This window comes from Pezoporus flaviventris, unplaced genomic scaffold, assembly GCF_033815535.1.
Source record: "Pezoporus flaviventris isolate CSIRO_AGI_PZ_B2104156 unplaced genomic scaffold, CSIRO_AGI_Pfla_v1 ptg000083l, whole genome shotgun sequence".
In the NCBI taxonomy this organism is placed as follows: domain Eukaryota; kingdom Metazoa; phylum Chordata; class Aves; order Psittaciformes; family Psittacidae; genus Pezoporus; species Pezoporus flaviventris.
Window position 1 is genome coordinate 1 of NW_026892631.1, and position 456,763 is coordinate 456,763.

The 456,763-nt window shown below is 39.0% G+C and overlaps 5 protein-coding genes and 1 long non-coding RNA gene across 11 annotated transcripts; 5 read left to right on the forward strand and 1 right to left on the reverse strand.

The window, feature by feature from the left end:
* Nucleotides 1–15: 15 nt before the first annotated feature.
* On the forward strand, nt 16–2,361 carry LOC133280678 (SUN domain-containing protein 3-like; the record flags this gene model as incomplete). Its single annotated transcript, XM_061475596.1, has 4 exons — nt 16–138; nt 705–872; nt 1,388–1,474; nt 2,181–2,361. Coding segments are annotated over 4 exons (534 nt in total), but the record flags the coding sequence as incomplete, so codon positions are not given.
* Nucleotides 2,362–7,646: 5,285 nt separating this feature from the next.
* LOC133280535 (uncharacterized) lies at nt 7,647–9,095 on the forward strand. Its single transcript, XR_009747210.1, has 3 exons — nt 7,647–7,984; nt 8,257–8,297; nt 8,971–9,095. It is a non-coding gene; the product is annotated as an uncharacterized LOC133280535 (long non-coding RNA).
* Nucleotides 9,096–9,456: 361 nt separating this feature from the next.
* LOC133280679 (SUN domain-containing protein 3-like) lies at nt 9,457–12,314 on the forward strand. Its single transcript, XM_061475598.1, has 5 exons — nt 9,457–9,598; nt 9,976–10,091; nt 10,658–10,825; nt 11,341–11,427; nt 12,134–12,314. Exons 1-5 carry the CDS (start codon nt 9,457–9,459, stop codon nt 12,287–12,289), a joined length of 669 nt encoding a protein of 222 aa, XP_061331582.1. The 3' UTR covers nt 12,290–12,314.
* Nucleotides 12,315–17,081: 4,767 nt separating this feature from the next.
* On the forward strand, nt 17,082–25,476 carry LOC133280680 (SUN domain-containing protein 2-like). Its single transcript, XM_061475599.1, has 10 exons — nt 17,082–17,291; nt 17,820–17,945; nt 18,218–18,258; nt 18,932–19,321; nt 19,405–19,559; nt 19,937–20,052; nt 20,619–20,786; nt 21,302–21,388; nt 22,095–22,293; nt 25,087–25,476. The coding sequence occupies exons 1-9, from the start codon at nt 17,082–17,084 to the stop codon at nt 22,248–22,250; spliced, it is 1,449 nt and encodes a 482-aa protein (XP_061331583.1). The 3' UTR covers nt 22,251–22,293; nt 25,087–25,476.
* A 15,531-nt stretch (nt 25,477–41,007) lies between these two features.
* Nucleotides 41,008–67,861, forward strand: KCTD3 (potassium channel tetramerization domain containing 3). 3 transcript variants are annotated; one of them, XM_061475272.1, is made up of 18 exons: nt 41,008–41,449; nt 45,537–45,590; nt 46,827–46,872; nt 47,547–47,620; nt 48,297–48,355; nt 48,533–48,613; nt 49,458–49,586; nt 51,156–51,246; nt 52,957–53,147; nt 56,510–56,625; nt 60,645–60,732; nt 60,881–60,997; nt 62,256–62,426; nt 63,574–63,729; nt 64,665–64,761; nt 66,008–66,192; nt 66,293–66,431; nt 66,771–67,861. In XM_061475272.1, the coding sequence occupies exons 1-18, from the start codon at nt 41,376–41,378 to the stop codon at nt 67,351–67,353; spliced, it is 2,451 nt and encodes an 816-aa protein (XP_061331256.1). In that variant the 5' UTR covers nt 41,008–41,375; the 3' UTR covers nt 67,354–67,861. The 3 variants fall into 3 exon arrangements, with proteins under 3 accessions (XP_061331256.1, XP_061331257.1, XP_061331255.1); XM_061475271.1 differs by having other exon boundaries at nt 41,018–41,449; nt 49,458–49,601; XM_061475273.1 differs by lacking the exon at nt 49,458–49,586.
* Nucleotides 67,862–68,106: 245 nt separating this feature from the next.
* On the reverse strand, nt 68,107–440,255 carry USH2A (usherin). Of its 4 annotated transcripts, XM_061475268.1 has the most exons (73): nt 440,097–440,255; nt 439,041–439,720; nt 433,646–433,811; nt 411,028–411,163; nt 409,819–409,882; nt 407,427–407,721; nt 406,812–406,996; nt 403,498–403,719; nt 401,941–402,034; nt 393,173–393,368; nt 392,264–392,394; nt 376,581–376,776; nt 372,721–373,362; nt 366,938–367,121; nt 362,257–362,420; nt 357,846–358,004; nt 354,565–355,059; nt 352,083–352,355; nt 350,406–350,563; nt 349,030–349,174; nt 339,554–339,784; nt 310,512–310,642; nt 304,414–304,540; nt 303,924–304,025; nt 302,253–302,441; nt 301,639–301,769; nt 294,807–295,080; nt 291,645–291,848; nt 291,422–291,502; nt 288,976–289,161; nt 278,509–278,622; nt 275,962–276,123; nt 255,418–255,577; nt 254,760–254,931; nt 250,333–250,480; nt 245,348–245,499; nt 241,383–241,545; nt 224,165–224,344; nt 204,864–205,014; nt 204,552–204,694; nt 196,956–197,584; nt 186,989–187,323; nt 183,750–183,872; nt 180,942–181,105; nt 177,207–177,416; nt 175,649–175,851; nt 173,777–173,889; nt 167,291–167,489; nt 157,237–157,405; nt 150,636–150,857; nt 145,295–145,518; nt 142,742–142,952; nt 142,148–142,345; nt 141,294–141,448; nt 139,285–139,483; nt 133,155–133,262; nt 132,446–132,629; nt 131,833–131,990; nt 124,560–124,718; nt 123,770–123,932; nt 117,645–117,999; nt 94,035–94,262; nt 91,718–93,234; nt 90,367–90,688; nt 81,083–81,292; nt 79,080–79,318; nt 78,300–78,517; nt 76,238–76,414; nt 74,781–74,864; nt 72,904–73,148; nt 71,430–71,501; nt 70,908–71,141; nt 68,107–68,921 (listed from the first exon to the last, which is right to left on the reverse strand). In XM_061475268.1, the coding sequence occupies exons 2-73, from the start codon at nt 439,559–439,561 to the stop codon at nt 68,832–68,834; spliced, it is 15,744 nt and encodes a 5,247-aa protein (XP_061331252.1). In that variant the 5' UTR covers nt 439,562–439,720; nt 440,097–440,255; the 3' UTR covers nt 68,107–68,831. The 4 variants fall into 4 exon arrangements, 3 of the variants coding, with proteins under 3 accessions (XP_061331252.1, XP_061331254.1, XP_061331253.1); XR_009747198.1 differs by lacking the exon at nt 68,107–68,921 and having other exon boundaries at nt 71,067–71,141; nt 71,430–71,847; XM_061475270.1 differs by lacking the exons at nt 68,107–68,921; nt 70,908–71,141 and having other exon boundaries at nt 71,360–71,844.
* Between the last annotated feature and the right edge of the window lie 16,508 nt (nt 440,256–456,763).

A 456,763-nucleotide genomic window follows, 5' to 3' on the forward strand; every position in this document is an offset into this window, starting at 1 on the left:
GTGCTCATGTTTTAATTTCCAGGGGCTGCTGTCATTCCCGAATGCACAAGTCCATCCTTCCGGAATAGGGCAGAAAAAGTCATCTTGTATTCCCTGCCACTGGTGGATTATGTGAGATCTCCTGAGCTTATTCTTGAGGTAGGAGCACCAAGAAGCAGGAAAAAAAAGCAAAAGGGGGGGTGGGGGGGATGCGCACATGCTGCTGAGAGCTGCCTTTACCCTTATCTTTGCTCCTCAAAGCTTTCTTTTCCTGTCACATTCTTGTATGGACCCACTCACTGTCCCCCTGCTGAGTATTTCCTCTCCCAGACTGCCTCAGGTCCTCCGTTTGAGCTTCTAGCAGGCAGGCTTGGTCCTGCAGCCTTTGTCTTCCTCGTCCCTGTGCAAACTGTCAGCATGGCTGAGAGCCTGCACTGCTGGAGGGCCCCACTCTGTGTTGGCAAGCCCTCCTTGGCACTGATCGTGGGAACACACCCAGCTGCCTGCCTTCACAGTGCTTCTGCAGTGCTGAAGGGGTCTTGTAACATGTGGATTCTCACAACGGCTGCTCCGTTTGGTACTGGCAGGGTCTGACCCAAGGCATTGGATGCTGTTTGGAGCAGAGCTGATGGGCCAGATCAGTTCTTACTCCATGATGCTCATGGCAGAAACGAAAGCCGGGGCACTCTTCTCCACGGGAACGTACTTTCTTCTTCTCCTTTCAGAAGGAAAATCATCTAGGAAACTGCTGGCCCTTCCACGGAAGTCAGGGACACGTCCTCATCAAGCTCTCTGTGCCAGTCATTCCCAGAGCAGTCACCATGGACCATGTCTCAGGGCCAGAGCTCCATGGAGACAGTATGTCCAGTGCTCCAAAGGACTTTGCTGTCTACGTAAGTGATTTCTCTGAGTTGGGGGCAGAGGGTTGCTCAGCATTTCTAAGCAGGGGGTGAAGACGGGTCAGAACCCAGAGGCCTGCGGCTCCCTCTTGCCTTGCAGAAGAAACAGGCTCCTTGGAGTTGCTCCCTTTCCACTGGATTCCTCTTTTATCCAATATAGCACACAAACGGAAGCTTCTGGGCCAAGACTCTGTGTGCCCCAGGAGCCACAGGGAAAATGAGCTGGCACAGTGTCTGCCCCTTGGAACTTCTTGGCTCCCAACGCCAGTGAGCATTGGTGATCCTCAGGGATCGTTACCCTGGGAATGTCTGCTCCTTTTCTGACAGCCTACACTCGTTAAGTAGGCAAGTGTGGCAGCATGCTGGCTAGCTTCAGCTTCTCGTCTTTTCCTTGTGATTATCTTCCTTGGACTATGCAGATGAAATGAATCAGGACTTCACCAACAGAAGTTAAGTCTTCCCATGGTGGACCAGGGCACTCATGTTTTCTCCACCCCATCTTTCTCTAGGGGGTGACGGAAGAAAAGGAGGAGCAGTTCCTGGGACAGTTTGTTTTCCTGGCACCACTGAATCCCACCCAGACCTTTCGGCTAAAGGTACGGGGACAAAGAGGGAGGAGAACAGAGAGGGGAGGAGAGCAGAGGGGAGGAGAGGAGAGCTGCACTTTGCTGGGGAGAAGCTTCCGTGCCAAAGGGCTCGAGGCAGCATTCTCCCGGAGAATGCCATGTGCCATGCTGTCCCTCCTTCTGCTTTAATCTCCTAATGGCATATGCCTGGAATGCATTCTGCTTCACTTTTGGTTTTAAGCTTCAGTGCTGACAACCACCGGTGCTGAAGCTGAAATCAGCTTGGCTGTCTGGACTCCAAGTGCCTACAGGTGGCCACATCCACTCGGAAGACACTGCTACTGGCCTGCTCGTTAAAGACTAGAAATACGGGGCTTTCTGAGGATGCTGTTGTTTCTGGTATCGAGGCCAGCTAGACAGCGAGGCCATTCTGTGCCATGGCTTTCTAGAGAAGGCAATGAGACATGATAGGGACACCACTGGGTCTTCTGACAGGGGAAGCATGTGCCCCAAAGTAGGCTAGAAGTGATTGCCAATCGAGTCAGTACAATTTCAGGTAGATTCCTGAAATTTCCTTTCCTGTTCTTTTGGCCAAATGAGGTAGAGCAGTGGAAGAATGTCTCGGCCACAACCCTCCCAGGGCAGTCAGGTGTTGAACAAGTCCATTGCTGCAGCACTACGTCAGTAGTTGAATGCCAGAGAGCAAAAGACAACTCATCTCTTCTCTTCCTTTCAGAACGAGCTCTCCGGGTTTGTGAATTACATCCTGCTGCAAGTGCTGAGCAACTGGGGCCACCCGGACTACACCTGCGTGTATCGGTTCAGGGTGCACGGTGATCCTCTCAGCGAGGAGGGGAAGGTGCCACTTCGATCTGACAACAAAGCTCCTTGATTGTCATTGAGTGTTTTGCCTGTGATAATAAAGCTCCTTGATTGTCATTGAGTGTTTTGCCTGAGATGCTAACGGGTAAGAGAATTCCTGCCCTTCTCTCCACCCACAAGCTTATGGGAGACTTCCCTGGAGGGAGAGGTGATGGGAAAAAGGACTAAGAACTGTTTCCTACGGACACATTAGTTTGGGGGGTTACACACACAATGTGTGTGCAGTTCAAGTGAAAAAAGGCTCCCGAAGACTCCAAAACGGGCAATAGGGAACCCCAACGTTTACCCTTAAAGGCTCCCCCCATCTTTTTGACCCCAGTATAGTCCCTGGGTCCCCAAAATATAGACCAGGGACCTCCAAATGCCAGCTCAAGTACTCCTAAAATGCCCTTTGGGGACCCAAAATGGCCCAGGGACCCCAATATACCCCTCAGGGACCCCCCCAGATTGGCCTTAGGGACCCCAAAATTTACACCCAGGGATCCCCCAAATCCTTTTGATGCCAAAATAACCCCTGGGGAACGCCAAAATACAGCCCATGGATCCCCAAATCCCCCCAGGGCCTCCAGAATGCCCTTTGGGGACCAAAAATGGCACCAAGGACCCTCAGGTTGCCCAGAGAAGTGGTAAATGCCCCATCCCTGGCAGTGTTCAAGACCAGGTCGGACAGAGCCTTGGGTGACATGATCTCGTGCGAGATGTCCCTGTTTTCAGGGGATTAGAAATGGATGATCTTAAGGTCCTTTCCAACCCTAACTATTCTATGATAATACCCCTCACAGACCCCCCAGAACAGCTCAACGCCCCCAGACAGGCCCCCAGCAACCCTAAAACTCCACAGGAAACCCAAACTCCCCAGAGATCCCCAAACAGGGCTGTGGGGCCTTCCAAAACTCCCCCCCTAGAGATTCTTAAATGGCTTACAGCACCCCAAAATGGCCCCAGAAGAAGTCAAAATGGCCTCCAGAGACTCAAAAATGAGCCTCAGGGACCCCAAAATCCTTCTGACGTGAAAATAATCCCATGAGATGCATCAAAATCCCCCCTGGGGCCCAAAACTCTTTTGCACGGACCCCAAAACACACTTCAGGAGACCAAAAATGGCCCACAGAGACCCCAAAATACAGCTCAGGGTCCCCAGGATCGTCCCCCGCGGCACCAAAACCCCAAAGGAACCTCTCCAGCACCATGGTAGACCCCAAAGAAGTCTCAGGGGCCCCCAAATTCCCTCCAGAGAGACCCCCAAAATGAGGCTCACAGACACAGAATGGCTCAAAAAACAGTTTGGGGACTAAAAATAGCACTCAGGGACCCCAAAATGGCCCCCAAGGAGCCCCCAAATCCTTCTGACTCCAAAATAAAGCTAAAGAACCCCAAAAGTGGTCCTCAGGAACCCCTAAATTAACCCTTGGGGACTCCCCTGATCCTTTTGATCCAGATCCTTTTAACCCCTGAGGAGCCCCAAGCTCAGGGACCCCAGAATACCCCAAGAACCCCCAGCTTCCCTTTGGGGACCCAAAATAGCCTCAGGGTCCCCCAAAATATAGCTAGAGGACCCCAAAACCTTTTAGTTTAATAACAAGTATATTTAAGATGACACGGGCTGTCCAAAGAATAAATCCTGCTTTGCAAAATGGGATTAAAACAAGCAGCACGTTTTTAAACGGAGCGAACAGACGCATCCACCTCCGAATCATAGTTCAATGTGTAGGACATCCAGCTGAGATGAAAGTAGTTTAGTCCTGTAGAATTCAGGACTGGAGTGAAATCAGTCTTTCTCTCTCTGTTCAGTAGCTCTCGTTGAACTTGTCCAACATAGTACGAACGGATAATAGCCAATCACTTATTTCTAATAGAAACGATTATCAGTCTGTGTTTTGGGGTTCACAGTCTGTTCAGAGTCAGTTCAAACAAGGTATTTCATAGCAGTTTTGTGGTGCCTCCAGGTTTTCATTCATGCTCAGGAAAGGCTTCCTGATAAATGGCCATGAGGAGAGCAGAGACAGAAGGGCACGCTGCAGCCCAGGCATGCACATGATGGCCATCCCCACCGCTCATGAGGTCCAGGTCTTCACAGGACCAGGGCTGCAGCGGAGAGCAAGACTAGTAGCCACAGACCTGCATTGGGTGCAGCATCCCACGACAGGGAGATAGGGCAGGATCCCCAGCGAGGGACCTGCGGCCCAACAGCACACAAGAGCACACGCACGGCACCCACCACCACCTGCAGCAGGATTGCATCGCATGTGCCACAAGAGACTTGGAAGTAACTTGGAAAAATGAAGGTACAAAAGAGCTATCTTAAGGTTGCACGATCCACCGAACGGAGGCCACAGTCCTCTACGGTGGTCATTGACATTTGTGTCTTGAGGATCTTTGATGTTCCCACATCCTGTCATTAGCGAATTCTCCTTTTATTGGTCAAAAGAAAGGCAGAACTGCAGTTCTTTATTCAAGTAACCTTCCTCCATGCTGCAAAAGGAGAGGCAAGGGGAGCAGAGCCCAGACGCATGGACTGCACGTTTGCACTTGACTGGAGCTGGCTCACAGGGGTGCAGCCAACACGACGTTTAAAACAGAGCTGCTGAAACCTCCTGCGTATCACGTCTTCACCCAAAGCAAGGACAGAAAGCCTGCACCCCCCTGCCCTAACCCCCCAAATGTGACTCTGCATCAGGGACTGTAGCAATAGGACAAGGTGTAAGGGGTTTAAACTGAAACAGGGGAAGTTTAAGCTCAGCGGCTCAGGGCAGCGCTGGGGCCACCACAGTGGTGAGCGAGCCCCTGGGGAGTTGGAGACAGAGACACACAATACAATAGGAATTACTTCCTCTGCCCTGATGCTGCTGAGTGTTATCCTCTGATGAGGACGATGTGGTGGCAGCTGTTTCAGTGATGTGCAGCGGCTGCGCTGCACTCGCTCTGCTTTAGGGAATGCCAGCTAAAATGGTTATCCCATCCCCTAAGACTTAGATTCTTGCTGTTGTTAGCCTTTCTGGAAAAGCAAATGAGGAGCAGAGGCAGAGGCAGCCCTCACATGAATGGTCAGGAGCCAAAAGCCCCCTTGCCCCGCCTCCTCAAAGGTGATTGTCTGTCCTGGGCCCACTGACAGCCATCAGGCAACGAGCTGGGCTTCCGGGTTCCCCTCTTGGGCGGGGAGCTGCAGCCGCGAGGCGAGGCCGCGGCCTGAGGACGAGGAGGGTTCCGGCCCTAAGGCGGCGGCTTCGGACACTGATCCGGTGGAGTGGATGCTGCGAGTTGCGCTGCGGGCCCTGGAGACATCGAGCCGGCGGCATTCCTCCCCTTTCCAGCGTCACAGAGCGCAGGCGGGGAGCGTGAAGGCGCTCCTCTCACCCACACGCCCTGGGGAGCCCTCTGAAGACAAAAAGACGAGGAAAACGTGCCCCCAAAATACAGGGGCTGTTTCTGCATTCAAATCACGGGCAGGAAGGTACCTCAAGGTGCCCCTGTGTGAAAATAACCCAGAGTTGATGTGAGCCTTTCTGGAGCATGAGCTTGTTGTACAGGAAGGGATGTGGAGGTGGGCTGGGCTGTAGAGCTGGGGCTCACATCCAGCACAGGAGCAAGCAGGCTGTGGCATCTTCATCCCTGGAGGTGGCTGCTGGGGACAAATGCCCCCCAGCAGACAGAAGCACCCACCCATGGGACACGACACCAGGGCACCTGCAGGCAGCGCACAGGGGCACCAGGGAAACACACACCCTTGGTGTGATCGTTTCAGCTTTATTGATGGAGTCAGGGCCGTGGTGCTGCGGTGGCACAGAAACATCGGTGGCCGGAGGGCTCTGCTGCTAACACTGGGCACAGGTCAGCAGCAGGTCCTCTTCAGAGAAAGCAACATGTCCTGGGAGCCTTTCCAAAGGGCCCTTGTAGCTGCTGTGAACTGAGGCCCCGTGACAATGATGGTAATGTTGTCATTGTGCAGCTCTGTAGCAGTTACTACCCAGAGTTTGGGTATCGTAAAGCATGCTCAGGGTACAGAGCCAGAGGTCCTTGCTGTCCAGGTGCAAAGTAGGAACGCTGCCACCTCTGATGGGAGGATACGGTCTGGTTTTGGAGGATGTTTCCCCTCGTGCAGAGGAGCAAAACCTGCTCCCCCTCATGTTGGACTTTGCCTCAAAACACAGTGCTGCCTTCCTGTCGTGACGTTGCCTGCTGCCGCTGATGTCACAAAGCACTGTTGGTGTTGAGGCAGACACAGCAGGGTGGAAGATCAGATGTCAAGAGACTGCAGCTCTTGAGGAAACAGACACCACAGTGGTTGGCTTGCTACTGAGCTAGCAAGATGCCTGTTGCCTGCACCTCAGTGCATAAAGAGAGAAAGTCATGGTGGAGCCAAGTTCTGAAAGGGTATGTTTGAACCCTCTGCAGAATGGGTTACGACCCTGAGCTTTCCTGCTTCTTGGAAGACCATAAGAGGACTGTTTATTTTTAATGAAGTGCATGCTGTGAGCCTGTTAGAACAAGCAGGAGGACCTTCCATCTTCCAGAGCGGTGTGTGCTGTCTCTGGGCAGATCAGGCTTCGTGGCACATTGGACTAGCCACCAAGATGTTTCCTTGGTATTTCCTTAGTTCCACATGGATTACCAGCATGCTTTTACATTCATCCCTCCCTCCATCTTCACCCAGTCTGCATTTGCCTGCATTTATGCAAAGAAAAGGGCCAGTGATAGCCTGGCTGCTAAAGAAATGCTGCTGAAGGGGAGATACAAAACCCCTCCTGCCTTGTGAGCTCTCGAACTGTCGGGGGATAGGCTGAAGCCTCTCTACCGCCACGGACATGAATTGTGGTCGCAGCTTTTGTTGCAAGTCCTTCTTCTATTCCCGAGTTAATCCAGAGCCCTTCGTCACTAACCCAACAGTGCCAGCTGCTGTTGTACCAAATACCCCGCTGGTGCTGTTGGTGACAACTCAGCTTATGCAGGACCAAGGCAATCCTCACTCCAGGAATGCTAGGTTCAAGACCTGCCGTCCCTACTGCTGCTCTCAGGTCTGCTGCTGAACTGCATGGGTGCCACCAGCTTCACCATCCTTTTCCTCTTTGCTGCTCCGTAGGCAAACGAAGGCTCTGAAGACAGTGGTGCTGCTGCTGCTCATGAGTCTGCTCTTGTTCGGTGAGTCTCGGTGGAACTCGGAGCTGAGGACTGTGCTTTAGGAGATAGGGCTCCATGCGCTCTGACCAGAGTAGCCCAGCAAAGAGTAGGAAGAACCGAGAGAGGTGTGCCAGTCCCCCACGCTTCAGAGGAATGGGTGCGGAGGCACGGAAGGGCTCAGCCACTTCTCTTAAGGCGATGGAGGGGCAGCGGCTAACCTCCCCTGCCCGCGGGAGCTGAAAAGCTTCTGCGGGACAAGGAGCATGTTCCGTGGGAAGGAATATCTGTGTACTGTGGAGCCCTCTTTCACAACCTTTTTCAAAGACTACAAGAGGAGAAACAACTATGGCACCTGGGAGAGCCAGGGAAAGGGGAGCCGAGGCGTAACCCAGCCTTAGACCAAGTTCTAAGTGTAAGGAGAGTTTTGGTGTGTGTCTAACAGGTGTTCACCACGTGGGACTGCTGGGTGAAGAAGGCCTCTGGAGGGCTGCAGCAGGATGCCAGGCCTTCATCTCCTCCTACATTCGGCATCCCCAACAGCAGGTGACGTTCAGGTTTCTTCAGATCGAGACTGGTTCTACCAGGACATAAAGTACCACTCAGTAAAACACTGTGGCTAGGGCTGGGGACAGTTGGCATCCTGGCAGGTCATTCAGGTGAAGGTCAGCTGGACCGAATATCAGTGTCTCCACAGCCCGTGGCACTGCACACAGCCGATGAAAAGAATTATTAGGCAGACTTGGGCCTGCATAGGTTCCAGCAAAGCACTGCTCTGTTGCCGTTTGTGATGACTGTTCCCTTCACTGTTGTTCCAGGAGTGTTTCCACCTCTCTGGATGGGACCAGAAGGCTCGGAGGTACAGATTATTTCCTCTTGACTCGATGGTGATTTAGAGGAGCTCTGCCCCTGGGCCTCACCAGGACATTGTTTCTGTCCTGCCTCACAGAGACTTCACCTAGCACAGCTTCCTGACCTTCTCCCGTTGCCCTTTCTTCCTGTCTGTCAAACGGTCACCTATAGCTCCCCACATCCACTAGAGGACTGGGGCCACCCATCTGTCACCCTTTTGCTTGGCCTGGGCTGTTTACAGCAAAGCAGGGGAGAGAGATGGTGTGGAGAAGAACCATCTGGCAGCAGCAGCCACCTTTCCCTTGCCCTCTGTGTGTCTTGCAGCTTTCCTTGTTTATGTCTGAGCTGTTCTAGTTAGTATTTTCTATAGGGAATACCACCTGCTGCCCTTCAGATCTGCTCTTGCCTGGCTTTGATAAGACATTGGCACATGTAATAGGGAGCGTGGCGTCTTTGGGCACACTGGAGGTGTTCCTCAGTTTCCCCAAATGTTCCCGGGCAGCCAGGAAGCTGCTGCTCAGCCTGAAACTCTAAGCACTTTGGAACTACCTCTCCCACCTGCTTAAGACATGCCTGCCCTGCCAGTCATTCAGAGCCAGGCTTCTTAACCTTGCTCGCACGCCCGTGGTGTTCCAGAGGCCAGCCACAACAGTTACAGTCTCTGTTTCTTGCTTTTCTAGGCCAGCAGGGAACGACATAGGAGAAGAACTGAGCAGAGCCCAGACCCTCAAAGAACAGCTCCAGAAGCTCCAGGAAGAGTTTTATCACCTGCATTGGAGCATAAAGGATGTCACCGAGCGTGCTCTCCATGAAGCCCTGAAGCAGTCTAAGCTCCCAGGCTTTTCTGGATCAGGAAGGGCATGCTGCAGAAGGCTCTCCTCAGAGGTTTCTTTCCTCCCTCCAGACTTTATCCTTCTACAGTTCCCTGTCCTGGCTAGCCAAAAGGCTGGCGTGGCTGGAACAAGTGCTGTGCGTGACCACGCTTCCTTTCCTCTTGCTCCACACTTCTGTATGGGGGAAGAGAGCGCCGTGATGGGAGTTACAGTTGCTTTACTTACACCTTCCTCAGAGTAGAGCAAGCCTGGGAGGTTTCCAGGCAATCTGGGCGTTCCTCACAGCTGAGTTGAACCTCATCCCCCTAACCCTTGGCTGGCCTTGCAGGGGAGATGATTGTCCCATTCCTTTCCCTTCTAACAGGCGCTTGCCTTTGTTCTCTTCCCCAGGCTGTTCAAGAGGTCATCAATCAAGTCTTGGAGAAGCTGGAAGAAAGCCAAGTCCCAGTGACTGATTACGCCCTCAGATCATCAGGTGCTGTGCCATTGTACACAGACTCGTTCCAAAGTGCTTCCTGTGCCCACTGACGAGATGGGCCCTGGAACAGGCTCAGTGGTAGGAGAGAAAGGGCAAGAAGTCAAGGGCCACAGCGTGCCCTAAAAATGTACCCATTGACGGACTCTGGAAGCGGCTGGACTCCATCTGAAGCGCAGAAAGCCTAGCTGACGTTGCAGCTGACATTACCACAGCCTGATGAGTCCCTGCTCTGTGTTCCAGAGGGGTCACGCCAGGAAGAAAGAGGGGAATCTCACTGCAGGAGATGGAGGACTACTTAAAAGCATTTCTCAAGTGAACAGTGCAATATTCCTCCTGACACTGCTCAATGATCGTGCTCATGTTTTAATTTCCAGGGGCTGCTGTCATTCCCGAATGCACAAGTCCATCCTTCCGGAATAGGGCAGAAAAAGTCATCTTGTATTCCCTGCCACTGGTGGATTATGTGAGATCTCCTGAGCTTATTCTTGAGGTAGGAGCACCAAGAAGCAGGAAAAAAAAGCAAAAGGGGGGGTGGGGGGGATGCGCACATGCTGCTGAGAGCTGCCTTTACCCTTATCTTTGCTCCTCAAAGCTTTCTTTTCCTGTCACATTCTTGTATGGACCCACTCACTGTCCCCCTGCTGAGTATTTCCTCTCCCAGACTGCCTCAGGTCCTCCGTTTGAGCTTCTAGCAGGCAGGCTTGGTCCTGCAGCCTTTGTCTTCCTCGTCCCTGTGCAAACTGTCAGCATGGCTGAGAGCCTGCACTGCTGGAGGGCCCCACTCTGTGTTGGCAAGCCCTCCTTGGCACTGATCGTGGGAACACACCCAGCTGCCTGCCTTCACAGTGCTTCTGCAGTGCTGAAGGGGTCTTGTAACATGTGGATTCTCACAACGGCTGCTCCGTTTGGTACTGGCAGGGTCTGACCCAAGGCATTGGATGCTGTTTGGAGCAGAGCTGATGGGCCAGATCAGTTCTTACTCCATGATGCTCATGGCAGAAACGAAAGCCGGGGCACTCTTCTCCACGGGAACGTACTTTCTTCTTCTCCTTTCAGAAGGAAAATCATCTAGGAAACTGCTGGCCCTTCCACGGAAGTCAGGGACACGTCCTCATCAAGCTCTCTGTGCCAGTCATTCCCAGAGCAGTCACCATGGACCATGTCTCAGGGCCAGAGCTCCATGGAGACAGTATGTCCAGTGCTCCAAAGGACTTTGCTGTCTACGTAAGTGATTTCTCTGAGTTGGGGGCAGAGGGTTGCTCAGCATTTCTAAGCAGGGGGTGAAGACGGGTCAGAACCCAGAGGCCTGCGGCTCCCTCTTGCCTTGCAGAAGAAACAGGCTCCTTGGAGTTGCTCCCTTTCCACTGGATTCCTCTTTTATCCAATATAGCACACAAACGGAAGCTTCTGGGCCAAGACTCTGTGTGCCCCAGGAGCCACAGGGAAAATGAGCTGGCACAGTGTCTGCCCCTTGGAACTTCTTGGCTCCCAACGCCAGTGAGCATTGGTGATCCTCAGGGATCGTTACCCTGGGAATGTCTGCTCCTTTTCTGACAGCCTACACTCGTTAAGTAGGCAAGTGTGGCAGCATGCTGGCTAGCTTCAGCTTCTCGTCTTTTCCTTGTGATTATCTTCCTTGGACTATGCAGATGAAATGAATCAGGACTTCACCAACAGAAGTTAAGTCTTCCCATGGTGGACCAGGGCACTCATGTTTTCTCCACCCCATCTTTCTCTAGGGGGTGACGGAAGAAAAGGAGGAGCAGTTCCTGGGACAGTTTGTTTTCCTGGCACCACTGAATCCCACCCAGACCTTTCGGCTAAAGGTACGGGGACAAAGAGGGAGGAGAACAGAGAGGGGAGGAGAGCAGAGGGGAGGAGAGGAGAGCTGCACTTTGCTGGGGAGAAGCTTCCGTGCCAAAGGGCTCGAGGCAGCATTCTCCCGGAGAATGCCATGTGCCATGCTGTCCCTCCTTCTGCTTTAATCTCCTAATGGCATATGCCTGGAATGCATTCTGCTTCACTTTTGGTTTTAAGCTTCAGTGCTGACAACCACCGGTGCTGAAGCTGAAATCAGCTTGGCTGTCTGGACTCCAAGTGCCTACAGGTGGCCACATCCACTCGGAAGACACTGCTACTGGCCTGCTCGTTAAAGACTAGAAATACGGGGCTTTCTGAGGATGCTGTTGTTTCTGGTATCGAGGCCAGCTAGACAGCGAGGCCATTCTGTGCCATGGCTTTCTAGAGAAGGCAATGAGACATGATAGGGACACCACTGGGTCTTCTGACAGGGGAAGCATGTGCCCCAAAGTAGGCTAGAAGTGATTGCCAATCGAGTCAGTACAATTTCAGGTAGATTCCTGAAATTTCCTTTCCTGTTCTTTTGGCCAAATGAGGTAGAGCAGTGGAAGAATGTCTCGGCCACAACCCTCCCAGGGCAGTCAGGTGTTGAACAAGTCCATTGCTGCAGCACTACGTCAGTAGTTGAATGCCAGAGAGCAAAAGACAACTCATCTCTTCTCTTCCTTTCAGAACGAGCTCTCCGGGTTTGTGAATTACATCCTGCTGCAAGTGCTGAGCAACTGGGGCCACCCGGACTACACCTGCGTGTATCGGTTCAGGGTGCACGGTGATCCTCTCAGCGAGGAGGGGAAGGTGCCACTTCGATCTGACAACAAAGCTCCTTGATTGTCATTGAGTGTTTTGCCTGTGATAATAAAGCTCCTTGATTGTCATTGAGTGTTTTGCCTGAGATGCTAACGGGTAAGAGAATTCCTGCCCTTCTCTCCACCCACAAGCTTATGGGAGACTTCCCTGGAGGGAGAGGTGATGGGAAAAAGGACTAAGAACTGTTTCCTACGGACACATTAGTTTGGGGGGTTACACACACAATGTGTGTGCAGTTCAAGTGAAAAAAGGCTCCCGAAGACTCCAAAACGGGCAATAGGGAACCCCAACGTTTACCCTTAAAGGCTCCCCCCATCTTTTTGACCCCAGTATAGTCCCTGGGTCCCCAAAATATAGACCAGGGACCTCCAAATGCCAGCTCAAGTACTCCTAAAATGCCCTTTGGGGACCCAAAATGGCCCAGGGACCCCAATATACCCCTCAGGGACCCCCCCAGATTGGCCTTAGGGACCCCAAAATTTACACCCAGGGATCCCCCAAATCCTTTTGATGCCAAAATAACCCCTGGGGAACGCCAAAATACAGCCCATGGATCCCCAAATCCCCCCAGGGCCTCCAGAATGCCCTTTGGGGACCAAAAATGGCACCAAGGACCCTCAGGTTGCCCAGAGAAGTGGTAAATGCCCCATCCCTGGCAGTGTTCAAGACCAGGTCGGACAGAGCCTTGGGTGACATGATCTCGTGCGAGATGTCCCTGTTTTCAGGGGATTAGAAATGGATGATCTTAAGGTCCTTTCCAACCCTAACTATTCTATGATAATACCCCTCACAGACCCCCCAGAACAGCTCAACGCCCCCAGACAGGCCCCCAGCAACCCTAAAACTCCACAGGAAACCCAAACTCCCCAGAGATCCCCAAACAGGGCTGTGGGGCCTTCCAAAACTCCCCCCCTAGAGATTCTTAAATGGCTTACAGCACCCCAAAATGGCCCCAGAAGAAGTCAAAATGGCCTCCAGAGACTCAAAAATGAGCCTCAGGGACCCCAAAATCCTTCTGACGTGAAAATAATCCCATGAGGTGCATCAAAATCCCCCCTGGGGCCCAAAACTCTTTTGCACGGACCCCAAAACACACTTCAGGAGACCAAAAATGGCCCACAGAGACCCCAAAATACAGCTCAGGGTCCCCAGGATCGTCCCCCGCGGCACCAAAACCCCAAAGGAACCTCTCCAGCACCATGGTAGACCCCAAAGAAGTCTCAGGGGCCCCCAAATTCCCTCCAGAGAGACCCCCAAAATGAGGCTCACAGACACAGAATGGCTCAAAAAACAGTTTGGGGACTAAAAATAGCACTCAGGGACCCCAAAATGGCCCCCAAGGAGCCCCCAAATCCTTCTGACTCCAAAATAAAGCTAAAGAACCCCAAAAGTGGTCCTCAGGAACCCCTAAATTAACCCTTGGGGACTCCCCTGATCCTTTTGATCCAGATCCTTTTAACCCCTGAGGAGCCCCAAGCTCAGGGACCCCAGAATACCCCAAGAACCCCCAGATTCCCTTTGGGGACCCAAAATAGCCTCAGGGTCCCCCAAAATATAGCTAGAGGACCCCAAAACCTTTTAGTTTAATAACAAGTATATTTAAGATGACACGGGCTGTCCAAAGAATAAATCCTGCTTTGCAAAATGGGATTAAAACAAGCAGCACGTTTTTAAACGGAGCGAACAGACGCATCCACCTCTGAATCATAGTTCAATGTGTAGGACATCCAGCTGAGATGAAAGTAGTTTAGTCCTGTAGAATTCAGGACTGGAGTGAAATCAGTCTTTCTCTCTCTGTTCAGTAGCTCTCGTTGAACTTGTCCAACATAGTACGAACGGATAATAGCCAATCACTTATTTCTAATAGAAACGATTATCAGTCTGTGTTTTGGGGTTCACAGTCTGTTCAGAGTCAGTTCAAACAAGGTATTTCATAGCAGTTTTGTGGTGCCTCCAGGTTTTCATTCATGCTCAGGAAAGGCTTCCTGATAAATGGCCATGAGGAGAGCAGAGACAGAAGGGCACGCTGCAGCCCAGGCATGCACATGATGGCCATCCCCACCGCTCATGAGGTCCAGGTCTTCACAGGACCAGGGCTGCAGCGGAGAGCAAGACTAGTAGCCACAGACCTGCATTGGGTGCAGCATCCCACGACAGGGAGATAGGGCAGGATCCCCAGCGAGGGACCTGCGGCCCAACAGCACACAAGAGCACACGCACGGCACCCACCACCACCTGCAGCAGGATTGCATCGCATGTGCCACAAGAGACTTGGAAGTAACTTGGAAAAATGAAGGTACAAAAGAGCTATCTTAAGGTTGCACGATCCACCGAACGGAGGCCACAGTCCTCTACGGTGGTCATTGACATTTGTGTCTTGAGGATCTTTGATGTTCCCACATCCTGTCATTAGCGAATTCTCCTTTTATTGGTCAAAAGAAAGGCAGAACTGCAGTTCTTTATTCAAGTAACCTTCCTCCATGCTGCAAAAGGAGAGGCAAGGGGAGCAGAGCCCAGACGCATGGACTGCACGTTTGCACTTGACTGGAGCTGGCTCACAGGGGTGCAGCCAACACGACGTTTAAAACAGAGCTGCTGAAACCTCCTGCGTATCACGTCTTCACCCAAAGCAAGGACAGAAAGCCTGCACCCCCCTGCCCTAACCCCCCAAATGTGACTCTGCATCAGGGACTGTAGCAATAGGACAAGGTGTAAGGGGTTTAAACTGAAACAGGGGAAGTTTAAGCTCAGCGGCTCAGGGCAGCGCTGGGGCCACCACAGTGGTGAGCGAGCCCCTGGGGAGTTGGAGACAGAGACACACAATACAATAGGAATTACTTCCTCTGCCCTGATGCTGCTGAGTGTTATCCTCTGATGAGGACGATGTGGTGGCAGCTGTTTCAGTGATGTGCAGCGGCTGCGCTGCACTCGCTCTGCTTTAGGGAATGCCAGCTAAAATGGTTATCCCATCCCCTAAGACTTAGATTCTTGCTGTTGTTAGCCTTTCTGGAAAAGCAAATGAGGAGCAGAGGCAGAGGCAGCCCTCACATGAATGGTCAGGAGCCAAAAGCCCCCTTGCCCCGCCTCCTCAAAGGTGATTGTCTGTCCTGGGCCCACTGACAGCCATCAGGCAACGAGCTGGGCTTCCGGGTTCCCCTCTTGGGCGGGGAGCTGCAGCCGCGAGGCGAGGCCGCGGCCTGAGGACGAGGAGGGTTCCGGCCCTAAGGCGGCGGCTTCGGACACTGATCCGGTGGAGTGGATGCTGCGAGTTGCGCTGCGGGCCCTGGAGACATCGAGCCGGCGGCATTCCTCCCCTTTCCAGCGTCACAGAGCGCAGGCGGGGAGCGTGAAGGCGCTCCTCTCACCCACACGCCCTGGGGAGCCCTCTGAAGACAAAAAGACGAGGAAAACGTGCCCCCAAAATACAGGGGCTGTTTCTGCATTCAAATCACGGGCAGGAAGGTACCTCAAGGTGCCCCTGTGTGAAAATAACCCAGAGTTGATGTGAGCCTTTCTGGAGCATGAGCTTGTTGTACAGGAAGGGATGTGGAGGTGGGCTGGGCTGTAGAGCTGGGGCTCACATCCAGCACAGGAGCAAGCAGGCTGTGGCATCTTCATCCCTGGAGGTGGCTGCTGGGGACAAATGCCCCCCAGCAGACAGAAGCACCCACCCATGGGACACGACACCAGGGCACCTGCAGGCAGCGCACAGGGGCACCAGGGAAACACACACCCTTGGTGTGATCGTTTCAGCTTTATTGATGGAGTCAGGGCCGTGGTGCTGCGGTGGCACAGAAACATCGGTGGCCGGAGGGCTCTGCTGCTAACACTGGGCACAGGTCAGCAGCAGGTCCTCTTCAGAGAAAGCAACATGTCCTGGGAGCCTTTCCAAAGGGCCCTTGTAGCTGCTGTGAACTGAGGCCCCGTGACAATGATGGTAATGTTGTCATTGTGCAGCTCTGTAGCAGTTACTACCCAGAGTTTGGGTATCGTAAAGCATGCTCAGGGTACAGAGCCAGAGGTCCTTGCTGTCCAGGTGCAAAGTAGGAACGCTGCCACCTCTGATGGGAGGATACGGTCTGGTTTTGGAGGATGTTTCCCCTCGTGCAGAGGAGCAAAACCTGCTCCCCCTCATGTTGGACTTTGCCTCAAAACACAGTGCTGCCTTCCTGTCGTGACGTTGCCTGCTGCCGCTGATGTCACAAAGCACTGTTGGTGTTGAGGCAGACACAGCAGGGTGGAAGATCAGATGTCAAGAGACTGCAGCTCTTGAGGAAACAGACACCACAGTGGTTGGCTTGCTACTGAGCTAGCAAGATGCCTGTTGCCTGCACCTCAGTGCATAAAGAGAGAAAGTCATGGTGGAGCCAAGTTCTGAAAGGGTATGTTTGAACCCTCTGCAGAATGGGTTACGACCCTGAGCTTTCCTGCTTCTTGGAAGACCATAAGAGGACTGTTTATTTTTAATGAAGTGCATGCTGTGAGCCTGTTAGAACAAGCAGGAGGACCTTCCATCTTCCAGAGCGGTGTGTGCTGTCTCTGGGCAGATCAGGCTTCGTGGCACATTGGACTAGCCACCAAGATGTTTCCTTGGTATTTCCTTAGTTCCACATGGATTACCAGCATGCTTTTACATTCATCCCTCCCTCCATCTTCACCCAGTCTGCATTTGCCTGCATTTATGCAAAGAAAAGGGCCAGTGATAGCCTGGCTGCTAAAGAAATGCTGCTGAAGGGGAGATACAAAACCCCTCCTGCCTTGTGAGCTCTCGAACTGTCGGGGGATAGGCTGAAGCCTCTCTACCGCCACGGACATGAATTGTGGTCGCAGCTTTTGTTGCAAGACCTTCTTCTATTCCCGAGTTAATCCAGAGCCCTTCGTCACTAACCCAACAGTGCCAGCTGCTGTTGTACCAAATACCCCGCTGGTGCTGTTGGTGACAACTCAGCTTATGCAGGACCAAGGCAATCCTCACTCCAGGAATGCTAGGTTCAAGACCTGCCGTCCCTACTGCTGCTCTCAGGTCTGCTGCTGAACTGCATGGGTGCCACCAGCTTCACCATCCTTTTCCTCTTTGCTGCTCCGTAGGCAAACGAAGGCTCTGAAGACAGTGGTGCTGCTGCTGCTCATGAGTCTGCTCTTGTTCGGTGAGTCTCGGTGGAACTCGGAGCTGAGGACTGTGCTTTAGGAGATAGGGCTCCATGCGCTCTCTCCTATCTCCTAAAGCCTCCCAGCAAAGAGTAGGAAGAACCGAGAGAGGTGTGCCAGTCCCCCACGCTTCAGAGGAATGGGTGCGGAGGCACGGAAGGGCTCAGCCACTTCTCTTAAGGCGATGGAGGGGCAGCGGCTAACCTCCCCTGCCCCCGGGAGCTGAAAAGCTTCTGCGGGACAAGGAGCATGTTCCGTGGGAAGGAATACCTGTGTACTGTGGAGCCCTCTTTCACAACCTTTTTCAAAGACTACAAGAGGAGAAACAACTATGGCACCTGGGAGAGCCAGGGAAAGGGGAGCCGAGGCGTAACCCAGCCTTAGACCAAGTTCTAAGTGTAAGGAGAGTTTTGGTGTGTGTCTAACAGGTGTTCACCACGTGGGACTGCTGGGTGAAGAAGGCCTCTGGAGGGCTGCAGCAGGATGCCAGGCCTTCATCTCCTCCTACATTCGGCATCCCCAACAGCAGGTGACGTTCAGGTTTCTTCAGATCGAGACTGGTTCTACCAGGACATAAAGTACCACTCAGTAAAACACTGTGGCTAGGGCTGGGGACAGTTGGCATCCTGGCAGGTCATTCAGGTGAAGGTCAGCTGGACCGAATATCAGTGTCTCCACAGCCCGTGGCACTGCACACAGCCGATGAAAAGAATTATTAGGCAGACTTGGGCCTGCATAGGTTCCAGCAAAGCACTGCTCTGTTGCCGTTTGTGATGACTGTTCCCTTCACTGTTGTTCCAGGAGTGTTTCCACCTCTCTGGATGGGACCAGAAGGCTCGGAGGTACAGATTATTTCCTCTTGACTCGATGGTGATTTAGAGGAGCTCTGCCCCTGGGCCTCACCAGGACATTGTTTCTGTCCTGCCTCACAGAGACTTCACCTAGCACAGCTTCCTGACCTTCTCCCGTTGCCCTTTCTTCCTGTCTGTCAAACGGTCACCTATAGCTCCCCACATCCACTAGAGGACTGGGGCCACCCATCTGTCACCCTTTTGCTTGGCCTGGGCTGTTTACAGCAAAGCAGGGGAGAGAGATGGTGTGGAGAAGAACCATCTGGCAGCAGCAGCCACCTTTCCCTTGCCCTCTGTGTGTCTTGCAGCTTTCCTTGTTTATGTCTGAGCTGTTCTAGTTAGTATTTTCTATAGGGAATACCACCTGCTGCCCTTCAGATCTGCTCTTGCCTGGCTTTGATAAGACATTGGCACATGTAATAGGGAGCGTGGCGGCTTTGGGCACACTGGAGGTGTTCCTCAGTTTCCCCAAATGTTCCCGGGCAGCCAGGAAGCTGCTGCTCAGCCTGAAACTCTAAGCACTTTGGAACTACCTCTCCCACCTGCTTAAGACATGCCTGCCCTGCCAGTCATTCAGAGCCAGGCTTCTTAACCTTGCTCGCACGCCCGTGGTGTTCCAGAGGCCAGCCACAACAGTTACAGTCTCTGTTTCTTGCTTTTCTAGGCCAGCAGGGAACGACATAGGAGAAGAACTGAGCAGAGCCCAGACCCTCAAAGAACAGCTCCAGAAGCTCCAGGAAGAGTTTTATCACCTGCATTGGAGCATAAAGGATGTCACCGAGCGTGCTCTCCATGAAGCCCTGAAGCAGTCTAAGCTCCCAGGCTTTTCTGGATCAGGAAGGGCATGCTGCAGAAGGCTCTCCTCAGAGGTTTCTTTCCTCCCTCCAGACTTTATCCTTCTACAGTTCCCTGTCCTGGCTAGCCAAAAGGCTGGCGTGGCTGGAACAAGTGCTGTGCGTGACCACGCTTCCTTTCCTCTTGCTCCACACTTCTGTATGGGGGAAGAGAGCGCCGTGATGGGAGTTACAGTTGCTTTACTTACACCTTCCTCAGAGTAGAGCAAGCCTGGGAGGTTTCCAGGCAATCTGGGCGTTCCTCACAGCTGAGTTGAACCTCGTCCCCCTAACCCTTGGCTGGCCTTGCAGGGGAGATGATTGTCCCATTCCTTTCCCTGCTAACAGGCGCTTGCCTTTGTTCTCTTCCCCAGGCTGTTCAAGAGGTCATCAATCAAGTCTTGGAGAAGCTGGAAGAAAGCCAAGTCCCAATGACTGATTACGCCCTCAGATCATCAGGTGCTGTGCCATTGTACACAGACTCGTTCCAAAGTGCTTCCTGTGCCCACTGACGAGATGGGCCCTGGAACAGGCTCAGTGGTAGGAGAGAAAGGGCAAGAAGTCAAGGGCCACAGCGTGCCCTAAAAATGTACCCATTGACGGACTCTGGAAGCGGCTGGACTCCATCTGAAGAGCAGAAAGCCTAGCTGACGTTGCAGCTGACATTACCACAGCCTGATGAGTCCCTGCTCTGTGTTCCAGAGGGGTCACGCCAGGAAGAAAGAGGGGAATCTCACTGCAGGAGATGGAGGACTACTTAAAAGCATTTCTCAAGTGAACAGTGCAATATTCCTCCTGACACTGCTCAATGATCGTGCTCATGTTTTAATTTCCAGGGGCTGCTGTCATTCCCGAATGCACAAGTCCATCCTTCCGGAATAGGGCAGAAAAAGTCATCTTGTATTCCCTGCCACTGGTGGATTATGTGAGATCTCCTGAGCTTATTCTTGAGGTAGGAGCACCAAGAAGCAGGAAAAAAAAGCAAAAGGGGGGGTGGGGGGGATGCGCACATGCTGCTGAGAGCTGCCTTTACCCTTATCTTTGCTCCTCAAAGCTTTCTTTTCCTGTCACATTCTTGTATGGACCCACTCACTGTCCCCCTGCTGAGTATTTCCTCTCCCAGACTGCCTCAGGTCCTCCGTTTGAGCTTCTAGCAGGCAGGCTTGGTCCTGCAGCCTTTGTCTTCCTCGTCCCTGTGCAAACTGTCAGCATGGCTGAGAGCCTGCACTGCTGGAGGGCCCCACTCTGTGTTGGCAAGCCCTCCTTGGCACTGATCGTGGGAACACACCCAGCTGCCTGCCTTCACAGTGCTTCTGCAGTGCTGAAGGGGTCTTGTAACATGTGGATTCTCACAACGGCTGCTCCGTTTGGTACTGGCAGGGTCTGACCCAAGGCATTGGATGCTGTTTGGAGCAGAGCTGATGGGCCAGATCAGTTCTTACTCCATGATGCTCATGGCAGAAACGAAAGCCGGGGCACTCTTCTCCACGGGAACGTACTTTCTTCTTCTCCTTTCAGAAGGAAAATCATCTAGGAAACTGCTGGCCCTTCCACGGAAGTCAGGGACACGTCCTCATCAAGCTCTCTGTGCCAGTCATTCCCAGAGCAGTCACCATGGACCATGTCTCAGGGCCAGAGCTCCATGGAGACAGTATGTCCAGTGCTCCAAAGGACTTTGCTGTCTACGTAAGTGATTTCTCTGAGTTGGGGGCAGAGGGTTGCTCAGCATTTCTAAGCAGGGGGTGAAGACGGGTCAGAACCCAGAGGCCTGCGGCTCCCTCTTGCCTTGCAGAAGAAACAGGCTCCTTGGAGTTGCTCCCTTTCCACTGGATTCCTCTTTTATCCAATATAGCACACAAACGGAAGCTTCTGGGCCAAGACTCTGTGTGCCCCAGGAGCCACAGGGAAAATGAGCTGGCACAGTGTCTGCCCCTTGGAACTTCTTGGCTCCCAACGCCAGTGAGCATTGGTGATCCTCAGGGATCGTTACCCTGGGAATGTCTGCTCCTTTTCTGACAGCCTACACTCGTTAAGTAGGCAAGTGTGGCAGCATGCTGGCTAGCTTCAGCTTCTCGTCTTTTCCTTGTGATTATCTTCCTTGGACTATGCAGATGAAATGAATCAGGACTTCACCAACAGAAGTTAAGTCTTCCCATGGTGGACCAGGGCACTCATGTTTTCTCCACCCCATCTTTCTCTAGGGGGTGACGGAAGAAAAGGAGGAGCAGTTCCTGGGACAGTTTGTTTTCCTGGCACCACTGAATCCCACCCAGACCTTTCGGCTAAAGGTACGGGGACAAAGAGGGAGGAGAACAGAGAGGGGAGGAGAGCAGAGGGGAGGAGAGGAGAGCTGCACTTTGCTGGGGAGAAGCTTCCGTGCCAAAGGGCTCGAGGCAGCATTCTCCCGGAGAATGCCATGTGCCATGCTGTCCCTCCTTCTGCTTTAATCTCCTAATGGCATATGCCTGGAATGCATTCTGCTTCACTTTTGGTTTTAAGCTTCAGTGCTGACAACCACCGGTGCTGAAGCTGAAATCAGCTTGGCTGTCTGGACTCCAAGTGCCTACAGGTGGCCACATCCACTCGGAAGACACTGCTACTGGCCTGCTCGTTAAAGACTAGAAATACGGGGCTTTCTGAGGATGCTGTTGTTTCTGGTATCGAGGCCAGCTAGACAGCGAGGCCATTCTGTGCCATGGCTTTCTAGAGAAGGCAATGAGACATGATAGGGACACCACTGGGTCTTCTGACAGGGGAAGCATGTGCCCCAAAGTAGGCTAGAAGTGATTGCCAATCGAGTCAGTACAATTTCAGGTAGATTCCTGAAATTTCCTTTCCTGTTCTTTTGGCCAAATGAGGTAGAGCAGTGGAAGAATGTCTCGGCCACAACCCTCCCAGGGCAGTCAGGTGTTGAACAAGTCCATTGCTGCAGCACTACGTCAGTAGTTGAATGCCAGAGAGCAAAAGACAACTCATCTCTTCTCTTCCTTTCAGAACGAGCTCTCCGGGTTTGTGAATTACATCCTGCTGCAAGTGCTGAGCAACTGGGGCCACCCGGACTACACCTGCGTGTATCGGTTCAGGGTGCACGGTGATCCTCTCAGCGAGGAGGGGAAGGTGCCACTTCGATCTGACAACAAAGCTCCTTGATTGTCATTGAGTGTTTTGCCTGTGATAATAAAGCTCCTTGATTGTCATTGAGTGTTTTGCCTGAGATGCTAACGGGTAAGAGAATTCCTGCCCTTCTCTCCACCCACAAGCTTATGGGAGACTTCCCTGGAGGGAGAGGTGATGGGAAAAAGGACTAAGAACTGTTTCCTACGGACACATTAGTTTGGGGGGTTACACACACAATGTGTGTGCAGTTCAAGTGAAAAAAGGCTCCCGAAGACTCCAAAACGGGCAATAGGGAACCCCAACGTTTACCCTTAAAGACTCCCCCCATCTTTTTGACCCCAGTATAGTCCCTGGGTCCCCAAAATATAGACCAGGGACCTCCAAATGCCAGCTCAAGTACTCCTAAAATGCCCTTTGGGGACCCAAAATGGCCCAGGGACCCCAATATACCCCTCAGGGACCCCACCAGATTGGCCTTAGGGATCCCAAAATTTACACCCTGGGATCCCCCAAATCCTTTTGATGCCAAAATAACCCCTGGGGAATGCCAAAATACAGCCCATGGATCCCCAAATCCCCCCAAGGCCTCCAGAATGCCCTTTGGGGACCAAAAATGGCACCAAGGACCCTCAGGTTGCCCAGAGAAGTGGTAAATGCCCCATCCCTGGCAGTGTTCAAGACCAGGTTGGACAGAGCCTTGGGTGACATGGTCTAGTGCGAGATGTCCCTGTTTTCAGGGGATTGAAACAGAATGATCTTAAGGTCCTTTCTAACCCTAACTATTCTATGATAATACCCCTCACAGACCCCCCAGAACAGCTCAACGCCCCCAGACAGGCCCCCAGCAACCCTAAAACTCCGCAGGAAACCCAGACTCCCCAGAGATCCCCAAACAGGGCTGTGGGGCCTTCCAAAACTCCCCCCCTAGAGATTCTTAAATGGCTTACAGCACCCCAAAATGGCCCCAGAAGAAGTCAAAATGGCCTCCAGAGACTCAAAAATGAGCCTCAGGGACCCCAAAATCCTTCTGACGTGAAAATAATCCCATGAGGTGCATCAAAATCCCCCCTGGGGCCCAAAACTCTTTTGCACGGACCCCAAAACACACTTCAGGAGACCAAAAATGGCCCACAGAGACCCCAAAATACAGCTCAGGGTCCCCAGGATCGTCCCCCGCGGCACCAAAACCCCAAAGGAACCTCTCCAGCACCATGGTAGACCCCAAAGAAGTCTCAGGGGCCCCCAAATTCCCTCCAGAGAGACCCCCAAAATGAGGCTCACAGACACAGAATGTCTCAAAAAACAGTTTGGGGACTAAAAATAGCACTCAGGGACCCCAAAATGGCCCCTAAGTAGCCCCCAAATCCTTCTGACTCCAAAATAAAGCTAAAGAACCCCAAAAGTGGTCCTCAGGAACCCCTAAATTAACCCTTGGGGATCCCCTGATCCTTTTGATCCAGATCCTTTTAACCCCTGAGGAGCCCCAAGCTCAGGAACCCCAGAATACCCCAAGAACCCCCAGATTCCCTTTGGGGACCCAAAATAGCCTCAGGGTCCCCCAAAATATAGCTAGAGGACCCCAAAACCCGCAACGCCCCCAGGGACTCCCTACGGGCCCCTGATACAGGACACAGGGATCCCCAAATCTTACCTTGACATTAAAGTGGCCCCAGGAACCCAAAAATGGGCTTCAGGGGACCTAAAATGGCCTTTAAAGACCTAAAAATACATGTCAGGTATGCAAAAAATTAGCATTAGGGACTCTAAAATACACTTTGGGGACCCCAAGTTACCTCAGGGACCCCCTAACTCCTTATGACCACAAAATACAGATCAGGAGCCCTCAAAATGGGCCTTAGGGACCCCAAAATTTACCTTTAAGTAAATTCCTAATTTTTTTTGAGCCCCAAATAACCCCCAGGGACTCCTAATATACAGCCCAGGGACACCAAAATCTCTTCCAACAGTTTTGTGCTACAGTAAATTTTGGGATCCAGCTTGTTGTGACAGAGCACCTAGTTTGTACTGGGAGGCATTAAAGGCATCCAGTTCGTACGGGGAGGAGAGAAGGTGATTCAATTTGTACTGGGATCAGGCCAAGTCTGTACTGTGTGGTCTTAAATGGATCTAGTTTGTATTGGAATAGGCCTCCCTCTGTACTGGGAGGGGTCAGGGGATCCAATTTGTATTGAGAATGTGTCTGTTCTTTACTGGGAGAGTACCTGGGGAACCAACTTGTGCTGGAAGGCTACAAAGGGCTCCAGTTTGTACTGGGAGTGTGCCCATGCTGTAGTGGGTGAGCTTAACGGATTCCATATGTAGTGGGACAATCCCCAGTCTATAATGGAAAGGGTTTTCAGGGGCCCAGTTTGTACTGGGATCTACTTTGTACTGGGAAGTGTGCCAGTCTAAAACTGGAAGGAGATCAGGAGCTTGGAACTGGATGAGCTTTAAGTTCCCTTCCACCCCAAACCATTCCATGATTCTGTATTCCCTATTGCTGTCATAAGGTAAATGTTTAACTTACCAGAAGCAGTATAAGATACTGGTGATTGTACTATTGTTTGTGACAGAAGTTTTATTGACACTGAGAGTAGATATTTCTTGTTAACAGCAAAATGCAATCACACTCTGAACTGGGTGATTCAACAGGATGGTACTGAACAGACACAAAAGCAGTCAATTTATCAGTTCATACACATCAGAAAGTCAGTTAAATCACTTCTGCTTCAGTACAGGATAGGAGCTACACCAAATAGGATCAGAGAGATGCATTTTAGACATTTGTTTTGCACAGGAATAAGGCATGATCTTTGCAGACTTTATTTCTCTGTTATTCGAGTGATGGCCATCTTGTTTAGATGCTGAGGTTGGAAAGGACAGAAAGAGGTGATCTTCATTCTCAGTGTTACCAACTTGCCATCTGGGCTTGGGAAATACCAGACTAAAATACTGGTGCTAAGACCAAACCAGTGTGTTTGGGAATGCCATTGCTGGGCATTATGATTTATGACCTCATCCTTGTCACCAGTGCAGGCTCATGCTGCAGTACAGTACTCATCTCAATCTGCTATCTCATCTTGACTCACAAGAGACAAAGCTTCACAGAGGGGTCATGGCAGATGAAATCCCTGCTTGATGCCCAGAGGAGATGGGGGCCATCTATTTTTGCAGTACGTTGTCTTTCAGCCCCAACTCCTCCAGATGTCCTTTTAATGAAGTTTCCTGTGAAGAACCCCATTTTCTGTCAAAATCTGCTTTAGTACAGTCCTGTTTAATAACCTTCTTATACTTCACTGTCCCTGTAAAGAGGATGACTGCTCTGATGATTGCCCCAGAGAAAAGGAATGTGTACAGAGAGGCTCCTCCTCCCTCCATTGCTTGACTTGATAAGCATTTTAACTACTAATAAAGTTCCAGTCCCTGTCACTACACTCAATTATTCACAGCAATGGACAGACACAATGTCAGAGACACTGACAGATCGTGAGTGGTTTATACAGAACCAGGAAACATCTGGAACCTAAGGCTAGTACTGCTTTACTGCTATATGCTGAATCGTCCCTCAACAAAACTGCTACTATAAGTTACAGATCACTGGAAGAGATCTGATATGAACAAGAAGGACAAATAATTTAATGCACTGAAAGTTTTCAGCCACATTCAACCTTTCCTGGTTCCTGTGGTCACTATGCATTCTTCCTCCACGGCATGTGAAGACCCTTACTGCTTGCTGGTGAGTGGGGGTGAGGAATTCTGAGAGTACAGGTGTAGCTGTTCGTACACATTGATTTCTCCTGTCACACTCTTTGCACTCCCATGTCCGCTGGTAATGCTTTCCGGGCTGCCCCGATTCTGCCCTGTGCCAACAGTGCCTGGTGGATGGGTGAGGATACTGGTCCTGCTCCCGCAGGGAGGAGTGGGACGGAAGAGGAGCGGGAAGGGGCAGAGGAGGGGCAGGCTGTGAAGGTGCAGTGCCCTGTGGTGTGTTGGAGCATCTCTAATTCGGTGTTTGGAGCCATGGTCTGGTTCTGCTCAAGGGGCAAGTAGGTGTAGGCAGAGCTCTGGTCTGCCATGAGGTGGTTTGTGCCATCTCATGTTCTCTACTGAGCTGAATTCTGTAAGCAGGCTAATAAACCCAAGCTCCTCTCTCTTGCCTCAGAGAATCTCTGTCTGAGATACAAATGTAACACTGAAACTTGAGCACAGATTTTACCAATGAACAACCAGAGTTACAAAGCAATTACCATTTCTGAGTTACCTGGTGACCACCAATGGAAATCTGCACTTAATCACTACTAATTCACACAGGAAAAGCATTTCTTTTAATAGTAATACCCAAGGTCTACTACTACTGAGAAGAGCAATCCGTCCCCCAAATCCCTATCTCAGACTTACCGAAACTCAAGACTGTAGGATCGGTTGTTACCATGTGCTACTATATTGTCCTGATAGTGGTCACACTAAAGAAGCCAAAATGTTACTGTCATGGTACTGTAATTTATTTTGATATTTATTTTTTGTTAAACCCTTTTCATTTGAGAAATTTTTGGGGAATTACCTGTGTGTTTTTATAAAAAAGGATATACTTGGGTGCAGTTGTCAACCATAAGGAGGAGGAGGATGATGAAAGTTGGTATCAAATGAGACCTGGCCTTGTAAATCCAGTTTCTCGGGAATAGTGGTTTGCTCAGTTTTAATTTATATCTCAGCTTGTCCTAATAAACAGAGCTGTACTTTTGTGTCCCACTTCAGGCACCCATTCCTCATACATGCAAATGATTCAAAGGACTGGTGCACACAACAGCATAACACATCAGAAGCAGTCTTACACCCCTGAAAAATGTCTTCCCAGGCTCACAAAAGCATGTCTTGTGTTTGGCAGCATTAATCTCATACGACGTTTAGGTAAGATCTAAATCTTCAGTAAACACCATTTTTGACTAATGGCTGTGGTCCAATTTCTGCCCTCAGATATGCATCTCCAGTTCTTTATCCATTGATTCTAGAGGAACTAAAGTGTAGATGTTTGGGGATTGTGTGTAGTCCTCTGCAGGGATGAGTGGGACCAGTGACTGTATCCTCCTGTGTAAGATTAAAATGAATGTACTGCAGATTGGAGTTAATTCATGGAAGAGTTGTCTTCGTAAAGTCTTGCTCAGCCCCTTTTCTTATTGTACAGACTTTACATAGAAGTAAAGCTGTTAACTTAATGATCCCTTAAACAAAGACATCAGAGGAAAGAGGAATGAACTTTCTCAAGTACAACAATCTTTAATGTAGAAAGATCTTCAGTCTTGGGTGACATGGTTTAGTGTGAGGTGTCCCTGCCCATGGCAGGGGGATTGGAACTGGATGATCTTAAGGTCCTTTCCAATCCAAACCATTCTATGATTCTATGATACAAACTCTTTAATGGTAGAGGATGTAAGTTGCATCACTGCAGCTCCGTGTGGACCAAATGTCAGCGAAGTACTTTCTGCTGTATGTGTATGAATTAAGGATGGCGAACTATCTATAAAGACAAAGTAGCACTTAAACACGAACAGAATCATTACTGATGCAAAGCTATTATTAATAATCCAAAGGTTCAAATTTGGTAGTCTATGTGCACTTGAAAGACAGAGAGAAGAATGGACCCCAGCATTTCACATACTGATATGTTTTGCAAGTTACTGAAATAGTGTGGCAATCTGCAAAGTGATCCTTCCAGTGAGTGCAGCTATTTCCACAGCTCTTGCTGTCAGTGTATGCTGCTGTGGGTAATTGTCTTAAATCTTAGAATCATAGAACAGTTAGGGTTGGAAAGGATCTGAAGATCATCTAGTTCCAACCCCCTGCCATGGGCAGGGACATCTCACAGTAGACCATGTCACCCAAGGCTCTGTCCAACTTCCTTGGGCAACCCATTCCAGTGCCCCACTGTCCTCACAGTAAAGAACTTCTTACTTAAGTCTAACCTGAATTTCCCCTGTTTCAGTTTGAACCCATTACCCTTTGTCCTATCGCTACAGTCCCTGATGAAGAGGCCCTCTCCAGCATCCTTGTAGCCCCGTTCAGACACTGGAAGCTGCTCTGAGGTCTCCACGCAGCTTCTCTTCTCCAGGCTGAACAGCCCAAACTTTCTCAGCTTGTGTTCATATGGGAGGTGCTCCAGCCCCCTGATCATCCTCATGGCCTCCTCTGGACTTGCTCCAACAGCCCTACGTCCTTCTTATGATGAGGAAACCAGAACTGCACACAGTGCCGCAAGTGATGTCTCATGAGAGCAGAGCAGAGGGGCAGGATCACCTCCTGGACTGGTGTTTTCTTTGGACATAGTCTGACAAAAAAAAAGCCCAGAAGCAGCGAGAGGCAGCACAGAGCAACAAAGCAACAGAGAAAAAAACTGAAGCCTTCCAGAAAAGGAAATAGTAACATAAAATAAGTGCGTTTTCCATATGAGGCATCTTTGTAACTGCTGGATAGTGAACTTGGAAACAAATCGTACTTTCTGCAGTGCTGTTCTTCTATCTCTCTGGCAATGTTTTCTGCTGTCATTTCATTTATACTTTGCCAATTTACCTTGGCTCAGCTGTGAGAAGTGAACTGAAGAGTGTGAGAGAAGGTCTTACGTATTTCAAGCTACTGTAAAAAATTGCAGGCTGGATTGCAATGGATTATCTGAAACTTACTGAGTTTGGTTTATTTCCAGTCCACAGCTGATTCAGAGGATACAATAAAACATAATAACGAAAGATGCTGAAAACACATCCAGGTGCAACCTCCTAAAAGATTAAGAGGTTGTGAATGAAGATGCAGCATGAATTAAGGACCTCCCGGATAACCCCCCCCAGTTGATATACTGGGCATGTCGTGCTGTGGTATGGAATACCCCTTGGCTAGTTTGGATCTGGTGTCTTATCTCTTTGTCGTCCCGGCCGAAAAGGTGGACTTATCACCAGCACCTGCAGTACCGAAAAATGGCCATAGGACAGCAGCAGAGAGGGGCTCCCGGAGCCACCCGCACCCCGCAATCACAACCACCTGCAGTACTGAGTTCTGACCACAGGACGGCAGCAGGGAGCAGCGCCAGGCGTCACAGCGCATCCCGCTCATCACAACCACCTGCAGTACCGCACTCTGGCCACATAATGGCAGCGGCTAGCGCTCCCCCCGCGCACCCTTCTATCTGCTATACCGAGTTTTGGGGGGGGGGGTATTCTCCCTCCCGCCCCAACCATCGCAGACCCAAAATCATGTTTTTTTTTTTTTTTGCTCTGGGTGTCTGTGGGTCACTGTGGGGTGTCTGTGGGTTTCTGTAGGTCACTATGGTGTGTCCACGAGTCGCTAAGTGTTGCTGTGGGGTGTCTACGAGTCGCTCTGGGACCTTATGAAATGTCTATAGGGAGTCCATGAGGCTTGGGGTCCTATAAGGGATCTGGGGGCGGGGGATCTATGGGATGTCCAGGGGTTGCTCTGGGTCGCTATGGGATATCTAGGAAAAAAAAATGTTACTAAAAGTGACTAAACCAAATTGGAAGAAAACTGAGTGAAAAGTCAATAAAAGGTGAATAGTGATTAAAAAGTGAATTAAAATGAATAAAACTGAATAAGCCTGAATGAAACTCGAATAAAAGTGAATAAAAATGAAAGCAAATAAAAGAGTCAACTAGTGTTGGGGTACTTATGGGCACCAACAAGAAGGAAGTGTAGCAGAAGGACCAGGAGACCTCCATAGGTGGATAAGGAGCTGCAGAGGAAACTTAGTGGGGGAAAAAGAAGCTTATAAAAGGTGGAATCAAGGACAGGCAGCCTGGGAAGAATACAGGGATGTTGTCAGGGAAGCTAGGGAACAGATGTCCTGGGTTCAGCAGTAGCAGTCATTTTTCTCCTTCTTAGTAACTGGTGCAGTGCTGTGGTTTTGACTTTCAGCCTAGGAACTACACTGGTAACACTGATGTTTTTAGTTGCTGCTCAGTAATGCTTACTCTGACCAAGGACATTCTGAGTCTCATGCTCTGCCAGCGAGGAGAGGAAGCCGGAAGGAAGTCAAGACAGGACACCTGACCCAAACTAACCAAAGGGGTATTCCATACCACAGCACATCATGCCCACTATATAAACTGGGGCCAGTTACCCAGAAGGGTTAGATCACTGCTCAGTCGAGCTGGGTATCGGTTAGCAGGTGGTGAGCGGTTGTATTCTCTTCCCTTGTTATTTCCCTTATTATTATCATTGGTGGCAGCAGTAATAGTTTTTGTTATACCTCAGTTACTGGACTGCTCTTATCTCAGCCCGTGGGAGTTATATTCTTTCGATTCTCCCCATTGCTCGGGGGGGGGTGTGGAGCAAGGGGGGGGTGGAGCAAGCAGCTGTGTGGCTGAGTTGCCAACTGGGCTTAAACCATGACACCAGGTCAGGAAAGTTAAGGCCCAACAAAACTAACACCAGAGGCAATGTAGGCCCACTGATGAACGGGATGGGTGCCCTGGTGACAGAAGGCTGTGCTGCCATCCAGCGAGACCTGGACAGGCTGGAGAGTTGGGCAGGGAATAACTTGATGAAATATAACAAGGGAAAGTGTAGAGTCCTGCATCTGGGCAGGAACAACCCCAGGTTCCAGTATAGGTTGGGAAACGACCTGTTAGAGAGCAGTGTAGGGGAGAGGGACCTGGGGGTCCTAGTGGACGACAGGATGACCATAAGCCAACACTGTGCCCTTGTGGCTAAGAAGGCCAATGGCATCCTGGGGTGTATTAGAAGGGCGGTGGTTAGTAGGTCGAGAGAGGTCCTCCTTCCCCTCTACTCTGCCCTGGTGAGACCGCATCTGGAATATTGTGTCCAGTTCTGGGCCCCTCAGTTCAAGAAGGACAGGGAGCTGCTGGAGAGAGTCCAGCGCAGGGCAACAAAGATGATTAAGGGAGTGGAGCATCTCCCTTATGAGGAAAGACTGAGGGAGCTGGGTCTCTATAGTTTGGAGGAGACTGAGGGGTGACCTTATAAGTGTCTATAAATATATAAAGGGGGAGTGTCACGAGGATGGAGCCAGACTCTACTCAGTGGCAAACAATGATAGGACAAGGGGTAATGGGTACAAACTGGAACACAAGAGGTTCCACTTAAACTTGAGAAGAAACTTCTTCTCAGTGAGGGTGACGGAACACTGGAACAGGCTGCCCAGGGAGGTTGTGGAGTCTCCTTCCCTGGAGACATTCAAAACCCGCCTGGACACATTCCTGTGTAACATTATCTAGGTGTTCCTGCACCGGCAGGGGGCTTGGACTAGATGATCTTTCGAGGTCCCTTCCAATCTCTAGCATACTGTGATACTGTGATACTGTGAGCAAGTTCAGAGGAGGCCACAAGGATGCTCAGGGGACTGGAGCACCTCCCATATGAAGACAGGCTGAGAAAGTTGGGGCTGTTCAGCCTGGATAAGAGATGATGGGTTCAAACTGAAACAGGGAAAGTTCAGGTTAGCTATAAGGAACAAGTTCTTTACTGTGAAGGTGGTGAGGCACTGGTAATGGTAGTGGTAAATGCACCATGCTTGGCAGTATTCAAGGTCAGGCTGGACAGAGCCTTGGGTGACAGAGTTTAGTGTGAGGTGTCCCTGCCCATGGCAGGGGGTTGGAATCATTATTTCTCAGGGAATACCTTAAACTGCTTGCTTTTCTTTCACTGTGGCACTGATGGCCCAAATTCCTGATTATTCCTAATATAAGCCTATAATCTCTGGCCACATTTGGAAGTCAAAGCAAGTAATTTTTCTTAGTAGTGAGTAAACTGGAAGAAGAGACTTGTGTCTCGACACCTCCTCAGGGAGAAGCATTTTGCTCCATGCTGGCTACCACAAGAACTAAAAAAGGGAGGCTGCTCTGAAGTTTTGCTGATGTTTTACACAGAATCATAGCTAATTTTCAGTACAAAAGGAAGAGAGGAAGGAAACTTAAACTGAGTGAATTAGAGTTCTTTGAGTTTAAGGTTTGCCCTATTTTCAGTACAAAAGGAAGAGAGGAAGGAAACTTAAACTGAGTGAATTAGAGTTCTTTGAGTTTAAGGTTTGCCCTAAACTGCAGATCAAGCCTGGTGCAGTGTAATTTATTTTACAGTACTTTTTCATTTACTAATCATTACGATCAGGAAAGGATCTCACCTTCTGTCTGACTTTGAAGAAATGTTTATCTGTACAACAAAAATGCTCTAGGTTAGCTGTAATTAGACATCTCTGTTTGCATTGGAAGGGTCTTTATTGAAAGCATCAGAGAGACAAGCAAGTGTGATCTCCACAGTATTGCTTGCTACCTGCAATATATTTAGGAATCATTAAAGGCACCTGATGAATACTTAAGATAAGGAGCAATGTTACAAGTTTGGTAATATTTATCTATACATATACTAGAAAGTGTATGTATAGTATATGAATGTATAGTGTATGTAAACAGGATAGATGCCTGAAAAGTTAAATCTAAATTTAGCTGGAACATATGTAGTACTTTTGGAAATCCAACAAGCAATAATTTTGTTGAGTCCTATACAATGCTTTAATGAGGACATTTTCTCCTTTTTAAAAAGCAGAAAAAATAGCATTAATAATTTATTATTTAGTGTGAAATACATGAAAAAGGATGTAGTTTATGCTAGAAATGGCCAACACCCCCCCCCCCCCAGAAAAAAAAAAATTGGGACAGAATTTAAGCAAAGCCGTTATTCAGCCTTGGGCTATTTTTCGTGTATCTAAACAGATTAAAGAAAAGTGCACTCAGCTGCCCGCATCCTCTTTTATCACCCTCTTGACTTCAATTCTTTTGCTTCCCAGCCTTCCAGAAAATGCATTTGAAATTTGCAGAGCTTCTTCTTTCAATCAGATTTGATTTTAATAGGGACTTAAGAAAATGACCCACTACAGTGGCATCTGGCTTCCAGCTGAATATTTAACCGCTCTCCCCATACCAATTCAGATGGATCATAAATGCTGCTTATTTTCATCCTACAGTGTATGAAAATGGGGTTATCTTTTGATCGGTATAAAGTCATTATCATTTTTGCTCTTACGCATGTATCCTTTCTATTTCTAACAGTATGCTCTAAAACACCAAGTATATTGTTCATGGTAGCAAAAACTACAGCTATAAGGTTACAAGATTCAGTGCAAGTAACTTTTGTATACAGCATTTAAATATTTCTAGGCATTTTCTACTTTTCCTTCAGCAGTATATTTCAATATTGAAAAATACTAGTTGGGGGGGGGGGGGTGTGTGTTATATAAATTCCTTTAAAGGTTTTAATCTATTGTGGTTTTTGTTTAAAACAATTACCCTTTAAGTTTCTTATGAAACTTCAGCACAGTAAGGAGCTGTCACTTGATCCATCATCACAAAAACGTTGTTAATGAAATTAATGTTTTTTTTAAATGGCTGTCAAGTTCAGCCTTTTCTCATGAAACAAAAGGTAACGTAAAAATTATATTGCATATACTATATAGAAAAGTAATTGACCTGAGTGTGTTACTTATATCTGTATGCATACAAAGGATGAAAAATTAATATGCCTTTAATTCTGCAAGGACAGGAAAACCATAATGCAAAGAGGTCACTCAGATCACATTCTATAGGCAGCAGGCAATAGAAATACTTGACATTAAAAGTATCAGATCATTACATACAGTTGTTACCATGTGATGCCATGCCATGATGCTCTATTTCATATTCCTGCACTAGAAGTGAGTAACAGGAAAATTATACCAGTGCCTGTGAACTTTTTTGGTGATGTTTTCCCTTAACAATAGCCATAGCCCCATTGCTATGCACTTCCTTGGGCTTCACTGAAAAAGGGAAAAAAAACCCTGAAGCCACTAAATTATGCAACTGAAAGAAAAGGAAGACCACAGAAATAAGACATGGAGAATAAAACCAGGAATTTACTTTACATAGGAATATGTAAATATACATTTACTTTACATAGGAATAAAGTACAGTTGTGCTTCCAGGTATAAGACATCCAGTAAGTGCCAAGGGTTAAGAAGATACATTTAGTTGTATAATTGTGGTCATTTGGATATAAAGAAGCACCTGGCAATGACCACATTGTCATTAGCAGGATGAACTACCAGGAGGTGTTGGGGCCTTTAGAAAGGCCTGTGCTGTGCTGTAAACAAACCTAGTGTAAGCGTGGCATTAAGTCCATATGAGATTAAATAGTACCACTTCAGTTTAGGCTCTCAATTCAACTCTGTGGCCCTGAATGGGAAAGGGTTATTTCCTTAGTTGGAAACCAGATTCCTTCTCTGGAATCACAACCTCGTGGCCACAGGAAACCATAACTTGAACATTTGTGTGTGGAAATGCAAGCAAATGGTTTGAAGCTAGTCGCTGAACGACTTCTGATAAGGGTACTGGTACTGAATGGGTACAAGGTGGAGATAAATAGGTCTGACAAATAAGGTAACAAGGGCAAAATGAAGAAACACAGAGGTGCAAGACTGAAGAAATGTAACAAACTTTAACAGAATGTTTCTGAAGATTAAATACTGTAATATATTAACAAAGTGCCCATTTAATCAATTTGAATATTTACAAAACAGAAACAGCATCCCTAGCTGTTTTTATATATATCATGTATATATTATTATATTACTGCATTTTGAAATAAATTCTTTTGTATACGAGGTAACAATTCCATTTAAATGGGAATAGACTACTAAATTCCATTAAGGCAACACAGCTCTATGAAGAAGCCTGGAGTGAAACTGCGGTGCTGGTATTTCACTCCCAGTAAGCTGCTTTGGCGTTTTATCTGACTGGCTTTTCACATCTTGTGTTATTAAACTAACAGCTAAGGAAAATCAGAAAAGCCAATGATTGCTAAAGTGGTATGTATGGTCGAATATATTAAGTATTTTTCTGGAAATGTAGGAAATCAGAGATATAAAGCTAAGGTATCTATTTAAAATGAGAAGGGGATAAGTAGAAGCACCATTCATTAAACACTCTTTATTAAAGAAATGGCTTATTATCCTTTTGTGTGACTCAGAAGTCACCATCAATCAGCTACTTAATCTGTAATGATATAGCATGTCTCTGGCAACATGGGCTCAAAAGATCTATAGCTAGAATATAGCTAGAACTCTGACTCAAAGGACTTCTAAAGGATACTGGACAAAATGATTTTTGAAAATGACTACTTAATTTGTGTGCCTGAATATATGCATTTTCAGATATTTTCACAACTTCAGTGACAGTGAGGTACCCACCGCTTAAAAGTCAGCCCCTTCTAAGCCAGTTCAATGACTTCCTTCACCAATGTCCAATTGGAGAAAATTAGCATAGAACAATTCAGAAATCCTTCAGCAGTAAATTATTAAGCAACAAAATTACATGTTTCTTAGCACCATGAGGTGGCATTCTGCTTCCACGAACCATGTACTGTAGCTATGGGTAATTATGCACACGCATGGCTAATCCTGTGTAAATCACAACACATTGAGTAAAAATGATTTTTTTTTTAATTGTTGCATTTCAGATGCATTTACTTAGGTTTGCCTTGTTCACATACTGTAAACAAGAATATTCTTCTTCTAGGACCAGGGATGACAGGTTCAAACTTGGACAAGGGAAGTTCAGGTTAGATATAAGAAAAAAGTTCTTTACTGTGAGTTCTTTATTGTTCTTTACTGAAACAGTCTGCCCAAAGAAGTCGTGAATGTTCCATCCCTGGTGGTGTTTTAAGGTCAGGTTTGACAGAGCCTTGGGCAACATGGTCTGGTGTGAGGTGTCCATGGCAGGGGGTGGGAACTGGATAATCTTAAGGTCCTTTCCAACTCAAACCATTCTATGATTCTATGATTCTACCTGCTTATTTATGTCCTTGTATTCTTATCACTATTACTGAAGTTGGAAAGGTCTCTCACTCATTTTTAATACAGACTTAAACGAAGGACCTTTTGATAGGAAGTCCTATGCTCTATCCAAAATGTGACTTCCACTGTTCTCTCACATCCCGTTCTTTCCAACATCTCTAAATTACTCCCTCTTCATCCCCAGCCCATACGCCCTAGGAAGTCTTTCACATTTCTAATATTTGATGACAAGATGAAAAACATTATACAAAGTAATGATAGAACACTAATTAATAGAAATATGAAATGACAGTAACGGTCTCTGAGCTGTGGCTGGAGATCTGTACAATGAAATATCGTCCATAGTCAGTATTTTTGTCTAGTAATTTTAGTTTAATTCAAAATCAGGGTATTTTTCATTAATAAGGTTTTAAGATTTTGAGTGTGTGTAATAGGGAAAAATGAACATTGTCTTTCCTTTCCCAAGACAAGCACTATGACTGTAATATGAAAAGAAAGAAGATGCAATATTAATTGCTTCTGTGATAAGAAGAAAGGGTTCTGGCAAGGTGTGAAAATAACACAGCGTTGTCTTTTACTTTATATATAGTAAATGTCTGTGTTACAACCTGTGCCTTTATGACTTCATACCTGTCAGGAGATACAACTATTTATTGGACCTTCAGCCTGCTACATAGCAGTGCTTGCGCGCACAACAGTCAAACATAAATGAAGCTGTGCTACCTTACTATGATCTAACTCTGTTTGTCTAGGGTAGATCGAGGTCTTCAGGGAGATAGTTGGTTACTGGCTACATCCAGCTTATAAATAGAATCTGACTTGATACATAAGACGTAGACAGCTTTTCTGAATGACTTCAATGACGAAAACAAATGCATACAAATGAAACTGGAGTCTGCAGCACTGGCATTCTTCCACTCTCATGAACGAAAAGAACCCTGCCCTGGCCTTTCATAATAGACATGTCCTAGCAAACAGCCCCACGTTGTGGACACAACATGTACTAGGGAAATAACACACATATTTACTGTGCTTGAGCCGTTTCTTGTCTCACCCAGCTCTGCCAGGATATACTGAGAATTATTAGGTTGTAATTAATTCAATACTTATATTAAATTTGCTTGGAACATTGGGAAGAGGAGGAACTTCTCAAAAGGACAGCTGTTAGATTTTCGTGTGTGTTTATGTGCTTTTGTCCTTTCATTCCATTTAAAGAAGGGGGAAAGAAACAAGTGTTTATAGACACTTCTGCCAATATCGCTTTTATTTGGCTGTGGGGTGGAGCTGCTCTGAGCAAAGTGAACATCTTTGGTAGCTACCCATTGTGCAGCACTGCATCTGTAGCTGAAAAGCAAGGTTGTTTCCCAATTCGCAAGGAACAACCATATGTTCATGAATGAAGAAACATACTCCACCTAGTCCCAAGAGCTGCCTCTCTCCCCTGTAGCCTATTTAAAGTTATTCTACTGCTCTTTACTGGACTCCAGCTATTAACTGAACACCTTCAGTCTTTAAATCCTTCAAGAGAAGTAACTGTAAGCAACACTGGGGAAAAACTATTGTTCCTAATGACTCAGAGTATCATTTCCCAGAGTGACTATATTGGTGAGACTCCAAGGCTCCTCCCTCTAGAGCGGATGGTAGACTATTTTTAATGTGGCATAATTACTGTATAACATCAGCAATCAAGATGACAGTTTACAGAAAGATAAGGAGACAAGATCCCTGTCATAAAGTTCTCATGTTTTGTGAGTAAATGGTTTAAAAAAAAAAAAAAGAGGTGTTCCCCCCTCCTCAAATATGCAAAGTTTTATTTCATAATACAAACCTAGACAGTAATAATCAACACATTATATCATCACCAAAATTAAATGTGTCTTCACTTCCAAATAATTTGATTTTCCAACCCAGATGCTTTTGTGAGACCTCACCTGGAGTATTGTGTACAGTTCTAGTGCCCTCAACATACGAAGGACATGGAACTGTTGGAGCAAGTCCAGAGGAGGGTCACGAGGATGATCAGGGGGCTGGAGCACCTCCCGTATAAAGACAGGCTTAGGACACTGGGGCTGTTCAGCCTGGAGAAGAGAACCTGTGTGGAGACCTCAGAGCAGCCTTGCAGTATCTGAACAGGGCTACAAGGATGCTGGAGAGGGACTCTTCATTAGGGACTGTATTGACAGGACAAGGGGCAATGGGTTCAAACTTAAACAGGGCAAGTTCAGGCTAGATATAAGGAAGAAGTTCTTTACCATGAGGGTGGTGAGGCACTGGAATGGGTTGCCCAAGGAAGTTGTGAATGCTCCATCCCTGGCAGTGTTCAAGGCCAGGTTGGAGGGAGTCTTGGGTGACATGGTTTAGCTCGAATCCACCCCATGGCAGGGGCTCGGAACTAGATGATCTTAAGTGTGAGGATGGCCACACTTAAGGTCCTTTCCAATCCAAACCATTCTATGATTCTATGATTTTATGCTATAAAAAAAAAAAAAAAAAAAAAATTTGGTCTTTATATAAACAGCTAAAAATACATCTCAGGAATTAGCGCCCATCCACTCTGCACCATTGCACAGACTGCTGCACTGCATTTAGCATTGATGTTAAGAGATCAGAAAGGAGCCTGTCCAGGGTGGTGCAAAATCTCCCACACTATGGATCTGATTAGAAGGCAGAGAATGAATTTGTTGCCTAATTTCCTTTGGTTCCCTGGGGAGCCAAACTGTTACTCAGGTAATGACTTAGCGAAACAGGTACCTGGCAAATATGCCAAACAGCAGCAGTTCCTCCCTAGACCTGTATTTTAAGTAGCTTAAGGGCAATCATGCCATTGGGAGGTGTCTCTGAATACAATTTATAGAGCAGCATTTGCCTCCTTTTTGAGTGGAAGAATTAAGCTTCTTGGCCAGAAAACAGGATGCTCCACAAAGAAACTGTACTCATACCCAAGTGGAAAAAAGTGGTAAGAAACATCGTTTTCTTGTATTTTTGTAGCTCAAATTATTATTATATTTTATGAATTAATAAAAAGATTGTAGAAACATAAAATTGCTTTGTATATTAATATTGTATAACACTGAAGTTATGTGTGCTTTGAAATGAGTTTGGGATTTTTTCCGGAGTGATTGCAAATCATGTACTTTAATTGCAACATCAAGAGGAATGGGTTTTGAGAAAATGCCTTAAATGGCTAGGCTGAACAGGAATTACATTTTGGAATTTGATTTTAAAATCAATAGAGACATCTAGTGGAAGTATTTAATGACTGCAGCTACCAGAGATTGCATCAAGGCACAGCTGATTCTCTTCTCCCTGCACTGAATTTTGTGAATAGAATGACAAATGCCAATGCTGTTTATGCTTTATGGAAGAGATTAACCTTAACTTTCAGGGTATTGTGAGGCAAATAGGACTTAGGGGCCTAAGACATATTTTTTAGTGTTCTAAGCAAGTTGGGCCCCAGAAGCATTTTTATGTGTGATGTTTACAGTGCCATTTCTTTAAGACACATGGCCAGTCATTGTGCAATTTATAGTCCTTGACTACCTAAGCTATTAGACTCCTTCTCAAATATGACTGAATTAGGCATGCAGAAATGTGATCTTTCAGTCAGCTGCCTGAACAAGCAGCCACTTAAAATGGCACCAAGGGTAAGTGCAAGTCTTCCAAAAAGTCCCTCCACAGTGGCAGGTTGAAGGGTATGGTTTCCAAGCATGACCCACAGCCTCAGACCCTCTCTGATAATGTTTCTATTTTACAAGCTGACAGGTTTAACTAGGGAGTGTCAGTCTTCCTTCCAAATACTAGAAATATCCTGTCCCACTTTCTTACCAAATACTTTAATAGAGGACTCCTCCAGGGCATAGGAAGTTCAATTTCCTTCTCTGCCTGATAGCACACCTGAACATTTCTTATTTGCTATTACATACTCTGGGAAAGAAGATGCCAACTCAACCAAAATCTGAAAGCAACGCTTTTGAGCCCAGGAAGAAACCCAGTCTACAGCCATACTACCAAGCATGAAGGTCTAGGTCTTGGTGACACATTCAGCTCCTGTAGGGCAAAACACATCATAGAAGCATCTGCACAAACATATTCAGAACACATTACAGAAATGTTCATAGCTCCCTCCTTAAGCTTAACACCAGCTAAACTGTGCTGGTTAGGCAGTAAGCCTAACATAGCTGTGATAGTGTCTGTGCCTTTTGATAATGAAGTCGCTTCTCCCAGTACTTCATAACTTTGCTCAGCTAGGCTCTATGATATGAGGAATAAAACTTGAACTTCCAAGGTATGTGAGTGAGGAAGTGGCCATGTAGGTTCAAGCAGTTTATACCTAGGCTAATCCAGGGATTCTCACAGTGCTTTCTCAGCATGCTTCAACTTTATCCATTGTGTTTCCACAGAAAAAAAAAAAAACAACATGAAATTTAAATACAGTGTAGACAAATCTCACTTAAAATACATTAAAATTTGAGGCTTATAGTTGCTTACTTGAGTGTAGGAATTCATTATCAAGCCTACCCTCACAACTTTAAACCACAATTTTACTACTTCCTCTGCTACCCACACTATCACTGTCATTTATTTCTTCCTCAATTTCCCTTTATTTGATGTGATAGATTCCTTCCTCAAATTGCGAGCTCCGATTTGTCTTGTCTGCTATTTTCTCCCTTTAATCGGTGCACAATTTGGTTAGCAACGGCTCCGACGTCCACACCGTTCTCTGTTGCTTTCTCCTTAAGTTTCCACAGCATTTTCTACGTCTGTCTTGCAGGGAATCGGCATTTACCCGACCTTTGAACGCTCAAGGTTCCGGGGCACCTCCGGGATGGCTGTGGCGCGGCCCGTAACACCCATCCCACTCCGATCACCTGCCCGGCTCCACCACCTCTGCCCGACGCCTCCTTTGTCCCGAGTAGAGCATTGACCCACTCCAGGCTGAGGGAAGTTCCCGATTGTGCGCAGCCGCCCTCGTTCCGCGAACGTTTCTACGCTTTTTGGCGAACGCCGGCCCCTCTCTCCTCCTCCTCCTCCTCCTCTTCGTCCAGCTCCAACTGCTGTGGCGTTGCTATGGCGTTGTCCGGTCGGACCGCGCAGTGTGTGCGGCCTGGCTGGGCCTGAGCGGCGGGAAGCCCCCAGGGCCGCAGACTGGCCGGACACCGCCCCTTCCCTGGCCGCCTGCGGCCGCAGATACCAGCGCGGGCCCGCTGGCTGAGCCCCCTTGTCTTCCTTCCCCGCCGCCGCCGCCGCCTTCACTTTCTCTCGATCCCGAGGTTCCGGGAGGCGGCGGCGGGCCCCGGCTGGAGCAGGCGGTGGAGAAGATGGCGGGGAATGGCGGAGGGTTCGCTGGCGCCGGGAGCGGGGAGATCATCCAGCTCAATGTGGGGGGTACCAGGTGAGCGGGTGTACAGGGCAGGCCGAGCGGGACCGACCCCAGGGCCTGCCGGCGGGTGGTGCCAGCTTGTACCGGAGGGTATCGGAGCAAGGGCGAGCACGGCAGAGCCGGCTCGCCTAGAATCGGCCCACCGCGGCTGCTGCTTCGGGAAGCGCATGGATAAAGCTTTTGCACGGGAGCTGGGACAGTTGGAGGCAGATACGGGAGGCGTTGACAGCCCTGTGTGGTGTCTGTATTGCAGGGTCTGGGGTTTTTAGAGACGTGCTCCAGGAGGACACTCGACTTTGTATGCTGCTGCTTCAGAGTAGAGGACAGAGAGGTTTGCTTTGCCATAGCTTTCTAGGCATTGGTCTGCCTTGCAGCCTCAGATGCTAAGGTGTTAAAAAGGTAGATATAATACCGCTGCTGTCAATCAGAGTAAAGATTTGTAATTGAACGGACACTGAAAGTTTATAAGATGGCATTTTGGCAGGCTGAGATAGAGAATTGTAGGTCAGAATCTGTGTGATAGTGTAGATGTTTCTATGCTCAGGCATGATCACCGTAGATGGTGGGAACTGAAGTAATGTGTCTTTATGAGTCTTAGGCACAGCTATTAGTATTAGAAGCAACTACTACTATCCCAGAAGAGGATCTTGTTCTTATAACTGAATTGTATGTTGCAGCCTTCCTAAAGGATGGTGCCATAAAATTGGTGCAGAATTCCTTTGTTATAAGGAGACATTAAGAACCTCATTCAGCCCAGATTGACTGCTTGTCACTTCCTGTCCTGGGTTCAGCAGTAGCAGTCATTTTTCTCCTTAGTAACTGGTGCAAGTGCTGTGTTTTTGACTTTCAGCCTGGGAACAACACTGGTAACACTGATGTTTTTAGTTGCTGCTCAGTAATGTTTAATCTGACCAAGGACATTCTGAGTCTCATGCTCTGCCAGGGAGGAGGGGAAGCTGGCAGGAAGCCGAGACAGGACACCTGACCCAAACTAACCAAAGGGGTATTCCGTACCACAGCACATCATGCCCACTATATAAACTGGGGCCAGTTACCCAGAAGGGTTAGATCACTGCTTGGTTGGGCTGGGTATCAATCAAGTGGTGAGCGGTTGTATTCTCTTCCCTTGTTATTTCCCTTATCATTATTATTATTGGTGGTAGCAGTACTGGTGTGTGTTATGCCTTAGTTGCTGGACTGTTCTTATCTCAACCCATGGGAGTTACATTATTTCGATTCTCCTTCCCATCCCTCCGGGAAGCGGGGGAGGAAGAGAGGGGAGTGAGAGAGTGGCTGCATGGCTGACTAAGTTTAAACCACGACACTTCCATAGTCAAAACTCTCCTACAGGGATGCTTTCAGGATAACTTTGATGTTGGCTTGGGCCAGATTTCATGTTACACTGAATAAGGTTCATCAGTGAACTCTGTCTCTAAAATTATAGGCCAGTTCACCTTTTAGGTTTTTGCTACAAGTGGAATCAAAAAGATGCTTCGATTTCATAAGTAAGATCTGAATCGGGGAAGAAATAAACCTCCTCAGAGGGCTTGTCTACACAGAAGTATGAAGAATAAGGCAAGCTAACAATTGTGTATATTTTATTTCTAGTTGAATGTCTGTGTTCTAGGCAGCAGACATCATTTGGATGTAAGGAATAGGTAAACTGTGCATTAGTTCTTGTTACCCATACTAGAAACCTGAAACTCTTAGTTTTGTTTGTGGAGTTGTATGAGAAGAGGAAATCGGAGCTCCCCTCTGACAGCAGTTACACTTTGGAGCATCGAGTACAGAGATGCCAGTTTTGCATGTTCTGACACTAGGTTCCCACTGCCCCCTGGGACTGCCAGAGCTTCTCTGTTGTATGCTGTTGCTCCAGTGGTTTCTGGTCTCAGCTCAGTGGATTCCTTTTCTGGCAGCAGAAAACCTCTTGCAAGTTAACATTCACAGAAATTACTGTAACAAATTTAGTAAGTTCTCTTGACCTTTTATCTCCCTCTGCTTATAACTCTAAAACCCCAACAGGCTATGGAAACGGCTGTTTTGCCTGTTTGTGTCTGTTCCCAGTTACCTGTATTTTTTTTCAGTGGAGGCCACCTGCTTAAGGGTATTTGAGAGTATTCCAGTGGGTTTACCTGGTTGTCCTCCTACAGTGTCCATCTGACCACTGCATGTTAGCTGCATGAATCTGTGGATGCACTTATACATGAAAATGTTGCTAGCTAAGCTTATTTCTGTACCCTGGAAAGAAGGGCTCTGTCTTCTTGTTTACATAGATTAATGTGTATGCATTAAAAGTTCTAAAGTATAGGTTAGTATGATGTATTACTAAACTGATCCCATAGTGCAAATCACAGAAAATACTCGTGCTATCTAAACTCACTGATCAGATTGCAAGGAGATGAATGTGGAATCCACTGATGGCTCCTTTTTTCTGTCCGCCTTATTTGGGCCTTGTTATTCTGGAACATCTAGTCACAAATATTTTGCTACTTTATTTGACTTAGAAAATGCTAGAGTTGAACCCAGCTCTAGCTGGTGTCAGAACACCAGCAAATCTTGACACCTCTAAATAGCTGACTGTCACCTATGTGCCTAAATGCAAGCATGTGTGCAGGTCAGAAACTGTGCTATAGTCTACTGAGAAGTACCATGGAGTCCTCAAACATTTGTTCAGAGATCCTGAGCGTCTTCAGGGTCTCGGGGGGCTTTATTGCTTCAGAATTAATTTAAGCATTTATCATTCAATGTTGTTTACAACTGAAACTTGTAGAAGTATCAGGCAATAAAAATATTCAGCTTGTGAAGACCTTTAAAAGGACTAACTGGGGATGGTGCATCCATCCCCATAGTTACATGTGGTGTCTGGATTAATCTTGGATAAAATACGTGTGACTCATTGTTTTCTATTATGCACACACTGTAGCATAATCATCCCTTAATCTTAGAGAAGGGTAGTGGTCTGTATGACAGCTGATAAAAGCTGTACAAAAATGCAGATATACTTAGAAGCCACTTTCCATTTATATAGCAAACTGTTTTGGTTCTCTTTATTTTTAATGTTTTTAGGAAAGACTTTGCTTGTTTGTGCTTAGAATGCCGATACTGGAGATTTTCTGTTGAGCAGCTACACAATCCAGATTTTATGCAGAATGGTAGTTCCATGCAGCCTTTGTGTTTCCCCTGGGGGTATAAATTAATGCTTTTTGTTTAGCAGTGGAAACAAAAAATACTTTGTAGTACATTCCTGGACTGTGTGGAAAGTTGCAGAATTTTACTTTTGCATTGCCTTTTTTGATTCCCCATTAATGGAGAGGATACCGAAAGTTTCTTAGTCGTGCTACTAATAAGAGGATATATACAGTCAGCTGATGTGGAGTATGAAATCCTTGTCCAAGCTGTCAATCCAGTTGTATTTCTTCATGTTAAATCAAAACCAGAAGTATAGAACAGTTCATAGGTAGTTACTATGTAAAATACTGTCTGGCATTGTAAGTAATACTATGCATTATTTCATGATTCAGAGTAAATGCTTTCTTTTAACTCTTATTGCTGTTGGCCCCCCCTTGGAGGGCCTAAATAGCAAATGGCAAATAATTGAAGTTACTGTAAAATACTGACTTGAAGCTCATTGTGGTCTTTTGCCATGCACAGCGTAGCACCCCTTTAGTTCTAAGTAAGAGTACCGTGCAGTTAGTTAAAAACATAGCACGCTATCCATTAACTTTTATTTTAGTGTCTGCTTTTTGTGTGGTTGCTTGCTTTTTTTTTGGGGGGGGGGGGGGGGGGCTTGGTTGTTTGTCAAGTTAAATGCTTGATGAAAATCTCTAGAGTATGAGAACCCAAAAATGTAGAATTTTGGGGACAGTGTATTACAAACCTATAAAGAATGACGCTTTGGGGGTTTCTGGACAGTTGTGCTTCATGCTTACGGACAGTCTGTGCAAAGAATCTGCAACTTGTTTGACTTTGTGCAGACATTTAAATGATCTCAGTCTTCCCAGATGTGTTTGATATCAGCTTTGTAGGACAAATAAAAGATAAAATAGACTTCCTTCCAATTTTACAGCTGATTGTAAAATTGTTAACTTTGGTTTCCTAGGTTCAGCACTTCAAGACAAACACTGATGTGGATTCCAGACTCCTTTTTTTCCAGGTATTTGTAATAGATATTCACATTAAAGAAACACAAATTAATAGTCATTTAAAAAAGTACATATCTTCTCATATATGTATTTATTTATTTATGTTGTTAATAGTGTCACTTTATGCTGTTAATGATGTCTTTATTCATTAATGCTTTTCTCCCTCCTCAAGCAATGGGGCAGATTCATTTGAAGTAAGCTGTTATCCAAAAAGCATCTTCTGTCTTGAATGATGCTATGGCAGCTTATATGTGCTGAAAAGCTGTCACTTTTTAGACGTAGTGTTATGGAAATAAGTTTCCAAGAAAGGGAGATGCCACTGTTTCTATTACTATGTTACCACTTGTGATCTTACTCACTATACACAGTAGCACTGCCTGTAATGTTTTTTTGAATTATTGCTGTACCCTGGGTACACGATACAGAGTACCTCCCACAACGCAGGAGCTGTTGAATTATTGAACATCTTTCTGCTAACTTTTACGTCACTACCATTGCTGCTTGTGTAGGTTGTGCTGCTTACTGCTTGTATGCTAGTAATTTTGTGCTGTAGTTGCTGGACCTCTATCATCACAGTTAATCTGAAACATATAAAAGAAATACTGGCATGTAAAAGGCAGGCAATTTTGCTTCCTTACGTTTAATTTTTGTACTCTAGACATCCTTCCCAACAAAAGCCAGTAGCTGACAGAGAGAGATGGCATTACCTGCTCCTGTTTCACTGAAATGTTAGGATAAATGGAGTGCCAGGGAGGTGTCACCTTCTTTGAAGCATGGAAGAAAAGGCACGAGGAGGAAGTTCCATGCTATTCCTCAGTCTCTCAACACAAAGTATACTAAGGAGTTTGTTCTGAAAGTTATCCATGACTGGCATATCTCAGAGGTAATTGTCCAGACTGAGATGGAATCTTAAAATAAAACTGTTGACATTACTTAGTTTGCTTCTTATCTGTAAAACAATGTTTGGTTGTTGTGTTTTCTGTAGATCTGGAGCAAAAGTACTTTAATCTCATGGGAGAGAAACTTTGAAGGAAAATTGTGTCAAAACTCATCCACCCCATTCTTGCCCAGCAAATCCTTGCAGAATTGATAGTTTACTCTTGCTTTTTACTTCAGTAGCTTTTATTGTTTTACCAAAATACAGGTGAAAATTCACAAAGAAAGTAAAGGGACTGAGAGTATTGCTCTCCTGTATTTCTATTAGTACATTTCTGAGAGATGTCTAATGAAGCTTTCCTGTGTTTCAGTTTGCTGAGTGGAAGAATTTCAACGCTGAAGGATGAAACTGGTGCTGTGAGTAGTAAACCTACTGATAAGTTACTAATTTAATATTATGCTTTCAGTTAGGTTCTCTCCTAAATAATAATCATTGTAGGTTCTAATCTAACAGGAATTACACTGCCTGAGTCAGTCTAAACTCTCATGAAAATTAGTGACATCTCTAATTTTTTTTCTTGATTCTCCTCTTCATTCCAAGATAAATGAAACTGGGACAATGTGCAATTTTGTGCTCATTCTGCATTGTCTACAATGCAGAGACAGCAACTGTATTTAGACAGAAAAACTACTTATTGGTGTACTGCAGAGAAGTGTAATTTTCATAAGATAGCTATTGCATATGTAGTAGATTAATCCTGAGATTGAAATGCAGCTTTAATTGGCAAATATATATAGAAAAATGGCTGTTTCAGTGAGGGTGCCTGTTGACCTTTGTGGAGAGTATAGAACTTAAAGAACATGCTTATTAAGTGCCGTCTATTTGCATCAGTGTTTGTATGTATGTCTTATAAGAATATTGAACTGGTGGGTGGTAGAAGGATAATGAGAGGAAAGGAGAGGCCCAGAAGCTTTGGGTTATGTTTGTCTGCCACATCCTCAATTTCTATTTCTCATGCTCAGCATAAAAAAGCATTTCAGTTGATTGTTGCTCCATAGTAATGCTAAAGCACAGCAGTTTTTCCTTGCAGATATTTATTGATCGTGATCCAGCAGCATTTGCGCCCATTCTAAATTTTCTTCGTACAAAGGAGTTAGACTTAAGGTAAGAAGTTCTCCTTATTTCAAGTGAAAACTAATTTGATCAGATGTGTTAGTAGAAAACCTTTTTGAGTGAGGATTGTTCAGTTTTACTTATCTAGGTGGGTGCCCAGTGTATGACTCTGCACCCTCCTAGATCTGGGACCACGTCTGAAGTATATATGTGGCATGGTGGAGGCAGAAATGGTAGCGTTATATTTTGTTAGTGGATTCATAGAATCATAGAATGGTTAGGGTTGGAAAGGGCCTTAAGATCATCTAGGTCCAATCCCCCTGCCATGGGCAGGGACACCTCGCACTAAAGCATGTCACCCACGTTTCCATCCAGCCTGGCCTTGAACAGTGCCAGGGATGGATTATTCACAACTTCTTTGGGCAACCCATTCCAGTGCCTCATCACTCTTACGGTAAAGAACTTTCTTGTTATATCCAACCTAAACTTTAAACCACTTGTGGCAATGTATTTCTTTATTGCTTCTGTATCCTTACTTTAACAAAAGGTAATACTGAGATCACTTTGAAATCTCACACATCAACATGTTGAATGCATTTGGTGGTAATTCTTTAAACTGCTAGGTAGCTTGGTGTTCACATTGTGTAATACCTACTTAATATGCTAGTATTTAAACTCTTAAGTATTTACCTTGTCCTTGTGTTGTTTTGTTTTTTTTATTTCCTAGGGGAGTAAGTATTAATGTTCTCAGGCATGAAGCTGAATTCTATGGAATCACTCCTTTAGGTAACTTATTTTTTTAATCTGAGGTCATCTCATCTTTATTATTGTAGAAATGACTCACTTGCAAGTTCTGGGCAGTCATGACCCTGAAGATTATCAAACTTACTGACAGAGAAGGTTAATTGAAATAATGTTTCCTAGGAAGTCAAAGCTGTGCTCATACCTGGTTTTTCTCCTTAGTGAGAAGATTGCTATTATGTGAAGAACTGGAACGCTCATCTTGTGGCAGTGTCCTTTTTCATGGCTACCTGCCTCCTCCAGGTATTTTTGAGTTAATCATCTGATGTTGCTTGCAGTCACTTACTGCTTTAGTTTATGGGGGCAGTTGGCTGAGGTAGTTACTCCGGGTGTCAAGCTATCTAGAGAAGGCTGTCCCATGGAAAGAATAAGATGTGTGGTTGAATTGAACATAGTTCTGATTCAAACCCACGGCTTTTATATGTATTCTTTATGTAATGGTATATTTAGAGTATTGGGCAAGGTGTTGTGCCATGTTAATATGAAGCAGGCTGTGTTTGATAGTGGACTAGTATAGAGATTCTTCAAGTAGGTTATCAGCATGGAGTGCTTTCTTCTTTCTGAAGGAGGCTACAAGGATGGTGGGCAGGGACTCTTCATTAGGGACTGTAGTGACAGGACAAGGGTTAATGGGTTCAAACTTAAACAGGGGAAGTTCAGGTTAGATATAAAGAAGTTCTTTACTGTGAGGATGGTGAGGCACTGGAATGGGTTGCCCAAGAAAGTTGTGAATGCTCCATCCCTGGCAGTGTTCAAGGCCAGGTTGGAGGGAGTCTTGGGTGACATGGTTTATTGCAAGGTGTCCCTGCCCATGGCGGAGGGTTGGAACTAGATGATCTTAAGGTTCTTTCCAACCCTAACTATTCTATGATTTCATGATTCTGTGATTCTAAGGTACAGTTACTTTATGTGCCCTAAGTCTAGGTGACAGATTGCCACAAATGAGCTTTCCTTGACAATATGGGTACTTAAAATAGGCTTTAGATCAAAGTGCATGATTATTAATCCTGTATTTTGAAAGTGAATGAATATCTGTTATATTACTAAACTTTATGGAGTGGAACCAAACATCTCTTTTCTTTTACAGGCATTCCCAACCGTAAAATAAATAATGCTGCCAGGCTACCATCTGATGATAGAATTGGTCAAAACTGCTCTGAGAGTGAGATTCATGGTCGTGGTGGTGTCCAACCTACACTTGATGGTACTGGCGAAGGTACAGTCAGGCTAGGTGAGGAATGTCAGTTCTGAACCCAAAACAAATTGAAAAGGTGATTGTCAGTGGGTAATAAAAGTTGAGTGGCTGTTTCTGGTTTCAGTCTGTTATTCTATGTTTGCCTTAATCTAAATTGTGATTAAGGCAAACCTATGTAGTATTTAAGGTTCACTGCTGTACACTCAAGGTATGAGGCTAAGTGAAAGGCAAATCAAAGTTCTTCAATTAGGCCCCTTAGACAAATACCTTTCACTGTACTAAAGCCATGATAAAAAACAGATGGACCAATATCTCATGGGTTTTTGTTCAGGACGTCCTTCTTTTGCATTTCTTTCTTGTTCCTGGTGCCTCTTTCTTGTTCCTGGTGCCTCTCTCTTGCCCTGCAAGAGTTGAGATTTTAGTGTAAAGGTAGTCTTAAGTCGTTTAACTATATAGAGTATATTCCATATAAAATATATAAAACTATAAATAAGATAAGGTTGAATTCTATCATCTTCCAGTTTTGACTTTGGAGGCAAAATGATTCTGCTTGAGTTGTCATCCTCTGCTATAACCCTGTAAATTGTTGCAGTGTTCATTAGGGACTGTAGTGATAGCTCAAAGGGTAATGGGTTCAAATTTAAACAGGGGAAGTTTAGCTCAGATATAAGGAAAAAGTTCTTTACTGTGAGGGTGATGAGGTGCTGGCACAGGTTGCCCAAGGAAGTTGTGAATGCTCCGTCCCTGGTGGTGTTCAGTGCCAGGTTGGACAGAGCCTTAGGTGACATGGTTTAGTGCAAAGTGTCCCTGCCCATGGCTGGGAACTAGATGATTTTAAGGTCTTTTCCAACTGTAACTATTCTATGATTCTGTGATCTAGAGTATGTTAAAAGGTGAATTTCTATCCAGGTAATAGAAAAATAAGCCTTGGGTATGTATTGCTGATCCTTCTTTGTGAGTTGCTGCAGGTTTGGAAGAGGGCAGTCATGGGGAAAATGAGAGGGAAGATGCAGTCTTTAGGTATTAGCTCTTTAGTGTATCAAGGTTGAGAGCTAACTTGGGGAAGTACCATAATCACTGATTTCCAGTGCCATCCGACACTTCTGCCGCACCAAATTTAGTTATAGCTTAGAAACAGGCATGCTCCCCCTACATAGTAGATGGAGGAGCTGTAGGTATTCTCAGATGCTGGAAATCTCAATTAACAGTCTATAACAATAATGCAGGGTTGCACCAAGTATTTGCCTACAACGTTTACAAAATACAGCAGTGTTTCAACAGTCCTCAGATTTTTACCAGTTTGGTAGGCTTTAAAACTGAGGCATATATTTGCCTTTTCACTGTTCTGGACACTCTGGATTGTAATGGCTGAGATGAAATGTATAAGAACTTCTGTAGAAGAATTGTAATAGTTGTAAGAATTCTGAGTAATACTGCTAACTAGAATCTAGGTGAAAATCTTTCTTGAGAAAGCGCATTCACCAAGTTTCTGTTGCCTGCCTAGGAGAGAGCTCTATCTTGTTACAGATGAGCAGAAACATCTTCTAATACCCATCACTTGACTGATTTCAGCTTTGTTGTTGTTTTTAGGATTCCCTGTGGACCCACGGAAAGTTCTTATAGTAGCTGGCCATCACAACTGGATAGTAGCTGCCTATGCCCATTTTGCTGTTTGCTACAGGTATGAATATAGTAGTTTGTCAGGTTCTAGGAATCTGAAACAAAAAACCCCAAACAAAAAACCTCAATTTCTATAAGCAAAGCAAAAAGATTGCTTTAGTCTGAAATAACAGGAGATCACTTGCATTCAGTTTGGCCCTATAAATCTTGAGTTGCTGCTTTTACTGGTGCAGATCAGCTGCTTGATAGGAACTCAACTTTTGCTGCTTTCATGTTGATTTTGATGCTGTTGCAAAAGTAATGGACTCCAAAGCCCATTTTAAAGCAGGTTTTCAAATGAAAGATCTCTTAAAAGAGTTCTTCCTGCTGTTTCGGTTTGAAGACATTCTGTGAAGTTAGGCTATCAAAGAACTTGAAACAGTGAAGGGATTTTTGCTGCATAAGTGACAAACCTTGTCTTAAACTTCATCTTAGCAGAACTGTTAAGCACTTGCTACTTCACCTGGGTGGCTGGAAAGTGTCTAAATGTCTTGTAAGCAAACTGGCTATTTTTTAACATCAGGTGAAGATAAGTAACACCTTCATATTGCAGAAGCTAATTTTAGTTCACATCTGAAAAGCCTGATTTAACTGGTGGCTGTCTTTTCAATGGAAAGTAATCTTTAACAAGAGCTCTTCCTAAAAGCCAAACAAACACTGCTGTTTTGTGGTTCAGAAACAGAAGGGAGAGTAAAGAGTGTGATGTGAGTAGCTTCTTTCTAGTTACTGCCGAGCTGAAGCTATAGTTTTCTGCCTTTTAAACTATATATGATACTAATTTATTTGCTTAAACTTTGTAACTTAAGTCACATCTAACTTGTCTGCTGTATTCACCACTGCAGTTTGGTTTGCCACTAGATGTGGCTTCTCTTGCTCTCTTCAATGTTCTTGCTTTCAGTTATGTGTAATATCGTCTGACTGGAGAAAGAGGCAATGATTTGAAATCATTGTCCCCTCCTTATGATTTTTATCTCTGTTTCCCTTTAAGTGAAAGATTCACTCATGTGAATCTCACTCTCCGTGGTTCTTCAGCTCCAGGCAAGATGCAGTGCTGAAGTTAAAAGACTAGGACCAATGGCAAAAAAATACCAGATAATGTTTCTGCTTTCCATGCTCACATTTATATAATTTGACTGCTGAGGTTTAGTGTGCTTTAGCTGAGTTGCAAAGTATCTAAATTATTGCCTGAAATTAAAGCAGATAAATTGTTTTTCTGGTGTTAGGTAAGTCTTTAAAATGCACAGGGAAATGATTCTCTAAAAATAAAGCTTATGGTCAGTTCAGTATTATCTGTTTACAGTATGCCATAAACAGAAAATGCAACTTAGCACAGCTTTATGCTCGAACATGATTGGGTGTCTTATGTGATGCATAATTTCCAGAGGCAACTTAATAGAGATTTTTTCTGAAGTCTTAAGCTGAGCCTCTGGCATTTGTTTAGCCCAAACTTTTGGTTTGGTCTTATAACTTATATATCAGATGTGCTTATATGAAGAAAAAGCCCAGTACAGGGGTTCGGTAGCTGCAAAGCACTGAAATGATATGCAGAGTCAAACTTCAAGGGAGGAAAAAAAAAGGCAGCTTTTGTAGACTCTAGTGCTTAACTGGAATTTCAAGTTTTGTGGCTTGGCCTGTAAGACTGGAGCAGCCAGCCAGCCATATTGGTTCAGGTGTAGACTGAGGTACCTGTTTCTGAATCTCTAACCCTCTGTTCCCTCCTTTGCCTCTCTAGAATCAAAGAGTCATCTGGGTGGCAGCAGGTCTTCACGAGTCCCTATCTGGACTGGACAATTGAGCGAGTGGCTCTCAATGCTAAGGTGGTTGGAGGACCTCATGGAGACAAGGATAAGATGGTTGCAGTTGCCTCAGAGAGTAGCATAATCTTGTGGAGCATTCAAGATGGTGGTAGTGGCAGCGAAATTGGTAACTATAATAGCGTGGGCTTTTTATTTTTGTCTGTGTATGTTTAACAAGGAAGAAGTCTGTGACCTTATTTTGAGGTACGTATGATCTGCAGTGTCCTGTGGACGTTTTCACAAAGTGACAGAGCATGCTTATACTGTTACAGCATATTAACTTTCTTCTCTGTCATGCTAGAGGAATCCTGTCTTTAAAAGGTGGACAATAAAAAAGCAGTCTGCTTACTGAACAGGTACTAACACTTACTGTTCAGTTTGAGGTTTTTGTGTAAGGATGCAAATTAAGAGTAGAACTTTTGCCTGGACTTGTATTAGAATCTAGGCCATAGAGCAAAGGAACTGAAGCTTCTGATATGAAAAGTTACAGATATTGAGAAATTCTGTTCTTTTCTTTCCTTCGTCATATCAAAGCTACATTTTTACATGGGGATGATGGAAAGATTTCAGTTCTCTGTCCAATGTAGTTCATAAATGGAAGGTGAAAATCTTTTTATAATTACAGTATAGAAAAAGCACTCTACTGCCCTAAGCATACAGGAATAACTGCTTGTACACCTTGGCACTAAAGGACACACGATTAGGGAGGCTAAAAAAATAGCAGGAAGATATTTCAGAAGTAAATGTTCTTTGGTATTCATCTGATGGCTTGTCTGACTCTTGTTCAAATAGAGGTCAAATTTGGGAGGTAGTGAAGGGAGTGGTATTAGGAACTCCCTGTAGCCTAATTCTTGGTGTTTGAATAACCACTACTATGCCAGTAATGTTTTTCCTTGGGCAGTAGATACTGCTAACCAAGTATGACAGCAATCTCCTTATTTGGACACTTTGCTTTGAAATTTACTGCTGAGTTAATTTATTAGATGTATCTCCATACATAACTCCATGAGAATTCATGCAGTCATTAATTAAAGTCAAAAAGATGAGCATTGCTTTAAGCACTGTGCTGTTACGTTTCTCCTGTACTTTCTGGTTTGATTAGCTGCTTATGTTACCTTGGCATTTGCAATAAGATACGTGAAGCAGCATCTCAGATATTTGGAAATGAAGTGCAAAGAGACACAAAAGCCATAAGTGGGCTTCTAATAAAAACTAGAATATGCCAGTACCATAAATTTCTGATAACTCGGACTTCGACTGAACATGGCAGCAAAACTGGAGGAAGCACTTTTGCTAAACAGGCTGTGCTGCATTGAAGTGATTTTTGTGAAACAAAGGAAATCCCACTTGGGGCAGAGGGGAACAGAGAGAAAGTGCCTCCAGGTCTGAATCTTTAGTCTGACTAACATTGACCAAAATGTACTGTTCCTCTTTTGGATAATAGGTCATGCTGCTTGGGTTAAAAAACCCTAAAATATGTTTGTGCTTATTAGTAATAACTTGAATAGAGTTGTCTTGTTTCCTTGTGGAGGCAGATGCTTGCAGTCCTGCTTAGTGTTAGCGATATAGTGCATTGCTATCATCTTGGGAAAGAAATTACTTGTTCCAGTTGTTGGGGCCTGGTGATGCCATCCTCAGAAAACTCTGTGGGCTGGCAGCTTTGTGATAGGGCTCTGCCAGAGTGCTCTCTTTACTTTCAATATTATTTACATAAGGCACTGCTGCTGGGTTGCTGCTGTAAGCAGTACCTTACTGAGAGGGACCCTTAAGACAAGAGCCTGTCATTACATATAGCATTGTCTCCCCTGGGAATGGGTCTCATATTGTTGAGCCTAAGCAGGACTGACCCTTCAAATTCCTCCAGACTATTCAAGCTGTCTTTCTTGATTCTCTGGAGTAATCAATTCTAGTTGTTTCTGTGGATTTTTTATTACTGCCTTTTTCACATGTCCTGTACAGCTGAATCTCATCTGCATTGAATGATTGTGCTGTGCCATGGAAAGCAGTTTAGCATCCCAATTAAAGATAAATATATGTTGAGCTTCCTGAAATTCCTTCTCAGCGTGTAACAGAGGGCTGTTCTTGGTTGGGAATGGCACTCTGTTCATTTGAATTTGCCCAAAACAATGTTGGGAAATATTCTAGCTGTTGGGTACTCTTCTTCTGAAGACATCTGGCTGCTGCAGTTAAAGTATATTAGTGAGAAGTAATATAAGTATGTAGAGTGAGTAGTATGGAATAGAAAACTTACTAGTGAAGCTGGACACTTGATAGTGTTATGTATCCCCAGTAGTATAGACTTTTGTACTTACTATATATCCCCAATAGTACTGACTTTTGTGCTTACTAGGCAGTAAAACTTAGCCTGGAATTACTTACAAACTGAGTTACTTACAGGGTTGTTTTGCTGGATTTCATAGCTGGCAAACTCGGAAATTATCTCAGAGTTTTGTAGTTTGCTGTAATTTTCAAACACACTGTGCAATAAATCCTACCAAATGTATTTTGCTGTCCAAGTTTGCATTAAAAGTATTCGTATTTGATCTATGATGAGACTAGAAGGCTCTAAAGAGAGGACAGATATTAAGGTCTACTATAACCATAGTCATCAATACCTGTCACATTCTTCTGTGTTGTGATTTTTAAGTGCAGTGTTCTTGATGCCACATTTGCTTTCTTTGGAAAGCCAGCATTTGCTGGTAAGTCTTATCTTCCAGATTTTGAGTAGTATGTGATGACTGGTGAAACTGGTTCCCTATATGGCTTCAGTTTTTAATAGCCTGTACTCTCTACTCATGGACTGTAACCAAACTGAAAGATGTGTAGATGAAAAGAGAAGGAAAGAAAGAAAGACACAGGCTTTTGTAGGCTGCTTAGTTTTACAGGTTCAAGTATTTCTGCTAAAAAGAGAAATTTGAATGTATTCAACTAGTGTCACACTGGGGTAGTTCAGTTTTTTCCAAGATTACTGATTAAACCTTGTAGCTGTATTTAGTTTCTAAAATTTGTTTTCAGACTACGGCTGTTTGATTGGACTTCAAAAGAGAAAACTTGTAATACTTTAAAAGGTAACTGCAAACTAATCCAGTACAAATTTGGCTAATGAAACCCATGAAATTACTGCTTCTTAAATGACTCTTAATAGATTCAATGAAAACAACAACAAAAAATCCTTCTTACTGGAACAGAATTTTTGATTGTTATTTATATTTTAATGTCCTTAGAATATATAAAGCCCTTTGAGGACTTGATGGCAATGATTGCATCAGAAGAGGTGACATCATGCTGCTATTCAGCTTAATGGAACCCGGTTTGCTGCTTGAATAGTACCTCTCTTAGTACACTGCAAACCCAGTTTTGGCTGTTCTTTTCTTGCTACTGCAAGAAATGTGACATGACAATAATGAAAGAGGTTCCATTGTTACTGTTTTTTCTCTTTATTTTAGATATGCTTCAAAGACTCTGTTTGTTTGGTTTTTTTTCTTATAGGAGTGTTCAGTCTTGGAGTCCCTGTAGATGCTCTCTTCTTCATTGGCAACCAGTTGGTGGCTACAAGCCATACAGGGAAAGTGGGAGTGTGGAACGCTGTGACTCAGCATTGGCAGGTGTGTTCAGTTCCTTTTTCTGTTTCAGTCACTTTCAATAAGCTGGTATTTCTTCTAGTAAAAAGAGAATCCAGCAATCTAAAAGCATGTGTGAAATGCTTGTCACAGGGTTTTCAGCCCTGACTTGTGTCACAGAGTTTGCAACCTTCATATATAAGGGTGTGCCTGTGAGTAGAATTTTGAATTGTTTGGTGGTAAAAAGCATGCTTTTTAGGCTTTCAGGTAAAAGGATGTGGTGTGATTTAGAGTAATAAATGTCAAATGTATATATATTTAAACATACTTAAACATTTTAACTGATGGACAGGGGTAGAGCAGTTGATGTCATCTACCTGGACTTGTGCAAAGCGTTCGACACTGTCCCACATGACATCCTTGTCTCTAAGTTGGAGAGACATCAATTTGATAGGTGGATCACTCGGTGGATAAAAAACTGGCCGGATGGCCACACACAAAGAGTTGTGGTCAATGGCTCAATGTCCAGCTGGAGACCAGTAATGAGTGGTGTCCCTCAGGGGTCGGTGTTGGGACCGGTCTTGTTCAACATCTTTGGTGACATGGACAGTGGGATTGAGTGTGCCCTCAGCAAGTTTGCCCATGACACCAAGCTGTGTGGTTCGGTTGATATGCTGGAGGTAAGGAATGCCATCCAGAGGGACCTTGACACGCTTGTGAGGTGGGCCAATGCTAACCTTACGAAGTTTAACCATGCCAAGTGCTCCTACACCTGGGTCGGAGCAATCCCAGGCACAGCTACAGGTTGGGCAGAGAAGAGACTCAGAGCAGCCCTGTGGAGAAAGACTTGGGGGTGCTGGTCAATGAGAAAATGAACATGAGCCAGCTTCAGTGTGCACTCTCAGCCCAGAAAGCCAAACATATCCTGGGCTGCACCAACAGGAGTGTGGCCAGCAAGGTCCAAGGAGGTGATCCTGCCCCTCTGCTCTGCGCTTTTGAGACCTCACTTGGAGTACTGTGTGCAGTTCTGGTGTCCTCAACATAAAAAGGACATGGAACTGTTGGAACAAGTCCAGAGGAGGGTTACGAGGATGCTCAGGGGACTGGAGCACCTCCTCTATGAAGATAGGCTGACAAAGTTGGGGCTGTTCAGCCTGGAGAAGAGAAGGTTGTGTGGAGACCTCATAGCAGCCTTCCAGTATCTGAAGGGGGCCTATAGGGATGCTGGAGATGGACTTTTCATTAGGGACTGTAGTGACAGGACAAGGGGTAACGGATTAAAACTTAAACAGGGGAAGTTTAGATTGGATATAAGGAAGAAATTCTTTACTGTGAGGGTGGTGAGGCACTGGAATGGGTTGCCCAGGGAGGTTGTGAATGCTCCATCCCTGACAGTGTTCAAGGCCAGGTTGGATGAAGCCTTGGGTGGCATGGTTTAGTGTGAGGTGTCCCTGCCTGTGGCAGGGGGATTGGAACTAGATGATCTTAAGGTCCTTTCCAACCCTAACTATTCTATGATTCTATGATATATTTAAGGGATCTTAAAAGTTGTTTTACACAGAGAGACTCTTCAGCAGAAATGTACTTGGATATGCTGTAAAGATATTTGTCTTGCATGTTGATGCTTCTGACTTTATTCCTGTTGTTAGAATGCATGTTAAATAGATCCTTGGAGTCTGTATGAGTCTGAGAAAACAGTGGAGCATTCATATGAATAACAAAGCTTGTAACACAGCTGGGTGTATGTCTGTGGCACAAAACCTAGATGCAGTAAGATCCCTAAATTGCCTTGCAAATCTCAAGAGGCAGAACTGACCTGAGGCTGCTGCACTGTTTGGTAAGTTCCCATTCAGCCTTTAAGTGACACTCCTGCGAACAAATAACAGATAAGAAGTATGAGATAGCACTGCTTCTGCAGCAGACATGCTAGTGTGTTCTTGAAAAGCAATATTGATACCTTGCAAAATCTTCTGTTGAGACAACTTAATGCTACGTGACAAACTGGCATCTGACATTTTCTAAAGGAGCAAGTAATAAAGAATAAAAAATTGTGTCCCATTCATCATCTTTGTTTCCAGAGGAGCCACAGCAATCTTTCTGATCACATTCGTAGTTCCTCAGTTTGACTGACCTTTTGGTGAAAGTGTTTCCTATTGAAGAATAGAAAATCTTTGAGAGGCTTATATGCCAGGATGTCCTAAGCCCAAGTTTGTTTGCTTTCTGATACCCAAGCTAAACAAAGCATGCCTAAATCCAGCCAGTTTGAAGGTGCTTTCTATATCTCAAGCTCTTTTGGTAGTAAGGAATAAAAACCTCGCATCTTCTTATACGTCTTCATCTCCCTTTAGAACACATTCCTCTTGAAAAAACTCTATAAAGACCTACGTGGCAGGGTTGTACCATCTCAAATTCCTCATGAGAATACATGGTATTTGTGTAACTGCTTTCCATGAGTTGCCCATAGCTCTCAGATCTAGGATGTAATCATACTTGCTGCAGTGAGAGAAGTTTTGAGAAACAGAATATGCCAGTGCCCCACTGGGCATATTTTACCCATGACTGTTGTATAGTGTTGCTCTGTTTCCTAATGAAAGTTCACTTCTTGGTAAGTGCAACTCTTGAATTGCCTCTGGTGTGTCCCTGTCTGGTGCAGAAGATAGATCTCTCCTTGTTTTGTACAATCTTTCTGACCCAGTCAGTTGATCTCTGCTGTCAGCAGTACTGGGGATTCTCTTGCTCAGACCTCTCCTTGCAGTTGCCTCCTCTGCAAGGTTATGACTAAAGTTGTAAACTTTTGATGGATTGCCTTTGCCTCTGTTTTGTAAACTTGTAGCAGATGGGAGAGCTGCTGTATACCTTTGATTCACAGAACCAAAGAACAGTAACAGTTTATTTTTAGCATTAGATCTATGCTGAATTATGTGTGAACATAAGTGAGAGAGGTGAGGTTCTTTAAACAAAGAAAACAGGGAGAGTGCCCCTACCTTCCTATCTTCCCATATTTATATTGAAGCTGTATTCATGTTTCAACTTTAGAATATGTTTTAAGGGTTTTACAGACTACCCTTCGGTTAGGAATGAGTACTGACTTAGTGTGTGAGCTCTCTGGGATGTGGGGAAGCTTCTTTGGTTGGTTTATTTTGCTTTTATCCAACAGATTCATTTTAGTTATTTTGCAGATGATTTTGTATGTCTCTGAGGTAATTGGAAAGATGCTGCTGGTCAAAGAGAAATGAGAACTTAAGTAGTCAGTGTCCATTAAGTGAACTGACTGAAACAAACGAAGTACAGAACAGTGCTATGACTTCGACCATGTTTCAGTGCTCTGCATAAAAAAGCTTTTGGCTTTTTCTTCCTCAGAGCTGAAGCAAAAAAGAAAGAATTGCTTGAGATAGGGAATCAGACCTAGGATAAGCTAAACTTTTTCTTTGCTAGAGATCTCCATCCCATCTGAGGTAATAAGCATTCCTTTTGATCCTAGAGGACAAAGACCAGGCATTCTGAATCCCCCACCTTAAGCTGCAGACCAGTAAGTAAAATACGACAGGGCTGCCTTCCAGTTCATTTGGTGTGGATGTGTATCAGAAGTGGGACATTGAAATGGGATAAGAATTTTTCCCCTCTCATTATATATCTGCTAGGGGCTGAGATCTCCATAGGGGCTGACAGAGGAATATAAGTACTGGGGGTAGAGGAATGCTTCAAGAGGTCACATGTAGTTCCTTTGCTCATCAACCTCTTAAGCAGTTGTCAGAAAGGGAAGAAGGGACAGGACAAAGTGTGAAGTACACTCATTTTGCATATTGGTAAAGAAATCCTTTTTTGAAGGTGTGGTTTAGCTGCAATGCTCTTAAGTTTTTGGCCTTCATATGGAGCAGTTGTGCTGACTTGTCTGCTGAGCTCTGTGACTTAAGATCTGGTTTGGGAAAGGAATGCTGTCTACCAGCAGCACTTCAGAATGCCATTGCATGTGTGAGCTTCAGACCGGGACCAAACTCAGGTGTTCTTCAACAAAGTATATCAAAAATGTCTTTTTTTTGTTTGTTTGTTTCCATTTGCACTAGGTTCAGGATGTTGTTCCTATCACAAGCTATGATACTGCTGGATCTTTCCTGCTGCTGGGCTGTAACAATGGCTCTATATACTATATAGGTAAGAAATGAGAAAAGGCAAGAATAAATAGGAGGAGGTGGTACTGTGAAGCTTATTTGGAGGAGTTTGATTCTTAACTCTTTAGTTGGTCTAAGTTGCATCAGAACAACTCTATTCAGAGTAATAAACAGATGTCTTTTCCTCACAGACATGCAGAAGTTCCCACTGCGAATGAAAGACAATGATCTTCTGGTGACAGAATTGTACCACGATCCCTCCAATGATGCTATAACAGCGCTTAGTGTCTACCTCACACCTAAAACAAGTTGGTATTTTATCACTTTCTCTTCAGTGAGAGTCTGTTACAGATGAGGGGTTTTTGTTTTCTAAATGGACGTTTTCTGTTGCAGCATAGCAGGGCTAAAGCCCTTGACATAAACAGTAAATTCTTCTTCAATTAATCATCTTCAAATGAATGATGAACACTACTAACTGTAAATAGGTACCTGTACTTGTGTGTGTGTATGCTTGTACCTCATGCATTATACATTAACATATAATGTAGTAGCATCCCATATTAATGGTAGTGTACCTTTTCTGGGTTTAAGCCTTTTGCGCTTTATGAATTGTATTCACTGAAATAGTTTGTGGTGAACTGGGGGGGGGGACAACGAGACCCAACAGCAAGGTTAAACTTACAACCAATAAAATTAAACCCCATTTCCATATGCAGCTGAATGATACTTAGCTCTTGTGTCTATAGGCCCTTCTGTAAGCACAGTGCAGCAAACCAGGAAAAACATAACTGTACTGATACCAGTGACCTTTTAACTGTAGTCCTTGCTCTTGCCTTGCTTTCCCATTTGCTTCCCATTATGTCAGAAAAGGTGTGTGGCATGTATTGACCATATCACTGTGAGGAGTGCATTATGACTTACCAATCTTGTCTTTCACTTCCAGGAAGGAGGAAAGAATGGGAGAGAAAGTGTTGTTAAGAAACTGTTGAAGAGTGTAGCATGGCAATAAACAAATGTTGAGGTTTTTTAGTGGCAAAATGTCTTCTCTGTTCATGGGAAAATAATCATAGAATCAAAGACTGGTTTGGGTTGGAAGGGACCTTTAAAGCTCATCCAGTTCCAGCTCCCTGCCACAAGCAGGGAGACTTTCCACTAGACCAGGTTGCTCAGAGCCTTGTCCATTCTTGCCTTGAACGCTGCCAGGGATGGGGGAGCCACAGGTTCTCTGGCACCCTGTGCCAGTGCCTCATAGTGAAGAATTTTTTCTTAATGTCTAATCTAAATCTCCCTTCTGTGAGCTTAAAGCAATTCTCCTCCTTGCAAAGAGTCCCTCTCCCTGCATATTTCTTGTAGGCCCCTTTTAGGTACTGGGAAACAGAAGGTCTCCCCAGAGCCTCCTCCAGGCTGAACAAGTAATAAGTATAGTAATGGGTAAACTGTGTTTAAAATAAGTATCTACCTTACTGTGGAAGCTTGGAAATACTGTTTTCTACTGCCTCATTCCCTGGCCCTAGTAAGACAAGCTTTTATCCCTCAGGGAAGCAACTGTGTTCTTGCTTGCTTTAGGTGTAAGTGGCAATTGGATTGAGATTGCATATGGCACCAGCTCTGGAGCTGTGAGAGTGATTGTACAGCACCCTGAAACAGTTGGGTCTGGGCCTCAGCTCTTTCAGACCTTCACAGTTCATCGAAGTCCCGTTACGAAGATCATGCTTTCAGAGAAGCACCTTGTTTCAGGTAATCTTCTTTTCTGTGCACAAATGTGTATTGGTGGGTCTCTCCTCCTCTTGAGCAATGAAGCATTTTTATGCATTGCTTAATAACTTGCATTGCTCCCACATATGATAGAAATTAGTTGGACAGATTTGGGGGGGAGAGGGAAGGGGTTAGATTGGCTTGGATCCTCTTTGTTAAAGTAAGCATTCTTCAGAGCATTTAGCAGGTAAAAGGCACAGGTTTTATTTGCCCAGATACTGGAACAACTCGCACTTTTGTTTGTGTCTTATTCCAAGGCTGCCATTTGTGGAAATAAAAGGGGTTGTAAACAAATGTATTCCTGTCAAGTCTTACTGTTGTGGGCAGGTCCTTTAGGACTTTTCTTCTTTTAACAGCCTTTCAGGAGCTTTCTGGGTTGCAGCAAAATGTGCACCATCTCCTCTTGGGCCCTAGAAAAAGCTTTCCTGTGGCTTCAAAGGGTTTCTTCTTTTCTCAGCTGTCTCCCAGTGTTTCTTGTGCTATCCTATTTGTCCTGTCTTAGACTCAGGAAAGTGTCTTGCTTTCAGGGAAGAAACAATCACTCCTCCCTCTGTAAGAATCTGTTTCACCCAGAATCCATCAACCAGATAACAGATTTACTTTCTGCTGCTATCCCTATATCTTCAAAAAAGGAACAGGAACCATAGTATCCAGCTATACCCCAAACAAACAGCCTAGAGCTCATCTGTTGCCCTGTAATTTGGTGCTAAACTTTCCATGCCAGTAAAGGGCACATCTGTATGTAGAAACTGAATAACTAATGAATGAACTAGAAGAGCGTTGCTGTGTAATGAGGATTCTGCTGCCAGGCTGCTCTCATGACATGTCTTGTTCTAGTATCTGCGCTAACAAGGTGGAAGCATGCTGTAGGCTACTGGTGCTGACTCAGTCAGACCTTAATGTTGTGTTCTGCCTGCTTCAGTTTTTCTTGAACTTCAGGAGATCAGTAACAATTTGTGGATTGCTAGATAATGTGATCCATTTTGCATGTCTGGAGGTGCTGTATAGCCTGATATTGCCTAAATTCTGCTTGATTGCTCAGTCTTGAAAAGCTATCATAAAGAAATAATTAGAATTGATCTCAAAAGTTTTGTCATCCCTTGTTACTGTCTATTTTTTTCCTTTCTAGTTTGTGCTGATAACAACCATGTACGGACATGGACTGTGACTCGATTCCGGGGCATGATCTCAACTCAGCCAGGCTCAACACCTCTTGCATCATTCAAAATCCTATCCCTGGAGGAAGCAGAGAGTCATGGCAGTTACTGTTCTGGAAATGACATTGGTAGGATGTCTCTTGAATGAGCTGTGCTGAGCCTATACATTCACTGGTCTCATGGGGGTTTAAACAGACCTTCTCCCCTGTAACACGCAAGTCCGTTGATGTGTGTGAGCTGTTATATATTGCTCTCCCCTTGAAACCATGGAAGGAATCTGTAAGATTCACCTGAAAATACTCATTGTTCAGGCTGTATAGCATGAGTACACTTAAAGGACTTACTCAGCAGGTGCGAAAAGGGAAAGAAAAACTTTCAAACAGATACTACACCTTTTCCTTGAGCAAACTGATGTAGCATTTCACTTTTGGTTTAGAGAATGACTGAAAACACAGGAGACTGTATTAAAGCAGATGAGCATAGTAAGGGTTTCAGTCTGCTGCAAATGCCATTTCTGCTGCAAATGCCATTTCACTGTTCAGTCAGGATTAAGTGGCACATGTGAGAAATACTGAAATGAATTTGAAGTTGTGACAAATTTTAGTGAAGCCTTGAAACTGCAGAGATAAATGAGGCTAGGATATTGCTATAGCAAGCCACTGAAGGAATGCATGTCAGTAAATACAGGTACACAGGTAGTCTGGATTTCTTTGTGTTCTGAGTCTTGCAAATAAACCTTTGATGACGAGGATGCCCAATGAACACAGGGTGAGGTCAGTACTATGGCAAGAAATCTAGGGTTTGCACTGATACCATAATTCCTCTAGGAACATGCAGAAAATTTAAGAATGGGTGACCTTTAAAACAAAAGAACAAAACATATTTGTATTTGTAGAGGTTTGTAACCATTGGGTAACTTGTTCTAGATATTAGTCATCTTTGGTTCCCTAGTTGTGGTGCTATAAAATTGCAGTGGTCATACTAGTATGAGTTTGGGTCTTCAGGAATGCACGGAGAAGAGAGTGAGGGAATTGAAACAAAATCATCTTTCTTTTCTCTCTAGGACCCTTTGGTGAACGTGATGATCAACAGGTTTTTATCCAAAAAGTTGTTCCCATCACTAATAAACTGTTTGTAAGGCTCTCTTCAACTGGGAAAAGGTACCTCTGTGATTAGGGTTTTAACTCGTAAAGGAGCAGAACTGTTCAAGTGGTGGTGGGGGTCTCCCATCCCTTGGGGATGTGTGCAGTTGCACTTGGCAAGCTTCTAACGTGCTTGACAGGTTTGGCTGAACTCTAGTCTGTGTGTTAGTAACAGAACTGTACTTAACGATCTGTTATAACCTGAGCTCACTAAGCAAGCATTAATGTGCCTCTACAGAATATGTAACTCAGTTATGGTACATGTTAACGTTACATTACAGAACTAATGCTGAAGTTGCTGGTGGCAGGGATTTTGCTACTCACATAGGTAGACAGGGAAGCAGTTTCTCTCTTCCTTTCCACTTGGCTTTGCAGAACCTTTAAAACTGAGAAACTGACCTAGAAAGGTCAGGTATATAATTATTTACTAGGACTTGGTTTTGTAATATTCTACTATGTTGCTGCCAGTGTAGTGAGAAATGTTGCCAAGTTGCTTTTTTTCCTGTCAGGCTAGGAAGATGGCAAGAGATCAGTAAAGATGGTGCTTCTCAGTTCTGTGCCACTTATTACTATTGTGTTTCTTGCCTAGTAACTTTGAGTCTGGGTGAAAATGTTTATGGCTTTACACTATTGGCATCTTAATTGAGGGCAGATTACTCCTGTAAAAAGCTCAATGCAAGGAGCCAGTAAAACAAATCACCGAGAATGTGTGAGGTTCTGTTGTGGAGTCTGGCTTAGCAACTTAGTTTTGGGAGTCCTTTTCATCTTACTCCCCACATAAGCTTCTAAAATAATGGGGAGAAAAGCAACTGAGATCTGCCATGTCAAGTAATACTGCAGTTGTCGTAAGACAAAAGTTATCTCTATAGATAACATTGGATTTATCATCCTTGGAGTTTTTTGCATACCTTTTATATGGTTAAATGTGCTGTTTCTGCAGGTTGGTTTCCTAGAGTGTTTAGCATACGAAGGGACTACTTGCTGTCAATCTTGAAAGCCTTAGGTTTCTAATCATTGCAGATTGAAAATGGACATAGAACAAGTGGGGGTTCCCTAATAAACAAGTAGTAAGACTGCAGATACATTGTGGGGGAAGGTTTGCAGCTAAGCAGCATGCCAGTCATGCAGGAGAAGGAATTTTGTCTGGAAGAAAGGTCCTTTTCTGATGGCAATTTCAGTGCTTTCTCAGAAACTTAAACCAGTCCTGACTTCACTGGCCAGACCCTGCAGCTGTTTTGGTAACTTGGGGTTTCTTTTCCTGTAGGATCTGTGAGATCCAGGCAGTTGACTGTACTACTATCTCCTCATTTACTGTGCGAGAATGTGAAGGATCCAGCAGAATGGGCTCCCGGCCACGCCGTTACCTCTTCACTGGACATTCAAATGGCAGCATCCAGATGTGGGACCTGACCACAGCGATGGACATGGTTAATAAGAGTGAAGACAAGGGTAAGTCATGTTCTGCCAGGACTGCGGTGTGGTTCTTTTTCTGTCCACATGTAAGTGACTACAGGAAATGGACTTGGGCACTAAGAGCTGTCTCTTTCAGATGCTGGCGGCCCCACAGAGGAAGAACTGCTCAAATTGCTTGACCAGTGTGACTTGAGTACATCTCGCTGTGCCACACCTAACATCAGCCCTGCTACCTCAGTTGTTCAGCCAAACCGGTTGCGGGAATCTAATTCTAGGTAAGTCACCAAGGGTGGCGCTGGCTGTGGACACCAAAGTTTTACCTTTAGGTAGGCAAAGAGGGGTTTGGTGACTTGAATGCTGTAGCTGAGCCCCTGAATCCATGCCCTCAGTGTCTTAACCAACAAAAATCGAGGTGTCTATGTGTAGTTTATACGTAAAGAATCCCATGAGAATCCCAAGTGATCTGGAAGCCCTTGTATGGGAGTTGTGATGAGTATATTGCTATTGTAGTGGGAGTTGCAGTGGTGGGTGGGAGCAGGGTGTGTGTAATAACTGACTCCTGTTCTCAGCCTAACATCTGCTGTTTTCATCCTTGGTTGTTTCTCTTTCTGAAGCCTCCAATTGCAGCACCATGAAACAATCCCTGAAGCAGCCACGTATGGTTCTGTGCGGCCATACAGAGAAAGTCCCCTGCTGGCAAGAGCAAGGCGGACAGAGAGCTTCCACAGTTACCGGGACTTCCAAGCTTTTAACTTAACCAGCAAAAGCCCAACAGAAAAGACAGCTGCTGCAAATGGGAATTCCAGCCAGCCAGAGGCCAGGAAGGCAACAGTGGAGGGCAGCATAGCTGAGAAGAAAGCAGTCCTGACCACCACACTTGAAGTGCGAAGCACAGGTGGGACGGATGCAGGTGGGTATTGCAGTACAGAGGTTCACCATCTCCCAGAGAGTTCTCTGGATCTCAAAAGAAGAGGACCAGAAGAGGAGAGTGAAGCCAAAGTAGAAAGCAAAAAGAAAATGGGGTTTGAAGGAGCTGGCTTCCTGGGAAGGAAGAAGGTGCCTCACCTGGCCTCTGCACCAGTCCTTGCTGAAAGTGGGCCTGAATTACCTGGGGCAGCTTCTCCATCACCTACGAAGATGGCTGCTTCCCCACGCTACCGTAAGAACGACTCATCCTGCCAAGACTATGGCCTGTGAAAATGGGACTGGTAGCAAAGATAAGGTGCAGGTGCCCTCTGGTTGGCAGCAGGAATAACATTATATGTTGTGGGTTGTTTCTTGAATGGGACTTTGTTCTGATACCCAGAATGAAAATTGTAAGATTGTAAGAAAGTACGTGGCTGCTGCCAAACCTTTGAAGAGTTGTGCGCATCAGTGTGTGGCTTTATGTAATGCTCCAAAATGTAGTACGGTACTTGGTCCAAACTATTGTGCATTCTTGCTTAAACGTTGTCAGGCATGTGATCTGTTGTGGTTATTTCTGTTTTGGGGGAAGGGAGGGTGCTAAAGGAACCTGTGGGTGCTTAGTGGAAGATCCCTTTTAGATGCAGCCACATGTTGTTTTGCAGAGCTGCTGCTGTTTTATGAATGGGATCCTTGCTCTGAATCATGCTGTCTGAAATGCTTTCTGCAGGTTAAGGAGGAAGCTATTCAAAACAGCATATGATTTTGCCTCTTAGTCCAAATAAATTGCCAGAGGAGTGTTGCTTGTGCTTTCTGAAAACGTCGTATCAGATGATGGGTTTTTCTGATTGTGACTGAGAGGATGCATAAAAATACACATGGTGAAATACACAGAACTGGCAGTCTCTTGGGGGCTTCTTTTCACGTTCACTGGAAAAAGGACAGAGATGAATATGGGAGTAGGTTTATTGTCATGGTATAATAACTCTCAATTACAAGTGCCTTGACATGCTATTTCCTATCAGTCTTGCACTGGCTGCTTGCTGTTTGCTTCTGGTTTACTGGGGGTGGTGAACAAATTTTATTGCATGTAAATAAGTAATACGTAAGCAAAAGGGAAGGCTGTGATAGCAAGTGTTGAATAGAGGGTGGGTTAGGAGGATTTCCATCTCTGGCAAAAGCATGCTTAGATTTAAGCATGAATGAGTGGCTTTTTTTAACTTTTAGCTGAGAGGCTGGGGAAGGGCAAGGGAGAGAACATAAAAGCAACTCCATACGAATTCCTTTATTTGCTGTTTATTCACCTGTGCATGAACACAATTTTGTGGTACAGCTTTGTCAGGCCAGGAAGAGCCATGGCTATCCTGCCATGAAGGCCCCTTTTGGGTTTTGGAATGGTAAAAGACTTCCTTATACCAATCATGGTACCCCCACAGCCTTCCTCAACTGTGAAAGTTGGGTGAGAGACAAAGGTAAGAGCCTCATGTTCGCAGCCTTCTACCACTGTGTGACTTAGGGATGTTGAAGCTGTTCTTTTACATGTATGAGGTGTCTGTGCTAACACACAGTTTTTACTATACATTTAAAAACATGGTGGAAATAAAAAGACCAACTTACCCCACTTCTCACACCCTCTCAACAAATAGTTCTACTTATTCCCATAGTGGGCACAGGGTGGGGAAACAGCAGTCCTATCCCCTCCCCGAAGGCCATGCAGGCTGCTTTTGGCAAGTTACCCACTTTCCATTTTCTAAAGAAGGTGGCTGTGTTCTTCAGAGGTGGGTGTCGGTGAATGTGGTGTGCTCCTTGGTGACTGTGCTGAAGCCTTTGATGACATTGACAAGATCTTCTTCATCTACATACTGTTAGGAGGGAGAAAAGAAGAGGTATGTAAGCCAAACTAAAGGAGATTCCTTCATTTCTTTCTTCTCATCCCCTAAAAAACGCTTCTGAAAGTCAGATAAATAAGTGCATTTCTACCTTTCAATGTTTTGCCATTCCTCCTGGCATGAGGTAAGAACCTACAGCATTCAGGCACCTGAATCCAAACCAGCTAGGTTTTTCATAGTAAGCAGTAAGTTAAAAAATCAATTACTGCATGGATCAGATGATAAATGGTAAATAGTGTTTGTTGTAGTGTGATGGGAACTTGTAGATACGTATTTTTCTTTTCATCTTTCCATTTGATGTCTTGTATAACAGCCACATCTCCTGTGATTTAGGTAAGATTTTGTTCTTCAAGCTTCTAAAGGAGGGCCTGAGCTTCTTCCAACTGCACTCATGCTAATGCTTTGAGCCAGGGAAAGAGTTGGAAGCAAAAAGTTGGAAGAAACTGTTTCCATAGCATAAAGAGATGGTTGCCAGCAGTGTTACTGCAGATACGTGTCCTAGGCCACTTCAGCCATTCAATATATTCATTTGCAAGGTGGGCAAAGGGGTGAACAAAACTTGCTGACAGTCCTAAGCTACTGAATGTCTTAAAGGGGAGAAGTGAGTGAAAGCATTGCAGCATGTGTATTTGCAAACTAAACCAAATCATGGTGTTAGCACAAGATAAGCAGGTAGAGCAAGAGTTTCTCAGCATCAGGAAGCTGTTCCTTTGGCTATGGAGCTCCTATAGAGCTACACCCTGGATGGGCTGTTAATTCCAAGGAATTAGATCATGAGGATGTGACTGGTAGCTCAGAAAATGACTCTAGGCTGAGTCATACCACTGAATAAGGCAGTCCATGAGATGCAGAGTGCAGCTGAAGGTTAATCTGTACTCAGGGGTTTACCTAGAGCTAAGTATTGCTATATTCTTACTTAAGCCTTATCAGCTTCCTTGGTACCACCACCCCTGTACTGTGGCATGCCTGGATATTCCAGCCCTTCTAGCTCCTTGGTGTACTGTAGGTAAAAGACCAGGGAAGCTCACTGGATTTTGTGCAGACTGTGCAGTTCACTCTGTATTTTTGACAAGATCCACTTGATCACTGCTTACTCCTTGTAACTTTTTACTACCTCACATGTCCCTCTTTTAGGAGCCTTAAGCAGCTCTTTCTGGGAACAAATGTGTCTGGCCCTGAGCTCCTTCCCACACCTTTGCTCAGGGAAAGGTGGAAGCCAAGGAGGATAGAAGTTAAAAAGCCTTTTTTTCTTGCTGACAAAGAGGAAGGGAGGTTGCTGCTGTCCTTGAGAATCATAACTCATAGTATCTGTGTGTTCAGGTCCATGCTAGTGACACTGGCCAATCCTGTCCTCTCCTATATTAAAGGACAGATACTCTGCCACTCAACCTCCTCCTAGTCCCCTATAGGCAGAGTCTTAAGTCGTTTGTCATGAATGCCAAAAGATCTTAGCATTCACACAGTGTCTGCATTGTGACGGAGCAGAGGACAAAGCAGGTCTTGTCAGCAATTGAGTCCAAGGTCATAGCTCAAGGAACCTAGAACTAGAAGCTTCTGCTGCTGGCACAGGAAGCGCCTGCTTTTGGCACAGGATGTGTGGAGGATGCTAAGGCATCCCTCCTCACACATATGCATTTACTGAAATGCAGGGAGAGAAAAGCCTGTGAGTTAACCAAATAGGAATTCTTCAAGGTGCATATCCCTGGTAGCCATGATGTTACCAATTCAGTGGAAACAGTAGACAGATGCATGTGGCCCCCTCACATCATTTAAGAGCACCTGTGGCTCCAGAAGAGAACAGTGAGGCAGGAAGCATTTTGGGGATGTAATGTCTGACCATGTCCTTCTGGCTGTATCTCCAGCAGCTTTTGATATTTAGACGTTTTCAGGATTCCAGTGAAACAGGCACATCACTATGCACAACAGCACCACAGAGGAAACAGGAGTCCTTTTCCTTACCAAGCCCCGACTGGTAGTGTGATGATTGTGAATAATGGCATCCCAAGGTGGATCTTCAGCAAAAGACTTCTTGTCATAGAGGCTGAGTAGCTGGCTGACACTACGGTGCAGGGAGGCTTGGGAATAGGTGCGATTGAGCTGGCTCTGGCTTCGTCTCCTTGCCCCTGATGCAATGTGGATGCTGTGGTTGCTGGGAGAACCACCAGCTCCTGGAATTTTTGTATCAGCCAGTCCCTAGGAGGAAAATACAAGCTGATATATCAAAAACAATACAGCACGGTCTCAAACACTTCATCTGAACAGAACGAAGGCAAGAGTAGAAGAGAACAGAGAGCCCCATGCTTCAAAAAACATGCACAGTTAGAAGACACAGCAAGGTATGTTAGCAGACTTCTTCCTTTCAGGCATCGTGACTAGTTTCACCCACCAGGAGACACATGCAGTGTCAGATGCCTTTGTGCATGCTCTTTATGTCATCCAGGACATCACACACCTTGCAGCTCTGCAAGCTAATGACTCTACCTCAAAGTGCATTGTGTAACTCTTGAGAGTGACACTGCTTGATGAATCAGATGTGTTGGCAATGGTCTCAAACTGAGATTAAACAGAGGAAGGAAAAGCATTAGGGCAGGGCAAGGTGCTGTGCAGGTGCACTCTGTTCTTTACAGAGGGTGTGAAGTAGCTGCAGCTTTGTGAAGGGGAGCAAGGTAGCAGGATGGGGAGGAATACGGGAACTGGCAAAGATGAGGCACTATGTAATGTTCACTGGGGCATCAAGAGCCGCATGGACAGCCAGCACTGCTTGCTGCATGCCACTGACAGAACAGAACTCAAGTCATTTTGCCACTTAACAGGAACTCTATCCTAACTTCTCAGATTAAATCCTCCAATTGATGTACTGTAGAATCTATTAAGTCCATTCTATTAAGTCCATGAGCTTCTGGAAAAAAAAAAAAAAAAAGGAAGAGGCAGAAACATGGAAAGTAATTGTGCAGGCATACCAACAGCAAAAGCATTTTGAAGTCAAGGGGAACAACACAGCGTGACAGACAGTAGAGGAAAAGGAATCAAAACCATGAGACCAAACAAGAAGTTTCTTAAGCTCTTAGCCTTTGCCAGGACAAGGGGCACACTGGAAATTCCATTGTTTCCAAGAGCTCCGTCATTGAGGCACGGATGCAGCTTCTTGTCACTGAGACAAAAAGGAACAGAATGTGTGAAGAATGCAGGAGTCACTACCCTGCTTGATGGCGCTCACAGAAGAGAGAAGCTGAGAAGTGACAAGAAAAATCATCTCACAGGCTGTGCCTGGGAAGAAGCAATGGAAATAGAAAGCAGTGCTGCTCCCACTCTGAGCCTTGTAACAATTGCCATATTCCTGTTTGGTAGGATAGCACTGCTACTCTGCTACATGGTGGAACATGTTCTTTATCCCCTTTTTTACTGAACTATAACTTGTCTTAATAAAAATGATACAAATCCTTCCTCTTTATTACAGTCCTCCTCCCACCTCTCTGGTGGACTCACACATTTAGAGAGGGTCCTTAGCACATTTCATGGGTATCTGACAAAGACTGTCAGATTGATGCTGGTTAGTTGGGGATACATGAAAGGTTCCACTGAAAACCACATTTATCACCTACCTCCTCACAGTATGCCAAGGCTTTTTGAGCTCTATTGCAGATGTCAGCTAACATAAGGTGGCATCGCTGGCTTTGCATCTCTGTGACTCCAGATCCAAAGTTTGTCTTAGGCATCAGAAGCATTTCAGGATCTGCAGACCAGGCACCATAAGGCTTCTTTTTTGACCTGTAGGCTGGCTTTCTATGCACGCATAGGTACACACATTTCCTACACTGAGCAGCTTTCACTTGGTAACCAAGAGTGCGACAAAGCAGGGGAAGGAGGAAGAAATGCTCTGTGTGTGTTTTTTGGGGATGGCAGATGAAAGTATATCACAATACTGTATACTCAACATTGCATTTACCAAACGTACCGGGTGGTTTTCACCTGATGAATACACACTCATTGGTGATGTTCTTTTCTGGAGTGGAACTAAGGGAGGCCTGTCTCGTGCATGGGGCTGCTTGTGGACTTTCCTTTGAAGAATTAAGGAGAGGAGAATAGCCAAGAGGATCAAACCTAGAACTACCATCAGCACTGCAAACCACAGCTCGTTGTAGAACTTCGCACGTTTGGACTCGGTTTTGTCCTTCTCTCCAGGTGTTGTCAAGATCAGGCCTGTAAAAAGAAAGAGGGATTAGGGGAGAAAGAGAATGTTATTTCAGAAAGCATTTAACAATATGCTATCCCTTTCCTTGCTAATAAATTAGGCAGAAGTTTAAGTGATTTTGTCGTCACGTGCTTTCTTGCACTTATATTCAAGGTGGCATAATGGTTCAATATGCTAGCGGCCTATAATAAAAAGCTGACTACCCTCAAGAGACCCTACTTAAAGTTCTGGTATTGCTGCTTAGGCTGGAAATCACCACTGCATCAGCAACTCTGGAGAAAGGAGGTGGTGAGGGTGAATTGTGAGGGGAAAAAAAGGGCTCTCCAAGTAACCTTGAAGAGTGGAAACAGATTTGGTGATTTCAGAGTGGTACAGACAAGAGGACATTCTCTCCAGCACTGTGTAGTGGAAGGCCTTTCAAAAAGAGAGAGGGAGGAGGACTTAACTGAAATGAGTAATGAATTAATACAAACAACCTGAAACACTTTATTCCTCCTTCCCCCACCTGTTAGAGAAAAAATAGCCCCTTTGTTGGCTTTGCTCACATACAAGCATAAGAAATCTCAGTGACAGGATTTCCTGGTTGTCTGTAATCCCACATGTGTATCCAGACTCTTTGCTAAGAGATTTCCATCACCGTCGCTTGCAAAGCCTCCTCCGCAGGTTGCCTGTGGTGCTAATTGAGTTTGTGGTAGACTCTGGGTACAAGCAGCAATAAAAACCAAAGGAATATGATGGATGTAGAGCAATGGGCAACATTTTATAATGCCTTTACAGCAGCTTGCTGAAATTCTGTAGGAGGATGGAGTGAGAACATGAAAGGTATATGAGGGAAATGCAGTGTAAAGAATAATTGCAAAGACAAGACCCATCTATTTGAAGAAGCTGAAGATGATGAAACTCAAAAGATAAATTAATTAAAACCAGTATGTCAGTTAGTTAGAAATGGTTAGAGCTTAGCTTTGCTTCCCAGAAAACTAAGGAGTTAAAAAACCTGAAACTTTTTACCATTAGGTGTCAACTACTCAATGGACAACAAATGACTGACATGTCACCACACCATATTCCCTTGTTTCCACGAAACAGGCAAAGGCCTCATGGGCAGACGGTAAAGAGCAAGTGTTATAAACTGGGTCCTGACAATATAACTGGTTAGGAGAACACATCTCAGATGAAATTCCAGAGCCTGGAGGTTGGTCATATGAAAGAAGCAGGCAAGATGCTTCTTGATGGGGCAGGTGGGATGCAGGGAGGAGAGAGAATATGTATTTTCCTTGTCAAACTGAGGAAGAAAGTTGGAGGACAAGATTAGAATGCAAGATAAACTTAATTGGGAAATAAAACCTGTAAGAAAGCAGATTCTATTCAGCACTTCATTTTGAAGATATATATTGATGTAAAAATAGCAGGAAAATATTACATATGTGGAGTGAGGATCTGAAGCTGTTCATGATGTAAAGGAACAGAAATACATCCATGGCAAAAAAAGCACATTACCTACATCACTCATAATGTAAGGCACTAAGGAATCCCCTGATCCTGTGATGAGGTGCCATCCTGCCTGGCATGCCCTACATACTGACTTTGTACCACAAAGACATACAATGAATAGGTGGGGGATGATTTCTTCACATATTTACCAGCTCCATCTCCTGCACTGTACTTGATGACTGGTGTCATGGCGCTCCCTTCATCAGTGATGCAGGTCACTTGGAACAACAAGGCTGAACAAAAAGGTCAGAAAATGAGGATCAGGCCTGATCAGGGTCTCATCATCCCTTGTATGTGTGTATTGAACTTCTAAACTATGAACCATGGCAAACCATAGGGAGTAACCACTATGACGTTGTTCCTCTTCCACCATCCAAACCTCCCTCTTCCAATGACATGCAACTGGTAACTTTCAATTCATTCATTGTTTTGCCCTAAATCCCTCATACTCCATTCATGGCTGATTGATAGAACATTTTATGTTAAGAACCTTTGAGTAAAAAATAAGTATTAGCATCATTGCAGCAATTGGGAAGGTAAAAAATACATTTCAAAATCCTTTGACATACAAAAAACCCAATGCTTTAAGACAGAAAACATTTCCTATTTGTTTTTCCTCTGTTGACAATTTCCTTGTATCTTAAAGAAAGACTGCAAATGCCCAGAGACAAACTGCATTTCAAAACATGCCTGATTCCAAAAGCTACTGACTTAATTTTATTCAAATGGAAATTCAGGCTTCAGTCTTTTCTGAAGCTGAAGATTTCCATGCATTTTCCAGAGTGTGGTCCTGAAGGGTGGAATTCCAACACATCTCCAGGATTTGGACAAGCTTGACCCTCGCAATGAGCCAGAGCAGTGTCACACAGTTACAGAATCACAGAATCATTAGGGTTGGAAGGGACCTCTGGAGATTATCCAATCCAACACCCTGTCAAGAGGGCAGGTCACACAGAAACATGTCCATGGTGGGTTTGGGATGCCTCCAGAGAGGCAGACTCCACAAACCCCCTGGGCAGCCTGTCCTAGGGCTCCACCACTCTCAATGTAAAGCTCTTCCCCATGCTGAGGTGCAACTTCTTCGTTTTAGTTTATGGCCATTGCTCCTCATCCTGTTGCTGGGCATCACTGAAAAGAGTCTGGCACCATCCTCCTGGCACCTGCCTTTGAGATACTGATCTGCATTGATGAGATCCCTTCTCAGTCTGTTGTTCTCTAGACTAAACAGGCCCAGCTCCCACAATCTCTCCTAAGAGAGATGCTCCAGACCCCTGAGCATCTCTGTGACCTTTGCTGGACTCTCTGCAGCAGCTCCTTGTCTCTCTTGTACTGAGGAACCCAGCACTGGACATAGTGCTCCAGATGTGGTCTCACCAGGGTCAAGTAGAGGGGGAGGTACAATATTTAAGAGGAAGCTTAGCTCCAAGGCTTTTTGTTTCAAGCGTCTGCTTAGATGCACTTCAGAGTGTGTGTAGAACACTCCTGTGCTCTTAAGCTTGGGATGGCTTATGGAAGGTTTTTCTTTAAGTTAAGTTCAGCATACAATACTATTAATTCAGCTCAATGGCCTTTCACAGGGAGGAAGCTGCAGGAAATTGAACCTGACTTTTGTCAGACGTCCTTGGTAAATACAGCTCCGTGTCAAAGCCACTGTAGATGCGCTGCCCGCTCTCAACCAAAGCGTACTCCTTCAGGCGGCCATTCAGTACGAAAGTGCGGCTCCAGTCTATGTGGATGGTGGATAAATTGCTGACAATAGAGAATGGAGCCATGTACCGAGGTGCTGCAAAGGAAGGAAAAAAGTTCATTTCTAGCCAACAGGCACGACTGAGTTAGCACAGAGGAGATGCTGCATGATACAAGCTCTCTGTCGCTCCCTCTCTCTCAAGTACACATGTATGAGTAGAAAAGATACAAGGAGAAAAGAGAAAGCTGCTGTAGCATGCCAGACTCTCCACTGAGAAAGCAGAAATATATTCTTAAATTAAAGACTTAGAACTTCCTTTTCATTTGTGCATGTGGTACAGACACCAAAACTGAATACATTAAATTCTAGCTAAAGGTGTGGGATAGGGAGACACAGGAGGTTTTGTGAGCTCAGCTGCAGTATGCAGGGCTGTGGGAACTGAACTGTTAAGGAAAGGATGCTGGAGAAGACTCTTCATCAGGGACTGTAGTGATAGGACAAGGGGTGATGGGTTCAAACTGAAATAGGTGAAGTTCAGGTTAGATACAAGGAAGTTCTTTACTATGAGAGAGGTAAGGTGATGGATCAGGCTGCCCAAAGAAGTGGTAGATACTCCATCCCTGGCACCTTGAATGGGGCTTGGAGCATCCTGGTCTAGTGGAAGGTGTCCCTGCCCATGGCAGGGGGTTGGAACTGCATGAGCTTTAAGGTCCCTTCCAACCCAAACCATTCTGTGACTCTTTTTGTAAGCTCCAAAAAATTACCCATGGTAGTCTTTAACACATGTACATACATGAAACCATGGGGTTCCAGAAAAACAAGGGCAGATGGCAGGCAGAGAGTATAGAAACCCAGAACTCACTACAGGGAGGAAGAGTTCATCAGAGTTGGACTCAACAGCTTGTTAACAAAAGGCTTCATTTACATTTGCCGTGGTCCTTTCTTGTGGCTTTGTGCCCAGTATGTGCTGGATTGCTCATAAGAAAGCTGCACTTTGCTGCTAACTGCCCACTGTCACTAAAGAAAGCCTTCCAGGCATGAGGAAGTAGACATTCAGAGTGACTCAGGAGGCCTGGTGTGAAGAGGTCAGCAAGGCAAGAAAAGCAAAATTGAAAGGAGGGCTGTGGACCCAGTGGGTAGGGGTTTAAAAATGGCTTTCAAACCCTTTATGTCTCAGCAGTTCCTTATGAATTTGCTCCATTTAAAAGTCCATTGACATGCAGTTTAATAAAACACAGTTTTAGAGATAAGGACTTTTTTTTCTTTCTGTGGTGATATTAAAGAAAATCTGGGGCTGCCTCAACTGAAATTTTCAGCTATCAATGTAGCAGATATTACTACAGATTCAGTTCTAATGGCAAAATCTATTCTGCCTCTAGGCACAGGTCCTGCATGTTTAATTTCCATGCAAACCACCACATGGTCTTAAAGTACTGCCTGTTGTGGTCATATAGATGATAGCAATGAATTCTTAGTTCAGTGTCAACAAGGATCCAAAAATTCAGATGACATCCAAGGAGCCCTGGCAGAAGCGTAGCATGAATTAGGACAGGAAGATTGTTCCTAAGAAGAATCACCAAGTCTTTTTCATCTCCCCTTTTCCCAGGGATTATTTATGGTAGTGTATCTACCACCATGTTATCACCCTTCTGGTAATACTTGAACGTTTTTTTTTGTTCTGCAGCTTTTCTGCCCATTTTCAGTAAAAGAAAAGGATTCCAGTCTCCCGAGATAGAGGACGTGACATCAGATGATGAGTAAAGAAGTGTTTTTGAAGGAATGAGCAATCAAGCTCAGAGCAGAATTTCAACGAATATGCAGCAGAGGCACAGTGCCCAGGGACACAGAAGAACAGGTTTCTGGGACATCATCTTTCAGAGGAGCGGAGGAGTTAGGGTCAGGAGTCAGGCTGTATTTTGGTGCTATGCAGCCCCATGCATCAGAAGCGGGCACTTCTCAGTGAACCATTTTTCATACTCACGCTCCTTTTCTGTAGTGAAACCAATCCATTCTGAGGCGCTGCTGCCAACAGAGTTGTAAGACACGACTCGCAGGTTGTAAGTTGTGTAAGGCTCCAGGTTGGACACGTTGGCACTCTGTCCTTTCCCTGTATACTTCACCTCAGTTGGGCCAGGACTGCAAGCCTTCACTGCTGGCTGTAGGTTCAAGGGACAAGCCATATACACATGGAGCTCATAGCTGTGAAGAAAGTTGAGATTTTGATTAACGAAGAGCCTAAATAAATGACAACCAATAATACATTTCATCCATTAGGATGATGCCAACTATTCTATGATTCTATGATTCTGTGTCTGGCTACTGGAGAAGAGATTCTAGTTTTTCTCTTGGAGATTTTGGCCCCAGCTGTAAGATATCTCTGAGCAATCATGGTTGTAAGCAAGTCATATGCACACTGAAAACCTGATGGCAGTTGCCTTGCTGCTCACTTCAGCAAATCAGTGCCTAAGTCACTACAGGATGCAGATGCCTCTTTGCTGCCAGTTTTTCTCACAACATTTTGGCTCTGCAACTGCAGACTATTACCTCCGCTCACAACAGCTCATCCTCTTCACCTTCATCCTCACCCAATATCCTGCTCAGGACAATAGCAAACACCTCCTAGACAGTATTCAGGCCACAGGCAATACCACCGCCAACACGGAGAAGGAGGAGCATGGCTACATGGCAATTCCAGCTCAGATTGTTTTGCCACCACCTCTAGCTGATGTGCTAAGCTTGGCTGGGTGGGTTTGTCTCCTACCTGGTGACAATGCCATTGGGTGACTGAGGTGCACTCCACTGGAAAGAGGCATTCCTGGAGGACACGGTGCGGATCTGTGGTGGAGGCTGTTCTGAGGGTGGAGCCGGCTGTGTTGTGATTTGGGCCATGGGCCCTTTGCTGCAACAATTGAAACACGTGCAGGCCTCCACACCAATGGAGTAGGTGGTAAAAGGCTTTAACCCATGTATTGTTTGCTGGGTGGCAGTCCCTTCTGACAGCTGTAAAATGAAGAGGGGACTTGTCACTCTTCAAGCACCACAAGTACTAAATAAAGAGTTATGGAGGTGAATTAACTCCAGAAGAAGATGGGCACGAGGTTCTGCATGTCCTTTAAGTCTGACATTAATGCAGCTGTTGTGTACTGGGAACTCTGCATTCATTTTTCTCCCGTTATGAAGTTAAAGGGCACTGTTCTAAGGGAAAGACCATGCCATCAGCGGCCTCACAGATTTCTTGAGTTGAGCTGTGATGACTGTATGTCAGCTTTCAAATATCATTCACAGGAACAGAGAAACAGAAACTTTAAGGAGAAAATTTGGGATATGTGGTATTGAAGCAAAAAAGAACTTAATGTATAAAACAGCTCCGTGATAAATGTGCTAGCAAATACTCGTCCATATCTCACGAGCTTCCTCAGCATCAGTACAGGATTGGGCAGAGTGACATGAATGTGCCCAGTGCATCAATTTACTCACAGACAAGAGAATGTGCTTTCTGATAGGTACATCTAAGTTGAGGGCCAAAATAATGCTACTGTGCATTCAAATGTCCATGGTGCTGGGCAAGCCTGTTTGTTAGGAAACTCTCCTACACCCAACAAGGGAGACCTGGCACTTCTGGCAAAGGAAATGGTGCCCTCACTCTGAAACTGCTCACAAGAGCTGCCACTTCACATCACTGCTGGGATCATTTGCAAGTATAGTTCCTTAAGCCAAAGAAATAAAAGGATGTAGAAAACACCAGTGAGGGGCAACATCTGCTCCCATTTGGCAGCATGGGATTTAGCAGAGTGCAGCAAAAAATAGGAAGGAAAGAGTCAAGCAAGCAAAGGGAAGCACTCTGGCACAAAGCCAGAGCCAAGCCAGCAGCATGGCAGCTTGGAAGGGATGGAAATGGAGGCACCAACCAGGTGAACTGGCTGAATCAGACACAGCCAATTGCATTGGGTGGAATGAATGCATAACGTTCAATTGGTAGGCAGCTTAAGCTCACAGACAGCACTGATCACATGGTAAGGAGTCCCTAGCACTTCCAAGCTGAGCTGGGTGGGATAAGGGAAACAATTCTATACAAATGTTTGCCTACTTTTACAAAACAGTGTTATGTAAAAAAAGTATTCAAGTAAGTATTTTGAACTGATTTGGTGGTAACTGTTCCGGGCACCTTCCACAGTCCTAACCTTTCCCCACATCTCCCTATTTTATAATTCTAATGAAGCCCTGCAGGTTTCCTAAGCTAAGACTGTCATTTCTGGACACCTAATAGTGTCTAGGCTGAGACACCAAACATAGAAAAAGTTGCTTGGCTACTTGCACTATTCTTCAGTGCTTTACTATGAAATACTTCTCAACAAGAACAATTTTAAGGGAAGCTCATGTACAGCACTTTCTTCTCAACTTCAAATCCAAAGCACACAATCATTTTCTAATCCTGCAGTTACCACCTGCACCATTTAGACTGGTGGGACCTGTCTTGGAAGTATTTCCTTTGGACAGTACCCCTGAAAAATAATTCTGATTTCCATCACACTGTCACAGCACATTACCATGTCAGAAGCATTTAATGGTGAGGTTAGTTCCTTGAGAAGCAAGTTTAGATTAATGAAAGCACTGGTGGTACTTTAGCCAGACAAGAGCATTGCAGAGCATTAATGAGAGGAAGACAGACTGTAATCAACAGCAGCAGCTTTTGAGGACAAAATTGTCAAAGCTAGAAAATACAAGCTCAGATGGAAGAAGAGAAGCGGCGTTAACAATACTCACCACCACATCAGTCCCTCTGGTATTATTAGAAAACAGCCTATAGATACTGACAACCCCATTTGGCTTGAGAGGGGGCCTGATGTTCACCACAGCCACTGTGGATGCCACTGTGTCAAAGACGGGAGCTCCCAGACCCTCTGGAGGTGCAGGGCCCGTGCGGCAGCGGGACCAGCCGCTGGGTGTCCGTCCTGCTGAGTTCACTGCCCAGACCTTTGGGACACACAACCAGAGACACTGTTAAGCACTTAAGCCTACAAAACATCCATGGTTAGTCAAGGATGCTGCCAATGATGAAAAAGACACAGCGCAATGACTCCTATACAGAACGTCCCTTGACTGCCACCCAGCACCAGTGTTGACCCAGTGACTCTCTAACAGAAGAGCAGAACATTTGCCACTGCTACGTTTAGGGAAAAGAAGCAGATTTCATGTCTCAGACAGTGTGCGCTCATGTGTCTTCATACCTGATCTCCATGTTGCCACCATGCGTACAGGACTCCTTGAGAAGCTGTGATCGACAGCACAAGTGTTTTCAAAGAAGGACATCTGAACAAAAATACTGATATCCAGTCCTGCCTATTTCTCCCTTCTAAACACTTTCTTCATGTATGCAAGCAACCCTAGTGAATTCAGCCTGACATTGTGTGACACTTAAGTTATCTCCACCTCGACTGAGTCACACAAGCCAAACTCCGGTTACTCTTTAAAACTGGAAAGTTTTACAGGAACATCCCTCTCTTACAATCATTAAAGTATCAGTCACCTGGCAACATTTTCAGTAACCTGCAATATAAATAAAGCCCACTGAAATGTATACTTAAATCAGCACCTCTGATTTACTTTTACAACATTTGCTTATTGCATGAGCACAAAGGCAACAGCTTCAGTTCCAAGAGTTCAAAATTGAGCAGCTTGAATAAGGCCTGATTAAACCCTGTATGTCTGTATGAACTATGCCTACTGATTTTGTCAGCTACCCAAAACCAGAGTGATCTGCAGACTACATAACACTCAGCACTTATTAAACACACTCTCCAACAAATCTGCATGAAAATTAAATTTTGCTTTCATCAAGGAGTGAGTAAACATATGGAAGGATGTATAATCTTATTTATCAAAAAGCATTTGTATAATTAAACACGAATATCATAAAAGGTTGCCTTAGGTCGCTATTTGCATGAGTAAGTAATTTGTAGGATGTCAGGTACAATGGACAGAATAGATGGATGCATGAGTATATAGGGTTAAATTAGGCTCAATATTAGCCAACCACATAGTGATCAATCAGAATGATAGATCTAAATGGCAATACAAGAGGACTGTCTGAGTGATTTTTAGTATAAGTATTCCTTAGTAAGCTTTCATGTTGAGCAGAACTAACTACAGTAAAACACATTCTTATGTGATTTACTCTGGGCAGAGGTCTTGGGACTATGCCTTAACAAAAAACAGGAGGTTTAGAAATAAAAGAACTTCAAAACTGTCCATGGAGTCCTTCCAACTTGCAGTGTAAAGTTCCAAGACCACAGGAAGCTTCACAGGGAGCCTGGGGAAGCAAAAAGGCCAAAAAGCACCACAGTGCCTTTTAATACTGTGGTTCTGCCAATTACAAACCCAAAGTTCCTGCCTGATTCCAGCAGCACCATCCAGTGAAACACTACTTAAATATAGATGATGCCCTGCGAGGGCAAAAGATTTTAATTTTCAGTGAAATCAGTAATATATCTACCTTGTGAACTTTTCATAAAGACAAACTCTGTTCATTTTACTGCAGCAGGTCAAACCTTCTACCTCAGTTCAGTTGCAGCTGCTACAAAGATATACCCACAGCCATTCATTTCAAGGGGCATATTTCTTTGTGGAAAGAATAAGCTACATATGGAAGCAGCTCTGGCATTGACTCAGCACTGACCTGAGCTCCAATGCTCCAGTTAGTTATATCTAGACCTTAATGAGCATGGAGTGTAACAGTGTTGGACCTGAGCTGCAAGTAAGATGTCCACAGCAAAACCGAAGGCAATGGCTTACAACAAAGGCTTCTGGTGTAGCACGGGAATTCGGCCTCAGAATGGGGCCCCCTAAGAAATTTGGAGGGGAGAGAGATGCAACTCACTCAGGAAGCAGATGCCTCACTGGGGGTTGGATGGAGATATCCAACCGTTCCCCCATGAATTCCTCTCCTATCACCAGTGCTTATACTTTATCTTACAGAAAATAAGCCTTATTTCAGCAAACAAGGGCTCTGTCTTTCAAAACACTGTATTTGAACACAGGAAAAGGGGATGCTTATCCTCCTCCATAAGTGATTAAATGACTCCTCCAGGAGGCAGGTAATGTAGGTTCAATCACACGTTCCAGTGGAGGTAGTCAAGCCTGCCACCCTCCAGAGTGGGAATGCCCAAGTGGGCATGGAATGACTCATTCTTGTACTTGGGGTGCTCCTGGTGCTCCCTCTGGGGCTGTTCCACATGAACACAAGGAAATCAATGTTGACTGGGAAGAGTACAAGAAGCGGGAGCAGACGTGGTTTCCCAGCCCTGCCCTTCCTTAGGGATGTAGGGGTGAGCTGAGGCTGTGGCCCTTCCCCAGGCGCCACCTGCCTATCTCTCCTGAAAAAAGACCAAGGTCATGGCTGCATGTGTGTGGGCTTGACAGAAAGGCAAATTCTGAGCATCTAAACTCTGTATTTACGTTGGCCTAAGCTGGATTACCTCAACTCCTTCTGCTTCTGCTCAACCATCTGTAAAAGAATGTATGGGTATAAAAATACTTCCCTTTGAGAACTGCCATCTAAGTAAATCCTGGTCAGTGTTTGGAGACAGAGCAGTAAATGGCCCAGAACTGACTGCAAATGGAAATACTGATGTTTAGCCCTTTCTTTGCATGAAGAAATAGGAGAGCATGGCAACAGAAGCCACAGTGAGGAGTAACTGTTAAAATCAGAGGTTTAGTTATGGTCCCTCAAAAAATCACCACAAAATGGTCACAGATGAATGCTATTGCCTGGTTAACTGAAATGTCACATTTGGGCTTTTGTAAAAAGTTTTTTGGGTTCACAGAAATGCCTTCTAAATTGTGGTACAATCATCACCAAAACCAATATCTAACTGCAGTCATATGGAAATGTAAACAGCTTCATAGGCAGCTTGTACCTCCTGCTTGTAAGGTAAGAAGAAAAGAGCACACACAAGAAGCAATCACACATCTCAGGGATGGATTGAATGGCAAAACGCAGGCCAAAGAAAGCCAACAAAAGTTTCTTATAACTTGACTTTCTGAATATACTGCCTCCAAAAGCATTAATTCTGACATCACGGTGCATGGCTTAAGCACCCTGCCTAAAGATGTGCTGCTGTTAATGGCTGCACTGTCCCAAGCAAGCCAGAAGAGGGTCCTGAAATCAGCTATATCAGTTATTATTTAAATGCTTTATTGATCTGCTGGCCCCAGGCCCAGGATGCACTCTGAAGTGGAGCCAGAGAGGATGGGAGGGTAACTTCTCCATATATTCAGAGGACTGAAGAATCCAAGTTACAGGCAACTAGGCCTGGAGGTTTTTCCATCACAAATGAGCTTTCACAGATCTCTGCTCCTGGAACAAACCAGGAATCTGCTCCTGGAAAATCAGCCATCTCTCAAAATGAGCACAGGATAACCTCAAGGTTCAGTGGCGCAGGAAGAGGGGGAAAAACTTATGAGGAGTAAGAAAGGGAGTGCTGAGAAGATGGCCACAGCCTCATCACAGGAAGCCCAGCCTGGTCCAGCTTAGTAAAGCCGACCAAAAACTCCTCCCACAAGGGGAAACAGAAGCACAACAGCCCGCAGGCATGGATTAAAACATATTATGGTATTGTACACGCTGCTGTCAGGAAGAAGCCTATTACATGACTTACTCCATCCCTGAGCCACACAGGTTCATATGCTTAACGCTCTTGAAACCCAGATTCTCACTGACGAAGTTATGTTTTAACTAAAAAAGACATTTTCTTTTATCAAATTGAGATAGTATGTGAAGGTATTTATTTCATGCAAGAGGTACTAATGGGAACTGAGGGAAACAGCTAAGTATAGGATTCCACAGCTCCTTCAACACTGCAGCAGAGGAAAGCCACCAGGAGAAGAAAAATGATGGTGGGCACTATGGCCTTGCCATGATGAAAAAGGGCTGATGAAGAAGCTGCCAAAATAAAGGCAAGGCAGAAGGGTGGACTGTCTTATTCATCAATCAATACCTACCTTTGGCTTTGAGCACTGCTAAGAGCTGTAGGGCAGTTAAGTACTGCCATAGGTTTTGGGGAACCTCAAGGTCAGAGCAAAGCCTTTCACGTAAGTCCTTACTCCTGTGTGTAGGAGTCATGTATTGACTTTGGTCTCTGACCTTAGGGCACCCATGGGCTGCGCACACCTATGTCAGTGCTGGTCTTTGCTAGAAGGATGCTTGGCACACTACTTGGCACATGTCAGGAGAGACAAACAGTAGCAGAGGAAACTGTACCACTCTCTTCTTTTTAGTTATTTCATGGAGGATGCAAAGGCCTAGCATTACTTTGAGACTTTGCTTTGGATTTCTTGACTCAGATTTGTTCAGTTTCTAACCCTACATGCAGTTTTAACAGTTCAATTCTTTTCCAGGATAGCAAGACATTTTAGGGGTATGTAAGATATGACATGGGTAAGTTAAGAAATGCAGAACCCAACTCTCAGATGTGATCAACCAGCAGTCTGCAAGAAAATTGAAGAGACCACAACCTTGGCTGGTTAAAATTAGAAGAAACCAGAGCAGTTCCCTCTTGCCATCAGTTGAAGCACCCTTCACAAGTTTTCCTTCTCATCAGAAATGACTGGCCTGCAGCACAAGTAATTTGGAGTTATTTATGCAACATCAGCACAGCTCAGAGCACAAAGCTTGTCCACTGAAACCTAGCATTCAGTATTAGGATAATGTATTCACATCAGTGTCAGGCAGGTATTAGCAAAGTAGAAAGTTTCAGAAGTGGTTGCAGTCTATGGGGGACAGAGCAAAAAGGCAAAGGGAAGAAAGTATCATGTCTACTCACGGCCACAGGTACAAAAAGGTAGTAAACAAATGTGTGCTTTCTGATTGCCTGTCCTCAGATTCATACTTTTCCCTCCTCAACATTATTAGCATCCTTAGGGAGGACATAAACCTATAAGAGGATAGATTTTAGGTCCAGGCTTGTCGCACTGAGATAATTTGAGCATCTTAACATTGCTATTCATCTCCACTGATCAAATGCTCATAATAAAACTACTAAACCCATTCTGGGAAAGTGAAATACAATAGGCAAACACTTTGGGGCTTAAGCAAAATGTGCAAATTCTAAAGGAAGCTCATTTCATATAACATAGTATAACATCAGTAATTAATAAAAGATGTAAACAGGTTTAACTCTAAATGTACAAAATTAAATAATTTGTTCCTATGGGTATATGAGATAGTTACCAAGTTCCCATGAGAGAGATAAGCAGATATTAAAAGGTATTTCCAATACCTATAATGGCTAAGGGCAGCAGCTAATTCAATAGATTCGATCAGAATCACCACTTCTTTCTCTTCTTCTGATTTATTACTCTGGCTGTAGTTAGTCATCACTCATTTCAGTTTTCTTTTCAGCAGTCAGAAATTATGCCTCATAAATAAAAAGATACAATCAGGGAAATCATATCAAGTCATCCACAGCCCTGGAGAGTATTTTCCCCTGGTATACACACTAATGTCTTTTTAAAGGATAGCTTGCCATGGTTTTGAATATGTCAGAAACACAATGTATCAAGAAGGGCCTTGTAAGAGTGGCGCTGCAGCAGTCTCACAAGTAATTTTGGAAGCCAACAAATCCATTCATATTGAGTTAAATGAACAAAAAAATCAAGTTTTCTTCTTTGATATTTGTTTAATGTTGGGTGTTTGCAACATTTATGCACCTGAATTTAGGATGGTATTCACAACAGAAGTATAGTGCCTGAAGTGGGGCTTAATGAACAAAATCACATGGTTTCAAAGGCCCTTCTCCCTACTGTGTATCCTCTACTAGGAAAAACGAAGAATCTCCTTCTGCAAAAGGGTATTTAGAGTGGGTATTGTCATTATATCAGAGAAACAATGTGGTTCTGTCTGCTTTACTTTTCAGAATCTGAGGTCAAGCTCAGCAGCCTAATGCAGGTGTAGTATGGGAATCTCCCTTTACTTGGAAGCAGGGAGCTTACAAATCTTGCAGGAGAAAACATTCTTCCAAAAAAGATGAAGAGGGGATAACAAGCAGGGAGTGCAAAAAAGAACTACATTTTATTTTATGTCACTAGTTTGTAGTGCATTTTTCTGTCAGGGCCACAAGAAGAAACGGTGAATTGAAATGATGAAAAGGAGCCAGATATGAGGGATCTTACAAACGGGTGACTAGCTATAACTGGTCAGTCAGAAAACCAGTTTCTCTCTGTTTTAAGTTGCAGAAGTCACTGGGCTGTTTGTCAGTACCTAAGAAGCACAAACTGGAGCTCACCAGTGATTTCACAGACAGGCTGATAAACCAAGTGTCATTCTTGTCATCTCTGAAAAGTGACCAAGAGTGCTGGCATATTCTGCGCTCCATGTAGTTGATCCTTCCTTAATTTTCATGACTTTGCACCTATTTTCTCTCTCCAAAGCCAGAATATGACTAATTTTCTCCTTGAGAGTCCAATATAGAAGACTTAAAACATATTTTTCCTGGTATATTTTGGGATATTTCCTAGACCCTTCACTAGGCTGCAGTAACTGGTGTGTGAGAAGCATGCTTTACAAGCAAGAGGGATGCTGTGCCTCCCACAGCGGCTGTCTTGATGCACCAGATAGTCCTCCCAGAGAATAAACCCTTGCAGGAAGCCATAAAACTTTCTGAAAAGGGACAATCCTACTTTTTTTCTTTCTTTTACATATTCTGTGCCTGCCAAATGGAAATAAGGATGTGTCCTAGACCAGGAAGACATTAAGCCATTAACCTAAAGAAGCTACCTAAAGTACGCCATTAAGCACAATTGTGGGGGAGTGACACTGCACTTGGCTGGAAATCACACTGTACTCTGAGTCCTCTGCTTTGCCGAACAGCACTAACTGCCACAAGCTGCTGTTCAAAGGTGCCTTTCCTTAGCTGAAAAAACAGGTCTGTCTCTATAGGTTGCTATACCATCCTCAATAATTCCTGAGGAGGGCCTACACTGTTTCAAATATATTCCAGAAATCAGAAGATTACACTCACAAACACATGAATTATAAAGTCAGGGTTTTTTTTTCAGGAAATCATGCAATTGCATCTGTTCAATACAGCTGAGGATCTCAGGCAGCATTCCAGCAAATACCCAAAAGGCCAGATGCTCTAGAAAATGCAAATATCTAAATCTATGAAAAGACAAAGATCTAAGTAATTATCTCTGAGTATGGGACAGTAAGCACCTTAAAAACCCACTGAAACCTAGCAGCTGCTGGTTTAAGAGTCTGGCCCTTAAAGAATAAAAGTGCTTCCTTGAAGAATGCTGACCTCAGTATTTAGGGGGCATAGTTCCTTTGACCAGCATGAGCTTCCAAAGTCACTTCATTATTTCCAAAAGTGCAACTTTTGCATCTCATCTTACAAGCCCCAAATATTCAGCTGAAGTTTCCAGAAAAAAAAAAAAAAGAAACCCTCAAAACACCTAAACTCCAAAATCCTGTCTTCAGATCCACAGATCAGGGTTCATTGAACTAAATCTCAGTATCTCCAAAAACGTTGGAGAGAGTCCCATCACAGCACTGGGATTTCATCTGCATTCTGCTGGAGGAAATTCAGTTGCATTTAAAGTTTTATGTCCTGCAAACAAGCCTCAGACACAGAGACAGCAGAATCAATATCCAGTGTAAGTGAAATATAAATCTGGGTTTCATCAGCATAATAGCAAAAGCCAAGCCCTATACTTACAAATAACTTGTCTCACAGGCAATATAAATTGTCAACAATGGAGTGGTTCACAATAGATCCCAGAGGGCTGCTGCAAGTGACATAAGAAGACAAGCACATGCCTGCAAAAACCTCTCATGGTGAAATAAATAGCCACCAGGAAAAAACAAACCAAACCAAAAAAAAACCCAAATTATTTAGGGTGCCCATCAACAACTCAGCCCAGATATGGAATAGAACCAAGATTAAAAGTGGTCTTGAATACAGCATGATAAACCACAGGAATCTAGTCAAAATCTAGTTACAAACTTTTGCTCCAGAAAGTCTCTGTGGTATTAGCTCCCAAAAACCACAGCTTCTGACTGAGATAACTGGAAGTTGGTTAGAATATCACCCAGCCAATATACAATCTCACAGCCTACAACTTCAAACTTGGGATGCTTTTCTTTATTTAAGAAAGATTCTTAACTAATAAGAAGACCTTAGGTCTGCTGAAATGCTTGCTATCTCCTCAATCCTATCTGCGCTTGTATTCACATTCTTCATAGATCATGTCTAAAGTAGCAAGATCTGGTCTAACGATAGTTGGGGTGTAAGGAAACTACAGTAAATGGAGACCAGACTTCACACTGGTGTGGCCAACAGATGGGCCCTACAGAGGCATTATAGAAAGCTGGGAGAAAGAACTTGAAATCTTAATATTTGTACATAGTACTGTATGATATAAAAGTGGTGATAAAACACGTAACTTTGACATAAGAAGCAATTGCAGGCAAAAGAATGGCAGAACTGATCTCCTTGGTTTACATTAGCCTCATAAGAAAAACAACAGTAAAAATACCAGTGTGCATGAGAAGTAATACCAACCACCAACAGCAAACTCACTTTTGAACCACTCACAAAAACTGCTTGTCATCCTAACATCTGATTGAAAGAGAAAACAACTCCAGTCCCTCTTGATGTAAACTTCTTTAGATAATAAATTAAAAATGAATTCATATTAGATTGGGGGAGGATGGAAAAAGAAAGACAAACTAATGAAATGAAGCTGCCTTTGAAGAACCAGAATTTCACACTACTCACATAAAGCTCTGGAAAGTACACAAACATTTAACATACAAGAAATACAGGCACTTACGATAAGCTAAAGGAAAATGAATGCTAAATTAATGTATTGCTTGCATAAAATTATTTTCAGCTTCTCAACTGTTTAAAAGACATTAAAAACAATCATTCAGGTTTCTCAATACTATTAACATTAGAAATGAGATGCATGTGTTCATTGTAAGTGTAAAGTAAGGTTCTCAAAGTGTACTGAAATCATAATCAGGGCTGCTAAATGGCTTCAGTTCCCACCTGATATTCATATTCCGTGTAAGGCAGCAACTTGTCATCTTTGAAGGAGTTTGAAGAACCATTGTAAACAAGTGCGAGGTCTAAATTTATGTGGGCTTGAGTTGTTCGCCTTCTGTACAGTTCATAGTATAAAATCTTCCCATTTGGCTGCTGTGGGCCAGTCCACAGTATCGAAGAAGTCATCTGGAAGCCCCCAGCTGTGGTCTGTACTTCTATGAGAGGGGCAGGCTGCAGTGCTGGGGGTGCCTCCAGCGTCTGAACCGATGCCCACTCACTGGAGGCACAACCCAGCTCTGTGCAAGCTTGGAGCTGTACTTCATACCTTTGGGAACATAAATCAGGAACGATGTGATTAAAACACTGCAAATACAAATGTAGGATGTGTGTGAGATCTAAAAGATTTCTTAATTTCTCTTGATCTTTGGCATTTTAATAAGAAAATAAATTGTATGAATGAACAGATTATAGGCTGTGCCTTGGTTAGCAAAAAACAAGAAAACTTTTCTTGATTTCATGTGAAATCAAGTAGGATGAAAAACATTGTTTTTCATTTGCTTGCTTATTTTTCTCAGAGCAGAGTTATCATTTGCAGGAGTTGTGATCAAAATGATTTTGATTTTTATATTAATCAAAATGATGATTCATTGGAGGAGATTATTTTGGTATAATTCAAGAGCTATAGATCTTTATTATACTTCGCTCTTTGGATTTAGATTAGTTATATGTAAATAGTACACAGACTTATCAACCATGCAACACACAAATTATGCCTACACAAATATATAAGGAAAAGTCAGGTAAATAGTCAAGAATGAGTGTGGAAGATGATAGAAAGATATACTTCAGTATACACTGTGTTCCTTCTGTAGCAGAGTCCAGTACCTTCTTTTAAGGTTTAGCTTTCACTTAAGCACAAGCTGCTTGTTTTCAGCTCAAGGGAGCAAGAGTCACGGTGTCACTCCATTAATCTTAGCTCAGCTACACTGTGAATGGGCTAGCAACAGGCCTTTGGTCTCCCCATCCTGAACTTTGTCAGCTAAAGCCCTATTTGCTCTTGAATGAAGACATCTTGCAAGATACACAAGTACAAGATTGCAGGTTTCGGAGTCTGTAACAGAGTATTACCCCTCGTATTAATTACAATCTAAGTCAACTCTATGCACTTCATCAAGATGATATATAGTTGGTGTTACAATAAATTGAAAGAAAAATCCTGGTTTTATTATGTGCTTTTTAGGAAACAATACCCCATTGTCCTGACTATCTGTTTAAACGAGATGGTTGAGCTGCCTGCCAGTCCACTGAATCACCCTACAGCATTTATTCAACAACCAAGGTCTTCCAGACTTACCTACTGTATGGTTGTAGCTCTGTCACTATGTATGAACGCCTCAGAAAGGAAACATCAGATGCATTTAAGTCAAAAGTTTTCTTGCCTGTTTCAGCAGGCTTGTGGATTGAGATCGTGTAATTTCTAATGTCACCATTTACTTTGATGGGAGGATCCCAGGCCACCAAAATCTCCTTTGAAGACCATGCCTGCAACCTAGGAGGCAACATCCCAGATGGAGCAGAGGGGTTGGTTTTTATCTGAGCTGATGGGCTGGTCACACTCCCTTGACTGTTATTTGCAGTGACAGTGTAACTGTACTCCATGCCTGGCAGTAGGGTGAAATCAAGGTACCGAGTTTCCAGACCTGAGTAAACAAGTACACCATCCCTCCTTAGGTCATAGCTTGTAATTTTACCATTGGGGTTAGCTGGAAGTTTCCATGCTATTTCAATTGACTCTGAGCCCATGACAAGCAGCCTGGGAGCTTCCATATTTAGTGGTGGGGCCTCCATTGTCATCACTGACTGGGATACACTGGATGTGCAGCCCCCTGCGGTACAGGCAACCAATGCAAAATCATACTGCGTGTAAGGCTGCAGATTAGAAACCAACATGTGCAAGCTTCTGCCAGGATAATATTCCTCATTGCTTAATTTCAATACATACTTGGTGATATCTCCATTTTGTATTTGGGGAGGTGCCCAAGATGCATTTATCTGAGTGGCACTGACAGCCTGCAGAGATGGTGGGTCCACTAAGGCAGGAGCTGCTTCCAGTGTCTGTATTGTAGCTGCTTCACTGGTAGAGCAGCCTCCCATTGTACAGGCAATTATCATGTAGCTGTACATTGAATAGGGCAGTAAGTCTTCATCCGTGTAGTTGAAAGTAGCAGCATCAAAGCTGAAAGGATAGAGAACATCATTCTTCAGCAGCCTGTATGACTGAAGAATACCATTGGGCTGTGCTGGGGAGGCCCATGAGATGAGCACTTTATGGGGGTTAACTGATGCCAAGGATAACCTGGGGGCAGCAAGACCTTTTGGGGCAGTTTGACTAGTCTTTGCTGCTGTCCAGGAGCTGTCAGTGTAGCCTGCTGCATTCCAGGTGCGTATTTTATATTCATACCTTGTCCATGGCTGTAAACCTTTATCATTATATATAAATGTCTTACTTTCAGTGTTATATTCTGTGAAAACAATTTCATCTTCTTCTGTTGTTGCTCTGTACCCTGCAGCATTTTCTTTTGTGCATTTGTGAATAACTTCATAACGAATTATTTTCCCATTTGGATTAATTGGCTGCAACCAGCTCAGTTCAATGTTGGTAGCGTTCACAGCCTGGATTACAGGTGCCATCTGAGAAGCTGGAGGTGCTTCATCTGTTCGGATGGGCTGGGGTGGAGAACGGGTGCAGCCTGCTGTGTTGCAAGCCTCCAGCATGAGGGTATAGAGGGTATAGGGCTCAAGGCGCCTGAAGAGGAACTGGCGAGATAAACCACTGTACTCCAGATTGTCATCACTGAAAATGTTGTAGGTCTGGTGAAAAAAAGAAAGAAAAAGGTTAAAAATAAAAAGGCAGGGAGGGAATAAGGGACAGAAAGCAAGATAAAAGGGAAAAAATATATAAATCAACAATTTTTAGTCAATAACTAGTAGATGAGACACCTTAACCTTTGCAATAGGATAAGAACTATTAACCAGTGATTCAGAAACTCCCTTCCTTCCTAGTGACACTCAGCACACAGCCAGATCACTGATACAAAAGGAATGTTTTGATCCTGTTTTCATGATGTTTCATTTTGGACGCAGTAATAAATCACTTAGTGAGAGTTTTCGTTATATTTGTTTGTCACTAAGTTTCATTGTGAGGCTCTCATGGGCCAGCACAAAGCTTCCTGCAGCCTAACTCTAGAGAAACTCTCTTAAGACCCTCAGAATGAACCCCTCTAGTTGCAAATCTTGCAGGTAAATGTTTACATTCAGTTGAAACCACTGAGCTAAAAGAAGTCCCAGATTTCAGAACAACATTCTGTCAAACCCAGATTTTCTAGAAATCCATTTCAGTGCATGTCTGATGGATGCCAAGATCTCATGCGTAGCTTTCTATACATTAAATGAACAATCTGGTTCACAGTCATGGGGTAGCACACGAATGATAATATTTAATATAATCACAAGCAGAGAGCGCTCACAGAGGACCTTGTGCTTACATAGGACTTCTGCCTTAAAGTATAATGATTTGGATTTGAGTCCTTTTCAGCACAAAATGTTTTAATTTGATATCCAGCATTTCCCTTCTCTTTTCTGATCAAGTAGAGTGTCAAGATGAAGATTACCTTAATCACACCATTGGGTTGGGAGGGCTCTGACCATTTGAGCAATAAAGCCCTGCCATTTTCTTTCTTTTCCACAGTGAAGTTGCTCAGGCCACCAGGTGAAGCTTCCAACGTGCGTACAGATGTCCAGGGGCTTGAAACCTGCCCGGCATTGTTTACAGCTACGACGTGAACATGATATGTTGTGAAAGGTTTCAATCCAAATAAATGAGCCTGATGCTTTGTTCCCTGAAGTAAGAATACAGATGTTTGAGTTAGTTAAAAAAGTCACAGCATCTGTGGTTCATGCCACTTGGAAAATAAAGTCTCAGCTCTGTGTTGCTTCTGACCGCCTTGCAGAATACCCCACCTGATTACTGGGATTTTATTTATTTATTTGTTTATATTTTATTTTATTTTATGGTGGGTTTTCATAACTGAACCTCAAAAAAGAACTCTTAGGCTTTTAAAAATTATCTGTTATTATGGTAGAGCCTTTGCAGCTGACTCCTGGGGAGTTCAAATCTCAGCTAGCAAATAACTTACAGTTCCATTCAGCACGTGTCCGAGTGCTGCTTAGTGAGGATGGGAGTGCCCGGTACTCTGAAGTATACAGTGTATAAACCTGTGATATATGAGTGATTCCTGCCCCTAAAGAATCCTTACACATCTTATTTCTAGGCATGACATTTGACAGGCATGCTGTCTTGTTCTAGCTACTTAGAGCCTTGTAATCTGGATAGACAACAGTGTTTCCAAGAGCACAGTTTCATTTCCTTACTGGAAACAAGCCCCTTTCTTTTTAAGGAGGGGAGAGGGAGGGAATAAGATGGTTCCTATGTTCCTGCCTTGTAAAGATGTCAGATGAGATAGAGTCATGAGGCAAGACGATTGTGTGGCCACCCGCTGCCTTACAAAGCACCCTTCCTGTTTCTCCAGGTTGGAGGAAGCAGCCACACTACTGATGGGGGTGAAAGCAAAGTGGGTAAGACCCTCCTGGGTGCTAGGGAAGAGTCTGGAGGAGCACGGCTATCCATGTATCCCACCAGGCTCTGACAGGGCGCTTTCACTATGCCAGTCCACATCCCAGGACAAGGGCATGCGTGGGGATGCAGACCGAGGGACATCAGCCATGGCCAGAAGGGGGCACTTCAACCGCAGTTCATGCCTGATTTATCCAGGTAACCCCAAATAGCGTCTGACACAGACCTGAAACTACTCGGATATGAGGCAAAACGAGCCTTATATCAAATTCCAATCCAGACAAGAAGGCGATGCAAGTGTACTGTTATTTACTATTATCACTTCCATGACAGACACCATGTACAGCAAAGAACAGGAATAACACGTTTCAGAAGGAGACTGTTCATATTTGTCTCATTGGAGGAGTGAAGAAGAAAGGAGTTCAGCTGATCACCGTTATATTTAATTTCAGGTTTAATGACGCTTTTGCATTAATTATATAGATCTCAAGAAAGGGAGTGCAGGAATTCAGGTTCCTGCAGCAACAGCTCAAGTCTATTTCCCTGTTTCAGTAAGTCATATTAAGTTGTTAAATGCTAACACTTCCAATTGTTTAATATTTAAACATTTAAGCTATCAGACTCAGAAACAAATTTTATAGAAATATTAATTTATTTTTTAAATATTAAAAGTTAAGAGCATAAATATTTAAATAGTTATTTCCTCACGAGTTAGTCTTTTAGATAAATATTGCACAGCATTTGAATGACCACTATGAATATTAAATCTGAAGATGCCACAAGTACAGATTATAAACATACTTTTCTGATAAATGATTCCTTTTTCTGTTAAACAGGACAAACACTAGCAAGATTAATAATGCAAAAAAGTGTAATTCTTTGTTAGGAATTCCCAGTCATCACTGCCAAAAAAGCATAAGCTCAAATGCAAATAGCAATCACCTCGAATAGATTATATACGAAAAAGCTCTGGCTGCTCTGGGACATTTAGAGATATCTTTTGTCATAAGAAACATGGAACGCATGTGGGCTATAAAGCAAAAACATATGTATATTGTCAATAGCAGCACCTGTTCAATTACAGTTTATTTCAGTATGGAGAATTTAGTTCAGCCCCTAGATGGCAATACTATCAAACACTTTTTGTAACACAAGTACTTAATGATTAACAATGTGTGCTCAGTCATCCAACATACTCAAGGCAGCCATTAAAAAAATAACAAAACTGATTTCATTACAGATTCTTTTCATAAACATTTATGGCTTAGAACCTTGAAAGTGGAAGTGTTCAAACTGCCATAGCCAAAAAACCCTATACAGCTGAATGTAAAATTATGAACTGCAGGTTAAAGAACAGAGCTCAAATTGAAGTTCATGCTTAGCATAAAAATCTGGCATCAGAAATTATGTTGGCACAAAACATGATTAAAATTAGCTTTACAATTGGATGTAGTCTGTATTAATAGCTTTTATGAGGACAGTTATCTATTAGGTTTTCAAAACAGAACTTTTAAAAGCCTAAAATTTACATCCACAGTTTGGGGGTAGGGATAGGAGGAAGAGAGCACACAACATTAAATTACTGCCCATCAACTGCTACACAGAGGCTCTCCGAAGGTACAAATGCATTCTAACATCATAAAAAAACAATGGCTCTGCTTTCTAATCAGCTGCATCATCAGGGTGGGCTTTTGTGACAGCAAGGCTACAAAGCACTTGATTTTCTTGATCAGAAAACCAGCATAGTTTCCATCACCTTCTATTTTCCCACTAAACCCCAAGATTTAATTATTTACAATCCTCACCACAATTTGAAATGAAACAAGGATGGAGGGATTTCCTTGCCTGCAGTTCATCATGTTCTCTGGAGGCTGCTAACCCATTCCTTCCAGGGATGACTTTGACTTTTATTCCTGGTTCCCACAGGTACTTCTTGAAGAGCAAATGGTTTACATGTATTTTTTTCTTCCATTTGGTTTTGAAGTAAGCTGAATGGATTTACTCCCAGAATAGAGAGCCACGGTTTCTCCCTCTGCACTGCTGCCATTGCCATTTGTGAATTTGCTCAGCTCAAAAGCTGATGCTGAAAAGAGGATGGATTGCAGCCTCAGTGCTTCATTTTAAGCATTACTTTATGACTTCCTATTCCACTTTCAGCCTAGAAATACTGTCTTGCTGGAATGGTCAATTCAGGATAGCAAAATCTACCTTGCATAGGATAGCACAACCTTATTCTCAGCGGACAACAACATAGCCTTGAACAGGAGCAGAATCAAAATCATCTGGAATAGTCTCTCAGTCTTTGTCTACAAAGCCATGAACTCATATATCCCACGTTTATACACTGCTAACAGTCTGGATCTCATTCACCACTAAAAGCAAACCAAAAAATAAAACTGTAATATGAACATTAAGATGTTCGTAGACTGTCTGACCATGAAATCCAATGGACAGCAAGCCCATGCCCTCCTTTCTCTGTCTCCTACTGCAAAGCATTCCCACCTATTCAGTCATTAAATTAGGAATAATACAGCAAACACTTATGTTTAAGGCCCATCCTTTCTATGCAAACACTACAGAAAGGGCCAGTCCTTTTCCCTTGTGCAGCCCTGGCAGCACCACCACTACTCCAAGGAGGACCTTTGTGTCTCCTGTGTAAAATGCTTCCAGTGGCAGCACAAGCTGTTAACAGCAACAAATACACTCCTCATCTAATTCAACTCTTCAAACTGTAAATTAGGATAAAAGTTATTTAAAGTAAAAATCTTGTTTTAACACATTTTTTCAAAACAAGAGAACAGAAATCATGAATAATGTATTGGTAAAGATTTGCTTCAGATTGCATTTTTTGTTTGTTTGTTTTTTAATTCATGAGCACAGAAATCACTCAAAACCTGGAAATGGAAACAAATTAACATAGTCTTTCATGCCATTCAACGGCAGCAGCATCCATAATACAAGGTGCCTGACTGCCTTCCTCCCTGCCTCTTGGCCTTCCACCTAGGCATCGGCAAGGCCGTGCAGTCTTCAATGTTTGATGATTTTACACCACCTATTGTGATTGCTTTTGACTACTTGAAGTGCCCCTAAGGTGGGAAGAGGGTCAAGAGGCCTTTGTAGGTTGAAAATGATAAAAAATTAGCATTGATCTGTAGCTGTCAATAATACTCTGCACAAGCAGACTCCTTGCACAAATGTTTAAACTGCATACAACTACACAACCTAGTCATCTTTGAATCTATTGATCTGATGAAGCAGCACTTTCCAGTGGTGTTGCTCTGGGCTTTTCCCCTTTTTTTTTCCAAGGCAGGGCAGCTTACCCAGCTTCTCAGGTCTCAGGGCATGAGGTCAAAATGTGACAGATACATCAGAAGATCTCTGACCCACAGAAAAGGTGCCCAAAAGGGACCTTGAATATCTGCTCTTTCTTCAGGGGTAATCATCAAAACTCAACAAGTCATCAGCAGTCATGTTGAGGTTAGGCTTTGGTTTCTTCTCTCTCCCTACCTTCTCTTCGTACAGTAATGTTTATTTGGCAGGTAGCTGGCTCATTCTTTCTGTGAGTCTTTAACCTCAATGCCATCAGACACTACCACACTGCTAGTAGTAGTAGCAATGCAGGGATTCAAACTTGTGCTTTCATAACAAATGATGGGAAGACAATTCAGTATGACTTTCCCTTGTCTACAGAGGCAGAGATGCTGAATTCTCCCTGAGCAAGGAAGGAGAAAACTATGATCTCCTGGCACTGAGAATGTTAAGTCCAGCCATCTTCCAATGCCAATTTTCAAACTCTCCATCAAGGAAGTCAAACAGATTCTTCCACAAATGACAGAAGTGTCACTAAATGCTTGGGGTTTTACTAAGAAACTCAGTTTATCCTCACCTTTGTTGTTATCCTCTTATCCAGTTCCCCAGTGAAGCCAAATTCTTTACATTTCTGCAAAGCACTGGGAGCACTTCCAACTTAACGCTGATGTTCGCTATTTCTTAGCTCCTGCTTTCACCCTAAAATGTGCATTAAGTTCATATTCAGAAGCAATCCCTAACTTGTCCTTTAGGTTGTTTACCTTCTTGGGCTTATATCATGCACACTGTGTCTTTTTCATTTAAAAAATCTATTCTACTGTATTTCTAAAACCTTATGCTCAAGTTCACAAAGATATAACTTATGGATACACGAGTAATTTGAGTCCCCTCCTGTAGCAGTGTGGATTGGAATATAAATTATTCCCATGTTAGCACTGAAAAATCTCAAAGGTGAGGCAAACAGGGACCAAAGTGTTCTTCATTGATAAGTAGAAGGACAGGATGATTGCTGTGTCTGTGGTGTTAACAAACCAATTAAGCTGGTATAAACGTCTACTGCTCGTGCTTCAAAGGCTGCCAGAAGTGATGAAGATTGTTGGAAGAAGTAAACGACCCCCAGAGACCAGCACCACATTTTTGTACGCATGTGGGGAAACTTTCTAGAAGAATGATATAATACATAAGTAGCCTCATGAATACGCATGTATGTACGTAATGAATATGTATGCTTAGTGAATGAATAAGGATGTTTAGCAATTCAGGGACACACGTTAGGAGGAGCTATCCCCTGTGTCTCCTGGTGCCGCAATAAAGAATACCTGCTTGTCAACTTGAAAACTTTGTTGGTGAGTTTGTTCCTGGAGTTTTCTCTGAATCATCATTTTACCCAAAATTATCTTGCCTAGGGGTGACCAGAATTTCCATTTTTACCAGAAATTTATTATTTATTAAATTATTTATTTTCCTTCCAATTGTGTAAAATTTGTATTTCTTAAAAAAATTTCACTCTTCAAATTTTGCATTTTAAGAACTTTGAATTTCATTTTAGAATTTAAAAATTGCCTTTCAACATGTGTTTTTCATTTACGATCATTATTATATAATTTTACCAACAGACCTTCTTCAATAGGAGTAAGATGTACCACACTGGTGATACTTTTTTTATTATATATATACCATAAAAATTATCTTGGATCTGGCGTATTAAATAAAATTTTTTGGTTTTCAACTTTAAGAATGTTCATGTAATTTATTTCTAAAACAAATGGTAGCTTTGACATCAACATCACAGTCATCTACTCTCTGTGACTCCGTGTTCCTGTCCTTTCCTAAGAGAAAAAGCAGCTACTTTTAATAAGAACCCTGTTTTGTACAGCACATAACTGAATCATCAGTTGTGTGACTAGTTCTACACTAGCCTGTGGACTATACCAGGGAGAAACCTTTAGAAACAACAGTAATCCAAGTTTAAAACTTTCTGCAAACATCAACAATTAATACCTGATACAGAACTATTACACTGCAATTCATTTCCCTCCTTTCTGACAGAGCACGTAAGGAACTGCGAATTGCATGTAGCTGAATCAGTCACAAAGAAAACTGGGATGCTTTGCAGATTAAAATGAAATTAAGTACATTTAGCAAGCTGCATTCAGTAAAGGTGTCGGTCTTCGGGTAGCAGTGCACTTTCAAACTGCCAACAGTGTCGCACTTTTGAGCCTCCTCTCTTCTCCTTTCATGATGATTTAAAATACATCAAACATTACTGAATGACACTTTCTCAAAATTGTATTCAAATCTGTATTTGTCTCATTTGTCCTAAGAAATATTGAAATCCAAAAAGGGTTTTTCTGCATGTCTAAAGAGATCAAATAAACCAAAATATCAATGACATAACGTTCCACTACAGACACCATCTAGAGGACAATGTCAACATGTTTTCCTAACATTAATATTTTATTTCTAACAATACTCACAAGACCTACTGTATAATAACCCATAGTTTTCCACCTTCTTTCCCCCCCCCCCCCCCATTTTTCCACTTTAAACCATGTTTATAATTTCTTTGCATGAGAAAGTGATGCTGAAGGAAAGAAGCAGCCCTCTTTATAAACTAGACACCTAATGGGACTGTATCTGAAATAAATAGCATTCAGTTTTTGCTTCAGATTCTGCCTGTCTTATTTTGAAGAGAAAGTTAGTCTAGCTCTTCATATCTAGGAGAAACCAAAAAGTATCATTCAGGTTAAGTAAGGATGGCAGATTTGAACTGAGCAAAAACAAAGTTCAGGGAAAACATTCACATGCTTTGGGGAGAGCTGATGGGAGTGAGAGGATAGAGCAGATGCATCAGCAAATACTTTATGGTATATTAAACCCAGCATCATATCAAAACAATAGCAAACCCATTAGGATTGAGCTGGGAGGTTTTTGTGGTGTTGCAAATTCACACACTGAATAATCTGGGATCTGCATAAACTCATCAAAGCATTGCAGCACTTGCAATTTGTTGAGTCTGCCTTGGTCACAGGAAGAATTGGAATGAATGATCCCTCAGGTGGAGCTTTATAAAAGGGGATAGAAACGTGTCTTCAGGAAAGGTAAAAAGCTAGGAAAGATAAGCACACAAACTGGCTGAGGTTTGGATCTCTACATTACAACTAGTGCACTCATAAAGCTGAACTCCAGGAATATATTTAAAATAAGTACCACATGTAGTGCTCCTGCTGAGCAGCAACTTTCCATCCACTATTTGTTAACATTTAGGAGCAGTGTTTTTGTCATGGACAACATTGTTCTATGTTGTCTATCAGCATGGCAAATGAAAGAAAAGACACTACTGATGTAAAACAGCCGCTAGAGCCTAAGGATTCAAACCTGCAAATGGTAGGGGGTACACTCCTTACTATGAAGCTTTAGGGGGTTAATGTTAAATTTTTCCTAACGCCATAAACTGTATTTACCATTTAACATATCAGCTGATGGCCAGAATGAAGTTAGATGCTTTTGTTAGAACAAAAAATCTGGACTGCCATGCGGTCGGTGTCTTCTTTGACTCAAATAGGTTTTATTTCTTTTTCTAGTTATGTCTGGATTGGCAGATGTTTTAGAGAAGGGCTTCTGTCATTTTAAACCAATGTAATGAAATTGGGGTTACTTGTCATCCATAAAAATGTATTATTTATATACCTGAACCTCTCAAGGTATTTTATAGCAATCAGTTTTGCTCTGCTGTAGAAAGAACATGCCCTTGCATTATCAAATGTTTTGGCTTTTGGTTTAATTTGAAGTTATGTTTTTCAAGCATTCACACTGCTCCTCTATGACATCTGTGACTCCATATATCTCTGCCATAAACTGCCTTCTTCATCTCCTTTCAAATCGTGAAGAAAAGTGGCTCTGAATGCTATAAAACTTCTCCAACCTGATCTTAAAATGACCTGAAGGTTTCTGTTTTCTGTCGAATCTGAAAAAGACAGTTTGGCTGTTGTTTTGGTGAAAACAGAGGGGGAAAACCCCTTAGTTTTCCCCTATAAAAGCAACTATTTTCAATTTTTGCCATCGTACAGCTCCACAGCCATAAAACGGGGAAAGAGAAATGTAAAGAGAAAAAAAAAGAGTTTGAAGCAAATCTGTATGGGCCTTGTACAAGGACAATCTGAATCTTAACATAGATTGCAGGTGAATTCCCGCATCAGTTTCTTTGAAAATGCCACTTAATGTCAGTTTTGTTCCATAAAATTAAGACTTTGCAGTTATATATGACTTTTCACCACTGGATCTCGCATCATGTTACAAACATTAATTAATTAAGTCTCAGGATATCCCTCTGTGTTACTGTGTGCAGCTTCAGGAAACTCATTATTATTTCAGCTCCCATTTTATACAGGTACAATAAATGTGTCATGTCATTGTTCAGTGCAAGCTTACTTTATTCTCAATTATTCTGAGTCCTTTTCTCTCTTGCCCAGCACATGCAAAAAACCCCAGTTGTATCTGCTGCTAAGCAGAGGAAGATAACAGCTTCAAGGCAATTTACAGTTTTAAATCCCTGTTTTCTGCCAACACAATGGGAAATAAAAGCAACATCTGAAAGGAGACTAAAATATTTTTACTTCCTACTGTTTTAATCCTTTTCCCCTGCCCTGTACTGAACAGTCCCAGCTTTTCATTCAAACTTTGTCTGCTGTGTGTATAATCACTTCTGAGGGATATTAAAAGGTAAGCACAAACAACTTATGCTACATTATAAAGGCCAAAGTTTAGTCTAACTTAAACTGTCATCTTTAAGCCTAAACAAGAAGTATATAAACCCCTACCTCTTGAATGTCTTGCCTTCATCAGGTGTTTCTTCCCTTAAAGCTTTACACTCCCTACAAGAATACTTGTTCTCCAAATAAAGACTCTCTCTTTTGTAGCTGAAAGAAAGTTCAGCCTATCTTCTGAACATTAGCAGAGGATATTGATAAGACCATATTCCTCAGCAAAGCACAGCTCCTCATCAAAATCCTGACAAGTTCAGCAGAGATCTGAGACCTTCCTCCCAGAACCTGTGGGTTGTTCCCCACGTTTGGAGTAGGGGATTGCTACAGGGGATCCCTGCCCCTGCTTATCATAGCAACTACTGGAAACCGTCAACAAGTAGCCTGAAAAGTCCCTATGGCCCATGCTGGTAGAAGGAACAAAAATCTTGTTTTCCCATTGCAGCTGTTATGGACTTCACTGTAGATGAAAATAATGAGGTCTGATTAAGTTTATACTGAAGAATTAATGTCTTGAAACCAAGTGAACCTGGTGGATGGATGAACTTTCAGATCCTCCTAGGACCATATGGATATAATTCGCTCTAGCTTAAGCCTCTTCAGGGACACCATTGGGAAGAAACTCACCCTGACACAGCATATGTGAAGTTGTGTCTGCAGAATGCTCATTCCCATTTTCTATGCTGTCAGACCAACACACTAGATTCATATACGTACACAGAAAAGTAGACAGCTAAATCTGCTGCAGTGTGAACAGGAAAAGCAGCTAGCTAGTTTCACTTTTAAAGATTAATGCATAAATAAGCCAGAGTATTTAATCATGTCTTTTCATGTGGCTACACATTCATTAGTCCTTTCTAGTGTGGCTTGGGCTTCTTAGTGAAAGGCTGCTGCCAGAGGAGAAGAAGGTCTGATCTGCTTGCAACTTGCATGAGCAAGATGCAGTAGTTAGGGAAGAGATGAAAGATGTCAATGCTTAAATATTACTTGAAAGCTGAAGCTTAACAAATTTAGTTCAGATTCTGTATTTTCCTTGGATTTTTAAGTAATTTGGTAAATTAAAACAGACCACTAAGTCAGCAGGTATATAGTTGAGCTTAGCACAAAACAAACGGTGATGATGTCAGAATTGAAAATGTCTCTACAGCACATTATTGACTCCAACATATTAAACTGTAAATCCACTAGTTTCACTGTCTCATTTATTGATCAGCTGCATGTATGCATGTTATAAATGAGCAATTCAAAAAGAAATTACTACAAATTAGTCATTTTGGGCCAGACTTGTAAATGTATTCAAGATGAATATAGACATTATGGGAAACAGTCAGAGCTCCTACATTCTGACACAAAACTTGCTTAGCTAGTGTCTCTGTTATTTTCTGTGCAGAGGAAGGGAGGTTCTTCCAAAAGGGAAGTCAAATGTTTATGTTTAACTTCTGTTTTGAACAGCCCATTGGAGAAGCCTCACCCTCTCTCAAGACAGACAGCCCAGCCTGCACTGACCATCTGAAGTAAGTTCTTAGAATTCGGAGCTGTGACTTTTGCTTAAACTCACTTAAGACTCAAGTGAACTCAACTCCTGAAGACTCAAGAAGCCCGTGAGAACATTTTCAGCCACCACAAAGCAACAGACCATACAGCTGAATTCCTCCTTTTTTTCTAAGGTGAAACAGAAAACTATTAGAAGCATCAGAAGTTAAACAGCAGCAGTTTCAAAATGCTGCAAAATCATTGGAAGCTTCCTTTTGTCTTTTCAAGGATCCTGGATCAGGGTCTTCATGAGTAGAAGAACGAAACTAAATGGTGCATGTAGACAGTTTTCAACCAGAACAGGGTTTGGGTTTAGCTGATCCATAATATTGATGCAAACGTCCCTGACACCTGCATAGGTCAACATGTCGGCAATGAGGTGATGTTACTAAAGTCAGTGTGGTTTAAAATCTCCATTAAAACTCTCAAATCAATTATCATTAGAGATATTTGTTTACAAAGCAATTGAAAGGGCTGTGGTGCTTTTATGCAGGACAAGAAAGCTTAAAAATGCATATGCTAAAGAATTGGTGCAATTTTTGTCTCAGAAATGTCATATTTTACAAGCCACATGTTCTCAGCTCTAGTTGTCCTCAAAGGAGGCATTGTATTTAACAGCAAAACAACTAGAGCTCAAACTATTGTGTTACCTGTGGAAAAGGTGATGTTTTTATCTCATTTGTTCTCAGGATCTCTATTTAGTCCTTTTAGGCCAGGACTGTCCAGTAACATTAAGCACAGCACTTAAATATTTCACTGTCTTAAGCTACAACTACAGCATAAATCTCATGATCTATTGGTACATCATGGGTCTAGCATTTCTAGCATAGACGAGCATTAGAGAAAATCTAAATTATCATCTGCCTTAAACCCTGAAGAGAAAACAATAAAAAATAATTTAATGATACCATAATGACAAGAGTTATACTTCACTTCATCTGGGAAAAGATGTCTTCCAGAATTCTCATTAATTCTTTTTTTAAAGCCTGTTGAAATATATGAGCTCTGCAAAGTTTCATTCATTGTGTTTGTGTAGAGAAAAGTTTTCTTTATAGCAAAAACAGAGACAATTTTTCAGTGCAAGGAGTCCACTTCCCTCACACTCTTGCTTTATTAAACCTGTATTTGCAATTCTGATCTTGTAACAACTGCAAACTTGGTGCTTTTTCTTGCAGGCACTAGAGTAACATCTCCACACTGCATGGAGCATTTGGCTCAGGCTAGGAACTGTGATCTCTTTGGGAAAAAGACTTGATGCATTCAGACCTGCATGAAACAGACTTGGAAGAACATCTGAAGCAAAATTCAAAAGCAAAATGAATAATGATTTGTGATATACCCAGTAGGTTAAATAGATTCTGGGGCTGTTCATCAGTCCTGAATATATAAATCCTAGGAGGCCTTTTGGCATACAGACAGCACACAGTCCAGGGGCCTCATTCAGATGGACCATACCACAGCAGTAACATCATGTCTATGTTGGGGTGCTGTGGGCACCTACATGCTGAAGGCTACATACAGAAGAAAGGTGGAGCAGCCATGGATTAGTTTAAAAAAGACATCCTATAGCTCCAAAGTCAAAGAGTTTAGGGAAGGATACTGTGCAGCTACTCTTGCACTAGTCATAGGTTGCCCTAAGTGGACATGTTTGTCTCCTAAGTCTTTGCCTGCGTAACTACATAGCCTCCAGTAATGTAAGACCTTTAAAGGACATTACCTGACTGAAGTGGAGTCCTGCCTGTTGTAAGGACTGCAGGACCCACAGAATATTTGCAATTAGAAACAAGTTCCTAACAAAGATCTGAAGAAGGCAAAAGTTATTTTCTACTAGACCTTCAGGATGGGAATTCATTCCTGCTCCCTATATCACTCATCATAGTCTCTAAATGTGCTTTTACAAAGGAAGGCTAGTGAAGGGAAACGAAAGGAGGAAGAAACAGTTTACACAATTCTGGTGGAGGGAGTAAAGCAGCCTGCAGTTGCCAGAGGTGTAAGAGATGTTTGATGCCCTAAAGGTTGCAACATGGCACCTGCTAATACAGTTAAGAGAAAATCCTCTGAATCTGGTAGCAATTTGCAAGGGGTTCTTTCAGCAAGCCCTCCACTTCATGGGTACAAATCTTCTCTCCATGTTCACAGTATTTTTGGCACTCATAATGCAGTTCAGTGAGCATATCCTTTCCATACCTTCCAGCCTATATCAGATGCCTGTGGTGGGGGTCATCTGTACCAATCTCTCTTTCTTTAAAGATTGTAGAGATTTTGTTTAATGAATGCTAAAGAAACAGATTTAAAAATACAATGCAGTTTTAACAGGTAAACAGTTAAGCAATAAAATCCATCCATTACAGGTGCATGTAAGTACAAAACACTTAGATGCTCCAGATCCCATGTTCCAAGCATTTCTGTAACTTCAGTCAGATAAAAAGTTTAAGCTGCTGAGGGAAATACCTGTAGTCTGTGACAGGATAAACTCATCAATTGGACTTTGTTTCCTCCTAATACAGATTCCTACCCCCACAAATTGCACATAACAAATTTTCATACTAGCATCTTCTAAACAGTCTACTACTTCCTGCCTTTGGTTTCTTTGGAAACCAATGAACCAACCAACCATAAATTATTTATGTTTTGGTACTTTCATTTGTGATCACACTGCTACTGAGAAGCAGGAAGAACAGGTACAAAGACTGTTTTGAACTATACTGAATCTGATTAGCTGTCTGATTTGGGCTAAATTTAAATTTATCAAGAGTAAATGTCCCCTCTCATCTTTCCCCTCTTCCACACATGAATGAGACCTTCACACTACTCAGAAACTGTGCTGTATTTGAAGACAAATACAAGAGCTGCCTGTCAGCTCATTCACCAACCAGCTAACCCAGTCAGCAAACTCGCAAAGTTCCTTCTTCTGTTCATCTGTGTGACATCGCCTAGTTGTGTTTTCAACATTGCCCAAATGCATTTCAACCAGAAGGAAGATCCAGCTGGAACTTGCTATGCTGTGGAAGTTTCTGTCTTCAATAAATGCATAGGCAAGGGAAGTAGCACTTCCTGCTCCTCAGCAGACCCAGCACTGAGGTCGAAGGGAACTGAGGTGGGGTGCAGCACTCCTTGATTTCCAGCAACCACTACCACAAAACTGGTACAGACCATTCCAAGTGCACCTCCTCTGGTAACATGGCTGTGCTAGGTTAGGTTATTTCACCAAAAGGTCTGTCATATATATAAACTATTAAAATCTGCACATGGTTTAAAGTAGAAGTGGTCAAACTCAATATTCCAAATTGCATTGATTATAAACTTAGGTGATTTTTTTTCCTCTTGGTATGGCTGTCTCAGAGTTTTTCCTTTACAAACTGAATAATTGCATGAGTGTTTTAGAAATGAAATCTCATTGGCTAATTATTCACTTCATTTATTTACAATTTAATTTCCACATTGTATGATGAATCACCAGAATCAGTCAGTTATGCATCTGCTGACTGGATAAGTACTTTAATTTTGGTTTTAATAACAAATACGTTACACCTATTTTGAATTATTTTTTAGAGTTGCTGACTTTGTTAGCAGAATTCACAGAGCTTTGGAGCTTTGGAATTATTTTAATACTCTGCAATTCTCCAAACAGTCTGAAAAACTACAGAAAGTCCCATTATGATCCAAAAGAATAAAAACAATGCTTCAGTTTGAAAAGAGAGCCCCATTTTGGATTCCTTTTTCATACCCAGTTAACTTTATATACAGTTACAGCATAATGTGGTAATAAATTTATACCTCTCCACTGTCACCTGTTCAAAATGCATTGGAATAGTCAGGTTTTTTTCTGCTTTCAGATCTCTATCACATGCTGTGTGAGAACTGGAATAAATAATAAGCAGCCACGTTTTCCCATCCTGGAAAAGTTCCAGAAGGGAAAGGGCTCTTGACATTACAGAGCTAAAGGAGTTTTCAAGACACTTTTTATTTCCATATTCCTTCTTTTGTATGCTAGGTTGCCTGCCATTATGTTTATGTAATTCTGACAGTGTTCTTAATGACACACTAACAGATTGTAAAACATGCTGCTGGCATTTACTTGCTTTTTATATTTTTAAAACAATGTCCTTCATGTAACAGTAGTTAAGCGCGGCAGAAGGACATCATTAGAGCCATGGTTAAACTGTAATTTACACCATTAGGAAGGCAGGAGCAATTTTTATTGCCTGGCAATTTTCTTGCTGAAATATTTGGACCATATGGCTCAATTTGTGTAATAACCTTAATTTCAGCACCCTTCAGGTCTGCCTCCATCTCCTACGGAATGGTAAAATGCGGTTTAGCAGAAAAGGCAACTGTCTATACTTAGAGAGTTGAGATTAATAACATGTCACGTCCTGTTTTTGGTGAAGGAATTCAAACAGCAGCCAGATGGTATCTCTACAAATAACTGTCAGGGGTCTTGATCTAATCAATACAATGTATTAATACATCTCCCCTCGCTGCTTCTCGAGGGGCTAGCGTGCAACATCTGGAAAGATTGGGGGGACCGCCAAGTAGAAAGCTGATCCTTTTCAGAATCAAACTGAGCCCAATTAATTTTTCATGTATACTTGATAACTGTTTCATAATGAGCTATGCGTCTTGACGGAGTTAGGGTTGGTGGCATGAGCAGCTTGTGCTTCCTATCCCCATTCAGTCCACTTACAGAAACCAACCCATTAATCAAACTATCTGGCATAAAACTGAAATCTCAGCTCAGCAAGAGATCAGTAACCATCATTAAAAAAAAGGAAAGAAAGGCAACAACAAAGACCCCACCACAGAACAAGGCTTTAGGGGGCAAAAGTATCCAGGCATGACATTAGTAATTACTTTAACACAAAACAAAACTCAGAAACACGCTTACCTGGCAGGCACCTATAACACAAAACTTAATATTACCTTCCTGTCAAAAAGAAACATTTAAGTCCATAAAAAATACACTGCCATTCTGCTTTCTAGATACAGGAGCCATCTGGCTCCTATTCACCACAATTGCTATTCTAGACTCAAAAATATAGTGCTGCAAATTAACAGACACCCATTTCCACTCCCAAAGAGCTTTCTGTCAATAACCTCATCTTTAGCAATGTGCAGGAATTAGGGTCTTGCCCCCTAAAAAACCAAAAGAGTGTGGCAAGATTATACATGCATTCCAGTGCTTTTTGTAAAGTCTGAAAGGAGGAGAGAGAGAGGTCATTTGACAGGCAAAAAAAGGGAGACTGCAACAAGCATAGGGGAGATGTGCCTGAATGAGGCTGTGAAGCTGAATGATGGGAATGGATTCAAAAGGGAGCAGTAAAGAGAAAGGACAGGAGGTCAGCTGAGAATACTAAACTTATTTTGCATAGGACACCCCATGGCTGTTTGATGAGAATGACATTGGTGGCTGTAGACTTGGATTAGATTCAAATGGAGTCCCCAGGGGTACGAGGCTATAAGTTATATTACCAGTTCCCATAAGGGGAGAGGTAGGATTCTCTGTTTACTAAAATGACCCAATGCGTGTTAAAATACCCTATGAAATATAAGCATATGAGATAACACTTCTCAGACAATTAGAATAAAAGACCTTCTATATGGAGGGAAGTGAGGCAGGGGGATAAAATGGGGGGGTTAGGAGTGGCCTTTCTAAATATCAGATGAAGAATTCCTGTATCTGTAGCTGTTGGGTATGACCCTGGGGATTCTGGGGAGCTGCCCTATGACTTTAACAACAAAGACCATTCTCTTGGAGTTGCCTGATATGTTCACTTAAGCATGCTGGTTAAACATGAATTAAAATCTAGTCAAATCTAATTAAGCATTTTAAAACAGATACCTAATTTGAAAAACAGCTGTACATATTATCCAACAAATTTCTGCCTCTTCCTACTTATACATGAAAAAGCATCTGTAGCTTACCAAAACCTTGGTTTTAAAGCAGATTTAGTACAGCCACACACAACATGGCACAAAGGGAAGAACATTCCTCTCATTTTATTTTCCTAGCAAGGTATACTTAATGAAGGGAAGTTTTGTGGGGGTTTCTGTTTTGTTGATTTTGTTTCTAAAAATGCTGTCAAAGATATTTTTCTACAGAGCCCAATTAGTTTAATCTTATTGTCAACTGAAATGCAAGACTTGCAGAAAAAGCTGTAGAGAGAAGCATATATATAAAGAATAAATAAAAACATACATAGAGAAACAGCACAAGGAGGATCTCATTTTAGGCATCTGCCCTTAGGCTTTGCCATGTGGTCACCTATTCTCTTATGTGCACAAACTGAAAAGATTACCACTTCCACCACCATCTTTCTGTCAGAGAGTACCACCTTTTGAATCTACCAACCTACCTCATCCTATTGTGTGCGTTAGGAAAGACCGGCTGATTAATCATCTTAAAACCAACCGCATTCTTTTGTCTGACACATACCAGTAGTAGCACACAAATGCACTAGAGGAAAGCAGTCCTGTATGAACAATTACAGCCCAAGGATGGTAAATGCTTATGCCTTAGCTATTCTGGAGCTTTCATGGTCTATAAATTTCTATGGTCTATATTCATGCTCCTAACCAGGTTAGATGCTTGAAGTCAGATATTGTAAATATCCCTCAAAAGACCTAATTCTATATGTGTTTTGCTCATCAAATAAAGAAAGACCTGTGGAGTGGGTGAAAACTGGATCTTGCACAAGGAGAACCCAAGGATAAAATACACTGGATCTTTCACACACACACAGTATCACACAGTATACTAGAGATTGGAAGGGACCTCGAAAGATCATCTAGTCCAATCCCCCTGCCGGAGCAGGAACACCTAGATAATGTTACACAGGAATGTGTCCAGGCGGGTTTTGAATGTCTCCAGGGAAGGAGACTCCACAACCTCCCTGGGCAGCCTGTTCCAGTGTTCCGTCACCCTCACTGAGAAGAAGTTTCTTCTCAAGTTTAAGTGGAACCTCTTGTGTTCCAGTTTGTACCCATTACCCCTTGTCCTGTCATTGTTTGCCACTGAGTAGAGTCTGGCTCCATCCTCGTGACACTCCCCCTTTATATATTTATAGACACTTATAAGGTCACCCCTCAGTCTCCTCTTCTCCAAACTATAGAGACCCAGCTCCCTCAGTCTTTCCTCATAAGGGAGATGCTCCACTCCCTTAATCATCTTTGTTGCCCTGCGCTGGACTCTCTCCAGCAGCTCCCTGTCCTTCTTGAACTGAGGGGCCCAGAACTGGACACAATATTCCAGATGCGGTCTCACCAGGGCAGAGTAGAGGGGAAGGAGGACCTCTCTCAGAGGTCTCTCTATTTCCAAATAGTCAACTAATTCATTTGTAGAAAAAATTACCTATTGATCCAGGCGCTCTGATCTAGTCAATCTAGGGTGTGTGGTTAGGCATGGTCAGACATAACCCTATCAGTGTTTTTACTTCCACCAGCCCAAAACTTTATCAAAGGGCAAAGTCAACTTTGTGTTGCACACAGAATTAGGGAGAAAATATTCAGGAGAAAATGTGGCAAAATAAACTCCTTTGCTGTAACCTTCACTAATTTAAGTCACCAGTTGCCTGACAACATATTAAGACCTCACAGACACCAGATAAACTTTTCTCTGCTACACCACATCCTAACCCACAAGGATTGTTTGTTTCTTGGCACAATTCCATCAGTCTAAAACTATGTTTCTGTGGCTGCCAGCAGCATCCAGGAGACACTGAAGTGGCCTTGGTTACAGCAAAGATGGTTTAAATAGAAGAGTTGAAGCCTCTCTCTCTCTTACCGTTCTGATCCAGTTCTATTACCACAGTACTTCAAAATTATCACAGTTGTGCAACAATCCATTTCATCCTTTCTGTTGTAATTATGCAGTTCTGCATGTCTGTCTTGATAGGTGGGGCTTACAGAAGCACTTAATCAGTTGCTGGAGGAGCATCAGTAGTGCCAATCCAAATGCTTATCTTAACAGAGCTGTAGTGCCAAATCCAACATATTCTGCAGCAGCATGGAAACAACAGAATCTGTGAGATACAGATTGCCTCACACACTCTATTTTTTGTCTTAGCAGCCTTCAATGTGAAGGAGCATTTGTCCTGTATTAATCCTGCATAAGCTTAACAGGTCTAGCTGGGCTTTCCTGGCAATTAAAACAATTACAGTGATTCCAGTACAAGCCCTTCCTGAAACTGTGCTAACAAGGCTTGGAATCTTAAAACCTGCATTTAAATCAGATGATTCATTTGCAAACCCATCACATACAGCACATATAGTAGGTGTGGGTCATTTCATTGGAATGAGAAAGCAAATGTCTCTATACATGAGAGGTCACCAGTTGTAAGTTAAAACCTTTTCACTGTTAGGCATAATTAAAATACTCTGACAGTGGTTTCAGTAATTTAAACATTGCAGTATTGTTGTAATATTTTTCTAGGCTTCAAGAGTTCACAATTGTTTGGTCCAATCAAATCTTGGAACACTGGAGAAGTTATCACCCATCAAGGTAATTACTTTCAAGTTGAAATAATTACTCCATCAATGTTAATGGTCTTTCAACTTCAATAAAGCACTCACCTGCCGATAATCACAGCTAACCTCTTGCTCTCATGCAATTCCCTCTCTATTTAGAAGGTTATATTACAGCCGTTAGAGTGGTCACTTGTCCTGAACAGCTGCTGAATTTCACTTTGATCAGCTGTGAACCATAAAAAAATTGGTCATCTGTGTATGATTTCCCCCTAACCCATAAGCCCTTGCAGAGCTAAGGAGATGATCTTTTGGTTGTATTAGGGCACTGCTGAGCACCATCTTGTTTCTGGTTGTGGCTACTTTTCACTCACCAACAGCAGCACAGTAGCCTAATTAACTTTTGCCCTCCACTGCAGTTTACAGCTTTCATTCTTCACTAAGTAGCTCATATTCTGAATTTATGGCATGTGCAGGGATTCCTCCATTTACTATCATCTTTTCATCAAGTGAAGTCCATTTCCCAGGCATGAACAAAAAAGTTTTACTGGTCCTTCTCTTTGGCATGTTTTTCCTACAGTCTTCATCCTTTTTTTTTTTTTTTATAAGGAAGTTGTCATGTAGAGTCCTGAATACTGCACTACTGAATAATGTTTACAATACAGTTTGTAACTATGTGGTATCTCATCTGTAATGCTGCCATATGTTTACTGGTCTATATGAGGAAAGAGAAATGAAGGATCACACACAGATGTACTATTTCTGAATGTGAATATTAGGAAGGAACTAACTCTGGATGCAAGATGCCAGATAGCTGTAAAATCCTGCATAGGAAGCATGTGTATATGGCAGTACTGGCCATTTAAGGTTATTTCTGATAAGCACGTTGTACTTTCATATACACTCCACTGAGGTTGATTTGCCACACTGAGGCCTCAATTCTACACGATAATTACGGAGGTCACTACCCATAGCAGGCGGATTCTTTTCTTTATAACCCTCATCTCTGGCTGTTTTTAATTCTCCAATCACATATTCTGACATTTTCTACTCATCTTTTTGGCTTTGAATTCTCCTGCTCTTGCTAAACAACAAAACACTTGACATAATTGTCATGGCAGAAACAGCATTACACATCCACAACACATTGATTAAGAAAAAGTCCAAACTTACCCACAGTTTTACCTCACAGCAATATTTGGAATACAGCAGTTAAAGAGCTGTTATGCTTTGATGCCATTTGGCAGGTAGTGGCTTTATAAAGAAATCGGCTCTGGGTTCTGTGTTCACAAGCTTAAGCCCTATGTGCACAGGACTGAGAAGTGTAAAGTGACAATCTAGTTGCTTCATGCTGATTTCTGTAAATGAGAACTTACTATCAGTCCATTCCCCTATAAACACATCTGCCTTATATTGTCAATAAGAGATTAAATATCATTCTTGCTTTAGAGGGTTAAAATGAACTGGGAAGACATTGTGGGAGAAACTTGTACTGCTGTAACCATTCTTGACATGTTTTTGTTCTGCAAATAAGCCAGAATGTCAGTTTAACATCTGTCACTACAGTCCTGGCCAAACATGCTAGTGAAACGGGTGACACTGCTCTTTAACTGCAAAGCATCAAAATGGCTCACATGTACTTCAGTTGCTTCTAATGGTGCAGGGAGATCCTCCTTCTGTTTGAGCGGCAGCCGCTTTTGCTCTTAGAACTGAATTCTCATCTTTATCTCCATAGGCAGCATAAAATTTCAAGGGGTCAGCAATAACCTGAAGGTACAGACAGCCATACCTTTGGTACATTAATTTAAATACAGCTTAATGCACCTTAACTGGGGAGTGAATAGATGCAGTTTGGGAAGGTAGAGTGGGTAAGTCTGTCAAATAGTTTGAAAACCCAGAAGATGCTTCTCATTTGGCTCTGGCAATGGATGGAAATGAAGCTGTCAAATTAGAACACCCTTCAGGGACATTAGTGAGAGTTTCATTTGTATCCTGCAGTGTCACAAGTATTGTATTTCTACATTGAGTTTTGGTCAAGCTTTATGTCCTGTGGCAGGCAACCAGGATGCAAATGACAAGAAGAAGGGTGGGATCAGCTTCTGTGATTCTAGCAGTGCTTTTTTTTTTTTTTCTGGAATAATATGAAGGGATAAGGATAAGGATGGAATCCAACAGATTAAATAATGGACTGAACTCATTGCTCACTTAATACTTTTAACTCTTGCTTGTAACATGAATGTTTGTGTGAGAAAATGACTAATGGCATATCCCACAAGAGAGCTTCAATAGAGATGCTTTAGAAAATTAAATGATTTATCCTAGTACCCCTGAAAGCTGTATTTTAAAGGTGCAGAAATTTAATCATTGGAATGCTAGTTCCTTTAAGAAAATTACATTTTAACTAAAGTGTCTCATTCACAAAGCTACAGTAAAGGGTATATCATGATAAAATTATATTTTTAAGGGGTTATAACTTTGAAAGTTGGTATCCAGGTTTTTGCCTGCTGGGATAATTGACCTGACCTCCTGAAGACATCTTTGATAACAGGACTTTGTGCACTTTATGTCAATAACTTTTATTCAAAGCTTTAGCTGTTCTGCTATATTCAGAAGAGTTAGGATTCTGACCTCAGTTACTTGGCATAAATCAGCAGCAACTCTACTGAGTTAATGTAGTTGCAGCAACTTAAAGTGAGTGCAACAGATGGAAAAGCTGTGCAGAAACATTTCTCCCAAAAAGGAAGTATAATATTTTAAAATAAAAAAGGGTATAAAAAATAATAATCAATAAATGTTCATGACAAAGGACAGTAGAAAAAACATGCAAGGCCGCTTTGCTGCAATGCTTACTAGAACAGCTGTCCATACACTGCCAGAATGTCATTTTGATTCAAGATAGTGTTTGGGGAAAATAGAGGATTTTGGAGCCAGGAAAATACTAATTCTGTAAATAATATCTTGTTAATTTAAAAGGCTTTTAACTGATGTTGTTAAAGAAACACACTGTGGCAGCATCATTTAAAAGACCATTTTGGTAGGTTTTATTACCCACAATACAACCATCTTGGACATTTTCTGTTGTTGTTGGCATGCTTAGAAGACATTGCAATGCATGACCAGCCAGGTCAATTCCAATGCTCAGCAACACACTGCATGCAGCTCAAGCAGAGTGTTAGGAGAAGTTCTGTCATTCCACTGGGTTTGAAATCCTAGGTGTCCCATAACAATTATATTGTGATTATATTTTTTTAAACAAGGGAGCTGAATACCAAAATGCTACTGAAGTTCAATGAATTTAAAATCCCAATCTACTTTTTAAAACCTAGCAGTGCAAATGCAACTACTTCAGAAGCCAGAAGTATATATTCCTATCATTCAATTCAGAAACTTCTTTCTCTTTCAGAAAAAGATGCATTACAAACTTAATCCCTTCAGGCTTCCAAGAAGGTAGACACAAAACTGCTTTGGAACCATATGATCACAAGAGCATGTTGACATTACTGAGCTGGAAACCTCCCACCTTGTCACGTCGAGATTTTTCTGAGGGAGTTACTTTTGGGTATTCCACAGAAAGCCTTTTAGGATCCTACTCGAATATCAAACAGATACTTTATAATTGGGGTACTTCAGAATTTAGGGGATTTCTGGTGTTACTCAATACAAACACAGCTAGGAATATCACTTAGGTAAAATTCTAGGTTTATGAAAAGGAGGTGGCACTGCTGAGGAAACACAACTTTATTACAACCTTCCTAAACATTTTCTAAAACTTACTGTCAGAAACAACCAAGCACAACAGCTATCACTAATATAAGCAGTTCAGTTCAACTATCTATAAGCTGTCATTCTAGAGAAAGACTAGAATGTAATATATAGATGAGAAAAGCAGGGGTAACTGCACAAACCATAACCAATTCTGTCACTGATTTACATAACATTGTCAGTCAGTTCAAAAAGCAAGATGCCCTTTCCTGAGTCTACCCCTCCACATACTGAATTGAAATGTAATATTTACAGACATTCGTGTTTGAAAACTCCCTTGAAGGGAAAGACATGTTGGCAGTGCAATGTAACATTCTAACATAACTACATGCAATTAAAGTAAAAGTAGTTCTGTTTTTATTACTGATGAATTATGAGTGGAACATGCAAATGCACTGCATATATGAACAGTGTAATTACTAATGAACTCATTTACTTTGTGATTCCAACTGAATTACAAAACTATCATATACAAGAAGGACTGTTTTTGTTGTTCTTTGTGCATATCCTGTGCAGCTATTTCAACAGTCAGATAAAAAGCTTTCAGAGTAAGACTGTGAAGTTAGGTGCATGTGCTTCGTTCCTCCAAACATGATCCATCTATGCTTTTGAGTAATCTACTTGCCTTTACAAGGAATTAGATATTAATGTGAAATATTTCAGTCTGCATTGCACCAAACACAAAGTTTAAACCAACAAAACTACTGGAAATTTGAACCCCCACTTTTCCAATCAGTGTTGAATAAGATTTTAAAATACCACAGAGATCAAAGCAGAGGAAAAACAACTTAAACCTGGTTTTGTGGTCTAATTCTTACCGCTACGGTTAGTGCTGTAACAGCTGGGCTGCTAAACGTTGGATCACTGTGTTTTTCTTGGTAGACTACTCGATACAGAGATATAACTCCATTGGGAGAGATAGGCTGGGTCCAGTTCAACCACACTGAGTATGCACTGGTTGCTTGTGCCCAAGGGGCTCCCATGCCCAATGGGGAATCCTCCAGAGTTTGGGTTGAAGCCCACAGGCTCTCCACTGACCCCACAGCATTTTGAGCTCTGACACGATATTCATAGAGGGTAAAAGGTTGTAGAGCATCCGATGCATCAATGAATTCCAAAGGTCCTTCAGTCCAGATGAACAAAAGCAGCTCTTCTTGACTGCCCACAGGACGTCTGAAAATAAAGACACTGTGTTCAAAATTGAAAAGAACTTCAACAGTCCCATGATATTAGATCCTGAAGTTCTAAGTTCAACCTTTACCTCAGAAAAGTAAAGAACTTACTCCTATACATTACACACACAAGGAACTGCCTATCACTGCATCTTAAAAGTGTTTTTCTGAAACTTATGTTAGGTGCTGAGTAGTGAAGAAGAGACTTTTGAGGTAATCATTTAATCATTCTCCTTTACCTAGCAGAATAAAACATGTGAAACAAGAGTGTTGTTACAGTCTGTATTAGCAGCGTAAAAGTACAATAGCACATTGCCCTTTTAGGACAGAACACACCAGATATGAGACATTCAGAACTTAGAGCATGAAATTTTCAATCCATATGTAGTTGCTAAGCAATGATTTGAATTCTAATATGGGTGCACATTTTCAGCATTTCTGAAAATCAAATGTTACCAAGTGAACAAGGGATAAATATTCTATCATGCCCTCAAAGTCAAAGCAGTGCACTTTTAAGTTCTGGTTTGCTCACAACAAATATTGTTCTTGTGAATGGGATAAGTAATCTCTTGTACATAAACTTAGCAGAATCTGCAGTTCCACCACAAAAACTTGTTAAAATATCACAAGTAGTGCTTTTTGTCAGAAACTACATATTTTTTTTCATTGCTGTTTATGTTTAAAAATGCAAAATTAAGATATATGAGGACAATTACTGTACAGGCTTTTGGCACAATGTTTTTTTATTTTGTATGTGTATACATAAATACATATATGTATTCATGTACACACACACATATATATGCACATATAAATTTATATATAGCATTCCCACTAGAGATCTCTTGTGTTGGACATGGTAATATTCAGAATATCAGGGGAGATTACAGGTGATCCTCAGCCCATTTCTAGTATATAATTTACAACAGTTGTAATAAGGCAAGCACTCATCTTCAAAACAGAGTTATCAAATCAATTGTCTCACTTGGCATAAAAATGTTTGTGTGAAATTAAGTTGGTTACATTTAAACACTGTGATAAATCTCAGTGACGGCTGTGCTGTACTGCACATGAATTTAAGCAGTTCCCCTACTCTTCATAGAAACCTTGGCCTTTGCAGAACGTAAAAGCATGTTCACCCTCCATGCCAAAATCAAAAAACCGAATTACATTATCTGCCACTTTTCCTGCAAGTAGGGCAAATTTGCAGAAGTCAAATTGGTTTGTCTGCCTACTGGGTGTCATCATCACTACACACACACACACAGACACTAAAGAACATTTCTCTGGCAAGAGAAAACCTATTTCACAGAATTCTGTCAGCTTTTATTTTGTTAGAGCAACCCAGGAATTAGTTTAAAAACGTAAAATGCAACAAATTCTTTTTTTAAACTGATAATCTTAGCTTCTTGCAATAGTCTATTCCCAGGTATTTACATGGAAAATATAACGAATGCAATGAATGCATGTGTGTACACAGCTGTTTATTCATTCTTTGTGTATATGATATATGAGGCATGTGTAAATACATTATTTTCTTATATGAAGCTAAGGAATTTTTGCTAAACTCTGAGATAAACAGGTCATATGGACACTGCTTATTTTAAAAGGATTGAAGTGTGGTTTAAAAAACAAAAGGGAAGTTTTGAGGTACAGTGTTGCTAGTATAGTGAAATAGGCCAATCATAAGATGTGTTAATATAAGTAGGCAGAACTGGGTGAAGAAAGGCAGGTAGAACAGGCAGGAAAGATTCCCTAGCAATTCTCTCTACTGCAACAAAATGTCTGGAAGGTTTGAGGTTCAAAATTTCCCATTGATCCCAAAACTCCATCTCCTATTTTTAGTACACCTCCCCATTGCTTAATATGCAATGGCATATTAAGCCTTATGTATAAATCTCCCTTAGACGCTGTTCGTTGATTTTATGCAAGACACATAATTCTGAAAGATGAGTCATTACTATACCTTTCTTCTGTGCCTAAAAGTATACCCTCTTCCCTCTGTACTCAAAAACATGCCTAAAAAAATTCTCTATCAATCAATTAGTGAAAAGACAGTAGTTTAGTGCAATGTCACATTTAATACATCTTGTCTGACCGAGCAGTATGGCACTTAAAAGAATACACAGACTTATGTTTGATAAATTTTTGAGACTGTGATAAACAGTTTTTTCACACTTAAAGATCAAATATGCCACCAACTGTAAGCTCATCCACAAGCAAAGCAGTACAATGTAGTCTGGTTAAGTATTTAGATCTTATTACTACTGAATATTTAATGAATGAAACTTATGGTTATGTAAATGGTTCCATCTGTAGTGCTAAAAACCAGAATATCTTCATGTATGAATAAACTTTGAACAGAAGTGGTTGAACAGTCTGTAATAATTTCAACCATTTTAAGATTTAAGATGCAACTGCTCATTTAACTGGAAGTGTTTCTTATGTACAATGAGCTGCAAAGGAGAATAACATTTTCGAGAGCTGGAAGCGGTCTCTTAATCTGCATAGTCTGATTTGCTGCTTACATTCATTTGAAAGATGCTTAGAAATAGTTATTTTTATAAGGGTAAATTCTCCTTGCCCCACTGCCAATCTGAGCCAGATGACAAAGTGGAGAATATAATCTTCTTTGTGACAGATAACTGTAGAGCTGTGTGCAGAGAACTGCAGCAACACTAACTGCAGCATGCACCCCTCAGCTTTCTTATGCGGAAAGAGACTCAGTGAATCCCTGAGGTCTTACAGGTCAATTGAGAATCATTCTTCACATGTTTTCCTTTCAGCATGCAACAAAACCAAATGCTTAGCAGTGCTTGCTGTTTTCCTTACCAGAGTGGGAGTGAGTTATTACTAAAAGAGCTGAGAAGTCTTGAGGTAAAATTCAAATGATTTGGGAATCATACCATCAAATGTGGGGGGAATAATGCAACATCAACAATGCTCCCCCTTTACAATTTCACATCCAATTAAACAAAGCTGCCTCCCTTACCACTGAGATTCAACAAATCTCTACTAACGTAGTTTGGATGTTTTTCTTTCTTTTAGGGTTTTTGTTGTTTTTTTTTTTTACAGGCTTTTGTGTAAAAGTGAACAAAATTTGAGATTATTGTGTGCAACATGCTAATTTTGATTAGGTATTATATCAATTACAGGTATAAATAAAACCCTCATGAAGTTCTTATAGTAAAATGACAATACTCATCCATAAGGATTCTTATATTAAACCACCTACTAACACATGCGCCTTGCAAGCTGGCTTGGGTGCAGCTCATGGGTAAGAGTAGAAGGATAAGCAATTAATTAATCAGAAAGAGTCAGTCTAGAAGCCTCTACACTGCAAGTCACACCAGTCAACAGCCACTGAGACTTGGCCTCTGTCTAAAATTGCCTGTTAATTTTTCAGCTACATTTTCACCATAAGGGTTGCTCAGCTAATGAGAGCAACATTACAATCTCACATATCACATACCTGCATATAATCTTAATATATTAAGTAATACAATCTTACTGAGCATGAGGTAGAAACTTCGGCAGAAATTCAGACACTCCCTTAAGCAAAATATGAACCAAAGTTACATGTAATTTTACAGGCAATATTTCTTTCAGAGTCATCTCATGCGCATCCTACACAGTGCATGCTGGCGGCCAACAGAGAGCAGTTCCATTAGCTGATGTAACCTCTGTGTTATTAAAATACAGCAAGAAATACATCACCTATTTCTGTACTATTATTTTTGCAGACTCTGGTAATGGAACGGGAAGAGAAGTAGATTAGGTGATTATCTCATGAACCAGATCTTTTCTCATTCACAGTCTCTAGCAAGATCTGGTCCCTTGCTAGAAAAGTTTAAAAGCTTCAGATCTGTATTTGAAACTGCTATATGGATCCGAAATGAAATGTCACCATCTCTTTCATCATAAACTAATAATTTTTCTGGTGTCTAACAAAATGTGTGCAAAATTCCAAGTGCTTTTATGATTCTAGAGGAAAGCACAAGTCCTGCCATTTTAATGGAAAGATCTGCACACACACTAGCTCCCCAAGCATTCCAGGTTTTGTGTTAAATGAATTTATTTTGGTGGTGACACAGGAAGGAAGAGGGACATGATGAATAAGAAATTACATGCCATAACCTCCCACGGAAATACTGCAGTCTTGCTGCTATAACAATGTAAGGCTATGTGGGGCTACAAAATGAAAAAGAACTATGTGCTTACATCCCATTTCTGATTTTTTTTGCGGCTATCTGAGAAAGATTTGATATTGTTGTTGTCTAGGCACATTTAAACTTCAGCTGAAATAACTGCCAAGTGATTCATGCCTATGTAGCTGAATATACCGATTGTATCTGGAGCCCCAGTGCGCCATTTTCATTTCACTTTAAATAAAAAACAAAATGTATCTATGTCAGTCAGTGCCCTTCTGCTGTACTCAGAGGTATCAAACAGGCTACAATTATGATTGTGAAGTGATTGTGTCACACTGGAGGAAGGTTTATTGCTTTTGAGTCTGCTAGGCAGTAACACATTCTGTTTCATATTACTCTTTATATCATTGTTTGGTTGTGACTAGAATAATCAAATGCCATCAAATGCTGTCAAATTCAATTTACAGTATTTTTCACTGAAGCAGGCCTTCTGCATTATATTTTTTTTTTTCCTTTCTATGGTTGCCATGGAATAGCAGCTGTAATCATCAGCTTTACTTACAAAACCAACAGAGTGAAGACATGTCTTGGGCTATAACATATACTTCATTCCTCTTCATACAGGGGAAGGACTTGGGTTTTTTTGATCAGATAATTAAAAAAGAGCAAATAAAAGATATTTCAAGACAGCAGGAATTTTTAGAGACTCCTAATGTTTTTAAGGCAAAGTGAATTTATATTAATTATCACTGCTGATTTCAAAAGGTAATTCAATTCCCTGTCTTCTCAGTCACAGCTCTAATATAATAAAATATCCCAAACTCTAGGTTCATCCCAGCATGTGTCTGCCACACATATTTAGAGCTGGAAAACCAGGAACTTCAGAGTTTCAGTTCCTCTTCAATACATGGCTTAAGTTTTATATTCTCTGCCTTTCTGAAGCTATTCAGGAGCTTTTATAAAAAAGGTCAAAGGGCACAGCAGTCATCGGTGTTTTGCTACTTTGATACTTCCTTAAACATAGCAATCTATATAGAAAAAACTTCACACACAGCTTATGAAGCTCCTGATAGGGAGTGAGGATAAGTCAATCAACCACCTAAACAGGGCAGCTGAATGCAAACACTAAGCAACATAAATAGATACAATGTTATCACACTCCAAATTACATACAAACAGGAACATAATTTATCTTGGAAAACTGATCTGTATTAGGAACCTAGATACTTTTTTTGCTTTTAAAAACCTCAGAAATGGTGAATTACTCCTGTCTCCATTTCAACATTCTCAACTGTCCATCAGAGAGGACTGAAGAATGCATCTAGCAGCTGGGGTAAACACAGTGAGAGTGTCTATCTTATAATATTTTCTGTTCCTTTGGACTTTTGAAAATATATTTTCACCTGCTTTTTGTCATTTGTTGATCAGGAAGATGATTCTTGCCTCAGCTCTTATTCTCAACTTGTCCATCCATATATCAGGATTTTACTTTAGCATTTTAAAGGTGATACACACTTTATCATGTACTTCTACACTTCTTTTTCACCTCCTAGTATATCAAGGAATAAAGAAATTAATAGTTCAATGAGACTAAGAATCTGAGGTGATGAAAGTATTTACCTGTGAATAAAGTAGTTAGTAATAATGCCGTTTGGTTTCTTAGGTGGTCCCCATTTCACTTCTATGAGTGCAGATCCCATTGCTTTAACGATAGGTGGGCTCAGCTCTCTAGGAGGTGCTTCAGAAGTTCTTGCGTATGTTTGGCCACCCACTCCACACCCACCTACAAAACCAGAAGTTTGCTTAGCAATGAGACTTATTCCTCAACAAAGTGTACAGTAAAAGCAAACAAATGTCAAGTAATGAATCTCCAATGAAACGATGCCTCATTTCACTATTAAAAACTCATTTAAATTACTGTGGTTTCACTGACTATTTACTCCTGATTTTCACCAGCACAGGTGAGGAGAGAACTGGTTCCAAAGTGTCATTTTAGGGAGACTTATTTCAATAGGATTTTGAAGATCTCCAGTAAAGGCAATTAATTTTGTAATATTTGGGCTCTTCTCTCCTGTCTTTATGATTACCACTTCTTGCTTGTGAACAGTTACAGAACTGATTTTGTTCTGTATGCAAATTTCTAAGAATTGCAAAGCTATTTGTGAAGAACTTTTAATAAAATGGCACATATTACATAAAATAAATTTTTTAAATCTCCATTTAAAATATTCATGATATAATGTGAAGAAATATTTTACGCTTCATTCAGTGCTAGGCTTTCTTTATACTAGGTAAACACTGGACTCCAATGTAGGAATAAGATTTTATCTGTTTTGATGAGTTGAATTTATCTGAAAAAATCTCTATTCCTTTCCCAGTCACAGAGGTGGGACTTTGAAAATCATCTTACCATTCTGGCATGCTTGTATTCTTATCTCATACAGGGTGTAGGGATCCAGGCCATGGACAAGAGCAAAATGTGCACGACCTACTGGCTTCACTAGTAGAGTGGGACTGCTTGCATTTAGTAAGATGTTGTATTCCAAAGGCACATTGGTTATGAATATCCCTGTTGTGACACAGAAAACAATCAGTGATTATCTGAAATACAAACAGTAGCGCAGGACAACTTCAAAGAAGCACTGATCACGCGCAATTTTAAATTTAAGCCCCCTCTGGAGGTTTTACCTACTACCTCTTTCTGAAACTACAGCCATTTGAATATAAACTGAAACAGATCCAGCTGCAGATCACAACTGGAAGGCAGACATTACAGTTCTTACTTAAAAATCTCAATTCAGTTCTGTCAGTGCTTGTGTTGCAATTGCTACTACCAGGAAGAATGACCTTACAACTGGGATCCAGGTAGCTTTTATTTCTTTATTTTGGAGAGGCAACAGCTACTAAGCACTGCTGCTTGAATAGAGAGGCACATGATCAAAAAAGTGAATTGCAGCCATCCAGGATATCCCTTTTCAGCCCAGCAGTGGTAGCTGAGTGTGAGTTTTTAGCCTGCTTTACCAGTGAAGAACAATACACTAGCTTGAACGGGTTAAAACTTAAACAGGGGAAGTTTAGATTGGACATAAGGAGGAAATTCTTTCCTGTTAGGGTGGTGAAGCACTGGAATGGGTTGCCAAGGGAGGTTGTGAATACTCCGTCCCTGGCAGTGTTCAAGGCCAGGTTGGACGAAGCCTTGGGTGATATGGTTTAGTGTGAGGTGTCCCTGCCCATGGCAGGGGGGTTGGAACTAGATGATCTAAAGGTCCTTTTCAACCCTAACTATTCTATGATTCTATGATATAAGAACCGGTTAGTTTTTGTTGAAGAAAAAAAACCCTCAATTTTAAATATTTTGTTGTAATTCAGACATTTTCACCATCATTCCTCTTCCAAAGCTGTCAATTTCTATTTTTTCAGGAGAACAGCCAAAGAAGAGTGTCTGTTAAGTGTGTTTCTTCCATTCTGCAGTCACATAAGGCACAATCTTAAGAAAGAATAAAGCAGAGAAGGTACCTTTCTGAAATGAGTCAAGATGTATCTGATGATTAAGAGCACATTTTGCTTCCATACAGCACCTACTTTAGCTGTCACAGAGATGTCTTTGTGATTCCACCAAGAATCAGATGCCTATGAAGGTCTGAAACTTGTCTAGATCTCAAGAATATTTCCATTCCTAATTGTGGTTTTGGTCCTTTTCTAATAAAGTACCTATATTGATACTTGCTATATTGAATGTAATAATTCAAGCTACAAAGACAACTTTTTTTTCCCACTGTTGTGCATCTTTTACATGTCTTTTTCTTTAGCTAATTATAGATGTGATTATGTAACTAAAGAAAAATAGGTTTTTAAGAAATCAGAGAGATTTCAAGTTTATTTGTGGTACTATAAATAACCACTGTACTTTGGAAGATCAGAAAAGTCTTTGAAATGCCATGTTTTCACAATTCTTAGAAGAGAAAGAAGACATAAAAATCCCAAAGAAATAAGATGCTGCTGCCTTTCTAGATGGTAAACAAACAAAATGCCATTACACTAAAAAGACCTGAAAAGAAAAAGCCCTGAAGTGGCATGACTTCAATCTTATTCAACTGCTCATCTTACAGGAAGAAAACAAAGGTGTTGATACTAGTCATTGGAAGAGGTGAAGAGAAAAGGAGACAGAAAGTGTAAAAATCCCACTGCAAAATTTTCCTTTTTCAATGCAAAAAGTTCAAGAAAATCACCAAGATCTAATCATTAAGAATAGATCAGCAGAAACATGACTTTTAAAGTCATACAGGACATTACAGACTAAAACTCTGGGAGTTGATCTTGAAGTAGATAGCTTCTGCCAAAAAAAAAAGGCTATTTTTTGCCTGTGATATATGGAAGATAAAATGCTTTGGAAGAGTGCATTTAAGTATGCATTGTGTAATGATACTAGTAGTTAAAGTTAAATATTATTACGTCTAAACTACCTTTTGTTGTTGTTTTGCTGTAATTGGAGTGCCTGTAAAGGACATCACAGAAGATCTGAAAGTAAGAGCTTGATGTGGTAAACAGCACATCAAATAGAAACCTTGTTTAAATCTCCTAGTTAGGGTCCCCTTCTTCTCCAGTCCTGACAACAGACCAAATATTCCAGCTAGAAAACCTTGCTACCTTATTAAAATGACACATAATTAACTTTTGTGCATCTGATCAATGATTTTCTAGGCAAAATTCACCAGAAACCTTTGAAATTGAAACTATTCAGAATGCTTAATTTCCCAAGGAAGACTAAATACAAACAAGGACAGCTGAACCCAGCCATCAATATGCTGCAGAGGACACTTATTTCAAAATGATTGACCTATCCATGTCCAACATTCAGTCCATATCTCAGCAGAAATGAAAAATAACCCCAACCAAACCAAACCCAACCAAACACCTAAAATCTTAAAATCCTGATGAATGTTGCAATGTGTTAGGAATTATACCAAGAATGAATATGCTCAGGAGGAAAAACATTTTCAACAAGTGAACAGGAAATTGTAAATAAAATCAAGTAAACATCCTGAAAAATTCCAATATCCAATGGAAATTCTTCTGCAATTTGATGTAATTAATCAAATGCTTGGATCAAAGGATCTCTTTGTAATCTGAAAGAGAAAAAATACACACTTATACAACACACAATCTGGTAAAAAACCTCTTTCTTCCACAATAGCCTTCAGCATCTGCAGCCAGTCTGAAACTACTACCTGATGTGCTCTGATGACTGAGGGAAACGAAATGTGCATGTTTGTTAAACTCAGCTGGGAAACCACATGACTTGGTTAATTCCAGAGTTCATAAATTTATGTCAGAATAAAAGGATCAGTAAAAGCACAAATGAACCAATTTACCCTAAGTGCAAATGGCAGTTATGTTATTTGGTGTCGAAGTTACCATGAGCACAATGACAATGTGCCATAACACATTTTCATGTTCGCTAAAGAGCAAGGGTTTAGTTGGTTAATATTCCCAGCAATACTCTTTTTCATAATTTACAACAAGCAGATGCTGATAGGTTATTTAACATTTATGAAGTTAAGATGTAATCAGAAAAACCCTGATTACCTTTACAAATACAAAAGTTAAATTATTCCACTATTTTTTCCCTGTGACTGCATTTCACAGCAGGTGCACATTTTGCAACGGGACAAGTCAATCAAACTAAACTTTGGGGTTTTGTGGGCATATCTGGATAATGTTTAATGGCCAATTCTGTGCAAAACTCTGCAAATGAGGTTTGATGGCTCTGTGTACTTCAAAACTAGGCTAGGTCAAAATAGAATTTGCAGCACAAGATGCTTAGAATTGGGTAAAAAAATCCACAGTCTGTTTTACAGACTGGTAACAAAAAATCTGTTTGAAGTCTATTGTTGAAACTTTGTTTAATATGATGTGAAGCTCAATCACAATTAGAGCAATATAGTTGAACTCATTCACCTATAGTAAATGAACATTAAAAGAATAATGTAATATCTTTTATTTAAAAACAAGTAAGAGTAAAGTTATATTTTAATATTAAACTTCACAAACTGAAAAAATCTATTTGGCTTCCTGACATTGTTTACTTTAAGCTTCAAATATCCAGCTATCTCATTCTGGTTGTATCAAGTATTCCCAGCAAGACTCTGAAGATATTAGTAGCTACAGATGCTGATTTGTTTCAAGATGCAGAACTCTGGACATTGAGCTTGAAAAGCTTGCCCTACAGTGTTGTGGAGCAAACAATAATTTATATAAGAAAACAAAAATGAGGAAATGTAACATTGGCTTAGCAAAAGTCAGAACAATTTGAGAGACCACCAACAAAGGAGAAACCAGCTTAGCTGGAGAAGCTAAAGAGACAAATAAATGTCATTCAAATACCAAATTTGATACCATGAATAAAGTAAGAATCCAGACACTTTACAGAACTTTCATTCTAATTGATAAGCAAACCAAAGGTGGATGAAGAAGAGTGTTACAACATGATGAAAGAAGACATTTTATTCCGACCATCCTTAACACATGAAGGAAGTAACATAAGAGCAGAGGGCAGGATCCTCTTTTGAGCATGTACAGACTTCATGGTATCATCACCAGCAACTGGAGTTATCTAGCAGGATCAAGCCCCCAGTGAGGACCAGAGGGGTTGTCAATGATTTGAAATGCAGGATGGCTACCTGCCTACCTATCAATAACATTTATGGATATGCCTTGGGAGAATTATGTGGTGGGGCCCTTTTTTCCCATTCAGCTTTTCTGCCTCTACCCATGGCACTAGTCATTCCATAATAATTGTAACATATCCTTCTGTAGCATATCAGTGAAATGTACCGTACCTTTGAGGTCTGTGCACTGAGGCGATGCAACACAAGATAATGGGATGCCTATTTCAGAAAATAAAGTCCTATTTTCCATAGTGAGTGAGGTGTGTCAAATATTTTCTCCAAATCTGTCACTTTTACCACTACTTGGACACCTTGCTATTTAGCTAAGTCAGGAGTTTTGAAATGCTACATATCCATAAAGTCATAAGGTTTAGATAAATTACAGAAGTTGAAACATTATAATTAAAGCCATCCAAAAGGAAGGTCTGTGTAATATGATGCCCATAATTAATCCTGAAGGTGATTATTTGATACAAATTTATTACAGCAGATAAGATAGAATGCTAAAGCATCCCTGATATCCACAGACAGGAAGACAGTATGACCAACTACCATCTCATCAAAACTGGTTAATAAAAAGCACTTTTTTGCATGGAGACACTTTCAATTAAAACAAATGTCTCATTCAGGAGTGACTGCCAAGCCTGACAATCCTTATAACAAATGCTGCATTCTGGGTTTGTAAGGGAAACCTTTATTATCTCAATATAGCTTATTTTGAAATATGGATTCATACACATTAAGAAATATATCAGGAAAACACAGTTATTCCATGCACAAGGATATAAATAAGGATAAAAAGTTGTAGGGTCCAGCCTAATCCTACCAAGCTGGGGATGTATGTGGCCCCAGATATCTGCATCCATAGGACCTCTTAGTGGGATGTAAGCCGTTCCACAAGATCAGAACCTGCATCCCCTGCAGTCTTCCTCTTGGGGAAAAAAAGCACTAAGAGTACAAAGATCTAAGAATGAGTGTTAGACTGGGATATGAAGGGTCACGAATCAATTCTCTAGCTTCTGTATATATCTATGCTTCTGCACACAGGGTTGGTTTGTAGCATTAGTAGTATTTAGTATTCTTTTAGTAACATAATCTGCTGCTAATACTCCCCATTCCTGTACAATCAGCCAGTGGCTCTGAGGTGCTATAATAAAAGGAACAGTTTTGCCTTCCTGTCTACTCAGCAGGGCACTGTATGAAAACCAATCCCTTATTCATACTTAAATAATTGGCCCCAGAACAAGAAGGCAGAGAGGAAGGGACTGAGTCACCAAATATCCATGAAAGTGAGATAACAGTTCAAGGGGCATCCCAGTACCTGAGAACAAATACATATGCCTTCCCCTGATTGAGCAAAATGATTCCTGCAGCCATTTGAATACATCAACCCTGCATCCTCTACAAGGCTGTAATGTCCAGCCTCCTCCTTACCCCTCTAATTGTGTGGTTTCAGGAATACACAAACTGTGTCTGCACAGCCTTATTTACAACATAACCAAATGTACTACATGGAGCCTGATTCTCCTTGCAGGTTTGTAACCCACTACGAGTAACAGGAATTTGAGCAGATGGAAAAGAAAAGGTCTAGAACAACAAGGACAAGCATTTCTGGGAAATAATACACTTTTCACAAGCCTGTGCTATTCCAGTACATTCCTATGTTCTAAATTTATTTATAATGTTGCTGAATATTTTGTACCTTAAATTATATTTATTATCAAAACAATCATGCAGCATGAGTCACTTTCCAGTAAAGTCAACTGTAGATTATATGCCATTTGAATTCACCTCCCTTCTGCTGGGTTCTAAATCCTTTCAGGCAGTAGGGGGAAAAGTTTAATTTAAGATTTTAATCTTTCTCATATATTATAGCATTTCTATAATGGATTTTGTGTGTCTGAAAACTAAAAGATTGACAGCTCAGGGTATTATAGATTTATTAATCATTGCTTAAATGGGTAGGGTGAATGCTGCTAAGCACTGCCATATAACTTGAGATCCCAGCCTTGAAGGCAAAATATTTTTTCTAGGTGACTTTATTTTTAATGTCAATTGACTCTACTGTGACTGGAAGAAGAGACATTAAAAACTTCCTTGAGTTCATTGATAAAACGTATTGTTCTTGCAATATTCAAACACCTGACCTCATTTTAGGTAAAGAAACCCAACATGGAGAAAGTGGAGAACACCTTGCTGGAGATGAACTACACTAGACAGAAAGTTGTTCATTTACAATGCTCTCATTATCCCTCAATAACTATAGCATGTCGTTTTTATAACATCAGTAAAGTACACCAATCACTGAAGCTATGATCTATATTAATGACACAGAGCACAGCCCCTTATATAAAAAGATACTATTATTCAGTTATTCCTTCTTGGCCTACATCTGCAGCAGGCCAAGACAACCTGGGGATATTCAGGAGAAGAAGGCCTTTGCTGACCCACCCACCAGTAAGGTAACATGTCCACAGAAAACTATGGTGCTCAGGTGAATAAAATGTACTTAATCAAGTCAAAGCTAGCACAAGATCTCCATGTCACACTCTGACATCTTTCGTTAAAGGAACTCAACGGTGCATATCTGCAGGACAACTGCTCATTTTAATTGCCAAGGTAGCTATCAAGACAACACCAACCCTACAATCTGGCAGGTTTCCCTGTTGATAACTCAGGTTAGTCTGAACAGAAGAGAAAATTTATTTTCAATGTAATTGTGGCTTTTCCTTTTTGTCGTTAATACTTGTACTCAATGATAGTTTACAAGATCAAATGAACATATGATTTTTGATCAGCTAATCCTCACAACACCCATGTCAAGTATATAGGTCAATATTATTAAAATGTGTCTAGGAAACAGCAGCTTTAGATACTGGTTATTTAAATCACACAAGCATTAAAACTAAATATGAAGAATAAAAGTATCTGAAAGATTCAGCTGCCTGCCTGAGTAGACTAACTTTCCCATACTTTCGTTTTGCTACAAATTACTACATAAAAATACATTTTTACCTGGCACATCCCAAGCTAGAAATATGGAATATGCATCAATTACTGTGACATTATATGGGATATGAATTTTCTCTGGTGTTCCTACTGGTGTTTGTATAACATATTTATCACTAGTGTTGCTGCCACCCCAGGTGCTGGCTTCCAACTGGTAAACATATCTGCACAAACACAAAAAGATCAGTAAACACTATGGTTAGAAGCTTTAGGCATTAACAGTAATAGAACATTTCTATTTTCACCAATTTAAAGAGACTACCCTATAAAGACTCTAAAAAAAAAAAAAAGAAGTTTTTCTAAATCTATTCCATGAAGGGAAAAAAACAAGTAGCCACCACCAACCAACCATTCATGAGGAAAAAAAAGCCTCTCCCTCTTTGAATCAGAACGGCCTATTCTCAGAAAAGGAAAGGAAAGGAAAGTCCTTTGATTAAAGCTTTCCAACACTTGGAAGCCTCCTAAATGTGCCCTAAAAATTTTCCCAGTAATTAAGTAATGTTGTAAGACATTTTTCTCCTGTTAAAAGAGTGACTTATCTCTTGTACATTTCACAAACACACATACATATATTTTGAACTCCTTTCACCCATTACCAGAGCTCTTTAACATGCCTTACCTCCTGTTCGGCTGCAGGTTAATATCAGTGAAATTTAAGTCTGTACTGCCACACAGGAAAATCTGTTCTCCATCACGAAATAATCGATACACAGTAATGAGTCCGTTTGGTTTCTTTGGTTCACTCCAGTAGATCTCCACTTCTGTTGAGCTGACTATGATATGATGAGGCTTTGGCCATACCCCTATTAACATCACAGTGACACTATTTTAATTTGACAGAAACATAAAGGGTTTGTTTTTTTTCCCTTTCCCACAGTTAGTGCTGCTGCTTTCAGAAATGTAAGGAAAGCATAAAACATTGCAGAGACAGAATTTAACACACTTTCTGCATTTACCCTATATCAAATGCAACCAATAGGTCAAGGTACAGCTTAATGGAGAACAAGGCCAAAGGCTGCAGTCTTTATATGCCCAGTTGTCTCTGCATATTTATTTGTGCTTAAAAAAATATGCATCTAATAATTCTACCTTGATAACTTAAAGAGGAATTTAGGGAAATAATCTCAAAAAGAAAGTAGAAATGCCACGCCAGACAGTCAGTATAAAGAGTGTGTTAAGATATAAAAACTCCAAGAGAGACGGATTTTCTCTTGTGTAAATTTATACACAATAGCTTGATGGGTGAAAGTGGATTTTTGCACCTTGTTAAACCATCAGAAAATACAAACCCACATGACCGTCTCTATAAGAATGCACTTGTCCCTTACCATGAGGAGCAGCTTGCAAAGTCTGACCTGAAAGTGGTTGGCTAGAAGCACACCCAGCAGATGTGCATGCAGTAAGCATGAAGCTGTAATTAGTGTATGGCTGCAGACCTAGAAAGAGCAAACAGATTAGACTGAGATAGTGACATTGGGCACACCAAGAACTGTGTCACTACATAGAAAGTTACCAGACTTAAAGTTAACATTTAATATTTTTGGCAAAGAAAATGTGAACCATTCTTATGTTACATCTGAATAATACTGAAATGGTGTATTCTTGTTAATTTTATATACGTATATCCTCTGCTAGTTTAAAAGACCTCACAAAAATATTAGTTTGAACATATGACTATGCTGCAATGGATCTAAGGATGCCCCTCATATACATGTACTGGAATTAACTTCAGATAAGTTAGATGGCACTTGCAGCATAGTAACAACAGTACAGATTTCAGCCCAGATTACCATCTGAAAATTTACCCAGTCTCTCAGGTGTTGTGGTGGTTTTTTTTTTTGTGTTCCTGTCCCCTTCCCAACTTCTATTTGTTAATTTTTTCCCGTTTTTCCTATTTGTTACAAGATTGTACTATAGATGTTATAAAGCAGTTTAGAAGAACGACTGACAACCAAGCCCTCCCCACTACAAGATTCTAATTCCAGTTGCTTGTAGTTTCTTCAAAATGATTATTTGCAGCTCAAAACTTCTATGCTGCACATACTCCAATGAGACTAAAAGAGAATATATTACTTTGACCTTTCCTTGGAAATTTTCAGGCACCCTTGTGCTCTGTGTTAGTGACTTCAGGTTTGAAATCAAGTTGCCCATAGCTTTAGAATTTGATTTTAGGACTCCTCACCAAAAAATTGGCTAAGATACTAAGCTTCAAAATAGCCATTTCTGCACACCCGTTAGAAGTTTCTTACACTTAAGACCCCTGTGAGCCTATCTTGGATGCCTCAGAGCTCAGCTTTAACTGCTGATCAAACTGCCACACAGATCTTGCTCCTCCCCAGGCTACAGAGTCTTTGCTATGCTACTTTTTTGGGTGTTGCTCAAAGTTGATGTTAAAAATTACATTACAAGGCACAGGGACTGAAATCTCTCTTCCTTGAATGTTTTCAGGGATCCTCTTGTTAACACTTCATAATACATTAGAAAAACATTCCTCTTCCTGAATACAAAAGGGAAAAACAGCAGCAAGAAGCAAATTATATACAAAGCCTGTGAAAATGTTAGGGTTTCAAAACTGAATTCTCAAACTAGGAAATCCCAGCATTAGGATGTTGTAGAGCATACAGTTGCTTTACTAACACCACAAGCTGAAACTTGCAAACGGCTTCATAAAGTACCAGAAGAATAACAATAAAAAAGAAAGGACAAAAAATTTCTCTCTCAGAAACACGATGCTGACTCAAAGACACGGAGAAACAAATACCTCCCTGGACCTGCCAGGAGGCCATTTGAGATGCCTGAGACTTGGCTGTCAAGAGTACCTGGTCTCATGCAAAACTTCATCCATTTGAGCACAACTGGTGCCTTCATCTACAGCCCCAAGAGCTCAGGAAATTCAGGCCCCAGGTTTCAAGGCAGGATGTCCAGAAAATGGACAAGACAAGATGTGCCTTCCTCAGTACCACAGCCTGAGCAGATATGAACGCCTTGGACAACAGTAGCAAACTTCCTTGATCCAGGGGTGGCCTCTCCTCCATGCTCTGCCACTGTCCGCTTGTTTGTAGCCTTCTAATCTGGCATCCCACAGGATTCATGAGGCTTCCCAGTTGGGGACCATGGCAGCCTCAGTCCAGGCGCTTCCCTAAGAATGGTGCTGGCCAGGATATCCTCCCAAAGCTGGGCAGGGCAGAGCTGTGTGGACACCAGCACATCTCCAAGATGAGCTGAAATGGGTTCTGGACCATAGGCAAGAGTGGGGATGGCCCCAGGGAGCCAGGCAGCAGCTCGACAGAGAGCTAATAGGTTAACACACTGCCCTGTGTGCTGCCACTTGGCCATCCTCCCAGCACACTGCCCCTTCTCCTTTCTTCCTTTTGACAGCCAATGTCTCCAGCCCCTCCGTGATCCACATTCTATCCCTCTGGGTTTGCACCATCCCAGCTGCCTCCTTCATAAAATCATAAAATCGTAGAACAATAGAATAATTAGGGTTGGAAGACCTTAAGACCATGTGCCTCCCTGAAGGAGGAGAAAGGAAAGGAAATTTAGCTCTGGGCAGACGCAGACATAGGTCCATTTACACTGAGATTTCCAGAAGGAATAAACTTACCAAGCATAGCAAAAGGTGAGGCAGCAGTCCTACATACAGGAGTGTTTTGTTTGGTTTTGAATTGTTTTGGGTTTTTTTTCCATTTCATTCCTACCCAGAAGAGGCACAGCTTGTGGACTGAATGAGACAATAACTCTATGTACAAATAATCACATTACTGTTTAATGCTGACTGCTTGTGTGAAAGAGGCTGGACTAAGATTATACAGGTCAATTCAAATGTTTAATATAAGTTGATTTTTAAGTGCATGGCTTTGTGACCTTAAGGTACTTTTGATGTAGCTCATGTGCTTAATTGTAATTACTTCAAGAACAATGCAATTCTGTGGCAAAAAAGAAAGTCTGGACAAGATCCTTGTTTATAAACAAATACTTGTTCATAGCCAGTAAGCAGATATTTTAATTAGAGTATATTATGAACAAATAGAAAGAATGAGAAACAATTACATAGAAAGGTAAAATACTGAATGGAAGACATGCAGGCTGCTTGAGAATGCAGGCTACTTAACTACTGAACAAGACATGAAGGAGAGAAGATAAAGAGATGACCCAGAGGGACAGCCCTGGCTGCAACCTAATCATGAACTGGAAGAGAAGAAAAATCATCTGAACATTGTGTATAAAAGTAAGAAGGGAGAAAATGACAGTTGCAGACTAGAGAGAGGCAAAGACATGGAGGAAAGCCAAGTATTTAACATTTCAGGATAGAAAAGATAACTGTGGCAACAAATTACTTGAATTCCCCTAAAGGGAGTCATGTTCACTTTTAAAGGAAACATGCATAATAAAGCAATACTCATTTACAACTACATTTTAAAGAGGAAAATGGGCATTAAAAAAGAGCACATGGTTTCACTGAATTTATTGGTGAAATTCTGATACCTGAAACCTCTTGTCATACACAGAGCAGTCGCAGCATATTTTTATCTAGATTGTTAAAGCTTTGCATTAAATGCCTTGTCTTATGCATGCTTTGGAAAGCTCTGTGCAAATCTACGTAGGTGATTAATAATAAAAATAACAAGTAAGATAATCTCGAAACATAAACAGCATTTTGCTTTTCCAATTTCTCTGCTTGATTGTTCACTAGAGGATACTTCTTTTCTTTTGTGGTCTATTATTGTGGGTTTATGGTGGTTTTTTTTGATTTTTTTTTTTAATTGAGCAGTCTATTTTGTTACTGCAGCAACTGTCATTTGCCAAAAGGCTGTGAAAGAGTGTTTGTTTTTTTTTTTTTCAAGAATGCATTGTTCTATTAGTCAAATCAATTCCTTCTAATACTGTTTGTCTCCATTTGTGGGTATGGCTCCACCAATGTCAGTAATCACTTCCCAGAATAATGCTCCTGGGTCTCACAGTGGGAATTTTACTTAGGAGGATGTCAGATTGCTGACCACAGCCTCACACAATCCCTCCACCCCTAAGAGTTTCCTTTAGATAAATATTACTAATGAAATCAGTGCTGCATGGAGATAGAGTTGACCGGTGACTATATTTCTGTATCTCATTATTTTTACTACCTGAAATGGAGAATATGTTCAGATGAAAGAATTTCAAACCATTCAGTCATAAAGTATTTGTTAATAGTGCTTGTTTTACTAAGATAAACATCAATGGTCTTGCTCAGCTTTTACCTAGAGATGATTGATCCTACAAATTCTCAATAAAGCTTCTTAATTGAGCTATTATTTTTAATGTATTAAAAAAGGGGAGCTGAGGAAAATCTTTGCTATATATCCACCTGCTTCTGCTGAAGAGGGCACTCTTAGCTTTCTTTTACAATTTCCCTAATTTCCTCAGTCTTACCCTCTGCCTGGCCCTACTACTAAAGCATTAGCAGGCCCATTTGTAAAGTAGTAGTAACACAAAGTGAAACAATGCCATAACTGTCATCCAAATTGTTCTGTACAGGGTAGTGGAAGTGTTCAGTAATAAATGATATAAAAAGGTCTTTTATTGACAAGCTGCCATGTGCTGTTTGCATTAGAGAATATGAGAAGATGATGGCTGCTGCCCTAGGTCCCAGTGGCATTCAACTCAGTGAGATAGCACAAAATGCTTCAGTTTGCTTAAAGCATTGATAACACCTCTAAATAATTAACTGAGAACTTCCTGTCTTCAATTACTTAATGTTTTTTTTAACATCTTGAGAGGATTATAAGCAATTTATGGATTTCACATGATGAGCACATTCACCGCTATTCCCACAAAGCATTTGTGGGATCATGTTTCCAAAGCTTTGATGTAATTAAAAATAAGCAGCAAGACAATGGTGCGGTGGCAAGGTGTCTGTTATTTGCAAGACCCTAGATTCAAAGTCTCAAGAAATACTAATGCTACAGCTTCATTAATGTTCAACTGTTGCTCAGGGAAAAGCAGACAGTTTTGGGAGGATGGGAGAGAGAAGGTAGAAAAGGAAGATGAGAAAATCGAAACATACATCCACAGGGAAAAAGACAGTTCAAACATTTGAGGTTATGTATGAATCAAATTTGATTGGTTTATCTTATTCTTTTAATATAAGGAGCAACAATTATCCACATTGCTAAATCACTGCCACAAATTCCACATTATTATCCAAGTAAGCTCCTGTAGAAAACAGCACAAGATTTGATTAAGACTGTCAGGAAGAACGATCACTTTTTTCACTCCTATCTTAACATGGCAGCATTGGACAGTGGCTTAATGGAACAGGCACACAAAAGTTAAAATGAGTCTTGCTTCTCAGAAGGTGGTTTCATTTGTATTAAAATCTCAATTATTCTGGAGATATAACTGCCTTTTGGGGAGGAAGTGGGATCACAAGAAGTGTTTTTCAATGGGTTTGATAGATCATTCCTTGTTGGTAGGTGTTCTTTACAAGTATAAATTTATAACAGCAATTCTAAAACACCTACCACCAACTGGCATACAGTTAATATCTCATGTCCAGAAGCACTGAATACAGACACAGGAATAATATTCTGATGATGAATTTCACACTTAAGCATGATACTGTCAAAAAGGAACAGCAAACCTTTATTCCTCTGTGAGTGACTACAGCAAGGATGATGCTTTTTAAAGCACTAAGGGATCCACTCAGGACTCGTGCTTTGAGAGGTGGCTGAGAGTGCCATATATGCCTGACAGGTTTTAAGTGCCCTAAGTCAACTTCTGTTCTTTGGGTGGCTATCATATGATGTGGATAATATACAAATCTCTAAGTTTCCTAATCGGAGGTGGGGTGGGAGGGGTGGGGTGGGAAGGAAAGGAAAAAATAATGTATTTATGAATTCCTAAAAATCATAAAAACAAAAATATGATGAGCAGCCTGAGGTCAGAGTGAAAAATGACAGCTCAGAATGCTTTGTGCTCAACAGAAACATTTCTAATAATGTTGTTTCAGTGTAACGTTCAAATATAAATCAGAATTGGATTAGTGAAAATAATACATTTGAGGACTAAATTAAACCTTTCCGCAAAACGCCTCGACTAAAATGTCTTTCAGATACACACACACACTGGTGAAATTTCACCAAGTACTTAGAAAATGGCTCTAAGCTATATACAAGATTATAAACAGAATCCAGGATCTTTTCCTTTCTGTCTTCTTTTCCTTTTTATTATCTCAGGCATAAAGTACTGTTCCTACACTGCTATACACTGCTCTCTCTCTCTCTCTCCCTCTATATATATATATATATAAAGATTGCAAAAAAAAAGCCAAATTTAAGGTAAGTCATGATAAAGCTTCCTAAACTGTGCCTAGTACTGGCAATTTAAAAGCCTCAGACAAGCAGCATTTTTAGTATATTAATACTGTCTTATATCTAAGGACAGGACATTAGCCTGCCAGAGCACTTGCCTCCTTACCTGATACTGTGTGCTGCATTCTGCTTGCAGCATCAGTGTATATCAGACCTTTCCCTACTTGACTGATCTGGTACTCTTTGATGATACCATTTGGTTTCTTGGGTGCAATCCAGCTTAAATGTAGTGCTGTTGAGTTCAAAGCACTGATGTCTGGTGGCTGAACGCTCTCTGGGACTCCTTGGACAGTGACTGCAACTACCTGAAGACATATGAATTAAACAGCAACTTAATGTAATAGTACACTAGATACCATAATCAATGAGAATGTCACTTTTGTTTTAAAATGTTGTTTGGGCTGGCATATCATTACCAAGGGCCTGGAGAACTAGTTACTGTTTTCCTCCTTTTTCACAATGAACTCTGACCTTGAATACATTACATAAGCCTATGCCTACAATTTATCACAACAGGTTCACTGTGTTTTAGCTGCAGCACGTAGCACAGGGTGAAACAACAAAAACTGTGTTGCTTCAAAACTCTTGATAACTCTCTTCCATATGCTTTGTCAGTGTCTCTGCATTTTAACTGCCTGATTTCATCTATTTTAAGCACCAGTAAACATGGGGCTGAGCCTCCATTTATCCCACGCAATCTGAACTCTATTGTAGTTATTTGCAAGTCCATATTTTTGGAAGGAAACCAAAGATTCTGAAAGACAGAATAACTTCACACTTGTTAATCTCTTTCTTAAAAAAAAAAAAAAAATAGGAGGAAAAGGAAAATCTAATTTTCTATTGACACACCTCTACCATCTCCTACAGAAGCATTTCCAAATTACACTGGTTTAATAAGTGTCAGACTTTTTTCTCTTTGAGAATCACTTTTCTTTTTCTGTTATTACAGCCATAAAGTATTTATATTACGCTGTAAATATAAAAAGTGCCCTCTATAATATATTGTTTTAGTGCATTTGTTTTAATCAGTCCCTACTTGCAGACTTCAGTGTTTGCAACAGTAAGATTCTTAATTACAGGGAAGTGAAATAAGCAGGATATATTAGCTCAGGCCCATGGTTGCTGCAACTGTGCCTATAGAGCTTCCAGACCACAGCTCTGCATGCACATAGAGGACTACGCGCCTATCTCCATCCCTCTGTATCAGTGTTTCTTTTCTTATACTTTGCCTGAGACTTGCACAAATAAGAGAAACACTTAAACACCTGGAAAATCCCACATATATATAATATCCCATATATATTATAATTACAAAGCACAGTCATTATTCCTCGCCTCTGCCTCACAGACAATAGACCCCTTGCAGTCCTAAAAATCCATTGTCATGGAGGCAAGTATATTACTGTGAAAAAGAGGTCACTTGCTTAAGAAATATTTTTTTCCTGATGGCAGGTACTTTGTAGAATAGAAAGTAGAGCTGGTTAAATAGTAATGGTGGTGAAAGGCATCTATGAATTAAACTGATACAGCAGGCAATAAAACAGTGACAAAAGGAAGGAAGAGACTGTGTCTGTTCCAAACTGAAGCAGAGGCAGGCAAAGGAAGTGTAGGAAGCATAAGGTCCAAGGCAAGTGTAGACATGGAAAGTCAGTGAAGGGTAATATAGTGCAAAGATGCCCAAAATCAGGTTGTTGAACAAATTGATAGACTAAGAGCTAAAGCACATAAACTAAAAACAGCAAGGAAGAAGAGGCTATAGACCTCCTAGTAAGAAGCAAAAATTTAATTTTAAGCCTGAGAGAAAGGCTTAAATTAAAAAACTCCTTACTCTATTCTATCATGTACAGCTTTTTTTTCAACAAACATCAGTTCCTACAGTGCAATTTCAGCTTTGCCAGGAGACTGAGACACTGCTTTCTTCTGCTGCTTGCTTGTGTCAACCTTAGGTTCCAAATAATCACACATCAGTAGATGAATCCAAATAAGATTATTGATGTTATTCACTTACTCAATAATCAGCACGTCTTCAAATTACACCTTTCCAAAAGCATTTTTATGTTAGCACACTGGCTGATTAAATTCTGGCACCAGTTCCATAAAGACCAATTCACTAACCTTGCTGCTGTCTGTGCAGCCAGCAACAGTGCAGGCTCGCAGCTGGTATGAGTATTCTTGGTATGGCTGGACACCACTTGTGTCTGTGAAGCTCATTTCTGTTCCTCTGAAGTGTTCGATTCCATTTCGGAGAATGATGTAGTGAAGAATAAGACCTATTGCAGAAAGAACATGTTCCCTTTTGTCAGCTGAGAAATCCCATGTGATGGTATACTACTATACTCTGCACACATAAGATATTAAACCAAATATCTAGGTGACCACTGTAATAATCATCCTGCTCAAGTGGCTAATGTCTTTACCAGCTACTTTCCTCAACCTCTACATCAACATAGAATCATAGAATAGTTAGGGTTGGAAAGGACCTTAAATCCATCTATCTCCAGCTCCCCTTCCCTTGCCAGGGCAGAGACACCTTGTGCTAAACCATGTCACTCAACACTCCATCCTACCTGACCATCTCATAAGATCCCAATTTTTTGATTGAGAGGTCTTCCAAGTTTTCTCACTATTTGAAAATCATAACCATTTTTTCCTGAAAGAAACATGTGTATCACCACCCCCAACTCCAAGCCCCCAAATATTTTGTAACATGATTGTAATTTTATGATCACATTTGCTGTTCTCAAAGGAGACTTCTGTACACTCCTTAGAAACATACTAAATCGCCTTCTGTGAAGGTAGACTCTACTCTTACTCGCAATGAAAATAAACTCAACCTAAAGGAAATTATTTTTGCACAATTTTAGGAACATGTACATGCCAGTGACAGTGATTAACTAAGAAACATTTTGTGATTTTGGAACTCTTGTCAGTCAAACAGAACCTACTCTGGTTTTAACATGTATCAATACCATTTGGTTGAAGTGGTTCCTCCCAGTTTAGCAGTATCATGTCTTCCCGGTTATCCACTTTGGCCCATTTTGGTGGACTTACACCCTGTGGCACATCTTGATTAGTGAGAGCTCTGCTGATTTCACTGAAACCTCTTCCATAGCTATTCCAAGCAGCCACCCTGTACTCATATGTGATAAAAGGTTCGAGGTTCAGGTCTGGGAAAAGAAAGTAACACATGGATCATCTCAGTCTTACCAAATACAAAATAATCTTCTTTTTTTTTTTTTAACCTGGGGCTATGGGACTACCTCTGTGTTTAAAGACAGATATGGAAGTTCCTCCTTTAGTCAGGGCCATTTTCTGATCTAGCAATGCTTCTATCAACTTTTGTGGAAGCAGGTTTAGACCTTAGGTATTCACCAAACTTACTACTCATATATTTTTCCCTGAAGATCCTGTCCTGATTCACAGATCAATTCTTAAAGAATGCTACTTCACCACAATTGCTTCACATTTAATTAGAATACCTGATAGCATTCAGGACATCTTTTTCTTCAGAGTGAATTAAACAGACTAGTAAATCACCAATCTGATACGCCACTTTTCATTACCTGTAAATGAATACTGCTTTGGGCTTCCTGTGTAGACAGTCTCCTCTTCAGCTGGACACACACCTTCCTTTATCTCCTTCTCTGTAGCACTCTGTGAATCTTTTATCCACACACAGATATTCTTGCTGGGATCAAAGTCACACTTGCCACAATGTGCTGTTGCCTCCATAGATAAAGGGCAAAGAATATTACCCTTGCATTCTTCTTTTACCTAATAAATGCACATTCAGTGTTAATGTGTATACTGCATCTTTCTTTCCTTAGAAATGCTTCCATTAGTATTTCTCTGCCTTTACACAAGATACAATTATTTCTAGTGTATGGGAAACTTTTTCAGCCTTTGGTCTGTCTGCCCTCTTTGCTCATTAGTGCTTTTATAATCCTGTCTAAAAGAAACATTTTTTTGTAGGGTCCTTGGATGAATACATCACAAATTTTAACCACTGGAATTCTCAGTGGCTGGGTTTGTTGAACACAGAAGAGTCTAGAATCAAGTGAGAACAGGATTTTATCCAAGATTTTGAACATTCTGCTCCTGCAAAGCCAATATCCTGTGGCAAATCAGTAGCTAATTCCCAGCCTCTCATGCAGCTTGCCAAGTACACAAGAGGGCTCTATGCAATTCCTTGGCAGCTTTCAAGGCAGAGGACTCTATCCATGGGCTATATAAATCATGTCTTCTACCACATTCCTCCTAAACAGCAGTTTTGCTGCAGTAAGAGGACCTCTGCAAATGTTGAAGCAGATATAAAATTTAACCCATAAAGAACAGTTCACAGAAACAGAAATACACACTGAACAGTCACTAGTTTCCGTTAAAATTAATGAAATAGTATTTTTGCCAAACCATAAGATAGAGAGCAATAATTCTCATAAAATATAGGTTGTTGCAGGAAGAAATGTACTGCAATATTTGCTACAAATATTTCTGTCCATGAGACCCCAAACTTTTGAAGGCAAACCAAACAGATTCTATGTAATGCTTTATTAATTTACCTTAGAAATTAGGTTTATAGCTGATTATGAACTTCAGCTAATTTAATTTCCCAAACTTGGCACTTTCACAAAAATTACATTGTAATAAATATCAATATAGGATGTATGATATAGATGGACTGGATTCACATATAAAGTAGCTTCAGATTATACCTCAGAATATCAGTCCTTCTAGTGCTGGTAAATTTACAAACATCGGAAAGCTAGCACTGCAATCTCTTTTCCACTGAGGTAAGTGAAATACAAAGTGTTGCCTTTGTTTATATGTTAGACCTAAGGCATGGCTCTTGCATGTTATCTACCAGAATTCATTAACCTATTCTTGCCTTCCATGAACTACTAATACAGTGCATGTGCGAACTGTAGCTGACTCATCACAACACTTGGATCTTCTCTAGAAAATTATTCAGTCTGAAAATGAAATGACATGAAAACATTGACATGAAAAGGAGAGGATGGAAGAAATATTTCTGTATTAACTTAGCAGATGAATGAAAATGATACAGAAACACCTGTATGTGGCAGGATGAGGTCTGGCTTTCTTTTTACTTTTACAGGACCTACCTGATTTCCATATTGCACAATTCAAAATATCCAACTCTCTCTCTCTCTTTCTTTCTCTATCACCCACTTTTTCCCTGTCTCTACATGAAATAATAATAGAAGAATAATAAAAGAAGAATAAATATCTACAAACCCAGGGTTTCCATCCTTTGAAATGTTCATTTTCTTAAACAAAAATTGTAATAACAGTTAAAAATATTTTTACAGCGTAGGTATAACAGCAGGGTGCTGACTCTTGAAGATTTCTATTGTATTTGCAAGGTTTTACAGCTTTGAAAGTTTGGCCAGATTGTCTCATGCCAAAATCTATAATCACTGGCCACTCTCAGAAGATGTGGAATTAACCTTTATAGTGCTTGTTTTACTCAGATGTGAAAAAAAGAGTGAAAATAAACTATAAAATTCATTAGGCACAAAAGGTATCAAAAACATAGTACCCTCATTGCTGCTAAAAGTTATATAGGGACCTGTCCCACTACTGCTGAAATTTATGCCAAAATTGTAGTGGTTTTCTATAGGATCAGGATTAAGTCCATCAAGAAAATATAAATTGTTTTATTTTTATTTATATAATACTATTTTATTTATAGTAATACTGCCTGCCAAAGTTGAACTATAATAGCATTTTTATACTTCAGAACTGGCCACTTCAATTTTAATTTCCACTTAAGGAACATCATCAGGAGCAGTGGTCACAGAACAGAAACTGGCTATACATGTCAATCTTGTTAGCATGCCAGCTTTTAGCTGCTGTACTAATCTGAAGTGCTGGGCAACACTTCACAGAGGCAGCTAATCATTATTAATTCCTTTAGAATTCATTGCAATAACATCAATCACGGTGAACTCATTCGGTATTAATATGGATGTAATGTGAAAATGAATAATGCACACAAGATTTTTTATATTCCTATTTTAGAAAAATAGTTATGAACAGTGTATTTCTCTTTCCATTGTGAAATCAGAGGTACCGAGAGATTTTCTATCAATTACCTTCATCACCATTCCAGCTGAAATCTTGTCAGAGCAAACATATTTCAAAGGATTATATCCAACTCCATTACAGCATTCTTCGCTCTTTGGAATAAGTTCAGTTTCACAGCATTTTACTGGCACTTGCTCATTCTTTCTAACATGCGCTAGGGACTCACCACTGGAACCTGAGCAGCATATGGTATCTGATTTATTCACGTATTCCTGCCCACAGCAGAACATCCCTGAAATGAATAAACAAAAAAATATATCTGAATATGAAATGTAAGTAAATAAATAAATAGATAAGAAAGGAGAAAGCTCAGGATGAAATACAGGTTGGCATAAAACCATCAGCAGCTGGAATTACGCAGATTTAGCTAAAGCGAGATTAAATTCGAACGTGAGGTGACTGAAGCAAGTGTCCTGACTTCCAGACCTACTGAAAACAATCAAGAATTAGAAGAATAAACAGGGATCCCCTACCATCAACGTACACCATTAGTGAACTTCTGGAAGAACCTGTGCTATGAAATACCATAGCAAGGTGCTGTGCACAACACGGCGAAGACAGACTGTTGGTGAAAATTTCCTTTAGAAATGTGGAAAATGGGAAAGCTTCTCCATGTACTTTCTAGTCAGGTCTCATTCATCCCCCCTCACCTGGGCAGTCTTCCAGTAGTGCATCTGAGCATTCCAGAATGTTTCATGTCTTACTTTATATTTTAAAGTGGGGGTTCATACCAGGTACATAGAACCGAATGGGTGACTTGCCAAATATCACAGCAAATACAGAGAACTGTTCTGTGAGAAGTTAATATCTAAATATAATTTGCATTTTTAATAATTTTATCATAAAATTAAAAGCTGATCATTTATATATATAAAAAATAGATGTATTCACATGAATCACTCTGCACCTGTGAAATACTGGTGTTGAACCCCACACCATTTAAAGAATGGGGTACATTTTAATTGTGAACCAAATGCTACAAACACCTCTATAACTGGCAACAAAATCAGCGTTGTTTCTAATTCAGCTAGAAAGATATCACACGAAGAACCAGGGCTGTAATATAATGTTACATCTATAATGTAGTTTGTCTTTGACATAGTTTTTCTGTAGTATGTAGGCCTTTAAAACACATGCAAAAGGGGCCACTTGTCTCATTGCCATTTATTGCAGCAAATCTCTCTTAGGAAGTCATACATACTGAAAGCTACTCTTAAGAGTTCGATCCTGCTAAAGCATTCACAGCATTTCATTGTAATGACCGAAAATGGTGATATTACTTACATACCTTCCCTTTTTTCAGGGCTGGTTCTATTCACAGCAATCAAACCATAATCACCAGCTCTCCAAGAGGTAAATACTTCCTCCTCATCATACCCTTATTCCAAATTGTCCTAGGATTCTACCAATTTTAAGTAGCGAATTAATGCAGCAAATGACTCAATTCAATACTAATAAGCAACTCCACCCCAAGAGACTTTTGACAGGCAAACTAAAATGTTGATAACGAACTGTTTTCCTACTGAAACAAAGCTGTATTCTTTCCCAGAAAACCTCATCTTTGTTTAACTGAATTAATTTTTTCAGCCAAGATTTCACTCACATAACAAGAAGTGACTCCCTTTCTAGTTTCTTTGGTAAACCATTACTTCTTTAATTATTATCAACCTTGTTCCAGTGTGATAAATTGCTAATTACTTAATACCCTAATCAGCGTTCATTCCTTGCACAGATAAACTGTGACAGCGCCATTAATTTAAATAGTAATTTCACTTAATGGCCAGAACAGCACACCAGATTTTTATGCAGCATTTTCTGAAGACTGCATCCATCACTGCAATATTCTGACATAAAGATGTCTGACGTGCACTAACTCACTTAGGGAGAGCAGATGTTGCAGAGCAGAGTTTGGTAGTAATTCCCATAGTGCATCACTTCAGCATGAATGAGCTGCAAAGGCAGAGGTAGACAATCTTCTGAAACTGCATTGCATAGCCTCTGACCTTTGCTTAATTTATCACATGTAGCACTTGACTCCTGAACCTTGACACCTCAAATGTACAATTTTAAATATGCTCAAAAAACAAAAAAAACACAACCCCAAAATAAGACCATGTAATATTGGATTGATTTGCCTTCTAAAAATCACTTTATTCAATTTGCTTAAGGATCCAGAAATTCCTACAAACCCTTGCTGAATTCAGCAAAATACCAAAATACAAATGGTTTGTTTATAAATCAGCTGGAATGTGTCTGTCGTGTTCTATATGTTTATGTTTCATAGGCACATAATGCATTACAGCAAAAAGAAAATCCATGGGCTGGAAAAGACACTTCCTGCTAACAGTGATTTCTGTCAACAATTATTTCATGCTCATCCCCAGCAACTGAAAAAATTTACAAACAGAGCTGAGTGATGAATTACTAATTTAGTAAATCTGCAAAACCAATGCTTTCAAAAAGGAAAAAATGAGTATTAAAAGGCTTAGCCTTTGGAGCCAGACTAGAGGATCAGCAAAATATAGAGCCAGTGTACACTGCAAACTACTCCAAAAATCCTTGGCTTACACATGGGTATTGCAACTATTACAGATCAGGAACCACAACAGTATAAAGCATAAGTCTGGGATGTCAGTATTGTGGCATTTTACTAGCTTTATTTTATTTTTTCTTTAGAGAAAATCCAAGAGTGGTTTTAGCTGACATTATCTTTTATAGACAGAAATGGACAACTCTGACAATCACAGCGCAGCCATGGGGCTCGGAATGTGCTTATACAATGGTATCACTGCCAGCCTTTGCCAGTAGATGTCTCTATGGTCACCCCACTAAAATAGGCCAACAAGGGGTGAAAAAGAACCTAAGAAACTGGCAATTAAAAGAGTAATGTGAGATGAACAAGACATCTCTTTTTGCAGCACAGACTCTGAAAAGAGGTATATAATGGCACAAGAAAAAGTTCTATGATTCAAGCCCTTAAAAAAACATTGGGCAGACGCATGTTGCTTTCAAACTGGTTGTGCAACAAAATAAGGGTGAGCACAAGGTTTGCACGTTTAGTGATTCATGTTTTTCCTGTATGACTTTTTTCAAGGAATTAAAACTTCCCCCAAAAAGCTTTAAATGGTCATTATATTTTCAACATGGCATTCACTGCCAACTACCAAAATGAGTTTCAGAAGCTCTTTAGCTTTTGCATAAAGCCACCCTGCTACCTCTTCCCTTTCTAGGCATTGAGATCAGATTTCCAGCTACCATATTCTTGCAAAATTCTACTTATATATTTGCTAATGATAAGTAAATTATGTTTTAATGTGAGAGTATTTTTTTCCATTATAATCATTATAATAATAGGGATAGGGAGCCGGTAGATTTTTGTGCCTGGCTTGTGTATTTTCATGATGCATTTAGCAAGGCTGAATTACTCTAAGAAATTAAGAAAAACATATTGAGCATGATGTATACCAAATAATAAGGAACCATAATCTATTCTATGCTTAATGCAAAAGAATACCATCTCATTTCAACTATGGCACTAATTCACCTTTCAAACCTGTATTTGTGTTCAGCTGTACGCTGGCTAAAAGCATAAAGTCCTCACAGAAAACCTGTAAGTGATAAAAAAGCAGTTTTCTTCTATAATAGCCAAAAAAATGTCATCTTGACCCATTCTCATGAAGAATGGTGTAAATGATAGAGAGCTATAGGTTAAACACATTTTAAAAAGAGGAATAGAAAGGTTTTCTAAATATATTTATTTAAGAAAAAATGTTAAATATATATATACTGAAATGAAGAACATAACTTTCATCCCAAGATACCTGTATTAGACTCCTACACAACTCATCTGCCCAGAGAGAGTAGTAAAAACATAAACGCTACCCCAGCAGTTCTGTTCCAACAGCATCTGTTAATTCACTCCATTTATAAAATACATATTGACAAAGACAACTGAACTGGGACCAGGGAGATTTGATTTGGTATGAGAAAGTCAATTCAATGTGATTTTGTTAAAGGGCTCCTGCAGGCAAATAAAAGAGTTTAAGTAATAAAGTACATAAAGAGATGTTTTATGAGCCAGCCCCTTCTCGTGGCAGCCACACAATGCGTGGCTATGCAAGAGGGCCTTGTTCAGAGCTGAGGTTGTGAGCCTGTGAGATCAGGCACAATTAGGGATCACAGAAAGGGTGAGTTAAAGGGTGAGTTAAAATTATGCAAGCAGTGCTGTTCAATCCATGAGTCACCACTGGAAGGGAAGGATAGTAGACAGACCCCAGAATGTGTTGCAGTGTATCTTCTCATCAGCCTTTCCTGGCACTCTATTCAGAACTAAAACACTTCTAATACCACAGCAGCTGAAGGATCCAGTAAATGTAAAAAAAGAAAACTGAAGATAAAGCTCATTTTTGGGGAAATGAGGAGTTCAGCCTTCAGATCTGGATTCTTAGCTATATATAAAGATTTTTAGTTGTATAACTAGAGGTTCAAACTGGCATATGGCTAAAGCACTGCATCACTCTTCTTTGTACACCAAGCAGAACTGGGTACTAAACCTGCATTATTTCTGTGTTTTGAAATAAGGCTCCCCTTTGAGACTGCAATTGTTTCTGAAGCCTTTTTGTCAGGCTGAGAAAGCCTAAGGCTGATGATATATAATTTGTCTAATAACTGTGGAAAGAAAAGATACATGAAAAGACCTGAATAGGGTTTGTAATAATACCTCCAATCTCTGTCACCAGCTAGTCACAGAGTGCTTTATGAGGAAGTAGGGTTCAGATTGTACCTCTGAATGATGGATTAATTTCCAGTGGTATGCAGGAGATTAATGGGATACACCATTATGAGCACGTATCTAGTGCTAGGGATTAAGTTTTGTTAATTTTCAACTGCAATAGTTTACCCCTATGTAGATGCACAAGTGAAGGGACATAGACCACCAAGCAGACAGCATAGCAATCTTCAGTTTCTAGGTGACTGACCCCACATCTCCAGAGTGAATGGAAAATTCCTGAACTAGAATGCATGGCAGCACACAAGGCGGCTAAGTCAAACCTCTGCTCTACTCACTGAGAGGAGACTGTTCCTATTTTCTGACTGGTATAATGAAAGATCATGTATTCCTTTCAAATTTTTCTGGTGTCTCCATCCCTGCAGCCTTTGGATGAAGGTGAAGAAGGGTTATTGAAAGCTCACCATTTTGCAGTCTATCAGAACAGGTGAGTAAAATCCAACATCATTTCAACAAATTGGCACACACACCTTAAATCTGAGTGTGTTACTGCTGAATGGTTGATGACAGAAGAGATTTAGAAAGATGAAGACTGACTTTCTTGAAAACTTATCACATACCTGTGACAGGTCTGTGTGCAGTACCTTTTTCTTCATCACCACAACAGACCAAATCTGTGCTTATGACTTCTCCACCACAGCACTGCTGATTGAAACTGTCATGGAGGGTTCCACCACAGCAGATTTGATTGCCTGATATGGAGTAAGGCATTCCCTGGCAACAAGAGTCACCAACTCCAACTGAAACTCTGTTTTGCTCTTCATTAGGGCAACATACTTCGCCTGTCAATTTAAGAATACAATTAAAGACTTTATGCATTTATTGCTCTTCAAATCCCTGAGAGGCTTTCCTCTGATAGCAACAAGTTTGATTTCACACACTGGTAGCTTCATGTACAAAATATTCCACTTGAGGGAATCACTCATTACATCAGAATGCTGTGAAAGTATTATAATAATGTGTAATAATAACTAAAGAACACACATTCATGAATTAAGGGCCAAGACTGTATGATACCCAAATGCAAGCATGACAAAGACAAACTGAGAGAGCAACAAAAATACTTTCTGTACATATGATAATTGTACAACTGAAAACCTTTAATTGGAGGCAGCTACATAATAAAGAGAGTTTGTTCTTGCTATGGTTAGTAGAACAGTCAGCCTACTTCTCAGCAAAAAATTTCCTTGCCTCCTCCAAAATCATAGAATAATTAGGGTTAGAAAGGACCTTAAGATCATCCAGTTCCAACCCCCCTGCCATGGGCAGGGACACCTCACACTAAACCATATCACCAAGGCTCTGTCCAACCTGGCCTTGAACACCGCCAGGGATGGAGCATTCACAACCTCCCTGGGCAACCCATTCCAGTGCATCACCACCCTTTCAGTAAAGAACTCCCTCCTTATATCCAATCTAAACTTCCCTTGTTTAAGTTTGATCCTGTTACTCCTTGTCCTGTCACTACAGTCCCTAATGAAGAGTCCCTCCCCAGCATCCCTATAGGCCCCCTTCAGATACTGGAAGGCTGCTATGAGGTCTCCACGCAGCCTTCTCTTCTCCAGGCTGAACAGCACAAACTTTCTCAGCCTGTCTCATCCTCGTGGGCCTCCACTGGACTTGTTCCAACAGTTCCATGCCCTTTTCATGTTGAGGACACCAGAACTGCACACAGTACACCAGGTGAGGTCTCAGAAGAGCAGAGCAGAGGGGCAGGATCACCTCCTTGGACCTTGCTGACCACACTCTTTTTGATGCAGCCCAGGATACGGTTGGCTTTCTGGGCTGAGAGCACACACTGAAGCTGGCTCATGTTCTTTTTCTCATTGACCAACACCCCCAAGTCCTTCTCTGCAGGGCTGCTCTGAATCTCTTCTCTGCCCAACCTACAGCTGTGCCTGGGATTGCTCCGACCCAGCTGTAGGACCTTGCACTTGGCATGGTTAAACTTCATAAGGCTGGCATCAGCCCACCTCACAAGTGTGTCAAGGTCCCTCTGGATGGCATTCCTTCCTCCCACCATATCAACCCAACCACAGTTTGGTGTCAAACTTGCTGAGGGTGCACTCCATCCCACTGTCCATGACATAGACAAATATGTTAAACAAGACTGGTGCCAACACCAATCCCTGAGGGACACCACTCATTACTGGTCTCCAGCCGGACATTGAGCCATTGACCACAACTCTTTGCATGCTGCCATCCAGCCAGTTCTTTATCCACCAAGTGGTCCATCCATCAAATTGATGTCCCTCCAATTTAGAGACAAGGATGTTGTGTGGGACAGTGTTGAACGCTTTGCACAAGTCCAGGTAGGTGACATAAACCTCTCTGCCCCTGTCCATCAGCTCCGTAGCCCCATCATAGAAGGCCACCAAATTGGTCAGGCAGGATTTCCCCTTAGTGAAGCCATGCTGGCTGTCACCAAGCACCTTGCTGATTTTCATGTCTCTTAGCATGCCATCCAGGAGAATCTGCTCCAAAATTTGCCAGGCACAGAGGTGAGACTGACTGGTCTGTAGTTCCCTGGGTCATCCCTTTTCCCCTTCTTGAAAATGGGGGTTATATTTCCCTTTTTCCAGTCATCGGGAACTTCACCTGACTGCCATGATTTCTCAAATATGATGGCCAGTGGCTTAGTCACTTCATTCGCCAGCTCCTTCAGGACCCGCGGATGGATTTCATCAGGACCCATGGACTTGTGCACTTTCAGGTTCTTAAGATGGTCTTGAACCAGATCCTCTCTTACAATGGGCCTAAGGTCTTCATTCTCACATCCCTGCATCTGCCTTCCAAGACTTGGGTGGTGTGGTCAGAGCCTTTGCCAGTGAAGACTGTGGCAAAGAAGTCATTCAGAACCTCAGCCTTCTCCAAATCCTGTGTAGCCAGTTTTCCTCATAGCTTCCGGGAGGGCTCATGTTGTCCCTAGTCTGTCCTTTATTCTCTACATACCTATAGAATCCTTTCCTGTTATCTTTCAGATCCCTAGTCAAGTTTAATTCTAACTGGGCCTTAGTTTTCCTAACCTGGTCCCTAGCTTCCCGGACAACATCCCTGTATTCTTCCCAGGCCGCCTGTCCTTATTTCCACTTATAAGCCTCTTTTTTCCCTCTAAGTTTCCTCAGCAGCTCCTTATCCATCCAAGGTGGTCTCCTGGCCCTCCTGCTGCACTTCCTTCTAGTTGGGATGCAACACTCCTGAGCTTGTAGCAGGTGATCTTTTAGTATGAACCAAGAGTCTTGGGTCCCCTTGCCCTCTAGGGCTATTACCCATGGAACCTTACTAAGCAGGCTCCTGAAGAGGCCAAAGTCTGCTGTTTCGAAGTCCAGGGCAGTGAGCTTGCTGCACGCTCTTCTCACTGTCCTGAGGATCTCGAACTCGACCATCTCATGATTGCTCCAAACAAGGCTGCCCTGGAACATCACATTTCCGACCAGCCCTTCCCTGTTGTGAGCACAAGGTCAAGCATGGCACCTCTCCCAAAGAACTTAAGGATTAAACTCACTTTGAAAATTAGAAACCACCATCACAATCAGTGGGCTTGGCTGCTACTGAAGCAGTATGAGGAAATCTTATGAGGAAATAACACGGTGGATGGATGATGGCAGAGCGGTGGATGTGGTCTACCTTGACTTCAGCAAAGCATTTGACACAGTCTCCCACAGCATCCTCACAGCTAAATTGAGGAAGTGTGGTCTGGATGATCAGGTAGTGAGGTGGACTGCGAACTGGCTGAAGGAGAGAAGCCAGAGAGTTGTAGTCTATGGGGCTGAGTCTAGTTGGAGGCCTGTAACTAGTGGAGTGCCTCAAGGGTCAGTACTGGGACCGGTATTATTTAATATATTCATCAATGATTTAGATGAGGGAATTGAGTGTACTATCAGCAAGTTTGCTGATGACACTAAGCTGGGAGGAGTGGCTGACACGCCAGAAGGCTGTGCTGCCATCCAGAGAGACCTGGACAGGCTGGAGAGTTGGGCAGGGAGTAACTTGATGAAATATAACAAGGGAAAGTGTAGAGTCCTGCATCTGGGCAGGAACAACCCCAGGTTCCAGTATAGGTCGGGAAGCGACCTGTTAGAGAGCAGTGTAGGGGAGAGGGACCTGGGGGTCCCAGTGGACGACAGGATGACCATGAGCCAACACTGTGCCCTTGTGGCCAAGAAGGCCAATGGCATCCTGGGGTGTATTAGAAGGGGGGTGGTTAGTAGGTCGAGAGAGGTCCTCCTTCCCCTCTACTCTGCCCTGGTGAGACTGCATCTGGAATATTGTGTCCAGTTCTGGGCCCCTCAGTTCAAGAAGGACAGGGAGCTGCTGGAGAGAGTCCAGCGCAGGGCAACTAAGATGATTAAGGGAGTGGAGCATCTCCCTTATGAGGAAAGACTGAGGGAGCTGGGTCTCTATAGTTTGGAGGAGACTGAGGGGTGACCTTATTAGTGTTTATAAATATATAAAGGGGGAGTGTCACGAGGATGGAGCCAGGCTCTACTCAGTGGCAAACAATGACAGGACAAGGGGTAATGGGTACAAACTGGAACACAAGAGGTTCCACTTAAACTTGAGAAGAAACTTCTCAGTGAGGGTGACGGAACACTGGAACAGGCTGCCCAGGGAGGTTGTGGAGTCTCCTTCCCTGGAGACATTCAAAACCCGCCTGGACACATTCCTGTGTAACATTATCTAGGTGTTCCTGCCCTGGCAGGGGGATTGGACTAGATGATCTTTCCAGGTCCCTTCCAATCTCTAGCATACTGTGATACTGTGTGATACTGTGAAAAGGCTTTAGGATATGCCAATAATGCGAACACTATAGGTGGGGTGGGCTAGGCTGGATAGAGATAAACTGTGAGGTATGAAGGGAGTAGATTTTGCTATAAAACAAAAACAAAAGCTATGGTAAATGGCAATAATTTTCATTTACTAGTGTCTGCACTTGAGCTGGTCCAGTGTTCTTAAAGCTACAATTTCCTATTACCTTTCTGTGTTGCAATGCTTTCTGTGGCTCAAAAGTCAGTTGGAAGGAGTAAGGCTTTTTTTCTGCTGTTGAAGATGGGTAACAGAGGTGATTAAAGTATTTTCATTCCTGATTGTTAATAAATGTGTTTGATGTTTAAAACTAATTTTTCTCATCAAAAGTAATATCTGAAGTCTTTTTTGATCTGAAAGGCTGGGGATTACAGACAGAGAGCCATCCCTAAACCCAATGCAGCTTTTGTTGAGAATAAACATGTGGTACAAGTGTAACAGCTGAGGGAGGACGCTGCCTTACTTCCCCCCTATGTTCCTTGCCAAAGAGGTGCCTGGGTGGTAGTAGCATTATTTGTTCTGCTGTGCTTTAAGAAGCTCTCCTCCCATTTTAATTCTGGAATGGATATTTGCACTTCTTTGTGCGCTACTGTTTCAGAAACTGAGATTTCTGCCTTCCTAATTTGTAATCTTCATGCCTTCAGCCCAGTGTGCTTCAGTACATCTACAGCTATCAAGCTGGTCAAACAACATCTGGGAAATATGTATGCTTAGAGAGTTTCCTGTATAAATAACTTTATCAAATAAAGTCCATAATAAACAAAAAGAGATGAGACCAATTTTTTAGAGTATAATATATATAATCTATTTAGATACTTCAGCATATTTTCCTGCATTCTTCAGAATCTAATTTAGTTTCTAAACAGAGAAAGTATTAAAACACAGAATGTAGCTCACATCTACTGGAAGTTAAACCTTTTTTTTTAAAGAACTATTAGATATAAGACACAAAGGATCAGTAACCTTCTCATTAACCTCTCAAAATGGGATCCATTCCAAGCTAGGCTTGAAAACGTTCTCTCTCTGAAAGCTACCATGCAGTCTTACCAGTTAATTGTTATCCTTATCAAAAAGTGACCTACATTAACATTTAGCTTGCAGTTATTAGCATATTTATAAAAATAAAAAAGAAAAAAGTGACCAACATTGTTCATGTTCCTGCCCTTTAGAGTATGGAAAAAGAGAATGTGGCAAGAAAAAGAAAGAGTTTAAAATCATGTTCAAACATTCCGTGTTATTCATGCCTGTGGGCTGCTGACTGAACAAGAAGTATTTTCAGACATAAGACATTTTGTTTCCCTGTGCTTTTCTTTCTTGATGTAAACAACATTGAGCTAGTTAACACAGACCACTGGATGGGGACAGAGGTCACAGTATAATCTCTCCATTTCAGTACATTGAGATTAATGAGGCCAGCAGAATTCTCTTTTCTGGTTCTTCCATGTGATAGCATTTTTCTGGTGACATCATGGAAGGTATTCTAAAATTGTGATATATGAATTAGTTTTCCAAGGATCAGAACTTGGGATGTGCTGAATGTGTTGGCAAAAATTCAAATATTTCTGAGCTGAGGGAATGTGTGCCAGTGCATGAATAATGGAGGCGTTTTAGTTCCTGACCTCACAATTGCCTACAAAGAGATATATGCTCTGAACACTGCCCCCTGAAAGGGTTCTCCTCCCCCTTTTCCTCCCCTCTCGATGTCAAAAAGCCTTCAACAAACTGGAAAACTGAACACTAGACAATAGGACAGAAAGAGTTTTGGCAAACTTCCCAAACAGTTCTGAGCATAAATGTATGATCAGCCTTATGGAAAGGATAAATTTCCATCCAAGATAATATATGTGGGATGTATAATTTGATCTGTAACACTGCTAGAAACAAAGAGTAGACAATGCAGAAAGAAGTAGAAGTGATGTAATCCATAATATTCCAAACAACTGTTTCACAAAAGAAATGGCTAGGGAAAATCACATGGGGTCAAGTTAAGCCAAGCAGAGAACTAAACTGCAACACTAAATTCCATGATGGTGTTCCTGTTAAGCAGAACTGCCCTCCCCATTATGCATCACTTACTGCAATTAAGTATAGTTGGGATAAATTAGTTCTCTGAGAAATTACCAAATCACCAGGTTTCATCAGTTAAGTCTTTCTTGTATAAATAGAGCATACGATGTTTAGAAGACAAAGTCAGTGCAATTTTCTCTGCTTATCCCATTGAACACAAGTCTCAAAGACACCTAGGAATCTTGATAAATCTCATTTATTGCTATGTTTTCATTCCCCTTGGTTTAACAGACACATCAACTTTGCTGTTTTGTTTCTTTCAAGCACTGGAAAGGAGTTGTCTCTTACCTACTGATACCTTAGTGTAATAACCACCACAGCACAGATGTTTTGGTTGCACAGCATGTACCTGACCACCACAGCAAACCCCTGGTGAATTAAGAATAAATGGAATGTACTTGTCCTCACAGCATTGGAAGCCAGGTTTATTGTCGTGCAGAATCCCATTACAGCATACCTAGAAGTAGTAAAAAAAAAAAATAGCTGTAAGGCAATATCTCTTAAACAGAACAATGGTCTCTGGCAAAACAACGTATACAAAAATGTGTACAACATCCTAATATGGACACTAATATGACTGCAGTCAAATAAATGCAACTTGGCTAAAATTCTGTGCCCTCCAGCATTATCAGACTTCAATAAACTAGTGTGTATCTGACAGAATGCTGCTATTTTGTGGCCTTCAATCATACTGCACCTTAATAAAATAGTCCATTAATATGAATCATCTTCATTTGCCTTGCAGGCTGTTTGAGTCTCTCAATGTGGAGTAGATTGCAATATGCAGATATAATTTACCATCACCCTACCCTTTTCTTTTATTCCCAATTCTTATTTACTTATTTATTTATTGTAAAACATGTCACCTGAAACCCTTAAAACTCAAAATAGTATTCCCCAATATGAGGAGTTCTTGGTTTTTCTTTCACATAAAATTAACTGGATTTTTCTTCTGATAGCACATGATCACTTATTTATGACCACAGTTCCTCAGACAATGTGATCTCAAGAGATCAGTATTTACATAAGGGCTCTTTTTAAAAAAAATAAAAAATTACATGGAAATGAACTTTGAAAAGGCCTTTTAACTGTGGGCTTCTTTTGAGGTGCTGTCAAGAAAATGATACGCCTGAATAATCAAAAAATTATTTGTACACTTACTCCTGTGTCGATGGAATGGCATGCTGTGTACACAGCAAATCATAGAGAACAGCTGGGAAATCATTGTAAAAACTCTAAACTCAGAACCTACACTCAGGGCAAATTGTACTAGCCAGGAGGATGCCTCCTGCAGCTAGACAAAGAAGGCAGTTGTCAGGACAGCACAGATGTTAGAGAAGAGCTGCTCCTTTGTCCTCTTGTGACACAGTGCACTTCCACCACTGACTTGAACCACATTCCAAATCAGGTTATTCTAGCAGCAACAAAAGAAAGTGTTCCTCTTGAAGGACCTTTTGTTTCCCCAGGTATTTTAATTACCAGCCGACAAAAAACATTTAAAAATATCTATCACTACGCTCGAGACAGCTAACTTGTATTACATTTACAATGTTAACGCAAATACATGCCTATAGATAAAATATTCATACTTCTCTTAAATCAGAAACAGATTTTTTCTGACTTCAGAAAGATGATGCTTTGTTTTATTCACTTTTGAATGGCCTTTACGCAATCACCTTTGGAGATATCAGGTTAAGTTCTGAAGTTAGAATTTAGATACATTAAAAAAATATAGAACCCAAAGTTAACGTGAGATAGGACAGAAGGTGTTCTTGTTTTCTCATTATGTTTTCAGGTTTTATAACCTTATACGCTTTGAATCGCCACACAGCTTTCTGCTTTTCCAGCACACATTCTCATTCAGCATCTGTTTTAGACTATCAACGTAGCTGAATTTAGTCATTTTCTGTTCAGGAATTTTGAGTCTCTGCAGACCTTATTATATTATTTTGCTGTCCACCTTGTCACTGGTAATATAATCCAATCTATGAATTCAATTAACTTACTGTTCTTTCTTCCAGATCATTAGTTAAGATGTCAAATAAAACCCTGCTTTACATCTCTTCTCTGCTTCCTACCATTTGGATATCTTTTTATGACTGGCACGCACTTCAGGCTGAGTTTTTCTTCACTTACACTTGGCTCCAAAGCAACTTAGATGGTTACCTAGTTTCTCTGTATTTCCAAGTCATTTAAAGGCATTCTTAAAAATATCAAAATATGGTAGTTTGTGCCACTGTCCTCAGAGTAGATCACATTTAGCAACAATTCTTGGCATTTGTAAAAAAATGGCCTCTGTCCTGTCCTTTTTGCTGAATCCTGAGCTTGAGATGACACCAGAGCCAGTAAATGCTGTACCTGCCTGTATCTAAGGCCAAATCCATGTTCCTCACACATTCTTGGTCCCAATTTGTGTGCCCCTTGGGACTGTGTTTCCCTCTATGATCTGTCTAGCCCAATTTTTCTTCTTTTCATGGCTTGCATTTGTCATGCTTGTGCTGTTTCCTCCTTTTCAGTGATGCACATCACCCAAAATTCACATCTTTCCATCTTTCAGCTAAAGAAGCTCAAACATCTTTGGCATTATCCAGGCTGAAAGGCTTGAGCAACCACTTTACTTTCCATGCGGTGTTCCCAGGTTTAAGAAATGCTGCTTCTCTTATGAATCCTCAGTAGAAATAGCTGCTGGGTGTATTTCACGCAGACACTGGGAATGCCATTTTAGTACTAACTCTAAATCATTCTGTTTGGGTCATTATTGGTAAGATTGCATTATTACTGATGTCTCTCCTTTCCCTCCTGAATTCCCTCAAAAAATTGCCAGCTGAACACCCAGGCTTTTTACAATGGCAGCAGGTGCCACTTTTCTTTGTTAAAAATTATTTAAGTTCCTTGGTATTTCTCAAGACACTGTAGAAGACTTACAAAAAGGGCTCCAGTTAGCTCTAAAACACATTCAGACTCTCATCTGGCACTGCCAATTGATGTAGTTGGTGGTATTATTTACTATGTAGCTCCACACCATCCTCTGTAGACAGCTGTAAATTGTTAAATAACACTTTTTTAGCAGTCCTCTAAAGATGGTTAGTTTCTATTTGCATTGATATTCAGCCCAAGGATCCTGCATCATGAATCCATAAAATAAAATGCATTCAAGTAATGCTGAAATTATGTAACAGACAAAGAAGAAAAGCAGATGGATTGAAAGTTACAGTGGCAAAAGGTTATGACTATCTCATCCTCTCAGATCTAAAAGTGACAGTCCCAACTGGGTGGTGTTACTATATAGATGAAAGTAGAAGCCTTGTAGCAATCAGATACAGTGACATCATTTTAGGCAGGTTGGAGATCTCACATTTGTACAGAGGGTTGAAAGCTTGACATATGCTTGCTAACCAGAAGATCTTTACTGTCTATGGAGATGATACAAGATGTTCGTCCTTAGCTGTCATGGGAGCCCTGAAAAATATTGTTAGACTGAGTTACTCACAACTCAGCCCTGTAGTTCTCCTCCCATCCAAGCCCATAGAGGGAGTCTGGCCCAGGAGCACAGGGACTGGAAAGGGCTGGGCATAAAGGAAGGCTTATTCCCAGGTATTGGACCAGTCAGCCATGACACTAGCACAGAGTAACAAGATATCAAATCTGGCAGGCACGATTACACAATATTTTAACAATTTTAAAAAATACACCAAACTTACCTATACCATTCTCTTTTAATTAAAAGTGTGTCATCACCAATCCCTCTGCTTGCTGAAGACTTCACTAAAGGATATTACCTGGCCCTGTGGACACATGCCAGTTGAGCTAGGACTGATTTACTCAACTAAACAGATGTGCTAGGCAGCCATGTTTATCCTTCTTGTCAAACGCTTGCTGCCAGAGCCACTTTGTGGAATAGCAATTCACAAAACACTCTAAGGAATTCCTACTAGCTACAGGAGTTCATTAAAAATTTCTGCCTGTGGAGCAAACACCAGAGTAATGATTGATCCATCATGCTCTCATGTGAGAGGGTATATTTTAAATTAGCAAGGCTCATTCTTTTTTATTTAAATTATCTTTGAGTCTATGCAGACACCCTTTTTCCAAGTATACTTACTGACCCATTTCTCTTCTCAAACTGCTATTCTTCTTTGGTAATTGTAACACCCTTAGATCTTAAAATGCATAAGCAGAAATTATTGTTATTCTGTTACAAATCACTATATATTACCCTACTAAAATGAGTTTCATTTTCTACCTTTCAGGTGTGTTACAACACACACTGTACATGAAGTGTGAACTTTTTAAAGGTTTTTTAAGCCTGAAGGAACTTGGAAGAATTTGCAAAATATTGCTAGCATTAATAGTAAATTTTCAGAAATATTGACGGAATATCTTCCACGAATGTCAAGATATGTTAGTTTTCACTCCTGAAAATTGTGCTTTTGAGGGTAGCTATCAGTCCACTATTTTATTCCTTCTCTCCTTAAAGGGAAGAGTCCTGCTGGTGTTTTTAACAAATGGTACATGTTAATTACAATGAGTAAAGAGTTAAGCCTGTACTTCCTAGTAAGGTCAGAGTTATATTTGATTAGCTCATTAACTGCAGATTTATACAGTTTGTTGCTACTGAAAATAAAAAGAGCTGAAGCTGTATTAGCACTTTAGTCAGGACCCTTTTAACTGTGGATGTTCATACTCATGATCTGTTGTGCAGAGAAATTATTGGCCTTTATGGCACTGTTTTAATTACTTCTTTTACTGTACCTGTCTCATTATTTTCAGTGTTCACCTCAGGATGCCAGTAACAGCAGAAGGACATCTTAAGAGCTACATGGGTAACACAGGAATGCTTTCCCCATCGCTACTGATATAATGGTCCCTGGTAGGTGAAGCTAGGGCACATTCCCTTGTTAATTGATGTGCATCTCTGTAGCCCTCATGGTATGAGCTCTATAAGCTGATGTCTGTTTTGAGACATCAAATATGGGTAGAGCTATGGCTCACACCTTACTAAAAACACCTAGGAATAGACTGTCACTTTTGCCAGCTTGGAAACACCCAAGCAGAACAGGTCTGTTACTGTCAGGATATGGCACCTGACAAAATTAAACATGACAGTGTATTCTCAGCTTTCCTCCAAAACTGGACACAAAAAAACCCTTTCTAAATTCCTTCTGCACTCAAGAATTATAGCTTCATGTTACAGATTAGGATACAGTTCTATAGATACAGAACTCCATGTCTGATTACAAATACCAGGGTAAGAATACCAGGCATAGCACTGCTAGCTTCAGTTAAAATAACAGCAATTTCAAATGCTGAAGCAGAAAGCTAGATAAAACTAGGAAAAAAGGTAGGGATCTGATGCAAAGATTATTTAGGATAGCAGGAATCTTTTTTTTGGTCTACGTTAGGCTTAATATCAGACCCACATGATCCCATGAATGTGCATGCACACATATCCTTTGTAGTGAAAAGGTCATTTGTTGCTTTACAGATTCCCAAGACAGCTCTGATCAAGTTAGTTTATTTACCCAGCACAGTGTGATGCAGAGATAGTAACCTGGATCCCAAATGCAGCACACATACACCAGTGCAACGTTACACACAGGCTGTTCAGCACTTTCTGCTATAGCTGTGTTACCTTCAAGATCATTAAGTCCAACTGCTCCCCAGCACTGGCAAGTCCACACTAAAACATGGCACTAAGGGCCTTGTCTACATGTTGTGTGAACACTTCCAGGGACAGTGATTCCACAGCTTCCCTGGGAAGCCTGTTCTAATACCATAAATGCTGGCATAGGCTGGCAGTGAATTCTATAACTGTGTGACAGAGATCTGCCACATAAGGCCTTATGCTGTACCTGTCACAGATTCCAGTTTAAGAGAAACATGGATGTGTCAGGAGCTCTGTAGATATCTCTTACAGGCATTTTGGATGACTAGTGTGAACACATGTAGCGAACCATGTCATTTTATGTATGAGTGCCTCATTTTCCTGTGGACTGTCTGGTCATTTTTGATATAGCCACTACTTAGCAAATAGCATCCACTCCTAACCGCAGACTGTGAGAATACAGGGAGACCATTATAACAAAATAATGCAAAATTAATTAGAAAAAATCAGAAAGTCAGACAGATATAAAAATAAGTGGACACTCTCCAAGCTCAAGAGACCATAAATGCACAAAGGCTGAAAAAACAAAAACGGAGAAGAAAACTTCTAAAATTAATATAATACAAATTTAACTTATAAACATTCACAGATCTATTAGAAATCTACCATGCCAAAACCATAAAATAAGTAAATTTATGTTTTAGAACAAAGGAATGCCCATACTTGACTTGCAAGGTTTCAGAAATATGTATGTTCGGCATAGTATTGCTTTCAAGGGAACTCCAAAGCTAAAGCTGTGTTGGCTGGAAGATTTATATTTTAATCTGGACCCCTCAAATAACTTGCTCCCTTAATTACTGTCTTGTCTGACAGGGAATCTTGTGAATAAATATTGTTTACTTTAGTCACAGAACATGTGATGATGCGTTTGACAAATAAGGACACTATTCCATTACATTAAAGCTTACTTTCGAACTAAGAGTTTTCTACCACATTTTTCAACAAAAACCATTACAGATTCCTACTACACTATTGATCCTAGTCCTAAACAGGAACTCATATGAAGAATAACATGAAAATAGACATAATTTAAAAATATATCTGACAAATCACAATGAATTCCATTCAGAGCTGCTTCTCATTGTCATGTAACAGCCACCTACTTGTAGCTGAATCTAAATAGATTTTCTGTACTGGAGAATATGGTTATTAACCATTTAGCCAAGGAGGGGGTGGGACCAACACCAAGTCATGTTAATAACTGCTGTGGGCCATGCAGGCTTTGAGGATTGATTCCTCACACAGTGAGGAGCTTTATAGTTTTTACTGGTGTTTTGAAATACTGCATACACCTGGAAAATTTCCTACGGCCTCTAAGAGGTCCAATTCAATCATCTTCGGCCAAAGGAGCCACATGAACTACCATTATGCTCTCCACAGATACCTGAATACTTAAGCTGGCAAATAATCTCTTCTAGTAGTTTACAGTGTGTGACCCATGACACACAGCTGAGCAAAACTGATTGTTCCAAGGGGGATGCAAAACTACATATAGAGATTTGCCAGCTGAGTTAAGATCTAAATACATATATACCCACTATGCAATTTGTCACAATGGGATTGGATCAGTGGATTCGACAGATTGGCACCGAAGTCCCACTACTCAAACTCCCGTTACGCGTGGCTTGTGAGATTTACGTTGAATCAGATACAGCTTGATTCCTTGGGATCCACATCTGCATTACACACATGGAACAAAGCTTTGCAAAGGGAAAAAAATTCAGATGCAACCTTGTAAAGTCAGCTAGTGCACAGGCTGGTTGGGAACACAAAGTTTTCCTTCTAGAGCTAGAGCACAAGCAATCCAGGAGGTTCCTCGACTGCGTGGAAGACAACTTCCTTCTGCAAGTAATAGAGGAGCTGACAAGGAGAGGTGCCATGCTTGACCTCGTGCTCACCAACAGGGAAGAGCTCTTTGGAAATGTGATGCTCCAGGGAAGCCTTGGATGCAGCGATCACGAGATGGTGGAATTTGAGATCCTCAGGACAGTGAGAAGAGAGTGCAGCAAGCTCCAACTGCCCTGGACTTCAAAAGAGCAGACTTTGGTCTCTTCAGGAACGTGCTAAGTAAGGTTCCATGGGATATAGCCCTAGAGGGCAAGGGGGCCCAAGACTCTTGGTTCATACTCAAAAATCACTTGCTACAAGCTCAGGAGTGTTGCATCCCAACTAGAAGGAAGTGCAGCAGGAGAGCCAGGAGACCTCCTTGGATGGATAAGGAGCTGCTGAGGAAACTTAGAGGGAAAAAAGAGGCTTATAATAAGTGGAAGCAAGGACAGGCAGCCTGGGAAGAGTACAGGGATGTTGTCCGGGAAGCTAGGGACCAGGTTAGGAAAGCTAAGGCCCAGTTAGAATTAAACTTGGCTAGGGATGTTAAGGATAACAGGAAGGGATTCTACAGGTACATAGCAAAAAAAAACAGACTAGGGAGAATGTGAGCCCCCTCAGGAAGCTCTCGGGAGAGCTAGCTACACAGGATTTGGAGAAGGCTGAGGTTCTGAATGACTTCTTTGCCTCAGTCTTCACTGGCAAAGGCTTTGACCACACCACCCAAGTCTTGGAAGGCAGATGCAGGGATGTGAGAATGAAGACCTTAGGCCCACTGTAGGAGAGGCTCTGGTTCGAGACCATCTTAAAAATTTGAACGTGCACAAGTCCATGGGACCTTATGAAATCCATCTGCGGGTCCTCAAGGAGCTGGCAAATGAAGTTGCGAAGCCGCTGGCCATCATATTTGAGAAATCATGGCAGTCAGGTGAAGTTCCCAATGACTGGAAAAAGGGAAATATAACCCCCATTTTCAAGAAGGGGAAAATGGATGACCCAGGGAACTACAGACCAGTCAGTCTCACCTCTGTGCCTGGCAAATTTTGGAGCAGATTCTCCTGGAAGGCATGCTAAGAGACATGGAAATCAACAAGGTGCTTGGTGACAGCCAGCATGGCTTCACTAAGGGGAAATCCTGCCTGACCAATTTGGTGGCCTTTTATGATGGGGCTACGGAGCTGATGGACAGGGGCAGAGAGGTTTATGTCACCTACCTGGACTTGTGCAAAGCGTTCAACACTGTCCCACACAACATCCTTGTCTCTAAATTGGAGGGACATCAATTTGATGGATGGACCACTTGGTGGATAAAGAACTGGCTGGATGGCAGCATGCAAAGACTTGTGGTCAATGGCTCAATGTCCGGCTGGAGACCAGTAATGAGTGGTGTCCTTCAGGGATTGGTGTTGGCACCAGTCTTGTTTAACATCTTTGCTGCTGACATGGACAGTGGGATTGAGTGCGCCCTCAGCAAGTTTATCGATGACACCAAGCTGTGTCTTTCGGTTGATACACTGGAGGGAAGGAATGCCATCCAGAGGGACCTTGACACGCTTGTGAGGTGGGCTGATGCCAGCCTTATGAAGTTTAACCATGCCAAGTGCAAGGTCCTACAGCTGGGTCGGAGCAATCCCAGGCACAGCTACAGGTTGGGCAGAGAAGAGATTCAGAGCAGCCCTGTGGAAAAGGACTTGGGGGTGTTGGTCAATGAGGAAATGAACATGAGCTGGCAGTGTGTGCTCTCAGTCCAGAAAGCCAACCGTATCCTGAGCTGCATCAAAAGAAGCATCACCAGCAGGTTCAAGGAGGTGATCCTGCCCCTTTACTCTGCTCTGGTGAGACCTCACCTGGAGAATTCGGTGCAGTTCTGGTGTCCTCAACATAAAATGGATGTGGAACTGTTGGAACAAGTCCAGAGGAGGGCCACGAGGATGATCAAGGGACCGGAGCACCTCCCATATGAAGACAGGCTGAGAAAGTTGGGGCTGTTCAGCCTGGAGAAGAGAAGGTTGCATGGAGACCTCATAGCAGCCTTCCAGTATCTGAAGGGGGCCTATAGGGATGCTGGGACTCATTAGGGACTGTAGTGATAGGACATAGGGTAATGGGTTAAAACTTAAACAGGAGAAGTTTAGATTGGATATAAGGAGGAAATTCTTTCCTGTTAGGGTGGTGAGGAATGGGTTGCCCAGGGAGGTTGTGAATGCTCCATCCCTGGCAGTGTTCAAGACCAGGTTGGACGAGGCCTTGGGTGATATGGTTTAGTGTGAGGTGTCCCTGCCCATGGCAGGGGGGTTGGAACTAGATGATCTTAAGGTCCTTTCCAACCCTAACTATTCTATGATTCTATGATTCTATGATTCTATATTTGAAGGGGTTTTGAAACACGGGTTTTGGCTTAGCTTCTTGTGCAAGTGATTTAGTTCACATGTATTAAAACCAATTCTACCCTGCACCAGCATGTAATAAACGAAAACAATCTGGAAATTCATTTCAGATCTGCACTATTGGTCCAAACCAACATGCTAATGCAAAACATCTTCATAAATGCTAACCAATTCCTTTCTTCTGAAACACTCACGCACAGGCTTAAGATAACAGAATTGCTTGTCATCAGTGGACTCACATATGCTGCTGGAGATTTCTGCACTGATATCCCTGTACCAAGCTCAAACACTTTTATTTCTTTCAAAAAAGTTTCAAGATATGTATCAGAGCCTTGACTTTAAAATAGCAAAAGAAGCAGAATCCTCTACTTCCCTTCCTCTGATAACTAGAGGCTTGGTTTATATGCTTCTTCCTAAAAGTATAATGTTTCTTTACATTGCTAACTTAAGAATATACATGTACCTTCAGCTCTGGATGATAACAAACTTTTCCACAGATATTTTCATGCTTTTTACATTCTAACGAGATGCACATTCTATTACTTTTGCTGCTCTTTGGAGTCTTTGATGGGGTACACCTCTGCCATGCTTTACGTAAGAGTTCATATCCCAGGATAATGCCATTTGGCTGCTCTGGTGATGCCCAGTTGATTTGAAGAGATCTACAATAAGCAGAAAATTAACATTTGTTAAATGATTGAAAGCATTTATGTTTCTATGGATATTTATATTAAAGGATTAGCATATAGTAGTTCCATTTTATACTATTTCACACAGAGGGTAATATTTCAAAGTGCCCAAAATATTCCTTTGGATGGTGAATTTCACAGCTGTTTTAATAACCAAATGGTGTAAAAGTTTTGGGAAACCAAATCACACATGCAATCAAAATCCTTAAAGGTTGTTATTTAAAGGACATCTCATTCATACTTCTGGAAACTTATGCGCAATAAACTAGCATTTTACTCTTTGCTATAGCAAACGTGTACATGAAGTATTGTCAGGGCAATTCAAACATGAACCTGGTGAAGGAAGAGCAGCTGGAGGGCAAAAGACCACTCCCTGCCCTCTGAGCTGCTGCTAGTGCAGCTTGTGATCAGTCACCATTTAGAGGAGAGTTGTATTCATCTTGCCTTTTCCCTGCCTTCAAAAACATTATATAAAATGCGTATGTTACTTTGAAATGCATTCTTCAATTCAGAATGAAAAGAACTCATCACAGCATCAGTAAGCACTACTTCTCTTCAGTGCTTAGATATTGCCATTGACATAAAATTAGAAGTAAAAAATGCAAGTGTTTATCCCACTTGAGAAGGCTCAAGACTTCTAAGAGTGCAAAACCATGACTACAGCAGTCCACAAAAGACTGTCTATAAACCAAAATTTTGCTGTCGATTTCAGGTTTGATATCAGACCACCATCAGTTTAAGGAAGAAAGTATCTTAAGAGAAGAATCATAGCATGCCTCTTAGTACTAAAATAATCTGCAGGTATTTGCTCCAAAATCTCACTTAATATTGCAATTATAACAAAAAAAGGCAAAAAGGACATTCAAAACAGAAATTTGCTTTTTTTTTCAGAATGTACAGAGTTTACATTGGTATTTCAAATGAAAACTTCATTTCTTGCATAGTCACTCTGGAATGTTGAGTAAGACACAAATTTCTTTCATTACAGCTTTCTTTGGTTAGAAAGAAGGCAATCCGAATGCTATGTGCAGAGCAGCATGAGGACCAACAACATTGCATAATATATACTTCAACTACCTCTTAATCTCCATGTCCCAATTACACTGCCACTGTCAGAATGCCAGTGACATCATAAATTAGCATTAATTTAAAATGAAAATGTTACAGTGAAACAGCAGCTGCTGAGATAAACTTTGACATCTTAACAGAATAAAAATAACTGAACCATTATTTCACTTCCTTGAGGTACAAATAGAAAAATACACACCACAAAAAGTCTTTGCAGAACAGGAATTAATGTCACCTATGAGGGAATAACTTCATAGGTAATTTACAGAGTCACCATTTTCATTCCAAGGTCTTCATCTGAACCACAGATTTAATTCCCTATTCTGTGCATGGCTATTTTGTATTCACCACATACTCATGCATACTCACCACATGCTCATGAACACACATTCACACACACACACATACACATACGTATACATTTAAATAATGCGATAGGACCTAACTTAAAATATAAAAGCAGGAAAATATAAAGATAAAAAGAAAAGGAAAAGAAAGGTACTACTTCAACCTTTAAAAATTCCATTGTAACTCTCTCCTGGTCTTTACACAGTATAAATCACAGGACAAAGAAAGCATTCCCAGTCATATTTCTTAATTATTTGGTTTTTGCAAGTTTCATTCAGAACCTCAAGGGTATATTTGCAAAGTACTGCTAGTTTTTACAGTTTTGCAAGTCATACTTCTCTCTAAGATAATTTCAAATTAGGCTTATGTTTTGATGCAATGATTTGAACATTTTGCCTTTTCTGCAGTACTCAGCATGTATTTTTTTTCTTCTTAACAAGCAATCACCTTTTTATTATTCAATTTATAGACACACATTTGGGGTGGACACAGCCTAGTATTGTGCAATGCTATAGCTGCACAAGAAAACTACATGGCATGGGAATTCACTGATCAGTACCACCGAAAGGGTAAAACTCAGCATCATCTTCCAGTAGCAACCCACAGATAAGCAAGCTTCTTCACAGTCTTAGGAATGCTTCAGTTATGTCTACACCTTCTGATGTTTCCCACACATGGCAAACTGTGTTTATACTGGGAAGTGCCCACAGCCTGAACTACAGATGTAGACTTAAAAATTCTAGGCATAGATGAGTGTAGAAAACCTGACGTGTGGAGTATAATCCTTTCCTGCCCAGAGAGAACTTCACTTCAAGTGTGTGTAACTTCTGACAGTTCAAATGCTGAGTGACTGCTGTCAATGTGGTGAAAATAATTAAGTAGAGCTCCCCAGAAAAGGCATCTGAACCACAAACAAACTGCTTTACACTATGAAGTCCATGAGGCACTGCCGCACTTCCAGGAAATAAAGACAAATTTAAAATGGAACCACAAAGGTGTATTTGCTTCTGTTGCAACAGAGTAAACTGAAATCCTATGGCTCCAGCATGCAACGATAATTCATTCCAACATTTAGAGGTAATTTTTTTTATCCATGAAAAATATCAGTATTTCAGAGTTTTGATGTCACATCAGATACCTTTTGGCAAACCAGACCTTGAAAATAAAACTCTGGCTTTTGCCTGCTTCAAGTATCACCAGCTTCAACTGTCCATGAATCATGAAAAGAACTCTTTGTTACTTTTTTCCTCAACACAGTAGTCAAGGTTTAATTACAAAGATTAAAATATAACAAGGCCTCACTTCTGGGTCTTGAGAATGAATGTTGTGTTAGTCTCGTCACGTGAAAGTGTTAAATTCTTAGAGACACAGCAAACCTAAGATTCACTGACTTTACTTCATGAGCTGGAATTAAAAAATATCACAGAAAAATCACAACATTCACCTGACACTCTTAAGAGAGGGAACACTGCTGCTATTAAAGACCAGCAGATAAAATACTTTACTCATCAGGAGACAACCCATATACTGAGCAACTGCTTCAGCATTACTGCACAAGAGTTAACTATCTGCTGTATCATGGACTGCAGTGCTAACATAATTAGAGAGGTGGTATGACACACTGCAGAAAGTCTGATAAATTGCATTACAGTTCTGCTGTTGCTACAAATGCCTTAGAGAAATCTTTCTATGCTTTGTTTTCCCCATTATTAAGCAGGGAAAGTGACTGGGTTGTCCTCCATGGGAACACTGTCTTGAGCACTTCAGGGAAAGTTTTGTGAAACTAAGCATATGTAAGTTTGTTATGCATCAGCTAGACTAGGCTCCAGAACAATATTCCCCAGCATTTCATGTTCATTCACATAGCTATGAAACCCTTACTCTTACAGCTTTTTTACTTTCTGCCCATTTTACCAGTATGAAAAATCACTTACATGTCTTTAGTTCCTCAGACCCCCTTGGAGAAACCTACACAACATTGTTTCCTCTTCCATTCCTCCAGTACCAAGACCAATGTAAAGGGTATTTTACACAGCACAGTAGTTTGACATTTTCATATTTGAGCTCCTTTAGAACTCCTGAGCAACTATCATCATCCCAACAATTTACTGCTATATGTTTTACCCATTTGTTCTAAAATCATTCTCACTAACATGATAATTTGAAATAATTCCTCCGGCTCATACAGAAAACTTCTTAAGCCCCATGATACTGAGCATCAAACCAAAGAACTCACCTAGCTTTTCTCCCATGGCTTGAGCTTCTTTGCATTTTCTATTACACCCTCACCAGAGTTTTTGGTTCCCCTCAAAGTGCATAAAGAACCCACTTCTTCTGCATGAGGCTATGAAGGATTTTCCCTAGTTTATGGCTTTTTTTGGAGCCATCAAACTTTTAATTAATTAAGCACTGAACAGAACTGCTGCAGGGCTCATCTGCATTGTGCTTCACTTTTCTGAAAGGAACAAAGCTGCTACTAAATACTGTCGTTAGAAAAAACCCTAGGCATGCTGTATTACAAGGAAAAAGAGAAAGAAGAATGAACAAACTATTTTCCAACATACCATGAGAACTGAATCCACTACCCAAACTGTAAATTAGCATCCACATACATGAAGTACTCAGAGACCGTTCCAAACTGTGAATAAAATATATTTCTCCATAGAGACAAACCCTGGTGTTCTAACTAAAAAAAGAAGAAAAAGCCCCAAAGCATATTTAATTTCAATAGGGGGTTTTTTTCTACCTAAACATGGCCAATGCAACCTGTCCACCTCCCACAAAAAAAACCTCAAAACCCAGACAAGAAACATAACAAACCAGAACCTGATTTAGGACTTCAGGATTGGGTTCCATACTGTTTTCTCTTTGAAGTTTGGCATTACAAGATAACCATTCCAGGGCTGTGACCTTTTGTGCCAAGTTTCAGCCTGAAGCTGAGTTATTAACTGTAACGGGTGGAAAAGTAAGGTATTTATAATGGCTCTGGTGGTATAACTTTCATTGAACAGTGTGGATGGAGCTGCTATTAGAAAGACTTCTAAATCGGTGGATGAAATTATAATTTCTGTCATGCAGCACCTTAAGGCAAAGTTTAAAACAATTATTTGTGAATGCTGCAAAGACATTATCTTATAGCATTCTCATCAGTAATACAGCCCCCCCAAACTGATTCAGAGGAGGGAAAACCCACCATGATTCCAATTAAAGACAAACTGCACAGCCTGTATTATATCTTAGGTATCCCACGAGTCTATACTCTAGAAATGCCCCTCTGTCTGATGATAGATATGTGTTAAAATGTTCTCTTGTCTACACAAACTGTTTTTTTGCCCCAGCTTTTTCTTATATGGAGGATAAATAAACAAAATTCGTATTCAACCCAGCACCTGCTGAAACTGTCAGCTGTAGTGTTTGCCATATTTCAATCTAAGCTGAAGCCAGCCAGTCATTTTTATACTGCACAATCCCTACATACTCGAGGACCAGAATTAATGAATTAGCTATTGATTAAATTCCACTCTAGCAAATCCACCGTGGCAAATAAATGAACTACCCAGGGCACATGTAGGCCACGGCCAGACATGTCCTGGCAATCGATCAGTAGTTAGTATTCTTTTGGGATATAAGAACAGCTGATGATAATATGACATGTAGGAAAAGGCAGTGTAGAAACAGAGTCTGTTTCTGGCTGAGCAGATTATAAAGTAGGAAGGCACTTTTGATCCTTTTGCATTCATGGGTTATGACATATTTAGTCTATACATAATAGCAGAAACACACATAAGTATTTGCAGGACAGACAATACAGAAAAAGGCATACAGAAGTTAAAGCCAAGGGCAAAAGATGAGATCCTGAACTGAGTTCGTATCAATCAAACAAGCTTTGACTATATCTGTATGTGTGACAGAAAAATAGCAATCTTAATTTCATCCTTATACAGAGATAAATGCTGAATTTAAGCTAAATATAGTCATGATGAACAGCAAACCAAAGTCCTTAAGAGACTGAAGAAGCAAGTCCATTTGCTGACCATTTCTGAAGTCTCAGATGCTAGATTTTTGTTGTTTAATTTAAAAAAAAAAAAAAAATCCTTTCTAGAAAAGAAACACTGCTAATGGGCATACTCTACCAGAAATGAAATAAAATCACATGAACAATGTCATAAACAGAGGAGGCAAACTGTTTTATTGTTGGGGTAATTCTGAAAAATGCATTATAGAGCTTAGTTTTAGTCTGCATTTGGAAGATATTAACTACCAAAGAATCACTGTATATGTTACCATTTGGCTGCTTCTAAGGACTGCAAATCTGAACCTCCCTCTACAATTTAGAAGCTTGCCAATGCCTGTGGATGTAGTGAATAGGCAGATTGCAAACAGTGGTTCAAGGAGACATAGATATGCATGACTTTTAAGATAGTTTATTAATACTTACTGTTGTGATAGGTGAGTTTTTTTACCCACAATTATTCTAAGTTTCCGTTATCAGCATTGCATTGCTCCCTGCGCATTAATCTTCCTCTTCTTAACTGACAGCAAAATGTGATAATTTTCATTCCCCTGCACTTCTCTTAACTACTGCCATTTATGCTTTATTTATTATCACAGCATAGTGACACCCAAATGGGTATGTACAATCAACCAAGGGTGAGATTTCTTCCATTACTCTTTTGGCCAAGAATTCTAAAACCAAAAATAACAGCTATGAATGTTTTTTTTTCAAAATGTATTCATAATTCTTTTATGCACCTTACTCAATTGAGAAAAGACAACCTGGAATCCTGGTCCCTGTTCCCGCTACAAATTCCTCTGATATATGAAAAACACCTATAGCATAGTACCTTGAGCCAATTACGTGAATAATGGGTGCTGACAGCTGCTTTGGCTCATCTTCCACAGTTGTTATCTGGGTCCCATTAGTCCTCGCACAGGCATACATTGTGCAGACTTCAATCTGATGAAGAAGAACATGAGTTTTACATACTCAGCTGCAGAAATTATTTAGCTCTGCTACAGTTTAGACTTCTCTCTTCACCCACAACTTTATTCTTTTCCATTTGACAGATTCCATACAGCCAGAAAAACAATGCAGCTTTGCAGTATACTGCACTGTATCACACTGTATCACACCATTTTCAAAACAAGGGTACATGCAGCCCTCTGGCACCAATTGCTGGTGTCTATTAGCACCAACAGAATTGCAGTGAATTTGTTTTTCTGCATGTATATGTAGAATCTGGCACATAATAATAAAAAAAGTTACTTTGATTTGGGGCCTTGAGTAAGTTTATTATGCCTACCATATATTCTGACATAAATATAAGAATAACTTTTCCTTCATATTTTCTATTCCTTCATGTCTATTCTGGAAAATTAAAAGTGCAAAATGCAAACAGGAATCATACACTTTGTTATTAAAAATGCCAGAGAACTAAAACTTTATTCCTTCAATTCTCAGGATTAAACTAAGTAGAGGCAAAGTGAAATAGCTAGTGAAGGGTGGTAACCTTGTTTGTATTGTTAACAGATAAGTTACTCAAAATAATAGAGCACAAAGTATGAAAGATAATGCAGAAAGATTACCAGTGAGGCACATATGCATTGAAAGTAACATAGCTTCTAGAACAAGAAAAAGAATCAAAAGAAAATAAACCCAAACCCCAGTTTATTTTGGTTTTACTTATTACACTGATGCAAACATAAAGCCCAGTATAAAGACTTGGAAAGCAGAAGAGAAGAATAATTAACATCTCAAGCAACAGAAGGTGGCCATGGTAAATTAATATAGAGGGTCTATAAGTGAGGCAGTGCATTGGATTTGCATTGTTATTGAGAAAAGACAAATGTGTTTCCAAGTGGCATTCAGCAAGTCATATGTGTATTCATGGATGGAGGTTTGCTGTTTCAGAGGGGCTGGAACACAGAAATCTGTTATGGTGTGCCTGTCTGTGATGCGTATTTATGTGGTAATGGGATGCGCAGTTTCAGAATGAAGTATGTGTGGTACTACTAAGTTTTCTCATATATAATGCAAACGAAACCTGAATTAAATAGGCATATTTACAATTAAGTGTCAAACTACATTTCTCGAATATATTAATATAATTTAGGGATAGAAAGTTTTTTTTCTATTAATCTGCACAGAGTATTTTGCCTTTTGTTAGATATATGAATAGAGAGGCAAAGATAGAAAAAGGGAAAAGCAAAGGAAAAAATACTGTACTTTTTAACAGCATAAAAAGTACTACTGTGATTTCAGAGATTAGCTGTACTTACTCCTTAGAAGGATAAGGAGAAAATAAATGATAAAAGGATGACAAACGCAACATCATTATTTCTCTGTGCTGATATATTATGCATGCCTGATGTTTTTAAAACAATTGTAATTTTCTTTTAATGAGTAGGAGTAGAATCTTTGCCTCTTTTGTAATATATGTTGGAGCTTTGCTCATGTAGCACAGATCATTTAGGGGAAAGTAAATGGAGTTTTGATGGTTTAAAAAAGATAATGGAAATTTGTATTTTTCTTTGTGTACACACACCTAAAATATACTGAAAACACATCTATGCCTTGTATGTATCTGCACACAAACATCAGTGCAAATATATGCCCATCTATGTAAAGAAATTCATGAAACAGTATTCTGCTTGGGAATACACATATTTTATGTAAACCTGAAGTATATTACATAACTCAGAAAAGACATTCTAACCTGTATATCATAGACAGTGAATGGAGACAAATCTGCTAAAAGGAGGGAGCCCGGCTCATTCATTCCAGTCTTGTACTGCTTATTATTCACATAGATAGAGTACTCTGTGACCACACCATTTGGGTTTGAAGGTGATGTCCAGATGACATGTACAGCTGTACTGTTGATGATGACAACCTCTGGAGGGAACATGCCCTCAGGCTCTAGAAATAAAAGAAGAAACAGAATAAACTCCAGCTGTCTCTGAAAAAGCACTTGTTTAACCAAATGCAGATTAGTAGTTAGGTTTAGCAAAGGGTTCACTGCTTATCTGCTTGCCTCTGATGAAGTTATCACAGTCTGTAGTCTTCTGTAAATTGACTTATTATACTCTCAGTTAGAAACAATGAGAGCTGATGGCAAAATGCTTTATACAGCAGCATAGTGTCAATCATCAGCAGTATGTGACCAGTGAGATATGATGATAAATTATTCACCCATCTGCACTTCCAACATACAAATAGTATTTTTTATGTCTGCCCCAATTGCAATTCTTAAAAAAAAAGCGGAAAGAAAAAAAAAAGAGGAAAGAGACAAAAAGGAAAAAGAAGAATTTTGCTTTTAAAGAATAACCTAACACCAAAATACTTTATGCCTGCTGGAGCATGACATTATCAGCCTTATAGCTGAAGCAATATGAAGCAATATGCAATACTGTCATTATGTAAATGGCGGTGAATGTTGATTACTATAGGTAATGATGAAGTCTAACACTTAAAAAAAAAACCCCCACAACACCTCCCTTAGAATTAAATTACATAGTTTTCTAAGCATGTCAGAAAGAACCATGCAAAATCCTTTTTTTATCATATGAACAAGTTGAAAAATTGCCATTACTATCAATTCTATTTTATAAACAAAAGGTGCTGACCTTTGGCATCAGAAAAGAAATGGAATTCTCACTTAAAGTGCTTTGCTAATGACCTGGAACACTTGCTTCTGAGGTAATGATATTATAATGTTTATAATAAGACTTTATAAAGCAAAAAAAGATTAGAAAGAACATTCTAAACACATTTCTGATGCACAAGTTTTTACTTTTTATTTTATCCTTAACCTCCCCCCACCCCACATTTGCCCACTGGCATAGAAATGACTCATAAAGAATTTTCTTAGAGGCTGAACTTACACCTAGAGTTTCTGGTGACTCAGGAAAGGCCCTGTGTATGACTGTCATGTCAAAAGCACATCACAGAGCAAATCTTTTAAAACCCCCATTAATTGTTTCTAAGTTCCATCATTTATTGATATGAACTCAGTTCCAAACTTAGTGCACACAGATAGGAATATGTGGGAGAAGATGAGAAAAAACTGGGTTAGTATCTGCTATTAGAGCTTTTGCTTCTGTCTCAGTGGGACTATTTATTGATCTGACGACAACCAGCACTTAAGCATTTTAGCCTTTACTTCTTTTACACTGTAAATTTTATAATTGAAGGATGACTGACCTCAATCCTAACAAAAATCAATCAATTTAATTCTCAGATTTTAAACCAAGCCATAGTCATGGCTAACCAACCTCCATCTGAGGTAGTCACATGCACAACGTCACTGTTGATGCTGTGGGCCCCATTAAAAACTTCAAAATATATCTCATACTCCGTGTTGGGCTGCAAATCACCTATGACTGTAAAGTTTACATCAGCCTGGATCTTTAGAGATCTTCCATCATCAGTAGAATTCAAGAAGAGGGTGTAATATGCAACATCTCCTTGCAAATCTTGTAGTGCTAAGAAAGGAAAAACATTGGGAAATCAACTGGGAAATCTTCAGTCAGCAAGGTTGTTATCAGCAACATTTACTATGAAGTAAAAAACAAATTTCATGCAGACCCCCTTTAAAAAAAAAAAAAGGCACAGATTCCATCAAGTGCCTTCAATTTCACCCTTATAAGAAGTGATGCTCTTTCAAACTTGTCAAAATCATTAAAATCATTCTAATACTGGAGAAAGCTTCCTTTCTTAGAAATCCCCTTGATGACAATGGAATCTGTGAAGTAAACAAATTAATAGGTGAAACCCACTGCTAGCAGTACTGTGACGCTTGCCACTGCGAGAGGATAACTTCAGCCAGATAGAAGGAAGAAAGCAAATGAGATTTTCCTCTAACTATGAATAAGGGGCAAGTGCCTATGCCTTAAATTATAGCTACATTCAACTTCATACGGATGGCCTTTTGGCCATAGTGAAAATCAAAACCCACACGTTACAGAATGGATGAGGTTGGAAGAGACCACTGGAGGTCATCTAGTCCAACCTTGCTCAAGCAGGGTCACCTACAGCACATTGCTCAGGATTGTATCCTGATGGCTCTTGAATATCTTCAGGGAAGGAGACTCCACAACCTCTCTGGGCACCTATTCTAATGCTCAGTCATGCTCACAGTAAAGTTCCTCCTCATGGGCAGGTGGAATTTCCTGTGGTTTAGTTTACATCCATTGTCTCTTGTCTTATCACCTGGCATGACCAAGAAGAGTCTGGCCTCATCCTCTTGACATCCTCTCTTCAGATACTTATATACTTTGATCTGTCCCCCCCCTGCACCAAGCCTTCTCTTCTTTAGGCTGAACAGACCCAGCTCCCTCAACCTTTCCTCACAGGAGAGATGCTCCAGACCCTTAATCATTCTAGTAGCCCTTCACTGGACTTGCTCCAGGAGCTCCATGTCTCTCTTGTCCTGGGGAACCTAGAACTGGACACAGTATACGTGTTATTTCAGAACAAGCATGATAGTATCATCTATGTGTAAAGCTGCAATATACTCAGAAGCATTATATTTACAGGAGAAAAAAACAGCTCCTCATGTTTCTTCCTAAAATGTGTTTTGCCCAGCACTAGCTCCCCCAGAGAAAAGAAAATACTACAAATACTACAATTTTCTGGCTACACAGGGAAGGACATTCACTGGTCTGAGATGGTGGATAAACAAAGATTCCAGTCAAGCCTTGCTTCTTCATTTTAGTAACCCAGATGTAGTCTGTTATCTGATCTGTACTTTGCCAGACAGTTTGGATCTGATCAAATGCAACTGCTTTTCCAGTAGACATCAAGATTAAAAGAATAATTAAGACAAAACCTTTAAGCATTAATACATATTGCTTTAGATGGCACACTGCACCACTGAACAGCATTCAGCTGGCTGGGAAAGAGCATTTATAAAAGCCAAAAGCATTTAGACTTTTCAGATATAATAATACACAGTTTTGTCATGGAAATTTTTAATCAAGAATATGTTATTTTTAAGTGGTGCAGATACAAGACCTAAATACTTCAGTAGGTTTTCCAGAAAAAAGAAAGATAGCAAGGCAACTTACATTAAGGACTCCCAAGTTCTCAGAGAAAATAAGAAAGCCATTTGAAAATTACTATTGATAACAAAAATGAAACATGGGTATATAAAATAATTACAATGCTTATTGCAGCATGAGAAGTAATACAATACATAAGGTATCACAGTATCACAGTATGCTAGAGATTGGAAGGGACCTGGAAAGATCATCTAGTTCAATCCCCCTGCCAGAGCAGGAACACCTAGATAAGGTTACACAGGAATGTGTCCAGGTGGGTTTTGAATGTCTCCAGGGAAGGAGACTCCACAACCTCCCTGGGCAGCCTGTTCCAGTGTTCCGTCACCCTCCCTGAGAAGAAGTTTCTTCTCAAGTTTAAGTGGAACCTCTTGTGTTCCAGTTTGTACCCATTACCCCTTGTCCTGTCATTGTTTGCCACTGAGTAGAGCCTGGCTCCATCCTCGTGACACTCCCCCTTTATATATTTATAGACACTAATAAGGTCACCCCTCAGTCTCCTCCAAACTATAGAGACCCAGCTCCCTCAGTCTTTCCTCATAAGGGAGATGCTCCACTCCCTTAATCATCTTAGTTGCCCTGCGCTGGACTCTCTCCAGCAGCTCCCTGTCCTTCTTGAACTGAGGGGCCCAGAACTGGACACAATACTCCAGATGCGGTCTCACCAGGGCAGAGTAGAGGGGAAGGAGGACCTCTCTCGACCTACTAAACACCCCCCTTCTAATACACCCCAGGATGCCATTGGCCTTCTTAGCCACAAGGGCACAGTGTTGGCTCATGGTCATCCTGTCGTCCACTGGGACCCCCAGGTCCCTCTTCCCTACACTGCTCTCTAACAGCTCATTCCCCAACCTATACTGGAACCTGGGGTTGCTCCTGCTCAGATGCAGAACTCTACACTTTCCCTTGTTATATTTCATCAAGTTATTCCCTGCCCAACTCTCCAGCCTGTCCAGGTCTCGCTGGATGGCAGCACAGCCTTCTGGCGTGTCAGCCACTCCTCCCAGCTTAGTGTCATCAGCAAACTTGCTGATAGTACACTCAATTCCCTCATCTAAATCATTGATGAATATATTAAATAATACCGGTCCCAGTACTGACCCTTGAGGCACTCCACTAGTTACAGGCCTCCAACTAGACTCAGCCCCATAGACTACAACTCTCTGGCTTCTCTCCCTCAGCCAGTTCACAGTCCACCTCACTACCTGATCATCCAGACGAACTTAAATAATAAATGGCCTCATCTTAGTGTTTAACCTTTGCATTGACAAACACACATGGAAGAAATTTCTAAGGTATGAATGAAAATAAAACCAGATTGCATTACCTACATCTAGAAGTTCAGGGGTTTAGATTACTAAGGTAACGAAACTTCAGTGACCTGCTTCAGATCTATTACAATCAGTTTTTGTAAGAATGCTTACTGTAGGCATGCAATTATAAAATAAGGAGACTATATTTGCTGCAATTCAGCACCCAGTCCTTATAAAATCATTTGCACTTAAGTCATGAAGAGCTTCCCTGTTGCTGCATTAGCAAAGTAACTAGCGTAATTGACTAAATTCATTTTAAGGAACAGAGCAAAATGAGAGAGAAAGGGGATCTTCTCATCCTGAAGGAATATAAATTTTTATACGAAGAGATGAAAACCACCACAAATACAATAGGATTGTGTGTACTGCTTTAGAGATTTCTCATGAGTTTGCACTAACTATTTCTTCACTCCCACTATTCTCATTCTGCAGAAATGGCATATAATAAATATGAACATGACTGAGAAATAGCAAAATGTGCAGATTTTTTTCCCCATTTCTTCTTTCTCCTTTCAAGGACACTTAGGTATATTATAAATCAAGACAAGGACTGTGTTTCATATGAGAGCAAGGAAGAGTAACATAAGTGATGGCATGTTAACATCTAGTTACTGGAATAAATACTAAGCACACTTACTTGGTTTTGACCATTCCACTTCTACAGCAGTATGATTAACAGCACGTGCAATGAGGATGCTTCCTTTCTCTGGTAATCCTGCTAATGTAGTAGCTATCACTTCTTCGCTTGATGTATATCCTACCTTGTTGTGCACTATGAGCTTGTACTCGTATGTTGTGTACCTGAGACATTTAAACAATAATTAAACGGAACAAAAGATAGAGATGTAGAAAACATTTGCTGTGAACCTTTCCCTGTGCCAAACTTTTGCTGTTTCTTGCCCTGCCCTGGTCTGAAAAATTCAGCTGCAATGGTCTGCACCAATGAAGACTCTACAAAAGGGTTCTATTTTTCTGCAATAATTCAGCGTGGTTAGCATGGTAACAAAAATAAAACACATTATTTCACTTCTTCCTAGCTGTAGCTTCTGAGGTGCTGAGAGATTATAGCTCAGTTCAATATGTAATTACAGCAGTGGCAACCTGCCAAAATTTGGATCAGAATTTAATCAAATGAGGCTTTTTTCCTCTTTTGGGAAACCCATTGATTTTAACTTGCAGAGTCTCATTTTCAAAAGGGATTCACCACACAGCCAGGACTCTCCCACAACTAAACATCATTAAAAAAGTGCCTTAAGAATGTAAACTCATTTAATAAAAGTCATTTTCATCTGAGCTGTGTATAGTTAATAGATTTATTAAATACTTTATATATATTTAGTAAATAAAGTGACTGTCACTCCATAATTTCTTCTTTATACCAAGAGGCATATTAATGTATATTAAGTGGGATTTCACAATCTAACATATAATTTCATCATAAAAACCCTCACACAAAACCATGCAAATACAGAATCATCAAAGATTCACTGAGGCTGCAGTACTTTGGGATAAACATCTACATTAAGGAACACGCAGCAAATGCTTACTATTTAGATATCTCACCATAAAAGGAAAGTCATAGTGTATATTTACTTCTACTTTTTCTTTTAACTGCTTTACTGTATAACCCCATATTATGCAATGATCAAGAGTGATTTTCAAAAGAGCTAAGCTATAACAGTCTCACCAAGAATAAAGCCAGCTAATGGAAGCTAATTGGCTCCAACTGTCACTATAAGCATGGTAGAATGGTGATGATATATATATATATATATATATATATATAAACACCTTATTTTCCACTTATTATTTTTGGTTGCTTGCAAACATACAGTATTTTCCTGGACACTGTAGCAAAAATGCACAGTATCTAGCTCTGCAATTTAATGATGAGACTTTAAGATTCATTTTTTATTCATATTTTCAAAGATTAAAATAAGTTTGGCTTTAGTCTACTAGAAATGAAGATGCCATCTGAAAAAAAAGTCATTGCAAACATAGACTTCTGTCAGGAATATAATAAAATCTCAGTAATTCTGAAACATGCCTAAAGTATGATACAAATAAAAATAGACACTGATATACAGGTTTTCTTTCTGTGAAAAACAAAGGTTGTGTCTCTCTGCAGTACCTTCCCTCCACCCACAAATGCATCCCAAGTTGTTGACTGCAAAAACACAACTGCAGGTTGCAGAACCCTCCACAAAAGAAGTGTTCAGGTGTGTCCAAGGGTTAGGCACACTTTTTTGGTCATAGCTCATTCAACCAAAAAGGTCATTGTGCCTAATGACTTGTCACTAAGGCCCTTTCAGAATTTATTGCCCTCTCTAAACTGCTAACATAACTGCTGCACACATCAGTGCTGCTGAAATGAGCTAAACTAAAACTAAAGGAAACTGTATGCAAAACTTAAACGTGGCTGAAAGAATTGGGCAGGATCGGGCAATTGCATGTCAGCTATTGCAATGGATGAAAATGAGCAGTGACTTTCACCAAGTAGGTAGTGGAAAACCAGAAGCAGTAGCCCTTGGCTTGGTTCAGTCTATATAACAGTCACAATTAGAGGCCATATTCTGCTGGTTCATATTCTGCTCAGCAGGGATGCTCACACAGCTTTTATCATAACAAGTAGATATTTGAAGGGTAATGATTGACCGCAGTCCTCATAAACCACACCAAAGCACAGAGAACACACACTTCCTGAGACCATCCATGAATGTTTCTCAAACAGTGTAGAATCCATGTTGACATTCCTATTACAGGTTCTTAATATGTGCATTTGCTTGCTTCATGCGTGGTAGCCTTGACTTTGAGATGCAAGAAACTAAGGTTGATCAAGAGCAACTGTCTTGCTCTATACAACACAGTGGGTCTGTTTCGTACTGAGAAACAGAACTCACCCTCCATTTCCCCACTCTCAACACTCTGCATTTAACTATCATGAAGCTAACACAAAGCTGCCCTTAAATTAGACCTGCTGAGAGTGTGATGAATACTCTTCTTGACTTTGGAGATATTAAAATAATTTTTAATCTGCACTTTTAAAGCCAGATAAGAAAAACAATGCTGAAACAAGTTTCAAATGTTTTCCAGCTAGGACTTCTCAAACAGCCATTCTGCCTCTGATATGACTTTGCCAACACACAAATCTAGAGCGTATGGACACATGAATCTAAATGGTTTGACTGCATGAGCATATCAATGTTAAAATTTCACAAGATCTCTATTTTCATTTTTTTTTCAGAGCAAAACAATATGAGTTAAGAATGACAGACTAATAATAAATGCCTGCATATGAGAATGATTAATACCAAAGATGATGACAAAAAATATTTCATTACATAATTAATATGTCACTACATAAAGACACGAGAAATACATTGAACTATTAAACATACACTATACAAAATGCCAGCGTTTGTTTTTATAGTTTTTGTAATCTCACCTGCTAAGACCCTTATCTTCGTAAAAGCACTGAGTTCCTGAGTAAATATTGTGCCACAGATTTAAATCTTCAGGGGGATTTGATGCAAGTGGTTGCTGGATTTTACGTCTCAGGAGCTCATATCTAACACAAAAGACAAGCAGAACACTGGGATTATCTCAACTAATGTTATTACACAAAAAAAAAAAAAAACCACACAGATTTTTTTAAAGGCACACATCATATTGTTTTTACAGCTGTAAACTTTCTGAGATAAACATTCTTTTTAATGTTTCATGATTTAAAAAATTCAATTACTTAAACTACTTTGCAAATGGAAAATTAAGCATTTCCATTTGAAAAAAATTAGTGCATTTAACGATTTACAGATGCTATGAAGATCAAGCCCAAGCAGCCCAGTAACAGTCAAGTCTCATGCAGACTTGACTGATGCCATCTGATATGCACAGACAGCTCCAGAATCTGAAACGACAATGTCTCTTTCTTGCAAATGTGCCAAAACATATAGCATTGTTATTATTATTTTACTGGCAATAGCAACTTAAGTGTGAATTTGTGTTTAACATGTTTGCAAATAACCACAGTGTAAATTATGGGTGGCAAACAGGCATAGAATGAGTTAACTGTTCGATCCATCTGTAGACCTTAGCAAGGCACCTTTGTGTTTGGGTTGACACTCGTGATGTGAGCTTGAAACACCAAACTGTTTCATCCTTGTTTTAATTAGTATCTGAAGCTGCATTCCTGTCTCTGTTCCAAACAGCAGGTCAGCTAAAGCCCATCTTTCATCAGGTCAACCATGAGATTGCCTGATTTGGAAAACATGCCTTCTGCCCATTCTGCCTACTCACTCTTCATTATCTTTCATATAAAACCACTACGGAATTTACAAAGCACTTAATGCTTGCACAAACTAATATATTTTGCATGTCCTAATCATTCTAGGGATTACATATAAAACTATATTCTAAAGGAAAGAATATTATATAGCTTTGTTCAAAAATATTTAGGATTCTTCTTCTTAATTATATTTCACAAGACTTTTAAAACAGGTTTTTTGTTTCAGTTTGATGGTGGCATTTTCTTTGTATGACACCAAATGTTTGTACTCTTCCTATCAGTTACAGAACCAGCCTCAAGTTGCTTTCAATGGTGAGCTGTGGTTTTAATTAAACTACCATTACAACACTGTTTCCACTGATGCCCAGCAAAATAGGTCATATGCATGTCTATTCACTTAAATACACAATGTGATTCTCTGAAGTGCTGCTGTGGATCATCTCTTCCCCACCCCTCCATTTTGGAACAGTGCTACTGTTCAATTCCAGCCAAAAGTATATGGATTCTAAGGAAGATCTTAAAGACTCTCATTTTAAGCACTTATTTGTGAAAATGTTTCCTTCTGTGTTCAAGCATTCTGCAGAATGCTTTGGAGTGTGTTGCCTTGCCATTCCAATGATTTTTCTGACCACTGGCTTTATCTGTTAAGTCGACATTTATCTTTTTTATGTTAAGATCATCTCCAATCAGATGAGGAAATGTTGGACAATACTATTCCAGATTTGAGACTCTGAATTAAGAGGGTATTTAATAGTTACTGCATACAGTAATTTTGCATTGCTTCAAAACCGGAAATCAACCAAGAAGCTGTCCCTTCAGTCTGGGGAATGATCAACAGGAACAAACAGGCATTGTTTCATTGACCTAAGTGATGCCAAACAAAATTACTGTGGAAGTTAGGAGTACTACCTCAAAAATTAAACAGTAAAAACTAATTAAACTCCAACTCTACCAAATCATTCAAATGACCTATCCCAAGAAGAAGTTCCCACGAGTTGTTCATCAGTGTCAAAAGAGCCCAAAGACAGACCTTTGCAGTTTTATTAGGAACGATCCTGTCATATTCTGTCCAATATATTCCATAGACAAGTCACGAGAAACACTGAATGGTGATCATGTGTAAATCACCCCCACTGGCAGCTGCTGTTGCTACTCTGTTTGCTGCAGACTTCTTGCTCCATCATGCTGTACAGAGCAGCTGCTTCAGTGGTTGTTCTTGTTGAGGACAGCATGGCACACCATGAAGGAAATGAAGTCTGTAGCTGTAGGTTGTGCTGAATTACTTCAATAATCTATGGTAAAATGGTCATGTTGTTAACCCCAGAATAACAGGGATTGCTTTTCAAAAACTTCAAATTTTACTAGAGAGCAATCCTCATTTCATTCAGTTGCAGTGTGCCCTAATTAAGCCTGAAGAAAGAGTCAAGCTACTGTGCTGTAATAACATATGCAACTGAAATAGCATTACACGATAATTATTGAACCCATCAGTGCATCTAGAAGAGAGCTACTAACCAGAGCATATGGAGCACAGGGATATAATTCCATGCACAATGCTTCACAATATGTTAAACTTCTAGAATGAAAGATTTGTTTGACATTTTGAATCATGTATATATAAAAATACATTTGGCTTTATAAATCTTCATGCGTTCAGATATATGTTTAATGTAGATATTTGCTCACACACACACTGAGAAGTCAACAGATTCAAGCAATCTGTTGATGTCATCACAGCATTCCAGACAAGTCTCAGAGGAGATGCCTTTCCATGGTTCCTGTGGTGACATTCAGTCTGCTGTACCCAGAACTCCCTTGCCTTTGCCATTTTCTGCTTTGCCCCCAGACTTGTGGCATTTTAGCTTCCATTTTACCCACACACTCCCTAATTTGTGATTTATTAAACAGTTAAATTTTGAAGATTATTCCATGTTATCACACTTCCAAATGGTCACTTTATGTGGAATAACCTATATAGAGTATTGAATACTGGATGTGGTAAATACTTATGTTCACAGAGATCCCATACTTGTAATTTTGTTGGTGCAATGTTGCCTGAACTTGTCACCAAAAAGTGGCTGATGCTGCAGCCCAAAACAGTTACGACCTTGCAAATGTTACAGCACTGATTTGAAAGAAACAGAGCCTTCCTGTACAGACAGCACACTTAAATAATCCCAACTCTGTAAATTCAAAACAATTCAAAGCTCACACTACTATCTGCCTCTAGACATACCCACTTTCCATGAGTCTATTCATTGACTCCTGAACCCTAACGAGGAACTTCAAGAAATCAAAAATTAACTATCACATCATAAAGTTTGCACACTCAAAATTTTCTGAGTCAGATTTAGGTAAGGGTAAGAAAATCATGATCTCAGTTGCAACTAAGAGCATACCTCAGATGAGGACCATTTGGCCTTAGTGGTGGTTGCCAAGAAATGGCAATGAAGGATTCGCTGACAGGAGTCACAGACAATGGACTGACCCCTTGAGGAATTGTCGAAGGTGTAGCCACATTTGTAGGCAAACTCTCTGTGCAGCCTCCTAGAAAGCCATCACCTCCAGAGCAAGCTATTACAGTGACTGAATAGTTTGTATAGGGTATAAGATTAGTCACCAAATGACTTAACGTTGATGAAATGTTCCCAGGAATGACAATTCGTGGATCTGGCATGCGAATTTCATAGTTAAGGATTTCCCCATTCTGTATTAGAGGAGGTTTCCATGAGACCTGATAGTGGGAAAAAAGGGGGGAAAAAAAAATTAAAATAGCTTATTTCTTACAGCCAGAATGCAGATATATAGACACAACATGATACAAAGGGACATGAGTGGGACTTGAAGATGTGCTTTTCCTTCTTCAGCAAAACAGACTTTGTGTATGACCTTACAGAGATTTTATGTTTGAAGGTACATCAGTTAGAAATCTAGCCTCCTTTAATTTTAGAGAGGGTTGCAGTAACAGTTGTAGCCATTGAAAAACCTGCTATTTAGCTTCACCAGTATTTAGCTTCACTCACAATTCTGAGATGTTCAAATGCAGTAGCAAAAGCACACTAGTTACGATAAGTATAATTGCAATTTTTCTTAGAGGGTATTACCATGTATGAGTGGCAGAGTAAAAAGAAATCATACTTTGTGTTTGCACAATTTTCAGCCATATGTAACTATATTAGCTATGATGAGAAATAAGATTTGTCTGTGCTCCTTATATGATGAAATTCCCTTCTATTTTTCAGTAAAAAATTACACTGGTAGGTATCAGACACAAAACAGGCACAATTTTCCATTTTTAGAACTATAAAACTATGCTCAGAAAACTTTATCATAAAAAAATTGGAACTTGCATACGGAATTCATGTTTATATACACATACACAAACACACATACTGCTGTCCTTACTAAGGTTTGACTTTTATTAGACTGTGGTTATGTGGGTTTTTGTTAAAGTTTGGGTTTTTTTAGTTCTCTTTTACTACATATTTATTCTTACCAGCTCCAGTGAACAATCACATTGAACCACTGTACCATAAAGTACAAGGAGGTTCAGAATTCTGTTTTAAGGTTTTTTGCCACAGTATCATGACAGATGGGACTTGAGACTGACACGAGGATATGTAACTACATTAAGAACCTCAAAATTTCATAAAGGTATAAGAGCATCTATCAATCCTTCTCTAGGATTTCCTAGGAGTCCCAGTGTAGGAAGTATACTAGCTTTGCTTTGCTCATCCCTAGGACTGTTCCCCTTGTAATTGACCAACTCATCTATAACAATTGTCTCTTTTCCTCACAGGCATGGGATAATTAAGGATTGAATCTAACATTTCAAATAACACAGAAATGGAAAAAAGACAGATGAAGGTATGTGCAGAATAAAATTAACAAAGATAATACTCGAGTGTTAAATAGTAATACCAAGATAACTTCAGTTTCAGTTAAGTTGAGCTTTTTTCTTAATTCTCTTCAGCCTCCAAAGTTAAGTATCTTTAAAAAGGTATATGCACAATTACACGTGGCTGTGGAAACAGAGAAGCCTGATTTATAAAATGATTTTTAAAGGACCCTTGGGGATTAGGAAATGTTATATCTGAGGTATAGAAGGACCTCTTAGGTCTTCAGACTTATAAGAAACCTGGCAGCAAAGTACTGGAGAAAGCTGAAGGATTTTGATAACAGAATCTGGAATACTATTAAACAGAGAGTTAGGAACAGGCTGATCTTGAGTAAAGACAGCACAAATAGGAAAGGCTTAGCTCTGGCTAATTATCAAATCCTGTATTCAGGTTTCTGTCACTTCTGACCTCAAATCAAGATCAAACAAATAAGTAAAATACTATTGATAAAGCAAAGCAAAATTTCACAGAAGGTAGGAATCAATTTTGCACCATTCTCACAGATATTGAGCAAAACTCTCATTCTGAAGTAGTTCATGTGATCTAGCCATAAGCTTAGGAAGTAGAGAACAATGGATGATTAGCACAGAGAACACAAAATGGTTCAAGTGCAAGTATGTGCTGGTTTTGGCTGCTGTAGAGTTAATTTTCTTCATAGTAGCTGGTATGGGGCTGTGTTTTGGATTTGTGCTGGAAACAGTGTTGGTAACTCAGGGATGTTTTAATTATTCCTGTACAGTGCTTGATTAAACCATGTCTAAGTAGGAAGCATCGGGGCCAGTAAGCTTTCCAATCCCAGCGCTTCTTGTTGCTACCATACAGCACACACTGGGTGTATTGTACATATATGTCACAGAAAGAGGATGATTTGTGTGCTTTTATTCTCAGGGATGTATCTTTGAAGTTGCTGGAAGAAGTACAGAAGACTTTAAGGTCCAACACACTACAGCAAAATCATCAAATCTGTCATTATCAGTGAAAAGAAATGCCCTCTTGTTGCTTAATGCAAGATGACTTCTAATAAAGAACTGTATGTCAAATGCTTGAGAAAACGCCTAGCACAACACTTTTAGAAGAGAAAATTGTCTAAAAAATGTTCTCCTTGTCCCAGATCTTGTCTTATTTCCTGGAAGATAGGAGGAGTTATTTTTCACTTACATCACAGATTAAGCACCTAACTTCTATGCCTAAACCCACAAAGATACTCAAATAGAACTTGCATAAGATTCATTGTATACTGTTACAGTTCCACATAAAAGAACATAAATAACATGAGCTGAACAGACACTGCTCCAGAACCTCAGCTTCTGAGTTTTATGCAGCAAGTGCAATTTCTGTCTCATGAACAGATATGTAGATCACTTATCTCTTTGCTTAGTATTTTTTAAAACTAAACAAGGGGATGACCAAAGATACTCACAGTCACTGCTGTGCACATGACCTGCTTTGAACTACATATGTCACTTGGGAATGATAGGACATGCAGTATCTGACAGACCTCTCTTGTCAAGAGGTGAGAGACTGCCTGACCCATACAGTGTAAAACAAGATGATGGAGAAAGCCTGGTTGACACACACATGGCACTACTGGGCCTCTTCTCCATTTTAATGTGCCAAGGTTTGAGGTAAGAGCTTGGCAATGCATGAAAGCAGGAAAGCTCACTAGCCAGGCTGTGTTGGAAGCAGTAAGAGTTTGTTCATTGATTTGAAGCTCAGCACTGAGACCATGAAAGAGGATGCCCATGAGGAAGACAGAATAAGGTAGCTACTGGGAGAGATTAACTGATTCAATGTAATGACTCTGGAAGCTTTCATTTAAAGATCAAAGGACCTTATTTTCTCCACCACAAAATTTAAAGAGACAAAAATTAGCCATTTTCCCCCTATTAACAGTTATAACCTTGGAGTTTTCTGTGAAAAATTGGCACATGAGTAACTTTCTACCAGTTCAGGCCTGATTTCACCAGTCTGATTTTAAATCAGTATGTTTGGCTTTATTTTATTGTCATTTCTCCTATCTATTGCTTGTAACACCTACAAACAGAATGCAATAAATACATTACTGTGAGCTTTTCACTGCTGGTCTCAAAGCACACTGTAAGTCTCAAATTGTAAGTATTATTATTTCTGTTTTACAGATGAAAAGACTAAATCCCAGACTAAATCATGTATCAGAAATAAGCAAATCAGAAGACAAAACCTGGTACCCTAATTCTACATTCCAGCCACTGGACTATAGTCCTCTGCCAACCCCTAGCCTCCGCAAAGGTAGTTGGGAGACGAATTGCCTCATGAATTCTTATCTGTCTTCACAGAAATTACAGCAGGATTCAGTCAAGAGACAGTGTCACACCAGAAAAGCAAATCCTGACAGAGGCTGCTGCAATTATTTCTCATACACTTCGCACATGAATTACCTCCAGCCTCAGAAAGCACTACCACACAATGGCATGATCAAGTTTGCAATAATGGATTGCTACTACAAAAACTTCTAGCAGCACTTTGCTTGAGAGGTGCAAAACCAGACAGAGCATTCATTTATGACCCTGAACACCTACAACAAAGCATTCAAGCTATATCAAACCCCCACTGATGCTGATAGTACACCCCACTATGTGAACTGCACCAAATGAGCAAGCTGTGCAAGAAATCACAGTCCTAAAACATGGAAAACCTCTAGTGTGCAAGTTAAAGTTGTTCCTATGGGTGCTGGAGTATTCTAACTCACTCGAGCAGCACTTACGTGGCAAATAAACCAAGGTCTCACTGACCTTAGCAGTATTACAGGGCAGTCTTCACACAAGGATTGATCGCTCCTAAACCATTTCCCCAGTGCACCAGGTGTACCTGCATAAAACTGGAAGTGTGGTGAATAAAATCTAAACTCCTTTTTTCTCCCCAGCATGAAGCTTGTGTGAGTTTACTCCGCTTGCCTTTAGCGTACCATGCCTAGGTATGTTGTTTGTATTCTCAAAATCATGTTCTTGGGCAACTGCAGTCTGAAGCACTTTGAGAATGAAACAGTAACAGCGAAGTTAACCTGGAAGGAAGGAGGGGTCTTCACACACAGTGGTCTGCAGAGGTAACCACTGAAGGATAGCCTCTCTGTTAGTCACTGACTTCAGTGACCATGGAGTTACTACCATTGCATCCTATGTTCTGTAATCAGAAGCAACCTCACAAGACAGCAAACTTTAACAGGTATGACAAGAAACAACCCCAGAAGATGTGTCGAGAACTGTAATTCCAAATGAATAAAGAAAACACCTTCCTTTTCCTGGATGATATTCAAATTGTAACTAGAGGGTGTATGGCTTTAAATAAGTTAGTGGTATCCATTCCATACAGCTGAAATCTTTCTCCCATGTATTTTAGTCCCAGCCTATTTACAGAACAACAGGCATTTAGCAGTTCACTATCCAGCTTCAGGGCTAATGAAGAACAGAATAAAACTATAAAATAGAGCCTTATTTATCTGTGGTCACTCACTTACACATGCAATTTAGTAGTCAAATTTGAGAAACGCTACAAGAAAATTTTATTGTTCTATACCAGTAAATGATAAATCTTCTGCAATGAAAGAGTGCAGACTGAAACTCTTGAAGGTCTGATGACATTGTTCAGTCTGTAAGGTGCAATACTAGCTTTCCCTGCTGCAGGCTCTTCTATACAAAGAAATGAATGCAGCTGAACTGTAAATCAATTATCATCTCTGAGGGCAATAAAAACACAAATAACAATGGAATTAAAAAGTCTACAATCCTCCCTCAGTCAGAGAAATCATGAGGAAATACTTATGGAAAAGAAATAACCCATGGAAAAATCAATGACATGATTTAAATCAATATGAAAAAAAAAATTAATCAGAAGAATGATGATTTGGTGCTTCAGGATCACTACAGCCCTTCATTTCTAGACAGCAACATATATAACATATATTAAGAGAGAAGTCAATTAAATCATCATGATTTTTTATCTAATTAAATTGCAGTAAATTTCTATAACTAACGTTACCATCAAGGATTAGCATGGCACGAGAACTATGTGTCAATGAGGTACTTAGTTCATCCAACCAAGATGAAATCAGTCTCTTCTAACCTATCTGAGCACCAAAAATTTCCTTTCCCCTTGACAGAAACACCAGGATTACCTACAGCTCATGCAACTTACATCTGGAGATGAAGGTTACACAAAGAATGACAGGAAATGGCTAGAGCTTCTTGTCAGTGGTCCAGTTGGTGGCACTGGTCAGCAAGGGAGAACAATAGCAGCAAATATGTGGCAGCAAGTCCTCAGTTAAGCCAATAATCAAGACTACAGCTGTCATCCCCAGGCCAAAGCCCTCAAGTGAAAACCACAGCAGCAAAAGGGAAGTCTTCCTATTGAAAGTTAAAAGGCCAAAGTTGGAGAATTTGCACAGTACAGTGAATTTGGTTCAGCACTCCCAGCCACATAATGCTTTTCCTACATAAAGAACTCCTTTAAGTAATTATTTACTGTATAAACCAGCCTCTCTCTCAAGCCACTCAACCTAGCTACATTCCTGTATGTCATATCAGTGTGAAGTGTGGGATTGAAGCAGCAGAGCAATTGCAACCCTCACAAGAAAATGAAACAATTTCTTTTCTACTTCTGTACATTAGGTTATAGCAAATCTTGTGTAACAGGAATAATGTTCATGGCATTGGCATATACTAAATAAAAGGCTTTTGCAGCTGCTGAATTTCTCCACTTCACTTTGGCACTTAATCAGCCACAAAAGCAGTTTATTGCACCGTATACTCCGTTACCATGAACGTTATCAATTCAGCAAATATTAAAAAAATATTATGCAGGTGTCAGAGGAATGGATACTTTAAAAATTATTGACAGCTTTACACTTCCTGTCATACAAAAGAAAGCAAGCTAAATGTTATGGAGAGATATCGGTCCATCTTGATTAAGATTAAATGTTAAGCACATGCACATCAGAAGTGGCTTTGCCAAGAGTGACCTGCTGTGCTGATATTTTCCTGCTTGCAGAGTATAAGCCCTGGTCTATGAAAATAAGCTGTATATCCAAGTGAGTACTATCCTGGAGCACTTTGAATTCTTCACATTCTCAAATCATTTATATTGATTCTATGACTAAGTAAAGGAATGGAAATACGTTTATCTTTTTTTGTAAATTCCCTCCGTTTTCAGTAGAAGTAAATATTTGTGCTCATGGTTTAGGGATTGGTTGCAATGACAGCTGAAAGCCTCTATTGATTTGCAACCGTGGCTTGGTAAAGGAGCCCTTCACTAATCTTTCCCACAGTGCCTTTCCAATACTTTCCACTCTAACCTGGAAGGACAGCTCTCTCTAGGGCAAGAGGCAATTAAAATCTCCTTCCCAAAGAGATGGCTTGGTTTCCATTCTCTGTTTAAGAGTTACAACCATAGACACTGAATAAGAGCAATGTACAGCACAAGAAGATTGCACAAATTGATCTGAACCCTTTGTAGGTGATCTGCTCAGGAGGGAAATTCTGCTTTTCTGGGGCTCTCATCAGGGTTTAAAGACACCAACACAAAGCAATTCCAAAACAGATTCATCCTATTTCCAGACAAGTAACCTTTCAACCACTAAGTGGCAATCCTTGCACAATACTTTACATTTTAGTCATTGTACCTTTGCAACTAGCATACATCTGGGGTGCAGGGACACAAGGGGTTTTCAGAGCAGCTATTCAGATCTACAGCCTACTTTGAAAGAGCAGAGAAAAAAAAAACAAATAATTTGAAAATAGGTGCTACCTATTCTCCTAGTACATTCACTGTGGCCACAAAACAGCCTCAGCACCACAGCACAGTCCCTGGGTTGTCTCAGAGTCTTACCGCTCTGATGTGAACTTGCCATAAGATTGACAAGAAAAGAAGAATACTACCACTAGTGAGCTCATCCCACTGACAGACATAAGACCAATAAGGAAGATGAAAACACAGCAAACAAACAGAAGAGGAGAAAATGGCTGGCTGGGTGCAGCAAGCCTTATCTGTAATATCTTCAGTGATGAAGTGCAATGAGCTCTTCTCTGCACCTATAACTTTACCTTAATTTTTGGAAGAGATAATTAATAATAATAATACTATTAATAATAATAGTAATTATAAAAGAGGAAAAAAAATCTCTTGCTGTCCTGGACAATCAAGAGAAATTTTAAGATTTTTAAGAAGTGTTAGGATCTTATAAATCAGAAGGAAAGTAATGTCTCTGCCATGGAATACCCTCTGCACAGGAACCGTACCAAGTATTCCCAAGTCTCTCCCAGTTATGATGACTCTTATATTAAACAACTCTAAGTAAAAAAAGCTAGATAAAGTAGAAGAATTTATATCCATATCAGCAAAGGATACCAATACTCTGTACACTGACAGAGAGAATTTTGCTGAGGACAGGTACTCAGAAGAGAGCATATTTGGAAAGGAATATATGTAAGTCACTTTTCTCAATTAGATGCTGCCACCTTCGATTACATTGAACATTTTAACCTAAATATTTAAAATAAAGAAAAATGAATAGCAAAACTGAGTCATGGAAATAAAAACATCCAGACTTCAGCATCTTTGACAAATTAATCTTAACACACCAAACAAATATGTCTCTCCATGTGGAAAAAACCCAAGTATGAGACTACAAGAGCAGCAGTGACACAAAATATGACCACCGCTCATACAGAAGGTCATACACAGTAGACATTAAAGGGCTTTAAAGAACTTTGAATGCTAATGATAAACTGGGGAAGAAGGAGGAAAAAGGAGCATTTGAACTCTTTGGCAGGAAAGGAAAACATTTAAAAAGAATTGTTGTATTGTAATTAAATTATTGCAGAGTGAAGACTGCACAGCCTGATTTCAGGTTTCAAAAGAAATAAATCATCAAACTCACTTTCAGTATTGGTAGATTTACTTAATGTTGGAGCTGAGCAAAAGACAATAAAATTGAAACTAAGCACACACTTCTGATTTCAAGACAAGACATGCGGTAAAGAATGATACGACCTCTGAAAACTCACAGGCTTTTAAAATCAGAACTAGGTGTTGGCTGCACTCAGAGAAAAAAAAAATGGGTAAGATATAAAATTGTTATGCCCTTATCACATTAACTGAAGCATTAAAGGTTGCAGTGACTTCTTTGTGCTCGGAGTTGAAGCCAGTGTGTAAAAGCTCACGCAATAAAATGTGGACATGTGTGCCACTGAGCTAGGGCTACTGTTTACTCAGCATTGCTGCTTCTGGTAAATCCATGAAAAATGCTTTACTATAAATTGTAGTGGATATTAGGATATATCTACAGAGGGCAGAGTCCTGGAAGTGGATCACCCAAATCTTCAATAAGCAGTCTGGTAAATCATCACAATTACTAGTGGTCGATCATTATTAATTCTTACAGCAACCATTGTCTTCATACTGAACTCATTTGATATTAATATGGTGATAACATGCAACTCCTTAGATATTAAAAGGAGTTTATAATTATAATATTAATATTATACATAATTATAATAATTTATCATTTTAAAAGCTTAAGGTTTATTTTTGTCTAATGGTGAGTAGGGTTTATTCATAGCTTAAAATTCCATGTGAACAAAGCAAAACAATAAGCATTGTTTTACTGCTTAAATTCATACCCTCAAACTATTTAGACTGCATTGGTAACACAACTCTGTTCATTTTTTGAAAATACAATGCTTACCAAAAAAAAACCAACCAACAGATGAACTTCAATCTTATGCAAATGTCCTTTGTTTCGTGCTCTGGTGAGCAAGCTACTGTACCAATACTTTTGGCAGTAGTACAAGACTGAGTTCATGGAAGCATGTGTGTATTTACACAAAAGAGGCTTCTAAGCTACAAAAATCCCTCTTGTTTGGTTACATTAATTTCCCTTGAATGAAGTTTGTATGCAAGCCAAAACAATGGTAGTTATCCTGTCCTCTAGAGCTCATTCCCAACAGAACTATGTGAATAATTGAAAACTTCCTAGGTAGTCCTGTAAGACTCTTCTTTCATAAACCAGGAGAACCACAATGCTATTTTTTTTCTTCATTAGCTATTTTCAGTAAAGCTGATAATTATCGACAAGATTCAATTACATTAAGAAACCTTTTTTTACTTCTTAGCATTTTAATGAAGTCTTCACATCCTGGAGAAGATAGTAAGTCATTTTCTGATCTGATTAGGGAGTTAAAAGCAAGCATTCAAGTTAAATATTGAAAACATGTCAGGTGCGTAAGGAAGAAAATGAACTGAAGTATAGTGCCAGCGACTGGTGTAAAGGGAAAAAATGAATCTAATGCTTTTGAGCCAAAAGACAAGCACTAATTTTTCAGCTACTCCTGCAGCAAAGAAATCTGTTGGCTCAGCCAGTAGACCTCTCTCTTAAATACACAAATGCTACAAGGAAAACATGTTACAGCCATAAGCCAATGAGAATTATTCCCACCTTAACTGAATCTGGTCCCAACACTTCTGCATCAGGTGGCTGAACACCAGCAGGTCTGGATGGTTTAGTGGTAACTTCCGACCAGGCACTGCTGTTTGTGCCTCCGTGAAGGGTGCTCATCAGCACTCTGTATTCAAATTTTTGCCAAGGGCTCAGAGCAGTACTCTGGTCAATGTAGCTCATGGACTGACTGAGAGGGAGAGTCACCACAGTTGATATTTGTTCTGTTCCTTTCACCCTCCTTTCTACTGTAACGTTTTCCACCAAACCATTTGGGTAAACAGGTGGTTGCCAAGATATGACCACAGAAGATGGGGTATCTGAATACAGCTCTGGAGCAGGAATATCCTCAGGTGCAGTTGGAAGAGTCTGTATTTCTGGGGTCTTGGGTGAAAGAGAGCATCCTTTAGAAGTGCATCCTTCTACCTGAAACACATACACAGCGTGAGGATGCAAGCCTTCTACAGTGCAATTGGATCTAGTTCCTAGCACTGTAGCATGCAGTTTGCCATTTTGGTAAATATTATAATGAGTGATAATGCCATTTGGCTTTAAAGGATGCTGCCAGGTGATGCTCGCTGTCCTTGCTGTAACATTCAATAGAAGTGGTGGATCCAAAGGTCCAGGTTCTATAATAGAAAAAAAAAAAAAAAAGAGAGAAAAGGAAAATTATTTAAACTCTGTGATTTGTAAAAGTCAGCAGTAGCAAGCAGTAGTTATCGAAAGGTGCTAAAATCTACTAAACAGACTATTTCTTCAGAAATTGTAGGCCCAGCTATTCAAGGGATGAATATGGCTTTCTTCTCAAAGTCAAGCTGCTCTTTAAGCATACCTTCCCCTCACTCAACCTTCCTCCCTCCTCCTCCACATCTTCTTTCCTCCTGTGTCTCAAAAGTGTCCTATTGATGCTGTTAGCTTGTGGAGAAAGTGTTCGGCAAAGTATCAACGTAGATCTGCAGTTCTAGCCTTTGCTGAGATTTTTCTAGAGCACTAGCTACTAACTGCAACTAGCAGCACAAGCATAATAAAGCTGCATATGTTACAGCTCAGTAAGCCCCTGCTGCATTTCTCATTATATATTCAATATTTTACTTCATTCTGGTTATAATTCTAATCCATTTTTTGCAATTTATCTACTCCCTGTTAATATTCTAGGTGATTTTTTACTTAAACTGTGACAGAAGCTGCCGATTTAGCTCTTTCACCTACTGATAAATAAACAATGCACAGATCTGACCTTTAGGTTAACAGGTTTTATGCTTGCTCCACTCAGCACTCTAACTGATTCAATTATCATAAAGGTTCAGGAGCTTCCATGAATACTGAAAAAGACCGACCATATGCCTGCATAGGAGTTGTGGAACAGCAAATACTCTGCAGCTCTCCAGAGGAATTCCTTAATTGTAAATAATTTCAACACACGACACAATCAAGTCACCTTGAATGCAAAACCCTCAGCCTGTGGAGGCAAAGTGTTATTTAAGCTTTACTGGGCTGCGTTAAATTCTGCAATTTGAAGGGCTGTTAAGTTTTTCAATTGAAATTTCATTTAAAATGCAGGTGCTTTTTATTATATTGAGGCTTTACTGCTCTCTAGGTACAAGCAGGAACATGGTGCAATAACACAAATCTGGCTCAATCACTGATCAGTAACAGCTGTAATTCCAGAACATTTAGCATTCTTAGAAAACACATCCTGAAATCTATAAATTGCTACAGCAGATCAAGAAATTACTATATTCCCTCCTACTCTGCCAATAGCAATTTTGACATTTATGAGATTTTTCTGTGAACATTACATTTTATTGAAATCTTTAAAAGATATATACTTGGATTTAGTAATACTTTAAAATAGCTTTAGGTTTGGGGATTTTTTTTTTTTTTTTGGGGGGGGGACTAAGTTTCAAAAGCTAAGGGTTGAAAATTTAAAATTCATTAGTGATTGTGAGTTTTCTAAGACACAGGACACGACACAGCATATGCTGAATTCCACACTGGTCAACAACATCACTGTTTAATTCCTAGTGAAGCAGTAGGCTGTCCAAACCACAAGGAACATTATCACTCTTATCTCTATAGGAAGAATAATTTACTTCACTGGAAGTTAAATAATTCCTGATAATTTTTAAGTGAAAAGAGAAAGAGAGAGGAAAACAAGAAAACCTATAAAACAAATAAATCCAGCACCATGAGAGGCTCCTTTAGAATAACAGCTGAAGCAGTCAGAAGTCCTGGTTCTCCTCATACATACAGAGAGAGGTAAATCAGGACTGTTTCACTGATACCAGTGGAAACAGTGATGTAAAATTGGGATAGCAATAAAATTTACATTTTAGCTTTTAAATCTGAAAAAGTAACAGTGTTTTTTCTTTCATTATATGATGCATCACAAAGCAACTCCATAAAACCCATCCATATCACATATCCTGTTCTACTCACATAGCAATAATAAGGATGGAGCTCCATATCTAATGCTTGTGCACTCTAGGATTAATTTAGATCTCAGCATTTACAAGTATAAAGGATGATCTGTTGTAAAGAGCAATTCAATTCTATTTGCATGTACTCTTGGGCAAAATCAATTAGGTCATAAGCTGGAATAAAATTTAGTCCATTATTTAGACTTCACTGAAAGATGGAGAGGTGTAAACCTGAATCATATGTATATTCTGCAAACTGAAAATTTTGCTGGGGTGAAGGGGGAAGAGGAAAATTTGCTATGGAATTGAAGACTGAAAATAAACTGCTTCAAATTCTAGTTTAATGCAGGTGGGAAATGGAAAGATTTACCACTGAGCCACAAACTTGCATTTTATCTAATTATACCTCATAAATAAGGTATAATACTATGAGCTTCTGCAGGGGGAGAAAAACAAATCAAACCAAAACAAACCCCACAATAATTAAGCAGTTTGTTGTGAAGGGAAGGACAAGCCTTTTTATTCCTACTGAATAAGTTGCTGGCATTACAGGTGAAACATTCATGGCAATTAGTTGAACCTCTGCTTCACCTCCACACACACACTCAGAGTATAGAAGTATTCTTTAAGGACAATCTGTAATGTATGGGAGGAGCTGTCAAACTTAAACTTTCAGTCCCCCTAGTCCTTCCCCCTCCCCTCAGAAAAGCATATTTTGGTAGCTAGCACAGCTACCTACGCATTCCCTGCTGCCCTTTTAAAAGAGAGATTTTTAAGACTCTGAGTTCAAACAAGACGATTGAGAGAAGCTTAATTGGCCCCACTGGATGGGAAAGCATTAAATCCTGGTCCCCAGCACTCATTCGGTGTTGCTTTTTTTTTCAATGGCAAGCAGAGTCATCTAATTCTATACAGAAGTCAACTAGCACGATACTGCTTGGTTGAAAGGGTCACCACAATTATGTAAAACATGAGTATTAACTGTAATTGGGATAGTTTGCTAATATAATAAAAAGCTGTGAACATGAGAAAAGTTATGCTCGCAGCAGTAGCTATCACTTTCTAAAGTAAGAATTCATGGATGAAATGACATGAAAAAGATGGTTATAAAATCTTAATGGAATGATAAAAGGCAAAAGTCAGCCTCTCAGCTGAATTCTTAAAATCCCTATATATCACAATCAGCTTCTTAACTGTAAAATCAATGTGGAGTATAACATGTTGTCAATGTGATTGTCACTGAAGGGAAGACTGCAAAGTATGACAGCTCCACAGTACAGTCTGACAATGATGAAAATAAAATCATAAAGCTTTTTACATGGATGTAATTTATAGAAATAACTACTGAACATGGGAATGTGGGCATCTTTTTCCTTAAGATTCTTAGTTCATATTTCAAACCATTTCATTACATTATTAATACTAGAAGGTAGTTTCATTTTGGCAAATGAAATTATCTTTTATAGCAGGCTATTTTGCTCACCTGTTTCAAAAGTTCAGACTCAACTTAAAATGAAGGCACAAAATTATCCTTAATCTTTTTTAATTCCCTGACTAGAACTACATATTTGTTTATTTATTGTACAGACTGGGGGTGCAAGAAGCTGTACACTCATGGATGCATTTAGGAGAATCTATATTTTATATACTGAGACATGTACGTGGACTACTGCCCTTTAAAGCTAATGAGAAATACCTCACTTGCTGGGAAACTCTCATTAAGCAGAATAGAAATTCTGTGCCTTGTATTCTTGATTCCTTCACTCTTTTCAGGAACACGGACAATGAAACTGTGCATGTTATCAAAATGTTGCATTTTCATATGCTAACAACTGTAAACAGAAGACAATCCTAAATTGTGCAGCTCTGGGCATAGGGGACCACACGAATCTTTTATCACATCAGATCACAGAACTCAGAAGTCATTAAACTGTTCATGCAATGACATGCAGTCCATATGAACCCCTTCACATACTGAGAGACATATTTAGAGATAGGTGGGACTCTATAAATCTGTTTCTATTTGTTTGGCATTAACTAGTCTGATACTATACTGACCAAGATCACTGGAACAAACACCTTTGATTAACGCATAGTTAGCAGGTTTTAAAATATACATAGGATATGTACTTACTGTTATCTGGCAAGGACAGATTAGGCTTTAAAAAATGCATGGAATCACTTACTAGTGCCATACTATGCAGATCAAAATACTTGAAAATTATTTACAGCATTTTCTCATGCATTAGAAAATATCTCAGACCTACTAATCTGCATATTAAGACATTTTATTGGCAGATGCAACAGATTTTTATAACATTTTTCTATATGTTGATTTTTCTTTAATAATTCCTAATATCCTCCTAGTTTACTAAATAATTATCATAATTAAAATGTAATATGCAGATATACTGGAAAATCATGAGGTTATATTAGTAGATCTCTATTGACTTTAACAGTGGATGTGTTGATTTAAATCCATTGCTCTCAGGTGTATGTGCACATACACACATATTTTATTCCTACAGATATATAATAAATGCTTTGCTGAAACAAAAAGGACATATTTACTGGACAAAATTCAGTAAGAACATGTGTACATACATATTCTTCAAAAAGGAAGAGATATGGGAAATTTCTACTGTCAAATTGTATATTAAAAAGTCAAAGTCTATTGGTTAGAAGGGCCAGGAATTAAGTGTACTTCTGCAACAAGCTGTCAGTATAGGCAGTTTTATAGGAAACATACTGAAACCTTGACAGAAATACTGCTTATACCTAATCACAATCATTCAGTGTTAAGCAATTGAGTTGAATATCCTTTCACAGATGGCAACCCTCCACAATGACACCAAAACCAGAGTCCTTTATCATCCCTGAAAGTTGGATGGGTGTTTTTTAAATTCCAAAGCCTGCTGGATACTGAGGACACATCAGCATGTATTCTTTAGCAGTACCAATGCAAATTGAAGTGGCCATTTTAAGGAAAATAATTTTCCCCTTGGAGTAGTTCATACAGTTTATGAACTACTCTAAACTGTAGTTCAGTTTATAGCTGAACTACAGAAGTTTGTTTTAAGCTAAGCATCACAGTTGAAGAGGTGAGTTGTTTGTTCATCTCAAAATATCTTAATTGTGTAAACACTGGCAGAGGCATTGTATTTTTCTTTTCTTGTTTTTGAGTTTCCTTTGGCAACATCTGCCTTCCATAATAACTTAAGGCATTACTGCAGTTAGGTTTTGCAGAGGGTAGCAAAGTCCACAAAGACCACCCAAGTTCTATGTAGCAGGTAACTTTTACATACATGTGGACTACATATATGTAGACATATGTAGACTACATAGGAATGAGCAATCTGTGTAGGCTTCCTGCGCTAACACCCAAAAAGGGAATTTTAACATTATACACCTACTATTTTGCATAACAAATAGTTTTTTGATATACTAACAAATTATGCCTTTTAAATGCACTCCTGAGCTCCTCCTGTCTGAGAAGAAACAACACTATCATAGAATCATAGAATAGTTAGGGTTGGCAAGGACCTTAAGATCATCTAGTTCCAACACCCTGCCATGGGCAGGGATGCCTCACCCTAGACCACATTGCCCAAACCCAAAGCTCTGTCCAACCTGGCCTTGGACTATCTGACCAGAGCTAAATAATCATTGCAATTTCAATTAAATAGTCATAGGAGACTGGTTGTATTTAGACCATGAATGCAGAGAAGTTTAATAATATTGTATCCACTATTGGTAACTAGCAAGTACAATAAAGGAATTGAGTATCAATGAAGGATTTTCACAGGCAGATAACCTGTTTCACAGGTGGATAACCTATACTCTGGTATGTAAAGACCAAGTTCAGAGCTACTTATAGGTAACATATTCATAGAAGCCTTTATACCTTTGGTGCATAAATGGATTTATCAGATAAATTTCTGTTGTGAATTATTTGCTTAGCTTCAAAGGAAAATGTTTTACAATTATGGGAACAAACGTTTTATTATGGGTGTTTTCTCAAGATAAAGAGCTACCCATTTAGAGAAGGGACTAAAATGAAGTTGAGTTACCAGCACTGAATATTTGCTACAACAACAACATATGAGCATCAGGTTAAATTTGTGATCTGAAATGCAAATCTCATATTGGGGTAAAATAGAGTAAGACCACAAAGCACTTGGGTGTGAAGGCAGAGAAAGCAACACAGTAGTAAAATTATCTTGATTCCTGCCTCTCCTCCCCCTTCCCACCCCCTCCCCCTTTCCTGCTCAGAATGACTCACTTAACAAGATAAACAAGTTAAAAAAGATGTAACAGGTAAAATCACTTTAGAAAATACTTAATTCTTCTAAAATTTGGTACAATGTGGTCATCCATTACTGATTTAAAGAAAGGCAAATAATATATTTTTAAACAACTTCTTTTTTCAAAAAGTATGCTATTAGATATCATCATGTATTTTGTATAATGTACAACAACCTCAAGTTTTGTCATGTATTTCTGCTTATGTATTGTATCTGCTGTAAAATCCTAGCCTGCCAAATAAGTGGCTATACCTGTATGCTGATACCTGCTTGGTAAATCAAGGGACTGTTGAACAAATTATGTGGAGTGAATCAGCAGAACGTAGAACTATTAATGAAGGAAGTGATGGGACTGGCAATGACAAAATCAATTGCAGACCAGTAGATCACCACTTGAATTAACAAAGATCACTGGGAATGCAAAGTTCTGTTCAGCTGTGGTATAGCTTAGGTATTCTCAGCACAGAGATAAGACAACTGTCATATGCTATTAAATTCAACTTATTTTCTGTGATGTGACTGAAATCAGAATCAAGTCCCTGAATATGCAGGAGTACCACTTACAAAGCTGTACTTACTGGTGTATCTTAAACTAACTATATATGAACTCATATGAATGGAAGGATATTACATGAAGAAACAAGGTAGTACTTCACAAACACATATTTAAATATTCATGTTTTATGAAAATCTAAGACAACAGATACTTGATCCCGTAAGAGTTATTATTGCAAGTTAATATTCACGAAGGAAACACATTACTGCTCTTTAACTGTGAAAACTAGATAACCAAAAGAAATTTTGTGCAATGACATCTGAACTGCTATTTATATTTTCTGCTAAAGTGAGTTAAATAAGATGGGACTGCTTACTGTCCTCTGCTGTAGTCAGTGACGTCCAGTTGCTATAAGCATTGCCATAACCATTGGAGGCAACCACTCTCATCTCATACTCAGTGTATGGCTGAAGGTCTGTGACCCAGTGCTGTAAGGAAGCAGTAGGGCTGGAAAGCAAACTGCAAAGAAAAGCAGCAGTTACATCATTAAACATCTCAGCACCTAAAGGAAGACTAAAACATTATATGTCTCATAACAAAACCGGCCACCCTAAAGGTGAGCCATATTCAAGATAACAGGACTTTTCTTGCTCAGCAGTTGATGGTGGCCTTGCCATGGTCTGCGTACTCTAAAATGTCACCAGCAGAATGTCTCCTCTGCATCTGGAGTTGGTATCTGGGCGCGCCTGGGGCGTTGTTGCGAACTGGTGTAGACCAGACAACCTGAAGACTGGTCGGAGTGGCAGATGAAAGCCTTGGAGGCATCATGCCATCTGGAGCTGTTGAAAAACATAGACGAATTAGAGCAGAGAAAACCATGGAGAGCATATGCTGGGTGGAAACAAAATGCTCCATATACTGGAAAAACTGTTCCTCGGGATCAACAGCAATGTTAACATGGTCCATTTAGTTTAACATTTTCACTACTGAACAATGCTATTTCTTCATTTTCTCCTTTCCAGTACAGTTACATGAATATCATTTTGCTAACAGCAAACCTCCAAACAATAAAGTAATACAGAAGCAAAATATTCTTTACCACCTGTTCAGATATTATCTACTTCTTGTGCACAGCTCTACCACCATGAGAAGCTAAAGAAATACTAACAGAAATATTACCCAGCAAAAGTAAAACTGATCAGACTCTCATCATTCAGATACCTTTTCACCCTTATAAATTAGAAAGAATTTTAAAAGAAAACAGCAGAAAATTTAAGGGAAAAAAAGGTATTTAGGTAGAAACTAAGATTCGCTTAAGTCTCAGTCTCTAGCCCACTGTTTTGTTAAGGAAATTAATTTTTATGAAGAACAGGAACTGCAGATCAAAATATGCCAGTAATGATGCCACCAATGACCTTTAACTGCTGCAAATTTCACTGCATGAAGTGAAAAGAGTTATGCTAATTTGCACCCATAAGTTTACGGCTTTGTTTTTTCTTTATGAAGGAAACAATCCGTTGAAGAAACTTTCAGTATATAAACACACCTGGAACTTTTATATATAATCCGTGTCTGTAGTTCTTTTCCAGAGTTAAAACACTAGAAAATTACTGCCTTTGTCATTTAAACTCTTGTATAATAATTTTGCTTTTCACAGTCCAGTAGATACCATTTCTTTCTTTCTTTGGTCTTTCCAAAAGAAATTGATTTGTTGCTGTTGTTTATCCCCTTCTCTCTATTGGAAAAAACAGTCTCACAGATCTGTAACTTAAGGTGCAGTTGTAAGCCTCAAGGCATTAAGCTGTAAGATGATTGAACAGTATTTTACAGTGAGTTTGATGATTTTCATTTGCCACCAGTATAAGCTATGGTTACTAAGAAGAAACAGACTTTGTGACACACTGAATTATTCTCTTCCTGAAACAGATGTAAGGATGGCATTGGCTCAAAAAAAGTCATCAGCCATATACAACTGTTTATTTACACTGAAATATATGTACAGAGATATGTGAGCAAGCTTCTGACACTTTGATTATACATACTTATGACTGTAGAACTTGAAAGTTCTTCAGCTCCAAACTATAACATATAGATGTTTGAGATTGAGGTAATTCATGGTCTGCAAATCTCTTGCCAACAGCTTCAAGAGCTTGTGAGCACCTCAGCTCAGAGGGAAGATAGCTGATTTAACTTGTATAGCCCCCAACATCCCTCCAGCTGAGCCACCAAAACCAAACATCTGCACAACAAATGGCTCTGTGTGAGAATTAAATTTTACTCTCAGAGTAAAATGGTGGACATATATTTACCTCAATTGTGCTTAGCAGCAATATAACTAATGTTGTGGAGTTATGCAATATAGGGGTTTAAACCTTATGGATGTAAAGTACAATACTTGCAGATAACTATGAACTATTTTGGTGTCCCTTTATAAAGTGATTCCTGAACTTGCTAGTAAGCAAACTCAGCCAGCACAAGAAAGATGGCAGAAGTAATGTAAAAACTTTTATTAGAGGGTTTTAAGGTGTTTACAAAAGTTGACACTAATAGACTCAATATCCCTTCAAAGTAGGGTACTACATCATTTAAAACTGTAGCTTAAAATGCATCAATTGTTTAAGTGCACACAGATATTCCACAAGAAAAAAAGCTACATCTAAAAATTAACCTATTAGCTGAACTGTAATTTGGCCAGGAAGCCAAAGTTCACACTGTTACTGAGGAGACAGTGTGAGCAAGTCACTGAGGAGGCAAAAGTGTTAAATTTATTTCCAGTTCTGTCAGGACACATCACCTTTGTCTTTCATTTCTCAATCTGTTAAATGGAGATAATAATACTTATCCTTTTTTGTAAAGCTCTCTGAGATCTACAAAGTAAAAGCTCTGACTAAGCTTTATGTATGTATAGCGGTGGTTATTATAGCGATACAGGAATGTTCATCAAAAAACAAAGATGTAGCTGTCTAAATGTCAATAACAATTCACAGTGCCGATGTTATTTTAATGGTGTAGGTAATCTCAGCTAAATGTTCAAATCTCTTCTACCAACAAAAGCACAGCATAGGGAAGAGTAGAATTTGGACAAATCTCTTCTGTGAAAGTCGACTGACCTGTAGAACAAGCTAAGCCCACTACTTTCAAACCAACACGTTAGAATATACAGCAGATTTCTTTAATCTGAAAGATACTTCCTGTAGCTTGTGGAGAAGGTCCTCAGCTCTGTGCTTCCAAAGGAACAGGATGGCATGACAAATAAGTAGTCAAGTTTCTGCTGAGTCATAACGAGAAAGGCCCTCTATTAAACTAATAATGCTTTGATTATCAAAACTACGGAGACCCCCCTCCCCAATGGTAATTATATATTGCACACAAAACATCCTTTTGACTATTTCAAACATTCCTCATCACCAAGGTCTTTAGTGTAAGATTTCCCTTAGCTTAACCCTCTTTATCCAATGCATAATCCCGAGAGACTCCTTACTACTAAAGTAATAACTGGCAACCAGCAATAATTCTACTGCGAATTTCTCGACAGAAGAACCATGTATCTATCAGCTTGATATATTGTCTTTAAGATGCAATGTTGCTCAAAAAGCTCACCTCAAGCTTTAATATGACCCTCATGGGGCAACCACTCCACTTGCAGCCTACTGAATCAACATCTAGCCCAGTAAATCCTCACTTACCAGGGTGGAAAGCCACACTTTATAAGAGGACACTACAAAGGTAGAATAAAATATTAAATCAGATGTTAATTCTAATGAAAGAATTTATAAACAGCACCTCAAAATAATAAAACCTGAAGACTGCTTCAAACTGAGAATCATACAGTATGTTCCAGATACTCACATGTATGCAGACGAGTCAAGAAAGATCTGATCCCTGCTTGGCCACTAATATGCTAAGCAGTATTTGAAAAGTGTTTCAAATTCACTTCTCAATTTCTTTATCTTAAATCACATATGTAGTAGTAGTTGCCTTTGTAAGTATTTGTTTATTTTAGGACAGCAAGCATCGTGTTAAGCAACTGTGCTTAAATGTTTACTTCATGTTGGAAGCCTATGGTTGAGAAGTATTCATTATATTTATCATAGGGATATATAGAATCATAGAATGGTTAGAGTTGGAAAGGACTTTGAAGCTCATCCAGTTCCAACCCCGTGCCACAGGCAGGAACACCTCGCACTAGAGCAGGATGCTCCGAGCCCCGTCCAACCTGGCCTTGAACACTGCCAGGGATGGGGCAGCCACAGCTTCTCTGGGTAACCTGTGCCAACACCTCACCACCCTCATAGGGAAGAACTTCTGCCTAAGAGGTCATCTCAGTCTCCTCTCTGGCAGGTTAAAGCCATTCCCCCTTGTCCTGTCCCTACAGGCCCTTGTAACAAGTTCCTCTCCACATTTGTTGTAGACACCCTTTAGGTACTGGAAGCTGCTCTAAGATCTCCCCAGAGCCTTTGGTTCTCCAGGCTGAACAAGCCCAGCTCTCTCAGCCTGTCACCATCTGAAATATAAATTTTCTGAAAGTAGTATGCTTTGAGTAGGACTATTAAAAGTTAACTACCATTAGGACAATAAAGTATTATTTAGTTATAAAAATACCTGCACTTGTAATCTGTAATAAGCGGAAGAAAGCACAGTAGAGTGCAATCTGATATCTATCAAACAGATGTAAACTCATACCAGCTTTGAAATGAAGTGACACCACTTTTAACAGCTATCAGATATACCAGCCCTGCTGCATCTGTGATATCTGCAGATGGGCTATGTAAATGCGACAATACAATTTGACACATCTGCATATGTAAAACATTTAGCACAAATGATACATTTGTATCTTATTAAAATACTTTTCATACACGAGGATGCAAACAGTAACTGCAGGTATTTAACTACAGAGGAGGAAAATAGGCTCTCCACAGTTTGTGGCAAAACAGCAAGGAAAGTTTCAGTCAAACTGCCTTTAGATGAATGTTTCATTCAGTCATTCTTTTCCAGGTTCAGTTCACAAGCCTCATTTGTTTCATTACAGTCTTTGTTTAGATACTCCCGATTCATTTTCTATTTTAGGTGCCCATACTGAGATCATCTCTTTACAGTTTTTTTTAGGGCAATGCGTTCTGCACGTTGACATTTGTTTCTTCAGATTTTCCCAGCTATGCCTGTTACCAAGTTGCTTGCTTGGTCCAAATAATTCCAGTCATTGAACTCTTCATAGTTTTCAACATGGGCATGTGTTTTTGTTTCATTTAACTGTAAGACAGGCCATGGTGCTAGGCCATACGTCATCCTGAGAAGGGCATGCTAGTTATAAACCCTTATCTACTGGCAAAGCAGAAGACTGCTTTTTTTTATTCCTTATCTTCACAGGTTCATTGAGGTTTACTCTGGTTTGGATTTTAACTCTATTTTCCCAGTTATCTTTCCTACTCAGTGTATAATGAATATACACAGTTGTTCATAATTTTTCATTTAATATATATGTTCAACCATGCTGTTTTCCACCTAACTTAATGCCTAAACAATGTATAGACTATTCTTGGATTTTTCTTTATTATTTTCTAATTTCATTGTTACATGTTTTCTGTCAGAGATATATCTCCATCTAATAGTAATAAGACAATGCACCCCTTGTTCAACATACATCTACACACTTTGGAACATACAACGTGGTAAGGTCCATGGTGGCCTTCTTGCTTGCTCCTCTCTGACAAATGGGGTTTGGGAAGAAAGGAAGCTGCACTATCAGAACAAGAAAGTAGAGATGCAAAAGAGTACCTTAAAGACTAAACTTTCCAGTAAATCCAAACCTGTTCCTGTTAGTGACTTTTTTAAGAAGTATAACATAAATAGGGTACAGAAATAATTTTGTTCTCTCTTCACTATCTAACCTGTTTTATTCATATAAACTCTGCTATGATCTTAATTTCACTTGAAAAGGAGCGGCTCTGCAAATCTTTTCACTTTTCACAGCGTTAATCTTTAATTTTACTTGTACTTCTAAGGCACAAGATCACTTGCAGAAATTAAATTCAGAAATTTGAAAATTCTAAATTTTCATCTTTATCTGGATCAAAATTTTACCTTTAGCTGGATTGTAAGTATAAGCTCTAACTGCTTTTTTTTCCTCCACTTGCGCTATTTGGTATACCAAGCTGCAGAGCACAACTTTAGCAGGGCTTTACAGACCTGAAGTTTAAGACGACTGCCTTTCAAAATCCCAGAGCTTTCTTACTTATATCTCATTAATACTGCTCTAATGAAAAACAGTCAGACCTCCCTCTCCATTTAATAAACTTTTCTTCATATACAACCTCAACATCTACAGTCCAGATATGGGTCTCAACTATGCGTAACAGATGTCCCTTTCCTAAGTGTTTTATTTTACTGAGGTCAACCATACGAAAACATTTATAGATTTGTCTCCTTTTCCTTTATATAAGGAGTAACCTACCTTCCTTCCTCATGCTAGTTAGAAGTTTATCCATGCTGCTCAGCAAGAACTTTGCTACACTCTCAAAGCTACAAAAGAATGCCAATAAGCAATTAGCTCAATGATTAATGATTTTAATACCTGTAATAAAGACAGTGGATGGAATTTATAACTACCCAGTAAAACTAATTATTTATCAGGCTGTTTAAAAGAATGTCTAGCCAATAACTCTCATATCACAAAATTAATTGAAGAAAAAGCACTATGAGGAAAAAATATAAGTATTGGTTTTACAAACTCAGGCAGAAACTGCAATTAAAGAAACAGCTCCTGTGGGTTAATTGTGACTCTGGCTACTGGAAAATTAAATATCTCTGTGCCATAGCTTTGAGAAACTATCAGATCTCCCTTTTTTTTTTTTTTTTAACTTAGGGGAACAAACATAGCAAGAGCAGGGGAAACAAGATCCTGTCTATCTTCATGCAGAAGCTCCAGTTTCCTTCTTGAGCAGCTTTAGATTAATTAAGGACTTCTTTGTTTGTTTTGAAAGAAGGAAGGTGAATTAATTTGACATTACCATCAAAATCTTACAGCTTCCCTTAGATATGATATCTGCAGGCAGAGAGCTATGATCAGAGGCATGCATGCGGTATGCTAGCGTCCACATTGGTGGAATCATCTCTGGTTAGAGTCTCATAGACTGCTGGCAAGGAAACACTTGACTAAACTGAACCTTCTTTCTTAATGTTGATGGCAAAATTTCAAAGAGCTGGAAGCTGGCTTTTAATCCTTTTACTTTGTGTTTGAAACTAGACAGTTCTTATATAGCTATGGAAATGGGGGCTTCCCAAAAGCAAACACATCAATAAAGCAAATTACATCACTAATGGTTGGGAAAAGACCAGGGAAGAAAGTTTAAACCATGTAGCTTTAAGAATAATAGTTGAGCAAAGGGATGGACGTAAAAATCTTCAACTTCACAGAAGTTTTGCAAAGAGAGAATCTCTGTGTCCTGGAAAACAGAACATACAGTAATGGGATTAAAATGTTGCAAGAAGGATTTCAAATCTTCATCAGAGAAACCAAATGTTTTTCCAGAAATGAGACAACTTATGGCTTTGAGGAAAGAAGATACACAAAATGATTTCATGAACTCCTTTTCAGCCTAATGTTTCAATTAAAGGGATTCTAACATCATGTAAGATGAAGAAAGAAAAAGAAAAGGGAAAAGGCAAGGAGGTGGTGAAGTTACCAGAAGCCTAAGCCTCTGTCTGAAACATAAGCTTGTGAAAATTAATTTTTAATATTGTTTCATTCTATGACCAAAAGCAAAAGGATAACATAGGATATTCCAAACCAGAAAGCATCATTCCACCTGAACAAGAGAACATGGTTTCTGCAACTGATTCTTGTTATAACTCCACGTGTTGTGAAATAAACTTACAGAAACCTAACTGAATGCTAAAGAAAGTGAGGTGTTAGAAAGATGTGAATGGTCTCGTTAAATAAGAAGTCTCCTGGTTCAATGCATTGTGCGCACTCCTGCAGTATAAATGCGACAGTACTTAGTCACAGAACAGTGTAGCCTTCTGGCAGAAAACTGAAGTTGCCAGCTGATGTGCATTTTGACAGAACCACTTTATATACCCCTAAATCTACAGACTGGAGAACAACGCAGGTTTGCAAATAAAGTAGATCTGCAACAAAATTACTTGCAGTTATTTTTAATCCATTTCTTTTTTTCCTGTGGAATATTGCCATTTCTGATGCAATCCAAGCTTGAAAATTTCCATAAATAGAAAACATACCTGACAAGATGACAGATAAGCTGTTGTTAGGGAGCCACTATGCACAGTGGATGGTGCAGTCTTATTAACTTTGAATGTCCTACAGGTACCTGCAGGATCCAGGTCAATGGGCTACCTTTTGGCCATGAAACAAACAAAACTGTAAGAGACACTTTTCCCCTCAAATTCTTTCCTTTATTTGCAGAAAGAGAAGGAAAAGAAGTTTCCTCAAAGTTTCTGCTCCTAGCAATCTAGGAAACACAGAGCTGGATTTAATTCACAGCTGCTAATTAACTTCTTTATGCCATAGGAAGTAACCAAAAAGATGTCTTTTTATAGGGAAAATGAGAAGCAGGTGTTAAGGAAGAAGGAAATGGTTCTTCTCACATTCACCTATTGTCCCCATCCCTCTCATCTCCTCCACAGACAGCACAACCAGGAATTCTGACTCTCCAGCATGTTTGGAGGGGACCAACTCTCTATTGTGGCTTTGTGAAACCACTGAACCGCCTCAAGCTGCCACCTCTTTTCCTTCCCTTTCTGTAACAGGAATGTGCGTTTACACTGCCACATTTCTAGTGGCATTTATGTGTTGTTTTGATACATGGAGACCTCATAGCAGCCTTCCAGCATCTGAAGGGGGGCTATAGGGATACTGGGGAGGGACTCTTCATTAGGGACTGTAGTGATAGAACAAGGGGTAACGGGTTAAAACTTAAACAGGGGAAGTTTAGATTGGAAATTATGAAGAAGTTCTTTACAGTAAGGGTGGTGAGGCACTGGAATGGGTTGTCCAGGGAAGTTGTGAATGCTCCATTGCTGGTGGAGTTCACGGCCAGGTTGGACAGAGCCTTGGGTGGCATGGTTTAGTGTGAGGTGACCCTGCCCATGGCTGGGGGGTTGGAACTGGATGATCTTAAGGTCCTCTCCAACCCTAACTATTCTATGATTCTATGATTCTAAATATTATGATGTATAAACAGAACACCTAGAAAATCAGTATTGTTGAATAATAAAAGTAAATATAAGATACAAATAAAGAAAAATTATCACCTTACTTCTAAATAGAAATACCCATTGTCTAGCATAATAAATAAACCATTTTTCACAGGAGATTCACATTAAAGGATCAGATGACTTTATCATTACTGCAAACTTGCAAAGACCAAGGCACTGCCTCCTTGGTTGTGAGTACATCTGGGTATCTCAGCTGAGATGTGCCATCATTAGTACATCTCATTCCAGTTTTGGTTTTAGTCTCCTAATGGTACTGATAGGAAATAATATTAAAGCTACAAACATAGCTGGTCTCACTGTGGTTCAGATTTTGTGATACATTCATAGTATGATATTCCCACAATTGTTCATACACCACTGTTTTCTGCAAGACACTTGTAGAGTTTCTGAAAGCTTTTGTATATTCTGACTTACCTAATCTTACTAAATATATCTTTATGAAATATACGATATGAGAAAAGCAACTAGTTCTTAACTATTTTGTTCATCTCTCCAAAAGTGCCACAGGAGTGTACTAGGGAATATGTTGTCAAAGACACCATGGAATTTTATCTTCTCATTTCCCAGTTTCTCTAATGTGTAGACTCTTATTACAACAATATCAAAGTGTCTTCTATGCCAAAGCACTGAAATAAACATATTACCACTGAAATTCAGAAATTTGGAAGGTTCAAAATCTTACCAATTTTGCAAACTCTAACTTTACAGACTGGGAGTCTCCTCTTTGCTTGCAAGAAGTGTTGTTCATCTAAAGACAGTGGAAGTCATGCCTTTAAAATACTGAGTATATAATTCCTTGAAAATTTACCTCTTACAGTTCAATCAAGTGCCTTCTAAAACTTTGCTCCCTGGAAGTATTTTTCAGTGTCAACCATATTCTTACAAACAGAAGTTTAAAAATAATAATAATCGTCATTCACTACTTCACTTCAATCTTCAAGCTATTAAAAAACATATTATATTTTCCTGTTCATTGAAAGTGAACAAGGCTGAAAACAAAAAATATCAAAGCAACAATACTTATTAAGTAGAAACTCTGGTTTGTGTGCTATCTTAACCTGCTTCCCAATTCACTGTAAGGCATTCAAAGAATACAGCCTTTGAAGTAGCCTATACTCTGGTTTTCTTCTGTAAAGTACAGCATGTGTCAGGTTCAGACAAATACAAAAAATGACTGTATATTTTATTAAAAGCTTATTTTTTCCCTCTCTCTCTCTTTTTAACAAAAGTCTAATTAAGTAGTTGTTCCCTTAGGTACAAAGTACACAGTTCATAATTCATTTGATATAAAATGTCAGTTTAGATTTTCGCACTTGTTTGATAAATGAGAAAAAACATGTACGTTTCAATTTCCTTCTACGAGCCTTTACTAGCAGAAGCCCCCCTCCCCTTCTGCTGCTCAAAGACCTTTATGTTAAATTAAACATCAAGATTCAGAAACTGTAGGGAATGGTATTTCCAAGGCATACAGTACAAATACGTGAGACTGTTAAAAAAAAGGTAATGATTTTTCCTACCAGTAAAGTGATGTCTCCCAAAGAGCATCTTTGATCCTTGATTTAGTTTTCAGTTATAATTTAATATACAAAAACTGTCAGCAGCTTTCCTTACATTTAGACAAAGTGATATAGGCAGCTCCACAAAGAGCAAAATACAACATTCAAGGGCTTGCTCCCCTCCCAATACGTGCTTGTGACTCTAAAGTCCATCAATATTAATGGGGAAAATCTGTGTACATCAAAGGAGATGGCAGAGAGTTCATTTAATTGTATCTGTCATCATTAATGGTATGAAGTGCTTTTTCCTATATTACCAAATCCTGCCATTGATCAACATGCAAAAATCTCAGGGAGGTAATCTGCACAATGGCAAAAAGCAGAATCAAAAATTTAGTTCTGGAAATAAAACTACTGTAATTAGGAAAATAACAACAAAACACTGTATGCTGTTCTCTTAATGTAACACATGAGGCCGAGCCTGACAAATCTGAACTATCACATTTACAGAGTAAACAAGAATTCTTATCACTTCTCACAATTGCCAACCGCAATGCTATGGCTGTCAGTTCATGTTACATTCTAGTTCAACAGCTGCAGTACCAATAACTTAAGCTGTATTAGAAAGTAGCAATAGGATCATGTTCTGATGCTCATGCTGAGTATCAGCACTGATCCACAAATGCCCAGGACTCAGTACCTGCTCCTCTTGCCCCCATTGCTGCTGACATATACATTGCTTCACCCCAACCTGAAAAGTGCCTTTAGCCCTGGGTTACCATAGCATCTCCTCTGTCTTCTCCCCCAGTAAGACTGTTTTTCCCCTCTCCCTTGTAGTAGTTTCAACAGGAAAGATGGGCAGTAGTCTGCCTCCCTTGCTTATGAACCGAAAAATTAGCACACTGCCTGGCAAGTGGGAGATGAGAATGTTTGTTAGTCATTTTAGAACGAATAATCCAGATCCCTCTCTTTTGGCCAGTGCTCTGAGATGAGCTGTGACAGAATAGGAAAGGTGACACCTCTGTTCCACCTAACTGTGGCAAAAATCCCTAACTTTTAATGGATTGGTCCCCCACTAAAAATAGCATTTCAATTGACAGAAATATGATCTGGTGTTACCCACTGAAGCAAAATTTTTAATATTTAAGGTGAATAAAAAGCAATTCAGACAAGCCTATTCACACATGGAAATAATTGTGTGAAATCCACAACTGAGTTATCTGATAGAAGGGGAAAAGGGTCACAACCTTTTATACTCAACCCATTGACATAGGATGTTCTAGATACTCTTAACAAACCATTTATATGAATTAACTCTTGGCTTCATTTCCTTCGATAATGGTGAAGAACACACAAATTCACTGCAAATGGTGGAAGTGTGTCAATATACAACAATGAATAAATAACCTGTTCCCAAGTATTTTTACTGAAAAGGCCTTGGCTACTCTCTTATTGTTCAAAATTGGGCATCCTAATTGATTAAAAGCCTTAGTAACAACATTACGTTTCATTCAAACCCAAGCCAGGCTGTTTGTGTTTTGCCTTATATGCCACGAGACGTGTCAAAACATTTACTCCAGTCTGCACATACAATTCACCCTATGTTGAGGTGAAAGAAATACTTTGGCAACATTTATTCTCTACAATACAGATTTTCTTCAATCTTTTGACAAAAGGTAACGAAGAAGGGAAAATCTCCTCTCCTTTGTTCATTTTTAAACACTGAAAGGGCTAAATCTTCATCACAGAAAATTTACAGCTGATTAATTCAGATTACAACCATCAGGAGCTTTCTGTCGAATTTTTTGGACAGCACTACCAATTTCTTAAGCATAACCCTCTCAGACAAGCTTCTTAGGATGTAAGAGCACTCACAATTTTGGTAAAAGTTAAAACAGAGAATAGAGAAGTATTCTTTCTTTACGGAATGCCATCTCTTTACTCATTCAACTTCATTTCTTTCTTCATGTTCTGTTAGAGCCGTTTAGATAATCTAAAAGCAGCCAACCTAAATTCATGTATTTACTATATATACAATGATTGCATTTAATTATGGTCACGTTCTTCATGAAGAGGCAATCCCCAGGTCTAAGCTGAGGGACAAGAAGGAAGGCTGACAGACTTTCTGGCACGTATATTACACTTCTCAGCATGAGGCTGAACATAAAAATCTTTTTTACTTTCCCTTGCCAAGACAATGCCTGTCTTTCTGTCTATATGTAAAATAGGAATAACAAACCACAGTCACTTTAGAAGCCTACTGGAAGGCTGAATTAGTAAAGATTTGTAAAAATCATAAAGTAAGTACGTCAGTATAAAAAGCAGTAAGAATTAACATAATTCAGTACTGGATGTATCCCACCATAACATGGAATACATGAATTCCCTTTCTCTCTTATTTTACTAACCTGGAATTAATTGAAGAGCACAGTATTTCTTTGTCAGAAGAGTGAATAAGACCTACATACAAGTCCACAGAAAAAAAAAAGACAAAAAAATCCAGCATGCATGCATGAACATTTATACACTAATCGCATACATATTTGCATGTGTGCATCTGCACACTTTCTTTTCAGAAAGAAAAACACAGTGAAGAAAGCGTGTCAAATGTCAGGAATCACTGAGGACTGTAGACATATACAGTCAGCTTTGTTGTAAGAAAGAGGGTAGCATATGACAACTGTGCATTATATAGGTACCAGAGGAGAAATTGTGACTCTAATGACTGATTCTCACTCAACTTCCCTTTTCTCTCCCTTTTGGTCTTTATAGAGAAGTATATTTCTCCTTAGGTACTCAGTCAACTACCCCAAAGACAACATGAGGGATGATGCATAATAAGGAGCATTTTACTAGGAAAAAATCAAACATAAAATGCCACCAGAACAAATAATTAATTATATGGAGGAAAAATGCTTTATGATAAGAAGGCTGACTTCCATAGTCTAGATGCTTCAAGTGCAGAAAACTAAAGACCAAAACAAAAAAAAAAACAACTGAAAAACAGCCACTAAACCACAGACAGTTGCCTTGATGACAGTTAATGAAAATGCCATTTTATTCTGGAAACTACAGGGGCAGGAGTTGTCAAAAATAAATATAATAAATTGAGCTTTTTAGAAAAGCAGTGCAAATCACCACAGCAAAGTAACATAAAAAGTAATCCAATTCTTGCATATATCTGGAAAACAGTTATAAAGAAAAAAAATCATGGTGTGATTTTTCAAATGTCTTCTGTATGTTTTCACTAGGAATTTCAATGTCATTTTACTGTAGAATTCCTTCAACAGAACCACCTAATTTGTCACATAAAGAATGTTGAATTTAATTGGAGTACTGAACTGGTTCAGATTTACAAAGAATTAAAAAAAAAATCCCTACCATGAATAAGGTTAAGATTATATAAAAATTTCAAACTTCATCTAAATTGTGTCCTTTTATATGTACAACTGAAATTGCTCTGAAATAGATTTATATGCTGGTAGGTCATAATTTTAAATAATTATCTGCTGCTAAATTCCCCACTACTATATAGTCTTCTGGTTTTTAGTAGTACAATCAAGCTGTAGTTTCCAGCATGAATTCTCTACCACAGATTTCTTCCAAGAGATTTTAAGTACAGCCTGGACCTCATGATAAGCCTAAGATTTTGGAAAGACCTGGAGTGAGACCTCCACATTGAGGTTAATTGCCAGCTTATAGATGATTATTTGGCTATTTCAAGCTGTTCTTCCTTTCTCATCTGGCACTCTCCAATCAAGAAAAAAAAAAAATCAATGTTCTTCAAGGCAACTAAAATTGCAGTTTTGATCTTCTTGCTGTTTCATGAAGCTCCAGAAGACAGACAGCAACCTAAGAGCTGATACAGGTGACGTACGTTGCGGGCATGGAAACAGCATAGCTCTAGCTCTGGGAGATCTGCCTAGCCCCAAAAAGACAGGGTGCAGGGACAAAGGGAAGGAAGCAATCATAGCTGAAGTGTCATTGTCTTCTGGAACTCCCCAGTTTTATGAGTAGGGACTTATACTAAGGCCCAATTTAAAGCAACCTTGAGACAGTCCTTTATGATCTGTGGAGTTAGGCTGAGCCCCAACTCGCTGCAATTCAGGAAAGTGGACACCTCTGTGCCTCTTGTTGCTGGAGTCTGAAGACACAACCTTTCAGGAATGAGACTTACTTCTCTCTTCTTTTGCCACACAAAACCAAGAATAGGCTCAGTATGAGCTTAAAGATGTGCTGAACAGACTGGGAGAGGGGAATAGAAGAGGAAAGTAGAACTAATGAAAATGACAATCAATTCAATATTGCAGAGGTTAGAGAAGAATTATTGCTTCATTAGAACAACTCCCAGTTTTCCACACACAGTTTTGCAGTCCTCCTCTTATCTTTCTGGACAAAAAGAACTGAAATGGCCAATTTACACAGCTTGCTGCTGACACTCTTTAATTAGCTAGGTCATTAACGAGAGATGTAGGAAAGCTGTTCCTCTCCCTAGTCTATCCTGCTGTCTCTCCTTAAACTACCTCTAGAAAAGATATGGTCACAATTTTTCATGAAGAACTTTCTGTTAACACTCCTCACCTCACTCCTGACAACTTGTTCATAATTTTGCTTAAAATTTCCTGTTCTTCATCAAAATCAGAGATTATATGAATCTGAAGTTATACAGGTATCACGAAAATTGTTGAGAATTCAGAATTGTTTTAAATATCTTTTTGCAATGAATATAACAGATTGATGTGAGAAGCTTTTCTTTTATTTTTCTTCCAAGTTTCATTTATTTTTATCCATTTTTAAATCCCTTTTTTACTAACCTAACTTTACAAGAAGTGACATAAGAGAATGGAAAAGAAAAATGGAAAAGAAACAGAAGACATAGAACATAAAGAATTGCGCTGAGTTTTAGTCTAAGCCTATAGGAAAAAGACAGACAGGAAGAAGGCAAGAATAAATTAAAAAAATGTCTCAGAAACACCTGAAATTTGAAGTAAATTCTCTCAAAACAAGTTTTACAGTGTGACTTTTAGTGTGATACTGAGCATCATGGAAAACCAAACCTGTCTCACAGGGAAAAACTCAAGCATATTCTGGTTTGATTTTTCTTCCTAAATAATTCTGGCCTAACAGCATCCATTTGTTGTTTACTGAATATTCATTCATCTAAGGAGGCCTATTGGCTTCGGTGATCAACTTTCATGACCACTTTTAGATGTGAATATAAGTTGTATGATGTGATTGTTTGCATCATTCGAGCAATGATTCTACAATCAGGTTCAATATCTAGTCCCAAAGGTGTTGCTGCCTAAACTAACAGTGGCTAAAATCCTCTGGTTGCAGGACTCCATCCTCTGTAGATGTTGTACAAACATCGACAGCCACAAATAAGTAGGCTCACTTTTTGCTGCTGGAAACTAGCCCAGGCTTGTAGTCAGAGCCATGCAGCATCCCATATAGAAACAAGGGACCAGCAAAGGGAAGGTTCTTAAGAATCCAAGGCAAAATCTGACATTTTTACTAGACATTCCTATGTTGTGCAAATCAGAGACAGAGCATAGAAACAAACATATTCCATAAATTATGACAGAGATTAAAGAGACCCTTCACCGCTTAGGCAAATATTTTCTTCCAGAGTTTCTTCCCTTTTGTGCTTTACAAAGGAAATATATATCAGTTCTTGGAGATTTTTCTATAGCTAAGTCAGCACCAGGTGAACGGTTTGAAATCCCCAACAGAAGCAACTACACAAAGACAACTCTGCAATGGGATACAGATTTCCCATCCACAGCAAGCCTCATATCTCTTGTCATTACTTGGGAATCTAGTCCTTTTATGTTCTTTGGAGGTGGTGATTGAGCCTCCACATTCCTGCTTCCCATCTGATATGCAGCTTGTCTCTCTCAGCTACCTCTTTTACATCTACTTTTTCCAACATAATCTATCTTCTTTCTTTCCACTCACACTTCTTATTCCCTTATATATTAGGGCTCTTGCAGTTGAAGGAAGTGAACAAATAGACTTAACTGGAGTATAAGCTATTAACTGTAGTGACTGCAGTTTGTCTGCAGCTAGCTTACCATCTCTTATTACAAAGAAATCCTAAATTAACAGGGTCTTCTATGTGCCACTACACCAGAAATAGCACTCACTAAGAAGGAAAATATATAACCAAGAATTCAATATAGATTTTTTTCCCAGATTTCTGCAGGTTTACATCCCCTGTATCATTTCAATTCATTTACCTAATTCAATTATTTCTAAAACAATTTATTCTCCAGATTTTTTACTGGCTGGCAACCTCAAATTAATGTGAAGCATGAGGTAGTATGTTATTTTTTTCAACTCCTCCCAAAGCAGTTTAGGACAAGATAAATAGAATAAATTTATTCTTTTTGGAAAAAATATAAAACTAAAAAAATATTAACTTCTTTCTATGTGGTATGAAATCTGTCACTAATCATTTTAAACTATGCCCTTTTAAGCTTCTTCCATCCCTTTTAGCTTTCTATGCAGTTCTTTGATGTAACAGTTTCAGAGATTTCAGTTCATCTGGAAAAAAAGATTGAAGTCTTGAGGCAAAAAAAGCAGAGTATTTAAAATTTATATACTCCATAATGCCTTTGTTCTGAACTTGAACATCCTGAAAAACTTCTATGCTTTCTTTTGCCTTCTGACTCTGAAGATAATTTGTTCTCATGGTTTCAGCTTCTTATTATGAAACAGTGACTTTAACTGGTGGTTCCAGCATTTAAGTACATGCACAGTCATGGCTGACCCTTTCTGATCAATTGCCAATCCATACAGGTTTGACTGATAAAAGAGCCAATTAGATTTAAGCAAATTAAGGGACACCACCAATGTCAACCACTTATTAAACTAAATGCTGAATTCCATGCATACAAAACACTAATGCACCAAGTCTTATTAAGAGTTGAAATCCTAACCCCATTAGTAACTCCAGACCACTACAGGGTAAGGGTGAAAAGAAAGCTTCATATTTATGGATTAACATTAGGATTCAGTTTGTTGTGGGTTTTTTTTTTCATCTTTCCAAGAACACTTGAACCTGCACTGCAATTTTACTCAAGAGCTAAGATAAAATAAATTCCTTATTTCTGAGACTTTTTTTAAAAAGCATTGACTTTAAGTGTGGCAAATCAGCTTGATGAGAAATGAAGGTGTATTCAATCAGGTAACGTTAAAGATACGGTGTGCTTTCTATCATGTGCAATGCCTCTGAAGTAAAAACAAAATGAAACTAAAGAAATGCATGTTGAAAAAAAAATTGGATCATAATTGTGACCTGCAATAACTTCAGAATGCAATACTCTTTTGTCCTCTATCACTCGCTCTCTTACACAGTCTTCCAACAAGCTTCATAAAGCATACTCCACAGAAAATAAAATTCCTTCTGGTTTTACTAGCATCTAGATTTTGTTTAATGATTTACAAAGTGTTTGTAAGTGAAGGCACTGAATACAGCCCAGTGTAAAGTTACCACTACACTCATAATTTAGCATGCAATGGAATTGTATGTAATCCAAAAAGTCATCATCATAAACATCATGGTAAATATACATTTGCCTAGATATACATGTGTGTGTGTCTGCATGTGTGCACACATATAGTGAGAGTACTCTCATATGCACTGCTTCACTTATTATTCATTTCACTACAGATCACAGTCCACTGGATAATAGTATGGAAGATTTCGTTAATAACTCTCACTGCTAATTTAATTCTACTAAACACACATATCCTACTGAATGCCACATGCTTTTCAGCATGATTTTATGTGTAAATCAGGATAATATGTTTTCAGATCATTAACTAAAAGGAAGCGTGAACTAAAACCTATTTAATCAATGAGGTATTGCTTTTAAACTACCACAAGGTCATAAAGAAGATAATTTCAAAGCTATAAGTTTTCTAGTTGTAATCAACAACAATCTAATGATGAAAGAAAGTGTATCTTAACGGCTGTCATAAACTTGTACACATCCTTGCCCATCTATAAAGATCCCTTACCTTCTCCTTTGGTAAAATTTTCACTACCAAATTTTGCTATTTCTGCATGCAAAACTGAAGTATGACACTGGGATCAGAAATGTCAGCATCTAACTTCTCTGTGTTAAGAAAGCAGTAAAACAGTTTTATTGTTATATGAAAATGTATATCTGTTAATATTAGGTGTAATTTGGCAATCAGATTAGAAAAGCATAAAATCTTCTGGGAATTTACCTTTTCTGTATTCCTCAGTAATGTGTCATACAGACTGCATTTTATTTGTTCACTTCTCAGAAGCTGTTCTATTGGTTTGGCCCCAAAGTCAACCCATCTATCTAAAAACAAACAGTTCCAAGTGTATTTTTAAGATGTAAGGTTTATGGGATTTTGTTTGTTTGTTTGTTTTCCTTTGCCTTTTTTCTTTATTTTACTTTCAAACGTTCTATCAATCTACACTATTCCTGATGATCAGCTGCAGCTACAACTCTCAAGATCAAGTTGAGCTCTCACATTAGAATTCAAAATTGCCTCAAATTCATTGTTTCCACTGGCATTTATTCAACAAAAACTAATTCACTAGGATGTCCATGAAAAGAGAATGCAAAAGGAACACATATGCATCACTTATAAATTTAAGCTTTCATAAAAAAGATTACAAATGAAAATAAATCGTGCACAGTGTTTAGGGAGTACCTGCTCAAGCCTTTTTTATTTGAAATTTTAATGAAGATAACATCCAAAGTGGCTTGGCTCCTCATTCACTGTAAATCAGCACATTGTAATTGACTTACAGCTACACCATTTAGTGGATTCTGGCTTGATATTTTACCAATGGCTTTTATTATTAAATAAATGATCTAAATCTATCCAATAAGAGATCTTTGTCAGCACTTGCAACTTTTGCTCTAAAACATATTACAAAATGCAGGTGACCTTTTCTATATTCTTAGACTAGATTAGCCATCCATGATAGAATACAGCACCATTCACAGCAAAAGGAATGAAGCATATAGTGCGCTTCTGACCTACACTACATGTTAACAATACAACTACCTGTTTTCATTCTCTAGCTCTTAAACTAAGAATGTGACAAACTAGAAGGTGAAAAGAACAATTTTGTTACTAAGAACTACTAATAAAAGCATATTCTTCTGAAATTCCATTCTTCACTTGCAATAATACATAAATGTTTTGCTCAGCAGATTATTTTGTAATTGTTACATGCAGAGAAAAAGCACTTTTTCATACTTACCTCCTGGAGGCATGACTACTGTTATAGCATCACTTATCAAGCTGCCCTGGCTGTTGGAAGCATTCACTTGTACTGTGTAGTTAGAAAACGGAATCAGTCCTTTAATGGGCACCCATACATGGGATTTGTTGCTGCTGAATAACATCCGAGTACCATTTACAATAGAATAATTAGCATCAGCTGTTAGGGAAAAAGAAGGGGTACAGGGAGAAAAAATATTAGACCTTGTAACTGCTACAATTCATTGTCTTTATGAACTAAGTCTTATTTGTAGTTAAATTAAAAGTTGCCATTGATACCATAAATGCCAAAATAAAAAGTCCTATTTGGAAGAAAGCATATTATTCACCAATTTCTCCTTCTTTTGCCAACAGTTTATGGTACTTGTAAAACTTCTTGGAAACTAAATTAATCAACCATAAAATTGCAAAGCTGACTGCTATATACTGCAAACAGAAGTCAGATTTCAGAAATTACTCATATTTAGAACAGTTTGTGATAATTACAAATTCAAAACATTAAGGTTAACTCTTATGCCTAAGAATGACTAGTAAAACCTGTTGAATTCACTAGAAAATTGCTTACCTTAGGAGTTACAAGCTAATTGCTTACATAAGAATTAGTCATCTTCAGTAAGACACACATACTTTCCAGCATGGCCTGCAATCCTCTCAATGATAAAACAAGGATGTGAAGTATTCAGTTATCAGCTGACATTAACAGAGGACACCACAGCAAACAACATGTCCTTTACAACTCTGAAGATCTCAAACTCAAGATAAGACAATATTTTACCCTACAAAAATAAGCACCACAACAAAAACCTTTCCAAAATACTGATCAGTAAGACTGGAAAATAATAATAATAAAATGTATGTCAAGTAACAACCTTTTTTGACTTGATGAAGATTTCACTCATGCATCTGAGAATAAAGCTGCAAGATTACCCAATATTTTGAACATATTAAATGCTCTATTAATGGCTAATATTATTACTATTATCCACCATGCCATGGAGAGCTCTCACATTGAAACTGATGGAAATTTTGCATTACAAACAACAACAGAATCACACAAGTCTGAGACCACTGGTATGAGGATAAGATTAAACAGAATATAACTATTAATAATATCTTAAATTAATTAAGGCATTGTCATGGGCAGAAGATTAAATATTCACATCTGAGTCCTCTACAAAATCCAAATAAGACTTAAAAAAAACCTCACCTTATAAACTCTCTTTTAATTATTTTTTAACTGAAATTCATTGGGTTTACTCATTCTTCTGCAAGTTTCAAATGAACTATTAAAACAGAAATACTTTTAAATCTGAAAGTTTTCCAAATAGTCCATATTTCTATGAAGTGCACTAACGTGCATATGCAGTATATTTCAGTCATGCTTAAATTACATTTTACCATGGGTGAGTGACCTGGACTTTCTTCTAATTTAAGGATTCCTATAAAAAAACTGTGATTCACTTATGGTACAGGATCAAGCTATTCCATTATTGTGATGCTCATATTGATGCATAAAGGGTGTTTTCACTTATTCTTCTTGTGGAAGATGGAAAATTTACTTTCTGAGGTTTTGGGGAGGGGGATAGCTTTATAAATCTGCCTTGTAGTCTAGTTTCTCGTTGCTCAAATTCTACTTGGATTACACCATGCCATACTACCAGATTACCTGAACAACAACAGTAGTGTGAATGTAGAATGACATCATGAAAACTGATGGATTTTTTCTGGTTTTCACTGAATTTTACATTAGCCTGAGAGACTCCATTTTATAAACACCAATGGAGGCAAAGCTTCTTATCATGCAAGAACAACCACCATGTTTTACACATTCCACATACAGACATACCAATTCTGCAGAAGCAGAGTTATTTTGTCTAGGATTACTCTTATGTCCCCAGCCAACAATATAAACATGTCTCTGCATTACCTGATCTTAGCTCTTAAATTGTATATCAAACCCTCCTTCTGCACATTTGTGAAACTGTCCCTATGTGAGATTTGTGAGTAGAAACAATCCAGCAAAGCACATTTTCCCCATTATCACAGTTTTTCTGTGCACCTCCAGGCAGACCATGACACATTATTTGTGAAGCACACCCAACAACATGTGCACCCATTGTTTTGTTAACAAGAAAGCCATTAGAAATGGTCAACTGACATAGATTCTGAAGGTCCTTAAGGACTTGGCTGGCTGTGAAAAGAGGTGTATTTCTTAAATGTTTCACCTATAATGCGAAGGAAAGATTAAAAATCCGGTGTTGACAGATCAAGGCACATGAGATCAATACAAATCTCAAGCATAAAAGAGTCCCTAACAGCAATTTATGTGCTCAACTCCTGAGAAAATTAAACTTTTTCTATCAACGGTACAGTCTTAACATGTTAATATTTACTCTTATCCACCTGAGCCCAGAATGAAAGTGTGTACTTCCTCTGCTGATATTTTTATTTCACTATTAGTCTTTCTTCCAGTGGCTAACTATATCGTCTTTTCAAAAATACAGTTTTGAGTAACAGGAAAAGAATTAAAAGGATAACACTCTATTCCAAGTTGCCTGAATAACAACATTAATATACAGTAATTATACAATTAGTTGTAACATTACATTCTAGTTATCGCAGAGTGATTACTCGGCAATTATAAGAAGTATATAATTACTCAATAATTAGGAGAAGTATGTAATTACATAACCATTTTATTCAGGTCAAAAATGAACTTGCAAATTCACAATGAGATAGACAACATATCAGTTCAAAATGTTTCACTGCTTCTAATAAAAAGCTGAGGAGTACTCACAAGTTTCCTAACTTGAATTTTACACAGACAAAAGGGATTTTATCCCAGTTCCCAGCCAAGTAACTTACTGCTACTGGCATGTATAGTATTAGAGGAACTTTTTTAAAATGCAGGTCTGACAGGATGAGATGCAATATGAAGCTTTGCCACTTCTCACTGCCTGAACTTTGCTTCCAGTGGGCTGGAAAATGCAGACACACAGGTTCAGCCTGACAGAAAGTGATACAGCAATAACCCTGTTGTATCACTCTGTGTCATTCCTGCCTAGACTGCTTCAGTGTGGACCCTATTTGTGAGAGAAGTCCACGAAACCTCTCTTCCATTTTTCATATGTGTTTTCCTCTCCATCCCACTCATAGGTCCCACTGCAAACTACCAGCAATTCTGCCACAGATCTAAACAGCAGCTGCCTCAGACACTCAGAGGCATTGTTTTGCTTCAGAAAAGTAGTTTCTACCAGCATACCTCCTTGCTCCTGCACATTTCTTTCTTGTAACTCCTGCCATGAACAGTCACTAGCACTCCAACAACCAAGATCCCCTCAAGACACAGCTAATGTGAGCAATCTAACCAGGACTTAACCTAACAACCTAAGGAAGCAGAAATCAGACTCCCAGAACTGGCTTACCATGTCCTTCAAGACTGAGATACTCCAGCAGCAAAAGATAAGTTCAGATGGAAAGATGCTCAGAGCCACTGTCTCCTATAACCTCGCAAAAAAAGACTAAAGCCTTTGCAGACGTAAAAGGCTGCCCCATGCATCTTTCAGTATTTCTGCACCTAGAATCCTTATTTCCCCCGGTGTTTCTGAGGGATCTCTTTGTCTAGGTCTGGTATTTGAGAAACACCAGTTTATTCGTAGTTTATACCAGATCAAAGCATCTCAGTGTTTCAGGAAAACATCCAAATGAAGAAATTACAGCTAAAGAACACCCATATCCATACTTAAAAAACAAGCATACCTGAAACAAAGTCAAGTAATATAACATGCTCATGCAAAAAAAGATATACGAATATACATTGTTTAAAAGTGCTAAGATTCACACAGCACTCTAGCTGATGAATATTTTTGTGTTTGAAGGTTCACTATGGTTTCGGGTGGACCCTCTGAAAGGGGCTCCCAAGCAGCTGTGCATTCCTGTTACTACACCTGTAAACAGGTGAATAAAGCTCCTGTGGGTTGGTGGTGCGCAAATTACTGCTGTCCTGGGCTCATCATCCTATGGGGTTCACTAGATTGAAATAACAGAAACAGGTATCCCTTTTCCATTCTTGTTATAATCATTGTCACAAGAATTTTAATGCCTCATATATTCCCTAATTTTTTCATGTGTGCTATACTGCTCTGACCTTTTCAATATTCTGTAATTTGACTGGCTGGTGATTTCAAGTCCTCTCCTTTTTACAGCCTTATTAACTTGTGGGAAAGAGGTGAAATGGACAGCCAATCAGAATACATAATATTGAAAAGGTCACAGAAGTACAGTATAGTATCAGCAGACACAGAATCCTGTATATTAGTCATTAGTGTTCTGATATCTTATTCATGTGACAAAGGTTGTCAGGAGTGCGGGAAATGGTACAACATGGAACTATTTTCATGACAAAGACTGCAATGGGGAAAAGAAATCATACAAGCTAAACACATTCATCTCACATTCAAAAACTAGGCATTTTTCCCCAGAATTTGACACATTCAAAGGTACTCTGTCTTGATGGGTTTTAAGGAAAGATGTTTCTTTTTTACATATCAAGCAGAAAAACTGTATGTTTCATATATGTAGGCAAATACCAAATGCTTCTATTACTACCACCGCATTTGTGACTATTAAGTAATAAATTTAAACATAAGCAGTCTAATGTGTCAGTATCACAAACCCACTGACAGAACTATACTTTTGACTTCAGGCAGCAAGGAGGCTGTGCTTGTGAAAAATATTACTGTGGGCTTTTCTTTACCTAATCATGAAAAGCTAGCTGTCATACAGAACTTCCTTATACTTCTCTATTGGTATTCCTATGGCACTTCAAAAACTGAGCCACCATAGTAAAATAGATTTCTACCTCTTTATATCTGAGGTGTCCTAAAAATTGGCTGACTGATGTCTTGCCCCCAGATTTGTCTGAATTTAAACAATACTACAGGACTGTAGTTTGTGAAATGCGGAGAAATTTACACCTAAAAGGTAAAAACAGGTAAAAAAGGTAAAAAAGCATTAAACACTTGAGTCTTATCATCACAAATGTTTAATGAGCTATCATTTTCTTTTACTATCACTATTTCAAGATAACGCCAAGAGTTCTATCACAAAAGTACACTACATATTATGTGCTACTACATGCCAAAGGTATTTTTTGAGTGACTGTAAGGCTTTGTGCCACGCTCTAAAATAATATTACCAATCTATAGTGCTTCCATTATGTATATACAGGCCCTGATAACATCTTTTACATTAAAAAGCATGTTGCTCCATAATATTCAGACAGGTAGAAACAGAACTATTACTACTTTAGAATACTACAGAAAGAATAAAGGTAGCAAAAATTCACATCAACGACAAGTACATATAAGAATCTAAAGAATTAAACAAAGATTACTTAGTAAACTAGCACAAACACAATTATTGTTATGCCTGCTTTATACGTGTGTAAGCATACAGAGGTTAAACATTAGCCACAGAAGTTAATGTCAGAAGAGCAAAATAAAAATGAAACAAGAGTTCACTTTTTCACTCCTTTTCCCCATACCCCACCCTCATTGTCCCCCAGTTTCTGTCCCTGGGCTGCTTTCTGCCTTCTTTTCTTACCTATTCTTCAGCTTTGTTAACTTCCACATAAGCTACTCCTTCCCTCCCAGCTAAGATTTTTCTTCTCTCCCTCTCTCCCTTTCCCACTCTTTCCAGAGCAGCATTCAAAAGAAACAACACGAGCTTCCATTAGTTCAATTATCCCAATAAAACATGGCTGAAAATCTTTCCTTATCATTACCGGTGACTTTTTTCCTAAGAACTGTAATAAGGAACTGTTCTCCAATTGTCATCTCAATTGCTATACTGATCTTGGGAAGTGGTTTCTGTGCTTTGAGGCAAAAACACTCTTTCCAACAGTGTTTGGGGCAGGAGGGTTGTGCTTTGTAGTGGTTTTGTTCTGTTTCAGGGCTTTGCTTTTGGTGTTTGTTCTTTCAGATGAGTACAACGACAATTCTGCAGCTCAGTCTCCTGAAGCACTATTTCCTCCTCTGCTCTCAGTCCATCAGACTGAGTCAAAGACTTAAAGATTCTCTTATCGCAGGAACCCTTCATTCTCATGGGCTAGAGAGAGTTGCTGTATGAGGCAAGATGGGTAATTTAAAAGCACTGAAGCAAACTCAAAAACTATGAATCCAAAATATTAATATTACTGTCAATAAGGAACAGTTCACATTACCATCATTGAAAAACTTCACTTCTTTCCCTGGTAATTAAATCAGCCTTTAGCTTTAAGACTGAAAACCAGAAAATAATTAAAGAACATGATGGCAACATACTATAGCCACATACAACAAAAATCTGAAAGCTCAGAGATGCACATTCTCACTGTACTACTCCAGTTGTTTCTTTGACAGCTCAGTTTCCCTCACTTTAAAACAGGCGAAGTAACCTTCTGTGCTTTTTCACAGTTGTAAATTTGGTACATTTTGTCTTGAGATGTACAGAATTTTCATAAAAATAAAAAATGTACAATGAGCCTTGCTCATTGAATCTGCCTCATTTAACCTTCCAGTTAAAACATGGTATTCAGTGTAGTGTTAAACCCCTGCTCTAAATATATTAAGCAGTATTTTAACTCACTTTGCTGCAACAGTACCAAGGGGCATCAAGTCCTGGACCCCTCTGAACACTGCACTTCAAGTGTTGCAGCAACACACTACAAGAACTCAGTCCATGACCTAAAGAAATGAAAAACAGAGTGAGGCCACACAACTCAGCAAAGCATTCTATGAGTAGAACCAACTTATGGGGATTTCTCACAGGCTTCCAGTCAGCAAGTACTCTTATGCCAGCATGAATACCCAAGTGACATAACATCACATTGTCTGGCAATGATCAGAAAGCATCAAATAGAAGAAATGTTAGGTGTACTTGTGCTGGTAAGTTGATGACTGAGCATATAATTATTGATTTCATCCATTTTGTTTGAGGAGTTTTATAGACAAATGATAGATAAGATTTTATAAAGTTTGTTTCACAAGCGATTTTACACACTTAAGAAAAAAAGGCATAAACAATTAGCTTTAAAAATCTTCAAGTTTGTTTTTCCATGAGTAGAACATTCCCTAGCTGCAGTAGTACATAAATAGAGATTATCACAGTATCTGGTTTCTGAATCTATGCCCATAATTCATGGATGCCAATAAGAATTTTCCATTCTCCAGGGACACTATCAGAAAGAGACTAGCTAAACATACAAAGCAGAACTGGGAGTCTCAAATCCATAATCAAATATCTAGATTGATTGTGTCACTTGCACTTGTATTGATTTCAATTGGACCAGCTGACCCAAGGGAATAATAAAAATGTGAAATAAAACTGATTTATGAGAACAAAATAAATCCTTTTGTGGGTGGCAATGAATTGGTACTATTTAACCCTTTCAATCACAAAGGGAGAACACTTCATTTTTTTTCAAAATGCTGAGTTAGCGGAAAGAAGTCATATAAAAAAATTCAATACTGTCAAATACCATTACACTTAGTTGTAATACTCTGGAAGGAATGAAGCTCTAGACTTGATCTAGGATTTTTATTTGACATAAGGCATTATTTTGGGTTTTCCAGTCACCTTACATGAGGCATCATAAATGCACTTGTAGATTGAAAGAACCACAGAATCACACAGGTGAGTGTTGTATTTATTTATAGAGCAGCTCCCTCTAGCCTATTTAGGTTAAAACCTGGTAGAGTAACACAAACGACCCTTATCAACTGCACACAATCATCTTTTATAGAGGATTATCAGTCATAGTATCTTGATCTTTCTGGTACAACACTAGAAAGTTACCTAGTCAAAATCTATTTGATCTCCCCTAGTACAGTTCAAATAAAACCTTCATTAAAGCCTGTCAAATTCCAATTTTCATTGTGCTTTCTCTACCTGAGAACACACGTGGTGTTTACGTTAGTCTCTAGAGAAGCATATTTGTTCAAAACCAACAGACAAGAACCCAAATGCAATTTCTTCATCTGTGCAAGCTCTATAGTCAGATTACATATATTTGCATGTCATGTATTTATATTGTTGATACTAATCATTTTGTGTCCAAGGCCATAAATTGTTTTCTGCCTTTAGGATTTACCTTAGATACCTAAGGACTGTCAGTGCAGCCTCCTCAGCCTTTGGATGGGTTAAAAACTCTGGAAGACATTCATTAACTAAAAGACCGTTTTCATAGGAGAACTGATTGGCAAATTCCTTTTTACTCAATACTGTTTACCAGTGCCATCTCCAGAAGATTGCTGTTATTCCCTAGACCATTCCAAGGGAGCAGGAATAGTCTTAGAGACTATCCTGCTATTGGCAGTCACTAGGAATTTCAGCCTCTAAAGAACTGATTATACATTCCTCACAGAAATAGGGTTCAGCCTTACATTCTGCTTTGTAACATCAAAACTATCACACAGTACAATATAAAAACACACCAGTGTATATGTAACAAAAATGTAACTATGTGAACAGAGATGCAGAAGATCAATTAAAACACTATCTGCAGTCTGATGCTAGTCTTCAACAAAGAAACCGTCCAACGTAGAAAATGGAGAGAGACTGTCAACCAAGAAAAGCATATCTGGTACTGAAGGAGATCATGATAGTTCAAATAATCATCCAAAAGTGCATGCAAAACTGAGTTTTCTAGCCATTCAAATAAAACTTTAAATGGCATATTACTGAGTGCCAAAATGCTTCTAAGTCCTTCTCTAAAATACGACTGTTCAAAAATGGATCACCCGTCCTCTTCCCACCCCTCCCCCCCCCCCTTCAAATACCTTTAAGGATTATTGAGTTTTATTACTGAGGTTGGTAGCTAAAACTAAGGAGACAGACACATTAAATGGGTGAGGAATGGGATAAAATATGAAAACTGAAAAGATAAAAACTTGACTTCGAAAAGCAGCTAAGGGTTTCCACAAAACCACCTTACTTTGGGAGCAGGGAGGGGATCTCTCTGGTGCAGGTGACCATGATGAATATGCCAATGCTGTTGCTCACAGTGGGGATGACTCTTGCCATGCTGTCTCTCTGCCACTATATACTTTCCATTGGGAACTGCTCAAGCTCCCTGTTGTTCCCATTTATGATGCCATGTGTGCTGTGTGGAGTATGTGAACACAGTGCAAGCATTGCACACTGTTCACTAAACATCTGTGTATGTGTATTAATGGATAATACATATCAAGCATTTAAATCTGTATTATCAACTTTGTTGTGTACTAGGTTTTGGAAAGTAAAGATGTTGTGGTGAGAGGCAATTCTCACAGTGTCACAGTGGCTCCCATGAAGATCCTCTGTAACAACAGTATTGGGGTTTTCAGGTGCAAGGCCAGAAGAAAAATAATCCAAGAATAAGAGGTTGAGAATTATAACAGAAAATATTTCCAGAGAGGCTCTAGAAAACACTACCTCAGCAGCTTCAGGGTCAGTAGTATCAGTAATATTAAGGCACTAATGTACCTTAGGTAGTGTACAACAAACTGAAATGCATTAAATATTTCTTTATATATTACAAAGGTAACTGGTAAATGACCAACATCATTAATATGTCCATGATTTCTCATATTTGAAATCCTTTTGAATGGCCCTTTTGGACCCTTCTTTTAAAATCAAGGCTCTCTACTCTCCTTAGGCCGGCTTCTTGAAGAAAGGATCATTTTTCTTATTAGTAATGCCAAATTTTGTGTGCCTAGTGTATTAAAAAAAATAAACAAGGATTACTGCTAGGGACTTCAGGTTGGAGAATGCTTAAGGCTACTGCACAATCCTAAACTACTGGAGTGAAGCTGGGATGACTTTTCCTGTCCTTAATAGATAATGGTCTGTCCCTGGCAGAGGAACACATCACATTATAAACATCTTTGGTAAGTGACTAAAGGCAGGAAGAAAACACAGTCCTGATATTTACCTCCTATGGAAAAAGTGTTCATATTTCTTTGGTACCAGCTTCTTGAATGTTCAGCTGCATAAGAGAAAAGGCTTAAGAACTACTCAACAATAGGAAAAAATTAGCCCTTCTTAAGAAATAGCTTGTCTTGAAAATAAATCATATGCTTTGATTTCATCTATGGAACGACTATACTGCCATTTTTGAAAGAGAATTTTTCTTGCTAATATTAAAGCACATTTGAACTTGTACCCATTGTCAGGTACTGCATATTCAGTTGAAGCAACTGTAAATTCAAATCTATGCTTGGATATTTGTATTTTGAGGTAATTATACATACTACCATGTCTAAAAGGAATTTATTATGAAAATTGGCCCAACAAGTCTCTCAGAAATGTTTTAGTAATTTCTGAAACATGTTTAATTGTCAAAAATTGTTCTTTTTAAATTGTCAGATCTAAATGTAAAACACCCCTTCTTCTGCAGCTTTGAAAAAACATCTCACAGAATTTTCATTCTCCATTCTCTACCCTTCAACACAAAATGGGCTAGGAACTTTAAGGTGCTTCAGTATTCCTCTCCCCACTTCTGCTGGCATATGCAGGTGGCATGTCTTCCGCCAGCAGGCATTGCTTGTATGCGCTAGCTTGATGCTTAACATATTTGAATTCTGATTGAAGAGTGTACTGAAAGCACTGTGCTCAATCACAATTGTAAGACGAACCTTCTAATAGAAGCCAAATTAATAGATGATCTGTGTTTCCATCTATTTATTTACAGAGATCGTAAATATTAAACTAAAAAGCTTAGATGAACAACATTCTAATGTATATATGCAAAAGACAACTTGTTTATAGATGTAGCAGCTGGGTTTTTTTGTTTTTACTAGAAAATGTTGCCTTCTGCTGACAGCATTCTGCAGTTTGCCAAGAGAATGAGTAGGCTGCAAGGAAGCTTTCTGGTACAGCATCTCTAAATAAGCAGTTACCAGACGAATAGTTTTCCCTTTACAAAAAATAACAGATGAACTACACTGCTGAAAAGTAAGAACAGTGGGTGGGATGATACGTCAACAACAGAAGCTACAAGTAAAAAAAAAAACAAACCAAACTAAAAATAACTTACACTGCCTTCTACATTCATGAGCAACAAAGAGTTCTGAGTACAAGCCTGCAACTTCGTGTTGTGAAACTCCCTAAGGGCATATAGTTAATTAAGGATTCTCTTTATGTCAAACTTGCATTCAAATGCACCACAACATCCAGGGGACTACAGATTTGGATTCGGGTTTTGTGCTAATGCAGTCATCTGACACAGGTAGGAAGATAAGAATTTCCTCCAACTATCTGCTCTGGAAAAGAGGCAATACCTGATTCTTCCTGTACAAGAACTTAATTTCAGATATCCAGATGCAATTAAAAAGGACCCTGTACATAATCTAAAGCACCCTGAGGGTAAATGGGGCTGAATGAGGAAACTACTTGAAGGAAATAGGTCTGGTTCTGTCACCTTTCTATCCCCCTCAAGTCCTCTGAGAACTGGAAGAATATCAGATAATTATAAGAACTTCAATTCTGCTTTAAGAGAGAAAAGCTGTTTGTGGTCTGGTAATACAAGTTTTTCACGCCCTGGCTTAACCATTTGCAAAACAAATTCCTCTTTAAGGCTTCTTCCACAGATAAACCAGGATTTAAATGACTTGAGGCAGAGCAACTTGCCTTTGCAGGAAAAAACATGTTGCCTGAGCACTGCAGAACCGGGACAGAGCCCTCAGTTTCTAAAATCATATTTGATCCCTATATGCAGTTTGCTGGGAACAAATACTCTTTTGGAAAACGTGCATATGTGGATCAGAATGGTGAAACAGACTCAACAAAGCTCCTTCCTGTATTTTAACAAGTACTTTCAAAGGACTGCTGATAAGTGATGGAGTGGCTTGGCGAGCTCCTCTGTCAGTGCCTTCAGCCCTCTTGTGTGGAACCCATCTGGCCCCATAGACTTGTGTGCGTCGAAGTGGAGCAGGAGGTCACTAACCACTTCATCCTGGATTACAGGCATTTAAATCAGCTCCTTATCTCTGTCATCCAGCTCAGGCGACTGAGCACTTGGAGGATGCTGGTCTGACTATTAAAGCCTGAGGCAAAGGTGTCATTAAGTACCTCAGCCTTTTCCCCATCCTTGGTCACTAGGCTTCCCCTGGCATCCAGTAAAGGATGGAGGTTCTTCTTTGTCCTTCCTTTTATTGCTCATATATTTGTAAAAGAATTTTTTATTATCTTTTACGGCAGAGGCCAGATTTAGTTCCAGCTGTGGCTTCGCCTTTCTAACTTTCTCTCTACAACATCCCTGTACTCCTCACCAGGCAATAGTCCCTTCTTCCACAGGTGATAGATTCTCTTTTTTCCTGAGTTCCAGCACTATCTCCCTGTTCAGCCAGGCAGGTCTCTTCCCCACCGATTTGTTTTTTGGCACGTAGGGAATGTCTGCTCCTGTGCCTTGAAGATTTTATTCCTGAAGTGTGACCAGCCTTCCTGGGCCCCTTTGTCCTGTTTCCCAAGGGAGTCCATCAATCAGTGTCCTAAGCAGGCGAAAGTCAGCTCTCTGGAAGCCTAAGGTTTTGCTGACCTTTCTCCTGACTTCTCCAAAGATTGCAAATTCAACCATTTCATGATCACTTTGCCCAAGACAGCCTCCACATCACACCACAACACATCACCCACCAGTCTTTCTCTATTTGTGAACAGCACATCTAACCAGGCATCTCCCCTAGTTGGCTCACTCACCACCCGGGTTAGGAAGCTATCTTCCACACCTTGCAAGAACTTCCTGGACTGTTTCCTCTCTGCCATGTTGTACTTCCAGCAAACATCTGGTAGGTTGAAGTCTCCCATGCATTATGTAACATTTATCTTGGATTCAAAAGTCAGGAATTTGAAGAATTCTGGACAATTTGAACACTCTCTCTTGCTTTTATGTATTACAATGTAGTCTTTACTGATGTATTGCTGTTTTTACTGTAAGATGATAAATATTCGCTACCCCCCAAGAAACCCTAAAATACCAACTTTACTTCTTTTGAAAATTATTTAAGATGATCAGGCCTCATTAGAAAAGAGTCTAGAATGAAATACAGATCACTATAATAAGGAAATAATAAATAAGCTCCAAGACTATTTATTTTTAATTCCTAGGAGGTAAGCTCCAAGACTGTTCATTTTTAATTCCTATGAGGTATGCATTTGCCTAAAAAACAGCTGGATGGACAGTTATACGGTATCTTAAACAAATACAATGAATGGCATTTGGTAAAAAAAAACAGTGTATATAAAATATGAAGAGTCAGACAGAGATATATTTCACATATGTGAAATTTGAAAGATTTGGAACAGAGTGAAAAAGAAGCCAAGCCTGTGGACCTCTATAGAATATTGAAGCATGAGATTGGCTGGTGTTCCTGAAGTGACTAACAAGTTCATGACAGAGAAAGTGTTAAGTTATATGTTATTTAAACACTTTCCATGTCATCAACCTGCTATCTCAACATAATATATGCTATAGCAGGAAACTGATAAGATAACAACACATCAAGCAGAGTTTCATAATATACATTAGGGACGGCAGTGTAAAAATATAGAATTACAACATGCAGTACAAAATCCCCACTTTTTCATAGTGGTAGCCTTTGCCCTGTCCAGGGGTTCTACTTATACAGAAAGATTTCACACACTTTTTAAAGTGCTATCTCATGAGTCCATCCATCAGAGGTGTAACATCTCTCACTTAAAAGGAAAGAGGGGAAAAAAAAAGCCAAGGAGATATGCTAGGTTTGAATGTAGACCTTCCAGCTCCAATGCAGATAAGCTACAGTTGAAAAAGAGAGAAAATGAATGCAATGCTTTGATCAAACACAATAACCCTCATATTGTCAAACTATTGCTACCTCTGCGATACGCCCTGACATGCTTAGGCATTTATTCAGGTTCCTTTAGCTTCATTTCCCTCTAATTCTACTTTGGTTAGAAAGAGTTATCCAACTAAGTAAATAAATACTAAATTTTTATATAAGTACTGCCAAAATCTGTGATATTTTTCTTTCATAATACTTTGATGGGATTTTTTTAAAGCAGTTTTTGGCATCATGCAATTTAGCATCCCTACTTCCAAATAAACACAGGTCATAGCTGGAATGACTGGGCCAGACAGACAGTCAAGCAAAATCTCCCCTATCTCACCTTCCTTCATAACGACGTTATTGTGACATCTAATAATATTTGAAGTGCTTTGCAACAGAACAGAGTTAAACGTCTTCAAAAGAGAAGGTGACTGCACTGCTAGGGAAATTATATGTTCACCTATTAAAGATTCATATTCCTACCACAATCTTGAGGTTTTATTAATAATAGTGAATGTAAATGAAGATTTTTCAATTGAGAGCTGTATACACAGAAATTGCAAAGCATCATTGTGGTTACTGCAGCAAACTCTTGTTTGGCAACAATCTTCAAAACTTACTTACATGACATTTCAGATCCAAGATCCAAAATCTGCTTCCTGAGCTTCCCAAACTGACAGCTTAACCTACTGCTGAGGGGGCCACCAGTTCAAGAGATGGGTGTAACTATTTTAATGTCTGTATACAGCCCTTTTAGGTGAATTCCACCTCCAATTTTTACATTTTAATCCCTGCCTCTTTAACAGACGTTGCAGCAAAGGATGTAATACAGTTGTTCATTATGCCAAGAAAATACCAATTAGCCATCAGACAATTCAATAAGCTTTGTGTAAATATACTGAACAGATGATGTCTTATATAAGTTTGATGAATTAATGCTTAATTTTCTTCCTGCATAACCCCCAAAACAGCCAGCATAAATGTCAAGTGCTAGAGTTCTACTTCTGGGGTGAAACACTCTTTACTTATTTAGCATTGCAAAGTTTCAGCAACAGTGAACAAACATAATGAAATTTTTTGGGTTCCATTCCCCAACAATTCTTTCACCACCACCCCTCTCTCCTGACTTGAACTAACATAGCAGACACTTTAAGTCAACTCTTTTAATTGCTTCCAATTTGCCTGTTTTGCTTTTGGCAATTAGCAAACCAAAATGTTATCATGAAAGAGTCCATCTCATTAATAAGGCCAGGTTTTCCCTCTACTAAAATATGCAGGCACTCTGTTCTTTATTACCAGCAGGAGATAAATGGATGGTTTTCGTTGCTGAAGAATATATAATGGTTAAAAAGTCACTTTTTTCCTCCAGCTCTACATAAATCACAGAACTAGTCAATATTTAATAATGCTTGCCTTGGTCTGGAGTCCCTTGATCACCCCTGTCATGTGTAATAGCTCCCTCTCCGATATCTTTGACATAAAAGCCCAGCTTTACTGCAATACTAACATGTAGAGGGTCATTACGAATCGACATTTACCTTAATCTGTGACTGCCAACCATGAACCGATAAATTCCAGTAGATTCCACTGGGAGAAATCAGTAAACTTCTCAGTGGAAAGAACTGAAGGAAAATTCTGCCGAGAACAGAATATATTTTCTACAAGGGCTGCTCTGTAAATGGTTCCGACTTTTGAAAGTTCTCTAGCTGCACAGCTTTGCAACATTTAATACCGTTTTGATGGTTTGAGAGACGGGATGACAACCAAGGATGACACGACTTAGAAAGGAAGCAGAAATTTTCTCTGCAAAAACAATGTAAGATTAAACACAAGGGGAATATGGCTTTTGCATTATTCACCCTGCTGCCTTGGCGGAAATGGCTGTGCTGTCAGGGGTCCAGCCAAAATGTTGCTCCTCTTTTTCAAATTGATCATCACTCCTTCTCCTCCTAATCTTACACAAGTGCTTCACAGCAGAATACATCAAAGCCTTCATTGCATAAAAAAGGGAACACAACAGCCTTTGTGAGGGGTCAGCCCAGACTGCCTACCACACATTACATTCTTCAACGGTTGCGTTTCTCCAAACAGCACAGAAACAAATTAATTTATATACTGCCTTGTAGAGGACAGCAATTACAGTGTGTATGTTCTCTTTAGCACCAATACTGGCAACAACAAACCTTTGTCATTCTGAGCCGAAAAAAGAAGCAAGTTATGAAGCCATCATTGATTCAATTATGTGTCTGCATATACAAGACTGATTAAATTTGTATACAGTACATAGAAGGATTAAATGTCAGCCAAACATTATTTTCAAACAAATTTTGTATTATATTTATATGAAAACATTTGTAGAGTTGCCTGATGTCAACCATGCTATTTAAAGTGCACTAAAAATTAATGACAATATTGTTAGGTATAATTCATGAATATTATTTGTGTACAATATTTTATTATTTATTATAGCTTAGAGCATGCTTAATAGCTCAAACTGACATATTAAACACATGCATTTTTGTGAACATTCATTTTTACTCACTGCCCAAGTCTTTTACATCTTTATAATAACTAGAGGACAGCATTTTACTTGCAATTGAAAAATACACGCTTTGTGTAACACATTTGGAAAACATGTCTCTTTACATTCTTTAGTGAGTTATATAGCCCTTTACACACGGCTAACACCCCTGTCTAACTCTACCTGCTCTGATTCGGCAACATTTGCACCAAGACCACATTGCTATGTTCAGGTTTACAACACACAAGAAAGAAACAAAAAGTCCAACCCACAGAACAACTAGCGGAAATGAAACAGCAGCCCACAATACAGTAAGATTCAACAGATAACTTTTGATTTGGATGTTGAGTCTCTTATACAGAAATAGAGTCACATTTCCTTTCTTCTTTTTAGAAATAAGTGTCTAATTTCACTGAATAATTTTTTATGTACCTGGCTGTTTGTAAGCCTTGCTTCTTTATGACTGCTTACATGAATTTCAAATATACCCATGATCAACTATATTATGAACAACTCTCATGAATGCCTCCCACTTATATATGCAAACAACCTGAAATTTGGTGAGTCTAGCTTCCTTATCTGAATTAAGGTTGTGAGATAAGGCTCTATGTGTATATCTAGAGAGCAAATGAATGCAGGAGGCTTATCTTTATTTGGCAATTTATGTGCTTGTACAAATGTAAAGCACCATAAATCAAAGCAGCTGTTCTTAAAGAATAAAATTGATAATTCTAAAATAATCAATGGAGCGACAAAACAAGCAGGAAATACATAGTGCTGAAGGAATTAAGGAAAAAATTAAATGGAATATCAATGAAATGATTACACTTATTACAAAGGAAAAAAAATATTACCTTGATCATCATAGAAGAGACCAGTGACAAGGACTGTGTAAGCCAATTTTCCATTAGGATTATTTGGGGAAAGCCATTTTAATTGAACTTCTTTGGATCCATTAACAGTAGCAAACACATCAATTGTTCCCTGCGGGGAAGCTTCCATGGTCCAAGCTTCTACCTGTAAGTTCAACCATAAGATCAAGGTTTATTGCCATGGTTTATAAAGAGAGAAGGAATGAGAAATGCGAGATAAAAAGAAAAGTTATTTCTCAGGAAAAAACACTGTAAATGTCTTAATTTTGAAGCATTTTACTTTCATTTCATCTGCATTTGCTTGAAGCTGTCCAGCAGCTAACATACTTTATACAGAGACCCCTGTAAGGAACAGGGAACAAGAAACTGGGAAAGAATAATTAGTTTCTTAAAAACACCATTGCACCTCATGTGGGTGAATAAGCTTAGCACTAGCGGAGGAAGCAGAAATAGAAAACCACAGATTTTTTTTAGTTTCTATATTTTAAAAGACAACTGTAAGGAAAATGCATTAAAATGCTGTAGCAAATTATTACAGATATTTGATAGAGAAAAAAATATTCTTTGGAGAGTATTTGTTGCTCCCTGAATTATCTTTTAATTTGACTTAACAGATTCAATTTCCAATAAAAAGTAGGCCTTTAAGAGAAAATAAAATATTATAACTTTTTAATATAAATACTCATTCAATATTATAGAAATTTAGCACTGAAATTTCATGACTTGTAGTGAATACTGCTATGGAACAAAATAATTTGCTAAACCTTTATTTATGGCAACAAGTTTGTTTTTCATACATGATTTATCTGGTATTTTCTAAGGTAGAAGATGGTTTCACACCGTTCTAAGTGCCTCACAAATACAAGCTCATGGGAATGATAATAAATGTTATTTTTCATGTGCCACACCTGCCATCAAAACAACCAAACATACTTGCTCTGTCCTTGAAACGTAAATGTTTTAATTTTTAGCATGTACACTTTTGAAAGCTTATTGTTAACAAGTGCCAGGCTATATTGCTGAAGCACATCACTATCTCTACATGTGCTTCTATATTCACATACTATTATATTTGAGAAAGCTGAGCAGCTGCAGTAAAGTCAACAGAGTAGTGTACATGCTTAAAATAAACAACTGCTTCTTACCAGTTTGGATCAGTGCTACACTGATTCTTCGGATATTTCAGTCAAAAACATTCTTATGGAAGAACTGCACTAAAGCGTGCTTTCTAAGTTAAATAATTTCCTGTGAAGTTAGTTGTGCTTCTAAATGCAGGTACTCTGATCTCACCACAACAGAAACATGAGAAATGAATTCTAAGCAATTTTTGTACTGAAAAGAATTAAAATATTCCTAAAACAGTATGAACTTATAGCAATATGTACTACATCCTAAACAGCTGCAACAGCTGTATTGTGTGTCTAGCCCTTTATGACCTGCTATTCTTTTTAGTACAAGAAATATTAATAGAATTAAATGCATTATACTCCACAGATACATCTCTGCAGTGTATTTTAACAATACTCCTTTGTGTTAAAATGCACATTCTGGATATGAACACAAGGCACAGAAAACCTGTTTCATATTTCTTTTTCTAAGCATTACTTTATACACAATTCTGTGATATTGTCAGATGTGTCAGATGTGTTTATTAATAACTTAAAAAATACTCTGCTATCATATAAATAACACAATAACACAACAGGAATACTAATAATACTGGGAAAACACAGTCAACCATCTGAACTGAAAAAAACGAGTACTAGTGTGCACATAAGCTAAAGACCTGAAACTTAGGTTTATTAGCAGTGGGTTGAGGTGACAAACATTCAGTGTTGCCCGTTTACATTTATTTACAAGGTTATTTTCAAGAGCTAACACATTTCAAAACCAGCAGATTTTCAGATCTCCTGAATTCCTCGAAACAATTTATTAGAGGTTACACTATTTCTTCATAATACATGTTTATATTTCCGTTTTTAAAAGCAAAAAAAACCACCAATTACAACAGACACAAAAACATTATCTTGGCTTTACTAGAAAGAGATTAAAAATTAGCATTTCTTGATTTACATGTTACGAACCTGCATCTCACTTGAATCGATCACTGACAAAAATAAACTAAACACGAACTATCTAATACTGAAACACACTAGCTGCTAATGATCTCATAACTGATTTAAGATCTTCAGAGCTACCTTCAGAAACATAAGATGGAGCAATCCCATATTTAGGATAGTCACATAGCACTCATTCATCAATTAGGGCACATTAAGCACAGGATCAGCAACAAAAATAGCTGGAAGCATATCAGTTTACTGCTGGAAGATGTTTCCTTGACTATTTAAAGACAAAACATGTGGGTTTTCTTTTTTTTTTTTTTTTTTTTTTTTTAGGTATTGGATTTATTTTGTACTTGATACAAAAATCTTTCAAGAAATCTAATGAAGATGCAACACTTAAGTGATCCTAAATAAAGATGTTGTACTTCAATTCCTGTCATTAGAAATGGATCACTAGCGTTGGAAAACATTTTGCCTACTAATCATGGGATGCAGATGAGTATCAGATACAAGTGACCCCTACTTTGAACCGTTTGAAAAGTCAAGTTACAAGTCTTCACTTCAGTGGAGATATATAAAAAGTCTACTAAAAATACTTTTTAAAACCTTAACTACTGACGTTCTGTTCTGTCCTTTTGATGTCTATTTGATAAGACAGAAGTACTGAAAACATACGTATTTCATCTGTATGCAAATCTGGTAACTACTTGTCTTAAACATCGCTACCAATAAAATAGATTAGGTTATTGCACATTGAATACCTTAAAACAAGGTTTGGTTTGGGGGTACATGTGAAGTTGTATAAAATGTACAAGAAAAACTGGCAAAAAAGCCATTCAAGCTTTTAAGAGTAAATATCTTTCAAAGTAAAGCAAACTATAAAATGTTTAATGGCTATAAAGTCTAGCCTTCTTCTACAGATAGATGATGTTACCAGCATTTGAGAGAAAGCAATCTTGGAAAGAATACTGAAAAGGTGACTAAGAAATTATATCATAAAAATAAAACCTGGAAGTTCTTTCCAGAGCACAATATAGTGATATTACAAATTATGACAAAAAAAATAAACAGAACAACATGAAAAAAACCTCCATAACCTGCTTTTTCCCTTTTTTTTCCTTTTCTTGTTAGAAAAATGAAAAGCACACACATAAAGCTGAATTAAAGAAAAAAATATAGATCAGTTATGCTGGAAAACAAAATCATGCATAGTAGGTATTATTCCAGCTATTCATCAGCTACAGTACTATGAAATCATAATGGATTTATCAGTTCAGCTAGGTGTCTAAAAACCTTAAAAAAAAATAGAAAGGCCTCAGAAGGCTTGTTTTTCACATGTCAAATATAATACTTCTTTTTTCTCAAATCCTGAACAAAATAGGTTTTTGTACAAGACTGTTAAAATATGTCAGTACAATATTCTGATCACATACTTGCATTCATTAGGTATTTATGAATAACTATATTTTCCTTGCTCCTGTTGCCACTCCTGGCTTCTGCAATTCTCAAATTAACTTCCATCCTTTCAGTCAGGCAGCTAGAAATTTGCCCATTACTGGAATAGTAACTCTTTCTTTAGATATGTCCTTATAAATCTGGCTAAAGCACATCTGCACCTTTCAAACATATTAACTCTTTTTAATGTCAACAATGTGTGTTTCAGTCTCAAATTTTGCCTTTCTTTCCCTGTTCTGCTTTGGAATGGTGCCCAACAATGACCTATCAAATCCTTAGCAGCTCTTAAGCAGGGTGGTTGTTTTTTTTAAAATGTCACATTTTGCCAGACGGGTTAGTACTGACCAGAGTGAATCATAACCATTTACTCCGATATTTACTGTCATCTGACATTTACTATGCTCCCAGAATGCAAATTAAGGTACTCACCAATGGACCCAAAGCACAACCTTTTGCAGTACATGCCTGGACTCTGAAGGAATGCAGACTCCAAGGAGCAAGTCCATGAGCATAACAACTTAGCTGTGACGAATTTTGCATCAGAACACCATCCATATACAATCCATAGCTAGTAATAATACCTATAAAACAATGTGATAGCACTCAATATCTAAACAGCTACAGAGCTTAGAAGAAAAGTAACTCTACAGACATTAGAGTGGTAGTAGTAGCAGTACAAACAGTTTATAGTGAAGCAAGTGTTTAGCAACACGGTGTATACAACACTTTAAAGAAACACATCCTCCCATCTTTTACTGTCGAAAACCCTGCAAGTGGATTGCACCTTTTGAAAACAACTGCACTGTTTCAAAGACCATCCCTTAACAAATTTGTTTCTGAATAGCAGCTAACATCACCTTGGAATCAGGAAAACTGAGACAATTGTGTTTCACAGCCTATTCTGCTTGTCTACACAAGAAGCAGAGAAACAAACAAAACCATCTAACATCTTAACAACTTTGGACTTAGAAAAAAGGATTGTGATCTACATTATAATTGAAGCATAGAAGGACAACTTAGACCAGTGCTATAACTACAATAGATCAGGAACTGATGGGTGGAAGGGTCCTGTTTCAAAACATTTTTACCCACTTTTCTAAACAAAACCACATATAAAAAAAATATTGATTGCTGTTTCCTTCTAAGTATGCTGTAGAAAAAGTCCTGAAGTAAACGATTACTTACATATTCAAACTAAAGAAAGAAAATACATTTTCAAAATCAAAACAAATATTAGCAAGACTTTTAGATAGACGAGAGAATGGTCCTGGTGCAATGGGCTAAGACTAACTCAAAAATTGCAGATGATTGCTTATCTCACTTATGAGAAAACCTAAATCTGTTCTTCCAAAGGTGCATGACAGGATAGCATGAATCCTGTACAGACTGTATATACACAGTGTTTAGAACTGAATAAACTAAAGACTAAATTTTATAGATTGGCTTAGATTTTGGAAGTTGAGATTGCAAAAGGGTATCTTTTTTTTTTTTTTTTCCAGGGCTATTCCTCCATCTTTTTCCCTTCTGAATATTCTCCATTTTTAAAAGCTATATGTAAATCTTAAGGCCAAGATATACTAAGCTATAGGGTGCATTAGAAGTGAATTCATTTCAGAGGATGCCTTCTGATCTTCCCATTATAGAAAACATCTTTGTATTGTAAAAATATAGCACAATTCACCTTTCCTTCCCTTTAAACTGAATTGTTTGAAACTAAACTGAGGAAGATACTGTTTGAAACTGAGAAAAGATTTTCCCCAAAATAAAAATGTACACGCAACTGTTTCAGCTGAAGAGCTATTGAAGAGTTATACTTCAAAAGTTATATATGACAAAACAATGCAGAGCTGCGTATGGTGACGTGATTCACAGATTCCTCAATTCTAGAAAAGCGAGAGGCTAAACTCAAGGCAGATACCAGAGATCTGTGTGTGGGAGGAAGTCCTGGTAAATCTCACATTATCAATCCTACCACGTTTGAAAGGCTTCCTAAAGCAAAAGTCCCTTGGGGTTCTGTGTCTAGTTGCTTGTAAAGCAAGGGTATTAATGGTTGACATTTGCCCTACATCAAATAAACAAATTATACATATATAATTTGCATCAGAACATCATGTATCTATATATGGTACATATATATGTGTGTGTGTGTGTGTGTGTGTGCATAGATATATAATATATACATATATATATTAACAAACATATTTATCTCATAGTAAAAATGTGAACACTGGCATTAAAGATGTGTCTTACAGGAAAAAAAACAACCAACCAACTAACCAACCAACCAAACCCCCCTGAAATACTTTTAGTATCTATCTCAGTAGCAATAACCCTTTACAGGAATCAACATATCATTATTAATTCCTTTGATATTTCTGGTAACAGCACGAATCATAATGTGATCATCTGATATTAACATGGGTGCCATACATGCCTCTATGGGATCCCTACTGTAACTAAGTGTTCATTAACTGGACAAGTATTTTAAAGTGTTCCTAAAGCCACAGCACCTTGCAGCATTCACACTCTGAGGAGCAGCTGGTCAACACTGTGAGCTTTTTTTTCTCTGATGGAGAAGATTACAGAATGAAAAGAAAGAACTAAGTACATTTCAGAACAAAAGAGCTCATAGTTTGACTTTGACTTTGAGATGGGAAGCCATTTTTCTGAGTTAGCTGATAATTATTTTCGGCCAGGGATAAATAACATAGCCTCTCTATTTCACCACTCTATGTTTCCGAAGCATACTGAGAAAAAGTTCAAAGTCTGCCCAAATATTACCTACTTTTTAAAGTCTCTATAGATATGCCTGAAGTTTACCGTCCATGAAGTACTGCAAAGTATAGCACATTTTCGTGTTAAGCACAAGACTTTATGAGCAACATAGTCACCATGAAAAGATGCAGTTTCTTCATAATTATTAAGTCTAGGTAGCTAGATAAAATCTTGGTTTCATTTAAGACAAGATTTCTATTGACTATAGTACAATTATGTTTCACTTAAAGAAAACCAACAAACCAAATAAAGCTTAAACTGAAAAAAACTCCACACTCTTCCCTTTTTCTTCCTCCTCTTCCTTCCCTGGGTAAGACCATATAATCTGTCAATGATATTCCAAACATTAAAGATGAAAAGAGGCTTTGAATCTAAAGTACTACAACCATTTTACTCTTCAGGTACAATCTAGAAGTCAAATCTTAGGACAATGTACTTTTATCTATGTAGATTTTACTGACTACAAGCACAAATCTTCTCTCACAAGCACAAGCATTTTCAGGAACAAGTACTGGATTAGTTCACTGAATAACTAATTACTATACCTAATATTTCCCACACAAATTCCATATAGCCTTGGAAGATACAGTTCAGATCAAGACATAATTTTATCTATAACTATATGGTAAGACTGTAATACGTATGTTATAAAGAATATATTATTCTTTATTGAGACCACTAGAATAGTGGAGGCTCAAAACAGAGTATCTGATGCTGCATGTCATTTCACATAATCATAGAATGGTTAGGTTCGGAAGGGAACTTAAAGATCATCTAGTAATCATTTCACAAGCCTCTCCATATCTTACGCTCAACTAAATGGTCAATATCGCTTATATTACACTATCCACATATGTGATATTTATGTGACAGAAATAGAGGGCTCTGCTGTGAAGTGGCATAACTCTGTGCCATGCACCACCAACCATTTTATTGCTGGTTTAAAAATAAGACAAAAGAAAATGTGCATATTACAAATACATTCAGTGTATCATCTTCCAAATGTCTTTTTTCTCTACCTGGTACATAAATAACATTCCTGAAGCAACTTTTAACAAAGAATTAAGTGTATTGTTTCACGTTTTTCTATGAAATGAAATATTTTTTTTTTCCCACAAAATAATACAAATTAGCCTTACATTCAGCCAAAACTGCAGCCCAGTTATTTTTCGTTGAGGGTGTACTAACACCCTCAGCTGTTTCCTAATAACCTATTTGTTGTATTTCAAAGGAGAGCTAAGCTGTACGTAGTAAATATTGTATTAGCAATAAGAAACAATGTGCAAATGTAGGCATGTATTCCCAAGTTTTAGTTGTTTTAATGGAGCTTGTGGAAATTCAGTTATCAAACTATAGGTCTTTATCTTCTGTGTCGTTGAAATGCATGTATAAACAAATGTATGTATATATATTTATTTGAATAGTTAAGCCACTGTCTAAACTACTTGGATTTTTTCCCCACAGTAAAGAAGGGGTAGTAGGATCAGTTCATGACATGAACTATTACATGTAAAATTATTCAGATTTTAGCCACTAAACCACATATATGATCTTTCTGCCTTCCTTTCTCACTCCCTGCATCCACATCCTTTACCCCTCCCCTTTTTTCTTCCTCTTTGTCTTCCTCTAAGTTTTTGCCACATATGGAATTTTAGATACAGGGTTAGAGGGTTTTTAAAGTGCTAGGAGGCAAAAACTTCCAACATGACTCCTACATAAAGAATCACAAATTATCCACTACATTATTTAACAACAGGCAACATACTCTTATTTCTTTCTAAAAGCAACGTAAGACCTTACAGAATATTACATATATGTACCTTTTATAATTAGCAATTTTGGGGGGATTATTTAAAGTGCCTTGTAGTGAAGTTTTACAAGTAGGATGTGCTGCGCCAAACAGTTGAAGGTGGGGAAGAACTTGCAGGGGAAAAATTAAACTCACGTAAAACCACTGTAAGAAATAATTTATATATATGAATATGATAAGCTAATAAAAAAAAATCTGTTGCTTTAAATTCAGTGATTTTCTCAGTGATTTTCTGTCTATATAACATCCTCTGTTGTGCTTTAAACTGTTACATACAGGATAATAAAATCAAGGTGAATTCCAACACCACATGATACTGTGCAGTAGTGTTAGAAATGTAAAATCTTCCCAAAAGGTTTATACACACGTATATTTCACAGTGGAAATCATTTCTAAACTAAAGAAAGTATATTATTTAGCTTCCACAGCCAGGGAAATGTACACCTTCAAAAGAACTGCGTATAACACAAATCTAATATTACTTATCAATTAATGTAAAAGAAATTAATATTTTATTGGAAGGTGAATTCAACATCCTAGACTGATATTCTCCAAGAATGCCTATTCCTCAGCTCAGTTCTCCTGGAAAACGTTAAACAATGAGATGCAATACACACAAACTATCAAAAGGGAGCACTTTTGAGCCACTAAAACCATGCGATAGGCTGAAACCCCACAATTTCTTAGCTGCAGACAAGATACTATCTCAGGTATTTTATGTGCTAAAATGATCATTAAAAATTAAGCACCACATATAAGCTGCCATTTAGAATATTAATTTACCTTTACTAATCATCTTTTTAACTTGAGGCTAGAAGAGTTCACTTACCATTCGGATACTCAGGCTTAGTCCATGAGATGTTAAAGGAGTCAGATGAGTATGACTGGGCTTTTGGAGCAGGAACACCTTCTGGTGTACTCTCATCTGTTATAGCTGTGCTAGCTTCGCTTATTGAACATCCACCTGCAGTGCAAGCCTTAAAATATGAATCAAAACAAATAAACATATTTTAATGTATTGCCAGTGATTTTAGAAATGCTTTTCTGTGAAGTTTTAGAATTTTTACACATTTAAATTAAGTGTGTGAAGATTCTTTTCTTAGCATGGATTTGTTTACTTCTTTTTAAGCAACAAGATGCGCTACATATGATATTTAGATTTTAGGTAGAATGTAGCTGAAACATTATACTAATGTCTGACTTGCAGTAGTTTGCATTTAAGTGTGAGTCATAATTACAACTAGTTTTCCACTGCTTTTGTAATAACAGTAAAAAAAAAAAAAAAAAAAGGAATACAAAAGGTATCATTTACAGTGCAAAACTGATCAAATTGACACAAGTTCCAGATAAAGAATATACTGACCAACTCTCAATGCACTGAAATCATCTTGATGAATAGTCATTGAGAAAAACATGCCATTCAGACAGTTCTGCCCTTCATGAAAGCACACAGTTATGTGCAAGTGCAATTAAAAGAATGAAAAAACACTATTATAAATCAGTATGTAACAGTTATTGCTACATGTTTATGAATCATAAAGTCAAATCATTTGTATTTCAGTTACCAGACAAGAAAGATGGATTACACTAGTTTTATATTTTGCTTGATTAAGAAAAAATACAATGTGCAAAAAATAAATGTGCATATCGCCTCACAACAAGCTTTTAAAGTTTTACATTTTTACACATAAGACTCCACAGCTACGGTGTCTACATGTACTGGTTTTCCAATTACTTGCACTAAGATGAGTGAAAAGAGACAGGAGTTCTTACAGAAGTTAAAAAAAAAAAAAACAAACCTGAACAAGAATATAGAAACTCTGTACTGGATTTAAAGATTCCTTAGCTTATTGTTTGTTTAGAAATAAAATAAATCAAAACCTGAACTCAACAAAGATCCAGATTCAGACATACTTCTAATTAAAGCTTATGGAATCATCTCTTTTTTAGGAGTTGCTTATGTGCTGAAGTGTGTGCCCTGCACATAAAGAAAATATAACATTGCCCAGATCTCCAGAAATGTTTCTTTCAAGCTAGTATATTTTATTTGGAAGGATTAGCTTGAATTGCCCATTTTCCAGTGTGTTTCAAATCAGAGACCAGTCAACATCTTTCCTACCCTGCTCCAAAAGTGTATGCTAATTATTTACCCATGGGTAAAAGTAACAACTGTTTGTAAATGAGAGACTATTTTATATACCAAGATTGTGTTAATGTCACTGGAAATTATACTCCCAACACAACTACAGATTGTGTTCAGTCTGGGCTATCTAATAAAGATGAAAGAATGCAACCTCAGTTTTGGAAACATCTGAAAATGGCATTTACTTTAAACATGATAGTGTTTAAAATAGTCAGGCAATGCTCAGATAATTGTTAGCATTTTGTTTAGGAAAATATGTAAGAACATTATCCTTCCAGAAAATGCAAACTATTCTTCAAATTATTTCACTTCTATTGGCTTAATGAAGAAACTGAAAACACCAGCTCTGGAAGACCTCTTCCTTGCATGCTCCTTATTACCTTGTTAAACAAGTTCCACTGAGCTTTCCTCAGCAGTGGAGCCCTTTTTCATTCAAGGTCTCAGTAACAGCAGCCTTCCCATTTATTTATTTCTTGAATTTCGTGAAACTCAATTTGTGTACCCCTGAAACTTGCTGGGGAATGAAGCGTCTGATTCTTCTAATAAAAACCAGTGAAAGAAAACTCATCTACATTTTAAACAGTGGGTTTTTAGATCAGTGTATCCAAACAGACTGGGCATTGCTGAGACTATCACATCCAGTAATGCTTAAAGCCATGAAATCCCACACCTAGATAGAGCCCCACTATGCCATACTAAACTTCACCAAGAAACAGATTTGAGGCAAATTTTGCAAAAATACCTAGGCATCAAGACAGCCAAAAGACAGATACAAACCATATAACAAGACACCACACAGCGATCCTCCTGTTAGCACCAGAGCCGGCTTAGACACAAAACACAGCCATGAGGAGATACTAGCTTAACAGCTGAATCACAGTAACACCCAAATCATATAAATGGGTGTGCCACCCCGGCTACTAAAGGCAGCCTTGCAGCTTTTCATTTGCTTTCAAACTGGCCTGGCTCACACTCATGCATCTTAGAGCATGAACAGAGCAAAAACAAGTTCCTTTGCACTGATCCATGGAAACATGACTTTAAGACTTCTCAGTTGACTTTTAGAAAGAAGCAGTCAATTTGCTTGCAAAAGTTGTTGCACTAGTTATGAGTACAACTGCTACATATTAAATGGCAGGAATAAATTGTAAAAAGTGGTAAGAACATACAAAGACATTTTGTTAACTTAGTGTACTTATATTAACCTGTCATACAAAAGCTAAAGCCAGCAGCCTGTGAGGTGCTGACAGTTCTGCCGATGAGGATCCCAATTCCTGTGTTCAAAGCAGCAACTTTTGATGACTCAACTTAAAATTTCTCATGTAAACCAAAGCCAGCTTTTGAATGGATACAAAACAAAATTAGTATTACCTGTGAAACAAGAGAAAGAAAAAGGTTCAAGCTGATAAAACTGTTTTATTCTAACCAAAGAAAGCAAGCATTAATTCCCAGTGCTGAAGGTATTCTATTGTTGTCTTTACTTTAAAAGTTTTATTGTAATTCCTATTAAATTATATGTGAAACACTAAATATTCAATTTTTTTCCAGGTGTGTGTGCGTGATATGGTTTTGCTACATTTGATGTTGACATTTGTACACACTGAAACTTTGTAACTTGTAAATCCCTAACATGACATTCTTGTCAAAGTAGTCTGACAAGTTCTAAATACAATGGATTCAAATGTTTTAAGAAAGCTATCACATCTCAGAGATAACGGGCATCCATGCGCTTTTAGACTTGCCATTTTTAGAGCTGCAAGGACATTTAGGTCTTGTAACCTGCCTATCACAGATGATTGCATTTTGTCCAGGTAAATCTGGTTATCTCCATCACCAGAAGACATTATCTTTTCTTACTTTCAGGTTACCACTGATGCAATGAAAATATTAAAAAACAAATCAAAACCACCAATCAAATAGGAAATAAAAATATAAACATCAAAGATTCCTCAAAGTGTATTCAGTAACTTATGGAAAAGCTGTACAAGATGAAGTAAAAACAAAGGCCACACAACACCTGTTTTAACCATGTTCCAAGGCAGAGCCACCAAAAGAAGCACTCCCAGTTGCTCTCCAGATCCTAGCTGTTAATTCTCCCCTGATCCTCTCAACTTGTACCACCCCCCCCCAGGAGCTGGGCAGAAGAATGGAAGGGCTGTCTCACAGTGAAGGACAGCACAAATTCTTTTGATAGTCCCATTTTTATGCTAAAAGGCATAAAATGCCTGTTGTAGTACTGCCCTAGTTTTGGACCCGGTGCTATTTTATATGCTATACAATTTACTATGCCAAAATATCTAGGCACAAATGAATTAATTTCAACATGAATCTAAGCTTTAATTAGACTGAATATCCTTGCTTTTTCAAGTTCAAGTCATCTCCTTATCATCACCTGAAGATAGCTTATTTTTTGTGGTATAATATTTAGAACATTCAAGAGCATGCTAAGAAAAAAATGAATGCATACCCAGTCTACATAAATGTAAATTTATTCATAATCAAGAGCAGAATATTTTTCTATGGCATTTATCAAAGCAAATATCCTTATATAGGTATTGTTATAAAATGAACAGTGTGCTTAAAACAAGGGACAATCCAGTGCTTTTATACACATATTTTCAAGTTTGTTACTGAGCTGAAATTCTTCTATTTCATCATAAAATAAAACTAGTAAGAAAGATACGTAATGAAAACACGAAAGACTTTTATATTGTTTTAAATAAACAAACTGCTGTTTTATACTGAACTCTTTTCCTTTCTGCTGTTTCTTTCTACATACAGATTTTATGAAGAAATAGCAAATTATCATGGTACAAAATGTGAAAGACTAATCAAATACAAGAAACTACTGAATATAAGTTTTTAAGTCTTTCATATACTTCTGGTAAATTCTCAGTTAATCCTTGAAAAAACTCTGTGTTTAAATTATATACATGTTTCTTGAGGGTCAGTTCTGAAACAAAACACTTGTTATTCAGGATGGCTCATCCACCTTGGTTTCAGAAAGATGTTAAAGCAAAGTGGATGCATGAACCATTAAGTATTCAAGATGTTAACCACATCAGAGTAATTTTCACTACTTTACACCTCTACTACACATCTTTAAAACTTACAGCTAGTTTTATGAGGTATTCAGTACCCGGGAAAAGCTGATGAATAGTAAAATCCAGAAAAAGTTCTGTGCTGTTATAGATTACATTCCACTTTGTGAAATTCTGCTCATTTTTGGCAATATAAATCATATAGCGATCTAGGATTCCATTTGCTGCTACTGGTTCTTTCCATCTGCAAATAAAAGCAAAACATGATTAAGACCAGCAAAGATTCAGACCACAGTGAAAAATTTAATGCTTTGTTTAGGGGACTTTGTGGGGTTTTTGTAAGAATTTGAAAACATAGTTGTGTAACCATGAAAATAAGTCAAAGGCATACCTCTAATATAGTATTTGTACTTAATAGGTAAATGACTACAGTAACACACAAAGCAGGGGCTACAAAACAGGCATAGCACCAGAACATATCCTGCACTGAAGTTTTTCAGAGGCTATGCCCATATGTAGGTTATACTGATTGCGTAAAGACAAAATGGAAATTAAGTTGGCAAGTGATAATCAGAAGGTTCACAGAACCACTAAACTAATCACTTCTATGCATTTAATCATAATAAATTTAATTTTATGTCACAAACCCTTCCCCTGATTGAACTCACTAGAATTCTTGAATAAACTGATGTACTATTGTGTTGTCAGGAAAGAAGAAATCATTACTTACTGTACATATATTGTTCTAGGATCCAAAACCGTCAGGACTGGGGCATCTACATGAGACGGTGGTAGCTGTGCTGTAAACAAGGTGACCTGGGAACTGTTTGTACAGCCAGCGAATGTGCATGCACTGAGCAGAAACTGGTGCGGCGTAAAAACAGCTAAATCTAGGGGGAAATAAGGAATATTAGTTTACTTTGTATATTAATTTTACCTTGTTTTTTTATAACTATCGGAGGGTAGTGAATTCACAAAATCAAGAGGAAGAGAGACCTGTATGTCTTAGACGTTTCACGTTTATCCCAGATGAGTGAATATTTGCTGTTTAATAGCAAATAACTGCAAATTTTAACTATTAACAGGTCTATGGGACAGGCATTGGTTGAGATGACCTCATTGCACAGTACATTTACACTTAAATGCACACCACCCAAAGAAAAAGAAAGATGTTAGCCTCTCAGGTGCTATGTACTACATCAATTCTCTACAGTGGCAAATGAACACCTTTAAGATGATTAAATCAAATCAAATTAATGGAAAAACAAGTACAGGTTCATTAACACAGCCAGGTTGCATTTTGTTTAAAAACATGACGTATGGTAAATGAACGTCAAGCAATAATACATACAAGGATTCACTTCATGCAGATTTCATTATAAGCATGAACACAAAGGAAATTCATTGTTGCCACCACTCATACCGGTCAGTTCTTTCTTTGCCTGTCTTCAGCTGCACGAATGACAAACATTTGTAATACTTATTTCACTAAAGACAACCTGTCTAATGCTATAGCAATACAACTATTAAATGGTAATTTTTTATGAAGCTATTCCAATTACAACAGAAAATGGTGACTAAAACGTAGCAACTTTGCTGAATAAATATTCTAAAAGCTCTTCAGCCTCATATATTCTTCCCTATACCAATAAAGGAATGTTTGTCAGAAAAATTATAGTGGGAAAGTAATGCAGACATAATTGTCTAACCTTTTTCTTTTATTTTTTATATTAAAATACAAATCACAGAATTTTAATGAGCAAATCCTTTAAGAAGGAATTTCTAATTGAGCTTTTGGCAACAGTATTAAGGTATACAAGTAAAATGAAGACGTTATAGATAGACATTTTAGTATGCCAGAAAAGTTGTGGGTTTCTCAAGACACAACAAATGCAGGCGACCTCACAGCCAAATAATATCGTTATCATTTTGTGTAAAAATACTGATGAGCACAAATTAAGAGATCGATGACAAAAACATCACTAAAGCAGAAATGGTATAGACCCAAGTTCTTTCTTGTTAGTTTTCTCCTCATATAATGTCCCCAGCCCCTGCTGGAATGGAATTCCTTCTGATTTACTCCACTGTGTGTGAGGAGAGAATGAACTGGTACTACTGAAAAGGCAGTATCATTCAGTGGCGTTGCACTATAGAGCACATGGCAAAGTGTGAGTTAAAAAAAATATAAAAAAAATCATCAAGTGAATGCCTGTAACACAGTGACATGTTTAATCAACATAATGGGTCTGATTCTACCAGGGTTAAGCAGTGCTTATGCGGGTGAGAGGGGGAAAGCACACTCCAGAGCAGGTGCTCAAGCTGGCTCAGCAAGAGGAGAAAGTAAACTCCACACACTGTACCGACGGTATTGCCCTCATTAGTGTACACCTTCTTCTTTGCAGCTGCCATCTGAGAAGTCACAGAAAGTACAAATGGAGATGGAAGTCTGTGACACAAGTATGAGATATTCCATGTTCCGGGTGGGCAAGCAAGTGATAAGAAGGATTTTACTTTTAGCAATCATAAAAGGAACAGCTGAAAGCAATCCATGCAGCTATTTAATTCATATCCTTGTAAATAATGAGCACACATTCTTCTCTGAAATGAAACTACATTGTGTGGCTTCACTTAGCAGGGCAAATAAAACACAGGGGAAGGGAGAAGAGAAAAAGAAGTGGATCTATCTTTTTCCATTTATTTGTGGCGAACACTGTTTTCCTTGTACACAGATTTGTGATAGCGGTTGGAGAGCAGTATTTTTCTCTCCTTTAAGGAACTGTTTTTTAAAATAGGTAGCTTGTACTGAAACCCAGAGTTGATGCACACAGTAGCTGGTGAGACTACTTGCATGCGTAAGAGTTTCTGGAAATATCTAGTCAAATTTGAAGAGGGAGGAACTTTGTCACAGATGAAGAGAATGGAATATGTTTCATTTCCCTCCCTGAAAAAAATAAGTGACTGCAAGTTACTATGTGCATCACAGTGCCTGGAATGGAAAAAACAACAGGATCAAAGATGTGTATTCCTTTTCTTGATTTTTAATACTGCTAATGTATTTTGATTAATAAATGTTGAATAGAATGCTTCAATGGAATCTAAAGATTTAGCTGGGATAAAGTCTAAAAAGAAAAACTGTTAGTGGGAGCAGTAGAAGTAAACACAGTAATTAGAGACATAGCAATGCCACTCAAAGCATGAGCTTTGCAGTCAAGGAAAATCCATAGACTTCATCAAGGTTTGGATGTGTCCATGAATACAGTGTAAGTAGTATTTCTAAAAGGTTAGAACCAGAAACTGACAAACTGAACAACAGAAATCATATTATAATTACTGCAGTTATTTGTCACAATCTGATTTGGCAGATATTTTCCTATTTAAAGTTCAAAGGGTTTCAAAATGGATCAGTGAATTCAAAAACTACAGATACAAACATAAATCTGAACAATAAGGGAGGAGGTTCTTAAAACTACAAAGACACCATTTGTCAAGGTCCTCTAGCAACAATGCCTTGCTTTCCATTTGCTTGATTGCATGATTTGCATAAGATCAAATACAGCAATTGTGGACATGATAAACAGATCCCTCTCAAACACATTAGAAATGGATCCACAAGCATTATCCAGAAATGTGTTACAGGAAAATGCACCCCAGTGATTAATGTCAAACAAACCATCATTTACAATATAGGGTATGAGTTATGTTATGTGTTTATTTGTTATTTTACGATTGATTTCATGCTGTTGCTGGAAGAATTTAATTGATCTCGATTTACAGAATCAACCCAATAAGCAGACAGTTATTTTCTTTTTAACTCACAGCAAAAGCTGAAAGCTTTTTTACACATTCGCTTGATCAAGCTATATTCCTGTGTATTCCATAATTCCGGGTCTCTTGCATTACTTTAAAATAATTTCAAATGCTTTTTATTGCGATTTTACAATAACTACTCTTCTAAATCACTTCTTATCAAAACAAATATAAACTTAAAAATTATGAGAAAAGCCTAAATTTGGGATTTGGTCTTGTACTCATTTCTGGATTCAGAAGGGCAAAGAGCACTAAAGAGTAAACAAAAAAAAAGAGACTTCCTAAAGGGCACAAGATTCCCTCAAATCATTCTATTAAGGTAGCAGGTAGCCAGAAAAAATCAAAACCAGAACAAAATAAAGCTAAACTAAATCACCACATACCTGTTTAAAACCCATTATTTCCTTTCCCCAAAGATAGAGGTGGAGGGGAGGAAGAAGAAGGGCAGGGGAGGAGAAGGGGAAGGGCCCAACCTGTCTTTCCATCTCTTTGACCCTGGGGGCGATACAAACAAACTAAATTCTAACTCACATATCAGCAAGAGAAATGCTAACTATAGTGTCTATCATTAACATCGACATTCGCATACCGCTACATTTATTATATATGTGGTATATGTAGAACTTGCCACACTAACCAAAGCAACTATCTTAAATATCATGATAAATCTAACTACAGTGCTTGGTGTATATCTAGTTTCTAATAACCACCAGCATAAGGTCTTATAACACAATCGATGCATGAGACAGAAAGAATAAAGAATGACTCTGTTTGCATGGTCAATAAGAACACTCACTTTGCTTTGATCAAATTTAATGGGTAGTCATTGAAAGATAATATGCAACACTACAGTGCTACTTTTAGCATGGAATTTGAGAGATGTTTCTAAGATAGAGAAGAAAAACATTGTTACTAGAGTAAAAAAAAACCCAAGCCCAAAATCAGAGATTTAGGAACTTCAGTTTACTATCAAGATGTCAGAGCACACCACAGTTAAAAAGTAGTACAGTATTAATGTCTATAATGTTTTCATTTATCTGTAACATGCAGCATTTTGTATTCACATTTACAGCAAGAGTCACATACCCTTCTTTCCTATTTCTCTTCCACCCTATTTCCACTCTCCCTAGTTTCAGGCATTGACTGTAAGGACCAGAAATGGCAATGTCCTGTCTTGGTGAGCACTCAGCTGAAATGTGACTTGTGTAAGGAACCCTACATAGTTTCTCTTAGTAAAATAATTGAGACAATAGCTATCCCACAGCTATATTCAAAGGAAAATAATACAGCAGCAAGGGGTTGTTAGCAGCACAACAAAGAAAACCTGCTGAGAGAGTATAAAGATGAAACACTTCCAAAGAATTCCAATCACCACATTATTATTGTAGGTAGACTGTACGACTACTTCAGCTCATTACTCACACCCTTATTCTGTTCTCTCATCTTCTTTCTCATAGTTTGTTAAATTACCTCAGAGTAACTTAATTTTTAATTAGAAGGCAAACCCTTTGGGACCATAAATCTGCATCACCAAATACAAGAATATCCCTATCTGATCTTTATACACTATCAAAAAATAAAATCAAATTCATAAAGTAAGTGCCAAGATCATATTATCAGGCTTACTCCATCAGATACCATTAGTGGTTCTTTCCCTCCCGACATTTTCTGAAAGCAAGCAACAATTCATATATAACTTTTAGTAGAGTACATGCTGCTTTCTGTATTTATAAACCACCAATCACTTAATTATATTGACTCTAGAAGAACCAGTGCTAATGTACAATCTTCTCTGGAAAGCATTATATTAATGCTCCATCTTCATAGAATTCTTGTGAATCCCATGCCATCCCACTCATCACTCAATATTTCAGGAAAAAACGGCATCACAAATGACACCACTTGCCTACTTCAGGCAACTCAAACAAGCCCCGGGAAACAGTGTGCTCATATACCTAATTGTACCAACAAGCAGTGAACGGCCTTTCACATGTGGAACTGGCCAATGAATTGAAGAAACAGCAAATTCTGCTGGATATTAATTGATAATTATGAATGTTCCAAAATGACAATTAAGAGAATTTTTTTGAAGCCACTAAAAACAAGGGCAAGAAATACAGATAAATAAACTCAGGGTCACAAATAATGATTTCCAGGAAGCACCATAAGCTGTTGTTCTGTTACCTAACCAGCAAAGTCTTTGACACAATGGCATATTGGACAAACCAACTTTGCTTCTAGCTGTCCAAGAAATACTGATGAGTTTTATAAGCTCTTCCCTCAGCAGTAAATATTGCTGAATTTTTTCCAAATTACTCATAAAGCAGTAAATCCTCATTTCATTTGAGATTTATACGCTTCAGAAGAATTCAGGAAAGGTGTAACTTCCAGGCCCCCTTCTGAGGAATTAAAGAGTATAGCCGTGTGTCATATGGGAGCAGCAAAAACATGACAGTCCTATGTTGGACTGTGTAAAAAAGATATATTCAAGAATAAAAAACCTTTGAAACAAAGGTGTAAAGTGTCCTGGTTTCAGCTGTGATAGTCATTTTTCTCCTTCTTAGCAGCTGGTGCAGTGCTGTGTTTCCAACTTCAGTCTGAGAACAACACTGATAACACCAATGTTTTTAGTAGTTGCTAAGTAATGTTTACTCCAATCAAGCACTTTTCAGTGGGGGGGGGGGAGGGGGGGAGTGGAAGGGAGGAAGTGAGTGAGCGGCTGCATGGTTCTGAGTTACCAGCTGGGCTTAAACCACAGCAGAAAGGCTCTTTGAAAACTTCAGTTTGCCAGTATTTCAAATAATTAATGAAGACATTACATGCATGTGGTAGAAATACAGTACTGCAGTTCCACCTTTGGAAAAGTAGTAGTTCCAAAGTACTTTAATGCTTTTAGCTATAATTATGTCTTAACAGCAAAGATTATGAAGTCTATTTGTTTTCACATTTATAACAGTGTCTCTTGGAACCAAGTGTCTCTTAGAACCATTAACTGTTGCACGGAAAACCTTTCTGACATTTTATCAGCCCAAACTCTTGTACTACTTCGAGCACAAATTCATCCCTCAAATGTTATGTTCCATCCTGAACAATTCACAAGGCTGAATTAGCATCTATTCCTGATTATTGTGTTTCATTTTTTGCTGGGGGGGGGGGGGGGTGGTAAAACAACTAATTTAAATCTTACCCTAGCAAGGTACATATCTTTTTAATTAAACATGCATATTATTCCTTTCCTATTGCAAAAGTTGGAATACAACAATACCAGTCTTTTGTTTTAAAGCATGTCCCTGAGATAGCTACTGTAAGTACTTTACATAATAGGGAGCTGGACCTGCCCAAATGAATACTTGAATGAATACTTGAATGAATACTTGAATGAATACATGAAGATGTGCAGAGGGCTGGAGCACCTCTGCTATGAATGTAGACTGAGAGAGGTGGGCTTGTTCAGCCTGGAGAAGGCTCTGCGGAGACCTTCTAAGTCTTCCAATACCTATAGGGTACCTACAAGAAAGAGGGGTTTTTGACAAGGGCCTGTAGTGACAGGACAAGGGGGAATAGCTTTAAACTGACAGAGGGGAGATTTAGATTATATATTAAGAAGAGATCCTTCCCTGTGAGGGTGGAAAGGCCCTGGCACACGGTGCCCAGAGAAGCTGTGGCTGCCCCATCCCTGGCAGTGTTCAAGGCCAGGTTGAATGAGGCTTGGAGCAACCTGCTCTAGTGTGAGGTGTCCCTGCCTGTGGCAGAGGGTTGGAACTGGATAAGCTTTAAAGTCTCTTCCAACCTTAACAATCCTATGATTCTATGCTTTTCCAGGGTGTCCTTGCCCTCCACTCACTTGAAGTCCTAAAGGTGCTCAAATGAAGAAAACTCAAATCATGTGGAGTATCACACACCACACTGTTTAGAAAAAAATGACGGGAAGCATCAGAGAAGGACATTTAAACTTCTCTTAATACTTTACCATCAATTAATCTACTTGATTCCATGTGTAAAGACATCCCATGTCACTGACCACAGAAGAATCATTGTACATGCATGAAGATCCTTGGAATCTTCCTTCCCCTGACATCCCTGATTTTCTACCATGTCCCATCATCATTAGTCACCATCAGAAAAATATACAGGTGTCCTAAGAATGTTTTTAAAGGCTTTTCTTGTTGTCAAAACAATATACAGCCAGTCAGTGCAAATATTCAGCATCAACTGAATCTAATGATCTTTCAAGTTACATTTTTGTTTGCTAGAATTAAAATCATTCATTGTCTCCCTATTTACTTCAACTATAACAGCTGGACAAATAAAGTGAATTTGAAGGTCAAAGGGGGAGAAAGCAGAAAGAGGACATATCACATAAATTCTTACCAGGCCCCTGAAGAGCAGTAATAATGGTCATACCAATATCACTATCTTAGTTTGTTTTACTCTTTGTCATTCCTTTACATGTAATATGGCATGACACGGCCCTCTTTTAAGATTTAAAAGAAGATTTCCATTAATGAATGCTTCCAATCCAGCCACTGTATTGCTATCAGCTTAAATAGAGGGGAGTTATTAGTATAAGTCATAAGAATCATCATCTCTCAGTCAATGTTGAGCCCAAAACTGTGAAAAGGGGAAGGGGGGGGAAGTGTTTTGAACATTTTTACCTCTGTATTACTTCAGCTTTATGTTCACAACTGGAAAAATATATTTTCACTAGGCAACTACTTTGCAAATTTGAATCACAGATACCTGCTGCTATAAAAATGGAACTGCTCTGAATTCACATTAGTATGACCAAGAATCCCTTGGCTCTCTAACAGAAGTACATCCTGTATTCCCAAGTAATTCCAATCTTGCTGCAGTGGGAGAAACAGAATTCAGATCCAGTTTATATCTGTTGCTGAGCTATCAGTTCAGGTCAGAAGTGCCTGACTGCCACTTTTACAGGCTGCTGAAGAACACATGCAAATATGCAGCTGTAGTAAGAGAAGCCAGTAGGATATTAAGTTATATAAGAATATATGGTAAGTAATACAGCAACTAATACTATCATTTTATATAAATCAATAGTGCAGTCTCATCTGGAATAGCATATATTACAAAATACAGAAATAAAGTTTGGCTGGAAAATGGCAGTGAGAAAGCACAGGCTTACAAACACTCTTTTAGGAAGAGACGCTAAAAAACCAACCTGTATAAAGGAAACAAAGAAGATGACACACCAGGCAGGTATATAAGATACTAAGTCCTACATAGGAAAGCAATTAGGACCTTGTGTTCCCATGAGCTCCCTTTCAGTAATACAGGGAGAAAAGGACATCCAGTAAATTTAAAAAGTGGGATTTTCAGAATAATTAATCTAATTTGGAGCCAAAAGAAAAATATGACAATGGTTGCTTGAACTGATATCAAGTAGAGATTACAGATTAATGTTTTATAGGTTATGAGCTTTATTGAGCTATATATGTATTTTTACAGCCACTATGGGTAACTAGTTCCACCATTCTGTATAGACCCATGAATGCAAGATTATTAGAGAACAACTCTCACTATCAGGGCAAGGCAACATGTGGTTTAAGAGTTTCTGAAGAAGAGATACTATCACTTTTCCAGGACCGGAAGGAACAGCTCTGTATATCTGAATTATAGTCAGAGAATAAAGGGTTTTGCTAAAACATTACTATGGTGCTGGAACAGCTATAATGGGAGTATTCAGCTTCTGAGCACTGTTCCTAAACAAGACAATTTATAGCAAGTTAAATCTGTTGTAAGACTATAAAAGCTGAGCTGGTTTTGAGCTGCCCATAGAATTAGCAGCATAGTGAAATAGACTGTACTTCTATCTAGTTTCCTCGGTCCTTACCAGAACAATTAGATAGATATTAAGTCATTAATATGGACAACAAGTGGTTGGGGGAAATATTTGGGATCCCCCTCCCTCCCTTTTTAAAAAGAAAAAAGTTTACGTGCTATTTATATATCTTACTCTAAAGAAAAGAAAAACAAACAAACAAAAAAATAAAACCACAAAAAAAAACCAAAAAACCCAAAACCAAACCAACCAAATAACAAAAACAAACCCAAACTTAAAAAACCCTGAAAAGCACAAATTTTTTTCAACCTGACATGTTGTACTACCCACTTATGTCATGTAGCATCAGTAATGTCATCAGTTAATATAACTGCCACAATCTGATGTGATGCATTTAACTGGGATTACAGGAATAAATCATGTTTGTGGGTACACAGATCACAGGTGGTGCAGTCAGCTGCCCTGTATGATGGCGTATCTATAGGATGTGCAGATTGGGATGTAATGTTCAGAGGCTTGTTCTCATTCGTGAAGTGCTTTGCAACCATAACTCAGTAGTAAGGAGCCACCAAACAGTTATAATGGCATAAACCATCATAAGGGAAAAATAGAGATCGATCAGTGCCAGTGATATAAAGGAAAGAGCATGCATTTGTCCCCAGACTCATAAATTCAGTGGGTGTTGCAGGCTTTTTCTCTATTCCACATGTACTTTATTAATAACAGTAACTATCATAAATAATAATAATGCAGAGTAGTTTATTTCAAGATGAATGCTTTTCTTATTATCTGTTGATCCTGATTTCTTACATCCTGTCTGTATTCCTCCTGTTAATAGGGGGTATAGCTATTTTAATTTATTGTTTGAAGTCTATGCTCTTTAACTGGCAACAGAGGGCTATGCCAAGAAAGTTGTCTGTGTAGGCTCCCTGAAATATCTTCATACTTTAACCAGCATGTTAAGCTTCTACAAAGGAGGCACAGAATTTACATTATACTTCATGTTATAAATAAGTCATAAGAACAGATTAGAATTATGCATTTACACCTACTAGTGAGAGCAAGATGCATAATTCACAAGTGGCGAACCCTTAAGAGGCTTTCGTATTTCATGCCAACCCTCTCCCCCCGCCTCCACTCTCACATATGTAGAACACAGTATATTTTTCAGTCCCACTGCTCCACAATTCTTTTTCCTTCCTTTCCAGCTAGACTGTTTAGATTTTATAATCATACTTTTTCTTTCCTGTGGAAAAGCAAAAGACATTATACATTCCCAACAATGTCTACTAATGTATCTGCTTTATGTCACAGTATTGGTGTCCTCTTTCTGCATTTTCTTGTTATACTCAGGGACATGACTGGAAGAAGCAGATGTTAAATGGCAGTGCTTTCAGAAGGTGCCAGAGAAAACTCAAGTCCTCTACCTAATTTGTCAAGTGAACACAGAACTTGCAACCGAAACTTCCTTACACTTCAGACTTAACATGATGTACTGCTCCTCCAGTTGTATCTCCTGGAAGAGTAGGCTAATCTCCTTGTACATTCATGTCCTCAGCTTCTCTGCTGAAGCCTGTAAACTAATACCTGCTGTGACCACAATTTGTATGACAGCACATGAAGGCCACAGATTTTGCAGAGCCTGTGGCTTTCCCCCACGGCAGTTCTACTCCTAAGAAGCACTCTGCTACCAGGTGATAACATGTAGGAATAAGGAATGATCTTAGTATAAATTGCTTTAGTATTTTTTGGTTCTTTGGCTGGAGCACTACAGTATTGATTCCTGTAACTCCAAAGAAGCATCAACAGGGGCAGGCTCTTTGGTGGAAGAAGTCATCTTGTAATTTCTCTCAACTGTTTTGAACTGAGTTTAGTTTACACTTAGGTCAAATTTAGTTCCATGGATTTTTCTTTGCTTGTGTGCAAATATTTTAAATTATGTTCTAGTCCTAACCACCAATTATTTACTTTTCCTCAATATCTGTCATGCAACTGCTTTTCTAAGTTAAGCTGAAACTTGTACCTGTCTTCTTCCGATAACATTTATTTATCTATTTATTTATGCATTTGATCTTAATGTTTCTTAAGTGTATCAAGGAAAACTTTGAGTTTTCCTTGACTAGCTTTCTACGCACTTCATCTCTACCTGTAAACTTAGGAAAAAGACTTTAATTATGCATGCATTTTAATTCCCAGTACAATCTAACACCTTAAAAACTGTTAAGTGACATTGCAACAATGCTATGAAATCCCAAGAGCCATAGCTCACAAATTCAAAACACATAAGTTAAAAGGAAAATAATACTTTTCCCCTAACTTTTAAGAATAGAAAAAGTCACCACAATTATTTGATATGTAGGAGAGGATTCTTACCCTTGAGCTGATGAAAATGCTAGCGTGCCAGCTTATGAGAACATGTGAACATTCATGTGAATTGGATTAAATTATTATTCCTTAATCAGAAAGCTAACAGTAATCAGAACAAAATTCAATAAGAGGAAGCTATTCACACACTATACCAACATGGGTTACTTTCCACTACTGATAATTTCCTTAATTTTCTACATTTCTCCTAGAATACACTGTGGACATTCTCACCACTTGTGCATTGTTTGTACGAACTTACCCAGCATAGTCAACTATCCTGAAAAGGTAAGCAGTGAGGACCCAGAAGCTTTTAGTAAGGCAGATTCTCCAGTCACCTCCACTAACAGAGGGGATGCAAAGCTATTTACTCACTGTTCTAACACAAATGCGAAATTCAGCTGCTGGCAGAGCTGATTTAGCTGCTACTACTCTCTCTTCAGCACCAATTCCAACTCTGAATTTTTATTTATACTAATTAGATTTATACTAACTAGAAAAACTTTAAAACAAATTGCTAATGATATGTTTCCAGATACATAAAATAGGCAGTGTATTATCATATAACATACATATTATCAGGGTAAAAATTCACTATTTCCCACCTGATGACTTATTCTCTTTCATGTACAGGCTTTGTGCATCACTGCTCCTTACCAAAATGATTTAACAGCACTATTCTTTTACATTAGAAATCCAGATGCTTATTTGCATGTAGCCACAAACATACCCAGACCCACAGAAAAAGAAAACAAAACATGCTTACTGTAAATGTGACTAAAATGTGCCTCTATAATAAAGGACCACGGCATATCCAAAGAAACCATCAGAGAAACAACAGCAATGTTTATTGTCTACCTTTCCATTCATTTAAAGACCATGAGTCTAAGCCTTACTTAAAGCACATTAATCTGATATTATTCTTACCAATTCAGTTTTATGTCCATTTAAATATCTGTTCCCATGCACTAGTTAATTTCTTAGCAACACATCACTTTAATGTGTCTCTATTTATACAATAAAAATTATGGGAAAGAAAAGAGAAAAAAGGAAACCCCTAGAAGCTTTCAAAGTCCAACTACAATTTATGTAAAATGCTTCAATCAGAAATAGATTGCCATAAAAATACAATATTTCATGGAAGGATAGTGGAAAGCATGATGGAATTCAGTACTAACTAAAAGGCTATTAAACTTTATGTAAACAATTCAGGCAACCAGTGTAGAAACCTAGGTTAGATTTCTGGCAGAGTTTCAACAGGAAAGAAAGTATCCTAGAATGCCTTTCATGCTTTTTGTGACATTATTTATGCTTTGCCCTGTTTTCACCTAACTTAGGAGGACAGGGAAGCACATTTTGGGAATTCTCCTCCAATCATACAAACCATCAATTAAAAAAAAAACAAACCAAACTTATATCCAAATATTCTGCGGCTTTTAACACTCAGGCTTGTATTGCTCACACTCAAGACTTCTGGAAGATGGAGAATACTCAGGAAGGTCTGGACTTAAAGTAACAGAAAAAGACATTAACTGGTGAAGCTTTTTAGAAATGCAAATTGTAAGGAAGTTGCTCAGATTTATTGAGATAAAAAGCCTGAAACATATGCAAACATCAAGAATTCCCCTTTTCATAAGTTTTTGTCATTACAGCTTTCTGGTTTTTCAATAAGTAAAATGCTGGAAGTATTTAAGTAGCAGTTAATGACTCAACACCCCCCTGGCCATATATTTAATAAAATCAAGGAAAAGGGGAATCCCTGTTTGGGAGCCCTCAAGAAGTATTACTGTGGTGTTACCTGCCTGTATATTGTCACCAGCTATTACTATTCCGCTAGCGTTAAAGAAAGGTTGGGACACATTTGGTATAGACAGAAGTGTCTATGTCTAGTACAAGCCAAACAGGAATCCATGTACTACTCAGAATAATTATCACAGCTGATAAACCAACGCAATTTATAACAGCAGCATGGAAGAACATATCTATCTTAAATTAGATATTACATCAAGTGTTTGGCAGCTCAGGAGACCAAGTGGTCCTAAACTAGCAAGGAGAAATATGAGTGTGTTTTCCAGGGCAGAAATCTCAGAGAGAAGCTTCATTATGCAGCCCGCAATATCAAGAAGACTGCCACAATCCCTTAAAGCCTGTTAAGTTAGAGCTAAGTGAGGTTTACCCCTATGAATGGATATCTAGAGATTCAAACAGAAGCAGGGCACAAGCACCACAGAAGACGGCCTTAGTCAGTCTGTGCAAGAGGCACTTATATACATGAATTCAGCATTACATGAAACTAAGCATAAATCATTTACTTAGCATTTCATGAATCCCTCTGTCAGCAAAATTTAAATCAGAACAGACCCCATCACTTTGCCTTGCTAGGTTCAGGCAACCACAATTACCAGACATACAATTGAAAACAAGATCCCACAAAAAGTATTGCAGGCTATGAGCACATGGCCAGGAAAACATATTCCACTTATAAATCTAAGGAGACCTCTTAATGTCTAATAGCAAAGAGTGGTCACCATGTTACAACTGCTCACAAAGAGAAACTATAGCACTTAGTAGGGCCCTATATGGAGTTCTAACTGATAAAAGACAAAATGCAGAGAAACAGATGACACGTTTCAGAAATCCGAGGGGAAAGTAGACAAAATGCAGAAGATTGAACCTCTCTTGCTCAAACTGGCCCATACAGGCAACATCACAACAAACCAGTCTCAGAAAGTCGTAAAATGAGAATCTGCTGCTTGGAGAAGACCTGCAAATCCACATGGCAGTGAAAAAACACCAACAAAAAAAGAAGAAAGGCTGCACTTAAATTTTACAAACTGAACTCAATAAATACTTGATTTAAATCTGTCCTCCACAGTACATGCTGCCTTTGAAGAGATCTCAGCATCTTTAAGTCTGATCACCAATCTGTGAAGGAGCAAATAAAGAACTAGAGGCCTATACATATCTGATTCTGACAACTAAGTTTGAAGGAAGATCACAGGACAAAATAATCTGGGAGTTTTACATTTGCTAGTGGGTTGAATTCTTGTCATGGAATTTAGATAAAGCCTGGAGATTAATTTGTTTTCTTCTCTTGTTTAAAAACAGAGCTGAGAGCCAAAATACTTCCTATGCTGTCAGAAGGGAAAGGAGGCATGAAAAAAAGGACTCTCCCTGTTCTGTAGCTATTAGCTTTGGAGAAGCAATTTGTCCCAGTTTGCGTTGGTACATAGAGAAGATTGGAAAGCACTAATCACTCTCATGTTACAATTTCTGTTCCATTTTAATTTTTAGAAAGGAGTACTCAAGCAACCTGAGAGCTCAGCAATTCCAGCAGGGTTAGCGTGAGTTCTCTCCTGGCTTGCTGTGTTACCCAAATCTGATCAAAGGACAAGGACTCCAGAAGCTTGTCCAGCTGTGGTTTTATAATGACACCATTAGGTTTTGCTCTATAATCAAGCTCCCTAAAAGTCTGTGCAGCTTCAGGCTTAATATCTGTGACAAGGTTAACTGAAATCTGCAGCAAGGATAACTACTTTAGCAGATTGTATCAGCAGGAAATATTTAAACACTATTTAAAAGGATTTTAAATAAGCAGATTTTATTTAACACTGCTCTAATGCACTGCAACAGAAAATGATACAACAGAGCTGCTACAAATAAACATAATGCTTTTACCCTTACCCCAACACCCCACCCTTCTAAATTCCCCAGATCTGTATTATTAAGTCAATGAGTGTACCATATATTTCTGTCTGAAGCTGAAATACAGGAATGCCAGACTCAGACGCCCATTTGCCCTTTGGTTTTGTGCCTGCTGAATGTGCATTCTGGATATGTGGGATTAATTACGATAGTACCAGTCACTGGCAATGTCAGTGTTGCCTATTCAGGTGTATCAAACGTGCTTTCTAATACACCTACAACTTGTAGAGGAAGGCAGCTTCTCCTCTAAGACAGGTGTACTCTGCCCCCTAGTGCTAGGTGCACCAATTTATCTTTACTTAAATGCATACCCAGGCCAGAATAAAGCCTGGAGCAGCAGGTGCTCTTTATGTGCCACCCTGGGAAACGTGTCGTTTCCCATATGCATTATCAGCTGAATATGTCTCTAAGCCAAATATAAGGGGTGGGCATGGAATTGCATCATGGTATTGCAAGACTCTAAAATTACAAAGAGACACCAGGGCATATCTCTTTGAGTCACGTGCAAGATGTTTTGGATAGCCAATTCTAACTGCTAAGAGGTGAATACTAACTTTTCAATGCTCATAATGGTGTTAAAGAAGTCTGTTTCACAAAAAGATGAGGAATTCTGACATTAAGAGCAATAATATACATAAATCTAGCACTAACATTGTATTGGATAGCAAACAGCTCTTTTCAAAACACTCTAGTGAACAGACTGGTTCATTTGGTATTTACATGTGATTCACTGCAATCTGGAAGCTGGGCAATAAACTCATACCAGAGGTCTACAGATTTTTTTTGTTTTTTTTTCCTTTAAGGCAAAAGCTGTCTGTCATCTTTGAGCAGGAACTAAACCAGAGGAAAGCAAATCCTTAGGGCTGGAAATTGATGTTTTTAAATGTAGCTAAACCTAAAAAAAACTATATGAAATGTAACCATAAAACCTACACCTTAAACCTTAGAGAACAAGTATTTTCTTCTTAGTGATTCAGGTTCTTGCAGTGATACATGATATCACAATTGCCCTGTAATATAATTTCTTGTTCAAGTTATTTCACTGGGCAATTAGCATTATACAGATATGATGATGAATTTTACTTTTATTATCATGATCTATCATTTAAAACAAGCAGTAGTAGTCAGAGGGATAAAAAGGACAAAAACTTTGCTGATTTTTCACTAAAATGTAATAATTGTTCATAGCTGTGCATAGTGTGTGCTGGTTTAGAGCAACATAAATTAAAAATACAGGTACTAATTTAGAGTTCTCCCATTTTTTAAGATCAGATATGCTAAGCTCTGTTTGCACAGATGTCAAACATCTGCCTCTTACCCCCAGAAAAACAAGGCTCCCATTTTATCCTGGTTTCAGAGGATCAGCCTTCCCATGCTCAGGTCAAATAACAATTTGACTAAGCCGAAGCTAGTTCATGCTTTTAGACAAAACAGTGAGGACATCTCTTTCTCACTTTTTCCAAGGCTCTCCTTAATATTTTGCCCAGAAACCTGGTGCAAAGCAGTACGTCACAGTTTTTTTAAACTCTTGGGCATGAAATTTGGTGCAAAGCAGTATGTCACAGGTTTTTTAAACTCTCGGGCAAGCAATTTAGGATAACTCTACACTTGTTTAACTCAGTTGAGTATCTGCCCTTCTAACACAGTTGACAGGGTCTCTTTCCTGAAAAACTGGAAACACTTCTTTCAGGTTGGCATGGAAATAAAAGTTTCATACAGGTGAGGCTTAATAAGAATATCTTCCTTTTAAAGATTCATGATGAGAACCATTAGGTTCTGCTAGGGAAATTATACAAACCCAATTTGTTAACATTGTCAAGTACCTAGTGCTGCAGAAAATGCAGACATACATCCTCAATGCCAAGCTCAGTGCAAAGATATACTTACATAGTTTTTGTTTTCTGAACATATCTACGAAGTTATTTCTCTTTGTAAACTTATTAAGTAACAAACACCTTTTCTCTCCCCATCAAATGCTCAGCACTTAAGGATAGATGAATATTTTTTCTGAAGTTTCTTCACAACAGTAAGGTTTCCACCAAAACAAAACTCAGTACTTGGGTCACATTCAGTCATTACTGTCTCTTTGCATTTATTAGGCTTTTACTGTACTCTTTGCATTTATTAGGCCACCTTCCTGCCTAATGGAAGATCAGGCCAGTGCAGTGTAGTAGTTTTCAGTATAAAACCCACCCTGTCTTCTCTTTCATCTACGGCAGATGGAAACTTTTTCAGACTAATTTAAAGAAAAAAAGAAAAAAAAAAGAAAAAATAACTGCGTAAAGTTAAAACCTGAAAAGAAATCTCCACATTTCAAAGTATAAGCTTCAGTTTTGCCTGTTAGTGTTTGGATGGGGGAGAGAAGCATATTTTTACCTCCCCAGGAAAAATCACTTCAAACTTTCCTAATATGAAAAGCCTCTCAGTGTGTCTCTGTTAAGAGTTTTGAAGGTAAGCGTACAAGCTTCTCCATCTCCTCTCAGCTGCTAGTCATCTCTACAGAAGTAAGGAATGCAGGTTTGGAGAGTAGAACCTTACTGCAACTGCTTTCCTAAGCTGCAGCTATTGGTTACAGGAGCTTCTGCACTCTCACATAGAGGAACTGAAAGTATGAATTTGGGGGCATATTCATATTAGGATTCACACAGCCTAAATTCCATGTGTGATCCTGGACTGGGTATTTCCTCTTGGCTTTTCTCTACTCCTTGGCAACATTAGGCTTCCACAGGAATTCAGGATGTGAAATAGAATCCAGGTTGCACAAGGAAGTAGTACCACATAAGGCAAATGCTTAAAGGTGAGATGCAGAAAATAAGAGACAGTTAACAAAGGTGGTGTGGTACAGGAGATGGCTTCATTTCAGTGCTTCACTGCTTATAACACAGACACTGAGTTTATCGATAAGGGGAAGATATTTAAAGGCACTAATGGATGATGGATGCCTAATAGGTCCCCCTTTTCAATGTGGTAAAGTGTACATTTGCCATATGTGCTTTTAAAGGGTCTCTTTTTTAATTACAGCTCAACCCCCAGAGGAAACAAATACTTGAATTTCCATGAAAATCAATGAGTATTTCAAGCACTCAGTAACTGTCAGGATCAGAAAGTCAGTTAACAATATATTTGCAATTATGGTGTTGAGGAAACATATCCCTCCTCCAGTTACAGATTAATTAGTATGGGCTTAAACCTACTTTCCATGGTCTGAAGTGAAAGTCAGAGAAGCATTAATTTTTAGACAGAATTGATGCCTTCATAAAAGGTTTAAAGAACCCCATTTCAATAGACACAGTGCTTCAAAAACCACAGAGGATCTATGACTCTCTGGTATAGACTTCTGGTCAGGAATTCAGTTGTATAGTTATTAAATTAGGAAATCATTTTGGTGAATGAACAGGAAACATGTCAGAGACAATGAACTTTGTATCTCTGTTTAGGGTCAATAGCGTATTATGTTGAGGCAATAAGTCACCGACATCACTAGCATAAATGCTGAAATTAAAAGCCTCTCTAGGAGAGAGACATGTATAACACTGGAAAGCCAAAAGCTCTAACATTTTACTGTAAAACCACAACCCTTGCAAAAAAAACAGTTATACCTTTTTTTTTTTTTTTTACCTCTAGCCTACAAAGAAGAAAATCTCGGGCTCCAAAATGAAGCAAAACCATGACAAATTAAAGATAAATGGAAATCTAAGCAAGATCTTAAATAAACCCGATTCAGGATGACTGAGATTTCTACTGACCCAAATCCCAGACTGCTGGCTCACATTGACCTTCCCCTTCAGTCAGAGTGAGAAACTGGCAGCTGAATAAAATGGATCCAAAGGGTAGGCAAGAGTGGCTCTTCTGTTGTACTGAATAGGGCAATACAATCTGATCCACTAGACATCTCTTTTGAATAAGGAAGATTCTCTGTTATCATTTAAGATTTAGAGGTAGAATATAAGGAATCAAGTCCTGCCCTTTTTTAAGTTATCCTCTTTTGTATTTTTGAAGAATTACAAAAGTTACTTGATGCAACTCCTCTCAATTAGTTTTGGCTATCAGTCAGAATACAATCAGACATGAATCTAGAACCAACAAAATAAGGTGTACATCTCAAATGATTATATTGCTTGGTCAGTTTTTAACCATGTTGCAGGTGAACACATCAGTAAAACTATCTGTGATGAAGTTTCAGTAATGATTTTAATAAGATTGGAAGCACAACTATTTACACTTCAAGATTCTTAAGAACAGTGTTATGGTATAGCAATAACAGATTAATGGAGATCTTGCAAAAGAAGATAAATGGCTCTACAAGAATACCAGAAAACTGGGAATATGGGAGAAATTAATTGAACCTATGCTTTTGATAAATATTAATTTTTTTCCAGAAGAAAAATGCACCCTAGTTTGAGCTGTCATTACGCTAACCTATATCCTATTTTTCATATTATTAGTAATACATAATGTGGTAGTTTATATTCAAAAACAAAACCAGAATGTATATACCTTGTGTATTTATCCAGAAATACACTAAGGTTACTATGGTTACGAAAAATCCATTACCTTTGAATACAGAATGAAAAAGTTTGACTTAAAGTGTGCACTATTTATTACAGCAATCATCAACAGCCTTCAGGAGGTTCTCTAACTGGATTCATTTTTCAGTGTCAAAACTGACCCACCACACCAGTATCTTATGGCCTGTGCAAGGCAAAGAAATTTGAACTAGATGAATTTTTAACTATGTTTTATACTAACTCAAGGTGCAGAAATGGCTTTGAATTTTAAGGCCTTACATTAAAAAGAAAGTAGGGTCTCAGTACCCCTTTTCCCCCAACCCCAGCTGTCTGATATGAAACACTATTTTTACCTGTACCTACCACCATATACAATTCTGATGGGTCCAGAGTAGTGCTTATGCTATGATACTTCTAGCTCAATTTTTTTTTTTTTATTTTGGTTTTTGGTGTTTTAAAAATGTTTGATTAAAAACACTCAGGCACTCCATTAAACTACACCAATTACATTAAAATAGGAAGTCAGATTACTGTACTTTACTGCATTGCCAAATAACAGACATTTAGCTTCTATGTAGTAGTTTAAGAGTACTGGTATAACTTGGTTATTGACACACTGCATAACTTAGAAGAAGAAAATGGATTATTAGCTTATGCTCTTAACAAATTAATTAAACATGGGCTATTCAGTGTCTCTAATTAAGAACATTTAAGGAAGACAGTAGGAAAACTGCTAAACGTGTACATAATATCTTGTCTTCAACACCTTACAGTTTACTTGTTTTGAGAGCTAGACGGTACAAGATCAGAAAGTTGTAAAACCACTAAAAAGATGACTCAGGTTCTGTGAAAGAGGACAATACAGCACAAGATTTAGCTACAGCATTGCAACATTAATTTCTGAGGGTCCCAACAGAGCGTTCTATGAAGGATTCTTTAAAAAACAGAACCCACCAGGGTTCAAAGTGCATCCAACCCGTTTTAAAAGTATTTTACTTTTCCTCTGAAATAAGAAGGGGTCAGTCATCTAATTATTCATAGCAACTATGAGAAACCCATCTGACATTCTACCCACCAGAGAACTCACCTTTTACAACATATTTAGTTCCATTTCCTAAGTAAATTGGTACTCCGTTCATATATAAAGTATATTGTGTAATAATACCATTTGGTGTTTTGGGTGGACTCCAAGTCATCAGCAGGGACGTGGGAAAGGATATTGCTGTGGGTGATTGCACATCTTCAGGGGCTGGGGAAAAAAAAGTATAACATTGTATTATATTATATCATATTTCCACAAATAATAAATAATTTCAGTGAGCAGCTACTGCCAGAATAATTTTGGTAAAGCTGAAATTTCAGAAGATATTTTTGGTTTGCAACATGCCAGCATTTTGAGAACCCTCCTATTACATGTAATGTTTCCTAGCCAAACAAAAGCTTCTGTGAAAGACAAGGATATAGTCTTTTCCTTTTTAGGAGAATGATTATACTCATATAGCTTTATCTTTCCAGCTTGATAACACTGAGCAAGGGAAGGGGTACATAATTTTAGTAATGTCCATTTTTTAATACAAATTATTTCCTCTTCCTTCATGCTTTTATTCCTAAATACAAAGTGATCGTTCTTTATAACCACAAATGCAGGTGCCATGTTCTTATGCACTACCCCCTATTTCACACTTTTCATAATCAACGCACTTAGTAATGTTTGTTTAGCATCAATTTTATGCATATAATATACTGAACATTGGCCATGGGTAATAATTTAAAAGCTGAGTTCTCTCACCATTCCAATGAGTTATATGCTAGAAGCACAAGCAATCCCACTGAATATCACAAGGGGAGAAGAATTCAGGCCTTATTCTGGGAGGAATTTCTTGTAATTTACAAGCTCTGTGCTAGCAATTTAAAACAATAACTACCAGTGGCTGGCAATGTGAAAACAATATAAAGTAATGAATGTTTCAACAGGGAAACAGGGATAGCTGGAGGGTGTGATATGGTGTTTGTCTTCTGTATCATCAATTTATTGTTACGAAGAGCATGCAACAACAGCACCCAAAAATAGAAACTCCACACATTGACTTTTTGTTCAATTCTCCTGAGGGAAAAAACACATGTTCCCCATGGCTTTATTTGATCTTTGGCAGGGAAAAAAAATTAGAAAAATCTCTTCTTGCCTAAACCTTGCCAATGTGACAGCACATCTGAAGACAGTGGATGTTTTTCTCAAACACTTGCAAGAATTCCCACTGCATTGACTAAGCTGAGAAAAGAAGACATAAACAATTTCTTTTTAAGTTACTATAATACACCATACTGTATTTCATGTTTACATCATGGGAATCCATTATTAACTATTTGTCTGTCAGAGGCTACACCCTTTCATGGATAATGCCATTAGACAAACTCAGTTTATCTAGAACTTCCAAGAGGTGATAATTTAGTTTTCATTTGATTGGTGCTGCTGGCAGTTGCTAACATGTTCGCATCAAAATGCTGTCCTGGCAATGTTATTAGACTGCAGTCTTGAGGACTGTTCTCGTCAGGACAACATCTTGCATGACTACCTGCTTTGGCAGCAGTTCAACACTGCTTCATTATGGTTGTATTCCACATGACTTCATGCTAAGATTTGATATGTTTCATTGGTACTGCATTACTATCTAGTTTCCAGGAGAAGATAAACTGAAGAACTGTGGGAAGGAGGGAATTTTGGAAACTACTTTGCATTATGGAAAATCAACTACTATCCTATAAATACACATCAAATTCTTCATTATTCAACTGGTATAAGTTTGGAGTAACTGATGATTTTAACTAGATTAAACACTGCGTTAGGATGACAGAACTAGGAGATTTGAACTTCATGTTTAATTGAGAATAGAGTTAGATACGTCACAGATATTTTGGGTGCATTTGCTCCAGTAATTGATGCATGTTACTTCTCAGCCTAGTCTCTAAAGTCAGAACTGTAATGTATTTTCTCTTTCTTCCTGCTGTAGTTCTTAATGCAAGCATGGAAAACATTCATTTACACTTACAACCTTTAAGTTTGAGCAGAACAACATTTATAAGGGTTTAGGAAAAAAAATATGGAAAAACTGAAGAGTGATTAATAAACAATTCAATCGGCATTTGGAGGTTTCATCACACTGAAACAATTGTTGCCTATTTCTCGTGTTTAGCAGTTAAAAGAAACTATGGAAATCAAACATTTGATTCTCAATTTCATACTGTGCTATACAATCAATTCTTTTTAGTCAGACTGTCTCTAGATTTACTTCTGAGCCATAGTAAAATGCGGAAGCTTTCATTAATCTTTCAGATGCTTCATATTAATGACAAGGCTCCTGCATGAACAATGTAACAGCAATTAAAAAGCCCATTAATCTGCATTACAGCTATTAAAGATGCATGTCATTAAAGGGTATGGAGTTTGATTCATTTTTGCACCCCACCCCCCCCCAAAAAAAAAAAAAAAAAAAGGAGCAATTATGGTCTGGCAATGCACTTTGTCATCAGATTAGGTTGGGGTTTTCCAGCAAATGGCTTTGCAGCATTTAGCTCTTCTCCTGTTTTATTATTCATGACTGAAATGTGGAAGTCAAGACCTTTGAAATTACTTTACCTTCTTGTGGAGTGGAAATGTTCAATGCATGCAAGCTCTCAGTACAGCCACCCAAAGTGCAAGCAGTTAGGGTTACAGCATAGTTTTTGAATGGATGCAAACCTGTCAATATGCCTGCAACAGAAGAAAGCAAGGTGCTATGCACGTACTGTGAACAGGCTGATTATATAAATACAAAGACAGAAGTAAAAAAATTAAAGTTTTCTATTACACACAGAAGAGATAAAAGATTGTAAGTTTTCATTCCTATTATGCCACTACTTAAATTTTGCAAAATAAGTTAAAAGTAAATAGCATGTTATTCTATTTGTAATACTTAATGATGCAACTAATATCTTTAGTTATGCTCACTATAACAGATATCACTTCAAAACTGAGGTGCATATTTTAATTTAACAATGACTATAGACGATTTTTTCTTTTCCTAGTCTCTGTCTCACAAAGTTTTCCGTCTCCCAGAATAAAATATTTTTTAATGCTTTCTCTCCAGTGTTGCCCCCTTTTCATTCCTAAACTGAAGTCTCTTTTTTGTATAACACATACTACTTGTATTCCATTACTTCAGTGGCATCATATAAACCATATATTTGCTATATTACTACAGCAGCATAATTCAGGAGACACAATACCCAAGGGTTTACAAGAAAAATATTTTGGTTTTTTTGGCCTGCTTATGTTAGTGAAGATTCTCACACATCGAGCAGCTCTCTGTCGTAGCAAATGTAACAAATCACTACTTACTACTTCAGGAAGTTACACAAGATTTTGAACTGAAGTATACAGAGGGTCTACATGGGAAAAAAAAACTGTCATTTTCAGAAACATCAGCAATTTCCATTTCAAAGCAGGTCCAACATTAAAGTAATATGGAATTAAGATGCAGTAGTAACTAAAAGATGCCAAATCATGTCAAGTTTTTTTCAAACCATGTTTTAACCTTGCCTCCCACAGCTTTTAGTAAAATTAATGGAGTGTTTATTAATAAAAATAAAATTTATAGCAAACCATGTTATTTCAGAACTGTTCAACGCTGGAATTTCACAAAGCAAAACCAACGGTACCTCACAGAACCACAATTCTTAACCAAACAGCCCATAGTACAGTAAGACTGCAAACCCTGTCAGAATTAAGTGTACGCAAACAGGTAGAAGAATTTAGTCCCTTCTACTATTCTCCATTCAGTTACTACATAGAATTCAACATAAACTTGGGTTTCATTAAAAAAAGTCTTTTTCCCCACATAAAGGGTATCGGAGTCTACAGTAAATTCTTCAGCACAGAAATTTCATCAGCGAAAAAAACATCTTTATTGCCTAAGACTTAGTACAAAACACTTATTTCCAGATCATAGAGGGTTAAACACGCAAAAGTATAAGAGGTACTACTGAAATAACCTTCAGCAAATAAACACATGCAGAAACCAAATCCTGTGACATTTGCAAGTTCTCAGTCAAGAGGAGCACGGTATAGTGTAAGCAATATCTCTTTATTCACTCTACGGCGCTTTAGGAAGCAATTCAGTTTTATTTGTACATTTAGCACTTAAAATTGTAGCATCAGTCTCATGAAGCAGTGAATTAATGCTCCTTGCATTTCCTGATGGAAGATATTCCGTGGGGTCACCAACAGCTTCAGGCACTGAGAGTTGCAGTAGCACATATCCAGAAAGATACCCATAGCTGTGGAAGGTTTGGATTAGGCTGTTTGGTTTACTTCTGACAAAGTAGAAGGGCTTTATATAAAGCACCTGCTTTATAGGTTTGTGGAGGGCAGCAAGAATATGAAACAACAAAACCCCAACAAAGCAACAAATAAATCCTTTTTGTAACACAAGGTTTATGTTTAAAAAAATTATTCAAAGACAACAACTTAAAAAAATAATTTGCCATTTCCCAATTAATGTTTTTTTCCTTCACAGGTACTCTTGCACTATTTTCTTGCAATGAAGAAACAGATGTGCTGCATAGGTAGGCTATAAGAAAAGTGCACAGATTTTATTTACATACTTCAGCAAACTACTTTTTCCTCAGCTGCCAACCTATCTGTTTGGCCAGCATCCACTGTAATCTGTTCTCCTTCATTATGTTAATCTGTGGGCGGAAAGATTTCTGTCATCTTCAAATCGCTTGTACAGCAACGGTAAACACCTTGGTCTGTCTGTAATTGGACAGGTGTCTGCATTGGTGTCACCCAGCTTTTAATTCAATTAAAGAACTGGCTGCTCTCCTCTCATTACCCACTCATTTCCTCTGCACTTTTAGCCAGTCGCTGAAATTTACACTCGGTGCCTGACTGTCTTGGTGTACAAAGTCAGCAGTCCCATAGCAAAGATTGCCACTGATACACGTGAATTCATTTGCAGCACAGCAAAATAAATTTTGCAGTAAAAAACAGCCTATGATTCAATTAAGTTGGTTGACAGCTTTAAAAAACTTTACCTAACTCCTCAATTATAACACTCAGACTGGTATCTCTTGTCTATACACAATAATTGCTGACCAGAGAAGAGTGCATCAGACTTTCTAAGGTGGGATGCTAGCAAAGGAAAATTTGGTCATAACCACACTTCCATGTGTTCTGTTAGAGTTAACAGGAGAGAGCTAGATAAATTGTCACTTTGATCAGGAGATAGAATTAGAGGCATCATCAATATTTAAGAAAACGGTCAGCCTCCCACATTTGGGATATGAGCCCCATTCATTCACCCTGACACTACAGAGAAGCTGAATTCATCTAGACTTAAAATTTACATCATAGACTGTGTTCCAAGCCTTAAAATCCACATGGGGAATCAGAGATGGTAAATCATTCTAACACACCACTCCTATCTGCCCACTCCAAGAACCTTTGGAAATAAATTAAAGTTCTAACACAGACATTTTGACACAGTGACCCCATGAAACTGAATAATGTCATTTGTTAAATATGAATGTAAAGTTAACAGTCTAAAACAGTGATCTGGAATCACACCTAGAACATTAAGCCCACTTTATATGCAAAACTAGTATTCAATTTTCTATACTTTTATTTAAATGATCTTTAATTATTTGCAGTACTTAAAGTTAGGTTTAGAGTTGTGTCAGGGAGAAAACGCTGGTTCATTCTTGTAGATAAAGGATAAAAATATCGACATGGACAGTAGAAAAGGGTCAACAATGAATGAATTTACTATAAAATGGATATGTGGACAAGTCAGTTGTGTCTTTATATCCATTCCATTCATCATTCTAATGCATACAGTATATGAGAAGATGAAATATCCAGCTTCTTCCTTGCCCTTCTCCATAAAACAGATGTTTCTTTTGTTCAGTACATCTAGAAGGCAGGTCTCCTATATTTAGATAGCTCAGCCAGATTCTACAGTATTCTGGCAGATTTTTAATAGAAAAGTAGCACTTCTCACCAAGGAAGAAACAAGCTTTACCGCTAAGGTATGAGGGCTAAATATTCTGTTCACAAGAAATGAAAATTAGATTCAAATGCAATTACAGTATTTTAGCAATTTCCTCATCCAGTTAAAAGACTTTCATGAAAGCAGCTGCTTCACTGTTCCAATCTGTCATCCTGAGTTGTCAGAAAGTTCCTTCAAAACACCACCGAGTCGTCAGAGACAAAAAGACACACTTGCTTATGGTAACTTACAGAGCTTTCACTCTGCATAATGAATTGATTAAATAAATATAAATTGAGGTGAGCTTTTTAGAATACATTTACTGAAGGAACTATTCCATAAAAACAAAAATTAAGCCTACTCATCCACAGACACAACTCACACAAAAAAAAGCTATTTAAACTTACAGAGGTAACACAAGTACTAAAGTTCTTTTCCTCACTTCCACAGAAAAATGCACACACCCGAGAGAGTGGAAGTAGACAATTCTGAAAGCCAATATTCATCAAATCCAGGCAGTGCTTTATACACAGCCTGAAAACAGCTCTGCTACTGAATTTTAAGATTCCCAAAGTCAACCACACAGCTTACCCTCACAAATACCATTTGTTTCACAAGCTGAGTGTATGTCTTGCCAAAGGGACTTTTCCTTGCCAGAGTTTTTCATTGTTTCCTAACACTTCACTTCATCAGGACCTATTTTGAAATACACATACTGCAATTGAAATGATTTGCCTTAATTCTTGTTTAAGCTCTTTAAAATAATTCACCAAATCTCCCCTCCCCAAATCTAAAGACTATTTAACTAACTTGAATGCCAGAGGTCATACAGCATCTGTCCAACAAAGTCACTTGTGTGTCGAGATGCATCATTGCCACAGTACACTTAATCACAGTCCACTGACCAGAAAAGGAAGTCCTCGACTTTGTGTTTTTGACAGATTGTAGCAAAGACTGTTTAAGTACATCTTCTGCATATGCATTTCTGGACTGAAAGCCTGAGTACCTCAATCTGTCGCATACATCTGCATTTTTAAAGCATTTTCTATCTTAAATTTAGAATGAGTTGCAAAATTTTAAAGAATTATTGAATGGGAAGGCACCTGTTCCAACCCTTTGGCTATAAGAGAAAAGAAACAAAATACTTCCTTTAGTTACGGGATTTCTGTGGCATGAAAGAGCCTTTTTTTCTGCAAGGGAAAGTTTGACACCAAACCATCTAAGGCAAGCACCACTGGCCTTGAAGGCAGAGTTTGGGTTACAGTGTTTCAAAGGAACATCACACTCCCCTTAGCATGGGGCATCTCTCTGGCTGCTGTAATTTGAAGGAAAGCTTAGCCCAACAGTCCAGTTTTGCAGCAGGAGTTAATTAACCATAGAGAGTATAGGTTCTGCAATATCTAACACTATGTTACTCTTGATCCTTTCAGATAACTTTGCCATTGTTCCACAGGATGATTCATTTTAGGATTTTGCAGAGGGAGAAAGAAAGAAAGACTTTTTTGCAATTCTTTTGAGATTAATTTTAATCTATTAAAAAAATTAATAACCCCTCATAAACATTAAGAAGTTGATTTCCTTGTATTAATAAAAGTTTTGGTATGCAGCTAAGAGTTGATGTAATTTTGATAAAATGTTCAGGTTTATCTAGTCAGATAATTTACATTTCATAGTAATAAATTTATACAATAGCATTGGACTGTAAACATTCATTTAGGCCTAACCTCAATCAAGTTAGAAACTTAATACTGCAGAATATTAATATAATTTGGTTTAGAATGCATATATTGTAAAATACTCTGCTAGTCTGCTAAAGCCAACTAACTGAAAGGAAATAAGATCCTACATCTTGCCATTCTGATTTAGGGTTATTAGGAACTCAAGCACCACCTGACAACTCACAGAAACCTAATGGGCATAGACGGATCTATTGGCTGCCCTATGTTGCAATAACAGCTGAGGTGCAGCTTTTGGCATATTCCTTCAGCTCCTCCCACCAAGAGAGATGTGCATACCAATGGATGAGAGAGATGAAGAGACCAAATCTCCTCAAGACATACAAAGGGAGAAAACAGGTCAACAAGCATAGCAACCCTAATCATTACATGGGTCTCAGTACTTGACATGCTTTCACGTGGTAAGGCTGCATACAGCCTCCACGTCTCTCAAAAAGTGGCATGGCACTGTAAAACATATACTCTCTGGCTATGGGAAATACTTAGGTGTTTTCTGTCATTTATCTGTGCTTCTGACCAAAGGTTATTTCTACTAAATGATGACATAGAGAAATAACTTACCCGAAAATGACAACCATTCTTGTATTTAAGAGTGGTTCAAGCTGATGAAGCAACTCTTGAAAACCGTATTTTCAATACAAAGTTTCAGCTTTTATTACTCTAAACATTTTGTCAGATTTTAGTTGTGAGTAAATGTGTCGCTTCCCATGTCAGGGGTTGGAACTAGATGATCTTAAGGTCTTTTTCAACCCAAACATTCTATGATTCTATGCCAGACCTGGTTAGTATGCTGTGACTCTTTGTACCTACAAGAAAAGATTTAGAACAGTAGAAATTTGTCTCAAATTGAGTAAGGATTTGGGAGCCCTCCTAGTGCTCTGGCCCTACATATATTTACATTAGTTGGTTTGCAGTTATTTTCTACAAATTTATAAAAATCTTTTTAACTGCAGCATAGGAGTGTTTTGAGCATAAAATATTTGCACAAACCAAGAGCTTTCAAGTAGTTTCAGGTGTATGAAAGTAATATCCAAGTAATTCATTAGTAGTTTCATAGAATCATAGAATCAACTAGATTGGAAAAGACCTTTATGATCATCAAATCCAACCTTTACCCCAGGCCTACCAAGTCTACCACTAAACCATGTCACTATGGGCACATGGCAGGAAATGGCTTACAGGCCCCATGTAGAGCAAAGTACCCTGAAGAAAACAACATTTTCCAAGGGCCACCACAGACATCAGGTTCTCATTTTAGGCTCACCCTTCCCGGCCTTGCTTCCCTGGCTCAAGCAACCCATGGCCCGATGGCCCCACTGGTAAGCCTGGGACTGGCAGCCACTTGGCAGGATGCCTCATTTCCACTTCTGAGAGGCTCCCTAGCTAGACTAGAGCGCTTTCAAAGCTGAGACGCAGCCGAGCCGCTTTGATTAACCACATTAAATTAACTTTGCCTGAGATATTCATCTGCCAAACATAAAAGCCTAAAAGGTGAAAAGTAATTATAAACACGTGTCAAGGCAAGGAGGGAACAGCGGCTGTGGGCATTCAGAAGGGAAGATGCTGACAACAATTTTCTCATCATCGCTTGTGCAGCCACAACTTGGCTAATGCAGCAATGACACAGGCAGGACACACTGCAAAACCCATACAAAACTGAAAGAAAAATCCATAAGAGGAATACCAAATGTATGTGGATTCTTTTTCAGAATATCTTATTGAAATATAATTTACAGGTTCCACAAGTGTTCTTCACTGCTCATAATTAGGAATTGGTAAAATTTAGAGGCTGGTTGATCTCGTGAATTCTACAGTGAAATTCTTTCTGATTTATAAAGTGTTTTTCTCTTATGAGCTTGACAAGAGAAGCATCAGAGGATACTGATTAGTAGCACAAAATCCAGTTAGAGGCAAGACAGCTGTGATGTACCCCAGGGGTTGATACCAGGGCAAAAACTGTTCAACGTCTTCATTAATGACCTTGATGATGGGGGAAATGTGCACCCTCTGCAACTTTGTGGAAAATGCAAAAGGACCATTAAGATGATAAAGGGATTGGAGCATGTATTTTATGAGGAGAGGCTGAGAAAGCTGGCACTGATCAGCTCAGAAAAGAGAAGGCTCAGGGTGATCTATCAATCTGTACAAGTACCTGATGGGTGGGAACAAAGAAGATGCAGATAGACTCTTCTCAGTAGCTTCTACTGATAAAACAAGACTCAGTAGGCAGAAACTGAAATACATGAAATTCCACCAGAACACAATAAACACAATAAAATGAGCCATCCCACAGAGGAATATCTCTGTCTGTGGAGATACTCAAAACTCAACTGGACATGGTCCTGGGAAACCTGCTCCACCTGATCTTGCTTGAGCTAAGGAGATGGACTAGATGATCTCAAGAGGTCCCTTCTAACCCTACCAATCCCAGTGAGTTTCTGATATTCTGGATTCTAAAGGAAAGCAGAAGCAAAAGCTGCTCACAAACTGCACTGAAACAGTGTGTTCTAACGTTCCTTTCATTTGTTTAAATACTGATTCTTATTTCTATTCCAAATTCTGATGGCATGTGGAATGCAGTGGAATGCAGAGTAAAGCAGCCCAGCCTTTAGGAAAAAAATTATTTGATGTGATGACCCTGTACTTCTTTTATTGCTCTGCTGAGTGTAACTGGTATATTCAAAGTCTATCAATGTTATTACATGTTTCTCTGAAGGCAAGACAGGCTAACACAGTATTCCTTGGATCCCAAAGATTTATATTCTTTGTACTCTCATCCCAGAATACAGATCCTGAACCCCATGAAATAGACTCCTGGCTCACCAGTATGATTTTAAGGATTTTTAAGGATTTACATTTGTTGAATATTCTTTTCTGGATGAAAGTGAAAGAAGACATTCTGAAGACTACAAGGGTCATATTTTGAAGGACTTTTGTTTCTGAGGAGTCAGAAATAGGCATTTGAGGCTGTGAGATTATGCTTATTTACAGACCCACTTTACCTTTAATATTTAGTTCAGGTTTTCTTCCTGACAAAGGCACAACAGGCTCTTCTGAATTTGACAAAAACAGGACAGCCGATGGTGCTTTCCCCTCTGCTGTTGCATTAGCAAGCCTGGCTGTTGGGGTTACTGCAGTATCTTCTCATGGAATTAAACAAAAGAATTTCTAAAGAAATTCCCTTCAAATTAGGGAGAAAAATAAGAAAAATTTACTTTCTCAACAAACCCAAAGCAAAGACAGATCTTTTGGTGGGGTTTTGTCTTTATATTGGCTTTTGATTTACAAGGAAAGATAATTCAGCAGCAAAAGACACACCTTTACCTGGCAGCCTCACATCTGTGGGCAACCATTTCTCTATGTCCAGAGGCTACCCCATGTGTGTAGGCTTCACTGAAATCAGTGGGATGAAGGCAAAATAATTTCAAAAGCAGTGATTTGATTTCTCACTTGTCCCAGCTCTAATCTCAATATGAGGACATAAATTACATATTTCTTACAATGCCAAAACTGGAAAATACATAACCAAACTGTTGGGCAGCAGTTATAAATAACAAAAGGAAGCACTGCTTCCACACACACAAAACTGAATTGTAAAACTTACTGACACAGCAAGTTGCAGAAGCCAAAAGCATAAATTTATTAAAAATAAAAGAAAGACAATTCTACCACAGACCATTAAGCATGATGGTCCAGATGCAACTTTCAGCTCAGAAGTTTCACAAACTCCCAGTTGAATTTGTATTAACAAGAAGACTCAGTCTATGCTTAGCATATTTCTTACATTTTCTTTCCAAGTGTCTACAATCTGACATTGCCGGAGAGGTCAGTGGTTAAATACAGCCATTCTTAAGTTCTTAGGGTAATTTTATTTTGCAGTATTCAACAGCTACCTGTCAGGGAATCTGACATTCTTCTGCATCCTGAAAGCTCCATGCAGATAACCTCTTACCTGTTGAGCCTAGTATAGACCTTTTCATAACCCTCACACACTATCTTGGCACAATACCACCAAAGTTAAACAAAAGGTTGGTTCTGACCATCATCTGTTAAAAAGCTACCTAATCTATATGCTTGGTCTTTAATTTCTACTAAGACAATTTGTATTGCTTTACAGAATAGACAAAGAGTATTCAAATCAACAAGTTCATCAAAGAAATCACAGTAAGAATAGAAAGTCTGTGCACTTTTCTTATTGTAGGCACATTACAGTCTACAGATTTCTAAATGAAGAAAACAGAGCACATGCATTTTGCTCGTGAAAGTTTATACATATATTATGACAGAAAACCAACACAAAACATATAAACTTACATAACAAAAACTGAGTACATATTACTTGGGCTTCAGGAAAGCAGCAATAATATCTTGCCTGAGGGTTAAGACACTTTCTAAGATTGTTCCATTGTCCAGCCAAACCAAAGCATCATCTTTGAGCATTATGTTGTTAGCAATTTTTAAATTGTCAAGAATGACACAATTAATTTAAGATAGCATATAAACAAATCTACTGGTCACAGTCTGTTCCAAAGAAAGAAAAATTTTGTACTATTGCCCACTCAGTCATCATATAACATAATACAGACTGTTGTCTGTAATGTGTTTCCTTCCCAGGCAAACTTGTAGCAGCCAGCAAATGCAGTCTGTTAATAGAGAGCAGAAAGCCAGATCCACCTTACGCTGACAGGAAGCGAGGTCACAAAATGCTCTCTACATATCAAAGAGTCCAGCATTTCTTCCTAAAAACATCTGCCCCCTAGGAGTAAGGAAAACTAGACCCCAGGAAACATCTTGTGTTCAACAGTTCCTATAGCTTACAACCCACAGCTCAACAGTGACCATAAACCCATTCTGTAATAACCCACCTCCCAGTGGTATTAACCAAAGCATAAATGCATGCTAGATCCAACTGAAATCAGTTAGGTTAACATGATCACAATCAGGCAAGTGCTTTCACGCATCAGGGCAAATAGTTTGGGACCCACGTTTAGAGTTAATTCAGGTGAACTGGTAATTTGTGAATTTATGTGTGTGAATTTACGTAACAAGAAGGAAGAAAAAAAATCAAAATAAACAGGAAAGCATTTCCCCCAATAGGTTAGGAAGGCATACCTCCAGTAAAATTGCTTTTTACTATTTCTGTTGTATCTTAACCTTTATTATTCTTTAAAGACAGTGCACTGCTATGTATGTGGATGCTGAGACAAACAGTACTCTTCCATATGTTACCTATACTGTGCATACACAAAACCATAGAAGTAATAATTTACAGCTCAACAAAAGGAGATATAAGCATCCTGTATTACTAGATGTGTCTAAAATATGGCAGTTAACATTTACCTGTGAGCATACTAGTGTCAGCAAGCTCAGCACTAGTGATGGGTACACTGGGACCATCTTCTTCGTATGCTTTCAAAATGTACTTCTCAATTACACCTATGACCCCAGCCGGTTTGTCCCAGGTGACCTCAATGCTGTAACCATTTATACTGTGAACTCTTGAGGGACTTGGCACATTTTGTGGAACTGCAGAAGGATAAAATAGAAAATACAGAAAAAAGGCAGTTCTAAGGAGACTATTGCCCCTATTCTTCACTTTTAATGGCTGCAGTAAATCAGACTCAACCATTAGCATAAATACAATTTATTAGAGTTGTAACTTTTCAGCATTGATTTAATATGACTGCACATCTTGAGTTTAAGCTATATTTCAAAACCATCAAAACTCCATCTACATAACGTTCCTACTTCTCTTGTTGCAATTTTCCAAAAACATTTAATGTATCAAACAAATTTAAGCATCACTCACAAAGAGAGGAGGTGAACTGTATGTAGCTAACAAGTTCAGGCATTATAATCATACAACTGAATGAAGCAAGACTACTGCAAGAGAGAAAGGTTTGAGTTACTTGTTGGCTATCTAAGCCACAGAATGCCACAACTAAGAATCATTTATACAGATGTGCATTCTCATTTACAAAAGTACTTAAAAAAATGTAAGATTTTCCATTTCTTTTCATACTCCCAATTGTGTCAGAGTAAAGCAGGAATTTGTATTTATTAAAAAGAAAAAGAGAAAAGAAGAAAAATGAAGATACTTAAAAGAACTGGAAAGCCAAGCTCATAGAATCATAGAACAGTTAGGGTTGGAAAGGACCTTAAGATCATCTAGTTCCAACCCCCTGCCATATGTGCATACAGTTGCCAATAAAAAAAGCCCCAAACAAGCAAAAAAGTCATCTAACTTCCAATAACCTTTAACTATTTATTAGATATTACTAAACCAAGTAAAGGCCTGGCCAGTAACAACTTCATCACAGATGATGCACAAGGGGTGCAGAGGAAAGGCCCAAGGAACCCTACAGGTGATGGGTTTGCTGTAAATGCATGTGGTCTCCCTAGCCCTGCTGCTGATCATTTGCTTTTCTCAATAACCTCTTTTTTTTAGTACTTTTATTGTTTAGCTTCATTAAATATGAATACAGTCTTGTTTCTTATAAGGGTAACAGAATGGAAAGTACAAAAATACCTGTAAATTGCTATTTTTGTGTAAAGTAAGAATGTGACACTCCAGGAATGCTTCAGTAGTATATTGATTTTATTAGTTCCAAAGTGCATCACAGAGCAAAGTAAGGTACTGTATAGCAGATGGTCTTCTCATAAGGGACATAACAAAACCAACTCAAAAATAATTAAATAGCGTAATTATTCTCCAACCTCAGGGAACATGGACTGCTCAGTGCTGTGGTCAGCTTGCAAACATAGATTTATGGTAAACCTTACAGTTGTCAAATAGTTGATATGAAAATACGCATGACTTTTTTCTCTCTTCTGGATGCTACACAAAATAATGGCAGTAAGTTGCATAAGAATGCATTTGCAAGTCCAATATTTATGCAGGTATTGTACCATTTTTCAAGATCATCCATTGAATATCCTGCATCATAAGAATTCTCTGCATTGATGGAATGAAATTAGGCTTCACTTTACAGGAAAGGGAAAGTTGGTTAAATAAAATATGCAGAACTGTAAATCTGCTAAAACTTGTTGGCTCAACAAGGTTTACAAAAACACTGAACAGAAGAGGAAAGGTCTTTGAAATTTTCTTCATAAAATATATTTAAGGCTCAGCAGGTATCATGTTCTTATTCTGAAACTTTGTCCAGAAGTCACATGCTGCTTTTGTAGTACATGTTGCCACATTTTCACACACAATCTATGGAACAGATTGCGTTAAAAGAATCCTCATTCATAAGCACTGAGCAGCACACCTATGTGCAGGTAATGTAATGAAAAGCTTTCACAAGATCCTCTTCTCCCTAGCAACTACATGGCCTCTTATCTTCCACAGCTTGTGCCTGCTACTGCAGTATCTCTCTTCTCTACATTTGATTTTGTATCGCTAATTATACATAGGAAAACACAGATTTACTTACTCCTGCAGACTCGTGTACCATAAGGTTGTATGTGCACATGTGAACAGACAGACATATGTGCATGGCTGTTCTCAGTTAATGTAGTTCAATCCTTTCATATTCTTTGCTCTCACATAATTATATAATCTAACATATACTTGGAAAAGACCTTGAATTCTGTGTGGAAAATACTTGCCTGAACATTTTATAGCTGAAGATAGTAATCTGGTGCCTATTAAAGCATTAAGCAGTTTTGCTCCTTCAGAAACACTATGCAACTTACCCAAAATTGTTGTGGTGGAATTTTCTCTAACATGATACTAGATAACTAATGAAAAATGGGAATAAGTAAGCCTTAAAATTATATTTACCTGATTCCCTTGTACGAACACGGGTCCATGCACTAGGTAATGTTCCTCCTTCATTTGAGGCAACCACCCTATAAAGGTATTCTTCAAAAAAATATAGAGAAGTATAGAGGAGAATAAAGAAAAAAAGGAAAAAGAAAAAGACAAAAAAACATTGGACATGGTAATATATTAATACAGAATGAAATAAAAATGATGTATTTTATTCAAGGAACCAATGTGTTACCTGTAAATGGCTTTAGACCACTCTCATAAATACTCTGCTCTTTCCCTTGGTATACTAGGATGGAGTCATTTCCCCTGCAGTTAACAGCACTGTCAGTTGATAGGCATCCATCCAGATTGACTCTGACAGCACTGCTGGACACAGATGCCAAGTTAACGACAGCACCTCGTGTAAATTTAACATCCTTCATGCAACCACCGAAACCTAGCAAACAGTAAGAGATTAGTAACACATAAAGAGCTTCCATCATTAATTAGGAATCACTTTTGTTCCTTTAAATTCTGTATTTTCAACATTAAAGACTGTAATGTGAATATGTTGACTTCCAAGATGAAATTCTGTCCCCACTTTCACAATACTAAGCTGGTAAAAATCCCTGGTATTCTAGTGTTGTGTTCCTACCTTACAGAACTATACTTCCATTACTATCATTGCCACCCCACAAGAAAATAGTTTTCTCCTTTCTGTCACTTCCCTTTTCAAAATTATTACCTTAAAAGTGATTCTGAATTTGAAAATCAGCTTTCTGCTGCTTGCTAATATTTTGCTAATGTACATGCTTCCACAAACTGAGAAGAATATCTAGATTGAATACGTCATTAACTTCAGGACATCGCAGAAGATCTTCCGCATGGGGATATAACTGGTATGCTGTTTAAAAATATACTCCTGAAACATAACCTCAAACTATTCATTTTCAAGAAAAAGTAACTTCATTTTATATTTCTTTCTATATATAAATACAGTATATATTCTTCTCTGTGAGTGTAGCATTCCCATCAACATTGATGGCTTGGCCTCACGAGTGAAGATTTGGGAAGGGCTTTTACCCATGTTTACTACAAGCACGATGACCAAGGACATGTGGGATTAAACACATGTTAAATTAGTTATTTGTAGTAAAAACACCACCATAAAAAACAGCGTGCAGTTGTTAAAATGTCTATATAGCTCTATGACTTAATTTACAAAAGAATTAATAAATTGATACAAAATAGTTCGCAAATCTGAGTACAGTGCTTGGTGTTCAGCATAAAAAAAAGTGAACAGTAACCAAATTGAAGATTTCAACTCATGGAAGAATTAACTTTGCAAATTACAAATCAGCCTCTCACAGATCAGTGCTCATTTCTTCCTTTGTGAAAGCACCATATTAATCTTCTGTATTTTTTACTACCTTTACTACTACAAGATGGCAGATCAGAGTAGTATTTTTACTTCTCCTGATCTGACAATATCCATACACAGTTCATGTAAAAAGGGCATTGAAGGTGGACACCCATTTTCAATCATCCTCTCTCTCCATAACACTAGGGATTTACACAAACTGCGCCTTAAAATGAATATATCCTAATTTAAACTCAACTCCTACTCGACAGCAATCTGCTCAGCTTCTTAGGCAGTCTGTAGCAGAACTAATCCCAATATGTACAGGCAACTTAATCATTTGACAAAATGAGCAGTTGTCTAATCTACTATGAGATGCGTGGTGTACAATCTATTTTAATACATTAATTTTGCTATCTATCTTTTTAGCTGCGTTTATCACTATTTGAAGATTTCTGACTGATGCCAGCCAAGTGATGGGGTGGTAGGAGAAGGATATTTATCCCTTATTTGCTGTGAGCAAAACAATATTCCTTTATTCAAAATTAACTACCAAGCAACCATTGAGAAAACCTTTTATAATTATTTATTAAGCTGGAAAGGTCTCTATATTCTGTTAGCATACAATTACATCATTGTAGTCCTAAATAAAAGTATGTTCCAAAGATGTAATGCCTGATCTTGCTCATCTAAATCTGTATTTAGGAACAAACAGGAATGTTTTTATCTTCAGATGCTCTGCTATAAATTTGCATCCACCATCTTATTTGTTGCGTGCTTAGGAGGCTTGGTGAAAAAAAAGTAATGTTTATTGATGTGCCTAAATATGCACTTCAGGCATTCACTTTAGATGTTATTTTGCCCTAGATTCTTTGTTCACAGATCTCTTTGCTGCAGGAGTTGTGAACGTATCCATTCACGAGGCTACACCATCTGCTACAGGGCAACACTGACAGGGTGTGACTGGCTAGCTCTTTTGGGCCATAAATATTATGCACACAGAACCTGGAGGCAAATTATGATATATGTGATACCTGCAGCTGAAGAAATACTTAAAACACTTTTTTTTTGAGCTGTCTGTGAAGGCCAGTGCAGGATTTGATTCAAACTATTCTATGGAATAGCTGGGAAAACACATGGTTTCAATGCAGCCCTGCAGAGCTTACTTGAATGCATGCATTCAATATGAGTTCATGCATTCAAAGCCACTTACTAGATTCCCCACTAATCTCTCTCTGACTGCTACTTATTTGCCCAAAATATCTGAAAAAAATGCCATAACTGATGAATAGTTTCATAAGTAATGAAAAAACAAACCCAAACTTTAAACAGATAGTGTAACAGACGTTTTTTTACAACATTTAATACAGTATCCTTTTTGGAGGCCATTAGTGTCAGGCTGTAATTAATACTTCTCTCTTTTCCCTAGAAATCTGACCTGTTGCAGAACAGAAGGATCACAGTGATGGCTAAAAACATGACTGTTTCCTGTCCTCCTGATAACAAGGAAAACACCAACGTAGCCAAAATCCAAATTCCAGGGTTTATACTCACTTGATTTAATTTTTTTTTAGACCAGAATCAGTATTACCTAAAAAGCACTAATAAGCTATCATGTATTGTTCCATGTCACTGCATCCAGCCTCATTAGAGTGATTTAAGCTGTTTACTGTTTTCCATTGGTTTTCTATTTCAGATCTATGAGTGGCACAAGTTGATCAAATGAAACAAGTTTATCTGGACTAGTTTTCTCCGATGAAGACTTGAGACCTTCTTTCTGGTTGGGCATCTCAGATTACCATTTGCTACTCATCAGTTCCTCTCCTGAGTTAGATTGCTTCAGAGATCACTGGGTTGGAAGATCTTTTATAGCATTACAAAAGAATCAGGACTAAGTGAAGCTAGATGGGTAGAAATAATTGGTAGATAAAGCAGCAGTGGGTGGGAGGAAATATCCATGTCACACATTCATGAATTTACACTGTAACCTGCAGAATGTCTACCTTGCGCGTGACAGCAGGCTTTGAGAAACACACATTCTTCTTAGAATCTTACCTTGTTCTAATGCCAGTTCCTTATAAAAATTCTGAATCTCAGGTGGGATTCCTCCTACATAGACAGGTGAGTTTACATTCAGCTCCTGAACATGGGGTTCAAGCATCTGCTCTCTCAGTTCATTCACACTTGCTGAAACTACAGAGCCCTCCTTGCTCACAGTGACTTTGTTCCATTTCCCATCACAGTAAGACAGTCCTAACCAGAGATCCACTTGTGTAAAGACAATGCCAGTTTTTAAAAAGATGTTTAACATTCCACTTTTCAGTTCGATCTGTGCATTTTAAAACAGAAAAAAGATTTTTAAGGAGACATCACATACACAGCAACAACAGATAGAGCTATTTAAAAAGAAAGAAAGGCAGTCAATAAACAAAATCAATGAACAACAATTTTTTAAGCTCTGGATAGCATAAATCACCATAAAATTGTTTACACAAAAGATGCTTAATATCGTGTATCGATTAATTCAGAAAGTAGGAATATATGTTCTTTCTCAAGTATGGCACTAAGTAAAAAGAAAAGACAATCAACCAGGATTGCTTTGCTTTTTAGAGAATGAGAAAACAGTATTTTATCTGTCAATTTATTTTTTAGAAGAATGCAACAAGATAATAAGGAGATGAAATGTCAGACCTGATTAAGGTCTTTTTAATTGGCTGGTAAACTCAATTTCAAAAGTTTCCAGAATACACTGATTCTTACATCCATACATCCTTCTTCTTCTAAATCTGGTAAGAAAATAATTGCTTTTGTGTGCGCTCTTTGAGATTAATGTTCTAATTCTCTAATAGAAATACATTTTACTTAAATTTTTCACTGCAGAAGTCTCCAAAGCTTTACTGCAAGACTCTTTATCCTGACTGAATGGAATACAAGTAGGCTGAGACTGTAAATTGGCATGTATAGAGGACTGTATACTTAAGTGATGAACTGGGTTTTGAAAAATACAGATACATTCACAGAAAAAAGCATTACTGTTCCCATGCCAAAATCTTATTATAAAATTACAGATTTAATATAAATGCTTATCACCAGTATTGACAAACTGACATAGTTAGGTTACTATTAATATTAATATTGCAATATTTTTTTAACAGAGACCCCATCTAAAGAATGACCTCAGTACTTGAGGTGCCAGTGGCAATACAGGTCCTACTTCAGAGGGCGCACTGGCTGATAGCTCACAAGACAGAGGGATTTTGTTTATTTGTTTCTTTTGGACCACAACATTTCCTATTTCCATGAGTTCAGAGCTCTTCATAGCCAAGGACTATATAATACAAGTGAAGGGACCGATATGGCATCAGTGCTGATGAGTATAGCTTGACAAAGCAGTCCATTGGACTGTTTTTCTTCCCTGATGAGAATTAATACGAAGCACACTGTGCTGGTGTGAAGGAAGCATTTCAGCAGCGTGACTACAGTAATATGCCAGCAAGTCTGCCAGACCTGGAAGCTGGAGAGAGGGCAGGGTGTTTAACAGAGGGTCACTACTCAGCACATCCTTCTTGCAATTTACTCATCTTGGCATAGTCTTAAAGCAGGCAGTGAATGATGCTCGTGCTTTTTGTGTTGACATGGACTGACATTTAGAATGGCCAAGTGCAGCTAAAGATAGTGGACCAATGTTTTAACTGCTCTGCATGGTGAAGTTAAAAAGAAAAAAACAAAATCCTGCATAGATCTAGGATTCTTCCTGGTATTGAGCATACTTCAGAAAAACAACAGATAAATTGTTTGCCTTGGATAACATTTTTAATCTTGGAAAATATATTATTATTTTAAATAAAAAATGTGTGAAGATTATCTTATTCTGCCAGACACAGAATCATAGAATAGTTAGGGTTGGAAAGGACCTTAAGATCATCAAGTTCCAACCCCCCTGCCATGAGGCAGGGACACCTCATACTAAACCATATCACCCAAGGCCTTGTTCAACCTGGTCTTGAACACTGCCAGGAATGGAGCATTCACAACCTCCCTGGGCAGCCCATTCCAGTGCCTCACCACCCTCACAGGAAAGAATTTCCTCCTTATATCCAATTTAAACTTCCCCTGCTTAAGTTTTAACCCATTACCCCTTGTCCTATCACTACAGTCCCTAATGAAGAGTCCCTCCCCAACATCCCTATAGTCCCCCTTCAGATGCTGGAAGGCTGCTATGAGGTCTCCACACAACCTTCTCTTCTCCAGGCTGAACAGCCCCAACTTTCTCAGCCTATCTTCATATGGGAGGTGCTCCAAGACCCTCATCATCCTCCTAGCCCTCCTCTGGACTTGTTCCAACAGTTCCATGGCCTTTTTATGTTGAGGACACCAGAACAATACTCCAGGTGAGGTCTCACAAGAGCAGAGTAGAGGGGCAGGATCACCTCCTTCGACCTGCTGGTCACACTCCTTTAGATGCAGCCCAGGATACGGTTGGCTTTCTGGGCTGCAAGCGCACACTGCAGCCGGCTCATTTTCTCATCGACCAGCACCCCCAAGTCCTTCTCCGCAGGGCTGCTCTGAATCTCTTCTCTGCCCAACCTGTAGATGTGCCTGGGATTGCTCCAACCCAGCTGTAGGACCTTGCACTTGGCATGGTTAAACCTCATAAGGCTGGCATCAGCCCACTTCACAAGTGTGTCAAGGTCCCTCTGGATGTCATTCTTTCCCTCCAGCGTATCAACCAAACCACACAGCTTGGTGTCATCAGCAAACTTGCTGAGGGCGCACTCAATCCCACTGTCCATGTCAGAGACAAAGACGTTAAACAAGACCAGTCCCAGCACCGATCCCTGAGGGACACCACTCATTACTGGTCTCCAGCTGGACATTGAGCCATTGACCACAACTTTTTGTGTCGGCCATCCAGCCAGTTCTTTATCCACCGAGTGGTCCATCCATCAAATTGATGTCTCTCCAATTTAGAGACAAGGATGTTGTGTGGGACAGTGCTGAACGCTTTGCACAAGTCCAGGTAGATGACATCAACTGCTCTGCCCTTGCCCATCAGTTCTGTAGCCCCATCATAGAAGGCCACCAAATTGGTCAGGCAGGATTTCCCCTTAGTGAAGCCATGCTGGCTGTCACCAAGCACCTTGATTTTCATGTGCCTTAGCATGCCTTTCAGGAGAATCTGCTCCAAGATTTTGCCAGGCACAGGGGTAAAACTGACTGGTCTGTAATTCCCCGGGTCATCCATTTTCCCCTTCTTGAAAATGGGGGTTATATTTCCCTTCTGAGTTAACCATCTCTCAACAGAACAAGAGAGGTCTATCGCAGCTCTAAACCTGCGCAGGCTCTCAGTTTAATGCTTAAAAGCATATTTGCTTTTCAGAATTTGGGGTACAAATATTAAACACTGCTGCAAAATTTTATTAATACTGATATCTATGCACTCAATTCATATTTTCATATACCTAAGCATGTAAGGTTGGAATTAGGAAAGCCAAAGCTTAGCCTGAATCTGGAAGACATGAGGGGCAAGAACAGCTTCTAGAGGCCCACTGGAAGCTTGTGGCATCATTCTGAGATTGACATAGAGATTGATTCTGATTAAAGATTTTATTAATTACCTGGGCATTAGGATAGGGTGCATTCTCAGCATGTTTGATGTCGATAACAAAGGGGCTGCCACTGGTATTCTAGACATAGAAAGCAGCTTTGAAGAAAAAGGACTGAGAGTCAAGACAGATTACAAATTGAAGACTGGTCAGCAATGCACCCTTGAAATGACAAAGGCAAGATGTTGTGTACTGGTACTAGCCAAGTTCAGACGTGCTAGCCACAGGTCAGTGGCCTGAACACAAACCCCCCAATAGCCTCCTTCGAATCAGTTACGATAATGGACAGGAAATGGGAATTTCTTCCTGACACCAGAAAGAAATCACTGGTGACTAACAGGAATATCACCTTCACAAGTCTCACATGAGTATGCCACACCTTTGCTAATAAAAAGATTTCCACTTTGAGTTCCCAAAACACTTATTTCACACCCCTCCTTATTTCCACCACAGGCAACACTTTGACCTTGGGCACTAGTCAAGCTGCTTCCTACAGCTATTCTAAAGTGTAATTCCTTTGAAAAGGTTCCTGCAGGACTCTTTTCTTACTGTGTAGCTTTGTAGAAGTTACCATGTCTTGGGACCTGCTGCCACTGTCACATGAGATTAGCAGTGCTTAGGCTTTCATTGCTGTTGAAGTGGTCAGCATCAAAATCAGTAATGTAAACTCTATCAGCAGTCACATTACCCTCTTTCAATCACATAAGGTCATGAGGAAACACATGTCAGAGTGAGAGCTAGTGATTCCAACTAGCTTATCTGGTCACAGCTTGCTTATAATTATTGTTCCTGGATGCAAAAAGAATCAGTTTGAATTCTCTGGCTTGAGTTATTGTCAGGGCATGGAAGTCACAGAAGAAGTGAACTTTACACACATCAGCTTTTTAGGACTAATTTTTGTCTTGCACAGAAGGCAAGATAAGAGTCTTTTGCTCTTTGGTAGCAGACCAGCCATTTGCCTAGCTACAGTCATTCCAAAACTATAAAGCTAATAAGAGAGCTGCGACCTATGCAAAGGGCAGGATCAGGGAATACCACGTTACACTGGCACTCAGGATAGGTGGTATAGCTTCTAATGTCTCCTGACAAAGGCTCCTAACAAAGACATTGTAGCTCATGCGCAACATGCTACACACCTCATTTTCACTTTCTATTAACCTTTTTTTGTGAGCTCAAGTGTATGGTAAAACCTTCAGTCATCATTATGTATTTGCAGAGCACAAAGCTGCAAGGGTTGGAAAAACATGCATATACTCATTGTCTCTAGAATTCCTCATCTTAAGGCTTTGGAGATGTTGAGGTCAGGAGTAAAGTGAGATTAAAGAAAGTTTTACTTGACTTCGGACAAATGCTAAGAAAATTATCTAATCACAGTTTTCAGTGCTAAAAGAATAACCTAAATATAAAACTGCCAAAAATCTGGAAGCATGAGTAGAGATGGAAAGTGTTTTGTCTAACTACTTCATAGTTTTGACTCCTCTTTTGATTTAGTGAGTCCCCTTTATCCTTCATAATCAAGAAGCTATTTTCTTCTATTTCTGTTAGTCTTTCATCGAGCAAGAAAAAGGAAAAAAGGATTACACACAGCAAGAATCTCCAGAAGAACCCAAACCCCATGTTTGTCCCTGTGAATATGGTTCACATAAATACTGCCCCTGTACTGTGAATTACACTCACAGAAGTCTTTGTAGGATGGGACAGTAGTGTAGGCATAGCATCTTTTGCTATTATTTTATGACCTTGGTCATTACTTGATGGCAAAACTAAAGTGATAACATGTAATTCGCAAGACTTGCTATTGGAACTCATTATAATTTTTAACTAAGGCTGCTTCAAAAAATGGGGCAATCAGGTCTAGCAGAACACAAAACCCAAGAAAAAAGAAACTGTTGGAGAAGTCAGTACAAAAAAAGTAAAGGTAGAATAAGTTATAGTTGACTTGAAGAGGAGAAAAATATATTTATACATTTTAGATCAGAAGTTTAAAAGAAAAGGCACATTAGATATAATGCCATGCAATAAAACATGACTGCCATTAGCAAAACAGCTGCATAATAATAACTAAATAAATGAAATTCAATAAACAACCAGAAAGGGCAGAGTGGGGCAAAAAGAGTAATACCCTCAGAAATCTGAATGCAAATGATTGCTTCTTGGACCAACTGAAAAGAGATATTACTTTCAACGTAATCCTCTGTAATACCCACTAGGTAGTTCCAAGTTGCACTATGCAATGGTGACCACAGTTTAATTATATTCATTTTCTTCTCTTGGGAGAAGAAAAAGATGAAAATCCAGAGCCATTTAACTAACAGAAACATTTGAAAAACTGCAACAAACACATTCAAACTTAAACAAAATCATGGAAAAGATGAAAGCACGAGTACTTCTGAGCATAAACCAGTCTTATTCAACAGAAATAAAAAAAAATGTTCATTGGCATTATCTTACAACTTTGCCTAATACCTCTACAGCTTTCTCTCTAGTGATAGGGATGAAGTGGGATTAAGTTGGACCACTAATTTCTCTCTATATGTTTCAAATCAAAATAAAGAAAACCTATCAATTATAAAAAATACATATACTTAAAGAGAAAGATTTATTAGGATACCAAACAATTTCTGGATACCAGACAATTTCTGTCATTAACTTTTTGATCCACAATTTAATTGATTTTGTTCTAGTATGAAAACTGGGAAATTGGGTAATTCTATACTTTCCCAGGAATGAAGTGAAACCTTTTAATACATATTTTTGTTTGTTTTTTTTTCTAATCCCTTATAATGCAGCAAGAGAATAATTGAGAATAAATAAAGAGAATAATTCTGCTCTTCATATACTGGTATCTTTCTTAGTTATAAATAACACAGGTAATTTATTCTGAGCATTTGTTGGAGTCTTTTTGCTCCCTTTACACTTTGCTGTGCACAGCATTCCAAAACAAGTAAAACACAAAAATAACTTATTGTTTGAAATTTCTTTACATGCTGGACATAGAATCATAGAATAGTTAGAGTTGGAAACTAGTTTCAACCCCCCTGTCATGGGCAGGGACAACTCGCATTAAACCATGTCTCTGAAGACTCCATTCAACCTGGCCTTGAACATTGCCAGGGACGGAGCATTCACAACTTCCTCGGGCAACCCATTTCAGCACCTCACATCACCCTCACAGTAAAGAACTTTTTCCTTTTATCTAACCTAAACTATTCCTGTTCATCTCAATGGTCAACACTCACAAGTCATACCTGAATATAGTATATTTGTATTTCTGAACTTACTGCAAGATAATCTGGGCCATCTTTATTGTAAACAAACAGAAGCAATCCATTCAGTTGATCTGTTCTAAATTTGAATGAGATCTCAAATTCCAGTCCACCACTGAAAACACCTGAATGCAGTTCCAGGAACCCTTGAAAGAAAGTGAACACATGCCTACGTTAATCAAATACATAAAATAAATAGGTTCAAGAAACCAAAAGCAAAAGTCTAGGTGCTATTTTCTACTTTGACATAAAGAATTCAGGTTTCAAGATTAAAGTTTACAACTTTATCACCCAGTTTTGTAAAGGACAGTTATCCATAACATATTGCAACAAACAACTGGTGCAATGTCCCACATTTTGCTACCTGGCATTTTTTTAGGCCCTCTTCAAAAGTGAAAATTTACCTTTTACATGCATATCAAATCTTCATTACAGCACCTATTTGTGATTTCAATTCCTCTTTCTTGTGGTAGCCTTTGCTAAACCCAGAAGCCAAATTTTAAAGCATTCAAAAATAATCCTATATAACTAAAACTGTTTTGAAAAGCAGATCACTGCAACACTTTTGATATGATCATCTTTTATACCTCAAAACCATACTTGGTTAGTGCAGCAGTACAGCAAACTACCTTTGCCGAGAAAATGTGCTCCTTCTAAGAGAACGACGGGGCATCCTTCCCAAATATGACAAACATTGTTCTGCTCTTCAGCATCCTCCCAGTTCAAAGATTCCCAGTTTTCATAGGGAGTGTGCACTTTTTTCAAGTATATGTCACTGAGACACCCCACAAATCCTTTCTGGACTATCATTTTCATCCCTGCAAAAAAGGAAAATAATCGGTTTAAGCCTGCAACTAAACACAGGGATTAAATTGTATGCTTTATACATCCTCACCCTATCATATATGCCCATGTGTGCATTGATAAAGAGCCATCAATGACTTCATAAAGCTGGTCTCCAAGCTAACTCCAGACTTCTGGATGGGTCTAGTCACTAAAGACAGCAGCTACTCCTATGTAGCTGGAAAAGATTAAACTTTGTGAGACTTTGCATACAGATACTTTACAAATCAACTGCGTAAATCTACTCCATGAAAATTCCAAATCAAGTTTGCAGATTTACCCTCTTTAAACAAAACCATAATTCTGAAGAAAGGCATGCATCTTCTGTATAGAAAGAAACAGTGCTAAAGCTAAAGTACAAAAGCTAAAGCAGAAGCTTCCTCAAGAAGTTTAGAAGCTTCCTCAGGAAGTTTTTCTTTCCTTGTTTGGATAAAAATAACAGTGATTTATGGCTGCTAACTTTTTCTTTAATGAGGACAAAAATATGAAGCAGCTTTTATAGATGGCCTTCTCTTAAATGGTATTTTTAGTCAATCTCATTTTGATTATGTAGCTGTTTTTTGAGGGAGGCATCCTGGATTACTTTATGAACCAAAGTTTTAGAAGAAGACATACATGTATTTTTGGTTTTAGTAAGGTCACATAAAGAAGGAAAGAGAGAGTTGAACTCTCTGTGTACCTCACATCAAGTCATCAGCTAGATTTCATGTCTTTATCAGTGACGGGAACACAAACTTAATAAACAATTTGGCTTTTAGTTAATTATGTAAAAAGAAACTCAAATCCAAAAAACAAAAATGAAGACCTGCATATGAATCAAGTAAGAACAGCTGATTGTATACTGGTTTTGTATGCAGTCACCTCTGTGCTATCTGCTGGTAGAATATACACTTGGCACATACACCAAGTTTATATATGAGAACATATGTTTATTGATTCTTCTCAAAGCCAGCTATAATCCAGCTCATGAATACAGCTGTAGAATACAAATGTATTCATACACCACTGATTTCAATGCAATAATCCCTGAAGGATTCAAACTCAAACCAAAAAATCCATCCTGGCATCTAGATGGGATGGTGGGATGTATAACCCTGTGCTTAAGCTAATAAAACCGATTTGTACATGTATTTCTAAAAAGAATTTGGGAACCTAGAATGTAAAACATACCCATAAGTTTCACACGCACACCAGTTCTGTATATAAAATTCATTAAAATGGACATGGACCTCATGTACTTCTTTATTGATAATGAAATCAGCTATAAAGATATCCCAAAAGATAAAATTCAAGAAACTGTACAGACATATTTTTGATTAAAACAATTATGTAAATAATTATGCAAATTAATTACCGTCCTCATGTTTCTGACACAATGTTGATACAGCCTACAGCGCTGGAAAAGCAGCTAAGTCAGTGCCACTGTGTAGGATTTGTTATACCACAACCATACTCACCTACATCTTTTCTCACAATAGTATAACCCTGTGGAAGTCCTCCAACAAAAACTCCTGTGTTCTCTCCAATCATGGTGCTGCCACTAGTTGCTAAGGAAAAACCTGAAAAAAACAGGTCATTATTCTTGAGTGCTTTCAAATGATTTTCAACTCAGTATCACAATACTGATATTTGATAAGAGACTAATATTCTAATACTTTCCCATACATATCCAGGAATATTTATAGCCCTGTTTTACAAAATCATGTTAACAAAATCACAGATCTAAAAGCACAAAAAGGCAAAATCCTCCTACTTACTATTAAATTATCAAAGATTCACATCAGATAGATACCTCAGGTGCACACACAAAACAATAGTAATTTTGTTAAGAAATAGTGAATGAATTTTTTGCTGTATGTAGGAACACGGGTAGTGGAAAAGTAAGCAAGTGAGCAATATCCTAAGTAATACCAAAACTACAAAGCAAAATGAAACTGCATCGATTACCTGTGTACTGCCCATCCACTGTGATGTTTCCCAGTGCTTGAATTCTTGTAGCAATTATTTGGTGCCAACTGTTATCATTGTACTCTTTTCCACCATCATTAGTTGGAGTGACTGCTACCGCAGACCCCTTTTTATTAAGAGAAGAATCTGATTAAGAATATTGTGAAGATTTTTCATTACACTTTACAACATTCTGTGGCATAGAAGATCCAAAAATAAGGATAGAAGTCCTCTCTTTAACTTGTTTTGGAACACTGAATGAAGTTTAGGACTGATTTCCCCACTAAATTAACCTTCTCAAATAATAGATGAGAGATCAAGGATCCACTTTCTATTAAAAATAGAAAACCTGTGTGGCTTCCCTGACAAAGAAAATGATGAGACACAAATTATTGAAGGTCATGTCACACAGTTCTTTTTTTATTTAATTTTTAAATTAAGTCCCTGTTTAACTACTTCATGAATTGCTATGGTTGTGAAGTTTGATTGCCACAATTCAATGCAGGATCCACAGAAAGCAACTGCGTATCAGGATTGTTGTCTGCAGCTCCTGTCAACAGCAAGGGACCCCAAAAAGAGGTGAATATAGGACAGTATAAAGATGTAAGTTCTGTCCCTGTTAACCTGGTCTCAAAAGAACTTCAATATTTAGGTTAGAGAGTATAATACCTTTATGAAGGAAAAGGTCATGTCAAGAGATCCAGATTAAAAAAAAAGAAGAAGTGAATTATTGAGGATATTTTCACTGTACAAGGGATGCTTGTAAAAATGTTTTTAAATTCACCTACAATTTTTAACTCTTTTTAATACATCAACAATAAAAAAAAGATATGAGCAGTGAATTTAGAGACATCCATAATAAAATAGAGATAAATCTTTTCTGAATAGCTGAGTAAGAGTAATAGAACATATGCCTCTGCCAAACCAAATCTCAAGATGGTAAACTACCACGATACCATGTAAAATCATATAATGATGGAATAAAAATAAAACTAATGTACTTCAAGAATTTTCCTGAGATTTATATCCAAATAATCTTCTAACTTCCCAACAATTCCTGTAATATTGTCTCAGGACTTTATACCATACTTGAATGGCCAGGAAACTCAAATTCTGAATCACATTCTGAATCACTGTCAAATTCACAAAACAGAACTGTCCTATGTAGCAGGCAACCACAGAATGGAAAAACATTTCTTTTCATAGGCACTACACAATATTAAAGAATCACAACCTCTGCAGGTACTTTATGGCTTAAAAAAAAAAAAAGAAATCAAACAACAAAAAAACACTCTATTTCCAAAAAACATATAAAAGAAAAATCTGAGTTTTCTTATATTTGGGTGTCTAAGATGTTATTTTGCAGTAGCAAATCACACAGTTCAGGATTTTTTTTCCCCCAGTTGTTCTAGCTCTTTCTGGCCCAAGGATTCAGGCACATGAAGGAAACCTGTTGATAAGCAAATGTACCTACTCTGATTAATACTAAAAACTTCCTGTTAAAATTTAGTATCCTGGCTTTAGTGATGTGCATCTATTAGAAAATGCTTGTCAGAATATAGATTTATGAACACCGCATATATTTTAGAGTATATTTTGACTTGGGGACTGTCACTGCATATCATATATATAAAAGTATATATGATGTGTACATACATACATGATTACAGAAAAATAATTCCCCATGAATATTTACAGCACATTTCCAACATCTTGGTACTGAGGCAGTTTGTACAGCAGTCCTCTGTCCCATGGTAACAATACAAAGCTATATATCCTTACATACCAATGTGCACTTTTTCATATACTATTTTTTATTGTCTTCTCTCCTATTTCAACATTTTAATATTTTACAAACACACATTTCATTATCGTAGTTTAATAATTAAAACCAGAACTGGTGTCATGCCCAATTAATGTGCCCTGGTAGCATGCCCATTAGTTTTTCCATTAGTGAATTCAACAATACTAATGGGATTACTAGCATGGGATGCTAATTGGGCGTGACATAAGAAACTGGCTTACTTCTTAGCATACCCTTGCCAATGATGAAATTAATGAGCATTTTATTAAATGCTGTCTCATCAAAGTGCACTTAGTTAGCGATAAAATTGTTACAAACGATGCTGCATTCTAAAGATCAGGTGCCTGAATAAGTGGTTCTTCATATTATGTTTAAGAGCAATCTAGACCATTAACAGGGTGGGGTTTTTTTTACATCAGAAACCACATTTATTTGTAACCAATTCAATCTGGGACCACACAACCATATGGGCTAACCCAGGCTTTATTTCAGGGGGCAAAAAACTTGACAGAAAAAAGTGGTGTTTAGGGTTCAGTATGCACTGCATTGGAGGCCTCTGTATGACATTTTATCCATTTTAACCCAGTTGCTCTGTGATCACATTCAAATATCCTGTTGTGAAATGGCTTGTTATGCATTTTGAAAATTACACATAGGGAACCAAATCTGAGTAAGTTTGCCAAGGCATACAGTAAGTCTTAACTTTTAGTAGTTCTTAGCAATAATGAAGCAAATATGAATCTGTGTCTCTTCATGATTAAATCTGCATTCATGAAAATACACAGAAGCATCACAAAGACGCTGTCTAGGTGGCAGTAACTACACTACTCCCAGTCAAGTTCTTTCAATGCTCAAACTCCTACCACTGAGGAGGTGAACAAGTACTGAAGTTTTGCCAATGCCAAGCAGCAAGGTATATCTGGGATTCATAGCTATGTATTCTCCATCTCCTTCTTTTTTTTCGGGGGCGGGGGGAAGGGGGGAGGTGTTACAGCTGACCCTCAGACTGTGCCTGCTATTTTAACCTCTGCCCAAACCAAAGGCATTAAGAAAAATATTCGATGTTCCTCCTTTTTGCTATAAAGAAAATGGAATTTTCTTTATAGCAAAAATTTGCTATATTAGAAAATGGATCATCTTCAACAATAGAAAAGCTGGATTCAATTCCCTTCATTTTGTGAGAAGAATCCCAATAATTTTTAATAGGATTGTTATAATTACTAAGCAAATAGGTGCTCCAGATTGGCCTTAAATTTTCAGTGTTAGTGATTTCACTTTGTATAAAACATTGAGTGCTTTCCTGGAAAAAAAGAACAAATGACCTGTAGACACCAAAAGAACTATAGATTTAGCTAGAGTTGACTGCGTAATTTAGGGATGGATGTAAAGGCATTATGATGCGAAGAAAAGCCACAGATAGCTGAAGGTTTGCAGGCACAATGAGTTTGGAGGAAGGTCTGCGGAACACTTTAATTCTACAGACAAGACTGAGGAAGACATCTGTTAGCAAAAAAACTCATGATTCGTGGACCATGAGTAGCAACCAGTAAAGAATGACAGTAAAACAATTAGGAAGGAAAAAAGAGCAGCTTGACGACACAAATGAGTGACAAAAGAGATGGTCAGTCAACAGATAGATAGATGAATGGTGGTGCATGTAAAGTTGAGAGAAGTATGAATGGACAGGAAGGAAAGGATGTGAAACTAACACTTCAAGAAGGAAGAAGTTAGGCAGCTGAAGACTCCTCACTAAGAAGACTTGGCAGGACTATCTCCAGAGCAGATACAACAAAGAGAAAATTTGCTGCTGATGATGAGCAAAGATACATACCAGAATCTTAAAAGGGACTAAGGGTAAAACTAATTAACCTGTGACAGGACACAGCTGGAAGGGAGTACACCGCACTGGTATAGATAAAAAGCAGCAGAGACACAACTGTCATCAGAAGGAATGTTTGCAATTTTTAAGAGAAAGCACAAAGGCAGGGCCATAAATGCTTATTATATACGCCATAAACATGATTAGAGAAAGCAATGAATCTAACTTGGTTAAGAAACCACATGATGTCAGTAGTAATTAAAGCATTTGCACATGAATGCAAACTGATGCCCAAACTAAAGATTAAGAAATGCTGTTACAGTACATGATACATAATATTACAGCAAATTGCAAATAATGGCAAAAGAAGCAAACAAACATAGAAACAAAGGTACAGGTAGTAAGGTAGCACAGAATATTAAGGATATGGAGAACTGAAAAATTTTGGTAACTGAATTTTTCACAGGTAAAAATTTTTGAAAAGGATACTACAAGAAATACATTGATGTGGGCCACAGTACATTACCTCTGTATCTGAGAATGCACAGGAATCTCTTCCACATTATTAATGAGGAATTAGAAAGCATTAGCTTTCAAGATAGATAGTAAGTAAATGTTAAGACCTACACTATACCTGGATGTCTTGAATGTCATTTTAATTTCTATGAACAGTCACTGAAACACTAATATAGGTGATTTTAGACTTCGTAAGAGGGAACAACATGGAAGCGATGATCCTAAAAATCAGCATGGGACAGAGTTGTCTGATTCAAGTGAAACAAAGATAAACAAAGATATATTCATAAACAATTTCTTAAAATTCAAGATAGCAATTATTGCAATATTAGCTGAACTGAGGTGATCTAGGAACTGAATATGGACAAGATGTACACTTTTTACAGTTAAAAGGTAAAAAAACGGAAACAAAAAGGGCAGAATGAAGAAACAAAAAGTAAAACCCCCAAAGCAGCCACTCTCCCATCTGTCCAACCTCCTCCCCACCCCCTAAATCCAAACAAATGCAACATCTCCTGGGGAATGAGTCCAATCTAGCTGACGTACAGGTACTTCTGAAGGAGCAAATCTGCAGGAGGGCTAGGAATACTATTTGAAGCACTAAAATCCTAGTTAAAAGATATCTATTTCCATTAAAACAAACAACTAAATAAAAATAAATCAAACTATTACACTAAGACCTTGCAAAGGAAGTAAAAATTCCTTTGTAGCTAAGTGAAGGTATAAGTGTAAAAGAGAAGAGAGACCTATTAAAATGCAGATGAGGGCAACATTAATGACTTTGTTAAGCATAGTCCCCAAAAATTTGAAGTACATATTGATTCAGCTTGCAGCAAGGAAAAGATAAAGCCTATGTGTAAATCCAGTGGAAATAATAGAAAGTTATATCTTGGGATCAGAAGCACATTTAACGTTTTCTAGCATAGGGATCAAATACCCAGTAGCCTCTGTGCAGCACCATGCCTCCTTTACAGATTCTCCAGAGCTGAAGGTGGTCTTCACTGCTGCACAACACCTCCACATGGTCGTGGAACCTCAGTGCCTGGACCATGGCAGAGCTCATGAAGCACAGGTTAACAGTGGATCATCAAATCAATAAATCCCCACCAGCTTATACCATTAAGCATTTCTGTTCAACCCCCTCCACAGCAGTGGACACAATGCCAATCACATAATTGAGGTGTGACAGAAGGTATAGCTGATAGAGCAACCAGGCCTTTCAACAACACTGAGGCAGAAGCAACCTTACAGAAAGGATGCACATATATGGAGATATATGATACCGCATTCTGACAGTATCATTAGGAAATCAAATAACTACTTAATCACTTAGTTTCTTGCATATTTATGAAATATAAGTGAGCCTGTAATGCTTTTCTATTCCATGTGGAGATCTGAGCTTGGGGTGCAGAGCAAACAGAAAATACTCAAACAGAAATGCAGGGCATGTGGCCTTATTTTTTACTTTTAATTATTTGATAATATTTCCCTCTTTATTTATGTCTTTTCTATGGTCATTATTACTAGAAGGGAGAGGCAATATGTATCACATTAATGTCAACATACTGATTTTGGCAGGAAATGACAAAGTCTCAAGATGGGAGGCTTAAAAATAATTAAATATATATAACCCCTATTTGCTAATTCAAAACTTAGATTTATCCACCTTTGCAATCTTGGTACTTCAGGCTGTTAGGTGGTGTTTGGTGGTACTGACAGAAAACCTGAACCCATAGAAAGGAAAGGAAAAAATGAAGTCATGAACTGTGGCAAAAAATGAGCAAGGCTTTAGTGTTTCAGTGTTTCGCTCCCAAAAATCTCCAGTGACCCAAGGGCTCTGAAAGGCAAATTAACTTGTATCAAATAAAAACCAAGAAAAAAAACCAGAAAGGATAACAATGTAAAGAAGTACTGGAAAAAAATATAAGCTAATTTTATAGGATTCTGTCTTTGTTGTACCTGTGGATCAAAAAGAAAGTAAGGACGCCCACTCCTCAGCTGAAGGGCAATATATTCTTCCTGATTCCCGGGTGATGCGGAGAAAAAAATCAAACCATCAGGTTCCTGGGTTCTAAATTTCACTTTAATACCTGGCAAGAAAAAGCAAATAGATGATTCATGCCAAAAGTGGTTCTCATGCATTCTAATAAAAATTACAAACAAAATGTTGGTTTACAAATAGCAGTAACATGGCAAAGCAAAACCGTCAGACTTTTCCTCACCTAAAACCCTTGCTAATCATTACAGGAGAAATTGTACTACGCCAGATTTAATCAGCCCTTGAGAAAAATACCTGTGATTTCAGAGCCCTTACCATCCTGTAGAAAAATATATGCAGTTGAGACTTACACTGTTTAGTAACTTCCTTCTTAAGAAAAATAGAATTCAGCATACTGTTCTAATATTTGATATTTTACGTGTGGATTTTCACCTGCCACTTAATATTTCTACTGGTAAAGTAGGAATGAGGGTCCTGTATGAAAGGATTTCTCAGAAGAATAGTGGGGTTTTGGTTCCAAAAGATAGAAACATTTATATACACATTCTTTTACAAATTCACGTATCTAAGTGCACAAAGAATGCCTGGAAAACAAGAGGTTTTAACAAAAATTGGAAATACCCCAAGGAATAATGGATGAACTAAGCTTAATTAAGAACTTTCCAGATCATTATTAATAGTCCCCCTTTTGACTTCTGATAAAATATTGTCTCAGCATATGAAATGTCATTCAAATGACATACAAGGAAAAACTACTATGTTCATTAAATTATTTTTTTTCCCCAAAAAGATACCACAGATATATCAAAACAAGCTAAACAGCTTTTAACTACTGCAATACTGTTGTCCAGTGTATAAACTTCCTCAGTAACTATCTGAGAACAAATTAATGAAACAATTCATAAAGAAACTATCCCATTTCAAGTAGCATAATGATGAATAAACAAGTTTCAGATAACCACCTTTTTTTTTATGACTATATCACCTTTCTCTTAAGCTGTCTTCTGAAATATCACCTTACAGAAACAAGAAAGTTACAAAACCATATGTAGGGAAAAAGCATACTTGGAAAGGGAAATGAAAAGGCAGCAATAGCAACATCTACCTATACAAGACACTTCATCATGTTTCTGTGTAAAATGATGTTTACAGAACAGAGTAATTTATTGAGGTTTGCCCAACTTCAAAGTATTCAGTTTTTTCACATGTATTTGCACTACCCTGTAAGGCAGAACATAGTAAGTGACAAAACCTTTTCTTGCAGACAGAATCTATATTCTAAAAAAATAAGAAATCATAATTCTGATGCCCATTCCTATTAGATCACACTTGTTCATTACCTATGCCCATAAGAAATATCCTTTGACCCCATTTGTTACATAAATGTTTTCATGCAAATCACATGATACACTCACAGATATGAAATATATTCTCTGGACAGTGAAAATCAGTCATGCTATTAAAATACCTGCAAAAAGCACGTGTACACAGGTAACACCCAGCAAGTGAAAGTTCAACAGTGTTCATACTTCAGGAAAAGCATAGCTTTGCCTGGCTCAGAAATAACCACTATTGCTGTACTTAGAGCTCTGAGGTATCTCTACCTGCAACATCTTCTGTAGAGGTTGAGACTGGTAGCCTCTAAACCCAGCCATGGAGAGCACAGTTAGTTTAACAAGCTGCCAGTGTTTTTATCAAGCTGCCAAAAGACATTTCTGAGAACCAGAGGATCCCACCTCACACCTACTTCAGAAAGACAAACACAAACATAGACTGATAGAATAGATAGGGCTTGAAAAGACCTTTAGATCATGTAGTTCCAACCCCCCATAACTGAGTTTCTGCAAAAGCAGCAATATTTTATAATGTTGCTTTACAAAATATAAATTAAATGGCTCATAACAGTAATACTGAAGTAACTGCAAACATTTTAAATGTTATGCAGGAACTTACTTCCTTCTATGGATATTGAAAAGGCTTACAAACCTGAATTCCTGCCTGTAGAGCTGCCAAAAGCAGCCATTGTTTTCAGTCATAGCCCATACAGTAAATTCTTCTGAATTCATATGTCATGTATTACCTAACTCAGAAAAAAACTCTGCCCCTTTAAGTTCAGGTATCTCTGGAGTTTCTCATGAGATAAAGAAGTTCATAGATAAGTACTTTCAGTATTAATGTTTTCTTGTATTTCTAGAAGTGAATGCAATGGAGAAACCAAATATTAAGCAAACATATTCCCATAGATAATGTTTTCATTGGAAGATAAAACTTGTGAAATTAGTATTTTTCACAGGAACATACTAAATAAGAAAAAAATAATCTGAAAAGATTTCTCAAGTCCCAAGTTGGACCTCATAGTCGGAACAAACATAGCTAGAAATCCCATTCAAGAAAGGAGGGTATTTTGCAAGAAATTTTCTCAAAGACTGCTGTCTATTATTTCAGTATGGATGTCTAAAGCCTTAACTTCAATGTTAAATATGACAGATAAATAGAAACATAAATGAAATAGTGATATTACAATTACTTCTGCAATTTTTCATACACAGAAACTGCATCTCAGCCGCAATACTGAGGCTACCAAATCTTGGATGGGCAGCATGACCATCTGTGGGGCATATAGAAGGAATGTACTTTTAATCAGCTGATCATGAACTGCAACTAAAGAATTCACCTAACAGGACTGTTTATGCGACAAAAATGATTGGTGTGTAAGGAGCTGGCTATAATTCCTGGAGTAAAAACCAACAAGAAATTCTACTGGAAATTAAACATTCATGTACGCCATAGAAATAAAATCTTTAATTCCATTTCAAATTATAGCTGTAGTTGAACAGGTGTCACAATTAATTTAATTATAAATAATAAAATTACTTCAATTTCTGTAATTGAATTTTTTTAATTGTAATGGCATTGTACAAAACATAATACAAGCAGTCCGTACACTGAACATAAAAGAAAAAAGAATAGAGAGTAATAAAAGGATAAGTAAAATAAATTACTACTATTAGTATTAATACTACTATGAGTATTAATGTTTTAAAGTATCCCAAAGTGCGTTAAGGAAGACTGACCTGTCAGGATCCACAGTTTCAACTTATGCAGTAGTAGATGGTGATTAGATTTTTCTCCTACTTTCAAAGATGGCACAGACAGTTTAGTAGAGAAATAGGGATGTGAGTGACCAATGCAGGCATTCTAAAGGCATTCAACTGAGCAGTATCAGCCTGTTACCCTGCAAGGGCACACAGTTTTAAGAGTTCCTTTTAGTAGAATGCTGATATTAAAAGTGAAAAGATATTCTATTACTATAATGTCAGATGAGTTAGAATCCAGGTTTTTACCTAGTACAGAAAAGTAAATGGAGCACCTCTTTGCCTCTGTCATGTACATTTAGCAAGTCTGAGAACTTCAGCAACATTTCAGATTCAGACTCAGATTCACATCTGGGTCCAGGTTCTACTATCACAATTCAATGGGGCTTACAAGATCTGCACAGAAGTACTTAACAGGCATAAAATGTGCTCTTGAGAGGCTGGCTGTAGTTTTTGCCTAAAGAAAGTTCAGAGAGCATACAGGATTATTCTGAGTTTAGAAAAGGCAGTTGGTAGTTGGGGGAAAATATTAATAAATTAGAGCAGCTCCCAGATTAGCATAACATATACTAATAATTTATAATTACTAAAGCAATAAAATTCACTTCTGATTAATGCTAAACATTTCTTCCTGCAGAATAAAAACTTTAGATTTTGTTTGATTCAAACTACTCACTCACAGAAAAGAGGTTTTGCTTTCCAATTAAACTGAATTTCAATTTAAATTTTTAATGGGCATTGCAAAATACAAAACCATTTACAGCACTCAAACAATGTTTTTCAACTTTTTGAATTTTTGGGGAAGAGGAGCTGAGGAGAGAAGGCAAGAGAGATTCAGAGAGGCAAGGTAATCAAAGACATCTTTTGCAATAAAATCTGAGAGATTTCAGCAGTGACCTACTTAAAACTGATCTCTTTGACCCATACACTCAGCTAAAATATCTGTAAAGTACCATTCTTTACAACTGGATATTAAGAGTCCAATTCAAAATAGCCAGCAAATAAAAGTTATTAGACTCATTAAATACATAGCAGTTGCCACAAGCCTCAGAAGTCCCATGCCCCTTCACCAAAACCTAGGTATAACCACATGAACAAATCCGTCCAAAAAGCATCAAGAACAGCTACATAAATATATTTCCAACCTTCATGCACTCAGGAATAATAATACTATTTTTATTTGCATCAATACATAAAATCCCAACCCATATGCATAAGATTAATAAGAAAGAATAATAACTAGATACCCTAGCACACTGGGGACAATTTCTTTGTGGAATCAGAAAATCCTAAACAGAAAACAGTGTACATTGCAACTGGAAAAACCTGCCTAATATCTAGAAAATCACAAAGCATTATTAGAAATGAATTTTGCATAATCTGTGAAGCACATTCATTTTCTGTGCAATTTCTCCCAGAATCGAACAAACATGATTTGCATCTGCTTTCTACTTACATCATTATATGAAATGGTGTAAATAACTACATAATTGTACATTCCAATCAAATTAACAGAAACTTGTTGGCAAAGAAAGCCATGTCTTTACCCTTACTAAAGCCTTTATTTTCACTTAATGCATACTAAAATGAATAGAAACTGTCTACAGAACTTTGACAAGAGTATTGGGCTCTCAGCAGCACCTTCAGGATGACAACTCTTAAGCACTTACTTAATATTAAGACTATGTACAAATACTTTTGTCTAATCAAAGTACATTTCCCCACAGAAATTATAAATCTTTTTTTTTCTTTTTCAGATGGGGACTAAAAGTCTCAGTACTATCTACTTTCATTGAATTAATATTTAGTTGTTCTCTCTGTGAGAGTGATTCTGTATGCTACATGTCATTACAGTAGCTAAAACACATTTTAAAATTTATTTAATAGGAAATGCACCTTTAAAAAAAAAAAAAAGAAGGGAGACTTCACAAAAATGGATCAGTATTTGAAGCAGTTTCATGTAACAGACAGCAGAATTAGAAGAAAAGAAGGAACTCAGAGGACACTTGCCTGGACATACTTAAGAATATCCTCTGCTGAATACAAGTTCTTCATACTTTGTGGTGTTCTATAGCTTTCTGGATTCTATTGAGAGAAGAAGCTGGAAAGCATGCTTCTCAAATCTGTCCAACATCTTTTGTTGCCTTTGGTACAGGAACAGGCTCCATCTTTGACTATACCTTAATGTGTTTGAAAATACTTTCGAAGTTCATCATCACCGATGTTACAGGGTTAGCAATTCCATTGATGAAGTAAATGCTGTCCATTTTTAAGTTGCTTTAGTTTTTTAGTAGAAATATAAAATATATACTTGTACATATGTATAAGGACATACATATCATAGAATCATAGAATCATAGAATAGTTAGGGTTGGAAAGGACCTTAAGATCATCAAGTTCCAACCCCCCTGCCATGAGGCAGGGACACCTCACAATAAACCATATCACCCAAGGTCTTGTTCAACCTTGAACAGTGCCAGGGATGGAGCATTCACAACCTCCCTGGGCAACCCATTCCAGTGCCTCAGCACCCTAACAGGAAAGAATTTCCTCCTTATATCCAATCTAAACTTCCCCTGTTTAAGTTTTAACCCGTTACCCCTTGTCCTATCACTACAGTCCCTAATGAAGAGTCCCTCCCCAGCATCCCTATAGGCCCCCTTCAGATACTGGAAGGCTGCTATGAGGTCTCCATGCAGCCTTCTCTTCTCCAGGCTGAACAGTCCCAACTTTCTCAGCTTATCTTCATACGGGAGGTGCTCCAGTCCCCTGATCATCCTTGTGGCCCTCTTCGGGACTTGTTCCAACAGTTCCATGGCCTTTTTATGTTGAGGACACAATACTCGAAGTGAGGTCTCACGAGAGCAGAGTAAAGGGGCAGGATCACTTCCTTCAACCTGCTGGTCACGCTCCTTTTGATGCAGCCCAGGATACAGTTGGCTTTCTGGGCTGCAAGGGCACACTGCAGCCGGCTCATGTTCATTTTCTCATCAACCAACACCCCCAAGTCCTTCTCCACAGGGCTGCTCTGAATCTCTTCTCTGCCCAACCTGTAGATGTGCCTGGGATTGCTCCAACCCAGCTGTAGGACCTTGCACTTGGCATGGTTAAACTTCATGAGGTTGGCATCAGCCCACCTCACAAGCGTGTCAAGGTCCCTCTGGATGTCATTCCTTCCCTCCAGCGTATCAACCGAACCACACAGGTTGGTGTCATCAGCAAACTTGCTGAGGGCACACTCAATCCCACTGTCCATGTCACTGACAAAGATGTTGAACAAGACCAGTCCCAACACCAATCCCTGAGGAACACCACTCATTACTGGCCTCCAGCTGGACATTGAGCCACTGACCACAACTCTTTGCATGTGGCCATCCAGCCAGCTCTTTTTCCACCAAGTGGTCCATCCATCAAATTGGTGTCCCTCCAATTTAGAGACAAGGATGTCGTGTGGGACTGGCCTTATACATATGCACATACACATGTATATTTATACATGCAAACACACAAAGAAAAAAATCCCAAACTTATACCAAACTATAACTTGAGTATCCAATTGCAGGTCAGCGGCCCCTTTTCTCTTGTGATGATAGTAAAGCCAGCAGAAGCTGAAACTCTATTGTTTTTTAAATAATACTGTACAAAACCCCCTTATTTTGAAAAGGTTTAACTTTATGCAGAACGACACAATGAAAGGGAAATATATAACACCTCTGGTGGAAACCAACTATTGGGCAAAAGCCCAAATCCTCTTGGTAGGAACTGAGTAGTTCTTTTACATTAAGCAACAAATTTGATACCTGTTTTTTCTTATTTTGCTTGCTACCCCATTATACCCACTACTGTTAAAACAAACAGGACATTTTAGCTTTAATCTTCTTACTACATAACCCAAATAACTTCAGTCATGTTTGCATTAATGCTGCATTAATCATGTTGTTGCGTATTAATGAGTTTTCAGGCTATGCTAATTACTGTCATAGATTCTGCAGCAGCCCATTAAATATACAAATTACGGAATTAAAGAGCCAGAGCTCTTCATGATTAATCTTTAAATGGAGAAAAACTAATGATGTCTGTACAAAGTTTCTCTCCACTTTTGGCTGACTGAGCCCAATGAACAATCAATTAGAGTATTTGAAGAATAAGAATATTGCACACACTACAAGATTTGTTATGCTGTTATTCTAATCAGAAGACACACATTTATAAGTTTCTAACAAATGGACTTCTGTAACACATTCCAGTGTTTAAGGTCTCCCAAAGTGTTACACAGGGGTAAAAGCTATAGAATATTCCAATTCATTATTGCATACTCATAGGAAGCTGCTGGTAACCATATGAATACTGTAAATCAATTTTCTCCTTTTAGCAAGGGCACAAGTCCTTCTACTCCCTTGTAAGAAAGATTTACAGCAAACCTTGGTGAAAAGAAAGCTAAGTTTAAAGTCATTTGATAAGACTTGATGTATTAGTAGCACTTGATCCCTTTACTTAGAGTGATGCTTTTTTTCAGAAATAGTGTAATACCTAGTGATTAAATCACTAGATTCAAAATCAGCAGTCAGTACTCAGCCAGTGATGGAGGTATGTCTCCCAAGAGCCATCATTTAAACCCCCTGCCTCCATATTCCTTCCTGAAGAATGGTGGACAGAATCTTGTGTAAGGTTCTGTAATGTCTGAAAAATTCATGACTGTTTTGTTCTCCATAGACTTAAAATATATATAAAAATCAGCAAAATGCCCACATGCATTCATAAAAATTGCCTGGACGCTAGGTATTTACTGACATTTTAGAAACACTAATACATCCAAAAAAGGGTATTGATTTATCCTTCTCAAATACTGCATATTATGCAAAATGTCACAAGACTTTTCTTAAAAGCGGCCTGTATTAGTATTACTTTGCCCATCAATAGTTGCAGTTTAGAATTAACTGGGCCATTCCAAACCTGTCCAATTAGTTCTTACACCACAGAACAAAATAAATAAACCATGTTAGACATTAAAGATTTTATACGAAGTAATAAAACAAAAATTAAAAAAACTGCTAAAAGCGAGATTAATCATGGCATGAGAATACTTGACTATGAAGAAAAAGTGAAAAAGACTGGATTGCTGCACTTAGTGCGCAAGGAAGAAGACAGAATACAATCATTTGAGGTTGTCTAGGAAAGGCAGATGATGAGCAGAGCAGCTTTCCAACACACAAACGAGACAGCATTCAAGGAAAGTAAAAGGGAAGAAATTCAAAGCAACAATGTACCTTTTCACAGGCACTTTACTTTCTCTTAGTGAGAAGAGAAACATAATTAGGACAATCCACAAAACACTGACATAAGAAGTATCTGAGAGCTCAGCAAGACCCAAAAGGACCTGGGCAGTCTGCCTACCTAGAGTTATCTAAGCAAATAAATGAAGACCTCAGAAAAACGCATATAGGGGTGAAACCTAACACTGAGATTCAGATGATACCATTATCTGCTAGCATTCCTCTGCCATTAGAGTCAACATCCAGTTGTCTACACAGACTAAAGGAATACAATCATTAAAGAAAGTAATACACTGGCTCAAATTAATTTATTAAGCAAGTCTAGGAACAGAATTCACTCTCTTCCACTTGTGTACATAGGGTAAACATATAACAAGCATCCATCCAATCAGTGTTATTTTTTACAGAGCAGAAATAAGTGTAAACTTGAAACTCTGGGAGTTAAGTTCTGCTTAGGGTAAGCATCATCTCCAGGTTTGTTTCTGTATTGCTCTTTATATTGAAGTGAAATATGAACAAAGAGGAAACACCAGCCCAGTACTCTCAAGTTATCCTTTATTTGATGCTAGTGCCCAACTTGAACAAAATTTGAGAGAATTTTACTCAGATACAGCATCTCTCAAATAATATCTGTAATCTTTATTTATTTATATTTGCATAGGCTAGAAAGAAGTTCAACAGACTGACTTTGTTAGAAAAGGAAGATAATAGTTTCTAGGATCAGGAATCCTCTCTCAGTAATTTCATTAATTCAAACTATAGCATTTAAAGTATGAATAGATGTGAGCATTCATCTTCATTCCAGGATAAATCCTTTAGCAAAAGAACTGTATTCTGTTACCCATATGTGAATTAGTGCATAAAAAAAGGTCATCTTATGCAAAAAAAAAAAAAAAAAAAAGGTGGGAGAGGCTTCTATGTGTTAATGCAATGCAAATCATAATTACTAGAAATATGATGACAAGAAGAATCACTTCAAAGATTTACAAGGGTGCAATCTATAAAAGGTCAACATCACAGTGAAATCAGAAACAAGCTGGAGGTCAGTAGTTGTAAATAGCACTTCAATTATAAGCCTTAGTTAGTATTTCCAGCAGTAGTACAAATGTAACACTGCAAAAAGAGTAATTTAACTTATCAAGGAAAAGGACTATGACTAAAACTGAGTGAAATGCAAATACATCAAAATTAAAGTCAGTGTAATGATCTGAAACACAGCAAATTTAAACAACAGCGCACTAGCCAAGGAAGAATTCTATCACACTGCATCACAGAAGCTGGAAGCACAATAAGGCGGAAATTCTGAAGCGAGTGAAGGTTATTGATTAGACAATGTACATATGGAACAGAAGAATAACTAAAATAAGCTAATAAGTGTATTGAGGAATACTACAGGACAAAAATGGAAATCTAACAAGGAGGGAAAAAAAAAAACCTTTAGACAGAAATACAACATCACAGACCAAACACTCAGCAAAAAGCATAGTTTCAAGTTACAAACTCAGCAACAAATGCTAGTTATGGTAGAACTGCAAAAAAAAAAAAAAAAAAAAATTCCAACAGCAGATCCAAACAAATGCAGGGTTTTAAGGTAGACCAATAAACTGCAACAAAACTGACAAATTAAGAATTAACTGAGAGGAATAGACAACACTTTCATCTAGTAATATTTCTGGCAGTATTCTCCTGACTGGTTTTTGACATAATGACTTTTTCCAGGGAAGCCTAAAACTGGTTTTCTTTGCAGGAACAAAGTTCTCGAAAGGATTTTGATGTAATGGTCATTGTAACCCAGAAAGCCAACCACATCCTCAGCTGCATGCCCAGCACTGTGACCAGCAGGTAGAGGGAGGTGATTCTCCCCCTCTGCTCTAGTGAACCCCCCTGCACCCCTGCATCCAGCTCTGGAGCAAGAGGGACGTGGAGCTGTTTGAGCAAGTCCAGAGGAGGCCCTGGAGATGCTGCGAGGGCTGAAGCAGCTCTGCTCTGAAGACAGGTTGAGAGAGCTGGGCTGGTTCAGCCTGAAGAGAAGCTTCTTAAGGTGAGACCTTAGAGCAGCTCCCAGTCCCTAAAGGGACTACAAAAAGCCACAAAGGGGCCTTTTACAAGGGCATATAGTGACAGGACAAGGGAGAATGGTTTTAAACTGAAAGAGGGGAGATTTAGGTTCTTTTGATACAGCCCAGGATATGGTTGGCTTTATGGGCTGCAAGCTCATCTGCTGGGTTGTGCTGAGCTTCCTGCTAACCAACACCCCCAAATCCTTCTCCTCAAGGCTGCTTTTAATCCATTCACAAATCCATTGATTTGTAGCCTGGTTTATTCGTAAGAATCAAACCCCTGCATTCACTGTAGGAGTTGAGCACACACAGAAGCATAAAGCAAAACTAGCATGGTAATGAAATCACATTCATTTACCAGCTGGATAATCACACACCATGAAATACTTCCAGAGTGATAAATACAACTCAAACCATTCCTTTTCTCTGTTTTTTAAGAAAGCAGTTCACTGGTATGTGGTGGACTTGGAAAAACTCCTGTAGCACTTGGAAAAACTCCTGTAGCACATCAAGTAATACAGCTAATGTGATCAATACACCTCACAGGTGACAGAGCCAGATATTAAGCCCTGTGTGCAGCCACCTACCTGGGTGACTGGGATGGTACGTAACAATGCCGGTAGTAGTGGCACACAGAGGTAACATCTTCCTTGTACCCAGATGTGCTTAGCTGCTCCTCAGCTGAGGATCTGAGCTGAGATTTTCAGTGAGTCCAGTAGTAGGTTTACAGATACACAAAGCAGCACAAGCAGTAGTATCTGTTGGTGTTTTAGTGCTTTTCCATGAATGATAAGGAGTTCATGATTTTCTCATGACTCTAAAAAATACTTGGGGGAAACTAAGTATAATTCTGAACTACATCCTTTGGTGGCAACCAGAAGAAAAGGTGATTCAGAAATAAGTATAAAGACATTCAACGGTACGAATAGTCATGTAACTCAGTCTGCGGGCTTAAAAGAAGGGCAACTTAAACAAAGATTCAACTTGAGGCAAACAAAGTGAGGAATATAGAAAAATATAATGACAGGAAATAATTGGGTATAACACATAATGTTTACTAAATATTACCTTCACTCCTTTTACCCAGTGTAAGTTAAACTGCAACACTAACAAGGAATTAATTAAACCGCCAAAACACAAGGATTACAAAAAATAACTTGCATAAAATGTCCCTTCACTGCTGTCTGTGCATGTGTAGTCGATCCTGTCTTACACTTCGGCTGCAAACTCGTTAGGGCAGATATTGTCAACTTTTTGTTCCTAATACAAAAGAGAAAGGAAAGATTTAACATTCAACTAATTTTATTAACCTAAACAAAAAGAGATAAGGCCAATACTTAAAATACTTTCTTTAATTACTTTCAGATAGCAGGATGTCATTTAACCTCTATATATTGTGATATTTCCAGGCATTTATTGAGTGATCCTGTGTCATCTTTTCAGGATTTTAATTTCTTATGGGATTCCTGAATTAAATATCACTTGGCTGTAGCCTGCCATTGTGTTGATTTTTTACATTATTGCCTAAAATATGAGTGATTACAGAATACACAACTGGCTAATTCTGAATGGTGGTAGCCAGAAAATTTCATAGAATTATATAATGGTTTGGGTCGGAAAGGACCTTAAGATCATCCAGTTCCAACCCAAGCCCCTCCTCCCCCCGCCATGGGCAGGGATTTCTCCTCCTCTTCTACAAAATTCACTGATAATAGTTTAATTCTCTTTTCATTCATTTCATTTCATTTCATTCTCTCCCTTTCTCTCAAAGTACGAGACTTCCTGCCACACAGAAAATATGATTGATTACAATATTGTAATAGATTCAATCAAAAAGTGGGTGATTTGCCATACAACATCACTAAGAAGATGAAAACTTTATATTCTTTTATTTCCATATTTGTATCTCTACCATTATCATGATTCATAAAGACTCCCATATTCAAAAAAACAACACGAAAAAGCAACAGTCCTTGCCCATGTGCTGTAAGAGTGTCTCCAAGTCACCTTTTTTACCTGTCCTCTGTGTTACCCAAGGACTCAGGTGGCAGCCAGCTTATTTAACTCACCCTGATTATAAAGTTTTGGTTGCAATGCTAGGGCAATGTAAGTGGAAAAAAAAAAAAAATCATTCAACTCATCCTTAAAAACACAAAAATCTTATTTATACATGCACTTAGAAATACTAAACAAAAAATAAAAAGAAAAAAGCCTGTACAGAAATAGTCAATCTAAACTCTGATTTGCTACTAACAGGGTGAACTGTGTAATTGCAGTAGCAAGGCATGTCTAGTGTAAAATGCCATAGCCTTAGAGGAAGGCCAATGGCTCTGAACAGCATGAGGCTCTCAGCTATGTCAGCAGGAACAAAGCTGCTGCATCAAGCAGCTGAGAGCAGAGCTTTTGGGCACAGGGACTGCATTAATCCAGATTCCAAGCTGTTGTAGAAAGGAAGCATGGGACTATCAATGCTGACTCCCCCTGAAACCTTTATATCCAGCTCAGCCCTGTCCCAGAATAAGACCTCTTGTGAGGGACTGCTTGTGAACTAGTAACATATTTCCTCCCATGACATGCAGTAGGAGTCTTGAGGGTCTTAGGTGTAGGAAGATTTCAGTCGGTGGCTTACAAAGCCAGAAGAACCAGGCATTTCCGTCTTACAGCAGCCTTGGCCATTGGTCATTTATCAGGCTGGCTGCAGTTGGTGGTCACTTGGCAATTCTGCAGTACTGCGATGCCCTGATTTCCATCTCTGACATTTACCTGGCCCTTTCCTGCCTACGTGAAAGGCAGAAGGTCTGGCATAAAACCAATCATGCAGTCTTTGATTCCTCCAGGATTCCTATTCAGCTCCTTTTTTCCCCTTAGCACATGCAACTCAGTAGCATGACCAAGTTTACACAGGAATATCTTTTTTTTTTAAGGAAAAATTAACAATCCAACATGGTTTTAGAAGTAGCTCAAATAGGCATATTTTGACGAGTGAATTCAAACAATCTCAGAAAAAAAAGAAAAAGAAAAAAAAAAGGAAGAAAGATTAAAGCATCCTCAAGAAGGAAAAGAAGTGAGAGAAACACCTAAATTTTGCAGCTAGAGTACACAGGCAGTGTTTTTACAATACACTTACTCTGAACAAACCCTCCAAAACACAAGAATTAAATCTGCAAATTGTTTGTAAAGGAACTTACTCTGAATAGTGCCAAAACTTTCATGGTTGGGATGAATTTAGCAGCCTTCAATTATCTGAAGGGGGCCTACAAGAATGCCGGAGAGGTACTCTTCATCAGGGACTACAGTGATAGGACAAAGGGTAATGGGTTGAAAACATAAATAGTGGAGATTTAGGCTGGATATAAGGAAGCTCTTTACTGTGAGGGTGGTGAGGCACTGGAACAGGTTGCCCAAGGAAGTTGTGAATGCTCACAAAAAAAAATATTCAGAGAGCAGAACAAATAATCCCCCCAAAAACCCTGTTTTTCTGGCAATTTGCAACAAATAAACCAAACAAAGTACTCTAAGAATAGGACCAAGAAAGAAAAAACCCTTCTGCAATCATTATAGTAAGCACAATATCATTTGCAGAAAGCACTGAAAGAATTTTGAAGTAGACATTCAAACCACTAAAGGAAAAGTAAAGCTGTACATCAGGAATTCTGGAAACTTGAGTTATTGCTGCCAACATATTTTCAGGGAATAGCTTTGTGTTTTTAATCTAAATCATAACAATAACAGCAAACAAGTAATGACTTCTCATTAAGGTAAAGACTTCAGCAGCAGCACAGGAAACAAGTTACTTTAATAAATAGGATAGTGCAAAACCATAGAGTGCTTCATTAGTAAAGATCAATGTTTAAAATCAATGCTTTTGCAAACTGGAGCCAATGCAAAGCGGCTAGCACCAGGGTAAGATGATCTGGTTGATATATTTTGGATCTGCTGAAACAAATCCATTTATAGGAGCATTTGCAGGATGACCAAGTTAAAAGAGCACTGTAATAGTCAGGCCTGGCTAAGGGAACGCCTCCTCCTACTGTCAATATTTCAAACTGATAAAGAGCTGACCAAGTGCAATCAGTGCTGCAATGAATAAAAGAAAGCTTGGGACCATTAACATTAATAGGACTTGTGCGGCTAAATGCTCATACATTGTACTGAAAATTTACCTGACGGACCAAGAGATTTTTCTTCTGCTTATGCTTTCTCTTTTCCTTGCACACTGTATATGATCAGTTTAAAAATATTTGCAATGTAATGTAAATGTCTAAAATAACTTTAGATAATTAATATCCCATGAGTCCCTTGTTAAAAAAAAAGGAAAACGTCTTAAAGAACTCACTCTGGCTACCTGGAAGACTTGAGAAAATAGAAATGACAGTTTTCTAAACACAGATAAAACTGACTGATCTAATATCTTCAGGCAGAGTGCCTTAGCCTTGGGGCACAGTGACAAAGACTCTTGCACATGCCATCTACAATGTGTACTAGTGAACAGTTAATAAACTGGTAACCCATGAGAGCTCGGTGAACTTTTGTGGGCAGTCAGAAATTCAGATCAGTGATTATAGTCCTAAGAGCACATATATCCAGGATATGACCTGGTTCAATAGGCTTAATCTGAAACATGGCAGCCTGTTTTTCTTATCATCAATATTAAATACCTATCATACACCCAGTGATATACTAAAAGCAGATGACAGAGCTTTTATCTCAACCCCATCCTGTAATCTGAAAAACACCATGGGATATACCATAGGGGTCAAGGAAGGTCAAGGTCAAGGGGTTAGGGTTGTTCAGGAGAGTATGTTGCTTCATAGTTTTAGCATAATTCATATTTATAGCATAACTGGGTAAAATGAATTAATATTTTGCCCACATAGCTATTTAATACAAAAAGGATTAATACAGAAAGGCTCTGAGACAAGATTTACAGCAAAACACCAGAAGTTATTGCTACAAGGAAAACATTTAAAGCTTTTCCTTTTTTTTTTTTGGCTTTGGCAGAGTACTCCCAAAGAATGTGGAATAACATAGAGGGATGCTGCGGAGAATTCTCCTGATGGGGAAAGAGACCTCTGTCTGGCAAGTTCCCCAGAGAGGAAAAGAAAAACCCTTAACTGCAGCACAAAAGGCAAGTAAATGTCTTTTATGACTTTAAGCCTTATTACAGTTCCAAGGAATCTAATATTTTTCTTTTTTTTCAAAGAGGAGAACAAAATTCCCATAATTTTACTAAGTATAGGATTACCTTTCCCAGTGTCAAGTCATTTTTATGTTTATTTTTTAGCCATGTTGGGAGACATAGATTCTATTTACTTTAGTACCTACATTATTGTAAAATAAAACACTGTATTGGAAATACAGCTCCTACTACAGGCATTTAGAGACAGAAAGATTCATACACACGCTTATATATCTGCCACTCTGAACACCTGCAGTCCTAAAATGGGATCATAGTAAGACTTACAGAAAAGCTTTCAAGCCTGCTGGTGAGTCCCAGCCCTTACTTACCATTTTGTTTAGCCTTTGACCAACAGACTGAAAAACAAGTGTGCATGACTGAACAACAAGGCTGGGACTAAGCTAACTATAGCACTGCCTGCTTGCACAGTTAAACCTACAAGCAATATGAAACAAGGTAAAAATATAGAATGCTGACAGAAGAGTTATTAAATTACAAAGAAAGAATGGGTCGTGAACCCAAAACAGAGCATAAATGAAATGAAATAATAAAATGCCTTTCCAATAGGCAAACAAAGAGCAAATGATTTCAAACAGTTTTATGGGTCTTGCAGGTAATGAAATCACAAAATGTGGAGACTGCAAAGAACGTTACTGTGCTCAATTATCTGTCCTACTCTAGCACCAATTACTTCATGAACACAGTTCAAAACATCAAGTTCCAGTCATTTCAGCACAGGCAGGCAGAGACAGCAGCACACAACCACCTGCCTTCTTCCACCCATGACTAGGAAGGAGATTATGCCACTGCATAACACCTGGTCAGAACAACTCACACCTTCATGAACGTAAGCAAGAACAAGATGCAGTATTTTAGCTTACATAACAAAATAAATAAAAATCCAGAATGTCCTCAATGCAGTAGTTTTATTTACACTCTGCCCCAAGTGCATTGTCCCATTTGCCATCAAATATTAGGTCCCAAATGTAAGGTCCCAATACTGATCTTCATGGCCATCCATGGAAGTGGTTCAAGATCTCTCAAGCTTGCTCTTCTCATTATGTTGGTGACCTCACTGAACAACTGCTGTTAGGTTCAAGGCTCACCAGAGCAAGACTGAACTGCCTTTTTGAAGAAGGATAGAGGCCCTGGAACTCATTAGAGGGACAGATCAAAATGATCACAAATTTTCTACAAGATAGTTTAAACCCATATCTAGTTTGGCTTTCCAAAATAAACGAGAAAAACATGTCCAGAGAAGAAAGTTAGGGAAGAAGTACAGAAGAAGTAGGGACATGAGGAGGGAGAAAAAAAGAGAGAACAAACTAGTTGAGTATGACTGTACTTTGGAAGATACTCAAGTACCACCTACAACCTGTGACAGAGGTCCAATATTTCAATTGCTATTCTTACCTAATACATTGATACGAATATTGGTTTAAAAAAAAAAGGGCAAAAAATCCATGTGCAAAAAGTGCACATTGGATAAAAAAAAAGAATTAAGAACAAAAATTTCAGTTTCCACCTTCAAATAGAAGAGCAGAAGTTTGCAATTCTGAATAAAACAGACTTAAGAAAAGACCAAGGAATTAAACCTTCCCCCAAGAAGTCTCTAATATAGGTAGCAAATTAGAAAAATAAAGAAAAACCAGGCTTTCCCCACTAAGTAAAACTGACCCAAAAAGGAATGTCTTCTTGATATAAAATAACAATTAAAAAGAATAAGGTTGTCAACCTAAAATTAGTCAATACTGCTTTGTGTTGGAAGGGATCTTAAGGCCCATCCAGTCCCAACTCCCTGTCATGGGCAGGGACACCTTCCACCAGACCAGGTTTCTCCATGCCTTGTCCAGCCTGGCCTTGAACACTGCCAGGGATGGGGCAGCCACAGCTTCTCTGGGCACCCTGTGCCAGAGCCTCATCACCCTCACAGGGAAGAACTTCTACCTAAGAGCTCATCTCAATCTCCCCTCTGGCAGGTTAAAGCTATTCCCCCTTGCCCTGTCATCACATGTCCTTGCAAAATGTCCCTCTCCAGGTTTCTCGTTGTCCCCCTTTAGGAATTGGAAGATTGTTATAAGGTCTCCCTGAAGCCTTCTCTCCTTCAGGCTGAACAAGCCCAGCTCTCTCATCCTGTCTCCATCGAAGAGGTGTTCCAGTTAAAAAACAGCATAGATTGCACAAAATGTTTCCAATTTCTAAAGAAGATATGAAGTGGAATCTTATGGATTTCCGTAAGATTTTTTACTTTGCCTGTAATGTCTTAATACAATTCTAAATTCTGCATATTTAAAAACCAAATAACTGTAGTAATATCCAATCTAGTTAAAGCCAGCCTAGATAGCAATAGTTGGTGATTACCAGATCAAAGGCCTCACTTAAATCAATAAAGGTAGCTCCTGTGCATTGATTATCATCCACCACTATAAAAACATAATTGCTTACCTTGAGAGGAGCAGTACAAGTGAAATGAAAAGGTCATAATAGGTCAATAATTATTTAAATTAAACTTACAGCTTCCTTCACCCAATGGACCAACTCTAGCTTACAACAAAATGGTGGTGATTACCAGTTTAAAGCGACATATTAACATGTCAGCATAGGGCTTAGCAGCAACTGGGTCAGCAATTTTAAGAAGCCAAGGTTCCAGGTTGTCAGCTTCTCCACTTATGCTCCCAATTAATCTTAAGGTATTACAGATCTTAAGTAAGCAAGCACAGATCTAACCATTTTTGATCAAATCTCGTTTCAGGTATACAGAGAGTACAGTTACTTTTTGAGATTTTTCTACAGTGTAGCATATAATTATCTGGAATTTCTTTAAATTAAAGAAAAAATAAAGTCATGAAACAATTCACTATCAGTATCAATGAATCCTCCAGTAACTTAGAATATGACATTTCTGTCACCATATTAAATGGTCCTTATACCAGAACCACATAACTGGGCAGGTTTGCATTTTCATTCTAAGTTATGCCAACAGCGGCTTTCTGACTCTCAGTCGCTATACTGCACTGTTATTTAAGGTTAGGGATAATCTATCAAGCCCAACGGATTTCATAAGAGGTATGAACAGACTGAGGAAAAGACAGGGACTCTGGAAAAAGTGTAATCCCATCTCATTCTGGAGAAGGAACTTGAAAAACAATTTGGTACATACACAAAATAACTAAAAAAGATTTAGTCAAATTACAATGCTGCAAGTTCAATGTACTTTAAGAAAATGCATTTATTAAATAAATCACTGACATGCAGATGCAGATGGCACCTCCTCCCCAAGGTCTGCAAATCTGAATGGCACCAGCACTTACTGCTAGATTTACCTCCCAGGCCTTTGGCACCACTGTTGCATTAAAGTTTTCTAAAATATTCTCTCTTAACTAAAGAAAATCCTTTCTGTTTGCTTCATGCCAAATATTTTATTACTTTGAAGAATTAATTTCCATCAGTTATAATCTAAAATAACAAAAGATTTTAAGTGTTTTGGTTCTGTCTTCATATAGACGAGAGATAGGAATGTGTTAAGAGTGTGGTTATCCTGACGTAAAAAAGATGGAAGTCTAAATTAATCAATGTCACAAAACAGCTTTTTGATGGTTAGCTAGAAAATGGCAGTGAAATTCTCAACGAAAAATTATATTTTGCATAGAGTTTTTGCATCTTAGAAATGTAGTGGCTAAGGAGGCTCTTTCATTAAACTGGTCCCAGTCACCAAATTCTCATGGCGTGCTAGACACTAGAATGGAAGATGAAAAATCTTTCTCTTGGCTTCTTAGCTTTCTACCACTTGGTGCCTGGCAATATGAAGAAAAAGATGACAATACGTCAAAGAGCACAGAAGAAGAATGTTGAAGGACATTATAATTGTCAAACCAGGAGAAAAAACAAGAGGCGGGGGAGGAGCAAGAAACAAATTGCAGATAGCATCAAAACAGGAAAATCTTGAAAAAGTGAATGAAGTGGAAAAACAAAGGGATGCCTTAAACAGAAAAACAGGAGAACCTATAACCACTACAGTAAAAACTCTCCTTACAGATCCTGTTGAAAAACATATATTGCTAGTAAACACAGAACACAGTGAAAAAGCATACACTCTATCCTTCACATACAGATGATCATCTTGTACAGCAGTGTCTCTAATAGTTCAGATCAGAAAGAGATTTCATGAATATTGAAGATTTTTACCCATTGACATCTGTATTAGTCAGCAATGTTCCACATGATGGATGTGCCTGGGATTCTCCTATGACATTGGCTTTTTTTTTAATTACTCTTCAGACTAACTACTGAGACTGAATTACATGTATAAAAGTAAACTTCCAAAGTTTAGGAAATGCAAAACCAAAGTTGTCTTAAAAAAAAACCCAGTGCATATACAAATAGAGGATGAATAATGATATAGTCTGCAATTATACAAACACACATTTCCCATATGTGCCTGAAGGATTTTATGATGTTCAGCAACTAAAACAGAATTCATGTAGCAAATCAGGATTTTCTGCACAGAAGCCTGTCTTACTTGATGTAGAGTTCTGCGGGCTTTTAACAAAAGAGGAAGGGGAGTATGAAAAGTGAATGGGCAATTTCATAGCTAGAGCAGTTCAATGTCACTCTGGAGAAATATGTCCCTGCCTCTGCCACAAAGTTCTTATGCAGTGTGAGGCAAATACAATAAGTCAAACTTTTCAGTTATTCAAGTGTTATGCACTCTTCACTTACTTGAGTGCTCGCTTTTAAACACCCCACAGAGATCTATGGAAGTGTTAAGTGCTCCTAATTGAACAGAGGTTGGTGGAAGCTCTAAACATAGGAACTACTCTGAAATCTCAGGTCCTACCTATGTAAAACTGAGCACACAAAATTAGTATTCAATCCCTTTTTCTTTACCCAAAGTCCCTATTCAAAAAAGAAATCAGTAAGTAAGTGTTGTAAAACTGAATACCAACAAAGTATTCAGACACTCCAATGAAAATAGCACAGGAAAAACAAATCAACTTGTATTTACCTAAGAATTAGTTACATACACAAAAGAGATGCCAAGCCATATACAGAACAGTAACAATTTTTAAAAGGCAGTAACTCGCCCGTACCATACACAGAACCTATGGATAGGCTCGTTTTTAATCTATTGATTGCATGCCATCATAATACACACATAGAAAAAAAAAAACAACAATGTTGAATTAAATTCATGCTGCTTATTTCAACTCTATTTCCTAAATTCCATGTGCATAATTTTGCAATCTTAATTTTTCCCGTATGTACTAGTACAGCCTTTTTTTTTTTTCCAAATTACCACAGTCTAAACCTGAATGATATTTTTGTCATAATGGAATTATTCAGTCTATGATCTGATTGATTTTAGACCTTAAATACTGAATCATTAAGATTCGTGTGTTAAACACTTAAATTTTTAATCCTTTAATTTTTCTATCCTGCCAGTAATTGATAAGGACAGTCATACTTCAAAAAGGTCTTAATTTCATCTCCCTGAAAATCAGTTAGAAGGTGAAAAGCTTCCTTATATTATTATTATGAAAAATTCCTGATCAAGTTCACAATGCAATCATAATCAATGCATGACACTTCACACACTTTTAGTCAATACATAATTCAGTAGTTACATACAGGAAAGAATTTGTATCTTTAAAAGCAGGAATAATGTAAAGGCTCTGTACGAGCCAAATTTAATGTCTTCCAGGGATGGGACAGCCACAGCTCCTCTGGGCAACCTGTGACGATGTCTCATCACCTTCACAGCAAAGAATTTCTTCCTAATGTCTAACGTAACTCTCCCCTCTGTCAGATTAAACCATTCTGCCTTGTCTTGTACTTACAGGTCTTTGTAAAAAGTTCCTCTCCAGATTTCCTGTAGGCCCCTTGAGGCACTGGAAGCTGCTCTAAGGTCTCCCTTAAGACTTCTCCAGGCTGAATAAACCCAGCTCACTCAGCCTGTCTCCATAGGAGAGGTGCTCCAGTTAAAAAATGGCATGGATTGTATAAAATAATCCATGTCCCATTTCTAAAGAAGTGAACTGAAATCTTCCATTGGCAGCTTGATATAAAAACAGGAAAGCTACTGCTTTTACAACTTCCACAGCTGGGACTACTACATGCTCTGAACATTTCCATGCACAAGCAGAAAAATATTATTTTTAACCATGCAGCACAGAATGTCACACAACACTGGCAAAACTGGACTTTGGCACTAAAGCCAAGGAGATGCAAAAAAAATTACAATTGCATGCCAAAGCTTGTGCTGCACAGCTGGCCTATTAAAGTGCAAGAGGCAATTATGAAAAATAATAAAGAAGGGGGGGAAGTTGTATTCCGCCCCCCCCCCCCCATATATGGCTACAAAGAATCTTTTCTACAATTAAAAAAAAAAATCAGAAAAGTAGATACCTGATATTGATAGGAAGTATTTCAATGCCTAATAGAATCAGCTCATCTTAGTGAAAGTAATACCCCTGTAACAGTGACAAGGTCAGTATCAGCTCGGCTTATTTGCTGCCTAAGTCCCTGTTGTGCATGTTCAAAAATGTTTTAAGTTGTTTTGTTCATAAAGCAGCACAGTTGACTTTGTTGTGCTGGATCACTCCTTTCTCACTATATACAGCTCTCTGTTGCTTCCTATCTTTAGGCTTCTTGGGATTCAGAAGGAAGGAAGAAAGGAATGTGCTTTTCAAGATGAAACTGTGAATTCATTTTAAGTAGTAGGACAAAATTCTACCTAAAATGTCTGTGCAAACAGATCTCAGGCAGAAAAAAAAAGGATGATTCCTTCATGTTGAAGCCAGCCACTTGACAGTGGCATAGAAGATTTTTATCTTTCTTTCACAGAAGATGAAGACATGGGTTCAAATTGTTCTTTTGTGATGACAAGAGGAGAAAATGTAAGAAGTCAGCATAAAAATTAAAAGAATTCCTAAGAAGCCCTGTGGCAACAATCTAGACAGAAAGGACACAATAAAAAAAGAGCTGTCCAAGAGCTCTTTAGTATATGATTTAATGAAAATTAGTGGCGCTAACCAAAGTTCCATGAGATAAAGTGTGTTCTCCAAGTCAGCTAAACAAATGCATTCTTTTCCTTTCTCTGTCAGTATTAGAAAGCTTGGCAGAATCAAAGAATCAGAATCAAAGAATTTCTTTTGTAACAGTTTTGTCCTCAGAAAATCTTGTTTACCTTCTTAGGTTACTTCTCAAGTGTAAGAAAATAAAGAATGATTCTTAAAAAGCCATGTAATAGAAAAAAATTGCCAGCAGGGAGAAAAAGAATACATAAAGCCTAACTAAGCAAAAGGTCAGATTTCTTTCCTGTTCCAGTTCTCTTCATCATTTTAGGGTAAGGCTGAAGCAAACAAATTTAATAGCATTTGCTGTAAAGTTGTGCATATAGATTAGAGAAACTACAGACACATTAAGAGGCAATTGACACAAGTTCAAATACAGAAACTTTTGTATAGCTATAAGGAGAAAAAGATTACCAAAAGGCTGGTCAGACTGGAAACTGGAGCAGCAACTGGAAATACACTTGACTACATATGAAGATAAAACTCAAGTAGACAAAGGCCTAAACAGATCAGCTGGACTCGGTATGAGCAGAAAGTGGGACTAGGTGACTTCTCTTCCAAACTAAAATATTATTCTGATGTGAATGATGAAACCTCATTTCTAACCATCTCAAACCTTACGCACAGTCATAAAAAGAAATTCTGGAAAATACGTAGAAGAGAAAAAATAAAACAGAAGCAGAACTTGCTCAACTCATGCAACCTTCCCTCTGTAGAAAAACTGTCAATCAGAACTCTACATGAAGTTCCCAACAAAAAAAAAGGTAGCTCACTCCTTCTAAAAGTCATTTGTTGAAATGATCAGTTTTCCTTAGTTTCACTGGGTTAATCTGAGCTCATATAGGACATATGTTTGGAAAACATTCTTGGAGATCACAAAATCAATCCACTTATTCCAAAGTAGAATCAATTTTACCTAGGTTATTCCCGACAAATGCTCATCCAACTAGTCTTTAAAATCTCCAGTGCCAGACTTTTTTTTTTCTCAGAACACTGTATTCCTTTGCTTAACTAGCTTGAATCTTGTGAGAAGACAATCTATCTTGCTATATGTTAAGCCTGTTATGAGTGTATTGCTGCTTTTCCTCACAGTAGACATGGAGAAAAGTTCATTCTCTTCTTTCAAACTACACAGTTTTATATAATTTAACACCATTATCATGTCTTCTGTTAGTCCTTAGTTTTCCAAGCTATGCCATTTTTTTCACATTTCCTCTTACTTTATTTTTAGACCTCCAGTCATGCTCATTTTCTTGGTATCTGATAGTAATGCATTCCATAAATTTTTGTTGGGATGCCTGGGAAAGGCCTGCTAATTTGGTTCCATAGGCTAATGAAAATATTTGTGCCTTCTATCAACTAAATGTTTGCTCATACGGAGTAGAATTTGTCTTACATTACTGCAAAGAGAGTTCACTATGATGAAGATCTATGGGAAGATCCAACACAGAATGACCACAGCACTTCTGCTCAAAACAGATGTAGACGACGCCTGTGCAGTGTTCCACGGCAAACTCATTAAGAAACAGCATTACGGGAAAGATTCTCCACTCTGAGAAATATGTGTGTATCTGAGTCAGAAATTGGCAGTAAAAACACTAGCACAGATAGTTGTTTTTTTTTTAAAGTACACATTTTTAAGATGACTCTAAAATGTCATTGTAAAAACACTTGTAAAGCTGAATATATGATCATCTTACCTCATACAGTTATTGCCTAATTATTATATAGCTGAATTCACATAATGTAGAGGCTGGCAAAGATTACATATTCCAGGCAAGACTCACTTATATTTCAGTGTAGTATCTTATTTCAGAAAACTTGGATTCAAAGCAAGGCCAAACACACAAGTTGCTCCAGAGTGCGCTGCATTTTGATCAATATTACGTGAATAATTTTCTTTCAAACAAGTAGCATCCAAGAAGAGTCATGTCAAAATAGTAATAGCTAATTCAACCAACTTGAAAATGTCACAAAGAATCTTTCATCCACCTGAAAAAAATTATTATTTTATCACTAAGTAAAGGCCTCCCTTCTCAGATGGGACATCAAGCTCAAACTGCATTTTAAACAATACATAAAGCATGCGTGGAGGATTTGTTTTGCTCCACTTTACAGAACTAACATTTACAAAACCTACTACAATGCCACAGAATTGTCAATTTTTGTTCAATGTTATATTTGAAAAGTAGTTTTATTTTGAGAGGTCAAAAGGCACATAACCTTCCACACAAATATTTTGTTACTCTGCAGTTTCTTTCTTTTGTAGCCATTGAAACATTATAGCTCACTTTCTGCAAAGTGAGCAGTTTTTACATACCCCTACAGATACACTGAGCCTGTGTTCATGGAGCCCAACTAGATCTTCATAGAGTTGCATTAAGGAGCTTTCTTCTTCATTCATGGGTCCAACTGATTGCAGTTATAAAGACTGCATTCTTTATAATAGGCCCTATACCATCAGCTCTGCCACAGACTTTCTGTCTGGCAATGGATCAATCAGAAGAAAGTTTCAAAAAGCAATTTGTGTAACTCATGATCACGTTAGACAACTGAATTGCTGACCTGAACCTCCTAGCTTAGATGTCATCATATCCCAGAGACATTCAGGGTTCAGTTTTCAACTAGTTGCTCTTTGTGCCCAGAAGCTCCCTTTTGAAAGAACTGAGCATGTATTTGCTAGTAAAACTTAAAAATGAAACTTCCCTTTATCTGTCCTCAGGAGATTGATCCAGTATACTTACTCTAGGAAGCAAGTAAAACTATTCCACAGCTTTTTTGGCAAGATTTTCTACAAAGGATAAACAGTGGCACTGTTTCTATCTGAAGGCATAGTATCCACAAATATAGCCGGTGAAAACACCGGCATTCTCATGGAGTTATGTTTTCAGAGACAAATGTGATCCCCTACTCTGTAAAACAAAAAGCTAAAGCTGCCTAACCCTTAGGAGGTATTTACAAGTTATGAATCCTGAATATAAGGTAGTGCCTCAAATTAGAACCAAACTTCAGCCTAAGCAGAGCTCGTTTACACAGGTCAGAATTCATACATCAATTTTTGTTTCAACCATTCAGGCACATCAAGTCCTAACCCTCGACCAAGGAGCAAAAAGGAATTGAGGAAAAACTCTATTTTCATAAATATATACGTCGGCTTGTTAATATTCTCACACACACATCACCAGTTCAGCATGCCATTTTCCATGGATTTTATTCAGTGATCTTGAAGGATCTCATTTGTAAGCCTTGGTAAACCTCTGCTAGAAAGTACATGAAAACCCTAACTTTCCTGCACAGCAAGCTGTTCTCACCCATTTAGTAGTGGTGAAAGCCAGATTATATGACATCACACCCATTACCTTCTTCCTTAGGCTTTTCTGGACCTAGCCATTAGACTCAGTCATTAAAGAAATAATAATTATAAATTGAATTTTAAAGCTATTCAGACACTTGGCTATTTACAGTTCTTTGAACTGCAAGACTGCCTGTCTATACCCTCTATAAAATAGACAGTACTTCTCTTGATCACTAGAGAACCAAAAGGACAAACAGAACAGTGTTACTGCAGCATTCTGATTCCAGACCAACAGCCACACCACACAAGCTGAACTGATAAAGCAAACCCACAAGAAATAAATAAATGTAAAATCTTCTAGGCATTTCTAGAGGGTCTTTTAAGTATAAAATCTTTGTTAACTAGAATCAGAACTTCTGCTTCCTACTAAATCAGAATGATAGCACTTTTCTGTCTCATGAGGAAGATATGAAGATAAACACCTGCATATCCCAGCCTTCAGAGAGTAATGGGAAATGGATGAGTTCCTTAGCTAAAACAAGAACACTAACAGTTCCTTTGCCTGGTGGTATTTTGATAGATATAATGAATGCTGTTGTATCTAAAAACTTCAAGAGATGTAAATAAGTACAAAAAATCAAGTCTGACTTTTTTGGGAAATGACATTACAGATGCCTAAAACACTTCACAGTTTGAAAAGCTGAGAAGTTGCATGTGGACTGTTCTGGCAGAAACAATCCTGTTCATTACCTGACTTCCTCTCATCTACTGTGTACTTAGAGCACATATTCCTGTGCAGCTAGAGGTTTTGTTACAGACAGAAGGATGTTGCTTAGTGTAGCCAGTATTTATTGCCTAACTTACTTTTTATTTTAATAGAAAAATATGAATTTGGAATATTTTCCAGATAATACATCTGCCCCTATTACCTGCACCTCAGAGTGTAAGACCAGCCAGAAAGGTAGTGAGGACAACTGCATTTATTAGCAGTGAATAAACTGATCTATCTTTTTCTGTATTAGCAGTGGGAGATCCCAGGCACACTAAGAAGTATCTGTCTGCTGACTGACTGTCCTGGGTTCAGCAGTAGCAGTCATTTTTCCCCTTCTTGGTAGCTGATGCAGTGCTGTGTTTTGACTTTCAGCCTGGGAACAGAGCTGATAACAATGATGTTTTGGTTTGGCCAAGGACTTTGTGAGCCTCATGCTCTGCCAGGGGGGAGGGGAAGCCAGGAGGAAGCAGAGACAGGACACCTGACCCAAACTGACCAAAGAGGTATTCCATACCACAGCACGTCATGCCCAGGATGTAACTGGGAGTTAGCCAGAAGGGCTGGGAGACTGCAGGGTTGGAGGAGGTATCGGTCGGTGCTTGGTCAGGCTGAGGGGGGCGAGTTATTGGTCGGCTGGTGCTGAGGTGTTGTATTCTCTTCCCTTGTTATTTCCTTTATCATTATTATCATTGGTGGTAGCAGTAGTGATTTGTGTTATACCTTAGTTACTAAACTGTTCTTATCCCAACCTGTGGGAGTTGCATTCTTTTCGATTCTCCTCTCTGTCCCTCCGGGAGCAGGGGGAGGGCAAGAAAGTGGGGGAAGTGATCGAACGAATTGCCTGACTGGGTTTAAACCACGACACTGACATATACAAGATGGCACACTTTTGTGTCAAAAATGTACACAGCTGCATGCACAGGGTGCAAACTCTGATGTCAGGAAAATCATCAAGCACTTTGGATGAGGAAAGGAGCCCAGTAGCTGCTCCTATAGATTCCTACACAGAGACAGGTTTTTTAAAGTCAACCAGTGCCAATATTTAGCTAACACATTATCACTTGTTACTATTTGACAATAATTTAAGTAAGCACCTAGGGAGAAAAAAAATGGAAGTGATCTACTTTGTTTTTTTTTAAATCAGATTCACTGAATGATCTTTGGGAAGAAGGTGATTTCTTTGTTTGTTTTTTAAACAAAACCTGAATTTGCACACATATTTACAAATATCAAGATATGTGTGATCACATATTCTGGCCAGAATTATCTGTGGTGAGTCTGAAAACAAGAGATGTGAGCTGAGTGCATTTCAAATCTTCAGTGTTCTTCTGCATGTCTACAATGCTGTGTGTTTTTTGCAGCCCTTATCTGTCTTAACAAGCAAAGCTTAGAACCAGGTTAAGCTGTACTACATTGTGGCATGGCCTTCACACCATGAGTATGCCATCTAATGCTTGCCCTCTCTGTTGCCTAGACTTGCTTAGGATTTCCCCTTGATTTTGTTTTTCTTTCAACCTTCTGATCCGCAATTTCTTCTTTTAAACACTCATAGTTCACGCACACCAATACAACATTTCACTTACAGAAGTCTTCATCGCAAACATGCAACCAAGTCCATTTTCCCAAAAAATATACTGTGTATATCTTTGTTTTATCCCAGAAATGAAGACCTCGGCAAATGATGAGAATCACAAAACAGGATAATCACTCTGCTTTGATCTGAAAAACTCCTACTTCAAAATTAACTAACTAATCAAAAGAGAGAGGAGAGAGTATGCAAAGGCCCAGAAACAAAAGACTTCTGTCAGATTGGCAGGCTTTTTCCTTTCCTTGACAAAACAAACAGAACCACAATGAAAATGTTCTGAACATGGAAGAGAGTGCTTTTTGGGTGTATACAACCTCAGGAATCCTCAAAAAGATACCAAAGAAAACATGCCTTAGTATTCACAGCAAATTAATCAAAAAGTTGTTATCCCAAAAGAATTAATAAAATCCACCTCATATTTAAGAGTCAAGTATGCAGCAACATTCACCATCATGTACATCTCTGTCCAAAGGCAAGGGAATACAAATCCCACATGTCCAATAACATTTTCCACAGGCTTTTTGAGAATCAAAATAGCTCATACATCACCAACAATCACATGCTCATAAATTATAAACTACTGATTTTACCATGAAAATTATACAGAAGATGAATGGTAAAACAGAGTACAACTGCTATATTTTTTAAGTCATTTAAACTCATTTACCTGTAAAATAAGTATTAGCAGGGAGAGTGGAACTGGCAAATCTGTAATATCCATTTCCTGGGAAACGAATCCCTTTCATTACTTCTGCACTCCATGTAGCTAAAGATGCATCCATCCTTTCCACCTGGTAGACAGGAGAAGGTCCATTAAGTTCTTCAGGTTCATTCCAGTTTATCTTCACCATTGTGCTATTTATTCCTTCAACACGAGGGGCACTTAGTTTTCTTGGAGCTATGCACAAAAAGAAAAAAAAGAAAAACACAATTATCTAGATATCATTGTCCAGAATACTTGGAAAATTATTTAGTCACATATTTTTTGCAAACCATCCTGCTTCAGTTGCTGATCATCTGAAGAATAAAGGCAGATATCCATTGAAGCTTAATCAGGGGGAAAACAAAACAAACACCCTAACATTCTTAATAAGAATTTACTTGTAATTCCACAAGAAATACCTTATTTGTTTCTTCAGGCTTTGGATAAAGGTCTCTAGTACTATATCTAAAATATTCCTTTTTTTCCGTAACCCTTAAGAATCTGAGTCACCAACTTCATCAAAAGTATATTCCTTCCTTGCTTAGCCTCTCATGTCATTTTCACTGTATGCATGTATGTGTACGACTTTCAGCAGTGGATCTGAATGAAAGACCAAAGGCAAATCTTAACAGTTAATTAACTCTTATTATATCTCAGCAGTACGGTACATGACAGCGCAAGTTTTCCATCACTAAACTCATCCTCATCAACAGAAGCAGAACAGCTAACTGTCCACAATACTGGATGCCCACCAGGTTGCTTTCCTCATGGTGTGCACACAAGGCATTAGCATATGTTCAGATAATTATTCAGATCAAGAAAACAGTCACCTCTAACTTTTTTCCACCAACACTGGTGCACAGTAAGACTCCATACAAAGTTGCTTCTACGAAGGTATTGGCGTTGATAGTTTTATGTTATTACAATGAAACTCCCACCATTAAAACCAACACTTTGACATTCTTTTAAACATTCTGCTGACCTTTGTCAATCTATAGCTGAGTTTTGAATAAAAGTTTATTTAAAATACCATGCAGTAAACCACAGAAGAGCAGCATGACTTGTTTGGGTAATGGCATGATGGCCATACAGGTGGGAAAAAAATGGACAATCAGTGAAACAAGAGAAGACATTGCCTGATGAAGTACAAGAAGATTCTAGTACCTATAGAATCTATATTCATCTTATCCTGCTTTTTTTTTTAATTTCCCCTTCTTCCCCTGATAAAAAAGGATTTAACAGAAACTTTGTACCCAGGAAGTGAAACACATTGACAACTTGTAGAAATTACTTGTTCCCATAATGACACAGCAAAGAGCAATAAATGCCTTTCTACAATAATAAAACCTCTATTAAAATACAGGCCTTCAAAATCTGACATATTACTCCACAGCACAGCATTGTATGTAGCTCGAATTCCTTAGAAAAGGAGAAATGGGTTCCTTTTGAATGAATTAATAATGCGCTTTTAAACATTTTTGCATCTCCAATATTATTAGCATGGTTTTATTTTTTACTATTTGTCTGTAGCATGTTAATGCTTTTTTTTTTTTTTTTTTTTCTCCTCTCTTCACTTTTCTTGCCCCTTCCTAACTTCGTAAAATATTCTTCTTGTAGAAAGCAGGGAGTGGGAGGACTGGGAAACTGCCAATGGCACAAACGCACTCTAAATTCCTGCTTACGCATCATTTATGACTTCACAATCTAATCAGTATCTCACGGTATGGTAGAAATTTACTGTGTCAAAATTGAAGCAATGTCACATGAGGTCACAAGCTTTCCTCCACATGTAGGGCATAGCACTAATGAATTGTAGTATTATTGCACTAGAAAACATGGCTTAACAATCAAAACTTCACCTTTGAGCGAACAAGCACACCTGGCATTTTAAATGCAAACAGAAGAGGTTGAGCCCTCCAGTTTAGCTTACTGCTGGTAAAACAGAAATGTTAAAATTTATTAGTTCTGAAAGGCATACAGGTAACTAACAGTCATGACAATAACTATATCTTCCTTTAAAGTTTAGTATTAATAAATGGCAGTTACTTGGACCATAATTATTGCATCTCTGATATCCAAATCTGAAGCTTTTATGGGGCTTATGCAATTAACTACTTAAATGCATCGTAACACTTGCTTCCATGACAGGGACATATTGATTTTTTAATCATTTTCAAGTCTCCTCTAGCACAAATAAATGTACTACAGTTACTGTTAATGCACTGTGTATACGCATTAAACACTGGCATGACACAATTTATTATTTTGTGATATATGGAACAGAAGCCTACCCTTTCAGAAAGTAACATCCTTGCTGTAACAGTAGTATTTAAACTACAGTCTCGTTGATGCTTGAGAATTCTTGATCATCAAGACAACAGAAGACTGTACATAATAGGTTGCGCAGGTAAGACAGAAAACAAAACAAAACTGAAAACCAAACTCTGCACAGGAACAGACAGGATTGAAAATAAATCTGTGGTACCAGCCCAGCAGGGTACTAAATGCTGAAATTAAAAATATTCAAGACTAAAAAATACAGTATATATTTTCCTAAAGGTGTCACTGTGGTACCTGTAGCTACTTTCTGAATGATGAATCGACTAATTTTTTTAATTTTTTTTAGTCATGTTCTGTTAAGACACATCTGTCAAAACAATGAGCATACTATATTTTAGTGAATTCAAAGTCACATTTTGTGTATTTTAATTATGTAGCTTTAATGTCTTGCTATATAATACGTATTTAATATATTATAAAGCTAAAACAGTATTTAAAAGCCCATGATTGCTGCATACCATTGTGTAGCAGAGGGCACAAAAAAGACCAATAAAGACAGATGGTCCATACAACTTATGCTGAAGTCATATATCTAAATATAGATGTTGCTACACAGGTCATTACAAATAAGCCTTTCCCATGTGCTTATGCACACACATGTACACAAAAATGAAGTTGGTAAGTAAAGAGCAGTTAATTTTGTTTTGTTTGAAATAATATCATTTTAGTTTTAGGCTCAAAGGCAGATGCCAGCATTTTACTCTGAACAGATGGTAATTCCATCTAATAGTGCATCTCTGTATTAGTAAGGTCTGTTGTGTATACAAACAGTAATAAACACTAGGTAAGGATCAAAATAAATTTTAATTGTTGACATTAAATTCTGGCAGGTGCAGTTCTAAGGATACAATACTCCTTTCTCAAGTCTGTCAGGTTTACTAATACAACTGCTAAAGCTTTCCCATACTCTGCCAGATTCTTGTCCCAGGAATAACATGTTTACACTGTGGCTAAATTTAACAGGCTTACATACATCTGAATAACTACTGCTCAGCATACTGTAGGTAGGTATTTGTCCAGCCTTCCGTAGAAGCCTTCAATTAGCCATTCTGAATAGTTCAGGAAGCTAACAGTAACAAAAAGTATACAGTTCATTATTGTTCAGTCAAATTCAAAATGCATACGTACAAATTAAAACGGAAGAATGTGGCAAATTCCAGAACAAAACTTAACTTTTTTACATCTTGGAGTTTACCTTGCAGGTAAATATCTTGCCTCACTACTGGTACCATCCCTTTCTTTTTTCCTACAAGTTACTAGTCCAAAGGACCATGAGGTTGCCATAGCATTTCTGGTATGATCTTTTCTTTCTCTGCATTTCACAGTAGTACCAGTCATTTCAACAGTAAGTGAGTCAAGAAATAAAATTTTCTGACAATATTTTGGCTTTCTAGAAGAAATCCATTTCAGACTCTTCCCCAAGAAAGAAATAAACCCACCCATACTGGATATCAAAAGAAAATTTAGTAACATGGCTGTGTTACAATCACATTTCTTTAGGAATAGATGTAATACACGCATTTTTAAAAAATCATGAAAAATATATTGCTTCCACCATATGGGACAACCAACGACTCACCACCCGATTTAAGATGCAGCATATTGAGCTGACCATATGTTACAGTGCTGTTGAATGGCTGAGTGATTCATGCCCGTCACATTCTAGTATATCAATTAAAGCTCCTTGAAGTCTGCATGATTTGTGTCTCTGTTATTAAACCCTGCTAATTCATCCCACTTACACATCTGTTATAAATCTCTAGGAGTGCTGCATGATTCATGGCAATCTGTGAGCATGGTACAGCAAATTCTTCTCCTTGTAATTAACAGTAAATTGTTTTACTGCCATGCAATGAATTTTTCAGTTATATTGCAAATGAACTCCTAAATGCACGATTCTTTCTGAAGAACTGACTTATATTATTAGGCAATTAAAAAGTATTGCTTTGAACCAAAAGCTTTTAATCAAGAGGAATGCAACTTAAACATAGCTTAAAAACCTTGCAAATTTGACACAGAGAGAAAAGAACAAACAGCTATTTTCTGAAGTAGAATATGTGATTGGTAGGGGTAGAAGAAACAAATAACTTTCGAGTCTCTATTAATTTCCTGAAACTCAAAGAGCAGTTTAAATACAGCTTGAACACTTGGCAAGACAAGTTTAAGCAGATACTATTTATCTCACAAGTTACTTAAGTCATCTGTCATTATGAAATTTCTCAAATTACTTTACATTTTCCTAATTGTAAAACAGCGTCTTTATTCTTGAAATAAATAATTGGATAATTAGCCAAGCTGAATCATCAGAGGATTCCAATGCTGCTCAAGTGTTCTTGTCAAAGGTGAAGCAAATTCATTTCAGCTTTGCCTCAGCTCTCTGAAGAAGCTTTGATTTTTTTTCCCTGCTACATTCTTGGCAGCAGCCTCAAATTCATGAGTCCATACATCAAGTCAGTAGTTTAACAACAAATGAAATTAAATTCAAAGAAGGGAAACTAATTGAAGGACAGCAACAAAAGTGTTTGGTAATGTGCTTTATAATATGGCATGCCACATTTGCATGATAATTTTTCCTTTTAGCATGGAGCAGAAAGTGACTAGCTTAATGAGGGATTATTCAAGACAGGAATGAACAAAATGCATTCATAACTAAGAACAAAGATTGTATTACGAAACGGAAACAGGCAACTGCCGAGAAGTAACTGGATGATTGGTTTATGCATTATGAATAAAAAGGTAGAAAAATATTTATATTAGTATTCACTAATGACTATATATATACAAGATTGTTGTAATTAAAATTATAAATTAACATATTAAGAGTGCTTGTTTAATCACTTTGGGTCTTATTCACAATGAAGAGATTTATGTACATGCGTGGAAAACAATCTGTGTTTCCAGGCCAGCAGCAAATGGCCCTCTTATTCCTCTTCTGTAACAAAGGAAAATATACATTACTTCCTACCTGTTTAATGGGTATCTGAGATTTTAAAATTGAGGCATAGCATTTTGTAGAAAAGCGCTCTATGACAGACAAACAAATTCTGTATTGCCATGACAAATGGATTGAGGCTTTTGGAAAAGGCTTGCACTGGACCTTACTTGTGAATGGAAAAAATGGACAAATTACTCAGATTAAAAGGGAAATGAAAAAGAAAATGATATCAAGGAGTATAAGACAGCCCAGAAAGCCCATCAACATCATTACCCCAGCAAACCCAGAAGCAACTCCAAAGTCACCAATACAACTGCTTGAGAAGTCTGCCAAGAAGCCAGATGCAGCTGGTGATGGAAGAGTATCTTCTACAAATTAGCTTCTGAACTCTGTAATTGCCATCAAAACCAAAGGATCAGGAATACAACATGCTGGGGTACATGGCAGCAATCACAAAGCCATACTTTCATGTGTCTTAAAAAATGTTTTTAAATTAAGTTTAAAAAAAAATTAGATGGGCAAAAATGAACTTAATTATAAGAAATCAGCTCAGTCGCACAGTAAGTAATGAAACAGAGCTGTATAGATTTTTTAAGGCACCATTAGACTATCTGATTTGAGAGAGGTAGTATAGGTAACTATACTAATCTAAGCGCACATGTGGCTAATTCCATCCTGCTGCAATGTCAGAAATTGCTGGGAACACATTTCTCTGCCTGACTGAAAAATTTGGAAAACATGTATGTTTTGTCTTGAGAGGCGCTGCAAAAAACAATGCAAGTAATTCATAATTTAATACAAACACATTGTCACAAAAATATCACTTTTAAGAAGCTCGGTCTTTCACTGGTACCATCAGGTATAGCTCTGTAGATCCAAGGTACCAGCTCAGAATCCTACATGAGATAAAACCACAGAGCAAAAAGCACTTTGGAAAATAAAACCAATAGCCTAGGACCTTATTAGAAGGACAGGCTGAATGCCATTCTCAAAAATATACAGGAATTTGAACTCAGCAGAACCTGGAGAATGGAATAAAGTAAAATGTTCTCTAGGTGTTGAGGTGAAAAAGATATTTACTGTCCAGAATTGCTTTCAGTTACATACATGCAGTTCCATTTGATGATCATGGGATAGCAAAGACACACAAAAAAAAATCAAACTCAAATTGGATTTCCAAGTATTAAAATCTAACCTTTTCCTCATCAGCCAGCCAAGGTTTTCAATTGTATGTGCACAATATTGCAGTGCAAAAAGAGTATTTAAAATACCACAAGAATTGTGGAAAGCACATCCTCTTAATTTAACATTTAAAACACTGATGAAAAAATTATGAAACAATTGAGTCTTTAAAAAGCCAGCTATTTGTGTATTTGTATCTGAACATACCAAATTGAGGATCTCTTTCTGTCCAGTCCCTTTGAGTAACAGAGATGGGTTAATTCTCTTCTTCCATTACCTTGACATGCTTGCTTTGATCTTTCATCCCAACACTGCATTACCATGTGACACTGATTTCCAACATTCTTTACCATTCCTGGAACTGGTCACACATCAGGCATACCTGTTCAAATTATTGATCAAACCTGTTTTTTTCCTGGTTTCATATGCATTTGTGACAGCTTTCACTGAGCTTTTTTATAAAACAATTCTTAATAATTTTATTTTGTTTGCTTCTCTCCTTACTGGTTTTATTGTCTTCTTTTATTACCATTTAAAACTATCGTGAGTGTATATATTGGTGAGATGGCACATCCCTGGTATGGATGCCTATACTGGACCAGGTTAGATAGGAGTTCTTTATGTTTGCTTCTGGATTATTTTAAACAATTTTAAGTTATAGTCCAAAACACTTTTCATTGAAAGATCAGCAGACTATTTCTGATGGTTCTGCTTCCTTAGGTCTTATCCCTACATTCTGCTGCTGACTCCAGAAGTCTCTTTGTCTTTTAAATCCTTTCTCAAAACCTCTTACTTTCTTCCTCAGCATTTTTGTTTGTAACGATTTCATGCCCTTGTTTCTGCCTTTGTTTTTATTTGCTGTCTTACGCTGTATAAAAAAAACACGTTGCCAAAAAAAAGGATTTATTTTAAAAAGTATCTTTTTTTTCTAGCTAGTCTTCAGATGAGCCTAATGGTTATCAACAAAACTTAAAAATTACTTTGAGTTTTAGTGGCAAATTTTAAAACGCATTTGCAATTCCAATTGCAAATTTAAAGTCATCAAGACATGGCAAATGTAAAGTCATTGAGGTACCCAATCATTTCAAATGCTCCATGTGATAAATCAGTATACTCCACACATGGAAAGTGTGGAGATGGTTTTCCATTATTCTCCTCGGGATGAGAGGAGAGATACTAGTCTAAATTTAGTATAACCTTTAGCTCAACGTGGAACACAATTCAAAGCTCCTGGACTGCGTTATGATGCAAGGAGCACATTTCAGTCAAGACTTCCACCAAAAAGTTCCTTTTGCCAGGGCATGCAGGAGGACTGGCATCCAGCCAGGGAGGCTCTCTCTGTGGCAGGGAGACATTCCTTCATGAAACAGAACTCAACAGTCCTAGAAAGGCAAATTTAATTTCATTTTGTGCCATTTAATGACAAAAAAAAGGTTATTAATGGACTAAGACTTAATAATCTATTTTTTCAAATGACACAGACCTGTTTCTCCTAACATTGCTCCAAGTTTGAACTCCCTTTGATCTAAAAGTCACCACCTAAGTAGTGTTTCTTTTAAATTGTGTCTGGAAACACAGTTTTACAGAACTTTACAAAATGGAACACACACACACACACATGGAAAGATGTAAATTATTAAACACTTTTCTTCAGAAATGGAAAATGTGAATGGTGGAATATAAAGTCACATGCAAAATTTATGTGGTTTACCCTTTAGTTTGTCAGAATTCAAGACATTGCATTAACATGCTTTAAAAACATAAAAGGAACCCACTACAGGACTGATCCTTTGCTTTCAAGGCTTTACAACAGTAAGCAGAAAAATGCTACACTGTGACACAAGTAATAAATTGGGTTGTTATTCTATTTTGCATTCTCTTGTCTTCTCTAATGTGATAGGTCTCTAAGTATTAACACAACCAGGGAGGAGATGGTCATAAACAAGCTGTCATGCATAACCAAGCTATTGTTTCTGAGTCTTTTAATACATGTATAAATGCAAAGTTGGATCATTTGTAGTAATAACATGTGCATTTAGGCCATATTTGTTTCCATGGTTATCAGCACAGACTGGAATGCTCTTCCCTGCACAGCTGCGTGGTATCGATAAAGTCATGCTCATACAAGTAGGAGGCTGTGTAGAGTGAAACTTCAAGTAACAGCAGCATAAGGAAACAAAATAAGTTTTGAAATCAGCAGTTCAGCAAGAGAGAAGACTGATAGAACAATCTTTGCTCACTGAAACACAAAGACAGTATGATGGAATCAAGGAACAAATCACCTATGACAAATGGATAGGCAATTAAATAGATGAAGAAGAGAGGACAGACTAGAGGTATTACTTCAAAAGCTTAAATTCCACTTCAGTTCATGTATGTAAAGCTTCCTATTTACTTGTTTTGGGCAACTCCTCATTCCCTATCTGGAAGCTCCTACAGCTTTTCATTGATTACACAGAGTAGCTTTGATGGAATTCAGACAACTCAAATACAGCCCTGGGAGCCTAGGAAAACATTCTGCACTGAAGAAACTTTCAGATTTTTTCCTACAGGAGACCAAACTACATTAAAAAAGGTAATTTCAAAGATCATCATCACAACATCCATATGACAAGGCCATTAATTGCTTAACTAAAAATGCTAATATCGTGAAAATAATTGATGTGTTTTAAAGCCTATACAAAGGAAACCACAATGTTAAGTCATCAGCTCTCAGCAAGTGACAAAAACACACATATACATAACCTGCAATTGAGAGAGCTGTACACAAATTCTATTGCTATAATAGCATACCTTCAATTTTCATTTAAAACATTTTGGTTTTAACCTGTCAAGATAAATAAATAAATAATAATTATGCAAGTCACTTTGTATTAATACAACACCTACCCCTGTCACTGCACATCAAACTAAGATCATCTTAATGATATTACTTAGTAAACTGTGTGTCAGTTTTGCACTTTGGTGCAGATTGTTTCCTTACCAGCTGCTAAGGTTTGCCCCATGCCTGGCTCACTGGCTACACAACCAACTTGATTGCAGAGAGTAACAGTAAAGTTGTATGTCCTGTAAGGTTTTAATCCCATCACTACATAGGATAGCTCATGAGCCTCAGCTACATGCAACACCTACAAAGCAAACAGATTGGAAGACAACAGCTGGTTAATAATATTTTTATCCCTATTATTTGATGACATGTTAACTAGTAAGAAACTTTGAATTTGCAGATTGCTTCATTTGGATGTGAAAAAGCCTGCAAAGACCAGTTGAGGGAGATGATTATTTGGGAGAATCTGAACAAGCTAGGATTTAGGTGATAATACTTCCCACCACACTGTTTAATGAGGTAATAAGATAGTTCCTGAGTGGATAAATGAGGAAACAAAGTTATTACCTCATAAAACTGCATGGTGGTACAGCTATCACTACAAACAGCACAGCTACAATCCAGATGACAAAAACGACACTATTAAGTGGTGAAATCTGACCACCATTGAATGAGTGACACGATTAGCAGGCATTAGAAGGGAGGAGAATAACTGATACTTACAGACATTTGAAGCTATCAGAGAGTGGAACTGAATAAACTGTTGTATTTTAGATACCTTCTTTATCAGTTGTTTATTTAAATGAAAAAATCTTGCAAGCCTGTGACCAGAAGCAATTTACATTTATTTGTTGTTACAAAAGCCCCAGGAGCAATAGTATCCCCACTTGACAGACAAATAAACTGAGACCCATCTGTGGTACTACTGAAAGACAAATTCATCTCTGAAACAAGAAATACAGTACCAGATCCACTCCCACATTCTGAATACCTATCATGTTTCTTGGCTAATTCCTAAGCTTTGAGCTTGCTACTATTACCATGGTATTTGTTTGCCAAACCCAGTCACCAGAAAACTACAATTGTATTTTAGTTACATATTTAGACTTTATAAAGTTGGTTTCCCCACTTCAAAGACTTGTCCATTATCCAGGAAGCCAGGCAGGCACCTTCTTAATGAAAATGTAGATTCCTACAATACAACATGGCTTTAAGCATATCAGCAAACATAGCAGTAATACAGAATGTGAACATGAAAAGATCAAGGCAGTTTAAATGTTGCTTGATCTCATCCTCATAATTTTGAATCTCACTCACTATTGCAAACAAGCCAACTCAGGAATACAATTTAACACCCAAAATGAATGTATAAAATTAGAGAACACTCTGGATAAACTGATAGGCGAAAAAATTAGATCAGAGGATACACAGCAAATCAGGGAAACAATTCATCACAACATCAAGAAGGACATCAGGCTTTATCAATTTACTATTACTAGTTAGGAAAATCTTAATGTAACTAACAAGAATACCTGAGAAAACGGTGGCAAGAATCTTTGTTCAGTCATCAAGTTGATGCTGTATCCCATCACTTCTCCTCTTGCTAAATTATCTTCAGGTTTTTCCCATGACACATTGAGGGAATATGGTGAAAGAGGGAACACTGATGGAGATGGCATGAACACTGGGGCTGAAATAAAGGTAATATAGTAAAACTGATAAAAGAAGTGACCAATGTGCATAATGAAAGCTTTCTCATTGTAATTATAAAACACCATTCCTGAAAGTCTTATTTTTTTCTTTAGCCTTCTGTTCAAGTCTAACTGAAATTTTCATCTTTTGATAGCATATAAAAAGTACCTCACCTATCATTCTCCTGTTTTCTACTCTAGCAATCAATGCAGAATAAAACTCTGCTTATGTCTTCAAAGAAATACTAATCAACACTAAAGTCCTAACCCCTGCAGCAGGTAAGAAAGAACAAATGAATGTAAAGGTCTTGAAGAAAAACTTTATGCAACCTGGGAAAAAACTGATAAAAGCAAAAAGCGTTCAATACTTCAGCATCTTAAAAGCAATTTTGTTTGCTAGGCCAGCTTGAAATTAACATGTCTCTCACTTCTTACAAAACAGTTCCCCTGTCTTCCACAGTAAATCTGTAAAAGGATTGTTTGCACTGTAGTTAAATCCCCACCTGATTACTCTGCAATAATAGGATACCAACTCATAGCACTTCTGCTATGTACAAACAACTGCACTAATGGACCTCTTCCCAAATACAATTTAACACTTTTACAACATATAGTATTTAAGCACAGGGAAGCACAAAGACTCATTTTGAAATGGGAATTAGTTTAGCTTGCTGTTTTGCAGGAGCAAGTGACTGAGGGCATGATTTTCAAGCTAACAGCAAGCAAAAGCATCAGTGATAGTAGCAGGGGTGTTTAACTGCAAAACTCAGGCTCTAACAGCCTAAAACCAGCCTTAGATTTCTTATGAAAACATTGACATCAAAAACTGATCTTTCAAATACATCAAGTGCCAAGCCCTTTTGAAAATCTCAATGAAAAGGTTATAATAAGAGCCACTGAGAACTGGCTAAACTCCAGGGGAAAAACAGTCCTTATTGTGACACTTGACTCCATAGTAGTATATTAAAAGTTTCAAGCAGTATACTCCTGAAAAGGTAACGTGCTCAAGTTATTCCAAAAAACTGCTTTATAATCAAAGCCTCAGTTGAGGAAAATTCATTAGAACCCCCTTTCTGAATATATGTACCCTCTTGGACAACTTTCCTTATTCAAGCCAATTGTTTCTACATTTGTGACAAAATTGACAACCTACAAATTGTGACCAAACCAGTCTTTTTTTATATTTTCTCTTTAAAGAACATATAAATAGCAAGTGGGAAAACAGTCAAGAATTCAAACACTGCTTGGTAGATTTTGCAATCTTGTAGTTTTCATTTAATTAACAGGGATTATTTTCTTCAACAATATGATCTTATGGTAAAAAACAGAAACTTTTTTTTTTTTGCTTAACATACTAAGTTCTGAGATAATCTGACCTATCTTTAGTTTAAAACTGAAAATTTGACCTTATTTGAATCATCATCAGACACGTTTTATTGAAAAGAAAAAAAAAGAATGCATTCTAGTTAGTTTAGTTTTTCCTTTTATTTGTACCAATCAAATTAAGCCGAAACTTACCAGCCTCTCCTGTTTGTCCTGATATCCAGTCTGAAGATATGCTACCTGCCATGTTTACTGCTAGCACAGAAAATTCATACTCTGTGAATGGCTCCAGATCAGTGACTGTGGTAGTGGTCTGTGGTGGAGCCAGAGCGTTTTCATTAGGAGACTCCATAACTGGTTGAGGACTGAACCATCCACTGCTTTGAAAAATACGAATTTCAAGAGGGAGAAAGTTCCCAGCCGGCTTTAACTTTTTTCTCATGTAAAGTTCGTATCTTATAATTATGCCTAGAGAGAAAAAGTTTACATACTTAAACAATTTCTACTAAAATACCAACACCAGTAGATAAGAATCTATCAATCAACATGGGAGAAAATATAGCATTAGAAGCTTTCCTTATTTCTGCTATTTTGATCCAAATAACTCTGGCATTTCTTTCATTAAACTATTGCTTTTCCCTTCCATGCAATTTTGTGATTTGAAAACAACTGGCTGGATTACAGGATGAGTTCTATGACCCTCACCCTCAGGACTTAAACTTCAGATCAAATGTTACTGCAAATTGCTGCAGGCCTTTGATTTTGAAAGGGATAATTACTGATTTTTTGATAGACAATGTGGATAAGGAATTTTTGAGTAACAATTTAACAGAACATACTACTGGATAGAAGATGTGTCTGTGTCAGTTTTCCATCAACATAAACTTATTACATACACAGGAAGGTCTCACCACTTTGGAAATAAAACAATTTGTATTGTGGTCTGAAGTGATACATGATCTAGGATGGACCATGGAAACAGTTTAGCTGTAGGAGTAGACCACAAGAAAGCTGACTGGAGATTTCCCCAATGGAAATGACAAGAAACATAGCCAGGAGAAAGGTAATTACCATATAACATATATATTTGGGACTATTCATGTACAGAACTGGAGAGGTTGTTTGGGAAGGCCAGGAACTCCAACCAGACCAGACATCAAGAGAACTATGATAATATTGCTTAAATCTGCCTGTGATGGCAACTACATGCACATGTCTGTGGGGTAAACTATAAAGAATATGTGCTACAGCAAATATCGTGACCTGCATGGTAGGAACTGCCCCCCTAAATACATAAAGGCACTCTCATGCAGGCATTCTTCCTGCCTGATCTGGTAATAGCTGGCAAATGAGGTGTTCAAGAGAAAGCTGAACTCCCCACAAACAGATGCCCATTCTGTGAGCAGACCAAAATGTTTGTTTTCGCATGCACAAATACCTCTGCATGTAAGCGGAAGTTCCCAAAACTCAACTGCACATATACTGAAAGATAAAGTGTTTACCAGTCAAATCTGTGGCATCACAAAGGTATCCTACAACAGCTGTGTTCTTATTTTCAAAACCCTAAAATATTATTACACAAGTTAGACCAGCAAATCTTGGCAATCGCCTAATCTCTTAACAAAGTTATACTGGTAATAGAATTAGTTACCACACATGACGGATGGTTTTAAAACCAGACTTCTCTGCTAATTCTTAGAGGCGGTTTTTTGCATAACTGTTATCTGCTTATTTATTCTTTCTCAGATAATATCACCACATCTGTCTGAACTAGGCAATCTGGCAAATTAGGAAAAAATTAATTTTTCTGTAAAGGTTTTATTATAAATGTGATTTTTGCTGCAGCAGATGCCACTAAGGTTGTGCTGGTTTTGGCTGGGGTAAAGATAATTTTCTTCATTGTAGCTAGTACAGGGTTGTGGTTTGTTTGGATTTGTGCTAGAAACGGATCACAAGGATGTTTTAGTTACTGCTGAGCAGCACTTACAGAGGGTCAAGGCCCTTTCTGCTTCTCACACCACCCTATCAGCAAGTAAGCTGGGTTGTACAAGGAGTTACGAGGGGACAGAGCTGGGATAGCTGACCCCAACTGACCCAAGGGATATCCCACACCATATGGTGTCATGCTTAGCATATAAAGCTGGGGAAAGGAGGAAGAGGGGGCTTTTGGAGTGATGACGGTGTTTGTCTTCCTAAGTAACCGCTACATGCGATGGAGCCCTGATTTCCTGGACGTGGCCCAGTATCTGCCTAACCATGGGAAATGGTGAATGAATTCTTTGTTTTGCTTTGCTTGCATGTGCAGCTTTTGCTTTACTGGTTAAACTGTCTTTATTTCAACCCAGAGGTTTTCTCACTTTTACCCTTCTGAATCTCTCCCCCACCCCACTGGGGTGGGGTATGAGTGAGCAGCTGGGTGGTGTTTAGTTGCCAGCTGGGGTTAAACATGACAAAGAGCTAAATCCTGGACCAAACACAGTCAGTTGGAGTTCTGGATGCCAAACAAACAAAACAGACTCTGAGGATATATTTAGTGGCAGACAGGCAAATAAAGACAATGCCTCACTTCATTCTCAGTTGATGTCGCATGGATAAGGAGATCCTAATCAGATTTGAGAAAATGCTCATTTTTCTTTGCAAAAATCTTTGACTTACGGAAGTAAATACAACATCTTACCATTTGGTTTCTCAGGTGGTGACCATTCCACAGCCAGTTCTGTAGAGCTGATGGTTTCTATCAGTGGGGGGTGCAGCCCTTCTGGAGGAGCTTGTGCAGTAATTACTGTTACTGGCTGGCTCTTTAAGCAGCCTCCACTAGTACAAGCTTGCACAGAAAAGACATACTTTGTAAATGGAATGAGATTCCCAATAATTGCTGAAGTTTCTAAGCCTTCATACTGACCGCAAGGTTGGAGATCAACAAATCCAGTACATGTCAAAATGTATTTCTCTATGGGCCCAGAGGAATTGGAGAGGCTTGTCCAGTGAAGTAAAACAGAGTGGTCATTAACAGGAAAGAAGGGATTTAAATGCAAGCTTCCCACAGGTATCCCAGATTTTGTTCTGTATGTCACTGAGACACTTCTTGTAAAACCATGAACATTGTTGACGTGGATGTAATAAGAATAGAAGGTGTATGGAGACAACATGGTATCAGTGAAGGTCTGAACACCTAAAGCAAACAGGAGAGAAGAAAATTGTATGAGTAACACATTAAAAATAATCCTAATATGCATACCTATATGCATACCTAATATGCAGCCCTAAACCAAGAAGTAAGCTATGTCTCCTTGCATAAAATCACAGAATGGTTAGGGTTGGAAAGACCTTAAGATCATCTAGTTCTATGATCTTCTTGAGATCATTATGAACATAGTAACTTCTCAATTCTTCTTTTTTTTTTTTTAAACAGGGAAGCTCCCCACCCTTTTTCCATTTATTATCTTCCACAGCATATTGGCATCACTAAAGAAATTATTTTTCCACTGAATTTCTCCTAGTTCATGCTTCAATCATGAGCAAGATTAATACAATCATCCTCTTATTCCTCTCTTGAAATAATTCTTTCAAATGTAAATCACCACCAGCTTAGAGGGTCTGATTTAGAAAAAATCGAACAAAATCATTCTGACAGGTTTTGTATCTTTGTTTTTTATTCATTTTGTACTGTAAGACCAAATATTTCATCTTTCTGTGCTTTCACTTCTAAAATGGTGCTTAATAGTTCATTTTAAAGCATCTGATCTTGGACAAAATATGAAATAATTATTAAAAATGTATATCCAAGGTTTACTTTACCTTCTTCACCCCCTACTTTCCATTACTCTAGATAGCTTTGTAGCTATAGCTGCATTGACACAGCTGCCCCGGCTGAAGTGCTTCTGGGCACACACGTGGGTACCAAAGCCAATGCGACGAGTATTAAGTCTTGGACAGGCTGGCCAGAACCCTGGGAGCAGGAGCGTGACCAGCAGTTGCTATAAAGGCAAGTAAGAGCCTGACACGTGTCCAGTTCCCTCTTTTATGGCCAGAGAAAAGAATGGCCACAGAGGCAGCGTGAGTCAGTGCTACAGAAACCTGGGAGAGCTACACTTTATGGGATGATCAGATTCCCATCCTATATGCCTTCAACTTAAAGGAAAAGAGAAGAAAATAAGAAAGAAAAAAACCCAGTGAGGCTGCTATCAGCACCTGCAAGTATCAGAATTCCTTGTGACATGATGAAACAGGAGCACTCCCTGAACTAGATTCTAGGACCTCCCTGCCTCAGAACCAGCAGCCTTGATCTAGAACCATGAGGTTCCCTAGAACCAGCTCTATAACTGCCTGCCTACCCAGCTACCAACTCCAGAATTCACACCTACTGGAGAGACAACTGCACCAATACCACCTCTACATGCTCTACAACCAACCCATCCCCCAGAAAGAGCCTCTGTAATGGGCCAGGACTCTATGGATTAAGGCCAACCCAGACTCAAAGGCCCCAGGTCTAATGTTGACTGCAAGCATGTTACTTTTCAAATACAGACATGAGAAGAGGCAGATCACCCAGAATGCTGGTATCATCTGCCAGAAAAGTAACCAGCACCATGAACATGAGAAGGTTCAGTCAGTAGTGAATTATAAGCCTTCCAAATTCCACACTATACCAAGTTAAGAAACCTTATTGAAAGTTCTTACAGGATAAGCAACATATTCTCGATATTCAAATGCCAGCAGATGACTTCACATCATTAAGTAGGGGGATTGCCAGGAAGTATCAGAAATGTCTTTTGAAACAAAATCTATGTTTGTACAAAGTTTTGTTAAACAGAAACATATTAATGGCTTGTTGGCCAGCTAAACACAATCAGACATTTTTACGCTCTACAACGTTAATTCTTATTTTTATTAAAGTTAAGCTTTGAAACCAAATTGTGGAATTGGAATGTTTTCTATCACCCCTCCAAATTTCTTTGAACGTTTATTTCTCTCCCCTCACTTAATTCCGTGCTTACACGGGTCGCATACCTTTCTTCACGGTATACACAGCAGTGTCCAAATTCACAGCATAAGGCACAGAGTAATCAACTGTAACACAGCAGGATGCACCAAATTGTAAAAATACAAGGTGCATTCCAAGGATCTGTGTTCCCACTGAATAAAAGGTCTTTTTGATTTCCCTCCAGGGTAAATGCCGATAATTAGAAAGACTCAACTTCCGAAAAATACTAATGCTGCATTGAGATGAAAATGCAACAAGCTAAAGAAGCTGCTACAACAGAAATCAAACCTTAGTACCATTAAAGCACATCTATAGCCTTAAAAAAGGGAAAAGAAAAAAAAAACCAAACCAAAAAAACAACAAAACCAAAACAAAACACTTTGATAAGAGGATCAATAGTAGCACAAAATGCCTTTCCAGCTAGGACAGTGTTGAATCCTTGAGGACTGCCTTCTGAGGATCCCTTTGCAAGCCTCAGCATGACAGATGTGGTGCTGCTGGAGGCAAATCAGGAGCTCCACTTAACAGAAGGTGCTAAAACTTAGAGGCACTTTCCTAATCTGTTAACAGTTTAAAACTGTGAGGATGAAAAAAAAAAAGAGTTTAAGCACATTATGGTCTCTTCCATTCACTCTAATTCTTTATCTGGGACTTTATGCTTCTATTAGATTCTGGAGAAATTTGGAGAGAATGCTTCTGGTGAGTCAATTCTAAAGTGTTTCAGATTAAAAAAGTAAAAAAATGTAAGCCATTTTGGATCACTCAGTTTGCCATATTTTAGACTGGGGTATTAATTTCTTTCAAGGAAAATTAATAACACAGAACAGGAACTCACTAAGGGAAAAAAAAAACTATGCATTCAAAAACATAGAATAATAATAACAAATGAGAAATCTTTAGGAAAAAATGCACATATACATAGCTATGTGCACACAAATCCACAAATTCTTTGATGTGTTACTATAAATACTTACTGTAAGGGTAGTAGTCTTCAGTTGTATAAATTTCAGCCTCATCCCTATACAGATGGTAGGTAAGCCTGTTAGAATTTGGTGAGTCAGGGGGACTCCACAAAAGACTGATGACAGAGGAATTGAGAACTTCTCCTGTGGGAGGAGGTTGTTGGAATGGAGCTAAAAAAAAAAAAAAAAAAAGAAAACACCACACCAGAAAAAGAAGGACGTAAAAATGAAGGTAATCACAAATCACAGAAAGAGATACTGGCAGCCTATGAAGAGGTCTGAGCTGCTTCAGAAGTGATTGGCACTGAAGCACAGCTCCTCCTGGCATCCCTGTTGCCCATGCTGGGCTGGAGGTTCAAAGGGAGAATCTCCTCTACACATGTAACTGATGCTACGTGGAGTAAGTGTGATGCATTAATCACACAACAGGCTCAAACAGGAAATCCCAGTCATCCAGGAATCTTGGAAGTGATCATGGACTGGCCACAAGGCAAAGACTTCAGAACGTCACCAGAGGAGGAGGTAACATATTGACGAGGCCCCACTGTATAATAAATTACCAGGTATGCTGGTTTGGTTTTCTTCAGGGTTGTTTTGGTTTTTTTTTGGAGGGGTAGAGTGTGTGGTCATTCCTTTTTCTATTTCCTATTATTATTATTTTTATATTGTTACTGTTATATTTTATTTTATTTCAGTTAAACTTTTTTAACTCAACCCATGGGGTTTTACCTTGATTCGCCTCCTAGTCCTACTCAGGGAGGGGAGAGTGAGCAAGCAGCTGCATTCTACACTTAGATAACAGCTGGATTTGAACCACAACAACATCAAATTTACACATTTCAACAAATGACAGATAAACTTAATCCTTCTCCCCCCAAAGCAAGTACAACACAGTTTTCCAAAAACTTTTTTTCTTTTTAATATATTTCAAGACCTCTATAGAATGGGAACATGTCTATCTGGTCACATTATTGAAGTCTATATTTCAAATATAAACATGTAATTTATTGTTTTAGAGGATTCATTCCATTTTCTCACAGGCCAGGAAGAACTTCATCTAATAAAATAGAAATGGAAAGTCCAACTAACTACAGATTTTACTGAAGTGCTACACTAAGCCTGCTTAATCAAATGACAAAAAAAAATGAGGCAAATTTTTGAAGTTATTTAGACAATTCACTCCCATTTGTTTCCAGTGAAATTTAAATCAATGACAGCAAGGTAGCTAACATTTTAAGAAACCAGCTTCAGGTTCTTATTTACCAAAATACTACTCTGCTATCACCTCCATTAACTTTGGAAAATGTGCTACTTAATTGCTCTGGTATCAGTGAAAAGAAAAACAAACCTCTGTCTCACAAGCCAAAAGTCTCACATTTTCAGAAAGAGCAAAGCCTTTCCTGTGTCTCTTTCATATTCCAACTGTATGATCATGGTCCATTCTAAGATAATGGCTATCATTCAGTAATTAAACTTTACATGCATAAATATACACATATACAAGGACATGCACGTTTTATGGGTGGACTGTTTTATGGGTGGACTCAATGATCTTAAAGATCTTTTCCAACCTAAATGAATTTATGATTCTATAGTGTGGATTTAGAGGAAAACATTTTGGTCTGAGAATGAGAATAGGGCAGCACAGAAATCAGCATGTAAAGTAAGCTACCAGGAGCTGGATCCAGAACCACCCAATAAGCTTTTCTTCCTTACATTCATACATATGCAAGCATTCTTACATTCCTGCATACATGAGCATTTCTTCCTTATGTTTTCTTCCTCACATACACAAAAATATCAACATTAGAAACATGTGGGTTTCATTCATCTTCTCTCCTGTTTATAAACTATCATCATCCTCATAACATGGATATTTGCTTAATACACACTATTTGCCAAAAGTTAATTATCAAAATCTGTTTGGCCCAGCTAATAGCAGACAAGAAGCAAAGAGTGAAGTTGCAGACAGAAAACAACATGAGCACCTCAAGCCACACAAGTGATGGATGTGGAGACTTAGGCCAACATCAGTGGCTTTTTAAACATACAGGGTCTTAATACAAACCTAAAAAGTGAGTTGAAGTTTTTTATTTAGAGTAAGATAATGAAAAGCCCTGCTTCTACTGCAGTCTCTCAGCCAAGACACAGCAGAATATATTTCTAGAATTCATTGCATTCAACAGAACAGTCACCATCTCCCACTAGAAAGCAGAGGTTGCTTTGCTGCCAGTCTAGAGGGGTTTTGTTCAGCTGAGTTAGGAAGTGAATGTACGCTTAAGTACCTACAGGAGTAAAGCATATACAAGAGTAAAGAATCCAGAAGAGATAAATGCTCCTAAATCCCTTTTACATTTTGGAAAGTTTCTCTCCATGCAATACATGCTCACAAGACCTGAGCAATCACAGAAATTTATCAGCATAACCTTCCTTCTTCATTCTCAGTCTCATACTACTGCATATTACTCCTATGTGTCTGCTGGTCTGCACTGTGGATGTGTAAGAAAAGTATTTTATTTCATGTTTTTTTAATGGAACATCCAAGATATTGTTAGGCAGAAAAAAAACAAAAAAAAACCAAAACCAGATCTTTTCCTAAAAGAATGTCAGTTGAACGGTGACAGCAACTTATGTTTGCTTCCCTCTGCAAAGACTTATAATGAGTAATGGTCTGAGTCAACAAAATACTATTCTGCAATGAAAACAGCCATAACTACCAAGCCAGGAAAAGCTGTATATCTGTGCAACAAGTTAAAATATTTTGGTATGAACAACCAAAGGACTGCAATTGCGATATCACTTATGTCCAGAAGAGGACTCTGCTTGTCATTTCAAATAATGCCTGATGTATTTTTTTCAACTACTATCTATGGTATTATTTATCTGTGTCATATTATTATTAATCAATTTTATAGTTGAATTGCCATTGACCTTTATCCAATGTATATCCCAACATAAATAAGTAGGTTGGTTTATGTTTGCAAAGCACTTTCAAGATGAAAGCATCATAAAAACGCCATGTATTATTATATATTCAATTGAAACATCCTACATTTTTTAAAGAAACAACAAGCCAATCGACTATCTGCACAATGAATAGATACTATACTTTCTACAGAAGAGTATGGGGAAAAACAAAACCAAACTGTATCTGACCACTTAAAAAAAATAAGTATCTTTGGAAACAAATCAGTCTCTTCCTTCTATCGCATTTCTGGCACTGTGCATTCCACAATGCATATTATTTGGAATTTAAACTGATTTTCAGTGAAATACAAATTGAAATCAAAGGGATTCTATTCCAGACTGAAGCTGTCTGTCCTTGTAAACTCTTTGTGTGTGTATGTACATGCTTGCAAGTCAATAGAGTGCACATCACAATGATGAATGTCACACAAATACCTACACAGAATACGCATAAAAAATAATCTGTTGAAGGAGGATCTAGAAACATACTTCAGAGGTTACTTGGGAATGTCTAACCCTGTTGTTGCATTATACATGGCTACCTAAGTCTCACAGTAGGATCGGTGTGGCCATTACTAATTAGGCCTGCTGACAGAAATAACTACTTAGCATCTGAAGAACACCTCATTTACATTGCATGGTATGATGTCCTCAAAGCCTGTTTCTGAACATCGACCTGAAGACAACTTGATAATTCAATTTTCTTACTATATATATTTTTCCTCTCCTTTAAAATCCCTGCCAGCTTTGCACTGCTGAGTAAATCTGAACATTTAATTCTGACTAATTATGACACAAAGGCTGAAACTGCGCTCTCTCTTCAGATCCAGACTCACTGCAAGGACAGAAATGCAGATATTCCATTGCAATGTGTTTCTTTACAATTCTTGATATGACCCTCAGCATAGCATTAGGCCCACCTCACACATGCAGATTTATGACACTCTCTTAAACCATACTGCATATTTTCCCAAAGCAACTGAAAAAGCAGCCTCCAGCGGGGAAAGGCTACATTGCACTGAGCAGATTCTGAATTAATCACAAGGAGCAGGTCTTGAACAGACCTTCTGTTCTTCAGACCACCTGAAAGCAGATCTCCTGCTTCCTGTTAATGGCAGGAAAGTGGGCTAAGCTGGAAGTTGTACAAATAGTATTGCATTTGTGTGACTAAAAGGTGAACTCTGCATTGGTCACTCCAAAGAACATAGTGGGAAGTGCAAGGGAACTATGGGCCATTATTTCTCACCAGGTAGGACTGCAAGCATAAGCTGTGTGTATGACAGGAAGCATTCTGTGCATCTCTCTCTAGAAAACACTCCTGAGGTACTCACAGTGAAAATCACCCAAACTTCAGAGAACAGATAACATTAGGCTGACCTAATTTAAAACTCAGTAAATCAACAAAAACAAAACACTAATCTGAAAGACATGCCTTTAAGACCTAACATCCACTTACTCTTACTGCAGCCAAATAAGTTGTGGACATCCAAATTACTAGCATCCGGAACACAGTTGTCACATTTCAAGCCAGTTACAAATTGTTTACAAAAACACTGTCCAGTAACAAGATGACAAGTTCCACTAATGGCTCCTGCAGGATGACAATTACAGTGCTGACATCTACAAACAAAAACAAAGCAAGAAAATGATCAAAACACATTAACACTGCAGTTAAGCACAGTAGGGTTTGGTTTAAAGGATCCTTGGGTAACATAATTAAAGAATCATCAACAGTTCAGGAGCTTGAGACACAGGAGAAAACCGGTTAGTCTGGTGAAAAAAAGTAAATCTTACCAAAATGCTGCCTGCATTCTAAAAAAATAAACATTGACATCTCAATGACAGAATAAAATTTAACACACAATTAACTTCTCTCGTGATCACCTTGGTTTTCATTTGATATACTATTTTCCCCACTGACATTCATTTATAGCAGGGATACTAATATCAGATTATGCAACTATTCAAAGGCTCAGAGCATCTCAGAAGTTACGCAATTTTTTCCTTACTGCAAACATTGTTATGCTACCTACTGCAAAACAGACTGCTGTTATTTGCCATAACAGAAAGTCAACAATGGCAAATAAAACTTTGCGCTTTAGATCCTAATTGCATTATATTTCAATTGCTGCACATTAAGGATAGTTTTGAAATAACATGGACTGGGGAAAACCTGAGACTGTACGGTGCAGCTAAAACATACGGGGATATCTACACTTCATTTTCCTTGCCCTGAGTTGGAAAAGTCCAATTCTCAGGCATAAGCAGCGTCAGCCTTGAGAGAATCTTAACTTACTCCAGATGCTAGGACACAAGATGATGAAACAGCAAAAAGACCTTGAAGAAGCACAAGAGGGAGAGAGTCATGCCATGTTCCCTTTGCTCTCCTAACCCTAAGACTTAAAAAAACTTGTTATTTTTACTTGTCTAATCTTTCCTTGTCCAGTTTCATCAGATCTAAGGAACTAAGCGGTGATGCCTTTACACAAGTCACATTGCTGTTTTCACAGTCATCACTATCACCTTAATCTAACTCTTCTCTATATGAAGGCAGAGATAAAAGTGAGTTCAGTTATGGTTAATGGCTTTTTAAGGCAAAGGAGGGTTGAAACTGTTTTCACATTAGGACACTAAAATTCAGGTCAATAATCACTGAAATAGACACTAAATGTGACAGATTTTTAAACAGGTTTAAGAAAATTTTCACATACATTTTCTGCCCATCACAGAGCTCTCTGTATTAGAGTTCCTTTACTCCACAGCACCTCGTGCGGTGTGATCTCCTGGGGAATCATTCAACACCCTTAAAAAGGCTGGTAAAAGCTAAAGCTCCAAAATAAGCTGCAAATTTGTTTTATGGACTAATATCCTTTTGGGAATAAATAAAATACATTCTGTCTTGGAAAACACTATATTGTAGTTTGCTCTCTTTTACAGTCAGGAGAAAAGGGCAATTTTTTCAAACTGTAGTAAGTCTTTTCATCTGTAGATAGGGCATTCAAATCCCCCTTCAAAGAGAGATTTTATTTAGACTATATAAATGTTATGACTGAAAAAAAGAAACAGTTTAGTTACAGAAAAAACAAAGACAGGATTATTTGCTCAGTGAGAGAGCACTTTATTATTTCATAATTTCATTGTGTGATGATAATTTAATGCATGGGGGGGTAGTTAACAAAAGCGTCTCAATAGATACACAGTAAAAGACAACCTGCTCTTACTGCTTCTGTATATTACCTCACCTCTTCGGAATAAGGGTCCCCTGAGTATTCCAGTTTTCATTATCATTCACTCATGAGACAATCAAACTCACACACACGTACAGCCACAGTAATAGTTTTCAGTGCCTGGCAGGGTGGGGCTGCTGCTTTCTGCTTGCTGCAGAAATTCTACGGTAAGTGTAGGGTCCTTACGTCCACCTACACTGAACTGGGCTCCAGATCCTGTACATAGCAGCATGCATGTCACCATATTCAGCTCAGCAGGATTACACATTATGGTTGTGTAATCACATGCATCATTTTCTTAAACTGCAGAACACCAGAACCAGATCTGTTGCTATGCACAGTTCATACTTTGCAGTCTGGATTAAGGATTTAGCCAATTAAGGATCTTAAAAAAAGAAATAACTAATTCTTTTAAACTTTGAATCATGTAAGAAATATTTTCAGAATTATTACTAAATGGGACTTCTTCAAGATTGTCCGAGTCAAATAGGCTTGAGTTCTATCAAATAGATTTGAGTTCTATTAAAACAGAATTATATATAATCAAGGAAAACAGACTTTTAAAACATGGAAAGAGAAATGTCTCTTCAAGATGAATTGCAATATTGATTTTGTGAGGATAAATGGGTTTTGTAATATTAATATAGAGAAACCTTTATTACATTGACTCTCTAGGTGCAGTTAGAGCCTCTCCAGCAATCTGTTTAAAATCTTCATTTTTCATCCTTATGGGAAAACCTCACTTGCTAAATGGATTTCATAAACAGTAATCTGTCAAGATATATATATATAGATAAACAATTTGTGATGTTCATCGACCAGTTCATTATAGTAAACAATACAGAGGTAAAGCACTTCAAATGTGTACCAATGCCTACAACCATTACAGATCTGTTCACACTTCTGCAAGAACTAATTCTTTAATTGCTGAAGAAATTTTCCTGCTTCATAAGCTGAAATGCATTAAAACGTGGAGTTCCTGTGTTATCTCAAAAATACCACAAAATAAATCACCTCACATTTACATTCCTTAGGGTGGGAGAATTTTAAAGCCCCATGGTCTGTGTATCACAACTTTTGCTTCTTTTCTGCTATTGTGCTAAGGCAGATAACGCCTTTGCCACTACAGATAGCTCATATCCTTTTCTTTCTGTAACCACATCTGTAGAAGACACTTAGAGCAAGGATGGTTTAAATGACTTTGCAACTTTATGGAGAAAGAAAAAGCATATTACTCTTTTAAGAAGATATTAACAGTTAAATAAATGGATTAAAATAGATTAACAAATAGACTTTGATTATCATTTTCAGTGGGCAAACGTTTCTGCCCAAGGAATGAGGTACACTGCAAGTAGATGATAACCAAAAGGAAGCCAAGCATATGCAACACAAGTTAATTATGTTAATTTACTACCAGAGCAAGTCTTCAATCCTGTCATGAGGATTAAGTAGTATTAAAGCATTAAAGCCAACTCTGATTCAACTTCCACAACTGTAAAAACTTTCTATCTTTACAACCAGATCTGGATCTAGGTAATTCTAGTTATATCCACAGTTTGAGTTTCAGAAGACAGCTCAAAATGCAGGTAATTGAAGGCAAATATCTAGTTGAGGAAAGCTATTGCTTAACATAGACACAAACCTCTCCATTATCTCCTAAAAAAACTTCTCTTTCAAGTACCTAAGAAAAAAGTGATCATTAACAATAAGGAAAATATATTTAAAAGGGAGCTTTAGTATTACACACATTTTATTCCTCACCATTAGAAGTGACAGGAAGTGAAAATAGGAAGTCCTTATTCCCACAGATTACTTTATAGCCATTAGCAGATGCCTCTGTGACCCACAACAGTAAAAAATTAATTCCAAAAATCTCCAAATAAGTGCTAGTAACATAAAAGTTAAAGTGAAAAACCTGCAAAATAATGTCAAATATATGCAAGACAACACTTACAATACCTGCCTAAAAGCATGTCTGCCCCACACTAGCTGGGGCAAAAGGAGCTCAGGGAAGGAGAATGTTGTACACATTGTATAGATGTTGCTTCTGCCTGTGGTTTTGTTTGGTTATGGTTTTTAAAGGCAAAAATACTAAATATAATTTAACACTCAGACTGCATTAAAATACAATTAACATTACAGCTGCTCAATCTTTCAGGACAATATTTAAAAGGAAATTGAGATTGTGTGGATAAGCAAGATGATGATCCTGGAAAAGAAAGATTGAGCAACAGTTGGAATAAAAATGCACTACCTACAGATATGTTTTCCCCTTACATTCCAGGGAATATATCCATAAAATTTCAGCGTACCCAGACTCCCCCTCCCCCAGGCTACATTAGATAAACAATTTACCCTGTGGCAGATAACTAAATGCTGAAAAAGAAAACACTGCTTCAGAAAAACAGATTTTTAAGAGGACAGGTGCTGTATTTCTACTGCTGCTGCTAAACAAAATCTGGAAAGACAGGGATATCTGTATTTTTTATTTCTACCTCTTTTTCCCCATTAAAATATCTGAGATCTTTAAAAGCATTCACTGGTTATAAGAATGGCACATTACCTGTGTTTTAATAGTCAATGAGTAACACCTCAGAAACCATCACATCTTATTGAAGATAGAGGTGAAATGTAGAGAGTTACCAAATAATTATGACATTAGATAGCATTAGCATTATACAGCTTTCATGTTATTTCTGCTTCAAGCTGTGGCAAAACTTCCATTTCCTTCAGCTCCTGGGAGTACAGGTTGTGTAAAGTATCACATGTAAATCAGAGTGCACAGATGAATTCAGAGAAGGATTAATGTAACTGGAGCACACCTTCTTATTGTCAATAAACTTTCCAATGAGCTATGAGAAAAAGGTACTGAGGATGCTATATGCACCTCTTTAACAAAGAAACACTCACCTCCCTGTGACAGAGTCAAATCCAAAATACAGTTCTTTGCAACGCTCACATGTCTGTCCTGTTACAGAAGCATCTTGGCAAATGCACTGGCCAGTTAGTTTATCACAGACCTGATTCACTGAACCAGCTGTGTGGCACAGGCATGGCAGACAGCCAGTGACACTGGATGAAGAAAAATAAAAACCTGGAAAGAAAGGGGGTTGTGAGAAATTATACAAAAAGTGAATGCACTAAGATTATTATGAATATGTGCATAGTAGGGGATGAAATAACAGAATCAAACCTTACGTAACACACACATCAACTCAAATAAAGCAATACAGTCCTCCTGCACAGCTGAGCTTCCAACTCTTCTCATTGGCACTTTGTAAAGCTATTATTCATGTTTCAGTTGCCAGCTGTGATTTTTTTATTCTCTCTCTTCAGACTTTATTTTAAACAGAGCAAATGCAAAATAGGGGGAATACATTAACGTGTCTGTGGGGAAAGTAAAGAGCCAAGGATGTAAGAAGTAATAAGGAATGCACCACAAGCAGTAGAAACATAAAAAATAACATATGAGAACAGACATTTGTCCCTTCGAGTCTGGGATCTCATCTCTGAAAATGGCCAGCAGCAAAACACACTAAATGCCCATATTTTCTTAAAATACAATCTCTTAATCTTTCTGAACCAGTGGCTGGCTTAATCCCTGAAACATAATGATTCTTTAGGAAAAATACATTAGGTAAGCATTCCCAGGTCTACGTAAAATTTATATTTTCCTCCTCCTCAACACAGAACTTACAACCTACACAACCAATTTTTCAGATACTAATGAATTGATGAAAAAAGTTACTTCTCTACTATTAAAAAGCTTTCATTCTGAACCCTATTCTGCTCCTGTATCGTTTCCAATTATAAACTGGAGTGTTCACCTTCTCCACAGTATATTTGGTATGCGTCCGCCACACTATCTTTCATCCTGTTGCCCTCACAAGCAATCTTTATCTATGCAAGTCTCCAACACATTACTGATAAATACTGTTAGATAGAGCTTATACATCTCTAATCTGGTCGTTGAAGAACTTACCCATTATTCACAGCCTCACCTGAAATTCCAAACAACAGAGGTTTTACACACATGCTTTTAATGACACTGTACCACCATAATCTATTTTTCTATTTTACTTACTCCATTCTTAATTATTTCTATGTCTGATTAGAAGACAATTTGAGTAAGACCACCACTAAGAAACAACATTTTCCAAAATTATTTTCTGGTTTTATGCAATTATTAATAGATATTAAACTGAGTTTTTTCACACAAATTGCTCTGCTTTTTTTTTTTTTTTTTGCTTTTGAGTGCTACAGTTCATTGAAAATGTGGCAACATATGACAGATCTGCAAATGGTGGTGGTGACACAGCATTAACTGGCACTAGCAAGTAGGTATCTTTGACCACCAATCCTAAGATTGATAGGATTTTCCATCAGCTGGCTACTACTAATTATTATTGCACAACTTCAATAGAAGACTCTCCACATTACTCAAATATGCAGTATTTGCAACACAGACTCCTCACACACTTTCCTTCTCTCTCCAGATAAAGTTCAATCAGTATCTCCTTAGTCAGTTACTTGAATACTTTTGCTGTCCAATAACCTCCTGATGTCCTGCTTTACAATAAAGAGCCCGAAATTGTATTGCAACATATCACCCAAGGCCTTATTATTTATTTTGTCTTACAAGAGATAGCTTTATATATACACCCCTAGGGTGGTATTCTCTGTCTCTGCAGCAGTGTTGCACTGTGAGCTCATATCCAAATAACAAAGGAACTAAACAAACTGAAAGCATTAGAATTTTACTGCTCAAATCTTTGTTCAAGTTTAGCCTCTGGTCCTCAGTGAGATAAATCTCAAGTGGACAGGGAAGTGATATCAGTCTCCAGCTAACATACATTCGCATCATAAAAAAACATGCTGTTGGCACTTTATTCCAGGGGGGCCCCGGACTGAGCCACCACAGAGACTGAATAGCTTGAAGTTATTAGTGAGGCAGCATGTATTATCTCATACTGCAGTTGTCTGAGCACTACAGTGCCCATCCTGTGCATAACTAGAAGAGACCATTTCCCAGCAATGTCACTCTTGAGCACAATTAATGACTCCACTCAACGTAACAGGAAGATAGGAAACAAGTTTAAGCCTGGACTCCTGCAGAAGGTCAAAGCACTTCTTCAGGACCCAGTTTATAGTTGCAGTAAATGATAAGCACTTAGCCTAAAACAGATCCAGGTCCAGTTGAAATTCTGAATAAAATTAATGTCTAAGAAAATACTACAGTTGGAAATAAGCACATCTCTAGAAAATAAATTAATTTTAGCTGAGCAGGATAGATCACTATAGCATATATACATATTTTTGTCATAGCAGTGAAATTCATAATTATAAAGAATCTATACCTTAATGTTAAACATCCTGGCTTTCCTAATATGCTACCTAAATCACCGTAGAGCAGTGAAGGATTTGGTATGATAGGTTTTGGTAATAATCTTTTAGAAATGCTCTAAAAGTTTAAGTTTCTGGATAATATCACAAATTATAAGGGTTTTTTTTCTCTATAAGAAGCAAGTAAGAGTGGAAGTTAAAGTGACATATAGCAAAATCAGAGAAAGTCATTCCCCCAACTAATTAATAAGTAAATTAACACGATTAAACAGAAGCAAAAAAGAGAAGAGACACAGGACTAAAAATACATACTGTTTGTCATAACCATTATTATTATTTACTTCCACCACCTAGAATTTGGCAGGAAAGAGTAAGAAAGAACTTAATGTAAGCTTAATTTACAGCAAGGTTAGAAGGGCTCATAAAAGCTGCTTTATGAATGATCCACTGTTGTATAATAGAGTCAATTTCCAATTTTAAGACAGCCACTGCAAATCTCTTCAAGATCTACGTATATAACTAGCATTATGCTTATTCTTTCTTCACATTTTTTTTCCCAAATCAACCGTAACTGATCACATTTGTCAATCAAACATGCTCTTCAAAAGGAAGAATGAAAGTCATAGCAAAGCATTCAGCTTCCTCTTCTTATTGCACTAGTTATCCCACTGTATAGCTCATGGAAAAAGAACACACTAACAACTCCTTTGCATTTTGACATGCTTACCAGCTATGGCAATAATGACCATTTCTTAACCATACCATGCCTTCGAAATGCACAGCTACCTGCACTGATACCTCACATTTTTCTGGCCAAGAAGAAAGACAGATAGATAGTTCCTACACAAAAATGCAGTGTTGGTACCCAGGCACACATCTTACAGGCTGGTTTACAGCTCTTCCATACCGTGTACCACTCCATGAAAAGCACTGGTCACTGAGTAAAGAGTCTACCAAATAAATGCCTTTTTTTTTCTTTTTTTTTTTTTTTGGGGGGGGGGGGCTGTGTTTACAGCTTTACTGCTCTCATAATAGGATCCCAGACCTGTGTCAAATAATATTTGTATGACACAAATCCCATTTGGAGTGAGGCAGGGACAAACTGTCCACAACTATATAGGGGCTGGAAAGATCCAGTTTCTACCACTGCAACCTAGGACATCTCAAAAGCAAGTTTATGTACAAGGTAAAACTGACTTTTCATTTGGTTTAACGTTAGAATAAAGTGTTCCTCTCTTTGCATACACAGTTAGTGTAAAAACCAAATTAAATATAAGGAAAATTACCAAAACCGTTACTTGTATAAGAACAAAGAGGAAGATAACAAGTCAATGGACACAAACGTGAAACACATCAAGAGGTGAAACACATTGCTGAGTGCTCTGGAGAGCGCTCTTGTGCTTTGTCTTGTTTTCTTGGTTTGGTTTAATAAAATCTCATGATAAAATAACTTCCCAGTTACATCCAGTTTGACTTTTTCTCCATTGGCAAATCCTCCTGCCGTAAGATTTTGGTAACTTTTGGAAACCTCATATTTTAGCAAATCACACAGAAGATAAGCCACAATAGCACATTACTGAGGTCCTTGGTATGTTTTTAGGGCTGCCAGTTTTAGATAATTAATTCACGTGTAATTAATGTGTGTACTTTTAGTTAGGTTGTGTTTGCTACATATTTAGAGTATGTTTACTTAACTTTGTCCCAAGGCAGGACAACTAGATGATCTTAAGATCCTTTCCAACCCTAACCATTTTATGATATTATGATTCTATGACACTATGATTCTATGATATGTTTAGAGTACTTGAAAAAAATGAAACTCTTCCATGCTTCTACAACTTCATGCCAGTATTACTAGCAGGTTATATTATACTTATCCTGTTTTATAGAAAACTCTCCTCTGGAATATACTAACAAAAAACATTTATATAAAAGTTATATATATTATGTGCCTAAATGAGCTCACATTGGAATCAACACTAAGATGTCAGTGAGAATTTGCTGTGTTACACTAAGAACAACACAATGCTTTTACAAAGCTAAGGAATTATATTTTCACCTGCAAAAGACAGATCAGTTTTCAGCACATACATGCTTATACTTACTACTTAGAAATATTATTTTATTTTTTTCTTTTTTTTAACAGGAACTATTCTGGAAGTATTCCTTTGAGTGCCATGTAAGCTTCACGACAAACCAGTCTGTTTGCACTATCAATTAAACCTTTTTAAAGCATTTAGCTCTGCATAAACCCTGGCCTTTCTTTCTCAAGGACAAGGGCGGTCAGTGACTCGGGAAGCCTTGACATCACTCCTCTGCCGATCTCTGATTAAGTGGCTGCTGTAGAGGGTTAGCAGGTCAAATAGCACTGGAGGAGGAACTAAGAAAAACAGAATACTGCCTTATTTATTAGTATGTGTACCTAAAATAAATGAAAGGATTTTTAAAAATACTTAATGGAGGTTAAGCAGCTTTTTTAACCTCTGTTCAAATTATTGAATGGCATATTAAAACCAATGGAGCTGTAATGTACCTTTTAATGTGACCTGCTACTTTAATAAATTGCGTATGTATTTAACTGAACTAAATCTATCAGTTGAATATTATTACTAATATTACTAATAATTTAATATTACCTATAGTTTCACTTTACCTGCCAACTTTTCAAAACAAAAACATTAAAATGTAACTACAGAGCTTCCCAATGCTATAATGAACATTTAATCTGTTTATAGTAATATGGTACAAAACAATTAACTGATACTTGGCAACTGCAGAATCATCTACTTGTAGGGCCGAACTCTTAAGTAGTCCTTGCGAAAGCCAGCACATCCTCAACAGAAAAAGGCAAGTGAATGCTTGTAACATGTCTGCCACCTCATCCAAGATTAAGCAACCATCTCTGTGCCTCCTGCCATGCTCAGCTTTCTGCACGAAGTGCCCTTCCTGAAGGACTTGCATTCTGCCTTCCAAATGCAGGGCTTTTGTTATGCGGAGAGCTGCATCAGCCTACACCAGTTTACCACTTCTTCAGTGAACAGGCCATGACTATTTGTATTTTCTCTGTATCTAGAAGAACTAACCTAACCTTATTTTGGGTATGTTGAAACTGCAGTAATAACACAGATTATACAACCCCTGGGAACAGAATAAATACCTGATGGCTATCAGAACATTAGTAATTCCTTCTCGCTCAGTTAGAAATAAATGGAAAAATAATTAATAACATAAGTCAGAGACATGTCAAACATGAAGCTGTCAAAACACATATTAAAAAATCTAGGGACTATCATGATATCCAAGACAGTAAAACTTATTACATCAAGTAGATTGTCTTCTAATTTCCTTACCTGGTTTACACTCATTACATCTTCTCCCTTGATGCTGAGGCAAACAGGCACACTGTCCAGAAATGTGGTCACAAACTGTTCCTGCCAATGTGCCCAGAGCATCACAGTCACAACGCTGGCAGCCAAGGAGGTTGCTCATGCTCAGGTTGTACATATGAAGCATGCACTGACTGCACTGAAGGCCAGTTACACCAGCTTTGCAAGGACACTGTCCTGTTGATTTGTCACAAAGCAGAGAGCCAATTACTGTACCTGTCTTATCACAGTTACACGGCAGACAAATAAAGGAATCATTTTCTTGTACTTTGTAGTAGCCATCAAGGCATTCATTGCACTGCCTTCCTCCAATATTTGGTTTACATGCACATTGTCCTGTCTTTGCATCACACACGGCTCCAGAAAATGACCCTGCAACATTACATTCACAAGCCTTACAACCAGTTACATCAAGCCCATAGAAGTTGTCCATGCAGGTGTCACAGTGAAGTCCTTTCACTCGTTCTTTACAATTGCACTGCCCAGAGACAGGGTTGCAGAATTGGTTCACTGAGCCGTGGCTGTTGCACCAACAAAGCTCACATCCATCTTCATTAGAATATCTGAGAGCTTTAAATCCAAAGTTACAACTATCACACCTGAGACCTGGAAAAAGAAAAAGCATTAATACGAAAAAAACCTGAAAAGCTATTAATTTCCATTTTTAAAAAGGGATAAGTATGCTTTCATTTGGGAAAAATAAGATAAAGAAAAGTCTTCATACTCTTCCCCAGCATAATTAACAGGAATGACAGGGCTGTACAAATCAATTGTGTAACAGTGGCAGCCCCAAAATCTGTTTACTTTTCTAATTTGGTTCAGAAGAGATGCTTTTCTGCCACCTTCTCAATACAATTTAAGATACTCCTGCAAGAAATTATTTGTAACACTTCTAAGACAAACCATAACTAATCTCTTTGTCTCCCAGAACAGCGCCTGTTGCACGATCAATGCTTATGTGTTCACCCTATACCATAGCAATGCAATACACAGGGAATTACACCAGGCTCTCAATCTGCACAGATAATAGATTTATATGCTACATTAAAAACATTAAATACACTCCAGGACAACACAAGTTAGACTAATTACAATGAACGATTTACTTAACACTGAAGTCCAGTTTTAATATTGGTTACACTTATGTTAGTGTTCATTGTTAGCCCATCCTGAAAGCAGAAAATGTTTTCCATAATCTAAAATTAAATATTTTTATCTAAACATATGATTTAGCTAACTCCCACAGCACATTAAAATCTAAACTGTTTTCATCATGCTTCATCCTGTAGTTTTATTAGCTTTGCTTTCAAAGTTATCACTTGCCTAATCCCTGCCCCAAGTGATGGTATTTGTGTTTTAGTTTATAAAGCGTACATTACAAGAAAGCAAACCAGATTGTTACAAGAAGCATGCAAATTCACAGCTATGTATTTTCCCTTGTAATGGGAAAATCCTTCACTATGAAGCCATCACTTAATTGTTGCATACAGAAAAATACAAATACAATGTTCTACCAAAGCATTGCTACTATTTGAAAAAATACAAAACCATACAAGAATACATCTGGCAACTTGTATGTCGAAAAATAAAACTAAAAATGGTAGGAAATGCATTATATATATGGATAAAAACTCAAAAAACTCCAACAGAAGACAAGTTCCTTAACAGTGATGAATGACTCACCTAAGGCATATCATTTAATTTCAATAAGGAAAATAAAAAAGGACCACTATTGCTGCAAATTTTAAAAATAACTGTATTGTTAACAAGAATTATGACTCATTTTGAACTATTAAAATTGGTCTACATGGATTCATATCATATCAGTTTTAAAAATATGCGCAGTGCTTATTTGAATATGCCATACATATTCCTGACAGGTAATCTATTCCTAACGATACGGAGGAAGGCCTACAGGGCATCACATTCAATGTTAACAAGTACAGGGGAGTTAGCACGCTTGGCATTTAATTCACATTCTTCTACCTTTTTATTCTAGATGAATGACCTACTTTAACAAAATTATTGGTGCTAATGTATTTTACTGGTGATAGAATCATTAGTAAGATTTAACAGTTGTGTTAACTCTTAACAGTTCAAGTTTCATAACACTGCACTCCATAGTTGCATTTTCCTGTTATTGTGTGTGTTTAAATAGATAAAATGGCAATAGACAGATTGCTCTAAAAACCAATTTAGAAATCCAAAGAGGAAAGGTTTTTATTGAAGTTTGCGGCACACATTCCAATATACAGAAGCTTGTTTACGAGTGGTTTAGAAAACTAGAGAGAATGCACCCTGGAATGAATTAGGTCTTTATCCTGCGAACAAACACTTGCATAACTACAGCCTCCACCACAGCGACAAATTTGCAGAAAGCATAGATTTATACTTTTTATTACTATTTCAGTGGAAATAAAAATAATTCTTATTGTTTTCAAAGGTAGAAAATATTTAAAATTACATGTAGACAATCAAATAGATGAGAACCAGATTGTTAATTTCTTGTAAATCAAACTTCCCCTGAGTCGAGAAAGGTTTTCACAGACACAAACATGAAATGGGGACAAAGAATATCCAAATAAGAATGCTCTGAATTTTTATTGAATGTAGAGAGTGTGTTTAAGACACATGGAGGTTATTTTTTACTCTTAGCACACTTTTAATGTATGAAAAGAATAGGCACTTGGCATTCCATGCGAAAGAGGACAGAAACTATTCAGGCTTATGTCTGTTTAGAGTTATTTTGCATTTGCTTTTAGAAATCAGAAGAAGGAAGAAACAATATTACAAATAAGTCAATACAAGTCAGTGAGTTATAAATTAAGATGTACTTAAACACTGTTAATACAACCCACAAGCCTGCTTGGCCCAAGAAAAAATAGATTACTAACTGTGTTAATAACAAAGCAAAATAAGATCTATTTTTTTGAGGCATGTATAGTCTGAGACATGCACAGTTACCACGCAAGGCTCACTTTATCAGGAAATTCTCCTTGCATAATATTCCCATACATCAACATTTCAAAGTGTATTATATATACTGTGTATTTTGGGCACTTGATAAATTTTGTCCTTATGTGGCTGTGGCTCCCCTCAAATATGCTGGAAGTAATAAATTGCTATAATCAAATCTAATTTCTGAAAAATACCTGTGGGAGTAACAAACAAAAAAGCCCGTCTTGTGAAAAAAAAAAATGATAAATAACAGAGAAGGTAGCATTTTATTATAATCAGATTGGCATTGAATTACAAAATTAAAATTATGTGGCCCTTGATAACTAACCCAGGCTATGTACATGATTTGTGGAATTATGTTGACTTAGTTTGCATTTCATAGTAACAGTTCAAAGAAATATAATAGAAAAAAAAATTGATAGATTTATCACAAAGGACCCGTAGCACAGAATATTTTGAGGGGGAAAAAAAAAAAATCCATTTATTTTGGTCTATTAAGAAAATGAGCATGGAAACGATTTGCTTAGAACTCATTAAGTATGAATCATTTGGAAAAAAAGTGTTAATTTCCTAAAAGAAACATCTATGCAGTAAGCAAATTACATTATTTCTGTGACTTATTAGTATGGAGCTATGTAAGCTAATGTAGCTGTGCCATAAAGAAACTTCTAAAGGGTTGATTAAACTAAGCTTCAAGCTGTAGTTTGATAGAATTATTAAATTAATAATTTTTCAACAGTTAATTTCATTCATTTTTATAATCTGCCTTCAGCAAAGAAGTTTACTGTACTTTTCATTTAGAAATCAAGTGGTTTATTTGCAGAGAAAACAAGAAAAATGGCTCCAAGCTCTTGCACTGCACATACCAATAACATTTGCTTTGCACTTGCACTGGCCTGAATTTTGGTGACAGGTAATATCTCCATTGACTGTCCCAGAGGTATTACAGTTACAGGGACTGCAGCCATCAGGGTTTGCCTGTTGTAGATTGTAGAATCCTTCCTGGCACTGATTGCATTGTCTGCCAGTCACATGTCTCTTACAATTACACTGGCCTCCAATCTAGAAAGATACAAAATATTATAGAATGGTGAACATACCTATTTTCAGATGATACATTCATTAGCAACAAGAATGGGAGTCTGAGTTGGGGAGGAGAAAACTTTAAATGGTACAGAAAAAAAATAAGCCTGTGTAACACATACCTTTTTTACATTTGTGTTGAGAGAGAAAAAAAGAGATATTAAGGAGACTATAACTTTTTTTTAATACAGCTTTAAAGTCGTGTTCATTCAAAACAGAAGGAAAAAAAGAACTGAGTCAACAATGTGGCCATATTTATCATCCGGACAGAGAAAGTGCAAACAATAATTACAAAATTGCATTGTATAAATTGTGATTTCTATGAAAACAAACAGTACTTTTTCCATCACTGTTACTGCAAGACACCATCATTTTCAACAGTTAAGCTTTGAATTTTCTTTATTTGGACCATATATATATTTATTTCAGTGCAAACGTTAGTTAAGTCAGAATGAAGCAAAGGTGAAAGATTTCCTTTCTGATCTCATCCAAAACAAATTTTCTCTTCCTTTACAGCAGGATGTGACCCAACAGCTCAGTATCTGAAACTCTCTCCCTCTTTTCTCAGTTCAGCTGGGATCCAAGTGTTCCACTTGAGTGATGGGATATAAAGGTGTTGTCCTATTCCCTAAATGGGTAGCATTGCTATTTGGAAGGGGCTGAGGCATCCTTTCTTATGCTAGGGCCATAATCTGGGAGTGTTTGTCCCATATTCTGTGCAAGATTAAAGGACTCCCTAAAAGCTATTTCAATTTCAAACCTCTGAAAGCCAGGGGTGTGGGGGGGAGAGAAATACAAACAAACCAACCAATCTTTATACTGGTCACTTGCAAATATGGTGGGAAAACTGACCACAGTGAAAGAGGGAAATGGCAATGGTACAGAGACAGGGAAACAAATGGAAGACATAAGCCAATATATAACATAGCTGAGAACACAGTCAAAACAACACAAGATGCAGCAGATGTGAATTGGCAAAAGGTTTAGGATTCATAATCAAGGTATGAAACCTAACTTTTCTAACTTAGGTGTTCTGGGGAACACAGAGATGGCAGCAAACAAATTATTACTTTTCTTTAGGTCAGTATATTTCTTTCAGTGCAAATATTTACAAATATGAAAGAGTACGGTGATTCAAAACTAATTCATCTATAACATCAAAAGCTGTAGCTCAATACACTTTGCTTTTAACTAGCTACCAGAACAAAAATGTCTCTTAACAGTTGTCTTTCTCATCTTAAACCTATGAGTACAGCAAACCTAAAACAACAGGGGAGTCCTGTAGCATTAGAGACAAAGCTACTTGAAAGGTACACTTGAATGTTAGCATCACACCTTCCCATCTGCAATGAAGCTTTATTAACACAAGATAAAATAGAGCATTTCAACATCTTACAGTAAACTCAGTGCAGAGAACTCTGAAGTCAGAGAAGCATGTATTCCCACCCCTTCCTCATAAAAGGCACTGTAGTCCACCAAAACCTCTTCAATATTCTAACAAAGATCTATTACTGATATATAAGCCACATTTTTAAGGAAGAGGGAGATATTAAAAAAAGCAGGAATACACCACTTAAAAAGCAAGACAACAGAAAGCACAAAAAAGGTAAGAGTTAAGGGACCATGGTAGCAGAAAACACAGCAACAAGGATTTTCAAGTTGTTCCCTTTTAGTCTGGATTTGACCCTAATATTTAATTTGCTATAAGAGACCCAATCATGCATCACAGCCATTCCTTGAAGAACTCACATGTGAAAAGCCGCTCTTGAGTTTAATCCTAAATGAAGAAAAATACCCTGTTTAATACCTAACTGCAAAAGAAACATTTTGTGTTAGCGATCATCGCATACTCAGGTTACTCAAGACCAAGTATCAGATACCTCATTAGCACTCAACAAATACCTTATACCCCAAAAGACTTTAAAGCTACCCCAAAGCTACCACATGAAGAAAAGCATTACAAAAACTGGAAATCTGGTCAAATTCGGGAAGTTAAGAGAGGATAACCACCACAAAATCTTAAAACCAGAATAACACAATATAAAAATCAGCTTTTAATGAGCAACATGCTTAAGAAATAAATTAGAAATAAAGGAAGACTACCAGAAAATCAGTGAGGGCAATAACTAAGTGGTGTGCTAAGCAGATATAGATTGGAAATCAGAACTTTTCACTAATAACAGGTTGCCAGAGGTTATGGGGAATCTCCATCCCCAGAGGTATCAAGGCTCATCCAAACAAAATCATGACTGAGTGAATCTAGCTCTGACAACAATCTTGTTTTGAGCTGGAGGAGATGGCTAACTAATGCTTCTATGATTCTGTGTAGAATTCAGGACAGACAGAAACACAACAGGAATTACAAAGGAAGTATTTCACAGCTGTTCACCATGCAACAGATGTTACCATTCTGTGTTAGGAATGCTTTTCAAGACTGGTTTCAAACCAAAATATCAAAAAGAAAAGATTTTAGCAAAAACTCATCTGTTAAAAAGTGTCTGTTCCTGAGTCAAGAGTTCCATATGAACTGGAATGTAAAATTACTGAGTTATTAATTGCTTAGATCAACCTCAGTAAAAGAAGAATTAAATGACAGAAGATTCATCAATCTCCTTAAAAGGCTGTAAGGAAGCTTCTGAGATCTGCAGGCTAGTGGTAGCCTTTTTCTGTATAGAGCAAATTAATAGAAATTAGTTTAATACACTGGAAAAGATTGGTACTTTATTTGAAAAGAAAAACCATGCTTCATGATTCAACTTCGTTTCTTTAAGTCAGTAACATCTGGAAATATCACATATATTGAAGCAAATGGATCATCAAAAATCAATTTGATTTCTACAACAAGAAGTACAAACTTAACACCTGGGGAAAACTAATGCTGACTCTAGACAGATGGTGCTGAGTCCAAAATTAGCTCAAGAAAGGAGCTGTAAAGGTTTCTCCATTCCCTCTAAAAATCATCTGAAATCTCTATAGCAGTTAAAAAAGCAACAGGAATACTGGAATTAATAGGAAAGGAACTGAAAATTACACAGAAAATGTCATTCTGTCATAAAAATACATTGTGTATCTCAACATTTTGCACACTTTGTATATCTGGTTACCCTCTCTAAAATAAAATAGGTCACAGAGTGAGTGGAATAAGCAAAGATACACATGACAAAGACTGGGGGGTGGGGGGGTGGGGGGTGTGCAAAGACTTCAGTTTATAAAGAGATGACTGAAATGTAGGGAATGCAAGTCTATAAAGTCATGAATGGCTTATACAACGAATACTCATTGTTTCTCATAAGAAGGAGAACACACCCAAGAAGTTATCAGAAAGCTAATTTAAAAGAATGAAAAAGCACTTTTTCTGTACGCCTTGAACATATATAGAAAAATACACTATCTTTTTGAAATGCATTAACTAATAAGTTAGATTAATTCTGTACGTGGACACCAAACATGACAACTCAAATGAAATCCCTGTGTTTGGCTCAGGTAGTCCCAAAACAATCTAGAGAAGTGTAGTAGCACAGAAGAATAAAGGTTCTTAACACCAGCTACTGGTAACTATCAGAGAGGCTATCAGAGCTGTGGCCGCCCCATCCCTGGTAGTGTTCAGGGCCAACTTGGACAGGGCTTGGAGCAACCTTCTCTAGTGGAAGGTGTCCCTGCCCATGGCAGGGGGTTGGAACTGGATGAGCCTTAAGGTGCCTTCCAAAACAAACCAGTCTGTAATTCTATGATACTGTGCTAGATGAAAGTCTCATTTCAGTCAGTATAGCTATTCTGATCCTAAACAGATGGAAACCCAAGTCCAAACATGAGCAGCTTAATAGCCACTTTTTTATGCAACAAGTGAACTATGCAGATTACTGAGTGCTAAGAGAAACAAAGAGCAACATCATCTTCAGCAGAATTTCAACTGTCAAGCTATTATAAACAGTAATTTCCATCCAATTCAGTTGCAGAAAATACATGTCCCCAAATTTTCTCTTGATGCTCTTTACTGAAGCATGCATTTTTTTTTCTCCAGAAACCAGCCAATGAAACCAGTTGGAGATCTTCCTGTATAAATTTCTTCCTACCTTGCCATCATGGAAAAAACAGTTTTCCATCTGTAACCAATACAAGTGGCAAGTGATTTCCTGAGTCTAAGAAGAGGGAAAGTCTTTCATGGTAGTTTGAGGAAAGTATAGGAAATTAAAAGTTTTTGTTAGAGGGGGAGGCTTATCATATTCTTTCTTAATAGATCTGAAAAGAAGTTTCTATGCACTAGACTAGAGGAACTGTAAATAATCCACTGACATCCTGTCCTGGGTTCAGCAGTAGCAGCCACTTTTGTCCTTGGTAGCTGGTGCAGTGCAGTGTTTTGACTTTCGGCCTGGGAACAGAGCTGATAACAATGATGTTTTAGTCTGACCAAGGACTTTGTGAGCCTCATGCTCTGCCAGGGAGTAGGGGAAGCCAGGAGGAAGCAGAGGCAGGACACCTGACCCAAACTGACCAAAGAAGTATTCCATACCACAGCATGTCATGCCCAGGATGTAACTGGGCATGGGACTGCAGGGTTGGATGAGGTATCGGTCAGTGCTTGGTCAGGCTTGGGGGGGGGCAAGTTATCGGTTGGCTGGTGGTGAGGTGTTGTATTCTCTTCCCTTGTTATTTCCTTTATCATTATTATCATTGGTGGTAGCAGTAGTGATCTGTGTTATACCTTAGTTACTAAACTGTTCTTATCTCAAGCCGTGGGAGTTGCATTCTTTTTGATTCTCCTCTCTGTCCCTCTGGGAGTAGGGGGAGGTCAAGAATGGGGGGGAAGTGAGTGAATGAGGTGCCTGACTGGTTTTAAACCACAACAGCTCTTTTTTGATGCCTAACGTAGGGCACAGGGCACGAAGGGTTGAGATAACGACAGATCTGACCGGATTAATAGTCACTCCTCACAACGCTGATTTACTGGTTCTCAGAGTTGTTCCTCTTGATCTCAGTTTCAGAATGCAGTACATTACTTAGAGCCGGTATTTGCTGTGTTAGTGTTTATCAAGTGTGGGGCCTGGGCTAAGGTTCTTGTCTCACTGTGCTTTATGGCAATGGCTTGTAATACGGGCGGGCTCCAGCAGCAGGGCGGGACGGACGTGGCCGTGGACTTGTACCTGGCCGTCCGGCTGCTCTTCACCATCCTGGCCCTCGCCCTACTCTCCATCTTCGTGAGGCCGCGGGGAGCCGAGGGGGAGCGGCCCCGGGAGCCGGCGGCAGCCGAACCGGCCCGGGAGAGGGGCCCCGGAGAGCAACCGGCGGCGGGAGCGGGGCCGGAGGCCGGCAGGGAGCGGCTGCCGGTGGAGGAGGTCGGGGCGGTCGAGGAGAGGAAGGAGGCGGCCGCCGAGAAGCGGGAGAAGGCGGCGGACGAGCCGAGCCCCGCGGAGGAGCCGAGCTCCGCAGCCGAGCCCCGCGGCCGAGCCCAACCCCACGAGGGCCGAGAGCATTCCCCGGCAGCCGCCCGCCGAGCCCCAGGAGGATGCAGGAGACCACGCAGCATTTCCCAGCAAGGCAGAGGAGGAAGAGCTGGACTCAGGAAAAGAGAAGCTGGTGGTGGGAGAGCCGGCAAGCACAGCAGCTACACCAGCCCCAGTGACAAGTACAGCAGCATCGTTTGAAAGTTCTGAAGGTTTTGAATGGCCTTTGGGTATCCTTGGGACCTGCCTGCTGATTGTGATGGGGATCAGCATGTTGGCACACACACAGGCTGTGTTCTACCCACCACCATTTTGTCTGATCTCAGAAGTTAAGCAGAGTCGGGTTTGGGTCTTGTCTGAGGTTAGACGACAATATAGGAGGACCAAGAGGTTTTCCCCAAGTCTGGACAGTCATGAGTGGCAGGGTGTGTGGGACAGTATGGGCAAGTATCTAGTCCACTGGGCCCCTCCAGTGCTTTGGAAGCGTCAGAGATGGAAGGCAGCTGTGTGGAGTCCCCAGCAACAAGCTGCAGAAACTGCTGAAGGGGACAGTGAATTATTTTGAGCCTGGTGGACCCATGCCACTTAAGGCCAACAGAGCAGAGATGCAACATAGAGATGGACTCATGCTCAAGGGGTGGACATAACAATGGATGCCCAGGTTATTCATGAGTGTTAACACTACACACAGCCTCTCCTGCTCTAAAAGACTGTTACAAGAGATGGAGCCCAACATCATGGACCAAATGGACTCAGCAGGTTTACAGGGATTAGTCCATGCACTAAGAAATGACCTCTTTGTCTGTGTGTGTAGGTGGATATATATATATATATGTCATATATATATATATGTAAGAGCGATGGTATATTGAAAATGTGGGATCTGAGCATGACACGAATGGTATGGAATAAGGGGTGGACACTGTCCTGGGTTCAGCAGTAGCAGTCATTTTTGTCCTTCTTGGTAGCTGTTGCAGTGCTGTGGTTTGATTTTCGGCCTGGGAACAGAGCTGATAACACCGATGTTTTAGTCTGACCAAGGACTTTGTGAGCCTCATGCTCTGCCAGGGAGGAGGGGAAGCCAGGAGGAAGCAGAGACAGGACACCTGACCCAAACTAACCAAAGAGGTATTCCATACCACAGCACGTCATGCCCAGGATGTAACTGAGAGTTACCTGGAAGGGCTAGGGACTGTGGTGTTGGAAGAGGTATCTGTCGATGCTTGGTCAGGCTGTGGGGACGAGTTAGCGGTTGGCTGGTGGTGAGGTGTTGTATTTTCTTCCCTTGTTATTTCCTTTCATTATTATCATTGGTGGTAGCAGTAGTGATTTGTTACACCTTAGTTACTAAACTGTTCTTATCTCAACCTGTGGGAGTTGCATTCTTTTCTCTCTGTCCCTCTGGGAGTAGGGGGAGGGCAAGAAGGGGGGGAGTGAGTGAAGGAGCTGCCTGACTGGTTTTAAACCAGGACACATTCTTCCATACTACCGATTTCAAAGTCACAAGACTTTCTACAAGGAAAAACAGTCAGGCACAAAAAAGACATTCTATAGCATTCTATAGACAAGATAAAAAGGAGCCTCTAGATTCACAAATGACTATTTTGGTTTTGTTTTAGCTGTAAGTGACTTGAAACCTTTCCATTCTGTTTCTTCAGCCATTTTCTATCAATACAGTGTCTGAAGACGAAAGATATCTATTAAATACAGAAAAATATTCAAAATACAGAACAACAAATTCAGTATAACTCAGTTTTTAACCCTGACTTCTACAGTAAGCATGGCATTGCAAAACACATGAATATTAGCTAAGGAAAATATGCCACTCTAATGCACACCATATTATTGCATACACTTCAAGTAGCTGTGCAGTATTTTAGAGAAACAGTTGAGAAATACGCTCCAGATAAAAATAGTAGATGGAGGATGGAAAAAATAAAAGTACTTGTAAAACTGGGAAGGTTTTGTAGAGTTCTGTAATTGATTGTCCTGGATGCTTCAGCACACTGAAGATAGAAGAGAGAACATGCTTACAAACCTCATAGATCACCTCAGCTCTGGAGGCTCAGCCAGCACCCTGAGGGGCAGCAACCAGCCTTAATGGCCCTGAGCAGCCCCACTTGGGGCCTCCACTCACCCTTTCTGCATATAGCCCAGGAGCTACAGATCTGGGCATCCAGGAGCTAGTCTGGGCATCCGCACCTAAGCTGGGCTATGGTGCAGTTGTGCCTGTCCCCCTGGAAGGATGTCTTCGACTCAGGCTGCAGCCATGTCTTCAGCCTCATCGCCTGCTGGCTCCAGACTGGACCCCCTGTATGGACCCCGGACCTGAGGACCTGATTTATCACTTTATTTTGTTTGGGGTTGTCAGTGGGTCTTGTTATGAGCACTTGGCCATGTGTCAATGCCATGAGACCACACCCTGCCTGGGGCCAGGGTGTGCTGGGATCACCCTCAGTTGGAGGATTTTCAACATCATTAGTGCGAATAGTCTACAATCAGTAAAGCTGAAGTAAATGCAGAAGCTGGAAATACAACACATAGCAAGGAGACATCAAATGTGAAATAAAGAAAACTTGTCAAGAAACAATAACATGGAAAATAACCTGGAAGTGACAGTGGCCCTCTGCAGATTACACACAAACAGTATGATACCGGGATTTTAGCAAAAAGAGAAAAGCAAAATTAGTTACATGTGTGATCTCAAGTTCATACAAAAATAGGTTACTGCATGAATTTAGGAAAGAAACTAATGATTGGGCTTGATTTGGGGAAAGTTTGGCTTAAAAATGGGAAATAAAGAAAAATAATATCTTTAAGTTCTCTGTACCCACAGAGAAGCACCAAAATAATCCAGAAGCACTGTGAAATGCTTGACAATGGCTACTATTACAAAGAAGCTGTTAAATGTTTGTAACACTGCAGAAATAGGTGTACCACAAGTTACAATGTGGAAATCTACATCAAAATAGTAGAACAAACTTTTTCTACAACTACAGAAAAACCTAAGTGAATTATGAAGCAAAGTAGCTGTCATTATTGCTATTATTATTTCTATAAATATAGCTTATTCTAGAAACAATGGTAACATTGAGGGCACTGGTAGCAATTAATATTTAAAGCTTTTTAACTAGCATTTCACCAGTTTGCACAGGAGATATTACTGAAATTTCCCCTCCTCCCCCCTATCCAAGTGCTATCTGTCATTTAAGGAAATAAGCCTTTAATTATGCTGGTTATAGAAGAGCAGAAAGCTACCTGTACTCTCACCGTTTATGCCCAAGAGGCCTAGTTCTGACCCAAAAAGTAAGCAGCCAGTAACAGCCTATTAACATAACTGCCTTGGTACTAAATCACTTATGGAAAATATTTGTCTAGATTGTTCACCACAAAAATGAGTCTGTCCAAGCATTACTACCAAGTGGTGGTGTATCTTGGGACATCATAATTACAACTGTTATTTGATACAGAAAATCACGGATGCTAAACTGGACTATATCCCTTGTGTGATCTATAATTCACGTATGAAATACACTTTAGTCCCATATCCTTGAATGCAAACAGTTATAAAAAGTATGCAAGCAATTTCCTCCTGCACAAATCACAGCTACAGCATCACTGGACTTAATCTGGAAGCAGAGTACTTGACATTTCTGAGTGTTGGATGTCCCAAGCAGTTCACACTGCTTTAGACTATAAAGATACCACTTTTTAATTGAGGGATACTCAAACTCACCACATTTAAAATCTCAAATTAAAAAGGGAGCTTGCTCAGGAACCCTCCCTATGTCCAGTTACTAAACTGATATAAGGATTTAAGAAGAGATTTAAGTACCGGAAAAAGGGCAACATATTCCAAAGAATTGTTCTAATTATTGTTTAAGAGACAGTAAACTATATAGCCATAGAGCCTATCTAGTAGATATTCAACACATAAATATCATGGTCTCAGAAACATACCTTCTGACTACTTAAAATCTTGCTGACCATATGTATTTCTAAAGTGTAAAATGGAATTTCCTGGGAAAAAGAAAAAAAAAAAAACTATTTGACCTAAGCTTTTCAGAAACTTAAAAGCATCTTTTTCTCCTGGAACATCCCTATAATTTCCAATAGCTGTGCTCTGGTGTCTGTGATAGAAGAAACATATTGCCAGAACCAATCAGAAAGTCTCTCCAATTCTGGTGACTAAAACTAAGATGTGGCTTGATGTTACTAAAAAAAACACCTAATACTGACACTTCCTAAGTTTCTTTTACCAAAGTTAACTTCTGGTTTTGAAGCCCAAAACACATGACAAAAACTTTTGCAGCTGACAGTCATTACTAATTTCAACTAAGGACAGAAGCACCTTTCCTTGACTAGCTGGTGATGCCCTAAAATTTACATGTTAAGACCTACCGGTCTGTTTAGGTCCTACATGAAATTCTTTCTGTTCATGCTGTCATTGCTGGCTTTGAAAGTGATTGGTACCAATCTCAATGCTCTGCCTTTTTGATATAAATGCTAATTATATACTTCTCACTACCTTCCTGGATGCAAATCTGGCAAGGACTCCAGAATCCAGCTGACTGCAATCTCAGCAAGTAGGAGGAGGGAGCAAGGGGGCTGAGGACTTTTCCTTCGTTCAGTTTAGGAAATGAGAACTGTATGGTGTGCTGGCTCACATACATAGGTTAATGGTCTGACCACCAAATACCTGAGAGTATTCTTGCTCTATCAGCTTTGGGAACTGAAAATTGAATAAGCAGCAATAATGAAATTCCTTTTCACTCCCCTGCTATCTCTTCGTGTCATTGCATATGATGACTTTCAGAAGTCAGTAACTTTCTGCTACTTCCGCACAAAATGTGAAATGAGGTGTTTACCCTCTGTCCATGGCACTCCAAAAAGTGGGATTGGACCAAATCCCCAAAATAACTGACAAACTATCACAGAAAACTAGCATTTCCATGGTCCAAAATCCTTCAGGAATAAAGCCATAAAATTATTTAATGTAAAAAAGCCCATTTTCCTTCATTTTAGCAATAAGATTAAAGCCCTTACACAAAGGGAATTCCAGGATTCAGAATACACAGTGTTTTATAATTTGATTTTATGGAGTCCACTATTCACATGAGCTCTTCATTGATACATTTGCATCTTTTATATTCCTTATTTTATTTGAAGAATGCAACTGTTGACTGAAATGCCCATAATTAACTGCTTTTCCTATGTTCTTTCCCTTGTAATACACATTCTAGTTATTTATTTGCCTTCAACCACAATACACAGGTTGAAAACTGTGTAGGTGGAAAAATGAGAACAGGGTAATGCTCACTCCAATTTTAGATCAAAGAATTTATCAACTCAGAAGTAAAATTATCAGAAATATTCTACTTTGGTTTCATATACAATAGGTATTGGCTAGCTTTTTCACTGTCTATAAAAAAATAAACCAAACATTCAAAATTGACGGGAACATTAAGAAATTCAAAAGAGCAATATTTAGGGATGTACAGAAAGATCTAATCTGAAACCTGTTCAAAAGCTTACTTGGTAGCACTGGAATCTGTTTTCATTTGACTCCACAGAGAAAAGAGTAACTAACATTTTGTTCATCTTCATGCCTTTGAATGAGTTTTCTTGCAACACTAGACAATACAGCTACCACCTTGACAAAAGGCAATTCAGTCTTTGCAACTCTGGAAAATATTCTCTGCAGTAAAATACAGCTTCTTTGCTGGATATATAAGGAATATAAGGAATATACATAATATATATATAGGAATATAAGGAATATATATAAGGAGTATAAGGAAGAAATTCTTTACTGTGAGAGTGGCAAGACACTGGCAGAGGTTGCCCAAGGAAGTGGCAAATTCTCCATCCCTGGAAGTGTTCAAGGCCAGGTTGGATGGAGCTTGGAGCAACCTGCCCTAGTGGGAAATGTCCCTGCCCATGGCAGGGGGTTGGAACTGGATGAGCTTAAGGTTCTTTCCAGCCCTAGCTATTCAATGATTTATTTTCATGGTAAGAATAAATTTTTTAAATCAGCAAAAGCTGAGTAAAGAAAGATGCCTAAACTCACTGACACCTGAATGGCACTTCCGAAGACTATGCAAAAGCAATAGCAATACTTCTAGCTTTGCCTGGAACAAGTCCTGGGAAAAGAGTATTGTTTTTTTTTTTACTTTCACAGCAGTATATATGGCATATTATAATAGAATCATGGAAGGACTACAAACTGCTGTACCTTACTGAATATATAAATATTTGTAGAGCAGTCTGGGTAAAAAGCAGCACAGGAAAATGAGTCAAGGATTGTGCAGTAAGGGCCAGAAGAAATAAATCTCCATCTCTCTATACAAGCAAGAATGATCACATCAGCAGTATTCTGGCAAGAATTTTCTCATGTGTGAATGGTTAGGGAGAAGGGAAGAAGGCAGACAATGCTTCTTTCACTCTCATAAAGCTCAGGCACCTCAAATAATTCATCTGATCATTCTGATAGAAATATTTTTATGACAAATGTTCTCAAAGAGAATGTAACCAACGTGTCCTTTTTATACACTGATTAGATGGTAATAACCAGCATAGAAGTGGACAGTGGCTGCTGCAAATCTTACTCTTGTACCCACCAGTCTCAAGGGAAAAATTTCTGTCTTTGAAAAAAGGTCTAATTAACTCCTCGTGGATGCACTGCTACACCACTCTTTAAACCCAGTTATCACTACATGCTACAAAGTTGTAAGTTTGAAGGGGTTTAATATAGAATCATAGAATCATAGAATAGTTAGGGTTGGAAAGGACCTTAAGATCATCCAGTTCCAACCCCCCTGCCATGAGGAAGGGACACCTCACACTAAACCATGTCACCCAAGGCTCTGTCCAGCCTGGCCCTGAATACAGCCAGTGATGGAGCATTCACAACTTCCCTGGGCAACCCATTCCAGTGCCTCACCACCCTTACAGTAAAGAACTTCTTCCTTATATCCAACCTAAACTTCCCCTCTTTAAGTTTTAGCCCCTTACCCATTGTCCTATCACTACCGTCCCTAATGAAGAGTCCCTCCCCAGCATCCCTATAGGCCCCCTTCAGATAGCAGCCTTCCAGTTATGAGGTCCCCACGCAGCCTTCTCTTCTCCAGGCTGAACAACCCTAACTTTCTCAGCCTGTCTTCATATGGGAGGTGCTCCAGTCCCCTGATCATCCTCATGGCCCTTCTCTGGACTTGTTCCAACAGTTCCATGGCCTTTTTATGTTGAGGACACCAGAACTGCACACAATACTCCAAGTGAGGTCTCATGAGAGCAGAGTAGAGGGGCAGGATCACTTCCTTCGACCTGCTGGTCACGCTCCTTTTGATGCAGCCCAGGATATGTTTGGCTTTCTGGGCTGCAAGGGCACACTGCGGCCAGCTCATGTTCATTTTCTCATCAACCAACACCCCCAAGTCCTTCTTCGCAGGGCTGCTCTGAATCTCTTCTCTGCCCAACCTGTAGCTGTGCCTGGGATTGCTCCAACCCAGCTGTAGGACCTTGCACTTGTCATGGTTAAACTTCATAAGGCTGGCATCAGCCCACCTCACAAGCCTGTCAGGGTCCCTCTGGATGTCATTCCTTCCCTCCAGGGTATCAACCGAACCACACAGCTTGGTGTCATTGGCAAACTTGTTGAGGGTGCACTCAATCCCACTGTCCATGTCAGCGACAAAGATGTTGAACAAGACCAGTCCCAACACCAGTCCCTGAGGGACACCACTCATTACTGGTCTCCAGCTGGACAGTGAGCCACTGACCACAACTCTTTGCGTGTGGCCATCCAGCCAGTTCTTCATGCACCGAGTGGTCCATCTATCAAATTGATGTCTCCAATTTAGAGACAAGGATGTTGTGTGGGACAGTGTCGAACGCTTTGCACAAGTCCAGGTAGGTGACATCAACTGCTCTACCCCTGTAGCCCCATCATAGAAGGCCACTATGTTGGCTTTCACTTTAAAATACAAATGAAGTTACACACTGATCTGTAAGTGAGCATAATCTACAGATGTATGAGAACCGAGAACCTATGCAAGGGAGAAATCCTACAGACCTAGATGCATTTCTCATCAACAGTAGAGTGAAACAGGTGAACAGAACAGGCAGAAAGTTTTCATGACCAGTCCGAAGAACTGAGATGGGAGTAAGCATGTTACAGTAAGCTCCTCTACCTATCCCGTAAACTATCTACATTAATAATATTTCATTTGATGAGAAAATATTCTATGTGATTTAATAGATTGAGTTGTGGTACAATGAATGCATCTTGGAACTCTATACCTCTTGGAACTTAGTAACACAGCTGGCACTCTGAAAAGAAAAATGTTGATGAACTGCAGAAAATGTTAAGCTATGCAGTAGAAGTGTATTCTATGACATATTTGCTATATTTCCTTCAAAATTATCATTGCGATATGACAATTTTCATGAGTAGGGTCCTTATTCCTTATGATTTTCTCTTCCACAGGTCAAATTTGGAAGCAGTTCCTTCAATGATACCTTTCTATTCCATGTAATTCCTTTCAGTGTTTAGTCCCCAGCCTTATTAATCTATTCTTTAATGCCTCTTAATCATTTCGTCCTGCTCTGCTTCTACTGCAGCCGTCAACTGATGCTTTATTGAGCAATAGAGTCTCCCCAATTTTTTCCTATTCCATACTTTCATAGTCAAGATTCATCAATGTTCTTGTGTATTTCACCATGAAGCAGTGATTTCTGTAAACTACTATTCCCCTCATTATATTCCCCAACAGCTAAAGCTGGTTTAGGTTAACATTTCACCACACAGCATGGACACAAAATCAGCATTTGCTTGTATTTTTTCCTATGTCTTGAAAAAATAGTCATAACATGTTACTTGTGGTTTTCAAGTTTGGGGTTGGGTTAGGCTTTTTTTCCCTATTTCTGTGATGCTGGCAAAAAGTATCATATTCAGAAGACAAAAAATTCTAAATCAATTTAGATTTGTACTATAGGGGATTAACTTAAAGCCCACATTGTGCTAAATCTGTATATCATTCAGCATATGCACCAATGCATGAATCCCGTGAAGGTGAACTCAGTCAAACTGAGCATGTGCTTTTACCACTGTAGAACCAAGGATGAAAATACAACAGGGTCCTTACTGTTAAATAAAATCAGTAATGAGAGACATCATATAAAAAATGCTAAAGACTGTTTTATGAAAAAAGTCTGGAAAAAAAGAAGAGATGACAAATGCAGCAACAAGCGGAAGACGTTCTATCTCAATTCCCTGTAGAACAAGTTCCACCTTTAAAGTATTTTTAAAGATGCATATTCTTCCCTATTCTGAGCAAAAGTGGATTTTGGCAATGGACAAGACACGCGTGAATAGAACATGAACAGCAGGATACCTTTAATATATGTTTAAGGCTTCAGTCACTTTTCCTGCTTTTTCTCAACATGCATGTTTTGAAAGTTACAGAGAAATTTATTATCAGACTATACATTTTGTATGTCAATAAGGTCTACAGGTTTAAAAAGCCTAGCTGAAGGCCTTTTCAACACCACTTTGTGGGTTTCTTTTTCTTTTTCAATGGACTTTATGCATTAAAAAAGAGATCAGTCCTTGTCTTATGAGAGAGAAAGCTAACTTAATTTTAGCTCAATTTCAGGCTCAGCTTATTGCCTGAATACTGAAAATCAGTTATTAATTTTACGACAGTATCAAGACCTTCAAAACTACTCAAGACATGCACAGGTACCTGTTGGTACCCAAAAATTACTATTTATTTCTGAAAATTCATACAGCATCTTTTCTGTCTGTTGCTGACACTGGTGAAGAACTCTTCAACAATATATTTAAAATGGCTCTCTATTTTCTCAGCTTTCAGACTCTGATGTAAGTCAATTATAATTTTGGAAAGGCTGAACTTAAGCATTTTTGTTAAAGTAGTTACCATCTAAGTACACCGTAAAAACTTACTGCTGCCTACCCAACTGATTAAAATGCATTGTCACTTTTCTGTATTGAGATTACTTACACTATCACACTGAAGGCTCTTATTTTTGGTGCCTGTTGCATAACAGTCACAGGGTTTGCAAACATCAGTGGCTGAAAGATCTGCACCTGCTTGTCTGTAATGGAAATCCTTGCACAGCTCACAGTTCCTTCCTGCATGAAAGAAAGGTCTTGTATTATGACTTCCAATTCATTAAAATTAGCTGTATAATTCAAAATTAAAGACTATTCCTTTGAGAGAATTCTATAATTTTCTGGACGTCCATTTTAATGCACCTTTCATCTCTACCTGCCAATTTAGTGATCCAGAGCATATGAAACAATGAACCTGTTACAAACTACGTTTTACTCCATTAAACTTCCATCTGTTGTATAATACCACACTTATATAAAAGCTATGCCATGCAAATGCCTATACATTTTTTGGAAAAATTATCACTGAACCTGAAACTTTTCTTTTTTTTTTCTTTACTAGACAAAGCCAAGAAAACCGAAATAGAACTGTTAAAAACTATTCAAATATGCTACTTACGTGGAATAGAAAACTTTATTCAATGAGGAAGCAACTGACATTACAGTAAAATTCAAGAACATTTTTAGGATGTTATGAAATAGAAAGATGCCATTCTGTATTGAAACACCCCAGCACATGTAATAGGAACAGCTTTGAAACCTTACATTCTAATTCTTTATTAGAATGCCTTTTGAATAAAAGATCTTACACAAGATTGGATCAGTTTCTAGCTGTATTTTCCTCTTGCTTAAGAACTGACATCACTGTAATTACTGCACAATCTGGATAGTTTAAAAATACACATATAGGAGAATTTATTGCAATATGAGCCACTGAGCATTATTAATTTCAGCTGACACAAGACTTAGCCAAAAAGTGACTTAAAATAAACCGGCCATTCTCTCTTGTGTGACTCACCAGCAGTGTTATGTTGACAGTTATCACACACTCCACCACTGCCTCTGTAGTGTTCCTGAGGAAAAGGGTCCATTGCTAAGTCATAGTGGCAGCTTAGTGCATGGCTGTAGCATTGACAAGGTCTGCAATTATAGGCATGAACTTGGTCACCTGGACGAAAAGGTTTGTCGTTGTATAACGGCAAACAGCGGTCACACTGGAAAAGAACAAAACAAAACAACCTATTTCTTTACCTTCCAAGCACACTATTATACTCTCTCTCTAATCACGTTTTGTTCTGTTTTCCCCCATTTAAATATTACAGATACTGAGGTTTAGACAAGTGAGAAAGTGTATAGAGAAATAACAGAACAATCTATTTTTAGTTAAAGTTAATTTAACAACAGATTAAAATCAAGGACAGTAGGCAGAAGAATTAAATTTTAAGTATTTAGGTATTTGACACAAGCAAACATGCTGAGATTCAGATATAGTTAAACCTCCGAAGATGCAAAATGGCACCTACTGTGTTTGAGGCACAGAAGACATATTTGACTAATGCATCCATTTGGATGCATTTTAAACAATGTTTGTTATTGTAGTTTGTACTATTGTAGCAACTGTAGTTTGTGCAATTACCATTTGACCTTGTGAGTGAAACAGAAGACTTCCTACGGCCAAATATGCGATGCTGCACAGAGCATCTAAAACATCAGCACTGCTAAATGTGCATTTTATCTCATAAAATTTTCAAGAAGGAAGTTTTAACCAAAGCCCACAAACCTCTATACATATTCAGGTCTGTCAAGTTATATTTTAAATTACACCGATGAATAATAGCATACAAGGTCCAGTGGTTAAAGAGACACCTAAACAAAATTATCTTGTTTTCTTCATTTTATTAGATACAAAGATTAATGACATTCAAGTACTTCATTAGCTTAAATCCAAACCAGTAAAAATATTTTTAAGTAGTGGAGGAGCACGGCAGGACCTCATCTTTTACTTGGATGAACTCACAATATTACCTGCTAAGGAGAGCTTCATAAAGAATGTGAAGTTGGAATAATTTTCGCTTCATAATACACTCTATAAAACTTCAAGAAGGAAATTTAGTGTGTGTATTTGTTCATCAGGAACTAAAAACAAACTGGATTTCTTCATGAATGGATAGCATTTTTGACAGTTACATTCTCTTTTTATTATTTAGTTTTTATGGAATTGGCTCAAAAAGTACATGTTGGCACTGGAGACATGTTTGTTTAGATTGTTTTTAAGTGGCATTACTGAAACTCGATTACCAAAATAGTGGTGCCTTGCTGGATCTCAGAAACAAAATATATTCCAGTTGTCACTTCCATCTTCCAGAAGGAATTCAAATGCTTAAAATAAGTTGCTTCTGTAAAGTATTTGGGCAATTTCTTTCTTCTTAAGTTCCAGAAGTGTGCTTATCTTTCTTCATGGCTATTATTCCAAGCACTATTACAATTATTTAGGCCCAGTGTGCCTACATCACCTATATGCTGACAATTATGAAACTATACAGAAGTTTCTAAGCTCTTCACTCCCAGCTGACACCAGAAAAGCATCAACTGTGGGTAGTATGTGAAACTGAATTCAGAAAAAAGCTTAAGAGCTTATTCATGTCCTTCCTTCATTCACAACCATCCTTCCTCTCTCTAGTCATTCCCTTTGCCTGTACCTTGATGAAAATCAGCATTACACAGCACCAGCAACATGAGACAATGGGGTTCATTCAGGTATTGTGCAACTTGGGAAGTGCAAGAAAGAAACCCTAGCTCCCAGCCAAACTATCCCACTCATGCAGCTCCCTCTTTGCAGCATATCTAGGGAATTATGTCCTCCTTGAAAAGCAAACAGTAGAGAAATAGCTACCAACCTGCCAGCCCTGAATTTCCAATTGTATGCAGTCAAAACGTGCTGGACCTCCATCCACCTCATCCTGCTGAGTTTGTCACACCTTTATTAAGCTAAGAATTGCATTTAACTTCAAGACCTGGTGCGTTTAACTTGCACTTTTGGTAGCAGGATGACGTACAGATGGCAATCTTGAGTTCTTCATTGATCGAATGTAAACTTTGCTTTTGTCCAAAGCAAATTGTTGAGATTTTCAAAGGTATTAAGAGATTCAGCTTCAATTCTTGGCTACCATATGTAAAACAGGTAGATTTCCCAAAAGCCTTTGACAAATCTGAGGGCTAGCAACAGATTGATAAAGAACATTAATTCTTGACAAACAAGCCTTCCTCCACAACTGTAAAACTCACAAACATGTAGATGTCCTTATTCTCAGTTACATCTAGGCCCTTCAGAAAATATGTTAAAGATATGATTTTCCCTATGGACAATACCAAACATGTCCTCTTGATACACAGTATCTGAACCACTCACCTTCTGTGATACCAGTTTCCTGAGAAACCTTACATGGAGCAGGATGGTCAAAATACCTAGCTCATCTAGGACCAATTCCTTAGTCTGAAATTACAGCTAAAGCCTTACTTCCAATAATTAACTCAAGATATTTATTATTTTTTTTACTATAATTATTTTTAAAAGCTTACCTCCTCAAAATTCCTGTATCCAGCACACTTAAGGAAAGTTCACCAGTGACTTCAGCCTAAGCCTGTATGTGCCAAGTTCCCTATTAGTGCCCAAGAATGCTGAGGACAGTGCCTCTGAAGAAACAGTCAACAAATACTTGAAGAAATACTTCAGAAGGCAACACTAACAATACTTTAAGACTTGTAATAACTAGAACCTTCTAGTTCAACACTTTTAAAATATCCCACTGCTTGCCTCTGGGTTTCATCCTTTTTTCCTATGTTGTTCTCTTATATAGAATTTATTCCTTCTTTTCCTAACCTGTGTAGGAGTTCAATCTCCCACCTGTCAAAGTTCATCTGCAATAACTAGTGCATATACACATCTATAATACTTACAGAAGCATATGTATAATGTACTGCTTATGTTACTAACAGTACACAGATTTTACAATCTGCTGAAGTGGTATCAAGATCAGAATGCCACTTTCTTAGGCATTCTGGAATGCTGCCTTGCCTTCGCAAGGCTCCCATACGTGCATCACCCAACCATGTTTGTTTATGCTGCCCTGTGTGTTGACTATAATAGGACAGTTAATCACATATTATTTTTCCCTTCCTACAAGATCCCAGTCTGTATCCAAATGGACAGTATGCATTCACCCCATTTAGCTTCATTAGCCAAATAAATGTGGCTTCTAGGCAGTTGCTATTCCAGCGTAGCTTAGCCCTGCTCTGAAGGCAGTCACCTTAATATTCCCATGGCTTTTCCTCAGTACCCTCCCTACAGCATTTGACTATCTATCAAGACTACCTGTTAGCAGAGATTTGAACCATATCTGTTTATTGTGAACTCCCCAAAGACCAAAAAGTTTTTAAACTCGAAAGCCAGGTCTCATTATGAAAAAACAAACAAACAAACAAACAAAAAAAAACCCAACCCTAGAACATTCTAAGTGACTCCAACTGATTAAGAAAAACAGAATAGAAATGAAGAGTGTCTTATGGGGTTCCATCATAATACCCTATGTACCTTAAAAGGATGAAGCATGATTTTAGAAGCCAAGCACAGACACTGCAGGTGGTTTACAAATACCATATGTCAAGTAGTATGCTAAGAAAACATACCTCTGCTGCTTTGCAACAGTAAAGTAACTGACAAAGAACCTGACTGGCAAAGAGAATAAGATCTGCCATCTGAATGCCAGATTCAACTGGCAATGGAATGCAACTGAGATCTCAAACACTGGCAAAGATGTTGTCAGGTGGTATGAAATATACTTTCATTCAGTTCCTCTTTTATTTATGCTTTTTTTAGGTGAAATTACTTGAAGCCATAGCAAGTCCTACAAAATTAAACCCTATGCAACCACACTAATTCTGACAATCAGGCTGCTCAGTAAATTAATTCACAGTTAAATTCTCCAGGATTAAAATTCAAAGCTATTTTCAAATCAAGCATCCACTTCATCTAATCCACATGTAGACTCCAACCTTGTAGGACTTCTGTAAAATAAAAGAGGGGGTGAAGGTATGTATTTGTCCTGGGTTCAGCAGTAACAGTCATGTTTCTCCTTCTTGGTAGCTGGTGCAGTGCAGTGTTTTGACTTTCGGCCTGGGAACAGAACTGATAGCGATGTTTTGGTTTGGCCAAGGACTTTGTGAGCCTCATGCTCTGCCAGGGAGGAGGGGAAGCCAGGAGGAAGCAGAGACAGGACACCTGACCCAAACTGACCAAAGAGGTATTCCATACCACAGCACGTCATGGCCAGGATGTAACTGGGAGTTAGCCGGAAGGGCTGGGAGACTGCAGGGTTGGAGGAGGTATCGGTCGGGGCTGGGGGGGCGAGTTATCGGTCAGCTGGTGGTGAGGTGTTGTATTCTCTTCCCTTGTTATTTCCTTTATCATTATTATCATTGGTGGTAGCAGTAGTGATTTGTGTTATACCTTAGTTACTAAACTGTTCTTATCTCAACCTGTGGGAGTTGCATTCTTTTGATTCTCCTCTCCGTCCCTCCGGGAGTAGGGGGAGGGAAAGAAGGGGGGGAGTGAGTGAACGAGTTACCTGACTGGGTTTAAACCTCGACAGTATTGCAGCTGATGAGTTCAGTATGTGTTCTATTTTACCAACACTCTAACTTGCTAAGGATATTTAATTGAAGGGGGCCTACAAGGATGCTGGAGAGGGACTCTTCATCAGGGGCTGCAGCGATAAGACAAGGGGTTATGGGTTTAAACTGAAACACAGCAAGTTCAGGTTAGATACAACAAGGAAGTTCTTTACTGTGTGGGTGGTGAGGCACTGGCACAGGTTGCCAAAAGAAGTGGCAAATGCTCCAACCCTGGCAGTGCTCAAGGCCAGGTTAGACAGAGCCTTGGGTGACAAGGTCTAATGTGAGGCATCCCTGCCCATGGCAGGGGTGCTGGAACTAGATGATCTCAAGGTTCTTTCCAACCCTAACTATTCTATGATTCTATGAGAAGGGAGTGCTGTAGACAGTTACTAGTTACTATAGTGTTAATTTCACTTCTCTGAGGAAGCTGCTACATGGGAATTTTTCTAATTTTTTAATAATAGATTTAGTGGGGTAAAAGAAGCAGAATATTGCCACAAACTGGCTAATCACTTGGCCATTTATACGGAATACATGAAAAATCATAGAAATGCAATAAATATATGTAGTGATACGATGTGTGACAGGTACTTCCAACAACTCTGAAGCACCAGACCAGATATCTCTGTTTTTTTCACATGAAAAGAAATAAATATCCTGCACAGAGGATAAGCCCCTGAAAATAATTTTCAGACAGGAACAGCCTTCTTGATGTCCAAGAGGTAACAATACAACCATAATGCTAGTTGCCATCTGCCTACTCTTCAGTAAAACTTAGAAACTTCAGGTCAAAAGGCAGAATGACCACTTCACATTCCTTCAGCATGTCATTACCTGTGCAGCAAATCACAACATATCTGAGACTGCAACACCTTCTTTGAACTGTGAAATTACACCAGTTTTCCAGGGATGGATTCATAGACAAACCCATAACTTCCACAGACATGTCAAAGTTAGCTAAAATTATCAGACAGATGAGACAATTGCACTATGTGCCTCTTGGCTTGCTGTTTCCTAACACACAAGTCAACCATCTGCCTGCTTGATTTCCTTTCTTTTTATTCTGATGTAACCATCTTCCTCCCAGGCATGTCCTCTGCATATACAAATTATGGCACAGAGCTTACCAAAAAGTGCATTTTTCGCTAGCTTGCTTCTGCAAGCTAGAAGTTTCTGTTAGTTGAGTGACCACTTACTATAGTCAATATTTACAGCTCCTCAGGTACTACGTATCATTAATTCCAACATCTAACACGATGATACAGATTGACCTTTAACTAAGGTTTAGATAGATTCTTCTGTAAACAACATAAAAAGCCTAATTCTTGGTAAATCAACAATGCCCTATCCAGTCTTCAGACAGCATATGTTTAAGACCATCAATTATTTGCATGGAAAATTCTGAAGACAAGAAGTCCTTACTGTATCGAGTCACCCTCTCACTTCCATTCATACCCCCTGAAGCATTTATCAGAGTTGCTTTATGTTAAATTCAATTTTCTATTATTATTTCTACAATTCTTCCTGTATATTTTGCCTCTCTCTATTAAGTTCTGCATGACCAATTTAAAGGAGGCTCTGAGGCTGTAATCCCAAAGCAGGACACACGCATTTACAGAACAATTTTAAATGAAGAAGCTAAGCGCTTCTTTTCATGAAAGAAAAAGCTCTGAGGATTCTTAATGTGGCCCCTCAGCAAGTCATTCTTAAGCATTCCCTTCTTCCTATCGTATCACATTTCATTACAACATATTTCTTCATCAAAATAGAACTCAGAAAAAAATAATATAGAGAAATATCATTTGGTATGTCAAATTTCGTAACATGGTGATGCCAATAACTAAACTAAGATTTCAATTTGTAATGGATTATGTAAGTTTTCAGTTTCTGGTATTGCTTTGCTGAGCAACAGCTATCCAGGTGTATATGTCAGATAAATTCAAGATAGTAATTTTAGTTGCATTATGTGTAAATGTGACAAGGACTTACTCTGCCATATGTAAGAGCTTGTCAAGGGACCTCTGTTTAAAGAATCCACACAAAATAACTCAAAACAATAAAACCTCCTCAGTTGTGGTGACTTACTGACTGGAAAAGGACAGAAGTAAAAAAAAAAAGACTGCAGACAGTGCAATTTCATCTCAAAACCAAAACAAACAACAAGAGTTTATATTTGGAAACTTACTTCATTGTTAATTGAATTACTAGTAATAGTAATAATAATAATAGCAGCTGCCTAATTCACTGGGGTGGAAGCCTAAGAAACACATGTATAAGTCTGTAAGACAGAGTTCTATCATTGCAAATGACAGAGACGCGTTCTCTTTATCAGGGACTGTAGTGATAGAACAAGGGGTGATGGGTTCAAACTGAAACAGGCAAAGTTCAGGTTAGATATAAGGAAGAAGTTCTTCCCTGTGACAATGGTGAGGCAATATAAATCTTTGATAAAATTCAAAGTAGTTAGTGATATATTTGCAAATATTACTTCTATTTTGTTACTACTTCTATTTTCTTTCCTATTTAGCAGATACTGACATCATCATTAAAGAATGAGCAAAATAATTAAACAACATCCTTATTGTGCTCTGAATAAATATAGTCAATTCAAGCATTTCAGTTATAGTTACAATGCATACATGCCAAATCAAAAATGTGACACTCACTGGGACAACCCATTAACAGGGACACAAATTATCTGATAAGGCAGATGCATTGTTAAAATCATAAAATGTATTTGGTTTGTTTTCACAAGGTAGCAGAAGTCTTGCAAGAGTGCTTGGTGAACTTCCAGATCTTATTAAATATTTATAATTAATCCCTACAAAGTAACATTTCACAACATGTGTTCTAATTAAAGGGACATTGTCAGTTTGAATCTTTTTTCTAATCTGACCAATCTAAAAACTTCCAATTTTTGTTCAAATCCCATTTAGTCTGTGGATCCTACACGTGTGCTTAAAATACTTAGATGCCCTATGAAATTCTACAAAGATCCTTCACATGATCACAAGCACAAAATCAAATGCTCTCAGATTAACATTTCTTGTTCTGTTCTAGCACATACTTCTTCAGGGCTTTTTATGTGAGATTTTTTTTTTGCTACTGCTGTGGCTGTTCCATAGCCCCTGCTTAATTTTTAGAAAGCCTGTTTCCAAAAGGCATAAATGTAGCAGGGGATACAATATGTATTCATGATGGAAATCTAGCATTCAGTGGGATTGTAGGACTCACTCCTTTGACGTAGCTCACTCTTTCTTAACTTCGACTTCTTTTCCTTAACTCGTAAATTGTGATTTTGCTTTCACTAAACTGTATGCAGTTTACATGTGTATGGCATGTCTATACATATGCATACGTATGTATGGGCACGTCTCAGTATTTTCTCAACTATGCAAGAGACATTCAAAATCAAGTTCAAAATATTTTAACTCTTCTTATCTTAGACATAGTTAGTAAAATAACTGCATTAAAAGATCTCATTCTTAGCTGAACTCGGAGACTGCAATCTACAGATGTCCCAGGTATCTACAGATGTTCCAGGTATCTGTTAAGTGTTTTACCTTGGATTAGGCATGTAGTTTTGAACAAAACTCCAAATTTTCTGCATTTACTTTGCTTTGGTTCACATCACAGAGCTGTATTGGACCACTTGAACTGTTTCCTTTCTAAATTGCAAGCTGAACTCCAGGACTGTGCCTACAGTGCTCCATCTACTAAATGGGTCTGGAGTTCTTAGGACCAGACTAAAAGTAGAGTAAAAATAGCACTCTGTAAACTGCTACTTGCTACAGCTGGTAGAGCCATAACTTTTATGAGATGCTGACAGTCTAAATTTAAGTTTGCATCTAATGCTTGAAAATGGCCTAATCCTCTAACAAGAAATCAAATTCCTTAACTCACTCAGCACTCCTAATGGTGTGTGGTAGAATGGCACTTGGTGGAGGGGACAACATTTCTGTTTCCTTACTTAATACAAATCCCATTACAGAAAGTCTCCCTATAAAAGATAGGACAACACTAACACACGTTCACACACACTCTTCCCCAGGACTAAAACCCCAATTCTGAGGCAGTTAATAGGTGATGTAAATAGACAAAGGAGAGACTAACATTATTTCCTTCTGTATAGCTTTCCTTGATGCACAGGCATCTGTATGGTTCCACAGCTGAGTCGCAATTATCAGCATGGCCATGGCAGTTACACCTGAAAGACAAATAGGTAATGAAGAAAAAATTATATTATGGAAATACATTTGTCCAACAATATATAACACGCTCACAAAGATAATTTTGTGTATTGCATAGTCTGGTTCTTTATTAAGAACAAATAAACTCCATCCCTGGCAGTGTTCAAGGCCAGGTTGGATGGAGTTTTGGGTGACACAGTCTAGTATGAGGTGTTCTTGCCCATGGCAGGGGGCCTGGAAATAGACGATGTTAAGGTCCTTTCCAACCTAACTATTCTATGATTCTATCAAACAGAAAGAGAATGTTCCTAAATGCAGTAGCCTACAAAAGATTACTCAACATACTTTTAAGTATCAACAGTTATTTTTCAAGAAAATAAAACCCAGCATGTAGTAGAGATAGTTACCTCATATAATATGTAAACTATATTTCAGTATATAACAATATCTAAATTTGTTAAATGGCAATTCTTCATCAATATTAAGTGTTACAGTGTGGCTATAGTTGTTTTTTTCTTCAAGAAATCTTAGCCATATCAAGCATAATTTTCTACTTTAACCCATTTTGATCTCAGTTTAAATGTCCATTTGTTACTAAAATAAAATCTTTATAAAGCATTAGTTAACGGTCAGTAATCATACCACTCTACCTGAAGAGCTGCTCTTCTGAAGGCACGGCATAGCTTAGCAAACTACAGCTGAAATCATTTTGCTGTTACATAGTCACTGAAATTGTAGCTATTTTAGTAAAAGCATTATCATACACATGTAAATCAATAATCAAAACATAGTAGTAGTATAGAAAATTTTTAAGGTAAACATGACCTAATGGGTTCCCTTAATAGGGTGTATTCTCTTAAAATGAGGACTACCAAAATAATTTCAGGAATAATGCTTATTTGCAAAAATCTGCACCATATGCTTCTTGGAAACTATTTCATTGCCCAATTTGCATAGTATTTACAGGGCATAATTAGTCCTTTCACAAGACAGAACACTTATCACATACAATAAAGTTGTCAGTCACAGATAATGTAACACTTTTACTGACAGCTGCCCCGTTTTAAGAGGAAAACTACAGCTAAAACAAAGAATGAGCTCTGCATTAAGGCTGTACAAATTGCCAGGTCTGGAAATCTATCAGGAAACTTGGAAGAGCTACTGAAGAAAAGCACAGGCCATGGTTTCTATCAGAAGCTTTTGCTTAGAGGCACTGGTAACTCCAAGGAAAGCACTGCTTTTGACAGATTTGTGTAATAAGTATAATTAATTTTAAAATAACATCTGAGCAAATGTTTTTTTAAGAAGCAGTACATCAACAATTTCAAACTTATGCACTGCTTCAGACCAAATTCCCTTCTCATTCATACATGTAAAAGCAGAACAACTTCATTAAATTTTAGGCAGGTCATTATATACTTTGCATAGCTGTAATAGTTAGAGACAGCGATGGGTGGGGGAAGAGTTCCATAACACCTACCTTCCGCTGACTGTAATCTCATTAATTCCGTAGTACCTATGCCTGAAATCTACCCAAGACTCATTAGTATGATACTGGCCATGGAGATGAATTCTCACTTGTGTAGCTTTCACAAACTCTTGGAGAGATGGAGTATTGTAAAAATCATTGTAACCAGGCCGGCGATTTGGTTCCGGGGTAAGAACACTAAAAGTGAGATTGCCACGGGAATATGGTGTAAAGCTGTTTAAATAGAGAAAAAGACAAATGAAAATCAAAATATCACACATCTTACAAACTTTATCTCCTAATATACTTTCTCTCAAAGAGGGTCTCCACTTAACTGTACTTTTTTTTTGTTGTTGTTTCCAGGGAAAATTCTCATGTCAGTGGATTCCCAGTCACCAGAATTCAAGCACGGCAAAAAAAAAAAAAAAAAGTCTTCTATACATCTAGTTTTCCCCAAAGTTCCATGCTTTTCTCTGTACCCTGAGTTTCCAATTGAGAGGAAAAACCTCTAAAGGGTGACTTCAAAATATTAATAAATTTTGACTGATAGAATGTCATCTGCACTATGTTTTTGATAAGTTTAACACAGTGTCTTTGAGAAACATGAACTATGCTTGAACAACATGAGGAATCATTCAGATAACTAACATAACTAATATGCCCATGTTGTTAATTACATACCCGCTAACCACATAAAAAAAAAAACATAAACAATTATATTTTGAATTCCAGAGTCACTAGACTGCACCCTCTTATTTGATGAGTGAGCACTTGGGAACACACACTAGCTTCCAGTGAAGTCAAGTGCAAGAGAATTCAATTGAAAGTGGTAGGATTGGGAGTGAAATTGTATATTTAAGCCCAAGACAGGGAAAGACAGTCCTAAGAATTCAAGCAAAGGCTAAGTAAACACGTATATATGAACTGCTCATTTGCACAATTTGGTACGAATCATCTCATGTTGGTATATTTACTATTCTATTATTACTATATTTATCTCATGTTAATACTATTTATAGAGTTTAGCTACAAGTAGAACTTGCTTCTACAAGAGAGGAGAATGCCTGCTTATTTGCATATCTATTGAGATCATTAAAAATAATATCCCATGGTATCACCTGACATACAACATTCAAAAAGTCTCTGAACTTTGAAAGATGAGATTCATAGATAGACCGGGTCTGTTGAGTCATAATCCTCTGTCTTCATGAAGAACCTTTGAAGGTACTGTGCCCCTATCCAGGTTAGTGCTTCACAATAATCTCAGTGGAATGTACCTGTATATTTTTCTGGGCAATACTGTCCTCTCTTCCCATCCAGAAAGTTAAATGAAGTATTTTCCTTCCATGACATGTAGAGGTGCAGTGGAAATGTTAAAGACAGGTATAAATGGCAGGCAAATTACATCATCTTGATACGGAAGCACAAGAAGGACCATAAGGCTGATGGCACCCAGGGTGAGCAAGTGGCTGCTGGTACTTAGTTACCATCTGGGTTTAAACCACAACAACTTCCTTTGGATTATCTATCCACAGATGTTTGGCTTACTTAAAGATTTCTCATTCTCCTCTACCCTCTGCTCCAAGGATCAGCAATAAAGCTCAAAGTCCTTTGCTGAAAATTGGTGTAACTCAGATGATATCCTGTTTCTCTCCTCAGAATACTGAACACCCAGAGAACAAAGATGCTGACACTTGAAAAGTCTTAGGAAGGCAGCAAAAGTGAAACAACAATAAAAGCAAAATGCCTACAGCACCTGATACTCTATTTCCTCACTGATTTCCAGCCAAGTACTAAACAAGCCTAATATTGACTGGCATCTGAATTCAGATAAGAGATAGTGCATTTGAATTTATGTTGTAGTATAGATTCAAATATACACATGTACATACTTGCATGTGTGTGTGTGTAAAAAGATATTTTAACTTCTCTTATACACTACATTTAATATATATATTTATACATATTTCATAGAATTATAGAATAGTTAGGGTTGGAAAGGACCTTAAGATCATCCAGTTCCAACCCCCCTGCCACGGGCAGGGACACCTCACACTAAACCATGTCACCCAAGGCCCTGTCCAGCCTGGCCCTGAACACTGCCAGGGATGGAGCATTCACAACTTTCCTGGGCAACCCATTCCAGTGCCTCACCACCCTTACAGTAAAGAACTTCTTCCTTATATCCACTCAATCCCACTGTCCATGTCGATGTTCTGTAGTCCATGTCCATGTTCTGTAGTCCCATCACTGAAGGCCACCAAATTGCTCAGGCAGGACTTCCCCTTAGTGAAGCCATACTGGCTGTCACCAAGCACCTTGTTGTTTTTCATGTGCCTTAGCATGCCTTCCAGGAGAATCTGCTCCAAGATTTTGCCAGGCACAGAGGTGAGACTGACTGGTCTGTAGTTCCCTGGGTCATCCCTTTTCCCCTTCTTGAAAATGGGGGTTATATTTCCCTTTTTCCAGTCATCGGGAACTTCACCTGACTGCCATGATTTCTCAAATATGATGGACAATGGCTTAGCAAATTCATTCACCAGCTCCTTCAGGACCCGCGGATGGATTTCATCAGGACCCATGGACTTGTGCACGTTCAGATTTTTAAGATGGTTTTGAACCAGATCCTCTCCTACAGTGGGCCCAAGGTCTTCATTCTCACAGTCCCTGTGTGTGCCTTCCAAGACTTGGGTGGTGCAGTCATTGTATATGTTATATTTTTAAATTTGCACATGCTGTCTAGTAAAAAGGCTTGCAACATGTTCCTAAAAGTCAATGATTGTTCTCACCCTCAACCCCCTTTCCCTGATTTTATTTTGGTTCTTGCTTAGAAATATTAGAAAGCGCCAAGAAACAATTTCAACCCATTTGTTATACAGTTTGCATGGTTAGTGGTAAAGCTGATAGGATTTTGTACTTAAATCTGGCCTCTCTTCTAAGTTTCAGAACAAGTTGCACTCTCAGAGATCAGGTGTATTTTCGCATTCACTAGTTTAAAACAGTCTACCAGCACCTTCCTCCACTCTTTATCTCAATGTTCTATCATTCTGCTGACAAAAGCCTCCCCAAAACACAAACATGCAAAATTTCAAAAATCTAGCTCAAAAATAACAGAGGAATCAATTGTGTCACATTCCTCAATAGCTGAAATCTGATTAAAATGACAGATGACCTTTTGGTGATATTTTGGGATCTATTATATACTCAGCAGCCCATAATAATATACCAAATTAAAAGATTCTATCTCATTGGGACATAGAAATGAACTGTGCCAGGATGTTACCCATTCAGAGCATCTGTATTACGCAGATAATACCCACTCATACCTAGAAAGCTGGAGACAGTTGACAGAGTCTGGTTTTTCCAGAGATCCATTGTTATCCACTCCAAAAATACTGCAATTTTTAGCAAAATACTGCCAGACTTCCCAGTTTAGATCATCTCTCTTTTTCCTTTCAATTCTTATTGCTTCTGGGTGTGGGCTAAAGAACTGCAGTATAATATAGAATACCTAGAAGAAAACAAACTTATAAACTGATGTTAATGGCTGAGGTGTAAAACAATGAGAATATAACCTTTTTTCTTTTTTTTTTTTCCAATGTGGCACTATAGTCTGCTTTACCACTTCACAGACAGTAGAATCTATATTTCAGTCCACATATTCCTGATTAAAACCAAAGATCAGAGTCTTTTATATGTATTCTAGATTACTGTTTTTTTTACAACAGCCCAGGCACATCAAAAGAGAATGACAAAAAATACAATTCATTATGTTGCCTTTTGCATTGTTTCATGCTGATAAAGGAGGCTTTCTTCCTGGGCCTCTAAGAATAACATCTTAAAGCACAATGTTTTAATTTCCTTAAATTTGTAATGAAATGCCTACAAAAGTCTTTTCCTCATTCTGATTTAATAAACACCAAACGTAATCTTCTCATTACCTGATACTGTCCATTTTGTAAATCTATTGTGATTGAAACACCATGATCCAGATCTGCAGTATTAGCAAACACAGATGAAATCCAGGTGGTCCCAATGTCATCATCATTGATGTAATACAGAGGATGAGCTTCTGAATCCAACCTCAGCACTCTGTCATTAGTGGTATCATCTGCACCATTAGGGATGCAGTACCTCTGTATCAATGGGTGTACCCGAGGATGACTTCCAGGACAGCGGCACTCAGATTGGGTATGCAGGTGAGGAAATTTTCCAGAGAATACTTCCAAAATGTCTCTGTCAGAGCACATTAAAAAAAAAAAAATAATTACATACATGATGAAAAAGGACAAGTGCCACTTTGTGCCTCTAGGCTCAGATTAAACAAAATTCAGCTTAGGAACCCTAAATGCATGGTTTCATCTCATGGAGCCAAGGGAAATAAGCTCTTTGTTGGGATGTCTAAAGCTAGGTAGGATGCAGTGATCTGGACACTGTTCTTAAGCATACCATACCACTGGCATATTGCCATTAACCACAGATGAGTTGAACATCTGCACCAAAAAAAAAAAAAAAGATCATCTTGAGCAATATCACATTGCACCTCAGAAAACCAGACAGGTATTTCCACTTTTAACTAACTTTAATACAAATGGCCACTTTTTTTAGCTGTCCTCAGTCTGTAGGAGCATGTCAAAGCTACTGACTCACTTCACTTCTTTCTGATATCAGCAACTGTAATAGATATATAGCTATTATGTACGCAGGCAAGCAGATAGATATATGAACAACGTGGACAACCTAAACTTTTATGGTGTAAAAGGATTTTGTGCACCTAGAAGATACTGAATTTTTAGATTAAAAAGCTCTTTTCTCATTTTCCTACTTTATCAGTAAGAACATAATTTTTGTATACTTATCAACTGAATCACTAGCTAGCCTCCATTGCAAATTCCACAAAACCCAAAGTTACAGGACTTTTTAGATAGCCATAGACTTCGATATGCAGGCACTACTTTAGTTCACAAGTTTATCCCAGATAAACATTTTGGACCAAGTTATTTGTGGACACAAAACTACACCTACAAATACATCAGTAGATCACAACACTTTGTAAAATACCTTATTTTTCAATTGCTAAGCTTTGTTCATTTCAGTGAACTAAATTATAGTTCAAAGGATTTGACAAGCGCTGCTCTGAAAGGATACAACCAACATGATTTTCTTATGTCTTGGAATTCAGATTCTTATTAATACTTCAAATTCACAGGAGCTCAGTTCATCCTAATGTCCTGCAGACAGCTGAACTCTCAGGAAACTGTTCTGCATCTTATCGAAAGAATATCATTAAGTAGCCTCAAGGTCTGCAGTCACGAGTGTCATTGCACGTAGCCTACCCAGAAGCACCACACAGACAAATAGGACCTGACTACTTCTGGCCAGCTTGAATTGAGTAGATTAATCCAGCATGAGCTGGATAACAAAGGTAACATTTCTTTGTAATGCGCTAGGATGGGAGGCTGGAGGGCAACAGAAATTGCAGTGGCAACCACAATTTGGCCTCAGGAACAGAGCAAGTCAAAGCAATTGCCCAGGGCTATGTGCAGCTGAGCTGGCCAAGTCATTGGCGGCTTACGGTGACAATCTAACATAGAAAGCAATAAACAGTTAAGACAACAGCACTTCGGGGTAGGGGTGAGTGCATGGGATGAGGGAAGCACCAGGAATACCTGACACAGATGACTGATACCATGAGGAAGCTGAAAACAGAGCAAAGGAACTGCTGAAGCACAGTAGCCAGGCTCACAGACACAAAGCCAGCATGCTATTTGAAGTGCCTGTTCTCTTCATTTGGATTACTGGTGTTTGAGTGGTCTAAACTGAACTGGCTGCGCTCCCTTCTTCACCCTACAGTTTACATGGGGCTTTGGTAAAGCTTGGCAAGTCTCACCCAGCACACACTATTATGTCAGAAATATGCTGAAGTAACACTTAGACTTTCAGAATTTCAGAATTTCATAAGCATTGAAATTTAGCAACTGGGTCTACTCTCTGCACAAACACTAAGACTGTAACAAGGACAACAATAACACAGAGAAGTGCACAGATTACTGAGTGTGGAGTTCCAGTACATATGTACTACGTATATAAGTTATATTTAAGCAAAACTTCAAAAGCAAAATACATTAAATTGTTGAATTTATTTTAACTCAAGATTTTTCAGATTAAAAGGCATCTTTGAAATGAGGTTCAGTAAACTACATCATCATAAGCTATCATCTAAAGGAGACATCTGAAAAGCACTACACTTTGGGAAATAAGCATACTGTAATTTATTCTTCCCTCTCCCCACACTCTTGGTTTGTTTTTTTTCCAGAAATGAAAGTTCTTTACCTGTTTGTAAGTGCCACTGGGTAAAATCGAAAATCTTGCATTCTTCCAACAAATTGCTCTAAACCTAAGAAAATATACTATAAATAAGTAATCTACTGAGCAGAAGGCAGCTTTGCACTGCATGAGAGCACCTTTAATTCAGAATTCAGAAATCTCTCTTGCACAATTACCCCACCTGAATGAAACCATCTTGGACTCGGACAAAACCATAGAGGGCAGTGACTTAATTTTTTTATAAAAAGAATGATTTATAATAACTTTATAAGAATATTTTGTACCTATCTCTTTTTTGATTAGAGAGGTGGCACAAGGATTGGCTCATTAGACAGAAGTAATGAGCCAGTCCATGTGCCACCTCTAATTAGAGAAGAGATACAGTAGGTACTACTGTACCTATCAATTTATACAATAAAGATAAAAAGCATTTAAAGATATTCCATTTATACATTTACTAGCTATCCAGCACTCAGAATCAAAATCACAAAGAACACTTCCAAATACAGGCCTTAAGAAATGGGGCGCAGAATGACTCTCTTGCCCAAGAGCTCAAGAAAGTTGTTTAAGTGACATATAGTTAGGAGTTAGCTTCAAATCAAAACGTTCCTGAAGAGCAAGAGTCAGTATTCTTACATCTGCAGAACCAAGAATTTGTGTAAAACAACAAAATATCCCCCAGCTGTTCTACAATGATCCTGTCATGCTGCAGTACATATAAAATTCTAAATGTAGATTAAGAGTAACGTTATCAGGCATCACCAGAGGCTGAGGGATCCTCATTCTGCTACTAGTTTATGTGAGCATTGGATAGAACTGAGCAACATGAACAGCCAGAAACTTCAGCTCTGCTCAGGAGAGGAGTGCAGTATAGTGGCCATGCACAATCCCATTCTGAAATATTTTCATATATTTACTCAGAAAAACTATGCTTTGTCATTTAATGGAATGTGTCCCCCTACCTACCCACATTTTGAAGAAAATCTACCTATTCAGTAACACATAAATTATGATCCTACAGGATTATCTACCAAACATCTATCTTACGAGACAATCTTTTAAGAAAGCTAATTGTATGCTAGGAATTTACTCCTGCAGGAAGATACTACTTCTCAGCATATACTTAATTTGAAATGATTCACACATTTCCTAACCACATTGTGCACACCTCATTGAATATTTCAGTGCATTCCACTAAAATGCTACAAGATTTACCTGTGAAGCTTTGTCCAATTTGCAGTGTACCATCAGCACCAGTATCTGCTACTGTTCCTACAAGAATCCTTGAATCAAATGGTGTATTGTCATCTTCCCAGCCATTCAAGAAGAAACTTATTCTGTTGTGATACACCTGTAGAATCAACGCAAAGGGGCAAACACATGCTTCAATTAAGCAATCACTTTGATTACATGCTATGTCTGTCACTGTTTAACTGTTCAACACATGAACCTGCTTGCTGTGTATCTTTACTTTTGGTGCCTACCAGAAGTAGTTGCCTCTATTCTGTCCATCCATTAGCAATCCAGTTAGTAAGATCATCACTGAAATGCATGGATTATAAAATTTCTGCAGTGATTAGATGAAAGAAAAAACTAGTACAGTAATCTGGAGGGGCAGGGGAAGAAAGAAGAAGGGTGGCTGTGCTTCACAAGGTACAAGGCTGGTTGCAGCTTCAGGCCATAGGCACATGTTACAGCTGTCAGAGCTTTTCTCATACACATCACTTCAAACAGGCCTCGAGGGTCTCACATACCATATACAGGACAACCAAATGAATCACGTTTCAGCCAGGCCTCTAACACCCCTCCAAAATGCCTCCCTAAATCCAGCATGTTTCTTTCTACAAGGGCTGAAGGGAACAGCATAGGAACTGGCTACATCTGCTTTACACCCAGTCAGTAATTCCCTTACATCAAGGAAACCCTTGACTACGAATATGCACTCAGCCAGTACCCCCGGGTGCCCTTTTCTGCAAGTGCTCCCTTCCCTGCCAATTCCTTTTAAATTTGAGCTAATGTTCATAAAAATACGTCATGGCATTCTCCTGGCTCCACAAACTTACAAGATGCTGAGCTTTTACATAGTGCTTTTTTTTAATTTTTTTATTAAAAATCCTCATGTTTAGGTTACATACACTTAGAAAAAGCTTAATAATATGGGAATGCCTTTCTGCCTTCCCTTTTATGAAAATAAATACCCTCATTTAAAAGAATACAGGCACACAAAAAAATTGGAGGCTTCTGGTGGCTATAGCCAGCTTCACATTAATGAAGTTCAGTACAGAAACTAAGTTCAGCTTACCCCAAACTTTTGAACTCTGTTGAACTGTTTTACAGAATAACCTTAATCTCACTTATTTCAGAAAGTGATTTATTTGCAAAACTGAAATTCCTTGATTTTTAGCAACAGTTCATTTGCATAAGGCTTATTTCACATCAGAGCTTGGTAGCTTTCAGGTTTTGAAACATCGTTTTGTTGTTGCAAATTTAGAGTGTTATTTTCATTTTGTAGATATGGATGTCTGGTGAATTGTGTCTACAGAGGACCAAATAAAACTAGAGCACTTTAGCTTGTCTTGATATCTATGCTAATCAAAACAAAATAAACCTAGAATAATTGCTTCCATAAGAACAATATCTATGTGAGGACAAACAGAAGGTTTACAAGCCCAAATAATTTGTTGCAAAGAGGAGAACCAGAACCTGAAAAAACACCAGTTGAAAAGCACAATATATGCACTCACAGTGCTATTCCACCAATAAAGTCCTTCAAATTTCAGACCAAGATAAACAGACACAATTATCTATAAATCTGAGCTCAGATGATCAGCATCAGTGCCTTCGGCAACAGGAGTCTATCAGTATTTTAAGAAAGGAAATATGAAATGAGATGGAGGGGTTGGTTTGGATTGTTTTTTATTTAGGCTTCACACAAAATTCTATGGATGGATTTTTCTCCTTAAACTGCACTCTCAAACACACAAATGGATGCTGAGCTTTATTGCTGTTTCCAGATTCAGTCAATATTTCCCAAATTTAGACAGGAATATTTATTGCCCTTCCACTGATGGAAATTTGAAGGCTATTATCATAATTACTAAGCCTTGAGATTTGTTCACAAAATTATCGCATATGAGTTTCACCGCTCAAAATACATCTCTTCATTTTAAATTATCTTTTGTCTTGACACATCAGTGACCTAAATACAAAAGTTTTTTATTTAATTTTAATTCAAAGCCCTCTAAACATCTGATGCCCTATTTGCAAGAGCCTAAGTACACATGTATATGGTGGTTACATTGCATTTTTTCTCTGCATCTCATTTTTTACAGCCTGTTACTGTCATTTGGTGTTTGACTGTTATCATCATAAAAGATACAGGCTTTCCCACTTCGTTATTTGTAGCATTATCTCATGTTTTACAACATCTTTGCACAACATGCCCGCACATGAAATATAACTAGTGAAAAGTTCTCAGTGGTATTAATGCATAAAAAAGAATGTGGTTCCATCTCTACTGTCTTTACCCAGCCAAAAGCTGATGAACAGCCAATTTTCCTTTATCACATTAGCACAGCCATGAGGGAAACACATTTGTTCTAGTCAGCTACACTAAAGATACTATTACCAATCTAACATATACATGTTTTATATCAGCAGTATTCTCGGAGTATGAGGGAGCCAACAATATATTAACACTAGCATGACAGTTTATTTAAGAAAAGAAAATTGTCTCTGTAGAGGGACAGAAGTTAGAAATGTATGGCTAAAGCTCAGTGTCACTGGTCTAATAAAGGTAATAATTCTTAAGCTTTCTTTATAGCAGGTAACACTCCTGTGGCAGCTCTGTCATATCATTCAAATAAAAACGTTGTCTTTTACAAGTTTAGGAGTACCTTTATTTTCAGTCAGATATGAAGCATGCTCCCACTCTCCTGTTTTCAGTTGTAAAATATCTGTAAGTGGAATTCAGAAACGGGAACATTCACCCCCATCAGCTCCTTGCAAGCTTACTATCTCAGCTGCAGCTTGTATAGGGACCTGATTTCCCCAGTGGGAAGCACAGCACTTGCCTTCATGCACCACCACCACCCCCCACCAAATATCAGTGGGACTATTTCTGACTGAAGAGTGACAGAATTGGGCTCTAAGTGACCAGGTATTTTTACTGGTTGAAAATAGGTGACTAACGACAATTTTAAATCTCCCCACCACCACCACCACCAATCTCTTTGTATTAAATAGGATTTAGAATAGTTGGGTTTAATATAGCACATCCCCAAGGTAGCCCTAAGCACTTTACAATGCTGAATTGGATATCAGTAGTGCAGTGACTGTGTAAGGCAAAGGCAGCAGTCATTATGCATTTGGCAGTAGCTCAATGTAACGATCCCCCTGCTGGTTATTAAAGGGGGTATGAATATCTGACATGGGAGGAAAATGTAGGAGGGAAACCATGTGTGGTAGGAAAAAAAAATCCCAGTGGTTCTCCACAGTGGAAAAAGAGGAATGTCTCAAAGTTTGGTGTCAGTTTAGACTAAGCTAAATAAAAAGGAAGGCTGGCGCTGAATCGGCTGTTTGATGTGGTTATTTAAGGTCTCCTGACCATTAACATTAAATTGCATACAATACTACAGAAATAAAAGATGAATTCCACTCCTGACTAAGACAACAGGATTATTCCCCTGTTGTCTTTATCAATAACATTCAATAGGAATTTGCCCCATGACAGTAACAGAAGATGGGCTTAAAAGGCTGGCCTCATAGTTGTGCAGAACACAAGACCAGAAGCCTGGGACATCAGCACTCTAATCCCAGCTCTGAAACCATCCCTCCCTCCCTACTTACCCATCTGGCAGATACTTAGCAAATCACCTCACAGGGAGGTGGCAAGGATTAGTTAGCAAGATAAATTCACTCTGCAACTACATTAGCCTTTGCCAATGCAGAGCCTGATACCAATTCCAAGCAATGGAAAATCCATTTGATGCTGAACTGAGATGGTGAAAGATACCCATCATCTTTCCTTTAATAGCATTCTTGTTATGATCCAGAAGAGTTACAAAGATGAGAAGTGCTGGGCCAATGGGCTGATAGACTAGTTCTTTCAGCGCATCCCTAATTAAGTCCTTATAGTCCTCTGTCACAACCAAATGGCCCATCAGAGCCAGCAATAGCAAATCAAATCACTTTCTACCTAGGAAAAATTCCCTGCCCTATGGGTCACTGTAGTGCAGAATGGAGGACACACTGAACACAAGCTCCTGCTTATAAAATGAAATAGGGACAGAAAAGGCATCACAACTGTTTCTTTTCTCACCTAAACATCTGTGCTACTCAGACCCTCCTTATGAAAACGTAACAATAAAACCTAACACAGGTTTGTCACTTGGTTTGGATCAGGAAGAGCTGTCGTGTAAACAAAAGTCAGTATTTTCATGTTATTAATGTATTAACTGCTAGCAGAATTTTCCACTATATCACAGTAATCTGTGTGGCAAAAAAGCAGTATAACCAAATACCACACTTCAGAACAGTTGTACTTGCTAAGACTAAGGGACTAACTATGGCAAAAAAGCAGAAGCAGGGGAGCATATAGGAGCATGGTAAGCATGTATGATACTGCTCCCAAATACTCTTTGAACTCAAACCACTTTCAGTTCACAGACTGCATCAGCTATCCATGGTTTCTACATATTTAATACCTTTCCATAGATTTCTTCTGTATGATTTTGTATAGCTGCTCTTTGAATGCAAACGTGTACTTCCCCAAAGGCACCCACTGTATAGATTGATTTAAGAATACCATGGGGTTTTCTTTTTTTAAACTTTGAACTGCACTGTTATCTATAGTTATAACATACAGTTGTATACTAAATGCATAAATAGTTAAAACGGGTATAAATAAGCTGTATAAGAGATATAATAAAAATATTCAGTATTTTAATTTAAAAAACTATCAATATGCTTTTCAAAAAAATAGAGTAATATTTTTCTTCATTACTACAGAGGCAGGACACATTTTGGGTATCAAGTAAAAGATACAGGTATACTGACTCCCTTTTTTGAGCTACAATGGCATTTTCCAAGCCAAAGTCAATTTGGGGGAATTCTGAGACCCCAATCTACAAAGTTTTGCCTTTCAGCTAATAGCAGACACATATATTATGTGTGATATCTTTCATATTTAAGCAACATACACTTTTTCTTCACGCTTCTTAATCATCCTGTCATCAAAATGTCCTGTTACATATATATATATATATATAGACAACTGAGACAACTTCAGTCTCCTCCATGTAGAATTGAATTCTCAGCCAAAATAAATGGAGACCATGATCTTTTTACATCAAGATTTTTCCATTAAAAATAAGCTCTAATATTAATATTACCCAGATACCCTGTGCAGAATGATTTCTAATAAATAAAATAGACATGCAAAAGAACCCTTTATGTTCCATTAAAAATATAATAAATGATAGCTAAATATAGCACAGCAGAGCTTAAGATGACTAACAAGAGATCAAAACTCCACTGCACTAATGGACACAACCAACAGAAGCAGTAGTCTCTTCCCCAAATTTTTTAGAATTTATAATTACTATATGTTTCAAAGATATACCTGGTTTTTAGCACAATCTTTTCCTTTAGGTTGTCTTTCCTATCACAATATTTAATGGCACAGGGAAGAATTATTAAAATATTACTGATAAATTAAAGGGAGTTATTTCAAGACAACATTAATCTCTTCTACTGGTTAACTATACATTCTTTTTAACTCTTATTCATTATAGCTTCTAGTAACCATAACAGTTTAAAGTTTCCTCTCATCACCTCTTGTTCTAATAACTAGATCACAGCAGCTGGCAAGACAGGAAGAAAGCAGAGGGATTTCTCCCCAGATTTGCAGGCCATAAATGAGGAGTTTCACAACAGAGAGAACGCTGGCACCAAAAATGAAATAAAGAACTTTTTTTCCAGTCATTCAGGCCAAATGATACCAATGTTGGCCTAGTTAGTTATCCAGCCAACTTCGTTATGGCAAACAGTTCAACTGTAACTTCAGATCTTAAGGCTATTTATACCATCAAAGAAAGCCTCAGATGGCAGGGGCAGGAATGACTGACATATAAAAGAAGGACAAGGACCAAAACTTCCTATTCAAATAAATACTAGGAATTGGAATACACATGCAATGGAACCACTGTTTTCATTAAGATGAAGCAGTTTAGGGATCTATGGTTTGTATCAGACACCTAATTTTTCAGTTAAAAATTCATCTTTAGATAGCTGTAAATGAAAGCTAAATTTAAAAACTGAATACAAACAGAAACGTAAAGCCTGCTTCTCAAATATGGGAAAACAAGCAAATTCTCATCCAAATAAGTGAACAAAAAAGAAACTGCAAGAAAACTTAGACAAGTCTGTATTAGTCTACCCTTTAAAAAAAAAATCTCTATTTACAGAGCAAGAAACTTATTTCTGATAAACTGATAAGATACTTGTGATAAGAAGTAATGTGATACACAATATGAAGAATTTAAGTGCTTTATGAAGAGCAATTAGGTAGCTATACCATTCACTTGTAAGACACAAAAAAAGGGGGGGGGAAAAATGTTCCATTTATTTTCCAGCTCAGCAAACTGACAGAAGTGACCCCTCTCCTTAGTCACTGTAAAAGCTAAAGTAACTCCAGAATCCACAAAGTTACACAGAGGTGTACATGAAAGCAGGAGTTTGTATAAATTATTTACTTAATCATTTAGAAAAAATGAGGAATCAGAAATTACAAGAAGCCAGGAGAAGTGGTGACTCACCCAGCTCAAAAATTACTACACAGGGTATCATTACAATTGTTTACTATCACTGAATTTGCTATGGTTCTTAGAAAAGTTGCTACCAAAACTTTGCTTCCTATCTGTTAAAATAACCAAGAGTGGGTTTTCTTCTTCTAAATGTATTGTACCAGGAAATTTTTCAATGAGTTCATTCTATAAAAACAGAGAGTGTATTAACACATTTTCTCCCAAGGTGAGAAGACAGATTAAGGTTATGACCAAAATGACAGGCCTGTGGCTTCCTTGAATACTTTAATAGAGTCAACAAATCAACAGTGGTCACTGATGACAACAGATGAGGGGAGACAATAGATGGAAGGAGGGGAATTAGTGATTCTGCTTTAATGGTCTAATCAGAAACTTGAGCATAAAAATCCTGTTCACCTTCAACCTGTCTAAATAAACTCTTTTTGGGTACTCATATAAAGATATACGGCATATTCGACCAAGGGGGTAAATGCAGGTTCATATCTCTACACTGTGAAAGCAGGTGTGAAACAGAAGCGGAACAGTTAATAAAAGATCCAGTAAAGGGGTCTTGCATATCAAAGAGATGAGATGCACATAGGTATGCATTTCAGTATTTCCTTGCATAATTGCAAACCTTGCTGAAGCTGCAGTTACAAAGGCTTCCACAGATCTTTAATATTTTGTAAGTGAATTTCAGTGAAGAGGAAAGGTCAGTGAAATGGACTTAAGCAACAGAAAGCTGATGAATGGAATTTTTGCAGGAAAAAAACAGGATAAAGTTTACTTTCAGATGTGATTTAAGCAAAGCTAGCACCCCAACTCCACAGTGCTGCATTTTACATGTTTTTAAAAAGCTGTGTGTGTATGTAGCCCTAAATTGATGCAGCAGAAATGGCAGACAACTTTCTGCCGCAATTCAGCACCTTCCCTCACCGAATAAACTGCGCAATTTACCCATCCTGAAAATCCGTCTCAAAGGCTCCTTTATTAATCTCCCCAGTTCTACTTTATTCATCTTATTTTGCATTATTCTACTAATTTTTATTCTTCCTCTTTAGTCTACTACATTCAGCTTTAGGAGAACCACACAAAATTGCATTGAATACAGGTGGGAGCAGATTCCATGCCTCCAAGGACTACTTTTCTCAAACACTAATACAAAGAAGGAACAAAAATGGTTTATCCCAATCTCCTTACCTCTCCAAAGCCTTCAGGTAATCTCTCTGTCAGCCACCTGCTATACAGGTGCAGTAGCTTCCACACTTAACCTCTGTAGATTCATCAAGACTCCACTCCATACTCAACCACCTCATACTCCACACATTACTCAGCACCAATACACAGCCTGCTCATACAGTCTTATATTACTTATCTCTCCTTACACCATACCACATGTAGCCTAACCTAAATTTACAACCTTAGCTGAATGGATAATTCAGGAATAAGCACTAGCATACATTTCTGTAGTATAAGTACATTTTGACAGTGATGGCAGTATTGCTAAGGGACGCTTGGGCAGGTGTCTTACATACATCAAAATCTCCTGTGCTCACTCTTTATTATTTTCCCCCAGAGACAAAGCTTACACCCCTAAGATAAATAGAGCTCATTTGTAGTCTTTTGCTCTTTGCATTTTAATGGCTTTTATTTGGAGGGAAAATTGAGACAACACAGAGGAAACTTGGCAGATCTAAAGCTTGGCAAGAGATAATGAATTTATGTAGCAAACATGTGAGAACAAGAATATGTCAGGAAGAATTTGTCTGGGATCTTGTTCTCAAACAGACCAAAAAGATGCTAATAACAATGTTAATAGGGACAGGGGGAATGAGGGGAGTGGAAATTGAAAAATAATATCCACGAGGATAAGCCAGCTCAGATAATTTATCTGCGTTAACACATGACAGACAAATGGCAGCTTCTATACCAGTAAAAGAACTGCCTGATGGGTTTGCCAGTGAGCTTGGTGCTGCTTCAGCCAGAACCCTGTCTTGGTTTCAAATGCATTTCTCTTTCTTAACCAAGTATAGGAGAAAAGGAGTACTACCTTATAGAGCCATTACAGGTATTTAAAATCTTCCACGTCAGATTGTTTGCCCATTATCTTATAACAAACGCAGGAGATGCTCACACAATAAAATTTATTTTACCTGCTATTTTTAAATGATGTTATTCACATGTCTAAATTCCATATTCAAATCCTATACTACATTTACAAAAAATTATTTAATCTATAAGAAATGTGCACCTCTTAGCAAACAGTTACTCACCCCTCTGTATCCCAAGCCTTTGAAGCAACTTGGCTGCAGGCTTGAAGGAAAAGAGCACAAGAAGATAGAGGCAAACTGCAACCCTTGCATCTCTTCAGGTTTCAGTGTGATGCTTTTCATGTACCTTTGGTTCTCAGGCCTCATTTTACACCAATAAAACAGAGAAGGCCTGGGGCCATTCACTGCAACCACTGATTTAAGTAACAGTGTGGTCAGGGATTTCATTAAGATGATTTTAAGAAAGAAAGTGTTGAAGTTAGTATTCATAGTTAGGGAAGATTCCTTTATTTCCAAGCATTCTGTCATTTTTAGAAGGAAGTTGTGACAACATGGTTCTAGGCTGAGATTCATTATCTAACCATAGCCAACAATAAAATCAATCTGCCCTCTTACCAGAGCATGCCAGTCTAGCTAAAATGCCCAACCAAAAATGTTTTCATTTATCAAGTATTTTATTTTTCGCTCATTTATATCAAAATTCAAGGATGCTGCACTCCTACTCTTCCCTGAAAGAAGTAAAAACTCAAAAATCCCTCTTTTATCATCTCTTTAAACTCTATAGGAAAATCACCTTTGGCCTTTAAAACCAGGAACTGAAGTTCTGAGTGGAAACAGTATATGCACAAGCTATTTGTTGCTAAATTACTGAGTTTCTCTTCAAAATAAGGATGCTGCTTTAAGCTGACTAGGAGCCTGCACAAGGAAATGGCGTGAAATAATTTGAAAGTTTAATTCTTCTTCAGTATGCTCCAAATAAAGTTTCAATATATGTAAATTCACCATAAGCAGGATCAGCTAACCTCATCAACAAATTAAACTGTATTGCAACCCCAGACTATTGTAGGACCATTACAAAAGGCCTTGAAAAATGCCTTTCTTTACAAGATTTACAGGGGATACACACACACATTTGATGACACCATGCACAATCTTGTTGCAGAATCCAGAGAATTTTAACTTTCTCTAATATAACAGGGTAAGAATATCTGTGTTGAATATATTCCTGCAGGCCAGCAAACTAGTAGACTAGCAGGAAAACATTCCAAAAGGAATAATACTTTTTCATCGTTGGTTTTATCCTCTACTTTTTTCTTTTACACTTGCTAGACTTTGACAGATGCTTTTCCAAGAGTTCCTAATAAAAGAAAATCCTCAATTAGACAGCTTTTGAAATTAAAACTGCCTAAATAGGAAAAAAAAAACCCACCATTCTTTAAATACTGAAATTGACTCCTCACAACATTCTGTCCAAAGATAACAAGTGGACTGACTAGTACTTCAGCTTTGAATTTATTTAAATGTAGACATACACATGCAGTATTAGGAAGGCAAAAACAGGATATGAAATAAACATAAGGCATCAGCCCTAAGCTCACTGTCAAGAGTATACCAAAGCTTCTAACCACAGAGTTCAGCTGAAGGTAACTATCTGTCAAATGTAATCTGTGCAAGTGAATATGCTTAAGCTGGTGCTATGAATCAACCAGAATAGCTTTGGTCTTATTGACATTCAATTGCAAGAAGTTGCAGCTCATACAGTCCAATAGACATCTGACAACACCATGAGTGCTTCACTGACAGAAAGCTTTAAATATAGATGCAACTATCATCACAATACACATGGAACTTAACTTCGTGATCCCTCATACCATCTGCAGAAACTGGTCATCAGCTGGATGGCATAAGACCACACGGTCATCCTCTCTGCCTACTGCCAGTTTCTGCAGTTAACAAATCACTGTGACTTAAAAAAAAAATAAGAAACAAAGAGAACAGAGATTGACTGACAGAAAAAGACCACTCGATCTTTCATCACTGTCCCATTAAATCTCTCTCTGAAATCCACTTATACCATTATCATCTCTGTTCTCCTTTTAAAAATAAAATGCCAGATCAAAATGTGTTTAAACTGTTTGCCTTAGTTAAGGGCCAGATCTTCAGCCACTATAAACTGCCTTCAGCTTCAGCAATGGCACTTCACACCTGCCGAGGCCAAGACCTCAAATATGTTACCTATACGTTCATCCTTACAGCTGATCTTTATGCCTTGAAACAAGATGTCTCAATTGCGCGTATGTGGGATGCTGGACATGTGTCTTGCATATTGGGTACCAAAATAAGAGCCGATTTGTGTTCTAACTTTCACAAAAGAAAGGAACAGAACCTACAACCACTTATGTGCTTGTTTGACCCTTTCTTCTGAGAACTCCTGCCATTTCAACGGTAAATGCTCCAGTACAGCACAGTGTCTTTTTCAAAATACTTTCATTTAGCCCCATTGTCTACATGAGTTGTTATATACCCACTTGCCTGCCCTCTTCAGCTCCTGCTGCCTCACTCTGTCCCTCACCATCATCCCAGAGCCACAAACAGATAAAGGAAGCTGGCAAAGAGGAAATATGTCGACTATATTCAGCTTGCAATTGTGTTTATGGGAAGCACAGTGTAAGTGGTTGGGGGCAGGGGGAAAGGGGAGAGACACACACACACGTTATGAGCACTCTGAACAGCTATGGCCATGCTCTGAAAAAGCCAGTGTACAAAAGACAGACCTGAGGAAGAAACCTCATCAGGGGACCACAGAGACAGAACTGTCTTAAAACACAAGGGCTGGAGAGGATAAAGGGACAGTAGAAGAAATGGCAAAGAACAGTGAAGGGGAATGAAAAAGCATAAGGTCAGGAGGGGCAAGATGTCTCTTTGCCTTTCCTTTTTTTGCCTCAGGCCCATATCAGCCTTTCCTTTTCTTGACTTAACTGGGATGAATTTTAATTGCAGCATCTCTACGTGTTTTATACACTATGTACTCTCTACTTGTGTGGAGTGGATTTCCATTCATCACAGGATTGCAGGCAAAAATCCCAGGAGAATTTTGCTTTCCTTCAAAGTTAACTTTACTAAAATCAATAACTTTACTGCTTCTTCCATCTAGCACATACCCTTACTCCACAACCATTTCAAATTTCATCATTTTATGATCATTTGATTTTTAACTTATTTCCATATACAAATATATATTTGCAATCTTTCCACAATAACAGTGACAATATTTATATACTGTTTCAATAACAGTATAAAAGCAACAACTTTACAGCGACAGTGGAAACATGCTTTCATTTGTAGTTTTAACACAGTCAATATCCTCACTGATCTCTAACACTCTTCCTACTGTCTCCTCCTCAATTCCTCAAAATTCAAAGTTCTGGTTTTCTCAGGGAACCTTATTTTATGTCTTAAAGATTTTTATTGCTTGAGCTTTTTTTCTGACCACCTGCAAGTCTAGTGCAACACCCAAGAATCACAACCACGCTAAATTGTCCTCACCTTGTATGCAAACCACTAAACTTAACTTAGGTAAAAAAAAAAAGAAAGAAAAGAAAAAATAGGGGGCAGGAGAGCAGGAGTGTTTCCTACTCCAGATTGAGTATCATCCCTCAGCAATATTGTTACATCTCTTCCAGCTTTATATCAGCTCTCCCTTCTCTAAAACTGTGTATCTTGGCATTTTAAATCCCCCTTCATTTTCCTTCTTGTCCCTTTTATTCCAATAATATTTTTCTTATCCTTGAAAACATGTCACTCCAATTCAGCAGTCTTATTACATATGCTCCTAGCATTTGTATATAAGATACTTAGCTTTTCCCTTTGACCTCCTTTACCTTTCTTTTCCACAATCTCCTACAACATTAATCCCTTCTCAGCAGGAAATGGTTTCCCTTCAATCCGAGTCTATTTGTCCATAGATCCACTAGTTCAGCTTGACTTCCCTAAAGGACAACATAAATCTAAAAAAATAAAAAAAGAGTAGGGGGGAAGGAACCCTGGAGTGCTCCTGAAGCAGTTAACTCTGCTCAGGAACAAGCCACATATTAATATGAATTTGACAGTGAAATCAGAAAGCAAGTGGAATGCAGGCCAATGCACAAGGTAGTTTACAAGCTTGAGAAAAACTAATAGTTATTTCATGAATGAAGCTGCTTTGATGCAAAGATGCAAGTAACAGCAAGCAGAAAGATCCAAAATAGGAATGTTAATTTTTTGGACAGAGGGGCAGGGGTAGTTTTTAGCACAGTGTTAAAAACTGAGTGCTGTAACCCACACTGTCAATTATCTGATAAACCAGGCCAACAAAGAAAGATCAATGCAAAAAGAGGGAGGTTTTGAAATGGTCTGTATTCCTAAAGAATTAGTACTTTTAAAAGTTAACATGGTTTCCAAAATAAACAGTTGAATCAGAGATTTAGTGATCCTTCATGTTACAGAACATGCATTCCAATTACTGATGGGCTATTTTGATTTGAGCTTTTGTTGGTGAGCACCTCACCAGTATTTCAGTAATATCAAATAATATTAAACTGATTAACTACAGCTCTGCCACTTTCTATCCTAAGCAGCACTGTATCAATGAAAAATATTTTTTATTGCTTGTGTCAGTGGAGCTCTATCAGTCTGATGCCTCAGGATAGAGCAAACATCTGGGCAGGGGACTGGCAGAACCCGAGAGCTCAAAATTGCAAATACAGGTTCTGTTAAAAAATGAAGTAATTAACAAAACAGATGTGCTCTATTTTAATCAATCTCTGTTCTTTTTACATGTAAAGGTTTTCACAAGTGATCTTTGTGCTACAAGTTCCAAACAACAAAATAGAAGAGGAACCTAGTCATCAGATCTTAAAATACATGGAGAACAACTGCTTTCTTGCTTGCTGCATGATGACTCTCTTTTCCCCAAGTCACAGAACAGATCAGATCCAAGATCTGATGACTGCTATAGTAACATGAAAGGAGACAAGCATTAAGGATTCAACAAGCTGCTTTATACAGACAAGAGGTATGTGCATAAGGCACAAGTAAGTAACAACATGAAAAACAGAATTATCTACTATCAAGACTCAAGCAGGCCACCTAAAGAAGCTTAGAGAGATGAAAGACTTTTTCTTTTGACCACTCCTGACTCCAAGAACCACAAAAGTCCCATGGGACATGGTCAACAAGCTAGAAAGACAAGGGAGTACAGAGGATAAATCTTCAGGGTAAGAAATTCAGTGGAAAGAAATAGAAGCTTGCTGCTCTGAAATGTCGGATTCAGACCAATATTGATAGTCTGATCTATGCTACCACTGAATATCACATGCTGATTTGCCTACAGGTGCAACAACAATGAACCTCGCATACAAGGTCACCTACAGTCACAGTCAATAGCAAGGGTACCCCTAAATACCACTGGAAAGGAGAGAGCAGAGGCTCAAGAGAAAAATATTTTGGCTGTAATTCAGGAAGCAGAAGGTCAAAGCCAGTGCCATTTTTTGAAATGCTACCAGTACCAGCAAGGGTCAAACAAGCAATGCTGCATAATTCTGCACCCAACTGAAGAAACAGCATGTGGAAAACCAGGCCAATTCAGAACAGAGACAACTATCTGAATAGATATATATCTAAATAATAAATTATATATAAATAGATTTATAAATAAATTATAAAAAATAATAAAATACATCAAATATACGATGTATTGCATATTACAATTGTCACTAGAAGTTTGATTCATGGCTATTGTCAATAAAAAAGTTACAGCATGCTTAGGAAGTCTCAAAGTTATTTCCTAACTAAACACACACACACACACAATTCTAGAGTAGCACATACAATTGTTCATCTCTACTCATTTTTATTTAAAAAATAAAAATTTAATTAAAAAAAACACCACGAAAAATGCACCAAATGCCAAAAATACAACCTTTAGAACTGCAGGATATTCAAACATTTGAGACTAGGAGAAAGAAAGAAAGCAAATAATTTTTAACATTGTGCTTCAATTATTAAAAATACAATTTAATTTGCTACCACCTATTTTTGTGTAAGGAAGCAAACTGCTTGCAAAACAAATTGAAACTTGATAGATTTCAAATCTCACCTGAAACTCTCCAGACAAATCAAGCACAGCTTCTGCAAACCATTCCATACTACCTCCTCCCAACACTGGTCATACAAACAATTCCATTCTTACCATATATATTATAGAGTCTGGGCAATCTTCAGTGGGATTTGTGTTTGCAATTGAAAAAAACATTCACAATTTCCTGAAGTTTAGTGAAGATGGCATTCTGTATTTCTGGCATTCTGTATTTTTGGCATTCTCTGAAATTAAAATCTTGGCCCAAATGAAGTTCCTTGTCTTGTGTTCCCAGGCAGCTAAATCTCCAAATATGCAAGAACTTGCCTGAACTCATATTCGGGGGAAAAAAAAAAAAAGGAAGTAATTTAAGAGATAGTATAATTGAAGAGAAGATAAAGGCATCTAGGACATATCCCATTTTCCCAGGAAGCTGAAGTCATAACAACAAAGAGCTTTTAAATCAACACAGTTGACATCCTAATACCTATGAGCCAGAAGAAGAGGCAAGTTACTAGTATCAAACTACTCAAAGTTCAGCAGCAGTATCTCAAAGGCTTGCAACCACAGCAGATTAAATGATGAAGCAGTTGCCAAAAGAGCTATGCCCACTGTTTCTCCAAACAGTTCTCTAAACAGACATTCAGATACATTACAGACTGTAACGTGTTTTATTTCTGCTGTCTGTTAGGCGCATGAGCACCAACCATATGGACAGGCTGCATCCTCCTAAATATTTTCAACACACTATTGTAATTAGTAGACAAGAAGCTCTAAACATTTAGAATTAATGCAAGCTCTCCCCTCCCTTCCCGAGACTGACAAAACTACTAAGTGATTACTTCAAACAGTGATTTAAATTAAAATGCTTCCTTGCTTTCTCATGTTCTTACTAAACTCAGGGTATAGACAGTTTAAAACATCTCATATTTAATAATACATACACAGAGTGTGTAGAATAAATGTTTTCTTCTCTGGTTTTAAGTCTCAGGTTCTTTGCTTTTAATACAAACCTAAAACTATTCAAAAACTTGTGCACAAAATAAAACGATTTTACAAATTGGAAAGGACAAGTTTTCTCTTGATAGTCAAACAGTTATGATGTAAAGCGGTCTCATTAAATCATAAGTACTTTAACCTTTTCTTGAAAGAACTGGAAGATTTAAAGATTTATAAAGAAATTTTGCCTGAACTAGGAAATTACTCATATTTGACATGTATTGAAATGATAATGCTGATTTCAATAGGCACTCTAAGAGCATTTTCCTCCCAGGAGAGTAATTCAGTCATGGTTACCTCTCTGCATCTAGATTTTAAACATACTTTCTAAAGCTTTTAATGTGCTATAGTCTGCCAAAACATGGCAGAGTTACATAGATATGATCAGGCAAAATAAAGGCCAGTACAAAAAATTACTTTTATAATTAGAGACACTAAATATGAAACAAAAACATCAATCTGACATGTTCCCAAAGAACCTCCTGTTTCAGCAGCCTTGGCTGTATCTGAAAATTCAGGTTTAAATTCCACTCTTCTTAACTGGTTAAAGAAATTCTGAAGTATCAAAGGGAAAGTGAGAGACCCTTAACAGTGATTCTGAAAAAGGAAACACATAATGATGCCGCTGTTACTAAGTGGTGCAAATCTGATATTATATCATTATGCAGGCACAATTGGCCTTAATCATGCATTGCTATGCTCTCAAAACCACCAGTTTTTGACAGTTTTCCTGAGGTTCAGTGCATATCAGATTCTTTTAAGGCTATATAGCCTTTACTCCATTCTGAACCTTCAATCAGAGTTTTTGCTAATATATAGCTAAGAATATGCAGTGATAAATAGCCATAAATCAAGATCAGACACACAGAAGGACCCTAAAACTTTCAGAAATCTGAAGGACTTGATCCTCACCAACTAAAATCAACTAGAATAGTGGCAGTAATTTCAAGGAAGCAGTATCCACAATTTATGGCCTTAAGGAAACCCCAAAAACAAAACACAAACCATTTGAAAATGAAAATATAAGTTCAGTTGCAAATCATAAGCAGTGGAAAATAAAGCCAGACAAGACCTGGAGAAAAAAATGAGTCATACTGATCAAAGAGAACAAAAAAAAATGGTTAAAATTCACTTTTGTTTCAAATCCACTTTAATGTACCTTAGCAGAACTTTTCGACGATGATGTTTCTCAAATGTTTATTTGGTATAAAGAACAAATGGCTAGCCAACAGCTATCTGCATATTAAGAAGGCTGCATAAACTATTAAAAAGTATGAAGCTACTCTTAGACTGATGCCATCTAGGCTCAAGTATTTTTTTCCAAGTACATTCCAAGACTATTAGTGACTTACATCCAACATCCTGCTGGCAGCAGTGGTTACAGTAACACTGCAGGAAAAGGGAAGGAAAAGAAAAAACCACAGCTCATCAACATAACTGATATGAATTCTCATCTTCTTTTGGGATGCACGTTATCTTTTTTATGAAAGTTACTGAATTAATATTTAAAACCACCAAAAAAAACCCCACCATTTTCTTATGCCCACTATTCTGATCAGAATGCTTTTTCAGAAACACTGCTGCAATAGAACAGACTCATTTTCCAACTTAAACAGGCCTATTGTCTGCCTGCTGTTTACCTCCAACAGATTTAGAGAAGAAAACTGTGACTTCCCACTCATCACTACAGTCAATTCCTAACAGAAGGTTCCCCAAATCATCTTCCATAAGGCCTCCATAAAGCCTTTCATTGTCTTTATAGACTTTGTATCACATTACTTAAAAGTGAATGATGGAAGTTTTACCCGACATTTTGCATGAAACTTCACCTGAGTCTGGAGCAGCATCCATGATGCTTTTCTCTCACTATTGGGAACACCTCTTCTGATACATTTCCCCAACACATGCCTTTTTTGTAGCCACATCATGCTAGTAACTCATCATCACCAGCTGGGACTACTACTTCAGCAGTTTTCTAATGATTAACTACTTAGCAAGACATTTTGGGAGGGATTTCAAGTTCATTACCTTGCATTTTGTAATACCAAATTTCATTTCATGCCGGTTACCCTAGTCCTTTCGGTCATGCCATTCTTCCTGTATGACATCTTTCTGTTCCTCATCCTGATATCTCTCCACATTATGCTACCAGCTACTACACCCTTAATATTTCTGCCAAGATCATTAATGAAAATATAACACAAGGCTGGTCCAAAGACTAATTCCCAAGGAATTCAATTGCTTTTTTGCCTGCCCCCTTCTCAGGATTATGTCAGTTCCTTTGAGCAGTATCTCTTGCCAACCCTCCCCAAGAGCATAACCTTTGACTCTACAACTTCCATGGATTGTCACATCAATGCTAAACTGGACTCCAGGTAGAAGAAATCTGATACACTTACTTTGTCTGAAAATCAGTTCTTTAATTAAAAAAAAGCTAAGAGGTTAGACAGTGATGAGCCATCCCTAGTAAATCCACACTGCATTTTATCCCCCTTTTCACTTAGCACCACATCTTTATTCCTTCAAAGATCTTTTTCAAATCCTCATATGCCACTGTGTCAAGAAAAATAGGCCTGCATTGCCAAGATCATTTTTCCTTTCTCTTTGTACAGGCTCTGGCTGGGATGGAGTTAAATTTCTTCACAACACCCTGTATGATGTTGCATTCTGAATTTGTATTCTCACTTTTGCTATTGCTATTCTCTCTCTGGGCAAGGGGGACCCGGCTGCCTGGCTGATGGCCAGCATCAATCCATGACATTCAATGTAAGCATCATAGGTCTGCCCCTGACCTGGGAGATTTGCATAAAATATCTCATTGTCAAAGGATTTTATGTACCAGTTCTTTCAGAATTTTTTGGACAAAGACTATCTAGTTGCATCAGCATGTACACAATAAGCTTGCACATTCATGTTTCTACCCCTTTATGTGCACTTCTATTTACATACATTTCTGTTACCTGGCTTGGTTTTGCTCTGTGGCTGTTATCACTATTGAAAACAAAGTGTGTATTTCGGGGACCTTACTCAAATCATCCTTAATCTCAAGCACAACTTCACTGTACCCAAGTCTTGCCTTCTTACACAAAAAAAAAAGTAAGAAGTTTTTACTATTTGACAGTCATTACTATGGCTAATTCAGCTTGGCATCTTTCCAGCTTTATTTCTGTTCGTATATAGCATTCTCCGTGAATTTGTCTCCCTATTCCCCAGCGCCTGCAGACTCTGCCATCTCTAACTGCAAAGGCACTTATTCTGAGTGAATAAGCCTGGGCAACACATCTCCAATTTTTTCCTTTAAGGGCACAGATTCCTCTTAATTCTGTTATTTTTAACAACCTCAGATCTTTTTCCCATTCAATCTCTGGGCTCTGCAGTTCACCTTTTTTAATAAAAATAGGCCCATTTGTTTGTTCTTTCTAAACCTCCCCCCCCCCCCCCCCCCAAATCTGGCTTTAGTTATAAATACTCAACACTGACACCCACTTCTCTAATAATGCCCTCATCACTTGACAAAACTGATTTCCAGAATTTCTGCTATAGTAACTACTTGATGAAAAAATTTTTCATGCAGAACATACAGGAATGTTTGGGCCCTGTTAGTAGAACTTTAATTTCCCAGCTATGAACTGGAGAATAAGTCTCTCCAATGACACTGTTCTTAGTAGTAGTTCTCTAACAAATTACACATCTAAATCCAAACCCAAGGATTTAAATTCCTAGATTACCACAGTAGATTCAATTTACTAGCCTTCTCTTCCCCTAGATTTTATTTCAAAGAAATTATTTTCAATTTGTGCCATCCTTTCCCTCTCTCTTATCATTTAATTGCTATTTGGTGCTATTCCACCATTTAGCATTCACTTCTGTCATTCCTGAATATGCCCTTACACCCAAATTCCAAACATATCTGCCACCCGACCATATTTCTGCTCTCTCTAAATTTAGTTTCACATCTGCAACAAATCTTTCACACTCCTTTGTCATGGTGCCTGTTGCCTTGCATTTTGCACAGATATTTCAGTTTCACTTACTAACCACAGGAACTCTCATTTGAGGCTCCCAGCTCTTACTGACTGTTTGGCTTTAGAGACCTTTGGTCCTCATCAGTCTCATATTAGGCATAACTGTGTTCAGAGATACATTTGGACCCTAGCTCCTTGCTAGAGCTCACTCATGGTCAGCTACATCCCTCACTCACACACTCTTCACAAACTACAACCAACCTGCTGAAAAACAAACTCAAAAATTCACTCATGTGCCATGAACATTTATCAAACTCAAATCCCCCAGTCTTCCCCTGGATGTTATGCCTGTCCCCAGCTCAGTGCACAAATTCACGTGTCTCAGCTCCCGATTCTTTGGTTGCAGCCACTGGATGCGCCAGCCAGCTCTCCCCATCCATCACGCAACCACAATTACAAACACGATGCATAAATTCTCTGTGAGCCAACCAACAAGTAATGCCTTTTCCTCAGGGGCAGGACCCATTAGACACCCCTGTTTGCTACCTGTGTTAGTAAGTGCCAGCATTCAGAAAAAAAGCCCTTCTGTCCTGAATCAGACTCACTCCAAATTAGACATATCGGCAATTTGGTCTGCAGTCACTGCGTAAAACAAGGCACCATGCCAAAAGCTTTTCGTCCTCCCTGTTGACCAAACATGCAATATTGTGCATGGCTTTGAAAAGCACTTTCCAATATGCTGTAGAGAACATCTGGTCAAATTTATATTGACATGACATCTCACATTCAACAATAATTCCCTTTCTGGTTTTGTAGAAGGAGGTTATACAGCAACTACACTGATAACACCTTATCTACTTCAAACCAGTATGGCTGTAGGGTGACTGCAAACTTTCCTAACTTAGTGCCCACAGAGCTCAGTCCTATGGCTTGTCTTTGCTAGGAAATAAAGGTTATGCCTACAACAGTGACACAGAACTGAGATTGCTAATCCTTTACAGTTATCAGAAGCAGTTTTTCCTGAACAGAACAGCATGGAAGTCTATGTGGTCTGACTTATTTGGAAAAGCTCGAAGCAGTAGTAGGTCATTACTGCATTCAGCCCCCCTCTGTTGTCTCTACTCCAGGTAGCCCATGTACAGCCTAGGGAAGGGTCTCTCCTCTGCACGCCCATGCCTAGAAAACTACATAGCTCTTTATCTTCAGAAGATGAAGCTGATTTTCATCAGCTTAAGGAAACACCTGTATTCAAATATATGTATCATCATGAGATATAAATATCTATGATCATCAAATATTATTAATATCCGAAGACACAAACAGTACCATATGAATATTACTTCTGCATGGTGTTTCTCATTTTCCATTTTTCTCTCCATTCATTGAAAAAAAAATGCTTTTGGACTGCTGCTCAAAATAAAGGAGAGAAAAATAACAAAAACCGACACCACACAAAACCCCAACACCAACAAGCCCCTAAACCCTTTGCCTAAAGTCTCATAGCCAGCCCTAGTGCTAAATGGATCATGCTGTAGCCACTGTAATCCTTAATGATAGTTAAAAGTTGAATCCTACAAATACCACAAACCACAGAAAGTAATGTTCTACGCTAAGCTAAGAAACCTAGGAAAGGTATTAAGCCTGCAGTCCCTGCAAGGGTCTAGAAGCTACACTTCTTCACTCCAGCTATACACTGAACAAATTTCACCACAGAAACAAATTCTACAGAGTGCTTGATGTTTCTTTGTAATACAATTCAAGATACTGGTGCGTATTTAAATCCAGCCCTTTCACTCTTCACTTAGCTATCCCAGGCTTTAGCAGTTTCTGAGGCTAGTACAAAATGCAGCTGACAACAACAGCAGCAATATAGCACCCTTGGAGTGTTTGAAGTGTAAAGTTCATTAGTTCTAACTTAAGGTCACTCTTGTAATCCAACAGCCAAATTCTTATTTGCACTACCATGCTGTTATCCTGGAAAAAAAAAGAAAACTGAAAAAAAATCAAGATGTCAGCTTCAATACTTCTTACAAGTGACAAGATCAGCACTAAAAAGCCAAATCACAGTCAATACCTTTTAGCAAGTTTCAAGAAAGCAGCAAAACTATGCTTGATTGTGCTGTAAACCAAATGAAATTTAATAGAATGGATAAAGGAAATGAAGGAAGGAGGAAGATAAACATTTCAATACCTGATAATTATGGTTTATAATTATTAGTTGAACTTGGCTTACAAATAGAATTTACTAGAGTGCCTCTTGGGAATTACAAGACATGCAAATAACTGAATTTTAATTTCTTCTGTGTTTGTTTACTGATTTTTTGTACATACAGTTTAAATTTTAACAAACTCAATTTTGATTTATCCTCAGTGGATATTTGTACACTTATTAAAAAGTTATGTCAACAGAAGACTTTTAGAACACAAGCACTGTGTTTTAACAATTCTGAATCAGACGTTTAAAGTAAGAGAAAATAGCTCTAACTTCCTCACTTGCTTGATCCTGCACAATCATACACTTTTACTTACATGCACTCCTCTGTAAGACAAGTACATTAAAATGTACAGATAAGGATGATATCCTTTTTTTAAGGAAATAATCTCAGAGACCAAATACTGATAATGTTAGAAATAGGTAGCTTTTCTTCACCTCAAATGCTTGTGTTCTAAAGAGTGAGAATTTTCAGTCTCGTTTGTTCAGAAGACTGTGTACAGCATTTATTTTCAGTGCTAAATTATCAATGGCCTCAAAATGAGTTCCCAAACCAAGATACTTATCTCCAAGACTCAAGAGTTCTCATTTACATCCCCCAATTTACCTTTTTATATTTATACAGTTATAGCACTCACACAAATGTTGTATTTCAACAAATATTAAATGGTTTTTATTTTACTCACCTGTACACTAAGATGAATCCATTTCTTCACAAGAATTCTCCCCAGTGTCATTACTTTTATTGGTGGCTGCAAACCATTTACTGTGCGATAATAAAACATGGCCTCTTTCTCAGAGATTGTGAGTTTGAACACAGTCTGCCCATCAATAGCCTTTTCTATTACACACCTTTGGAAATAACCAAGAAAAATAACATAAGGTCAGAGGAACACACATATACACATTCTTGCCAAGGTGCTATCCTGTAAAGTGATGTTAACCAGAACGTATTAAAATAAGCATTAAAAATACAGCTCTTGAGAAGATGCTCAATGACAGTGAAAGTCACAGGATGTACCAAGTGTAAAATAACTTTAACAAAGATATTTTCTCTGTCTTAATCTGAGATTTATTTTTATTTGGTTTTATATTTAGTGTATGCAACCCCAGTTCACCTGGGGGTGAAAGAGGGGTCCACTTCGGCTCCTTTCTTTAGGGTTCAATGATGGAAACCACAGTGGCTGGCCAGCACTGCACAGGTCTCTGCTGTGCTTTTCATACAAAGCTGTGCAATGCAGTACATTCTGTGGAGACACTTCATTTGTTTTTTACATGTTCTGGAAATAAGTGCTCCATCTTTCCACCAAATCTGCCCAGGTAAGGCAGCAGCTTCCCCTACACTCTCGCTTTGACAAAGTCTTTCTCTAACCTAAGAAAACCAGAGCAAGAGGCTTGTTAGTTTGTTTTTTTTTTTCTCTCTCTCTCTCTCTCTCACACACACACACACACACAAAGATTTCACATCAATACCAAATACATTGCTAACATGTAAGGTACAAAGAATACCATTCATAGCAACCCAACACTGCATATCTAGCTGATTAAATATTTTTGCCAATCCAATCAGCATGATGTCAAGGCTCCTGAGAAAGCATAGGCTATATATGCTTGTGAAACAGTGATCTATTTTATTAAGGTCATCATCAGTACAACAAAAATGATTAAGTTCTGCATTCCCAATTCAGCTGCTTGAGAAACCCAGTCCTCAATTACTGACCCATGAAAAGTCAAATATCTTAACAGTTACACCAGACTAAATTAGTGCACTGTCACAAGAGAGCAGCATATAAAATTTGCATGAGACCAAGATTTACTTAGATATAATCCAAAAGAACAAAACACTTATCTACTGATGAGCATCTTCACTTACTATGTATTTATAAAATTATCAAAAAGGCTGTTCTTTGATACTGCCATTATTCCCTAATTCACCCTTAAATGCAAGAGAAAAATTCATTCATCTTAACTGTTACCATTTCAGTCTTCTGATATGTTGACAACAAAACAACTTGCAGACCTCTGTTTTCCAAGCCTTACTAAAACCATGTTTCTTCATATATTGTCGACTGGCCTTTTCAACATTTTGTTTGGTTGTAAACATGGTAGTTTTGTTAGATAATAAATGTGAGAGAAGGCTCAGCTAAGTAGCAAAATATTTAGGAACTGGATTTACCCAGTTCCTGGATAAACAATAATTGGATAATCCAGGTTTTTGTTTATTTTGGTTATCTAAAACAAGCATCCTCACATTGTTTTTATCCCCAAAGGTGTCATGACTTTAAGGGAAGTGACCTTGATGTACATCACTTTGAAAACTGGAAAGAACAAATGTGAACTGTGACTTGCTACTAAAAGAAAAAAAAAAAAAACAAAACAAGAGGCAGAAAACAGAGAAGGGAAGGTGCGGGGAGGAAAAGAAAAAGAAAAGACCCAAACTAGGGCTAACATAGGTGAAATGGACATAAGAGTTACTTGTGACTGAGCACAATATTCCATTCCAGCCCTGATTTTAGAGAGAAACCACAGTTCTTTGTGAAGTCCAGCTTCTGGGAACCTGCAGCCCCACAGAACCAATCCCTGACTACATAATGGTGGGTTTGGAGGAAGGAGAAACATACAGTGCAAATCTGCTTGGTCAACTTTCAGAGAGAAAAACAGTCTAGAGAATCTAACATGGCTGCACTGGTAATCCCAATACAATAACTGGACCACTTGCAAATGAGAACATCTCTGTGGGTTCAAAAGCAGACCTACACTATCTTAAGGAAAATCCCCGTTTCAGTCTAATTCCTAATGTAGTACATCTGACTAAAGTAATAGGACATGACTTTAGTCCTTTAGATGACATTAACAAAATTACATCTACTGCCCACTTCACAGTCAGGCCATTCCCCTGACCCTTCTGCCTGCAAAAGGCCCCAGCTCATTTCTGGTCATCTAACTCCCAGTTAGCCCAGTTCACACTAAATTGGTATAAACTACCCGTAATGATTACTCATATGTGCTAAACTTCTACTCATATTCTTCTCCTATTTCATTGTAAAGGGTTATCATCATATACCATTTCCTATATTGTGCTAAGGCTTACTTACAGGCCACACACAGGCTTACTGAATGCATTTATATTAACTGATAAGTGCGTGCAGTGAAAAAAGGAAGCATGAGGAAAGAATAAAATTCAGGGACAAGAGCTCTGCTTTTTTATCACACTTACTGCCTAAAGGGAAAGTAAATTTAAACACTGGAGTACAAATGTCAGTGGTTTCTCGCCATTCTCTTTGTTTTTCTTCAGTATTTCCAGTATGCAGCGACTTGAAAGCATACCTACAAATATCTATACTATACATCTTAGAAGAACATTAGGACTGCAACATGACCTGACTTTACTCTCTCTTTGTATGAAAGTGCATTAATTCCCAGGTTCACATAAGAAACCTCAGTCTATGAAATTGATGAAGAAAATTCTTGGTGCCTTTAATTATCCACGTATCTTTGCTTCCCCGGAATGTCATGGTCTTTAAAGGGCCTTCAGACTTTGGATCCTCACATCAGTATCTCTCACTTCAGTCAGCACAGTAGCTTCTTGCAAAAAAGAAAAAAACAAAACGCTGTTCTCTTACATGAGCACATGCCTAACAGAAATGTCAGTCTTTACAAGGGCACAATGGGATACTATAGAGCAACACTTTTTCCTCAATGCTCTCTAGCACCCAGACCATGCAACATTCAGCACGAAGAAACATTATTATAGCACGTCCAAAAACTATGGATCTGCTGTATTTGGTTCAAGAGCACTCTGCAGTAAGCAAAATACCTTGTTAAACTTACAAATATTCTACTGGTCATGTGAACAGCTGGTTCTGGTTCACTTTCCTAGTGCTTTGGTGGCAGCACAAAGACTTTGTTAGAATGAGTCCAAGCTCTGTGAATTCCCTCTGCTGTGATAATGGGGTTTAAAAGGTCTCACAAATGATATCTAACAGAGACAATTCCCCATCAGAAAGTGCAAAGTGTAGGACATCAGGTAAGTCAAACTCCTTTTGCCAACCTGAAGAACTCACTAAACCAGTATAATAAAAGGAAAGACATCTTAGTTTGCTGTTAAACCGTTTCTCTTTTGTAGGATGTCTTCCAAATCAAGCTTCAATGACTATTCATGCACAATTACCATTTCACCAACACTGGAGCTCTGTACTCCTTTCATGAAGAAACAAAAATTAACATGCTTCTTTCTGTGAACAGAGTGTGGACAGTGGCATATCATCTTGACCACTGGAATAACTGTTGTCCAAGTTCAGTTTTTCAGGACCAGGTTCTACCTGTCATTTCTACCATTGTCATTTCATACATGTTGAGTAGCAGCAAACTCACAAGGAAGAATTAAGTGGTCTATTATAAAAACTGAATAAAAACATTTAGATTTTAAAGTCATCTATAAAACCCACTGAACAGGAATATGTACATTGTGTAATTATTAACACAGTAGCAATTGGAGGCTAATGTTTTACACTAGTCCATGGATAATCAGACATCAGTAGTGGTTTCTGCACAGCCCTTCATCATTTGAAACTAAGAACATATATTCAATTGTTTTAGGCTCCATGCAAGCAAAAGTCTATCCCATTGACAAAAGAGTTTCACATATCTCCTTCAACAAATCACTACAACAGCTTGCTTGGAAATTAGCAGAATATTTCTGCTTCAAGTTAGGCATATGCTCTGCTGAACAAGACTGATACGCTGCACATGTATGGACATGAACTCATGGCATAGACTAGCCCAGGAATGGGCTCCCTGACATTCACGATTCAACCACTCTATAGAAAATGCTGTCTAGAAAAGACACTAGGTCAAAGCTTCAGAGATACCTTTACACATACCTTCAGCTGACCTGATTTAACTTAAGCTCAAACTAAAGACACTTCTGCTATGCAGATGTCATTTATTTCCCTTCCATAACCATAACCAAATCCATACAGCTAGGTGGATTTTATTAATTATCCCTGCCTAAAAAGACTATAATTTTGCATATATCATTATAAATTTAGACACTTCTACTGTTTCTGATGATTTCATACCCCCAGACGACATACTATTCCATGGCAGCATGCAAAATAAGTATCAAGAATGCAACAACAGAGCATATCATTGCTTTCATTCAAAGAATAAATTATGAGCGTAAGTTCAAAACCTTCTGTTTTTGAAGGAACATACTCTGACGAAACATACTATGTTTTTTGTGTGCTTCACTTTGAAGAGGATCTGCACAATCAGAGTAAAAAAGAAGAGGCCCTGCATTTTGTGGCAGATGAAGAGAAGTTCTTTTGCAGGATTTTGCAAGTCTTACATTATAGTAACGAAGGCACAGTCAAACTGAAGCTTATAAAGCAATATTTGCTGAAAACACGATATGTAGGCATAAGAGAGGGAGCATGCTTAGCTACGTCTATTTCATAAACACCTAGTGAAACTTCACTAGCAGCTTGAATACTGGAATCCTTTGTTAAAATTAGTAACAGAATCTCTTGTTCAACCAACATACACCAAATCTTCCAGAAAAGATATGATCACTCTTCATTTTAGAAATAAAAAAAAATAAAAAAAAATAAAAACCAGAATAAAGTATATATTAATTGTGGAAGATGTGGGAGGTTTCCTTGTTTGTTTTCAAGAAGTAAGCTTGTGTTGAGGGATTCCTAAAGTTTTAGAACCTTTTTTCCATCACGAAAGCAGCAACACCACAAATCCCTAACAACATGTTTTTCCTAGCAGCTTTTAGAAGAAGGAATGAGAGTTAGAAATGCAAATTTAGATTCTTAAGGACAGACATTCACATTATGTATGAATAATCCCCACTGAGAGCAACTGGACTATCATCTGAGTCAATGCCACTTTAACTGACCCTACTTGTCTTGACATTTACGAAGACCCCAAACTAAATACAGCTTTAAAACATCACAATTTCTCACTGTACCTTTTAAAATTCTAAATATCTTGCTAATAACAACCATGACTACAACAACCGTTGAGCTGGGGTTTAAGAGCACCAGGAAAGTAAATACCTTCAACACTACTTACATTACACCTTCTTGCTCAGGTTTCAACCATACAGTTAACGTAAATGAAGCTGCAAGCCTCAGAGAATGGGGAGTAGAGAAGCAATCCTTCTGATTATGAAAAATAAAGCTGGAAGCGTTGCTGAAGGACCCTGGATGCAAGTCTCTTTTGTCCTCTGTGATACAGGTGCCAAGGCCTTCTGAAAGAAGCAGTTTGTAGGAAGAAGGCGATGACCTGTATGGGCATTCCTGAACACAAAACCTCCGGGTGCAGGACAGAATACTTTCAATAGCTACTGAGCTATGACAAAAAGAACTTCGTTCTGGCAGCCCACAAGTGGCTTCTGTTGGCATGATTGACACGTTCTTGAAAGCTCCCACATTTTCAAGCCTAGGGAAATGTCCCTGAGAGCTGACCAACACAAAGGAGTCATAATAAGTTAAGATTAATATTTCAATAGCATGAAACAAGAAACGACACCTCAAAGAAAGAGCCCAGCAATTCATGTTTACAAAAAAGCTCCTCCTGATTAAAGCATCCATAAATAAATAACGATGTCCATGTCGGTAGCAATGTTCTCAGGTGGTACGCTTTACGAGTTTATGTAGGTTTTCATCTTCAGAACGCTCATGCAAGGACTCAGTCACAAAGGACATCTATGTCTTCTGGTCAGCGAAACACACGTGGGTGACAGCAGGTATCTGCAAACCACAGAAGACAGACAGTCCATGGGAGGAACGTGCCCTTTTCCACCAACAAAAGCAATGCCCCACTAGGGCTTGAATCCCGATTCCAAATTTCAGCCAGCACACCTTTGCTGGCTGTGGATAAGACATCTCTCTAAGCAAAGGCGCTGGGACTAGGCCAGCTCGAGCCTGCACATGCTCACACAGCCCAGCCCAGCTTATCCCAGATCCATGGCATCATGAGGCCAACACTCACATTTGCGCGCTAAGGTAACAAGTACAGTGCAAGGCAGCAAACCACAGCATGAAACTTCAACCTCTGAACGGCTTTCCTGACGGTTTCGAGCTAGCTGGTTGAGTCTCACATCTTTTAGGAGCCCCCAGCGCTTACCTCTCAGCTTTACACCGCTACCTGGGAGCTGCCCGGCACCATCCCCACCGCGCAATTCCAGGGACACCCCCTGCCCTCCGCTCCCGAGGGGCGACCGGGAACAACGGCCGAGCCCCTAGCCATGTACCTATCGTCCCCCTACCCCACTGCCCACCGCACCACGCGGCTCCTTCCAGCCCTCGGCAAAGCCGATTAAAACCACGTTCCCCATCTGCTTACTAATAGAGAAAGCCTGCGCCGGGGCTGATCGGCAGGGCCGGCGGGCGAACAGCGCGAAGGTAGCCGATAAAGAAGTTCATTTACCGTCATGTACTCCGCCTGCTAGAGGAGCGTAGACAGTGGCCCGGTGCCCAGCGGTGCCCAGCGGTGCCCAGCGGCTCTCCGCGGACACTCCGCCCGCTAACGCCGCGGCCCGGGCCCTACCGGCCCCCGCCCTCCCCCCGCGGTTTAAAGCGGCAGCAGCAACCAGCTCCTTCCCTCCTCCCCCGGGCCCGGCTTAGTTTTACACGCACCCAGAAGGGCGGCCCGCGGCATGAAATATTTAAACCGGCTTCGGGCAGCAGGAGCGGCGGTGTCGTTTTGGGGGTGCGAAACCTCCACCAGCCTGGCCCGGTGAAGTCCTTGAAGCAAGGATTGGTTGTGTGGGGGTCCGGTCTTCCCAGGGTCAGCCTTTTGCCTGGTAGAGAAAGGGGAACCAGTTACTTTTATATGCTGAAACTACGGTGGGAGTTTGAAGTGTGAGACCCAACAGAGAGCTCGAACAAGGGAAGTATCGTGCTATACTTCCTGCAGGGAAAAAAAACAAAAAAAAACAAAAAAAAACAAAAAAAAAAAAACGTTGTCAGGACCTTCAGACATTTTTGACATAAACTTCATTTCTCTCTTTGGTACCTTAATGCAAAGCAGGCATAAACAAGCTGCAAAGTTGTCATCAGTGAGCTGAGCCTGAGCTACAATAGGTTGTTTATATGTATTTCTAGACAGAGAAGCACCAATTAATACATCCCCTGAGGATATATAAAGCATCTATAAATTTAATCTTTATTATGGAAGTTGCAAGAGCTGCAACCTGGCTGGTATCTTTCCTGACAATTTCATTGAAATAGCCTCCAGTAACTTGTCACCTTAGCATGTTTGGACTTTCACCAGCTGCACATTAACAAAACTCTTTGGCAATGTATACAGTTGCTAAGAAATAACTCAATGCATTTTAACAAGCCCTTCATCCTGCATCAAACAGACTCCTCCACCATTCCTGGAACATCTCTGCTTTAACACAGATCTTTTTTCCTGAGGTCATAAAAGATAAATAGCAATTCTTGGTAAGGTGTCTTCAGTAACTTGGCCATATTTTCATGTTCTGAGAGTCATTAAAGATCATAGCTCTGTTGTCAGAATTACATTTGAATACTTCAGGGAATGTAAAGAATTTAGTTTACTACAGAAGGGGTGGGGAGGAAACATCAGTCTGAGACATGGTGCAACACCACAGCACATAAAGCATTTCTAGATAAATACAGTTAGACTACAGGCTACCACAGTGCCATCAACAGTATGATGATAAGAGCTGTTTGCACGTCAAGAACAAACCAGGTCTTGCAGAACACAGTGGAGAGAGAACAGACATTAGGTCCCATCTTCGGACATCAAACAAGATAGGAACACCTACGAGTCATGGAGCATGAACCTGTCAATAGTGGGACTTACCAAGTGGCTACATTGTGACTTGTGTCTATTTCTTGGCATTCCCAGTCTGTTAAAAAAATCAGGTTTTGGTCTGACCACCTCTTTCTAGCAGCCAGGAAGGCCTGCTCCAGGAATCTTTGCAGGTCTAACAGGTATCCAAAAGGAAATTCAGAGTACGTTCATCACAAAATGCACTCTCTACAAACACTTGACGGCACCACCACCTCCAAAGTACACCGTAGCATCTTTCAGTCAGTGCTCAGTTTGGGAAAATGGTCCTGCCTCGTATCACACTCTCTATCCCCAAAGATAACCAGCCCAGCAGAGATCACGATTTTTCCCTTTGCGTATTTCATTCACACACACAAGTCAACAGTACAAGACTTGCAAAACCACATGGCAGGACAATAGCCCAATTACCCAGGCCAAGGATCCCTGCATCTTTGCAAGTTACACTATTGTTCATCAGGAGTATAATGAATAAACTACCCGCAAGAGGTTAAAAGATAAGAAAACTTCCAAATGTCTTTGCGACCAGGAGCAGGCATGCAATATAAACTGTACCACAAACAAACACACAGAGTGATTTTGCAGGAAATATTATGGATCCTGTCCACAGGAGTGTTTTGAAGGCTTTTTAATACATATACACGAAAACAGGGAATCCTACCAGGCAAAAAATGTGTGCTAGTATTATGCAATGAATTCTCATGGAGAATTTTATGCCCATTTAACAGATTTAGAATTGTGGCACAAGGAAAATGACCTAATTCAAATGCTTCAAGCTTTTAGTTACAACTGCTCATTTCATCAGAAAAGAAAGCCTCCAATAGCCACTGGGGTGCTCTAAGCCACTCAGATGCCACTGGAGAATCTGACCTGCATCAGAAAATTGACATAACTGGGAGCCTGATCCTAATGATCCAACACCCTATTCATGGCAGATAGCATAATCCAAAAGAGCATTCCACACTAGCTGTTTTCTCAACCCGTGGTTAGTAGAGGTTCAGGACCCATTGACTCCTCTAGGAGGTTGGGGCAGGTTACTAAGAAAAAGAAACCATAGAGATGGTTTATTATACAGCAGCCTGTGCCTTGACTGGGAAATTTTGAAGACCATGTAGGTGAAATCTGTATGGTCTGAAGTGGGGATTTCATATGAGAAGTCATCTTTCTATATCAAGTTATAAGCCTTCAAAAATACCAATTTCCACATGCACAGTGGAGGTAGGTGGAACATCTTATCAGAGATGGCAAAACCACAGGGACTAATTAAGTTTGCATACAGGGAAAACTTAACACCACCATTTTCAAACTTTAGTGTGCTTGACTTTGTAACAGTGATAATCTGGTGGGGTGGGGGGTGGTTAAAATAAAGGATGGAGACAAGGAACACAGCAATATACTTACTCAGAACTCCAATAATACAGAACTAGTCTGCACAAACAGTGTACAGTTGCACATGCATGTTTTATACAATACAATACCAAGTTGAAACTTAAAATATTTCCTTTCCTTAGAATCATGATGCCTGGAACTGTTGAGGTAGAAATTCAAATAATCTATTTCACTCCCCAAAACACCATGGGTGCTCTGCACCCTCACAATAGCTTTTAAATAAGATTTTTAATTAGTGCTGAGCAAAGTCTGACAACTAATTTGTTCAGCAATTTTGCCTTCTGTTCATAAAGAATTCTGAAAAACTGAAGAATTTTGAAATATATTAAAAGTTTCTATTTATATCATGTTCTGCAAACACCTTATACCAATATAAGGGTGTATCTGTAGAATCATAGAATAGTTAGGGTTGGAAAGGACATTAAGATCATCCAGTTCCAACCCGCCTGCCATGGGCAGGGACACCTTATACTAAACCATGTCACCCAAGACTCCATCCAGCCTGGCATTGAACATTGCCAGGGATGGAGCGTTCACAACTTCCTTGAGCAACCCGTTCCAGTGCGTTACTACCCTCGGTACTGACCAGACACATGATACTGTTTTGGCTGTTGCATGAGGTGACCTATGGAGACTAGCCCATGCAGCATGACTTGCAAAGATTACGTTCAAGCATACAATACAATATTTGCTTTCAGTGAATAAAGACTTGCTTTTATGAGTGTTTTTTCTTGTAAAACTACACCATTGTAATATTTGCAGGAAATTAACATAAAAGATCCATTTACATAGCTGAGTCAATATTTATTTCAAATTTAACTGTCTAACAAAAATTATTTTTCCCAGTATTTTGCAAGTAATAATAAAACTACAAAGCAAGTACATTTTAATAGCTGGAGGGGAGTTGATCATGACAACCTAGGTATAATTAACAACTTCTGCTTTAAAGGGGAGGAAATTCTGTATAAGCCAGTGAAATAAATACTGGAGTAAAAGTCTCTGAAACCACAGGAGGAGGCGGCAAGTATTTTATAGAGCTGTTAAGAGCCTTTTAACAGCTTTAGAAGTACAGTACATCACATTGCTTATTTTAGTGCTAAAAACTTTCTTTGTTACTAGAAAGGCAGAAATGAAAGATTCAGGAAACAAGTTTTACAGTCTTCCTTCACTTGAAAACACTGACCTAGACTGTAGATCTCCACATGGCAAGTACAGTGAAAGGAAACCTCTGCCAGGACTTCTTTACACATACTTTCTTTTGCATGACTGTTGTAGGCTGCAATAATGGCCTGTCCAGGCAGGAAGGGCCATGCTATACAGCTGGAACCCATGGGCCCTCATAATCAACTTTGATTCTCCCCACAGTATCTGCTATTTTCTCCACATGTCCCCTCACCCCAATCTATCATGTGCTTCCCTGTCAGTTCCCAGTGCAAGACATATCCAAGTAACAGCTCTTTTCCTTTGTTAGCCCTTTCTCCAGAACAATGTTCTCTACTCCATTCTCTGGCCTTCAACCCCTTCAGTACATTATCTGTACCTAATTAATCAATTCTGTTTTCATCAGCTGATCACCAAAACCTTCTCCAGACTCCCAGTCAAATCCCTGACCTTATTCTTCATTTTCCTTTAAACCTTCTCCTTTAAGCTATTCCATAGCTGCATAATCCATAGCTGCTATACCAGGCAACCCCTTCTATCCTCTTCTGCTTTATCATCATTAAGCAACAAGCATCCTGCTCAACCTTGAGCATTCTAGCTGATCTCACCTTCCTTGCCCCAAGCCTTCTTTCAGCAAAACATGATTCCACATCTTCCAACTTTATATTTCATCCCAAAAGAGGATCTTCTAGAACAGCAGCTTCCTCCTTTTCTCTGAATACAATTACAGTGCGTCTGCAGCACAGATCTCAGGTAATGGCAGAGGAGGTGGACTGCTTCCTCCTCTGCCAGGAGGAGCAGTCTGCAACCAGCCAGCAGAAATGCTGTGAAGACTCACACTTAAGACATTAGAGAAAAAAAGATAGTCAATCCCGATTTCAAGTGTCAGATTCACCAAAGATGACATTTCTTCAAAAAAATCCCTTTTTTAAAAAATAAAACTGATTTCCTGTTCTTAAAACCAAAAAAAAAACAACAAAAACCCACAAACCCTCCAAAACACAGTGAAACTTTGATTTAGCATGTACATGTTGAAAAACTGGAAAATAACAGTAGGATTTGTCCGATTTTCATGTAATTAGGCAATTTTTCAGTTTCTGCGTTTTCTTCCTGAAAATTCATATTTCACAGCTCTCAAAATGCTTCACTTTATCATCAGTCTTTTTTTGCCAAATCCCTGCATGTATATCATTCTCCTTCAGCTTCTAAATTCACTTTCATTACACTGCTCCTCCTGTTGCTTCTAGCAAATCACTACAGTAAATCACTCATCTCCTTCCCCAAACATTTTCCTCCTGTTTGCTCTTGTAAAGATCTTACCAGTTTGTATTCAGACCAGCATCAAGGTCCCTCAAACCTTTATCTTCTGCCTCAGAATCCTTATTTCCCACCAGTTTCTTCTGCTGCTTTTCAACATATCCCTCTCCTTCACAGCACAATCCTCACTAATTCTCTCACCTTTAGTTTTCCCTCTCTCCTCCTATTCAGTTCCCCTTCCCCCTTTGAAGGTTTCCACCTGGAACCCACCTCTTCCTGAAGTTTGTGGTAAATCATTTTTCTCAAAGGCTCTCTGTCTTCTATAGGACCTGAGAGAGAGACATAGAGAAAAAACTCCAGAGCCATAAAGTGGTTATTGCTGTGCTGTAGCTGCTGGGGTAGCAAACCCAGTCATGGTGTGGTAGGACCTTCATCAACTCCAGAGCAGTCACACTGCCCTTCTTTCCTGTATAGGACACATTCAAGGTCTCCCCGTGCCAGAAAGAGCAATTAAACCCTTCCTGTTGTACCAGGGAGATCCCTGATAAGCAACAAGACATAGAGAAGGCAGTTTCTGCCTCTCCATCTGTGCCCCTCCATGAGGATCTAAGAAGTAACCAAGTTGGGTATAGGCTTGTTTTCTTCTCTTTCTCCCACCCCTTTACAGCTCACTTATGCCAGCACAGTGCAGTATTGCTTTCTCAGCTAACAGCTACCTCTTCAGACAGTTTACAGCAACCATGAACAATTTAGTGCCTCAGCCCTGCTTGGGACACAGCTGCTTGGAAACCATACTGCAGTTGTCTTCAGGTCCTCTCTCCAGATAGATATGGAACAAGAACTTTATCTTCAGTACTATTCTGCTCAAAAGTTCTCCTGTTTTATTATGTGCCATCTTTCAGATGCACATTTCCCTTAAAGTAGTGATTCCTCTGCTCCTGGCACCACTTTTCTTCAAGAATAATTTTAAGTGTGTTGCATTTAAGGAGACAGCAGCCTTCCTAGAGCCACTGAGTTAAGCTCATTACACTGCCACCTCTAAGTGAAACACATTAACATTATTCATCATTCTGACTTTGAGACGTTCATTATTCCCAGTTATCTTCAACGTGCAACCGCATACACATTTTTGCATGAAGTCATTTTGTGCACCTTATTCTATACCTTATTCTGAGAAGCATTAGCATACACTGTAGGATTTTGTACTTTTCTGGACTGGTAGGATAAGTATTTGCTAGTCTAAATAAAATAAATTTACATTCTTCTCATAATAAAATCCAGGTGCTATATTAAGGGGGGTTATCTGAAGAGGAAACAAAAGAGACAGTCCAAATTCTAATCAGAGCTCAGAAATGAGTAACAGTGCTTGCCTATGTCTTAGTTTCCTTATCTACAAATCAGGAAGATTGATACTTATTTTAGCAAAGCACTACGAGATGTGCAGGAAGGAACAAAATACCAAGTAATTATCAAGTGCAGTAAAACTTCAGAGTTTAACTGTCAAATGTCAAAACCAGCTCTTTTTCTGAAGTTCAAGGAAGTGCTTAACTTAGCAGTAAAACTAGTTTCAGCTACTAACAAAAAGATCTACTGCTAAAAACCAAACCATAATGGCTGAATGCTCCAACAGACCAGTCCTGTGAAATGCTAGAGGGCAGTCAATAATTAATATCCATGGCAAAGGAAAATTGATAGTAGGACTCTGCATTTTATGAATCTTTCCAAATGATCAGCTGAAACAGAAATAGGATCAATAACATGAAAACACAATCTAATGCTCACAGCAAGGAATCATGGATTTGCATCTCTACTGGTAAAGATATTCTAAAGGAGAAAGACGAGGAAGTCCTTCAAAGTACTGTGTGGCAGCACAGGGAGGCAGAGGTAAGAGAAGTGACTGTAGAGGAAACAGTCCTTTTGTTTGTCTCCATAAAACTCCCAGTGGAGTAGCTCTTTGAGGAAAGGTTGATTTAACTGCAGCCTAGTTTAATAAATGCAGATCTAGCAAGTATGATAAGCATGTTCAGTGGGAGATAAGGATGCAGCATAGGAAGCATATCAGGACAATCAGAGGGAAAGGGTGCTGCTAGAGGGTGCAGCAGAAGTGATCTAACAGCTGACTGCTGCCCAAATGGGCAGTTCTGCTCCAATCAGAGGATTTAGCAGATTGAATCCACTCACCCAAGGAACCAAGTGAGTACAAGGGTATAAGCAGGAACACACTTCTGAACACAGCAAACTTCTATATAGTTTCAGTCTGCTTTAAGGAAACATATCTGAAATTGTATACTATTTGATCCTTAAAGTCTCCTTCCAAGGGCAGGATTACTGGAAGGTCTTGAACTAGGTATATAGCCCAAGGACATTGTGCTTCCTGGTGTCTTTCTCTTTCCCAGGAGCTTTAGAGAGGAGGAAGGCCCAGAGAACTCAAAAACTACTAGGTAAGTCAAAGAGTGATATCTAAATTAGTCATACCACTGATGGAAAAAGATAGAACTCAGTCATGATACATTGTCCTTGCCTGTACTCAGCCTACCTGAAATTACACACATCTCCTTGACAAGGCACAACACATGATGCCCAGGATCTTAACAGATACAACAGAAAACAGGAAGAGGCACAGAGTGTGTGCATAAGAGAAACAGTACGTCACTAAACAGACAAAACAACAGGAAAATGCATTCCATTTGCTTTGTGAAGCAGAGCTACTTTATGCCACTATCACTGCATTTTCATGACCATTCTAATGAATATGCACAAATGTCAAGGCAATTTTCATCAGCAGTATTCAAAAGATTGTGAACAATTTGGTACAGCCACAGTCCAATTGACTCATCTTTGAAATCTCTGAGGAAAGGTAAGTCCTAATACTCCAGTTTCCCTAAGGGAAGAGAAATAAACTGTATATGCATCAATATGCTTTCACTGATATAGCTGAAGACAAGGAAAGGCACTGCTTCATATTTATCAATATTGCTAAAACAATGCAGCCATGCACACAGAAAAGGTTCAAATAGCAGGCAACAATCCCCTTGCAAATTGCATGTAATTTACATTAAATAAGATATATGTATATATTTTTAAGCAAGCTCATTTGCTTAATACATATTTTAGAAATCTCATCATTAAGAGATTTTTCTCTTAAATACCATCGAGGTCAAGTGAGAGGTGCTAAGCACATAGGGGTTCCTACAGCCTCAAATATACATTTGTAGTCTTCAACAGGGACTGGACAGGGAAGTCTCATCCTATTAGGACGCATAGCAAAGGAGAGTGACAGCTGCATTCACAGGAAAAGCCTCAAGACCAATCAGGACACATGACTTGGCTTGGGCCCAGGCAACAGAGGCTTAAATCCTCTTATTCAAGGACACCTTGAGCAAAAACACACACATGCCTGTATTTATGCCTTTCGGCATTTGGATGTTTGGGATAGAGAGAAGTGATAACCATCGTCATTCACGTGCTTGGTGCTAATTTATGATATAAATTTTACCAAGTAACTCCAAAGATACCAGCATATCATAACATGAAGATAACAGAGTATAAACAAGGGGCCTCATATTACAATCCAGTTTTCAGGGATGATTATTCATGAATCATCTTATTTGCATATTTAAAAGGTGCCATTTACTTCCTCCTCACCAAAATAGATTTGGCCTTAAAATACACATTGCTTTTGTTGAAACTGATTTCAAAATACAATTATTTTTCCGCTAATCTTTCCAAATTATCCAGGGAGTAGTTGTCAACCAAAAAACCCAGAAACATTGACTTTAAATTTTAAAACTTGCTAAAAATTCACCCAGTCATAAAATTCACCCAGCTGATACATACTCCATGGCTTGTAGTCTAAGCATTTCAACATACATCCAGCCTTTTGACACTTTTGTTGTCTACTGCAGAAGTTTTCAATAATTGAAACGATTTTTGGTTTAAAAAGATATCATTAATTTTGAAATTTTCCAGTTATGTCCAGCCAGCAATCTAGTGTGGACAGCTGGAAAACTTAACAAGTGCTTGAAAGCTTCATGCTCTTTTGAAGACTGACTTCGGTAGTCCACGACAGAAATAAATCTGTTATGAATGACAAATGGCATGTAATATCCCTTCATAGTTTCAGTTAATTAGAGATAAGACTCTTCAAAGAATAGAATCTGATATTCTGTAAACTTCTGGGGGGGTGTCTTGGCCTATTCACAAAGATCCATCCCTGCTGTAGCTCTGATCTTGCTAGCCACCCTGTGAGGACTGAACTTTGATCTTCTGTTGAGGCTTATTAGCTTTTTAAGAGAGCTAGAAATGGCATCAGGGTTCAGATGAAGAGATGACTGGTTGGTGGTTTTTTAGCCTTTGACAGTTCATTGTTTGTGGGCAAAGAGCAGATCATAATTTCTATTCTGCTGGGGAAATTTAAAATTAAAGGACAAACCTAAGTGATTTCAGAGCAGACCTAAGTATCCATGATTACTCTTGCAACCAAAATCCCTGTCCACTTAAGGAAAAGGCTTTAAAAATTTCTAACACCATCAAAATTTGTTGCTGGCTTTCAATTCTCTAGTACCAGTTGGGTTCTGTATACAATTTCCAACTTGGTTTTACCTAAAGTCAAGGTATAAAGCAACTTTAAGGATTTTTTTTGGTTTCTTTTCCCTTCCTCTTTTTAGTGCATGCAAAGGACAAGAATGCTTTGGAACTACCAAAATACTGATATTTAGTCATATTGGTGAAGGTACTGGCAACTACTATATTTTCTCTGAGGGCCAGCAAAACTGGGACCTCACTAGTATCATGAGAAGAACGTCAGATTGCATTTCTAATGATATTTGCTTTCCATGGGACAGACTAAGGCCACCCAGTTTGTAGCTATGGCAAGCGCACTTTAAAAATCACATTTCTACATCACGAAATGTGTCCTTAACCTGCTGTACAGGTTAAAGGAGATACCCTGTCAATCCATTCTAACTTAGCATACTAAGAGAAAGTGCACAGTTAGGATTCATTCTTCTGAGTTTATTTTACACAATAAGGCATTGTTTGCCTGGATATCAAAAAATAAAATAAAATAAAATGCAATTTGGGATGGAAATAATTTTCCCTTTACAATTCAGTATTACAGAAGTGTCCCATCTTTCAGCCTTGTATGTATAAGCTGACTGGAATCAGCAACAAAATTGTCTCAAAAAGTTTGGGGGACATAAAATTGATGTGACTATCTGCAGCAGCCCTACAGAAGTTTCAGTTTGGAAGTAATGATCCAGGAAGATGTGTTTGAACTTAGAGCAGTTGTACAACAGAAGTGGAATCTGAGAAACCCTGAAGCTGACTCAAGCCTTCAAAGTGTTTTGAGGTAGCCCAGGGTATTGACTCAGAATCTCGAGTGTGACTCAAGACAGCCCAGGTTATCCAGCCTAAGTCTTATATCTGTTTTCTCATTTCAACTGCTGAACTGAAACGTTCAGGGTCAAAGTGACATTATGTGTGCAATCTGGGAGATGTCTTATTTCTCTTTTGACAGCTTCTCAAATTAGTGGGACTCAGCCCCTGACAGCAGAACTGGCCACATGAAGACCACAGCCAGCTGCTGACAAGAGTTCCAGCTTTTTCCCTGGTCAAAATGTAGGATTCTTTTCATTTACCATGGGCTGACTTATAAAAGACATTCTTCCTCTTAGGATATTTTAAATGGGATTTTAGGAATTATTCTTACCTTCCTTGCTTCTAAGATGTTTTTGCCATACTTTATCTTATGTAAAGATAATGCAAAGGACCGTTTTCCAAGGTTTTGCTTCCAGGAAAAAAATTAAACACACATGAAGTCCAGAAATTAACAAGAGGGAGAAAACAGAAATCTGTGATTTGAAATTTATTCCTGCTCTATAATGCTGCAGTGGAGCATCTGTTAAAGGAAAGGAAAATTAAAACTGAAGTGTTTTTTCCCCATAACCCATACACAGTCATACACATCATCTTGCAGTATCAGGCTTGGCCTCTTCCCTTTGCCAATGCTCCTTCTGACTCAGATGAGATGAAATCTCCTTATAGGCAAATAAAGGGAGCTGACAAGATACAGCATCTTGTCTTCCCCTTGCTCCATACCCCAACTCCCAGTCTTTTCATTTTGAGCATTTTCTACAAAAGCCTTTGTGTAAAGAGTGCCTGCTAGTCTTCAGCATCACAACCAGAATTTCAGTCTCTTACAATACTTCTACCCACCACATAAAACTCCTAAGAATGTCCATTGATACACCATGGAGGGCTGAACTAAACCACCAACAGCAACACATAAAAAGAGAGCTGAAATAGCATGAGGAGCAGGGACTCCACAGTGTTTGCTTCACATGACGCCATGAAGCCAAATACTCCTGGCTGTTACAAGGGTATGTGAGAGAGTACTAGTCTGATAAGTAGGACACATTTTACAAATGTGAATAAAACTGAACATCACTGAACATCATCTGGAACCTGTTTGATATGTTAGTCCACAATGACAGCTGGACAGCCGTGATAGGGAACTTCAAAGATTCTGAAACTCTTCCTTTTAAAGCTGCCAGATTGAACACTAGGTTTTATTATAGAAACTATCCCTCTGCACATATCCCCCCACCCCCTGGAAATATTGAGGGTTTATTTGACTGTATTGCAAATGAATATAGAAGTAAAATATTCAAGGACAAGTTGGCAACGTACTTTAGCCTGGATGTGGAGTACTGATCTCTATAGAAGTAATACAGTCCATGTTTTCTCAGCCTTTTACTTCCCTCTTTAGAAAGCCAAAAGGGGAAAAAGTTATGTGATGAGTAGATCTGCCCAATGGAAATTGTTTGGATACTTTTACTGTCTCCCTCTTGACATATCCTGATTCAAATTCACCTTGGTACAAGCACCACACAGTGATAACTTCGATGTCACAAAATCAAACTAGATCAAAATGAACCAGCAGACAAGAAATGAAAATTTATCTATTATTCAGTTCCAAATATATATAATACTGAGCTAACACTACTGTACATTCCTTTTTCACTTGAGGCTTGCTTCAAGCATTAAGCAACCTGATAATATTTACCAGTACCCTAATTCATGAAGGGAGAATGTTAAGCACTGTGGAATAAGCCTCAACCAAGTGATTGCAGTAGAATAAGGTTGTAAGTTTTAAATACATGATGAATAGGTTTATATGCTTTTTTTACTGAGTAAAGAGAGGCTTTTTCTGAGGGGTAATTTAGTCTACCTAAATTAGATTCCTTTGGAGAACAGTTCAGAGGAGCTGCCAAGCCAGCGCTTCTGGTCCTGATTTCCTCATATGAATTCTCTTATGTTGGAGTAATATCTTAGCTATATCTAAGAAATGTTCTAAAAACTTACAGCTATATGAGATTTCCAGATTTTCTGAATCATCTGCAAAGTTTTTCAGTGCAATTCATATTTAAATGGTTACTATTGCAATAAATATTATTTTCAGCTAGCTATCCCAAATCAAAATAGCAAGCAGCTCATTTATGTCTACTTTGGACTATGCTGAAGTGATACTTCATTACAGTCAACATTTTTGTTTCCATAGTAATTTAAGCAATTTGTTTTAAAAGTTGTTAATATTCATAATTTGGAGCCATTTATTCTGATGAGTTACAGGCCAGCTCTTCAACTAACAGCAAGATAACATAATGCTGTTGCTCTCACCACACCATGTGAGCAGTGTCCCTTGGCTTTGAAGACTCCTACTGACTCAAATCAAAGCTGAAGATGTAGCCCACAATTTAAAATTCACAGGAAAATATTTAAGCCTTCGAACTTAATATTTGCTTGTGTTCATGCTATAAAGCTCAATGACTATAATAGTCATGGAAAATTAACGCTGAAGGGACACAGACTAATTTAGAATGAATTTGTTTTAAACATGGATGAAGACAATTCATTTGCCTGATTGCCTAGAGAAATGAAGTTTTGGATGATGAAATTGAGGCCAGCTGTTGAGAGAATAGGAAACCCAAAAACCTAGAGGAATCAGGGTGAAGACAGAAGTCAGCAAGGAGGAAAAAACTGCCCAATTTTCATTGGGGAAAAAGTGAAGAAAGCAGACAATTTGGAGGTGAACTGAAGCACTAATTCTTATAAAGGATTTTAAATTTATTAGAAATTTTCATCATAAAAAGGGTGATTAAATTAAGAATCTAGTTTATGCTGCTGCTTTCTAACTAGTTGGGAGCCTCTCAAATAGACCATCACCAAATATTTTCTGGGTAAAATTCAATTGTTTTTTACTGCCATGTTTTTCATTTGCTTCTGGAGCCAGACCTACTCCACTGCTGGGTGGTCACTCATCTGTCTTAAGGGGACTTAATCTCAGCACCACACTAGGAAGGTGTTATTTGCAGGTAGCCTGGTCATGTCACCTTTCCTAGGACTCAAATCTCTGTTTGGCATCTTAGGAACTGGCCAGCTATCTGAAACAATAGGGACTCCCTGAGGAACTCAGCTTTCTTTTATATTTATACAAAACCCATCACACTGGTTGTGACCTTTGTGAACTTCTGATTAAGCCTCTCTGAAGGTCACAGACAATTAAAAGGAGAGGGGGTTGGAAAAAACAAAAAAGGTTAGCAAGAGTAACAGTCCAAATTTAAGCAACTTTTGCTTTTGAAAACCATCGAATACCACAGAGCTTTTAAGATTAATTGCAAGATACACTATATCTTAGCATGGTCTCTTCTAGCTTGGCATAGAAAATACACAGCTTAAGGTCTCCCAGACCAGAAAGTTTGCAAGCTTTGAGATAGGTGCTCAAGTCAATTACATTTTGGTGAATATATATTCGAAAGAATACTCTTCCATCAGTGCACCCTAGAATCACGAGGCAGTTGCTTTGCACTGTGACATTCTCATAGCACAGTCTGTGGGCAATTAAAGGAGAAAAGACTTGATACTGTGGTTTGCAAAACACAAAGCCTGACTAATATATGAAACAGTGCCTTAAATCCCTAACAATGACTTAAGGAATAAAAGAACAAAATAAAACTATGTAGAGGTTAATGCGCATACCAGATGGGAGACTTAGAGAATTGTCTGCAGTTAGCAGCACCAGGAAATCTGAAAGCCAATATGTGCAGACATTATGGCAGATAAGGTAGTGGAAAGTAATCCTCACAATGAGATAATATAGCTTTTTCATATAATTATGATATTTGGAAAATGTAGTAACTTCATTTGAAATATCGACATCTAGTCAGCACAAGCTATAACATTAATAGGCTGAGTAAAAAGAATAAATAGTTTTATCCTATTTAATCATAAATTTGGCTTAATGATCTTGATCTGATTATATGAGCAGCCCAAGCAACGATAATAAAAAAATAAATAGAATATTAAAAGATTGTTGGCAGATAAGCTGCTTGGAAATTTCTAAATTAAATGTATTTGGGGGAGGGAGCTCTGCCATTTAACAGTGTACACATTTTCCAAATTAAGGTAACTGCACCAGTGCTCCCACTGAGCCCCAAGCCTGTTGCTGTGAAAAAACTCCCCTTGGCACCCTAGTAGGAAGCAAAGGGCTTTTCAGGAGATTTCATTTTGGCCCTTAGTCATGTAGCATTCACTTTGTTTTTTGATAAAACCTGAAAAAGCCTCATGACTGAAAGGTTTTCTCTCTCTCTTTTGTTATATGCAAATAATAGTTATTATATAGTTTTCTAATGTGCTTGACTTAGGAATTAAAATACCCCAACCCTAAATTGTGCTCTTGAGCTTGTGTTAAACGCTGCTAACGACTTCCTGTTCCCAGATAGATACTGCATTACTTCATAAAGTTTATTCCACCTTGCCTGAACAGTCCCATATACAGTTTCTCAGCAATAGTACTTGCATGAAAGAAATCACGGTTCCTGCCTACTGCCACGGTTTTCTCCACTGATTTTGTTTCCACCCTTCATTTTCTTGGCATTTTTTTTCAGACAAACCTTGAACTTAATTGTAGAACTGATTCACTTAGAGCAGAATCTTGCCACATTTCTTTTTTTTATTTTTTTGTGAGGTTGTTTTTGCTTGGGTTTTGTTTGTTTTAAAGCAAGATCAGTTCCCTAATCTTTTTTCCAGCATCACTACAGAAAGTTCTGCTGATATACTGGAGCAAAAGATTTAAATCAGTACTTCTGCCAAAGACAGACCTTCACCATAAGTCAAGGTGCCTGCTAACTTCCTAAGCAGGCTTGAGCAGTAAAGAAAAAAATAATATAAAGAGTTCTCAAATGCAGGTGTTATCCCAGAATGACACTGGCTGTATGATCAGGACAGATAATATTTTATCCTGGCTTATGTATATATTTGCATCTGGAGATCAAAATGAGAATTTTATCCCATTGGCAAGTATAGCATCCATTTTTTAACGGGAAAAGAAAGGTTACAACATGGGGTCTGTCTTTGTAAAAGATTTATTACATATATATCTCAGATACAGCAGAAAAAAAAAACATATTGGAGGCAAATAAATAAGCCTTAATATGGGTTAAAACAATACATTTGCACCTGATATTTTATCCTTGCAAGTTTCTCAAGTCTAAAATTCTCTACAGGCGAGTTCTCTACCTTGAGGTTTTCTCCAGTGCACTGAATTCCTATTTCCACTCTTGCAAACCTTCTTACTCAAGTCAAACAGAGGAAACGACCATTTTCTTCACCTTTAGACCACCACCACTAAGCACTGCTGAGAGGTACCTGCAAGTAGAGCTCAGCTGGGTGCACTCGGAAGTAGCCACTCTGTTGTATCTGATCATCACTCCTACACCCCCATCCACAGTTCAATGCCCATCCTACCCTAACCTAAAAGGAGATTGGCCTCAGCTCTTTATTTAGGTAAATATGTAATTTAAGACCAAAAGCAAATAAAAGTCTGTAGAACAGAGTATGTGACACATGTATGGTATTTTGCTAAAGAATTTTTGCTTTATTTGTAACAAAAGGTTTCTGCTGTTGAAAAAACATCTATATTGAAGATTCAACCTGTATATATATATATATATATATATATGTATGTCTCAGATTATGTATGCAATAAGAACCGAAAATATTATATATTTAATCTTGAAATAAAGCTTACATGTATTTGTGTTTGCATACAGTAATGAAACAATTCTGATATTCACAGAACAATGAAATCCAGATTTCTATAGAAC

Excerpts from the sequence above, each read along its gene's own strand:
- LOC133280679 (XM_061475598.1), top strand. The coding sequence starts at position 9,457 with ATGATTGTCCCATTCCTTTCCCTTCTAACAGGCGCTTGCCTTTGTTCT. Across the intron at positions 9,599-9,975 it reads TTACGCCCTCAGATCATCAG|GGGCTGCTGTCATTCCCGAA; the intron begins GTGCTGTGCCAT and ends TTTAATTTCCAG. Across the intron at positions 10,092-10,657 it reads CTCCTGAGCTTATTCTTGAG|AAGGAAAATCATCTAGGAAA; the intron begins GTAGGAGCACCA and ends TTCTCCTTTCAG.
- LOC133280680 (XM_061475599.1), top strand. The coding sequence starts at position 17,082 with ATGAATTGTGGTCGCAGCTTTTGTTGCAAGACCTTCTTCTATTCCCGA. Across the intron at positions 17,292-17,819 it reads GTCCCTACTGCTGCTCTCAG|GAGAGTTTTGGTGTGTGTCT; the intron begins GTCTGCTGCTGA and ends TCTAAGTGTAAG. Across the intron at positions 20,053-20,618 it reads CTCCTGAGCTTATTCTTGAG|AAGGAAAATCATCTAGGAAA; the intron begins GTAGGAGCACCA and ends TTCTCCTTTCAG.
- KCTD3 (XM_061475271.1), top strand. The coding sequence starts at position 41,376 with ATGGCGGGGAATGGCGGAGGGTTCGCTGGCGCCGGGAGCGGGGAGATC. Across the intron at positions 46,873-47,546 it reads TGAAGGATGAAACTGGTGCT|ATATTTATTGATCGTGATCC; the intron begins GTGAGTAGTAAA and ends TTTTCCTTGCAG. Across the intron at positions 47,621-48,296 it reads ACAAAGGAGTTAGACTTAAG|GGGAGTAAGTATTAATGTTC; the intron begins GTAAGAAGTTCT and ends TTTATTTCCTAG.
- USH2A (XM_061475268.1), bottom strand. The coding sequence starts at position 439,561 with ATGGATGCTTTAATCAGGAGGAGCTTTTTTGTAAACATGAATTGCTGG. Across the intron at positions 433,812-439,040 it reads CCTGAGCAAGAAGGTGTAAT|GTGTGTAATAGAAAAGGCTA; the intron begins GTAAGTAGTGTT and ends TTATTTCCAAAG. Across the intron at positions 310,643-339,553 it reads TGCTAATACTTATTTTACAG|GTATTAAAGTGAAATTTAGA; the intron begins GTAAATGAGTTT and ends TTTTCTTGCCAG.